Raw genomic sequence first — 566,170 nt, 5'->3', positions numbered from 1 at the left:
AAAGCAAAAGGACTTAAAGCAAGCTTTGAATCTTTTGCCAATAGCACCAACATTAAAAAAAGCCCCTCTAAGGAAATTACACTTAAAGATCATCTAAAGCAGAATGTAAACCTAAACACAGTGCTCTCTCGTGAAATTTGATTCAATAAATAGAGGTAAGGCTCAAATAAAAAGCATTTGTGGATTTAGTAGGGAAAGATAGGCAGCTGTGTGGCTATGGACCCTGGACATTGAGTGGTCCATGAAGGAAACATGAGGTAAGTTACAATTCTCTCCACACCCTCCCAAGCAAAAGCAGCATGGGACTGAGCCATGAAAATCACAAAGGGGATGCAAACCTTTTCTTTAAGGAATCAGAAAGATACAGTTCTTTGCCTGGACAGGCGGAGACCCCCCCAACCCCAGGCGACTCCCTAGTGGAATAATGACTCACGACAACGTGCTATGGGATTAAAATTGGCCCCAACTTTATTAAAGATTCAGATGTAGGGAGACCTTGGCTCAGGCATTGGGCATTGGGATCTGGGAAACTTCAGGGTTATCCAAAATGTGTGGGGATTGGGCTGACCCTGGAAAACGTATGTTTAAGCAGAGAGCCCGCCCCCCATTTCGCCGCAACACAGGAGAGCCCACTGACAACCTATCGGTGTATGGCCAATGACTCCCCTCAAAACAAACCCTTTAACGGGGAATGCTGGGATCGCTGCTGCGGGGGGGGGGGTGGTACGTGGGTCACCGCTGCATGTCCCCCCCCCCCCAATTTAGGGAAGATAGACTAAAGGATTCCACCCAAGGCTTGAAACCGCTGAAATAAAAAAAAATAAGGTCTTGTATATATAATAAATGTTCATAAATGTACCAACCAAGCACGTACATAGATATGTGGACCACATGTCTGGAGCAGCACAGGAAGACCTCCCTGAAACCATTTTGACTCCCAAACTGACCAAATGTTTTCTCTGCAAGGAGGGAGGGTGTGAGGGAACCTTCCCATTGTCTCAGGAATGGGCAAACTACCAGGAAGGGCAACCAGATAAGGCATTATCAGATAACCTGGCAGACAGGGGGAAAAATAACATTCAAATTTCTGTTGTAGACCACCTTTTCTGTGATGTAGGTATGATGCTTGTGGGGGGTGGTCTTGGGTTACACCCCTTCTGTGATGTATGTGTGATGTATGGAGGGGTGGTCTTGAGCTCCAGGGCAGGGAATTTAAAATGTCTATACAGTGGTACCTCGAGTTAAGTACTTAATTTGTTCCAGAGGTCCGTTCTTAACCTGAAACTGTTCTTAACCTGAAGCACCACTTTAGCTAATGGGGCCTCCTGCTGCCGCCGCGCCGCCAGAGCACGATTTCTGTTCTCGTCCTGAAGCAAAGTTCTTAACCCGAGGTACTATTTCTGGGTTAGCAGAGTCTGTAACCTGAAGCGTATGTAACCTGAAGCGTATGTAACCTGAAGCGTATGTAACCTGAAGCGTATGTAACCTGAGGTACCACTATATAAGGGCAGGTACACCTTACAGAACGAAGAGGAACACCAAGAAGATTGGAAGAAATTTAAGGATTATTTAATTAAATATTGTAATATAAGTAACTAGACGTTACCTGAAAGTACCAAATAGGTTTAGGATTAAAATAAGATTGAATTGTAAGTAATTTGGATTTAGAATATTAAGAAAAGAAAAGAAGATAAGTTAATTGACGGAATTAATTTTAATAGAAAAATGATATTGGAGAGCTGGTATAAGGTGATACAATGAAATTCAGATAGGAGGGATCTGAGGAAGTCAGTTAACAATGAAAGATAAATTGGGATTTACAAGTAATAAGTCTTTAAATTTCCTTTTTCTTTTTCTTTTTCTAGTATTGTAATGTGTTTTCTTTTGTGTGTGTTTTTCCCTCTTTTCTATGTTATAATTGTGGAAAACTTAATAAAAAAAATTTGGGGAGGGAATCAATCAATTTTGAGTCATGTGACTCAGTGGCGTAGCGTGGGGGGTGCAGGGGGGGCCGGCCACACCGGGCGCAACATCTGGGGGTTAGGGTTAGGGGGTGCAAATCCACGGGTTAGGGGGCGCAAATTACTTGCCTTGCCCCGGGTGCTGACAACCCACGCTACGCCACTGATGTGACTCAAATTGGGTCTAGTTGGACAGCCCCCCCCCCATTAAGTGATGTGGACTAAATTTGCTCCTGAGTCTCCTCCAGGATTAGGTTCCAAAGTCCTGGGGGCCACTCAATATTCTTCGCACTTTGAACTGGGCCTAGGAACATGGGTGTAACCAAGATTTGTTTTAGAGGGAGCAGACTTTATTGGGGGAGCAGAACCAAGTTTTCTGTGATGCAATTGGTCAGTTAATTAAGTATTTTCTTTATTGATTTACTTGATTTAGAGGGGGCACCTGCATCCCCCTGGCTACGCCTGTGCCTGGGAACAAATGACTAGCCATGCAGAAATGTGAAATATTCCAATATTCTAACTACAATTTAGCAACAAGAATGATATGACATCCTGCGGGACTGTAAGGCTGCTTGCCATTGATGAATTCACCACCACCACAGCATTCACATTTATCTCCATGTAGAGATAAAAATAGCAGTCTACCTCACACAGTGCTATAAAGCGTAATTCATCCACCCCCACCCCACCTCGAATACTCTGAAAGCCGTTGGCAATAGGCACCAGAAGAGTGGGGTGGTGTGTTATAAGAATATTAGCATCCTATTTACAGCACTCTGTAATTTACAAAACCAAAATTAAGTGGAACGGAAGCCAACTTTTGGCTGGTTGCTTCTATTAAACTCAGGACTTTTATATGACTGGAAAGGATTCAACTATTTTCCCCCTACAGCGCTAGCAGCCAAGAGGAGCATACCAAATCAACCTGGTATTTATGGGTTTAAAGTAATCCTGACATCATTTTCTCAGTTTACAATTTAAGGGCTGGGGGGGGGGGGCGGGGGAGGGAAACCCTGAAAACGTTAATTAGCAAATTGCTCAGCCTAGGTGACAGAAATTATGTTTCTGCACTTAGCACACCTGGTATATGATTAATGGTCTCTTCACATGATACCTCTATTCCTGTACACAGCATCTGTGTTAGGCATTCTAAGACACTTGCTTAAGAATTTGTAGAGGAATCACTTCTCTAGAATCATAGAATCATAGAGTTGGAAGAGACCACAAGGGCCATCGAGTCCAACCCCCTGCCAAGCAGGAAACACCATCAGAGCACTCCTGACATATGGTTGTCAAGCCTCTGCTTAAAGACCTCCAAAGAAGGAGACTCCACCACACTCCTTGGCAGCAAATTCCACTGTCAAAGAGCTCTTACTGTCAGGAAGTTCTTCCTAATGTTTAGGTGGAATCTTCTTTCTTGTAGTTTGGATCCATTGCTCCGTGTCCGCTTCTCTGGAGCAGCAGAAAACAACCTTTCTCCCTCCTCTATGTGACATCCTTTTTTATATTTGAACATGGCTATCATATCACCCCTTAACCTCCTCTTCTCTGTGTTACCTGCAAACAGATAACAGCAGCAAAAAATAAATATTAATATTATTCTTTCACATTTTGTAAAGTGTTTGGAGATGATATTATTAACTGACTGGAAAGCTTTGTTGTGGTGAAATATTGACGGTTATTTAAATAAATAAATAAATAAATAAATAAATAAATAAATAGCAGCTGGGATTTTTTTCACTCTGTGTGTGTGTGTGTATGACTACAAATTACAATTGCAGAATAAATCACAAGTCTGTTGGCTTTACCCAGACAATCTCAAGTGACCCCCAAGTGCGTAGTCCTCATTAAGAATAACCATAAAATGCTGAAGCATTTGGGTCAAGAACAAGGGTCTCAATGGGTATTTCATTAATCATAGGAGTGAGATTTATTTATTGGGCAATGCCATTGTAGAAGGGCAGTGTAAACAAGTCACTTTTACGAAATATTTGGGTCTCGTGACCCCTTCCTTCTTTCAAAAACTACGGATTGCTGGAGTACTATCCTCATATTCTGCTGTCCTGTGTTTCATTTCTCATTCGCCTCATGAAACAGGCATCTCATTCAAGAGATATTTATTGCTTTTTTGTAAAGCCATAAAGAAAAACAGCTAAAATATTTCTTTACTTACTCAAACAATTTATATACCGCTTAACTATTATCCTATCTAAGCGGTTTAAAAGGATACAATGGAAAAAGTAAAGGAAAAGAATCAGTTAAAACTATCAAATCAAACTTCAATTAAAATGCCTACTGCTGTAAAAAGAAAGGTCTTCCATAGGAGACAGAAGTTCAATAGGGACCTCAGCTAGAAGGGAATTCCATATAGTTGGGCCCACATAAGCCATGGGGAGCCACAAACAGTGAGTGGCTTCCCCCAAGATCTCAGTGATAGGGGGGAAAGTGAGGGATTAGGCAGGCCTTAACATATCCCTGACCCACAGTGTTAAGGGCACTGTGAATTATTACAAGGTGTTTTTACACCCCTTTTGCAACAATTAGCACATTTAAAATAGTTATATCAAAAATAACATAACAGCACATAATTGCAAAAAGCCAATACAGAGCACATTTTACAACCATAATAATGTGTTGCATATGTCAGAGCTGTGTGCTTGATATGTTCATAACAGCTTGGATCCTGTGGAGTTCTATTTTCTGCTCCGTCCAATTTTGCCTATACCTGGCAAGTGGCCCTTGGAAGGTTGTCCAAAAATGCCCAAGCCCTGATGTAGCATTTGTTGTTATTTAGTCATTTAGTCGTGTCGGACTCTTTGTGACCCTATGGACCAGAGCACGCCAGGCACTCCTGTCTTCCACTGCCTCCCACAGTTTGGTCAGACTCATATTGGTAGCTTCAAGAACACTGTCCAACCATCTCGTCCTCTGTGGTTCCCTTCTCCTTGTGCCCTCAATCTTTCTCAACATCAGGGTCTTTCCCAGGGAGTCTTCCCTTCTCATGAGGTGGCCAAAATATTGGTGCCTCAGCTTCAGGATCTGTCCTTCCAGTGAGCACTCAGGGCTGATTTTCTTCAGAATGGATCGGTTTGATCTTCTTGCAGTCCACGGGACTCTCAAGAGTCTCCTCCAGCACCATAATTCAAACGCATCAATTCTTCGGTGATCAGCCTTCTTTATGGTCCAGCTCTCACTTCCATACATCACAACTTTTCCAAACAGGGTTCCATGATCATTGCAGATGGTGACAACAGTCACGAAATTAAAAGACGCCTGCTTCTTGGAAGAAAAGCAATGACAAACCTAGACAGCATCTTAAAAAGCAGAGACATCAGCTTGCCAACAAAGGTCCGTATAGTTAAAGCTATGGTTTTTCCAGTAGTGATGTATGGAAGTGAGAGCTGGACCATAAAGAAGGCTGATCGCCAAAGAATTGATGCTTTTGAATTATGGTGCTGGTGTAGCATATAGGACTACAAATTGAGAAGAGATTTGATGGACTCCACCCCTCTTTACACGAATGGAGGAGCAACTTAAGATCCAGTTTGGCGTGGTGTGTGGATCCAAAGGTGTCCTTCTGCATGTGAAAGCTGGCTTCTGTTCCATTATCTCTATTATCTCTGCAACGATTCTGCAAGGTTGTCCAGTAACCATTATTGGTGTTCCTAAGAAGCCTCTTTGGGGTTTCAGGGCTATGGGGAGTAGGGTGTTAACCCCTTTGCTACCAGCATTCTTATCGGATCCTTGGATCTGAAATCTTGCCGTCTGATGATCAATGAAGGCATGCGCTATATTGTAAACTACAAAAAACTTATTTAGGCTGATGTTTTGACGCTTAAGTGTGTTCTCTTCATCCAAACAACGGAGGCAGCCCTCTCTCTTCAACCGACTATGACTTTGAAGGACAAAAGAGGACCAAACAGGACTGACACACATATACCAAGTGTGGAAGGAAGGAAGGAAGGAAGGAAGGAAGGAAGGAAGGAAGGAAAGAAAGAAAGAAAGAAAGAAAGAAAGAAAGAAAGAAAGAAAGAAAGGCCTACAGTAAGTTTCAGAGCCAATATTCGCCAATTAAGATTAAAGAGGGCAATGGCAGGCGTTTGACATCACAGTCAGTGTCGTATCTACCCGAAAAGTCTGCTTCCCATGAATTGGAGATGCTTAGCACACAACTGATGACAAAAAATGTTTTTCTCATCAAATGATGATGTTGCAAAGTGTTGACCCGAATTGGGACATGCCCCTTTGTTCTGCACTGGGACGGAAACATTGACAATGTATTTGCGGCTGAATGGAGGCTCATTATACAGTGACCTCGCACAGAGACCTTTTGTTTAGCAGCAGAGACAAAGTAAGCATGGCAGCCGGGAAGTATAACTGTCCGTTTCATCTGCCTCTGCATGAAAGGCTTTTAAGTCGCTCTTGGCCATGCTTAAACTACAGTAGCAGTTGCAATTGGGGAGGATTCTGTACATATGAATGAATCCCCTGCCCAAGAATCCATCCTCAGACACGCTATGTACAGTTTATTCCAGAGGTCATTGAATAGTAGCAAGCAACTTGTCATGAAATGTTTTGTTCCAAGCAATTCTCCGTCCTAATATTCCACTTGAGACCACCTCCCTCAATTTTGTGTTCACTGAACAGAGAGAATGTATAGTGGGCATGTACCTAGTTTCTTTCCACACTGTCAAAAACATCTTATATTAATTTAACTTGTAAGTTAACTGGTACAGCAGCCAAGCCTTAAATGGCACTTTTCGGCATTCAATGCAATAAATTTAGTACAATAAATAGATGGGCTTTTACCCGTCATTAGCAAATGGTGCAAGAGTACAAACTGTTGTATTAAAACTGTAAAAAAATTTTAAAAATACAAGTACCATATATACAGTAAATAGCTTTGTTGATTTCACCGGGATTTTTCCACAGTTCAAATGTTCACAATTAAACATGTTAAATGAATGCAGAATTATGTTAGGTATTAGCCTGGAACACTGATTCCATATTCATAATTATCAAGATTTATTAAACCAGATAGAAATTGTACTGATTTAAAATTAACTTGTATCATTAATGAAAAGATCATTTATGTTCCCTCTCTGAGTTAAGAGAGCCATCAGCCTTAATCGCATGCATATGAATTATTGATAAAATGATTTAGTTATCAGTTTAATTCATATAATCAAATTCCATTTATCAATTACTGAGAAAATGATTTAGTAATCAGTTTAATTTATAATCATCAATTTCCATTTATCTATCCATATCATCAATTTGATTGACCCCCAGTTATGCTACATTGTAATAATTTGACAAGATCTTCTTGACATTAATTCTTTTGGAGAGCCATGTTTTCATTGCTTTTTTTCTGGGGTGGGGGGGTGGTACGTATACCCCTAAACATTTTGTGAATCTTTGTACTTTTGTCCATTTACTGTATTTATTTTCCCCAATTTGAACTATAAAATGGTGATTTTCTTGAGTCAAAATGAGAGCACCCCTAAACATTTTTTTAGAAGAAAAAGCACTGCATGTTTTATGGAAATTATTTTTACTCATGAAAGCTCTTTCTTGCAGAATGTTTTGCCGGCTGTGATACGAGCTCGACTGGCCATCTTCATTTGGGAAGAGAAGTTCTCCTTTTGTTGATATTTGTGCTTTATTATTTTTGTGGGGTGGGGCCAACGAACTGCGTTCTCTCTCTCTGAGCAATATTAATTGACGCTGTTACCTCATAGCTTCCCTTCCACTGATTGATAGCAGATGTAATAAGAAAACAATTCAGTGACGGGAGTTTTCTGTGTTCTGGCAGGCAATTGACAGTTGCAATTAACATGTATGAGAAATGTTATGTAAATCTGCCATTGTTCAAAAGGAGCAACTTCTGGAATGACTCTATCAGGCTCAGACCAGTACTGTGGTTCTTCTGTTATATGATGCTGTGCTTGACTTTGGCTCATCTACACCATGTTCCCCCCCCTCCCGCCCCCAATACAGACTGCCCCATTTGGCACGCACCAATTTCCCTCCCTTGCCTGACCTGCCTTCGTGTCACTGGGCCTTGTGCCGGCAAGTGAACAAACAAAACAAAAACGTTGAGCACAAGAATCCCGTTCACATAAACTTGCATTTAGAGTGACAGAAAAGTAAACCGATGCTGGATTCCTAATTTGTATTTGTTTAACAAAGCTAGATTGTTGACTATAAACTGTCTTCACTATGCCAGTGGTTTGTCTGCATATTTCTTAGGAAAACCAAAAAGAAAGAGAAAATGCCAGAAAACATGTGTTTGGTAGGAAGGGGCCACAGGAAGAGCACAGCTTTAATCTTCATTCTTGGCTCGGAATTTCAAAGCTATCAATAAATGGACCGTTCTGAAGTGACTGGAAGTCTTTGGGTGGTATCCAAATAAGTTATACTCAAGAGTTGACCCACTGAAAGTAATGGAGCTAAGTTAGGCATGTCCGTTGATTTCAATGGGTCTACTCTGAGTATGGGTGGGTTCAATGCAACTCTTTGATCTGTCTCATAGCCTTACTCCATCGGCTCAGGAATCTGACAACTGCAAAGGAAGCAGTGACAGCAATACGTCTTCCTTTCCCTTCACCAGGAGACACTAGGGCTCATTGCAACGTATGAAAACCGTAATGAAATTAAGAGCAATAAACAACAACATTCATGACCCCATAGAATACATTACAGGGAGAACACCAGAAATAATTTTTCAGTTTTCAAGGACCAGAAGAAACAACAGAAGCTGTAAAGAGATGGTGCCAGAGGCACTTACAAGGAGAGGGAGTTTTGCATTCTTGGGCCCTTCGCTGAGAAAGCCCTCTCCTGAGCCACTATCACCCAAATCTCTGAAAGCAGCAAAACTACCAGGCAAAAACTGCCAAGGGATAGTGCAAAGCAGGAATGGTGGAGGATATGGAATGGGAAGATGACATGTGGCTGGGGAAAGTTCCAAGGGTCAGTCAGAGAGCCTTGGAGGACATTTGGCCTCCCAGTTTGTGGTCTTTTGCTGATGTTCCTTGCCCCAAGGATCTAGTGACAGCTCGTGTGTGCCCTTTTGGTAGGGCGGCCATACTTTCCCAAACATTACTTGAAAGGAATACAGTGGACGCTCGGGTTGCGAACGTGATCCGTGCGGGATGCACATTCACAACCTGCAGCGTCCGCAACCCGCAGTGGCGTGTCTGCGCACACGCGGGTTGCGATTTGGCGCATCTGCGCATGCGCAAAGCATGATTTAGCGCTTCTGCGCATGCGCGACCGCCAAAACCCGGAAGTAACTCGTTCCGGTACTTCCGGGTTTCGACGGTCCGCAACACGAGAAAACGCAACCTGAAGCGTCTTTAACCCAAGGTATGGCTGTATCCGAAAGGCAGTGCTGGGGTTTTCCTAAAAAGAGATTGTAGCCAAACAAATGCATATGAACATAAATTGCACATAAGAATCATACCTAAAGATAACAAAAATGGCATGTACAATAAATAAGACATACATAGAAAGCTGAGGCTTCCTCTTGTCCCACTGCTTTCTCCTGGGTGAAAACTGCTCTTTAGTGCTCAACTGGGGAAAATGGCAATATAGGTTTTACACAAATTGACATTTGTTCCAATTTAAAGCTAAAGAATGGGTTTTCCCTGGAAAAGAGAGAGTGTCCTGGTTTTTACTTTTTGAAATACAGAATGCAACCCTGCTTTTGGAACCTAACTAATTACCTCCACGATCACCCCTGAGCTTCCTCTCCCACATCACGGAGCCCGCTTGGCTCCCTGGTTACTCCAGAGCTTAGGGCGAGGAAACAAGCTGGTAAACGTGTCAAGCACGAGTGGAGGAAAACTCCAGTTGAATGCAGCTGAACACGGGTGAGGGCATATCATCAAGCCCACCTAGTGGCAGTGAAGGCAGCAAAGAAGGCATACTTTGCTGCCTCCGTTGAATCCTCATTGGGCCACCTGACAGAGCTTTTCAAGGTAATGCAGGGCCTCTTACAGTCTGGCGCAAAGGAGGTGGCAGAACCGACGGTAGCTCAATATTTGCAAGGACGTGACCAGAACACTGTCTAGTCCTGTTCTGTTGGATGAGTTTCAGTTGGTAAGGCTCGAGGATGCGGACAGCTGGCTGGGCCAGGGTGGTGATTAATGCCTCCTTGTGAGAGGCTGTGGTCCCTACAGTGGAAGAGGCAGCGATAAAACCACTCCTTGAGAAACCCTCCTTGGGAACTGGCAAAGACCGCCTCTCCCCAACCTGGACCCTGTAGTCATAATCTGAGGCCCTTCTTTGTGTGCCTCCTCCACAAGATGTCCAGAGGGCAGCGACACAAGAAAGGGCCTTTTTTGTGATGGCTCCCCACTTGTGGAATGCTCTCCCCAGGGAGGTTTGCCTGGCACCATTCTAACATATCTTTAGGCACCAGACAAAAGCATTCCTCTTTTCTCAGGCCTTTGGCTAATGAAACAATCTATGGCCTTTTAAACTGTAGGGGCTATTGTTTCCATTTGTTACTATGGTATGCATTTTTGTGTTTTTACGTTGTGATCCTTGGATGAAGAGCAGTACAGAAATTTAACAAATTTTAAAAAATTAATAAACACTATCAACAGAATGTGTCCCTCACTGTCTTTGGGACTGCAGTGTCCAAGTTATGATGGCGCATGTTAGGTTCTGTCCATCCATAGGAAATGCCTGCATTTTGAGAGAGCATTTGGGTTTCCTGCACAAGAGTTCTCACACACTCTCTGTTACAGTTGGGGGCCTGAGTCAGGAGTTCACTGGTTTGGAAAGTTACTGGTTTTTGTTCTAACACTGTTTTCGATTTCCTCCAGGGGGTGGGGGTGAGGAATCACATGGTCTTACAAGGTCTGCTCATCTCACATAGATATAACGAAACGGCTTTGCAAAAGCTTCCTTAAGAAGGTTCAACAATTTAGGCTCTGTATTTTTCCTCATAAAAAAGTAGAGACATCACCTTGCCAACAAAGGTCCGTAGAGTAAAAGCTATGGTTTTCCCAGTAGTGATGTATGGAAGTGAAAGCTGGACCATAAAGAAGGCTGATTGCCGAAGAATGGATGCTTTTGAATTATGGCGCTGGAGGAGACTCTTGAGAGTCCCATGGACTGCAAGAAGATCAAACCTATCCATTCTTAAGGAAATCAGCCCTGAGTGCTCACTGGAAGGACAGATCCTGAAGCTGAGGCTCTAATACTTTGGCCACCTCATGAGAAGAGAAGACTCCCTGGAAAAGACCCTGATGTGGGGAAAGATGGAGTGCACAAGGAGACGGACGACAGAGGACGAGATGGTTGGATAGTGTTCTCGAAGCTACCAGCATGAGTTTGACTAAACTGCAGGAGGCAGTGGAAGACAGGAGTGCCTGGCGTGCTCTGGTCCATGGGGTCATGAAGAGTCGGACACGACTAAACAACTAAACAACAACAACAAATTTTTCCTCATAGTAATAAGTTTGCAGGTAAACAGGCTCCCCCTCTCCATTCTGGAATCCTCACAGGCCATTTCTTCCTCCTGGACCCGGTGAAGGTTACACTTGTGGACCGCCAGTTGTTGTTGGGACTCCAAATTGCAACAGCCCCAGTGGGGGCTAGTGGGAAAAGGTGATGGGAATTGGCGCCAGCGTCATCTGGAGGGTCACAGTTTCTCAACCCCTGAATCACAGATAAGTGTTAATCCATGTTTCCTGAGCCCTTTCAAATGAAAGTTTCATTTAATGGAGATCACAAACCGCCTGGAAACTAATATACGCATAAGTGAATATATCCCTCTTTTCCTTGATTGCCTTGGCAACATTTGCAATGCATTTTGTCTGAACCGTTAGTTTCTAGCACTAATTCCTACTTAGAGCTATGATTTGCCGCAGACTTTCCTAAATCAGCAACCGAAAGATCCCTCATGGTAAGCTCGGAATGGTCTTTAGGAAATGTCTTTAATTTTTCTTCCAAGCCACAGTTTTACAACCGTCATAAAGCACTGATAGGGTTAACGTTTCCAAAGTGTACTGCTGTTCTCTGGGATATTGCAGAATAAAAAACCCCAGCAGAACATAAAAGCAATTTCATTCTTCATCCCCCTCCTCACTCCAAACTCAACATTTGTTTATGTATAGGGTTGATACCTCACCTTTTAACGTAAACACCCTCAAGATGGCTTACAGCCATTAGTAAAAGCAGGGAAAGCAGCCAAATACACACACACACCCTGAAGAAAACCTATGAAAAAAAACCCAAAGCAACAACAAAACTTTGAGGCAGATAATCTTACTGTGCATGCTTATTCTTTCAACTTATTTTTTCTTCCATATTTTAAATATTTTAGCCACCTGGCTGACTCTGGGGTTGCGACGCTCATCTTGCTTTACTGGCCAAGGGAGCCGGCGTACAGCTTCCAGGTCATGTGGCCAGCATCACTAAACCGCTTCTGGCGAACCAGAGCAGCGCACGGAAACGCTGTTTACCTTCCCGCTGGAGTGGTACCTATTTATCTACTTGCATTTTGACATACCCTGCAACACTTCTCCGAAGTGGAATTTGCTGCCAAGGAGTGTGGTGGAGTCTCCTTCTTTGGAGGTCTTTAAGCAGAGGCTTGACAACCATATGTCAGGAGTGCTCTGATGGTGTTTCCTGCTTGGCAGGGGGTTGGACTCGATGGCCCTTGTGGTCTCTTCCAACTCTATGATTCTATGATTCTATGAATGATGATAATGATGATGATATTTATATCACACCCATCTGACTGGGTTAACCCAGCCACTTGGAGGGTCTATGTTAAGCTACATGTCAAACACACAGAAGTTCGTTACCACACATACACAGGCTCAAGCACCTCCCCATTTGTCCTGCAGAACCAATGTTCCCAACCCCCCACCCCGTAAAGGCCTTTTATCCAGTATCCACCCATAGCAGCTCACCCAGTGGTGGCATCCAGCAAAGGGCTTCTGAAGCATACCAAGGGTTAATAGGACTAACCTATTGGGTATTAAAGCTATTTAAAAAACAAACCCATATGATCTCTGTACCAATCCTAGAGAGTAGAAGAACATTGTCTGAATGTCTGGCTGAAGCCGTTTGCCAAAGTTGTGGCATACACAGCATGCATTTAAAGCACAGGGTTTCCACCGAAGGATGCTGTGAATTGTGGTTTACCCCACACAAGGGTACCATTCAACATCCCAAAAAAACCCAAAGTGCTGTACCAACAAGCACAAGACAATCCCTCTGCAGCACCACAAATCCAACCCAATGGTGTAACGATGGAAAATGTTGATCACTTCTCCTACTTGGGCAGTTATCTTTCCACAAGGGCCAACATTGATGCCGAAATCCAGGATCACCTGAGGTCTGCGAGTGCAGCTTTCTCCCAGCTGAAGTGCACAGTGTTTTGAGGACCAGGATGTTTGCAGGGAAACCAAAATACTAGTTTACAAAGCGATTGTACTACAAACCTTACTGTATGCTTGTGAAACATGGACCACTTATAAATGCCATCTCTAACTCCTCAAACACTCTCCCAGAAAATTTACACATCACTTGGCGTGACAGGAAAACTAATGCCAGTGTACAGTGGTACCTCGGGTTACATACGCTTCAGGTTACATACGCTTCAGGTTACACACTCCGCTAACCCAGAAATGGTGCTTCAGGTTAAGAACTTTGTTTCAGGATAAGAACAGAAATCGGGCTCCGGCGGTGCGGCAGCAGCAGGAGGCCCCATTAGCTAAAGCGGTGCTTCAGGTTAAGAACAGTTTCAAGTTAAGAACGGACCTCCGGAACGAATTAAGTACTTAACCTGAGGTACCACTGTACTGGAAGATGCAAAGATCACCAGTGTTGAAGCAATGATTCTTCAACATCAACTTCGTTGGACTGGTCATGTTGTGCGGATGCCTGATTATTGTCTTCCAAAGCAAGTACTCTATTCTGAACTTAAAAATGGAAAACGTAATGCTGGTGGTCAACAAAGGAGGTTTAAAAAGTCTCTCAAGGAAAATCTAAAAAAAATGTAGTATAAACACCGACAACTGAGAAACACTGACCTGCGAGCACTCCAATTGGAGAACAGCCTTTACTGAAGGTGTCATGGGCTTTGAAGACACTCGAACTCAGGATGAAATTTAGAAACATGCTAAGAGGAAGGCACACTTGGCAAAACCTCACCATGATCAACTCCTGCCCGGAAACCTGTGTCCCCACTGTGGAAGGACGTGCGGATCCAAAACTGGCCTCCACAGTTACTTACGAACTCACTGTTAAAACCGTGTTTTATGGAAAACAATCTTACTCGGCTACAAGTGATCACCAAAGAAGAATAATTGTAGTTTACCCCATGAAGGGTACCATTGCCAATACCCTTAACAATTCACAGTCATGTGGTGAAGATGATTTGAATATCTAGCAGACGGGCACCTACTTCGGCACTGTCAACTCTGCCCCCATTCTCCCTGGGCTTTGGACAAGTGTTCGGTTTTGGTGGTGTTTTCTGTGCAGGTATACCTAAAACACGGAGCTGGGGGTGGTTAGCAATGGTGCCCCGAAAGCTACGAAGCCAAGAGGAAAGGCCTGCTATGACACAAAGCGTTTGCAGATGGGCGAAACGCCTTTGAGGTGCTATTGTGAGAAACATGCCCCGACAGTGGGAAGGAAGTTTACAGAGTCTCAGGAATGGGAGTATACAGAAGAAACAATTAGCAAATAACTATTTTGGCCCTTGTGTTTCTTTGCTTACAAAGCAATGATTCCTGCTGCAAGCATCCGGGTGGTTTGGAAAGCCTTCAAGGCAAATGGCACTTTGCACTGACACACTGCTAGGCCACACACAGAGTACAACCACACAAACAACTTGCAAAAACACATCCTATGTGCGGCCCCATCTTTCAGCACGCATCTCAAAAACCTCTCCCACAGAGCCTTTAGGACCTTTGTTACGGGTTGTTTGTACAGCACGATTAGGGCAGAACAAGCAAAACAGAGAAGACAAAGGAGATATTCCTCAAAAAGCGAAGCAGCACAATGGCGTATCGAGACCAATCAAAACATGTTGTATAATCCTTGTGTGTGCAAGTACCTACTACACGAACAGGTGGTCTTCCAGGCATTTTGGAAATGGGAGATCTCAGGTGTCGTATTGTACTATTAACTCTTCATTCATTGCACAGCAAATCTTAATGCAAAGTAACAGAAATTAAACAAGTCTGAAGAATCTGTTCATTCAATACAGCTTACAGGGGAAGAGATGTGCTCAGTCCATTTTATAGACATGTGACTGCACTCCTTTGCCAGATGGGAAACCCAGTCTAATAGTATGTCACTTCTGTTGCAAATATTAGATTGTATCCAGATAGAGGCTATGTACACATTAGCAACCTGAAATGCAGCAAGGTCATTGTCCCCGCTCCCTGGCACACACACTGTGTTTCAAGTCACATGTCTACATTGCTGTACACACCAGAGAGGGAACGGGGATGTCTTCACCCAGTGCAAATTACCTGATTTGTTTCCCCATGCCTGCAACCCCACAGACTCCTTATCTGTGCATGTGTTGTTATCTGCACAACAGCGGACTGAAATGAACACCTCAGCTTAGATTTTGAAATCAGATGGTAACTGATGGTTTGAAGGAAAATGCATCAAACCAGCTACACTTCCCAGGGTTCTTTTAGTGAAGCCGCGACTGTTTAAAGTGGTATGATACTGCTTTAAATGTATAGTGCAGATGGGCCCTTAGACACTTTTCTAAAATATAACTATATATAAATATATAGTGAATCAAATAGAGAAACAGAGGATGGGGCTGAAATAAGGCAGCATTCTGAATAGTGCATGTAGATATATATCTTGTAAATATAAATTTTCTATCTGTTGTAAAAGTAAATACTGTATATTTTATATATCGTTTGGAAACTATATATTAATTCCATGCAGGGTTGTTGTGAAGTAAATGCTAGTGATGTTTAACCCAAATACCATATTTTATAATCAGATTGACAAAACCAGTAAATTACCTGAAGCAGAAATAACTACAATGTTTGTTTGCTTTATTTATTCTGTCCTCAGGTAAGTTTACAAGACTTCCTGCTGGATGATATGTTCAGAAATATGAGCACAGTATGATAGTTTCACTGCTGGAAACAAATGCACAGATGGAATTTATCGTGGGAATTTTAAAACACCTAATCGTATTAGGACACAACCTATGAGTTCCCAATAAATTGTCCATAGCTAGCATACCAGTTGTGATGAAATTACATTTTCAAAGCAACTCAAAACTGCAAGCAGTGTTTTTTTGGGGAAATGAAATCCCTTCCCCGCTCCAAACTTCTAGTACGGTTGGTTTTGCCATCGGGGGCACAATACCCCACAATACAAGGTGTTTCACAATCTCCTATCAATGAGGAAGACATTACTGACAATAAGTGGTGCTTACTCCAATGGGATGCGGGTGGCGCTGTGGGTTAACCACAGAGCCTAGGGCTTGCCGATCAGAAAGTTGGCGGTTCGAATCCCCGCGACGGGGTGAGGTCCTGTTGCTCGGTCCCTGCTCCTGCCAACCTAGCAGTTCGAAAGCACGTCAAAGTGCAAGTAGATAAATAGGTACCGTTCCAGCGGGAAGGTAAACAGCGTTTCCGTGCTCTGCTCTGGTTCGCCAGAAGTGGTTTAGTCATGCTGGCCACATGACCCGGAAGCTGTACGCTGGCTCCCTTGGCCAATAAAGCGAGATGAGTGCCGCAACCCCAGAGTCGGTCACAACTGGACCTAATGGTCAGGGGTCCCTTTACCTTTACCTTACTCCAATAACCTCCTCTTCCAAAGATGGCATATGGAAAACACGTCAACAGCACCCCAAGGGCCACAGTTCCCCTTCCCTGTTACACAGCCTTCTCAAATAACCTTCCAAGTTTCCCCCAGAGACTGAATATTTGTGTAAAGGTGCTTTGTCCTTTTTCGTTGAAAAACCACTCCCAAGAAGACAAGATGTGAAAAGCTGAGAATAGTTCCAGTTTTAGAAATACAGTGGGGCTATTTCTGCTTTGGGGCCATTTCTGTTTTCCTACATTTGTTAAGTTAAAACGAAGCAGGGCTTTGCGGGATTCTTTTAACTTTACCTTTATGCTGCATGTGGCTCTGTGTCCAGTTCAAGTAAGTGCCAAAGTGTACAAGATTGAAGTAACCAGGCGGTTAGTGCCCAGTAGAGGGAGTATGTGAGATACTGGAGGTCCTTATTTAAGGTGGTCAGGGCACTAGTAAGAGAAAGGCAGCACACGGGTCAGGAAAGTTCAGAAATGCAAACGGCAGCTCAAAAGTTACAAAATTCTGAAAATATTTAATGACAATTTCTTATTGCTTCAATGCTCGGGTAATTCATGCATTTCCAAAACGAAAAAAAAAATCTACTTTTGGGCAAATGGAACATTTTCAATGAAAAAGGTAAGATTTCAAGCACCTTTTCAGCTATGTAAGCTAACATACTATTTTCTCTAGCTTGTCTGAAGAAGAAAATCTACCTGGAAATATTGGGAAGTCAGGTACAGTACTCCACTTTTATCTTGGCCATAAGGCAGAGAAGTGAGTTAACCAGTAACAATGTATCGTGGAAGTTCTGCTCATGGAAAAGTGTTCTCAGCATCAGCTAAAAGTAGGTGAACTAAACTATGGTTTGACATAACCCGTTGTCCAACCCCTGACTCATGGGTTTGGCTCTCCTGAATAAACCACGAACCTTAGTTACAAGCTCAGGGTTCATCTGGAGAGAGTTAAACCCCAAACATGGCTTGGGATGGCTCACTAAACCAAACCATGGCTTAGCTTAGCACAGCGCAGCAGCAAAACAACCAGAAAGGAATAAATTAGCTGCAATCTCCTCTTTGGGAACCTGCAGAGCCATGGTTTGGCTTAGCATGATGCACCAACCAGGCCCAAAAGTGAATTTTAAAAAATTCTAAACCTAAAATTCCTGGTGCTCTAATCTGCCGCCTACCAAAGTTTTTAAGTCCAGAGAACATATCCCAAAGCTGAGGATCCATGGCTATGTCAGCACTGAAACATTCAGAGAGGAAATGTTTTATAATGTGCCATACTGTGTGATTGCAGAGCCATCATAATATATGTAATCAGTACCTTTCCCTACCCCAGATGAATATTTTTATGTTATAATTTTAAAGCTGCCAATTCTGGTAAGAATAAAGCAGAGGGTGTAATGCTAAAGCAGAATTATCTTTTAAAAGATTAGACAACCAAGAAATATTGGCTATGTGAGCCCCTTCTTTAAGGCATACCCCCCACCCTGAATAGTAATTACAATATCTTGTGTAACGCGAAACCAGTGCTTTAAAGCAGTCAAGTGTGGTGTAAATTACAGGCTCAGCTACACAAATACTTTGTACTGAAATGTTTATCAGGTCCCTTCTGTAGCCTGCTTCCATTTATGAAGTATTGTTATTGGAACTTCCACAGCCCCCCCCTCATCCCCGCCGCCACCCCCGGCATCTGATAACACGACTTCAAAACAAGTCATGAAAATGTCGGGCAATTATGGGATCCTCTGTTTGAGAGCATGTGTGTGGTCTCTTTCCGGAGGCAAGTCAGTGCCCACACGTGAGGATGTTAAGGAGCTCCCATTTAGGTTATCAGTGTGAGATGTCTGTTTTGTGACATAAAACCCCAGGGGGGGCCCTTCTCTGGTCTTCCAAAAAGAGCCTAGATTTAACAATTAAAGCTCTAATCTGGCACAGAGATGATGGCACACCAGCATTACAAAAATCACAGACATTTGTGAAACTGTGGACCAGGTTGTGGTCTCAAAAGACCAAAGGTTTTGTTACTAATATCATACCTTAATTGATGCCATTTGGTAGATCATTTGATGTTACCAAATGGAAGAAATGAATTAGGCGGCAATTAATACACACTTACATTCCGACTTACTTCGGAAAAAATCTGCCTAGGATTTCACTATTAAAATTAATTGCTGGGGGGGAGAGAGAACTGGATTATTCAAGACATCAAAAGAACAAACATCCCCCCAAATATTACAGGGGCTGCTGTCACCAGCAACATTCAGCATCCCTGCAAAGTTGAAAATAATGGTTAATTCCATATATAACATTCAAAGAGACTGTTAGGTTCATCTAGAAAACAATTATTAGGCTCAGTTTACGTGCTAGACTAAGCACGTCCAACAGGTAGATCGCGATCTACTGGTAGATCATAGGGTGTTCTGGCCGCCCAGTGAACTACTCCCCCCCCCCAAAAAAAAAAAAGCTCAAGAACTTTGGCTTTCCTAAAAAAGCTCAGCAACTTTTGCTTCCTAGCAAAAATGTGGGCCATCAGATTAAGTTCCACTACAGGGGATCCAGGACCCACAACTGTGTTTTATATAATCAACTTTTGATTATGTTCTGTGTATATCGCAATGCTCATTCAGTTTCATTCATTCATATATTCAGTTCCATTCATTCATTTGCTCAGTCACCTTGGCTTCCCCCAAAACAGCTCAACAACTTTGATCCATCCAACGACAATCAGTAGATCACTGCCAGTTTTTTTACACTGTGAGTAGATCACAGTCTATTGGGAGCTGGAAGTCCCTGGACTAACATTAACATAGCTTTGTGTTCGTATTGAGCCCTGCTTTTTACACAAGCACCTTCATTCACTGCAGAAGAGATGCCCTAAATATCTCTTGGCTAGAAGACCCAAGCATTACAAAATCTAAAATTCCTGAGTGCGGGGAAAATATCCTCAGACATATTGGCAACCTGTTGCATGGAATTGTCACCTTTATTATTTCTTTACTGAAATGAAGAAAGCTTGATGGGGGAAAACCAGGAGTAGAGGAAGGGCCTTGCCTAGTGGGGTGGAGCCATGGTGCTATTTCATTTGTTTGTTTGTTTGTTTGTGTATTAAATTTGAATACCGCCCTTCATTTGAAGATCATAGGGTGGTTCACACACACACAAAAATGGAAACACAAAATACACAATAAAGCAAAAACAAAGCAATAACGCCCTCCCACAAACACATTTAAAAGACCATAGAATGTTAACCAACCAAACGCCTGGCTGAAGTGCCTAAAGATATGCAATGAAGGTGCCAGGAGAGCCTTCTTGGGAAGAGCATTCCACAAAGGGGAAGCCATTGCAGAAAAGGCCCGTTCCCATGTTGCGGTCCTTCGGACCTCTCAGGACCATCCCCAGAGTTGTCAACCTTTTTTTTAGGGAGCTGACACATTATCTCTTACAAGCCCTTAGAACAAAATAAAATGAAAAGGCGGAAGAAAATCTAATGAAGTCCTCAATTCCAAAGCAAGGCTCATTCAAGATTCAGCAGTTCTTCTAATTCATCCTCATGATTCAAATCACCACATATCAAAAAGTTAAAGCAATCACCAGTTTGTCGTTCTTTAAATAAATTGATAAAGACACAGACAATGAAGTTCCCAGCCAATTTGTGTTTAAGCACAAAGCGGACGTTTTCAAAAATTGTGGTGGTAGGTGTAAAGCAGTGACATCTTGAACCTAAAAAGGACCCAAAACTTGGGTCACAAAGGCTGCAGCCCTAGCTACACTTACCTGACAGTAAGCCCTGCTGAATATAATAGGACCTTAAAACCTACCCCCGTCTTTAAAGGACTTTTTGTTGGTGTTTGTTTTTAACCACTAACTGCATGGAGAGCATGCTCTCAAGTCCTAATGGTAGTGCGCCCCCCCCCCAGCTTTCCCCTCCCACCGCCCCAAATCTGAATGAATCCCTCCTCCACCTTTTTCCTCGATGACGGAAGGGGCGGGCGCAACGTTCTTGGCATCCCTCCCCCTCCTGCCCACCCCCTGCGCTGGGCAGCTCAATGCTCACTTGCCGCGCAGGCTTCCTCAGCAGTCCCGCTACTGCCACGGGGCGGGCAGAAGGGAGAAGGGCGCCACGTATCTTTGCGCACTGCCGCCGCTGCCTCCTCTCCCAGGCAGGAAGCAAGAGAGGAAGGAAGAGCCATAGGAAGAGCCACCACCGCCCAACATGCCCTCGCAGCTGTTCCCGGTCAGTCCCGGACTCCCGCTGCTGGGGGCCCCTGATGGGCAGACGCCGTGGCGCAGGGCGCCACTAACCCTAATGGGTAAGACGCAGTGGCGTAGCGTGGGTTGTCAGCTCCCGGGGCAAGGCAAGTAATTTGCGCCCCCTAACCCTGGATTTGCACCCCCTAACCCTATCCCTAACCCTAACCCCCAGATGTTGCGCCCGGTGCGGCCGGCCCCCCCTGCACCCCCCACGCTACGCCACTGGTAAGATGGCCCTGGGACCTCTTGTGGGAGAGGTATCAGTGGCAGATTTGGGACTCTCAGATTTCAGCAGCGGCCACTGTGACGTTAACATATGAGAATGCTGGAGGTGAAATAGTTAAACAGGTTACCCAATCAGGACCCAGGGGGTGGAGTCAGAGGGACTATAAAACCAGCTCTGGGAGGGGCAAAGGGAGGAGTTCGTTGGGAGTTGGGCGGTTGGTTGGAGTGGGAGTGAATTGGGATAGAGTCTGGGGGTAGGTTGAGTTAGTGTAGCGAAATAAGCTGAATCAGGAACAGTTAGGGGCTAGGAAGACAAGTAAATATCTGAGAGGTGGTTTAGTGAGTGAGAGGAGGTAGCAGAAGTTATAGGACTGGATAGGCACCCCATGAATGTAAGTGACCGATACCATTTATGAAACCACACGCTTGTTAAACTGCAATAAATAAACAGAAGTTTATGTTCCAATTTAACCCTGACTGGACTCAGTATTGTACCAGGTAGGGCCTGGAGGGTGGCAGCAAGAAATAAAGTGGTGGCACAGGGATCAATAGACGGTGAAACATCCGGGGACCCTGTGTGATCGCCACAGTCGCTCTCCGTTCTACAGCATTGTTTTGGCACCCCCTGCAGTGCGGCACCCAGTGCTACCCTAAAACTTCATGGAGAATAAGGCTATCAATGACTACTAGCCCTAATGGCTATACTCTGCCTCCACAGTCAGAGGCTGCAATGTTTCTGAATACCTAAGTCCTGTATCCTTTTTTTTACAGCGGCCACCCAGACACCTATGAGAAGCTTGCAAGCATGTCGTCTTGTGCTGGCCTGTTTCAATGAGGCTTGCCCAGAAGAATGTCATGTGGAATGTGCCCAGTGTAGACCATTGCGAAATCCAGTAATGTCTTCTTGAGCCACTGATGCACTTTCTATCTAGAATTAATTATCCTTAATCTGCTCAAATATTCTCTTGCACGCTTATAATTCTCAGACTTGGCTGTGTGCATTTTGAACTCCTCCGGTTTCAGCTGCTAGCAGCCCCAGGAGTAGATGAAATATGTGTCAAGACATAAAACATCATTCAGTGTTCCTGTTTGTATACGTTTCAAAATTGCAAGTGAAAAAAAGGATGCCAGACGTGCTGTTCTAGCCAAAAGAAACCACGTAAGGCTGGATTCCAATGGCTCACACTTTGTACTTACAGTCAATGTCAATGAAATATTGTTTCGGCAGGAATATCTTATCCCAAATTAGATCTTAATGACAGGTAGGGTCCTCTGCTTCTTCTTCAGCATCATAGCTTTTATATTTCTTCTTATTTTGTTTTTTGTTTTTTAAAAAAAAAAGGATGGAGGGAATAAGACCATCCGAACTATAGATACCAAAGAGAGATCTGCAAGGAAAGTCTTCAAAATATATGGAACTATAACAGAGACATCACCTTCCCAACAAAGGTCCGTATAGTTAAAGCTATGGTTTTCCCAGTAGTGATATACAGAAGTGAGAGCTGGACCATAAAGAAGGCTGATCGCCGAAGAATTGATGCTTTTGAATTACGGTGCTGGAGGAGACTCTTGAGAGTCCCATGGACTGCAAGAAGATCAAACCTCTCCATTCTTAAGGAAATCAGCCCTGAGTGCTCACTGGAAGGACAGATCCTGAAGCTGAGGCTCCAATATGAGTTTGACCACACTGCAGGAGGCAGTGGAAGACAGGAGTGCCTGGCGTGCTCTGGTCCATGGGGACACGAAGAGTCGGACTAAACGACTAAACAACAACAACAATAACAATATAGCTTACCTTCCACAGAGTTTTCTTCTTAGCGTATTAGCAGAACCTCTTAATTTGTAATAAACTTGCTTGCATTGTATTCTTATATCATTGGGGAAGGGCTGTAGGTCAGTGTTAGAACATCTGACTTGCATATACAAGGTCCAGCTTCAGTCTCTGGCATTTCCCGGTGTGGCTGGGAAATACTCCTGCCTTAAACCCTGTAGAACAGCTGTCAGTCAGTGCAGACAGTACTGAGAGAAAAGAACCAATGTTATCACTTGGTATACATCAGTTTCCTATGATAATGAAAGAGTCCCTTGGTTTCTTAATGTTGATGTAAAATGCTAAAAATCTGCTGGCTTTGTCAAAAGTCAGATACTTCCTCCTCCTCCCATTCTGGTGATTGAGATCCTGCCCCCTGCATAAATATAAATTGTACCACCACCATTTAATTTCAAAACAAAATCTAAATGTTGTCGCATAGCTATGTGTCAGGGAACTGCCATCAGGGCCGGAGGGAGAGAGCGGACTCCGGAGGGGTCCCAGAGAGCGTCCTGGGATGGGGAGAGGCAGCCCATCTTCTGGGGAAGAGAATCAGCGTAGCACCAGTGGAGAAGGGGGGCAGATGGGGGAATCGGCAAGGCGGTCCCATGACTCCTTGCCAGGGACCAGCGGGGAGAGTAAGGGTCCTCTGCTGCCTACACCCTCCTTGCGCAGAAGGCTTCCGCGCAGGGAGAGTAGGAGGAGACTAGGCGTCAAAGAGTTTCTTTGCTGGAAGAAGTTCAAGAAATGCCCACTGACGGATTCTGCCAGCGATTGAGACAGCAACGGGTTAGTGGCTGTCCGGACAGAAAAGGTTCACTCAGGCAACCCAGCCAGGTGTTGCACCGGTTTACGCACGAGCAACCCCTAGAACCATTACACTATGTGTTTATATTGAGCCCTGCTTTTTACACACAAGTACCCTCATTCACTGCAAAATAGGTGCCCTAAATATGTCTTGGCTAGAAGATACGAATATAACAAAATCTAAAATTCCTGAGTGGGGAGGAAATATCCCCAGACATGTTCTAAATATCTTTATGAGAGTGTTTGTCACAAATCCAGTATGATGCCTTCATTTTATCATTTGGAACAAGCATAGGATTTCATCCTCCTAGCCTGGAATCTCTCTCAAGCACTAACTTCACGTACAAAATTAAAACTTGAAAAAATGTATTAAGCTATATTAGGTTTCTTATTGCTGTTTGTTTTAGCAAAATCCACACTCAGTTTACCTCGGCTTGCTTGTTTCAGCTCATAAATCTGTACCGCTGTAGGTGCCAAATCAAATACTGCTTTGGGAATGAGAAAGTTATTACTATATCTCTTATCCAAGGGCTTCTCGCCACAGCGGCACAAATGTTCTAATCCTCTCTAGATCTGCCTGTGGTGTCTTAGTAGGTTGAAAAATAAAAAGAAGATGGCATTTGATTGTGTTGTTTTATTTTGTGAGCGCCCATTGTGGAAGAAAGAAGCACACACATTGTATTCAGTTGCCCTGATCTAAACTGCATTCAGGAATCCCATTGAGTTGAATGGGGCAGTTTTGTGCATTTGATGGAACTATATTCCCACTTCTGAAGTGAGAGAAGCAGCCCTCACAGATGTCAGGGAGAGTTCCATATACAGATTAGAACTTCTCTCTCTCTCTCTCTCTCTCTCACACACACACACACACACACACACACAGAATTAATTGCTGGACTAGGGTGCAATTTCTAAGTATTATTAGACTGAAATGGTAGCTGGAACATACAGCAGGGATGGGAACCTGCGAGTCTCCTACCAGCCCCTGATGGCCAATGTTCAGGAATAATGGGAGTTGTAGTAATAATTTTTGCAGACTAGCAGCATTTTGGGTTGTGTATTGGCTTGGGAAGTAGAACCTGAGGAGGGATGTGGGTGGCGCTGTGGTCTAAACCACTGAGCCTCTTGGGCTTGCCAATCAGAAGGTTGGCTGTTCGAATCCGCACAACAGGGTGGGCTCCTGTTGCTCTGTCCCAGCTCCTGCCTACCTAGCAGTTCGAAAGCACACCAGTGCAAGTAGATAAATAGGTACTGCTGTGGCGGGAAGGTAAACATTGTTTCCGTGCGCTCTGGTTTCCATCACGGTGTTCCGTTGCACCAGAAGCAGTTTAGTCATGCTGGCCACATGACCCAGAAAGCTGTCTGTGGACAAACGCTGGCTCCCTTGGCCTGAAAGCGAGATGAGCGCCACAACCCCATAGTCACCTTTGACTGGACTTAACCGTCCAGGGGTCATTTACCTTTTACCTTTACAACCTGAGTAAGTTTGCTTACTTAACAATTTTCTCCCTCATCCCTATCTCCAATCCAAACTGTGATTCCTTATCTTTCAAAGTGGTTTGTCCCTTGATCCTTGGGGAATGTGTGGAAGCCGATTCATCCCAAGGCACTTAGATTACCGGTAACTTCACTACACCGAAAATGGTTATGAAGCCATTACATATTCTTTTATGGCACATCACACACCATGCTCACAAGTGGCTTTGGTTGTTGGGTTGTTTTTTTCAAGAAACTTGTCAAAATGCACTGAGAAAGGACCAGCCTCTTGGATGATTCACAGCCCTGAAAAGAAAGCTGAACTGTGTTGATTTTCCCAATTGCCCTACATCCTCATGGCTGCTTAAAAATTATAGCAAAAGAAACATTTCTGGAGTGTATTCTCTGATCTTTGAACTTATGCTCAGCCGCCTAAGTGTTGTTTGATTTACAAGGAAATGATAGATGCTGGGTTGTTTGTGTCTGAAATGCTTTTCAGCAAAGTCAAGCTTTGACTGGTTCAGCAAGGCGCAGTGGAGCCGCCGCAAATACTTTGAACTTCACCCCTAGATTCGGCAGAGGAGCCTCTTTCTAGGTTCCTTTGCCTTTTCGTTCCCTTCCCTCTCCCTGCACAGTTCTTGGCACAACTTGGACCTGGAAGCTTGACAACGGTGTGCAGTTGCCCACACAGACACACAACCAGTGCCTATCCAGTCACTTCTTAATGGGAATGGCCTGCTCACATCTGGTACTGTTGTAATATTGTGCTTGCATATGTTGGAAAGTGTGTTCCCATTGTTTGTAAAACACCCAATGTATTCAGCGTTGCTTTTTCCAAAAAGAAGTGTTGCATAAACAAAAACGCCACACTTCCTGTTACATTCAGAACACTAATAAAAGAAAAAAAATTCCTTCCAGTAGCACCTTAAAGACCAACTAAGTTAGTTCTAGGTATGAGCCTGTTGACAACTCTTAACGACCATGGTCTGAACAAAGACATTGGATTCTTATCTCATTATACATGACAAAGCCATTTTTCACCTTCTCACCCCTTGCTTTTTCCTGTAAGACCTATTGCAGTCGTTAAGAGTCGTCAACAGGCTCATCACAGCTATCTGCCAATCACCCATTCCCACCACCCTTCTGAGTAATACCCCTCCCCACCTTCTCACTATATAGAAGGGTCTGGTGACTTCTGTTTCAGTGTATCTGAAGAAGTGTGCATGCACACGAAAGCTCATACCTAGAACTAACTTAGTTGGTCTTTAAGGTGCTACTGGAAGGAATTTTTTTATTTTGTTTTGACTATGGCAGACCAACACGGCTACCTATCTGTAATTCAGAACACTATTATAGTCAGATTGCTCTAACACTCTAGCTTTCAACATTTTCAAACACAGGACTCACTACAGCCACAGACTGCAACATGGTTTTCTTCCCACTCTAATCCTCCTCCCTTTCTTTTCTGCTTCCTTACACACATTCTCCGGTCTCTCTTTTTATTTTTATTTTTAAACTTAAGTAAGAAATGTTGCGGTGCCACTGTTGCAACACACTCATAGGTTGGGATGGACCCCAGTTGTGGTTAGGGACCGAAGGAGGCATCATTTGCTGTTCTGCCCTGTATTCATCGTCTGCAGTACTGTTTCTGTTACACTGCAGTTCCTCTGCTGCCAAAAAGCTACGTTATTCATCTCACTGTCCATTGTGGGGAAATGACATAATTTACATAAATTGTCATTGTGCATTGTCATTACGTTACTCCATCCCATTCATTTTAGTGCAAAGGAAATGCAACGCAAATGGAGGCGTGGGGACACAATCAATTATGCTTTCTTTCTTTTCCAGATGAAAAGCAGCAGCAGCAACCACAAATACATTTTTTTCTGGCTTGATTTCCACTTCAGACATGGGATGAATAAGTGAGCATTGGCAATTTCTGCTCCCATTTCCGATGTTTCTTCCTACAGCGCAGATTGTGTCTGTTGGCCCTATGGGAGGTATGGGTGAATGTGCCACTTTTGGTTTCTCTCAGTTACTTGTCTCTCCAATCCCAAATTCAGTTCTCCACATTTCCACATCAACCCCCTTTTTTGTTTTAAGTTCTCGAGAAAACTTAGCCCCACCCCAGTGCAAACATCCCTACAACATACAAATCACTGCGTGAAATCTCACACAACGCACACATTTTCTCAAAGAATGTTCCCCAAGTATAGTCTTCTTTTTTGGTGATCACTCATAGCCGAGTAAGATTGTCTTCCATAAACACAGTTTTAACACAGTGAGTGTGGAGGCCAATTCTGAATCCACACGTCCTTCCACAGTGGGGACATTGGTTTCTGGGTGGGAGTTGATCACGGTGTGGATTTGCCAAGTGTGCCTTCCTCTTAGCACATCTCTCCCTTGCGTCCTGAGTTCAAGTGTCTTCAAAGCCCATGACACCTTTGGTAAAGGCGGTTCTCCAGCCTTTGGAGCACTCGCAGGCAAGTGTTTCCCAATTGTTGGTGTTTATACTACATTTTTAAAATTTGCCTTGAGACAGTCTTTAAACCTCCTTTGTTGACCACCAGCATTATGCTTTCCATTTTTAAGTTCGGAATAGAGTAGTTGCTTTGGAAGACGATCATCAGGCATCCGCACAACATGACCAGTACAACGAAGTTGATGTTGAAGAATCATTGCTTCAACACTGGCGTATCAATGGCTGGTAAATGCTTCTGACAAAAGATATCCCCACTTCTCTCTGACACGGGGGGGGGGGGGGGGAGAATCCTTCTTCTGGCACAGGGCTGGAATGACATATGCAAATGCCATCTTTACCAAAGACCTAAGATAGAGCTTTGTCACAACGTTGGCCTCTATTAAAAAGGAAATTGAGGGGTGGGAGGCTAACTTGGCTCAGCCAGGTCACAACACTGAAGATAATGATTCTCCCCAAGTTGATTTCCCTTTTACAAACTCTCCCACTTAGCAAACCTGACCCTCTATTCAAGAAGGCCCATAGTGGAAAGGGTAAAATGTAACCCCAAGGCCTGCAGCCGGGGCTGTTTGGACTTTCCAATCTACATCTTTATTTCACTGCCTGTCAACTTTGTTACTAATTACTGTAGGCAAGGATAGAATACCTCTCTGCCTTGCCTGCAATTGCCTCCTTGCTATTTCTTCTTCTCTCAACATCTTTATAAACCTAACAACAAAGCGCCCCTCCCCCCTCTTTAGAATGACTCCCCTTTTCTAAGGAAATTTGTTCAGATTTGATTGATATTGATTGATCCTCAGATCAAAACTCATTCAGTAATAGTGCAATGGAAGTAAGCCCCCTAAAGTTCAGTGGAGCTTACTCCCAAGTAAGTCTACAAAGGATTGCAGTCTTGCAGCACAGTCCTATACCTTTCCACGCAGAACCCCAGTTGATTTCAGAGAGGAAGTGAATATAGGATTGCTGCCCTAATTGACAGGTAAGTTTTATTTAATCAAGTGACAGCTGTCTAACACCCATATTGTACATTGCCTGGTCGTATTAGATTGAAAAATGGATCAAACTAATGATGATGTTGGACGGTAATCCTTGAACATCCCTGAGTAACTAAACAGTCACAAATGCTGTACCTAGCTCTACATTTGAATTTTGGAGGATCAAAAGAAGAGGGCAGTTTTCAGAAGAGCACTTTGTGAACTACTAAAATGCTGTAGAAATCACCATTGCATCAACACATCTGATGTGCATGAAAGTACATAAAATGCAGATTTTAAGTTATAGTGACACAGTTTTTACAGCGTCAACATTTGTGTGGCTGAAGATTATCCACTTTAAAACTTTCCAAGATAAAGCTCCCACAAGCATTGTATATATTTTCTGATAAAGGCCCACTATATTTATGTTGGGGAACGTAGAATAGGTCTGCTACAACCTTCTGTGACCTAAACAACTACAAGCAAATTCAACAGCTAGCTGGCTGTAAGAAATTTGCCATCATATGTTTCTCAGAAATGCCATTTGTTTGACAGCTTTCGGAGTGATAAATTGCAGTTAACAAAAACAAAACAGAAAGCTCAGCATTTCAGAGCAGATAATTGCAAGAAAAACACTTCTTTTTGTTCTTACAGACTTTTCTTTTTAACTGAAGGCAGGACTTGCATGTTAGGAAGCAAACATGGATGCCGCCATTCCTGTGCTTCCCTTGTAGGGCGATCATCATGTGACCTGCTTTACAAAGTTCAGACCTCTGCTCTGAAGGTCTCAGGGCTGCCCAGGCCACGTCTAGCTTAAAGATAAAGGTAAAGGGACACCTGACCATTCGGTCCAGTCGTGACCGACTCTGGGGTTGCGGCGCTCATCTCGCTTTATTGGCCAAGGGAGCCGGCGTACAGTTTCCAGGTCATGTGGCCAGCATAACTAAGCTGCTTCTGGCGAACCGGAGCAGTGCACGGAAACGCCATTTACCTTCCCGCTGAAGCGGTACCTATTTATCTACTTGCACTTTGACGTGCTTTCGAACTGCGAGGTTGGCGGGAGGCTTAAAGATAAGGAACCATAAAAAGGGAGGCCAGGAACCTTGAAGTTTCCCACCAGCAGTTAGCACACCTAACTGAGCAGGCACATAAATCACCTGGTGTCTTCTTCACAATGATGTCATCATCGAATTGTAGAGTTGGAAGGGTCCCTGAGGGTCAACTAGTCCAGCCCCCTCCAATATTGCATTTCTATGCAAATTACAGTGTTTCCCACCCTAAATTTGTGCCTGTATATATATAAAATTAGCATATGCAGTTTTTATGCAGATTGGTACCCTCATTTGTCCTGTGTTGATTGTGTGATGGGAATTTTATAAAATGAAAGAGCTGTGTTTTGAAGAATGCTTATTGAGCAAATAGTTGGAGATATTTCGTCAATGAGCCAAGCCTCCCATCACAACAGGAGGAGGAGAGAAAGTACTGAAGCTAGAGAGAAATCCCTTTGAAGCTGGTCCACAGCGATCAGCTTGACCCTGGAAATAAGTAAAACATAATCACTGAGGGATTGCTGTTCTCGCTGGGGCGTTTTGGACTCGTTTATAGGCACAAGGAAACAGCAAGCAGGAAATGACTGGTCTCCTGAGAATTTCAGGGGGAAAGCCAATTTTGGAAGCACACATGGCCTGTCTACTGGGGAGCCTGCCCATGCCCTTCCTTGCAAAACTGCCTTGCAAAGTAGGCCAGTCATGTCCCAAAGTATCCGGCAATTGCTGCTGCCACCCTCCTGGCTTAGCCCCATGGCCTCCAGACAAAGTGGGGTTCTGGAACTCTCCAGCAAACATTTAAACAGGCACCCCAAGATTGACCCTGCAGTGAGCCAGCCCTGGCACTTTTCAGCCAATGAGAGCACAGGTCACATTTGCCATGTAGTGTGTAAACATCTGGGGGACAATGGCTGCCACCTTCTATGAACTGGGAAGAAGTTGCTATCTAGTGATAAGCATCCCAAGGCTTTCCTTTTAAGCATTCCTGCCAACCTGCCAGCCAGAATTTAATATCTTCTTGCCATGCAGCAATTAATCAAGAACTTTTGGGTATTAGAAAGGCCATGCCTTATACACCAGGCGTAATGGAAACGTGGATTTTGAATGGTAAACGTTCACACACAAGGTGATGAGAAATGAAGAGATGTCAAAACCAGACCCAGTCCGGAGGGAAATGTAACTGAGTCCATCCCAATGTAATCTAACATCCTGCTGTGGAATGTTGACATAAAATAATAACTTCTGGAATCTGAAATGGTCCCACCTTATGATGTTGCCCAGACACAGGAAGTTGGAAATTGGGCAATAATTGATGAGGCCATTTGTTTTAACTGCAGGCTTCCTCAGATGTCCAAAAGTTTGATGGACCACAAACTCATAACACTGTGTGTGGTTCCAAAGTCTTGTGTTTGGATTATTATTTTTTCTTCAATCTCCCGCCACCCCTCAAGTTTACAGAGTACCACAAAACATGAACTGACTCTATAAAAAGTGAGATTGACTGAGCTATAATCCCCACAGGACCTTACATGGAATCCATTGTCACAAAACCTTCATCATCACACAAAAGTCTAAATGTCAATGAAATATTCCTTGCTGCACAATGTCTATATGGGAAGAAATAATCACTTTAACTTCAATGTTTTGTTGAAAATAGAATAAAATGATACTGAAAATAATTATCAGTCTTTTGACTCAAAAGAAAAGGGTGAACCTAAATGGTTTGCAGTATTTTGTGCCAACCTGTTTTGCATGCTTCTTATTAGCTGTGTTGGTTAGAGCATGGTCATGATAACATCAAAGTCACAGGTTCAGTACCCATACAGGCCACCTGCAGTACTCATGCATTGCAGGGGTTGGACTAGATGACCCTTCCAATTCCACAATTCTATGATCTAGGGCAAATTCGGGAGGCTTCAGGCCCACCAGATGTTGCTGGGCTGCAATTCCCATAGGCAACCCCAAGCAGCATAGCCAATAGTCAGGGGTGATGGATGTTGACTTCAGTGACATCTGAAGGGCCAATTGTTTCTCGAGCCCTGATCTAGGGAGTACATATTCACTGTATACTCACTGTAGTGTGCAAATGTTTTTGCATTGACAAGTGGTTTTTTTACATGAGTAGAATGTGTCCTTTTATTTAAAATGCACCTCTGGGTTATTTGTGGGGCATAGGAATTCATTCATTTCCCCCCCCCAAAAAAATGTAGTCCGGCCCCCCCCACAAGGTCTGAGGGACAGTGGACCAGCCCCCTGCTGAAAAAGTTTGCTGACCCCTGATCTAAACACACAAGATAAATGAGAGACGATGCAAAATGAGAGACTATGCAAACTTTCTCTGGATGTGAATCTTAAATTAGTACCGTATTTTTAGAAACAGCTACCAAACTGGGAGCAGCAGGGTGGGGAGGGGGTAAACGATACATAGAGACACACATTCCCACATAGAATAAGGTAAACGTAAAGGACCCCTGGACGGTTAAGTCCAGTCAAAGGTGATTATGAGGTTGCGGCGTTCATCTCGCTTTCAGGCCAAGGGAGACGGCGTTTGTCCACAGACAGCTTTCTGGGTCATGTGGCCAACAGGACTAAACTGCTTCTGGCACAACGGGACACCGTGATGGAAGCCAGAGTGCATGGAAACACCGTTTACCTTCCCACCGCAGTGGTACCTCTTTATCTACTTGCACTGGCGTGCTTTCGAACTGCTAGGTTGGCAGGAACTGGGACAGAACAACGGGAGCTCACCCTGTTGTGCGGATCCGAACCGCCAACCTTCTGATCGGCAAGCCCAAGAGGCTCAGTGGTTTAGACCCACAAAGAATAAGCATTATAGAAACAAAGGTTATGATTTCCTGATAGAAAGTTCAAAGCAGTTAAAGGACAATGAGGGGGGATATCATGAAAATACCTTTCCCTAGCTACACAATATCATTTAAATAAAAAGAAAGGTTTGTGATAGAACCTCTTGGAAATTTGAATGAGATGATTCAGAGATAATTGCAGTTATGAACTTTTACCCACAAATCTGACATCACCCTTAAACACAGAGTCCTTGAGACCAATAGAAATGTTCCCAAATGCTCCCCTTGCAATGCTCCCTTTCTGTATCTTAGGACCAAAGACACCTCCTGAAATGTTTCCCTCCATATCATCACTGCAGTGTGGGCTATGCAATATGCCTAGTTCTAAAGATTCTGGTTATACCTTATTGCTGAGTATTCCTTACTTGTAAGCTGAAAGGTAGCCGAGGACCTGGATGGGCCAGGATAGAAAGAAAGCAGCTTTTTAATTAATAAAAACCACATGATGTGTCTGTAAGTGGCTCAGAAAGAGAAATAGCAAACCAGAAGCTTAAAAAAAAAAAGGACACACTTTTTTCCTTCACCCTGTTTAGCAAAATGGTCTTTGATGACATATTGTGTTCTCGTTCACAGAAGTTGCTTTTACAGCATTTAATGGAAGTGCCTCTTTGAAGAAGAAGACATCAAGTTTCTTAAGTTTTTATAATAAGTATCTTAAATAGTTACAGTAAGAAAGCATAATATATATTGACTACATAGTCTTATTTGTTATTTTCCCAATGCATAACAATAGAAGATGTCTTGCTTATGTTGTCCTGCTACAGTCACACTCAGATATTTTCTGAAACTCACCCCAACCACCCAGGTATTCATGTTCTGCTCTCGTGTTATATATGCTGCGTCTTCCTTTTGGTGTGTGCTTCTGATTATTTAACCCCTCTCTCAGGTGATCAGAAAACTGTCTGTCTGGGTAACATTATGCTGATGTTGCCTTTCTTGTTGTTTTATGACAGCAGTGCTCTTGCCTTCAGCAATGTTCTGTGTGTTCTCTATCTGCTCTGACTTGCACTTGGGGAACAGCTACAAGCACGGCTCTTTGCCAACGTTTAGAAACAACAACAGAAAGAGGCAGGGCCCCTAAATGGGCTTATAAATTGTGTGGGTAGAGAGTTGCCAATACTTATGTGCAAAGCTTCTGTTTCAAACACACCTAAAGGACTAATTCTAGCTGCTGGGCATCCCAGGAATCTTCTTGTTGTTGTTTAGTCGTTTAGTCGTGTCCGACTCTTCATGACCCCATGGACCAGAGCACGCCAGGCACTTCTGTCTTCCATTGCCTCCCGCAGTTTGGTCAAACTCATGTTCGTAGCTTCGAGAACACTGTCCAACCATCTTGTCCTCTGTCGTCCCCTTCTCCTTGTGCCCTCAATCTTTCCCAGCATCAGGGTCTTTTCCAGGGAGTCTTCTCTTCTCATGAGGTGGCCAAAGTATTGGAGCCTCAGCTTCAGGATCTGTCCTCCCAGTGAGCACTCAGGGCTGATTTCCTTAAGAATGGATAGGTTTGATCTTCTTGCAGTCCGTGGGACTCTCAGAAGCCTCCTCCAGCTCCATAATTCAAAAGAATCAATTCTTCGGCGATCAGCTTTCTTTATGGTCCAGCTCTCACTTCCATCACTACTGGGGAGTGGCTTGCCGGTTCCTGCTTCAGGCAGATCACGTTTAGTCAAAACTCTCCACTATGACCTGTCCATCTTGGGTGGCCCTGCAGGGCATAGCTCATAGCTTCTCTGAGTTATTCAAGCCCCTTCGCCACGACAAGGCAGTGATCCATGAAGGAGCCCAGGAATCTTAACGCCGACCAATCCCATTCAAGGGAGGGGTCATGAGAGAGCTCAGTGGCATCTGCTTGGCATGCAAAGGATTCCCAAGCTCAACCCCTGGCATCCCCAGCGAGGGCAGGGGGGAATGCCAACATTAAACCTCTGGAAACCGCTGCCAGCTAGTGCAGAAAATTCTGGGTCAAATGGTCAGATATGTCAGTTTGTGTACGGACTGCATGACGGATTGCAGATAATTCCCAATGAGAGTAACTTCATCTTTATGGACAATGTTTATGGTGTTGTGTTGATAATTAGATTTGGGGTCACCCCTTCAGATGTAAAAACAAACCATGTACTACATAGCTTTAAACTGTATGTCGAATCCCATCTCTGTTGCAACTTCAGTGTCTGCTGAAAACTTTTGTCTTTCCAAAAGCTTTCCAAGTGGAGATTTTTATCCTGTTGGATTTTAAATTGTTTTTATATATGCTTTATTGCATTGTGAAATTGCTTTCAGATGCTTCCTAGGAAGCAATAAATTATAATTAAAGAGGGAGGGAGAGGGAATGAGCCTCAATAATACTCAGCCTGATAGGCTACATTCTCCCTCTCCCCCATCTGCTCTCATGCGCTGTGATTGGTAAGATTCAGTCTGGTTTGATTAGCAGCAAACATTAGTCTCCAGATTTCTCCAGGGAAGCAAACTATGGTTTATACTTGCCTGCAAAGCTGGATTGCAAACCAAAGTTTGATCCTAGTTTGCAGTCAAGTGCAAACCATGGCTTGCCCACTCAGATAAAATGGAAGTGTGATTTGCCACTAAACCAGAATCAGATATCTGACTTACTGCTTTTTGTTAAGAGTTTTATCCCATCATTCATATTTGGCTTCCCCCAAATATTCATGGGAATTGTAGATTGTTAAGGGTGCTGAGAGTTGTTAGGAGTCCTCTCCCCAAACCATAATTCTCAGAGTGGTTTAAGAGTCAAGGCCTCTTCCTAGGGAAACCTGGGAATTGTAGCTTTGCAAGGGGAATAGGAGTTTCCTGACAACTCCCAGCACCCTTAACAAACTACGGTTCTCAGGATTGTTTGGAGAAAGGTATGCCTGTTTAAAGTGGTTTGTTGCTGCTTTAAATGCATAGTGCATATGGGGCCTCAGACTACTGAAATTTCTACGCCCTTGTCAGTTAAGCATCCTTTGATGTCAATGGAATCATCATTTAACATACAGATGGAAGGTAACAAATCTGGGGTTAGCTGCTTTTCTTTCTTTCTTTTCCAAGGTAAACAAAGCCTTATTTATTTTTACGTACACAAAAGCATGTGCAGCAAGAGAGGCCCATCAGGCCAAAGCTTCCAATAAACGCAGCTAACCCTGGAATCCATTGATCTATTGGATCTTCAATTCCATGCACTCTTAAATATTTGTAGATAGTCCCTCCCTAAATAAAAGAGGACAATGTTCATCTAGGGCAGGGTTAAAGGATACACTAAATATGCTAAAACGTTGTGTTCAAATGAAATGGGATACTCTTTTACAATGGCATTATCCAACAAGCTGGATGAAGAGCTCCTTGCATGGCTCTCTTATCATATGGCAGGGAAGCGGAGGCCTTGTTCCCGGGCCAGGCATACATCTCGTCCTGTCCCTCATTGCTAATCAATTATCCCTGTCTTTCTGAGGTGGCTTTGCAAAGACCCACCTGTTCCTACCTCTCAGCTACCCAAACCATTCAACATTTGGAAAGCAGATGGGACCCTGCCAAACGCAGTCTATTTATCATCACAGACGTCGCTTCGGAGTGTATGTTCTCAGTTGCAAGGGAAATGGAACAACTCTGTTCCCAGTTCTGTGACCTTGGAACATAGCTCAGTGCAAGAACTCCTCCTCACTCTCACCCCAGCCCATTAATTTCATCCTGTATACCTCTGCTCAGCTGTGGAACAGGCCAAACCCATCCACTCTTAAAAAAGCAAACCTATCTGTATCAGCCTACTGACAGAAGGGAATAGGCATGCTGTAATAATACTTAAAAACCAGAAATGGAGAGGGACAGTGGCTAAAGTTGCTAAGGTTAACACACCCAAACCTTCCTGTGATAAAGGACCACAGAAAGTTCATCACTGTCCCTGTCTCCCTCTTGCCCCAATAACCTATAACCATAACGCCTACCAACACTCTTGCTCCTTCCAACTGGTGGCAACTGGATGTTGGTGGGGCTGCTTGGCAGCCAAAGAGGTCATAAATGTGTGTCCAAAGAGGTTATAGAAGTGTGGACAAGTTATCCTGGTTTTCACCTCATTCTCCTCCCTTGCGAAGCATTGCAGTTTTCTTCTTCTTTAGCAATCACTCATAGCCAAGTAAGATTGTCTTCCATGAAAACGAACTTAACAGTGAGCCCGTAAGTGACTGTGGAGGCCAATTCTGGATCCACATGTCCTTCCACAGTGTGGGCATAGGTTTCTGGGTGGGAGTTGGCCAAGGTGAGGGTTGGCCAAGCATGCCTCCCTTTTAGCTCGTTTCTCGTCCTGAGTTTGAGCGTCTTCAAAGTCCATGATACCTTTGGTAAAGGCTGTTCTTCAACTGGAGCACTCGCAGGCCAGTGTTTCCCAGTTTTCAGTTTTTATACTCCAATTTTTAAGATTTGCCTTGAGAGACTCTTTAAACCTCTTTTGTTGACCACCAGCATTACGCTTTCCATTTAAAAGTTTGGAATAGAGTAGTTGCTTTGGAAGACAATAATCAGGCATCCGTACAACATGACCAGTCCAACGAAGTTGATGTTGAAGAATCATTGCTTTGATGCTGGTGATCTTTGCTTCTTCCAGTACATGGCATTAGTTCACCTGTCTTCCCAAGTGATGTGTACAATTTTTCAGAGACACCATTGATGGAATCTTTTGAGGAGTTGGAGATGACGTTTATAAGTGGTCCATGTTTCACAAGCATACATTAAGGTTGGTAGTACAATAACTTTGTAAACAACCCTTTTGGTTTCCCTGCAAATGTCACGGTCCTCAAACACTCTGCACTTCAATCGGGAGAAAACTGCACTCACAGAACTCAGGCGATGCTGGATTTCGGCATCAATGTTGACCCTTGTGAAAAGATAACTGCCCAGGTAAGAGAAGTGATCAACACTTTCCAACGTTACATCATTTAGTTGGATTTGTGGCGCTGCAAGAGGGGTTGTTTTGTGCTTGTTGGTGCAGCACTTTGGTCTTTTTGGATGCTGAGTGATAGGCCAAGCTTTCGTAGGCTTGTGCGAATATATTTTGTTGCACAACAGTTGTACAAACAGTTAACACGTAACTAAATTTAAAAATACTTTGGTTCAGAAAGGATCCCTGCTGTCACAATTACTTCTTTGCTAGGAGAAAAGTTGTGTGGCCTTTAACGTTTCTTCTGGTTTCCTTCCTCTCAGACCCCCTTGGAGTCCCACTTTGTGTCCAGGAGAGGAGACAAGAAGATCACAAGGATGGGTTTTGACTGGGCACAAATATTAAGGGCGAAGTAGATGTAATGCATCGCAAACTCTCAATAGTTTATTATTATTGTTTTAAGAAAATCAGCTTTGATTTGATCAAGAGTGGGCGTTCTGTTCTGTGGTGTTCTGGTGAAGGAATTGGTGTAAGGGACACAGAGAGCAGCCCCTTCTGTTTCACCTCAGGTGCCCAATCAGTCAGGCCATACCTGACATTCATGCTTGCGAGTTTCCCATAAGCATCTGGGTGGCCACTGTGTGAACAGGATGCTGGACTAGACGGGCCATTGGCTTGACCCAGCAGAGTTCTTATGTTCTTCACCTTCCTTGTGCACGCTTACAGAGTTGTAGCTTACCCACTCCCTATGTCTGTATGTTAATATACTGTACCTGCATTTATACATTTAATGACTATCAGATGTTTTTCCTGTTGTAACTGCCCAAAAAGCACTGTTTCTGTAATCATAAATGTTAAAAAAGAGAGAGAACAGTGGTTTAGTGTTACTTAATAATTCACTGATTTCAGCTTTCCTTCCTTGCCCTGTAATGTCAAATGTCTGCTACTAAATTCATGTTGTCAATTATATCTCTCTTCCCACGCAGCTGAGCCAGTTTTTAACAAGGGTGCAGTAAAAAGCAGGATCTGGTCCCTTCACCATATATATAATGCAATGCTTCTGGGTGCTCCTTCACCACCATTTCTCAACCTTAGCCAGCTCCTGTAACCTCTCATTATACACTGTTTAGGATCTAAAGTTCTCCATAATAACAATATGTGGAAGCCATAGTGAGCAGATGCAATGTCTGTTTTCATGAAAGAGCACCAGGTCCTCAGCAGCGCACAAGGCTAACGCCTTCTTCCTGGAGGTTAAGGAATAATCATCTGATGTATCCTAACCATGGGAACTGTAGTTTACCACCACACACATCGCTACAATTCCCAGCACCCTTCTCAAACTACGGCTCCCAGGATTCTTTTGGGGGAAGCCCATGTGATGCTTTAAATCAGGGGTCAGCAAACTTTTCAGCAGGGGGCCGGTCCACTGTCCCTCAGACCTTGTGGGGGGCCGGACTATATTTTGAAAAATAATAATAATGAATGAATTCCTATGCCCCACAAATAACCCAGAGATGCATTTTAAATAAAAGGACACAATCTACTCATGTAAAAACACGCTGATTCCCGGACTGTCCACGGGCCGGATTGAGAAGGCGATTGGGCTGGATCCAGCCCCTGGGCCTTAGTTTGCCTACCCATGCTTTAAATGTATGGTGAGGATAAGTCATCGCTTGTAAACTTGTGTTACCTGCTGCTGTGCATAACATATGAATATGCCCAAGGGTCAAGGGTAGAACAACACATTATCTTAGCAAGTGTTCCCAAACCTGCATTTGCTGAGATATACAGTGGTACCTCTGGTTGCGAACGGGATCCGTTCCGGAGCCCCATTCGCAACATGAGCAGAACGCAACTGCGCGGGTCGCGATTCACCGCTTCTGCGCATGCGCATGACGTCATTTTGAGTGTCTGCGCATGCGCAAGCAGCGAAACCCGGAAGTAACCCTTTCCAGTACTTCCAGGTCGCCGTGGGACGCAACCTGAAAAGACGTAACCTGAACCAAATGTAACAAGACGTATGCCTGTAAGTGCTAAAGAGAGAGGCAGAGGGGCAGTCCAGGGGAGGCTGAGCCCCATGTCCTTTGCCCTAGGCCCTATACATCTTGCCTGCTTTCTTCCCCTGGCAATCCTGCTCTGCCCTTCTCCTCAAACTGTGCCTGGGGCTACAGCCCCCCCACAAGCCCGCCCCCAGTGCCACCCCTCTGATGCATACCATGTGGAGGAGAAACATTTAAAGAAGGCCTGGTAGCCCTGCAGTCTTTTTGGTACTGGGAGACGGATGCTGCACACATTTGATTTTCAATCCATCATCACAGACTCTCCAAGTGCCCCATACTCTCCAACATTTCTCCAATGACAACAGGGACATCCACTTCCATAACAATAATTTTACTATTTATACCCCACACATCTTACTGGGTTGCCCCAACCATTCTGGGCAGCTTCCAACATATATATAAAAACATAATAAAATATTTTAAAAAAACCCTTCCCTATAGAGGATTGCCTTCAGACAGCTAGGGGGTCAGATAATGCCATACCATCCAACTTTATTCCGATGAAAATAGGGACATCCTAAGGAAAAGTGGGACATTCCAGGTTCAAATCAGAAACTGGGGCAGCTTCTCTAAATCAGGGACGTCCCTGGAAAATAGGGACAAATGGAGGGTCTGTTGTCCTTATTTTCCAGGGACAGTCCCAGATTTACAAAATTCATTTCTGATTTGATCCTGGAATGCCCTGGTTTCCCTTAGGCTGTCCCTACAGTCATACCTCGGGTTGAATGCGCTTTGGGTTGAGCGTGTCCGAGTTGCGCTCCACTGCAACCCGGAAGTAACGGAGTGCGCTGCTTCCGGGTTTCGTCGCTTGCGCATGTGCAGATGCTCAAAATGACATCACGCGCATGCTCAGAAGTGGCGAAAAGTGACACGCGTGTGTGCAGACGTGCCGTTGCTAGTTACGTTTGCTTCTAGATACGAACGGGGCTCCGGAACGGATCCCGTTCGTATCCAAAGGTACCACTGTATTTTCATCTGATAAATGTTGGAGGGTGTGGAGTTGTCCAACCCTCAAGCCATCTGTAGGCAGCCCTGTGTATTCCCTACACATTAATGTTTAATGTTTCATTATGTTTTTATATATGTTGGGAGCTGCTCAGAGTAGCTGGGGCAACCCAGTCATACAGATGGGATATAAATAGTAAAAGTATTATTATGGAATAGGATATGCCTATTTTCATCGGAGAAATGTTGGAGGGTATGAAATCACATGCTGCTGCCCACCTTTGGCTAATACACTTTTCATCTGATCGATAGCACATGCAAAGCTAGATTATATGCATCTGTTGCTGCAGTCCCACTACTGGAACACATGGTAAATGCCACTCAGCAATCCATAAAGCGGTTGTGTATTTGCATCCTCAGTGGCTAAACCAAATGCAGAATGCAGGGCATAGTCATGTGATGCCAGGAATGTTTCTTGTTATGAATGTTGTGCAACCAGCACATCAGTCCATCTATCAGAAGGAGAGAGAGAAAGAGACTGACAATGAAGAATAAAATAAAAACCAAAAATAACCCAAGCTGGGCCTTGAGCTGCTCTGTGCTTTGTACTAAGCTAATGCAATTAAATGAACTTTAAACAGACCAACCGTGTGCAAACAGCTACATTCTTCTATACTTTAATGCTTTGGGGATTTATTTGGGGTGGGAGAAGAAGGGAAAAAATGGGGGTCCCCATGAGCTCTCTCTGAATGCAATTAAGTGCTAATAACACTGAATGACATCATGCAGTATGACTTCTTCAATTAGAAAACCAAATCACTGCTCCCTTAATCATTCCCACTTGTTAATCTCTCCCCTAGAAAATTAGGAGACTCCCCCCCACACATACTTTTCGTCTCTGGAATGGAAGTATTTTAAACTCTCACATCTTTAAATTAAAACAAAAACAAAACAGCATTTCATTCAAATTGGGCCTGCGTTCAGCAGGAGGGGGGTTATGCATTGTTCTTTATGAGAGAACATCATGTTGCCTAGGCCTAAAATCAACAATATATTGCACTATTGCAGCTAATTCCTATGACTCAAAGAAAGGCCATGTGTGTGTAAGCGAGGCTCAGGTACCCAACAAGGGCCTTGCTTATTGCTTTGCTACTGTAGTCCCCATTGCAGGAAAGCTAGACTGAGCGGCACAAATAACCATAAAGGCACTTCCACAGAGGACTCAGTACAGCAAACAGGCAGGGCTGGCCCACCTATGAGACAAGGTGAGGCGACTGCCTTGGGCGGCAGGATCCATAGGGACAGCAAATCCTGTCAGATAAATTTATTCTACCCCTTGGTCCTTCTTCCCTGTCAGGGAGGGGGGCACACACCTTTCTGTCATTTGCTTCAGGTGCCAAAATGTCTTGGGCCAGCCCTGCGAGCATGGCTAATGTTTTTGTTTGCCATTGGCCTCATTGCCAATGTATAACTCCTCCAAGGGTTATACGCCAGTGACAAAAAAACTGGGTGTGGTGAAAAGGTGGGTATTGCTGAACCGCACTGTCAGAAGACCCCTATTCCCCTTAAGGTAAAGGTAAAGGGACCCCTGACCCTCCAACCCTAACCTAGCAAGAATGGCTCTGGTTTTTTGGAAAGTATATCTAAAAATCTGTGGGTTAAACCACAGAGCCTAGGACTTGCCAATCAGAAGGTCGGCGGTTCGAATCCCCTTGACGGACTGAGCTCCCGTTGCTCGGTCCCTGCTCCTGTCAACCTAGCAGTTCGAAAGCACATCAAAGTGCAAGTAGATAAATAGGTACCACTCCGGCGGGAAGGTAAACAGCGTTTCCATGCACTGCTCTGGTTCGCCAGAAGCGGCTTAGTCATGCTGGCCACATGACCCAGAAGCTGTACGCCGGCTCCCTTGGCCAATAAAGCGAGTTGAGCGCCGCAACCCCAGAGTCGGCCACGACTGGACCCAATGGTCAGGGGTCCCTTTACCTTTACCTTTACCTTTATGATGGCAACATCCCCAATCTAGGCCTCTTCACGGAAATGTCCCTTTTTTTCTTGGCCAACACAAGTGCTGGCCACTCTTAGATCACTCTTCTAACCCCATCCCCACTTTTCTGCCGTTATGTGAGCATTTTGCTCTTTTTAAAAATTCTTTCCTATTGTGAAATCCATGCAGAGAAGCAGCTCAGCTTAAAGAGAGGGTCAAACACCAGCCCAGCCTTATTGATGGGGCAGAGCTACTTCCTGTATCTGTCGTCATGTGCAGATGTTATGCATTATAATATTCTTGATCATGATTTTCAGCAAAGGATAGAAACACTTTGCCTGATCGTGCAGAACGGTGCTGATGACAAATTCACTTAGCTGCTAATTCCAGAAGGGGACCAGTGCGTGATACACGGGCAAGGAATCTGAAGTCCTAAAACACGCTGGCGTTTAAAATATAGGAGGTGAATTGTAATAGGTTATATCGCAGCCATGGTCCATGGCTAAAGGCAGGCTAAATGCAAAGGAAGTTTTATTATATACAGTCCTGTAAGAACCTGGACAGGCTATAAATAAGAAGTAGGTGAACTGGTTTTGATGAAATAGGAACGTGACCTGAACTTGAGTTTTGATCACATTTTACATCTCCACATAGTTTTCACTAGAGAGAGGTTATTCCCAGGTTATTTCCAACCTAGTCAAAACAATATTTCCTGTACTGCCTTGTAAGGAAACCTGTTTAATGAATAACAACATTTTATTCTACCTCAAACTATTTAATGACAAGAAGTAAATGGGTTTTGCAGCTTTCATTAAAGTTACTTGATCTGAGGGCCAGAACACAGAACATGGAACTGCATCTGTATCGGAATGCATGGCAGTATGGAGAAAACCTAAGTTTCACCCGGGGCTTTGGCTGCACTTTTTGTCCCCTGGCCGTTCAAATCACTCAAAGGGCTTCTGCCTCTCCATGTGGTCATTGCGGTTCATATTACCATATTTTTCGCTCCATAAGACACACTTTTTTCCTCCTAAAAAGTAAGGGGAAATGTCTGTGCATCTTATGGAGCGAATGCATGGTCCCTGGAGCCGAATTGCCCAGGGGCGAAAAGCAGATCATGCATTTTTATTTTTATTTTAGAAAGTGGAAAGTGGGTGTTGAAACAAAGCCGCTGATCGGCAAGCGATCGGGAGGGAGATAAGGCTTCTGGTAAAGGAGGCTGCCAGGGGAGGGGGGGGAGGTAAAGACAGCGAACTTGCAAGGAGAGGAGACAGGAATACTTAAACAAGCAATGAGAAGATAAATTAGAAGAAAAGGAGGAGCAAAAAACTGCTCTAGCTAAGGAAAAGACACTATGGCAAACAAGAGAGAAGGGGGTGTTGAAAGGAAACAGCTGACCGGCAAGCGATCAGGAGGGAGATAAGGGAGGCTAGTGATAAAGGAGGCTCCCTGGGAGGGGGGAGGTAAAAGCCCATGCATCCTCAGGATTTTTGCATTGGATCACCCCAAATTCACCATCAGATCACATAGCATGTTCATGGCTACAGCCTGCACCAAAAAAATCATGCATCCACTGTTTTGTTCAGAATTTTTTTTCTTGTTTTCCTCCTCTAAAAACTAGGTGCGTCTTATTGTCAGGTGCGTCTTATGGAGCGGAAAACACGGTAATTTATCTCCAGATGTGTGTGCACAGTCACAGACAGGAATATGTTGGTTCTGAAGGCCTCACTTTGAGCACCAAGACTCCTGGTGTGTCAGGGAAGAAGCTCCTATAGATGTGTGTGAAATATTTTGTTTATGCTTACAGTTATTGATATTTTTAAAAAATCTTAGAAGCGATGTGCATGCCAGGAAATGGCAACCAAGAGGTGCTACCCTGATCAGATGATGACAGGCTGAAATTAGTTTGAACTTTAAGGGTTATGTGGCCTTGGCAAAGGAAGGAAGGAAGGAAGGAAGGAAGGAAGGAAGGAAGGAAGGAAGGAAGGAATCGTAGGAAGGATGTGTTCACAGTGCAAGTGGGAAAGAGCAGGAGGGGGTGATGAGGGCTGTGTCAGCCCCAGTTCTCTGGAGATTACAGTAGATTAGAAATGTTCCAATAGAAAGTCATTGAAATTCATACAGTGACCTTAGGAAACTTTTTGGGGGGTGGGGGGAGTCAAGGGCTGCAGTTTCTCAGGAGTAATCTGTAGTGGGCACATACTGACTGTGAGCGGGGTCAAAACTGAATCACAGTGGTATTTCCCACTACTGCTGGTAAGGTCTGCTATGTGAGGAGGGGCGCAGTTATATTGAGCAAACGTAAGAACAATTACGTTATGCAAGGCCATTGGAGCCAGCCCATAACTGCCAAAGCATCTATTTAGTTCAGCATCCCGATGACTGCCAGTCAGATGCCTCTAGGAAGCACAGAAATGCAGTAGGAAGGCAATAGCCCTCCCTTTGTTGTGTATTCCCCAGCAACTGACGTCCAGAGGTTCACTGGTACTCAATGTGGAAGTTCCATTGGTCTATCATGGTTGGTAAACACTTTGAAAGGGGATTAGACAAATTCATGGATCAAAGTCCTCCAAAAGAGTAGACACAGCCAGACGTGTGGCAGGAAAAGTCCAAAAGTTTAACAGTTTAACAGCCTGCCCCCTACAGTTGAGTTCCCCCTCCCCTAGCACATGATCTGTGTTGAGCCAGACTGACAGAGATCAGATGGCAGGGCCAGAGGACACAGCCATGGAAGACCCAAAGTGGGCTATACTTGATCAGTTTTTGCTACATGATACTGTCCCTGAAGACAAAGAAAGCCAATGCATTTCTATCGCGTTAAATTGGTATGCGATAAGTGGCAAGGTATCCCTGTTGTCATGAACACACATGAACATGAACACACCTTGAACATTTCTGAAGATTAGTGCCTTGAATTAAGATAGCAAACTTTCTGATCCATTGTCTCCCCACAGAATCAATCCATGCTACAAAACTTTGTTGTAAGTCAAAGGCCTGGAAACGATGCCTTATGAGGAACGGCTAAGGGAGCTGGGCATGTTTAGCCTGGAGAAGAGGAGGTTAAGTGGTGATATGATAAAGGTAAAGGTAAAGGTACCCCTGCCCGTACGGGCCAGTCTTGACAGACTCTGGGGTTGTGCGCCCATCTCACTTAAGAGGCCAGGGGCCAGCGCTGTCCGGAGACACTTCCGGGTCACGTGGCCAGCGTGACATCGCTGCTCTGGCGAGCCAGAGCCGCACACGGAAACGCCGTTTACCTTCCCGCTGGTAAGCGGTCCCTATTTATCTACTTGCACCCGGAGGTGCTTTCGAACTGCTAGGTTGGCAGGCGCTGGGACCAAGCAGCGGGAGCGCACCCCGCCGCAGGGATTCGAACCGCCGACCTTTCAATCGGCAAGTCCTAGGCGCTGAGGCTTTAACCCACAGCGCCACCTGCGTCCCTGGTGATATGATAGCCATGTTCAAATATATAAAAGGATGTCACATAGAGGAGGGAGAAAGGTTGTTTTCTACTGCTCTAGAGAAGCGGACACGGAGCAATGGATCCAAACTACAAGAAAGAAGATTCCACCTAAACATTAGGAAGATCTTCCTGACAGTAAGAGCTGTTCGACAGTGGAATTTGCTGCCAAGGAGTGTGGTGGAGTCTCCTTCTTTGGAGGTCTTTAAGCAGAGGCTTGACAACCATATGTCAGGAGTGCTCTGATGGTGTTTCCTGCTTGGCAGGGGGTTGGACTCGATGGCCCTTGTGGTCTCTTCCAACTCTATGAGCCAGTGTGGTGTAGTGGTTAAGAGCGGTAGTCTAATCTGGGGAACCGGGTTCGCGTCTCCGCTCCTCCACCTGCAGCTGCTGGGTGACCTTGGGCCAGTCACACTTCTCTGAAGTCTCTCAGCCCCACTCACCTCACAGAGTGTTTGTTGTGGGGGAGGAAGGGAAAGGAGAATGTTAGCCGCTTTGAGACTCCTTAAAGGGAGTGAAAGGCGGGATATCAAATCCAAACTCTTCTCTTCTTCTATGATTCTAAGTCCCATTTGTATCTCTAAATGCTGTCCTGAAAGGATGGGGAATCACATTGGAACCTCTTTAGAATGGTGACTAAAGGACTCTTAAGTAATTACATCATGTTCCATTATAGATGGTCAAACATAAAAAAACAACCATTTTATAATGGAAACTGTTTTAACCAGTATTTATCATTTATTGTGCATATTCTTTGTGCATAATGAGGATACAATGACATTAATTTATGTTTTTCGACTGATTAATATTGGGCAAAATCCCCCCCCCCCCGCACACATTTCTTCTTATTAAAGTGGTTAAGGATTCTATTAGGACTTTGTATGTGAGCCTACAAGGCATGTCAATAATACTAAATCAATATCATTTATTTGAACGGTAAAGCTACAGAAACCAATGTAGCAAATGGGTCTTTTAAAAAGAACTTCAGAGCAGAAGTAGACATTAGTGGTTCATTTGAACAGGAGTAAGCAAATAAATGCAATTACTCTGAAGGATTTTTAAAAAGCAGTCGGGGGGAGAAGTATTAGTAAGGTGAAAGAATTGGCATGACTTGCGCAATCCTAAACGCTGTAAAATTTGGCGGATTTTTAACTGCTAAATTAAATCAGCGGATAAAGCTGCAATCTTTACTTTCTAAGGATTAAACCCTGTTGAGCTAAGAAATTTACTTCTGAGTAAAGTAAGTTTTGTTCACCTTTGAATATACAGAAACGTGTGCACACACCCCTATATGCTGTTTTTACCATGACATTCACATAATGATGAATGGGTATTCGAGTATTTGATTATGATTAAGATCACGCTCGGCTTTTAAGCAAATGTTAACAAAGCTACTAAAAAAAAAAAGTCCCGTCAAGTCCTAGCCAATCGCGGAAACTTGTATTTGCAAGGACTGTGGGTGGGCAATACTGAACTGTTTATGTATGCTGGCCAGGAGACAACACTGGGAATTCCAACTGCTGGGAACCAGATGAGAAGGTACTGCATATTGCAATCAGACCACGGATGAGGAACTGGGTAGAAAGCAATGCAAACAAGAGGTGCTGATCAGAGCTGTGCATTACGGAAGCTTCAGAAACCTGCAGAAAGAGAAGAAGAGAGCGAAAGAGATCGCCATGGACTTGCCCTTGTCGTTGTTTGAGTGGCCATTTCTAATAAGCTTTATTTGTTATAAGTTGCAAGGGATTCTTCAGGGAGTAGAAGAGAGTTCAGCAGCCAAGGAAGGATAAACTAGAGCAGTGGTGGTTGGCAACCTTTTTAAAGCCAAGGCCCACACTCCCTTGGGGCAAAGTGGTTGGAAGCCACATGCAAACACTGGGCTGGGATAGAGCCAATGGATGGCTGGAGCAAAGGCAAAAGTGGTGGAAATACCTATATTCTCTGCATTTAAATCAACCTACCCCCCCCCCTCAGTTCAAGGGACATAGGTGGTGCTGTAGGTTAAACCACGGAGCCTAGGGCTTGCCGATCAGAAGGTTGGCAGTTCGAATCCCCACGACGGGGTGAGGTCCCGTTGATCGGTCCCAGCTCCTGCCAACCTAGCAGTTCAAAAGCACAAAGTACAAGTAGGTACCACTCTGGCAGGAAGGTAAACACGTTTCCGTGCTCTGCTCTGGTTTGCCAGAAGTGGCTTAGTCATGCTGGCCACATGACCCAGAAGCTGTACGCCGGCTCCCTCGGCCAGTAAGAACAGTCCTGCTTAAGAACGATTCAGTTTACGAACTCTGCAAAATCAGAAATAGTGTCCCGGTTTGAGAACTTTACCTCAGGCCACAAAGAAGGCTGATCGCCGAAGAATTGATGCTTTTGAATTATCAGCCCTGAGTGCTCACTGGAAGGACAGGTCATGAAGCTGAGGCTCCATTATTTTGGCCACCTCATGAGAAGAGAAGACTCCCTGGAAAAGACCCTGATGTTGGGAAAGATGGAGGGCACAAGGAGAAGGGGACGACAGAGGATGAGATGGTTGGACAGTGTTCTCGAAGCTACCAGCATGAGTTTGACCAAACTGCGGGAGGCAGTGGAAGACAGGAGTGCCTGGCGTGCTCTGGTCCAGGGGGTCACAAAGAGTCGGACACGACTAAACAACAAGAAGTTAGGTAATAGTGTGTCTGTGGTGACTTAATGGCTCACTGATGTACAGACGTTTAGCAGGTGACCTTGGCCTGGTTCTAACACAAGAACCGCTTCCATGAACACATGGGAACAGTATTTCTTCCGGTTGGCTTTTACACCTCATAGAGTGTTATTCTGGGGGGGGGGGGTCCCTGCATTTTTAGGGAGTGCAGGGGGCTATGACTGGAATGAGGAGGTGAAAAGCTCCCACATGCAACCAGGGCACCATGTGCAGCACTATGGATCCCGCTGGGTGCACATCATCTGATTACCCCTCACAGTGTTACAGTTCCCAGCACACTTATCAAACTACAGTTCCCAAATTCACCCATCTGGTTGTGGCCCAACAACACTTGGAAGCCTGCAGGCTCCCCATTCCTGAAGTCATTTATAGCCTCAAATCTATCATACTCCCCACTTGTCTTTAAATGAAGCTGCTTGAGGAGAATTGTTTTTCTTAAAAAAAATTATAATCACAACATAAATCTAAGTAAAACTTCCATTTTTCTAAAGCACACTTTTTCTTTCATATAGTCTTTGACTCCATTGGTATATTATTCTCTTGAATAGTTCAAGTTTCACAGGGAAATGAAAATACATGACTTAGGAGTTAACTGGCAGCAAAAAAATTTTAAAAAAAATTTCAGGGCTCATTTGTTAGGTCAATCTATAGGGGTGTGTGTATATATGTGTGTATATATATATATGGGGGGGGGGAGAGAGAGATTTAAAACAGTTTGTAAACTGTAAAGAAGAAGTTAGTTGTGGATTTCCACTTTTCTAGGATCTCTCCCCATCCCTCTGTGGTACCAAAGGATTCAGAAATCTCATTTTGTTTCACTGAAGCAATCAATCAAATCCCAGAACTGATTAAGGAAAGGTGAATTTAAAAATAGGATAAAAATGGCTCTGTAGGTCATTGGAAGCTGAAGCAGTAAAGGCATTGTTTATGCTCCTTATAAAAGTCTGATTTACAATATACTAAAGGTTTCTGCATCAGCATGCGAGATAAAAGCTGCTTGAAAGTTCAGGGGCATAAAATGCTATCTAAATCCAGAAAAAGAGGTGGTTTAACAGATTGTGTTCATCCCAGGATAAACTAATACAGAGAACCAACAGAATACGTATTTTCTACCGCGCCTCCAAGGGAAGAGGGCTTTTCAGGATAAGAAGCAAACATGCTTCACGAAGATTTTATGAGCCAGCAAGTTTATGATGGAGCCATGCAACTTAAGACTAAACTTATATTTACAATGGGTGCATTCCAGTGAAACTCCTAACACACATGGTTTTTTTTTTTTGGGGGGGGGGGTGTTGCTGTCTTTCTGATTCAGCAGCCACCCCTCTGAGCCACAAGCCTACTTTTTAAATGCAGGAAAGTTCAAAAACCAGTCTGCTGAATCAGAATGTCAACAGCTCCTAAGCCAGGAACTTGGAGGACAGCCGTTTGTCTTCCATTGCCATCTTCATTAGGCTTTCAAGGTTTAGCACTCAGTTCAGAATGTGCTGCAACATCTTAAAACGTACAAACAAATGATAAAATAGTAACCAGAGAGACAGATCACCCTCACTCTTTGAACTCACTGAAAGTAGGTATGGGCTTATTGACAGCTCTTTTTTTAGAACAAGCCAAGGCAATGGGCAATACAAAATGCAAGCCAAGCGACTGAAACTGCAATCCTACACACACTTACGTGGAAAAAGAAACTTCCATTAAACATAACAGGGCTTACTTCTGTATGAAAATGCAGGATTCCACTGTAAATGTGACTTGGTGCCTCCAAGATGTTTCAGACTCTGTAAAATGTTTATAAAACTTTGATGCATAGATTCGAGTCAAAACATACTATAAGTAAAGGTAAAGGGACCCCTGATCATTAGGTCCAGTTGTGACTGACTCTGGGGTTGCGGCACTCATCTCGCTTTACTGGCCGAGGGAACCGGCGTACAGCTTCCGGGTCATGTGGCCAGCATGACTAAGCCGCTTCTGGCGAACCAGAGCAGCACACAGAAACACTGTTTACCTTCCTGCCGGAGCAGTACCTATTTATCTACTTGCACTTTGACATGCTTTCAAACTGCTAGGTTGGCAGGAGCAGGGACCGAGCAACGGGAGCTCACCCCGTCACGGGGATTCGATCCACCAACCTTCTGATCGGCAAGTCCTAGGCTCTGTGGTTTAACCCACAGCGCCACCCACGTCCCTACAACATACTATACTTTTTAAAAAATCCTTGAAACAGCCAAGGACATTCCTAGTGCATTCATGTAGTGTTAAAACTAAAAACAATCTACACTAATGCCTAAAACACATCATTGAAAAGCTTACAACACATAGGAAAGATCTGTTGGGCATGGCACAAGGGGAGTTGGGTTGCTGTAATTATTTATGGTATATGCAATTTATTGCATTATCTTGATATTAATTTTCCATTTGTTTATTAAATTTATTCAATTTCTCTCCCACTCTTCCTCCCACCCAGACTCTTTTAGCCAGACTCTAAAGAATGTGCAACATTTTCATTTTCATTTTTTTTAAGGAATGGCTTTGTGAATTGTCAAATAGTTTGACATGCTCCTACCTTCATAAAATTGATATAAATACTGTTAAATATTAGGGAGAATGAAATATCCTATTTTATGACTTCAGCCATAAAATATCACAAGATGCAGCTAGCTTTGACAGGCTTCTCCTCTGCTTTGATACCCTGCTTTAAAAAGAGAAACTGGAATCATTTTGACATCTGCTTTACTTTTGTTTTGTAGAAAACAAATTTAAAACAAATGATTGAATAGAGCAATTATAAATCAGGTTTTTAAAAATCCTCCTACTCGGAATATGAAAGTAATATTGGGGGTGGGGGAGAGACAGAGACAGCATTCATAGTTGTTTTCCTGGAAAAGAATGTTCCTGAATGATTATTTCATGATACACTTAATCTAAGACCACCTAGAGGATATAAACAAATTCAGGCTACACAGCCCATATTCTGTGGAAGCCAAGTAGACTACTTGATACCAGTGACGTAACGTGGGTTGCCAGTGCCTGGGGCCGCATGGAAGTGAGAGGGAGGGAAACCGACAGAGTACACATGCGCATTCAATGTGTCACCCAGGAGATCACAGCCGCAAATATAAGAAAATAAGAGTAGTTCTGTTGTCTGGAGAGGTCACTTCCTGGTTTGCAAGGTGAAGCCATTTTCAATGGAGCCCAGTGACGGAAGCGCACAACTGTTACTGAGGCTGCAACAGGTGTTGAAATTTTGCACCCAGAGCAACCTGTAATCACTGCCACCGCTCCCTCCCCACCTGCCCACCCTGCTATACCACTGTTGCATACCAAAGGACAGGACTATATAGTACAGTGGTACCTCAGGTTAAGAACTTAATTCATTCTGGAGGTCTGTTCTTAACCTGAAACTGTTCTTAACCTGAGGTACCACTTTAGCTAATGGGGCCTCCTGCTGCTGCCGTTCCACCATAGCACGATTTCTGTTCTCATCCTGAAGCAAAGTTCTTAACCCGAGGTACTATTTCTGGGTTAGCGGAATCTGTAACCTGAAGCGTCTGTAACTTGAAGTGTCTGTAACCTGAGGTACCACTGTAAGTATATCTACAAATATACATATGGGTATATCTACAAATATATATATAAACACTCAGCAAATTACAGAATACCACCACTAGGACACCAACTCGAAGGAAGAAGGTCTGGAGCAGTGTTTCCCAACCTTGGGCCTCCGGCTGTTTTCGAACTACAATTCCCATCATCCCTGACCACTGGTCTTGCTAGCTGAGGATTATGGGAGTTGTAGTCCAAAAACAGCTGGAGGCCCAAGGTTGGGAAATGCTGGTCTGGAGATACCAGGGCCTTATAGTCCTGCAACTCTGCCCATAGAAGAGCTGAATATGGATGCCATTGCCCCTGCCAGTATGGCCAATGGGTAGGAATGACCCAGCAGTGGGTTGCCTCCAAAATAGCACTACCTCAGGCATAGGCAAACTCGGCCCTCCAGATGTTTTGGGACTACAACTCCCATCATCCCTAGCTCACAGGACCAGTGGTCAGGGATGATGGGAATTGTAGTCTCAAAACATCTGGAGGGCTGAATTTGCCTATGCCTGCACTACCTGAATGTTCCATCAGCACAATGATTTCTGCTTGCATAACGAAACGTTCTCCCCCTTTCCTACCTCTCTGGCCCCCTAAATTTGTTTTAGGGGGTTCCCCAAAAACTTGGGTCTCACAAGATTTGAGGAGGCAGTATCACAAGATCTTGGGGTCTCATAAGATTTGCAGGATACTATAAAAGGCCCTTTCCACCGGGTCCACTGACAGTCACTGGCTTGCTTAAGGGCCAGGAAGGAATTTCCCATGCCATTCTGAACTGGCTTAGAAATGTCATGCATTTCACCTTCCTGGAGATATCACAATAGTAAGGAATGTGAACAGTTAAGTTTTTCCAATTTCTTTGTCACAACTAAGGTGTGGGTAAAATCTGGAAACAATTTCCAGCTGAAATTAGGCAGGTGCCTCATGTCATGATGTTGATGTTTCTACAGAAGACATTTTTTTGTTTAGGAAGGGTTTCCCTGAGATGTGTTGTTTATCAAGTTTAGATCTGAAGAAGTTGTTTCAGTGCCGTAGCGTGGGGGGTGCAGGGGGGGCCGGGCGCACCGGGCGCAACATCTGGGGGTTAGGGTTAGGGGGCGCAAATCCACGGGTTAGGGGGTGCAAATTACTTGCCTTGCCCCGGGTGCTGACAACCCACGCTACGCCACTGAGTTGTTTTATTGATTTTAGAACTTTCTTTGTTTTTGTTTTACTGTTTTATATTTAACACTGTTTCAATTACTTTATGCTGTGAAGTGGTCTATAAATTTGTGTGATGATAGTAGTCGCAATAGTAATAATTATAGTAGTAGTAGTAGTAATAATATTATTAATAATAATAATAATAATAGACAAGGGGAGATTAGGGCCATCAAGGGGAATGGCCCCTCCTCAAGGTGAATCTAAGACAGACACTAGCCCAGCTCAAAACATGTGGACTCAGTTTGGCACCACATTCTAAATTTGGGACAACTGTTCAGGAAAAAATACTTACATTTTTAGCATCACCTTTTGAGCACACTTTGTTTATTTTTTTCTTTTTAAAAAAAGAACAGAATCTGAACATTAGACTTTTAATATAAGATTGTAATGGTAAGTATGGGATATAAATCTTCCATAAGATTTACATCATGTCTGCATAAATACATTTAGGATCAGAGCATCGTGACTATTAAAAATAGTTCCTGCTTGGGAATGTTTAGTTTGTGAAGTAGAGTTTGCCCTCTCAAAATCTGCTGCTTTGCTCCCTCTTTGCCCACCCAAATATACATTTATTTTTTCCTAGTGCCACCAGGGTACCAAAGGAAGAAGGAGAAAAGCTTTATAAAGTTTAAAAGGAAACCAGAACAAATACACTTTTTGAATAAAGCAATCCTGGCTTCCTGAGATCATAGAAAGTTTAGGGTGTACAGTAGCTGATTTGTTAATGAATACAGAAAGTGCCAGTAAATAAAAGACCCGCTTTATGAGAGCTGTCCCATAGTTAACGCTACACTTTATTTTGCAACTGTGGATAGAGAATAAGAACCACTTAAGCTGCTTGTTCTCTCCTCTGACACTCCTCTGATTATCTCAAAGGACAATCTTTGAGAAACATTTTATAGTGCATCTTTTGAAGGAAAGTGCATTAGCCTTTGCTGAAGAAATATTTGAGTGGCCTTGGAAATAAGTGTATTCAAGAGAAGTATTAGCAGAAGTTTTCATTATTCCTTAAGCCCTCCCTTCAGAGAAACAAAAAAATCCATCCTCCATTGCAGCGCCACAATGCCAAGTTGCCAGGCGACCGAGCTTTTATAGTGGGTTGCCAAGACAACTGATATAAACAAAATCATAAATCCCATTACCTAGTTAAATACTAAGTTTGTGATATAAAAAGGGGAAAGAGTTTAAAAGCATAATATTAAATTAAGGGTGTCACAATTTATAGTATTTACACACATGCATGTATACAGTGGCAGATAATGTAGGTTTAAAGGGTCCTGAATATTACTTTTTAGTACAGGATTACTACAGTTAAACCCAGGCAGATAAATCGCCATGCAATACATGTAATTTAACTATATTGTTCTCTGTGAAATGGACACACTTTGTCTTTTACTTTCACCTCTGCCTCTCACTTTTGTTTTTAATTGCTTAGCTAACTTTCAGAAGCCGGAGGCAGTCGTTGAAAGGCGTCCATTCAGTGTTTGTGATACATTGGGACCCAAATAATTTTATTCTGAGTTTGTTCTAATATTGATTTATGTTGTTGTTGTTTTTAATTGCTTAGCTAATAATAACAACAACTTTATTGTTTATATACAGCCCATCTGACTAGGTAGCTTCTAGCAAAATATAAAAGCACAATAAAACATTGAACATTAAAAACTACCCTAGACAGGGCTGTCTTCAGATATCTTCTAAAGGTTATGTCATCTTGAAATCTCACAATGAGGGGGGGAATGCAAAAAGATTAGAAATTATTTGGAAATGATATATAATGAATTGAAAAAAATGTTTAAAAAGACCTTTGTTAAGAAACCAGAAGCATTCCTTCTAGGAATTTTAGACCAAGATGTAAAAAAAGAAAATTGGAAATTATTTATGTATGCAACAACAGCAGCAAGAATTACATTAGCACAAACTTGGAAGACGGAAGAAATACTAACGAAAGAACAATGGCAAGGAATATATGGAATATGCAGAACTGGCAAAACTAACAGAAAAATTACATGAAAAGGACAACAAAGACTTTAAAAGAGAATGGGAACCATTTACAACATATATGAAGAGGCAACATAAAGAAATGGACTCATTGGGAGGGTTTGAGTAAACAATCACAACTGTATACAACAAAAAATAAGACTATACGTATTGAGAAAATTTGGGGGAAGCAACACACAGGGTGAACAATATGGAAATAAAACAAAACAGGAGTGTGGGAGAAGTTCAGGGGAGAAGGGTCAAAATATGAAAAATTGCTAAAGATATATTGTTAGAAGAAGTATACATGGAAAAATCAATAAAAATTATTTTTTTAAAAAAAATCTCACAATGAGGGAACCACCAGAAGGCTGTCCCTCAGAGCTGGGTCTCAGTGTCAAGGCTGAACAATGGGGATGGCGACACTCCTTCAGGTATACAGGGCATATATAGTTATATTTGTTTTAAAGTTTAATTGGTAGATTAGTATTTTAGTCAGTTTTCTATAAATTTAGCTTAGTTGATAGGATGCCTTGTTTTATAGTAGGAACTTTGAAATGGGCTAGCATCCCTGGAGCAATCTTCTGCCTACCGCTAGCACCACCTCTGTCAAATACAGAGGATGGTCCTAAGGTCATGAATACTTTATCTGTGAAGAGCAATTATGGGGGAAAGCAGCAGTTTGGGGATTCCCTCTTAGCAGAACATTTAATACAGTGGTACCTCTAGTTAAGAACTTAATTCTTTCCAGAGGTCCGTTCTTAACCTGAAACTGTTCTTAACCAGAGGCGTGCTTTCGCTGACGCTGCGCCGCTGGCACACAATTTCCGTTCTCACCCTGGGGCAAAGTTCTCAATTTGTGTGACGTTAACATATGAGAGTGCTGGAGGTGAAATAGTTAAACAGGTTACCCAATCAGAACCCAGGGGGTGGAGTCAGAGGGACTATAAAACCAGCTCTGGGAGGGGCAAAGGGAAGAGTTCGTTGGGAGTTGGGCGGTTGGTTGGAGTGGGAGTGAATCGGGATAGAGTTTGGGGGTAAGTTGAGTTAGTGTAGCGAAATAAGCTGAATCAGGAACAGTTAGGGGCTAGGAAGACAAGTAAATATCTGAGAGATGGTTTAGTGAGTGAGAGCAGGTAGCGGAAGTTATAGGTCTGGTTAGGCACCCCATGAATGTAATATACCGATACGGTTATGAAACCACTTGCTTGTTAAACTGCAATAAATAAACAGAAGTTTATGTTCCAATTTAACCCTGACTGGACTCAGTATTGTCCCAGGTAGGGCCTGGGTGGTGGCAGCGCGAAATAAAGTGGTGACACAAGGATCAATAGATGGTGAAACATCTGGGGACCCTGTGTGATCGCCACAACTCGAGATAACTCTTCCAGGTTAGCAGAGTTGAAACCTGAAGCGTTTGTAACCTGAGGCGGTTGTAAGTCAAGGTACCTCTGTAATTGCTTCATTTCCAATCAGTGCATTTCCTATAACTTAAGGTTACCAGATTTTTTTCAATGAATCCGGGGACACTGTTCAACTTCAATTGATTTTGTATGTGAATTTATTTGTAAATCTGGGGACTGTCCCCAGGAAACAGGGACATCTGGTAACCTGACTGTAACTTCCAACTGATATGTTGGAACTTTCTATACCACAAGTGTTGTGGGGGCAGAGGGCAGTGGCGTAGCGTGGGGGTGCAGGGGGGGCCGGCCGCACCGGGCGCAACATGGGGGCGCGCACTCGCACTCGCAGCTCTCTGCCCCTACCTGCCTCACTCAGGGTTAGGGGGCGCAAATTACTTGCCTTGCCCTGGGTGCTGACAACCCACGCTACGCCACTGGCAGAGGGTTCTCGTGCTTTTGTTGCACTATTAGCCCCTCTGGGTAGCAATAACGGGGAAGCATTGGGGAAGCATCACAGAACAGCTAAGAAAACAGAATAAATCCAACATGAATGCACTATTATTGTGTCAATAACATGTTGTAGAAAACATGGGCAATAAAACACCAGTCTGAAGGGGCCTTTAGCTGCAACATTGGAATTGGGGGACTGATGTGAGGATTCTGTGGTGCAAGTGAGTTCAGTGGAATCACACAGTGACTTGAAGATGGCCCTTCCTCTTTTGCATCTGTGTCATCTAGCATGTGAGGTTTAGAAATCTCTAATTTCTAAGTCATCAAAGCCAATTCCTTGCCTTCAAAAAATGCCAACTGACTTGAACCTATTGTAAATATTTTCTGTTTATAATCTGTTAATTTAAACAGATGTCAAAGCCAGTGCTTCGATTATCTTGAAATGCCTTCCATGCAATTAGAAACTGGCTTTCTGGGCTGGTTTCTTCCTTCAGATTTCCTGACATGTTTATTTATCTATTTCCCCTGCTGTTTTTTCACAATTCATGTGGTTTACTTTGTTGCAGATTGCTTTGCTCCTTATTTGTGCTGGAAATTCAGTTATACCTCATCAGGAAAACTAATGGGGAAACAGAACTTTTGTCCAATAAAAATGTGTAAATTAGGCTTTCTTTTGGCTAGCCATACCTGCAAGTTCAATGGTGTTAATGAGAACTCTGTCTTTTTTTTTTTTTAATCATCAACTTTCTGGCTCTCTCATTTTGCCCATAGCTGGGCCTGTGATGAAATCTGTTTTTAGTCTATATTGGATAAGCTACATTTATTCACTTCTTTGCATTTTCCATTTTAGAAAACCCCAATGTGCCAAGTCGTATTCTTATAGCTCCTTTCAGAACATCATCGAGCTATTAAACAGTGCAGACATAATATTCCTGTCATATTCTCTCCAGTTTCCATGTGCAAACAAATGCACTGTAACTTTTTTTTTTTTAATTCCTCGGCTCTTTGCTCAGCAAACATGTTCAAAAATTGTTGGGAGGTGAGCAAAGGGGTCTTTGCATATGGGCTCATGAGTTGGAGGGAGAGTCAACGGAAGTGTGGGGACGGGACACTGCAGGACTCAGAGCTCATCCACACTTCTGCACAGATCTGAGCGGTTTCCCACTTGTCCTGATCAGTTTTGCCATTGCTTTGCTGCTTGTCCCTGGAAAACCTGGCTGCTGTTTATGTCGATTCAGTGTTAAATTATGGGTTTCCCCAGGGCAAAGCAGCAGGTCAAATAGCAGTGTGGATGAGCCCTCCATGCGAGAAAGTCCTCAAAAGACAAGGGGACAGAAGGCGGCGCAAACCATTGTTTTCATGCAGGGTCTAGCCACATTGGAGAACAGCCTTTACCAAAGGTGTCATGCGTTTTGAAGACACTCGAACTCAGGACGCAAGGGAGAAACGTGCTAAGAGGAAGGCACGTTTGGCAAACCCTCACCGTGATCAACTCCCACCCGGAAACTAATGTCCCCACTGTGGAAGGACGTGTGGATCCAGAACTGGCCTCCACAGTCACTTACGGACTCATTGTTGAAACCGTGTTTATGGAAGACAATCTTACTCGGCTATGAGTGATCACCAAAGAAGAGCCGCAGTGTGCACATTGCATCCCTGTGGAATAAAATGAGTTGCCGTCCTAATAGGCTGCCTGGATGTAAAATGCAGAAGTTCCAGCAAATGCTACGTATGGATTCCAGACGACACTGTTGTGTATTGAGTCAAAGGATTTTATATCTGTATTATTATTGTCTGTATTTGCATTAGGGTAAAGTAACTGCCTTTTGGTTCCAGAGGGTACAGCTACTATTGGTTCATTTAAGCTGCTGTATTTGGATCCTCTGTCTTATTGGTTTCCTCCAAAAGGCAGGACTGTGATTGTCTGATATTGTTCCCTCCAAAATGTATCCTTTCTAGCTAGTTCCCTGTCCCTATAAATGTAGCTCTCCCCTCCTCAGGTCTCAGTCTTGTTGCTTTAATAAAGAAGTGTTACTAGAGAACTGTCTCCAGCATATTATGTCAAGAGAGCTGAAATCACAAACCCCACGTCACAACAGACACCACAAGGGGGAGCACTCAAATGTGAGAGGCAGGGAGGGATACCTGACAGCAGAGCAGGACAGCTTCCAATTATTATTATTATTATTATTATTTATTATTCATACCCGCCCATCTGGCTGGGTTTCCCCAGCCACTCTGGGCGGCTTCCAAGAGAATATTAAAATACAATAATCTATTAAACATTAAAAGCTTCCCTAAAGAATTCCCAAAGAATGAGGATGCTCTACTTCAAAATGGGGGCAGAACACTTGTCAAAAAAATACTTGTCCTACTTACAACCTGATCTTATCTGAGGCTCCCAGTGGTCTCCCTTGCAAGACGATCTATACTTACTGAGCTTCAGTATTGCTGCAGTGCTAGGGAGTGCTATCTAACGGAGTCCACCCAGCCGTGCAATGGGACTTCCCGTTCCTCGTCTCCTGACAGCTTCTTGGGCCTTGCCAGATTTGCTCTGGAGAGTCACCCATTTCCGTGGGAGGAGAGGAAGGGGACATTTCACTGTGCACAAGGCAGCTGAGCTGGTCGTTCAACCTTGATTCAATGGTGGCGACAAAACATTTGACCTACACTGCACCTGAGGGCACCAGGCTAGCTGGGGGTGGGGGGCAAGGCAGGCTGTGTGGCACAATGGCCATGTTCTCTGGCCCTTCACTGCTGCTCTCAACCTCTCTGCATCTACGGCCTGAGACAGCTGCTTCAATCTGCCTGATGGTAGAAGCAGGCCTGACTAAGGAACAGAGCAAGACGTCATTGGGTGGTAGGCAACTAAAATCAATCCATCTCCAAATCTATGGCACACAGTGATTTGACTGCTGACATTTCCATTCCACCTTAAGGAGCAGACGTGTGGAATTGTTGTGTGTCACATGTCTGTTTACCTTCCAGCACAGCTTGCTGGGAACTTCCGTTGTGTATAGCTTTTGCTTTTCGCTGTTCTCTCTGAGACGACAGGAGAGAGAGACGACATGTTTCTTTGTCCTGCTTTATGATTAATAAATCTGTAGTTGTAGTATGCTTCCACAAGCCTCATGCCTATTCTGTGTCCGCAGTTTGATCGGCTGATAGTGTGCCCTGGCTTCAAAGCCCAGGTCACTGATTTATGTCAGAGCAGAGGTGATGGTCTTCACAGCGGGACGGCTGGAAGGGAACGGCCCAGCCGGGGCTAGCCAGCTGGCCTCCTGGCCCTCTACATGTTGACACTGACGTGCCGGTTCATGATTAGGGGCTTGCAGATTTCACAGTCCCACCCCCATTACCATTTGCCAATTGCCATGCGACATTTTTTTGAGGGGATGGGTTTTTGGAAGACGCCTGTGTGTGAATTTGTTTTATGTGTGGATATCAGTGCATGCTGATCAACACACAGTCTTCGCAGTAAGGCTCTATTCCAATGGCATGAGTATGATGGTGACCGGTAGTTTCTTTTCTGCTGCAGCCTTCATCCACCTTCACAGCCATTATAACATACGGCTTGTTATCTTCCGCCTGTTCTGCCATTGAGGCAGGGGTGTAGGAAAGGGGGGACGGTCCGCCCCAGGTGCCATCATGGAGGGGGGTGACAAATTATCAAGGAACAATTGCTGCCCTACTAGGGATGTTCATAAAAAACTTTTTTTTGAAAATGTCTGCTCCAAAGGTCTTATCTTACTACACTAGGGATTATATAGCTACATATGAAAATTCATGCATATCAGTTAATATCTTGACCCTCCTCCACAAAAATAGCTGTTTACTTGACCGTTTTCCTATGTCGTGAAGGCTGAAATTTCAACAAAGCATGTTCCTTTGCTAGACCCTTTTCGGACACCTGCTAAAAGCATTCTTCTTTAGGCAAACATACCTAGAAGCTTAGGAAGTTGAAGTAATTTTAATCTTACTATTTAGCTTTTGTATGTTTTAAAGTGGGATGTTAATTTTTCTTGATTTTACTGCCGTGGGGTTTTTTTGTTTTTTGTTTTGGTAAACCACAAGCCAAAACACAATCCATCCTGTAGATTTAAATATCTGTCCATAGTCACCTACTTGTTATCAGAGGCTCAGAAGCCACATTCCTTTGTAAGGAAAATATGAAATAATGTAAAACCATTTTTGCAGGCAAAAAAAAAATCATCAATGTCCGGGGGGGGGGGGTTGACAAGGAATTTTTCGCACCGGGTACCACCTGACCTTCCTATGCCTCTGCATTGAGGACTTCTTGGATCATTCTTTGTCTAGTGCCTTACCTCCCTGGGTGACCCTACTGGAAGTACAAGACTCTCAATGGGTTTACTCACAAGGATCTTAGGAACACGCAGGCCCACTCACCATGACAAGGTGATGATCCCGCAAGTGAGTAAGGACAGTATACCCTCTTTGTGTCAGTTTATGGTATAGACGTTTTTACACAGATCTACTAATGCATTTGAGATTCGGACCACAGCTAGGCCTCCACTCTGGGTTTGTTTGTTTTTTTAAAAAAAACCATTCAGAATTGTGCCAAACTTCTTGGTGGTTTATTTCCATGGACAAATGCCAATTAGAACTATGGGCTTTTATTCTTATCCAAACAACATGAAGGATGTAAAATTTGAAGTATTCAGTTACCTCTGTTTTTCTAGCCCGCTTGGAGTTCTTATTACACAGCCCATCACTCCATTTGTTATCATCTATGCCTGACTTGTGAAGCTGGGAGAATCAGTAGATTGTGCCAGAATAAATTGTAGCCATTCCTGCTATTGTTGGGGAAATCAGATGGAAACGCTTTGGTGAAATATCTGTAAAGACTTGATCTAGTTAGGACTTGGATCTCTAAAGACCTTGAGGGGGAAAATGGACGGTAAATAATAAATACCAACAATGAAAACTACAATGAAAAAAAGCCCAAACAATCCTGCCTTTGATTAGTTAGACATGTGTTGTGGTAGAGGAAAAGAAGCCCACAAGCAATGCCCTGTTTTCAGAATGGCTTGGGAAAATTCTTCCCATTTCTCCACCACCCCTGGACCCTTCAAAGTCCCTCTTATTGCGCCCCTTCACCTGCACATAGAGAAACCAGTTTCAGTGGCCATTGGCACTTTAACCTAGGCAATGGTACAGCTTATTCCAGTGTACCTACAGGCAGGGGTGTAGCATGGGGGTGTCAGGGGGGGGGGACGTGGTTCCAATCGAACAATTTTTGAGGGGTGCAAACCAGGCACCCCCATCCAAGCATCCACAGCCTGACCTGGTCTCCTTTCCCCCTGCCAAGGGTTGTTTTGGCAGACCAGGCTCCCACCTGCATAGATGGGCAGGCAGCTGAGAATGGCCCACATGGGGGGGGGGGCGTTCCGGCAGCGTTGGCGGTGAGGGCTGGTGTGTTGTGCGCCGATCCCAGGTGTCAGCAACTGATGCTACAGTGCTGCTTAAAAGCTAGCTGAAAGGAGCAGGGCAGTCTGTGTGGCATAAACACATTTGTCCTCAACAGAGCCAGTGAGGTGTAGTGGTTAAGAGCGGTGGACTCATAATCTGGTGAACCAGGTTCGCTTCCCCACTCCTCCACATGCAGCTGCTGGGTGACCTTGGGCCAGTCACACTTCTTTGGAGTCTCTCAGTCTCACTCACCTCACAGAGTGTTTGTTGTGGGGGAGGAAGGGAGAGGAGGTTGTGAGCCGCTTTGAGACTCAGGGTAGTGATAAAGCGGGATATCAAATCCAAACTCTTCTCTTTCTTTCTTTTTTTAGTTAAAATGGTGCCAGTACTCACCATGAAGTTATTACAGTAAATGCCACACATGTGTTGGAACCAATAAGATATTTGCCATTTTCTTACATTTTCGTTTGAAAAAATACTACTTCACAGGCTTTTTAAAATGTAGATGAGATTTGTAAAGAAGGAAATGAAGAAACTTTGGAAGCAAAGTTCCAAAGCCTTGTTGCCACATCTTTGTGTTAATGGGGTTTTTCATACCCCGCTTAAATTGAGAGATATTGTGCAATACAACTAACTGTACACACAATACTGTCTGCTTTGACAAGGAATGTCTTATTTCAGGCGTTGTCCAGTTCTAACGGGATCTTTTTAAAATGCTTTAAAAATACCGTATTTTTTGCTCTATAAGACTCACTTTTTCCCTCCTAAAAAGTAAGGGGAAATGTGTGTGCGTCTTATGGAGCGAATGCAGGCTGCGCAGCTATCCCAGAAGCCAGAACAGCAAGAGGGATCGCTGCTTTTGCTGCACAGCTATCCCTCTTGCTGTTCTGGCTTCTGAGATTCAGAATATTTTTTTTCTTGTTTTCTTTCTCCAAAAACTAGGTGCGTCTTGTGGTCTGGTGCGTCTTATAGAGCGAAAAATACTTTATCTGCCAGTCATTTACCTTATCTCCTTCTAAAGCCATCCAAGTTAAGAACAGGATATTGGACTAAATAGCCCATTAGCCTGATCTAGTAGGCTCAATTTATGTAAGTTAAATGAGTAAGCTCCATACGTCCAAGAAGAGACAAGTGTTCAGTACTATACACAGATTCCAACAACATTGTTGGTGTCCTCTCTTATGCTGGGTTCTCATTTTACTGGCAATTTGGGAGACACCACTTCAGAGGGTAGTCAGAGGCCTGAAAATGAAATGCCATTGGGATGAAAAGCTCAAATGTTATAGGCAGGAGCATAGCAGCTGGATCTCCCATCAAAATCAATGTAAAGTGTTATGTACTGAAGTTCTCACCCTCGGCCAGCAGGGGGATACTGTAGATAGTTTTCACTCAGGTCCACATATGCAAATAAGGGATTGAAAGTGACTTTCAGTGATTGGATAGTTACAGAAAGTTGTTACAGTTGCATTGTACAGGAGCTCTATACAGTATAAGCAGGCCGGCTGAACCCTTCAGTTCAGTTATGTTCTGGCCTGTGAATAAACAAGAGCTGTTTGAAGAATCGCTGTGTCGTCTGATATGTTCACCTATTAACATAAAGTTTATAGGAATGTGTGCTGTTGTAAATCGTCTTAACTATCTGAAATTCACAGGTCCAATGTCTTGAAAGGGCCTGAAAAAATTGTGACATTTGGATGAAAACTCTTGACGATATAAGCAGCAGAAGACCGTCTGGGCCTTCCACTGAAAGCAATGAGAAATGGAAACAAATGAGAATAGCAAAAATGACGAACCAGTTCTGGATCAGTTATGAAAATGAATGAAAAGCAAACAAATGAATATCAAAATGAATGAGGTCATCAAACAAAATATGAGCTTTCCTCCCTTGTATACCATGAATAATAAATGGTCCAGTATGAATGAAGTATGGCCATTTCCATGTGTTGATTCATCACAAGAGGCCTATAGGGCATCTCATATAAACCATGCTAAAGTTTAAGACACTATATTGCAATACCCAGCCAAAAAAAAAGAGAGAGAAAATGTCACTTACTGTTTGCACCTTATAGAAAAGAAAAACAGCTTACGTTTCTGCAAGGCTTCTATTTTCTTCTTCTTCTACAAAGATAAAGTGAATTATAAAACCCAGGGAAATCAGTACAAGATAGACTGTGAACCAAGAGGCATAAATTACTTGGTTACTTGAGGCAAAATGTAAATAAAATGCCTTCATTTGTTTGAAAAGACATTTCAAAGGCATTTGATGATTCGTAAACCCAAAATTGAAATGAGATGTCAAGTTTCTCCCCCCCCATCCCACCCCCCTGATCATCCTCATTTTGCTCTGCCGTCAAAAGAAGGGTAGTTAAATAAGATGAAAGCATACAGCATCCATGGCTCCAGGAAATGCTTGTGGGAAGTTTATTTATCTTTTATCTAACATTTATTAACCTTGGATTAGAGGAACAGCCTCTTGTAATTATGGGAACTTTTCTGTTCCTTGACCACCCTGGAGTGTAAGCATTGATGAACATGCCCCATTTTTCGAGGCGCCACCTTAGGGGGATTATCCTAAAAGATGACATCTGAGAATACACATTGTGTGCTCACGTGCACACAGACACACACAAAGGAAAGAAGATTTATTCTTGTTGTGACTACCCGGTCCGTTTCTGGCCCTGGAGTGGTTTCAAGGTCAATAAAGCCAGGGTGGCCTCAAACATAATGTTAGTCCCTAGGGAAGTGGGTTGAATAGCAGGACTGCTATTAAACACCTATCCTCCTGATACCTGACTCAGATACAGAATATGTGGATCTCATCACCAGTCAGGATGGAACTTGTGGCCTTAAAGAGGAAAGGAAAACATTTCTGATTATCTTTTTAAGTTACCTCTTGACCTGGGCTTTGTCCCCTGTCTGTCCGGCTCTGCGAACATTCTCTGCAACCACAACCACTCTCCCTTCTTTGGTCAATGGCTCCTCCATGAGCCTCAGTCACAATCAGGACACAGTAATATTTGCGAGCAATCCAGCTGCTTTTTATAGTAGTAGCAATATTCAGAAGAGCACTAGGTACCAAAGACCTTGCAGACACGCAAAGCCACAATCATCATTTGTAAGGTAAAGGTAAAGGGTAAAAGGACCCCTGGCCATTAGGTCCAGTCGTGGCCGACTCTGGGGTTGCGGCGCTCATCTCGCTTTATTGGCCGAGGGAGCCGGCGTACAGCTTCCGGGTCATGTGGCCAGCATGACTAAGCCGCTTCTGGCAAACCAGAGCAGCACACGGAAACGCCGTTTACCTTCCCGCCAGAGGGGTACCTATTTATCTACTTGCGGTTTGACGTGCTTTCGAACTGCTAGGTTGGCAGGAGCAGGGACCGAGCAACGGGAGCTCACCCCGTTGCAGGGATTCAAACCGCCGACCTTCTGATCGGCAAGTCCTAGGCTCTGTAGTTTAACCCACAGCGCCACCCGCGTCCCCCTCATCATTTGTAACATGCCCCAAAATAAATTCTGCATTTGCACTCATTTTCTACATATAAAAAACAACAACAGGTGTGCAGGACATACAACCACTAAGCCTGAAACCTCACCAGCAGCCTAGCAGCCTGCCAGCAGCCTTCACAGCAGGGGTTGGCAACCTAAGGCCCGTGAACCAAATGTGGCCCAATCGCCTTCTCAATCCGGCCCGCAGACGGTCTGGGAATCAGTGTGATTTTACATGAGTAGAATGTGTCCTTTAATTTAAAATGCATCTCTGGGTTATTTGTGAGGCATAGGAATTCGTTCATTTCCCCCAAAAAATTATAGTCCAGCCCCCCACACGGTCTGAGGGATGGTGGACCAGCCCACGACTGAAAAAGGTTGCTGACCCCTGCTTCACAGTCTCCTTGTTCCATGGGAACTTGTCTTATTCCAGGTCACACTCTTTGTCTACTTGGCACAATATTGTCTACTCAGCTGGCAGCAGCAGCTCTCTCTAGGGTCTTGGGCGAAACATCAGCTTTCTTTTTCTTTCTTTCTTTGACTGTGTGTGCCACTGGACAATGGCAGCAATGATGGGGGAGAAGATGAAAATAGCATTAAAAATGTGTCACCTTAAGGAAAATTGCAAAAATGTGTACATTCGGAGAAATTCGCTGCTGAGTTTTCAGGACTTTTTAACAATACAGTAGTACCTCGGGTTACAGACACTTCAAGTTACAGACGCTTCAGGTTGCAGACTCCGCTAACTCAGAAATAGTGCTTCAGGTTAAGAACTTTAATTCATGATGAGAACAGAAATCGTGCTCTGGCGGCGCGGCAGCAGCAAGAGCCCCATTAGCTAAAGTGGTGCTTCAGGTTAAGAACAGTTTCAGGTTCAGAACGGACCTCCAGAATGAATTAAGTTCTTAATCCAAGGTACCACTGTAATCATCATCATCATCATCACATACTGAAGTGAAAATGTGAAATGTGGAGTGCTGAAAAGCAGAGAGGAACTGAAAATGACAGATCTGCACCCCATTCTGAGATGGAAGTCCTTTTTGTGCTCTAAAAAAACAAACCCAGGAGGGGGGTTGTGGTCAGCTTTCCTGTTCAAGATGTGCTGGATGGAACCAGAACAGCCCATCTCCATTGCCAGTTGAGAAGCAGCAGATTCCAGCCTGGGTCTGGTTTTATTGACTCTTCTAGATCCAAGCCCCTTCGTGCAGAGATGGTGGGATGTGTCACAATAACTTTATTACATTTACAGTTGGAACTGTGCAGCATCCACAACTCACAGAACAGGATGCTATTCTTTCTCATTGTGAAACTACAAGCAAATAACGTTTTTTTTTTACCCAGCCAACTTGCAAATTATCCTAAGGAAAAAATAGGGGGACATGAGAAGAACATTGTTTTCGGACCAGGAAAGGACCACACACAGGGTCCCATGTGGTATACACACACTGGACCATCTTCTAAACATAAAAGGCAAGTTTTCTGCGATGCTCGCAGACTGATTTAATTAAACATAGGCACTAGGAAACAAAGTTTGGATGTTTAACACTGAGATTCTATTGTACTGGTAGGCCTTACGCTGGAGTACGGTACATGTAATTGTTTAAAAGGGCCATAACTATTTTAAAATCCTATGTTGTAGATTCATATTGTGGTGTCCAATCTGTTATAGCAGTTACAGAATGGACTGGCATTTACAAAATGTTTAAAATCTTCATTCAGGCTTTTTTACTAACATCCTATGAAGCCAGGGCCGACACATACAGTTGTACTTTGGTTTTCAAACGCTTTGTGACTCAAACGTTTTGGCTCCCTAATGCCGCAAACCCGGAAGTGAGTGTTCTGGTTTGCAAAGTTTTTTTGGAAGCCGAACGTCCAACACGGCTTCTGCGGCTTCCGATTGAGTGCAGGAATTTTCTACAGCCAATTGGAAGCCGCTCCTTGGTTTTCAAAAGTTTTCGGAAGTCAAACAGACTTCTGGAATGGACTCCATTCAAGAACCAAGGTACGACTGTACTGTATAACTTCCTGTGTGTTGGATGTATCTGCTATGAAATTAATCTTGCCGATTGACAATATTTGCTAATGAAACTGTTTCAGATATAGGTAGGCAGGTCTTTTGCAGTGGGGATAGAAGGTCGGGTCTCTTGCCTGGAGCCGCACATATACCTGGAGCCAACTCTCTGGCTACATTTTCATTTCATTATTTTGAGGCATACTGAATGCAATCATGTCCTCGGTCCTGTATACTTGAAGGAGTGTCTCCACCCCCATCATCCAGCCCAAACACTGAGGTCCAGCTCCCTCGCTGTGAGAAGTAACATTACAGGGAACCAGGCAGAGGGCCTTCTCGGTAGTGGCGCCTGCCCTGTGGAACGCCCTCCCAGCAGATGCCAAGGCAATAAACAACTATTTTACTTTTTAAAGTCAACTGTTTAGGGAAGTTTTTAATGTCTGATGCTGTATTGTTTTTAATATTCAGTTGAAAGCCACCCAGAGTGGCTAGGGAAACCCAGCCAGATGGACGGGGTATAAATAATAAATAAATTATTTATTATTATTATTATACTATTTATTATTTACTATTTATTATTATTATTGTTGTTGTTGTTGTTGTTGTTGTTGTTGTTGTTGTTACAGTTTGAAAGCCACAGTAGCTACCCTTGAATTATATCCTGCCACTGTTTTCACAGAAGAAACAGAAACTGGGTGTGCAAACATCTATGGATCTAACTGGAGATATTTGATGTGTCGCACTTCAATTGAAGGTTTGCCTCTGTTTTTCGCTGTACTGTTTTCAGGAGTGACTACCTTCTTCTTTTCTTCCCTCCTTCTCTCTCTCCCCTCCCCTCTTTCCCAAAAGGTGTGAAACCTCTCACCAAACAGCCAGCTACAGCATAAAAACATACATGGGGCATAATCCAATGTCATGCAAATGGAAGTCTGGCATTCACCTTTCTCTCTCCTCTGTCTCTGGCACCCTCCAACCCATCAAAGCATATTTTGAGGGTATGTGGGGGGCTGTGTTAGGGGTGGGTGGAGGTTAGGAAGATGAATCCCCATTGCATGAACAGAATTTTGTTCTGCTTGCACAGGGACTATGTTGGATATTCAAGGTAAAGGTAAAGGGACCCCTGACCATTAGGTCCAGTCGTGGACGACTCTGGGGTTGCGGCGCTCATCTCGCTTTATTGGCCAAGGGAGCTGGCGTACAGCTTCCAGGTCATGTGGCCAGCATGACTAAGCCGCTTCTGGCGAACCAGAGCAGTGCACGGAAACACCGTTTACCTTCCCGCCGGAGCTGTACCTATTTATCTACTTGCACTTTGACGTGCTTTCGAACTGCTAAGTGGGCAGGAGCTGGGACCGAGCAATGGGAGCTCACCCCGTCGCAGGGATTCGAACCACCAACCTTCTGATCAGCAAGTCCTATGCTCTGTGGTTTAACCCACAGCGCCACCCGCGTCCCCCTGGATATGCAAACCATATAACAAATACTTGTTATGCATTTCAGAATTTGGTCCTAAAAGCAAATGTGGTTGTCATTCCCTGTATGTCTTGTATTATGTGCAAATAGAGCCACATCACCCATTTATTTGGTTAGGACAAAAGAAGTCAAGAACTGGGCTTGATGAGTTTCCATTCCTACCCCTGATATCTTTATAGCGCTGATTAACTGGGGACCGTTAATGAAACAATGCTGCATACATTTATTTAGGAACCAAGTCTGAAAGGGACTTATTAGCTAACAAGGAGTTACAGAGAACTAGTACAAAAGTAGTACATTACTAAATGAAACAAGCTTGCAATTTAGCAAATTGTAACTAGCACTTAAAGGGAAACCCAACCATTGCATGTGACAAAATGATCTCATTTCCTAAGGAAATTATTGCAGGGGGTGTCTGGAAGAGAATGCCATGCTCTACTTTGGACATACAAAACTGGCAGCTCCTGCAACCAGGAATGAATGCTGAGCCAACAAAAGGAGACATATGCACATCACAATTTAAAATTGTGTGAACACACACAAACATTGTGCCACCTTCAGTCCCCACCTTGGGGCCTTTCATCCTAAGAATAAAGATGGTTAAAGAATGCAATTTGGGATATACAGTACCATGGATTGCTAATTGCACAGAATACGAAGTTAAGATGTTCATAGTGTTCATCCCTAAAAATTACATGCTTTTGTGAATTCTTGTTCAGCTCACATTTCAAATTATTCTCTACATATACAGGAGGTAAGAGAATACCTTGCTTTCATTTTAAATTAACATAAGCAACTTTGGCTGGATGGGACCTTTAAGTTATCTTTGTATGTTAGTTTTTAGAGGTCCGTGTCTGCTTTTTTCTGCATGTCCCAACAGTTGGAAAAAAGAAAAGGGTGAGTGTTTCACAACACACACACACACAGAGAGAGAGGGGGGGGATTTCATGCTCTAGCAAATCTTCAAATGCTTCTCAGTATTTCTACTTAACATTGCAGGTATAAGAAGCATTATTCTTTAGTAGTAGTAACAGCACTAAAGGTCTGATTTTTCAGTCCTTTCTCCAAACTTAATCTTTGAGGCCGCTTAACATGCCCCCAAGGGACACGGGTGGCGCTGTGGGTTAAACCACAGAGCCTAGGACTTGCCGATCAGAAGGTCGGCGGTTCGAATCCCCGTGATGGGGTGAGCTCCCGTTGCTCGGTCCCTGCTCCTGCCAACCTAGCAGTTTGAAAGCACGTCAAAGTGCAAGAAGATAAATAGGTACCACTCTGGCGGGAAGGTAAATGGTGTTTCTGTGTGCTGCTCTGGTTCACCAGAAGCGGCTTAGTCATGCTGGCCACATGATCCGGATGCTGTACGCCGGCTCCCTCAGCCAATAAAGCGAGATGAGCACCACAACCCCAGAGTCGGTCACGACTGGACCCTAATGGTCAGGGGTCCCTTTACCTTTACGTCTAACATGCCCCCAGCAGTTTGGCATTCAGTGGCACAGAAACATAGACAGCTGCCTTGTTCAGAGTCACAACAGTGGTCCACCCAACTCATGAGTTGTCTACAAGGATTGGCAACGGCTCTGCAGAGCTTCAGGCAGGGGGATTTTCCCAGCCTTACCTAGAGATGCAGGGATTGAAACTTGAGCCTTTTGTCACTGAGCTATGACCCTTTCCCAGAGAGAAATGGGTCCTCTGTGCATGCAGATTGTGTGTGGAGTTCTTCCACAGGAATACAATCTCGCCCAACCAGAACATGGCTTGCTAGCCAATTCGAGTTCCCGTTCACCTTTTTGCTAACAGTGCAGCTGCATGGTGTTTGGCCAATGGATGCATCACCATCAGAGGAACATGAAATCCATCCTGCTTCCCCCATCAATGCATGAGCATCGTCATCTCAATCATCTCCCCGCCTCGCCCCCATTTTTCTACATTCACCTGTGCTTTCCTGCACTGAATTTATCCATTAGTTATTCACAAATTTCCAAGTGCCCAAAATGTTTAATGAAGCCAATATGTATTTAAGAGGGTTAAATGCATCACAGTAACTGAGGAAGCGTTAAGAACTGTTATATTAGTAATTTTCATTGTCTAGGTTAGCAGGGCTGTTTGACAACAGTCTCAAAGTCAACCACCAAACCTTGCTTCCTCCCCCATCACAACTGGGAATTAAAGGACCATAGCAGATCTATTGCTATTGTGTATTTAAACACACACACACACACACACACACACACACACACACACACACACACATATATATATATATAATTTAAAATATCAAAAGGCTTTGTATTTCCATCAATACCACCTTGACACGAGTGTTGTCACTGTGTTTTCTTCTTTTAGCAGAGTCTGTACCAACCACCATGCTCACAGCCTGCACTGCTGTTAATTTGATGAAGGCAGCGACTTCCCACTAACCCAAGAACAGAAATATATGCTGATTAGGTTAAAAAGAAAGAAAGAAATATAGGTTGATTAGGTTCATTCAAACCCTTCAACATGAAAATGAGTGCTAGAAAAGAGTGCTGAAATGGAATGATTCAAGCAGTGTTATCCTTGCAATTTAATTCCTTGAGCCTACTGATTTCCTCAGGACTTGTTAACTTCTGAAGTCCTTCTGTCTAGCATTGGCCAATAGAGAAGACAAATGAGCCTGGAGGCCTAGCAAAATAAAGTTCAGGCACACCTGCAAACTGAGGCACTTTGTGAAGACAGTGATAGGAAGCCTGCAGGCAAACAGGGATTGGTCAGGAAGACTAGGCCTTATACTGTATATGAAAACCATGAGTAAATTTGTGTAACAACTTATGAAATTCTTCAGTTTAGAGCAGAGGTAGGGAACCTGTCATGAGAGACCTTCCAGATGTTGCTGTTGGACTACAACTCCCATTGTCCTTCACCTTTGGTCATGCTGGTTGGAACTGATGGGAGTTGGAGTCCAACAATACCTGAGGTTTACAAGTTCTCCATCCCTGATTTATACTGTCGAACATCCATAGCTAGCTGTTATCGGCCTGTTGTTGTTGTTTAGTCGTGTCCGACTTTTCATGACCCCATGGACCAGAGCATGCCAGGCACTTCTGTCTTCCACTGCCTCCCACAGTTTGGTCAAACTCATGCTGGTAGCTTCGAGAACACTGTCCAACCATCTCATCCTCTGTCGTCCCCTTCTCCTTGTGCCCTCCATCTTTCCCAACATCAGAGTCTTTTCCAGGGAGTCTTCTCTTCTCATGAGGTGGCCAAAGTATTGGAGCCTCAGCTTCAGGATCTGTCCTTCCAGTGAGCACTCAGGGCTGATTTCCTTCAGAATGGAGAGGTTTGATCTTCTTGCAGTCCATGGGACTCTCAAGAGTCTCCTCTAGCACCATAATTCAAAAGCATCAATTCTTTGGCGATCAGTCTTCTTTATGGTCCAGCTCTCACTTCCATACATCACTACTGGGAAAACCAAAGCTTTTACCATACGGACCTTTGTCGGCAAGGTGATGTCTCTGCTTTTTAAGATGCTTTCTAGGTTTGTCATCACTATAGTTTCCTTTAAATGGGCTTCACTCAAAGAATATTTGAACAACCACTTTGGCCTAATTTAATATTTTTTATCTAACACAAAAGAACCTATATTTTAGCTCCAAAATCTCCATGTTGTTGGCTGCTAGGACTTCCTCACTCATTTCAAAAGAGGAAGTAGGTCCTCAGACACATACCTTCTTCAGAAAGATATGCTCCCTCTTAGGAAATGAATGGGCACCCACACGTAGAACTCCATTGTGGAGCACACACTGGATGCATAACGTAAAGGAGCAAAACATTCCTCAGCTTCATGTCAGATACCTGTAGAAGTCCTATTCAGCTAGAGAAACCAAAGCCTTTTGAAGCTTCCATGCTAGGAACTCATGCTAGGACAGTGGTATCACAACCATTCTGTGAGATCTCTCTGCACTCTTCCTCCAGGGGTTTCGTATGGGAAAGCCAAACCTTTCCACCATGACCTTGTGGGGGAAAAGGACAAAGAAATTCTTTCTTTCCCTTAAAAAAACAAGCTTTTTTTAAAAAAGAACCTTTAAAACAATTCCAGTAACATTCCATTAATCCCACATTTATTCCAGCACACCCTCCTTTCAGTAGTGCTTTATGCCTACTGACTGTTAAAAAGCAGCCTTTACATTACAAAGCTGCAGTTTAGTTTCATGAAGCACTAAGCTGAAGAAACTATTGAAAACCACTCAACCAGTGCTAGCCAAATATACCCATTAATCAGAGCTATTTGCCTCTTAAAGTTAGGAACTGGAAGTCCTAGGAAAACCCGGATGCATTTTCTTTTGTATTTTCTTTCCCCTCCTGTTATAGTTAACCCTTCACGTTCACCTTCTTCTCTGGAGAAAACTGTCCCCTTTTGTTGTTCTCACACATAAAATTATTGTATCAATCCAGAGAATCAGGTAAGGCTTAAGGGAAGTTCTGATAAATAAAACCAGTGCTTTTCCTCCAGAAAAAAATGGAATTGTTACAGTAAGTACCACACTTTTAACTAGTGCTTTTCTTCGACTGCATACCCAGAAAAAAAGCACAGAATAAAACCAAAATATGCTGAAGATTCTAACCAGGTCAGTGGTTTTCTTTTTCAGTTTTTTTTTAAAGTTAGCTCTGAACACCCAGGTTCCTGTTGGGATAGGAAGTGGCTTGTGGCAGTGTAATTGAACTAAACTCGCAGGTTGAATCCACAAAGGCATGCTTCTGCTTTTGTGTGTAACTCCCAGCTTTTGAAACATAGGAGCTGTGGTCCCAAATGACATGGAAGCTTTCTAGTGTTCAAAGGCACCTGTGTGTGGCCAAATCAAAATATGGTGAAAATTAAGGGAGTGCCATCTGAACTGCCCATGGTAAATAAATAAATAAATAAATAAATAAATAAATAAATAATTTATACTCCACCCATCTGGCTGCGTTTCCCCAGCCACTCTGGGTGGGTTCCAACAAAATATTAAAATACAATAGTCTATTAAGCATTAAAAGCTTCCCTAAACAGGGCTGCCTTCAGATGTCTTCTAAAAGTCTGGTAGTTGTTCTTCTCTTTGACATCTGGTGGGAGGGCGTTCCACAGGGGGGCGCCACTACCGAGAAGGCCCTCTGCCTGGTTCCCTGTAACTTGGCTTCTTGCAGTGAGGTAACAGCCAGAAGGCCCTCGGCACAGGACCTCAGTGTCCGGACAGAACAGGTATACTGGACCGAGGCCAAAGACAATGTTGCATATCAGAACAGACCCAAGGTTACTTCACTCCTCATTTAGCTACATCTGGCTTACTAGATGTTTGCTGTGGTACCACACAGTTGCATTCACAAAATCAGTGACACGTGTATTCACTACTGGCAGGGACAGGTGCAGAAATGAACATATGAAACTGCTTTTTACTAAGTCAGTCTATTGGCTTTATCTACTCTGACTGACTGTAATTCTCCAGGGTCTTGGGGAAATCTAGGGTGGAATGGAGAGCAGAGCATTAGATTAGGTTCAGATCTACACTCAGACATTAACCTCACTAAAAAGACCTTGGGCCAGTTGCTACATTAGAACTGCAGAACTGGAAGAGTCCACGAAGGTCATTTAGTCCAACCCCCGACAATGTAGGAATCTTTTGCCCAATGTGGGGCTCAAACCCGTGACTGCTGACTGAGCTATGATTTACCTCGCAGGATAAAATAGATGCAGTGCACTGGAGGAATCATGTATGCTCCCTTGAGCTCCTTGGAGGAAAGCTGGAATGTAAATGTAATAAATATGAAGAAAGAAAGAAAAACTGAAGAAGCCAGGAATTAAACTTGGGACATCATCATACACGCATACCATAATCGCTAATATTGAGCTCTGGTGCAAGGGTTTTTTTTTTTTTGGTTTTTTTTTGTAGGTATGTGAAACTAAGGCTTCATTGAATTCCAAAACATTTAAGTTTGGCATTTAAGTACAGTGGTATCTCTGGTTATGAACGCTTCTGGTTCTGAAGTAGCTGCTCCTGGTTGCCAACTTTGCCCCAGGATGTGAATGGAAATCGTGCGCCAGAGGCGCACGTGCAGCAGAAGGCCCCATTAGCGAAAACACGCCTCAGGATAAGAACAGTTTCGGCTTAAGAACGGACCTCCGGAATGAAAAAAGTTCGTAACCAGAGGTACCACTGTATCAGATTTAGGGCCAAATTGTTGTTGTTTTAAAGGGATAAAGTACAGGCAAAGGGACCCCTGACCATTAGGTCCAGTCGTGGCCAACTCTGGGGTTGCGGCGCTCATCTCGCTTTATTGGCCGAGGGAGCCGGCGTACAGCTTCCGGGTCATGTGGCCAGCATGACTAAGTCGCTTCTGGTGAACCAGAGCAGCACACGGAAACGCCGTTTACCTTCCCGCCAGAGCGGTACCTATTTATCTACTTGCACTCTGACGTGCTTTTGAACTGCTAGGTTGGCAGGAGCAGGGACTGAGCAACGGGAGCTCACAGCCGACCTTCTGATCGGCAAGTCCTAGGCTCTGTGGTATAACCCACAGCGCCACCCGTGTCCCACTTTAAAGAGATAGCACACCTGAAAATCAAAACTCAATAAAACTCAGCGGGCAATATAATTGTTGGTGTTTTCTTTTAAAATAACTAGGAAGTTAGAGGACCAGAAGGCTCATTCATGGATGGCCCTCCTGGAGAAGGAACTCTAAAGCACCACCTCCACAGAAGAAGAATTACAGCTCAATGTCCTAGCTGCCTCATTGACAGGACATAAAATAGAGCCTTGTTATGCCTTTTCAGCCATGGGTAAGCCCTGCTGATACGTATGTTTCCCAACTAACTAGCACCATGCCATATTGTAGGAAAAACCCATATTCCAAAATTGGATGAAGAAAATACTAAGAATGGCCCTTTTTCCAACTATGAGGTGAGTTCTTGCTCTTTGAGAGAAGCTGTCCTTTCCCTTTGGTATCCTCAAAAGTGCACCTTTCTAGCTACTTGTTTAGTGTAGAAGAATCTTTTGTTTGAAGATTGTACCCTTATGGTTCAAATCCAAATGAAATGCCCAAGAAAAGATCTAAGCAGCATCACCACATACAATCTACCAATAGCATAATAATAATAATATCCTGCCCTCCCCAGCCAAAGCCGGGCTCAGAGCGGCTAACAACAATAAAAGTAACACAGCATTCTAAAATCAATTCATTTTAAAATCAATTCAAATCAAATCAATGGCAACCATTGGGCTAGAGTTCTGTGAGGATTACCAAAGGAGGGGGTCAGACTGTGCCTTGGCCAAAGGCCTGGTGGAACAGCTGTGTCTTGCAGGCCCTGCAGAAAGATGTCAAGTGCCGCAGGGCCCTAGTCTCTTGTGACAGAGCGTTCAACCAGATCGGGGCCACAGCCGAAAAGCCCTGGCTCTGGTCAAGGCCAGCTTAACCTCCCTGTGGCCTGGGACCTCCAAGATGTTTTTGTTTGAAGACTGTAAGGTCTTCCGTGAGACATACCAGGAGAGATGATCCTGTAGGTACAAGGGTCCTAGGCCGTATAACAGTGGTGTCTCGGAAATTAAAGGTAAAGTTACCCCTGCCCATACGGGCCAGCCGTGTCCGACTCTAGGGTTGTGCGCCCATCTCACTTAAGAGGCCGGGGGCCAGAGCTGTCCAGAGACACTTCTGGGTCATGTGGCCAGCGTGACAAAGCTGCTCTGGCGAGCCGGCACCAGCACAGCACACGGAAACGCCATTTACCTTCCCGCTATAAAGCGGTACCTATTTATCTACTTGCACTTAGGGGTGCTTTCAAACTGCTAGGTGGGCAGGAGCTGGGACCGAACGATGGGAGCTCACCCTGCCGCGGGGATTCGAACCGCTGACCTTGCGATCGGCAAGTCCTAGGCACTGAGGTTTTACCCACAGCGTCACCCACGTCCAACTCAGGAAATTACAATGGCATAAATGTTAGATATTATTGAAATGCCACTATGTAAACTTGGAAAACAATTGTTCAAGGGTTTTTACAAATACATTTTTAAAAACACTAATATTCACCTGAACATATTGAAATGATTAGCTGGGGGAGGTGGAGGTGGTGAATGCAATTTAACTTAGCTTTTAGGTTTATGGTGACAGAATCACATAATGCTTTCAGCATCAACCCAGGTCCTTAATTTGTTATCTGCTGCCATATCTCATACGTCTTGGAACATTTGCTGTAGTGCAAAAACAAGGTCACATCTAGACATTTGTTAAAGCAATTAAAAGAACCACCACCATTTCTTATATTCATAGAATTAAATCTCATAGAAATCAATGGACATTCATCCCAAAGGTTGATTTAAATCTGTAGAGCTTTCTTGAAAGTAATTTTACTATCCTCCACAGAGTTATGCATATTCAAATTTCACTAAAATCAGTGGGATACATGTGCCTTAAAGCAATGTATTATGACCTAAATGTTCTTGGTTCAGTACTAGACTATTTGGACTGTGTGTGTGTGTCATGCACTGTTGGACTGTGTCATGCACACATGACAACTTTTTGTGGATGTATCCAGTCATGTCCCTCCACTGACAGAAGGCTGTTTGATCCAGAAGGGGCTTCTGCCAGGACCCGAGATTGAATTCAGCTCCCTTGACCTCTCTATCTAGCCTTCAACTCTCCCCAGCCAACATCCCTTACAAGCTGTGCTCTACACCTTCCTTGAGTGTTTTTGCATAGTCAGAATGTGATCTTGAACTATGATAACACCTCTTGCTTGCTTGGATGGTACAAGGGGTGAGGGGGCCGTGTAGAATCCTCCTGAGCTTTGCACGGCTGGAATGTAACCCAACTGTACAAAATTAAGACTCATATCTATTGCCTCCACCCACTTCTACATGTGGCCCCCGGAGATATGCCCATATGGAACGGAGCCCTCAGACTGAAAAGGTTTCCAGCCCCCAGTGTTAGAAGAAGAGGAGGAGTTTGGATTTGATATCCCGCTTTATCACTACCTGAAGGAGTCTTAAAGCGGTTAACATTCTCCTTTCCCTTCCTCCCCGACAACAAACACACTGTGAGGCGAGTGGGGCTGAGAGACTTCAGAGAAGTGTGACTAGCCCAAGGTCACCCAGCAGCTGCATGTGGAGGAGCAGGGAATCGAACCCGGTTCCCCAGATTACGAGACTACTGCTTTTAACCACTACACCACACTGGCTTAGAAGAAAGGGTGGGTGTCCTACAGCTGGTTTGGTCACTGTCCCTTAACTGGGCTCAGGTAAGACCACACAGCAGGTCCACCAAAGGATCTGATCAAAAACACAAGCCGTAATAAGGGTAGCCTTATTGAAAGCCAAGCCAAGGTGAAACCGAGGTCAGAAACCAGAGAGTAGTCCTGAGCTACATATAATTCAGAGGTAGAGCGATGGGGGGCAAAGGTCAGCAGTTAAAGACAGTTAGATTGCATGACTAAGGAGCCAGACCTCAGCTGGAGGTTTATAAAGCCTGGCCTCCCAGACTGAAAAAGGTGGTTCAGCCTGCTCTCTAGAGGCATCGTGGACTCTGTAGAGAACTGCGGGTACTCCCAAAGAACCCTTCACTCTTGGGCAGTGTGTTGACATGACATTCTTAGGTATGCATTCCTTCACCGACCCACTGCCTGAGCCTCAGTTTTCTGGTGCTTATGCTTTTGAGAGCATTTTTGAGCCCAAATTCGGGAGGAGTTCCTCTGCTGCAGGAAAATCAGGGACCCGCCCCAAGGCTTCTTCCTGGGCAGACTTGGAGAGCGCTCTCTGGGGGAAGGGCCCACCCACCCCCAGGTTTCCTGGCTGGGAGCGTTGGTTTCACTGAGGTTGGAGAGCAGGTGGTTGGATCAGGGCAACCACAAGGAAGTAACATTTGCTTATTCAGCCTCCTCTCTGCCACCCCCTGTGCCCATCTTGCCCCCTGCCAAATCTGCTCAAGAGGATTGGTACAGGGGGGTAGTCAGTTGTAGGGGTCTGCAGGAGAAAAGGCAACTTTGCCATATATATACACACACACCCTCATGGAACCTTCTACTCAATCAAAGAGCCTTCTGTCAGCAGAGGGAAATGTCCGGATACAACTAAAAGGTAAAGGGACCCCTGACCATTAGGTCCAGTCGTGGCCGACTCTGGGGTTGCGGTGCTCATCTCGCTCTATAGGCTTGACTAAGCCACTTCTGGCGAACCAGAGCAGCACACGGAAACGCCGTTTACCTTCCCACCAGAGCAGTACCTATTTATCTATTGCACTTTGACGTGCTTTCGAACTGCTAGGTTGGCAGGAGCTGGCACCGAACAACGGGAGCTCACCCTGTTGCAGGGATTCGAACCACCAACCTTCTGATCAGCAAGTCCTAGGCTCTGTGGTTTAACCCACAGCGCCACCCGCGTCCATTCCGGATACAACTGTTAGTATGTAAACAGGACTAGGTCTACCTAGGCAGGCTAGGCAGCCACCAGAAGCATCACAATTCTATGGTGGGGAAAAGGAACATAGGAAGCAGCCTTATAGAGAGTCAGAACATGGGTTTGTCTAGCTCAGTGTTGTCTACATCCAGGATGGGCAACCTGTGACTTTTCAGATGTTTGTTGACTGCAACTCCCATGATTCCTAATTTGGAATGCTGGCTGAGGCTGATGGGTAATGGCTGGAGGACCTCAGGTTGTCCATCTCTGATCTACACTGACTGACAGACATTATTCAAGATTTCAGGTGAAGTGCCTTCCACATCTACCTGGGGATGCTACTAATTGAATCAAGTAACATGTGCTGTATCACTGAGCCACAGCCATCAAGTTCCATAAAATTCTACAGAGTTACATAAAGTACCGCAGAGTCATGTTGCATCTACCATGGCTAGCACCCAGCCAACCCTGCATACAGTGTGTATTCCCCAATATGCTGTGATAGTGCAGAAGGTGGCCATTGTTCCCATTTTACAGATGGAGAACTGAGGTTGAAAAAAAAGTGACTTGGCCTAGGCTACACAGTTAAAAGGTGAACCAGTATAATGTTAGAGTATTGGATCTGGGGGGTTCTTACTCAGTCATGAAACTCATTGGTTGACCTTGGGCCAGTCACAGTCTTTCACCCTAACGTACCTCACAGGGCTGATGTAAGGACACAGTGACGAGGGTGAGAGTCAAATGCAATAATAAAGAAAACTCTGAAATAAATCAAATTAAGAAACAGAAAAGACTTCCACCTGGGGATGTCTATTCAAGTCCATCCACAGGACTCAGTTCATTGGAAAGGATTCTGTTGCTGCTACTAATAATTCATCAGTGTGATGCTTATAGAAACCTTTACAGAACAAACCTTTATAATTTCATGTTTTTGAGATGACCACCTTTTTCCATTTGAGCCAAAGAGAGATTTCTTATAATAAGGATGTTGCTCCTGTTGGACAAATAATGTTCTGTTCAGTGGCAGCAGGAAACATACAGTTGAAGCACTACTGGAACAATTCCTTCTTGGTTTCATAATAAGTTGTTACTGGTGGTTGTCAGAAGACAGTTCTGATTCCCATGTTTGAATCAATTAAATAAGATGTACTTTTAAAAACAAACAAACCCCACCCATTTCGTAATGCTGTTATTATACACAGTTGCTGCCAGTATAGGCCATAGGCTGTGTTTTTATTCTTTTTCCACCTCTGAAAACAGAAGACTATCTGAAAATGTGAGTTACCCAGTAATGACAAAACAGACAAAAGTCATGACTGATTAGACCAGTGATATCTTCCATCATTGGTGTAATCAATTTGTTTTGCATTGTGTGCTTGCCACTTTGGAGGCAAAGACTTCTTCCTAGTGAAACTTTCAAGGAACAAGAAGGGAAAAAAATGCAAGGATTGACATAAATAAATCCCGAAGGGTCCAACATTTGTAAACCAAGCACTAGGTGGAATGGGTAAACATTTCATCAGAGGGAAAACTCTGGACCCCTTTTTCTCTTCCTTTTACATCCAACCCTGTATTTATTTTAAGAAGGGGCTCTGCATTCCAGCACCTGCCCCCCCCATCTTGCAACAACAACAACAAAAACCAACAACTTTATTCTGCTTCCAGGACAAGAAAGGAAGGGAGGGTAAAGCGAATTATGCCCAAGAATGAAAGAAGATTTGTATGTTCTGCTGAGATGGGTGATGATTTCAAATGAACATAGAGGGGGGAAAGAGAGAGGCGGAGAAGAAAAGGGTCGTAGGGAGGGAGGACGGGGGGACGGGACAGAGGGCTGTTGTTACCACTTTGTCAATTTCATGCCTGGGATCTACTCCAGGGACCATCTCGGGGAAGCTGGCGTGTTTACCCAAGGAGGTCTGCGCTGATAGCACGTTACGTTGGTTTACTTTGCTTTCCTGGAGTTTATTGTAAAAAGGGTGAAGTTTTTCGGATCCATCACGTGACCCTGACAGGTCCTGCCTATTGAGAAAGCCAGACCACCCACATGGAGAGGACGATGGAGCGCTTAATAGAAACAGGCATGCAATTGTGAGCCCGCTCAGCACTCTGCAGAATGCCTGCAACCTAGGAGGAAGATTATTGTTATTATTATTATTATTATTTTACACTTTCTGTTCCCTTTCGGAGACCGGGAGAGAAGGTGGAGGGGAAGCGGCGGGCAAGACGAGAGCTTTGAAGGCAAGCAGGGAAAGGATCAGGGAAAGGAAAAAAAGAAAACCGATGTGCTCCTATCGAAGTCCTCTGCCTCGGCGGCGGCGGCAGCAGCAGCAGCACTGAATGAAATTGGCCAGCCCCACCGGGAGCTCACCCTGCCCCACCGAGGGGCTCAGCGGGGGGATGGTGAGTAAGAGATGCAACGGAAAATGGCCTCTGGGCTGGGAAATGAAACAGGAAGGGGGGCACCCCTGGGTGGGAGCGGGGATCCAGAGAGAGAGAGAGAGAGAGAGAGAGAGAGATCTCCTGGCAGAGGGCAAATCCTGGCACGGGGGGGGGGGCGAAACAAGAGGAAGGAAACCCAGGATGGCTTTTTGCTTGGGGGGAGAGGAGGCGGAGGGGAGGCAGCGTCGCCTCGCTCCTGTCACTGCAGGAACACACAGCCCCCCAGGCAGGCAGGCAGGCAGCGTCTGGTTTCGCGGTGGGGGCGAGGAGGGCGGCTGCCGCTGGGGGTGGCGAGGACGGAACTGATCGGTGATAATTCGCGTCCAAGGGGGTCTCGGGGATCCTATTTTCACGCTTGGGTAGGGTCGCCACCCTGCCTTCCGCCCGCGAGGATCCCCCCCCCCCCCCGGGAATGAGAGAGAGGGAGAGATTTGTTTCCCTGGGAGAAAAATTTGCTGGACAGCGCGTTGGATTTTGTTGTGTTTCAGGGAGGATTAAGTCGTGTGTGTCTGCTGGGGTTGCCTTCTCTCACCCCCTCCCGCAAAGAAACCCCCCCCCCCCAGGATTACCTTTAACTGGCATTTACAACAAAAAGGGGAGGTGAGTTTGCCAAGTTGTGGATCTGATTGATTTACAATCCTTGTCTGAACACAAACTTCGTGTTACTTAGTAGTTTGGGGCTCTTCTTTTCCCACCAGCTTTGCAGCATCATCATCCCCCCCCCCCAACTTCTCTGAGGCTACTCTGGAGTAAGCGGCTTGTAGCTTGATCTTGGCTTCGAGAGGGACTCAAACACGATTGTTGTGGGTCCCTGCACGTGAGAATGGGGCTTGCTTCCGAGCAAGCGTAGTGAGCAGAAGGGGAAGATGGGCTCTTTCCGGACCTGTCTTCCAATCTACTGTCGCGGTGATCAGGGCTAGGGGAGAGACAGAGAGAGGGATCCCTGTGTACGTGTGTGATCTAGCCAAGGGTCGCTGCTCGTTAGTAGTGGCAGTGATCCGTCGGACGTCCCGTTTAAGACGCTCCCACGTTTTACAGCTTAGGATTTAACAGTTATCACCTCGACAGGATGGGACGTTTTCGTCATGAAACATGAAGCCAAACTTTGGCAGGTAATAGAAAACCAGCGATTAAAAAGGAGAACCCTATCGGTTGTTTGCACATCTCTTATTTAATAACTGATCCCTTACTCCCCAGCACTCTCCCCAGACCTTGGCGTGGCATGCATAGGACTAACATTTCATAATGCATAAATCATGGCAACAAAGTCCATTTGGGAATGGTGGAGGCAGGGAAGTAGGTGAAGTTTGTGGTAGGTATCAGTAACCCTTCCCTTTTTAAAAACAGGGATGTAGTTGTGTCATTCCAGACTCTGGGGATAATGGTCTTAGAGGCGCCCGTCCTTCAGAGGGCAATATTAATTACTTCATTTACTGCCAAGTGTGAAAAGCCAGCCCTGCAGTGTTTCAGGACCCTCCAGCTCAATCTGCTGAACAGACATCTCCCCCCAAGTCCTGCCCTGACAGGGCAACTGTTTCTTTAAAACTGTTGATGTTGTAGGAGCAAGTGGGAAACCTTTGGCCAGGTGTTGATGAACTACAGCTCCCATCAACCTCAGCCAGAATGGCTAAGAATAGCTAAGGCTGATGGGGGTTTGGATTTGATATCCCGATTATCACTACCCAAAGGAGTCTCAAAGCGGCTAACATTCTCCTTTCCCTTCCTCCCCCACAACAAACACTCTGTGAGGTGAGTGGGGCTGAGAGACTTCAGAGAAGTGTGACTAGCCCAAGGTCACCCAGCAGCTGCATGTGGAGGAGTGGGGAATCGAACCTGGTTCACTCAGATTATGAGTCCACAACACCACACTGACTCTCTGGGTTGTAGTCCAACAACATCGGGCAAGCCAAAGGTTCCTATTCCTATTGCAAAGGCAGTGACGGGGCCACACAGGGAGTTTTGTGGGTGCCCTCAAGGCTTAGAACCCAGACACCCTTCTCCAGGGTCCTCTACTCTGGACCACACTGCCAGTGTGGGTAGTTTGGGAACCGTTCTAAACATGCTAGATACTGGAGCCTTCCAACCTAACCTTGGCTTTTGTGCAACCTGACTTCCTCTTTGGCTGTTGGTACCCCGTTTAGAACAGGGGACTTCTCAACAGTGGGCTTGCATTTCCATGTTTCTTTTCTGTTTTCCTCAAGCAAACTGTGAGTCCACAGTTTACAGGGCACGGTGTGTTCACTAGGTGTACCTGTGTTCCAAGTCCTTCAGAAATCAATGGAACTGTTGTCTGCAGAAGCTTCCATAGGACAGTCTGGGCTTTCTTCCTGGAAAATGGGTTTCTTTACAAAATAAAATAAAATAAAAATCTGGAAGTACAGATTCAAGGTAGTTAAAAATAAAACCAGAGCGGGGGGCCATCCCCAGAGACTTCGGTTAATGGACACATCCACACACCTAAGTAAGGTTCTGTAAAAAGGAAATAACTTTTCTGATTCATCAATCTGATTTTTTTATTCGTTTATTTACAGATTGTGGCGCAGGGTTGTAATACTCTTGCAAGGCACTGGGAAATGAGGTTTTCCATTTGCACTGGGAGTATTGGAAAGGAAAGTGGGGAAGAAGCCCCCCCTTTTAATTTCCCTTTCCTAATTGCTTTCAGGATGCAGCAGATGGAAAACTGACAGGGCAGAATTCTATGAATTAAAATATCTGTCCTCACTGATTTTATCCTTATCACACCCACCCACCTTTTATTTCTTCTCCCTTTGCCGCAGTCCATTCAGAGATGGAGGCGTGATGTCTAAACCGGATTAGCAGCCTGAAAGAAAGGCAGGCACTGAGACTGAATTGCTTTACTTCCTTTTCATTTCTCATGCCTCTATCTCCAGTAAACGTGTGGATCCAGCCGTGGGTCAATGGGATTGCATTGCAAGGCTTTGCACACACACACACAAACACACCGTGACCAATTTGCTCTTTGGCAGAGATCATAGGCATTAAAACCTGCCTTTTGCCTAATGGGAGGCAGCATGAACAAGCAAGATGGAGAAGAGCTCTTCTGAGGAAAACTATGACCCATTGGGTGATAGTTCAGTGGTAGAGTATCTACATTGGATGCAGAGAGGGCTGAGAATGAATGAAACAGCTGCCCATTTCTACTCAACGTACAATACTGAGCTAGGTGGTACAATGTTCTGTCTTCAGTATAGGCAGCTTACCATGTTCCTGTGTTGACCGGGGCAACTTCAGCTTTTTCTCTAGCAAAGCACAGGATTAAAACTGGGATTCTTAGACATTGCAAGGAGAGCCACAAAACCCTTCATCTCCTGCAGTTTCTCCCCCTTATATCTCACCTTTCTTCCATCATGAAACCCTAAGTAGCATAAACGTGGTTCTGATGAAGTATCTTATCTAGGCAGACTCTGGCCTGCTTAGCTTCAGCTAGATGATTGCTTCAGGTATGTTTCAGGCCTTATTCTAAGAAGTGCTAGAATTCTAGACAATGTTGTTTCAGACTGCAGGTAGGGTAGAAGAAGAGTTAGGATTTGATATCCCACTTTATCACTACCCTAAGGAGTCTCAAAGTGGCTAACAATCTCCTTTCCCTTCCTCCCCCACAACAAACACTCTGTGAGTGAGGCTGAGAGACTTCAAAGAAGTGTGACGAGCCCAAGGTCACCCAGCAGCTGCATGTGGAGGAGCGGGGAAGCAAACCCGGTTCACCAGATTACGAGTCTACCGCTCTTAACCACTACCTTTATCAAAAAGAATTACATTTTTTGTCTTTTGATGTGCTAGCTTACCATATGCAGGAATTGGGAAATGAGGCTCATTTTGCATAAGGGAATATTCCTCCCCACTTTCAAAATTGCTTCCAATGCAACTAAAAGAGAAGTTTCGGAGAGCATTCAGAATATGATTCCCTCCACCTGTACCCTGAAATGGTAAAAAAAATTACTGCTTCCCAGTCCTCATACCTCATTCTGTTTATGTAATGCATAGATCAGTTGACTGGTCCAGGAAAGAAAACATTAAGCCCCTAACCCCTGAACCTGTGTCAGCTGATGAGAGACAGTCTAGTCTATACAAACGATGGATTCAAGTAGTACACCTTGGCTACAGATGGAAGATGCGATGTCTGAATAATGCAGTTCCTCAACACACACACACACACACACACACGAGAGAGAGAGAGAGAGAGAGAGAGAGGGAAGTAAACTTCCCCTTTACAAAGAAAAAAGAGTATGGGTGAGAGAGATTGGTTTATCCCATCACTTCAACATTGTGATTTTCCACATGCAAGAGCTTTTCTTTTAGAAAAGCAGAACACAAATGGGTTCAACTCCTGTAGCCTGAAGTGGTACAGTCAAGAAAAAAGCAACTGCTTAGTTTTAATGGAGCTGATGATGCTGGACAGCAAATTTTCACAGCATTTTCACTTTGCTGAGGTCTCTCCTTTTACCATCTTCCTCCCTCTCCTTTGCTTTCATTCTTGAAAAGCTAGGAGATAATTGACTGCTTAACATCAGCTGTTTACCTTACACTTAAAAATTCAAGCATCTTCCCTCTTCTTGACCTTCACTTAGAGAGGCTCACAGTGATAAATTTCAGACTAAAAAGGAAAACTGATATCTCTTCCCAAAATGCATATTTGGGGGTGGTGTGTGTGTGTACATAAATGCATGAAGATTTGTCATACCTGAGACACACAAAGATAAAAGTTAGAAACATTGACTTTGGGCCCTCCAGCAGAATCACTCATTTTTCTAAGGGTCATATCTTACAGCTTATCACGTGAAGATAATTTCATGTATGTTTTTATTAAGAAAGAAAATAGCACCACTGAAAACCCCAAATACAAAATAAGGTAAAGGTAAAGGGATGGCCGACTCTGGGGTTGCGGTGCTCATCTCGCTTTATTGGCCAAGGGAGCCAGCGTACAGCTTCTGGGTCATGTGGCCAGCATGACTAAGCCACTTCTGGCGAACCAGAGCAACGCATGGAAACGCCGTTTTCCTTCCCGCCGGAGTGGTACCTATTTATCTACTTGCACTTTGATGTGCTTTCGAACTGCTAGGTTGGCAGGAGCTGGGACCGAGCAATGGGAGCTCACCCCATTGCAGGGATTCGAACCGCCGACCTTCTGATCGCACCCGCATCCCCAAATACAAAGTAGCCACAACCAAATAGTCTCTGTCAGCACCAAGCCCTGGGTTTTGAGAGGTAGGAAGTCCCCAGTCAGAAGGCTGACTTCTAGGAGAGCTTAGGACTGGTTTTTCTCATTTTAAAAGACACTATGTTGTGGGGGTGGGTCAGGACTTGTGACCCTCCAGGTATTGCCAAAGTTGCAATCAGTCCTGACCAATTGCCATGGGAGTTGGAGTCCAGCAACAGCTGGGGGTGGCAGAGCTTTCCCACCACTGCGAGATTTATTTATTGTTTTAAGCCTGCGTTTCTAATCCTCAGGATGGTAAGACTGTTCAGTGGAAGGATGACTCTGGAGTTGGGCAGAGGGCATACAACTGTGTATTGTCCATATAGCTGGATAGACCTTAGAGTAATAGCTGTCAACCTTCTCAGATGCATCCTGCTTTTAAATCTGGGGCCACCCTTTCAGCTGCTGCTGCTGCTGCTGCCTTTCTTATTTTTTCTCTACAACATACACAGGATAACAGTGCTCCTATAGTTTAATCACTGTACAGTCGTACGGGGGATTTGCCAGGTGCCAGGTGCAAGATATTATGTGTACCTTTGGAAAGCTGCACAGGCCAAATATATATATATATATATATATATATATATATCAATCTTCCACAGACGCTGCTCTGCCTTTCTTTCCATCTTGTAACCTTTCTAGTCTCATCTTTAAAAACAAACAAACCACTAAAACCATCTTGAGGACTAGAAACTCAGGCTTTTAAAAATGTCCTTTTCTTGTTGCATTAAGAAGGTCTTCTTTCAGAATGAAGAGAGGCAGTCCCAAGTTCTCCTGGAAATTGTGATGCTGCCCCTGGTACAAACCTATCTGTGGGGTTTGGCTCGCCAGCCCCGAGGGTTTCCGTTTGCACGGGCGCCTCCTCCCTAACTGGGATGCCCTTCCCATGCTCCTTAGCCCAGGGGCCTCCCATCCTGACGAACTCCCTCCTCCCTCCCTGGTGAACTTGGGGCTCTCGGGGCCTTTGGTGGCCCTCTCGCCCGGAGATCTCTGCGGGGCGACCCGCCTGCTTTCCTGCGCGTAGGCGCTGCAGATCCCTCCTTCGCTCCTTTGTGGCGTGCGAAGCAGCTTGCCAGTAAAGGAGATCAGGGGTAATTAGCCGCATTATTTTGACAAGTTGGCTCGAGCGGTTCCCTTTCTGACGCTGCCGAGGAGGGGACCCAGAAGGAAGGCGGGCGGGGGCCGAGGCGAGGGCGGCTTGAGTCCTGCCGTTCGGGGGCTCTTTGCAAAAGCCTCTCCGCGGACGCTGCTGCTGCTGCTGCAGGATGCCGAAGTGGAAGCCCGCCAGGCAAAGGTGAATCTCATCACAACACACTAAGTCTGTTAGCGATGGTCTTTGTTCAAGTGTAAAAAGCGGGCCTGTACTAAGTTCGGAAAGTCACGCGTATCCTTGTTCATACATGCACAGAAACACGCGTGTAGCCACATCTAAAACTGCTCAGTCCCGATTTTGTTGTCTTAAATCCCTCCTCCTAAGTACAGTAGGCCTACTCGGAGGTAAACGCAATGACTCCTTAGTCATTACTAACTCAAGCCCCATTGATTTCATGGGGGTGGCTGGATCCCAGCTCATTATTAGTACTTACCCAGAGTTGCCCTGAAATTGCCAACAGGTTGAGCCGTGACCAACCTTAGTTCAAATCATTGTTTAAGACAAGGGAGAGCGACTCTTCTCAAGGTGAGAAAAATGTGGTGGTCTCTGTAATATACACAGAGGCACACACCTGTCTGTTCCAGGTCTCATTTCAGTGACAGTCCTATCTCTGCCACTGACATTCTCTTTTAGCTTTTCTCCAGTAGGAACAAATACTTCATTCTTCGGTTGTTGTGATAGGTTGGGGGGATATTGGGGGGGAAACAAAAAAACCATGCTGCACGCTTAAAGCTTTGCAAATTACCTGTACTCCCAGTGAGTGGCTCAGGCTGCACCACGAAAGAGGATGCAAACACACTCATGCCAACTCCTTGAAGTTTCACGTCTTGCCTCCCTCTCCCCTCCCCGCCCCCACGTGAAGGCAGGTGGTTTATTTCAACGTCGTCTCTTTTTATGAATGTAACCGGATGCTGCAAGGCCTCGCTTTACGACCTCGGCATGGCAAGGACAGATCGAAACTCTGGAAGTTTTCTCGCCACCTAGGAGGACTTCTCTATGGTGGCTGGTCCCGGTGCACCGAGACTGCTTGGAAGGGCGATTGTTGTGGCGCCAAGGGAAGGTTTCTAATGAAATGCAGATCCCGCTGCAAGCAGGCGAGAAAGAAAAGGCCAGCTGGAGCGATGGCTGGCCTGGGCCCGCTGCAGGCCTTGCCTCGTCCCTCCATTCTCCCAGGCCACGTGGAAAAAGCAAGACGCCAAAGAACGGCAGGCAGGCCGGGCTCGCGGAGCCCGATAACACACACAAACAAAGGCAGCGCTCCGTCTCCCTTAAATCCGCAGGAGGAGCCTCGCGATTCCTTCTTGAAGTTGACAAATCCTGCTGCCCAGGCGCAAGCTACATGCGCGGGCCATGCATATTAAAGGTAACAATGCGGACCAATGTAAAGAAGGGAGGACAGATGGATCAGGGGCAACGTGCTCGCGAGGAAGGCGGCCGCGCTCTTTCGTGCGCATCAGCCAGGAGGCAAATTGGAGAGGCAAATCCGCTCCGACCACCCACGTCGAGAGGAGACTTTTACACCGACACACACACACACACACACACACACACAATATTGCAGAAACAAGGCCAATTAGATCCCTTCGGTAATTCATCTCTTGTGTATGAAATTAACCAGACCACAGGGAGAGGGGGGCAGAGGGAGGGGGAGGATATATTAAGATAGGGCTTGTTAAATTTGAGCCGTCAGGTTGTGTTTGGGGACCAACATTTTAACCGGCATAGGAAAGGCTTTGGAAAGGAAAAGGGGGCGGGGAGGGGTTAGCCTGTAATGGGGAATTATGCAAAAAGGAGAGCAGGGCCACATTAGTGTGACCCCCGCCCGGGGAGGGACTTCTTTGCAGCTTCATGCAGGTCATGTTAGCTCGGAAGTAAACCCTGTTTTAGGACTGGGAATTTCTTGATGCTTGAAAAGCTGGCAGAGAATTAGAGGAGGACGGTGGTAGCACGCCAACCAAGGGATGCTATTATGGGATACCCCTTAGGTATTGTTGCTCCGGGGAATTATACACGGCTTTATCCCGCGAGTCCTGTATCTAGCAGTATTTTGTTTTTTGCCTTCCCAGTTCCCACATGCATCACGCCAATTTTATTCCAGGCGGTAAGTACTGGTACCTTAATCGAGACTGGTTAACGTGTTGTAACTACCACAGCCTGATTTCCAATACGTGCTTTCGCGTGTGTGGGCAGCATTTTAATCCGCATTAGTGATTGACAAGGTGAAAGTGGTGTAGGGTAGTTATTCCAAATCACCGCCACATTCAGAATAAAGGTTTGCCATCGACTGGTGTATTTGTCTCATCGGTATTTTAACAATTCAATTCGGACCATTGGTCCATCTAATTCAGCACTGCCGGCACTGACTGGCAGCAGCTCTGCAAGGGTTCAGGCAAGAGTCTTTCCCAGCCATATCTGGCGACAGTGAGGGCTGAGCACGCGCTGTGTCACTAAACAGCCTCTCCCCAGCGAGGGGTTGCTTGCAGAGCACAAATGGTCACGTTCAGACCAACCCACAAACCCCTTGCGTTGCGTTAGCGGCTGATGCGGATCGGTAGCCTGCAGATGGTTAAAACTGCCACTTCTTGAACAATGGACACCGCGACACCAGTAACCACCCTCTGATGTCGACAAGCAAGGTCGAAGTTCCACTGGGATTTATTTAACTGTTTGCTCCGGAGGAAGCGGTTTGCGGATCGTAGCCCAAATGCAATTCCCGGTTAGTTTCCCCATCCCAATTTAATTATCCTTACGGGATTTTTATAATTAGCAGGAGCTTTCCTCGCCTTGCAACTGCCTCTCTGCAAAAAGTCAACACGTGCCTTGGGAGGAACGAGACTTCTTTAGAAACCAGCGCGCTTTTGCCGCTGGTGCCAACCGGGGAGGCGCGGAGAGAGGAACCGATAACCTGACATCTCTTTCGCCGCAACAACCGCATTTCGGAGAAAGATCTGCAGAGCGAGCCGCTGAGCATTTGAGATCAGGGTCAGGCCGGCGTGAACCCGGCGCTCTGATCCCCGGAGCCCGGCTGGCGCAGCAAAACGCCACCCCCCGAAATGTAGCGCAGAACTGAATGGAAAAGTCCTCTGTCTCCTCGCCATTGGCTAGCAGGAATGGTCGCGGCTTGCTATTGGGCAGCGTGAAGGGGAGAGCCCTCCTTTAGGAATGTACTATGGCTTGTCTGGCATTTTTCTCTGGGGGGGGGGAGGGAGAAAGGGGTGGGACGGCGCGGTGCCGCTTAGCTGCTCGGAGCCGGACTGGACTCGCGTGCGCTTCGCCTTCTGCGCGCTAAAGCGAAGAGGCGGCACTGCGGCAGCCAGATTTCGTGCGGAGGGGAAGCCCAGCCTTGTTTGCACAACCTGGAGCCAGTCAGTCACGTGAGAGCCTCAGCCCGCCCCCGGGGCCGGCCTCCTTTTCTCTGAATGTGCGGTGCTGCCACCCCCCCCCCCCTCTCGCCCCGGTCTTTCCCTCAATGAATACACACAAGCTTTCTCCTTAAAGCAACACTCTCCCATTTCACTCCCTCCACCAACACTAAAACACTTGTAACTTTTCCGAGCCGAAAAGTGGAAGGGGGGGGGGGGAGAGGGAACGCGGATTCACGGAGGTGGCGGAGGAGATACACACGACACGAGGATCTCGCGTTCTTTTTGCAGGGCAGAATTTCCACCCTCTGAATTCTGCTCGGGGTCGCGGCGGCGGCGGCGGCGGTGGTCGAGTAACTTGGACGCGCACGGGCGAAATTTCGCTCTGGGCAAACTAAACATTTGAAAAATAAAAGGGAAACATGGTATTCCGGTTACACCACGTACGAGGACGGTAATCGTGTTATCCCCGCAAAAAAAAAAAACCCACATTAAAGACCACACCATGCGGTTTAATATATGCGCACGCGCGCGTGTATCGCGACTGATGTTAAAAACAACACGAGGAAATATGGAGAGGTGGTGCAATTATTTCTATAGCGGTCTGGAGCTTTAAAGCATCCGCCAGCAAGACTTTTGCTCTTAAGGATTATAAAAACTGGATCGCCCTCCCCCAGCCCTGAAGCGAGCAACTTGCCTGCTTTCAGCTTTTCAATCTGTTATTTCAAGTATTAAGGTTTCATTGTGGTCTTTTTCTTAATACAGCTGCCTGTTTTCTTGTAAGGAACGCAGGCTTCTCTTTTCGGTTCACAAAAAAAAGAGGAGAGAGAAATATCTGGCTCTGCGCACCGCAGTGTCCACCCCCTGTCATTATTTGTGCAAGTCTAGGAATTCATCTTGGACCTCCCAGTATTCGCTGCAGCTTGAGGCCAAAGTGTCTCTAAAGGGATTTTCTTTTAAAGGCTTCGGGTATCGCTAAAGCCTCCTTTCTCTCTCTCCGCACTGCCCCCAACCCCACGGTCCCGCTTTCCTCTTAAAGGGGGGGGGGTGTGTGGAATAAATAAACCGAGATTTATTTTAGTAGGTCGATCGTGAGGAAATTCAGTACAGTATGTTACGTTTTTTAAAAACGCAACTCTCCCCCCCCTTAAACCCCCCTCCGCCGCCGCCTTCCACGGTCTTTCCTTCTGCTTAACACACACACTTTCGTGAAAAGAAAAAAGGAGGAAGGGGGGAGAGAGAGAGAGAGAGAGAGGAAAAAAGGAGAAGCATTCCTTAATGGAAGTATTGCATGCAAAGAAGACTGGCTCTCTTTACGGCTCCCCTGAAGTTGGAGATGCACACACAAGGCTCGCCTGCCTGGGTGGTCTCTCTACTTTGGTGAGCTGTTGCTAAGCAGCTAATAATAGTCATGTTTGCTGAGTAATTTCTGCCCTCGTCGAGCCAATCGCAGGCCAGAAACCCAAGCCATCTGACAGCCCCAGGGGCGGGATTTCAGTTCTCTCTCTCGGCCCCCCTCCCCGCGCTCTCCCCTCTCCCTTTCACCCCTCCTCCTCCTCTTTATCCAAATGGAGAGAGTGCCTTCTCCCCCCCCCTCCTCCTCCTCCTCCTGCTCCCCTCCTTCATCTCAGCTATTGAAGCAAGGGAGCTGTTGCCTGCTGCTGCATACACGCAGAGGAAGAAAGAGCGAGAGACACACGCATCTCGAGGAGAGACGGGGAGATCTTAAGAGACAGCGCTGCTGCACCCAGACAGAATGATACAGCGCACCGAGACCGAGGAGAAGCCGCAGCCGCAGCAGCACCGCCGCCGCCACCAGCGCTGAGATCAAGGCTCCCTTCAAGCCCCCTTCTGCTTCGGCGTGGAAAAGGAGGACCGGAGGGGGAGCCTGGCTTTTCTTCCCGCGGCCGGACGGTGAGGAGCCTGGAGAGCGACCGCAGCCCGAGAGGACGAGGCGGGGGGAAGGCGAGCCCGCCGAGAGCGCCTGGCCCCGCTCACCCTCGCACACTGGATGTGGGACGCGGCGGCGGCGGCGGCGGCGACCTCCGGATCCTCACGAAATGTTGCAATGGAAGGCTCGGGGTCTGACTCGCCGGGAGCAGCTAGGGCAGCAACTTCAGCAGCCAACGCGGTATGAAGAAGTGGTCTGTCAGCAGCAGCAGCAGCAGCAGAGCGTCGCCCCCGAGCCAGCCCACCCCCGGTCCCGCTGGATCGCCCCGGAGCAGCAGCAGCAGCAGCAGCAGCGCGCTGGGGGGAACCGCGCGGGACGCAGCCCCAGGGTCGCCAGAACAACAGCAGCAGCGGCGGCGGCGGCGGCAGCCCCGGCTGCGCGGCGGCAACATGGCCTCAGCTGTTAATGCCTCCGAGCCGGAGAACAGCAGCGGCGATGGAGGAGGAGGCGGCGGCGGCGGCGGCGGCTGCAGAGAGCCGGATCAGCCGGGGAGAAGCGGCAGCAGGAGGCGGAGGAGGACCGGCGGGAACAGACGCGCCGCGCCTCCCGATCCGGAATATCTGCAGCGGCCGAGCTACTGTGATGCAGGCTTCGCCTTGGAGCAGATAGCCAAGGTGCTTCCCCGAGCTGCGGCTTCCTCGCCGGAATTTCCTTTTCTCCGAAAGGGGTGGTGGTGGTTGAAAGGGAAGAGTCGCCAATAAAACGCTGGGAGAATGTTAGTTATGCATGTGTGCGAGGGGGTGTGTGGGTGTCCGCGGCTCCTTAGTGGCAGAGAGAGAGGGGGGGGGAGTCCTGCTTTTCCCCTCCCGCCCCGAAGCCACTTTTTCCCTGGGGTCTGTGTTTGTGCTTTACACATCTCTAATTAAAGTTACCCGGGATGATTTCTCTGTTTCCTTCCCATCCTCCTTGGTGATCTCTGGGTCCCCCCCTTTTTTCCCCCAAATCTTTCTTTCCTTTTCTTCCCTTCGGATTTAATTTTTCTGTCCAAGCTCTGCAAAAGTTTCAGAGAAGAAAAAAATCAATTCCAATACTTTACAATCCTACCTAACACCCCCCCAGCCCCCTTTACACACACAAACACACACAGGCATTGCTTTTATTCACCGGGTTAAGTTTCCATAGCAAAGAAATCTCACCGAATGTCGTGCTTCACCTCCAGCGGCAAGAGAGCAGAGTGAAAGTTGTAAACAAATTGCTACCTTAAATCTCCCCGGTTCTGGTCAAAGATTGCGCGCACGCTCTCTCGCTTCGCCTTGAGACTCGCGATTCTGGAAAAGGGAATTTTGCAGGGATTACCGAAGGCGAGGGGGGCGGGGAGTTCAAAGTGAGCAGCATCCTCCCGGCCCGATCGTTTCATTTCAGTGAGCAGATTATTATTATTATTATTATTATTATTGAAGGCTTTTTTGGTGGGGGTGGGAGCAAGAAATCCATGTGGCTGCCCTCTTCCGTCCACAAATATTGTCGTAACTTTACAGATGGCTGCTCTGCTTCCTAATTCAGATCACACAGCGTCTCCAAACCGTATGGAAATGAATAACTCTTATTAGCTTGTGATGTTAAGGGCGCTGTGGACCACGTGGGGCGAGAGTTTACTACGAAGTGGGGGCTTAAGGAGCCGGGGAAGGCAAGGAATGAATGATGGCAACAATTTGTGATTAAGTAGGCTCCTCTTGCCACGCACCCCATAAACCCCCTCAGGACAGGACAGGAAAATGTTCTTTCTCTCTCCCCAGCCCCCACCCCCACCCCTTGACAGGTCTGTTGAAAATCACATGCTCCATGTCCGCTTTACTGACTTATTATTATTATTATTATTATTAATCGAGTGGCTTTTTTAGGGAGAAGGCAAGGGACTAGGCTGCTTTAGATGTAGTGTGTACTTTTATACATTCCCAGTTGTGATGTAATCCAACAGTCTGAACTGATTTATGAACAGGGTAGTTATCAGCTAAAAAAAAAAAAGAAACCCCACCTCACTATGTATTTTGTTCTGTATGTGAGCAACTGTGTATATGGAAATATTTTGTAGAGGTGACTGCCTGATACCTTGGCCTGTCAAGTTACTGTCACATTATGATGCTTGGGAAAAAATGCTTATTGTTTTGTGTGGGTATATTATGTTCTTTACTGGCAATAATTCAGCACAGTGCGTTTGTGTGAGTCTCCACAGGCCCTTCATTGACAAAACCTTTCCTTGCCTTACAGGGAAAGGCTACTGGAAGAAAATCACCACTGTGGCTAAGAGCAAAGTTTCAGAGACTGTTATTTAAACTGGGCTGTTACATTCAGAAAAACTGTGGGAAATTTTTGGTGGTTGGCCTTCTGATATTCGGGGCTTTTGCTGTGGGATTAAGAGCAGCCAATCTCGAAACCAATGTGGAGGAGCTCTGGGTGGAAGGTAAGGTTTGATCCGTAGCCTCATTGCTTTTTTTCCATGCTGAAATTGAAGTTTATTTTTTGGAGTGAGGGGTGTGTGGGTTTCTTCCTCTCATCAAGGGGGGAATAGTTCATTGTTCGGCCCATGCTGGCTGCAGGCCAGATGGACTGTACACAAGTTGTAATCCATTCTGGAGGGTAATGTTTTAGGAGGTGCAAATGGAGGGGGAGCGGGGAGGGGGGCTACAGTGTGTGGTAAAAAAGGAGAGACAGAGAAGGGAGACTCGCTGGGTACCCCACAAGTCTGCAACAATCTCCTTCTGTCTCTGCCTGTGTGTCCTGCGAGGAGGAGATCATGGTGTTAGGGCAGGGGGTTGGTTGTGTGAGTTGACTATTTCTTTCCTCTCAAGTGCATGAAAGGAAAGTCTGTCTGGAAAGCAGCCCACCCCCTCCGCCATTTTGTGTGTGTGTGTGTGTGTGTCCTTAGCAGCAGCAGCAGGAACAGGAGGAACGTGATCAGCACAGCTCGGTAGGGCTGTGCTTGTGTGTGGTCCTGTTTTTTTGGACAGCTTTCAGCTTTGAGGGGGAAAAACATTTGTCTCAAGGTAAAAAAAAATGGAAAAGTGAAGCACAGACTGGAACTAGGTTGGAATGTTTGCAAAGGAGATTACTGATCTCCGGTGCGGGGAGGGGGGGAAGTTAAGGGGGGGGGTCGTTGTTTTTAAAGGCAATGGGTTTTTTTAAAACCAGATATACTTTTTAATGTTAGTTGCTGAACATCTGCTTTTTGAACAATGTGGAAAATGTGTGTCTGTGTATGTGTAATTTATCTGATTTTCCTGAGTGGCATTTGATAAATGGATTGGTTAGTGTTTTCGATGCCCTTATTCACTGAAGGTTTCCATTGCTGTTTTTTGTTTTGTTTTTTTAAAAAAGGGATGCTTTTTTCAGAGGTGCCCAAAACCTAGGTATTTGGTGTGAATAACATTTTTTCTTCAAAAAAAACCACGTTGGGAAGAAAGTCTATAGACTAAGCAGTTTATTCAGAAACAGGTTTGTCTTGAGCGAGAATGCAGCCCTGCTTTGGGTAAAATAGGTCTAGTTTGGTGAGTAGATGCACTGTGGCAGGCCTGGTATTTAATACTAATACAACTAAAATGATTGGTGAAGGAGTTTCTGGTTTACATTTGGTAATGTGGTGGCCTTTAGAATAACCATGGCTATATTCATGTTCAGAAAACAATGACTGAGTCAGTTAATTCTTCCCACTCATCATCCTAAAAGATGGAAGCCTGGCTTGCTTCATGAAGAATGAGGAGATGAGAAATGAAGTGTCCTTTTACAACAGAGGTGGCCCTCGAGATATTGCTGGACTCCAGATCTCATCTGCCCCAGCTAGCATGCCCAATGGTTAGAGACAATGGGTCCAGCAAGATATGGAGGGCAACATATACCCCAATCCTGTTTTATCGATTCCAGTGCCAAACATACTGCTGTCTTTTTAGCAGGAACAACCTAAGAGCCTTTAGAAAACAAACCTTAATGCTTATGGAATTTCAAGCATAAAGAAATTTTATTTGTATGTTCATGTAATGTTATCTGCAGTGTATTACAGGGCCTGTAAGACATGTACGGTGACTATAGTCAGTTCTAGAAATAGTAACTCGGGACCTAACTACACATTACACTAACAAAGTGATTAGCAGTTGTAATGGGATTTCTAAAACTAAAACGCTGCTGTGTTTATAGGAATTTACCTCAGGAATGCAGTCCATGGAGAAGGAGGCTCAAATCTTGCCTTCCCAGCCACAATATCAGTGGAAAATGTTTTCCCCTCCCACATTTAGCATTGCGGATCTCACACAAGGAGGCAACTTTCACTTAAAGCTCCCTTCCCCGTATGCTGTGTTCCTGATGACAATGGGGGGGGGGCTACATCAAGTTTTTAATTGAAAAGGAAACCTTAATGTGATTGTGAACCATTTACTTGTGGGAAAGGACATTAATTTATTGCATTTATATCCCACCCTTTCTCTCTAAGGTGTTCAAGGGGGCACGCATGGTTCTCCCCTCTCCTCATTCAATCCCACAACAGTCCTGTGAGGTGGTTAGGCTGAGAGGCAGTGACTGGCTCATGGTCACCCAGTGAGCTTCATGGCTGAGTGGGAATTTGAACCTTGTCCTCCTAGATCCTAGCCAGATGCTCTAAACCACTACACCACAATACAACAGTTAGGACTTCCTAGTTGCTTCAATATCCTATAACCAACACAATCCATGGTATATGAGGGCAGGTAGTGAATAAAGTTGTCCTACCAGGCATGGCCAAACGTGGCCCTCCAGCTGTTTTGGGACTACAACTCCCATCATCCCTAGCTAACAGGACCAGTGGTCAGGGATGATGGGAATTGTAGTCCCAAAACAGCTGGAGGGCCACGTTTGGCCAAGCGCATGTTTGTGTGGACAAAATGCATGAACACTCTGGAACATAGGAAGCTAAGACCAGGCTTCCTCAACCTCGGCCCTCCAGATGTTTCTTGGCCTACAACTCCCATGATCCCTGGCTAGCAGGACCAGCGGTCAGGGATGATGGGAATTGTAGTCTCAAAACATTTGGAGGGCCGAGATTGAGGAAACCTGGCTAAGACCATTGGTCCGTTGACTTGAGTATTGTCAATTTCCCCTCAGTAGTGACTCTCCAGGATTTCAGAAAGGACTCTTTCTCAAGGATTGACTTTTTTGCTTGCCAAGCCTGTATTGTACCACCGAGCTACAGCTCATCCATTTTGGCAAACACATGGGGGGGGGGGGTCTTACTGGGCCTGTATGTTTAAAGGGGTTGGAGACATAATGGACATAACATTTGGGAGCTCTGTGAACACGAGAAATGACTTCCCAAATAATCTCTGTTGCGACTGGTGCTTTTAACTTTTTCGGATATTATCTAGAGATAAGGATGAGTATGGAAGTGTCCAAGGTTGCAGGCGATACCAAATTATTCAGGGTGGTGAAAGCCCAAGCAGACTATGAAGGGCTCCAAAACAATCCCTCCAAACTTGGTGAATAGGCAGTAAAATGCCAAAAACAGTTCAATATAAGTAAGTGTAAAGTGATTCACCTCGAGGCAAATAATCTTGACACAGCATATATATTGGCATATATGCTGATGGGGTCTGAACTTGAAGTAGTCAACCAGCAAATAGATTAATAGGAATAGCTCGCTGAGGATGTCAACCCTGTGAGCTGCGACTGTGAAAAAGGCAAATTCCATTTAGGAGATCACTAGCGAAGGGATCAGAAACAAAACTGTCAATATTGGAATGTCCTTGTACAAATCTATGATGTGGCCAAATGTGTTGGAATATTCTGTGCTGTTCTGGTTGCCACAACCCCAAAAGGATATCATACAGTTAGAGAAAAAAGCAGAAAAGGGCTATGAAAATGATCGGGGCACCATCCCTTTGAGGGGAAGCTACAATACTTGGAGATTTTCAGTTGAGGAAAATAGTGGCTAATATGGGAGTATAGTATAGGGTTATGAAAATGGACATGGTGTGAAGCAAGTGATAAAGAGAAGTTTCTTTCCTTCTCTCATAATACTTGAGTTCATCCAATGAAACTGACTGGCAGAAGATAAGAGCAGACAAAGTGAAGTATTGCTTTACATAACGCAGAACTACATAATGGCAGCGAATTTCATAAATGAACATGGCGAGGAGGCTGTTAGCTATGAAAGCCGCTTAGACAGATGGATGAATGAAGGATGGATCTATCAATGAATACTATTGTATTTATTTCATGTACTCGTTTTATTTTTATACCACCTTTCTGCCAAGGCACCTAAGGCAGTTAAAAGATTTAAAATAGCAAAACAAATAAATGGCGTAAGATGCCAAGCGACAATTCTCTCAGGCCAGCTGATAGTCTCTTTAGGAGTTGATGGCATAGGTTTGCTGTGCTTCACTCACTTCAGGGCACAGGGAAGGGTGGATAGAGGGGGGAAACTGCCCCAAGGGTCATCTCAGGCTTCCTGAGGGTTATTGTCTTCATGCCCTCCTTGGAATATTCCAGAAGCATTTGGTTGGCCACTGTGAGGAACAAGATACTGGACTAGACAGTCTGATCTGGTGGAACACTTCTTAGGTGTTGCAATGTGTAAGCCTATGCCTTCAGAAGCTGTTCAAAATGGTGCTCTTAATCAGCTTTTTTAGTCTCTGCTTTTCATTGGGAGTCCTTCAGCAGAGCCTATACAGTCAGTTCATTCAGTTCTCCATTTGCAGCACGTGAATATCCACAACTTTTGACCAAATGTTGAAAAATTCTGTTTCCAGCTATTTTAGGCTGTGGGCCTGAACTCATTTGCATGTTCATAAATCTAGTTGACTGCAATTGGGCTTACAAGAATGCGCGTGGATTTAGGTCTGAAGTCGTCTTGTCTTGGCTGACACACGTAATCTATCCTCCATGATTGATGGTCCCATCTCTTACCACCTACTTCTCCTGACAGTTTAATGCCTGCAACCTCCTGATTACTGCAGTGACAATTCCTTTGTGATTGAATGCATAATATAAATATTACTCCTGGGAGAAGAAGGAAAAATATGATATAAAGTAACTGCTTGGTTTGCCACTGTTCTGACTTCCTTTTATGTTACTGAGGGAAGAATCTCTCCCTAACCCATCCTGGCTTACTACTATCAAAGCTAAATGAAGTTGACCTCAACATTTATTATTATTATTTTTGTTATCTAATACACTTAAGCACTACATTTTATGCAGTTTATTAAATCTCAATATGACACCCAATATAAAAACTGTAACTCTAAATTTAGACGTTCATATGTTTCTAGGAGGGTTAATTAAAACAAGCAGGCACTTTAGCTTTTTTAATTGGCTCTCGTTCCTTTTATCCCACTGAGCCATAGGCAGCAACAGCAAAAGGCCTGGTGGCATTGTCCTCAGTAAAGAGTACTATATAAATATTATGGCCATGAACAGGACTGATATGCAAATAAACTAGATGAGTAGCAGTTGCATATTTCCATGGGTAAAAGTATAAACAGAAGAGAGTACCAAATGAAAAACAGAGTGGGAGACACTAGCTTGAAAAATCTGGTTCGTTCATTGTGTAAGTCAGAAATAGGGAACCTGGGGTGGCCTTAGGGCTGCCATCTTTGGTCGGGCAAAATAAAGGGCAGGTTGGGCAAATTATGGGACAGGTCAGGAGGAGGAATTGGGAGGCTAAAAATTACTTTACCGGTGGAAAAATGACTTCAAAGCAATCCATTACAATGGATCATGGGGGCTACTGTCTTTTCCAAGCCCGCCCCCTTTTGTACAAGCTACCGTATAACTTGTTTTGGATATGCTCTCAATGGCCCCTGCCCAGAGTGTGGTTAATTATCATGTAATATGAAGGAATATAATGTTGGTATCTAAATAAAAGAATGAGGATTTGGGCTTCAAATAAAGCTGTCTGTTTTCTACACAGTACTGTGGTATAACTGTAGTAGGATTGGACTAAAGCTGAATACAGTAAGCCCACAATTTATGCGCGTTTAACTTGTGCGCATTTAGCTTTATGCATGTGGCAAATTTAAAAAATAAAATAAGGGGGGGGGAGGATGAGGTTCCAGGAAAATGATATTGGCAATCCCATCCGCCATTGAACCCAATGGGTTTTGACAATCCTTTTTTTCTGGGGGTACGCATACCCCTAAACATTTTGTGAATCTACCATAAGTTTGGCCTTACTGAGGGGCAGTATTTCAATATGTGTAGGAAAATGAGAGTACCCCCTAAACATTTTTTTTAGAAAAAAGCACTGGGTTTTGACTATGTGTAGTTTTGGCGTTAGGCTTTATATCAACGGAACATAACCCCCGACGTAAATTGTGGGCTTACTGTATTGAGAATCACTTAGGACAGGCATGGCCAAACTTGGCCCTCCAGCTGTTTGGGGGACTACAACTGCCATCATCCCTAGCTAACAGGACCAGTGGTCAGGGATGATGGGAATTGTAGTTCCAAAACAGCTGGAGGGCCATGTTTGGCCATGCCTGACTTAGGATGATTTCACACATTACAGGATGGCGGAAATAGGCAGGAGACAACAGTGCACATGGTTTAATTGTGTGCACCATACAAAGGGTGGGAGGAACTCTAGCTTCTCCACATGGCGAGATTCATGGCCCCAGATTATTTCATCAAGGGAGAAAGGGCAAGTTACTCCTTTGCACATAGCGCCAGAAGTCTGAAAAGAGGAAGCATAACCTCTGCTTCTTTCCCCTTTGCTTCTGTATAGTTTGCCGCACTCGTCTTTGAGAGTCTTGGGTAGACCTTAACAAAAGAGTGCTGTATTCATGGGGTCGCCAAAAGGATGGACTTCCATCACCTTTTAAAAAGTCCTGCTGTTGGGTGAAGTAGGGATTCTGATCCAATAATTGTGTGAGGTTGTGTACATTAATTGTTCCAAGAATATAGAGCATGACCTTGCGTAGAAGGAGTAGGACTTCCCTCCTCAGAGACACGCTAGCATCTCTGAAACTTATGGGACTGTTCACATTAATAGTCCCATCCTGTGCGTGTTAACTCTGAAGAAATTCTCATTGGTTTCCCAAGGGAGTGTGGAGAGAATTTTGTTTCAGGTGGTTTAGATTGCTGTCCTTGAGCCACTTTCTTTAAGACTGGTCAGCAGTTGGTTTCGTCGGAGTGAGATAGGGGCCACGTTTGAACATAATGGTTCAGCTGGCTTCTGGGGCAAAGATTTTGGCCACTTTTCCTCCTCCCTGGTTCTTCTCGCTCAGCAAAGAGTGGCAGCTAAGCCAACGTCTGTCTTAGCACGTCGTCTGAATCCGGGATTGTGGATAAGCTCTTACTCCTTAAAGTCTATTCTTGACTACGGATTGTGTTTAAAGAGGAAAGAGCTTAACCACCAATCCTGGGTTTTGACATCACGCTGAGCCAGACCTAGGATTAGCTGCCGAACCGTGGTGATCTAAAGGAATTAGGGAAGAGCGAGGCAGGTTTGTGCCATACCTGTAAACCATAGCTGGCTTACCATGTTATGGGAACCAGGCCAGAGTCTGAGAAGCCAGGGCAGTGGGGACAATTTCATAATTCCTTTGCCCTACCAGTCTTCCCTGTTAAGTCCTATTACCACAGCTTCATCTCTCCCCTCTTTCCACCTCATCTCTTTCTTTTGAGAGGGCCAGCAGCTGCTGACCTCTAAACTGAAAAGAGTACATTCAGAGTAGCAGCTTATTTCCCTCCTCTCTCTTTTCATGGTTGAAAGTTTGAATATGCTGAACAATATTGGCCAAATAAGGTGAATACTTCAAATGACTTAAAATAGATGTCCCTGGCCGTTGGCAATAAAGTCACTTTATTTTTTGTTGTTAAAGCTTTTTGAAAATTATTGCCTCTCAAGAAATTGTCAGTATTTATATTAGGGACCAGTCTGTTTCATGTAATGTCTGTTGGAATACTAGGGAAGGCAGTGTCAGAAGATACCATGCCCTTGAAGCCTACTGCAAGTGAAATATAAACTTACAAAATCCTAATTCAAACTTCATTGTGAGAATAAAGTTTGAATGAGTTTTAAGATCATCCAGACTCCAAAGTGAAGTCTGTTTAAAGCTATTAGAGTTGAAATATTTATATAAGGGTTGCAAAGACCCACCTGGTGGGCAAGTTCTCAGAAGAAAAAAGGAGGCGGGGAAATCGGAGACCAAAACGAAGCAGTTCTCAAAATCATTCTTGTAATGTCCTTTTCTTATTTTCCAGTTTGCGCCAACACACTTGGACTTCTGTAAACCTACTGGTACTGAGTGTCTTTCTCCTGAATCACTTCTTGGCAGTGTCTTGGATAGGTACCCTTTTCTTGGTCTTAAAGCTGCCACTCCAAATATTTCATTTCCTCCCTATATCTTCCAAGTTTGCATTTAGGTCCAACTGCAATCGTAAACACCTGCTAGGGAGTGATCCCCACTGGACACAGCAGGAGGGTCTCCTTTTAAGTAAACATGCAGAGGATTGCAATGTCGCTGTCACACGTTGTAGCTCCTCTTCCATGGGTAAGGGACATCTGGCTCTCCAGATGTTGGTGAACTACAGCTCCCATCATCCCTTAATAGTGACCATGCTGCATAGGGCTGATGAGAATCGTGAGTTCACTAAGATCTGGAGGGCCACAGGGCCCCTCAGCCCTCTCCGAATCCAACATACAGTCATACCTCGGGTTGAATGTGCTTCAGGTTGAGCGTTTTCAAGTTACGCTCCGCAGCAACCTGGAAGTAATGCGCTCCATTACTTCCGGGTTTCGCTGCTCGCGCATGCGCAGATGCTCAAAATGACATCATGCGTGGAAGCGGCAAAACGCGACCCGCAGACGCGTCTTACGTTCTATTCAGGATGCGTATGGGGCTCCGGAATGGATCCCGTTCGCATCCCGAGGTACCACTGTATGATATTTGGATCCACCTGTATGATATTGGGAATTGCCTATTAAAATGTATCGACTCTTTAGGTGCTCAAATGACTATCGCAAAAAGCTGGATAAAAGATTGTCACCTGTGATCAGAAACAATACATTTGTGTCGGTGTCCAATAACGGGTGGTAACGCGCCCTACTTTAAAGGGGACTGTTCCCTAATTTAAAGTGGTGTTGAAGGACAGTCCTCTATTTAAAGGGCTGTCCAGCCCAAATGCTTTTAAAATATAAAAACTCTAAGAAGGAAGATCAGAGACCTTGAAGTTGCCTGTCAGCATCACTGAGCTAGCACAGAAATCCCCTGGTCACAGTCTTTCTCATTATGGCGAGAAGTAATATTTAAATTATAGTGATTTTTTTCTAGTTTTGCAGCTATACATATCAATCAGCACATGCAAATGAACACCCTCATTTTGTGTGTTTTGTCTTTGGCATTGCATAAGAGTTTGCCCTGTAGCTACAGAAAAAGAAGTGTGATAAAGCTGTACAGGGAGGAAGGGAACAGTTCCCCACTGCTGATCTAGAATGACTTCTAAGAAAAAATAAATGCATCCTAGCTACAGTTAATTGGTGTACATGCTAAATTGGTGCATGTGCTGTCTCTTGTAGCTAAGTGATAATAGATGCTAATTTATGCATTTTATTCTAGACAGGTCATTAAATTTTCTTATTTTGGGATATTAGGCAAATATCTATCTTCAAAGGACTGAAACCAATCTGGGAGCTAAGATCAGCAGGGGAGGTTAACAATACCACCTAGAGATTTGTGGGGTGCTTGTGTGCAAAAGGGCCGTATCTGTGGTGGCACCCAGACTCCAAAAGTCCCTGCCTTTCAGATGTGTACCTGGTGCCAATTCTATAGATTTACAGGGCATGTTAAGGAGCACCTTTTTGTCCAACCTTTTGGGGATTCTGCTTGGTTAGCCTTTGAAAGTAATTCTACATTGTCTCTGTGTTAGTGACTCTTGGGTTGTTTTTAAAATTAGTATCAGTTGTGACATTGTTCTTTTCTGCTTTGTAACCTGCCCAAGGACCTTTTTGGTGATGGGTGGGCAATAAAGGTAAAGGGACCCCTGACCATTAGGTCCAGTCGTGGCCGACTCTGGGGTTGCGGCACTCATCTTGCTTTATCGGCCGAGGGAGCCGGCATACAGCTTCCATGTCATGTGGCCAGAATGGCTAAGCCGCTTCTGGCGAACCAGAGCAGCGCATGGAAACGCCGTTTACCTTCCCGCAGGAGCGGTACCTATTTATCTACTTGCACTTTGACGTGCTTTCGAACTGCTAGGTTGGCAGGAGCAGGGACCAAACAATGGGAGCTCACCCTGTCACAGGGATTCGAACTGCCGACCTTCTGATCAGCAAGTCCTAGGCTCTGTAGTTTAACCCACAGCGCCACCTGTGTCCCTTGTTCCTTGACATTGTTCTTTTCTGCTTTGTAACCTGCCCAAGGACCTTTTTGGTGATGGGTGGGCAATACAAAGGTTTAATAAATAAAAATGAGAAACTGGTGCCTTACCCTTAAGCCCTGGGCCGCTTAGCAACTGCAACATTAACAGAGGTTGCAGTTGGGAGCTTAGCGGGATGTGTGAAAGAGGGATGGATGAGATTCTGTGCACATTTGTGCTCCACAGTGAACTCGTACCAGTTTTAGATACATCTAGGTAAGATTATATTAGAGCTGTTGGTAGGGCAAGACTAAGGGAATACTTTATGTTGTTTTTCTATCATTGGCTGCTAACCATTTGTCCAAATGATTCTTGAGTACCTGACCTTGACATATGAAGTATGGAAGTGGCTTAGAACTGATAGGTGCTCTTCGATTTCAGAAAGGTATGGTATATTTCATTATTCTATTGCGAATGGAATATTTTGGGTCTTCTTTTATATGAATTAGCTGTGCTAACATTCAAGCAGATATGTGCATATAATTAACTTTATTGCTAACTTACGACAACAGATTCATTTGTACCAAGGATAGCTAACATGGTACCCTCCAGATCTTAATAGACTAAAACTCAAGTTATTACTGACTATTGGCCATGCTAGCTGAGGCTTATGGGAACTGGAGTCTCAATATACAGAGGGCACCATGTTGGTTATAGCATTTTGTAGCTTACCCATTTGGTTTTCTTCACACTCTTACACAATGCAGGGATGATGGCAAACTTGGCTCTAAGAGTGGAGAAGACTGTGGTATTTATTTCCTAAGCGTTGCCAACTTCCAGTTGCAACAGGAATTTTTACACAAATATTTCAATTAATTTACTGGGTTTGATTGCATGTTCAGGTATCAGATTTGATACAATGCCCTCTTGGCTGTGAGTCCTGGAAGACCTGCTCCCTGCCTTGCAGGCCTTTTCCCACCTGGCCTGGGAGGGAGGGGCCCGGACTGACTCCAGCTACAAAAGCTGAGGCTGCCGAGCGGACTCTTGGGCTAGGGTGTTGTTTGGTGTGTTGTTGTTTTTTGTTGCTGGAGGGGGTTGATGCTGTTGGTATCTTTATTTTATATCTGATAATTGATGTGGGAATTGTTCAGTTTGGTTGCATATATTTTGATGTTTATATTTATTGCTTATGACTACTTTTATTATGTTTCAGTTATGTCTTTTTTTCATGTTGTAAGCCGCCTTGAGCATGGGTGGAAAGGCAGCATACAAATATAATTATGTATGTATGGAAACGGTACATTGTGTTGCCAGAGAGCATTCTTCATAATCTAATAGGGTAATAACCCTGGTTTACAAGAGCATAGTTTATTAAAGCTGTTCACAGATGATGTGGAAGTAAAATTTCACGGGATGTCAAGCATCAAGCCCTTGGGTGTTTCCAGTGTGATCAGTGGCACCTCTACTACACATAATAATAATAATAATAATAATAATAATAATTCATTATTTATATCCCACCCATCTGGCTGGGTTTCCCCAGCCACTCTGGGAGCTCCCCCAAAATGAGAGCGACCACAAGGTGTATCATGGCAAAAATGATGCCTACAAAATAAACTTCCAAATGAGCAAAACAGCAAAATAAGCATAAGCATAATAATAATCCATCCATTCGGCTCCCAGCAGAATAGTAAAAACACAATAAAACATCAAACATTAAAAACCTCCCTAAACAGGGCTGCCTTCAGATGTCTTCTAAAAGTCAGATAGTTTATTTCCTTGACATCTGAAGAGAGGGTGTTCAACAGGGAGGGTGCCACAACTGAGAAGGCCCTCTGCCTGGTTCCCTGTAACTTCGCTTCTCCCAGTGAGGAACCGCCAGAAGGCCCAGGCCCAGGTTGAATGATTCGGGTGGAGGCGCTCCTTCAGGTCTACTGGGCTGAGGCCATTTAGGGCTTTAAAGGTCAGCACCAACACTTTGAATTGTGCTCAGAAACATACTGGGAGCCAATGTAGGTCTTTCAGGACCGGTGTTACACAAGTTACTGAACCGTCTTAATGACTGAGAAGTCAACTCCCTTTTTGGTATAAAGCAGCTGACCTATCACTTCTGCATCAGCTTCTCTCGCTGGTGCCTTCTAAATTACCAGTGCAGGTATACAGGAATATGCAGAGTATAGGCAAATGGAGATCAGTATACTGCAGTAGAGGAGAGGGTATATTTTACAGTTTGACCAGTGTAGAAGACTTGGATGATAAGAGATGTTCAGGCTGTCTGGGTTGGGAAAAGGAAAGCAGTTTTGGCTTGCAAGGGTATATTGCAGTGCAAGGAAAGGCATGTGAGAAGAGATGCAAGGAGCTCTGGCAGAGGAAAGTGAGGTGGAGCTGGTCCTGGAGAGGCGATTTCGGGGCAAGATGTGAAAGTAAAGCAATTACGGTTAGATCATGGGTAGGCAAACTAAGGCCCAGGGGCCAGATCTGATCCAATCGCCTTCTAAATCCGGCCTGCGGACAGTCTGGGAATCAACGTGTTTTTACATGAATAGAATGTGTCCTTTTATTTAAAATGCATCTCTGGGTTATTTGTGGGGCCTGCCTGGTGTTTTTACATGAGAAGAATGTGTGCTTTAAAATGCATCTCTGGGTTGTTTGTGGGGCATAGGAATTAGTTCATTTCCCTCCCCAAAAATATAGTCCGGCCTCCCACAAGGTCTGAGGGACAGTGGTCCGGCCCCCTGCTGAAAAAGTTTGCTGACCCCTGGGTTAGATGATAAGCGTCATTTTTAGGAACTGATCACTGATCTTTCCACTGTTCCCACTGGTGGTGTTTTGGATAAAAAAATGAGGTCCCAGCACTCCTATACTGATAAAAGTGCTGCAGGTGCCAGCACAAAATGGCTGCAATGGGCAGCAAAAAAAGGAGGTATCAAGACTTGGTGAGCACTGTCAGAAAAATAAAGCCTTGGCCCATGCCATTTTATCTGTGGCTTCTGTTTAGTGTAGAGTTATGGCTTTCTGGGAGATGTGAAGGCCCATGTTGATTTGTGTTCCAAGTTATGAGCCGCTCTGTATAAAATCAAACTCTCAGATTCTCCCATCCTCATTTTCTTCCTTTTGGCTAAAGTGGATGAAATTTACAGTCACAGGATTTACAGTCCAGAGTAGGTCATGTCTGCCAAATTGCAGATAAATTGGTACGGGGGCTTTTTGTGGGGAAATTAAAGGGGATTTGTTTTCCTCCTTAATCCTTGATGGGAAAGGCATAGGGGTTGTTGTAATTAAGGGGGCAGAGTGGTGTGTATTCCTAATTGAACTTGTTTAAGAACTTTGCAGCTTCACAGGAGTCTTTCTGTGTGTCCACTGATAGGATTTTACAGGTCTCCAATAGGCCTGAGGAGCTCTGCAATATATTTTTTTTTTATTTCAAAGCAGAGCAAATGAAGTTTTTAACGTAAAGCAGATCAGTGGAAGATTTTTATTTCTTTTTTAACAAAAGGAACACCCAAAGCTCTTCAGTTCTCCAAAGGCAACGTTTTGCATATCTTCAGTGTCCTTGGACATTGAGAAACATAGAGGTATACTGGAAACATAGAGTTTTATTGGACAGAAAATTCAGAACAGAGTGACTCAAGGCTTTGTGAAGGCCGTTATCTGAGTCAGGGGGAGGTACAGATATCACACCAACTCAAAAGACCCCTGAATAATCTCAGTTCACCTTAATGTTTGGTCCACAACAGAACAGTTACACACCCTTGTCAGGTACTTCTAGCCCTTGAGAATACAAAGAAACTGGGTTTCATAATTTCTCTTGACTCAGTGTGTGCTCAGATAGCATCAGGAAGACATGATGAGCCTCTGAATTCTCAGTAAACATGCAGTTGTGGCAGGGGAAGCAGGGAGAATGACTACCATGGTTCAAAGACAGCCTGGGATTTCCTTGTGTGTGCTGCTTGATCGTGCAGCAAGCCTCTGCCTCTCAGTTTGGCTCCAAAGTGCTAGGTGTCCTTCAGGACGTGTGGAGCCAAAATGAGACAAGGCCTTGTTTTCGCTTTTTGTGGAATCTTCCATCCTCCTGCCAAGCCGTAGACTTTAGGCTGCATTTTGAAAGTACAGCATGAGATCAAGAACAGGACTTTGCCCTTTGGAAACCCAGCCTTATGAGGAACGGTTGAGGGAATTGGGTATCTTTAGCCTGGTAAAGACATTTTATTTGATTTACATACCGTCCTTCATCACAAGATCTCAGGGCAGCTGACAAGATAAAAATACAAGGTAAAAACACCAGTAAATGGTGAAAACAAAGACAACAAAACAATAATGCCCCCTCCCATAAACACATTTAAAAGGCTGTAGAATATTAATCAGCCTTATAAAAATAGAAAATACGAATGCAAAAAAACAGAAATACATATTACAAATTAGAATATAACACTTATAAAGGTAAAGGACCCCTGACAGTTAAGGCCAGTTGCAGACGACTCTGGGATTGCGGCGCTCATCTCGCTTTACTGGCCAAGGGAGCCGGCGTTTGTCCGCAGACAGTTTTTCCGGGTCATGTGGCCAGCAGGACTAAGCCGCTTCTGGCGCAACAGAACACCAAAACCAGAGCAGCGCACGGAAACGTCATTTACCTCCCCGCCAGAGCGGTGCCTATTTATCTACTTGCACTTTTTGGCGTGCTTTTGAACTGCTAGGTTGCCAGGAGCAGGGACAGAGCAATGGGAGCTCACCTCGTTGCGGGGATTCGAACTGCCGACCTTCTGGTTGGACAATGTCTGTATGAGATGGGCCTTTGGTGTGATCCAGCAGAGCTCCTATGTTCTTATGTTCACTTGCATTGACACCAGCTTGCGTTTTCTGGTGGTGATTTTAATGGATCAGTTACTTTACCACTCTGAGCTTCTGTTACAGGAAAGCAGTTAACAATGGGAGTTAAACTGCAATATGATATGCTGGCTATCATTTAAACTGAACAAGTTACCCTGCTTTTGTTTTCAATGTCTAATGTTCTGTGGTTAATTTCTGGAACAGACTGGGTAATGCAGATCCATGCACTGATGTCCTTTTCCTGAAATGTAAGCATAGTTGATTACGAGACAGAAAAGTAACATTGCCTTGACCTCTACTTTCTCTGCTGCTGGGTTTGATTCTTGCGTTCCACAGAACGTTTGCAGAAAAAGATTGAGAGGGGCACTTTTGAATTGCACTGTTTGCTACAGATTAGATTCTCGCATACAAACATCCGTAGACATTTTGATAAGGACTGAATAAGTGGTTCTATCCTTGAGTGCTCTGCAGTTACAGAGCAGTTATTTGCCTAGGACAGATGCCATGAACCTACTCCTCCAAACCATAGTTTGTAGTTCCAGAACATTCTGTTAGCATGTTTCCTCCCACCAGCACTTCCTGGTTTTCTCTAACCTGTTTCAGTTTTCTTCATACTTTGCCTTGCCTCCAATTCATGGTTTCCAAACATGGTTTGAAATGGGATTACAAACTGTGCTTCTGTTCTTTGGAGGCAAGGCAATCCCAAGATGGTAGTTTGCTATTTTGGATGACAGGGCAAACTATGGTTAGTGAAAACCTGAAAAGTAGAGGAGGGCATCCATAGGAATCAAAGGGTAGGAGGGATAATGTGAGCCTGCAGCATGTTTCCAATCATGCCATGATTTTGAGGATCAGGTTCCATTGTGAGATCTACGCTGTAACTCTAACCCTGTCTACTCAGAAGTATTGAATTCACTGGGTCTTGCTCTCAGGTAAGTGCAGCTAGGATTGCAGCCTCTTTTAAAGCTTTGTTCCATCAACCTTGAGTCCCTGGATGTTGTTGGACTACAAATCCCATCATCCCTGACCATTGGGCTAAGCTTGCTTGGAGATTATGAGAGTTGTAGTCCAACAAGTTCTGGGGACTTAAAGTTTTAGATGGTTATAGCAGCTGGTTATTATCTGATTCTGGAGCTTATTTAATTACATAATATCTGCTTGGTTGACTTCTCTCTTTCCATGGAGTGGTCTTCTGTCTCATGGATTCGCCCACAGAGCCTCGTGAAAAACAGACCCTACCAGTCTCACCCTTATGCGTCCTCTCCCTTGATACCTACTATCACTGAACGTTGTGTTTGGTGGCATCAGAGATTATGGTACTTTTCTGTTTATTCCTTCTAGTATATTTGACCAGCAGGTTTGAAAGTGCAACTGGATCCTTTGGTTATGTGCTCAACTGTTAAGAGACTCCAAAATATGACAACTTCCAGATGTCTGAACTGACTGATCCTTTTGTTTAGATTATGCTCCAAAGCTGATGCCTAGATTAGTGCTGGCTGGATGAAGCTATGGGAGATTTGTCTGGTTTTCACAATGCCATGTTTATATTTCATATGGATTTCTCCTTCAAAGCTGACCTTTCTGTGACCTGCTAAAACCATGTCCACTAGGATGCCAGCTTTAATGTGCCCACAACAGCTTCCCTACCCCTGTGCATCTTGGGGTAGATTGTGAATTCATGATCCGAGGTATATTGCTTGCTTCATAGATATGAGTTGCATTTCTAAATTCTTGCCCATCCCATTGAGATTATGTGGCTACAGAAACTTTCTTGTCCTTGGGTTCCATATTGCCCCCAAATGCTGACAACCTCCCCATTTAACAAGTGCCTTACGGATAATACAACACTGCATTTTATTGCAAAATCCCATCTAAAAAACTTAGGAAATGCTAAAACAACTGGATATTTAAAATCTAATTATCTGATAGAACAGGTTTGCTGGTAAAACAGGTTTAGCAGAGACTCTCAGGTGGTACATAGTGAATTCAGCCTTTTCACTGAATTCAGGTACATAGTAGATTTATATAATGGAGGGGTGGATGAAACTCATGTTCAGCTTTACCACCTTCTTTTGATTATACCTTTTTACATTGAGCAACATACTATCATATCTACTTTGTGTGCCAGCACACATGTTGTTTTATTGGCAAAGTTTATCCAAGTCTCTTCTGACCTAGACCCAATACAGACTTGAAATCAATGGGCTTAAGCATGCCTAAATCTATGTTGGAGTGAGGTCTCTTTGCTGAGGCACTGGATTTATATGCTACTTTTGTATGCCAAGGGAAGGACACCTGTTCCAAACAGAGGGCACTCTCCAGAGAGAAAGTTGAGTGTTTTGATTTCAATGGATGACTTAAACAGATGCTTAAATATCCACTGAAATGAGACTTAATTTTGTAAAATAATAATAATAATAATAATAATAATAATAATGTATTGTGCTCTGTGTTTGTTTTTTTAGCAGACAGGTCTGCTCCGTGTCAATCGCTCTTCATTAGTTTTGATAGGATGTATGAGATCGAATTTAGGAAAAAGCAGGAGGTGATTAGAGATGCAGAGACCTGAAGGTGATCTGTTGCAAGGGATCTGCTGAGTTGATAAGAGCATACTGGTCTTTTTTTATTATTTAAGTGAGCATTCCAGTGTTTTTTTTATAGGGGGTGGGGTTGGTAACTTCAAAAAGTATTAGCGTTTTGCGTATTGAAGCAGATACACCAGAGAGCACAGGTGCAGGCAACGTACCATGGTGGTATCTGTGTTGCAGATTTATTGATCCAGTGACGCCTTTCAAACCTTTACAAAAACAAGCTCCCCTCTCCCCACAATGGATACCCAAGCAGGTATCCACAAGTAGAAGCAGATGTTTTCAAGTTGCATATTTAGTGGCACACACCCAAATACTTTTAAGCCCTTCTTCATTCATTGATGATTTTTTAAAAAAATAATCCCTGAAAGAAACTTATTCTCCCTTTCCACCCTTTGTTTACTGAACCAGCATATTTGTGCTTCTTCGGTCAATAATCAGAAGTGAAGTGCGGCACATCAGGAATGAGCACTGTTAAGTCAACTTGTAGGGTCCCCCCCTCCCCTTAAATCATTGCTTAAGGGCTTCTGGCCTCTAACTCAGGAATCCTGCCCAAAAATGCCAGATGTATTACACAGTCGAGTCTTGCAATGTAAACAGTGCTCTGTGCCATGAGAGCAGGGTGGTCCATCTCCTTAAAAAAAAAAAAAAAAAAAAAAAAGAGGGGAGGGGAGAGAGAGAGATCTCTACTTTGAAAAGAGCACAGTAGTTGTAGTGTTGTTTTGAGTTCTTGGCTGCACAGCTAGATTTCTGGAGCTGCAAAAGCCCAGATAAATTAATACTTTGGACTGGCAAAGAAGTATTGACTGAAACCGAGATGTTGGAAAGCAAAACGTGAGACTGATTGTGCTCAGTTAATTAAAAAAAAGGAAAGATTTTTTTTAATAGAACAATTAAATATAAATTTAACTGCTTAGGGTTGTAAAGACAGAGCAGAAATGTGTGTTATCATAGCATATCAATGCAATGACACATAATAAGTGAGTGTAAACAGCGCAATCGTTTTGGTGCTACTTTATGTGGTGGGAATAAGCATTTATGCATTTAAACCCTTATTGTGATTCCCTAACACCCCATTCCGCCCTCGAAAGACAGGCTTTTGCTTGCATCAGTTAAACATAAAGCAGAGCCCTATTGGATCAGGCCAAAGGCCTTTCTAGCCCAGCACTCTGATTTCTTCATTGGCCAATCAGATGCTTCTTGGGAATCCAAAAAGCATGATATGAGGGCAATCACCCTCACCTGCTGTTGTTCCCCAGCAACTGCTATCTGGAGGCTGAAGACATCTGAATCTGCATTCTGCATATCTCTTACATGCTTGGTAGCCATCGATAATCCTTATCATCCATGAATCTGTCGAATCCCCTTTAAAAACCATCTAAATTGGTTTTAAAATTATGACGAACCCATGTAAAATTCTTTTTTAAAAAAATTCCAAATAAGAGAATCAGTGGTGCTGTTTCTTTTGCCTTACTGTGAATTACTACTATGTAGGTCTAAACCACTGAGCCTCTTAGGCTTGCCGATCAGAAGGTCGGCGGTTCGAATCCCCGTGATGAGGTGAGCTCCCGTTGCTTGGTCTTTGCTCCTGCCAACCTAGCAGTTTGAAAGCACACCAGTGCAAGTAGATAAATAGGTACTGCTCTGGCGGGAAGGCAAACAACATTTTCATGCACTGCTCTGGTTTCGGTGTTCCATTGCACCAGAAACGGCTTAGTCATGCTGGCCACATGACCCGGAAAAACTGTCTGCGTACAAACGCCGGCTCCCTCAGCCTGTAGAGTGGAATGAGCGCTGCAACCCCAGATTCGTCTGCGACTGGACTTAACTGTCAGGGGTCCTTTACCTTTACCTTTTTTACTAGGAGATAGCCCAGTGGCTGGGGATTTGGGATGTGGGTGGCGCTGTGGGTTAAACCACAGAGCTTAGGACTTGCCGATCAGAAAGTCGGTGGTTCGAATCCCCACGATGGGGTAAGCTCCCGTTGCTCGGTCCCTGCTCCTGCCAACCTAGCAGTTTGAAAGCACGTCAAAAAGCAAGTAGATAAATAGGTACCGCTCCGGCGGGAAGGTAAATGGTGTTTCTGTGCGCTGCTCTGGTTCGCCAGAAGTGGCTTAGTCATGCTGGCCACAAGACCCGGAAGCTGTCTGCGGACAAACGCCGGCTCCCTCGGCCTATAAAGCGAGATGAGCGCCGCAACCCCACAGTCGGCCATGACTGGACCTAATGGTCAGGGGTCCCTTTACCTTTCCCTTTCCCTAGAGTCATGGGATTCCTCATGTGCAGAATGAGAAACCTTGGATGGATTACTCGCACCATCTGGAATTAATTAAAATATTTGTGCCTAAAAGGTGCAAGGAAGACTTACCGCTTCCAGGTGGACAAAAGTTTGAAGGAAAGCAATAAGCAGGCACCTCCAAATCCACTGGCCAAGGGGGAGTGTCTCCAGCCTTCTGGAAGCACCACGACAAAGACCCTTCTGCTGAAAGCTTAATTTCCAATGCAGTTTTTCCAAGCAGGGCAGCAAGAGAGGCTGCCACAGTTTCGTACCTGTTCCATTCCCTGCACAAATAAAAGAACTGGCTCTGAAGCTACCACAGTCCCACACCACGTAGGGCAAGAAAAGCCAAGGTTGTGCCCTCGAGATGAGAGACTTTGTCAGGCAAAGTCTGCCTTGCTCCACCCTCTAGTCTCTGCTTCTCAATTTGTATTGTATTGTTTTATGTACTGTGGCTTGCCGTTGTTTCATTGATTATAGTTTAGAAATCATTTATTGTAACTGTTGAGTGGATTTCTGTTTAACTTATATATGTTGATATTATTATTCTATACTATTCTAATGATTGTTGAATGTTACTTTTTTATGTAGGTTGCTTATTTTAAAGTTTTGTTTTATTATCACATTTTTGTATTGCATTAGATTGTTATAAGATGTACATTTTTTGTTTCTTCAGCTTGTAAACCACCTTGAATATTGTAAGATAGAAAGATGGTATACAAATTAAAAATGATGAGGATGATGATGAACAGAAAAGTGGCTTGCTTGGTGGGGCAGGGACACCACACTAGCTTCCTGGCAGGTGGCTCACTGTCTTCTTTCTCCTCCTCTTCTTCTTCTTCTTCTTCTTCTTCATCGATCACTCATAGCTGAGTAAGATTGTCTTCCATAAACACGGTTTTAACAATGAGTCCATAAGTGACTGTGGAGGCCAATTCTGGATCCACACGTCCTTCCACAGTGGGGACATTGGTTTCCGGGCAGGAGTTGATCACAGTATGGATTTGCCAAGCATGCCTTCCTCTTAGCACGTTTCTCCCTTGCGTCCTGAGTTCCAGTGTCTTCAAAGCCCATGACACCTTTGGTAAAGGCTGTTCTCCAACTGGAGCGCTCGCAGGCCAGTGTTTCCCAGTTGTCAGTGTTTATACTCCATTTTTTAAGATTTGCCCTGAGACAGTCTTTAAACCTCTCTTGTTGACCACCATTTTTAAGTTCAGAATAGAGTAGTTGCTTTGGGAGATGATCATCAGGCATCCGCACAACATGACCAATTACTGTCTAGCTTACCAGGAATAGGAAGGGAGAGGCAGCAGGGTGGGTGGTGCTGTGCAAGCACATCGGTGGAGCCAATCTAGTGTTCCTGCTGGTGTGTTTGCACCATGCAAATCCCCAAGCTGCCTCACCCCTCTTCCTCCCAGTCTAGTAAACAATAGTGACCCTCGTGCTGGGAAGCAAGTGTAGCAGCTGTGCCTCACCTGGAGAACCACTTCTGCCTCAGCATCTCCTTCCAGGCATTGTCAATGGTCAGAGGCAATAGGCATTGTAGCCCAACGACACTTACCGTATTTTTTGCTCTATAAGACTCACTTTTTCCCTCCTAAAAAGTAAGGGGAAATGTGTGTGTGTGTGTTATGGAGCGAATGCAGGCTGTGAAGCTATCCCAGAAGCCACAACAGCAAGAGGGATTGCTGCTTTCACTGCGCAGGGGTCCCTCTTGCTGTTCTGGCTTCTGAGATTCAGAATATTTTTTTTTTCTTGTTTTCCTCCTCCAAAAACTAGGTGCGTCTTGTGGTCTGGTGCGTCTTATAAAGCGAAAAATACGGTACTTATCTTTGTTTATGAAAAAAATCAACATCCCACTTTTTAGGAAGCAACTCCTCATGAAGCAGCAGACGAATTGAAAAATCGCCAGAACCAAAACATTTTTTTTTTTTTTTGTATTTAAGATGTTACAAAGCATCACACTTGCTACCCTGGTTTTGGGCCTGGAAAGCCAAAGGCTGCCTTTGAATTGGGCAACTTGGCAAACAGCACTGGAGCAATATGCTTCACATGCCTCATCCCAGTCCAGGATGAGACCTTTTCAGACCTGGGGTAAGCTCCTTAACCTAAACGTGCCTTTGTGAAGTCCTTTTTATTTTTATTTATTCACCATAGATTTGTTTGGTGCTAAGTGTTGCTGTTGCAACCTACCTGGGATCAGGCCACAATCTGGTGGTGGTTCCCAATGCTCTATGTCTAACTCCCAAGAGACTGTGATCTACTCCCAGTATAAAAAAAAACTGGCAATGATCTACCATTGTCATTGGAGGGAGGAGGAGTGTGCGTGGGGTGGGTGGATTACCTAGAGGAGTTGAGCTTTGGGGGGCAGGGAGGATTCCGCAGAGTTTTTTTTAGCTTTTTCCCTGTACATGATAAGGATCCTGTGATCTACCAGGATCAGCAAGGGATCTACCGGTAGATCATGATCTACTGGTTGGACATCCCTGCTCTATAAAGTTTAGCTAATGGGTAGGGGACGCAGGTGGCGCTGTGGGTTAAAGCCTCAGCGCCTAGGACTTGCCGATCGAAAGGTCGGCGGTTCGAATCCCTGCGGCGGGGTGCGCTCCCGCTGCTCGGTCCCAGCGCCTGCCAACCTAGCAGTTCGAAAGCACCTCCGGGTGCAAGTAGATAAATAGGGACCGCTTACCAGTGGGAAGGTAAACGGCGTTTCCGTGTGCGGCTCTGGCTCTGGCCAGAGCAGCGATGTCACGCTGGCCACGTGACCCGGAAGTGTCTCCGGACAGCGCTGGCCCCTGGCCTCTTAAGTGAGATGGGCGCACAACCCCAGAGTCTGTCAAGACTGGCCCGTACGGGCAGGGGTACCTTTACCTTTACCTTTAATGGGTAGGCAAACTAAGGCCCGGGGGCCCGGATCCGGCCCAATCACCTTCTTAATCTGCGTGTTTTTACATGAGTAGAAAGTGTCCTTTTATTTAAAATGCATCTCTGAGTTATTTGTGGGGCATAGGAATTTGTTCATTTATTATTATTATTTTCAAAATATAGTCCGACCCGCCACAAGGTCTTAGGGACAGTGGACCGGCCCCCCGCTGAAAAAGTTTGCTAACCCCTGGTCTAGCAGCTGTTCTCTGAACCATTTTAAGTTTTGAAGTTTCTGTGCACTTTTCAAAGGCACAAGACGCTTAGGAGCATTATGGGGTGCTTGTAATACAGCATCTCTCTCATGTGAATGAGATTGGCTGCTGAACGTAAGCAAATGCATCATTATGCATTTCTGGGGGAAACAGCCAAGTGTGAAATCATTCTTAGAATTAGTTTTGGGTTATCTGTTGGGAAATCTCTAGTTATATCTGAGCTTCCTTTGGTGGGTGGGAACATGAACGGGTTTGTTAGAACATATTGGTATATGATTAATTATATTAAATACCTGCAGGAAAAGAAGCCAAGTGCCAGCTATGGTTGAGGGAGACTTATTTGAAGGAAAAATACAGAGTTGAAAAGGAAATAATTTCGGCCTTCTTTTCCCTTTTCTGTCTCTGTTAACATGACTCAAAAACATCACCCCAATTTTCTATTTCACCTTCTGCTAGGAGGCTTAACTACCTTGCTTTGTTTTGTGAGGAGGAGGAAGAACACTGGTTTCTGAATGTTTGTGCATTTTTGCTTTGTGTTATTGTTGAATTGCACCTTCTTCCAATTTCACTTATTTTCAGATTTGATTCTGTTTTGATTCACTTTTGTAGCAGCTTTAGTCAATTATCTTCTTGGGAAGTTATTTCTAGTTTACACTTGTACAAAGGGCTCTTTATGGTTGCACATTGGTGCGCTCCAGGAAAGTAAATAATGAGAAATGATACTGTGGTGTCAGTTAGTAGCATGCGTAAGGTTTGAAAACAAAACAAAAATCACACACTTTTGGTATCTGCACTGGGAAGCCTATAAGAAGTACTGTATCAATTTAAGAGAATTGTGATCTGGCTTAAATATCTATTAACAGCTTTCTTCTAGAGATTTGGGAAACTAGGATGACCTTTTTTCCTCTTTCTTTCTTTCTCTCTTTCTTTCTCTTTCTTTCTTTCTTAAATAGGCTACAGTTTCACATGGCTTGCAAAAGAAATCTCTCTCCCGTTTTGTTTCCCACACCAATTGATTTATCATTTGGCTTGCAAGCAGACTTAGAATGTTAGGGCAGGCGCACACTCACTTTTTTCTCGTAACTTTTTTGTTGCAGACCGAAACCAGTTGACTTGAATAAATTTTTCTGTGCCCTGAATGAAGCCAGCAACGTGGAAAAATCTTGCCGTTCAGGGCTGTCTGAATGTACATTTCAGCCACACAGTAAGCTGCATTTGTAGGCAGTGGACTGCTAAATACAACCATTTTTTCGCAGTAGAGAGTTAGACAGGTGATTAGCATAATTAGCACAGAGTAGGCTATACATATGGTAATGCTAAGTGTGTAAATGCCAGCTGCGGTGTAAAATTTATGTCAGGGGTCGACAGGGCTGTGTGAAAGTATTGTGTTACAGCTGCAGGTCAAAGCCTCCATTGCTTGCCTCCTTTTCTCTTGTTGGTGAATGTGCTAAACAGAGGAGAAAGACAGGCAGAAATATAACAGATAAGGCTTTGATTGAACAGTCCAGTTCTGTGCAAGTGGAGGTTACTCTCATGTGTGTGTGTGTGTGTGTGTGTGTGTGTCTTCTCTCTATTTTAAAAAATAGGTTTTTTTGCCTTTCTGCATACTGTTTCCAGGTATGTTACTGGTCTGATTGTGCATGAGTGGAATTGGGGGCGGGAGAGTGGGGGGGAAGCAGAGGGAAGCGAATTTCATAACTGTAGATTTAAACACAGCTCCAATGTTTATCTTCCTCCTCTGGCTCTTGCATTCCAACCATCACTTTCTCTCTCTCTCTTTCTTTAAAAGAGGTCTGTGGTAGTTATTGCACATAAGGGGCTTGGAATTATACAGTCTTGAAGGTGACAGCGTTATATGCAATAAAATCTCCGCAGCGCAACAATCTTCAAGCTGCATGACCAGTTTTTAGAAGAAGTGCCAGAAAGTTCCTCTGTGGTTTTGCGTGTATTTATTCCCCAGGTTCCTCCCACCTCCTAAACCACTAAATTCTTTCTAAATTAAAAATGACTAATGCAGGGGTCTTGTTGTGTGTGTGTGTGTGTGTGTGTGTGTGTGTGTGTGTGTGTGTGTGCATTTTAAAAATTATTATTATGAAAGGAAATCATTGCTGACTGCACACATATCTAACATCTGTTGGGAAATTCTCTGTAAATCTCTCTGTTGCTGTCAACTGTTTCATTCACATATTTTAGATCTGCAACTTTCTTCTTTTGTCCCCCTTTTGTGTGTGTGTACTTGGCTATGAGAAGTTGGTGGTGTTGACAGAATATAGTTCACACCACTCTGACCTTGTGATGAAACTTCCTCACAGCCACAGGGGGTCCTTATGAATCAACTCCTAATCCAGCTAATCCTGATCGCAACAAAATCATGAAAGTGGCTCCCAGTGATGTGTGTTTCGCTGCACAGATGCAGAGAGGAGGAACAGTGCTGAAAATAAATCAGTCCAGTGTGATGTTCCTCGCAGGCTGGGGGAGCCTGTGTGTGAAGCTGGGGACGTCCATTGTGTTCTGCCCCATGCGGCCTCCAGGGGAAAGCCAATGAAAAGGCGACTTGGCTGTATAATGGTGAGAAGACTGCTTAGAGCTGAGAGGTGATGTCAGCCCCACAGAAGCTGAGAGAAGTGAGCTGGGGTTAATGTTATGCAACAAGCTGAATGTGCTGTCACAGTGTGTGTGAGTCCTTATTGTGTGCGCGCGATTCTGGAAGGTTGCAGCTAGCACACTTGGCTTCGTAATTTCGCCTTAAACTGATGCCAGTGCTGAATTGCATGCTTTGTCATACATAGGTGGGTTTTAATAATAATAATGATGATGATGATAATAATAATAATAATTAGTAGCAGTAGTAGTAGGTGGTGTGGTGGTGCTGTTCGAGTCTGGTGCTATTATATCATTTGCAGCAGGATTAGCACTATCCGACACGAACTAAAGTTTCCAGTTCTCTTTAGTTTGCAAAAAGTGAACTGGATTCAGATTTATTTATTTAGTATACCACCCTTCCTATCTGAAGGTCACAGGGCAGCTCACAACATAAAAACACAAAACAAGAACACAAGATACCGAATACAGTGGTACCTCAGGTTAAGTACTTAATTCGTTCCGGAGGTCCATACTTAACCCGAAACAGTTCTTAGCCTGAAGCATCACTTTAGCTAATCGGGCCTCCTGCTGCTGCCGCGCTGCCGGAGCTCGATTTCTGTTCTCATCCTGAAGCAAAGTTCTTAACCTGAAGCACTATTTCTGGGTTGGCGGAGTCTGTAACCTGAAGCGTATGTAACCCCAGGTACCACTGTAAAGCAAACATAAAGTGCTCGCTTCGGCAGCACATATACCACTAATATAGCAAACATAAAAGCGAACCAATGCTGCCGCCCCCGTCCCATGAACGCATTGGAAAACTAGACTCCCTTGCTTGCAGTGCTTCCGAAAAAGGATTTCCACATTGCATTTTGCATTACCTAATGCACAAGCAAACGTCCTTAGATCTAGATTATTACTTTGAGAAATGGGTGCCTTGACCGAGGCGGCTCCATCCTAGGAGCTGGTGTCCAGAAAGAAATATCAAGATGGAGGGAAACTGTGAGAGGCTGCAGGTTTGGGGGTGGGGGTAGGGAGTGGGGGGGGGGTGGACGGCTGACCTGACCTGATTGTGTCCAACAGTGAGAGCAGTTCTGCTTCAGAGCCACTCAGAAAGAAGCTGCTTAGGCAACAACAGATGGTATAGCAAGCAGCTGGCATAGAATACTTGAAAGAAACTGTACCTTGTTCCATAATATGTTCATTCTCCTTCGTTTGCCTGGATCTTAAGTTTTCCCGTGTTTTGAAGTGTGTCTTTTTAACCTAAAACTGAAGTTTTGTTTATTCTACTCAAATATTCTGCATCTTTTTTTAAAAATACATTGTCGCAATCATCTGCTTTTTTCCTAGAAGTGTCCCAATGAAAATAGCTTTGATTTTTTTAAAAACAAAACAAAAACAACTACTGTTCTTAACCACTCAGGAAAACAATTACACATTCACAGAAGGGCCATTCAGAGGTTAACTGCGTAGCTCAGTCTAGGGAGCAGCTTATTGCTATGGGACAAAGCAGCATTTTTCCTGTTATTCCTCCAGAGGGATATATGTGTTTCTCTGTGTGAATTTCATATATGGAAGAGAGGATTAATCCTTATTTACTCTAAATTCTCCCAGTAGCTAATGAAAAGTTTTACTCGGTAGACAATTTGCGCTTGGAGGTCCCGTTTTCAAGAGCAAATGTACAAATACTATATGATACCATTATTTAAAGCATTAAAACGTGATCCTCTGTTTTCTGGACAAAGAAGTCTCATCAAGAACAAGGAGGGATTAGAACAATTTGTATTAATTCTCTCTACCACATTTTTTTTTTTTTTTTTGGTCAAAATGTTAGATTTCTGCCCCTACTGTTGCACTAAAGAAATGGAATCCATGATTCATAACTGTTCCATGAGAATCATCATCGTATTATGACGCCTTTATTGCTTGTCTCAAAATGTGCCAGCATCAGACATCATACAACCCAACTGCCCCTTTATGATAACACCCATGCCAGTCTGTTTCTCAGTGCAAAGAGATTTATCCAGTTTGTATCAGTATACTAGGGGACGCAGGTGGCGCTAAAGGTTAAAGCCTCAGCGCCTAGGACTTGCCTATTGAAAGGTCGGCGGTTCGAATCCCTGCGGCAGGGTGCGCTCCCGCTGCTCGGTCCCAGCATCTGCCAACCTAGCAGTTCGAAAGCACCTCCGGGTGCAAGTAGATAAATAGGGACCGCTTACCGGCGGGAAGGTAAACGGCGTTTCCGTGTGCGGCTCTGGCTCGCCAGAGCAGCGATGTCACGCTGGCCACGTGACCCGGAAGTGTCTCCGGACAGCGCTGGCCCCTGGCCTCTTAAGTGAGATGGGCGCACAACCCCAGAGTCTGTCAAGACTGGCCCGTACGGGCAGGGGTACCTTTACCTTTACCTTTATCAGTATACTTGTAGATCAGGGGCAGGGAACCCTTTTAAGCCCGAGGGCTGCATTTCCTGATGGGAAACTTTCAGGGGGGAGGGGCACATGTCAGTGGTGGGCATGGCCCTGAGGCAAAAGATAGGGAGGGCAATGGATGTGGCTGCTGTCCTTTTCACCCTAGGCTGCATTGCAGCCATATACAATTCAGAATTTTGGATGCCTACACATTCCCCATCAGGGATATGAGTGGCGCTGTGGTCTAAACCACTGAGCCTCTTGGGCTTGCTAATCAGAAGGTTGGTAGTTCAAATCCCCATGACGGGGTGAGCTCCCATTGCTCTGTCCCAGCTTCTGCCAACCTAGCAGTTTGAAATCACACCAGTGCAAGTAGATAAATAGGTACCGCTGTGGCGGGAAGGTAAACGGCATTTCCGTGCGCTCTTGCTTCTGTCACGGTGTCCTGTTGCGCCATGTCATGCTGGCCACATGACCCGGAAAGCTGTCTGTGGACAAACGGCGGCTTCCTTGGCCTGAAAAGCGAGATGAGCGCCGCAACCCTATAGTCGCCTTTGACTGGACTTAATCATCCAGGGGTCCTTGACTTTTTTGCCTTTTACTATTCCCCATCAAGGCAAGCAGGAGGTATAATCAAGGACAAATTCCTGCTGGGGAAAAGCACTTGAGAAGGGATTGCAACACAGCTGGTTAGGAGTAGGGCCTTGGGAGAGTCCCAAGAGGCCTGGAAGCCTGATTGACCCACCAAGCCTGAGGCCCCCCCTTCTCCACAGGAGGAAGAGCCCAGATTGAACCAGGGCCCCCCTTACTTGGAGTAGCTCTGTGCTTGTAACTGAAGTTTGAGCATAGAGCTTCTTCATGTCAGCTGGAAATGAAGTTAGCAGGTTATGCAGCCACTGTGTGCATCAGTGCTGGGAGTGGATTTCATGCAGTCCTCCCCCAGACCCACATGTTAACTTCACTGTCTGAACACCTCTCGTTCTCATCCTTTGTGTAAGCCCATCATGGCCCCGAACGACCTAGAGTCATCCTTGGGCAACAATGAACCTACCACACACATGCAGAGGTTTCTAGTTGTCACTGGGCTCTGTGTCCCACCAGGGAGCCCCTTCATCTTCCCTGGGGGCTTTGATACACTTTCAGTTTGCTCACAGAGAAAATGGAGAAGACTCTCCCCGCCTCCATCCTCTTTGCCTTGTGCTCAAGTCTCTTAGCATCTCCACTTTGCCTCATGTGAAATGGGTTTCTACTGGAGCAGAAAACTGGGTTAAAATGAGTGGCTAGGTATTTGGGGCTGAATCTCAATCCAGTTTGCGACCCTTGGCAACTCCTTTTTCTCAAATGGGCTCTAGGACACCGCCAGTTGGGTCTTGTTGTATCTAGTTCAGCCCTCTGTAGTGGTGTCTGATGCCTTCAGAACGCTTAAAAACAGCAGCTCATGAGGACAGTAACTTCCTTCCGTCTGGCATTTGTCCTTCAGAAAGTGAAAGACTGAGAGAGATTGTTAACCAATGTCTAACCCTCCACAAATTCGGCCCTCCAGATGTTTTGAGACTACAATTCCCATCATCCCTGACCATTGGTCCTGCTAGCTAGGGATCATGGGAGTTGTAAGGCTGCCCCAAGGAAACAATGTCTAAGGATTGGCCATATCCATATATCCACATGTTTTGGATGTGCACACTCTCTAGTACTAATTTAAAACCATTGCCTAACTCTCAAAAACCCACGCCTATCCGTCTTACTCAGGCAGGCGTTGTAGATGTAGCAACGGGAGAGGGGATTGGGTAGTACTTTAACATAAAGTCTGAAACCTATGTCTACGAGCCTTTTCAAGGCAGGCGTTTTGGAGGTGTTTACAGTGGTACCTCGCAAGACGAATGCCTCGAAAGACGAAAAACTCGCAAAACGAAAGAATTTTTTGTTTTTTGAGCTGCTTCGCAGGACGGATTTCCCTATGGGCTTGCTTCGCAAGACGAAAACGTCTTGCAAGTTTGTTTCCTTTGTCTTAAAACCGTGCATTCACTTCGAGGAGCAACTCATAGCACGCGGTGTGGTAGCCTTTTTTGAGGTTTTTGAAGACTTTGGTGATTTTTGAAGCTTTTCCAAAGTCCGTGCTCCGCAAGACGAAAAAATCGCAAGACGAAAAAACTCGCGGAACGAATTAATTTCGTCTTGCGAGGCACCACTGTACTGTCTTTAATACAACTCTGTATTAGCTCTGGAATTATTCCAGTGGCCATAAGGACATTCCCTGGATGATCTCTCTAGTCTAGAAAGAAACAGCCCAATGGCTTCACCTAAAACCAAACCGATACCGTAAAGCTTTCTGCGGGCAGGTTTTCTGGGCTGTTAAGTTATAAGGGAATGGGTGGAAATGGGTCCAACACTCATTTAAAAACAAAATCTTACATCTATACAGTAGTACCTCGGGTTAAGTACTTAATTCGTACCGGAGGTCTGTACTTAACCTGAAACTGTTCTTAACCTGAAGCACCACTTTAGCTAATGGGGCCTTCTGCTGCTGCCGGGCCGTCGGACAATTTCTATTCTCATCCTGAAGCGAAGTTCTTAACCTGAAGCACTATTTCTGGGTTAGCGGAGTCTGTAACTTGAAGCGTATGTAACCTGAAGCGTATGTAACCCGAGGTACCACTATAAAGGCATTTCATGCTTCCCATCCTCTTCCAAAAGCTACACTATGACAAGAACAGAGGCAGAGAGATTATAACATGTGACATACACACTGCCCAGGCTTGCACCCCAGAAAGGTCTCTTTTGTGCTGTTAATGCAGCAAAAACAAGGCAGGAGGCAGCAGTTATGAGTTCCCAGTCTCGCACAGTATGTGCATTAAATGTTAGACTTTTAGGGTGGTGTTGCACTGTGCTCCACAATTATTTCAGGGCACCAATAACTCCTGGAGATGGCCCTGTTTTGTTTATACCATCATAAATGATAAGATTTGTGAGGCATCTAGAAGTATGTCAGTGAAGACGATGAAGAATGGAAGAATGCCAATACAAAGGAGCAATTATTCAACACTTACCGGTAACATTTCTGGAAAAGCAATGGCAACCGGGACATTTCAAATGATTGTTAAGAGTTTAGCCCCATTCTGTGAGCCAGCTTTTTGCTACTCCTTTACGATCAAATGTAATTTACTATTGTGTGTGGTGCTTGGTGTTTTAAAACAGTTTTTATGTACCGGTGAGGTACAGAGTGTGGCCTAGGGCTTGGTAATAGGATATACAGAGCCGTTCACCTCTAGGTCACGAGTTCAAATATGCCTCAGGTTAGAAATGACTAGAAGCTGCTGGCACCTGGCAGCCGTTCAAGGGTCTGAGAAATAACTTCTTCTGGACAGGTGTCCACATCACAGTTATCGTTCTTTGTGCTCATTGTAGAGGAGAGGGTTAGCATTTAACAAACTGCCCTCCAAATACGATTGTCTATTTGCTAGAAAGGGCATTTATATGTACGCTGTCCTAATACAAGATAAATTTCCACCATTATTTCAGCAGCAGGATGCCTTTGCATGAGCAGGGTCATCCAGAATGGAACATATAAAAACCGTTCTGAAAATGTTTGTTTGGTTTTTTTTTTTAAAAAAAGTGTTTTTAAAAATACATTGAATTTTCTATAAGGCTCACCATCGCCATCTAGTGCCACATTGTATATTGCACTTAAAACACACTTAAAACATTTTATTTGAGCCGTATAGCCGAGTCTCAGGTTAGTTGAAGGGCGGGATTAGTTGTGTGGTGTGGGATAATCGTGTATCTTTAAGCATGTATCCACACACAAAGGGGTGTGTGTGTGTGTGTGTGTGTGTTGTGAGGACAAGTGTGACAAGTGTGAAGAACTTGACACTTTCACTGACCTTTCCTCATTGTGCTCTGCTGCTTTCAGAAATTTTTGAACCTGCCTAGCACATTTCCTGTACAGGAGTTGGGCATAAACCACCAAAAAGCAGTGGGATCTAGGCCCCCACCTCTGCTTTAAATGTCCATGGGGCATGCGTGCGAAAGATGTGTGCGATCGTCCCACACATCTAGTTTGCACCTCAGTTCTGGTGGACAGACCAGCTTCTTAGTCTTCTGTATCTCGAAGGCTCTTTCCTAGATCAGAGCGTTCTGAGGTAATGGCTGGGTTCTTCCCCCCCCCCCCCGGCTAAATTCAAAGCCTACTGATGTCATCGTAGGGGAATGGTTCTGCCAGGGAGCCTTGCAGCCAGGAGCTCCCAGGAACTAACTGAGTATGTTTTTAATGTGCATATAGAGGTTGAAAGGGTGGCTGCTGCTCTGGTCCCAGAGACAGACAGCTTGGACCCAGAACAGTTCACATGCTGTCTTTTACAGTCGTATCCTTTTGGATAAGGCGGTGTGGCAAATTTTAATGGAAAGCAGTAACATTCCAACCTGCCCATTGCCAGGAATGAGACCCTCAAAATGCTATTACGATAGGCGTATAACTTATATAACCTGTCAAGATGAAGACTTGTACATTAGCAAGACACCTCGGCACGCTTGCTTAGCTTTTTCCTCTGCTGCAGCCGTGAAGATGAGAACATCTACAATGTTGTCTCAAGGAGTATCTAGTTGTTTCTCTAAATCATCTTTGCCAACCTGGTGCTCTGCAGATGTTGTAGGACTACATAGCTGGCTGGGACTAATGGGAACTGTATCCCAACAACTTTTGGAGGGTACCTGGTTGGCAAAGCATGCTCTAAATCAGTGTTCCCCAACCTTGGGCCTCCAGCTGTTTTTGAACTACAACTCCCATCATCCCTCGCTAGCAAGACCAGTGGTCAAGGATGATGGGAATTGTAGTCCAAAAACAGCTGGAGGCCCAAGGTTGGGGAACACTGCTCTAAATGACCTCTGTACTGGAGCCAAATCCTGACAAGATGGGAGTTGCGCTCACACTGGAAAGAACAGATGTATCCCTTGGGAATAGTCCTGGGTTCCAAGCACATGAAGTCCAATGGTTTCAGTAGCTGGGAATGTTGATTCTTAGTTCTGTCTAGTTCATCAGCTATGGCTGTTCCTTGACCAAGATAACCTGGTCTGTAATCCATGCCCTGGTAATGTCGCATTTCGATCCCTGCAGTGTACTCTATGTGGGGCTTCCCTTAAAGAGGACCTTGAAGCTTCAGCTAGTACAGAATGCTGTAGCCCAGCTGCTGCACGGTATCTCAAAGTAAAGCCACACACAACACCAACCTTTTGGGATCAGTGCTTGCTGCCAATATGCTACCAGTTTCAATTTTGAGTGCACAAATGCCTGAAGAGCTCAGTGTAATAGGGTTTGAAATACCTGATCGATCAACTCTCCTGGGATGTCCTAGCCTGGGTTTTTAGATTTTCGGAGGAGGCCCTACTGGTGGCGTGATGATAAAGGTAAAGGTAAAGGTACCCCTGCCCATACGGGCCAGTCTTGACAGACTCTGGGGTTGTGCGCCCATCTCACTTAAGAGGCCAGGGGCCAGCGCTGTCCGGAGACACTTCCGGGTCACGTGGCCAGCGTGACATCGCTGCTCTGGCCAGAGCCAGAGCCAGAGCCGCACACGGAAACGCCGTTTACCTTCCCGCTGGTAAGCGGTCCCTATTTATCTACTTGCACCCGGAGGTGCTTTCGAACTGCTAGGTTGGCAGGCGCTGGGACCGAGCAGCGGGAGCGCACCCCGCCGCAGGGATTCGAACCGCCGACCTTTCGATCGGCAAGCCCTAGGCGCTGAGGCTTTAACCCACAGCGCCACCTATTGTATGCTGATGTGTAGCAGGTTTTTCCCTGTACAGGCACCTCAGTTATGGACCTCCGTCCACTTGGAGATACAATTGGCCCCTTCTTTTCACCTTTTTCTGCCAGTGAATAAGGGGCACCATCCAAACTTTGCGCTTTAAGTACACTGCCCCTGACCCCCCCCCCCGACTGTTAACAGTGAAATGCAAAAACCACACCTGCTATCTGATAGTGCTTGCATGCATCTGTGTTGCCACAGGCGTGCACAGAAATTCCAGCCAGATTTTTAGCAGTCACCACCTCTCTTGGTCATGAAATTTAGGTCCCACTCAGAGCCGTCTTTCCCATAGGGCTTAGTGGTGTGTTGCGCCAGGGCGCCGGCCTTTCACGGGCGCCCCAGCAAGTGGGGGAGCTGCACAGGTTTGCTGGTGGTCCCCCCCTTTCCCTGCACACCTACCAGCTGTGCCCTGTCAACCATATGGCTGGCAGGCACACAGCTTCCCCTCCCGCAGTGGCATGGGGGGGGGGAGTTGCCCCTCCCCCAGTGGCTGGCAGTGCACAGCTTCACACACCCACTATCTGTGTAAATTTGGGGGCGCTGGGCAGATATTTGCACTCGGGCGCCGCATCTGCTAAAGACGGCCCTTATCCCACTCTTTACTCATACGAGCCTTCCCCCCCCCATGTAGATGCAGTTTGTTGAGCTATTTGGGTGGGATCCTGTTCTGTATGCTTCCCAGATTAGAGGCTGGGCTGCGTGCTATATGCCTTTTGCCCCTCTCAGTTTTGGGTGCTCTACTTGTGGAACTCCCTTTATCGTAGGGAGTTCAATATCCCACCAGATGTTGTTAGACTCCCATAATCCCTGACTATTGGTTGGAGGTTGATGGGAGCTGGAGTTCAAGAACACCTTATGAAGTGTTTCGTTCTTCCAAACTTTTGGCCATCCGGTTTGAGTCTTCAGATGTTACCTTGAACAGTGAGTGTTGTTGGTTGTGGGAGTTTTTAATTGGCTACTGCTGTTAAGTAGTTTTGTAATCTTTGCAAGTTTTGTCTAAAACTATGTCAGCTACCTTGATCCCCGATAGGATCAAAAAGCAGGGTGTAAATGGGAATAATAAAATCGATGACAGTTTTATTCCATCAAGTCTTCAGCTGATAGGAAAGGCCAGGATATTATTTCCCACTTTCCTATGCAGAGAACTATAATAACTTTCAAAAGTTACCTGCTTTCCTGAGAAAATGTGGCTTAAAACCAACATAAGGAGGTTGTGCTCAGCTAAATATAGACTTCCACGCCATCTATTTCTCCTTATTGACATTACCTTGAGTTGTTCTTGATCTGCTCCATAGTTAAGTGGGTTGTGGCCTCAGTAAAGAAGTTCAGGATGCGACCAAGTAGCTCTAGAAACGTGAAATCACCCAAGAATGTTTTAATTTATTCTTCATTTGCAATGTAAAGAAGTATTTTTTTTACTGCACTGTACATTTGTAGGGACGCAGGTGGCGCTGTGGGTTAAAGCCTCAGCGCCTAGGACTTGCCGATCGAAAGGTCGGCGGTTCGAATCCCTGCGGCGGGGTGCGCTCCCGCTGCTCGGTCCCAGCGCCTGCCAACCTAGCAGTTCGAAAGCACCTCCGGGTGCAAGTAGATAAATAGGGACCGCTTACCAGCGGGAAGGTAAACGGCGTTTCCGTGTGCGGCTCTGGCTCGCCAGAGCAGCGATGTCACGCTGGCCACGTGACCCGGAAGTGTCTCCGGACAGCGCTGGCCCCTGGCCTCTTAAGTGAGATGGGCGCACAACCCCAGAGTCTGTCAAGACTGGCCCGTACGGGCAGGGGTACCTTTACCTTTACCTTACATTTGTAGTTACCTTTTTTGATTTATTGCATTGTTACTAAGATCTCTTCATATAATTTATATGTCATTATTTACAACGTAAACACACAAACACGAGAAATACCATTGTTTTCCATCCTAGTGGAAGAAACAATAAAGAAGGGGAGGATTTTTTTAAAAGTTGAAGAAGAAAACCACTGTCATCGTGGTGTTTAACAGAATCTTCTGCAACAGCTTTTGTTCTGGGCAGATTGTTTGCTATGTATGTTTGCATATTTGTCTGCGTGCTGTCTCTCCCTGCTCAGAGTCTACCAAACTCACCCAAGCAGACTGTCTGAATTATTTGATCCCAGACCACTAGTTTTCCATGGCATCTCAAGTGTTGTGCTTAGCACTGGAGCACACTGTGCCAAACTGCCATACGTGCTTAGGTCTATCAATTCACTTATTGACCATCCATGAATATGGCGTACTCCAAGAAAGGAACTTGGCTACGTTGGCCATGCTTGTGCTAGTCTGCACTACTAAGCAAGTAGGAACAGGTTTCTATATTAATGTACCCCCATATATTAAGAGCAAAGGGACGTGGGTGGTGCTGTGGTCTAAACCACTGAGCCTAGGGCTTGCTGATCAGAAGGTTGGCGGTTCGAATCCCTGCGGCAGGTGAGCTCTGTCCCAGCTCCTGCCAACCTAGCAGTTTAAAAGCACGCCAGTGCAAGTAGATAAATAGGTACCGTTGCAACGGGAAGGTAAACGGTGTTTCCGTGCACTCCATGCGCCGCAACCCCAGAGTCGCCTTTGACTGGGTGGTTGCTTAGGACAGAATCTTTTCAGCAGTGGCACCGGCATTGTGGAACTCTTTACTCCAAGGAGATTGGCTCTTCATATCATCCTTCTTGGTCTTTTGGAACCAGGCAGTGTTACTAGTAAGTGCTTGAAGGTAAATATAATACAGTGGTACCTTGGGTTACAGACACTTCAGGTTACAGATGCTTCAGGTTACAGACTCCACTAACCTAGAAACAGCACCTCGGGTTAAGAACTTTACCTCAGAATGAGAACAGAAATCGTGCAGCGGCAGCGGGAGGCCCCATTAGCTAAAGTGGTACCTCAGGTTAAGAACAGTTTCAGCTTAAGAACGGACCTCCGGAACGAATTAAGTACTTAACCTGAGGTACCACTGTAATTAAATAGCAGAAAATGTATGGAGCATACAAATTATAGTCGTACCTCGGGTTAAGAACTTAATTCGTTCCGGAGGTCCGTTCTTAACCTGAAACTGTTCTTAACCTGAAGCACCACTTTAGCTAATGGGGCCTCCTGCTGCTGCCGCACCACCAGAGCACAATTTCTGTAGTCATCCTGAAGCAAAGTTCTTAACCCGAGGTACTATTTCTGGGTTAGTGGAGTCTGTAACCTGAAGCGTCTGTAACCCGAGGTACCACTGTAATGATAAACTTTTCCAGACATTATACTTGACAATGTTATACTGACAGTAAGAGCTGTTTGACAGTGGAACGGACTCCCACTGGAGGTTGTGGATTCTCCTTTCTTGGAGGTTTTTAAGCAGAGGTTGGGTGTCCATCTGTCATGGATACTTTAGCTTAGGTTCCTGCAGGGTCTCTGCAATAGCTGTTTTAATTGTGACTCTTCATAATAGTTTGTGAATAGCTTTTAGGAGTGACGAAAGAAAAGGATAGAAATATGTGTACAGGTTCGCTTGTCTTCCTGGGGTGATCAGAGTGTGTTAGACATGTGAGGCTGATGTGTCAGCCTGGGTGTATATTGATGTTAAAGGCGTCACATAAAGTGGCATTTTCTTGTGGAGAGGTCTTTTGTTCTTTGAAAAACTGGAGCAGAGTTTTGGGGGAAACAGTTTGGAAAAATTATCAAGCAGATGTCTGTGCGAGAGTACATTATAAGGTCTTTACACTTTAAGGATTAAAAGAAAAAAACTACAGGAAAGACAGCATTCACACATAGTTCTTTCATTCTTGTGTATTTGGGGGGGGGGGGGGGCTTATTACTTCCGATCCATTTATATCAACTTTTTAAAGAACTGTGAACAATTACATTGTGATTAAATACAATTAATTGTATTAAATGTAATTTTAAATACATTACAGCTTTTAAGCTCAAAAACAATCCACTATGCGTATATATAAATATAAATATACATATACATATATATATATATATATATATATATATATACACACATATATATATATGCTACTAAAATATACAATGCTACGTAATTGACGAAATTCATTTTCATGGGAATAAAATGCTTTTCAAACCCACCTAGTTATCTGTCACTATTCACTCACTGGGTTTATGGAGACAGGAAAGAGCACAGCTTTTCCTGCTGACTATGATGTAATTCTGATTAGCTAAATTTGCCTTGTTAAGTGAGATTAATATAGTTTGACAGCACCTTGAGTAAGGAGCAATAATTTCTGTTGATACTAAACAGTTGGTCACTTTCAGTAGAGATGAGGAATGCTGTCTTTTGTCTTGCATAAGACTGGACCTCTTGGCTGAAATTAGTGTTAAATTCCATCAGTTCCAAAAAATAAAATAAGGTATAGATTTGGGGATGGAATGGCAGAGCATGTATTGTTCCTATGGGGATGTAGAGATTTGTTGTCATGTGAACTGTAGGTTGGAATATCAAAATTCCACCGGTGTCTTTGTAAGCTGAACTGATGTCCATGTAAACTTTGTTACAATAAGCATAAATTACCTAGCAGTGAAGGCGAGGGGCTTATTTGCAAACACATTCTTTTGAGATGAAAATTTAAAACCGAAGGTGAAAACCAATTATCCAATGTTTTGGTTTCATCTTAATCAACAAACAATTGTGTCCTTTGTTCTCTCTATTAATAAATTAAAAGTGGGGCCTGACAGCATCCGGAGAGCCACAAGTTCCTCACCCCTGGTTTAAAAGATGCTTTAACCATTTACTTTTTTAAAAAAGAGGCTGTGGCCCACAGTGCATTTCAGTTTGTGGACAGCGGTCCTTCTGGTTTCTGCAGTTTCCTTTGCTGTTCGGCTGCATCACATGCCATTCTAGAGACGATGGAGGGATGGTTTTGCATGAGGTGGGGATGGAACAGTCCTAGTGCATCTTTGGATCATGGTGCTCAGTTCTCGAGATACAAGCAGTTGTGACTGTTATTAAATTTGTCGTTTTATTTTTAGTTTCCTTTTGTTTTCTTCCTCTATGGCTGCAATCTGCCTTCTGGAAGAAGGTACAGGGTTATAAAGACTAGGACTAGCTGTCTAAGGAACAGTTTCTAACCAAATGCGATTTTGGTTTTAAACACAGTGTAAGGTAGTCTCTGTGGGAGTATATTGTATTTAATTATTGGGTATCAGAGTTTTTGGGGATCTAACCAGGCTAACCAGGGGGGCTAACCAGGCTGGGATAGCAGGCTTGTTGGTTTTTGAATGTCTGGTGTAGATTTTTTCAATTTCGTTGTTCTGTATGGGACGATGACAACAAAGATTATCATATCATAATCCTGCATACCTGGGAGTAAGCCCCACTGAAAACCATGAGACTTCTGAGTAGAGCTATATAGGATTGCACAGTCTCTGACTTCATTTTAGCTTCCTTTAGACCTTTAGGCTGCATAAATGTGTCTCCTTGTTAGGTTTCTTGACTTTTTAAAGATAAATTTTGCCTTGGAATCCAAATTCTGGTACATCCTAGCTCACTGTAGCGATTCTAGACACTTGGAATTGATCGCTTAAGTGTAGCTGACTCTGTTCCTCTGAAACTGCACCGTTATGTGACCCTAACTTAACAGTATTTTTATGTTTTAACTAGCAGCAGCAAGACATACTAATGCTCATTTACTCTTTCCCTCCTACCTCCTTTTTATGGAAGATAAACATTTCCCCTTCTGCCATTGCCAAATTATTTAGGAGAAGAGTGTAAATTGAAGTCATTTATCTTGAAATGTGCCATTGCAGCAGACTGTTTATACAAGTGCAAGAAATTGTAACAGAGAAATATTTGGTCTGGTCTGCAAGGAAAAGGTTCCTTTTTTTTCTTTTGTTAATAAACTTTCTACGTGTGGAAATTTTGGTGTGATACTGAAAGACCGTGTGTCTAGCAGGAATCAACCTAACACACACCTCTGTTTGTGAAGTAGGAACAATTAATTGATTTATTTTTTTATATAAAGGGATATTTCTGTCTTTTTGCTGCACTGTAGATGGAATTAGCTCTCTTTAAAATTGCTTCAGTTCTTAACTGGCTACAGAACATTCCATGCATATGGGAAAGTTTATTGGTGGCCTGTGAGCTCTTAGAATGTGAATCCAGAGTAAGTTATTGTTGGCTGATCCCAGGTTGTAAATATTTGTCTGTCAGTTGGTGGACGAGTGAGTCGGGAGTTAAGTTACACGCGCCAGAAGATTGGAGAAGAGGCCATGTTTAATCCCCAACTCATGATTCAGACACCACAAGAGGACTGCGCTAATGTGCTAACAGCAGAGGCACTCCGACAGCACCTTGATTCTGCACTTCAAGCCAGCAGGGTACACGTGTATATGTACAACAGGTAAGGTGGAATGGAGAGAAAAGGCTATGTTATTTTAACTTCCCGGAACTAAGAATAGCTTGGGACCTGACAAGGAGGTGCAGGAGTGCTGTGGTCCCACTTTGAATTCTCCTGCTGTTAACACGTGAAGACGAATTCATGCAGGGGAGATAACACAAACTTCAGATGTGCATCTCTCCTGCGCAACTATCCCCTTTCGGCAATGCAGTGGGAGTACAGTAAATGGGATTGCAGCAGACTTGCACATCTGCTTTTCAATATTTACAACCCTCCCACCAACTCATGTTCCTGGAGGGCCACTTTGAGGGAAGCAAGCGCAAATGGGCCGGTGCCTTCAGCCTCACAGTGGCTGTCTGTCTAATTCTTTTAGCCACAGATGCCTCTTTCTTGGTTCCTATTTAGCATCTCAGTTGGCAATGGGGGAAAGGGGATAGGTAGCCCCTTGAGAATTAGTTTTCGCCCTGGAATCTCCAGGTGTTGACCTTAGTTTAAAATGTCTGAAGTTACTCTGAACAAGGTGTTTCAGAAAATAATCGTTCATGCCTCTATGGTACTCATAACAGATTTGGTATTGATATAAATGAAAACAGAACTTCCCTCTTTTTTTCTTTTTTTTCATTTGTTGGTATGCTGACATATATAAATATTGCCTTATGAAAATCTGTGATGCTAAACAAAGTTTTTAGTTAAGGTTAATAGCACAGGTTTGGACCTAATCTTGAGGCATTTACAGTCTGTCATATTTCAAAGTCAGAAGCTGTTTTCGATACAGCATAGATAAATGTGCAGCATAAATTTTGCCTGACGCACTAATGGGTTTCCAAGTAGCAAAAAGTCCTTAGTGTTCACCAATTGGTAACATAATAGTCACTCCAAACAATTTGTCTACAGTACAGTATTCCAGGTTTTGCTTTTCAAAAGTCTTTAAGTTGGTGTCTGATAAACGAGAAAGGGTTGTGTGTGCAGTCAGTTTCATCGTTTCCAAAGGGTGAAGGAAATGCATTGATTGAACAACCAAGTCAACACCATATGCCACTATAATCTTTCAGGGTTATAGTTCCATAGAGGTTAACTAATATAATTCAAATTGTAGCATGCCAGAAGAGTGACAGGGTGTGTCATGGCAAAAATGATGCCTGCAAAATAAACCTCCAAATGAGCAAAACAACATTATTATTATTATTATTATTATTAATAATAATAATAGCCTGCCCATCTGGCTGGGTTTTCCCAGCCACTCTGGGTGGCTCCCAGCAGAATAGTAAAAACACAATAAAACATCAGACATTAAAAACTTCCCTAAACAGAGTTGCCTTCAGATGTCTTCTAAAAGTCATGTAGTTGTTTATTTCCTTGACATCTGAAGAGAGGGTGTTCCACAGGCAGGGCGCCACTATCGAGAAGGCCCTGTGCCTGGTTCCCTGTAACCTCACTTCTCGCAGGGAGGGAACCAGCAGAAGACCCTCGGAGCTGGACCTCAGTGTCTGGGCTGAGCGATGGGGATGGCAAGGCAATCATACCACATTGAACAGAATACTTGATTGCAGACACACCCGGAAAGAGGGTTCCCAACCATTCCTGCACAATTCAAGCCCTGTTTACAAAGTAGCATTCTCTGTAACAAACAAAAACTGTCCTGTTTTGATGATTGCACAACAGGCCCCTTATTCAGGAGTTAAAAGTGCTTCATCTGTGCTTTACAGTTCCTCTAAAGGTGTACCACCTACGTGGGGGACATTGAAAAAATAAATGTGTGTATTTATGGTTTTGATGTGATTTGTTCTTAATTTTTTACAGACAATGGAAATTGGAACACTTATGCCATAAATCAGGGGAACCAATCACAGAAGGTTACATGGACAAGGTACACATAATACGTTGTATTCTGCACACGCTTTCCTCTGTAAATAATAATTTTGCATTGAACTCTTTATCGTTTCTTAATTTGGCGTGTGCTTTTTTTCTAACTTTGACAGATCATAGAACATCTTTACCCTTGTTTAATTATCACACCTTTGGACTGTTTCTGGGAGGGTGCAAAGTTACAGTCGGGGACTGCATATCTACCGTAAGTGTTGTTTTCTACAATATAAACCGGCTTGGACTGCATGGTAGCCTTTCACGTTATTATGATTTGCTCTTATGTTTTCACTGGCAACAAAATATCAGAAGTTGGATATATGTGACTTTGACGAGGGTTTTGTCTTAATAATGGAGGTGGAGTCACAAGACAAACAGCGTGTTCAGACAAGACTCTCCATCTGCAGGAATGTAACTGCATAGGAGAAGTCACATAAGATCCGGGTACAGCTGCAGTGGTTTCACGAAAGTTTCACATCCATGTGCATCTGATCCTGGATCAGATGTTGCTTCTTCCAGGCATTCAGCTGCCGCCTCATGATTGAGCCATTCCACAAAGACCATGGACCAGCTTATAAATAGTATCTCAAGAGACAAATTTTTATTTGCAACCTTTAGTCTTCCTCTTTAACAACCGATTTAGCATTGACACTGATGTGATTGAGCTTTGAACTTTATCGAGGGTTGTTTTCCAGGGTTGTTTTCTGCAGTCATTTTGAAGATCTGTGTGCCCTGTGTCTTAAGGTGCATTTCCGTGGAAAGGAAACAAGTATGCAAATTTCTGGAAAATCGGTCTCCTGGTAGATGTCCTGAGTTTTTGCAGTGCTTCTTCTCAGACGAAGTGTGCTGTCACATTTCAGCTTTTCACACATTTTAGCACAAAAATCTTCTAAAAGCCAACAACCTTGAAAACAACCACTAATCTTTTTTCCCATGCAAGAAAGGAAAGGAAAGGAAAATAAGAGAGAGCAGCTCTGTCTTTGTGGGGCAAGGCCAGGAATACTTTGTGAATGCAGTGAATCTGAATCTGTTTTCAAGCTACTTCCATCATACTTTTAGAACGCATGTCCCAGCAGCAACAAAAGTTATTTTGAGGGAAATAAGCTTTGTGCCCTCCTTGTTTTTAATTCTAATGTACAATAGTACCGATGGCCTGACAGTTCTCTTTGGCTGAAAGTATGTGAATTGTCGCCTTGAATTAAAAATAATAATCTCAGGAAGAAACTAATCCTTTGTTTATCTGATTGTTCAGTGGCACAAGGTATCCCTTTTGGAAGATTGTTATATGTAACGTAATGTGTCCATCAAAGAGTTAATTTTTAATCAGTTTAGACATTTTTGGTTAATTATGCAAGACTTAGCTTTTGTGTTATTGTCTTTGCCCTGGTTTGCATGTCTCTGTAAAAGCAATTTGCAATGGCCATCTCTTAACCTTCAGTGTAGAGGGTTTTTTTTTTAGATGGGGGAATAAGGGGGTTTGTGTTTTCTGGTTGGGAGAGTTTGAATAATGACTTAAGCCTGGTTAAGCAGATACAGTAGTTTGAACCGCAAAATAAGGCAGCCAAAAGCCTTTATAGTCTATCAACATCATGAAATCAAAACTGGAGGTAGGAGAAACAGAAAGACAGTCATGATGGTGGCAGCAGCTAGTGCTCAGGCATTTTTGAGTCGATGGCTAAGTTAACAAGAGTTTGAAGGAACACAGTATCTATTAAATATAAAAAAGCGAGAACCTTATTGATTACATATGAAACGTGTATTCAGAGGCAAGCAATTCCTATGTGATATGAAATTCTTTCTCCTTTTAAAAGTAACTAAGAAGTCAGTAATCCCAATTTTAAAAGTATCGAAAGGCAAGATCAGACATTAAATTTCTTGTTCATTTGAACATCCCTGGCCATACACATGAACCCACCATGATGTGGCAGTTAGATATCAAAGAATATTGGCCAACCTCAGTGTCTGTAATTCCACAGCCAACTACAATAGTGTCATCGCAGTTCTAGAACTTCATTTAGGTAATATTTGCAACCTCCCCGTTCAGATGTTATAGAAAAAACATTTATTTTGGGATGGGTGGGACTATTCACATTAACAAGAAATTTGTTGTCTGAAACCAGTCCTAAGATATGATTTCTCAACCGTCTTCAGCAGTGGCTACTGAAGAATGAATATCACATGTAGCACAGTTTAAAATAGGCAGAATCAAGAGTAAGTTCTGTTCAGTTAATAGGGCACAATTAGGGTGAATTATATCCATAGTTTGGGCTTTTGATGTTTATAAGGAGGGTTGGGAGGGGGAGAAGTGTATATTGTGAGTCAGTGTGAAGGTTGTTGATGCCTTTTTGACCATTATGTTCCTACTCTTTTGTTTCTCCAGAGGGAAACCCCATTTGCAGTGGACCAACTTTGACCCTTTAGAATTCTTGGAGGAGTTAAAGAAAATAAACTCGCAAGTAGATACCTGGGAAGAAATGTTGAATAAGGCAGACGTTGGACATGGGTATATGGATCGACCTTGCCTGAATCCTGATGATCCCGACTGTCCTATCACAGCACCGAACAAAAATTCAACCAAAGTAAGTTTGTTGTTGTTTAGTCGTTTAGTCGTGTCCGACTCTTCGTGACCCCATGGACCAGAGAACGCCAGGCACTCCTGTCCTCCACTGCCCCCCGCAGCTTGGTCAGACTTATGCTGGTAACCTCGAAAACACTATCCAACCATCTCGTCCTCTGTCGCCCCCTTCTCCTTGTGCCCTCCATCTTTCCCAACATCAGGGTCTTCTCCAGGGAGTCTTCTCTTCTCATGAGGTGGCCAAAGTACTGGAGCCTCAGCTTCACAATCTGTCCTTCCAGTGAGCACTCAGGGCTGATTTCCTTCAGAATGGAGAGGTTTGATCTTCTTGCAGTCCATGGGACTCTCAAGAGTCTCCTCCAGCACCATAATTCAAAAGCATCAATTCTTCGGCGATCAGCCTTCTTTATGGTCCAGCTCTCACTTCCATACATCACTACTGGGAAAACCATAGCTTTAACTATACGGACCTTTGTTGGCAAGGTGATGTCTCTACTTCTCAAGATGCTGTCTAGGCCTGTCATTGCCCTTCTCGCAAGAAGCAGGCGTCTTTTAATTTCGTGGCTGCTGTCACCATCTGCAGTGATCATGGAGCCCAAGAAAGTAAAATCTCTCACTGCCTCCATTTCTTCCCCTTCTGTTTGCCAGGAGGTGATGGGACCAGTAGCCATGATCTTCGTTTTTTTGATGTTGAGCTTCAGACCATATTTTGCACTCTCCTCTTTCACCCTCAATAAAAGGTTCTTTAATTCCTCCTCACTTTCTGCCATCAAGGTTGTGTCATCTGCATATCTGAGGTTGTTGATATTTCTAAAGTAAGTTAGCTTGGCCTTTGTTGGCTAACTTAGGAAATGTGGAAGGAATGGTGGAACCCTACAATCCTCTAAGCCAGCCTCAAAAATAAATTTCAATTTAACCCTCCTGAAAGTCCATTTTATAGGTACATGTGGGCAATGTGTTGCCTACAGCTGTTCTTAGAAATCTGATAATAACAGCTTTCATATTGATTTATTTTTTTTAAGTGTCTCTACCTCATGATAAGATAAATGATAAATGATTATGATGTGATTGGGATGAAGAGTCAAAAACCTGGAAGCAAATGAAGATATGATAAACAAAACATATAAAATGGATTCCAGAACAAAAGAAAACAAAAAAAACCCCCAAAAGATAAAATGGAATTCAGACATGATACTTTCAGCTCCTCAGAAGAAGAGTTGTGTGCATATGTGCCAAATAAATAAATGGCTGGCATTGCCACCTGGGCAGAACAGTCTTGACCAGTCTTGTTTGCAGTGTTGTTTCACATCCTCAGAGAGATTTTTATTTAAGAACTCCTTTCAGCTTTGTAAAACAGACTATGGCTTCACTGCATTTTGATTTTGCACTCCTGTTGGAATTTCCATTGCATGCATTTGTTTATGGGTTGCAGACTGCTTTCTGTCTGTCTCCACAGATCTTCATTTGCTTGTTGCTCCCGGTGTCTCCTGAATAGGCGTTATGCTTTTTGGATTTTCAAATGTGGGCATGATAGAAGGAGAGAGCGAGTGGGGGAATAGGTGATCTTGGGAAAGAGATGAAACTATTCCGTATGAGTGTCTTCCTGGGTGTGTTGATTTTACCAGCTGTTTGTAGTGACATGCAGTACTGTCTTCAGCTTTGTTTATGCCCTCCTGCAAAGCAAGGGATTCTAGGATATCAAAGTGACTAGATTTCTGAGGCCACTATGGCAGTTCACCAGCTATGTCCACTAAGTGCTAACTGCGACTGCCATGTGAAATGTGTATCCCTGTTCAGCTTCCTCCAGCTGTTCCTACGAATTGGTTCTCTATTTTGGCTCAGGAACATGTTTTATAATAGAGGCTGCTTTTGATTTACATTGTAAGTGGTAATATTTGAAATTTGCATGCATATGTGTATGAACAGAGAGAGGGTAAGTGGGGAGGAGAATGAATGTGTTTTAAAAGCACACGTTATTGGATGAAAGAATCCCAAATTCGTTGTGCATGTTAAAAATAACTGTCTTGCATTCAGTTGTCACCGAGCTATGATTGTGGAACTGACTTTGTTTTACGGTTTTAGTAGCTTGGATCCAGAGCTCCCTTTGTGTGAAGAGAAGTCATTCCACTCACACTAGGGTGGGCTGCTGGTTTTGCCTGATTCTGCCCCTCTCCTACTACAGCCCCCTCTGCAAAGCATACCATTGCAGAGATTTATGCTTCTGGAGGAGAACTTGAGGGGCAACAAAAGAAAGGCCCCTAAAAGAATACTGATGTGCCCATAGATGCATAGGATTTGAAACTGAATGAACTCCCTTGCTGTGGTCACTAAGCTTCAAGGCAAAATGGGGCCTTCCCTTGCTTCCAGTTCTCCATATTTTGTTTGGTCTGCAGTCTAGAGACAGGAGCAATTTAGTCCAGTGTCAGAGGTCTATACTCCATGGAAGGCAACAGGAATGTGACCTTACAGATTCCTTGACTCCCTAGGTATATGAATGTAAACAGTAAGAACCGTGCTCTTATTTGGTCCCTCAGTAAATGGAGAATGTTCTGGCGGTTTCGGTCATATTCTCTACCTTTTCTGGGAGCTACCAAGGAAATGAAGTATTCAACCTTTTCTTTTTCGTTTTTGGTTGACTGTCCCCAGTTGCTGCACCCAAAGGAGCAAAATATATACTAAAGAACAAAGTTCTGTTGTTGTTCACCTCTCTAGGGATTCAGAGTGCTAAAGATCTGTTACACTTCCCTGAGTCGGTTGGCCAGCCCAAGTCCTTTCCAACTGACCGTTAATTATACAACTTCAAGAGAAGTTTTAATTGCCTGAATTAAAGAATAGTGCGATCAGGCTTTACATTTCCATGGCAAATATCATTTCCAGTGTTACTGTGAGGGGGATACTAGAATGGGTATTCCAGATGATACGGCAACTGTATTTTCCAAGGGTGTTTACTGGAGGGAGAATTACAAAGGACTATGTTTAATTTGATAACTGACGGTTATTTAGTCCTGACACTTATTAGAAGCATCGCCATGTAAATGAATCATGGCTGAAAGACAAGGTCTCTGACATGTGCTTCTTCCGTCAGCCCACATGGATTTGCATGGATTTAACTTGTACATTTTCAGCTTTACGCATGTGGCAAATAAAAAGTGAAAAATAAATAAAAGGGGGCGGGTTCCTTTGAAAAATGACTTTGTCAATCTCACCCGTCATTGAACACAAGGGGTTTTGACTACACGGTTTGGCTTTAGGTACAATCCCCGGAACATAACCCCATGTAAATATGAAGTATTTTTACAATTCAAGTATGTTCCTGACTACTGCTTAACCCTAAACCCTTTCAGAGCTTGCTGCAGGATTCCTGTGTACTAGCAAACTTGTCTTTGGGGAGTCCCTGAATTCATGTTAGTGGTCGTGTTTCATTTTATTGCCTTGTGCTTTCTTATTGGCCTATGGTTCTGTAACATCTTTTGTTTGCCTTTTAGCCTCTAGACGTGGCCCTTGTTTTAAGTGGAGGATGCTATGGGTTATCCAAAAAATATATGCATTGGCAGGAAGAGCTGATCATTGGTGGCACAGTTAAAAATGGTACTGGGAAACTTGTCAGGTAAATACCAATGGCCTTGTCTCATATATCCTGTTTCTTTCTCTTTAAAAAATATAAAATTCTCTTGAAAACCTTTGCCACCTGTGGGCAAGGTGTTGCTAAGCTGGGTTGTCTATGGTAGGTCGTGAAATCTCCTTCCTGAATGTTTCCATGACAATTTAATTGCTTTCTAGAGTAATCTTTCTTACTACGTATTATTTGAACGTTTTGACAGTTTGTACTAGTTATGTATGCTTTCTGTACAGTGCAGTTCCACTTTGGCTGTAGGTCATCTAGAGTTACTGCTTTATTACGGGTTCAGTACAATAGTTCAGCCAACTTGGAAGGACACAAAATTGTAATTAAAGTGTAGTTCACATTTAAGCCACAGTGCTTTTGCTCACGCTTCACTCATAAGGTCTCCGTAGCAGCAGGCCTCTGTATTTCTTTCATACGCAAAAATACATATGTTTTTTTTTTCATGTTGTAAGCTGCCTTGAGCATGGTTTGAATTGTGGAAAGGTGGCATACAAATAAAGTTATGTATGTATGTTTGGATCAGGAGAAGAAAAAGCAAGCAATGTATGATGGAAACTGAGTTGCCAGAGAGCATTCTTCACCATCTAATAATGGAAAGATTTTCAGCAATTCAGCTGGGAAAATAGAATTTGTTGTTCATTCAGATGCTCATCACTGTATGCCCAGGGTACACTTACATGGACCTTACATGATTTAAATGTATTCTGTCTCATATGTATAAAAATTGGGGGACTGGTTTAAGGTAACGATCCTGTCTTCACTGATATAACCTTACTGCAAGTGAAATAGTTCTAGTCCCTGGAACAAAGTGACCCCCAATAATACCACAGCTGGCCATTCTGGCAGTAGGGAAATTGATAGTTATCTCACAATATTTATAAGTTCCAGTGCATGTGTACCAGTTTATATATATATATTTGCTTTATTTCCCTAACATGAATTTGAGACATCGAACAATGCAAATTATTTTAAAACGATGCAATATTTAAAAGTAGTAAATCACATATACCAATATTAATATAAAAAATCTGAACAACGAATATTTATAGCTACAGCATTTAAAAAGTAAAAAGCCAAAAAAAGAAAAGAGTTTTCCCCCAGGTGCCTGGGATCCTGTCTTGCAGAGGATTTGTTACAAATTTGACTTTAAGCAGATGGCTATCAGAGCCTAAAGATAATTTGTGACTTTATTCTGTTTTATTTTCCGGCATTTATTCCCCAGCTTTTTGACAAACTCTCAAGGTGTTTTGCAGTCACAATAAAGTAACACATTATGAAAACGAAGCCGAAATGAGGTGAAGCGTATTAACGTACAAAGCCGCCTTTTGCTTCGACAGCCCCTTGATCCACTTGCTCCTGAGTTGGCTTTTCCAATGAGCATCAGTTCTCCGAGGTCTCAAGCAGAGATCTTTTCCAACCTTGCGAACCCAAAGGTCCCTTCAAGGAGCTCGTTTTAGGACGCCAGGCGCTGAAAATGTCTTCGTTTAAAATGTCTGCCCTAAACCCTTTCCTCCTTCTAAGCTCCCACCTCCCTTCCTTTTGCAGTGCCCAGGCTTTACAAACCATGTTTCAGTTAATGACTCCTAAGCAAATGTATGAGCACTTCAAGGGGTATGAGTATGTTTCGCACATCAACTGGAATGAAGACAAAGCAGCGGCAATTCTGGAAGCCTGGCAAAGGATGTATGTTGAGGTAAAACAAGAAACCTACCTGGTGAACCATTTCTGGTGGGCTTTCCTAGTACAGTGGTACCTTAGGTTACATACGCTTCAGGTTACAGACGCTTCAGGTTACAGACTCCGCTAACCCAGAAATAGTGCTTCAGGTTAAGAACTTTACCTCAGGATGAGAACAGAAATCGTGCTCCGGCGGCGCGGCAGCAGCGGGAGGCCCCATTAGCTAAAGTGGTGCTTCAGGTTAAGAACAGTTTCAGGTTAAGAACGGACCTCCGGAACGAATTAAGTACTTAACCCGAGGTACCACTGTATGCTTGTGGAAATGTCCATGGTCTGTAGAAGGTATGGGAAAGCTGTTGATGGGAGTCCATCTCCCATCCTCATCCCTGGCCATAGCGTTCATAGAATCACAGAATTGTAGAGTTGGAAGGGACACCAGAGGCCATCTAGTCCAGCCCCCTGCAGTGCAGGAATCTCAGCTAAAGCATCCATGGCAGTGAATACTTCTTCATTAATTCATCAAGAGCCAGTGTGGTGTAGTGGTTAAGAGCGGTAGTCTCGTAATCTGGTGAACCAGGTTCGCTTCCCCGCTCCTCCACATGCAGCTGCTGGGTGACCTTGGGCCAGTCACACTTCTCTGAAGTCTCTCAGCCCCACTCACCTCACAGAGGGTTTGTTGTGGGGGAGGAAGGGAAAGGAGAATGTTAGCCGCTTTGAGACTCCTTAAAGGGAGTGAAAGCGGGATATCAAATCCAAACTCTTCTTCTATTGAAGCTCCATACAGTAGAACTGGCTTGTGGGATAAGTGTGCCCTCTGTTTAGAACAGTAGCAGCAAAGGATTTTAAACTTGCCTTTTTGCTTTCATCCTAGATGAATTTGCTGTTGTGAGTGACGTTAAAGAGACATACAACATTTGTTTTCACTCGTGAATTTTAAATCCTGGTGCGCTCTTCTGATTTGCTGATCCGACAGTGAACTGCCATAGCTTTAAAGAGCTCGGCTGGCTTTAAAAACATTTGGTCAGTGTGGTTATCCAGCAAAGGTGTCTGGAACACATTAGCCAGCCATAGAATCTGTTCACAGCTGCAGTCCCATTGGTGAGGTCATGTGACATTATCTGGCCTTTGTTTCCCAGGGGTTGACCTCTGCTAAGCTGCTTGCGACCTCTCTAAAGTGCCCAGCCAATGAAGAAAGAGAGGATTGCTCTTAAGAATTTGTTGTTTTAGATTAGAGGCACAACTGATATAACAACAAATCAGTTGTAGACTCTTGGATCGAGAGAGCAAAAAAATTAGACGGGGGGTGGGGGAAGCAGGGGAGACTGAGCGTGAACCGTCTTCAGTTTCACTATTTCAAATAAATTGCCATATTCCTCTCCTCTGGGGCGCACAATCTTATTTGATCTATAGCAGCCTGCTGAGCCTCTCTACCAAGTATGGCAATTATGTAACAAAGAGTTAATGACATATCCGTGTGTGTGTGTGTGACACACACACACACACACACACACAAACAAATAAAAGCTGGTTTTAAATCATATCCCCTGCAGGAACGCATTGTATTGTCCTCCTTTCCTTGATCACTGTTCCCATCTCCTCCTCACAGATCGTTCATCAGAGTGTGGCACAAAACTCTACACAGAAGGTGCTTTCCTTTACTACAACTACCCTGGAAGATATCCTAAAATCGTTTTCTGATGTCAGCGTTATCAGAGTTGCCAGCGGCTACCTATTAATGGTAAAATGAACACAATACTGCTTTGATTCTGCATAATGTTCCTGCGACTCGTTTTAAAATAACCCCTCATAAAAGCATTCCTGCAGTCGCGTTAAAAACTCCATTTGGGGCAATCTCTTTCCTTCATGTCTGTATCTTAAGAGAACCTGTGGCTCATTTGAGAAAGTGCACACATGGGATAGATGGAGGACAGGCTTGATCTCTGCGGTTTCAGCTAAGCCAATGTTTGGGGAACCTCAGGCCACAACCTATCTAGAACTATCTGGCTCTCTGAACTCTTCCTAGACCACTCCCCTTTCTCTCCAGGATGAACACATTGCTGGCTCTGTCCTATACAGTCCTTGAGCGTTTTATTGATTTGGAATGTGTCTGTGAACTCTGATAATGACTTTTCCTTGCCCAGATGGACAAAGTTGGGGTGGGGGGTGGAGGGAGAGGGGGGAAACTTGTGTAGGAACCCCTGGCTTATGTGTGACTGGAATTCAGCCTACTGTACAAAGGTCACAGTCACTTCCCCCTCTGGCCATACCCAGTTTTGTCACCAAACCATGGCAGTCACTGGCATGTAGACCCCACCCCCCAAAGACTGCAGAAGAAGAAATGTGACCTGAAAAATGTTCCGCTCCCCCGAGTTAAACCATCTTTGCTAGCAGAAAAGGCATTTGCGTGGTCAGACCTTTAAACCTTCCCCTTAAATAAATTCAGACAAGACTCAAAATTTTGGTTTGGTTTTTGGCAGAATTTAGGCCACAACTTTGTTGATTACAGCAAGTGAGTGGTTGCATAGGCTCTGGTTCAACTAGCTCCCTGCACTGTTGCAGGTAGTGCTGACCCAGGGCACCAGCATAGGTGAGCCTAGGGTGAACACCTGGATAGGCGGAAAGCCAGGAACAGGCTATGTCCACCACCCAGATGTCCCCCTGGACTAAGGCATGGGCACAACCCCCTCTTAGGGGTTGACCAAATCATTGAGTCCCTAGATTCCTTTAACGGAAAACCCTTCACATAGGGATGGCGAGAGCGTTCTCCCATCCCTATCACCTGAACCAGAGCCTATCTGCAAACTTACAAGTTGTGATGAATTGCTACGCGGCAGGCGAAAACCAAATGGCACCAGCCAATCAGCCAAGTGGGGAAAATTCCTGCCGTGCCCCTGTCCCAACAACAGATGACACACAATGGCACAGTAAGGTCAAGCGCGCAAGCCCTAAAAGTAGGGAGAGGTGGGCAGGTGTTCCGATGCACGCACCGAAAGAGGAAGCTCTGGGTCACATGCATGGGCATAAATAGGTCCCTTGATCTGTTTAGGCTGCATCCCATTGGCCTGATTAAACCCAGCATCAAGGGACCTACCAATTGGGTGTTGTGGCTATCCAAACGTACCCACCCACAACACAGGGTTTGGTTGCCAGGTCTCCCCGCAACACGTGCCCTTTTCAAGGGAGGACCCAATTTGCCTGAGACTTGTCAATCTGAGTTCAGACTCTCTGACAGTATTTGAGGAGAAGGGACCGTTGCTCAAAACTGTGCCTTACAATATCTGTGTCATGTAAAAGTGTATTTAGTAGGCGAAACCTTTGGCTAGAAAGGGGCAATGTTAAAATGTGGCTTGCGTTGTCTGAAATTTTGCTTTAAAAGACCCAGCCAACCAACCAACCAACTCTCTTTTGCTCTGCTTTCAGCTTGCCTATGCCTGTTTAACCATGCTGCGGTGGGACTGTGCTAAATCCCAGGGTGCCGTGGGGCTGGCAGGAGTCTTGTTGGTTGCACTCTCAGTAGCTGCAGGATTGGGCCTCTGTTCATTAATTGGGATTTCCTTTAATGCTGCCACAACTCAGGTACTGAATGAATAGTTATTAAGAGTTTGGTCAATTTATTTGCCGGGATAAATCACTAGGGGAGGGAATGTAAAGAGCTCTGGAGTTGTACCTGCGCTAGCATGCCAAGCAATGGACATTTTACAGGTTTAAGCTGAGAGAATAACCTATGGTTAGTCAGCAGGCAGACTGAATGGGGAACATGTGATTGTTATCTGCATTTTAAGGCAATAGTAGGACTGTAGTTTCAGCATAGATATATACATAGGTAGAAACATCCCACATCGCTTTAGGATTTTGCACGAAAAGAACAGGGATGTATCAAGCATTATAGGGTAACAGAAATCTGCATGAACAAATTTGGAAAATTATCTCAATTAGCTGGCAGGTCATAATTACTCAGGTGAGTCATAAGCCTCCTATAAACACACTTGGTTCTTCTTTCCTTTTCGTGCAGGTTTTACCCTTCCTTGCTTTAGGAGTTGGTGTAGACGATGTCTTCCTTTTGGCACATGCATTTAGCGAAACTGGGCAGAACAAGAGAATTCCATTTGAGGTAACAGCCAATTGTTTGGGACAATGCAAACTACTATATCTGAGCTAGAGGTGCATGTATGATTCGTAATGCAGGTAACCAGGATTAATCATGCCTTAGATCAGATATTCTGGCGACAAGAAAACATCTATTTTCATATCATTCACAGTAGCAAATGGCTTCATACAGATGAAAATGTATCATTCTGGATAAATTTTGCACTCATTTTCTAGAGTCTTGTGAAATAACTGATGTGTAGCTCATGCCAAGTCTACTGCACTGCAGAATTTTATTTTCAACATGTATTTTTAATGCCGGTATGGTGTTAAGAATATAATAATGTTGCCAATTTTTATGGATAATATTGATTGTGTCCTATAACTGTGCATGTCTGTCTGAGTGGTCTATATTTCCAGTATGCAATAGTATGGTATTCTACAACTTTATATGTATTTTTCAGGACAGGACAGGAGAATGTCTGAAACGCACTGGGGCGAGTGTGGCCCTTACTTCCATCAGTAATGTTACTGCATTCTTCATGGCTGCCTTAATTCCCATCCCTGCTCTACGGGCATTTTCACTCCAAGTAAGTTTATGAAGTTTTTTTCCTAACACCGGAATTATTCTTTATCCTCATCAAGCTGACTGTGGTTTGATGTTTGCATCTGAGATGTAATGAGATCCAAGGTGATGGACCTTGGGAGAACAGAGCAGAACGTCCCATCAGCAATTAACTCATCGGGTGGTTCTTTCTGGGTTGAGAATAATCCTCATCACAGTTCTGTCAGTGTTAGTGTAGGCACCTAGAGTAACCTTAGAGGTGCGTCACTCACAGAGTGTCCTTGTTTTCATGTGCACGGTGGACAGAAAATGCACTTGGCGATTATGTTGCCCTTATTTCACAATGCCTTTGTTTGAAACTTGGCATAGTCCTAAATGAGAAAATGTTGATTCTGCCCTTGGAAAAACCTTCCTGGGGATCATTGGCTTAAGAAATGTTTCAGGGATTAGCCTTCCTGCATTCTGTGATTCTCATCTGCGATCCCACTGCAGATCCCTCAGTGACACAAAGCATGCTTGGCAGTAACTGGGGCTAGAGCTTTTCTGTAACAGAAGGCATTTTGGAATGGTCCAGTATGATTGCATCTTGCACGGGGCTTATGTTCCAAAGATGGCACGCATCCTTACCCTTCTGGAGCCCTCAATGAGCAAGTCTTGCCCCCCAAGAAAGCCAGAGTGCTTTTAGAGAGAAAGCGGGACATGCCTGATAAGCAAGGCAGAGAGACCTTGAAAGTTGTTTCCAACGCTGGGAAAACCCAGTGCAAAAAGAGCTTTTAAAGTGTGTATTTAATTTGACTTGTGTACATTTAATTTGCCCAGTTTCAACCAGCCTTCAACCACGCAAGGTTGAAAGCGCACAAGTTAAACACATGTAAGTTGTGATTGTACTGTATTTTGATGTTCAGTTCTGATGGTTATTATGTAATCAGCCTTCCTTTTTATGCTATTTTTATTTTTGGTTTGGTTGACTCCTGGATTGTTTCATGTTTTATAACTGTTGTTTTTCATTGTTAGGCTTAGAAAAATAGGTGAGAGATAGGATTTTTAAAAATATATATAGGCTGTGCAAAGAAAAGTTTATGGTTCTTTGTTTACTCACTTAGCTCTTTGCGTACTGCTATAGTAGTATTTTGATACTTCTTTCTGGTGGGAGCTGTCCACTCTATTAAGGGAGCTGTCCACCAGAGAGGAAATCGTGTGTTGTGGTTACGTCGCTCATGTAATAATAGCAGCTAGCACTTACCATATGGTAAGTTATATCTAGGTGGGGCCAGATGAGGTGTCCAAGGCTACTATGCACCCCAAATTATTAGCAGTAACCAAAGGGGTTGCCTTAACCCTGGTTAAAATCACACAGACATTAAAACCATGGTTTAGATTGTTCTGGTATTTGTTGCTTCCTACTTAGTGCAGAAGAGGGACGCGGGTAGCACTGTGGTCTAAACCACTGAGCCTCTTGGGCTTGCCGATCAGACAGTTGACAGTTCGAATCCCCGCGACAGGATGAGCTCCCGTTGCTCGGTCCCAGCTCTTGCCAACCTAGCAGTTCGAAAGCATGCCAAAAAGTGCAAGTAGATAAATAGGTACCACTCTGTACCAGAACTTTATGAAATTCTTAACAGTTGGTCATTACAGTGTGTATTGAATAGAACAGCGTCTGGATTTGTCTGTACCAAATGCTGCATTTGAAAGGCAATTTGGAGCCTGTTTGGACAATACAGCTCTCCCTGGAAATGTAGAGCCTGTTTGGCTGATCCTCCCCCACTCCTGAACTTCAGGACAAGGCGGGATTGATAATATGTCCTCCCTTTCACTGCATATAGGGATGCGGGTGGTGCTGTGGTCTAAACCACTGAGCCTAGGGCTTGCTGATCAGTAGGTCGGCGGTTCAAATCCCCGTGGCGGGCTGAGCTCCCATTGCTCGGTCCCGGCTCCTGTCAACCAGCAGTTCGAAAGCATGCCAAAAAGTGCAAGTAGATAAATAGGTACCACTCTGGCGGGAAGGTAAATGGCGTTTCAGTGTGCTACTCTGGTTTCGGTGTTCTGTTGCGCCAGAAGCAGCTTAGTCCTGCTGGCCACATGACCTGGAAAAACTGTCTGCGTACAAACGCCGGCTCCCTTAGCCTGTAAAGCGAGGTGAGCACCGCAACCCCAGAGTCGTCTGCAACTGGACTTAACTGTCAGGGGTCCTTTACCTTTTTTTTTTTTTTTTTACTTAGTGCAGAAGTAATGCCTTCTATATAGTTAACATACGTAGTGATGTGTGCTTGAAACCATGGCTTTGCATCCTGGGTTGCAGCTAATCCTCCACCACGTGTCAGTTGTTCAGATGTAACATGTAATCATAGTTTAAGAAAAACAAACCATGGTTAAACATTATATCTGGATAAACAAAGGGTGCAACTGCTATAAAATGTTGCTAAACAACATTGATCATTGCTCCTTTTCGCCTTAAACAATTGCCCCAGTAACTGAGATCATGCCACATTCTTTTTAGCACTGGAATTGAATGCATGAACTCTGAAGGCTACACCTTTGTGTAAAAGCCCTGCTGTTACAGAACACTGTAATAGCAATAGCACTGCATTGCTGACCCATGTTTTCCAGGAGTGCTCTTCTCCAACTGAGCTAAGCAGTGTGCACAGGGAATGTGGAAATCTGGGCTTGCAGAAGTTTCTGTGGATATTCTTCTCCCACTTCACCCCGCTCAGATCTGTACTCCAGAAGTATAGGTTAGCACTGATACAAATCAGGCTTAATTTATAATGTGTGAATGGGCTCAGAGTTGACTCTTGCGTTATAAAAGTGTCAGATACTGAATCTGCAATTAAATCTCTTTCCTGGGACTAGAGTATGCTCATGTGGTTAACATGATGCTTTCGTGTCTTTTCTTGGTACATCCTTATTTCTTCCGTAGTGGAGGAATGGAGCTTATACGTGAAGTTCTTTCCTTTCCATTAGCTGATAAAAGCCGCTGCATGTATAGACTGATGCTTTTGAATCCAAAATCAATTCAACAGAGCCCTTGTGCCACCTGCAGAGTGTATATGTGTTCTATGAATACTAGTGGTCACCTTGGACATTTTTGGAGGGTTTGTATGTGGGTGTGCGCGTGCCCTCGTCATGCTTTCTGCTTCATAGTCATAATCATTATATTTATATTTTTCCAAAGACAAAATTAAAAAGCATGGGTGGGTACTGCTAGGGAAGAGCTTTGAAAAGAGCTCTGGGAGGCTTTCCTTCTGGCACAGCTCCAGCACAGAGGATTTATAGCTCACTCTGACCTTGGTAAAGACTTGGTAACTGTACTTTCTCAGCAGTCATTTTTCTTCCCTTTCTGTCTGGCTCACCAATCATTTTTCACTCTACTTGACCCTTGACCTAACTAGAGGAAGCAGGAATTACAATTTTTCTTAATACGTGTTGCAACTATTGTGGGAGACACACACACACACACACACACACACACACAAGTGGTGTGTAAGCAGTGCTATGAAAAGAAGTTATAATCTATAGCATTAAGTCAGGTTTTTATTGAGATCTCTTCTAATTATTGCGAGCCTGTGCTTGTATTCTGGAGTCCCCTCAGAGTAGCAGAGGCAGTTGTTTCACCCCCACCATTCTTTCTCCCTTTCTCTGCCTGTATAGCACTTCTAATTTTGTTACTTTAACTGAATCGCTGTGGTCTAAACCACTGAGCCTCTTGGGCTTGCTGATCGGAAGGTCGACGGTTTGAATCCCCGTGACGGAGTGAAGCCCCCGTTGCTCTATCCCAGCTTCTGCCAACCTAGCAGTTTGAAAGCACGCCGGTGCAAGTAGATAAATAGGTACCACTGCAGCAGGAAGGTAAACGGTGTTTCCGTGCACTCTGGTTTCCGCCACAGTAATCCGTTGTGCCAGAAGCGGTTTAGTCCTGCTGGCCACATGACCCGGAAAGCTATCTGTAGACAAACGCTGGCTCCCTTGGCCTGAAAGCGAGATGAGCGCCACAACCGCAGAGTCGCCTCTGGCTGGAATTAACTGTCCAGGGATCCTTTACCTTTACCTTTACCTTTAGTATGGAACACAATTTTCCATAGTTATAACAGTTTCCCGCCGTGTCCACACAGAGGCAGTCCCATGATCTGGAGAAATGTGTGCTGCACTCAACCTCATTGCCACATCAGAAGCAGTTGCAGCAGGAAAGCCCTGTTCTCTTGGGAGGGGGCATTGCCCACAAGCATGTAATCCAGAGCAAGTGTATATTGTTAAATCATGAATAGTACCCTGGGTTTCAAAACCCCCCCCCCCTTAACAAGGCTGTTGAATGCTCACTTCTTTATCCTCGTCGCCATTCTTGAAAACTGATCTACTGTGCAACTAATAATTCTGCTGCAAATGAAATCAGCATATGAAAGGCATGCATGTGTTGTTAAATCTGTAATTCTTCCGAAAGAAATAATTTTTAAAAATGATTGAAGCATATTCCCAGCAAGACTCTGAATTGCCTCGGAATGTCAGGTTTTGGGCATATTTGCACGGTGCTCAATGATTTTCAAACTGACATGCCTCAGATTTTCAAACTTAAAAACCAGTCTCTAGTAAAGCTTTGGCCTCTTGGAACATCAGCTTATTCTCGTGTGCTATCGTTGTGCTTTACTGCATATCTCAGTTGCCCATCTTTTCATGCATCTGGTCATGATTTGTTCTTTCTCTCGTAAATAATAGGCACATTTTTGTTCACCACTCAGGTTTGTCACTGCAGATCTTTGTGCTCCAAACCACTTTTTAAAACGTTGGATTAAAAAAGCCAGTTTGTACTACTGAGCTAAGAACTGCTGCACTGAGACCTAAGTAAAGTAATAATGTCCAACCACTATGTTCATGTGCTGTAATACAAAGCATGTCACCCTAATCACGTTATATGTGGCAGGTGGAATTATATGCAAAGGATTTGTATTGAAAATCCATGGTTATCAAGCATATTAGAAAAAAGCAAAGAATAGCAAAAAGAGAAAGAAAGGAACCCCTTGTCAGCAGTTGATATATCTCTTATTTGTTCCTTACGACTTTGCCAGGTGTGGCCAAATTCAGGTGATGCATTTAATTACAGTATTCGAAATCAGCTGGCCATGCAAGCGGCTTTTGGGTGGTCTGTTTTTAAACGTGGATTTATCCACATTTACAGTCCTTCGCCCTGTCTTTGTCTCATTCAGATTTGTTTATTGAAGAATTCCTGTCTGTCTCGGAGACCTTCCGCTGCCAAAGTTAAGAAAGCACAGCAATATAACAGGTTTTTCTTTTTCTTTTCAGCAATGTTTATTTCTGTTCATCTCGATAGGAGCCCAACCAGCAGATGGGCTTAAACAGAGTGTTGCTTTGACCTTTCTCTATCTTTGTTCACTTTCCTCGAGACATTATAAGATAACAATCAAGGCTTCATTGGCTTTTGAGGCTCAATATCTGTAAAATAATCCAGCTGCTTAGAGAGAATAAATGGCTTCCTGACAGGGTGAAAACCCAACTTTCAGTCTTCCATATCAATGCCTGTTTCTGAACTTCTTTTGTTTCAGGCAAGGTGGTACATTCTCCATACCACCAAGCTGTTGATTTAGTTCAGTTCAAATGACTATCAAAGGAGGTGCTGATGTTTCAGATGTGAATGATGGATCTCTCTGAAACTTTCACTGGGTTAGCCTTTGTTGCTCAGTAACCGAGTGCCGCCAGTGTGGAAGTCAGATCCTCAAATTGTATCTGTAGTTATACTTTTATTTTGTGTGCAGGGATACAGTCACCCTCTTCTGAACACCCATAAGTGAACTGCTTCCTTTTGGAATTCTTTAGTACTTTATCGGCTTCGATTCAACATCTGCAGATGTATATAACTTGGTGCTCCTGAAATGAATCTAGACATATTCACTTCTGAATATGTGCACACATTACTTGTGCCTGTTTTCAAAAATAACAGTTCATATTGCTCTTTTGCCAAAGGGAAAAAAATACTGCTGAAAGTGAAAAAAGGAGGAAAAAATAATCTCTATTTTTCCTCCCCCCCCCCCTTTTTTTTTTTTTTACTATCCAGTCTAGCTATGTTTATGAGGTATGTTCAGTCTGGAAATTAGAGAGAATGCTCAGGAGAGTTTGGCCCACAGTGAAAAGCAGTATCTGGCATTTGCCAGCAGAGAGCTTATTTATGTTTGAGGGAGGACACTGCTTCCCACTAATGTGAGGTGTGTGTGTGTGTGTGTGAATTTGTGGGAGCGATACAGTTTAGACAAGACACAGTGTTAACATACGCAACAAGGGAGGTGGTTGTAGCAGTTGTGCCCTAAATATTACATTCCCTTGCTTACCTGTGTGAGGTTCTCTGTCCTGCACCTCTGCTTCTTAGAATGGAGTAAAGCTTGGAGTTGTGGCTGGCTGTGCTTGGAGTCCTGAGACAGAACACCTGTTAGGGTTCTAGTATGAGAAATGTTCTGGAAACAGGCTGTTTTGTGCTAAAGTGCCCTTTCCCAGCAGCTAAATTCCCCCTTGTGAGATTGACATATTGCCAGAAAGTCTTAACTCCATCCTTCACTCCTTGTTGTCTGAGTTCTTTTCTCTTGTTTGGGGTTTATATACTGGCAGTGCTGTGCTGGGGCGCAAAGTTGCTCCGTATCTGTTATGGGAACGTGACGTGGGGCAATTGTTGACGTGGGGTGGCATTTTTTGAATTTCCTCCTCTTCCATTAAAATCAACAGGAGGGAAAATCTTTTTGACAACTCTGGGGCTGTGGACACAGCCATGAATTGAAATGCACCCCCTGCTACCCATGTCTTGCCCAAGGTTGCTCCCCATTTCTGCCATTGCACTTGCATATTTTCACCAGCAGAATGGCTTTGCTGCCAGAGCTTTCCAACGCTGAATCTATCCATAGCAGTGGCATGCTTGGCATAGCAGGGCCTCTCAAATCTAGTGCCCCCTGAGCAAGTGCTTATTTAGTATAAGATAACACCCCTGATCTAGGTCCAAAATTTCCTCTTGGCCAGTAGGTGAACCACTGTTAGAAACTGAGAAATGAAAGCTAGGAGCTAAGTGGCACCTTAAACCTAGGTTAGGGGTGCAACAATGGAATGTCTAGGCACACTTTTTTTAATAACAAGAATACAAAGCTGAAAATGAATGAACTGCAGCTAAACGCTAGTCCTCATCTGAAGACTGCAAAAAACAAAGCAATGCTTCCCCTGCCTGCCCCCCTAATATTCTTAAGAGGGTCTCTTCTCCAGTCTTCAGAGACTGGCTGGAAATGGGGAAGCTGAAAAAGGTCCTCCTTTCCTTCCACTCTGCAGTTTTAATCTGAAATCTTAATCACAGCACTGTGCCCAGAGCTCAGAAACTACTCATTTCACTGCTAATGAAATCCCTTGTCGCAAAATGCGCCTAGAATAATGGGATTTTCGAACGCTATGTTTCTAAGTAAAGGTGATTCTGTTTTTGTACCAGAACTTTATGTAATTCTTAACAGTTGGTCATTACAGTGTGTATTGAATAGAACAGCGTCTGGATTTGTCTGTACCAAATGCTGCATTTGAAAGGCAATTTGGAGCCTGTTTGGACAATACAGCTGTCCCTGGAAATGTAGAGCCTGTTTGGCTGATCCTCCCCCACTCCTGAACTTCAGGACAAGGTGGGATTGATAATATGTCCTCCCTTTCACTGCATATAGGGATGCGGGTGGTGCTGTGGTCTAAACCACTGAGCCTAGGGCTTGCTGATCAGTAGGTCGGCGGTTCAAATCCCCGTGGCGGGCTGAGCTCCCGTTGCTCGGTCCCAGCTCCTGTCAACCAGCAGTTCGAAAGCATGCCAAAAAGTGCAAGTAGATAAATAGGTACCGCTCCAGTGGGAAGGTAAACTGTGTTTCTGTGCACTGCTCTGGTTTCTCTAGAAGCGGCTTAGTCATGCTGGCCACATGACCCGGAAAAACTGTCTGCGGACAAACGTTGGCTCCCTCAGCCAGTAAAGCGAGATGAGCGCCGCAACCCCAGAGTCATTCGCAACTGGACTTAACTGTCAGAGGTCCTTTACCTTTACCTTTACCTCTACCTTTACTTTTACCTTCACTGCATATAGAATATAATGTCCTACATGGAAAATCCATTCCATTAAACATGGCGCCAACTAAGTTTTTCTCAGTTCTGACCCATTGAAATTAATGGACCTAAGTTAGCCGTGCCCATTTATTTCAGTGGGTTTATTTTGAGTATGACTCAAAATAGCTTCTGCAAAAAAGCTTCTGCATGCTGTGATTTTGCCCATAAGCCTGAGATGGACTCCCAGTTTCATCCTTTGTTGCAGCCTTCTGAGAAGGCTTTCTGTCCAGAATTCTTGCCACAGAATAATTCATTTCTAGGACTGATTTCCACTGTCAGTTCTTCCCTCATGAGCTGCCTAGCAAAGAAACATGCCGTGGTCTCTTTCCTGTAGCGAGAGCCCTCCATGCAAACACAAATGACTTTCTCTGTGTGTGCTTGCTTAATGATGCACAGTGTCCCATTTTCCTTTTGAGTGGGAGAAACAATGCGGGCTGTAAAAACTCATTTGTTATCTTACTCCCAGCTTAAACTGAAATATTTAAACCCCTCTTCTCCTTAAGCTTCCTTTGTTTCTGTCAAAAAGTCTTTAATTTTTACTTTTAAAGTCTGGGAGCGAGGAGGAGGAGGGCTCAGGGGGAGGAAAATGCAACCCCTGAATGCCATTAGGAGCGAGCTGCAGATAGCAAGGTGAAAGACGGCCCAACATGCCTCCTCATCTGCTCATCATCTCTGGCTATACAATACGCCCGCTCGCCTTGGGTGGTCTGCGAGGAATGGCAAATAGCAGCGCATACCTTGGGCAGGGCCCCAGCCTATGAGGCTTTCTCCCTCAGTGACTCCAGCACAGACTTCCATTATTTTATTTCAGTTAACACATGCAGCAGCAGCTGCTTTTTGAAGCGGCGGATTACTAAGGGCTTCTATTTTTCCCCCCTTTAAAGCAAGTTCTGTTTGTAGCTGAGGGAGATACACAGGACTTCTGTACAAAATTTCAGAATTTGGGGCTTGTTTGCTTTTAAACTGGCTCTCGGTTAAATGCGGACCTTTTTCCTACACCGGCAACTAGGCCGCAACTCTAAGGCCGCAGTCTCCGCCAGCTTTGTTGATTTCCAAGGGGGAAACCTTGAGGCCCTTGGGTTCAGACTCCTCTCTAAATGCTGCTTTATTTGAAAGGGTGGGTGGTGACGCAAAGGGCCCTTTCCCAGGGCTAATAGTTGGGTGTCCTGTCCCCAGCCCCCTGCAGACTCCTCTGAGATTTCCTACTGATTTGCAGTTTTTGTGCTGGGACTACATTCTCATTTATTTTATTTTATTTTATTTTTTAAAGGCGTTTTATCGAGCAAAGGCTGTTCACCATAATCAAGGAAATTGCCAGTGAAAAGAAACTTTAATGCAGCTCACTATCAAAACACAATATATTCGGCATGCCCAGCGAGCACTCAGCAGAATAGAATTGTACTAAAGGGAGATGTTGCGAGTTGGCAATTTCTGTAACTGGTTGTGTCATAGCTGTCAACTTTTCCCTTTTCTTGCGAGGAATCCTATTTGGAATAAGGGAATTTCCCTTAAAAAAGGGAAACGTTGACAGCTATGGGTCATGTGATGCATCCAACACAGAAGTTTTGAGGAGCCCTCAGCAAAGCCCACTCTCAGGCGGTGATGGGCACCATTTTGTTTTCCCGCAATGCTCCAAAGCGGTGATACATTGGTGTGTTTTGGAAACTGAAGTGATACAGGCTGAGCCAACTATCCAGTGCTTCTTAGGATGCTGGGGAAATGGGCAATTGCTAAAGGATGCTCTCTGTGCCTATCAACATCTGTTAATACAATGACCCTAAAAACATATGAAAACTGGCTTAAGGCCAATGCACCCCTGACCTTGTTGCCACCTTGGTGATGGCTTTTCTATCTCTGCTGTTTGTTATTCCTTTCTGTGGGGGCTTTAAAGAGGGCAAGAGGGTAGCCAACCTTTGATTCGGCCCCTGTAGTTATCCCTTTTGAAAGCAGTTTGATTTCCAGGTGACAGTAAGCAGGTTTATCTCCACATTAGGGCAGAGTCTAAAGCCAGATGCAGATACCTTGCTTAAGTGAAGTTGGGCTGGTTTGGACTGTACATGCATGAGAAGCCATCCTGGAACTCTGTTTTAAAAATTATGTGCTGGTTAGTGGATTTCTTTCCTGAAGGTCTAAAGTGGTGGTTAATGGGGCTTCCAAGGAGAGTCTTAGTCAGTGGTTGTCTCTCCAGCCACATTGCAGTTGTCTGTCTTTTGAGCTTTGCTAATTTGGGAAAAATAATAATGTTAGAGTTAAATCATTAGCAGATATCTTTATATCTTTCTTCATAAGCTATTGAGCTAGGTACAAGGCCTTCATCAAAAGGTATATATAATGAAATACTACAAAGAATATTGATTACAAAAAATTCTCATGGTCCATTAGGAATGCTAAAATACTCCTTTAATCCATTCCAGCAAAATCTTGAGCACAAATGAGCCAAATTGGGCTGCCAAATGAAAGAGGTTTATGTTTTTTTTCTAAAACATATCCTCCATGTTGTAAATGTACCAGCTCTGCTGATATTCCCTGTCCTTCTCTGTTTGCTTCTATAGGCTGCTGTGGTTGTGGTCTTCAACTTTGCCATGGTTCTGTTAATTTTCCCTGCTATTTTGAGTATGGATCTGTACCGCCGTGAAGATCGGAGATTGGATATATTCTGTTGTTTTACAAGGTGAGCAGATAGGATGACTGCATGGACTGTCTTTAACAGCAGAACATCTTGCTGTTATTGATTGCATGGATTATATATACATTTCTTAAAATGGAATTATGTGGCCATGATCAAACTTCCTGTGCTCCGTGCTCCAAGCTCATAGAGACCAAGATACCTGTCACCTCTGCATGAATGGAGAAACAAGCATTGTTGCCACATGGCTGAAAAATACAGCTGATAAAGCTGTCTACATGGTTAGAGCTGCCATGTAGAATGTTTCCAAAGAAGCCATCAAGTTATAAATGCTGGTATAAGTCCACAGATGAATTTTTCTTGCAATTTCTGTATCCAAAGCTGGGTCATGGCATCCTTTGCGGAATGAAATATGGATTTCCTTCTCACAATTAGAGCTGCTTTTCATATGACAAAATCATGTATGGCTATCACTTTCTTTATAGTGAAGCTACATCTACATTGCATGTGTATGACAAGTGCACATGTGTCCAATTAGCTGTGTGTACTACACAGAGTATATATCTGTTAGAAGCCCTCTCTGTGTTTCTTACTGCATATGCATGTGTCAAAATATGACAAATAATGGCTTGTTGCACCTGATTTTGTAGACATGTTTTTTCTTCGACATGAACCCAAACTTTATGAAAAAGGAAATATTAATGGTGTTGTGTCTATCCAGCAACGAGTGCAGGGTTTCCTTTATTAAATTATTTAGCACTTGAATCTTCAGAAATATACTTTAACATTTTGCAGTGTGGCAGAGGGAGCCAAGTGAATCTCCTGGAGCAAGGAGTTCCATAAGCTGCGCACTACAGTGGAGAATGCCCTTTTCATGTATCCCTGCCACCCGAATCTCTGAGAAAGGCAAGATGCACAGAAAGGGCCTCCCAGGTTGATTTTGGTGTCTAGACAGGATCATATAGAAGTATCTTTAAGTATCTTTGTTCCATACCATTTAGGACTTTAAAGATTAAATCCAGCACTTTGAATTGAGCCCAGAAACTTAAAACATATGGATATATTTACATGGATCAGTTAAAAGCCAGACAACCAACTGATCAAAATATATTTAAACAGTTGATGGTATGAGACACACACACACACACAGAGAGGGGGGGGGTTGTATTGCATATTCTATGAATCTATTCTTTAATTATCATCCTTGGAAGCCTTTCCCCAGTGGGTATCCTCCAGATATTTTGGACTACAACTCCCATCAGCTATGGCCAGTATATCACTGATGGGAGTTGTAGTGCAAAAACATCTGGAGGGCATCATTTTGGGGAAGGTTGATACTTGTCAAGCAAGTATCAGCCTTCACCCCAACTGCTGCTTTGTAAAATCAATGTTTTAGGTAGCAACCTGTCCTTTTATGTTTTGTAAGATGCCATGCATGTTTGATGGTACCTTGCTTATACTTTTAAATTACTTATTTATATAGACTCTGCCATAAACATGTGCATAAATGTCCCCCTTTCTTTCAGCCCGTGTGTTAGCAGAGTGATTCAGATTGAACCTCAAGCATATGCAGAAGCTGGTGACAGCACGCGCCACAGCCCTCCACCGCCATACAGCAGCCACAATTTTGCACACGAAACCCAAATCACAATGCAGTCCACTGTCCAGCTTCGCACTGAATACGACCCTCATACCCAGGTTTACTATACCACCGCAGAACCTCGCTCAGAAATATCTGTACAACCAGTCATGGTGACACAAGATAACCTCAGCTGCCAGAGCCCAGAAAGTACCAGATCATCCAGGGACCTCCTTTCCCAGTTCTCAGAATCTACACTGCATTGTCTGGAGCCACCCTGTACGAAATGGACCCTCTCCTCTTTTGCTGAAAAGCAGTATGCTCCGTTCCTACTAAAACCAAAAGCAAAGGTAACGTCTCTGTGCTTGTCTTGTGTGTTTCTTCGCATGCCCTGCCTCTTGGTTAAAGACGGCTGGATTGTTTCTACCATTTAAGACAGTATCATACCACTTTGAACAGCCACGGCTTTCCCCAAAGAAAAGTGGGGAAATGTCTTTCGTTAAGCATCCTGAGAGTTGTTAGGAGACTCTTCTCCCCGCAAGGAGTTACAGTTCCTAGAATTCCCATTACAGTGGACCCTCGGGTTGCGAATGTGATCCATGCAGAAGGCACGTTCGCAACCTGCAGCGTTCGCAGCCCGCAGTACTGCGTCTGCGCACGCACGGGTTGCAATTCGGTGCTTCTGTACATGTGTACTGCCGAAACCCTGAAGTAACCCGTTCCGGTACTTCTGGATTTTGGCGAGTACGTAACCCGAAAAAACACAGCCTAAAGCGTCTGTAACCCAAGGTATGACTGTATTATATCCCTTGTGCATAGATCCAGCACTGACTACATTGGGCAATCAGGATCTTGGCAGTGCTGAGGGTGATTTGCAATTTGGCCTTGGCATTTTGTGCTAAGAGAAATGGTTCTAGACTTGCTGACATTGCAGGGAGATGGAGCTGCATGCAGTGCTTTTCTTCTAGAACGAAAGGTGCCAGTACTCACCATAAGGTTGTTAGAGTAAGTGCCACACTTTTAACCAGTGCTTTCCTTCCAAGAAAAATAAGGTGCTGGTACTGTGTACTTGTGAGTACCCCCAGAAGAAAAGCACTGACTCTATGTAGTATTTGTTGCATGAAACTCTTCTCAATGATGTCACTTCTTCATTTACCCTTCTTTATTCTCCTTTTTTGCAGCTTGTGGTCATTTTTCTTTTCCTGGCCTTACTTGGCCTCAGTCTTTATGGAACTACTCGTGTGAGAGATGGACTTGATCTTACAGACATTGTGCCGCGGGAGACACGGGAGTATGACTTCATTGCAGCCCAGTTCAAGTACTTCTCATTCTACCACATGTATGTCGTTACGCAGAAAGCGGATTATCCCAACATCCAGCACTTACTTTATGAGCTTCACAAAAGTTTCAGCAACGTAACGTACGTTTTGTTGGAAGAGAACAAGCAGCTTCCCAAAATGTGGTTGCACTACTTTAGAGACTGGCTGCAAGGTAAGGAGAAAAATAAAAACTCAGTTCACTAATCCAGATTTTCTGCAAATGTACTCTTTTCTCTTTCTGTTTTTCCCCCTGTTACAGTGGTTTTCTTTCTTCTGCTTTCCTCCTGTAGTATCCCTTTACATTTTATTTATTAAGGTTCCTTTCCTTCGGATTGGACTGTTAGAAACGATATTCCTGGTACAGGTTGAGTGGTGTACACCTACGCGAGTTTCATATGAGTTAACCATTCATTCATTTATTTTAGTTAGCTAGATTTATAGCTTGTCCTATCCCCAAGGGGTTGAGGGCATGTTACACTGTGTATAGGCACACACTAATAACATAACCCCATATACTCCCAATCATTTAATGTACTGGAATGGATTTTCTTTTCTTTTCTTTTCTTTTTTCAAAAAAAAATTACGGGAAGGAGGGGATTTGTATTTTTCCACTTCCTAAATTCGTCTCATTCTGAGTTGCCCTCAGCAACTCAAGTTTTCTTGGTTGGTGCTTTGAATTCTTTTAGATGGTATTAGGATAACTAGATTTCAATAGTTGCTCTGTGCTCCTGGCCAGGTGTTGCGGGGACTGGATGTGCCATGTTTTGGCAGGCTTGCTCCATTTGCTGCTTTTGTTCTGAACCTGTTTGGCTTCAGGAGTGAGTTTTATTGCAACTTTCTACATGGGAGGCAATTTTAAAGGAAACAGAGGGAGGGTTTGTAAATGGGAATTGCGCATCCAGAGCCTAGGGCTGTGTCGTTTAGGGCATGTTTTCTCCTTCCATCGCTCTTATCTCTTTATAGCTGTAGCTAACCTATCAGATCTGTAATGATGGTTTTGATTACAACCTCTCAGTGCAGCTGTGAGGTGGGTCGGTGGATTATTCCCCCCCCCCTTTCCCCTCTTCTCTCCCCCTTTCCTTCCCTTCCTCAGACATGTGGTTCATTCATCTCTTCTCACACAGCCTCCTTGTGCTGGGCTGCGGCTTACTGTTCTAAATCTGATCCAAATTTGTGCTGTGAGGTATTTTTGCCCACCCTCCCCCCCCCCCCCAGCCTTGAAAGGGGTGGCAAAGAGGGAAATAACAGTTGAGAGTGAATAGGTGTTGGCTGTGATCTTTACACGTGCTGGCAGCAGATCCCACAACTTGTATTAGCTACACAAGTTGAACAGATGGAACAAATTGACAAAATCGTGTTCACTCACGCTGTGCTCGAGAAGGAGCTGAGTTGCTGTTTGAAGTTTGAAAGTTGGAGTGTGGGTTTCTTTTTCCTCCGGCTTTGTGGTGGAATTTCTGGTCATGTTGTCGTGTAACCTATGGCTTCAGCACCTAGTGGTAGCTGAAACAACACAGCGCTGGGTGTCTCCTTCCCATTGTGTAATTCATTTTACAGGGGAGTGAGTGAGTGGAGCTTTATTTTGGGCAATCATCTGAATTCCTCCCCAACTCTGTAGTCATAATCAGTGGACACAATCCACCAGGATCATCCATGAATTGTAGTGCTCATTAAGGAGCCTGAACAGATCCTGCACAACATAATAAGTGAGGAGTGAGGAGCTTCTGTTTCGGTCCCGTTCAATTTGGAGATCACTTTTTCATTATTATCTGGAAATGTGTGCTGATGAAAGGTTTCTTGATTTGGGTGGGGGGGGTTTTGGCTGGGTAGGGGGCGTTGTGTCTATGTGTGAGTCCTGTGCTGAATTGAGATTTATGGTGAAATGGTTCTATAACACTCTTACCTTGCTTCTATTATTATTATTATTATTATTATTATTATTTAATAAAAAGTCTGGTTTGCTGCAACTGTTGCTATGCAAGTATATATTGTTCCTAGGGAACAGAGGGAGCAAATTCATCTCCTGGAGTTACTGTTCGCAATCTGTGCCCTCCTTTCCCTTTATTAGAGGGACATATCTAGGATAAAATTCCTGATCTGTTTCTCTTCATTTTTATCACAATGCAAGTAGTGTTAACAGAGCCATATTGTGCATTAGGAGATTTCATAGCAAAGGGCCATTGCAAACTTAAAGTTGTGCATATTACATGCTCACACAAAGGGGTTCCCCAGCCCATGTGTGAATACACATCTCTATAAGTCTTTCAAAACACTGCATACACATGGAGTTCCAGCTGCCTTTCTCTCTCTCCATTGGATAGAAGCCATGTGTTCCGCCACACACAGCAGTGTTATGATGCCAGAATGTTTTCACGTGTGGTAGTATTTGGCTAAGTGGGTGTGGGTGGATTGGGCCAGTTCTGAGCAACAGGAGGTCTTGTCTGAAGCTACAGCCTGGCAGTCATCCACAGCCTAGCTGGAAGATGGGAAAGGCAGGTTATGCAGCCTCTGGAGTTCTGGGAGGCTAGTGTCTCAGGCATGTGGCACCCTCCCAAACATCTGTTTGGGAAGCATGTCACAGTACTCTAGCCAGGCTCTGCTCGTTCCAGGGCTATGAGGAAGAGGCTGGAGTGGACAGAACTAAGAGTCAAAAAGAGCTCTAAGAAAGTGATGGTGATGTTGCACATTTCTTGTCAGCACTTACTCAAGAGCTGAAAACTTCCACAATCCTGCGATCTCTTCATTAGCAGTTTGAAAGAAAGCTGCTCTGGTTTTTCTTCTTTTGGTTTACAAGCTGGGTGAAAAATAACAACAACAATCTGTCCCCTTACCTTCCAACAGGGCTTCAGGGGGCTTTTGATCGCGACTGGGAATCTGGGAAGATCACATACAACAATTACAGAAATGGATCTGAAGATGCTGTTCTGGCTTACAAGCTTTTGGTTCAAACGGGCATCCAAGACAAACCCTTTGATATTAGCCAGGTAATTTTAAAAATACTACCATAACTCTATTTGTTTAAATGGAATGATGCAAATGGGAAGTAATTTTCCTACCTTCTTTACTGTTTAAAGCCTTAGTCAATATCTGGAATACAAAGTTGACAGTTAGGTCTGACCTGCTGTTTCCCATACATGGTCCAGAGCACTGTAGACATTGAAGCCAAAGGAATGACAGCTTGAGTAATGGTGACAGGAAACTCTAGATGAATCCCACCACACACAGGGAAGAGCTTATTCAAATGTATTCCTTATTACAATGGTGGCAATGAAGAATGAGACTTCTCTGCTACCTTTGCATCTGGACAATAATGCCCAGAGAAGCCATTTCTGAGGCTTATCACGACCCGACCACAAGGTTGAACAAACCAGGTGGCTTGCTGTGATTTGTTTTCTGAGCACTTTGCGAATAATGTTACTTACATCAGCTTCAAACTGAATGACACCTCAAGTTCAGAACTATGCTTCTGTTTAGTTTCAGTTGATTTCACCTGGAGATGTGGACAGAATCACTGGAAATGTCTGGCTGATCTCTTTGTGCATTTGAAAAACCTTCCTGGCTATTAGTATTGAGTTTACTGGTTTGGTCATGAAGTGACCTTCCTTGAGGTGGGAGTCATTCCTGCCCTCTTGAAGGAGACAATTGTGATACCTCTGTTGAAGGAACCATTTGTGAATCCCCTCAACCTGAATAATTACTGGTCTGTTCCCAACCTACCTTCTCCTGGCCGATGGCTATCTCAGTGGGCCCTTCAGAATCCTCTGCTACTCTAGGGTTTTCTGCAGGCCCCTATGTTGCTTCCTTATATGAAGTCTCCCTGGGTTCCTGGTCAGACTGAACCCTGATACAAGTAATCTTTTGTCACTTTTTCATCCTTCTTATGTAACTGCCATTCCAGAAAAGCCCACAGCCTGGCGATGTTTCTAGGATTCGTTCTGGCATCTGTTGTGCGTTGATCTTAACACAACCATAGTTAGTTAGCCTAAGTCAGCCTTCTTCATACCTTGGTCCCCAGATGTCGTTGACCTACGACTCCCATCATCCTTTGCCAAACTGGCTGGGGTAATGAAGGCTGTAGTTCAACAACTGCTGAGGACCCGTGGCGGGAAGAATTCTGGCCTAAATTACAGTTTGCAAGCCAGCTTCTGACTGTGGTTCCAAAGCTAACAATTATTCATGAAAATATTCAGACACTAACCATAGTGCCATACACCAACACCCTTGCATTTTTGAAGATGCCTGTATGGAAAAGGATGGGGGCAGATTCCATGCAAGCTCATTGGGGCTCCCTCAGTCGCCTAACCATGGTTTGATGGTCAAGCAGCAGGCCTTTCTCTCTCTGTTTCCTGTTCATTTCTACTACTTTATTCTTTATAACTGATTTTTTAAAATAAAATCAGCAGCAGCAGCAGCACCAGGCCTAGGAATGGAGTAACCGAAATAGATAGTTTTACATCCTGGCATCCATTCTTTTCTTCTGCAATGCATTATTTATCTTGCTGATTTTGTAGGCCCAAGGAGCTGTTTTAATGTGCATGTATGTGATTTTCTCTATTTGTAGTATTACATGATACAGTCTAGGAACATTTTTTAAAATCACATCTTCTGTGCTAGTCCCAGTCATGACCAAGGAATATGAGTTTAAATGCACCTTGACCCCAAATCTGCTGAACTCCAGTGGGGCGTGTTTCACACAAAATGCTAAGCCAAACCATGGCAGTGTGAAAGTGCAGAAGTGATTGCAGCCGCTTTGTTCCTACCTGGTTATTTTGCTGCTGTGCTGTACTGACCTAAGCCATGGTTTGGTTTAGTGTGTGTTACCCAAACCCAGGCTCACCGTTCAGTTCTGTGCGGACAAACCACAAGCTGTAGCCAGGGAACAGCTAAACCACGAGCCCAGTTTCGGACAACCATAGATTAGCACTGTGCAGTACAAAACGACTGGTGAGGAGCAAAGCAGCCATAATCTCTTTTCTGGAAGCCAACATCGGTGCTTATTCATGCTAGCCCATGGTTTGGATTGCATGTTAATGAGGGCATTGTTTTTAGTGGGAGACTTCTGCATTTCTCTGACCAAAAGATGAAATGCCACCCTGCATACATCTAGATCAGGCTTCCTCAACCTCGGCCCTCCAGATGTTTTGAGACTACAGTTCCCATCATCCCTGACCACTGGTCCTGCTAGCTAGGGATCATGGGAGTGGTAGGCCAAAAACATCTGGAGGGCCAAGGTTGAGGAAGCCTGATCTAGAGGCTTCTTACATCTTCTGTGCCAGCTCACACTCTTATGAATGAGAGGAACTGTGCTTCCTTTGCACCAATATGAGTGGCAAATCTGGCATAGTTTGCTTTCATTCCGATGCTTTGAGTTTGAGCTTGTAAGTTCTCCCAAGTGAGCTGGTTAAATATATATATATATATATATATATATATATATATATATATATATTCATGACATACAAAAGAACATGCAATCTCTCTATTTTGGTTCAGATTATAAAGTCTTTTGGTTACGTTCAGTGTAAGACAATATGGTACTCAGAGGTAGGGGGAGAGGGTGGGTGATAAACTTGCACACTATTTTTTTTTCCTTCTCGTTTTCCAACTTGGTATATGTGTGACTTCCTTTGAACACTTTGAATAGAAAGAGAAGTTATTCAGGGCAAATTGTCATAATGTTAAAAATCTCAGATCTGTTCATGGGCATTCCAAGCTAAATGGGAGAAGGAATGATACCTCCTGACAGATCATTCTTCTTTTCTCCAAAATTGCTTCCCCATTCCTGAGTGCGAGTTGAATAATGCTCCATCGTGATCATGAAAACCCTGCATGTGAATATGCTCATAAGGTTTGGGCAGAGGGTGTTTCCTGTATTTATATGGTCTACTTTTTTGTAGAAGCACTGATGCAGTATCTGAATATTCCCATGGGCTAAGCAGCTTTGGATAGTGGTGTGGTCCCATGTTTTAGCTGCAGCTTGTAGCTGTTTGTACAGTTTTATTTTACATTTTTTTGCCATGGGCAAGTTGGGAGGGCCAGTTATGCTGTGTTACGCTTATGTGTGATGTAGATAGCAGTTTCTTATTAGAATCGTATAGAATAATTCCCAATAGAAGTGCAAACATCTACCCGGGTACAACAGGAAGTACCTCAAGGAATCAGTTGTTGGGCCATCTGGGTGGGCTGCTGCTGTACCCTCATGAGTTTCATGCTAGCTTCCATGCCACCAGTCCTGATCTGCTAGTTTGAACTAGCAGCAATCAGCCTGGGAACTGGAACCATGGTCCCTGTGTGGAGTGCAAGTTCACGTTGGCTGCAAGTTCATGCCAAACACTGCCAAAGCCCCCTTCTATCTAAGGACCCTTAAGGGAGGTGTTTAAAAGTCTGTAAAGGGAACTGTGTCATTCCAAACTCCACTTCTTTGCTTTCATGCAGAAAATAACATTCCAATGACCTTCTCAGGAGCTGTTTGCTAGACTCAAAAGCACGGTTTAGAGTACTTTGACGAAAGTGGCATTGCGTAAAATTGAATGATGTTGATGGTTTTATTATTATCTGTACCCTGTCCATCTGACTGGGTTGCTGCAGCCACTCTGGGCTGCTTCCAACAAATATAAAAGCATAATAAAACATCAGACATTTATATATATATATGTGAGAGAACAACAACTACTTACCTTTATGCAATATGCAAATCCAGGGAGGAGAGAGAACCATAATCAGGTGCCCTAAGAGACTTTTTGTTTGTTTGGCAGCAAATGCAAAATGCAGCATGGAACAAATGATTGCCCGTGGCTCCTGATATAATTTCTTCTGCCTGGGAGGGATAAAAGTGTGCTGCTGCCTCCGCAGAGGCTGTGAGCTGTTCTCTGCAGTTCCAAAGACAATTTGAAGACATACAGTTGTTGCATATCCTGTGGATTAATTGAATCCAGATCTCTAGATTCCAGCTTTGCTTTTTTTTTTTTTTTTTAGGCTGCTGTCACTGTTGTTTTTCACATAATTAGAAAGACATGAAAATGAGAGTTGGGGCAGAATGAAAAATAAACAAAACAAAACAAAACCCCTTGTGTGTCGCCCCTTTCCTGGCATTTTCTGTATATCACCCCAGTTGTTTGGCGGGACATCTTTTGTTCCTAGAAAATCCGATTCAAATTCTCCAAATTCACTTACCCATGTGACCCCTGGAAGAGTGGACTCATCTGGTTTTGGGTGCTGGGCATTTTCTGAATACATAGGTCATAGGAGGCAAGTGTTAGCAAAATTTATACAGATGTTGTTTTATTTTTATAGCTCTCCTCCATTTACTGGGTGGCATTTCCTTCAGTGTTAACAACAGAGGTTAACTGCACACAGACGTCTATAGGACTCTTGCCAGATTCTTTTTTCCCGCCCCCCCCCCCCGACCTCCATGGTTCCTTTTTCTTTTTTTTCTCTCCCTCAAAACTAGCTTTAAATATGTTTCTCCAGTTTGGTCATTTCCCCCCTCTTGGCTGCAGACAACATTTTTAGAATTTAGGTTTAATTGGCTCAGTCTTCATCTGGAACCTTCTGTTGATTTAATGTTTCTAATGAATTGCATGCAAAGCATTTTCCGCTATATGAAACCTCTTGAATATAAAAATGTAGTTTTTCTACCATAAACAAAACTCTCTTTATGACATCTCTGCTAAGTATAAAGTCTTCTTTCAAAGGCTATTATTCCATTTTACATGCTGTTGCATAATGCCTTTCCTTCTTGTGTTAAAAGAATTGGGCATAAGTCCTAACATTCTGAACAAAAGTCCTAATTCCATCCTAAACTGTTCCTTCCTCTTCCTTCCCTCCCCTTTTTTATTTTTATTTTTTTTGCAGTTGACTAAACAGCGCCTGGTGGATGCAGATGGAATCATTAACCCCAATGCCTTCTACATCTACCTGACAGCCTGGGTTAGCAATGACCCTGTGGCATATGCTGCCTCTCAAGCCAACATCCGGCCCCACCGTCCAGAATGGGTCCACGATAAAGCAGACTATATGCCAGAAACCAGGTTGAGAAGTAAGGAGCGCTTCCCTTTTAATGCCTTATGGTTTATATAAGTGCCTCGGCCCTTCTCTCGAGGCCCAGCAACTCCCCAGTCAGTTGACACTGCCCAGGAACCAGACCATAAACAGAACAATATATATTGTGTTTCTTAGTAAAAACTCAGGAGACAGGTTGTGGTTGTGTAATGTAGTAGAAGAATGCCGTGCGTCGGTAGCAGTTCATCATTTTGAAAAATGAATTCTTTAATAGTCTATATCAGAGGTCTAAAACTCGTTTCATGTTAATGTGCCCTGTTCATTTTCCATGGAAGCGGAGCCTTCAGTTCCCCGTGGTGTGCTGCCTTTGCAAATATGGAGCTTTAATAATTGGGAGTTATATTTTGTTCACTCTGAATTTGTCGGCTTGGGGTGCTAGTTGGGAAAGAGATCTGTATAAAGAGGATCCTCTGCTCTTGCAAGTCACCCGTTTGCATTCCGAATAGCAGTCCCAGTTTGATTCTGTTTGCTTTTGCTCTGGATTTATTGGGTGAATTGCTGGTTGGTTATTGGGTGGCAGGAGTGAGGAGAGAAGAGGACTGGTACTTCTGGAAACACAACTGGATAACAAGCAAATTGTGCTTCACTGAATCCGAACCCTAAAGCTCATGGGCAGCCAGCCAAAACTTGTCTTAATGAAAATTTATAGTTGAGATTATAATAGGGCAAATCATGTTTAGTAAGTCAATGGAATGACCCTGCAGTGTCTGGAACACACAGCAGCAGCAAGAACTTAATGCTAGTTGTGTGATGGCTTTTTCGAGGGAGGAGTGGGTGGTATTGGGGACTTAGCATTGCTTTTTAAAAAGAGAGCATGGAAAATTTGGGTGTGTTGAGTCACTGAAGGATAAAAATGATCTACTTCCTGAAATAGTCATTTGAAGTATTTAATCTTTCTTTGATTGACTGTAGCATGCTCTAAAGCTCGTTTTTAATAACCAGGGAAAATGTAAGAAATGTACTGGCCAGCTTTAAGCTTTCAAAGTATTTAACTGATTACAAATGCTGGCCCTGATTCACTGCTTCCTTTTTATGCTGTTGGGATTCCATGCTGTCAGCTATGCAATGATTTCAGAAGTATTGCCCTTCTAGCAGGGTAGTGCAAAAGTACATGAGGTTTTGCAATTCTCTCCAGTCAAATGTTAAATCCATTCTAAATCTTCAAATGTTAAGTCTTTGTTTGCTACTGTTCAGGCTTATGTAGACGGCTATCAACAATTACTAGTGTAGTCAGCACTATGGACTGGCTATTTTAAAGCCCATTTTGTATGGCAGTGGGTGGTATCACACCTTGCAAGCTAAAATACTCTTAACGTAGGTTGTTAAGGCTTGATTCCTTGACATTTTTTGTTAACTGATATCATTAATGATGGTGTATGCTGTGTTTATATGATTATCCCATTTTAACAGTAGGCACTGAGGCAAAATAAAAATAAATGAAAGATAACAAAGAGACTTGTGGGATATTAAAAACTAGAGTGATATCCAACTAAGTCAAAGATAAGTCAGTGTGGTGACTGGAGCAGGCATAGGCAAACTCGGCCCTCCAGATGTTTTGGGACTACAACTCCCATCATCCCTGACCACTGGTCCTGTTAGCTAGGGATCATGGGAGTTGTAGTCCCAAAACATATGGCGGGCCAAGTTTGCCTATGCCTGGGTTAGTGTTGGACTGGGACCTGGGAGACCAGAGTTTGAATCCCCACTTGAACATGAAGCTTACTGAGTGGTCTCAACCAGTCAATCACACCCAGCCTAACCTACCTCACAAGGTTGTTGTGGGGATTAAAAGTGGAGGGGAAGAACCATGTAAGACACCTTGAGCTCTATGGAGAAAAAGCTGGGATAGAAATGCAATCAATCAATCAACCAACCAATAATTCAGTGTACACGCAGTGATTTCAGAGGACCTACTCTTTGTATGACTAACATTGGATATCGTCCTGTGATTTATTGTGTGGCATAAGATTTTGTGGACTAGCCATGAGACTGTATAGCAAATTCCAAAGGAAGACTTTATTCCAACTGTAAACTAGACTTCTGATATGTTGATGCTGGATAAAGTGCTTCTAAACGGCTCCTTATTGTAAACTCAGTGCTGCTCATGCTTGCAAATTTTGTTCAACATCTGTGGCCTCAATTTAATCTAGATGGTCTTTCTTGTCCCGGAACCTCCAGAGTTCTCCTTTCACCACTTGCTATATTTTCACACTACCATTATTGAACATTATAAGAACTTTTGGAGGGGTAGCCGTGTTTGTTTCTTGCAGCACTTTTAATCAGATTTTAACTTGTCTGCAGAAAATCCAATGAGTTAAAAAAGAAATGTGGAAATAGGGAATTCTTGCCACAAAGGGTGTTGGTTTTAGGGATGCTTCTATAATATTATAATGTTCATTGGGGTGTCTTTATAACTCCCCAAATGTATAGCATGATAGTGGGAAGGCTTGCCTGTATGAAATCTGAAATGTACTACACCTCTTCATAATGAAATTCACTGCTTCTGCTGCATTTTGTTGGTATATCTGAACGTACCATTTAATGCAAAGTAATCGATGTTGATATTCTGGCACCAGAAAGCCAAACTGCTTCATTTGCCTGTTTCAATCTGTATTCTGATACACTGTTTTCCAGCATAAGTTTGTTTAAGCAGTGTGTTTTTCCCCCTTCCCAGTTCCAGAAGCTGAGCCTATTGAATATGTTCAGTTTCCTTTCTACCTCAATGGACTGCGCGACACTTCTGACTTTGTGGAAGCTATTGAGAAAGTGAGAGCAATCTGCAATAACTACACCAGCCTCGGGGTTCCCAGTTACCCCAATGGATACCCGTTTCTCTTCTGGGAACAATATATTGGTCTCCGCCATTGGCTCCTTCTGTCCATCAGCGTGGTTCTGGCGTGTACATTCCTGGTGTGTGCCCTCTTCCTTCTGAACCCTTGGACAGCTGGGATCATTGTAAGTGTTTGCTGAAGCAAAATTCCTTTCAGCATAGCTCTTGCTGCAGTCAGGAAGGTTTTGTTTATGTCTGGCTACTGATGGGGTATGCATATTGCATCATTCACGATATATTTATTCAACTTGAGGGGGTAGGGTTCATGAAAAAGGTATAAGCCTTAATAACCTTCATCCTTTGGCCTCCTCTATTTGCTTAAGTTTAAAATAAAAATAAAAGTGTCTAAACTTTTGCCCTCATTCTGATACCAAGAGGTAAAAGAAAGAGAAATTATTAAATGATTTTTTTAAAAAAGTGTCTTATTATTCTAGAGAGCCAAGTGATTTTTGTGTCAAGATTTACCGTATTTTTTGCTCTATAAGACTCACTTTTTCCCTCCTAAAAAGTAAGGGGAAATGTGTGTGCGTCTTATGGAGCGAATGCAGGCTGTGTAGCTATCCCAGAAGCCAGAACAGCAAGAGGGATTGCTGCTTTCACTGCGCAGGGGTCCCTCTTGCTGTTCTGGCTTCTGAGATTCAGAATATTTTTTTTTTCTTGTTTTCCTCCTCCAAAAACTAGGTGCGTCTTGTGCTCTGGTGCGTCTTATAGAGCGAAAAATACGGCATTTTTATTTCATTTGGAGCCACTCATAAGCAATTCATTATTACGTTCTGGACACAAACCTGTTACTTTTTGTTTTGGAAATGAATCTCATGGACTTCCAAGTAAACAGCTGAAAAATAACAGTTCGCTCTTACGCTCGCTATTTTTGCAAGCAAGTCCCAAGGTTTTCAGGGGCCCAAGGCAAGGGACCCAAGATGCTGCCCAGAGTGAAGTCCTTCCTGACATTTCTCTGGAGCTGGTTTCTTTGTTGAGCTCTGGAAGTGTTCACGGCCTGAACACAAAGAGCTGCATAGGATTTCAGGGCCCAGCATCTGACTGCATCAGTTGCTCTCTGCTGCTGGCTTGATCTGAGGAGTCCTGTGCAAGTTCCTCAAGAGAGGACCAGTGTGAAAAATTGCCTAGATCCCCAAAGTTGGGTTTCATGGGGGAAGAAGAGTGCAAGGCAGGGTTGCAGGGTGTAGGAAAAATAGTCTGACGAATGTAAATTGTATAAACTAGTTTTTTATATGTTCTGGAAAGCGCTGGTGATCATTCAGCGCACGGGCATTTTTTTCAAATGGAATGTTGATGTTATGCTGTCTAAACTTTACAAACTTCCCCGTAGCTTATAAAAGGGCAGAGGTAGAAAGCAATTACCAGGTTTTGTCCTATAGATGTGTGTACAGCAGGTATGTTAAAAGGCAAATGTTTAGTCTGGAGTAGCTTTCAAAAGTCATAGGCTGTGCATGTTATCATTCACGAGTCATTAGCTTATAAAATAATTTATTGCCGTGCCTATAGGGGGGTGGAGTTTGCTTTCAGAAAGGGATTTTACCTTTTTAACCGAGTCTTCAGGCTTTCTCCTTCTTCTCTTTCGATGCCTATTTCGTGTTCTCTACCCCCTGCCTCTAATTTTGTTTACGAGGTAGATGAAAGAAGAAAAATAAAAAAGCCTCCCCTTAACTTTAACTGTTTGCTTTGTCCATGCCAATCCCCCCAAGTTCTTCAAAGCTAAGAGGCCCTTTGTAACCCGACACCCATCAGCTGATTATGGCATTCACTGTTTTCCATGCATTAACTACTCCCAAGTCATCTTCACTTACTCTGTACTGTAATTTGGTCAAAAGGTTGTCTGGGTGGGTGGGTGAGGGGAGCCCAAATGCTGTATCTTTCCTTGCGTTAATCACTATACTGGGACTACGTAAGAGGAGGTGGAATACAGGAAAGAAGCGGAGAACGGCCCAAATGATTTCAGGCTGTATTGTCAAACAATAAGTGAAGCAAACCTGTATACTTCGATTTCTGCCTGGCTTCAAAGAAAACTATTAACTCGTGGTTTCTGAATAGCCTAGACATTTATTTCAGTAATTAAGAATAAGAAATACCAGCGGTTCACCTTTTCATTCTCCCTCTCCATTCTCCAGATGTTTTGGACTACAACTCCCATCATCCCCTGCCAGCTGGCTGTGCTTGTGGTCCAAAACATCTGGAAGCCACCAGGTTGGCGAAGGCTGCTCCATATATAAGAGGGAAAGTTGCTTATTGCCATTTGGATCTCTTTAGGTGGTGGTGCTGGCTCTGATGACGGTGGAACTGTTTGGCATCATGGGCCTTATTGGGATAAAACTGAGTGCCGTGCCTGTAGTCATCCTGATTGCTTCTGTTGGAATCGGAGTGGAGTTCACTGTTCACATTGCCTTGGTAAGTGGAAGCTGAATATCTCATTTTGTTCTCTCTTTTTTTGGAAAAAAATGCTCCCTTCCTGCCAAAAAAATACCTTGCATGTGGACAGCTAGTTCTTCCAAATGGAGATTGGAATACAGTGGTACCTCTGGATGCGAACGGGATCCGTTCCGGAGCCCCGTTCGCATCCTGAAGCGAACGTAAGACGTGACTGCGCGTGTGCGGGTTGCGTTGCGCTGCTTCCGCGCATGCGTGTGATGTCATTTTGAGCATCTGCGCACGCGCATGTTGCAAAACCCAGAAGTAATGCACTCCATTACTTCCGGGCTGCCGCGGAGCGCAACCGAAAAATAAGCTGAAGCATATTCATCCCGAGGTATGACTGTAGAGCTCCTCCCCATGTATTCCTAGTTTTCAAGGAATTCTTTGATGTGGAAGAATGGAGCATTCAATCATGTAGACTCCACCCACATTCTGAAGCAATGCTCTGATAGGATAATTGTACACTTCCTTCTTTCTGAGTATTTGAAATACTGTAATAACTTAAAACACAAATCGCACAAAAATTACAAAGCATTAATACACCCAGCTTCTTGCCCTTGTCACTGGAGTTAGAGAAGGCCATGCAGACCTTTGGACTGGCGCCTGGCCTCCGTAATGAATTGTACACAGGTAAATGAATTGAACCTGAATCTTGACAAGATGGAGATGCTGTGGTTTGGTAGTGCCATTAGGTGAATGGCCAGTGCTTGATGGAGTTGCACTCTCCTTGAAGAAACCAGTGCATAGTTTAGGGGTATTTCAGTATTTCACGTTGTCACTGAAGACTTGGATGTCTGTAGTGACGCAGAGTGGTGGTACTCGCAAAGCACTCTGCAAGAACCGCACAAGCAAAAAAAGTCACCTGACAACATTGTGACACCAGGTGAATGACCATGTGGATTGCCCCACTCACCTGTCAGACTTTGGCTTTGCAGAGTAGGGGAGATAATGATCTAGCCTGCCAGTGAGATCCGTGTCCTCATCCCTATGCGAGGGTAACATCCCCCCAAGCTGCTCCCCATGCCAGCGTGACCCCACCCAGAGACTGGGCCTTTTTTAATTTGCAGAAGGGTCAGCAGCTCAGGCTCTCCATCCGTGGCTTGGGACTTTTCATATTACCTTAGAGGTGTAGGAAGCATGGCTGCCTTAGCAACCTCCAAACCACCAGCACAAAGTAAGAAGTTGTTAGTTATTTATTATTGCTTTGTTTTTACTCTAGAGCAGAAGAGAGGCACTTGTGACATTTTCTGTCTCAGCATCCAGAACAACTTGACTAGCTTAGGTACCGCACACCTTGTCTCGGAGGAGCGGTGAGGAGGACCACATTTTTTGCTGCTGCTTCAGGCAGCGAGATGTCTTGGGCTGACTCTGCTGCAGTCACGGGGCTTAACCTCCCAGGGAGGGTTGAATTCTGACACCTCTCACTTTACAGATTACAGTGGTATACCTCGCAAGACGAATGCATCGTAAGACGAAAAACTCGCAAAACGAAAGAGTTTTTCGTTTTTTGAGTTGCTTCGCAAGACGGATTTCCCTATGGGCTTGCTTCGCAAGACGAAAACGTCTTGCAAGTTTGTTTCCTTTGTCTTGCAAGTTTGTTTCCTTTTTCTTAAAACCGTGCATTCACTTCGAGGAGCAACTCATAGCACGCGGTGTGGTAGCCTTTTTTGAAGCTTTTCCAAAGTCTGTGCTTCGGCAAGACAAAAAAATCGCAAGACGAAAAAACTCGTGGAACGAATTAATTTCGTCTTGCGAGGCACCACTGTAAGCCTTCTGATTGATTACAAAATAAATGTCTGCCTTAAGCCTCGTTAGCCAGTGATTCATATATGTATAGTAAGAAGAACTGTCAATTGCCAATTGTCGTTGTAGCATCTTTCCTCTCCTCTGGGGATTCCCTCCCCCTTGGGAATCCTCGTAAGCTGCTCACACTATTCTGATGGCATGAACTCCATTCTTTCCCAGGCCTTTCTGACTGCCATAGGAGACAAGAACCGCAGGGCTGTCCTTGCCTTAGAGCACATGTTTGCACCTGTGTTGGATGGAGCCGTGTCTACGCTGCTCGGTGTGTTAATGCTTGCAGGATCCGAGTTTGACTTTATTGTCAGGTAAAACATGTGTGCATCCTGCCTCTCCCTTTGCTTAATTAAAATTAAATGAATGTAGCAGAGCCTCATTTATCTGACTGGGCAAGGGCACCTATAACGGTTACTGGATAATCCAAAATTTGGTTAAGAGAATCGCTATTTCATTGGGATTAGACTATGATGTTGAGCTGCGCTGGAACACCCCAGTGAGTTCAGGAAGCTGCAGGTGCAGGTTCCTCTAGCTCAGAGTTGCCTACACTGACTGGCAGCAGCTGCCCAACGTTTCAGGTAAGGGATTTTCCCAGCACTGTCTGGAGATGTGCTGGGGAGCTTTCATCCTTTTATATGCAGAGCACATGCTCTGCCACTCAGCTGTGACCCTTTCCTGATCACATAAGTGAGGTTCTTTTCATGGGAATGCTGCCATGCTTCTCCATTTACCTGCTGCTGCAGTGCTGTGCATGATGTACTTGCTTGTGCCATGGTTTCGTTTTTACTCTGCTTTATTACTCTGCTAGTTTCATTTTAGTAATAATAATATTTTTTTATTTATACCCTGCCCTCCCCAGCCAAGACCAGGCTCAGGGTGGCTAACAACCAATAATAAAAACAAGTTGATTAAAATACAATTTAAAAGATTAAGATACAACATTAAAACATGAGGGTGCAATCTCTTCATAGGAGAAAGGAAAAAGAAAGAGGGGGAGGGAATCAAACTGATTCTAAGCCAAAGGCCAGGTGGAACAACTCTGTCTTACAGGCCCTGCGGAAAGAGATCAGAGACAGAGCGTTCCACCAGGCCGGAGCCAGTGTTGAGAAGGCCCTGGCTCTGGTTGAGGCTAATCTAACTTCCTTAGGGCCCGGGACCTCTAGGGTGTTGCTATATATGGACCTTAAAGTCCTCCGTGGGGCATACTAGGAGAAGCAGTCCCGTAGGTACGAGGGTTCTAGGCCATGATAGTAGCTGTTTCTATTGCAAGTACTGGATTTTGTTAAAAATAATTTTAAAAGCTTCCCACTCAGAAAAGGCCTTATGCAGCCTATAGTTTGTTCAACAGCAACATTAAGTTATTCCCAAAGATGGTTAGCTGAAGGTGACCTTTAACCTAAGCACTCTCCCAAACTATTTACCGTACATGCAGAGTACTTTGAGTGGAGAAGCCTGAAAAACTATAAACATCCTGAAACTGAAACTCCCTTTCCCTCACCCCCGCCACTGAAGATTATAGAACAGTTTGGCTGACCAAAATAAAAAGTTCAGGGTAGAATGTGAGCAGGCAGGCACCTATAACATCACGGAATGTAACATAAAATACACAGTGAAGCCTGAAGGCCTTTCTGTCTGAAGCTAAAGGGAGCCTGTTTTCTTGTGGCTTTAATTAAGAATGTGAATACAGCAGATAAAAGCATAGAGCAATTTTTTTTTTCTTCTTTGGGAGGGAATTTGAGAGGGGTGATGAAATGGATCCTGTTTTGCTCCAAACAGTCTGTGCAAAGACACTGAGCAGAAAGGCAAAAAATGTTGTCTATTTTGCAGAATTGCACAGCAGATAAAACAAATCAAAAGAGCAAGTTAGTAGGAGCTGCAATTAAGGCAGACAGCAGCTAGATTGATGATGAAGAATAATTAATATAAATACCAAAAAAGGTGTGTAAAGTTGTAGTAAAGGGGGGAACTGCAGTGCGGAAACATATATTATTGTAGTTTCTCACGACTTTATGAAATCATAACCTCTTTCTAATCTGTCTCAACCTATAAACTAGTATACACCTTGGTGGCACTGCAACCTCCCCCAGCCCACAATTTCCCTCACCTACTTAGTACCTGTACCATGCCTCCTGGTGATCCATCCCCAGCCCCATTTTGAGAAATGATGACTCTACAGATCAGAGTTTGGCTCATGGAACAAAGTGCTCTTGGGTCTTAACTCCCCACCCCCACCCAAACAGCCACCTGCACGCTTTGAAAATCTGCTCTGTGCAGGGTTGGGGAATCTGTGGAACAGCGTGAAAGGTGGAGAAGTGGACTTCACAGAGAAGGGGTAACTGGCAAAAGGGGAGACGACCCTCTGCTGGATCCAAATGGAAGGATTCCTTCCACAAATCCTTTTGAACCCAACCTAGTGTGCTACTGCTCTCTCTTGGTGACTGAGTGTGTATATGCATGATAAAGAACAGCTGGAGAAAGTTTGCAACCTATCAGGCGCTGCTACTGACTGTCCCCCATTCATTTCTGTGGGACTTTTCCTCACACTCTGCTCTAAACAAATGGACGTTACCAGTGTTTGGGTGGATTGCAGCTATGGTCTACTTAGGTAATAAGGATTGTAACACAATTTTCCAATTGGAATTGAACTTTGAGGTGTTTGTTTTTTTAAAACAATTAAGCAGCGTATAAATTTTATAAAATGAAATAAATGGGTATTTTAAACGCTTTTAACTTTGTCTTTATTCATTTGGCCTTCTCGTCGTCTAACACAACCAGGGTTTAGCTTCCCTGTTGTTGTTTTTAAAAGACGGCTCTCAAGTCAATGAGCAACGCTTGAGCCTTGTTTTGTGGCCTGGGGAAGGCGCCAGACTATAACGGCAAGGAGTGGGTTTTTAGCCCAATAGCTCATCCGGGTAGAGCTTTTGTATATTCAAAATGGTCAGATCTGTAATTGCCCTGTTTATACTAGAGTTAGACTGATGGGATGCAAATGTCTCCAATGCCTCGTGTTGATGGTGTGTCCCAGTTAGTTTACATTAGTGTAGGACATAAGCTAAGCCAGCTGGATCAGGCCAGTGCCCCATCTAGTCCAGAGTCCTGTTCTCACAGTGGCTGACCAGATGCCCACGGGAAGCTTGCAAGCGGGTCGTGACTGTGGCAGCACTCTGCCCAGCTGCAATTCCAAGGGACGCGGGTGGCGCCGTGGTATTAACCAGTGAGCCTAGGACTTGCTGATCAGATGGTTGGCGGTTCGAATCCCTGCGACGGGGTGAGCTCCCGTTGCTTGGTCCCAGCTCCTGCCCACCTAGCAGTTCGAAAGCACATCAAAGTGCAAGTAGATAAATAGGTACCACTCTGGCGGGAAGGTAAACGGCATTTCGTGCGCTGCTCTGGTTTCGCCAGAAGCAGCTTAGTCATGCTGGCCACATGACCCGGAAGCTGTCTGCGGACCAACGCCGGCTCCCTCGGCCTATAGAGCGAGATGAGCGCCGCAACCCCAGAGTCGTCCGTGACTGTACCTAATGGTCAGGAGTAAAAGGTAAAGGTAAAGGTACCCCTGCCCGTTCGGGCCAGTCGTGTCCGACTCTAGGGTTGCGTGCTCATCTCGTTCTAGAGGCCGTGAGCCGGCGCCGTCCGAAGACACTTCCGGGTCACATGGCCAGTGTGACGAAGCTGCAGCTGGCGAGCCAGCACCAGCGCAGCACATGGAAACGCCATTTACCTTCCCGCTATAAAGCGGTCCATATTTATCTACTTGCACTTAAGAGTACTTTCAAACTGCTAGGTGGGCAGGAGCTGGGACCGAACGACGGGAGCTCACCCCGCCGTGGGGATTTGAACCACCGACCATACGATCGGCAAGTCCTAGGCACTGAGGTTTTACCCACAGCGCCACCCGCGTCCCTAATGGTCAGGAGTACCTTTAGCTTTACTGTCTTGTCAATGGAGCTAGAAGTTAGCAATTGTGGCTAGTAGCTATTGATCCTCCATTATTTGGGGGGGTTTTGGTGCTAATGCAGGGTAGAAATTCCTATATGTAATCCTACTGTAATAGCATGACAGTTGTAGCTTTGCACGTTAATACGATTTGATCTGTTTAAACCAGAGACATTGGCAAAGGGGTTGCCCTCTTCTGCCCCTTTCTTCAAACTGTTGCCCAAGACCCAAAGCCTCGAAATCCATTAGCTTTAAAATGCATCTTTGAGCTTAGCCTCTGTCCCCCACCCCCACCCCCCAAATGCTGGATACCCAACTAGTAAGGTTTTCCTCTCGCTGGCAGGTTTACCACAGTATTCATGAAGGATACCAGACCTTAGCCCTCAATGGTGGGAAAGGACAACCACTCGTGCACTCTCCTCTTCTTCCATAGTACTTCAGCCTTTATGTTTGAATTGGCTGACACAAAACAAGAGCATTCAGAGATGCTAAATTGTTCAACAAAAGATTAGCCTGCAATGCAGCTCTGCTATTGTAGAGTGCTCTTTCTCAGTACAATGCTCGGGCTCACCATAGAATGCCCTGCATTTTCTTTGCAAAAAGCTGGTTCCTGTGTCTAAAAAGGTTGCAATTTGAGCTATTTGGTAAAACTGGAACTCACAGAATTCAAGGCGGAAAGTTGTGATTAATGAATGGCAAGGGAAAGCCTTACCTGATACACTAGAGATTTAATTAGAGATTCTGCTGTTAGACGCAGAAGCATTTCACAGTGGATTAGCTGCTGGGAGAAGTAGGCTTCTTTTTCCTTCTAGGCTAAATTGTTTAAATTCTACACCCTTCACTTCATTTGTTTGCTTCTGCTGCTTTCCCCCCTTTTTTTCTTTTTTGCTAATGGGGGCCCCTTTTCATTGTATTTGTGCTTTCAATCTGTTCAGTCATTCAGTTCGCATTCCATATTTTTGTGTTTGTGTAACACATTCATAAATAACATTACATGCTGCAAGATTTCGATAAATTAACAAGCGTTTTTTCTTTCTTTCTTCCCTTTTTGAACTAACACTTTGGGTTGTGGAATGTAGCCTCTCTAATCCAAAAGGTAAAAAGAAGGGGGGGGGGGTTTGAAAACCCTGCATACTGACTTTGTACATTAAAGAAAAAACAATGTTGAGTGTTGGTGTGTTTGTTTAGTAAAATATGTTTTATATGTTTGTTTACAGTTCTAAATCATATTTTCAGCTTTTTAACACATAGTATGTTGAAATATTCCAGGTATTTCTTTGCTGTTTTGGCAATTTTAACAATCTTGGGTGCTTTGAATGGACTGGTGCTACTCCCCATTCTCCTTTCCCTTTTCGGACCATATCCTGAGGTCAGTATTGTATTACTTGAAAATTGTGGTTGTTCTTTTCACTGCTACTAATTATTATGTTATGTACTTTACACTTGTGCTACTTCTAAGTATGTTACACTGTTATTTGGCAATTTGGTGCAGAAAACAGAATTTTTCATTGCATATACATTGGAGTATCTGAAATCTGATGTGCTTGTGCAAATCTAACTTCTTTAACTGTTTTGTGCTAAAAAGCAGTCTGGCATAGTTGCTGGCCTCAATAGCATGACATTTGCCATCAGGCGAAGAAGACAACATTCTTCCTGATATCCAAATCCATTCATGTACTTATTTCTCGCAGTATCACAACAGACACAATAGAAACAGTACTACTAAAGCTCAGAAACCATAAACTACAAGTATGGGAAGTGAGATACCACCAAATTTAATTTGCATCTATTATTGGGTGCCACAATCTGGTCACTCTTGTGGAGCTCTTGTAGGCAGGTGCTGCCCATTTCTTCTTTATGGGCAGGGGAATGCTGTGTTCATGCGTTATTAAGAAAACACCTGTACCATACATTTAAAGTACTCTTACACCACTTAAAAAGTCATGGCTTCTTCCAAAGAAGCCTAGGATCTGCAGTTTGTAAAGGGTGCTGAGAGTTGTAAGGAGACCTTCATTTCCCTAGTTTTTGTTGTTTAGTCGTTTAGTCGTGTCCGACTCTTCGTGACCCCATGGACCAGAGCACGCCAGGCACTTCTGTCTTCCACTGCCTCCCGCAGTTTGGTCAAACTCATGATAGTAGCTTCGAGAACACTGTCTAACCATCTCGTCCTCTGTCATCCCCTTCTCCTTCTGCCCTCAATATTTCCCAACATCAGTCTTTTCCAGGGAGTCTTCTCTTCTCATGAGGTGGCCAAAGTATTGGAACCTAAGCTTCAGGACCTGACCTTCCAGTGAGCACTCAGGGCAGATTTCCTTCAGAATTGATAGGTTATCAGACATCCCCGTTTCCCGGGGACAGTCCCTGGATTTACAAATCAGTCCCCATACAAAATCTATTGAAGTTGAAAAGTGTCCCCGGATTCATTGAAAAAAATCTGGTAACCTTACCATAGCTGTAAGCTGCTCCTTCTGCCACCACCCATTGCTTCCTCTGTCACAAGGCCCCATGACAATTTATCATGCATTCAGGCAAAGGCATGTAGAGGTGGCTTTTGTTGGTTCCAGGCCCCAGCCGAGTGTCCGGTTGAGTTCCAGCATCCTAATGGGGGAAATTACACTCTGCACAGGATTCCCAGTGAGAAAAAGGCTCCTGGAAGACCTCTTCAGTAGAAATTGTGTGTGGTGTGTCATTTGTCCCAGGCCAATTCCTGGCGGGGAGGAGGGGGCGACCTGCAAGCAGCTGAAGCTGTCACTTCCCTGTCTCAAAGTGAGTTGGGATGGAGGAAGGGGGAAGCTGTGGCAGGCCCCTTGAGAGCAACTGCAATGAAAGTTTGCAATGCCCTTGGGCCTTTGTGTGTGTGTAAACAGTCCCTTTTGGGCTCGTGCCTCCCTGAGGCAGACAGCTTTGGATCATGCATGTGGAGTCATGAATTCTGTGCTAAATTAATGCAAGTTAAACAGATTTGCCCATTTCATTCAATTTGCGTGTTTGTTTTCACTGTCAGTATCATACCATTCCCTCCACCCCCACCCCAAGAATTGGTTTGCCCTCAGCCAAGAACAGTTTATGGGATATGGAGTGGGGGACATAACGTAGATCTTTTGCAACACAGGTGGCGCTGTGGGTTAAACCACAGAGCCTAGGACTTGCCAATCAGAAGGTAGGTGGTTCGAATCCCCGTGACAGGGTGAGCTCCTGTTGCTCGGTCCCTGCTCCTGCCAACCTAGCAGTTCGAAAACACAAGGTGCAAGTAGATAAATAGGTACCACTCCGGCGGGAAGGTAAATGGCGTTTCCGTGCACTGCTCTGGTTCACCAGAAGCGCTTAGTCATGACCCGGAAGCTGTACGCCAGCTCTCTTGGCCAATAAAGCGAGATGAGTGCCGCAACCCCAGAGTCGGTCACGACTGGACCTAATGGACCCTTTACCTTTACCTTTTACGGCACAATTAAAAATCTCTATTTTGTGTGCCCATCCACCAAACCTCAGATGGCAGAGGGACCCTGAGAAAGTCTCCAGAGCTGAATTGTGCATTGATAGTTACGTGTGGAACTCCCAAGAGATTGTGATCTACTCCTAGTATAAAAAAACTGGCAATGATCTACCCATTGTCATTGGAGGGAGGAGGAGTGTGCATGGGGTGGGTGGATTGCCCAGAGTTGTTGAGATTTTGGGGGGAAGGATTGCACAGAGTTTTTTAGCTTTCCCCCCATAACTTTTTGTACACGATAAGGATCCCGCGATCTACCAGGGTCAGCCAGGGATCGACCGGTAGATCACGATCTACTGGTTGGACATCCCTGTCTTAGGGTATTCTGGCCCCAGGCCATTTAGGGCTTTAAAAGTTAAGAGGCTATGTACTAGACTTGGAAATTGATTGGTAATGTAGATTAGAAAAAAAAAATCATTTTAAGACACAGTTTGATAAAAGGTATTAAATGCAGACATTTAATGCATGCTTTGATATTAGAAACATTTTAAAAATGGGAGCAGTTTTACTGTAGTTCATCTCTGAAGTGATGCAAGCTTATTTCACCAAAGTAAAGTTATTTTCTCCAAATGCTTCTACTGACACCCACTAAGAGTTTTTAAACTGTCATTCCTAGGTTTCCCCAGTCGATGGAAGGAGCAGGTTACCTACGCCATCTTCTGAGCCTCCCCCAAGCATTGTGAGGTTCACCATACCACCTGGTCATGCACAGAATGGGTCAGATTCTTCTGATTCTGAGTACAGTTCTCAGACCACGGTATCTGGAATCAGTGAGGAGCTCCATCAGTATGAGTCCACTCAAAGATCTGGTGCCCCGGTCCGCCAAGTAATTGTTGAAGCAACTGAAAATCCAGTATTTGCCAGATCCACTGTAAGTAACCCAGAGTACTGTTTCTCTTTTCCAGCTTTCTTGTATAAATCTAACATTCCATTGCTTCACCAGTTTGATAGGTGCTGCAACATAGATGTAGATCCACATTTCTCAAATTGGTGCATGTCTTAGGGTAGAGTCTGGTCTGAAACTTCAAGCCTGTGACAGTAAGATATCCAGGCTGATCTCCCAAACATGTGACCATAATTTAGAGAAGATTCATTTTCCTACATGCAAACACACACACACACACCAGTGCCCAGTTTCTCTTTGGAGTTGCATACTTAAGGAACATTTAAAAAGCAAATCACCACTTGCACAGGGATAGTCACAGACATTCCTATTACCAAAGCTGCCCTTTTTACAGTAGCCACAGTTATGGAAATGGCCGCAGCAGCTTGTTCACACTAAAGTTTATCTACAGTGCTGCATATCTTGGCACGTGATTTCAAGGAGAACATAAATGCTGCCTTTCTGAAAATTACCCCTTAATTTTTGGCTCTACTTGATGTGAACCTCAAAAGCATTTCAGGAAAGAATGGGAAGTGTTGGTGCCAGTTCAGTACTAAAAAAGGAAAGGTAGGCATTGTATCACATTTCCCCCCCCCCCCCCCTATTTGCAGATTTTTGGGATATGGGGATGAGTTTCATACAGCTCTGGTAATATTGCCTCTTTTGACAGAAGGGCAAGTTTGTAATCTGGCAGGTTCTCTCACACCCACTAAGTAAATAGGTTGGCTTGAAAAAAAAGAGAAAACAAATCTTATCAGAGCAAAGAATGGCACATAAACCACCAGTCTTTTTTATTATTATTTCCAACTCTACAATATCTTTATTTCATTTAATTGTTATAACATGGAATATGTGCTCTAAGGTATACAGAAGATACAGTGTAAATTATTACATTGATAAAATTCCTGTTTTCCATTCTGTGTCTGTCTCATTCTGTTTTGGTGACTTCCCCCCACCACAACATGACACCCTTTAATAAATTTTGAATTTGTCATTGTGTAATATATATTAGTTACTTTGGCCCCTAGAACAATCTTACAATAATTTTTTCCACTCCTTTGTGAACTTAGTCCATGCATATCAATAAATTTCTTTTGGAACAATGTTTTGTCATATATTCTTCTAAACAGTTCCATTCCTTCTTAAGTTTTTGATTCGACTGAAATCTAATGGCTGCTGTCATTTTAGCCAACATTATGAATTCACATAATTTGCTTAACCAATCCTCTATTGAGGAGATCAGTCTTTTGCCCCTTCAAGCAGCTTAGCCACCATGTTCTTTCAGGTTGTGGAGGAGCTACCATCATTTGTTGCCATAGCCTTATTAAAGATTTCCGTGACCCATTTCCTTCCCAGGTGGTTCAGCCGGATACAAGGTATTATCAGCCAAGCCCAAGATCACAGGCTTACCAAGAGTCTGGATCCCAGCAAACCTGGCATCAAAATAAGCAGCCCAAAAGAGAACCAAGGGAAGGACTCCGGCCACCCCCTTACCGGCCGCGCAGGGATGCTTTTGAAACGTCTACTGATGGGCACTCCTGCCCTAGTAACAGGGACTGCTCCAGCCAGAGAGCTCGTTCTCAGAACAACAGAAACGCAGCCTTTACTGCCACGGGCACGTCGGTGCCTGCATACGGCCAGCCTATCACTACTGTGACTGCCTCAGCATCAGTTACTGTCGCTGTGCACCCTCCTTTGCACGGGCACAGTACTCGCGGAGGAGGCTTTCCATCCTACGAGGGATACCACGAAAGCGACCATGGACAATTTGAGGACCCTCATGTGCCTTTCAATGTCCGGTGTGAGAGGAGGAACTCTAAAGTAGAAGTAATAGAAGTGCAAGATGTTGAATGTGAAGAGAGAACTCGTGGCAGCAGCTCGGATTAAGGTAAGGGTTTCTGCCTCCGCCATTTCTAGCTGCAAGATCTAGAATCCCAGAAGAACTTTTCCATGTGGAGAAAATGATTTTGCAGTTTGTGGAAGATTATGTGGTGATAAGAAATCAGAAGGCTGTCAGACACATGATAATTTTTAGGGTTATATCATATAATTGCATGAGGAATTGCATGATTGTACACTTATTGGTTAAGGGACGCGGGTGGCACTGTGGGTTAAACCACAGAGCCTAGGACTTGCCGATCAGAAGGTCAGCGGTTCGAATCCCCGTGACGGGGTGAGCTCCCGTTGCTCGGTCCCTGCTCCTGCCAACCTAGCAGTTCGAAAGCACGTCAAAGTGCAAGTAGATAAATAGGTACCGCTCCGGCGGGAAGGTAAACGGTGTTTCCATGCACTGTTCTGGTTCGCCAGAAGTGGCTTAGTCGTGCTGGCCACATGACCCGGAAGCTGTATGCCGGCTCCCTCAACCAATAAAGCAAGATGAGCGCCGCAACCCCAGAGTTGGTCACAACTGGACCTTAATGGTCAGGGGTCCCTTTACCTTTACACTTATTGGTTACTGGAAATTCCTTGTCTGTGGAGAGCTAGAATATTGGGGGAAAGGCTTCTAAGATATTCTATCAAATGTGGTAGCTTTCAATAGACAAGGAGTCTTTAATGTGGGGGAACAGTCAATCATGCTATCCAACACCTAAAGTGCTACCGTCCCAGAAAGGTAGTAAACTTTGTGTTTCCACATCCATTTTCAGCTTTCTCATTTATGTTTATGTGCAAACACAACCTAGGAAGGACAGAGAAGCAGTAAATATATAGAACGGGAAAGTAGATGGAATAAATGTTTTCACTATTAGAGATTTTAATGGTGGAAAAACTAAACTTGAGAGACTTTACTTTTGCCTTTATTATTGCTTTTGTTAGGGACATCTATGAAAAGCTAGGATATGCATAGTTTAGTGTAACCTGCCTTAGAATAAGTACACAGACTGAATTGCCTGCGATTTCCTTTCTTCCGTAAGATTCTAAGGGTAATGAACTCAGGAAAACTCAAAATCCAGATATGAAATGATGTTCATTTAGTTCAGATGCTGGTGCTAACTTGACAAAAGCTGAGACCCACATCTGCCCGTTGTGATTGTGAACCTGGGCAATGAGCACATCAAGCTAGACATCCGGAAATGGAAAAAACTAAGAATTAACAAGGCCCTTTTTAAAAAAAGGACCTGTTTAAACCATTTGGCCACAGGAAGTCACTGACATGGCTGGAAAGAGAACATAGGCCTCATGGCTTTTAATTGCAGAACTTGTCAGATGGCTTGGGGCTGAGGTGATTTATTTATCTTTGCTGAACTTTAGGTGAACAGTGGGGCTCCTTTTTTTGTCTCTATTTGTACAGGGAAATAACTGAAGCAAAGAAGAGGCCAAAGATGGGGAACCACCTCCTCTTTCCAGAACTGCTTGAAGAGAAACTGCCTGAAGTTATGAAGAAGGACAATGCTGCATCAGGGCAACAGTTCACCATTACTGTAACCTATTGTATTATTTTGTGAAATATTTCTATAAATATTTAAAAGATGTACACATATGTAATATACAAGAGAAACCGTGTAAAGTAGTATAATCTGGAGTTATTTTGACTCCTGTTTAACGGAGTGGGGACTGTTTGGTTTGTGCTCTGTTTGTACATTGATCTCTGTGCCACAACTAAGCTTAATCTAGTCGTAAATTTCAGCATATGTTTGCTGCTGCTTAAAATATTGTATAATTTACATGTATAATTCTATGCAAATATTGCTAATGTATTAGGGTTTGTTTGTTTGTTTGTTTTGTAAAGGTACATATGTGTGTGCGTGTGTTAAAGTATTTTAAAAATTTCCATATCACAGCCCTGTGGTAGTGATATGTTTCTGTTAACTTTCAAACACGCTATGCGTGATAATTTTTTTCTTTTTCTGGGTTTTTCCCCCCCCTTTTTTTAAAAAAACGAGCAGATATGAAGAGCAGTGTGTTTAACCTTGATAAGTGTAGCTGTGGGGGGGGGGGCTTTGGTGTGTGTGTGTGTGTGTGTGTGTAGTTGTATACTGTAGTTACTTTATGGAGCACCGACTATCGGGTATTTTCATCACATGCCGCACTGAAATTCTTCTTGCGTGTTCAAGTATATGGTTCCTGTGCTGTGCTAATCCAATGGGTCGTGTGCAAGAGATTTTCTCAGAAGTGTGTGCTTACTGTGTAATCTTCCTTGACCTTGAAAACCAACCCATGGTGGCTAAGGCTCCAATCTTGCACATGTATACTTGTGAGTAGGCTCCAATGAAATTAGTGAGACTTCCATGAGTGGTATTCAAGCTGAAATCAAGTTAGTCTTGACTGATGGAGTTCATTGATTTCAATGGTCTACTCTGGGTATGTATGTAAGCACGTGTAGAATTGCACCTAACTTGGTACAAAAAAACAACTAATGAAAATATTCTAAGAGCTTAACAGCTGCTACTGACATTCATCAAAGAACAGAGATAAAGGAGAAGCGTAGACAGACTGGGATTAGCATTTGTGGGTTCTAGTTCCTGTTGTACCAAATTTGATTTTAGGGAAACTACCTAATCTGCCTATAGCTCTTTGCTCATATGTACTATGGTTAGAATTGTGTCTCTCAGCGGCGATGAAGGTTTTCATCCCCAGTGAATCATACGACAAGAACGCATAATAAAGTGTTGCTTGAAGCTAAAGGCTGGTGAAAGCCCTGGCGTGTGCTAATTGCATAGATATAATTTTTTTAGAGACAGTTGTTGCTACATTCTGAACATAGTACAACTAATATAGTTGCCATAGTGCCGTATATCCCCATAGTTTCAGAAAACTTCCGGTAAATAAAAGGCAGCTTCCATTCAGGAAGTAGTTGAATTGGTCTCTTAATACCTCCAAGTTATTAACCCTGGGAGAGGCACAGCCCTGTTTTGATCATGCTTGAACTGGAAGGACCAGTGGTGGAATGAGAGACCTGAGCAAGAAGGCACCGCATTGTTTCGGTGGTACATAAGCTACTGTTTAGAAGGGCACCAAAGCTCAGTCTACAGCTCCAGCTTCCTGTCCAACGTGAAAAACGCTTGTGGCAAAAAGGCCCCAATTGGGCCCTAGAAGTGTCACGATGTCAGATGATAAAACAAGGACAAAAGCTCTGCAACAGAACAGGATGCTATGAATTGCAAGCTACCTTTCACTGCCAAGAGTTGCAGCGGCAGAGGTCACGATGGTGCCCCACGGATTATGCTTTGGGGCCACTCACTCTGCACTCTAGCCCCATGATTATTATTATTGAAACAGGAAGAGAAGCAGAAAGTGGAAAAGGCTTTGATGTTCAATAGCCCCTTCACCTTAGCCTGTGTGTGTGTGTGTGTGTGTGTGTGCGCGCGTGCGCGCGCGTGCGTGTGATTTCTCCCCCCCCCTCTTTTTTGTGGGGTGCCTGCTCCTTGGTGCATAGTATAGACCATCTGTCTTCTTGTCACATTGGCAAAAAGAGATCTCAGTGGCTGGCTGTTCTGTTTTTTGTGTTGTTTTTTTAAATAAAAAACTTTAATTTTTGTTGATATTTATATTTTTGTATCATAAGAATGTTTTCTTACAGTATTTGTCATGCCAGTTTATAACAAACACAATGCAGGGATTTTATTTCTATTGGAAACACTATTACAGCTATGTTTCTACTTTTTAATGGAATCTTTATTTGTATAGAATGCTTACTAATGTTAAATAGGAAGAGAGTATATAACATTTACATTAAGGACTCATTTTGTAGCTTTTTAGAGTGAGGAGTTAAAAGGAAAAAAAAATATTCAGACTGGGTCTCATTGCCTGCTTTGTTTTGAGCAGAAATGGGTTGTGTTTCAGTTACAAAGATAAAAGTATGCCATATAATTTATTTATATGAAAATTTATTTTTGTAGTGTATATAGTAGCCCTCAATTCTTTTGACAGAATTATATTTTTAAAGAGTTTATATGTAATGATGATACCATTATGTTTTGGAACATTACTGAGACATAAATACAATGCACATTTTTAATTACAAGTCCCATTTGCAAACAAAGAAAATGTTAACAGTGTTAAAAGAGAGTGTTGATATTCATGTCATTCTGAACTGTTTTAGTTGCCATTTTGCGATCTAGCATGGTTCTCAATTTTAAATCATGAGTGAAAATTTGTACAAACTCTCTAAACTTTAATGTTCAAACACTGATAGAAATTCTAACATGAATAAAAAATATTATAACTTATTGGTTACGTATTTAGTTGTTTGTGGAATGTTTATTTAAAACACGGAGAGTCGTATCGTTTAATTTGAGTCAGGCAATGCAGCAGAAACAATGCTATAGACAACCTTTTTAGATGATGCAAATTGTTAGGTTAAAATGCTATTCATTCATTCATTCATTCATTTATATCCCACCAACAAACTCATGGTGGTGTACCTAATTCTCCACCCCACACTTATTTTATCCTCACAACAACCTGGTCACCCAGTAGGCTTCATGGCTGAGTGGGAATTTGAACCCGGGTCTCTCATGTTTTGGGCCATCTCTCTAACCACTACACCACACTAGCTCTCAGTATTAAAGTAGGTCACCCAAGTACACAGCCAAAACTTTGCCTCTGGTGGATTGAGACTGCTCTACTCACCAGAAAAGGCAGATATAACATAAAAGAGGAGGCCTACTGCACCAGACCAAAGATTTCTCTTGCCCAACGTCCTGTTCTCACAATGGTCCACCAGATTCCTATGGAAGAAGAAGAGTTTGGATTTGATATCCCGCTTTATCACTACCCTAAGGAGTCTCAGAGCAGCTAACGATCTCCTTTCCCTTCCTTCCCCACAACAAACACTCTGTGACGTGAGTGGGGCTGAGAATCTTCAGAGAAGGATGACTGGCCCAAGGTCAGCCAGCAGCTGCATGTGGAGGAGCAGGGAAGCGAACCCAGTTCACCAGATTACGAGTCCACTGCTCTTAACCACTACACCACACTGGCTCTCAAAGCCCGGAGGGGATGCCAGGAAACAGGGAATTATGTTCACATGTGGTGGAGGTGTAAATATGTACAATTCTTTGGGCAAAGGGTGTTTAAGGAAATAACAGAAATCACTGGGTTACAGCTGACCAAGAGTCCAGAGGCAGCATTATTAACAATTTACGATGTGGTGGAGGGTTTGCAGGCTGCGATGGACTCGCTCACAAATTTATTGACAGCTGCACAAATTATTATAGCTGCTAAGAAGTGGTAGGGGCATGCAGAGTATAAAATGGAAGAATGGTACAAAGAGGTGTGGGATATATCTACTAATGATAAATTAACGTGTCATTAAGGTAAGAGGGGGAATATGCTGGAGAAATTGTTTTGAGGAGATATGGAAGGTGTTTGTATAATTTGTACTGTTAAAATGAAAAAGGGGTCAAACCATCGCAAGAGGTGTTGAAATTTTGGGAGGTTGGAATGGTTACAATGGAATGGTCTCGGGGGTGGAGTGCACATTTTTATTCTTATTTATTTATGATTATTACCTTGCCAAAATAAAATGTAAAAAATAAAAATTAATAAATTGCAGTACTGGGGGGGGGGGGAGAGGAAAGCCCGGAAACAGGACATGAAGCCGATAGGACTCTGTTTCTGGAGCCCCAGAAACTGGTTTGCAGAGGCATATTACATATGATACTGGAGACATAACCATCATGGTTAGTAGACATTTATAACATTATCCTGCATGAATTTGATGCCTATCACTACATTTTATGGTAGGAGATTCTGTAGTAACCATATGTCATGTGAAGAAATTGGATTCTCTGGCACCAGATCCAGAGCATAAGCCATGTTAGTATGTTACAGCCAAAACAATAGCATTGTAGCACCTTCAAGGCTAAGAAATTATATGTATTGCAGCATAAATTTTCATAAGACACTGTCCATTTTATCTTGCATTTGGCAACGTGGGTATTTGCCCACAAAAGCTTATAGTACAAATTTAGGCCTGGTCTCAGACTCAGCCACATTTGTCACAATAATCCGATTTGAATGCATTATAAACATCCAACACCAGATGGCGCCAGAGAGCAAAAGAGTTTATATGGATTTTTACATAGACTTTTTCTTTTCTTTTGTTGATTTAATTTCTGACTTATTTATAGCTGATTTTAACCTGTGTCTAGATCCACCCAGTCATCTTCATAGATTTGCCCATTTGTTAAGATGATCTTCAGAGGCTTTCCTCCAGGTGGCTGGCATGCAACAGGACTATGGATTAAGCTCTGCTGGGGCAGCAAACAGGGTACAACCTAAGAAATCTGAGAGACTGTGTTAAAGGGGTATCTAAAATTTACTTGGAGGAGCAAGCTCAGTTGGTTAGGGCATGGTGCTAACAAGAGTGCTGTGCCAAGGTTGCAGGTTCAATCCCTGCCTTTTTCTTCATTGCAGGGGGCACATCCAACAGGTAGATTGTGATCTACCAGTAGATCACTGGACATCTGTGGTAGATCACTGGTAGATCACTGGCTCCCCCCAAAGAAGCTCAACAACTTAACAACTTTGAGTCCTCTTTAAAAAGCACAACATTTCAGCCCTGCACATAGCTGTCAACCGTCCCTTATTTGGTGGGAAACTCCCTTATCCCAGCGCTGTTTCCCACTGCTGTCCCGGATTGAAGCAGCAGCTCGGGGTCCTCTGCAGCGAGAGAGAGAGAGCGTGCATGAGCTGCCGTGTCTGTGTCCCTCCCTTTTTCCCCTCAGGGGCGCGTCATGAGGAGATGGGTGGTGGCGGGCGGGCAGGCAGCCCCTCTCTTGCGAGACTTCCGCTGCGCTGCCAGGGGAAGGCAGCAGCGGTGGCGGTGGCTGAGGAGGTGGCCTGAGGGAGGAGTAAAACCGGAGGGGATGGGGAGGGACGCAGAAGGGCAGCCCATCAGCAGCAGCCGCAGCGCCACAACCGCCTCATGCCGGGCTCGCGGGCACCATGAGTGAGAGTCTCCCTCCCTCTCGGGCAGGGAAGGGCCGATGGAACTCCTCGCACCAGGACGATGGCAAGCCCAACGTGCTGCTTAGCATACCCTCCAACCAGTGCAACATCTTAATGTAGTGATTTCCCCCTCTGCATTCCTTTCATAACTCTATTTTTATAAATCATTTGTCCATCCATAGTTCAAATTTTTAGTACAAGTTTTCTGTCAATCCTACCAATGTATGTAACTCTTTACCATAGCTTTTCAAATAAATGATAAACTTTCTCCATTCTTTATTAAAGAGGTCCTCTTCCTGGTTTCTAATTCTGCCTGAAAGCTTTGCCATCTCGACGTCGTTCATCAGTTTTGTCTGCCTCTCTTCTTTGGTCGGAGTTGTAGACCTTTAGGATCATCTAGTCCAACCCCCTGCAAAACACAGTCAGTCACAGCCAAAGCAGCATGGCTCCATCAGTGTGGGATTTCTGTATAAGCTAAGCAAAATCCCTTGTTTTGGCTGCTGATCCCTTATTTTCAAGGCTGCTGGTCCCTTATTTTCAAATCTGTAAGTTGACAGCTATGGCCCTGCACCCTCCAAAAAACAGGGCTTTCCTCCTTCCTAAAAAGCTCTAAAACTTTGGCCCGCACCCCCAGAAAACAGGGCTTTCCTCCCCCCTACAAAAAAGTTCAACAACCTTGACCTGAAACCCAAAAAAGGGGGGTAGATCACTGCCAGTTCTTAACTCTGTGAGTAGATCACAGTCTCTTGGGAGTTGGCCACCCCTCGACTAGACGATCGTCAGGGTCCTTTTCAACTCTATGATTCTATATTCATTCCTGATGGTCAGTAGAAAGCCACTCTTCATAGGGTATAACTGCATTTTTTTGCATTCCCTGTGGAATGGGCCTGGTGGATCCTCCAATCTGGCTAGATTCTGAACCAGATGGGCATCTGGTCTGAATCCAGCAGATCTCTTTTTTGTTAATCTGGCATGGTCACGTGAACAGGCTTTTTGCACCTGCAGTCATGTGGTATGAAATCCATATACCAAACAGGGGAGGGGCATTGACACCTTTACACTACCAAAAAAGGTGGAAGTAAAATATGAGAGTTTGGAAGAGAGACCTGATCTATTCCTTGCCATGGGTGACACCACGGGGGAGCAGAGAGCAAGCACACACACACCCCCAAACAAAATGCTTGCATTCCCACTTGGCTACCCTGTTGCAGAACCCCTGCCACTGACGTATATTATCATTTTTCTTTCAAAAGCCTTAATGTGGGACACAGCTCACCTACCTAGAAACATGTGTTACCCCTTCTGCATCTCCTCCCCATTTATTTTCTTCTGATGCCACCACTGTTCCTCGTAAACTGAATCATAAGGGGTGATTCTGGCCTGTGTGCATGAAGAATGCTTGAAACATGACAGCTGGCTCACGACATAATGGGTAAAAAACTAGGCCATTTGACAGGGAAATTGGTTTTTTGTTGTTGTTTTTTGGAGGGAAGCATTTTATCCTTAGGCCATTCGTCACAAGGATGTTGTGTTAAAATATTCTCTCACAGACATGTCCCATTTTTGTGTGCACCTAGAATTTTATTTTGAAGTTTATTTTGAATGTTTAAAAAATGCAGGTGACCAAAACAGACACACAGTACAGCAATATGATTAAAGGAATAAAGACAGTCACTGATTGCAGTCCTTAGTACAGATGACTCTCAACTTCGGCTGGGGTTACGTTCTAGGGATAGCGCCAAAAGCCAAAATCATGTATTGTTAAAAAACTTTGAGTTTAATGGCTGGTGGGAATGCCAAAGTATTTCTCCCCCACCCCTAACTGCTCGCCCCCTTTCTGCCCCTTTTAAAATTTATTAAACATTTTTGCCAAGTGCGTAAATCTGAATGCGCACAAGTTAAATAAGCGTAAGTTGTGAGTTATCTATATATAATGCCTTTGGAGGCAACTAGGGTAAAACAAGGGACACGGGTGGCATTGTGGTCTAAACCACTGAGCCTAGGGCTTTCCGATCAGAAGGTCAGTGGTTCAAATCCCTGCGATGGGATGAGCTCCCGTTGCTCGGTTCCCTGCTCCTGCCAACCTAGCAGTTCGAAAGCATGTCAAAGTGCAAGTAGATAAATAGGTACTACTCCATTGGGAAGGTAAACAGTGTTTCTGTGTGCTGCTCTGGTTCGCCAGAAGTGGCTTAGTCATGCTGGCCACATGACCCGGAAGCTGTATGCTGGCTCCCTCGGCCAGTAAAGCGAGATGAGCGCCGCAACCCCAGAGTCGTCCGCGACTGGACCTAATGGTCAGGGGTCTCTTTACCTTTACCTTTACCTTTACCTAGGGTAAAACAGACAAGTGAGAAACTTGTTTTGTTTTTTTTAATTCTTTTATTAAAGATTTTCTTGTTTTACAGAAGTAAGTGTAATGTCTCTCATATTTTTTCCATGTAACATTTTTACAAATCCGTTTCATTTGTTGAAACATTAGGGGGAGGAGGAAAAAAAAAGAAGGGGTGGAGGGAGGGAAGATGGGTGGGGGTGGAGTCGGGTGGCGATGTTTCTGTTATACTTAATGTATGTAGGGTTTGGTGTCAGCACTGCTTGTTCTGTTCACTTGTGTTCCTTTGGTGGTGAGAGAGGTTGGGGTTGGCCTAGGGTGTGGTTTTTGTTTGTGATTGGCTGTGGTGATCTTTGTTTTCGTGTGTGAGTGGGGTGGGTGGGTGTTTTAGATCAGGTTAGCCATATTGATTTGTATGCTGTTGGTGGATTATTGTCGTTGTCTTGTTGGGCTGTGTATGTGATAAAGGGGAGCCATACTGGGGTAAAGGCGTCTTCTTCTGTTTGTCCCCATGTCAGTTTCAGTTTATTGGTTAATTTTTCTAGTAGGGCTGTTTCCCATACTATTTGGTACCATTGGTCCATGCTTACTCCTGGCAGGTCTCTTCAGTGTCTGGTTATGGTGTTTCTGGCTGCTGAAAGTAGGTGGGTTATGAGTTCTTTGTGGTGTAAATGGGGATTGTTGTCTTGGAAGATGTTTAGTAGGGCCAATTCTGGGGTGATGTCTAATACAGTGGTACCTCGCAAGACGAATGCCTCGTAAGACAAAAAACTCGCAAGACGAAAGAGTTTTTCGTTTTTTGAGTTGCTTCGCAAGATGAATTTCCCTATGGGCTTGCTTCGCAAGCGAAAACGTCTTGCAAGTTTGTTTCCTTTTTCTTAAAACCGTTAATATCCAGGGTGCATTCAGGGGGTGCAGTTGCGACTTGACTTCGAGGAGCAACTCATAGCACGCGGTGTGGTAGCCTTTTTTGAGGTTTTTGAAGACTTTGGTGAATTTTGAAGCTTTTCCAAAATCCGTGCTTTGCAAGACGAAAAATTCGCAAGACGAAAAAACTCGCAGAACGAATTAATTTCGTCTTGTGAGGTACCACTGTACTTGCTTAGTTATTTAAGTGAGAAACTTGTTAACTATAGCTTGTATGTTACCTATGACATAGGCATCATGGTCTGAAAACTATATAGACCTGTACATGCCTGGAATTCAGTCAGAAGCTGGAATGGCTTTCATGCAGGAAATCAATACAGACCATAGTGCTTGTTGCAACTGTTGGGTAAGTTGGTGACCTGGACCTACGAACACGGCCAGTTATGTAAGTAAATCCCAGATGAATACAGGGTGCTGTCTCAAACCATTGAGCCATCCAGCTCGTTATTGGCCACACTGACTACCAGTGGCTCTGCAGCCAGTGTGGTATAAGAGAGCCAGTGTGGTGTAGTGGTTCAGAGCGGTGGACTCGTAATCTGGTGAACCAGGTTTGCTTCCCTGCTCCTCCACATGCCGCTGCTGGGTGACCCTGGGCTAGTCACACTTCTTTGAAGTCTCTCAGCCCCACTCACCTCACAGAGTGTTTGTTGTGGGGGAGGAAGGGAAAGGAGAATGTTAGCCGCTTTGAGACTCCTTCGGGTAGTGATAAAGTGGGATATCAAATCCAAACTCTTCCTCTTCTTCTTCTTCGGCAGCATTTCAGACAAGGAATGCTTCCAAACTCACCTGGAGATGCTTTGGATTAAAACTGGGACCTTTTGCATACAATGCAGATTCTCTCCCTAATGATACACACCCACGTACTGTATATATATATTCCTCTGTGAGTGTAAGAGTGAAACATGTGGCCAAAATGTAACCCTGTGCCCTGAGTATTTAAGAAACAAATAGACCAGTAATACTCTTTGTGAAGACTGCCTCTAGTGGTGATTAGGGGGAACAAACCCCATGGTTATTTTTTTTTTATAAAAAACCCCTGATATTAACAGAGGATTCTTTCCATGTGTTAAACACCAGACAAATCTAATGCAAGGAATTTGTTTCATGAACAAGCCATTCTGTTCTGGGAGTTGCCTTGAAAGACGCCTAAGAAATACAAGGAAACTAAATAGATGTAAGTAAGCAATCTATAGCTTGAAAGCCTGGAGCATAAACTACAGTAGTTCGTAATGAGGCTGATGCAATGGAAAATAAAATTACCAGGCCTGATTAGCTGAAAATGCCACACTGGCCATTCTAGTAACAATTATGGCTGAAATAATTCCTTCTGGTATCATCAGACTGGGGAAAAGATTAATTTGGAGACAGTTCCTTCCGCTTAGAGTATTTACTATCCCATTTTATGTTAAACATAACTTTGTGACTAGAGGGAACAAACCCCATGGTTTTATTTATTATGGCCTACCTATGTTTATTATGAACATATTTTCTTACTTACAGTCTAATTAACTTTAGCTAAAGAATTTAATCAAATTTTCGTCAGAGACTAGAAATATTTGTTCAGGGCTAAAGTAAACATGTGGCTAATTTTTTTGGCATAATGCGTATAGCAGCCCCAGGAATGCTGGTCATTGAGAAACGGCGGTGGATTGATGTATAAACAGGTGTTCCCTTTTTAGCAGTTCAGGTAAGTTACACCTCCGAGGAGAATCTGAAACAGAGGCTGGTTATATCCGAACAATCACATGCGTGCCAAACTTTAATTGCTTTTAATGACCAGCACAAATAATGAGAACAATTCCTAGGCCCCGTAACTCACAGAATAAATTCTTGCTCTATTTGTTGCCTTCGCAGTGGACCCCATTAGTGGAACAGGATGCTTGCCAGGAAATGTGGCATAAATGGCTTAAAAATACTTTCCTGTTCTAACTTTACAAAGTTGATTTTAGCTAATAAAAGCTCTGGGGAAGTCGTGTGTGCTCTCAGTTACTGAAACCTGAAAGCTTCAAGGGGGATATTGTTGAGCCTGGTAAAAGTCAGGCAAAATCTCCAGCTATGCAGCAAAATGACACAATAACAGGAGAAGAAGGGGCTGTTAATGATCCATGCTTCTTCCTCTTGCCTATTCTGGTGTGCTTTTGCTGTTCTCTGCATATCAGACATGTCAAGGGGGTTAGGGAGGGAAACACGAATCCTGCTGGCTTAGAACAAAGATGGAGGTTGCTTGCCTACATCTCTCAGCCATCATGGGATCATTGGACATGCTGGCTGGAGTTGAAGTCCAATAGCCTGTGGAGAATCAGAGGTTCCCCATCCCTGATTTCCCCCCCAGTCTCCTGCTTCCAACAGTGTCCAGCCAGTGTGGAAATCAGAAGCAGGGCATAAAGCCAATATCCCTTTCCTGCACACCCTCCAATATTCCTCAGATGAATAAAGGGACATTTCTCACTTCCTCCTGCAGTGGAGCCCTCTCAACCCCCCATTTTATTCTATTTTATTCTTTGGTAGATTTACAAAAAGAAAAACACACACCAATAATTAAATTTTAGAAAGGGGCATGATTAGACATGAATAACAACAGCAGCAACAACAACAATACTAATAGTAATAATAATAAATTTATTGTTTTACCCTGCCCATCTGGCTGGGTTTCCCCAGCCACACTGGGGGGCTTCCAACAGAATATTAAAATACAATAACCTATTAAACATTAAAAGCTTCTCTAAACAGGGCTGCCTTCAGATGTCTTCTAAAAGTCTGGTGGTTGTTTTTCTCTTTGACATCTGCTGGGAGGGCGTTCCACAGGGCAGGTGCCACTACCGAGAAGGCCCTCTGCCTGGTTCCCTGTAACTTGGCTTCTTGCAGCGAGGGAACCGTGAGAAGGCCCTCAGCACTGGACCTCAGTATCTGGGCAGAACGATGGGGTTGGATGCACAAAGCATTATTTTTTAAAAAAATTAAGACTCCTTGCGCTCCCTCTTTCTTCCTGCCCAGAGCGGCCCTGTCCTCTGCCTGCCCCTCTGAGCCAGCATACCTCAAGGAGCTGGGCCTCAGGATGGCAGCCTCTTTTCCTCCTCGCCTGCTTTCCAGCAACCACTACGAGCTGCCCAAAGGAGGAGGCCGGCAGCAGCGGCCATGGAGAGGCAATGGGATGCTCCTTCGCGGCAACCACCACTGGCGCTCAGGGCAAGCGCCAGCTCATCGTCCTCCCGGAGCCCAGTGTTGGCAGTGTTGGTGGGGGAAATAGTGGCATTCCAGGATCAAAACAGAAGCCGGGATGGCATTCATAATTCTGGGACTGCCCTTGGAAAATCGGGACACTTGGAGGGTACGTTCCTGCTGTTTGTCCAGCTAAAGCATCAGAAAGAGCTGTTCCATGGATCTGTCTATGGTTGATGTGTTGAATCACCTTTTAAAGCGATCTTAACTGATAGGAGAGGACCACAAGACTGTGCTGTAGGCTACTGATCTAAACCATGGGTAGGCAAACTAAGGCCTGGAGACCAGATCTGGCCCAATTGCCTGCTAAATCCGGCCCACGGACGGTCCAGGAATCATCATGTTTTGACATGAGTAGAATGTGTGCCTTTATTTTAAATGCATCTCTGGGTTATTTGTGGGGCATAGGAATTCATTCATTTTTTTTTTTTTTCCAAAATATAGACCCACAAGGTCTGAGGGACGGTGGACCGGCCTCCTGCTGAAGAAGTTTGCTGACCCCTGCCAAACCATGCAAGGCCCATTTCCAATGATGGAATAGATGTCCTTGGACACTTGAACGTCATCTGATCATCTCTTGGATGGGAAGGTAAAAGGTAATGGTAAAGAGACCCCTGACCATTAGGTCCAGTCGTGGCTGACTCTGGGGTTGCGGCGCTCATATCGCTTTATTGGCCGAGGGAGCCAGTGTACAGCTTCCGGGCCATGTGGCGAACCAGAGCAGCACACAGAAACGCTGTTTACCTTCCTGCTGGAGCGGTACCTATTTATCTACTTGCACTTTGACATGCGTTCAAACTGCTAGGTTGGCAGAAGCAGGGACCGAGCAACAGGAGCTCACCCCATTGTGGGGATTCGAACAGCCAACCTTCTGACTGGCAAGTCCTAGGCTCTGTGGTTTAACCCACAGCGCCACCCGCGTCCCTTAGATGGGTTGGGAAGGTAAGTGGAAGTTATTGGATGACATTTGCCATCTGGCACCTTCCCCCCTCCCCCGCCACCATTTCCTCCTATCTAATGTTTTCAGTTGTGAAGGGAAATGCATTTAAATAGAAAACATCCTTTTTGGAGGGAATGGAGGAATAAAAGAAGTAGAAGAAAGACAAAAACGTATTCTAGGTTAAGCAGTATGTACATAGCATAAGAGCGTCTGCTGGTAGATGCTGGAAGAGAAGTTGATCTACATGGAGAAACAAATTGGTACATGCAAAGCAACTTCCCTGGAATATGAGGGTGATAACTGTGAGAAGGCAGCACTCTGTGTGTTCTTGGTGTTACCGTGGGTGGCGCTGTAGTCTAAACCACTGAGCCTCTTGGGCTTGCTGATCAGAAGGTCGGCGGTTTGAATCCCCGCGACGGGGTGAGCTCCCGTTGCTCTGTCCCAGCTCCTGCCAACCTAGCAGTTCGAAAGCACGCCAGTGCAAGTAGATAAATAGGTACCACTGCAGCAGGAAGGTAAACGGTGTTTTCGTGCACTCTGGCTTCCGTCACGGTGTCCTGTTGTGCCAGAAGCGCTTTAGTCATGCTGGCCCCATGACCCTGAAAGCTGTCTGTGGACAAACACCGTCTCTCTCGGCCTGAAAGCTATATAAGTGCTGCAACCCCACAGTTGCCTTTGACTGGACTTAACTGTCTAGGGATACCATTTTATCATGTAAAAAGTAAGCCTAGATTGGGATAGCCAATGCAATGGCCTTCACATGTTGGGCACCAACTCCCACCAGCCCCTGTTAGCATAGCCAAGGGACAGGGATGACAGTTGAGGATGGCACCACGTTGGCTTCCTCTGAGTTTGATTGCGACAGCGTGCCACAGTTCACAGCCCAACTCTGCCCAATGGTGGCAGCACCCTCCATTGTATGTGGGCAATTGCTTTTATTCTTCAATGCTGTTTTCCTGGTTTATGGTGGTTTTAGAACTTTGTGGAAAACTCCTTGAGAGGTTAGCCTAAGATGTGATATAGAAAAACCTGTAATAAATATGTGCCACCATCACACTTGACCAGCCATGCATGTTTCAGGGAGATGGCGCTTTACCTAGGCAAATGACTCTACTTTCACGCTGAGGCCACTTTGGAAAACCAAGCTTTCTAAGCAGCGATCCAAAGAGGTTTTATATGTGCAACTTGCCATTAAGCTATCTTCCACGGATATTCATTAACAGGCGGCAACGCTCCACAGTAACCGTTACAGTCCATTGATTCAGCGGTCCATGAAGTATGAAGGATTTACACGTTCATCAGTTATGGCTCCTTGGGAACTGTTAACTGTTTTTCAACATTTCATTGCCGAACTGAGACTACAAGGAGTATCACTGAGATTCGTGCTAAATTAACAATTCTCTTCCACCACAACCAACCAGCAGTTTAGCAAAACAACAGAGTAGTTTCAGTACATCAGTATTTATTTATTTCAAAGAGCTGGGAGGAAACCCAAAGGTCATCTATTTCAACCCCCTGAAATTCAGGACTCTTGCCCAACCTGGGGCTCAAACCTGCAACCCTAAGATTACGAGCCTTTTGCACTACTGACTGACCTTGTATTGTATTTAAAATAGATATACCCTGTCTTCCCTCACATGGTTCCAGGCATCTATTGTTCCTTAGCTTTAAGGGGTATTTCAGTGTAGTATGGCCACACACTCTTCTGATCTGTTTGATGAGCTGTCAGACGACTGACCTGTGTTTGAAGGAATCTTCTGTCTGAAGAGCTGTCTGGTCCAAGTCCACTTCAAAGAGAAAACCAAAAGAAAGAGCCCATCAGAGGTTGCCATCTGGATAGCGAACAGAGTAGGCACACAGGTCTTCCCCAATACAATGAAATGTATTGCACTTCCATTTATATTAATTATCCCTAAAATAGCATTTGCAAATATTTGCCCTCTTTTTTTTTTGGGTGATGTGTAAATGGTAATCCTCTCTGCATAATCTTCATATGGCAGTTTATCAAACTGTTACCTGATTTGCATTTCTTTATGAACCTATCATTAAGTACCTGCTGATTTCCTGAACAATAAGTCCAAGAACAGTACTACAGAGCTTAAATTTTTTGGGGGTGAGAGGGCAATGGAGTCTTAGGGTGCCTCTGCAAGATCTGTTTCATTTTATAAGCATTGCATAATGGAAACAATTAGATGCTCCTATAGCAGGTGGTCTATCCATCAGTCTTGCATCAGATTCCTAGAGACAGGACCTTCAGCCATCTCACAGCTCTCTCCCCCAAATCACGCTCCCAAAACTGGCTCTAAACTATTTATCTGTTCCCTCCCAGTACCTGCAGGGCTCCACTTTTTCAAACTCCAATGTCAGATAAAGATGTTTAGCTATCCGGAAAATATATTCTGTCATTAGTTCTCACTGATCTCATCAGCCTGGACTACCGTATTCACAGCCCATTCACCTAACAAGCTATGGTCTCCTAGCCTCCATAACACCAATAAGTTACCTTTTCTGACTGAGTCAGCATGGCTGTGATGATCACGATTGTAGTCCAAAAACATCTGGAGGGTACCAGGTTGGCAAAGGATGTTATAGCAACTGACGGGGCACATTTTGCTTCCACATTTATTCATTACATTTTATAAGTCCACCCTTCCAAGAATTTCAAGGCAGCATAGGTATCATTGATCCATTTCCCTGTCACGACACCTTCTTGAGAGTTAGGATATGTGGTAGTTACTGGCCTAAGACGACGTTGCAAACTTCGTGCCTGAGCATTCAGCTCAGTGATTTGTTGATCAAATAATTTAATGTTTTGGGAGGAGCATCCCACTTGGTCAGCCAATCAGTGCAGGCCCTGTCAGCTAAGGAACCATTGGCACTCTGACTTCCCTGGTTGCAGCGGGCCAGGGATTGGTGGCCTGTGGTCCACCAAATATTGCTGAACTGCTTCTCCTATCTTCCTTTGTTTCTGGTGATGTTGGCTGGGGCAGATGGGAATTGACTATGGACAGCAACTGGGGGAACACCAGTTGCGCGTTCCTGCTCTAGGCAGCAGTGGCTGTAGCACAGAGCAGCAGGAGCTGCAAGCTTTTCCATGCCAGGGAAAATAAACAAATGGCCTTCCCTGGTTCTTTCCTCCTGTGTTATCTCTGGCAATGGTCTGAGCAGATGGGAAGCCTAGTGTCGGAGGCACTATCCAGCTACACACTGTGCCTGAGGAGCACACAGGGTTTCCTTATAAGAAGCTGTGCTTGGACCATATAACAAATGGAGCCTTTTCTCCCGACAGCGACTCAACGCAGCTTACAGCTAAACATTTATTTCATTCCATTTATCAGTGGAAGGTGTTGTACATGACCCCTTCCCTCGCACATTTTTGTGAGGTTGCAGGCATTTAGGGTATCTATAAGTGTTATCTCTCTGACATGATTGGAACACATATAGAATAGCCAGTGTGAGAGTGGTTGTAGTCACACATTCTTACAGCAGCAGCAGGAGGCCCCATTAGCTAAAGTGGTGCTTCAGGTTAAGAACAGTTTCAGGGGTTTTTCTGGGATGCTTCTTTGATTTCATTCTTCATCTTAAGCTCTTAAGCATTTTTATCAGGGGACAATAGCACATCCACAGTACAGTGGTACCTCGGGTTACAGATGCTTCAGGTTACATATGCTTCAGGTTACAGACTCCACTAACCCAGAAATAGTACATTGGGTTAAGAACTTTGCTTCAGGATGAGAACAGAAATCGTGCAGCGGTGGTGCAGTGGCAGCGGGAAGCCCCATTAGCTAAAGTGGTGCTTCAGGTTAAGAACAGTTTCAGGTTAAGAACGGACCTCCGGAACGAATTAAGTTCTTAACCCAAGGTACCACTGTACTAAATTATTCTTGGGTTCTGGTATCACCGCTCACAATTATTCTGCCAAAAAGTCCCCCCTCCCTTAACCAAAAACTCAGCCCACACTTTTCAGTGCATTTCCCCCATCAGTTTCCTACATGCAAAAAGTCCATTGTTGTTGTTTTTCAAAGTGGATTTGTTGAATGATCTACTTTAGCCATGCAAACATACCTTTTCAGTACAGTATGTGCTTGAACCCCTCCGAAAAATAAAGGCACCCCCAGTGGCATACTCCCCCAACGGCCACCTTTTGTGCCCTGAATACTCTGTCCCTTGATGAAAGTTCAGCGCAACCTGGACATTTGCAACTGATTGCTGCAATAAAACACAGCAACTTACTGATTCAACATCTTTAAAACAGAAGGGAGGCCTTATTCAGAGTCAATGCACTGTAAACCATCCCTAACCATTAAAGGTTTGAAACTAGTGCCAGGCAGGGGTACAGCTCTGAAGGCCATTTGAGGCTGGGCCACTTGGCTATAAATAAATGGATGGGAGGAATAAGAGCCTAGTGTTCGTACCTATAAGGGAGGTGCTAATCTGCTTTGGGGGTTCTTTTTATAATGTTGATGCTGGCTTTTTGAATGTTTTTCCATAGCGTACGTGTGTGTGTGAGAGAGAGATGGGGACCACATGAGAGCGTATAAGAAACTGTGGTTTTGGTGTTTGGAATTTGCTACTGGCAAGTTTTTATAGTACAGAATCCAAGATAAATATCAGGTAGGCCTCTCTCTCTCTCTCTCTCTTTTGCATACATACTTTTCATTTGGAAATGTTTTTAAAATCTCCTAAAATGCAGGATGTTGCACCTGGTGTTCCAGAATTTGCTTAGGGAGGGAGACCTTTGGGATTCATCTTCGCACTTTTTTTTATTTCCTTGCCATTTTTGTTTAGCTAACGGCTGCCTTGATAAAAGCAGTGGTAAAAGCTTCCAGCTATGCAGTGGCTGTTTGCCCCATACCCAGAAACACAGAGGAAAGGTTAAGTTCATCACAGCCTCAAAACCAGGGATGGACAACCTGTGGATTATAATTTCCATGATCTCTGATTATAGGCCACGCTGGGTTGATGGAAGTTGGAGTCCCAACTGGAGGGTCCCAGGTACCCCGTATCTGCGCCAAAAGGCCCCCAGGAACTTGCAGCATCAACTTGCCCCCACCCTATTATGCTTACTTTGTACTTATAGGTAAAGGTAAAGGGACCTCTGACCATTAGGTCCAGTCGTGGCCGAATCTGGGGTTGCGGCGTTCATCTCGCTTTATTGGCTGAGGGAGCCAACATACAGCTTCCGGGTCATGTGGCCAGCATGATTAAGCCGCTTCTGGCGAACCAGAGCAGCGCATGGAAACGCCGTTTACCTTCCCGCCGGAGCAGTACCTATTTATCTACTTGCACTTTGACGTGCTTTAGAACTGCTAGGTTGGCTGGAGCAGGGACCGAGCAACGGGAGCTCACCCCGTTGCGGGGATTCGAACCGCTGACCTTCTGATCGGCAAGTCCTAGGCTCTGTGGTTTAACCCACAGCGCCACCCGCGTCCCCTACTTTGTACTTATACAAGGCTGCAATAATACCAGAGTATACAAAAGGACCCTTGTTTATATGAGAATGTTTACCGTTAGATGCAGCTTTTCAATATTGACTTTTAAACACAAATGTATTAGGAAGTAGCCTCACAAAACAAGCTGGCTTCGTATAGCAATCCAATATTAATGACAGAGTCTTTTTTGTGGAAAATCATTCGTGAAGTTACTTATGCATGCTAATTCACCAGAAACCTCTGCCATGTAAGATGGTATATATTTCTTGTGAGAGGAGGCATGTGCTGAACTCCATCTGACTCTGATGGAAGGCTTTGCCTCTTTGAACAAGTGTGTGTTGAAACAAATGCATACCTTAATTGTAAAAGGGACATGTCAGGAAAGCTGCCAGTTCCAATTCATTTAATTTCAGTCAGTACAAATTGGCTAGCGTGTTTTGCTGGAGTTCATAACCTCTGAATTTCTATAGTCCTTGTGCATCTCTTATTAAAAGATGGAACCCTGGGAACACTTCAGTATTTCTCTATGGGCCTCCCAAACTGTTTGGAGAAGGGTAGCCCTTTGAAGTTGGCAGGCGTATTCCTGAGCTTCTGCAAACAGCAGCTAGCTGAATCAGCACCTACATTGGCTCAGCGGCATCCTTTAGGTAATTAAGGACCAAATGTGACAAGAAGAACAAATCCAGTTACTTGCCGCAGGAAAAAGTAGTCAGCCACACAAACCATGATTAATCTGGGACCTATCCCTCCCAAACACTGATCCAGAGTCAAGCTTGCCACTGTCCGGGATACAACATTACTTCCAAATTTTGTCAGTCAACAATATGAATATAATTTTACATTTGTCCAAAGCTGTGGTGCACCCATAGTCTAAAAAGCAATCAAATCTACTTGACACAGAATTTTACAAAATTATTCCAAAACAACACAACCAGTTACACATTTTATTTTTGGATGTTAGCTTTATTAGTTGTCTGAGATATCAGAGTGAGTCCTAAAACTACTCACCAGTGGGGAAAAACTCATTAAGGATCAGGCTGATGGACCTCAGAAGGTAAAGAATGAGGAGTGGGGTGTGTGCTATGTGAACGGGGTGGAAGAACTGACAACAGTTCCAGCTGGAGCTCAGAGTGATACTGTATATATATGATCTCTGCTTCCTCTTTTATCTCTCCACAACCCTGTGAGGTACGTCAGGCGGAAAGTGAATAATTAGCCCAAAGCAGGGATAATAGAATCTGTCGATTTCAGGTTCTGTTTCTCGTTTTTTGCACCTTAAGTTCTGTTCTCCACATCAGTTTGCATTTTTTATTACAAAAACCCTCTTGCAAATTTACCAGCAGTTAACTGTAAATTTCTCTTAAGATACATGTTTGTATGCAACCTTGCCTAATCTACATGTTTTAACAGAGCAATTCCCTGTAATGGCATGCATGTTTGTATCTTATTTTGAGGACTATGTGCACACTTTACTCCAGTATATGCATTTTTGTAAATATTACTTGGCGGGAAAACTGTACTGTAAAATTTGGAGAAGTGAATTTTGAAGGATGGCTTAAGTTTCTGTTCTCCTATGGTTTTGGAAAAACTGATTTGCCTTCAAAGGTGAACTAAATCGATACCCCACCCCCCACCCCAATTCCCAGAGAGCTTCATGCTCGTGAGGATTTGAAATCTCTCCAGATATTCTAACCATTCCGACTGAATGTAGATATGTTAATAAAATGATTATTACAGGTACAGGGAATCAGGCAGAGGGCCTTCTTGGTAGTGGCACCTGCCCTGTGGAACGCCCTCCCACCAGATGTAGAAGAGAAAAATAACTACTGTACCAAACTTTTAGAAGACATCTAAAGGCACCCTGTTTAGGGAAGCTTTTAATGTTTAATAGGTTATTGTATTTTAGTGTTTTGTTGGAAGCCGCCCAGAGTGGCTGGGGAAATTCAGCCAGTGGCGTAGCGTGGGGGGTGCAGGGGGGGCCGGCCGCACCGGGCGCAACATCTGGGGGTTAGGGTTAGGGGGCGCAAATCCATGCGTTAGGGGGCGCAAATTACTTGCCTTGCCCCGGGTGCTGACAACCCACGCTACGCCACTGAATTCAGCCAGATGGGCAGGGTATAAATAAATAAATTATTATTATTATTATTATTACTACTACAATCCCAAAATGCATGGGGGGGGGGGGAGAAGGGTCAAAGAAGGAGGGAAGAGTCACTGCTGATTATCATCGCCCTTTTGAACCAGCCTAAAGTTCAGCATCCTGTTCCCAAGGAAGACCCAACACTTCCGAGAGTCTTCAAACAAGACATGAAGAACCGTCTTCCCCTGCTGTATCCGCTCCCCTCGCTTCTCAGTTCCCCGCAGCTCACATTCAGTGACACACTGACTGCCACTGAACGTGGAGGTTCCACTTCTCATCTGCGCAAGCCCCGCAGCCTCTGTCTTCTGCCCGGCTCGCGGGCTGCGAAGGGTTAAAGGCCGCGGCGAAGAAATCCCGCCTTCTGTGTTTAAGGATTGGATGCTGCAGGCCTGGGCGGGGGGGAGAACAAAAAAAAAACAAAAAAAAAAAAACCACACCCGGCCGAGCCTTCATTGGCCGCCGCGGCTGCCACTCGCTGGTTCCCTCCGGAGCTCCTTTGCGAAGAGGCCGCCCCGCCGGAGATTTGAACTGCTGCGCGCGGAGGCAGCAGCAGCAGCAGCGGCGGCGGCGGTGAGTCTCGCTGTGCCGAGCAAAAGCGAGTGAAAAAAAAGGCCCCGAGCCCGAGCACGCGTGCCAAATATACGTCCGAACAGAGACGGGGGCGTGTTTCCTCGCGTGTAAAAGGGCTGGCGTGGAAGGAACCCTCTTTTTTTTGTGAGGGGGGGCGGGATAAAAGCGGGGCTGCGATGCGACTTCTTCCTCTCACCCCCCCCCACCCCCCACAGGTGTGAAAAGCGCCTCCCTCTCCTCTTGGCGTGGCTGCCCCGTTTTGAAGTGAGAGGCGAATTCGGTTCCCTGGTAGGCAGTGAGGGGAGGAGGGCTGGAGGGGGGGGCGCGTTAAAAATAAAAATAAAATTTCAAGCGCAAAGTTAAGGGGCGGCGGCGCGGGAAGAAGACAACGCCCCTCCCCCTCCCCCCTCACAAGGCTGCCCCGCTAACGGCTCCTCTGGGCCAGGCGCCCTCCTTGGCCTCGTCAGCGGCCCTGCTGGCCCAAGTTCCCGCGCTTTTCTCCTCAGGAGAAACGCGCGCCGCCTCTTCCTCGGCCGCCTCCCTCAGGCGGCGGCCCCGGAGGAAGGCGAAGGAAACCCCCGCCTTGCCCATTGCGGCCGCTGGGGCTTACTCCCGAGTAGCCACGTTAATAGCCCTGAGGGAGGGAGAGAGGGAGGAAAGCGGGTGTGGGGTTAATGTGGCTGCAGCTACATATGGGCGAGCTTTGAAGGCAACCGAGCATATAAGCGGCTAGTCTGCCCAAAAAGGGGGGAAAATAAAGAGAGAGGGGGGCTTATTCGGCTGCTGGCAGAGATTAAGCAGCCAGGGCCACGGCTTGCAGTTGGCGAAGCCCAATAGAGATGCCGACTTTACTCCCCCCCAAAAAACAACAACAACAACAACAACCACCACACACACACTTGGTAAAATAAAATAAATCTGGTTCACTGAGCAGCATTGGATATTGGATGGCTCGATCTGGTCATAGAATCAGCTGGAAAGGGACCCCCAAGGGTCATCTAGTCCAACCCTCTGCAATCTCAAATTAGTTCATACATCACAGGCGGCCACCCAACTTCTGCATAAAAGCCTCCCAAGGAAGGAGAATCCATCACCATTTTTATTTCCCACAGTGACACAGGAGCCAGCTCCTAGGGGCCAAAATATTTTTTTTCTTTTTTGTCTGTTCTCCTTTTTTATCTTTTTTCTTTGATGGGACTTGTTTTTATGTATTGTTTTGCTTTCTTTTTTTGTTTAATTGGGTGTTTTTCTGTTGTTATTTTTTATTACTCACGTAACCTTTACAATTTTAATAAAAATCTATTTAAAAAAAACACACAAAATAAGATACTTGAGGGGTTGCCGTGTCCCCCAAAGTTAATGGGCATTGCCACTCAAATGGTGTGTGTGCACTGAGTCATGCGATCAGTTGTGCAGGGCAGGGCTTACCTCCCCCCCCCCCGCCCTGAATTTTATTCAAGTTGGCAACCCTGCTTGGAGGCATTGTGGGGGAAATGTAAATGGTGATACCCAGCTCTGCTGCTGCTTTCCATTGCTGCCTAGGTAGCTTGCCAGGGTGTACTACTGACAGAAGGTAGAGTAATGATTCAAGAGGATTTCACCCTGGGGTTTCCTCAGCCAGCAATATGGAGTTCACTGTTCTTCCTGCAGTAACTTGCATTTCTCTGCACAGTGTAAGGGAGCAGTCTTCCCTCTGCCAGATTCGCTACTGGTTGTGTATGGGATGGAGGAACCAGTCCACCCTTCCTCTGCCAGCCTCCTCACTTGCTTGCATGGAGTTATTGGTTGTCTCTTGCTACTAGGCCAGGAGTCAGCAACCTTTTTCAGCTGTGGGCCGGTCTACTGCTCCTCAGACCATGTGGTGGGCCAGACTATATTTTGTGGGCGAAAATGAACGAATTCCTATGCCCCACAAATAACCCAGAGATGCATTTTAAATAAAAGCACACATTCTACTGATGTAAAAACACGCTGATTCCTGGACCTTCCGTGGGCCGGATTGAGAAGGCAATTGGGCTGCATCCGCCCATGGGCCTTAGGTTGCCTACCCCTGTATGAGGCTAATATATGAAATACAAGACTGCTATAGGCCCAGTCAGACTTAGGGCTCCTGTACCCTTGTTAGGAGGGACACTGGTGGTGCTGTGGGTTAAACCACCGAGCCTAGGACTTGCCGATCAGAAGGTCGGAGGTTCGAATCCCTGTGACGGGGTGAGCTCCCGTTGCTCAGTCCCTGCTCCTGCCAACCTAGCAGTTCGAAAGCACGTCAAAGTGCAAGTAGATAAATAGGTACTGCTCTGGTGGGAAGGTAAACAGTGTTTCCGTGCGCTGCTCTGGTTCGCCAGAAGCAGCTTAATCATGCTGGCCACATGACCTGGAAGATGTACGCCGGCTCCCTCGGCCAATAAAGCGAGATGAGCGCCGCAATGCCAGTCAGCCACAACTGGACCTAATGGTCAGGGGTCCCTTTACCTTACCCTTGTTAGGTGAGTAGAAGAGGGAATTTCATGACTAGCTTGTCATGAAAGGTTTTCATATACTGTACAGTATATACTTAAATGCTGGCTCCTTAAGAGCTTGGTGTTGCTTCAAGGCAAAGTAGTGTGTGTCATACTCATTTCCTGCTTACATTCTCTACAGTCTGTGCACATCTGTCCTCTTGCAGACATCTGTCCCACTGGTCTTGGAACTGTTTAAAATGGTGAATGATAGCACACATCAACATATAGTCAGCATGAGCATCATTCCATCTAAAGCTGATTCTGTTGATCTGGCGCCTGTCAGTTGGGCAGGGCAACAAGGCCACCCACAGTTAAGAGGAGGTACCTGCATACTTGGGAGTCCCCAGGTATGTTGGAAAGTAGTAAGTTAGTAAATTAACAGAAAAACAGGCACTGAAAATGGACTGGCACATCATGCTCAGTGGCTTTAAAAGTCAAATGTTGAGAGAAAATGGGGATGCGAGGGAATTACTTGAGCCCCTAAAAAGTTCATTGTACCTTGGTGCTGGGGAAAAGGCTGGGGGAATTCATGCTGCAAAGTTAAAGAACTTATCTCCATGCACTATATGGTGAGGTTTCAGGAGGAGAAAGGGTGCTGGTTCCCACACTAAAAAGCTCCCCTCTGCCTGCTATATAACACATTCAGGTTCAGAATCAGAACTGAGCACAATGGGGGAAGGTTTTTTTGGGAGGTAGGTAGCGAAGATAGCTTTCCTTGCCACACTGTTACCAGTTTTAGCCTTTGCTAACAAGGCTCCTGTTCGAGGCTTGTTGTTAGGGGCTCGTGGGGAATGCCCTGCAACATTAATATGACATAGGAAAGGCGAGCTGAAATATTGTAAAATGTAATGAATGCTGTAAGTTAATAAACTGCATCCCAAGTGCAGCACTTTACATTTATCTCATTTGCAAACAGGTGGATGTGTTTGTGTTGTCAGCCTTTTGAGCAGTGGTTGTGGGGGGACGGGACTGCTCTTGTACTTTTAATAACAACCTGACACAGTTATTTAGTAAGTGAAACTTCTGTGGATCGGCCTGCAAAAGAAGCAAAAAGACTAGATATATCAACAGTTTCTTTAATTTTGAAGACTATTTTTATTTGTAATGTATAACTTTTGGTATATTTTGCTGATCTACAGGTGCAAAGTAAGATGCCTCAATAAACAAAATGAGCGCGTTTGGTGATTTTGATTCACAGATTTAAGTTGATGTCAAGAATCGCTTCAGCAGAGGTAACCTTAATGGTTTAATTCAGTCTATTATTTTTGTTTTAGCTAAAGATTAGTTTTCAGAAAGCAGAAACTCCATTTCTTTATTTTTATGATTAAAGAATGATAGAATTGTTCCCTGAATTGTGTGGTCATTATTTTTCCCCATTTTGATCTTTTGCAGTGTTTTGGGGTTTTAGTATTTTCAAATGTTCTGCTGGTGACAGTGATCCCTTCCATAGTACAGCAATTATTTAGGAGAAGTTTGGGAAGTTATTATCTTGTCAGCAACAGTAACATACTTTGTGAAGGGGTTTCTTAAATTTTTCTCTCCCCCCACACCAATTTTGTTGGCAATATACAGTACAGGCTGATGATTGATCTGCCACTGCCATCTTTTGGATGGAAACAGATTTGCTAAATAAATACTGCAGTTTTGCCCTCTTGTGGACTGGCATTTATTTTATTTTTTAAAAAACCCAAACATTGTAGTCCTTAAGCCACTTTTTCATAAAGGAGATTATTTTAGACAAAATTGTTTCTCTATTATCCATTATTTTCCTTCATTATTTTTCTGCACAGAAAATATACTTTTGAAATGTGGATTAGATGTACACTGTATAAATGGTTTAGTTATAGTTTTATCCTGAATTAATTAAATCATCTTTAAATGGTCTTTTATCTCATAATTCTTAATTCTCTCCAGATCATGGAGTTTTTAGAGAATTTATTTAGGAAAATTATTGTAACTGTAGAAATAGTTTTACTGGCATGCTTAATTCATTTTGTAATTATCAGGTCTTAAATCACTTATTTTAAAGAATATTTTCATGTAAGTGCAACTGATGTTAGTGAGGAGAATTAAGTTTTTCTTGCTGCTTCCAACTGAAATTAAGGAGATTTGAAACATTTGGCTGGAAAGTACTTAGTCTGGAATAGGTGTGTAGATACATCTTATTTCTTTTTTTAAAAAAATTCTGCCTGCAGCAGGAATTAGGGATGGGCGCTATATCAGTATAATGACCTAAACTTGTTTGAAGTTCATATTGGTTTCATAATTTTTGACCTGGATATATATCATGAATCATGGTGTGTGTTTGTCATGCAGGGAAAAACGGTAAAGCCAGCCAATACCTCTACATAGCTCCATCCTTATTTTAGACATTGTGATATGTCAGTATCTTGCAGTGTTTAGCTGGTGATATATCAAGATGTTGAAAACCAGATATCACCCAGCCCTAGCAGGAATCCTACTGAAGTGAGGGCAAAGAAAACAATACTGGGTTTAAAACAACCTAATATTTTGTTAGCTACAGCGTCAATGAATTTGGTTGCCTAAGGACAGGAGCACACATGGTGTTGAGAGCCTGCCTGTTTGACAGAAGAACCTCAGCCTATAGTTGGGGAACCTGGGACAAGTGGAATGGCATAAAATGTCACTCAAGTGCTACAGGAGGAAGGCAGCTCTTTTAGTCTAACTCCACTGCCAAACAATTGAACGCCGTTTCACCAGTGCAGCTGCACTGATGCGTTGGGGAAGTGTGAATGAATATCCTTCAGCCAAATGTCATTGTCCATGTTTGAGGGGTGAACATTGCCTGGCCAATAGAGATCAGGAAGCTTTTGAGAACTGTCCAAATGCTGAATCATCCCATTGCCACAGATATTTATGAAGAAGTGCAATGGCCTGTTTGCTTTTCTCCACTCCTTTGAGGCAATGTGCCCCCCACCCTACCATTCCATTTTCTCTAACATCTCACACCAGATTATGCAGATGCCAGGAAACTGACATAGGCACTAGTCCAAATTGTGCAACACTGCCAAAGGAGAGGTTATGGCTTCAACCTGGGTGCTTTGTCCAGATTTTAGCATGTGCAGATCCACAAGAACATGGCAGAACTAGCTGCAACAAAATAATAGAGACAGGTCACCAACTTAATAGGCTGATGATCACCAGCTTTTCATTGCTCTAGATTTTGCTTATATTCCCATGCCACAAAGGATATGACCACAATCCAAAATAAATAGGTGCTGAGCTTGCCTGCTGAGGCTCAGAAATACAATCCCCAAGTTCAAAACTGCAGTAACTGTTGAATGAGAAATGGGTGAGGATCCACTGATGGGAGAGAGAGAGAGAATTTCTGGCAGCTGACAATGGGCATGGGCTGGAAATAGGAAAGGCCAGCAAATAAATGTTGTTGTTAATATAATAGTTCGCTAGCTGCCTAATACCATCCATCTGTACACAATCTACATCAAATTGAAAACACACAAATGTTAACACTACACTGCATCTGGTTGAGTTTTGACCTAATATGTTGAGTGAGCTCATTATGGGTTGGTGCATATGCCCCCAAAGGTTAATGCCCTCAGGCATGCCTCAGAAGAGATAACTAAGGTGCTAAAAGGATGAGAAATAAGACCACTGTCTTTACTGCTGGAACTGCCTGCCAAACTCATGACACTCAAATAAGCAAACCAGGAACACAAAAGTTAGCAGCCTCAGAAGGTGGTGAACTCTTCTTCATTGGAATTTTTAAAACAAAAGTTGGATGGCCATCTATGAGGGATTCTTTAGCTGTGATTCCTGCATTGTAGGGGGTTGTGATAATAAAATTCCCCTCCAACTCCACAATTCTTTGATTCTATGTGCAGTCTGTCCTATTGGACTTGACAGTGCACCAGCCTTGTTCCAATGTGCCCAGTAGCAGGTGCATTTGCAAATAAAGCCTTTGGCTTAACTCTAAAAGGAGATAACATCCAAAGAGATAGTAATTGTGTTAGGAGTGAGACTGTGCTCCCTAAAGGGAGACCAAATGTAGAAGTAGAAATGGCTCAGAGACCGACCATTTCCCCACAGTGTGCCACAGGAATACAAAAAGGCATTAAGAATTGAAACGCTGCAGTATAGGAGTGTGGAATACTTGTACTGTCTGTACAAGTGCCTGTTGAATCAGGCCAGTGGTCCACCTAGTCCAGCATCTTGTTCTCACAGCTGCCAACCAGGTGCATTGAGTTTTATTCTTAAGAGCTCCTGACCCTTTCAAAAAGAGATCTAGAATGCAGCTTTCTTGCTGACAGCAAGATTGGTATGGCGGATATATCCAGTGTTCATATTTTGTATGTGGCAGGGACTCTCTGAGTGTGGAAAACATAAAATTACTTGTCTAGGTCTTACTCAAAGGCCAAGGTGCAATGACTGGTTAATCATAACTCTAAGGTCAGGATCCACCAGTAAAGACGAAACAAAAGTTGTATGATCATGCAGGTATTTGGCAGAGAGTACATCTTGCTTCAGTTCCCTGACTGGCTATATATTCACATATAGACTTTAGTAGGCTGCTATTTCTTAGACTCAGTTCTTCCGTGGGGCAGCTATTTAATGACTTCAAACAAATATTGAAGGTGCTATGTGTAAATGCCATTGGATTGAGGAAACTTATACATCCAGGGGGACCTTGGACCCTTCTTTTAAGGAGTTCCCAGCAATATATACTAACACCCTTTTTATTTTGGGTTGTTCCTGTACTCAAAGGAGGAACACCGTCTTGCAGGTGCATAGTTATCTATCTTAGCACTTCTGGCTTAAACGCTTTTTATTTTCTGGCTATTTTCAGACACTGCAATGTAGACTTTACATAGTATTTAGTTGCTTAGTGTTAGGTTTTGGCAGCATTGATCTTGGCAGATACCTGGAGGCGTCAGTTGCCTTTGATCCTAGTATAGCTCCTGCACTGAGAGGGAAGACTTCAAATGTTGTACTTCATTCTTGGCACTTTTTTCATTCAGTTACATAGTACTTTCCATCTATAAATTTCAGTCGACTTCACTACTATTAACAACTTAACATTTATTATTCGATAAAATTTGCATTTTAATTAAATCAGTATATTTATAATAAACGATTTTTTGTTTTACTATTTTGTTTTACTTTGTTTGGTCTCAAATGCATTTCTTGTGTTGTAGACTAGAGATGCATGTGTTGCAACCTTAGAAAATTTGGCTTTCCCATTTTCACTGCTTTTCAGATTCTTTATTCACATTTTTTAATGTACAAAAACACATGAAGCTGATTCATGTTCTTGGTATTAAAGGAAGTTCAGTCTACATGTTAATATATAGTTTTGATTTTATTTTATTTTCTATGCATCATAAAGTGCTTTAAAATAAACTGGAATGTGATAAAGGAGACCCCATCAAAGGAATGGTTTCCTTTGCTTTTAATTTTGAGGATTATTTTTTTCTTACTACTGTCACTCTGAAGATGCTTACTTTGTGGACTCTTTTCTGTAAAGTTTGAAAAGCTTCATTTGCTGATTTAATTTAGTGTGCTCCTCTGGATCCTCTCTCTTACTGACTCAAGGCTTTCACAATATATGAGGTTACAGATAGTCTCTGTATCCTATGCAACCCATGATTGTAGCTTTTGGGTGTACTGTAGGAAACTGCCCTTTAAAACGTGACAAAAGTTACTGACTATAATGTTACAATTCAGACACTAATCCAGATAGCTTACTTGATGGAATAAAGTTAATCCGTTCCATGTTAGAAATGCTGCTTACAGCCTCTGAAGGATGTAACAAATACCCCATGCCTAAACTCCACAGGGTTCCCCACTTCCTAAAAGTATAGAACAACAAGCACTTGACTGGGTGGTTCTGAGGCAGGAGCGAGGCTTTATTTTGTTCTCTCCCCGAAAGCAGCTGGAGTAAGTGGAGGAGAATTATAATTGTCTAGAACTCCTCAGTCAGTGGTAATTTTGTAGCAGCATGAAATGTAATAGGAAGACAGACTCAACGGTCACAGTTAATATGGGGGAGGAGAGGAGTCTACCCTTGCAGTAGTGTAGGCATTAATTGGAGGAACTTAATTGTAACTGAAAATAAACCAGAGGGAATAGTATTTCATTGTCAATGGCATAGGTTACGTGACCTTTCCCATCTATAATATATGCTAACAAACTCGGTTAAGGTCTAATGTGTCAGGCAACCTGATCCTATGGTGCGTTTTTCAGCTGCTGCTGGGGCAGCACAAGCAGGATTCTATTGTTTTCATGCTCAGCATCTGTGTGGTACATCAAGTCAGTCTTCACAGTCTTGCTTTCGTTTGGAAGACTGAAAAGGCCTTTTCAAGAGAACTATTCTAGCTCTGTTTGCACCTTCAAAACATGTTCACTGAATACAGGGGACGTGGGATTCCGTGCTTGCCATCTCGGCTCCCAAGCTCCATAAGCAGAAGGTATGAGTTAGGCCCTATATACATTTAACAGTACAGGAGTGGACTCAATACAGATTGAGGTTGAATCCTGACAAGACAGAAGTACTGTTTTGGGGGGACAGGAGGTGGGCAGGTGTGGAGGACTCCCTGGTCCTGAATGGGGTAACTGTGCCCCTGAAGGACCAGGTGCGCAGCCTGGGAGTCATTTTGAACTCACAGCTGTCCATGGAGGCACAGGTCAAATCTGTGTCCAGGGCAGCTGTTTACCAGCTCCATCTGGTATGCAGCCTGAGACCCTATCTGCTCACAGACTTTCTCACGAGAGTGGTGCATGGTCTAGTTATCTCTCACTTGGACTACTGCAATACACTCTATGTGGTGCTACCTTTGAAGGTGACCCGGAAACTACAACTAATCCAGAATGCTGCAGCTGGACTGGTGACTGGGAGCGGCCGCCGAGACCACATAACACCGGTCTTGAAAGACCTACATTGGCTCCCAGTATGTTTCAGAGCACAATTCAAAGTGTTGGTGCTGACCTTTAAAGCCCTAAACGGCCTTGGTCCAGTATACCTGAAGGAGCGTCTCCACCCCCATAGTTCTGCCTGGACACTGAGGTCCAGTGCCGAGGGCCTTCTAGTGGTTACCTCGCTGCGAGAGGCCAAGTTACAGGGAACCAGGCAGAGGGCTTTCTCGGTAGTGACACCCACCCTGTGGAATGCTCTCCCACCAGATGTCAAAGAGGAAAACAACTACCAGACTTTTAGAAGACATCTGAAGGCAGCCCTGTTTAGGGAAGCTTTTAATGTTTAACAGACTACTGTATTTTAATATTTTGTTGGGCGGGGTAATAATAATCATATATTATTATTATTATTATTATTATTATTATACACAAATGGGATCTCCAGTCTTTTGATTTGTGCTCTGCAAATAACATGGATACTGTTCTGGAATATTTTATCACTCTTAAGTTATTAAAGGCATTTTGCTATTTTTAATCTTGTAGAAATGATTAAGCAAAGATCAATCTTCATTCCTTTCCCTCTCTCCTTCCCTCTCCCTCCCTGCTTTCTTCCAGTTGTGATGTTTTGTTTTTTCATAGTTTCAAGAGGAGGCAGAAAACTACTTCCCATTCCCTGTTCCCAATCACCCTTCTCAATTGGTTTTTTGCCAGAATTCACTCAATGGACCTATTTTTTAAAAGAGTTGAATGGGAAATCAGCTTAGGGTTGTGGATTTGGAGTAGGGAAATGGTGGTGTTTCCCCAACCTTTTCTCCGTTCAAAATCACTTGCAAAGCGTTTTTGTTTAATCAAAATACAGTTTTCTTTCACACAAGCTTGCATGTAACGTGTAGTTTGCCAGACTAAATTAGAAAGCTGACTCTCTGAAAATTGGGGGGGGGGGGACACACACCTTAAGTGTTGGGATTTCTGAAACTAGTCTTTAAACTAGTCTTTAAAGAATTTAAAGACTTTGTAGTTCAGATGGTCTCTTTCATTTGAGTGCCATCAAGGTTGAGTGGAGTTTGTTTTAAGCAGTGTGCTGCTTAAACAGCCTGTAGGCATAGTGTTGAGTTCCTTCCTTGATTTCACTTAGTTTTGGTAATGCAGAAATTCTTTTCTTCCCTCTAGGGAAGTGGCAGACTTCTTTGAGAGGTATACATGGAATGAGTGAAATCATTGCTTTTCTTGGCCTCTTGGGAAGTATATAGGTATATTAGAAAGTTATAATGAAGAAATGGAAAAAGGGATTTCCTCATTGGTTTCCATGTTCATTTACTACTAAGATGTCATATACAGTAAAGTGCATTTTAAGTCTCTTTTTGCCAACTATCCAGAAGCTGTTTGTGAATATGGCCTTATTTTCAAAAGTAAGTCATAATTCCCTTGGGTCTCTTGCTTTTTGTTTTTTTAATTTATCATTGCAAGACCTTAGACTCTCTGGTGCTAACAGAACTGGTATTGATAGTAAATATAATTTACTGTTTGGATATCTGTTTAAGTTGCCTTAAACCTCAGCACATAGCAAATTCAAGTGGAGCACTTAGCATGAGAATTCCTGTGGTAAATAACTTTGTAAAGCACCATGTGTAGTGATAGAAATGCTCTGTCTTTCCCTCTCTAAAGCACACACATACGCCTTCTTTATGAAAAAGACAATGAGTGGCATTCAACTAAGTTTACTCAGAGTAGACATATTGAAATTAATTCACCCAACTTAGTCATATTAATTTCAGTGGGCCTTCTCAGAGTAAAACTCAGTTCACTACTATCCCATGTTAATTTTTAACATGTTAATTTTTTTAGATTTCACCTGTAGCAAAGGAGGGTATCTGACAGCTCCCTTGTTGAGAATATATAAAGGAAAAGTTTTTACAGGTGATGGATGGTTTAAGCTCTCTGAGGTAATAGAAAATACATTTTTGAGAACATTGCTGTGCATCCTCTGTGGTGCTTAGTTGAATACCAAAGTTTGGATTCCCAGCCCTAAAGTTCAGGTGCATAAAACTGACAGTGTCAAATGACAGACTCCTTAAAAATGCCTAGTGGAGCAGCTGAAAATTAGTAGCAGAGCTAAACAATGCAAATCTCTAATGGCTAATTAACATATTTCCCTGGACCAGTTGCAGATTACTGAGACTGTTGAGAGACAGGTAAAAGATCACATTTGGAGAATATGTTTACTAAACCATGGAGGTCATAATGCTCAACTGATTTTCACTATAATGTTGCTTTTTATATAAAGCATCGACATCCTCTTTATATGGCTGAAATGCTAGCGTAAGATGTTCTTAATATTATTCATTCAGATTTTCTGGATAATTGAAAAGCCAACTGTGTTTGGGCTTATTAGCCTTCTTCAGTGGCCTTGGCTTTTTTCAGCATCCTTTATGTTGAGTTCAGATTATCCAAAAACACACACATTCTTTTGGGGAAAATATGTGTAATGAAAAACCAAATCAGCCATTTTTTTCCCGAATTGTTAAACTAAAAGCTATCTTCTGCTCACCAAATTATATCCCAATATCACCCTTGCTTGTGTCAAGATCAAAAGTAATTATATCCAGATTGCAAGAATTTGCAATCATCTGTTAAAAAAACCCATCTAATCTTATCTCAATTTATAAATGTATATATTTGCTAATGTAAAATTGTAGGACTCAGTGGTTATTAGTTGTTTCTGTGAACTTGTGTAAAATTATATGCTATTAAAGTACCTAAATAATTCCATTGTACACCTCACTTTACAGTGTTAATCAACTTTCTTGCTCTATTCCATAGATTCATAGAATTTCCATGTATTCTGTAAAGACTCTCAGTGACAGCAATAATCAATATTCCATTCACGTATAATAGCCATAATGGCAAGAAGTGCGGCATAACTCCTTGGAAGATTATATCTTTGAATTATAAAATAACAGATATCCATTCTTTATCCTCATTAAGTCCATAGAGCCAGCCACCTGACCTTCCTTTTTCAATGTGCATACGATTGTTTCCCTGACCACAAGAAAGATTAAGCTCATGATAGGAGAACACAAAAGTTATATTAGGACCCAGAGGCTTCATGCACCATTGGTTATACATTTTATAGAATACTGTGTTAAATCTCTAAAATTTTGTTGCATTAAGAAGGTAAGAAATTGAAGGTCTAGTCTTAACTAATTCACTTCAGTTAGAGGAAGTGCTTGAGACACATCTAAAGGATGGTTTTACTTGTGAAGAGTTTATGGTCTATATATTACACCTGTGCACTAGTTGTGCTTCTGATTGATACAGTTTTGATATTATTCATGGTGCATTTTGTTCTTTGCAAGTAATCATAGAATCAGGGCTGTTTTTCTAGAAAAAGAGGTGCTTCTCTTATGCCACCACCCTTCGTCACACCAGTTGCCACCTGCAGCCTCCATCGCACAAAGCACCATATTTTATAGGATAAATAAGTATGCTTTTTGTTCTTCACTGCTGCAATGGCCCTTCAGTAACTGAATGCTCATTATCTTTTTTCCTCCAAGAATTAACTAATAAAGAATAGGAACTATAGTTTGACTTAATCCAGATCCATAAAAAACTTTAATAGTAATTGCAATGAAAACAACATGGCCTTTGTGTATACTTCCTTTGATATTGTGATGTGATGATGAGCTGCTTGTGCGTAAAAGCTTAGTCCCTCAGGGTTTGCTCAGCTTAGCAAAAATCTGTCTTTAGCGGAGCCCTTAAGCATGGCTCCCTCAGTCGCTGGCAGAATCCGACAGTGGGCGTTTGCGGAATCTCTTCCAACATAAAAGCTCCTTAACGGAAATGCGTCTTCTGGACTCTCGGCGTGACAGTTTCCGGCGAGGTGTGGGTGTCCCTATAGGAGGTCCTGAAACCTCCTCACTGTTTTCGCTGGAAGTGTCCCAGAGCCCTTCTTCCGACTCCCTTTCCCTCGGAGCTCCTTCTCTCCCCCTGCTGGTTCCTTCCTCTGCTGTTAAGTCTCTCCTAACCTCCTTGAGCCCTTCCACCACCTGCTCTGATGGCAGTTCCCTGACAGATATATATAATGCAGACATTGTTTGAACACTAGCCACCAAGTTGAATTGTTGCTTTCCCCACTTTGAGTAGTATCCAAATTCATAAAAGTGTATGGAAAAATACTGTTTTCTGTTATTGTTGTTTCTCTACCTCTAAAAAAACCTCAGCCAACATCAAGATTGGCAACTACATATAGGTTGCTATGTAAGGTGTTGCTTTCTATTTCTTTTTCTGGCAGCAACAAATTTCTGAATATAAATATTTCCTTCTCCTGTTGATTCACCAGGGCTGTCTACAAATCATGCCTCCCACCTAATAAAACTGGTACAATGTGACAGACATCTGAGCTAGACCAGAATCTGGTGGTGTGGTACTTTGAAACTCCAGCAGGGTTCTGGAGCCTCTGATTAACTATGAAGACAGCTAGCCAGAGGGGGGTGGAGACAGCACTTTTTCTGTTTCTAAGAGAGTGTTCAGATAGGGAGATAGTTTGAGGAGAAGAGCTAGAGAGAGAGAGAGAGAGAGCTGGAGAGTTGGTTCTGATCTGTGTGTAACATCCACTCTGAGGAAAATGTCTACAGCTAGAGAAAGGAGTCTCTGAGCTTAGAAAGAAAGTGTTTAGTATCTTGTTGTATTTGTAATAAATCTTTCTTATTTGTTCAACTTCTGCCTGAGTCTCCACGTATCAAAGTTTAACCTCACACAAAAAGATAACCTGTGGTGACTATAGGGTATATGGAGGGGGGGGGTTCGCCTCATAGGATGTGGAGCCCTGCCCTAGTTCTCTTGTCCCTTTGATCTTGTCCCTACCCCTAGTAGCCAAAGCTAGAGAGCATAAAGTTTATGCACCCCACTTCCCTGAGTGGCATGAAGATGAGGAGTAGAGCTACAGGGTTTAATTTCCCTTTGGATGAGACAGCATTGGGGGCTTATTACACCTTTTGTAATAATGTTAACAAATATCCAAAATGAGGGGGTGAGCAGGTAGGAATCTAGGGAGGTAGTGTTGTCCGCACCTGGGTCCCAGGTCATGACACCCAGGTATCAGTAGCAGTAATCTGTAAAGTAGTATTGGTTTGCCCCAAAGCATGCTCTTCTGTCACTGCTTCTTCTAAGCCAGAGGTCGGCAGCCTAAGGCCCATGGGCTGGAAGCAGTACATGAGGGTTGCTTAACCGGCCCATGAGCCGCACCCGAACCGAGCTGTGTGCTGCACTAAATCAGCAAGGTGCGGGGATTCTCTTCCGCTTCTGCGCATGCTTCTGCGCATGCCCAGACTCAAAAAAATTGCTTCTGCGCAGGCGCGATTTTTGGCATCTGGGCATGCACAGAAGTGATTTCTGGTGCTGTGGACATGCGCAGATGTGATTTTTGGCATCGTGCTGCTCCAGTCCGTCCCATGGAGGATGTCTGCAGGAGTGATCCGGCCCATGCCTGGTAAGCCTTGCTGACCCCTGTTCTAAGCAGTGCTTGAGAACTGTGATCAGATCTCCTGTATCTTTAGTTAGGCACCTCCAATTCACCTCTGAGATTGGGATGTTAGGGAGGGCTTTGTTAAGCTTTTCCCCAGTGTAAATCTCATCATGCCCCTTAAGCTCCTAGTTTCTTGGTTAGGGAAAATCATTTTATCCACAAGTTTTCTATAAAAAAGCAAATGCCATCTGAGTGGATGGGTATCTGCAAGAGTGAATAGATTTTAAAAGACCCACGAGCCCCAAGTATGATGGCCCCAATGAGAATTGGAGGGCCCTGTTTACTTTTTTTTTTTAAGAGCTAGGAGCTCTCACGCAACTGGCTCTCAGGTTTCTCATTTAATTTACTTTTCAGATTTTTCCATCTTGCTACTTCAAATGCAACTCCAAGCTCCTTTTCTTTGCCACACATACGTACCACATTAATTTGTCTTGAGTCATACCTTGATTTGTATGCATGCCCTAGCTAGTAGTAGCAGTAGTAGTAATACAGTAGTCTACACCTTAACGGGTGTAGACTACTGTACTACTACACCTTATACAACTGGCGAGTATTCATCGGCCCTGTATCCTTGGTAAATACAATAAATTTCCACCATGTGGCATAGTTTTTTGTGGTTTTTCTGCAATACAGATTTTAGTTCCAATGGCATGAACAATCTTTGTCACTTTCTGGCTCACATCTTAGAAGCTTTTTTGGCTTAGCGTTAGCTGTGATCTTGATCTTACGTGTTGGAGAAACTTGGCTGTCATGAACCGAATGGCAACTTGTTGTGGGTTCCTCACATCATGGGTGTAGCCAAGAGGGGCAGCTGACCCCCCTAGATCAAGTAAAACAATAGAAATACGTAATTAACTCACCAATCACGTCAGTTCTGCCCCTCCCACAACAAAAATCCTGACTATGCCCATGTCTCACATCACCATCATATAAACAAATAAATCTGCCCTAGGGGGGCATGGAAAGTGAATTTATTATTATTAATTAATTTATTGAGTTTATATACCATCTTATACCTGGAGGTCTCAGGGTGGTTCACAGAATAAAATCAAAATATAAAACCACAAAATACATGAATCAAAATAAAAACAACCCAGTAACACCCTGCTCCCCCCAAAAACCCACATTTTAAAAGGGAATAGGATGTCAATCAAATCAACCAAAGGCCTGGTTAAAAAGGAACTTTTTTGCCTGGCACCTAAAGGTGTATAATGAAGGTGCCAGGCGAACTTCTTTGGGAAGAGCATTCCACAGAAGGGGAGCCACAGCAGAGAAGGCCTGTTCTCATATTACCACCCTCCGGGCCTCTTGAGGAGGAGGTAGACGAAGAAGGGCCTCACTCAGAAGATGATCTCAGGGTCCGGGTAGGTTGATATGGAAAGAAGCGGTCCTTGAGGTGTTGTGATTTATAGGTCAAAATCAGCACTTTGAATAGGTTATTGCAATTTCTAGGAAATAAGAAAAAGGATAACCTGCCTTCTCTCCATGTGAAACATTAATTTCTGGTTGAATTCTGATGTGGTCATAGAACATTCAAATATGTATCTTACATGGAAAGTTGTGATTTATGATATTTTAAAAGACTTCTGATTTGTGAATTCTGGGAATTAGCAGTATCGCTCTTGTTCCAAACATGTGGTTTCTGGGTGAAGTATTGCAGCCCAAGGGTGTCTTAAGTTTAAAAAGTAGAATTTGGACTGTGCATTTGTTTCCCAAAGGTTACAGTTTGTACATGCCTCTGTGTGTGTGTGTGTCTGTTTCCTTAACTATTCATACCAGAATGCTGTTTCACTGCTGGTTTAGCAAAGTATTGATTAGAAAATAGTAAAAATGCAGGAACATGACAGTTTTTTTCAATATATTGTAATGATTATTCTTCTTCCACTTCTACACAGAAATGTAGAAATGTTCCATTTTAGGAGCCAATGGATTCACATGCATCATGCAAACTGCAAACATTTTTAATCATGTATCTCATCATGTGTTAAATGTTAGCAAAGTGTTACTGTTTTTTTTATCACAGAAGAGCTTTCTCATACATCTTTTTAACTATCAAGGTGAGGCGATGGCCAAAGATACTAGAGTCACTAAATTCAGCTTCGAGTTTTGGCTGCACAAGACTATTGAATGGGGTCAGACAAGCACTTCAGAATCTCAGCAAGATGTCTGCCTTCACTTGCCTGAATTACAGGAATTTCTACTACAGATTTATGGAGCTTTGAAACATATGGTAAGTGAATTAACTGGAAGAATGAACTGTTTTGAAGACTGTTACAGAAACGTTCTGCACCCCACATTTTGACAAGACAGAAAGCTAACAGTAGCAGAGAGCCTTGTAGCATTGACCTAATGTATTGCTGGATCACAGAAGCAAATTGGTGAAGCAGCCACAGGTAATGCCAACAGGAATGTGTTTCCTGTGTTCCTGATTTATTGTGAAAGGAGCTTTTTCTTTTTGATTGGTTATGTTCTCACATGAGATTTCCTACTCAACACAGTAACCTTTTTAAAAATACTTTAAAATAAACAAGTATTTGATTCTGGTTTTCAGGTCATAAATTGGATTATTTAAAGACTCTTAACATGCAATACTATAACTTATCTCTTAAATCTTAAGGAGTCTGCTGACACAGTAACCCTACTGATGTGGCATTCAAAGAAATTTCAGGCCACCATCGTTGGATCACAAGCAAATATTTCTTATTTCTAGTTGCGCCTGTGCAAAATTAGTATTGCCCTGGAATTCCTTACCATTTTTTAGAAAACAATTTATTAGTCATTGGGGCATTTTGCTATATCTGTATGCATGAAAATGTATTTTACTGCTACAGCATTTAGCCTACATTACTAGTATAAAAGATGAGAAAAATGTTTATAGATAATAATTGTCAAATATCTGATGGACTATAGAAAAATAAGCTATAGACCAGTGATGAATTACATTATGTGTTTGTGAAACTGATTCCCACCTCCTGAAATGCCTAATTATAATGAATGTCTTGTGGAACTTGGCCACAGATTCATCTTATGTATTTGCCCAATATTCATTTATTTGTTTGTTGAATTTATATTCTACCTTTCTACAAAATCTTGCTCAAGCCTAGCTCCAATTATGGGATGAATCTGAAGCATTTATTGCAGCAGCTTGTGACAATTTTCTTTTCTGCTACTTATATATTATCTTAGGTTAGTACCATTTTAAAAGCCTCTGTTTATTAGACAGTAAAACTACAAAAATGGAAAAAATGGACTGATTGCGTAAGAATGTTTATAAACTACACCATGCATTACTTTTATAGCAAAGCTGCTTTCCATTTGGTTAAACGTTGTTTAGGTTTTGTAGCTTTAGTGTCTGTTAAATTTCAGGTTATAACTGACTTAAGTATGATGTCATGTAGAATATAGCAAACAGTAACAGAAACTTCATGACTTCTTTGTACTGTAGTTTCTACTCAATCCTTCGTATAATCCATAGTATGATGTAAGAGGCATGACATTTTGAATAATTTGTTATTTTTATTTATTTGACTTAATCCATCCCATCTTGAAAGCTAGGGAAAAGAGCAATATATCAAAACCATGTGTTAATTTTTAATTTCTTTTTCTTCATGTAACAACTATTAAAACCGCACGCTTTATAAGCATCATCCTAGCCACACACAGAAAGTGGGCTAAATAGAAAGGTCTTGCAATATTTATGAAAGAAGTTTGATCTATGATGAGGAATTATTGCCAGTTTTGGAAAGGAAGCCACCAAACCCGCCTCTTTTTGAGGCCAGGTGCAGCTCTCCAGCCATGTATTGCAGACTTCAATGTGTTCTTGCACTTTCAGGCATACAGGAAGCTTTATTGCAGGAAGCTGGTGGACTATGTTGTATGTTGATACACCCAGAGGCTACTCTTGGTCAACTACAGATTATGTTTGAGTGTCATGAACATGTGATTATCTCACGTTACATGTGGATTTCATGGTTTCTAACCTCGAGTTGTAGGAGGTTTTCGTGTCCTAAAACAGGGATAGGGATTCTGTGGCCCTTCAGATGTTGCTGGACTACAGCTTGCATAATCTGACCATTGACCATGTTAGTTGGGGCTGCTGGTTAGGTGGACTTCAACCATAGCTGAAAGGCCACTGAATCTCCATCACTGTTCTCATTACTGTCTCACATGTTTTTAACAGCATCCTGCAAGAAAGAATACTGAAGTGAGTAGTGTTTGGCCAGCAGTTTCTATGCAGGACAGGGGAGGGGCACATTGTCCACATGCTCTCCACCCCCCCCCCCTCCCCGCCGAGTGTATGGTGGGAGCTTAACCTATTTTGAATTGGCATTTGTGTCCTGCAAAGTTTCTCCATTATGGTCAGTGCAATCTTAAAAAGTGCCATCTTTGTGGAAGCATCTGCAAAGTTCTTAGGGTGAGCTCAACAATGATGGAATACAAGCTTTGTCTTTGAAGAGGCTCTGCTCTACAGATACTTTCTCCAACCCCCTTTTATTTTGGGCCCCCAATATATTTTGACACACAATATTTTTGGTTTACTATTCTCTTTATTTTCAGAACTGTACTAGTGCAATCCAAGAGTTTCCACTAATTGGTCAATTATTGGGAAGACTTTGTTGGAACCCCTTTGTCATTGGCTATGGTGAGTTTTTTTAAATCAGCTTTGTGAAATAAAAATATTTGTTTTTTTATTTTGTTAGTTTTTGGAATATTGACTATTGGACTCTAACTCCCATCAGCCCCAGCTGGTATTGGCAGTGGTCAGGGATGATGAGTGTAGTTATCAAACAACACCTGGAGGGCCACAGGTTCTCCATCCCTGCACTAGATGTCACGCTGGCCACGTGACCCGGAAGTGTCTCCGGACAGCGCTGGCCCCCGGCCTCTTGAGTGAGATGGGCGCACCAACCCCAGAGTCTGGCAAGACTGGCCCGTACGGGCAGGGGTACCTTTACCTTTAAGTGATAAAATATTTTTTTAAAAGATCTTATTGTCCTCCTATCCACTTGCAGTTAGAATGTCTTAACTCCTATTGAAACCACCAAGACTTCAGTTGTATTTTCTGGAACACATGAAGCTATCTTTATGCTGGCCTGGTTTGCATGTCATTCTGAACCATAGTTAAAATAGACTGTGGTTTAATGTGAACTAGCAAATGCAAAAGACTATTCTCATGTTCTCTAAAAGGGTCATTTATCACAACTTTTGATACCAAGGATCTGTTGAAAATTGTCTAGAGCAGGATTTCCCAAACTTAGATCTCCAGCTGTTTTTGCACTACAACTCCCATCATCCCTAGCTAGCAGGACCAGTGTTCAAAGATGATGGGCTTTGTAGTCCAAAACCAGCTGGAGACCCAAGTTTAGGAAACCCTAGACTAGAGGATTTTGTTGTTGAGCTGTTACTAAATATGTAGGAATAAATATGATACATGTTTTCAAGAATAACTCTTTGAAAGCACCGTTAAAGATAGTAAAGCTAGTTTGGGGATCCATCATGTTGCTATCTTGTTACAGCATACATTACAGCATAAACATTTCCCCCCCAAACACTATGACAACTACACAAGACCACCAAATATGAAATTATGAACCCTTTCCCTCTCCACCAGTTACATCTGTTGGAGCTGTTAATAAACCTAATATAAGATAAACCTAATATAAGATAACAGGTACCACCTGTGAACTAGTTTCAAAGCAATAAAATTATTTTGGGCAGAATTGTTGTATTTACTGCCATAATGTGGTCCAGCCATAATCTACCCCACCTCCTGTGCTTTAGGTCCCATTTAACTTTCTTCATCACTCACCCTTAATTAAGCTTCCTTAGATAGCATATAAATACCTGAGAATTTGGTCTAAGTTACTTCATAGATTTGTGTGTACTGACAGTCCCAGAAGCATCTTAATGTTTTACCGAATGGCTAGGTTTATGCCCAGAGTACTTCTGATTTTAGATAATTGAGCTGCAAATTGGCTATAAATTTGCTGGCTCTGACCATACGTTAGTTGTAGGTGATAGTAGCAAGACTATTGTTTCATCATTGTACAATCTAATGACTTGAATAATTTCATTAATTTTAACATCCTTTACTATGCAACACATTAGCTAGTGGCTCTTTAGAAATTGCAAAGAGCAATGGAAATAGTGGGCCCTCTGGTTTTGTTCCCTCATTAAAATTATTTACCCCTGTTAAATGCATTCATCCTAATTACGGCTGTGAAGGCTTGGTGAAACTGAGCAATAATTTTAATAAATATCTATCCCATATTCATTTTTTTCTAACTTTTTTTCTAAGAAGGCCCATTATAACCTGCTGTAGTCCTTATAGGATCAAGAGCCGAGATTGAAAGTTGTCCTTTAGTAGCCCTACTAAGATGTTTTGCATTTAGAAGCTGTCTGGCTAGAGTATAAAGTTATCTACATGGCAGAAAGCCAGCTTGGTCTGACTTGATATAGCTTGTAATAAAAAACATTATGCTGGACCGTTTATATGATGAGTTAATCATTCCCCCATAGTTCAGGGACTGCTGTTAGCATGGAGGTCCTCAATATATTAGGAATTCTGCCCCTTCCCCTTCCAGTATGTCATTGAAAAGCATTGTTAAAAACAATATTAACAGGTTCCTACATTGTTTAAACCATTATTATATAGGATTAATGGAATTACTTTGAAATAAAAAATTAATATATATATATAAGGATTAAGACTGGCTTTAGACCTTGGGATTTTTTGTTTATTAACATGAACAAAAGATTGCTCTTGCTCTGCTTTGATTTTTTAAAAAATATTCTTATTTGGTTTGCTATCTGCAGACGAATGCCAGAAGATTCTAATGTGGTGCTTATGTTGTCTGTACAGTGGTGAACCACAGAACCCTGTGGAATTGAAGGCCAACAGCTGGATACAAGTAAGCAAATGAATCCTCTCCCTGACTGCTTTAAATTAACTTGATTATTTAAAGGTGCAGCATCTACAGCACAGAGACAGTATGTCATTTTTAGAAACCACTCTAGAGACATCCCACATTCACATTGTGTTGAAATATGTTCTACTTTAATTAAAATACAGTCTGTGCTGTCTCTCCTTTTGAATGTTAAGAAAGATGTGGTGTTTAAGTAATTTTAATAGCTCTTAATACAGTGGAGCTTAAACTGGCAAGTGAAGACCAAAGTCTACAAATCAGTAAGAAAGAGAGCACTATAAAAGCAAACTTTCAATTAGGGGAAAATAATGTAATCTGGAGGAATGCCTTTGTTTGTTTTGAAAACAATTTATATATGCTCTATAATTTTGCTCTATTGTTTTTGTTTAATCTTTCTAGTCTTGGGAGAAACCAATTGTATCCAAGTTTTATTCAAAGACAGTGAAAGAAAATATTTGTGTGCAGCTAAAATTTTTTTTAGTTCACTCTTAGTTAAATGAATCCACAATTGCTTGAAGTCTTCAATGTAGGCCTTTATGGTTTTTTTAAAATACTCATATTGCGTATTTACTCCTTAACCTAGAAAAAAAACTCATGCATTGTTCCATTTTCAGCCTGTTTTATGCAGAGGTTGAGCTGCATGATTCATAATTATATTTTCATGGAACAGACTCCTTTTTTCCAGGAATATATTGTGAAAACGTGAGTGGCACAATAACAATATTTCTCTTCAGTCACATATAAAATCCTTCTGACATACTGTCTCAGTTTAATAATTTTGGAGAACTGTTTGCTTCTTAACAGTGTCACAAAATAATACTTGCATGTGTATCTATGCATTACGTCATTTAAATTTCAGTGATAATGGGAGTGTGAAAGGCAGAATTGCTTCAGTGTGAGAAATGTTTACTATTTTTCTGGGTTACACACAACTGAACAATTTGATAAGTTTTATTTGTAAAGTAAGTATGGACTTTGCTGCTGCTGGTAGAGGTTCTCTATATTTTCTCAGGGTAGCTGTTTCTACATTTGTACAGTTTTAATAGTAATGCCGTTTGAGATCTTAATGCAGTTTATAATCTGACGGTTACTTCAGCATCAGGCATTTGGGAGTCTTTACAGAACTGATGGTAGCTTGCTGTGACTTGTTTGCAAAGCATTTTAAGGATCAAATCGTTTGTATCCACTGGGATCTCGACTCTGTTACAGCAGATGAATCTTGAAAGGTGTCCAGAGCACTGTCTAGTCCTGCTATGTTGAATGAGTTTCAGTTAGTAAGTTTCGAGGATATGGACAAGGTGCTTGGATCAGTTATTTGTTTATTTATTAGACAATAAGATCTAAGGGCAGTTCACAGAATAAAATACAGGATAAAAACAAGTAAATAAGTAGAGCAAAGCAGCAAAACAAGAACTCTGCTTCCCACAGACACATTTAAAAGGCTGTAGAATATTAATTAGCCAAAGGCCTGTTTGTTTGTTTGTTTTTATATAATATTTATTAATAGTTTTTTTAAAAAATTATAACATAATAAACAAAACATACAAAAAAATCACATTTCATAACATATTTTCTTATCCTTTTTGGACTTCCTCACATCTCCCTCTCCTACGTTCCAAAATATAAAAATTAATTCAGCAATTTATCACCTTGTCCCCACCTTATCTAATTTTCCAATGTTATATCTTGAATTTTAGATATATTCATTTGACTTTTTAAAACTTTTTAGTTTAGCCTAATCATTATCTAAAAGTTGATCTTTTCCTAAATTTAGCTTATCTTCATAGTTCAGTTTATCTAATTCAATGGTGCCAAGTTGTTTGTGATCAAGCATCCTCCTTAACATTCATACAGTTTACAATATTTTTGCAAATAGTCCTTAAATTTCTTCCAATCTTCTTCCACCGTCTCCTCTCCCAGGTCTCGAATTCTGCCAGTCATCTCAGCCAGTTCCATATAGTCTATCAGTTGCATCTGCCATTCTTCCAGTGTGGGTAGATCTTGGGTTTTCCAATGCTTAGCAACGAGTATCCTTGCTGCTGTTGTTGCATACATAAAAAATGTTCGGTCATTCCTTAGCACCCTCTGGTCAACAATGCCCAAAAGGAAGGCCTCTGGTTTCTTAGGGAAGGTATACTTAAATACCTTTTTCAGCTCATTGTATATCATTTCCCAGAAGGCCTTAACCCTAGGGCAAGTCCACCAGAGGTGAAAGAACGTTCCTTCACTTTCCCTGCATTTCCAACACTTATTATCAGACAAGTGGTATATTTTTGCAAGTTTGACTGGGGTCATGTACCATCTATATATCATTTTCATTACATTTTCTTTCAAAGCATTACATGCAGTGAAATTCAGCCCAATGGTCCATAACTTTTCCCAGTCCTCAAACATAATATTATACCCAATGTCCTGTGCCCACTTTATCATAGCCGATTTAACCATTTCATCTTGTGTGTTCCATTTTAACAGCAAGTTATACATTCTTGAGAGTACCTTAGTCTTAGGCTCTAACAGTTCCGTTTCTAACTTCGATTTTTCCACCTGGAATGCTAACTTTTTATCAAGTTTAAAAACTTCTTTAATCTGAGCATAATGTAACCAATCTCGCACTTTGTCTTTCATTTTCTCCTGACTCTGCAATTTCCAATTATCTCCATCTTTTTCTAATATTTCCCAATTTGGCCTCCATATTGAGTCTTTTCCGGGCCTTAGCTTCCAATGGTGAAAGCCACCTTGGAGTTTTGTTTTCCAATAAGTCTTTGTATTTTGTCCAGACATTAAACACTGCTTTTCTGACAATATGGTTCTTGAAATTCTTATTGATCTTAACCTTGTCATACCATAAATATGCATGCCAACCAAACGCATTGTCAAAACCTTCCAGATCTAGTACATCAGTGTCTTCGAGAAGCAGCCAATCTTTCAACCAGCAAAAAACTGCTGATTCATAGTATAGCCTAAAGTCTGGCAGGGCGAAGCCCCCTCTTTCTTTCGCATCAGTTAATATCTTAAACTTAATTCTGGGCTTTTTGCCCTGCCAGACAAATTTAGAAATATCTCTCTGCCACTTCCGGAAACACTCTGTTTTGTCCACAATCTGTAATGTTTGAAATAAAAAAAGCATTTTCGGCAATACATTCATCTTTACAGCAGCAATTCGGCCTAACAAGGAAAGTTTCAATCTTGTCCAACTTTCTAAGTCTCTCTTAATTTCTGCCCAGCATTTCTCATAATTATCTTTGAATAGACTCAGATTTTTTGCTGTTATATTTACCCCTAGGTATTTTACTTTTTTAACCACGTTCAACTCTGTCTCTTTCTGAAACCGTTCTGACTCTGTAACTGTCAAGTTTTTCCCCAATACCTTAGTTTTCTGCTTATTTAACTTAAATCCCGCTACCCGACCAAACTCTTGAATTAATTGTAATACTTTTTTCGTGCTAGATTCTGGCTCCTGAAGGGTCAAAACTAGATCATCTGCAAACGCTTTAAGTTTATATTGTTTCGCTCCGACCTGAATACCTTCCACCAGCCGGTCCCCTCTGATCATGTTCAAGAGCACCTCCAGAACAGAGATAAATAACAGTGGGGAAATCGGGCAGCCTTGTCGTGTTCCTTTTTCAATTTTGAACTCTTCAGTAATCACATTGTTGACTATCAGTTTAGCCTTTTGTTCTGAATAAATTGCGTCAATCCCGTTCCCAAAACTCCGTCCCACCCCCATCCCTTCCAAATTTCCCTTCATAAATTTCCAAGAAATATTATCAAAGGCTTTCTCCGCATCTGTAAAAATTAAAACTGCTTTTGTGTTGATATTTGTTTGCAAAAGTTCCAAAATGTCAATTATGTTCCTTGTGTTAGCAAACAAATGTCTTCCTGGGAGAAAGCCTGCCTGGTCTTTGTGAATTACCTGATTCAAGACTTTTTTAAATCTACTTGCTAATATGTCTGCAGATATTTTGTAATCCACGTTTAGGAGGGAGATGGGGCGGTAGTTCTTAAGTTGAGTCTTTTCAGTTTCCGATTTTGGTATCAATGTGATAAAAGCTTCTTTCCACGATTCCGGCGCCTTTTTCCCCTCCAAAATTCCGTTGCTAACCTCCAGCATTGGTTGTATCAAATAATCTTTCAATGTCTTATAATACTTGGAGGTTAGTCCATCTGGCCCTGGAGATTTGCCCAATTGCATATTCTGAATAGCTTGTTCAATCTCTTGTCGTGTTATTTTAGAGTTCAAGATTACTCTATTTTCTTGTGACAATTTTGGTAATCCATTCTTTTTCAAAAATTGTTTTATCTCGTCCTCATCTTGCGGCCCTTGAGTATATAATTTTTTGAAGTATCTCTGGAAACACTTTCTAATGTCCACAGGGTTCTGAATGTTTCTTCCTTCAATCTCTAAATTTGTAACTGTGTTTAGTTTCTGTCTCTTTTTCAACTGCCATGCTAGCAGTTTCCCACATTTATTCGCCGAATCAAATGATCTTTGTTTCATTAATTTGAGTTTCCACTCTATTTCCTGGTTTATCAATTTAGAATACTGTGCTTGATGGAGTTTAATTTCTCTAAGAATCGGCTGTGACTTCGGATTAGCTCTTAGCTTCTTCTCAAGTTCTTTGATTTTCTCCAAAATCTTATCTTTTTTCTCATTTTGTGTCCTTTTCTTTACAGCATTCTGTTGTATCAGGAACCCCCTCATCACGGCCTTACTTGCATCCCAGATGATTCTTTTTTCCACCGTAGTGTTCAAATTTATCTCAAAATAGTCCTTCAAAACTTTTTGGGCCTTCTTGGTAATCTCCTGATCTCTAAACAAATTGTCATTCATCTTCCATCTAAAGGAGCCGGCTGGTAGTAGTGTTATGTTCATCTTTACAGCCTTATGGTCGGAGCAGGTCTTTGGGCAGATTTCCACCTTTCCAGTCTTAGGTGCCAGACCTCTAGATATCCATATTTGGTCGTTTCTCGTCCATGTCAGTTGGGCTTCAGAAAAGAATGTTCCTTCTCTTCCCAAGGGGTTCTTTGTCCTCCAAATGTCAATCAAGTCCATGTTGTCAGTTAGTTCAAAGAAGGTCTTTGGTAGTCTTCCATCTTTTGTAAGATTTTGATTTTGTGACTTATCCATGTTGGTTGATACCACGCCGTTCATATCTCCCATCATAATGATGTTGTCATAGTCCAGATAGTCCAGGACATTCTCATGCACCTTCTTATAAAATTCCGATTTCCCTTCATTTGGTGCATAAATTCCTAGTATCAAAAACTTCTCTCCTTGATAATGTATCTCTATTGCCAAGATTCTTCCTTGCTCATCTTTAAATAAAAATTTAGGTGATAGGCTCTCCTTTGCATAGATCACCACTCCTCTTTTCTTCACTCGGTCCGAAGATATAAATTCTTGGCCTAATCTTTTATTTATTAGCACTTTTCTATGGAGCCTTGTCACATGTGTTTCTTGCAGACAGATAATGTCCAATTGTTCTTTTTTCAATATATGAAATAATTTCCTCCTTTTTTCCGGAGAGTTGCATCCATTAATATTCCAGCTCAACAGTTGCAGAGACATCCTGAGCAAATCTGTTATTTCTCAGGGGGTGGTATCTTTTTCTCTGGATCTTCAGGTTCCAAGGGGGAAGGTACAGCAGATGCTCCAGGCCCCAAGGGTGTTTCGATTCCTTTCTGAAGGTCCTCTCCGTAAGCAATCAAAAATTTATCTCTATCTTCAAATGTTTTAATCTTGACTTTCTTCCCTCTGAAGGTGAAGGATAATCCCTGAGAAAATTCCCACCTGAAAATGATTGAATTACTCCTTAACAGTCTCACCAATTCAAGATAGGCGGATCTAAGGTCCAGCAGTTGTTTCGGGATATCTTTGTAAATTTCTGCTCTTTTATCCAAAATGTCCAGTGACTTTTCGTAGTGTAATCCCAAAATCTTGTCCCTTTCCTCCCTCGATCTCAAAGTTATCAAGCAATCTCTGGGCTTATCTTTCTTTGCAAATCTTCCAAGTCTGAAAGCCGATACAATTTTAAAATCCTTTTCTTCCTGTATAGACCAGAACTTGGAAAATTCTTTGGTCAGGAACTCAGCTAGGTTTTCTTCAGCTTCTGGTATTGACCTTAATCTTAAATTATTTTCCCGGTTCCGCAGTTCTATCATAGACAAATACATCTGATGTTCTCCAACTTGTTTACATAATGGTTTTACCTCTTGTTCTAATTTTTCAACTTTTTGGCTGGTAGCCTCAGCCAATTTACGATTCTCTTAAGAGGCCTCAGTTAACTGCCCAATTGCTTGTACGTTCTGTGCCACCTGACCAGTTATTCTGTTTAGACAAGCTGTATTTTGATCAATTTTAGCTATTTGTTCATCCGCTTTCTTGTCCAGAGATTCTACTCTTTTATCCAAGGATTCCAATTTTTCATAAATTTTCTCTAGGATTGAAGCAGTTGCTCCTGAGGCCATATCTTCCAACTGTAACTGCTCAGTTTCTTCTTCTTCCCCTGCCAACGGCAGAGTAGATACAATTTCTTCCTCCCCTGCTACCGGCAGAGTAGGTACAGATGATCTACGTGTCTGTAATGCTGAGGTTAAAGTTGTTTGTCTAGTTCTTGCTCCCCTTTTTCTTGTGCCACTCATTCCAACTTTATCTAACAGTCAAGGTCAAGCTGAGTTGTTCCCATGAGAATGCCACAGCCCAAGAGTAAACAATCGTATAGGAGGAAAGGAAAGAGAAAGTAGAATAATGTCACTGCTGTAAGTCCAGGATCCTCTAGAGGGAGCTTGCAATGTCTTGAGAGAAGAAGTCAAATCAAATAAAATCAATAAAGTCAAATTTAATGTCCATAGACCTTCAGTAGCTAGTGCTTAGCAGAGTTAGAATTGACAGCAAAACATTGTTTCTGACAAATGTCAACTGGTGTTTCAAAGTAGCAAGTCTTAAAATGCTCTAAATGTTGCAAGTCCAAATCCACAATAGCCAAGTCTGCAAACTGACAGTTTTACTGTTCAGTCAGCTCAAGTACCTGGGCTTCTCAGTCAAAATCTATAGTTCCCATAGCAGAAGATTATCACAGTCCAAGTAAAGGTTAAATCCAGTAATTAAGTTAAATCTTTACTTTGTCTCAAAGCAGCTTCAATGGGTGCTCAAATCAGATGGTTTAAAAAACCTCTACAGTGGCTCCACTCCTCCAGCTCTTTTTGCTTTGAAATTTAAATAGCAGCGGAAGACGGACTTTTAACATCTCTCCGCTTTCAGCCAAATTTCCATTAATTTAGACTCCAATTTTAAAAAGTCCTTCCTTACTCACGGGTTGTTGCTTTTCAGTTCCGAACGTTCCAAGGAAAAAAGGTCAGCACTCACCGGCAGCAGCTGCGCGGCTTCACTCTGCAGAGTAGCGATCGACTCACAGCGCCGCAACCCCCTCCACGATCCGAGGCTCCTTACGGGGTCTCTTCAACGTTTTGAGGGTCGCTCCTGGCGCCCACCGAGTCCCAGGACCACAGGCTCTTGCTGCCTGTGGGTTTCAGACGCGGGTCTCCGCTTCGCCGTAGCGGAAGACCCGATCTCCGCAGAGCTCCCTTTCACTAAAGGAAAAGGACCGCCATTGCCGTTCGCGCCACCTCCGGAAGTCTAGCCAAAGGCCTGTTTGAAGAGGGAATATTTTTGCCTGGCGCCTAAAAATATTTAATGAAAAACAAACTGAAGCTCAATCCAGATATGACAGATGCACTGTTAGTGGTTTGTTTCCTAGACTGAATGGATGAGAGGTTGCCTGCTCTTGATGGGGTTACACTCCCTCAGAAGCAGTGGGTATTTCTGGATCTGCTGCTGCCACTTGAGGCTCAGGTGGCCTTGATTTGGCTGGTGGCCTAGTTGCACGCCTATCTGGACAGGGATAGCCTAACATCTGTTGTCTATTAGGCCTGGGCGATATATTGCCCAGTACCGGTATGAGGAGCAGACCACGATGTGGGCTTCACTCAGCAGTATATATCACTGGTGAAACCGCCGCCGCTCCTGAGTCCCTCTCCTAGCAGCATTTGCTGGAGGGAGTTGTTCTTCCTCCAGTGAGCACTGCTAGCAAAGGGACTTAAACACTGCACCACTCAGCTGGCAGGGAGGGAACATTCCCCCTTGCTGATCTGCTGTCAGTCAGTGTAGATAGTACAGAGCTGGATGGGCCAATGTCAGCTCCTATGTTCCTGTGTCTCCAATGCTGTAATGATTTTTTAAAAAGCTGAATATATTCATTGTTAGCTTAGAAACTAAATATGCATTATTGTGATTATTGGCTTTTCAGATGTAATTTGCTTCTTATTCAAATTGTTCCCCATTCTCCAAAGATATATAATTGTATCACTAAAGTATCATCTGATTAGGCTCAACCTGTTGGTTTAGAAATGCTGTAAAAAAAAATCCTTTGGTGACATTGTGTGAGTTGGTGTTTTCTGGACTAGGAGTCAGGACACACCTTAGTACAGTGGTACCTCGGGTTACATACGCTTCAGGTTACAGACTCCACTAACCCAGAAATAGTACCTCAGGTTAAGAACTTTGCTTAAGGATGAAAACAGAAATTGCCCGGCGGTGGCAGCAGGAGGCCCCATTAGCTAAAGTGGTACCTCAGGTTAAGAACCGTTTCAGGTTAAGAACAGACCTCCAGAATGAATTAAGTTCTTAACCTGAGGTACCACTGTATGTGCCTCTTTATTGCCACATCCTGTTTCAGTCTTCAAGTCTTGTCAGCAAAGGTCCACTTGTAATGACACAACCTGCTGTTTCTTCATCCTTTAAGTAGGCTTCCCAGTGTAATAGCAGCTGCCAAATATAAGGGTGCTTGTCTCTTCCATTTCCTTCCAGAATACTGCATAGGGAGGAAATGGAATGGTATTTGCACCTCTTTCCAGTTGCCTATATGCGTTCCACGATGATGATGATGATGATGAAGAAGAAGAATTGCAGTTCTAAGCTTTGTGTTGCATTATGCAATCCAATTAATTCTGCCCTGGCATCTTTGCCGTGATCTAGCTTCTGGCATCTTTGCCATGACGATTTTTTCTGATATTTGATAAATGGTAACAGGTATGAACAAGAAGAACCTCTTAATTCCTTCTCACTGCAGCCTGCACATGCCATCTCATGCTGTTCCAGAGGGTCACTTCAAGTGGAATTTAATGGGGTGAAGAGGGTTGCAGTGAGGGAGAGGAGTGCCATATTCCCATTGCTCAAATGGAGGTCTACTTGCACTTCTTTAAAGTCTTATTAATTAATTTACAAAATCCTTAAGGATTTAGCATTTCATTTTGTCTTGAAGATAAGAGTATTTGAAGTATTTGGAAGGTGTGCTGCATGATGTCAAAATGAAATTTTTTAGTGTTCTTGAAGGATCTATCCAGATTTTTTATTCATGTATTAACCAGATGTAGTGAAGAAAGATGTATTCCTCAGATAGCTAAGCCATGAAATCAGCCATGACCTGTTGAAACCACTCTTTTAATGAATAGACTTTCTGTTTTAATCAGCATCTGGTCTACCTTGCATGAAAGTTTTGGAGCGTTGCAGTGTGTGTTTTCTATGGTTGTGCATAGGCTGTTGTCCAGAGAGCTGAAATATTTTTTTTTAAAAAACTGCAACAAAAACCTAAACTCCAGGAATAGACACTTAATTCTTAAATCAATATTTCAGATATTTCAGATATTTCATTCTGCTCTAACTGTAATCCACATTAATCTATTTTCTCCTCAGTAGTTTCTCTTGTAGCAGGCAGCAATGGCCTAGAATAAGTTCTCAGGTTAAGAACTCAGGTTATTCACTAGAATAGCCTTGGGGTTTGTTTTGCTATTTTCTCTTTGTGTTAGATACTTTATACTGGAGATGAGGAACCTGTGACCTTCACTGACCATTGGCCATGCAGGCTAGAACTGATGGGAGATGGAGTCAAGCAACCCCTGGTAGGCCACAGGTCCCTCACCTCTGCTCTTAATCAAACCCAGGTTTCAAAAGAAATATTTTTAGTTTCTGTAACCACAGTTTCCCTTTTCATGAGGAAGCCTTTCAGATAAATGAGCTAATAGTTCAGCTTGTTTAGTAATATGCATTTAGCATGCTGCTTTGTGGTGATGATTCATAATAGCCATAGTACTAAATTATTTGGTAATCAAAAAAACCTTAATGAATAATTTGCTCCAGTGAACATATGTAGGGTTTTTTCTTTTTTGACAGTACACATTATGGTCAGATGATGTTATTATATTACCTTGCAAATGGCAGTCTCACAGGCTGAGCACCACACACAGAACATTAAGCATATTCAACCCAAATAAAATAAATGGAATTTAAGCACTTAACTGTCCTCTCCAGTTCTGTTCCCATTGGAGACTAAAGTGCACTTACCTTCTGCATTGCTGCCAATGTCTTTCAGTGGCTTTGCCTTTTGTGTGTACCATGCCAATAGCTAGTAGTAATAAAAACCTTCCTAGTCAGTCAGATATCTTTGTATACGTATTATGCCCCATACTTTCTACATTTTATGGAATTTTTGCTTAATATATTTTCTTTCCCACAACTGAAGTGTACCTCTCTTTCTGCATAGTGACTAAGCCAGTTTTTTTAAAGCCTCTGTGATAAACCTACTTTATATTCCAAAATATTGGAATCTTTTGGGTCTGGTTTCATGCCTTTTTCTTGATGGTAAGAAGAATTATTTTAGACCTTTGCTTGCAACATTACCTGCAGATTGAACACATGCCAGGGAGAGCAGGATCACATCCAGTGGTCCTGCTCCATGTGTATTTGAAGTCAATACAGAGACTGAACATGCAGAAAAAGATTTGTGGTCATAAGTAAATTTGTGTACTTTTAAGAACTTCAAACCTGTCTATCTCTACTCAGAAGTAAACCCAGCTGAGTTCAGTAGAGCTTTATCCCATGTAAATATGGGGCAGCCTAAACATACTTTCTTATATTGTAACAGGTTGTTATTCCTAAAGTAGACAGCTACTGCCAGTTAGGCATAGACTATTTTAGTGATGGTCTCCAATGATTTGTTGCTGTTGTCCCCTGCCCCACCCCTTGACCTAACAACTGTTTTAATGGCATTCTCTCTCTGTTATTGATAAAGCAGCATGAACAAGTGACTAGGTCTAGAGTTGGATGTATCAGAGTGAAGTGACTTGGAAGAACAAACAACTCCGTCTGAAATTAAGAACTCCTGCTATGTTAATAGTAGCAAGAGTTGTCATCTGTGTTATGCCAAAGTGGATAGAATGCATAATTTCAGATAAATATGCAACGTATGCCTCATTCCATGGAGAGGATGCAGTAGGTGTGTTAAAGTATATAAAAAACCCTCACTGGTTTAGGGGTTTCAGGACAGCAAGGAAGATTACTTCTAATGTGTGTGGAGTGTCAACATTCCTCATTCCCGTGCCCTTCCAATCTTGTTCATGAGATAGTAGGCTATAATATAGATCACAGCCCTATTTTTAAATTGTTCATCACCTGAGCCTGTTTGTTTCCCTAGCATTATTTGACATTTCTGGAGTTAGCAGGACTAGCACTTCACTTTATAGGATGAGGCTTGGCATCTAAGTTCAAAAGGTTCCAGTTATTGATAGGCCCACCAGTTTTTCCTGAGCTGATGGCTTATAGGACCCACAAATTTATGTTAATTAAGGGCTGCCTCCTAATTATTCATATTTTGAAATCCTTGTGTTTGTAATTTTCTGCAGTGGCAATGACCATGGACATTTGGAAGTTTAGATAACTGCACCACCTGAACAACAAGGTTTAGTGTGATTGGCAGGGCAACTGGGCAAAAAGCTTACCTTGTAGAACTGATAACATATTCACCATACTGTCTTGTTCCTCTTTGGGCAATGCTGAAAAAGAAGCCCGAAATTGTTCTTTTAGAGCAAGGGCAGCCAGCATGGTGTCTGTCAGATGCTGATGGACTACAGCTCCCATCTGAGGCTGATGGTAATTTCAATTGAACAATTAAACAATCTGTGACCTTCTTAAACTATGTGTTTGTGAGAGGGTTATTGTTTGCTACTATGGTATGTATTCTTATGTGTTCTTATATTGAAAACTGCCCTGTGATCCTGAGATGAAGGAAGGTATAGAAATTTAATAAATAATAATAAAAGCATCTGGAGGGTGCTATGTTGGCCAGCCCTGTTCTTGGGGCTTTAATGGATCACTTGCAACAGTTGGAAAAATAGGCTTATGGGGGGGGGCCACTAGGTGGCGCATCGGAAGATGGCTGACAATAACATCTCTCCGACCCACACGAGGTTTGGAGGCTATGATGGGGGTAATTAGCCTCCTTAACCCCCCCCCCCCGGATTATGGGGGGGACGGCCCTTGCCTGCTGTGCCCTATACCACCCCCGAATTTGTGGGGGTGGGGGCACTAGGCACAAAGTCCTCCTGTGGGATTTTCGGCACTCCTCGACGCCGTCCCCGATTCGCGCCGCTGGTTGCAATGATCTTTAAAAGAAATAATTTGGACATGATTAATTGCACATACATCAAGGAAAAAAGGGGAGTAAATACTGCTGACAGAAGAGATCTCTGATAACAAACAACAATAAAATACGAGAAGAACGTCAAGATACGGTAATGACTGAGGGGGGGGGGGAAACCTGCCTCTACCTTTTTATGTGATTTAACAAGAATCCCCCTCCCCTAATGAGTCAGAAATTAAGGACTTAAGCTGTGGATTTAAGGCTGTGTGGAGATAAACTTTCGATCCAAAGCAATGTTTCAAGATGAAGCTGGAAAGCTAAGAGTTTTGGAGTGACGCAGTCAGGAAAAAATGCCGTTCGCCATTTTGTGAGGCATTGTGGGAGCTCTTGGGTCTGGGAGGAGAAAGAGAGAAATAGAGTTGTTTACATATCGTGAATCAACTCCTCGGTGGGACTTAAGAGCGACAAATGCCAAAATTTACGATGGATAAAGTGATGTTATCTACGAAGGAGATATATGGAAACCATCTGGACTTAGTGGAGGAACGGGAAATCCACACAGGATTATTACACTTGCTATCGGCATAAGGAGACTAACAGAAGAGATCGTAAAGGAAAAAGAGAAATTATACGAACAAGATATGATGTGGCAACACCAAGATAAGACTGGATAGAATTATGAACTTTATTTGGACTGATTGGGACTGATTTGGACATTAACGCAGTAATAAGAAGATGATCACTGCCTTGCCGTGGCGAAGGGGCTTGAAGAACTCAGAGAAGCTATGAACTATGCCGAGCAGGGCACCCAAGATGAACAGGTCATAGTGGAGAGTTTTGACCAAACGTGATCCACCTGGAGGAGGAACCGGCAAGCCACTCCAGTATCCCTGCCAAGAAAACTCCATGGACAAAGACAACAGGCATATAAAAGTTATGACGCTGGAAGATGAGCCCCTCAGGTCGGAAGGCGTCCAACATGCTACTGGGGAAGAGCGGAGGGCAAGTACAAGTAGATCCAGAGCTGATGAAGCGGCTGGGCCAAAGCCGAAAGGACGCTCAGTTGCGGATATGCCTGGAAGCGAAAGGAAAGTCCAATGCTGTAAAGAAAAATATTGCATAGGAACCTGGAATGTAAGAACCATGAACATGGGTAAGTTGGAGGTGGTCAAAAATGAGATGGCAAGAATAAATATTGACATCCTGGGCATCAGTGAACTAAAATGGACGGGAATGGGTGAATTCAGTTCGGATGACCATCATATCTACTACTGTGGGCAAGAAACCCGTAAAAGAAATGGAGTGGCCCTCATAGTCAACAAAAGAGTGGCAAAAGCTGTACTGGGATGCAATCTCAAAAATGATAGAATGATCTCGATACGAATCCAAGGCAGACCTTTTAACATCACAGTAATCCAAGTTTATGCACCAACTACTGGTGCTGAAGAAACTGAAATTGACCAATTCTATGAAGACTTACAACACCTTATAGAAGTGACACCAAAGAAGGATGTTCTTCTCATTATAGGGGATTGGAATGCTAAAGTAGGGAGTCAAGAGATAAAAGGAACAACTGGCAAGTTTGGCCTTGGAGATCAAAATGAAGCAGGGCAAAGGCTAATAGAGTTCTGTCAAGAGAACAAGCTGGTCATCACAAACACGCTTTTCCAACAACACAAGAGACGACTCTACACATGGACATCACCAGATGGGCAGCATCGAAATCAGATTGATTATATTCTCTGCAGCCAAAGATGGAGAAGCTCTATACAGTCAGCAAAAACAAGACCTGGAGCTGACTGTGGCTCAGATCATCAGCTTCTTATAGCAAAATTCAAGCTTAAACTGAAGAAAGTAGGAAAAACCACTGGGCCGGTAAGATACAATCTAAGTCAAATCCCTTATGAATACACAGTGGAAGTGAAGAACAGGTTTAAGGATTTAGATTTGGTGGACAGAGTGCCTGAAGAACTATGGATGGAGGCTCGTAACATTATACAGGAGGCAGCAACGAAAACCATCCCAATGAAAAGGAAATGCAAGAAAGCAAAGTGGCTGTCCAATGAGGCCTTACAAATAGCAGGGGAGAGAAGGCAAGCAAAATGCAAGGGAGATCGTGAAACATACAGGAAATTGAATGCAGATTTCCAAAGAATAGCAAGGAGAGACAAGAAGACCTTCTTAAACAAGCAATGCAAAGAAATAGAGGAAAGCAATAGAATGGGAAGAACCAGAGATCTGTTCAAGAAAATTGGAGATATGAAAGGAACATTTCGTACAAAGATTTCCATAATAAAGGACAAAAGTGGAAAGGACCTAACAGAAGCAGAAGACATCAAGAAGAGGTGGCAAGAATACACAGAGGAATTATACCAGAAAGAAACGGATGTCTCATATACCCCAGGTAGTGTGGTTGCTGACCTTGAGCCAGACATCCTGGAGAGTGAAGTCAAATGGGCCTTAGAAAGCACTGCAAATAACAAGGCCAGTGGAAGTGATGGTATTCCAGCTGAACTATTTAAAATTTTAAAAGATGATGCTGTTAAGGTGCTACACTCAATATGCCAGCAAGTTTGGAAAACTCAGCAGTGGCCAGAAGATTGGAGAAGATCAGTCTACATCCCAATCCCAAAGAAGGGCAGTGCCAAAGAATGCTCCAACTATCGCACAATTGCACTAATTTCTCACGCTAGCAAGGTTATGCTTAAAATTCTACAAGGAAGGCTCAAGCAGTATGTGGACCGAGAACTCCCAGAAGTGCAAGCTGGATTTAGAAGAGGCAGAGGAACCAGAGACCAAATTGCAAACATGCGCTGGATTATGGAGAAAGCTAGAGAGTTCCAGAAAGACATTTACTTCTGCTTCATTGACTATGCAAAAGCCTTTGACTGTGTCGACCATGGCAAACTATGGCAAGTTCTTAAAGAAATGGGAGTGCCTGATCACCTCATCTGTCTCCTGAGAAATCTCTATGTGGGACAAGAAGCTACAGTTAGAACTGGATATGGAACAACTGACTGGTTCAAAATTGGGAAAGGAGTACAACAAGGCTGCATTTTGTCTCCCTGCTTATTTAACTTATATGCAGAATTCATCATGCGAAAGGCTGGGCTGGATGAATCCCTAGCCGGAATTAAGATTGCCGGAAGAAATATCAACAACCTCAGATATGCAGATGACACAACCTTGATGGCAGAAAGTGAGGAGGAATTAAAGAACCTTTTACTGAGGGTGAAAGAGGAGAGTGCAAAATATGGTCTGAAGCTCAACATCAAAAAAACGAAGATCATGGCTACTGGTCCCATCACCTCCTGGCAAATAGAAGGGGAAGAAATGGAGGCAGTGAGAGATTTTACTTTCTTGGGCTCCATGATCACTGCAGATGGTGACAGCAGCCACGAAATTAAAAGACGCCTGCTTCTTGGGAGAAGGGCAATGACAGGCCTAGACAGCATCTTGAGAAGTAGAGACATCACCTTGCCAACAAAGGTCCGTATAGTTAAAGCTATGGTTTTCCCAGTAGTGATGTATGGAAGTGAGAGCTGGACCATAAAGAAGGCTGATCGCCGAAGAATTGATGCTTTTGAATTATGGTGCTGGAGGAGACTCTTGAGAGTCCCATGGACTGCAAGAAGATCAAACCTCTCCATTCTGAAGGAAATCAGCCCTGAGTGCTCACTGGAAGGACAGATTGTGAAGCTGAGGCTCCAGTACTTTGGCCACCTCATGAGAAGAGAAGACTCCCTGGAGAAGACCCTGATGTTGGGAAAGATGGAGGGCACAAGGAGAAGGGGGCGACAGAGGACGAGATGGTTGGATAGTGTTTTCGAGGTTACCAGCATGAGTCTGACCAAGCTGCGGGGGGCAGTGGAGGACAGGAGTGCCTGGCGTTCTCTGGTCCATGGGGTCACGAAGAGTCGGACACGACTAAACGACTAAACAACAACAACAACAAGAAGATGATCTGAATTCCCCTTTGGATCTTGAAGTATGGGTTCCCCCAACAAAATTTAAAAATTTGGCTTTGTAATTCGGAATTTATATGATGTGATTTAATTTGATGTGATTGGCCAGTTAATAAAAATTATAAAAAGAAAAAAAAAAGGCTTATGGGCCCCAGAGCCTTAATTTTGAAGCAACACTCCCAGTTCTTAGTTGTCTACTTTTTCATCTTCATCCCAGCCAGTGAGATTAGAACTAATATGCTGATCTAATCTAGTCTGAGCTGCTTGGATAGTTGATGTACTGTTCACCTGTAGGTTTCCTTTAATCGCCAAAGGCTTCTAATGAGGTTACTGAAAACTCTTGCTACTGTTTATCCACTAAAAATAAATCTGGGATTGCTATCAAGCAACATGCTACTATTAAAAGTAAGAATACGTTTCTGCTTTAGTTTTTTAAAAATAAAACTTCCACATATCTAAGATGTATTGCGCTCTTGCAGAAGTTCAAAAGTTAAGATAACTGAGTATCTCATAAATGCTATTGCCATATTTTATCATAATGTGGACAAACCACAAGAGCTATCTTATTAGCTTGTGGGTCTAAATTACTTAGCTGAAGTAATTTGATATCAAATATTGTGGAGTGAAAGAACAAGGATCCAGCTCTGTTCTGTAATCCTTGTTCCACCTTGCTTTTCATATCTTGCAACCTTTGGGAAAGCTAATTTGGAAGCAAGCTGTTCTAGCTCTTTCTTCAGCTCTTTAAGTAAAGGTAAAGGGACCCCTGACCATTAGGTCCAGCCGTGACTGACTCTGGGGTTGCGGCACTCATCTCGTTTTATTGGCTGAGGGAGCCGGCATACAGCTTCCGGGTCATGTGGCTAGCATGACTAAGCCGCTTCTGGCGAACCAGAGCAGCGCACGGAAATGCCGTTTACCTTCCCGCCGGAGCGGTACCTATTTATCTACTTGCACTTTGACGTGCTTTTGAACTGCTGCAAGGCATGGAACTGGTGTACCAGGACTCAGCCAAGAAAGAGTTATAGAAAAACAAGAAAATAATAATTTCCGCTAAGTGGAGGCCAGGAAGAGGACATACAGGTGAAACTCAATTAGAATATCGTAGGAAAGTTCATTTATTTCAGTAATTCAACTCTAAAGGTGAAACTAATATATGAGATAGACTCATGACATGCAAAGCACCCAAATCTCTTTTCTGATGAGAGCAGCTTTTGCATCTCATTTGGAAACCAAGGACCCAGAGTCTGTAGGAAGAATGAGGAGGCACACAATGCCAGATGCTTGAAGTCCAGCGTGAAGTTTCCACAGTCTGTGTTGATTTGGGGAGCCATGTCATCAGCTAGTGTTGGTCCACTGTGCTTCATTAAATCCAGGGTCAACGCAGCCGTCTACCAGGAGATTTTGGAGCACTTCATGCTTCCTTCTGCAGACAGGCTTTATGGGGATGCTGACTTCATTTTCCAGCAGGACTTTGGCACCTGCCCACACTGCCAAAAGTACCAAAACCTGATTCAGTGCCCATGGGATTACTGTGCTTGATTGGCCAGCAAACTCACCTGACCTGAACCCCATAGAGAAATATGAGAGACATGAGACCGAGCAATGCAGAAGAGCTGAAGGCTGCTATTGAAGCATCCTGCTCTTCCATAACACCTCAGCAGTGCCACAGGCTGATAGCATCTATGCCACTCCGCATTGAGGCAGTAATTGATGCAAAAGGGGCCCAAACCAAGTACTGAGTACATATGCATGCTTCTACTTCTCAGAGGTCCAATATTGCTCTACTTGCAATCTTTGTTTTGCTGATTTCATTTAATATTCTAATTTTCTGAGATTGTTAATTTGGGGTTTTCACCAGCTGTATGCCATGCTCATCACAATTATAACAAATAAAGGCTTGACATATCTCGCTTTGCATGTCATGAGTCTATCTCATATATTAGTTTCACCTTTAAAGTTGAATTACTGAAATAAATGAACTTTTCCACAATATTCTAATTTTTCGAGTTTCACCTGTAGTATAGATCTTTTGTCACTGGGTATGAGAGGATGTTATTGCCCAGGAGGACCCAAGTGGCAATTCTCTTTCATTTTAAGCTGTATTGGGTACTGCCCCCACGTACCTTAACCCATCTCATGTGATGAACTGTGAAGCAAGACATGGGTTTTGTTCTTTTTGTTTATCTCCACATATATGTTAATTCCACTGCTTGTACTTTTTTTCTTGTAGTGGCATGTATGTATATATTTAAAGGGTTTATATATTTCTCTTTAGCAGTGTTTGCAAGTTGTTTTTAAAATAGCAGCAACATTTAAAGGCTTGCACTTTGTAGATCTTATTTGACGCAATTTGACTTATTTTTGAGTACTCAAAGAAGGATTGCACTGTTAGTCTTTTATTTTTGTAAAATAAAAAGAGATCAAAGAAATGCTTAAATCATGCTGTAGCTTATTCATGCAAGCATTAAAGCAAATTCTTTGGTAGTGTTCATTGTCATTCATTAGCAGCCATTACAGTTAGCTGTTGCAGAGGAAGAGGTTAGACAGCACATCCCACTTGTATCAGCTCCTTCCCATCTGGGGCCAGCTACCATTAGCTGCCTTTCTTTCCAAGTCTTCCTTAGTAGTCATTCTGCCTAGGCATTAAACATTTATAAGAAACAGTGCCTGAATTGTCTTGTTTCTTTCCCATGTCTTTTTCCTTTTGTATCATCCATATTAGGCTGTAAGCTTTCAGGCAAAGAGCGTTATGTTTGTTTTGTTTGTTACTCTTTACAGTGCCTAGAAAACTTTAGGTACTTTATAAATACTGCTTTTTTCATAATGTTACAGTATACAGTAATTGTTGGTCAAAATGATTTTTGTTTCTTTTAAAACAAAGAATAATATCCAGCATATATTGTATAATTGTTCATGTACTTAAAAACAGGAATGTTCATTGCTTTTCAAGTTAGTGTAAGGATGCATGCTACAACATGTGAAAGTAATTAAAAGATGACTGCAGATATAATAATTACAGCATGGAGCAGACTGTGCTGGCAGATATAGGAACACAGAACTCACTTTAATCACAGTGCTTCCCATAATGTGGGTGGTCACAGCGTGCAGATATTTGTCCGTCTTTCCCTCTGCATCACTGATGGTAACAGTTCTGAAGTAAACAGCATTACACAGGCCTCTTAGTACTTTTTTTGCTTATGCCAGTTTTTCTGATAGGTTGCTTCCCTCCACTTTCTTTGTCCTCCTTGTTTTTGTCAGTTGTAATTATACAGGGCATGCTCAGGGGTAGGGGATGGCTCTCTTTGAAGTAAACATACTACCATTAATTTTTTCCCACCCCTCAAATGAATGTGTTAACTCTTTTGCCAAATATGATGCCTGATTGCTGAAAAAAAAATCCAGTTAAACATTAGGAAGAACCTGCAGATAGTAAGAAGTGTTTGACAGTGGAACGGACAACTTCAAAAGGTGATGGACTCTCCTTCATAGAATTGTAGTGTGGGAAGGAACCCCAAGGGTCATCTTAAAAACCTCCAAGGAAGGAGAGTCCACAGTCTCTTGAGGAAATCCATTCCACTGTCGAACAGCTCTTACTATCAGAAAGTTCTTCCTGATGTTTAGCTGGAATCTCATTTCTTGTAACTTTAGGGTGAAGAGACTTTGTGTTCATCATCAGGCAACTGCCTTTCCACCTGTCTTGCCCCACCCTCCAACCCTGGAAGCCTTTATAAGACAGCTGCTCCAGAGGAAGAACTGTGGGGGGCAGGGAGAGACTTTCTGTTCCTCATCAGGCAATGGTGTTCCCACCTGCCTTGCCCCACCTAGCCTTTCCCAGACTGTGACTTTGAGAACAGTAGCAGCAGCAGCAGCTGGCAGGAGAAGAATTCAGGGATATTTTTTAAAAAATAGTTTTATAAGTTGTGCAGTCTGATGGATTGGTAAATGTTGCTTTGTTTGATATAAATTGTTTAAAGTTATTGTGACTTTTATATTGGATCAGATTGTTACTATTAATGTTTAATGTTTTATTATATTTTTATGTCTTGGAAGCCGTCCAGAGTGGCTTGGGCAACCTAGGCAGATGGGTGGGCTGTAAATGAATTATTATTAATTATTATTATTATTATTATTATTATTATTATTATTATTATTATTAAATTAATTTGTGGTGCCCAGAACTGGACACAGTATTTTAGGTGTTGTCTGACCAAGGCAAAATAGAGTGGTACTATAGCTTCCCTTGATTTGGATACTATATTTCGTTCATTTGAGGTTTTTAAAGAGAAGTTGGATGGCCCTCTGTCAAGGATTATTTAGCTGTGATTCCTGCATTGCAGGGGGTTGGACTAGATGATCCTTGGATTGGTATATATAGAAATATATTTGGCATCCCTCTCTCAAAGAGATATTTAACTTGTTAGGTTAGTTCATGTGACTTGTAGACTTTGAGTTGGATACCTAGATGGTCTTCCTCTGACAAAGAATCTTCCTTCTTAGTTTCTCATTGCGAACATCATGGATGAGAAACTTGATGTTGTTAGAATACAACTTTTGTCATCCTACAACCCTTGCCATTGTCCATACTGGTTGGAACTGATGAAAGTGTGTAGAGGTCTTGGGATGTGCAGACACCAAACCCCCATCTTGGCCTCACTGATGTGGTCCAAACAAAAGCAGAGCAATACATTTGGCACCAGCTTGGCTGCCGGAGTTGCCAGAAAGAGGCATACAATGCACCATCCAGTCATATTGGGGACTCCACTCCAGATTTGTGTAGGGTTTACTCCTTAACCTTTTCTTCTCCCAGCGATACCCTGCAAGACAATAGAGGGTAAAATCCAAGAGTAAAATCCAGGAGTTCAGCATTTGTAATTATGCACTTTCAAACCCTAATTTGTTCAAGGTTTTCAAATGGATAATATTTGTATTTCCCTCTTTGATTCAATTTTTGTATGTCGGGAAACAACACCTAATGTTCAGGTTGTATCAGCATACATGCTGATAATAAATTCTTGTTAAGTTTATGGTTAGGACCTTAATAAATATTAGTGGAAATATAATTGTGCAGTGCAAGCTGTATTCTGAAACTTATTGTATTATTTAATGTATTTTGGTTAGTAGAAAACTGATTTTACATTCCCTCCCTCAATGGACTAATGAATAAGCATGCAAGAGGTCTTGTAAGCAAAATTAGGATCTGCAGACTTTGTTATGATTGGATCAGAGTGTGGAAAATCAGTAAGCTGTATTATGTCAGCATCCTGCTCATGGAATAGGCTATATAAACAGAGGGTGTTGAGACAGTCTGCAAGTGAGCAGGCTTCCTTCTCAGTTACTTGAACCACTATAATTCTCTAGGTTTCTGTTTGTTTTGTAGTGAAATGGATTTTTCCAAATACTAGTGTTTTATTGTTACTAATTTCATTTAAATGGCATAGGGGACACAGAATCATGTAAGCAGGATTTTAAAGGAAAAGAGGCAGAAACACAGCAGTAAATTTAAGAGGTTCTAAACATTTCAAGAAGAAAGTTAAGAACTGGTAGATTTTAGTGTCTTAAAGACCTCAGAAATGCATGCTTTAATCTTGCTTTTTTAGGAAATTGGTGAAAGTAAATGTGAATTAAACTAGTGAATTAATAGGGTTATTGACAAGGAGGAAAAACAGAAAATGCAAATGACTCACCTTTTTCAGAGTGGTCCTCTTCAGGATGTGAATGCTATAATTTGAGAAACCTACTTTGGACATGACTGAAAATAGCAAGATTCTTTGTGTAATTACAGAGAAGTGCAAGATTGGGAGAGACTGTAGCTTAGTGGTATAGCACTTTGTATGCAGAAGGTCTAAGTTCAATTTCAGTTAAAAAGATTAGGCAGCAGGTGATGCAGACGATCTCTGCCTGAAACCATTGAGAGCCTCGGCCAAATTAGAATAGGATACAGTGGTACCTCGGGTTACATACGCTTCAGGTTACATACGTTTCAGGTTACAGACTCTGCTAACCCAGAAATAGTACCTTGGGTTAAGAACTTTGCTTCAGGATGAGAACAGAAATCGTGCTCTGGCGGCACGGCGGCAGCAGGAGGCCCCATTAGCTAAAGTGGTGCTTCAGGTTAAGAACAGTTTCAGGTTAAGAACGGACCTCTGGAACGAATTAAGTACTTAACCCGAGGTACCACTGTAGTTTGGGCTACATGGACAAATCATCTACCCTAAGGTATAAGGATGACTTCCATTCTTTTAATGTGATAACTTGCATTTTCTTTGTAAACTTTGAGATCTGTGCTCTGAATGTTCTCCCCATTACCACCCACCATCCAGTCAGCTAATGGTTTTATCAGCTTTTCCTTAAGGAGTTGTGAGCACACATTCCTTGTTGGTTTGCCACTGTTTGGAGGAAGAGGCTTAGAGAGGTATCTGGTGACTTCAGCAGTTCAGAAATTTTCATTGGACAAGATAACTGTTAGGTGGATTTGTATCTGGTTGACTGACTGAACTCCAAAAGTACTAATTAATAGTTCTTCATCATCCGGGGGGGAAAGTGACAAGTGGGGTGCCGTAGGGTTCTGTCCTGAATCCATTGTTGTTTCAAATCTTTAGAAATGACTTGGATGAAAGTATTGCTTGTCAAATTTGCAGATGACACCAAACTGGGAGCAGCCAATGCCTCTTGAAGACAGAAAGTGGGATTCAATATGACCTTAACAGATTGGAGAATGGACCAAAACTAGCAAAAGGAATTTTGATAGGGACAAATGTAAGCTTCTAGACTTGGGCAGGAAGACCCAGCTATACAAATATAAGATGGGGGACACTTTGCATTCCAGTAGTACATTCGAAAAGGATATAGGGGTGTTAGTAGACTACAGCTTACCATAAGTCAACAGTGTGATACAGCAGCAAAAAAAGCTAATGCTATTTTAGGCTGCATCAACAGAAGTATAGTGTCCTGATCAAGGGAAGTCATAAAGGTAAAGGTATCCCTGCCCGTACGGGCCAGTCGTGTCCGACTCTAGGGTTGTGCGGCCATCTCGCTTAAGAGGCCGGGGACTAGTGCTGTCCGGAGACACTTCCAGGTCATGTGGCCAGCGTGACAAAGCTGCTCTGGCGACCCTGCACCAGCGCAGCACACAGAAATGCCGTTTACCTTCCCGCTATAAAGCGGTACCTATTTATCTACTTGCACTTAAGGGTGCTTTCGAACTGCTAGGTGGGCAGGAGCTGGGACCGAACGACGGGAGCTCACCCCACCACAGGGATTCGAACCGCCGACCATACGATCGGCAAGTCCTAGGCGCTGAGGTTTTACCCACAGCTCCACCTGCGTCCCTCAAGGGAAGTCATAGTTGCTCTCTATTCTGCCTTGGTCAGACCACACCTGGACTACTGTGTTATTCTGGGCACCACAATTTAAGAAGGATACAGTCATACCTTGGTTGCCAAATGCCTTGGAACTTGTACGTTTTGGCTCCTGGACAATTGAAAACTGGAAGTGAGTGTTCTGGTTTTCGAATGATTTTCAGAAGCTGAACATCCGGTGTAGCTTCTGCGGCTTCCGATTGGCTGCAGGAGATGCCTGTAGCCAATCGGAAGCCACGTCTTGGTTTTTGAACAGTTCCGAAAGTCGAATGGACTCCCGGAACGCATTCTGTTCGAGAACCAAGGTATGACTGTATTGACAAGCTGAAACGTGCATAATAAATGAAAAGGAAATGAAAGATTTTATTTATCTGCCTTTGATTTCCAAAGTACTTAGAAACAACCAGAAAATGTGAGGGAAGAGAAAGGTTTCATGTTATCCATAGCATTGTTGTGAGCCTATTCTTTGCTTATACAAAATTAGGAGGAAGCTGCCTTTTACTGATTCGTTGCTCTATTTAGCTCAGTATTGTGTACACTGATCAGCAATAAGAATTCTAGGATTTCAGATAGGAATGTTTTCCAGCCATGTCTGGAGATGTCAAGAATTGAACATACGACTGGGCAAAGCATGTGTTCTACCAATAAGTGAAGGTCTAGATAGAAATTGAGTTCTCATTGGGTTTGATGGTGGTCAGGAGGATCCTGATTAATGGCCTTTTGATGGCTAGCGGTTAGACCAAGCCATTGGAATTAGTATGGTACTCTACATTCTACGTAGTGGCTGAATAACGATTTGTGCAGGCTTGAATTGGGCTAGAAAATGCTAACATTTTTTAAAAATTAGAGCTGATCTGCACCTTCAAAGCAATTATAGAAGACTAATGACTGAAATTAGGACAAATCATAAAAATATATTGGTTTGTGTTTGTTTTTATGTTTGAAGTTTGGCCACCACAATGATCAGTCTTGCTTTAAATCCAAAGCACTATTTCCTGTTTTAACATTTAAACCACTAGATGGCAGTATAACAGTTTTCTTTCTGCGAACTGTGGGTAGAACAAAATACTTTGTGTTCTTTCTTTTTTTACAGTAGATCTATAAAAGTATTTATTTTGTCTGTTCAACTTGTGCTCTGGAATAGTAAGAAAGAAAGGCTTTGGGGTTCTACTTTTTGGAAGCTATATTTCTTTTCCTATATATTGTTATGTATTTCCATTTTATCACGCTGTGTAACAAAACTGCATGTGTTTAAAATATATATGACTCATTGAGCAATTCACTTCAAATACACACACACACACACACACACACACACAATTAAAAAATAATTTATACATGGATAATCCTGGGTTCATATTACTATACTAGTATACGAGTCAGATCTAGAATGTGCAATATGCCACAGCCTTGATCTACTTCATGGATGTTTCTGGTGTGGCCTGTAAAAAGTCACTGTAAAGAAGCCTGTGCAGGATCACAAACTATTCTAGGATCTTGTAATTTTGAAGAAACAAGAGATCTAACTTCGCAGAGAAGAGGGAACCTTGTAAAGGGGTGCCAGAGCACTTCTATTTAAATCACAACGCAAGAGACAAGAGGTCTGAGTTCCTAAGAGGAGCTCTCAAACTCTCTCAGTTTGGGCCTATCAGATGCAGATTCCAGAGGGGATGTGCAGCACACATCATTCATAAAGTCTGTGGCTGTTCAAGTCCTATCAGGAAAAGCCTTTCCCCACAACCTTTAAGGCTCTTCATAGTCTACACATATCCATAGGATGATGCATCTCAGAGTTATGTCACACAATAATGCTGTGCAAATGATAAGTGTGTGGAACTTTACCATGTCCCTAGAAGGGGAAAGCTGTGACTATAGAACAGCAGGAGAATCTCCTCAGTGGGGCTGGAATAGCAGCCCACATAATCTCCCCATACACTGCCCTTCAGGCTTTGTGTTTCTTATAGCCCATTTGATTCTGCCATTTAAATCATGTTGGCATATTTTTCAGCTTGTGCCCTTTCAAATGTGTGATAAATATTTTATCGGAGCATTCGTTACGTAATTTTATATACATTCCCAAGATTCATGAAAGGATTTGACACTTGCTAATTTCCATTTGTTTCTTTTAATTATTCTTCTTTTTAATAGAAATCTTCCTTATTTGAGATAAAATGTTTTGGACTCATTGCCTCCTCTGTAAGTTCCATAGCTTACTGTTGAAGGTACAGATATTGAATTGAATTCAAGTTACATAAAGCCTGTAATCGATGCATTTGCTTTCCTGCTAACCCTATGACAATAACAGAAGTTGCTTAGTTTTTAATCAGATATTTCTCTCTCCTGTTGACTTTTCCTCTAGGGTTCATTGTGCCACTTGCTCTTATTTTCTGGGCTGAGAAATCATGACACTGATATCAACAACTTTATTTCAACTCTTGGGTTCACGTCTGCAGATTACTATTCTAAATTAATTGAAAATGTGAGTACTTAGTACATTTAACCTTTAGCTACAAGCATGGTGGATTGTATCAGGAGCCTACAAATGTGCTTACCATGCTTGCCATGGCAACTGTTGGCAAGTGCCCCTTTTCATCTTTGCCTTCATGGAGTGCTTCAGAAGCATGCAAAATGCCTTTGTAAATTCAGTGTGTTAGTTCAGAGCCATTCTCTAAGCCACTTGACACAATATGTTACCATAGAAGCTTGAGAGATGGAGGAACATATAAGAAATCACACAAGATTAAGAGAAAGTCAGCCACTTAACAACTTCTTAGCTAGAGTTTATTTGTCAAGGATGTCTGATAACCATTCCCTCACCTTGCAGAGAGTACAAGGACAGTGAGAAGGGGGAAAGTACTTAGCACTTCTCTAGCCTCCCCTGCCTAGAGGGACAACTTGTTAGCCACCTTCAGTCTCTTAGAAGAGAGTTAGGTGTGATAAAGTGGTACCTCGGGCTACATACGCTTCAGGTTACAGACTCCGCTAACACAGAAATAGTACCTCGGGTTAAGAACTTTGCTTCAGGATGAGGACAGAAATCGTGCTCCGGTGGCGTGGCAGCAGCAGGAGGCCCCATTAGCTAAAGTGGTGCTTCAGGTTAAGAACAGTTTCAGGTTAAGAACGGACCTCTGGAACAAATTAAGTACTTAACCCAAGGTACCACTGTATAAGTTTTTAAAATAAAAAATAAATACCCATGGGTTCTTTTCAGTTCTTGATTTATGGTCAAGACCATAAGTCACAAAAAGTACAGAGATTATTAATTCACTTGGAGATGCAAATCATAACAACGAGAAAATACTACTTTTTTGTAAATATTTTTTATTAATTTTTCATTAATAACACTCCAATTGATACAATACCAAATCTTGCCACATCATAATACTATGAGAAAATACTACTGATGCAACCTTCACTGAAATATGTCCTTCTTTGTAACATTTGATTGACTTTATTAAACAGGTGGTCTTATCGTTAGTGACAGAACTCAGCAGAAATCAGTTTAATGGAGTTAACAGACAACAAAGGTTAGTATTATCTTTCTGTGATTTTAGTATATAGATGACTAGAATGAATGTTCTGTTTCTTTTGTGGAAAAGCACTTATACTGAAAAAAACATTAAATATGTCTATTTCAAACTGTTCTTAAACATTTTTGTGGTAAGTATATTACTTAGCAAAACAGCTCACAGTGAATCCTCAACCTGCACTGCAACGGTGCCTTTCTCCCAGCTAAAATCACAGACATATGTACTAGCTAATTGAACATTGCATCATCCTTCAGTATTTTACTTGATTCAACTGCAACTCACCCCAATCAGTGTTTCATGATAATCTTCCCTTGAGCCTGTGAGCAATTGGGGGACCACGTTCTGCAGTATTTAGTTACTGAACTGTCTACAAAGGCAACCCAAGGTAAAGCACATTGCAGTCATCTAATATTGAGGTTACCAAAGCATAGATAGATCACTGCAACCAGATTATCTCAGATAGGGTCATAGTTTGGCAGTTGATGGAAAGCACGTCACACAACCAATACCAGTTCTACCTCAAGTGGCAGAGGCAGACCGGTTGTCTTCGCATATTTTATTTCACCTGCCTCACAGCTCAAACAATGTTATCTGTTCCCATATCAAGCCATAGCCATGCAGGCAATGTTCTGCTCCAGGTATAGCAGCTCATCTTGTATATACGCTTGCAGATTTGTATGAGCTTTATTTTCTTTAAATGTAGATTTTACTACTCCAATAATCCAGGGCATTTCTCCAGTAATCTCCATTACTGAAACTATACTCCTATCGCTTGGAGACTTGATTTTACAGTTTTTGTCTGTCCACTTGGAAACCATGGAAATTAGATTGCATTGTGCACAAATCACAGAATCTTGGAAAAGAGCCAGAGAAAGTTCATGTTTCTTTCAGCTGCACACCTGATGTCAGTCAATAGCAAAATTTCTGTTGAGTTGGGATTTCTCTGTGAATCTGCTGAAAGCTCTGTCATGGGTAATATGTCTCTGGTGTTCTCTTGAGTATTGTTCTATACAAGTCCAAGTGTTTATTGTTGTCAGAGCAAGAGTGTACCCTGCCTAAACATATGAATGTAGTTGAGGTATGCAATGTGTTGTGAATGTAGCTGCATTTCAAATAAATATTTATTTTATTTTAATTTATATATTTTTTATTTATTTTGCTAGTCCTTAGGATAAAAATGTCTTCCTTTTAGCTACAAGTAGATATTTGTTCTAGTTCTCTGTGTTTAATGTTTTAGAAAAGTAAAAATATAACCGTTTCATCCTACAAAAGAAACCTTATTTTGTTTCTCCAGTATGTCTTCACGGGTAAAATCCATATCCCTTCTCTGTATACCTCTTATTACTTTGCCTGATGTAATGCCACTGCTGGAAGCACTTCTTAGCTATCATGAAGATGGATCACAAGAGGTCCTCCATGCTGAATTTTTAGAAGCGGTGAATAAGGCTGTGTTACAGTAAGTAGCCTAGAAAACACCCCAGTTCCCCTTTCATTGAAATTATGGTTAACCATCTGTTGAAATTTCATGTTTGTTTCTTCTGTTATCTACCATATTGGAACAGCATATATTCATTCCATAGCACCTCTATGTAGCTAATATGCATGCTTCCATATAGGAGTGCACATGGGCTCACAGAATGTCTGGCTGCTGTTTGATCTTACCCTCTTTGACAGGCTTTTGTGTCTCCTGTATGGTTGATAGGTAAAGGTAAAGGGACCCCTGACCATGGTTGATAGGTAAAGGTAAAAAACTGACCATTAGGTCCAGTTGTGGCCAACTCTGGGGTTGCGGCGCTCATCTCGCTTTATTGGCCGAGGGAGCCAGTGTACAGCTTCCGGGTCATGTGGCCAGCATGACTAAGCCACTTCTGGCGAACCAGAGCAGCACACGGAAATAGCGTTTACCTTCCCGCTGGAGCGATACCTATTTATCTACTTGCACTTTGACGTGCTTTCGACCTGCTAGGTGGGCAGGAGCAGGGACCGAGCAACAGGAGCTCACCCCGTCACGGGGATTTGAACCGCCTACCTTCTGATCGGCAAGTCCTAGGCTCTGTGGTTTAACCCACAGTGCCACCCGCGTCGCTTATATGGTTGATACAGGTGAACAAATTTATTTCTGCTCATGAATTGCATTTTGTGGATCAGGAAGAGCATGTTCTCCTTCTGGATTGCATCTCTTAGTGATCACATTACTTGATTCTACCCTGCAGTGACTTTTTGCAGTGATGATTCAGGTGAGTCTTTGAATTTGTTCTGCCTGCTGCCACCCAGCTATCAACTGAGGTGTTTAGGGCAGGTGAATGCATTTTTTTATTGTTCAGGCAAGGAAGTACAGGAGTCTCTGGCATAGAAAAATATGCAAGTCCACTCACAAGAGAGAACATACTGAATGGTTTCTCCTTGCCAAAAAACCCCAGGGAAATTATTTATTAGCACATTTTTTTCTAAGAAATCCTGAATTATTACTTAGCTTCTTTGAAAACTCATACATTTTCTTCTAATTGACAATTTCTGTTCTTATGCAAAGGGGAGTAGTGCTCCTGTTGCATTCCATGCTTCCGTCCACACCTTTACTTGAAGGGAGATCCGTTTCTCTCTTTCTCCTTTGTCCTCAGAATGTCCTGAAAGGCAGGTCGGTGGTGGTGGTGGGAAGCCAGGCACATTTGCCCCAGGCCTTGGAGGGCTAAGCTGTCTGGGGGCCTACACCAGGGACTGGCTGCTTTTTAGTTTGAGTTTATAACTTGTATTCTAACAAGATTCCTGTTCAGGCTTCAGACAAGCTCTGCACGGGCCTCTTGAAAGGAAAGGACAGTCTTCTGGTTCCTGACTGATGTTTTCATTGTTGGGCTGCCTTTTGCACCAGTGGGTTTTATATTTTTGATGCTGACGATACAGAAGCACTCTTAAGACTGGGATTCTGAATGTGGCTCCTGGGTGCACCCACAGAGACCTACCAGGGCACCTGCCAGACGCTCTAATCCCTTCAGCACCAGATTACAAAGTATAAAGTTTCATTTCATTCTTCCTGCATTCTGTCCAAGCTTTCTGTTTAAGACCACCACGGTTCTAACTGGTCAGCACACTTGGAAAAGAGAACCGTTCTCTGTGGGTAGCGTCCAACTAGACGTGAACAGCAAGAGGAAGAAAGCTATTTCATTGGGAGGGGTGGTGTGTTGGCTGGCAGAGAGAGAAGTTTCCTTCTGTGAAATGGTGGGTGGCTTGCCTTCTACGAAATGAAAGATCTGATAGAGCAGGCAACACTGAGTACAAAGGAGTTGTTTTGCATTTTGGGGCTCAGGCTCTATATTGTCATTGTGGCCAACCAAAGCTATGATTTTGTGTAGTGATCAAGCCAATTGATTAAAAAAAAAAAGTCGACTACTTCATAGTAAGTTTTAAAGATACTCTGTTTTGTCACATAGCATCACATTTATTTGGGGGCTTGCCTGATCCACAGGGAAAGGCAAGCTCACTTTATTAGGAGCACCTGCCCTGCCACAAGGAAGGCCTGATTCAACATACATCTATCAAAACAGCAGTGTATGCATTAATGATGGCATTAGGGGCCAGACCACACCCCAAACAATAAGAAGTGTTGCTTTGTTTTGGGAAGAATGTATGCCTCTTGGCATTTTATGCACCAAAGGGCATAATGAGAGAGGCAAGCAGTACACCACACAAGAGAAGTATGTTCTATCAAAACTGGATGTACCCCTCAAACTGCAGTCTATATCTATGTAATGTTTGAATAATTCAAACAACTTCATGATGAGGCTAACATAGAATATATCACAACCTTCTGTATGGGACCATGGGCTGAAATCAATCTGAAACTGAGATCGTAGTGGGAGGTAGTGGGAGACAGCAGCAACATTTCCTGGAAGTGTGAAAGTCAGATTGTTACCTGTTCACAGTTGTCCACAAGAAGCAGTGAGCCACTGACCAGAAGGAAGAATTTAGGTTAAGTCATCTGAAAAAAGCCTGTGAGGGGAGAAGATGAGGGCAACTGGCTATTGGTTTAGAATACGGAAAAGAACTAATGCAAGGGAGATAGCAACCAAAGTATCATATGCTAAAAATCCTATTATCTGCTATTACAAATATTAATAAATCACATTTAACTCTCCTGATCTATTAGCTCCTTAGCTTAAACTTAGGTACTGTGTGATCGTTGGTAAATAAGGTAATATATAGAATTAAATGGTGTCAGCAGAGATTAAAGGAATAAGAAAAGCAAGCATCTTCAATATGCACTGAAAGTGGGGGTCCTGTCTGAAATAACTTAAAGGTGAGATCTTATAACTAGAGATAAAAAAATGAAAAGTAACAAGCCATCACACCCTCATTTCCCACCCTATTACATCCAAGTTTAACTAAGCAATGTTACAAGGTGTACCGCAGAACCCATATGTATTCCTAGATACACTCTTAAGAGGTTTAAGAACCTAAACTGTTAGATTAAATGTGTGTCCACTATGACTATGTTCCCCATCCTTGTGCCCACAAAAAGTTCACACATCTGAGGAATACATAAAGATTGGATTATTACTTGAAATAAGAGTAACAGTATATGGCTGCTGCTTTTAGACAGCAAAGTTACAATATAAGTGGGCAGCATGCCACCTTGATCTTGAGAGTAAAAAGATGTTCTAACTCCAAAAGCCTGGAGAGTGAATGTGATTGTTTGCCACAGTACCCACAATAAAGTGATGTGAGAAAGGGTGGAGAAGGGGTATACCTGTCCTGAATTAAGTAGAACCTAAATCAATGGTTTTGTTTGAGAGTTCTCCCCATCAATGTACTATACACAAGCCTACAGTGTCACTCTCTTCCCTTTCTTGGTCCATGATCCAGTGAAGTGTGAGGCTGGTTCTTGAGAGTGTAGAGGCAAAAGGGGGGGTTTATTTTTCACAGAAGGTTCCATTTTCTGTGCAAAACTCCATTTTTTCCTATAAGAGGTGATAGTTAAACTTTGCTGATAACACGAGATTCATGTGCTGATCTTTATTTTAGGTATTCAGAGATCGGAATATTTTCTCATGCCTTCCGGGTCATATTTAAGATATGGACCAGTACAAGGGTTAAAATAGTTTAAAATTCAGGGGTATTTTTTTATATTAAATTATGCCAACTTCAGTAATGCCATGATCTACAGAAATAAATCATAGAAAAAGTTCACATTAGCACCCATCATTAGAACACAACAATGTTTCTGGTCGTGGGCATAGTGTGCACGCAGTAAGCTGGAAATTGTTCATAAAATGAAGAAAAGGTTGCTAATTATTATTCTTACTGTTCTGTAATTATTCTAATTCCAGCTTGCTTCAGTTAGCACAGCAACTGGAAACAATTATGAAAGAGCAATGAAAAAGAAAATTCTGGACTTGCATATGATTTTATGTTCTTTTTAAAGGAAGGAGGGCAGTTTTGTGGCCAGGAATGTGGACTCCAAGATTAAAATGGAGGAGGAGAAAATCTCATTCACCACCAGACAATGGAAACTTAGAGCAGGGGTTCCCAACCTTCTGGGTCCATTTGGAAATTTGAGACTGTTTTTGGCCATCACTATTGCAATTTGGGGGGGGGGGGCATGAACAATGACTTTATTGCCCTCATGTCCTGTTTGTGGGTTTCCTGTAGGCATCTGGTAAGCCACTGTAGCCAGAATGCTGGACCAGATATGGCCTTGGCTGATGTAGCAGGGTTGTTACGTTGTTATGGCACAGCATGGCTACTCAGGTGGGCATTGCCAGTCACAAGACATCTGTTTCATAGTAGGCTGAGATGAACATTTTATTTATTTTTCCAATACAGAAAAAAGATTTTCTTGCCTGAATCTGCTGTGCTGCAGTTGTGGCTTCGCCATCTGCCTGGTCTGGAGAAAGCAGTGCTGCAGAATCTTGAAATTCTAATCTCAACTCAGCCAAGTTCACTGGAAGAGATGGCATGCCTGATAAAATCTTCCTTATTGGTAAGTGGGATGTACTGGCATTAGAAAACTATTAAGATTTTGCTGCTCCTGTTGTACCAAAAGTCCTTTAAATATTTCTAAAATACACAATAAAAGTATATTCAGGAGCAAGCAGTCCAAGTGGTACTTGTAGACTTTGTGCATATGCAATACTAAGTCATGGTTTATTTGTTCATCTGAATGCGGCTTCATGGCTTGACTGTGAATAAACCACACTCATAAACCATACTTGGGTGGTAGTTTCTAAAACTTGATTTACATTAACCATGGTTTAGCGTTATGTGCCAACCTGGCCATATACGGTAGTCCTAGCAATAAGTAGAAGAGTAAATAGCATAATGATCTATGGCTTTAAGGTCATAGATCTTTAAGGTAATCTTGAGAGTGCAGTATTATTAGTAAGAAAAAAGGGTGTGATTTTCATTTTTTAATTGTTTTTATTGAAAGATTTTCAGGGCTAACAAAGGTACAGTGGTGCCCCGCAAGATGAATGCCTCGCAAGACGAAAAACCCGCTAGACGAAAAGGTTTTCCGTTTTTGAGGCGCTTCGCAAGACGAATTTCGCTATGGGCTTGCTTTGCAAGACGAAAACGTCTTGCGAGTCTTGCGATTTTTTTTTCTTTTTTCTCCCTTTTTCTAAGCCGCTAATAGCCGCTAAGCCGCTAATAGCGCTAATCCGCTAATCCACTAATAGGGTTGCTTCGCAAGACGAAAAAACCGCAAGACGAAGAGACTCGCGGAACGGATTCTTTTCGTCTTGCGAGGCACCACTGTATATATAACCTCTCTGTTTTCAGTTCATGGAGTCCTATTGATGAGTTGGCTTCCTGTTATACATTTTAACAACACAATATTATTGTTGGCTAAAACTGATTGTGAATGCATCTGTCAAAAAAAGCCTCTAATTGGGCTGTAATTAGGGTTGTTTGGTGCTGAGGGATGGGCCCCTATCATCCAGAGCAGCCAGTTAAAGATGGGTAGGAAGAGAGAGCGGTTTGGAATCAAGGATTCTTTTTGTTTCTCAACAGTTATATGCCTCCCCTCCAGGTTACCTTCCCACCCATCTAGTAGGAAGAACTACTTCAGTTTCATAATCAGGCAAGAGATTTTTGCAATTCCAAGTGCTTTTGTCCTTGGTTTCACATTATAAGCCTGCCATGAAACTGACTTCAAGTGAAAAGGAAGTCTGAACAGTTCCAGTCTATAGGCATAATTTTGGATTGCCATTGGATATTCAGAGAACCATAGTCCTTTAAGAACCAAAGAAATAATCCCAGAGATAAGCCGGTTAATTTAAGTTACAATTATTTTAAATAAATAAGCAACCAGGACAGTAATTGATAATATTTCTAATGCAACCATGAATGTATCTTCAATAGGGCTTTGCCTGAATGATGTAGGACAATGTTATATATCCGCATCTTGTAGAATACAACATTGAGCAGTATACAGAGCAGCAACTTTTAAAGTTTAGTCTTGGTAGTGGAAGACTGCTGTGCTTTATTATGGAAGAAATATGATACTCAACACTGTTATATTAGGGCTCCAAATGTAATTAAAGTGTGATGGTCTAGTAACTTCTAGTTTATGTGGTGTGCTGTTACTTGTGTTTCCATCCCTTGGGAAAAAATGAAATTGGTAATGGAAATTCTATAGTTACTAGGAAGTATAAAAACAAAAGATAAGTGTTATACAGGTTGCACATAGTGAAATGTCCTCTATAAATACTGTTTTGCTTTTCAGGAGTAGGTAACACTAGTTCTTTTTCCAGATGGTTAAAGGTGTGTGCATAAAGCATACCAAAATAATCAGGCAAATATCTTGTGTGAACTGCATGGGGAAGGGAAACAGTTACAGGTATTGTCAGAAATTAGTTGTATGAATGTTGCAGTCTTTTTGCACTGATGCCCAGCCACAGGTATCACCAAAGTGATTTTCTCATGAATGCAAAAGCATTCTGCTGGACTCACTGGTCTTCTGTGGCCAACTCTGTTCAGTAACACCAGCAGGCGATGCTTGTGCAACTTGCAACAGCATGAAAATTGTTTGCATAATAGCATGAGAAACTGGAGACCGTGGCCCACACATGGGTATATATCTGCTGGGATGGACTTTTAGCTCAATCCACCAGTTAATTTCAGCTGAGCAACTGCTTTTGAAACACAGTCTGTTCCCAGCTTTCGATTTGATGTGATTTTGTTTTTCAGTCTTGATATCGTTGCCTCTTTTGTGTCAAGAGATCTGAAACTGATCCCAAGGTGTTCATCTGCAGTATGAGTGTGCCTTCACATTGGGTACTAGGGAAGAGGAGAACAAAAGCCTTTATAGCTCACTGGCTAAATATGCACTACAACCTGGTGTAGCACAAGGCTTTATTTTCTGCCGTTTCCTGGCTACCCATATAAAAAGATGGAGTTCAGATAGAGCTAGGGGCACTGACAAGGAAAAGCAACTGCCAGTTTCTGATGCTCTTAGGCTAGTTTAAATAAAGTCACATTTCACTTTGTGCAGATTTTCTCAGATTCTTTCAGTTGACAGCTTTTTATTTAGATTCCACTAACACTGTGTATTGCTTAAGAGATTTTCTGTCTTCTATTAAGAACCCTTTGAGCATGTAAACATTCGCTGTAACATTTCAAATAGAACACAATCAGTATTTGAGACTAAACGTCAGCTAAGCTTAACTTCAACAGAAAGTTGTAGAACACCAAAAAAATAAATGCAGGTGATACTGCAGTGCAGTGCAAGTCCATGTGACATCAATTTATTGCTAGCTAAACTAAGCTATTAGTTAATCTTACATAGAATTCTTGACTGGTTCCAAAATGCATTTGATATTGCAGACTCTGCAAACTAAAATTACGTATGGCCATGATCAAGCTTACTTATTAAGTTGTTTGTGTCCAGCAAAGCCTGGTGTTTTAGCTTCACAGCAACTTTATGAGGTAGATTAGTTTGAGAACTTCACAGCTGAAAAGGAATTTGAACTTGCATAGTTCACTTTGGCACTTGCATAGTCAAACTAACCACCCATGTGTAAGAAGGCAGCTGTCAGAACTGAGCATGCTCAGTGGCCATGAAACATACTTGTGAAGGAGAAAGGGAAAATGGGATAGGGGATGTGTGAATGGAATGGTTAGGATCCTGAACAGAAGCAACCCACAGTGCAACATTTCATTGCAGGGCCCCACTTGTACACTTTTATTACCAATCTCAGTTCTCCGAGTGCTGATCCATATGTGGCCCATCCACCCACACAAAGGAGCTATCTGTAGGCTTGGGGGAGCCACAAGATTTGAAAAAGTGCAAAAAATCTTTAGCAGGGGGACCCTGTGGGGGGAAACCACAAAACCATTCCACAAGTACTGAGGATGCTCAGTGACCACACAATGATAATTGACTATTGGGGTGGTGGTGGCTAGAATCCTGAATGGGAGCACTCTACAGTGTAACATTTTGTTATGGATCAACTTTTTCCTTACTGTGTTTAAGTGTGTGTGCGCGTGCGTGCGTGCGTGCTACTCTTCTTGGCAGAGAAAGGTAAAAATGCAAGGCCATTGCTAAAGTTAAGGAGGTGTTAAAGGCTGTCTAGTAAATAAGATTCTATGGTATGGTTAAAAAAGATAGTGGTGTTAACCTTAATAATATGAAAACCACCAGCCCTCAAATTGTACAAATATGTGAAACCGAGCAGTCTAGTAGCAGTTACTGTGTGCAAGAAAGGCACTACACCTCCTGCCTATATTTTGTCACTTTAACATATATCACCCAATTCACTTTCAAAAGGAATTTGGAAATGACAGTTCTTCAACAATCTGTATTTATTTTTATTTTTATTTTAGAAATATGTGATAAAGCCAGCTGTGAATAGTCATGAACACTAGGTGGCATACATTTAATATGATAACTTAAATGTAACTATATGGCAAAACACTGGAGTACAACATGAAAATGAGGTGACATGTAATCTTTTCAATATGATAGTGACATGTGAGGAAAAATGAGAAGATGTTTAGACTAACAGTTCTCTTCTCGTTTCCGCCTTTATGCTTTGTGAGATCTATACTTCCTCAAAATATTTTCCCCTGTGTAGCTGGCTTGGCTACATGAATATTTGCTTTGAGCACTTGGAGTGGAGCTTTCCCAACATGAAAGTTGGATGGAACAATTTCTGTTTGCTCAGTGCTCCAAGTTGGGGCAGCTAGTCATAAAAACTGTCTGGAAAGCCATTAACCCATCTTTTTATCCTGTGGCTGATTTTCTTTAAAAAGAAACGAAAAAATAAGTATAAGAAAGTAGACTTTGCATCAATAAGGTGAATTTGTGTATTGTAAATATTAGTATCTTTTGAATGCTGATATTTATTAATTTTTAACTTTGAGAGTAATAGTAAAAGTTAAAAATAACCTCTGACAGTCACTGATAAATCTCAGATGAAACAGTCTTTAGCTAATGACCAAATTGATACAGGACTTTTACTAAATCATATTGTTAAACACCCAAAACAAGCCTCATGACAGCATCATTTCAGATATTTACCTGCCTCCTGTGAATTTGGTTACATAGACCTTAGAAATAGACATTCAAATCTATAATGGATATGAAAAATGAACCCTGGGAAAACCAATGGTACTTTGGGGAAACTTTTATACCTGTTAAAGGTTTGATAACACTTACCCATAAGTATGGGGCCACATTGCTCAGAATAGACCCATGGAAATGTATGGCCATGATCAGCTTAGGTCAGTTAATACTCTTACTAAGCCCCTTTCCAATTTGCTTTAGCCTTCCAGAGCAGATTTCTGGTTAAGGGTTAGGAAAGAGGGGCTGCAAGAGAGGGGAATTTGCTGAAAAATGCTTCTTTCCCATTCTGCCAAGCCCTGTATGATAGACCACAAGAATAAAGTGTACACCCTAGAACACTCAGAATCCTCAGCAACACGAAAGGGTTCCATAGCAGGTAAGTTAATGTGTCAAGTGTTTCATGAAGTTAGAAAGTTTAAACCATTGTCCTTGGAAATTCAAAGACTAGGTAATTAACACAACAGGCTTGGAAAGGGTCCCTCCCACCCCCACCCCCCGCTGTTTAGGTTTTTAACATGTTAACAGTAATATAAATTGCGACCCTACTAGATTCTCTTCTCCTTTTTTGGGGGGGGGGGGAAAGTAGTGGATTGCATCATGGTCTCTAGAAGTTATGCATCTTTTAATTTTTTTTACTAATTTCAGTAGCTTGAAAACAACCAGGCTCTCATCATTAATTTCCTGTTTCCATTTTTATTATAACAAACCATCCTCACTTGCTTAATGTCACTGTTAGTCTCAGTCATTCCCCTGAAGTCACTGCATCGTGGGAGAGAAGAAGCACATTTAAGTTATTGGACTAAGATAGCCTTCTCCAAGCTGGTGCCCTACTATTGTTTTGGACTATCAGCTCCAATCTATCGAGAACTATATTAGTGTTACATGCTTTGGTGACCAGCTGTTGTTTGTCTTGTTGCTTTGTGTTGAGTTTATGATACAAGCTTTGTCTAAACTATCTTACTTGTTCTTTGTTATTTGCAACAGCACCAAGCTGCATGTCATCCGGCTGTCTTCAGAACTATAGATGAAATTTTCAAGTAAGATTACATACAATTTATGTGGAAGGATTTTGCCTATCCATCCCAAATCAGTAAACAATAGAGAATTGCATTAGAATGTCCCATCGTTCCCATATTTTAAATATGGTGCATCTTGTGATAGCATTCACAAAATTATGAAGAATTTCTTAATATCGAGAATCTGATCCACAGAACAACATACGCAGCTTAGTTCCACTGCTGGCTATTCAAGGCAAAGAATTAAATGCAAGATGTTATATAACTGATAGTAGAAAAACCAGCCTGTCCTTGAGGTACTTACATACACATTTTATCATAGCAGCCCCCACCCCACGCAAGTCCAAGTATAATGGAATCCGTTTTTGTTTAATTGTTTGATTCCACTACCTACCACAAAGATACTGGTTTTTGAAATTTATCTACCCATGAAAACTAAATAAGTTGTAGAATTCAAAAGTGGCAAGGAATATTCAGGAAAAGAAATTTGAATGATCTTGAGGGAAGTGGTTTTCTTTTACAATTATTTTCATTTCAGATAGTTTCAAGGGATATCAAATCAACAATTAGACTGTCTTTGAGTTCTGAACTTGAGAGGGAGCTTTAGGAGCAAATCCCTTGCTAAATATGGACGTGCTAAAAGTGAACTCTTCCTCCACTCAACAATTCAGAAATCACTGAGCCATTTCCAGCAAGACCATTTACCCCTCCCTGTTTTGGATTTGCTTGTGGTGTAACCCTCCATCAGTTCTAGAGTGTTCTGCTGCCCATTCCTCTCCTCTCCCCACTTTCTGGACATACTAAGCTGCAGGATGGGGAAGGAAACCTGTAGCAGCAAAGACTGGCAGCAGGTTAGCTTGTCCTAAGTTCCTGTTGTTTTTATCTGCAGTTAGAACTTATGAGATGCTCAGAACCTCCATTGTTGATAGGAATTTGGGGAAATTCCTAATTCCTTAGAAGGAAGATTTTTAAAAACAAAACCAGTGTCCAGAGTTCTCCTTGGCAGTAGACACTGAGCATGCAGGCACCGCAGACTGGAAGCATGGGAACTAAGGGTGAGCTCTCACCTTTGGAGACCAGGTGAGGAGAGGTAGCAGAGACATCAGATGAGTTCTTTCAAAGCTTATGATGAATGTTGGAAGGTTGCCCAAGCTTTCTCCAAGTAAACTTGAAAAGAATGAACCACTTACAAATCAAGATGGGGGAATGAGAGCGGAAATGTCCTCGTGCACACAAATAAATCATAATCCACATACAAAATGCCTATTGCGCATCAACAGTATTAATATGACAGCAAAAACAGATATGCTGAAGAGTTGGGAGAATGAGGATTAGGGAAGATGGAAACATGTTTAACCAGAGCCAGGGGATGAGCTCAGAGGTTTGATGCCACCAAACAATAGCTGTGCCATTTCTTCCTTTCATGTCCCTGCTTCCAGAGCAAACTCTAGTATGAGAGTTAATATGTAAGAAATTGAGCAACTAGATACTGTGTTTACAGTTGTAGCTGGAGGGTTTGCAGTTGCCAAAACAAGGTAAAACAATTGTAGCTTGACATTGGATTTGTAATAACAGCAATTATATTGCAGAATGGTATTTGTATGTTCATTTAAAAAAAAAAAAAGAAGCAGCAGCAAAGTGAAGTTAGTGTTTTTATTTCCCAGGTTGCATAATAGCCAGATAGGTTTAAGATCACAGCCCAAGGCATGGGAAGAATGCTCTCATTTGTTTTTACCTTCTCTCAATTAATGGTTGCATGATTGGCACACTCATAATCTGACCTGTCATACTTAAACTTTTTGCTGCTCAGGAATGCACTGCTGGAAACCGATGGAGCACCAGAAGTAATGACCATAATGCAGGTATTTACACAGTGCTTTGTTCAAGCATACCACAAGAATAATAAGCAGGTTAGTTGAATTCCATTTTTCATTATTATTTTTTAAATGAGATGCTTCAAAATGTAGTATAAAAAGAACAATTTTAGGTTGCAAAGTGCTAAAAGAATACAATGATCAAAATAATGCCTTGCTGCTGTAGTAAATGAATGCCAAGATAAATCTGAGGTGTCTTAAATGGAATCAAATGTTAGAGGGCTTTTTAGGGGGAGGAGGCTTAATCCACAAATTATTTTCACAGCATTAGTTCACAATTGTAGGTTATATACTTGTACAAGTTGTAATAAACTTTCTGTTTGACAAAACAATGCTTTTTATTTCTGTACTACATCATGAATCTATAGTGCCTTTCTGCCTCATAGGGATGTCTACTAGTTAATGATCTCTCTTTTCTCGCAAACACACTCTCTCTCAACAAATATTAATGAATAAATATTTATTCTAGATTTACACCTAGAAAAACTGTAACAACTTGACCCTACTTCTTAACACCCTCATGTAACGTCTGATTCTTCCCTACCTATAGTTTTGTACCTGTAGTACCATTGGGATTACTTCATTTTCCTTTAGGCAACCAATGTATCCGTGCTTGGTAGTCTGATGCTTTAGTTTGGGGCCACATAATCTTTTCAGGTTTTACTCCTATAAAACTTTTCAAAGAACCAAATACTGCATTGTGACTTTTAAATTTTATTGGGGGAATTGTTAGTTAGTGAAAAGATGGGTCTTACTGGAACTAGTACAGTAATTGACTAATTAGCATTGTGATTAAATCTCTTTTAGTTTCAAAAGGTATAAATTAGAGTTGAAATTGCAGCTGTCTCAGTTAATATGTACAGATGCCACTCCCATTAATTTTATGCAGCTTTATTTCTATGGCAGCAGCACATTTTGCAGCCTCAGGGTGGCGGGGGCGACCGAGTGGAGAACGTAATCCAAAATCCCACACACCCTTCAAATAGCTAGGAGCCAACTATGCTGTAGAGGTTGTTTGTGTGCTTTGTTGTTAAGCTCTTTTTAAAACATTAACTAGATGTTCTATATGTTGTTTGCATGAGATTTCATTTTCACTCTTTATTAGAGAAGAGAAATACTTGGGTGTTGGTTTGGTATGCAGGCAGGAGTGCTTGCAGCTCTTTAACTGTACATGTCTTGAGTTCTGCACAAATCTTTAATGTAGAGGATGACTGCAAAGCAGTCAGAATTTCTCCAAATCTTTGTGTATATGGATATAAAATATATGGACAACTTCTGCTGGAAACAAAATGTTGTTTTGTTCATTCAGCCTTGTGGCTACCACATGTTTGTCTTGTAACCATATGCAATTGTTGTGGGCAGATATGTTCAGGAATTTCAGATAGTAATATTACAGAAAAACTCACTCACAAAAAATGCTACAAAGCTAGACTATCTACATGTGTGCTGCATTCACACATCTTGGTTAGCCATAAACCATAGTTTACTGTGCATTTCTTTCCATTCCTCCAGCTCACTCTGGGAAGGAAACCAAGACAAACCAGGGAAGGTTTGCTTTTGGGTTACTGATTGCAAAACAAATAATGATCCCTGGATCAAATACAACTCTCAGCTTGGGATCATGGTTTTTTCCCTCTAGATCACCCCTTACAACTCACCAGTTCTATGTTGACATGGAAAGGATTTTTAAAAAGTTGGCTAGGAGGACTTTGAGCAAAGTCGTGAGGTTTGTGGCATTGTAAGAATGCAATCTATAGGGTTCCTTTCCTTCAATATGAATCACATGTTTTGTGCTGTATTTGCATATTTTCTGATGGGGCAAGTTTTAAGAACTAGTCCTTAAAGTGATATTTGTATTGACTTTGTTTTAGCTTAAGTTTCCACTGAAGGCCTACTTTCCTAATAATCCTCATTCACTTGTGATGGCTTTCCTTAAACATCCCTCAGGTAAGATCAGCTATGAAGTGCTTTCCATATTACCAGCTGTGTTTATTTTTGAGATTGATGTACGGTATTACAAATCCTCTAGTTTCTTAAGAAATTTCTCTAATACAAAATAGTGCATATTTTGGTTTTCACTTCAAATGGCTCCTATTAATATTTATCTTTTAGACTTGCCAGCTACTGGTTTGCATCAACACTTGACCCACATTGCAGAAATGCTCAAAGCAACAGTAGAAGCAAAGTGCACTGGGTAAGCAACAGTAGCAATGGTTTCTTTTTTTGCTTTTTTGCTTTTTATTTTATTTTGGGAATGCCATTGGCTTGGGATAGCTTGATGGTTTAAATTTCATTCCCTTTAGTTTTGATTTATTATTGGATTGGTTTAAAAAACAACAACAAGGCAAGCTTGAAATTAAACAAATGAGAAGACATTAGTATCCCAGACCATTCATAGATGTCTTAGAGCACTCTTGTCTACAAGGGATTCCCATTTAGTTCAGTGAGGTAGCATCTTCTGTGCTCAAAAAGACAGCAGGTGGAGCTGTCTGTTTGCATGGAACCATGAGTGGGGAACCCTTTTCAGCCTAAGAACTGCATTCCCTGGTGGCTAATCTTTTGGGTAGCGGGTGAGGCCAAAAGAAAATGAGTTTAGCCAAAGCAAGAACGGGAGGTTTGCACCCTAATCTCTCATTGCTGCAAGCCAGATTTTCTTGAGTGTAACGACAGCAAGATTCGGCTCAGAAGGTGAGCAAAATCCTTGACCAGGATCATATGGGAAGGAAATGATTCCTGAGATGTTCGCTAGTGATGATTTTTTCCCTAGTGATGATTTTTTCAATTGCTCATTTTTCCAGTTCTCAGTTTGCTGCATTTTTTTATTGGTTTCTGGTTTGTGGGGGGGGGGGGTGGGGGGTTAAAGATGTCCTCATGAAATTTTGTCAGTCTTTTAGTGTGCATTTCTCTTAAAACACATTCCCCCTCAAAGTAAATTCCCCTACAATACTGCATTTCTGTATGTTGTTTTCACGAATATATTCACTATCATGTATACTTTCACCTAATATGTGTATTTTTATATACTCTTATTTGATTGGGGAACTGTATTGCTTTTAAGCAGTATTTCAGTTTGCATATTTCAGAAAATGGATATTGGGCAAGTTTGCATTAAAATATGAAGCAAATTAAATTTAGAGTCTTAAACATAAAAGCTAGCACATTGAATTGAGTCCAGATACAAAGTGAAAGTTAGTGAAACTAAACTAGCATAACCGGAAGTGATTTGGACACAAACTACCATGGTCAAGTCAGCCTTCTCTAGGAAATGGTGGCGTTTGTGAACCAGAGTTTGTAAAAAGCATTTCTGGCTACTGTTGTCTGTACTGTACATATAAGCAGCAACAGGTCCAGAAATACCCCAACTCTATGAACCGGGTGCTTCTGGGCAGTGCACCCCCACCAGTATCATCTCTGCTGACCAGCAGTGGAGTTCCAGGGTTTCAGGAGGGAGTCACTTCCAGTCTAACCTGGAAATTCCAGGAATTGAACTTGGGACTTTCTATATGTGTAGCACGGTCCACCACTGAGCTATGGCCCTTGCATAGTTATGTTGTCTATATTTTTTATGTCAAGAGTTGTTGTGTTATGTTAGGTTTTATCTTTTGCTTTGCTTTGGATGAATAGTTGATCTGAAAAGTGGCCTAAAATATTTAAAATAAAATACAAATAAATAACTAACTAACTACGGCCAGGTCCTCAAACACTATACAGTGGTACCTCGGGTTACAAACACTTCAGGTTACAGACTCCGCTAACCCAGAAGTAGTAACTCGGGCTAAGAACTTTGCCCCAGGATGAGAACTGAAATCGTGCGCCCGCGACGCACTGGCAGCGGGAGGCTCCATTAGCTAAAGTGGTACCTCAGATTAAGAACGGTTTCAGGTTAAGAATGGACCTCAGGAATTAAGTTTGTAACCAGAAGTACCACTGTAAACTCATAACAGAAATGAGAAACAAAAGTTTGTGTTTCATTTGCATGTAAAAGTTGTTCAAGGCAGAAGACAGTTTTCAAAGTGCAGTTTTAAGAAAAAATGTCTAAAATATTTGTGAGCTATCTTTTTTATTATTTAAGTGCATATTGGAAATTAGTTGCTAGATACCTCTCTGCTGAAGGAATTACTTTTCCTGTTATGAAATATTATTATTGTACTGCCATGGATTGTCTTGCCTCATGTGCAGATAAGACTGCACAGGTTCCAAATGAGCACCTCTTGGGAATCTATGATGAAATTTAAAATTACAATTAATGGAAAAACTGAAATACATTTTGTGCTGTTCCAGATATTGTGGAGACGTCTTTGAGAACTGGTTTTTGTTTGTTCATTTTGGAGAATGGGCTGATATTGCAGCAGAGCAGTTGTTGTCACAAGTGGAATCCTCAGATGCTTTCTTGTGGCTTTTGGCATTTTACTATTATCCAGGTGAAGAGAATTGGCGGAGAACTCAAACAATGGTGGGTAGTTCTATCTATGCGTGTGAGAATTCAGTAATCGGCCATATGTCTGAAATGTGAGGCATTGGTGTAGAAGAAATATTTTGCCACAGTTGTTATTTAAGCCAAGACTGTAAAGGCTGTAATTGAAATTCAGTGCTGATCGCAAACCCCACTTTCTGCAGGGATTGGCTCCATTCAGGAGCTTGGAAAGTGGGTCTTGCCTCTGGCAGGAAATTTAAAAGGCACTGAATGCAATGCAATTTTGCCAAGGAATAATTGGGAGTGCATTTGCAGCTATGGCTTTGCCTGCCCTATACCTGATTTCATATTGCCTTGGAGAAAATGGCCTTTTGGGCCAAATTAGGACCCCTAGCAGGCCTAATTTGGCCCGTGGCCCAGATGTCCCCTGTTCCTGGTTTAAGGCTTAGAGATTCTTTCTAGGGATCTTCCATTCATTAAAATTTCCAGTCACAAGACTTTCTATTAAGTCTGTTGCTGGCCACAGCAACTCTGCTGTATCAGTAGTGGAAAATAACAGCAGCTCTGAGGATTAGACTATTAGTAGGGCAGGTGAATAAAATGCTAGCTGTCCATTTAGCATTTATAATGTAATAATCTCTATTCAGCTAGCTTTCTACACTGCCAGTTGTCACTCTTGAATCATTCACTAGTAAAATTGTATAGCTCTTGGTGGCCTCACAGTATGATCACGTTAAAACTTTGTGTGGTGGTAACGAGACAGTTCTTCCATTATCACCAGTAGCAGTGACATTAGGTTAACCTTTCCTGTCTAATATACCTTTAGAAATCATAGTGATCTTGTGACAAAGGAGCTGCAGGCATCCTGACTTACCGCCAAGTACCCTTTTCATATAAAGACATGGGAGCTATTATTCAGTTAGCCAATTAGTTGATTTCTATCCTGACTTTTTATCCAGAAAGCTCACTAAAATAATTTAAGTTAAAAATAAACGAAACACAATTATATTGGGCTATTTCTTCCCCTTCCCAACAGCTGGCATTGTTCTAGAGTAATGTACACTCTTCGCATTAGTCCATTATGGATGTTCCCATCAACTTTTATCCCATGGCCTTCCTTTGAATTCTGGCAACTGGGCGGTCTGTTGCCTGACTGTGCACTATGTGCTCACTGCCCAAAGGCAAAGAGGGACAGAACCAGGGGCTGCAGCAGCTGTGACTCACGTGACCTGCTAAGTGATAGCAGTTATATGTTTCATGTTAGTATGTGTGCTTATTAATTCCTCGACGTGCCTCTTGTGTTTTGCACAAGTAAGAGTGTACACAGTAAGTTTTCTGTACATTAATGGCCTCCCTGAAGTTCAGGGAATAGTTCTGCTTCTAATGGTAGTGACAGTAGTAGTAAAAAATGCAGTGACACAAGAATGCAGTCTTCTCTTGATGCAAAATTGCACTACAAAGGTGAGCCTGGCACCTTCATTATGGGCACCACAAAATAATAGTAACCTCTGGAAATTTTAATTGTCACTTCCTTTACTTACGGAGTCTTCTTTCATTAAAATGCTGCCAGGGGTTGGTTCTGTTTACACCTTTTAATTTCTTTAACCGCTCATGCCCTAACGTGACCCTTTCCAGTAAATACTCTCTCCTCCCACACCCCTTTTTCTTCAGTTGCAAAACTGAAATTAAGGAAAAAAAGAAAAAAAAACTCTTTAAGCATGTGGTTTTGCAGCAGTTTCCACAGAGAGGAGAATTTTAACCCCTGAGTAGGCAAAATAAAAAGAGTGAAACTGCAGTCATTATATACATGTTGTGGGGGCACCAGAAGTTACATTAATGTTGAAATCAATTTATGTATAATTACAGAAAGGAAATAGATCTGTAGATTTTCTGAGAGCAGGGAGGGATTCTGGAGGAGTGGTTTTAGCACTGCCTCCTTCAAGCTGGCAGGGACCACCCCATACTGCAAGGAGGCATTAATCTGGCCCAGCCTACTTTGTTACCTTCCCTGCCACTAGTCCTCACCAGCGTTCAATTTCCTTCGACCAGAGTTTTCCTCCACTTGTGTTCAAACTGTCTCCCAACTTGTTTCCTCATCCTAAGCTCTCTGGGGTATACCAGGAGGCTAAATGGGTTCCATGAAGTGGGAGAAAGACGCTCAGGGGTGATCATGTCAATGGCTTGAGCTATTTGGATGTCCCAGCCAGGGCTTTGACAGAAGCACCAGTCATATCAGCCAGAAAATCCCCTATAGCTGTCTGGAAACCCATTGGACCCATTAGCCTATGATGGCGGCCCATCCTAATAGGTCCCCCACCACTGCAGAGGGGAGAAGGTGCTGAAAGCCTAAATCTGATCGTGACAAGGGGCAATGTCAATATCCTCCACTTTCAGATTGCCCTCTTCCTGCCCAGTTAAGAAATCAAGGTCCAGAATGCAGCCTGCCGCATTCATTGGGCCAATGACATAGACATTTTTAAATCAGGAAGCATATTTATAAATGTTAACAGAGGGGGAAAGACACAATACGGAAATAAATTGCTTAAAACTAGTGTGTTTAGGGTTGCCAGGAAGGAGATATTTTCCATTTCCTGCCGTGCCTTTTATGTAGCAAATATTTTTAGGTAATACTTCTTAGGATCTAGCCAATAATTTCCTTTAATGCACAGACTCTCAAATCCTGCCTCTGTTTTGGCTCCAGAAGCTGTTTGTTCTGGCTGCTCCAAGAGGGGAAGGTGGGGGGGGGGATGTATTTTAAACAATACTAGAAGGAAACCAACCCCCCTGGATTCATATCAGATTTTTTTTATCAGACTAGGTCAGATTGCAAGGGGATTAATTGATTTGTAGCTGCTGTATTGTCATAAGCTCTCAAAGAGCCTTCTGTTCTTTTCCCCACAATAGAACATCCTAACATTCATTCATTTGTGACTTTCACCATTTCCGTTTACCAAAAAAAGAGAGAGGTCAAACCCTATATCATGGTCCTCGGTGCTTAGTATTTCAAGACTACTAAAAGCAGGGAGTTTCTAGTTCTTTTGAAATCTTCATTCTGCTCTTTGTGGTCCAGAAAGTAAACGATGCAGAATCTCTCCCACTGTGACCCTCCGTCACTGGCTCAGGAATCAGTTATGTGCTTTTCTGCAAATCTCAAGAAAACAAATGTTTATCTTTCACTTTGCAAACTTTTATTCCTTGCAATGCTTCTCAACAGGTGGAAGCAAGATCTGTATGTGACCATCTGACTGCCCTGTTCAGAACTCCAACTATTTCTGTCACAGATCTGCAGACTGCAGTTAGCAGCGGAACAAAACAAAACAAATCAAGTAGCAACCTGGTAGTTACACACCTGATTATCAGCTTTCTGCTGTTTACTTCTACTGGATACACAATAGCCAAAGAATTTATTACCCATGTAAGTATTTCTCTTCATTTTTGTACTGATAGCAAGATACCTACCAGTGTGAACAAATAAAAATTCTGCAGAATGTCGATTGTGAACAAGGAAGCCCCTGCTTGTGCCTTAGTTGTGTGTGCACTCATCACAGCCTCTGTGTCACATGGTGGAGCAACCCAAAAGGTGGTATATACCATTTTCCTACACCCGGATTAATGTTATGGTGGGGAGAATTCTGGTTTGATGGTGATGATGATTATTATTTTCCCCAGCCACTCTGGCCAGCTCACAGAAAATTTGAGTGCTCCTAAAAAATTTTAAATATGTGTTGTGAACTGCATTGTGGAACCCCCTCCTCTGTGAAGAGGAACTCATTTCTAGTTTGAATGCAGAACCGAGAAAAGAGTTAGGTCACCAATATCACGTTATTTTTAGAGGGGTAGAAAGTTGCTTTGCTGTCTGCCTTCTTGCAAGGCCCCAAAGGGTGTTTTTCTGAGATGGGGTGCAGGGTGGAAAAGAGATGGGGATTATTATCCCTGTCAGTTCACTGACCCATGTGCTGCTGAAGGTAGCAAGGTGATGGTGCCTGCAATGCCACAATGGGCTTTTCTCCCAAGTTATGTGTGGGTGTTAGAGAAGCACTGGGGAGGACTTCCTTAGTCACTTTGCTGCCTGTCTGTGTGCAGCTTGAAGACTGTTCTGCTGTAAAACCCAAAGAGCTTTTTCTCTTCGTGCTGTAGATTGGGATGGTTTCCCCGGTTGTTTTTTCTTTGTCTTCTACAGTGTAATTTTCTACTAAATACTAGCATTTCTACTTTCTTAATTCTGTTGTTTTTTCTCCCTTTTCAGGTTGTAGTTGCAGGCAGTGAAATCCCAGAAGTTACTGGTCTTCTAACTCGTCTTGCAAATAGAGTCGGCCAACTTGGAATGAAATATCAAAGGACTGTAAAGCTGGTGAATGATCTCCTCCTAAAACTAAAATGTGGATTTTAGTTTTCTTTGTGATACTCAGCTTGGCCCAATAGTCAGTCTAACTAATCAGAACAGCCAGATGGAGGATGGAGAGAAGGTATTTGGTCTTTTTGCTTCCTTAGAGATGAAAGCGTTTTGTGTCTGTGTGTATGTACAGTTGAATGCTAAAGATAAAAATATTGATATAGAAGTTGTGAGCAGTATTATATCTGACCTTTCTCAGGTCACTCTCTGATTTCATATGGTTGTATCCTAAAAGGACCTTCTTCTAATTAACTTTGTCCCAAAAGTCATAAGACTGAAAACAAAATGTAATTGTACTGGAGGGTTTTCCTTACGTAGCTGAATACCTGTAAATTTGAAGTGATATTTGAGCATGGATTGGATCAATCTTTTTTCTGTCTTTGCCTTGTGAGAGAACTTGTGAGAAGCTACGTGATTAATGGTATCCTTCCATACTCTGGGAGCTACACAACTGGTTGTTTCTGAGACGGTGCTTTGTAAAGTATAAGCCCTATTACAAGCGATTGTTAATGATTCCTTTTGAAGTAAATCCCTGTGTCAGATTAGTGACCAATCACCTTCTTATATTTCTTCTGATTCTCCCCCTCCCCCCCAAGGAAGCAGATCTATATTTTGTTAAAAGAACATTAGTCAGCAATTGTACTACGGCAATGTGCACCACAGACCTTTCTAAACCACAGGCCGCCTTTGAGAATGCCAAGAAAATACTTGTGCAGCTTAGAAATGAATTTTGTTTGATTTTTCCTTCACAACAAGCCTCTCTACACCCTACCAGTCAATTCGCATATTTAGAAGCACCAAGCCATAATGTTCCCAAGTTTGCAGCTTAAGAGTCTTTAGTGGGAAGAAATCGTAGATTGGTCTGGAAATCCTTCACATTTTTTATTTACAGAAAGGACATACTTCCCAGAAAGTACGCACTTAGATGTTTACTCATTTCTGAGTTCACTTGCCAAGCTTTCCATTCAAGACTTCTTAAAATATGGAATATATTGCAATAAAACATCTAGAAAAGGGAATACTTCCTTCACCATTCCAACTATGATGTGGCTATTTCAGATGTTGGGTATTTTGTCAGCAGACATCTCCATATGCAAACCAGCCAGTACAACAGAGCTTTCCAAACTGTGTGTCATGACACATTAGTGCGTCAGCTGCAGTGTGCAGGCATGTCGCATGAACGCTCCCCACAGGGCTAGAAAGGGGTTAGTTTCACCTCTGGTTTGCTAGTAAGAGTGAATTACCATTTCATGAAATAATGCAAAATCACTGTGTCACAAAATGATACATGTCTAAAAAGTGTCTAACCAACACGAAAAGTTTGGAAAGCTCTGCATTACAAATTGGTGGGTTCAGTGCGCAGCTCAGTGTATTGGGATGGAATTTTATGGGTTCAAGTCTGATCACAGGACTGTGGAACAGGCCTGAAGTTGTTCTACCTACCGTATTTTTCGCCCCATAAGGCGCACCACCCCATAGGACGCACCTAGTTTTTTTGGGGGGGGGGGAAATAAAGAAAAAAATATTATTCCCCCCCCCCGGCGCGGGGCTGGCGCGGGGGAAGCCAGAGCTTCCCCCAATCCCAGCCCCGAGAACAGCCTGCTATCCGCAAGCCTAGGGAGGCCAGCAGTAAGTCGCGCCAGTCTCCCCAGGCTTCAGAATGCAGGCAGCTCGCCCCAGGACAGCAGGCAGCTCTGTGCAGCCATCGGGAGGCAGGCGCGACTTTGCGCCCCGCTCCGGATGGCTGCGCAGAGCTGCACTCACCCCGGGACTGCAGGCAGCTCTGCGTTCGCCCCATAGGACGCACACACATTTCCCCTTCATTTTTGGAGGGGAAAAAGTGCGTCTTATAGGGCAAAAAATACGGTAGTTGAGGCAGCCAGAGGAGGGAGCTTTCCAACAATGTATAAATCATGCTGGATGAAAGATGGGGAGTTCTCTCCCTGTGCTCTCTAATTGGCATGTGCTCCTCCCACTCATGCATACAAATTATAAACTTTTATACAAGTGTATTTACCGATATTCATTATACTTTGCATATATTAAAAATTTATATATCAATACATATATTAATTTAGAGGCAGGGCAGTATAGCTTTCCTCCCTTTATTTAGAGAATGTACTATTCCTACTGCTCTACACCTGTGGAGCTCCTAGACTAACTATTGGACGCTTTGCAGTCTGTGCATTGCAGTCTTCACCAAGGTTAGAAAAACAGCATATTGGCAGGTGCTTCAAGTGTTCATAATTCTCAGTAACATCAACATGTGGGTCTGTTTAAGTCCACCTACCAAGCAGCCTAATGCTTGAAAACTGATGTGTTTTTTATTTCAAATGCTTGCCTGAACTTTTAAAAAGACGTGTTCATGGTTGCAATTTCAAATGCTACCTTAGCTTTGATTCCAGGAATTTGCATTAGGGTGGTCCATATGAGAGCAAATGCCAAAAAGGAGTTTCCCTTGCTTATTCTGGCTATCTTCCTTCAGCCATCTGTCTGACTCTTTTAAAGGCGTTAAAACCTCTAGAGCTGCTTTCTGAAGGGCTTAAGTGTACTCAAAACTGACTGGGGCCTTTTAATGCCCAACATCATACCGCTAACTCAGGCTGAAGCTGTTCCTCCCTCCCTCAAAGCAACTCAAAACACCCCAGGCTACTTTCAGCTGACAGCAGCAAAGCTTCAGTACTATAGTCCCTACCAAGCAATTGCTTTGCTTTAAATAATAGTAAGAGAGGAAAAAGAAAACAATTTCACGAATTCATTGCTGCTAAGAATTTGGTTTTTCTCCTGTTTATTTTAAATTTGCTTTTTGCTTGTTTTGGTTTAATCATAGTAGTTCTCTTTATTAGCCAATTAAGCTCATCTGTTACAGCGTGGGATAAAAGAAAAGTTATTACAGTAATTCCCTGGATAGTGTTGTGGATTCCTAAATAATTCCTATTTTGACACCGCTCCACTTTCCATGTTTCTTGTAAATTTTAATTGTAAATTATGTCACAACTCCTTCATGCACTGGGTCAGGCAAATAGTTCTATGTTTGAAGACCGCATGCTTGCTTCTTTTTTCCTGATGGTTTTGCAGAGCTTGCATCTATTTCTGCTCTCATTTTGTCTTCTTGGAAACTACACTTCCATTAGTAAAATGAAAGTCCTCTGCAGTTTTCTTCAAGCAAGCCTCCTGGTTCTGAAGAAGGAAATAGGTACATCACTGTAATTCTTTATGGGCTTTTTTATTTAGGTTTTGGTAACCTTAACATGAAGTTGAATTATTCCAATTTGTGGTAGAAATCTTAAGATTCTTTTTTAAACTATGTCTTGTTCAACTCTTCAATGCATTTTTGTTAAAAAAGAAACAAGTGCATGAAGAAACAGCCTAGGATTCCTAATTTACTGCGTCAACAGTCTCTAAAGACCTTACCAGTAGGATTGGGTGATCTGTTCATACATTGTCCAACACTGGTTTGTAGACCATATCATGAGAACAGTTTCAAAATGTTTAGCTGCTGTCTCAATGTTTAGCTGCTGATATATCATGGAGTTGAAAACCAGGTATCGCCCAGCCCTACTTACCAATTCTATCTGTGTTATTTTGGCACAACTTCTGGATTGGTTTACTCAATTTCAACATGTCATAGAACCAACTCTTAACTTGCGAAAACACCACAAAATTAACTTGTTTCGGCTTGTCACAGCAGTATCTTGTGTGGCCCTTTAAAAAGTAAAGATTGTAGCATATACTCTTGTAGAGTTCAGTTTATTGGATGAATTGTATTGCTTTAAGCAATTATATAAGAATTCTTCCTCAATGTCTGATGTATTGCCTTTTCTACACTACCATGATCCAGAGTTTTACATGGTAAAGAAGGTGGAAAGGGTGCTGCTCTAACCCAGAAAGACAAAGAAGTTGCCTTATACTGAATTAGACTACTGATCCACCCAATTTGGCAAATCCGGATATAGTTAACAATAGTATAGCGTAATCTATTATGTCAAAATAATAGCCAGCACAATGTGTTCTTGCCCAGCAGAGAGGATATGATATTTGGGGAGAAAAAGTTTTATTTTATTTAACAAATGGAAGTTGGCATATCTATGTAACCCAGGGGGAATTATTAACTCAATGTAGGAACTGTAACCCTTGGGCAACACCATGCCTGTTGTTTGACAGTGAAACAAGCTAAACATGAACATCCATAGAGGATGACAACAACAATGGTGCTGCACTTAAGGCAATGCTTTTTCACTAGGTTAGCAGGTTGTGCTGAGAGAGATGCTTGGCAGTATAATTTATATGTTGACGTTTAACAATTCAAAATAAAATCACAAGGACAGATAAAAAGGCAACAGCTCCTTCATGTACAGTGGCAAATACATTTGAGTCGCCTTACTCAGCTTTTGCATCTTTCACAATTGAACAACAAAAGAATTACTTGCTTTCTCTTTGTTATTTTCTGCAAAAAAACCCTGTGAAATAGAGCATAACTTGCTTCATGAATGCAGCAGATCCTTTCTTGAATACATCAAAAGGTCTACATTAACTGTGACTGCAGTAACTCAGTATGGTGCCATACAAACTCCAGATTTCTCCTGAATTTGGAAGACTGAATCCAGGACTGCTGTCAGAGCATATTTCAGCTAATTAGAGTTTGGGAACTGAACTCTTTTGAGTTGGATGCCACAGAGAAGCTCTCTTGTGTGTGTGTATGGGCACTTGGTGAATGCCCCTAAGGAAGGTAAGCAGGAACAGAGTTTCTGGTTTTGTGCATTCATAAAGGTTTATTATTCTCTCCTTCTCTTTTTGTAGTCATCAGTAAACCAACTGATAATTTTGAGACGAAATACAAAGGAGAAAATACAGTGGTGCCTCGCAAGACGAAAAGAATCCGTTCCACGAGTCTCTTCGTCTAGCGGTTTTTTCGTCTTGCGAAGCAAGCCCATTGACGGCTTAGCGGATTAGCGCTATTAGCGGCTTAGCGGCTTTTAGCGGCTTAGAAAAAGGGGCGAAAAAGGGGGAAAAAACCGCAGGAACTCGCAAGACATTTTCGTCTTGCAAAGCAAGCCCATAGGAAATTCGTTTTGCGAAGCACCTCCAAAACGGAAAACTCTTTCGTCCAGCGAGTTTTCCGTCTTGCGAGGCATTCGTCTTGCGGGGCACCACTGTAGAACTTTGGCACATGCATGATTTACAAAATTGTTTATTTATAAAGCTTATTGCCATTAGTTTACAAGACAGGACTTCCACAACTACTGTGATTAATAAGTAACATGATTAGCTTCATTCATAGCAAAGTGATGTGACCAGCTTGTCACTATTATATTTCACGGTTAAGAGTTTTAATGGTGTACTCACAATATTGTGGCAATAAGTTACCCATAAAAAAGACAAAGAATCTTTGTCACTTCAGTTTTCTTCAGATTATTTTATTAGTGAAAACATCCCCCAAGGGTCCATTTTGCATCTAGTTATTTTTCCCTGTAGCTGTGCAAAACACGATAAAAATGTCCACAATCTCAATATTAACAATTTAGATTAGTAATTACTTGCTTGCTCCAAACAGACTTTAAATTTTGCAGCAGATTTTAATTATCAGTTTGCTAAATGCAAAAGTAGTACAAAATACCTATTTAAATAAATCTGTCTCTGGTGATTTTCTGGCCTGGTTTGCATAATACCTCATGATAAATATTACAATAAAGTGTCTTCTGGCAGATAATAAGCTGGCGCCACAGACACTTACAGAAGTGAGGGGATGTTGGAGTTTGTTCCTGCTTCATTGCCATTACCCTCTGGCAAAGAAAAGAATGGGGTAAAATGTTTGTCAGCTGATTGTTTTAGCAGTCACATAAATTGTTCCTTTTGATGTCCAAGGTCAATGAAATCTTAGTACCACCAGCCTTTGCTAGAAGATACATTAAAAGTCTCTGATCTTTCCTGCAAGGGAAAACAGTGGTAAAACTTATTACTCTGTCACAGTGAAGGAATGCTTGTAAAAAAGTTCAGTAATGTAGGGGATGGCTTTTCTTTACTATCCTTCTTGAAAGGGGGCATCTCTCTCAATCTCATTTTCCTTGTATGCATGAAGTGGGAGAGAATCGCAACAGATGTAATGGAGTAGAAACTGGAACTTGATATTCATGTGAATGTCACATGCTCTGTCATAAGGCTGAATGTAACTTGAGAAGACATCAGGTCCAGTATTCCACAGCATAGTATAAAAAGTCACACCACAGTTATATTCTGTGACCACCAGCACAGCTTCCTTGAAAATATATTTTAATTGGAAAGAAGAGCAGCAACAAAACATTCTTTCCCTGTTCAGAAAATAGCAACTAGTAGGTTGAATGCCAGAATGAAGTACCCAGGATGCTTCCTCATTGAAGGAGTAATCCTAACTTGACACAGCCTACACATACCTCACCCACCCACTGGCAAAGCTACTAGCTCCTTTTGCAAGAGCATGGCATGTAGTCCATGTAAGGATTTGTTTGTGATCCACATCAAAGTACTGGTCTGTTCTATCTTTGGTTTCAGACATGAAGTAAGAGTTAGGTTTTCATAGACGTCTGTGCATTTAGAAAAGAATCTTTTTTGCTTTAGGGCTCGACTCCTGTTCCTGCTGAACTGAGCCAGTATATAAAATCAGAACTGATATCAGCTCAGTAGGCACCGGAGGACGGGTCCATCGACAGCCAGGAACAGTATCTGCTGCAAGGGGACAGTTCCAATAAGAAACAGCCATTTAATATCAACAATATACACACTGGACTTTGCACCCATCGTGGCTGCTTTAAGAACGGCACATTCTTTTATAAAATACAAATACTTTTTAGCATTAGGCTCTTCCACAGTTATTGATTACTTCTATACTGTAGCCAAGCAAGGGTGATTTCTCACGTGGATTCTTTGCATTCTTGGCAGGAGGAAGGGTACAGGGTCTGCATCTTTCCCACGGCTTCTTCGCCTGTTACAATCTGCAACCTAGATTCCAGGCAAACATGTGCTATGATACTACTACAGCAGCAGTCAACATTTTAAGAGAGTTTTCCATCTCACCTTCTCTTCAGGTGCAGAACTTAGCCACTGTGAACAAAGAGGAAATCAGTCACTGTTCACCAATCAGCTAAGCTCTGCACCTCGCTAGAGAGGTCTTCATCTGAACATAGTTACAAGAGCAGCTGAAGTCCTTCAGTGACTTGTCTGTACATTTTTAGGAGAAGTAGATTCAGAGGTTCCAACAGTATGGATATGAGATTGCCATACCTACATGCAGTTACAGATGCCAATGTCATGGTTATGTGGTAATCCCTGGCAATGTGATTTTAATCTTAAGTCACAAATCAGCATGCCAGGAACCCAAACAACCAAAACGAAGGAAATGTGGGTGGCTTTTCTCTTTTCCATCAAGATAACTTGAAAAAGCTAATCTTTTCACTCATTTCGTTTACATGCTAGAATATTCGTTGGCTCACCATTTGGGCTACTCAAAACAAATCATACGTATCAGCTCTATAAAACAGTATAAAAAGCTCATAAAACAGTATGAAGAGTATTCTATTGCCAAGAGAGTTAAGTGTTCGTAATATAAATTAATTTTTTAATTAAAAAAAATGGGGTGGTGGATTGAATGAATTGCTCACACAGCAGAAGAATAACCCATTTTAAATTTAAATTTCTGGCTCTGTTCTAAAATAAATTAAGGTGAAACTGAACATGTTATCAAATCACTAAACCACATTTTGGTAGTTCCTTATAGTCTACATTAACCAGAAGCCAAGCTTGAATATATGTTTGCAAGCAAAGCCCACCAGTTTATTTGGTATATCTTTGTCCCCCCACATATGAAGAACAAGATTTTCCATACTCAACTTCATAACCAGAGCAGCCCTTTCTACAAAAAATAAAAATACACAAACACAATTAACACTTTTTATATCCTGGTGCATCCTTTCCTAAGCATTCATTTCTAGTGGAACAATTTTGTTACTGGTTGGTCTTTTAATACTACTTCGTTTAAAAGTTATGTGAATAATCCAAATTATTTGTGTCTTTTAAATTGTTAACCTCATTAAATGAAAACCTAGGAATACTAGCCTGGAAAGGATCCTTCTACTAAACTTTAATTACTCTGTATAACATAAATAGAAAAGGGGAAATATTTCAGAGTAAATTATCCACTTATGACAGTATTAAAATAATTGCTGTTTAATGCATTGATTAAACGTTAAGTGCTGTTTGTCCAACCGCATCACAGGCTGTCAAAATGCCCACCATAGGATGGCTAAGACCAGTTCTATTTAGCATTACACAACATGCTGATCACTAAAAACTGAGGGAATGCCAATGATTTATAAATGGGTTCAGGCTGCTTCAAAAGCCATATATAAGAAATGGCCAACCCTCACCTGGTACTGCAAAAACTGGCCAGCAAAATGACGTTCAACTTGGTATAAAGTTGTTATTTTCCCTTGGCAATCCTTCCTCAAATGAGGCATTAGAAAGGTTATAGTTCATGTTCAACCAATTAATTAAATGCAATAAAAAAGTTACCTATTTCTACCACAGATATATCCAAATATTACATGTATTTAGGAGCATAGGTAATTTTTATTTGCTGGGAGCTCCCGTCAAAGATACCAGCAACTATGCAATAATGTAAGCTACAAAACTTGCCATTCCCACATGCTCCAAACATATGTAAAAACTGTGCGGATTCTTTTCAGCCTCAAGAGTTCTATGTTTTGAACACAGTTTGTATATGATACACTATAACAATCTTAGCCAGAGTCCAGATTTCAAAATATCTGCTTGCTCATAGAAATACAGATACTATGCAGAAAGTTGCTTCTTTCAAAAACTTACATTCTTGCCCATCTTTTATGATTTTACCCTATTATTATCCTACTTTTTAACACAGCTCCCTCTCTGGATAGCTTTCTTTACTTTGAGGATTTTAAGAGATTTTAGGTTTTGATAAATAAACTTACTCATTCATAAACTATTTTCTTCCCCTGAGAAATGAACTATCTGGGAAAGAAAAACCACCTCATCAAAACAACATCTCTGCCACTACTTTAGCGGAGGACGCATCCATTTGGTCACGGGTTGTGGCAAAACTTTTACGTGCAATTTCTTGTTGTTTTGCATCCTCATTCACCATTAACTCTCCATATAGGTAGACACCCATTGCCTGAAAGAGGAAGAAAACAATAATCCAATAATATAATCAATTCCAGTGTGGTGCTTTTCAAGATAACAGCAGCTGTACCAAACTTACAATTTAAACATGCACAAGTTTTCCTTCCTAAAAACTTTCAGGGTTCTTTGTAAGACTTTTTAAAAAGCATAACACAACTGGAAACCCACCAAGTTGTTTCCTACTATGGTCTACTCAAAGCAGATCCACTGTAATTAATAGTTCTACTATGTTAGCCATGCCCAGTAATGTCAATTGTTCTACTCAGAATATTATTAATATTCTATATAATATTTTATAACATTTTTTTGTAGTTGAGGTTGAAAAGTAAAAATCTTTATAGCCAAGTGAGCCTCACTGGAATAAAATTGAGTCTTCTACTGAAATATTTTTACAGAACCTTTCTGCACCCAGACAGTAATTCTGTACTATCCTGAAAATACAAGATCGTGCCTGCTGCAAGCATGGGGAATTTTAAAAATCTGGTTGCTTGCAGTTGCAAGCAAGCAAGCAATTTATTATGGATACAGACTAATATCTATTTCCATTTTCTAGAACTTGCGGAGTTGGTTCGAGAAGTGGGAGGCATATAGCTAAGAAGTCACATTTTGCAAAACTTGGGTAGCCATATTGTTAACTAAAATTTCACTTTTCCTCATGCAGTTGTGCATTTAATACATATGAATATGTTATGTCATTTTTTCAAAACTTCAACAACTTTATTAGTTTCAGTCACTGGCTTTGGGCCAGAATCTAGTTAAAAGACAGAAAACAGAGGGTAAAAATAAATGATTTTTGCAATGAAGAGGTATAAGCAGTTGGATTTCTGAAGGAGCTGTTACTAGAATCAGTGCAATTTAACTTTAAAAAATGATCTGAAAAGTGATTAATGGAAAGTCAAATTAGCATGTGATTCTAGATTATTTATGATGGCAAATCCTCAAACTGTGAGCAGTTGCAACAGCATAGATCCAAATTGAGTGATTAGGCAACAGAATGGTCATGGAAACTTAATAAAAGCCCTAGCACCATATGCATTTAGATGGGATCTAAACTGGTTTGAGCCGCTTCAAAAATAAGATCCTGGAGTTGCAACAGATGGTTATATAGGCACTTCTAACTTTTGAAAAACTACAGGCTTTTTTACGCATTGCTTATAGTTAGATGCCAAGGAAGCACTGTATAAAATCATGGACACTGTAAAAGTATAAGGGGAGAAATAGAAAAGTATTAGAATTCAAAATCATGCAGTGTCCCAGTTCACATGTAACACTAATCCAAATTGTTTTAGTGAAAATGAGCATATGTACAGCACTCTTCCTCTGGTCCTGCTGCTGCTCAGCTACCTGGAGCTAAACTATGGCTTGGCTTAGTGTTACATACAAACCTAGGCTCATGATTTACCTGTCCTACACAAACCACAAGCTGTAGTCAAGTTTCACCACAGTCTATGATACTAGTCACTAGTGGAGGGGTGGGGTAATCTGTGGTCCTCCCACTGTAGCTGGACTCCAGCAACCATCATCCCTAACCACTGATCGTATTGGTATTGGCTGATGGGGGCTGGAGTCCAACAGCTGCAAGTCCACACATCTACCCTGCAGTGATGAAGGAAGTATGAGACAAATTAATAGTTCATAGCTCTAACTCAATGACTGGAACCTCCATGTATCAAACAGTATGCTAGGAACAATCCAGAGTGGGGGACTAGCTCCATGATTTCCTAAAATATTGTGAAGACACAAGACCTACCCACCTTGGAAGAATGGCAGATGCAAGTAATGGACTACATGGAAATGGTGGAAATGACTGGCAGAATCCGAGACCAGGGAGAAGAGATGGTGGAAGAAGATTGGAAGAAATTTAAAATCTATTTACAGAAATATTGTAAAATTTTTGAATGTTGATGACATTGAAATGAAATGAAGAGGTTCTAGTAATAAGGTATAAGAATATGTAAGAATGGATTGATATTAGATGAAAATTTGAAGTTATAATATGTGAGGGAAAATAATTAAGGATAAACTAACAGGATATGAATTTGCTGAACCAATCTTTAAATGGAATACAAAAAAGGGAGGCGTGAGGAAGTAAGGAAAATAAGTTAATCAAAGATGAGAAATTAAAAAAGAGGGTTTTTTCTTTTTTCTTTTTTTTTCTTCTTGTTCTATGTTAAATGTTTGTAATTTTGTATTCTTGTATTTTTGTGTTTTTGTATTTTTCTTGTGTTTTCCCCCCTATATATTGTCTTATAACCTTTCTACTATTAAAATGCAATAAAATATTATTTAAAAAAATGATTTCCTAAAATATTGCTTCCCAGGGGCACCTGGCTAGCCACTGTTGTCTTAGATGGCCTCCTGGCTTGACCTAACAAGGTGATTCTTGTCTTCTTAGTATGAAAATTGCACTAGTTTCAGTACAATAGTTAACAGTTACTCTGCAAACTGCAATAGAACAATAGACATAAAACTTTTTGGGACATCACTTACAAATACTGACTGACTAGTATGTATTTAACATCTAGGGGAAACAGTGTTGGTCAGTGCTGTTTTTCTAGAAAAAGAGGTGCCGGAACTTGCCATGAACACCTCCCTTGTTCTCTTAGAATGGAAATGGCGCCCACCTGAGAGGTGCCAGAACTGAGTTCTGGTGAGTTCCGGCTGGGAAAAAAGCCCTTCTGTTGGCAAGTTACTTCCGTGGTAAGATTCCACCAAGCTACCACTTACTGCCAAATTGGAAAGTAAAACCGACACTGAGAGTTCTCATTCTGATTGACTATTCCATGAGCCATAACTCAAACATCCAAATTTAGTAAACACTGCTGGTTCTGTTACTCTAAATGTTAATGGTTGCATTTGCATTTTCTTCAGACTTCTGAAACAACCAAGTCCCTTTCAATACTGGAAAACACATAGGACTTCAGTTTCATGCATGATCATTCCATAGATTGCACAAGTTCTTGGAGATGATTGAAATAAAGGACCAATAGTTATCTGCAGCTTTGTTGCCAGGAATTCGACTCCTCAAACAGAACACAAATATAAATATATATATGTGTGTTCTGAAGTGGGAGATCTGGAAAATTGCAGAGGCTACTTCTATGAAAAGCACAATGCATTTCCACCAACCCTTCATGGAAGTATTATACATAGAAAAACAAATGGAAAATTCTTTCAAAATCATAATGACACTATGCTTACTTGAGACATAATTATTTTTCCAATTGGCGTGAATATTGCATCTTTTAAAAAATTTGAATCATGGTTTTAATATAATTAATCCACGCTAAAATGTTGTAAAGAGTCTTTATTTAAGGTCTGGACATGCAGGCAGGGGAGCAAACCAAGCAACTAAAATGACTTGGATGATACTTTATCCCATGGGCTCAGGGCAAGATATCTGTACAAGCTAGTGGATTCTGCAGCGTTCAGGGGCCCAGCAATGTCCAACTACTATTGAACTGAGCTGCTCTGATGTTAGGGGCTGAACTCGTTTAATCCTAAGTGATCTTTGGCTGGCCACTGAAGTCTGAAAGAAGGAATGGGGCAGGCAAAACTTCTTGGAAAACAACAGCTTAAAGAACGAGGAAGAAAGTTAGCCCAAACTGGTCCAGAGCAATATAAATATAATAAAGATGAGAGTAGAAGAGAAGGAAAACTGAAAAAAGCGGAAACAGAGGAGAATTGCAAGTGACCAAGAGTTAGGTTAAGGGGTGCAGAGTTTAAGTAACCAGCCCAGACCTTGCTGCCTTCCCCCATTCAGTAGCAATGCTGCTGTCAGAAGGCTGTTGATGTGGTCCACACAAGTTATGACAAATACGATAGGATTTATTGGTGGGACCATTTAAGGGTAATATCCAATGAGCAGTGGGGGAGAAATCAGTTTGCCTCACATTTTTAATTCGAACTACATTTCACACCACCTGAAACAAAACACGGAATTGAAATGCAGCTACCCATTGAAATCTCCTTGCCTCCAAATTTTATGTTGAAGTTCTCCAGTCAAAAATGTATTCTTGTACAAAAATGCATCAAGGAAATTTGTTCATAAAATAAGCAGTTTCATCTATCTCTTTTTCAAGATACCAACACTCACATACCTATGATACTCTGGCTAAATGCAAATGTTAGTAAATAGTACTGACCTGGTCTTCCTTGAGGAATTTCTCAACATCAACATACCCTGCTGTGTATTTATGTTTGATAACAAGCTCACACCATCGATGTCGAACCTTTAGCAAATGAGAAAGAAAAGTAAAAGATTAGCTTCAGAAACTACAACTGGTTAAATAAAGCTCACTAAAATGCAGTTTCCTATTTTTAACACCAGTTGCCATCTTCAGAACTTGGCCATCAAGCCTTTCTCCCTGACAGATCATTAATACTAACCAGACATACTAAACATAAAATGTGGCTTAATGAAAAACACTGAAATTCTAAATAACCCCTCTCTAGGATTGTTACAATAGCCAATATCTATAGATAGGAACATTGGCAAATGAATTATATTGATATATAATAACTTGAAAAATTGTTTTATACTGAAATGCCTTATTTCATTAAATTATTTATTATTTCTCAAACTGTTTTTTTTTTAACAGGTCAGTGTTTAAAGTGAGAGAAGTATTGCGAAATAGTGTGGTGAAATAGCTTTCTCTGCACAGTTGGGGCTGATAAGACTGCTCAGAAGAAGAAACTGTGCCATCAGTGTTCACAGAGGGCTGCTTCTTTGGCGATCACTCGTAGCTGAGCATGATTGTCTTCCATAAACACGGTTTATGGAAGGGCACACTCCTAGTGACTGGAACTGTCACAGCCAGCTTATAATTGGAAGCCTAAGCTTTATATGACTGGCGGGTATGGTGAAAGGAATGGAAATGGCCCTGCTGGTCAGCATCCAACAGGGGTTTATGTATTCAGAGCACTGATAAGTTGCCTTTCCAAGATGGAAACAGCCCGTTATTACATTACAGAATAGAAAGAGCAATGTTTATAACATACATAAAAGGTAAAGGGACCCCTGACCATTAAGTCCAGTCATGACTGACTCTGGGGTTGCAGTGCTCATCTCGCTTTATTGGCCAAGGGAGCCAGCATACATCTTCCGGGTCATGTGGCCAGCATGACTAAGCTGCTTCTGGCGAATTAGAGCAGCGCATGGAAACACCGTTTACCTTCCCGCCGGAGCAGTACCTATTTATCTACTTGCACTTTGACATGCTTTCGAACTGCTAGGTTGGCAGGAGCAGGGACCGAGCAACAGGAGCTCACCCCGTCGCAGGGATTCAAACCGCCAACCTTCTGACTGGCAAGTCCTAGGCTCTGTGGTTTAACCCACAGCGCCACCTGCGTCCCTATAACATACATACAAACAACAAAAATAGAAGAGGCAGCACAGCCATGAAAAAAATAAAAACATGGGAGGTAAATCCAGGGAGGGAGAGGGAGGGAGGGAGGGGGAATGGCGATAATTCCACAACATTGCTTGGGAAGGGGGTACTGTCAATGAGTCTGGGCAGTGGGCTTGGACTCTTCACAGAAATGCCTTGAATGATGAAGACCAAGCTGGGAACTGCTGTCCTATGGTGCAATCAGGTCACTGACAATGTGTGTGAATGAAGCGACCAGATGGACAGGTCCAGTCATGTTGGTCTTTGCCACCCAACAGTTGGCTTATGGTATGGCACCACAAGGAAGCAGTTTCCATGTCAGTGCAGGGGCAAACAGTGAAGATGCCAGTATCTTTAATCCTTTGGGGAGAAAGGGGAGAGTACTGCTATTATGGCCCCTCCTCAGCCATTAAACAAAAAGGGATATCCATTTCAGTCCCTAATGCTTTTAAACAGTGTTGCAGCAAAAGCATCATGGAGAAAGCAAACCCATTATGCAATGGAATGTAAAAAAAATAAATATTAAGGTGACATTCTATAGCCGAGTACACCGCCTGCGCTGATTATCTAGCATAATAACTCCTCACCAAAAGTTTCCTGCCAGAAGGTCTGATGCCAAGGCTGGCCCTGCCATGCAAACAGGTGGCATGGCCTGCATCAGGTGGCACCATAAGGGGAACAGAAGAAGGCAGGAATTGGTGTGTGAATGTTGTAGCCAGGCTAGCTCATTTAACAGAAACTGTTTGGAAGGTTAGCTGCCCATTTTATTTCATAACTAAGAGGGCTAAAAACGCTTTCCCCCTATAATGGAAGAGTCTTTTCAAAAAAATGACAGCTCAGAGTCCAGAGTCCCTATTGGGGATACCGATAAAGGCTGCTGGGTTGGTGACCCTTGATCTAAACTAATGTCTTTCTGCATGAGTGTCAGGTAACAAGATAAATGTCTGCAGATCTAACACAAGGTCAAGCACCTGATTGATCAAGTTTAGTCTTGAAAACACTTAGAGACAGATACAGACTGGAGGACAGAGATTACTCAAGATGTTTTGCTATCTGAGGTGGGGCAGTAAATGGACTCCCATCACACCTTAAGTCAAAGTACCCAAGGGCAGCCAATTTACTTTAGAACCTATTGGAGAAAATCCCAAGCACATCCCATTTCCCTGGCAGCAAAATGCAAAGATAAGAAAATTATATAAATCAATTTGCATTACTCTCATGATTCCCCAAAACACATACTGCCTATTGATAGGGCCATTCTTGCCAAGAAACCTTTGAAATCTGAAATAACTGTTATAATGGTTTGTGCTACAGTCTGTCTGGACTGTGCTGAAGTACTTAGCCATTTTTCTTTTACAGGCTGGGCTACTGCTGTTTTACCATAACAGATACATATAATAAATAAGCCAAATAAATGATCAAAACTGACCACTGTGGGCTCATAATACGGATTTGTCTAAAAGGATAAGCAACTCTACAGACTGAGCAAGACTGATTAGCAAGGTCTATTACAAATAGATGATGATTACTGCAGCAGAATTTAGCTTTAATGTGGGGTTGGGGAACACATAAAAGAAATTGTTGCTCCTGCAAATAAGCATTTATTGTGGAATGTTCCATACAACTGCTACATCCACACATTAAATCACAAAACATTACATTATGCCAGCCCTGCAAGTGAAAACAGCATCAATATTCACCACTGACCTAACAATTTATAGTGCAATCCTATGCATGTTTATTCTGAATTTAATGTACAGAACTGCAGCTGTAGACATGATTTCTGTGGTATTTCAGCAGCCTAAGTACAAGAATTCAGCCTTGGGTGTTAAAATTTATAGATTTAAAATACAGGTGTATTTTTATAGTATACTCAAATGTTTGCTCCGTCATATAAAGCTGCATGCATATGGCTGGAATTCTCTGCACACTTACCTGGGAGAAAACCCCACCGCATACAGTTTTATCTTGGTTTGCAATCCTTGTTTGGAGGATTCACTCAAGCTATAGTCTGTGTGAATGCAAGTGTAAAAAAGGCCTGATCAAATGAGGATGTATGAATGGAAGAAAAGGGGAGTATGAGAGGAAACACACAGCAAAAACAGTGCTCCTTGATCCTTCAAACCATGGAAGATCATAAACATTACATCTGAATGCAGCTGCTTCCTGTCTGGAAGGAATTCCCACTTGAATCAGTGTATCTTACAAGTGAGTATTTTAGGTTTATTCAGTACATTTCATGTAGACTGAAAATGAGATAGTTGCATCCACTTCTACTTGCCCCCCTCATCTGTTCTGAAGAGAGAGGAAATCCCATTGCACATGCTTAAGTCCTTGTGCTAATGTGATGATTTTGTTGGAAACAAATCACAGTCTTTAACTGCCAGCCACCCCCCCCCAAAGGTTTTCTTTAAGGTGCTTTTAATGAAACAACAAAATTAAAACTCGCCTATAATTTGAAGGGGAAGAAGGGGAAGAAATGGAGGCAGTGAGAGATTTTACTTTCTTGGGCTCCATGATCACTGCAGATGGTGACAGCAGCCACGAAATTAAAAGACGCCTGCTTCTTGGGAGAAGGGCAATGACAGGCCTAGACAGCATCTTGAGAAGTAGAGACATCACCTTGCCAACAAAGGTCCGTATAGTTAAAGCTATGGTTTTCCCAGTAGTGATGTATGGAAGTGAGAGCTGGACCATAAAGAAGGCTGATCGCCGAAGAATTGATGCTTTTGAATTATGGTGCTGGAGGAGACTCTTGAGAGTCCCATGGACTGCAAGAAGATCAAACCTCTCCATTCTGAAGGAAATCAGCCCTGAGTGCTCACTGGAAGGACAGATTGTGAAGCTGAGGCTCCAGTACTTTGGCCACCTCATGAGAAGAGAAGACTCCCTGGAGAAGACCCTGATGTTGGGAAAGATGGAGGGCACAAGGAGAAGGGGGCGACAGAGGACGAGATGGTTGGATAGTGTTTTCGAGGTTACCAGCATGAGTCTGACCAAGCTGCGGGGGGCAGTGGAGGACAGGAGTGCCTGGCGTTCTCTGGTCCATGGGGTCACGAAGAGTCGGACACGACTAAACGACTAAACAACAACAATAATTTGATCATTCCCCATTAAGGCAACTAGCCCAACAAAAATGGGTCAATAATACACACTTAAAGGTTACTGAGTCTTTCCAAATACGCTGGGTTGGTATTTTGGAAGAAAAGTTTGGATTAAAAGTTGTATGTGCTTGTATCCCTGCTGCTCAGACCCGGACAGGCACCAGGATTTGCCCCACACTCGGAGAGAACAGATTACAGTTTTAGCACCATGGTATCAGTTTCCTTGAAGGTCTAGTAAATAAAATTTGTGCTACACCAAACTTTTGTGAAGTTGGGTTCTTTTTCTGCAAAACTGCAATGAGAAACCAGTGAATGGGAAACACACCTGTTGTTCCTGTTTGAAGCCATGCTTTTCCCACCTGCTGTTATTTGGGTGTCCCTGTATGAATGTATGGATTATAAAAGGGCTTCCTCGTGGTATGATCCCAACCAATCACAGATCATGTGATGAACATGAAATGCTACAGTGCTGTGATCTGGATCTGCGACAGAATCACAGAGGGCAAACTCTGCTACCTACAGTCCTTACAGTGAAGGTGGGAAGGAAGGAATGTCCCAACCACATTCTGATTCAATTAGTCAATGTGTGATTGGATAAGGAAGCAATGGACTGGTTGCCTTGGAAACAGGTAAGCCTTCCTTCTTTCACCAAACACCCATCTCCTTTTACCCCATTTTGGGAATATGTGTAAAAGCAAAAGTTAAGGCATGTTTAATAGGAAGCAAAAAGTAGTCACATAGTAACTCCTCATCCCTGCTCAGCCCACATGAAATAATAAAATCATTCCAACTTATATCTTTGTGCCTGCAGTTCTTGTAGAAATAGCTGTGACGTGTGTTTGACTATAAGCAAATATGTGCCTCCTATGCTTCCTATTAAAAATATAGGGCTTGGCATATGTTTTTAGCTGACATTTACTTGGATTTTTGTTTTGGCATGGACATTGTTCCCTTTCAATGAAATTTCCAGAAATGCTCAATCTGGGAGAGGCAATTATGATATAATAAAATGTCATAACTGCCCTGTTCAGTTCAGCAATCTCAGAGGAAAAAAATTCTTTTAAAAGGCCTATGAACAAGACAAACAATTTCAAGTGTTATGCAAAACTTGTGATTATATAAAGTTTACATTCCAACCCAACTTTCTTGAATGGTATTCTGGATTAAATAATGCGACGTATGCCAGGGATATGTCATTAAGCAGCAAGAGCCAGGATCTGCTTTTGACTTTGGCTTCTCTTGTACACACAAGAGCTGAGCTCTTAACCAAATATCACCAAATATCAAAGGGAACTTGAATATATTCTATACCCCAAGATACATATAATGCACAGAACCATTAAATGGTGGACATTGTCATACAAAACATATGGAAGGCACTAGGTTGGAGAAGACTGATAAAAGCCAAGCAAAATAGCAAGGCGGTTCCTGGAAATAAGACTAATGGATTCCCCAGAGTTCCATTCTTGGTTTCCGAATTAATGAGTCTAGCCCTAACACAATTTTAGATCAGTACTTATTTCTGTATAGCTATTCCATTCCATTTCATTTATTCTTTGCTTTGAATATTTATGTCCTGCCATTTTAGTACAAAGTCCTCACAAGACAACTTGCAAAATAAACACAAAAAACAATATACAGTCGTACCTTGGATCCCAAGCACCCTGGATCTTGGACATTTTGACTCCCGAACGATCAAAATCCGGAAGTGACTGTTCTGGTTTTTGAATGTTCTTTTGGAAGCCGAATGTCTCCGCAGCTTCCGATTGGCTGTAGGAGCTTCCTGCAGCCAATCAGAAGCCGCAATTTGGTTTTCGAATGTTTTGGAAGTCAAACGGACTTCCGGAACGGGTTCCATTCGACCTCCAAGGTACGACTGTAAATGTAACATCATCTATAAAACAGCAGCCATCAGTTAGTTACAAGGCATAAAAAGCTAGCATAAAAAATAATAAAAGGTTTGACAAAAAGTTCTCTGGGTCACTATATATAGACATGACTATTGTTCCTTAGCAACCTTGAAACTGTTTGTCTATACACGCATTGCTATGGTGGGACTATGATTGCCACCATGGTTCCCATGTCTCCCATCTGAAACCCTAGAGATATGCCCCATCAACAGGCACCATTTAATACTTGTTCTGTGCTTGCAGGAAACTGATCCTTTAGTGTGGCAGCACCTACACTTTTTGGAGCTCCCTGCCTATTAACACCAAGCTGTTTTCTTTCTGGCAACTGCTTGAAATATTTTTATTTAGGCCAGCCTACCGGAAATCTCTATGTGGGACAAGAAGCTACAGTTAGAACTGGATATGGAACAACTGATTGGTTCAAAATTGGGAAAGGAGTATGACAAGGCTGTATCTTGTCTCCCTGCTTATTTAACTTATATGCAGAATTCATCATGCGAAAGGCTGGGCTGGGTGAATCCCAAGCCGGAATTAAGATTGCCGGAAGAAATATCATCAACCTCAGATATGCAGATGGCACAACCTTGATGGCAGAAAGTGAGGAGGATTTAAAGAACCTTTTATTGAGGGTGAAAGAGGAGAGCGCAAAATATGGTCAGAAGCTCAACATCAAAAAAAAAAACGAAGACCATGGCCACTGGGCCCATCACCTGGCAAATAGAAGGGGAAGAAATGGAGGCAGTAAGAGATTTTACTTTCTTGGGCTCCATGATCACTGCAGATGGTGAGAGCAGCCACAAAATTAAAATACGCCTGCTTCTTGGGAGAAAAGCAATGACAAACCTAGACAGCATCTTAAAAAGTAGAGACATCACCTTGCCAACAAAGGCCCGTATAGTAAAAGCTATGGTTTTCCCAGTAGTGATGTATCGAAGTGAAAGCTGGACCATAAAGAAGGCTGATTGCCGAAGAATTGATGCTTTTGAATTATGGTGCTGGAGGAGACTATTGAGAGTACCATGGACTGCAAGAAGGTCAAACCTGTCCATTCTTAAGGAAATCAGCCCTGAGTGCTCACTGGAAGGACAGATCGTGAAGCTGAGGCTCCAATACTTTGGCCACCTCATGAGAAGAGAAGACTCACTGGAAAAGACCCTGATGTTGGGAAAGATGGAGGGCACAAGGAGAAGGGGACGACAGAGGACGATAGTGTTGGATAGTGTTCTCGAAGCTACCAGCATGAGTTTGACCAAACTGCGGGAGGCAGTGGAAGACAGGAGTGCCTGGCATGCTCTGGTCCATGGGGTCACGAAGAGTCGGACACGACTAAACGACTAAACGACAACAAAACCCAGACATGAAGTTAAACATGTGTTTTATTTCTTTTTAGATACTGTTAATTATCATTTTTTGAATATTTTAAAATACCTGTTTTTATCTATAATAAAATGTTTTATTATATATATATATTTGTAAACCACTTAGTTAAAAACAGCAGATTTACAGTGGTTTCTTCTTGGCCCAGTGGCAAAAGCACACCTTGCCATCCTCCCTGCCATTATAACCCAACAGGTACCAAAGGCTTCTGGACTACTAAGAACCTCAAACGATTTCAATAGGCAGACGCCAAAACAGGGCAGAACCTGTAATATGTGAAACACTCCTTCTGTCTTTCCAAGACTCCCTTTGCCTGAATGAACCTTCCCTAACGCTCCCACATTTTGCAGCAGGATCCACTAGTTCAATTTATCTTTCACTATAAACATAAAGGGATACAGGCCTCACAATAAGGACTGGAGTGAGGAGACAGATTGCAAAATACCTTCTTGAAGAAATAACTTTCCCTTTCTGTGTCTGCTGTCCCCCCCCCCCCCCCGTAATGTCATCCTCCTACTACTGAAAAATGAGGCACAAGACACTGACGCAACACAGAGCCTGCAGTTCTATGACCTTTAGGGTGTCCTACATTTAACACAGTATATTGAAATGAGAGCATTAAATGCAACACATTTCCTTGCCATGTACAAATAAGGAGACACATATATGCTCTTTTAGCAGCGTTCAACCTACGGAGGGAGCTTTCTGAGGCACAGCTGTGTTTATTGCCCTATTCCAAACATTTATACCGCACACATCATTGTGATCTCTTGGTGTCTTGGTAATTGTCGACTTTCCATAAACTATTCCCGAGAGTAGGTATAACTTTTACCATTAATATACTGAAAACTGCAAGGCAATAAAGCACACAAAAGCCAGACGGAATAACTCTTGCAGATGGAGGGATGGATCAGATTATTAGTGAGGAAGACTCTCGCTGTTAAGTAGACTGAGTGGCTCATTAGGAAACCAGAGCATTGTCTGGATACTGTACATGCACAGTTCTTTATTCCACCACCAGAGGTGGAGCACGCTCTCTGCAAAAATCTGGTCAGTTGTGGAACAAGAAGACGACATTTGCATGCTAAGAATCTCCACCATCCTTAACTGTATGATTACAGTTCTGTCTCAAAGGATAGTTCATTTTCACACAGATTAGAACACTTCTCTTATAGTTTCAGACAACTCCACAAAATAGTCCAATGTGGGTAAATAATGGAAGACAGCTATTGGTTTCATGCACTGCTTGTGATTTCCCAGGGGCTGTTCCTGTTCGAAATAAAGTGACCAGCTGGAAGGATCTCTGGTCTAATCCAGTATAACCCTTCTTATGTTCTCACATCCCTCAAGCAGAGGACATGATATATTTCCAACAGTGTTTAGCCTTTTCAATTAAGACAATGAAGTAATAGCATCCTTGGATCCTAGCATCAATTTTCAAGAGGATTATTACCACTTAAACATTTACTTTTACAAATCATGTATTCATGAAATGCAAAGTTTCAAAATTTGAGTTTGGACTGTTAGTCAAATTTATATTTGGAATTGTTTCAGTTCTCTCTTAAGGGAGGATATGAAATACAACTATTACATGTGGCAGGCTGCGAACAAGGCTTTATTGGAAAACAGAGCAGCTTTCTCCAATACAAGGCATCCCCTATGCGCACAAAGCAGGAGTGGCTAAGCCTTTTTCAGTCCAGGAACTACATTCAAGGTTAGCCAACCCTCCAAAGGCTGTGCAGCGTGCATGCATTCATGTAAGCACACACATGTGTGCACTCACCACATCATATGCACCAATCCGCACATGGACACCTGCACAGGAACACAACACACAATCTCTCATTCACACACAGAGCACACTGCGTGCCTCTGATGGGCAGGGGAGGGGGGAAATCGCATCCCTATCATTCCACCAGTCTGGGAGGAGAGACTGAAACCTCTCCACTCGCCATAGCTCCCTCCTCCTCCTCTGTTATCATTAATCAATTATTGTTGCAAGTGGCAGCTGTTGTTGCACGTGGTCGCCTCAGCTGCTCTTCAGAATGATCTTGAGGTCATATCTTAAACAGCTGAAGCTTGTGGTGCCAGCAGTAACCAGTGCCACCTAGTGACTAAAGCAGAGAGCAATGGAGAGTGAGATCTCTCCAGCAGACATCACCAAAGGTTCCCAAGCGCTGTGGGATTGCTCTCCATTAGGAAGTGGACAGCTGAAATTTTCAAGAGGGTTCTCTCCCCCCAAAACACAGATTAACTATTAATTACAGAGGGAAGACTGGACTGAACATTACAATAAAATAAATAAAATAAAATAAAGCTGCCCCTCCTGACAAAAGGGGGGTACCTTTGGGAGCTACAAAAAGACTTCTAGGAGGCTAGATGTATTATGCAGGCTAGCTACCCTTGCAATGAAATTAAGGGGGAAATAACCCAAAATTCACTTTAAAGTTCTATAGGTCCCTTCCCACCCCCCACTAAAATTGCACAACCATGCATGGGATTTATTTACTACAGGGTCACAAAGTAGTTTTTTATAAAGTACAGAGATGTGCTTTACTAAGAATATAAATATATTAGGTGAAAAATTCCCCTCTGAAAAACAGGAACATTATTGCCCACTACAATTCAACACACATACACACTATTTGATTTTACACAGTGCCTCTTTCGGAATATCAGTGTGGGCATGTAGGCGCTGTAAGAAATTGCTGATTGCCTTTGCTTTGCTCAGGTCATTGTGCAAATCTCCTATCTAGGAGACACAGGCTGATAAAGAGTTCTGTAGATATTTCCCCAATTCACAGCACAACACAAAGCATGCTGGTATTTCACTCTGCAATCCAATATGACCTTGACTCAGTTAAGAAGGCTAAGGAACTTAAGAATTTTGTGTGCATGGAAAAAAACAGGGAGGATGGGAGGACTTACTGTTTATAGAAGGAGAAGCAATTTTCATACAGCATCAAAAGGTAGTTAGGCGCCTTGTTTTACAGAACTGTTCCCTGCAAGGCCACAGGCAAATTCTTAAGACTATACCTACTTTTCCAAGGGTAGGGGAACTCTACTCATCACTTTTGGCAACATGGTAATTGACTTTCTTTCTGTTGTGTAACATGTTATATACATGAAGCTGCTCCAAAGAGGTGTGGTGCTGTTTTTAAGCACTACTTGGTCACAACCCGCAGAATAGCTAGGAAGGCAGATAAGACACTAAACCTGAAAGCATGGATGGCAAACAGTGGCACTGCTATGTGGTTAACATGTTGTATGCCTGCTAGTTTTTCCATGGTTTGGTAAACAGATAAAAGTGACTTGCTTATAAATAAATTTTCTTTAAAAACACAACAACTTGAGAACTCTACATTGTTTGTAGTAAGTAAGGTAACTTCATTTGGTCTGTTAAATAAAAGGTCATCAGTTTACAGGACCGTGTACAATGAAGCTGTTGTAGGAGAAAGGCTACGTACCCCTGGATATGATATATGGACTTCCATTTTTCACATCTTCTGCAAAAGCACTTATATTTCTTCAGTCCATTCTCTCTCTCTCTCTCTAAATATTCCATCTGATGGCCTTGGTATGCATTGCACATTATGAAACTGAACATTATTAACCAACTTGATGAAAGAAGAAAAAATGTACCAAAGTAACTTTCCATCTGCTATGAAGACTCTTTTTGGGGGAAGTAAGGACTCAGGAACATATACAGGAAGGAAAATAAAGCTAATTTTAGAGCCAATTTTATTTTGTGGAAACTACTAAGGCGATTCATATGCAACATTTACCAGATGGTGGTAACATGGTCATACCACTCAATAAGATGGGGAAGCAAGGAACATGGAAAATCTTGATTTATACTTTACTGTGTGACTGGAGAGTACAGGTGATCCAAGCTGAGTATTGAAAAACTTCTTATCCTCAGCACCTCATCTCTAACTGAGATTCTAGCAATCTCCTAGCTGTTTGGATTAATTAGACAATAGGTGATGTATATCTGTATAATTAGCCAATGAAGATCTTCTGATGAAGCCTGCTCTACATGCTACTGCCATCTGAAGCATGGTTGCTAAGTACATGGGACAATTCTTGCCCCCAGAAAAACTGTCAACATGTATAAGGTTGATAAAATACCTCCCTATCTAGTGGATCTTCAGAGTTAAATTGTTTCTGGATTATGTTTTTTCCCCCTTTGGTTGCCTTTTTGGTTGAAAAGGGATTTAATACATTTTTAAATAAACAAAAAAATACGTAACATTATTATATTGCTGTCTCTTCCTTTGCAGTGGAGAGGAAAATAGGCTAAAAATCTACTTTTTCTTTTCTTTTTTTAGAATTTACTGGTTTAAATGTTTCTACCAAAGTTTAGTCAAATAGTTCTGAAATTGTCAGCTCAGATATTTAGTCCTGCGCATGCTAGGTTGCAGACCTGAGCTTCAGGAATGTCTAGGCCCACTGCTATGCTATGTTTAAATCACATGAAATCCACCCTTTTTTTAATCCTTCATCTCGCTCCACCAATCACAGAAATCAAGTCCACAGTGTGTACCTTCTGAAAGCCACTGTCCAGTTCACATAAGACTTCATTAATGCAGCAGCAGGCATAAATGTTCACAAAGTCTGAGTCACTTCCAAGCTAAGTTCTTACCAATCTTGACTTATTTACGGCTGACGCTATAATTGTTCTGCATATTTGTCTGCGTTATTTTGCAAGATCTTTCCCCAACTACAATGAAGTACACAAAATAAATCTAGGAAAATCTATGGGATCTGTTTAACATAAAGATATTGCTGACTGGGGATAACTGCAAAGTCCTTTTCTGGTTTCCATGTATATTTAATACAGTTTAGAAATGCAAATGCTCTTGGAGGCAGGAGGGAAATAAGGCAAAATGTTAAACTAAGGCTGCAATCCTAAGCACATTTATTTGGAAATGAACACACAGCGGGATTTGCGGTGGATAAGCATGCATACATTTAGGCTGCATGTTCCCCCAGAAGCTTATGGTCAAAATTGTATTTTAAAACTACCACCCATGATTCTGTTTACAGAGCAACTACCATAATAATTCAGATCTGGCTTCCAACACATCTGGAAGTACCAAGAAAATATTAAGACAGGGCGCGTCCAATGGACCTAAAACCCAGGGTTAGCTGCATTATCTCAAAAACATCCCCATGTAGTTGGAAAGGCTATTATTATTACTAATAATAAGTTACTGTGTTTATTTATTTATTTTATTTTTATTAGTATAATGATGAATACAATATAATTTTATAGGAAGGAGTTCAATATAGTACTATTGAAATCATTCTGTCGGTACGAACATTTCAGCTTGCCAGTCAAAACGATCAGGGAACCAGGCAGAGGGCCTTCTCAGTAGTGGCACCCGCCCTGTGGAACGCCCTCCCACCAGATGTCAAAGAGAACAACTACTACCAGACTTTTAGAAGACATCCGAAGGCAGCTCTGTTTAGGGAAGCTTTTAATGTTTGATGTATTACGGTATTTTGATATTTTGTTGGAAGCTGCCCAGAGTGGCTGGGGAAGCCCAGCCATATGGGCGGGGTATAAATAATAAATTATTAATTATTATTATTATTATTATCATCATTATCATCATCCCCCTATGACCTGCTATGGAGAGTGCAGCGGGAGGGGAGAAGAGATGGGTAAAGTCTCACTGCCCTAGTGGAAGTCTACCAGTGGGACCCTTAACAATTAGTGTTTCTTATGAGTAGTAATTATTTGACCTAAACAGTAATAGTTAAATGATTGGTGCTTTTCCTAGACGCTTAAAGGATTTCACGTGCATTATTTCTGAGTTGAGTAGATGTTACAGTAGTGTGACTGCCACTGAATGCAGCTACCCTCGTATTTCTTCTTTCTACTCAGTAATGTCTAATAACAAAAAGGTGCTCTCTAATCGTACAATGCTTTGAGTTTTCTTAGCTGGCTGACATTCACAGGGGCAGGGAACATCAAAGAGCAAAAGAGAGCCTAGTTCTGCCCTAAGTAATTCTTACAACAGCACCATAAAGTAAATCACAAGGGAGGCTTCTTAGGCCAAGTAAAACCATGTGCCCATCTAGTCCGTTAACACCTGCTCTGGCTAACTAGCTGCAGATCTCCATCATCTCAGACGTAAGTCTTCAACACCACCTGCTACCTGATCCTTTTTTAAGTGGAGATGGCGGGGATTGAACCTAAGCTTCATACGAAAGAAGGGGCTACTGAAGCTTCCCTGGGTGCCACCCTCTTCTCACTCTGAATTCAAGTCAGGCTGTAAAAGAAGGTTCCAGAGGGCACTTAGAGGGGACTCCTTGTCTCCCTTTCCAGCTGTGAGTCAGTGTTTTTAAATTTGGTGCCATTTTCTGCTGCCACGGGGCAAACAAAGAAATAAACAAGAGTCGAATTCAAAAAGCACCAAATTGTTCCAGTGGCTTTAAGGGAAGAATCCAGAATGCATGTAGTGTGTTCCCATTTATTCCATTTCAGGTCGGCCCCACCAGTTTACCTGTCCTGCACCTAACGTATTTGACCCCATGCCAGGGGTCAAATGAAGAGGCCTGGTGAACATAATCAGAGCCAGAGGCCAGAGGCTCTCCATCACTATTATATTCCATGATTTTACATTTCCTCTCAGTGATCCCATTTGCTAAGCGGAGGAGACTTTAATAACTTTTTCAGGCATTTCTCCCATGTAAGCCTTTTACAGTTGTACCTTGGATCCTGAATGCTTTGGTACTCAGATGTTTTGGCTCCCGAATGCCGCAAACCCGGAAGCGAGTGTTGCAGTTCTTTGGAATATGAATGTTCAGCGGGGCTTCCGTGGCTTCTGATCGGCTGCAGGAGCTTCCTGCAGCCAATCAGAAGCCGTGCTTTGGTTTCTGAACGTTTTGGTAGTAAAACACATTTCCGGAACGGATTCCGTTCGACTTCAGAGGTACCACTGTATTTTATTTATTGCTTACACCTACACACTTTTCATCCCTAGTCTGGCATTTTTGAGATGGGGTAACCCACGTGGGTGGCGCTGTGGGTAAAACCTCAGTGCCTAGGGCTTGCCGATCGCATGGTCGGCGGTTCGAATCCCCACGGCAGGGTGAGCTCCAGTCTTTCGGTCCCAGCTCCTGCCCACCTAGCAGTTCGAAAGCACCCCTAAGTGCAAGTAGATAAATAGGTACCGCTTTATAGCGGGAAGGTAAACGGCGTTTCCGTGTGCTGCGCTGGTGCTGGCTCACCAGAGCAGCTTCATCACGCTGGCCACGTGACCCGGAAGTGTCTCCAGACAGCGCTGGCCCCCGGCCTCTTAAGTGAGATGGGCGCACAACCCTAGAGTCGGACACGACTGGCCCGTACGGGCGGGGTACCTTTACCTTTACCTTTAACCCAAAAACAACAGCCCTCAAAATTCACATATGTCATGGATGGATTTTTGTTTTTAACAGTGGATATCCCTAGGTAAAGTGACTTAAGTGACTTAAGTCACTCTTCAAGGAACAAACACACTTGAACAAAAATGAAAGGGGTTGTTACGTGAGCCCATAACACACTTTAATTAATGCCTTCTACAGAAGGACTTAGGAAAGTAGAAACCTTGTAAAAACAGCATTACTCACTGATCTCTAGTCTTAAAAGTAGCACAGCAGGAGAAAGGAGTGAGGATTAGGAATGTAAAAGCTGCCTTGTATGAAATCAGGCTAATACTTCATATTGATCAGAACTGTCTGCACTGGCCTTTCCCAACCTGGTGCCCTCCATATGGTTTGGACTACATTTCCCATCTGTTCTACCTATCATGGCCAGGGCTGGTTCTTCCTTTCGGAATTAAGCAGCTTGTGATGTAGGAATCATCCCTTCTTTGACAAGCACTCACAGCTCACTAGTGAAGCCTATCTAGTGTGAAAACTTTTCATATTAAGCTATTCTGATGCTTTCTGAATTATTCTGCAATATTTCATGTTTAGGTTGTTAAATTTTTAGTGCACACCTCGGGGGGTTTTCTGTCAAAGCTCTCTAAAATGGTAAGATCTTTTAAACTAGAATAATCAATTTCAATATCCCAATGTGCAAGCTTAAGCACCTCTAACATCTGCTTACGGTATACAGAAACTGTACAGTGGGTCATTCACAATCTCTCTGGTTTTTGTACAATTAATACTAGCACACTTACTAAGGTGTAAGCCCCACTGGACAAAGCAGGACTGATGTCTAACTAAGCATGCACAGGATGGCACTGCAAAGTTGTTTTCTAAGCTTCTCTAAATGTCAATTCATTCTCTGATGAAAATCTGAAGCAAAAAGAGCAATATGTAATTCTTTCCCAGAACAAGCCACCTCACTGGAACATACAACAGATTAACACTGATGGTTAATCTAGGTGCCCAGATGCAAAAGAACAGCCTCTGCACATTTCACAGTTGTGTAGAAGTTTCAGCAGATGCACCTAGCATGCACACAAGCTGAAATTTCCTCTTTTGCAACATCGTCACTAGCAAGGCAACTTGCAAATTCCTTCGAAGTTGATTCCACTACCACCCCACCACCAAAACCCAAGACGGTAGGAATCTTACAAAAGAACTGTAACAGTATTTCAACAATATTTCACAGGCAAGATCTCTAGTCTAGGAGCTAGAAAAAACTATCAAAATTTTCTAAGTTTCTGATAGCCAGCACTGGGCAGGAGAAGTGGTAAACATACCTGAAAACTATTTAAAGTCTAACAAAACAGATAGGCTAATATCTTACATACACTTACCTGGGAGCAAGTCTCACTTCTTGTATAATATTATTAATATTTTAAAAATAATTTTCTTATTTGTATCCCAGCCACTCTGGGTTGCTTCTAAAGTGACATACATGGGGGGGGGCACACTTAGGTTCATTCTTCAGTCTTGAGCACCTCACTCTTTGTTTCTATTATAGTGTCCAAAACCAGAGTGTATACATTTATATTCATTTTGCTCATATTCCTACTGCTTTAAATCCAAGCTTAGAAGCTCAAAAGAACAAATGAAACATTAGTCAAGTCCGCTTTGTAAACTCAACTAGTCTAAAAATAATTTTTAGAGCCAATTTTGCTAATACTGAAGAAAGAGGTAGATAGTTCAGATAAAATGCCTTAAAAGCATACTTCAGATTCGACCTATCTAGCAGGAAAGGAAGGAAATTAGCCCTAAAATTGTTTTTCTCCTTGCAAAAATTTTTGGCAGTGAAATGTCCTCTGTGGTAAAGCCAAGACTGTTCCAATTATGTATTGTTTAGAACCACACAGCCTCTGTAAAAAAATATTAACTTTTTAAACCTCAGTACATGAATACGTGTTGCAAGACCAAAATTAACTGAATGAAGAATATGGACTATACAACATGCCCCTTTACAGTGGCGTAGCGTGGGGGGTGCAGGGGGGGGCGGCCGCACCGGGCGCAACATCTGGGGGTTAGGGAAATCCACGGGTTAGGGGGCGCAAATCCATGGGTTAGGGGGCGCAAATTACTTGCCTTGCCCCGGGTGCTGATAACCCACGCTACGCCACTGCCCCTTTAGACTTGGTTTCACTGGTTAGGGCCCTATAATAATGTCAAATTAACATCCACATGGATGGTTCCATTATATGCCATCAACGTTTTGAACAGCAACACATGCAGAAGACACTGGTGCATATCCAACGTCAGCTAGTGCATGTGAGCATATTCAGTGTAGATTACAACACACTATATAAATACATTCAGAGGCAAATCTTCGTAAGTGAGGCTGCGGCGGCCTTTTATTTTGCTATCCTTGCTCCACAGTGAGTGTTTTAATAATGGCTGTAGTGTATGCCTGAATGCCCTACCACGTGGTTATTTTAAAAATAATAACAACAGGATTTAAAGCATGAATAAATGTGCAGGCTCTGTTTCTTGTGCTAATCATAGTACAACTGCATGGGTGAGACGTGTGTCTAAATGTCGGTGTTGTGGGTCATGTGTTGTAACAACGTTGTTGACCTTCTGGGAGGCAGGTTGGGTGGGCGGGGCGGCATGTCATCCGAAACCTAAAGTTCTACATTCCCTCTTTGATCTCCGGCCCTTCCCAATAGCTCATCAGGTTTTGTCAGAACACATGCTGTCAGTGTGCATTCCCTTCTCATTGATCTTCTGTTCTTACAAATAGCCCCTGGTTATTTGCATTTATGTTCTACACCCAGTGATCCCCCTCCTAACAAAGGGGAGTTTCTTGTGGATAGATACCGTCTGTCAGCAGAATAAATAAAATCAAACACATCTGCAGAAAATATTCTCCTCTGTTTCAGTGTCTCATTTACCAATCACTGCTTTTAAAAAAAAAGCATAATCTGCTGAGTGGAACTTATCTCTGAGTACAGTGGTACCTCGGGTTAAGTACTTAATTCGTTCTGGAGGTCTGTTCTTAACCTAAAACTGTTCTTAACCTGAAGCACCACTTTAGCTAATGGGGCCTCCCGCTGCTGCTGTGCCAACAGAGCACGATTTCTGTTCTCATCCTGAAGCAAAGTTCTTAATCTGAAGCACTATTTCTGGGTTAGCGGAGTCTGTAACCTGAAACGTATGTAACCTGAAGCGTATGTAACCTCAGGTTACATCTCAACATTTGCAGCAGAAAATTATGGTAACGTAAAACAATTTCTGAGTGACCATCTGAAGCCTGCCTACATGATCTTCTCATTTCTACATTTTAGTTTATTTATCAATTGTTACTTTTATATCCCACCTTTCTGCCCAGGAGCTGAAGGTAGCATATATGGCTCTCTCCCAGCCAATTTTATCCTTGCAACAACCCTGTGAGGCAGGCTAGGGTGAGAGGCAGTGGCAGGTCCAAGGTCACCGTGTGAACTACATGGATGAGTGGGGGGTTTGAAGGGCACAAAACATCCTGAATAAAGTATTTGTAACTTTTTCTTTTTTATTCTGTAATTACTTTCTTTTTTTGTTGGTAAAACCTCAACAAACATCTTAAAAAAAAAAAACATCCTGAATTAAGCAGTACCCTAACATCTAGATTTTTATTTTATAACCAGGAAATTCGCCCTCTTCAAACTGAATGTTGTTGATTAAAACCCTCATACAGTGGTACCTCGGGTTAAGTACTTAATTCGTTCCGGAGGTCTGTACTTAACCTGAAACTGTTCTTAACCTGAAGCACCACTTTAGCTAATGGGGCCTCCTGCTGCTGCCGTGCTGACGGAGCACAATTTCTGTTCTCACCCTGAAGCAAAGTTCTTAACCTGAAGCACTATTTCTGGGTTAGCGGAGTCTGTAACCTGAAGCGTATGTAACCCGAGGTACCACTTTACTCAAAACTTCCACACTGGTCCTAGAACTTGCCAACACTACAAGGAAAAAGCATTCATCAGAGTGCTAACTGTATTTGGAAATATGGAAAGCCCCTCGCTTAGACAGGCGACAGTATGTAAACCAACATTCCCTTTTGAGGGGCGTAGGTGCCTGTGATTCAGTAGCTGCAGAAACGTTAATGGTATGTTATCTTGGTTGCTCTTCTTAAAGGGTCTAGTTAAGCCCTTGATTTCACCTTGCAAAATAAAACCGACGTAGTGCTTCTGCTACAGAGGTTATAACTTTGTTTCAAAGGCCAAAACTGCATACAAGTCCAGTAGCATGAATTTGACACAATTTATAGTAGAAAGGGGAAATAATAATATCAGTAGGGTGTGAAAATCTCACAGGCCTAGGTTCTCTGGCATGAATCTGCAACAGAGGAGTTACAGCTTTGATCTTACCTCCTCAGTTATTTCTCTTCCAGATATAGAAGTCCTGACATTTCTCTGGTATTTGTGTGTGATTAAAATATACCCTAAATATATCTTAATTCCTATAAATAGCAAAGTGAAACTTTCAAGGCTAAGTAAAAATAAATCTGGCATTCAGAACATCATATAAACAAATAAATAAAAGTTGAAATAAACTTGCAACTATTATCATATTACACTGAGCATTTCCTTGGAGAAAGTAGAAATTTTTGAATTGTGTGGTTTTAAATCTGATGTTCTGATCTACAAAAGCTCATGCTAGCACTCCAGAACCTGCAAAAACAAATTACTACAATTCTAATGGCTACTTCCCCTGCCATATTCAGTTCTAACCACTGAATATGGCAATAATTTTTTTTAATTAAATTCCTACAGACACTTTCTCTTATCTTCACACACAAGTAATTAAAAGTCAAGTTTTGAATTTTTTTTTCCTTTATGCCGGGATAGGCAGTGGCCAATTGGCAACTACTTCTGAAATGCAATCAACGAGCTCTCAAAGCTATTGAATTCTTCTTTCTGACAATGTATGTATCACCGGTTTTAGCTTTGGACCAATCCCCAAAACAGAGGAAAAGCAGGATGCCATGGAGGTACTGAGGGCTTCTTGAAGAAGGCAAAGGATAGCTACAAGATGACACCATTCAACGCAGGGGTCTATAAAACATTTTGGCAATCTGAACATTAAACAATGCTCCAGACAAATGTATCTGCTGAAAATAATGGTACTGTCTGTAAGCCACAGCAAACACTTCAGTAGGGAGAGAGCACAGAGCAAGAGCTCCATTGTGATTTTCAGGTTTACCTTATAATAATAAGGAATGGTTTTATCAGTGTTTTCTAATCTCAGTGGGTTGTGGGAGGGGGAGCTCAGCAAGGGTGAAATCTATATGTGCTGGGTGCTGCCTGTCCAGCATTATGATGTATTTCTTCCTCTTTTTTCTAAGCAGAAGTCCCTCATAGTCCCAGTTGCCAGAAACAAATTATCACATTTGCAATATATGCTATAATTACAATGCTTGTTGGCTAAGAAACAACTGTTGCTTGGAATTCATATCACTGAAACGGCATTTTAATTTCTCACAAATGCTACATCTTTATCCTGTATGGATCAAAAAAGAAGAATTAAGTGGATATACAATGAGATACCCCCAGTGAGTGGGGGAGAAAGGGAGGCAGACTCAATGATTTGTTGTAATCTCTGTGTCTTTTGTATGCTTGTTATACCAATAAAAACCAAAAATTAAGATAAAAACAAATGCTCAGCCTAACATTTGTGCACTACAATTCTTGATCATGGCTGAACACAAGCATTAAACAATTGAGCACTGGACAAATATAAGCAGGTACTGGATCACAGAAAGCACTGAAGACAAATGTGTGACTATTTTTTAAATAAAACCTTCTCTTGGTGAGTGATTTTTCAAACTCAAAAGACAAAGCTGAAGGATGAGACTTGGCTGTAGTCACCTAACCATGGGATCATACATGTACACACATGCTTAATTAGAAACAAAAGCTTATTAAAAACATAGTTGCACAGATAAAAGCAGTAAATGCAACCTATGTACTGCCTATACTGCCTCCAGGATAGATTTAGACTTTTTTCATTTATTAAAAAAATTCAGATTAACTCTTGATGTGGCATAATGGGGATATTCCCCCACTACTGCCTTATTTGCCAAGTTTATGAGCTCACTATGTCTGTAACTGGATTACCTCTGCATCCTGCTCACGGAGGTGGTAAGTTTTCTGTAAGCACTCCAGCGTTTTTGAACATAATGTCTTCTTTTCCAAGAGGCACTCCAGAAGTAAGACCAGCTGGTCTGGGGAAAGCTAGAAGAAAATAAATAGCTTGTGAGGGTTTTAAAAAAAAATTGCTTAGTGTATAATTTGACTAAAAGAGACTAGACAGTGAATAGTCTGAGATAACCTGTGTAATTATATCACGTGCATGAAATTCAAGAAGTTTGTTGTAGTTCATTTCTGAAAAGCCTTACATTCTCTGTATTCCAAAAGACTCTTTCCAAAAGGCTAATCAAAACTTATCTAGAGTAGTTTCTCAATCAATATTTAGATTAGATGAAAACCATATTTAGCTTAATGAAATGTTTTTAAAGTTTATTGGGCTCCGAGCTTTATGGAATATATATGCTTGTGACTCTGTTTTGATAAAGGCAGAAAAACAAGAGTGCAAGTTAAACTGCATCAACTCCCGAAAGCTCAGAAACACAGAAGACTGCTGAACTAGACAGAGGTCTGTCAGTTTTATGATATGAAGCATTCGTTGGTATGTAAAGGTAAAGGTACCCCTGCCCGTACGGGCCAGTCGTGTCCGACTCTAGGGTTGCGTGCTCATCTCGCTCTAGAGGCCGTGAGCCGGCGCCGTCCGAAGATACTTCCGGGTCACGTGGCCAGCGTGACGAAGCTGCTCTGGTGAGCCAGCACCAGCGCAGCACATTGAAACGCCGTTTACCTTCCTGCTAGAAAGCGGTCCCTATTTATCTACTTGCACTTAAGAGTGCTTTCAAACTGCTAGGTGGGCAGGAGCTGGGACCGAACGATGGGAGCTCACCCCGCCGCGGGGATTCGAACCGCCGACCATACGATTGGCAAGTCCTAGGCACTGAGGTTTTACCCACAGCGCCACCCGCGTCCCCTTCATTTGTATGACTGAGAAACAAAAACAAGCTTGGTGGCATACAAGTACATATTGTGATGGTACATTTCCAGTGCAAAGTTGCCCAAGTTCCCTTTCAGTTGTACAATTGATGAAATATGCGTATACTTGCATCTTTTATGGTGCAACTATATGCCTATTTACTCAGAAACAAGTCCCACTGTGTTCAATGAGCCTTACTCACAGGTAAGTGTGCCAAGGACTGCAGCCATCTTGTGTTTACAGACAAAAAGAGCTAAGAATTTAAGTTCAAGTAATATGAAGGGAAACGTCTGATGGAGCTTAAGTATTCCATTTACTCTGTTTTTATCGGATAGAAAAATAAATAATTCATTGAAAACTAAAGTACTAATATATGTCAGCTACCAGGAGATATCATTTGATTTGGAAATTCTGGGTCCTGAATGTCCCGTAAAGGTTTTCTTATTTACTCTCTACAAGTCTACAGCATAAAAAAGAAAATAAAAAATGCCATGTGTAGAAATAAGCTTGTGCATGCAAAACAGAAGCATGGTATTACTCAGTAATCCCACTTTATCACATCTGAACACCAACTGTTGAAATGCTTCCAGATCTTTTTGTGTGATGACTTTGCCTAGTATACCCATACTTGCTGTATTTTGGTACGGGGATCAAATTCTAACAAATAAAGAACACTGACTGTAAGGATAGATTGATTACATTAACCCACAAATTCCCACTTAAAATCAATACTGTACAGATAATGCACTTTAAAATCCTGTCAAACCAGATAAAACAACAACAAATTTAAGCATAAGGCCCACTTTCCAGATTCTTAGAATAACCCTGTATCGCTTGCAGTCCTAACCATATTATGATTTTCTTCACTGATGTCACTTGTGAGATCACCCTTAAAACAAAAAAGGAACAAGGTAGTAGCTGATTATTCTAGACATTTTTGGTTGAACAAATGTCCCAAACCCTGAAGATTAAGCTCATTTGCAATAGAAAATACTATGGAATGAACTCCCTATCTTGGGAGAAATCATTGTTTTTCCATTTGCTTTGGTCCCTCCTCATCAGTCTGGTGGTGGTGGAGTTTAAATATGTATACTGCCCTTCATCCTAATATCACAGAGCAGTTCACAACATAAAGATACAAAATGAGAACACAATTTACATAATAAAACCAGAACAAAAAACCCCAATAACCCTCCTCCCACAAACACATTTAGAGACCATAGAATCTTCAGCCAGCCAGCCAAAGGCCTGGTTATAGAGAAATGTTTTCTCCTAGTGCCTAAAGATATGTAATGAAGGTGCCAGGAAAGCCTCCCCGGGGACAACAGTCCACAAACAGGGAGACACTGCAGAGTAGGCCCGTTCCTGGGTTGCCACCCTCTGGACCTCTTGTGGTCCTGAGCCATTTTCATTTCATTAAGGGTCTCTTGTGTATGAGTAAGCCATGAAGGGACAGATGATTTTGTGCTCATTGACTAGCCTCTACATGTCCTCAGGTAAATATAAATTTCTCATCACTTTGTGACCTGCAATCATTCTTTGTTAGTCTCCTTAAATTGAAGAGATGACATGCCATAAATGAGTACAGGTTTCTAGAATGATTTGTTTTTTGAGTCTCTGAATGGCGTCTCAAAGGGCCAATTTACACAACTACTTCTGTAAATGGCAGCTGACTGAGAAACCTAGTCCGAGCTGACTTCCAGCTTCTCCACCCTCAGCTGAGCTTATCACATGCATGTGCCCCCAAGTATTTTACTAGCCATAATAGTGCCAAACAAAACAAAACAAAACAAAACAAAACCATTGTGGTGGTGCATGAACCTGACTGGCTTGGCATGGTCATCCGAAACTGACCCCTGTTTCTCAGTGTTTCTGTGATGATGCATTAAAATACTGTACTTGAAATATATTTCTTAAATATATGTGAGCACAGATACACACATGTGCATGTTTAAAGCTGCAACCCTAAGCACACATACTACAAAGAAAACACCACTAAACTCAATGGAACTTGCTTCTGTGTAATCATGCTTGGGATCATGAAGCAAACTACTTGTTTATTGGAAATCAGAAATGCACCAGTAAGAAAACATAAAATAAATAGCTGTTAAAGGCAGCAATATTTTAAACATAAGCTTTTATGCCCCCCCCCTTTAAGTTTACTTCAACTTTAGTAAAGGTAAAGGGACCCCTGACCATTAGGTCCAGTCATGACCGACTCTGGGGTTGCGGCGCTCATCTCGCTTTATTGGCCGAGGGAGCCGGCGTACAACTTCCGGGTCATGTGGCCTGCATGACTAAGCCACTTCTGGCAAACCAAAGCAGTGCATGGAAACGCTGTTCACCTTAGCGCTGGAGTAGTACCTATTTATCTACTTGCACTTTGACGTGCTTTCGAATTGCTAGGTTGGCAGGAGCAGGGACCGAGCAACGGGAGCTCACCCCGTCACGGGGATTCGAACCGCCGACCTTCTGATTAGCAAGTCCTAGGCTCTGTGGTTTAACCCTCAGCGCCACCTAGCAGGGGTTGCCAACCAACATTGTGTCCTGCAGATGTTGTGGACTATGACTCCCAATGCAGACCATTGGTTATGCAAGACTGAGCCAATGAGAGTTGCTGTCCACTATATCTGGAGGGCTCCACGTTGGCTCTCCCAAGTTTAGCAGATCGGTGTTAAAGATTTAACTGTTTTGAGGACATAGGGAACCTAAACTAAAACTAAAAAGCTGGGGAGACTTCTTGGAAATTAATGTCTTGGCAAGGGAATTACTTCTGAATGTAAACTGAATTTCAAATGCTGCATAACACCATCTAATAAATGTCACTTCTAAAAGGAAACGGCACCAAAGATTTAGAAATTGAAGGGTAGTTGCGGTTTCTTTTGAAATGTATCTTTGGCAAAGACCTTACATGCTACACATACAAGGAGCTATTGTTTAAAAGAAAGTTAATTAAAGATCTAACTTTGGCCAAGAAAAGCAGAGAAATGTAGAAGCAAGGTAACCACATGTCCTCGCTTTACCTCACTGAGCCTCATATATAGCTCTGTATTTCATGGCATAGGCCTTTGGCTTTGAACAACTGTGAAAATCTAGAAACACGGCAGATCAAAGAGTTGGCTATTTTTCATGCATGCCCCCAAGAAGTGACACCCCCCGTTCTTAATTTCATGTTAAGAGTTAATGCTGACAGATCTGTAACTAAAATAAAATTAATGGGTGTATAAGTACCTAATAACATTAATAAAGCAAGACTAAAGCAAATGCTTGACTATAGGCCTCTGGGCCTTATACTGATTCCAGGACTGAACTTGTATAGACACAACAAAGCCTATAATGTTATACCCATGGACCTAGGAGTAAGCTTCATTGAACCAGTGGAACTTGTCTGAGTAGACACGTATAGGATTGCACCAAAAATCACACTGAAAAATGTGTTTCTCTCCTCTGATTCCTTTGCGTACGAGGGACCCTTTTCCAATAGATTTTCATCGGTTCAATAAACTTCCAGTACTTGAGGACAAACTTGGTCCATTTTCACATAAGGTACATTTGTGACATTCTCAAGATATTCTCTCACGCCAGTATTGCAACATGTGAATAGTTAGTGCAGAATACAATGCAGAAAACAAAGGAAATGCACATTGTAATCACTATACTGTTATATTCACATTATAGATTGATTTAAGTAAAAACAACCAAATAAATAATCACATTAAGAAAGACTCTCTTAAAACTATCAGTTTACCTGATGTGACAAGATTTGCATTTATCAGCTTTCTCCATTGAAACAGTTTGTTTATGTGACCAAATGTTTCCATGCATGATGTCTGATCTGCAGCAGCAGCATGAAACAACTGTAACCATGTGATACATATCTCCTGTATTCCTATCACTTTCTTGTCATCAACACACACTATTCTCAGCTGTTTGCTTATATTTTCCAAAAGTCAACATTACCACAGAAAGTGCCTTTTGGGCAGAATGCCACAATTTTCAAAGAACCTACGTCAGAGTATTTCCACAGAAGGCAACACAAGTTGTTTGCTGTCAGCACTCAAAGTGGGATAGTTACATTTCAAATTAAGGTGAGACTCAATTACAGCTGTTGAAAAGTGGTGGAATGTTTTCAGATCTACCAGGAAAAAAAGTGGGAATACGTCTTACCTATCATCAGGCTCTGCCTGCTGTAGAAGATAAAGACTGTACAAGTGAGCTTACGTCATGATTTCAGTGAAAATCATCCATATACAACGGGTTGGATCAATATATTGTTTACAGAGGTTGGAGCATTCCCTGAGCTGCGATCCACTTTGCAGACTCTCCTACCTCCCATCAGCAGGGTGGGAGGCAGGGGGCAAATTTACTCCTCCCCCTGTAAGTCTCCAACACCACCTACTCCACCAGGCATCCCCAACCTGCGGCCCTCCAGATGTTTTGACCCACAACTCCCACAATCCCTAGTTAACAGGACCATGGGATGATGGGAATTGTAGTCCAAAACATCTGGAGGGCTGAAGGTTGGGGATGCCTGTACTACACTGTTCCAGGGGGTTCCTAATCTGCCAGCAGGATCTCTCTGCCGGATCAAAAGCTTTCCATGGATGGAAGGAGACTTTCTGCCCACATGAGGCGAAGTCCAGACCCAATCCATTAGGCATACATGCTGTGACTAAGCTGCTTCTGATACAAAAGCTAATGAGGAGGTACATGTGCCCTTGAGACCTTTACGTCTGCAAAGTATTGGTAAAAGCCTAGAGCAACTGAACAGGAGTGAAGATATGCAATGGTCATTTCTGAGAGCTTTGGCTAGGAAGTAGTCCATAAAATTTAACAAGCAAAGCAAGTTAAAAAGAACTGACGTGTGGATGATAAAAATACAGCGACCTCTGCTGATATGAAATGCATTTTGCTGAAACACAATGTAAAGCAGACACTTCTAAGCCTAACCCATCTTTATCCCATAAAAATAAAGTTATTTTCCCATGATTGTTTGTACCAAATGTTCTTTCAAGTAAGCGTACTAGGGAGAGGACATAAATTATTACGCTGTGATTGAGCACACTGAAGTATCTTGTAACATTCCAAAGAACAGCACCATATGCCAGCTAGAAAGCCATTTCTCCTGAAATGGAACCCTTACTAGACTCTGGTTTTTAAAGTCAAATAATCCTATAACTGCAACTATTAAGGTTTTAAATCATTGTTACTGTGTTACAAACAAAACATGCTGAATTGTGCTCTACTTCTCTACAGGATCATGAACCCTCCCTGCTTTTTGAAGTTTGCATTACTTAGCCTTTAAATTTCAAAGATGACTCAGAAGAATGCAATAATGCAAAGAGCAACAAATATAAAAAGATGCAGTCAAACGAAAGATAAGAAACACAGCACCAGACTATTGCTAGATTGACAGATTGTCTGATTCCATATAAAACAGCTCTGTATGCTCTTACTAAACAGCTCGTGCACAGATTTGGGTTCTCCAAATACTGAGTCTGAGTTTATGCAACTATTGGGTAAGAAACAAGACATGTACCTTTGTAATTTTTCATCTCCGACAACAAGCTAAATTTTAAACTGTCAAAATCATTGTCCTTTATTTTGCCATAAAGTGCTGAGCTGCCAATTGTTTTGAGAAAGTTTTCACAAAGCAAGCACAGGTATTTTTTTTGCAAAGCATTATCTGACAGTTTCCCTGGCTCCTTCTTCCCAATAACTTGTAAAAAAACACAGTGAAAACCAACCTTGCCTCTTCCCAAGCTTTCTCACTGCTTTCTACAAGGTCATTGGCCTCTCGTCCCAGAAGACCACCCACCCTAAAAGAGACTATTTGTCAACCCTTGTATTAGCATAATGTAATAAATGCCAGGTCCACAATTTATGCTAGAAAAAAATGTCATTGAAACATTTGACTACTGACCTTCAACAGCCATAAAAATGTGACACAGATAAATGCACTTGAGCATCCAGTAGCATTACTTGCAATGCGCCCCTAAGCCAGGACACAAATCACCAAAGGAATACAGCTGGTATGTTGAATATCCCATTTGCTACAGCCTGCACTTGAATGAAGTCATTGAAAGCCTCCTCAAAGGGAAATGTGCCCTGGACTAATGCAGCAACCAATTGACGGTGGCGTGATTTCTATTATTACTCCATTATCACACTGGGATCAGTGCCTAAATGAGCATACTTCCTCCCTGATGCCATTTCCTTTTATCCTGGCTGTATTCTAAAAGCGGATCAATGGTAGTAATACATATGATGTCACTTCAATTTACAGCTACTGCCTCCCTCTCCTACATCTACAGATAGATCAATTCTTTCCAAAAATGGTTAAGAAATGCACGAGGAGTCAATTCTCCAAGAAATTGGTTCTCTGCTATATTTGACCATGTTATTGTGGAAAGGAACTGTTTATACTGACTGAAAACAGCAGTTGGGTGTGGGGAGAGAAGAGGCGGCTCAAAAAAATAAAAAAAAATTCACTACTGTGTACTGGAGAATGCTGGCTAAAACTCAACACAAACAAGTCCCAAAACAGAATTAGAGAATTTGACCTTTGAATATTACAAGGAGAAGCCTTCTAGCTTCAGACACAACAGAGCCAAGCACTTTTTCTCCCTGCTTGAAGGGGCGTTTGTGTAGAATGCTTTCTCAGTAAATTTCTTTTACAAGATTTCCCAAACTAAATGCCTTCCTACCCTTCTCTTTTAAAAAGAATGAGAGAGTGGGGGCAGCTAACCCACAGCTTTGATAGTGAATGGCTCCCTTTACTTAGAGCTTCCTCATTAAATACAGATAAGAAAGCAGTGCTAGTGGTCCAAAAAACAGGGTTTATAAGCTCAGGGTATCCTTCACAGCCTGTACTTTCAGTCAAAACCAAAAAGAATAAAAGGGAGACCGTTAAGACACTTTAGTCATAAACTCTTTGTCAATTTGCCTTCAAGGCTGTTTTCTGCTGGCTGCAATTAAACTAAAACATTCTTAAAACAATTGCTTCCCCTCACAAGGACAAAAATAAAAGAAAATGAAATATTACGAAGAACTCAAAGCGCCGTTTCTTTTTTAACAGCAAACACATTTAGAAAGACATTGTCACGGTATACCTCAAATGATATTTGTGAATGCTGTTGTTTTAATCTAGGCTCATTTCTTTCAAATGAATGCAAGGCAGTTCTCCTTCAGGGACAAACATGCGCTCATTTTAGCCAACATATGAATTTAATAAAAGTATCCAGAAAACCAGCTGCTAACAACCGTATTGATACACTGTAGTTAAAAGATTCAAATACTGCAGTGTTTCCCAACCTTGTGCCTCCAGATGTTTTTGGACTACAATTCCCATCATCCCTTGCCACTGGTCTTGCTAGTCAGGGATGATGGGAGTTGTAGTTCAAAAACAGCTGGAGGCACAAGGTTGGGAAACACTGAAATACTGTATGGATTTGAATTAGGACGCATATGCCGAAAGAAGTCTGGAGCTGTGCATTTGACTTCCAATGAAGCTAAAAGAACCGAACTGGTTTGAGGCAAATAACTCTGGTCTACCAGTTTATTTATCACATTTATATCTCACCCTTCATGCAAGGAGTTCAAGTCAGTGTTTACATCCTTATCTTGTCTTCACAGCAACCTTAGCTTAATATGAGAGATCACTTGCGCAGTCACCCAGGTTGGCCTTGTTTGTTTTCTTTTACACAAGAAGTTTAAATTGCCTCTCTCACACTGTGCCAATAGGGAAGAGATGCATTTTCACTATGAACAAGCTTTCTAGTCAGTGAGCGTTTTACACCTGCATTACAAACCTGGACTTGAAGGTTGAACTACCTTGGGTCTCAATGTGAAAATATCATTTGATTTACAGCTGAGGGAAGATTCGAAACCAGGTCTCCCTGACTCAAATCTGGTCCTGGTTTGTAATGTGCCATGTTATATTTAATATACAGTATGAAATGACAGAAAAGATTTGGGGGGGGGGGTTCATTTAGGAAAAAAATGTATCTTTTGAATATAAATGGACAATTTACCTCACACCTCAGAATTACTGATATTTTTCTACTAGCAACATTGTTTTTCAGTGTCTTACAATGAATGGTCTGATAAGAACTTTAAAAAGGGATCTGAAATGCACTAGAAAGAGGTTTGTGACAGGCAGCTATTGTGACATATCACCTATATGCTGGGCAGACTGTGTGTCAATATCCTTCTTAAACTGTGGTGTCCAGAACTGGACATAGTACTCCAGGTGTGGTCTGACCTGGGCAGAAAAGAGAGCAACTATGACTTTCCTTGATCAGGACACTATTACTTCTGTTGATGTGGCCTAGAATTGCATTAGTCACACTGTTGACTCATGGAAAGCTTGCGGTCTACTAAGACCCGTAGATACCTTTCCACATGTACTACTGGTTTGCCAGGTGTCCCCCTTCATTTATTTGTGCAGCTGGTTCTTCATTTGGGCCCAGTTCTCCAATCTTTTAAGGTCATCTTGAATCCTGTCACTCTGACTACACCTCCCAGTTTGGTGTCACCTGCAAAATGGATGAGCATCCCCTCAGTACCCACTTTCTAAACAACTTGGATGATGCTGAACAACAATGAACCCAGGACAGAATCCTGCAGCACCCCACTTGGCACTTTTTCCACGATGACAAAGAACAGTTAGCAAGCACTCTTTGGGTTTGATCAGTCAACCAGCTGCAAATTCACCTAATAGTTATCTCGTCCAGTCCACATTTTACCAGCTTTCCTGAAATAATATTATGGGGGGAAATCAAGATACACTATGTCCATAGAATTCCCCTGATCCACCAAGCTTGTAACTCTATGACATGACTTTCTATAGTAGATGCACATGGGGGAAAGTATATCATGATGCGTCAAAGATGCGTCAGTAGAAGTTACTACTGATCAGGAAACTCTCATTAAGGATAGCAGAATGAAGTCAACTAGGCCTCTTTGCAATATGTGTTAGAAGAGACTGCTTTATACCTAGTAGCTGACCTGATGGACTTCAACAGGCAAAGTTCTCAAGAGTATGTAAAATATATTTCCGATAATTCACATAATGGAAAGATCTACTTAAGGAGAAATCTGAAATCCGCAATGCAATCTAAGTGCACTGAAATGTCATAAATGATTAAACTTATAAGATCTAACGAAGTGTTGAGCTAGCAAAATGGAAACCAGGTGGCTTCTAAGCAGGTTTGGTCAGGTTATATGGCATTTTCCTCCAGCCCTAACATTCAAGAAGAAACATTTCATCAGAACGTTACCCTTGAGCATAATAATTCCATTTTAGAGATAATAGACTCTATCCCAACCTTTAATGCATGTCCTATACACATAGATTTTATGTTGATTGCCCTGTATATCACAAACTGTATATGTAGGCATAACCTTTATTTTAAAAACAGAAAAAATGATGTGAAAGAGATTTAATGAATCCTGTTATAAGAAACAGGATTTATTGGTAGTCCTTTTTAGTTGAGCTGATGACATTTAAGTGAATTTGTATAATAATATTACCATTTAATAAGAGAGGACAAATTGTGTTGCCATAGCTACCTCGAGGATTTGGAAGAAATTTCTGCTACAAACTCATGTTTTTGAGGTTTAATAATTCATCCGTAAACATTTAATCCAGGGTGAATTTTTCTAGACAAGAATTTGGCTGAACAGTGATGTGGTTTTGCTGTTTTTTTAAACTACAGTGCAAAGGAGGTTTTATATTAACATCAGATCTGCTGTTACAAAAATGAGCCCAGTTTCTTTACACTTTTCAGATACTTGAAGTAGAAGTTAAATATTGTTTTTGTATGAAAACTATATTGCCATTGGGCCATACTTATCCTTATTTTGGGGGGGAAGGTAGGAAATCAACAAAGGCACGGATAGCTCACTGTGTTTGTCTCATGTTTAATTACAATACAGAGACAAGTTACTTCACTTTCATTTGAAGTGCTGTTAATTTAGTCAGAAGATACCTATAGAGACAAAATAATTTCTTTCAGTACCATCCCGTGCACTACAGGTTTGCTATAAAAAGCTCAGGTTGCTGTAAAGGGAGCAAAAAGACTTTTTAAAAATGAATTCTCTTTAACACCTTCTTTCCTGGGTCTGCAACACTGGAGACTAGCATCCATCATTTCAAAGCACAATATCCTATGACTGTTTTGCTGTGCTATTTAGTAAGAAAGTTTTGATATTACAGTGGTACCTCGGGTTACATACGTTTCAGGTTACAGACTCTGCTAACCCAGAAATAGTGCTTCAGGCTAAGAACTTTGCTTCAGGATGAGAACAAAAATCGTGCTCCGGCGGCACGGCAGCAGCAGAAGGCCCCATTAGCTAAAGTGGTGCTTCAGGTTAAGAACAGACCTCTGGAATTAATTAAGTACTTAACCCGAGGTACCACTGTACAACCATCTTGCCATGTTTCACTTCCCATTATTTCAGAGCCAAATATGTAATGACGTGAAGTGCATCTTTGGTTTTAACTTGCATATAACATCAGCTGAAGGGCAGTGATAATGATCAAAATCACAGAATGTGTGGAAAGCAACCCACTCTACAGTCCTAAGGAAAATCCATGCTTTGGTATTTGCCTTCAAGAGCAATTCCCCCATGGTGCTTAGCATCAGAAACGGCTGCCTAAGCCTCAGTTTTCATATAGTTTTAAATATAGATATGTTATGGCACTCAGGTCACATTACTGCCACCCCCTTTGACCAAAAAGGACAACTTGGTTTTCGACACAACAAAAATAATTTCTTTAAAAAACCTTAAAACCTGAACACTGTGGCAATTCACTTAAAAAATCATGAACTTTAGTCCCCAATTATTTTATATTCTCAAAAATGATCTAATATTCAAAAAATGTCCAGAAGTCTGCCTTCCACTCCCATTCTGTGTATTTTTAGAGTCCATTCCAGATATTTTCCATCCCCGATTAGCTCAGAAATTTTTATACGAAACACAATAAAACATTCAAGTATTAGAGACCACCTTCTAAAATCAAATTAAACAGAACGCCAACCACAACAATTAAGCAGAGATTCCATCAATCTTGTAAGAATGTAATAAGCTATGTTTTATGTTTTCTCTTTTCTTTATGCCCTGTCCCGTTATCCACCTTCTGCCTATTCTTCTTCACTGCATCACTCATTCATACAACAGTTCATTGTAACACAACACAAACATACACTGCCCACAAAGTTAAATATAGGATTAATTTACGACAGGAATATGGTAAGAAATTTACACACACAAACAAATATTCTTAAAATCTGCGTAGTTTGTGCAATAATGGCTAAATTAAGGAAAGTGTTTCAAGAGCTATTTTAAATCTTATCTTTGAAAACTTTGAGAAATAATATTTGGTAGAAATTGAATGCATTCAGCATGGAGAAGAAAAAACCCCACTGACTATTATGATACAAAATGCTAACTTATTTTTCATTTTAGCAGCTTGAATAATTTTATTAATATTATTTTGTAAGTGGCTCCAAGACTCATGGCTTTCCCAGAGCAACTAGGAGCTATTTTAAATAAATATTTTAAATAAGCAGTTTAGACAAAACATGGATGTTCAGTTTGAACCCAGATGTGCATCTGAATGTACATCCCATTGAAAGCAATACAGATGTATGTCCCCTACAACCAAGTGCACATTTGATTTACACCTGCTTTCAGTGCTTGAACTGTCTTCTTTAGATTTGGCTAATCAATTTTTGCTTTAATTTTACTACTGCAAATATGAACTCAACAATCCAAATGCTTCCAGACTACATGTACAATTCATGGAAACTCTGGCAATGTCAATTCAGATAAAATTGCCGAAAATATAATCTCCTTTACAGAATCCTTTGGTAGCCTATTTCACGATTTAACTAGATCTTTTTATAACTGGCAGGTGTTAATTATTGGATGCTATGGAATATTTTTCTCAAGGTGTTACAGTTACTTACAGAATCATTTCTATAACATTCTAAGAGGTCGCTAACATTGTTTTTCATACAAGATCTAAGAAATCTGCAAACCAGCACTATGTAAAAAGTGTTCCCTATTCAACTATTGATGTTCTTAAAGTTGGTACTAAAAACTATTTGACTGTCATCACTTTAGTGAATTAAAGTTTCCATCAGTAGGTTTTTCTTTTGACTTTTATCATACTCTTTATAGATGCACAATTTAAGTAACATAAAAATTTAAAACATTGCCTGTAAGCAGAAGAGAATGGGAACATCTCCCACATCTCCTATATTAATGTTAAAAGATGCTGGGCAGAACACAAGTTCCATTTATTATAACAGAGCTTTCATAGTAAAAACATTTCTGGGGATTGTACCGACAGAAATAAGAAGACTGCAAACATGTCTTAGTTCTGTCCAAGAAAATCAAACCAATCTGAGTTTGGAAGAGATTGTATTAGGTATGTAGGGACTTAAAAGCCAGAGCAAACTCAGTTCATGAAAAACACACCTAAGAAACACACCTAAGAATGTTGCATATAAAGTAATTTAAAAGCACTTTGTTAAAATTAGCTTTAGAAGTGAAATACATTGGTTAGAGGTTACGGACAAGTTTGTTGAAACTGATACTTTTTTGGTACATTTGAGTTTCCTTCCCCCCCCCCCCCCCCGCCCCAGGAAAAAGCATTGTCTAGAATTTATATTTTTAACAAATGAGCATTAGTTTGTTTCTATTTTGCTTTGGAAACAGCTATCTTTCTTCTACCAAGTGAATTGACTGGAGGCATAGAAGTCAAAGAATTACCATTAAAAATACATACATGTTATATATAGGGAGAGAAATAGAGAGTGAGTGTTCTGAAAACACAAGCTTTAAAAACATGCATTACGTACTAGTGGCTTTTCACTTAATCAGTTAGATGATAACTAGAGGCCTTTTGTTTATGTCAGGTGCCAATACTAAGTGTGTATGTGTGTGTATTCGCCCCAGTATTCCAATACCTGTCCCATTGTTGCCCCACCTTTGAAATTACATAGTGCTGATCAGCAATTAAGTTCCCCCTCCTACTTAAGAGTGTTTCATTTAGACGAAGTTCAGTAATAACATTAAGTAGAGAAATTAACTTTAAGAATCTAAGCTACAAACATACGAGGTTGGTTTCTACACATTCTGGTATTCTAATGGCCTCAGGGAAAAAATATATAGAGATATTTTCTCCACTTTCTTTCCATTCAAAAATATCCAGTCATAGGTAATTTTGAAAGGAGCAGATCTCTTAGCTTTTGCATTGGAAACCAATAGCAGCGAACCCATAGTAGACTTTAAAAAATATATATGTTAAATTACACAAGCATATTTTTGCAAGACACAAATTTGATGTTTGCCAATACATGTCTTGAATTTCTGAACTGTAACAAACAAAACATAGAATATCACTATAAAAAGTTGTTTGTGGTTATTATAAGGATGAGAAAAATAAACATAGTACACAGATACATTGCAATTGAAAGTTATGCTCTACAAAGGTAATTAGAAACCAACAAATCTGTGCTCACATTAAACCAATGTTATTTGAATACAGCATGAGTGTATTTTATTTGGAGAAGGGTGGAATTAGTCAAGAAAGCACTGACGTTCAAACTAAATCTGTTATGCTTCCATCATTAACACAATCCATATGGATAAAAAGATCTTTCACTTGTAATATTTCTGCTCTATTCTGAAGTTCATAACAAAAATAATAATAATAAAGTTAAATAAAATGAAGCCTAATTAAACTTTGGCATACTTTCCCAACATGGAGTTAGGAAAGGGGGATCAATTTCTTATCCATTTAATCCGCAGGTGAATTATCTCCAGAGAAATATGGAGGGGCTCAAGATTATGCTGCGTTTTAAGAACACTATCATGTACAGTATAGGCCAGAATTAGTTGGGACACTTTTATTGCAGCACAATTCCAAAATTCTTGATTTTTCTGGGTTACTGGGATGCAAAAGTATGGGACGTGTTCCCTTACTTCCCATATTTCCTAGAGGCCAAAGTAAAAAAAGATGAAATTATTTTTATATAGTATGATTTTGTGATATATCTACAGGAACACTGTCTCCATTTCCAACTTTTAAGTGGATTTGGATGACTTGAGGTATGAGTGTTCATATCTCCCTTTCTAGTGTTCTTAATTTGTTCCCCCTATATCCTGAAACAGAAAAATTGGGGGGTGGTAGTTTTTTTTTTTTTTTAATGATTCAGATACTTATTTGATGCACTTATTATGTGTCTGCCCAGAAATATAATTTTCATCCAAATTTAATTTTTTTGTAACTAGATGTTGCTTTCCTTTAAATAGTTTATACTAAAATGCATTTTCTTTTCATACACTTAAAAATGAATACAAATTTATTTATTTAATTTTATTTATTTATTTATTTATTTTAAAGCAGCAAAGAGTGCTTGCGAATCTCCCACCTGAATTTGCTTGAACCCTTTATTCAACTAAGGTAGTTCTTTGTCGCCTCCTACCATCACACCTAGGGACGCGGGTGGTGCTGTGGGTTAAACCACAGAGCCTAGTGCGATGGGGTGAGCTCCCGTTGCTCAGTTCCTGCTCCTGCCAACCTAGCAGTTCGAAAGCAAATCCAAGTGCAAGTAGATAAATAGGTACCACTCCGGCGGGAAGGTAAACGGTGTTTCTGTGTGCTGCTCTGGTTCACCAGAAGCGGCTTAGTCATGCTGGCCACATGACCCAGAAGCTGTACGTTGGCTCCCTTGGCCAATAAAGAGGGATGAGCGCCGCAACCCCAGAGTCGACCACGACTGGACCTAATGGTCAGGGGTTCCTTTACCTTTACCATCCCACTTAGCAGCTCGAAAGCACATCAAGTGCAAGTAGATAAATAGGTACTGCTCCGGTGAGAAGGTAAACAGCGTTTCCTTGCACTGCTCTGGTTCGCCAGAGTCATGCAGGCCACATGACCCAGAAAAACTGTCTGCGGACAAACGCCGGCTCCCTCAGCCTGTAGAGCGAGATGAGCACGCAACCCCAGATAAATAAATGAATAATAAATGAAATTTAATAAATGAAATTTAAATGCATTCTGTACATCAGTTATAAAAATATGCTGGCTGCCTTTAATAGAAAATGCATGTCAATGACACAAACCTCTGATAGTTAAATAGACAACTCTTAGGAGATCTTAACCAAAAATATCAGGAATAATCTTTAATCAATAAAATAAAGCAGTGAAGATTTCTATTATTCTTAACTCAGTACAAGCTCACTGGGCTGGAGGTTATCAGAATCCATACTTCAATTCCACTAAAGCAGAATTCTTTTTATCAGCATATCTTTTCAGCTTAAATGAAACGGCATATGGTACTAATCACACTTAATACAGCAAGTTTTGCAAACACAAATCAAAATTCAAAAGACAGGGTGAAAAGATTAGGCGTGAATATCCCAATTTCTACTCTTCATCTACTACACAAGTTTATTTTCTAACAGAACAGTAAACTGGGAAGAGCAGTGCGGAGAGAGAGGACAACTCTCACTATGTGAAATGAGTCAATTCTCTTTGTTCCTAGCGAAAGTTATGCACATGAAAGGGAGCTGCAGTCACAATTGCTGTGCTTGTTGGCCAATGGGCATGAATGGGCATGGAAATTGAATTACACCCTTTCTCCCTATAGGTGGTCTCTTCAGCTAGGCAACAACCAGAGATTCAGGCAGAACTGCTGCCTCTGATCTAGCTGTTCTACACAGAAGTAATGTACAGGTCCCGTATATATAGTTTATACATATACTTAAAATGAGCGTTTTAAAAAAAATAATTTTAAGTGAAGAGGTCTAGAACATGTGCAAAATACGTTTTACTGCAGGCTTCTCCTAATCAGATTTAGACATGATTTTGTTTCCACTCAGGAAGTTGAAATTAGTTTAGCTATTCCTGATGGCGTACAGAAAAATGAACATGTAGCTGCTCATTATTTCAGCCTCAACAGTCATATTTGTTACAAAACCAGGTTATACTGAACAATTCTGTACTTTATCTACCGTTACATAAAGGATTTATATTATTATGCTATTATCCATAGAATTCAATTTTAGATGGAATTGGATTTAAATCTTTCTTTATGCCAAATTACCAGTAAAAAAAAAAAAAGGGCTCATTGTGTTCTGGCAAGTTTAAATGCATTTTAAACCATTTTTATCTTTAGCTGGAAAGTTCTGAAAGCCTGCATGTGTATTCTTGCAGTAGATACCTATTTAGCTCTGTCTGCTTAGACTTGAATTCAAGACGGAGCATCCATATGCCATACTGTCCCTGTTTCCCATTTACTTAGTACATTTATATCCTGCCTTCTTTTTGTTGCATGCGTGGGGCTCCCAGGGGGTCTTTTACTCAGGCACCGACCAGATCCACACCTGTTTAGATTTGGCAAGGTGGTTTAATTGTGTGCACTGGAACCACAGCCTAGGATTATATAACTGCATGGCGACCAGTGAAGGTAAGTCTGCAACTGGGCTAGTAAGATTGATGTGGGCTACTGCCTTTGCTGATTTATTTGCAAAGCTCAACAAACGATTTTAAAATAGGCCTCATACCTTCCAGAGAAGATTAGGGTAAAGTGCTCAAAGCTCAATGGACGATTTTAAAATGGCCTCATGCCTTCCAGAGAATAATAGGGCAAAGTGCTAAGGGAAAACAAAATTAATTGGTTCTTTTAAGAAACTGCAGGAAATGAGCAGCCCAGAACCAGCACATTCAGACAGGAATCTGTAAAAGAATATTTCATTGTCTGCCCTTTTCATAATCAGTGATAAAAATAAAGGAGGAAAAGCAAGAGATTAATGCCAGTCTTCAAAGTGCCACCGGCCTTGTTTCCTATAAGCATATAGTCTTTCCTGATTTCATCTCCTGCAACAGTCTCTATGTCCCCTGTTCTTCCCATAGGTTGGGGATTCTGCACAAGAGGTAGAAGTACAGAAGTTCAAGGAAGTCATCACAGTTCCTACCACCCTATGTGCATGTGCACTATAGCTGGAAATAATCTCACTAAAATTACACTGAGCAAGAGTCAAATGTTATTTTACCTTTGAATGTTTGGAAGCTTCAATCTAAGTGTAAATAACAATACGAGCACATTCATTTCTTGAAATTAAAAGTTACAAAACAACACATAGAACAGTTACAGGTAGGGTAGACGTGTTGGTCTGCTGTAGTTGAAACAAAATAAAAAACAAAATAAACAAATTCCTTCCAGTAGCACCTTAGAGACCAACTAAGTTTGTTATTGGTATGAGCTTTCATGTGCATGCACACTTCTTCTGATACACTGAAACAGAAGTCACCAGACCCTTATATATACAAGTAGTGAGAGGAATAGTTACCATATAAAAAATTTTTTTTATTTAAGTCCTTTTAGGCCGACATACAAGTCATACAACTAAAACAGTAATGAAAAGCAAACTACAACAAGAAAGTCAGATAACTATAATTTGAAAGTATCAAGAAAGATAATCAGTTCTTCTCTTCTTAACATTTTGAAAACACCCATTTTTAAAAAAGGAGGAAACAATCACCAGCAACTGAAAAATACACCAATTAATTCATTATTAATAATGAATAATGCTTATGATGATACAAGAACAACAAGTGATGTATAACTACATAACATGGTCTTTGTGGTACAAGGTTTTGTGTTGCTTATCAATAGTAAACAGTTTAACTAATGCTGATAGGTTATTTCATGATATTCGCACAATTCAATGGAGCAGTTATAAACAACAGCACTGAAAACATTATATTGTGGGGTGAGTGAGGAGGAAATAATATGTTCCCAGGTACAAAACACAGCACACCTAGTTCTTGAAGAATACTTATGCAATAGAAAGGTAACTTAAAGGAAGATGTTTAGATAGGGTGCAATAATTACAATTATTGTTACAATTATTGCAACTAGAGTTACAATTGTGCTCTACTCGCATTTAAAAAAATCTTTTTGAAAGTCCGAAAATAATTAGCCTACTATTATTGTGTTGATCATCATGTTGATCAGGACATTTCACCATTTTTTATTTTTGCAATATTTTAGCCCTTGGTGATTTGACATTAAATATGTAAAAGTTATTATACATACCTACTGCAAACCTCAAGATAAAAGTTGAGAATGGTTTCCAGCTCTACTATTAAAGCAAGACAGGACGTGGGAGCTAAGGAAATTTCGTGAGGTGAAAACTGGCTGCAATTCTTAGAGGGGGAAATTACAGTAAAACCGAAATTTGTACATAAATCACACCTTTAAAAATAACAGGAAAAGGTTGAATTACCTAATGTCTGAAAACTCACAGAGCAAATTCATTCACGGAAAATACTATTGCAGCTAGCTGAATCAAAATATATCACATTGTGTGCGTGCAGTGTAGTAAATAGAACATTTCTCCCCATCATGCTTTTTTAATATAGTAAAATTAGATCAATGTCATTTCCCAGTTGGGTAACTCAACTAAACAGAAAATACGCTTAGTTAGTTGAACCAAACACACTATTTTAAAAATGCATGTTACAACTTCCAGAGTAATGTTTCCCATAAAAAACACCACCATTTTTTTCACTTGATGCACTTTCAAAAACTTTCTGAAAACTACTTTCCTGCACTGAGAACTCATATACTTCTTATCATAACATATTCTGTTTATTTTCATGATGATCACAACATTTTCTGTGATAATTAAGATCGTGATTACTTTTGGTGGTGGCCGCATGAAGGTAGGCAAAGAAAATCAAAACAAACTACAAAAAGACAGCGCTAGAAGTCTGCTATATTTATGGAACTTCTGACACGATTGCTTTGTTGTCACTGCTTAGATTCGGTGGATGAGTTATGCCATGCATAATATTCAGATCGAACATTAGATTTGCCCCAACCACTTTGGGAAGCAAGCAGTTAATGAATAGACATTGACTTAGTGTAATAGAATGCCTTGCTGTTTTATCTTAAATAAGGAACATCCTCTTTCAAGAGAGCATAATACGAGAAGTGCAGTCTTTCACAAAGAAATAAAGACACCAGAGTGTTTTTTATGCTCATTTTGTGGCTTACTATTTTTTAAAAAGTATATATTCAAAATTAGACTTAAATATTTAAATCAGATCATTTTAAAAATCCTTTTAAAAACAACCTATTTTAAAATTTAATATGGATTAAATGCAAATAAGCATGCTGAGGGTATATGCCGAATATATTTTAAAACTGATTCAGTCACCTTCTGAGTTAAATTTTGCTTTCCTATAACTTAACTAGGTTCAAAAAGATCTGGCTTTTGAGTTCAAATATACAAATACAAATATTATTGGGCAAACAATGAATATTTAGACTGTCAACCAAACGACTCTCCTTAGAACTCTTGCATAATTTCACAATTGTTCTCCCATCTCTAGGCAGATGTAATTTCTGTTGCATGACCCAAGTTTTTGGATTATTATGCCCCTATGCAATATAAATATTATATTAAAGGAACAATCTGAAGTAAGGGAAGCCAGTGTGATTTACACCAGCTTAAATTACGCCACATCCAAACTCAGTTCAGGAACGGGTTCTGCTGAGTTGCCAGTCTGAGCTGAATGGAGTTAGGATCCAGCCCAGGGCTGCCCCCTCACTCCCCTGGAATGCCCATTTTTCAAGGCTTACAGTGGCATAAGATCTGTCAGTCTTGGCTCAGCTCGGCTGAGTCTGAATGAAGGAATTATGCCCATACAGCCCAGCTGTGCTGGGAATTGGCTGTCTGAGCTGCAGATCCTCTGGATTCTCACTCACCATAGCAGATTTGGGGTTTGGATTGCTCTCTTAGCTACAAAGCAGTGTTTTAATTATATGTACACTTGCTCAAGAAACATATGAATTAGAACTATGGTGGAAATGTGATTTATTACACTGGCCTTTTTTTCTTGGTCCCTGGTATGTTGCAATAAACAGTTTGTTATAACTGAAGATATTCCATGATTTTAGTGTGCCCAGCTGAATGTGGGTACTCTGGGATTTTTGAGTGGGGGCTGTGTGTGCCACCTCATCTGGTCTCTCTTCCCACTGTGACATCAATTCCTACCCCAAATACAAATTTTCAAGTTGAAGGGTAATACTTTTTTTTTCCAGCTGAAAAGTGATAACGAGCAAAAAAAAAATCTTGTTCTTCAAAGAATGAAATAGGGAAAGGATATGAACAGTCCTTTTTTCGGGGGGGGTGGAGACGTAGGGGTATGCATACCCCTAAACATTTTTACCCCTAAACATTACCCCTAAACATTGAATCCAAGTTTGGCCTCATTGAGGGGCAGTATTTCAATATGTGTAGGAAAATGAGAGTACCCCTAAACATTTTTTTAAGAAGAAAAGCACTGTATATGCATATACACACATGCAGAAATGAGAGAGTGCAAAAGCAAAACAGGACAGACCCAAGGAAAGAGTAAAATGAAGATGGTCAGAGTTTAGGAAGACAGGTGTTAAACAAAACAGGAGACATTATTAAAATGGCAGAAACTAAGCACTCAGCTATACAGCTACAAATAAAACATTTTAAGTGTGTTTGAAGTGCAATATACAATGTGACACTAGATGGCTTAAAGAAAATTCAATGTATTTTTAAAAATGCTTTTTTAAAAAAAAGCATGTTCAGAACAGTTTTTATATGTGTGTAGATTCCACCAAAGTCTGGCAAGTTAAAGGAGACAAAACTGAAAATGGAGATGAGAGGGGAAGGGAAGACTGTTAAATATTCTGCAACAAAATATGTTTAAAAGTCTGGAATTTAAACCAAAACAGAGCACACAGGTTGAAAGGAAAAGTAGAAAGAAAACAAGTATCAAGATTGTGGCATGATGACTGATGGAGAGATTATGAAAGCTTTTTTGAAAAAAAATCTTTCTTTAATGTAGAAAATGAGAATATTTTAGCAAAAATAGAAGACTTCTGAACAAAGCCTTTGAGTGGCAACAAGGTAAAGCATGCTTAAGAAGATAAAAGGAAGGAAATCCCTAGGACCAGACAGGAAACTTTACAAAGCATTTTAAATATTTAGCAATACTTAGAAATTTGCTTTTAATGAGACAGAGGGTGCCAGATGCGTGTCAAGACAGTCCCATTTTAATGATTTTTTTGAACAGCTTTCAGGAATGTGGAAAATATAAATATGTTGTTAAAGAACCACATAATACAAATGAAGAGGAAAAGAAAACAGTAGGTCAATACTATAAACAAGAACCACAGTGAGCTATACACAGCTTGGTTTTAGGTTCAGAGAGAAGTACAATCAAGATTTATTTATGTCCTCTTTGTAACATTTGTATCCTAGCTGGGCAGCATACATAGTACTATATTAATTTTAGGAATTTAATTTGCTGGCCAGTGAAAATAAGGGTGCAAAAAATATATGCTAAACTGGCAGATACACTGGAGCTTCATGCAAAACAGCTGGTGAATTCTGTAGTCGGTGGGGCTGGATTGGGGTTTATGTGTACTGTGTGTTGCACAGCACTCACTGCTTCAACACACCTGTGAATCCTTTTGGACATACCAACCTTTCTTCCAATGAATAATCACACCCATTTCCACCTCCTCACTTTCTCAGATCACTTGCTGAGATGACAACGTTTGGCTATTCTAGTTATTATGACATGGCTCAACCAGCCAAAAACAGTGTCTTTGTCTGAATAGAATGAGGTAAAGGTAACTTCGGAGGACATCGTCTGCCATTAGGGGCCTGTGAATATTTCACAGATGAAGTAAAAAGGATCATTTGAGGGATATGCTGGGTTCAAAAGACACTCATCCTGTGTTAGCCATCCTCAGAGCCCAATTTGTTCCAAACTCAGCCTGTCTTGGACCCAGCCTGTCCCCATCATCAAATGGATTGTGGTTTTGCTTCTCTCTCCACTGCCAGGATTTAAATTTAAATTTGCGATTAAAAACAAAATCCATGATAAAAAGGGATTTCCATTCTTTCCATTCCCCCTGGAGTTCTTCACATGCCAACAATCTGTTCAGGAAAGTCCAGCAACATTCCAGAGCAAATTTTGGAGGCCTGTAAAAGATAAGAAAAGGGCAGGGGGCAGGGTAATCGCGGAAGTCTGTTTTGCAAGTGGGGCATCACAGATGGCAATCATCCATCTATCACAGATCCTGGAACAGAGATGTGGTTCTTGTGAATGCAATTTTCTAGGGTGCTGAGTGAAGCAAGTATGTTGTGCAGCTGAAAAGCACAAGAGAAGTGGCATTGAAACTATGCAATATAGAGAAATGCAGGTCTTTTTTTGGAAGAAACAGGTTGCTAAATGGGAACAAGCTGAAACATGATGACTCAGATTCAGATGTTAAGGATAAAGCATTATGAAATGAAGATAAATTGCAGCAGAGTTCAACTAGCACAAGCCAGATCCTAACAACAGGATATCAATAATATATGTTTAAATGTAACTAAGAGTGGCACCCATAAGCCCATGCAAAGCCCTGATGAATAGTCCCAAATGACAACTCTCTTTCTCAAACAACTACTATACAATCCACAAGAAGGGAAGCTGAAGCATCACACTCACAAAATGGGCTACAGACCTGGGAAACAACTAACGCTGACCAGTAGCCCATTCTCTCTATATTTTAAGATACACATTGTATCAATTATGTACATCAGGACTGGGGAGAAATTTCCATGTCAGAAAGCCTAGAAGGTGAAGAACAGCCATAGGCAAACTCAGCCCTCCAGATGTTTTGGGACTACAATTCCCATCATCCCTGACCACTGGTCCTGTTAGCTAGGGATGATGGGAATTGTAGTCCCATAACATCTGGAGGGCCGAGTTTGCCTATGTCTGGTGAAGAATATTACTTACTGTGCTGCTCACGTCTCCCATGCACCTCTCAGCCAAGGCACCATGTGGTGGGGGCCCTACATTTACAAGTAAGCTGGCAGAAGTCACATAGAACTCAGACTAAAGTGTCTAACATGATATATTCAAATTGCACTTCTTAATATGTATATTATTATGTAAACTTTTCAATATTAAATACAAGTCTTGATATTAGCTACATTATTTATCAATAATAGTTATGCCGCTGTGGCTGACTAGGAAACTGTATTGCTGCTTAGAAAAGTATGCATGAATGCAATTGGCTATCACATGGGATCTTTCTTCAGCCATCACTGAATGAAGCTTGGTCATAGGCAAACTGATTGACAAACATACCTACATCATTCTGTTCTGTTAGTAAAGGTAAAGGGACCACTGACCATTAAGTCCAGTCGTGACCGACTCTGGGGTTGTGGCGCTCATCTCACTTTATTGGCCAAGGGAGCCAGCGTACAGCTTCCGGGTCATGTGGCCAGCATGACTAAGCCGCTTCTGGCGAACCAGAGCAGCACACGGAAATGCCGTTTACCTTCCCGCCGGAGCGGTACCTATTTATCTACTTGCACTTTCACGTGCTTTCAAACTGCTAGGTTGGCAGGAGCAGGGACCGAGCAACAGGAGCTCACCCCATTGCGGGGATACAAACCACCGACCTTCTGATCGGCAAGTCCTAGAATCTGTGGTTTAACCCACAGCACCACCTGCGTCCCTTCTGTTAAAGCACCATTAATAAACCTTTCTTAAAAGGTTAGAACCCACAGATTGCCCGAAGTGTAGGCTGCACACAACAAGGTCCATTCGCCCCTCAATAAAATATTTTAGGGGGCTGCCCCCCCCCCCCGGTGATGGGCTTTGCCATTCAAATGGTGTGTGTGATCCATTATGTGAGGCGGCACTTACCTGGCCCCTCACAATATTTTATTCCAGTTGGCACCCCTGCCCTGAGTACCCACCCACTCCAGCTCTCATTCCCTTGCCAATGCTTTGAACCACAGACCCTGCTGCTAGCACAATTCATAAGCCATGTCACCATTTAGTGCATATCTCAGCGTTCAGAAGTTAAGCTCAGCACTGAATGTCCTTTCATCTGACCACACCCAGGTATATTGCAAATGATTCCTCACAGCATCTCAGGAGATTCAATGATGTGAAACACGGAAGGTGGAAAAGATGTCTAGCCAGAAAGATGTCGTCACAATGGCAAGCTTTGAGGGTGGTAAGAACACTACAGAGAAACATCTGCACTTCAAAGAATTCCAACAACACACTGGGGAAACTCACCTTCTGGGGAAAAAAATGACAATTTGAAGGAATAAATATAGGATTAGCATCTAAAGTCAGTGAAAAGGACAGTGGTGGTGGTGGGGAAACCCATGGAACAGAAAAGTAGATAATGAGTGTGAGGTTTTAAGGACTAAGCCAACATAAACTTTGGTAACGACTGTAAAATGATTAATTAATTCAGGCTAGTACTGCATAGTGAACTAGTGTTAAAATATTGTTGTTATACCAGCTGCGGCCATAAAGATAACTGCTTTGCATTTCATCTGTCTGTCTGACATCCTCACCTGCCCAAAAGAAAGTGCAAAGAGACCAGAAGAAAGGGACCTCAGGCTACCAGAAAGAAAGCTTCTTGACAAGTACCGTATCTTTTGCTCCTTAAGACTCACCTGACCATAAGATGCACCTAGTTTTTAGAGGAGGAAAGGGGGAAAGCCCTGTTTTGGGGGGATCCGCTCAGTTATGCAGCTTCTTTTGCAAAGAGGAAAAAACCCTTTTTTTTGAGGATCAGCTCAAAGTTGTGCAGCTTCTTTTGCAAAGGGGAAAAGCCCCTTTTTTGAGGATCAGCTCAAAGTTGTTGAGCTTACTTTGCAAAGGGAAAAAATCTTGTTTTTATGGGGTTCAATTCACAGTTCTTCAGCTTCTTTAGGAAAGGGAGCAGTTTCTACAGTTTCCAGACAGATAATCTAATCAGCCAATCACATGTCGCTGGGGAAACAGCCTCCCTCTGCAGAACATTCAACAATGGAAGCCTGGGCAAGGAGGCGGGGCCGGAAAGGGAGCCATTGATCAACCACACATTCGCTCCATAAGACGCACAGACATTTCCCCTTACCTTTTAGGAGTAAAAAGGTGCATCTTATGGAGCGAAAAATACGGGTAGATCTCTCCACAGATTATTACAATCATAGTCTAGGACCTGAACTTTCTTCTGTCTAGGCTGCACTTGTGGCTTATATGCAAGACCTTCCAAAAACAGATGCCCCTAAAGACTTCTTACTATACAGAATATGGTACACCACACAAGGAAGCTGGGGGATAAATGGGGTTCACTGTGACAAAGATAAGGGACAGGCAAGAAGTAAGTTTATAACACCAGCACAACTGCCAAAAGTGAACCAAGTCACAATAATGGAATAATGGAAATAAAAGAAGGAAAAGTTCTGATCTATCACAAATGTTCAGGGAGCAATTTATAGCAACAGAACCATGTTTGTGTCATAAAATGTGCAATTTTCCTTTTAAAGAAACAATCGCCTTAATTTTGATGGCTCTGGATTGGATTCAGACGCCCAAATTCCAGGTGTGTGTGTGTGCGCGTGTGTCTTTTTCTAGAATGTCAATTCACCCTGTAATACTAAAACAGTATGCACACCTCATTGTAAACATTTGTTTTATGACACAATGAATATTAACTCCACACCACACAATAACACTGTGCAGTTCAGACATGAACAAGATGGGAGATAGGAGACATGAATCCCTGCCGCATGCTGTTACTTACCCAAAGTCTGAATGTGGAATTTTGTGCATTTCACACTGTGGTATGATTTGCAGGTTGGGTTCATAATATATTAGGAACAGCTACAGCTGAACGGGAGCTGAAGTGGAGATAACACAAGTTCTCCTTCAAATTTCAAAAAGAAATTCAAAGAACAGGAAGTAGAAGTGATTCACACTTCCTGTCCCTTCCTCTCACAATATCCAAAATGGTCCTAGGGTGAGAAGTTTCTGAAAGCAATGTCATTAAATGTGAAACACACACTTTTGTTTTAAAAAACAACAGAACAATCAGTTGTTTCTTATGCATGATAGAATTAGGGCATCATTCCAAGAGGAATTATAAAAGATGCCCAGAAGAGGTTTTGAGTCAGAGATTATGGAACTCTGTTTACTCCGTATCACACAAATCCACTCCATTTATAAGGAAGCAGCCAGATGTTCTGGTGTAGAAAGCAAATAAACTGTGCATAGCACACTTAAACCGAGGAGGCTTTGAGATACAACTTTATCCTTATAAAGACAAGGTTTCTGGCTGAAAATATGCCAGTGAATATAAATAGATTACTACATTTAAAAGCCTGCAGCAACTACATTTTCAAGTGATTATAGCCATTTAGATTCTTCTAATGGTAACTGAAGTTTTTATATGCTTGTGCACACACACACACACAGAGAGAGAGAGAGAGAGAGAGAGAGAGAGAGAGAGAGAGATGCACACACAAAGGTGAACTGAAAGAGTGAGGGGGGGGGGTTAGTTTCCAGTAAGATTCCAAATGAGCCAACTACTAGAGGGCACTACTTCCTAAACTTTTGATGATAGCATTACAGCTCTTGCAAGCATCCAACCAAACAGACTGTAACTGAGCCAGCTCCTCTGCTGAGCAGCCAGCAAGAACTCCAGATAAAAGGGGGAACAGCCGCATGAAATGAAGAACAACAGCCTTTAAAGAACCCATCAGGGGGCTAATCCCAACTCTGACACATTCTTCCTATGCCTTAGCCAAGTTGCACAGACCAAGATGTTGATCTCTTAAATTAGCTACTTGAATCGCAAGGCACTGAACAACCCTTAGCTCCTGTAAACATCACTGTCAACTGCAGGTGCCGAGCTCTTCTGTCATTTTATATTGTAAACTCTCTATGGAAAGTTTAAAACATGATGAGATAAATTTCAGGGCCATGTTCAGCGGGAGCAGGGAATTCTTTACATGCTTAATATATTTGCAATGCAGGTGGGGAAGTAAGACTTGTGCCAGTATCAATTTGTGTATGGAGTAAAATTGATAATTTAAGGTGGAACTCAGCTGGTGGCTTCTGATGCAGGAAAGGCAGCTACAATTCTTAATCATAATAGCATAAGAAAAGCCTGCTGGATCAGGCCAATGGCCCTTCTAGGTCAGCATCCTGTTCTCACAGTGGCCAACCAGCTCCCTGTGGGAATAATAATAATAATAATAATAATAATAATAATTTATTATTCATACCCCGCCCACCTGGCTGGATTTCCCCAGCCACTCTGGGCAGCTTCCAACAGAATATTAAAATACAAAACCTATTAAACATTAAAAGCTTCCCTAAACAAGGCTGCCTTCAGATGTCTTCTAAAAGTCAGGTACAGTCATACCTCGGGTTGAAGTAGCTTCCGGTTGAGCATTTTCGGGTTGCGCTCCGCGGCAACCCGGAAGTAACGGAACACGTTACTTCCGAGTTTCGCCTCTCGCGCAGACACTCAAAATGACATCACGCGCATGTGCAGAAGCGGTGAATCGCGACCCGTGCACATGCGAGTTGCATTCGCTTCAGGATGCGAACGGGGCTCCGCAACGGATCCCATTTGCATCCAGAGGAACCACTGTAGTTGTTTTTCTCTTTGACATCTGCTGGGAGGGCATTCCATGGGGGGGGGGTGCCACTACCGAGAAGGCCCTCTGCCTGGTTCCCTGTAACTTGGCTTCTCACAGCGAGGGAACCGCCAGAAGGCCCTCGGCGGTGGACCTCAGTGTCCGGGCAGAATGATGGGGGTGGAGACTCTCCTTCAGGTATACTGGACCGAGGCTGTTTAGGGCTTTAAAGGTCAGCACCAACAATTTGAATTATGCTCGGAAATGTACTGGGAGCCAGTGTAGGTCTTTCAAGACTGGTGTTATGTGGTCTCGGCGGCCGCTCCCAGTCACCAGTCTAGCTGCCGCATTCTGGATTAGTTGTAGTTTTCGGATCACCTTCCAAGGCAGCAAGCAGGACTCAAGCACAAGAGTATTCTCTTCTCCTGCCATTTCCAGCAACTGGTATTCCGAAACATGACTGTCTCCAGAGGCAGAGCATAGCTTTAATGGACAAAAACCATTTCCAGCTATATAAACTCCCAAAATATTTTCATAAAATGTTCCTCAGATACCTGGTGCCAAGATTAGGCCTCTTGCACTGTTGCTGCCAGCAGTAACAGCAGCAGGAATCTCAGATCACGTCCACATCATGCACTGAAAACACTCTCATACCACTTTACCAGTGATGGCTTCCTCAAAGAATCCTGGCCACTCTAGTTTATTATAGCTGAAGAGAGTCTGTACTTATTTTTTTTTTTTAAAGGCAGTCTCCCATGTGTCTCCTCTGAAACTCAGGAGAGCTTCCAAGCAGTTTATAATATTATATAGTGGTTTGATGCTTAAAGGGAGTGGGGTGGGGAAAGAAGACCAAAGTTCCACAGCCCCTTAAAGTACCTCTCTGGATTGGACCCAAGTTATTATTGGTGTAATTTATCGATTTGTCAGCCCTGCTAGCTACAAGGATTCCTGACATAACCTTCAAGATCCCACAATGAAAAGCAACATGGAGAGCACCCTGGAAAATAAAACTCTTAAGTATGCAGTAGTCTTCACTGTTTCAAAATTCTGTTGGAAGGAGGGAAGCTTTGCAATTGCTTCATGAACCCTAATTCTCATTCAGGTGAAAAACATGTGTCTGGCTGAAACCTTCAGACGTCAGGTGGAGAATCACATGACTGAATGCTCTTTCATTTCTTGTACACACAAAAATGTTGCCTTATGGAAAAGGCCATAACTGCAGAAGAAATGTATGGGGAATATTTGGAACCTGATCAGACAAGAGGTACTGTTGGTCAGCAATTCCTAGGTCCAGGAGTTGGGAAGATGGCCTGTCCTGGACAGAGGCTTACAAGTGTAGTGAAAACTATGCCTTACAAAGGAGGAATCATATACAGTGGTACCTCGGGTTACAGACGCTTCAGGTTACAGACTCCACTAACCTGGAAGTAGTACCCCGGGTTAAGAACTTTGCTTCAGGATGAGAACAGAAATCGCACGGCAGCAGCGGGAGGCCCCATTAGCTAAAGCTTAAGACGAGTTTCAGGTTAAGAACAGACCTCCAGAATGAATTAAGTTCTTAACCCGAGGTACCACTGTATTGGTCCAAGAAGCAATGAACAGATCAGGCCTCAGAAGTAACCATAACTCAGTAGCAGAACATGTGCATTACATGCCGAAGGTCCCAGGCTCAATACTGGCATTACCTGTTAAAAGGATCAGGAAGCAGGAGAGCTGCTACTTGTCAGAGTAAACAATACTAGGTTAGTAGCGCTGTGGGTTAAACCACAGAGCCTAGGACTTGCCGATCAGAAGGTCGGCGGTTTGAATCCCTGCGACGGGGTGAGCTCCCGTTGCTCAGTCCAAGCTCCTGCCAACCTAGCAGTTCGAAAGCACGTCAAGTGCAAGTAGATAAATAGGTACCGCTGCGACGGAAAGGTAAACTGCGTTTCCGTGCGCTGCTCTGGTTCACCAGAAGCGGCTTAGTCATGCTGACCACATGACCCAGAAGCTATACGCCAGCTCCCTCGGCCAGTAAAGCGAGATGAGCGCCGCAACCCCAGAGTCGGCCACGACTGGACCTAATGGTCAGGGGTCCCTTTACCTTTACTGTCCTGGCCAAATAGTCTGACCTAGTAAAAGGTAACTTCCTACACACCAGTAGCTAGCTAACTAGCTTCAAAACATCCCAAAAATCTGAATCTAGTTACATACCAAAAACAATTAATAATAGGAAACACAGATTAATCAAGATATTTGACAAGTTGCAGTAAAGGACTCTCCACTAAAATGCCTTTATAAAACAGAATTATAGCAGGCACACCACTCATGTGGAAAACCTGCACAAAGCCCATCAAGAGAAACAAGGAAAGAACAGTGCTTTAAGGGAACACTTTCTCTAAATTGAAATATCATTCTCTCAACAGATTACCTTTTGGATCTGCTTGAAAGAAAGTATGTAACATCTGAAATAGACAGAATAATGGTGCACACAAAACTGTGTGTGTGTCTGGCACACAGATGTTTGATCATGAGTTTGTCATATCTTTTTTTATTAGTATAGACTGCTTTAGTACCAGAGATTTTGAAGGGGGGATGTTTCAGCCTTTTCTTTTGGAGATCTTGGAGAAATCTGTAAAAGGCATCCATTTCAATGGGCTTGCACAGCATCATAGTGGTCTGTCAAACAACAAGATAAATGCCCTCACCTTCTCAATGTTCTTCCATGCTAAAAGTGCCCCAGCTAAGATGCAGCTATTATCATCATGGCTGGACTTGCTGTAGGTCTGAGATTGGCCTCCTCACACCAACATTTTGTTACATTTTAATTGACATTTGTGCTGGTTTTTAACTGTTGTGTGCTATATTGCTTGTCTGATCACAGGATAAAAATGTAATACATAAATATATAAATCTAAATTATGTGTTGTATTGCAGCAGCATTTAATCGAGCTATAAATATATAATTTGTTTTATAATTGGGATTAATTTTCACCTCTTAAAAATGAAATACAAGAAAAAACCAAACCGCTGCTTCAGCTCAGATATGGGATAGTTTTGAGCCCTGGGTACACCTTTTGTGAAATTATTCAGAGATTAGTGTTTCTCTTCCAACTTTTTCCCTTTAGGCACTTCACATACACAATCTCATCAGAGAACAGCAATAGTTGGTTCTCTGCAAATGAAAAAACTAACCAGTGTAACACGATATCCCAGACATGAATGGGTCTATCCATACGGAGCAACAACTTTCCATAAGTCCATGTTAATGATTGGGTTACTTTACTGAAAAACAGCTTTAAGATCATTATTGTTTTCCAGGACGCAAGATCATTGTCACCCCAGATTCACCTTCTCCCATGGCCAGGAAATCATATGCCTCACCTCTGCTCTTTGCAAATAAATTAAGCTTATTAGCATCACTTGGTAGAGGCGCAAAGTCTACAGGAGAACAAAGGAGTAGCAAGCTAAGAAGAAAACTAAGATATGGTGTTTGCTTCAGTGTTCAGGGTTTCATTCCAACAGCATTACCTCTCTTGATAAGTCTCTGCATCTATAGGTTTCAGGCTGTGTGGCTTCAGTGGTAAGGGAGGATGCTAGTTTCAAGGCAAATTTTTTTGGGAAATGCTTGCTCATAGTTTCTCTGTTAAATGTGATGCTGGCTCCTCTGACAAGAGTAATTGGAACGAGGACAAGTGGGGAACCGCTAGTGCACAGGTCAAATTAGGCCCGCCAAGCCTGCCCAGTTGGCTCACAAGGCCATTTTGACTAAGTCACACCCACTGGCCCTTCACCTAACAATATATATAATATATGATGTCAGGTGTGTGGCAGGTAAATACGTGGCTGGCCAAAGTGGGGTTGCAGGTTCTGCTGATCAGCAGAAGCTGCAAAACCTGTGCACAATGCTAGCAAGCACCAACAGTTAGCTGGGGGTTTTCACTGCCCTGTACACAAAGCACCAAGAATCAGCTGACCATTAAGGCTTACGTATACGTGATACGTGGGTGGTGCTGTGGTCTAAACCATTGAGCCTAGGGCTTGCCGATCGGAAGGTCAGCGGTTCGAATCCACATGACGGGGTGAGCTCCCGTTGCTTGGTCCCAGCTCCTGCCCACCTAGCAGTTCAAAAGCACGTCAAAGTGCAAGCAGATAAATAGGTACCACTCTGGCGGGAAGGTAAACGGCATTTCCGTGTGCTGCTCTGGTTTCGCCATAAGCGGCTTAGTCATGCTGGCCACACGACCTGGAAAAACTGTCTGCAGACAAACGTCAGCTCCCTTGGCCAGTAAAGAGAGATGAGCGCCGCAACCCCAGAGTCGTTCGCGACTGGACTTACCTGCCCAAGGGTCCTTTACCTTTTTTATTACTGTTCACAGAACCCCTTACAATCAGATGGTCATCAGGGGTTGCATAGTTTTGTGCATGATGCTTAGCTTACTGGTGTGGCTTCCATGCCCTGAACTATGCAAGAACATGTCACCAGATGTCAGAGTGATGTCAAAGTGACTGCCTGATGGATAGCTGTAAAATGTGGCCTATTTGGGATGGAGAATATAAGGATTTTGCCCACCAGTGGGATTCAGTTAAACACTCCAGCCTTATTAATTGTGTTTAGAATTACAAACTTATTTCTTTTTCCTAGTAGAAACACAACCATTGATATTTTTTTTACCCTTCAGGGCTATATTTAACTGTGTAAATTCTCTGAACTCAGAATTGCGGAATCCTAGACCAGTAAAATTTTGATTACCTTGCCCAAGGACTCCAGTACCTCTTTATACAGTGGTACCTCGGGTTAAGTACTTAATTCGTTCCGGACGTCCGTTCTTAACCTGAAACTGTTCTTAACCTGAAGCACCACTTTAACTAATGGGGCCTCCTGCTGCTGCCGTGCCGCCGGAGCACGATTTCTGTTCTCATCCTGAAGCAAAGTTCTTAACCTGAGGTACTATTTCTGGGTTAGAGGAGTCTGTAACCCGAAGCATTACGTAACCTGAAGCGTATGTAACCCGAGGTACCACTGTATATTTCTTTATTTATCTCTCCAGTAGTTGCAGCAATTTAAATAGCACTAAGTTGATTTAACAGGCCTCTGAATCACACTGTGCCCTTTGCATTCAAAATACTGTGCTTTTCAAAAGTTCACATTTTGCCGTTGCATACAATATCACAGTGCACTTTCATTTTTCCAGCACTGACTGTTTTCAGCCTAAAACCATTCTTCTTATGGTTTTAAAATGTGCAGGCACAAAGAAAGAACTGACCTCTTCAATTCAGAGGGTAAGAAAGTATGACTCTTTGTTCAGCCCAGCCTTTTCTATTACTTGTAAATGCTTCCAGAAACACTGCCAGAGATTTTAAACAAGACATGAAACATTAACACCTGAGAACACCTATTCCATAACCCACAAGAAAACATTTGAACAGCAGTCAATATGAAGGTGCAAAGGAGCACTATACTAGCTCTAGTCACTGGAACTAGAAATTCATTTTAGAAATTAGTTTCATATACTGTATGCCCTAGTTTGTTGTTGTTTGGTGTTATTTTCCAGCATTTCCAAGCTTCTGTCAATATAATTCCTTCTTTATTCATTATTGAATGTTCATTTAGAAACATCTACGGAACAATCCAAAACCTCAGGCGAGAGCAGCCGGGCAGAACTTAAAACTGGATCCACAACTACATTCAAAGTCCCGCTGATCACACCACGCAGAGCAAAAGGGGGCTGTTTTAGGCATTTTTGTGGCACCATATTCAGGCTGGTGCAGCAGAAGGCCCTTGTCTGAGAAATGGGCAAGCTTAGAATCCAGCAGGTTCATTGCTAGGTGTTTTCCACCTGAGCCCTACCCCTGCAATGTCCTGTTTTGAGTTCCACAGGCATGGCCAAAGTTGCCCCTCCAGCTGTTTTGGGACTTCAGCTCCCATCATCCCTAGCTAACAGGACCAGTGGTCAGGGATGATGGGAATTGTAGTCCCAAAACAGCTGGAGGGCCAAGTTTGGCCATGCCTGCCTTAGGATAGCTACCATTGACGGGAACACCTCTGCCTGTAGCAGACACTCTGCTGTAGTTTCAGTGGGTGGAGCAGGAGCTTTTGCTTCCATCTAACCCCCAAAGCCATCCGCAACTGGACCTAACTGTCAGGGGTCCTTTTTAACCATAGGAGGAACACCTCTATCTCAGCAGTACAGACTGGGAGTTAGGATTGCTCTGGTGGCCTCTTTTTACACTGTCAGCATTGCCAGGCTGTGCTAAATGCCAAAATATACTTTAACTTTCAAATACTTCTCCAATTTGGATGCTATTTTATTTATAGCAATTGATTTCTTTCAAACAAAGTGAGAGAGAAGCTGCTGCATACATCATTTAGAGGCAGAACAGACAGTAAACACAGCACCCACAAACACAAGCTCTGTTTCTTACCAGGTTTGTTGCAACTAGAATTATTTGCTAGAAACAAGCAACATGTCACACAAAAAGTGAGTTGCATGCGAGATTGAACGATGCTCTACAGCTTTTACCCCAGCCAAGCTTCCTGGAGTCAGTCAGTCTGTCTCATCTGCAGTCATACAATAGACAGAGATTGTGAACACAAATTGTTCTGTAAGTTGAAATGTCAGTGCAGTCTGTCCCAGTCTTAAGGCTACAGGCACTTCTGTTTTACAGAAGACTTTAAGAAAGCATATTTTAAACAGTACTACTTGTATCAGGCAGTGAAAATACAACTTCAACATACTGAAGTTGTTAGGAGTATAAACTATTCATTCAAACATTAATTTAGTTTAGATTCTCAGTGTCAGCAATACTGAGCCTTCCTAGGCAAGCTCACTGCAACATTTCTTCAACTTTCGTGATCAATTTCTTATGCCTCTGAAATGGAGGCAATGTGGTAACAACCGTATGAAATGTCCATGTGAAATCAATCATGTGAAATTCAATCATTTCAAATAAAATGAATATTTTTGAAAAGCCTATAAAGGCAGGTTCATTGTTATGTTATTCACATGATAACGGCAATTTCCACTTGGTAAGCTTACTAAGTGAAATTACTAGAACGGTTGCCATGTGCTTAGTCCCCATGTGATCACTACCTCTTAAGCACATTAGGAAATTAATTGCTCAGAAACAACATACAAGTGGGTAGCCAATGCCATGTGCGATAGACACCACTTAAAGTGGTTAACTCATTAACACATTCTTAGAAATGCCCTGTTTCAAGGAATATATGTTTGCCTTTTACATCAAAAGAAAAAGCTACAGCATTCTGGAGGTCCGTTTATAACCTGAAACTGTTCTTAACCTGAGGCACCACTTTAGCTAATGGGGCCTCCAGCCACCGGAGCATGATTTCTGTTCTCATCCTGAAGCAAAAGTTCTTAACCCGAGGTACTATTTCTGGGTTAGCGGAGTCTGTAACCTGAAGCGTCTGTAACCTGAGGTACCACTGTACTGAGGTTTGAGTTTAGAAAAAACAACTCATACATGACTGAAGCATGAGGAGCAGTTTGTGTGATACACTCCATTGGCTCCGCCTGACTCAGTCGAGGGGCGCAGAATGGAGCGGGAGCAGCTGGGCTGGGAAGAGGTGTGGGTGATGTGAGAAATGTCCTCTGGCGCCGTGGAGAGGGGGGAGGGGAGCAGCCTGGCTCTGTGTCCCCCTGGCTTTCTAGTACAGTGGTACCTCGGGTTATAGACGCTTCAGGTTACAGACTCCACTAACCCAGAAATAGTACCTCAGGTTAAGAACTTTGCTTCAGGATGAGAACAGAAATTGTGCTCCAGCAGCGCGGCAGGCCCCATTAGCTAAAGTGGTACCTAAGGTTAAGAATGGTTTCAGGTTAAGAACGGACCTCCGGAACGAATTAAGTTCTTAACCCAAGGTTCCACTGTAATGAACTCTGGCGAACTCTGTGCTGGGGCGACGGCGTGTGTGCCCACAGAGAGGGCTCTGAGTGCCCCCTCTGGCACGCGTGCCATAGGTTTGCCACCAATGACCTAGGGGGAACAGTTAGTTCACTCATGTACAGTGGTGCCCCGCAAGACGAACGCCTCGCAAGACGGAAAACCCGCTAGACGAAAGGGTTTTCCGTTTTGGAGGCGCTTCGCTAAACGAATTTCTCTATGGGGTTGCTTCGCAAGACGAAAAAATCTTGCGAGTTCCCGCGGTTTTTTTTCGCTCCCCCCCCTTTCCTAAGCCGCTAATCAGCTGTTCCGCTGATAAGCCGCCTCTCAGCTGATTGCTAAAAGCCGCTAGACCGCTAATAGCTCTAATCCGCTAAGCCGTCAATGGGCTTGCTTTGCAAGACGAAAAAACCGCTAGACGAAGAGAATCGCGGAACGGATTAATTTCGTCTTGCGAGGCACCACTGTATAAGTGGGCAGGAGCATGGTTTCATACTGATACACTTCCAACCAACTAGTTTCAGTACGAGGAAGTGAGAAGTGTCAGAAGAATAAAGCAGAAAGCTTTATACTCCTATGAAAAAGACCAACGCATGACCCTTCTGGAGCCCCCGAGAGCTGCCCAGAAGCACTGGACGCTGACACTGGCCATGCTGGTAGTACACCAAGACTACACAGGTCAGTTCTGAATCAGGTATGGGGAAAACTGGGCATGCTCACATGACTAGGACAGAAGGGAGATATGAATGAGGAATGAACGAGAGCACTTGAATCCTGAATTCACACCAACTGTAGAGAAGTAGGGAAGGGATAACAGGACTGGTGGATAGGAATACTTTGATTTCTCCCATCCTCTGTACAACACAAAGCTGTGATAAACGTATTAAAAGCGGGGACAGAAGAGAATACTGCCCACTAACTTAAAATGTGGCCTAATGGTTATATTAACAGAACATAAAAAACCAAAAATCAACTATGTACTTTTTTCAATGTCTTTGTCTCTATGTTAAAAAAACAATTCATTAGAAAGCTCAAACAAGAGATGAAGGATGGGGTTTAACTATTTCCAGTAAGTGTGACCTTGGCTAAAATGATATTAGAAATCCTTGTTTTGGAATAAAATGCCTTTAGCACATTCCACACACAAAAGCTTTTCTTGTCTGGCTACATTTCAGACACCCATCCACTACACAACCCCCCACAAAAGCACATGGGAATGTTTTGCATCACAGTTGCTTGCTCCATCAGTCACATGCTGCACAAAAACTTCAAATGATTCTTGCCTCGTAACCATGCCTAATTTAATATGAAAGCCAGAATTTCTGCTCAAACTCTTAGAGACACTCAGCTGGATTACTGTATGATTTTTGCCAATACTTTCAAAAAGGGACAGTGCTGGGGGGGGGGGGGAATCCACTCTAGTCCACTCCCATTGTTCCAACTTTATTACCAAGATGGTAATAAATTCAACGAACTGGAAAAAGGCCACACTCTAGCTTCTAAACTATTAGGGATAGCCTTGTAAGGGTATATTTAGCATTACACACATTTTCTCTACCCCCCCCCCCCAAGAAAGTCTTCAGATCTCCTGGAATCAACCAGCAATGCAACATACGCAACCTGCCAAAACACTTCTTACCTGTAACTTGAGGAACACGGCTTTAATGCCCTACTTTCTTCATAAAGCCAATAAAGAAAGAACTTTTAACACCAAGACAACAGGTGTCTTCCTAGTGGAGTTTGTACGGGTGCAAAGCTTTGCTTTATTTTCCACCCCCACATCTCACTATCTCTCTAAGCCAACACACAAGAAGAGTTGGAGCTTAAAATTATTTTTTGTTCCACTAGCTATTGGGGACTCTTAATTTCAACCTTATTTGTGTTTTCCACAATGTGGTGTACAAGTAATCATGTTAAGGAAATCAGCTACACTCGCTTGTCCAACCAGGATTGTCTTTCTAGTCTTGTCTCCTAGCATAAACGAACTGGTTGAGATTTGATTTCCATATGAATGGGTCTAAATCCATTTAATAAATCAGACACGAGAATCCCCTATGTTTGCCTGCAGAGAGAACAAGAACAGCTACTCACAACTTTCAGTCAGCTGGGTTTAGGAGTTTATATCACAAGCATACAATCACTCAGTATCATTTTAGCCAATAAGTGAATCAATGCGTGAAACACTTCCATCAAAAAATGTTGTATGCTGAAGGGTTTGCAAACTGTCTATGGTGCCCAAATGGCTGTATTCACACATCTGACAACGGCATTTGAGTTGCAGTTTGATAACCCAAAAGCAAGATATTGAATTGCAGGTCAAACTACACATTACATTAAACACATAGTTGCCCTTAAGCTCAGGGTTTATAGCAGGGATGAGAGTTCCCTGGCATGGAGTGTTGCAAAGTTTTTTATCTTTCCGCTCCAGTGTGATCCCCATCAGAATTGTCCCCATGCCTACTATTACATTAAATGGGAACCCGCCTCCCCCCACCAAATAGCAGGTGTGGGAAGCTCAATTCAGATCAAGAGTGCAGTGAGTACAGGAGACTAAAGTCCTCTTTCTCCTCATGCTAGGGGCCCGATCCAAATCACAGCCCCCTATTTGCAAAAGAAAAATCCTGTACTTAAAAGGAAGCTATGTGAATAACGTAATGTCTAGCTTGCCCTGAGCTTGATAAAGAATGCAGTTCCACTAATGAGATGTTTACTAAAGACCCACACATTTTGCTTTCAAGGCCATTATTTTCTCTACAATAAAGTTACCTCAGTAAACACAGATCTTGCCCATAAAATATAATCTAATGCACAAATCTATTACACCAGACGTGAATTTGAGGGAGGGGGGAAGATAAAAGTACAGATGCAGGACGGAGCAGTAATTGAATGTAAACAAGTAAAGAAGGAACTGTTTCTGATCTTCCTGATTCAAGCAGAAAGGGTTGCAACAAAGCAACCTCAGGAGTTTTGCTTTATGTGGGATTCTGACATCAGTCAAGAGACATAGAGAGCTAAATGCTTTTCAGCTTCCCAGTGCGTGAGAAAATCAAAATGGATATGTATTTTTAAAGAAAATCCAAGAAATAATTACAAGAATGCTCCCTGATCTGCAATAGACAAGAGGCAACAAATAAAAAGACAATCTACTTTCAATCACTGGAATAGCACCATCTCTACTTTAAAAGAACACTTCAAACAAATTTCTACGTGGGATGTTTGTAGGCAATAACTGATGTACAAGATACGCAACAGAACTTGGAAGTCCAAAATATGTTTTCGTCATCACCCTTTCACCCTCCCTTCCCAGGGGAAGAAAAACCACAATGTGGGAAAGTTTAACAGTGTTACCCAATACTACATAGAATTAATATTATTTATGATAAAAGGGATATAATGCAGCAAACATAAGCAATGTAAGTTTGATGATCGGATAAGCCATATATATCCTACTGATGTTTTAATTAATGAATCATTCCAACTTATGGATTCTAAACACAAAACAGCTGGGAATGGTAAACTGGCAGAGATTGCACTGAATTAATGGCAGCAGGGCTGACAACTGAGGAAGGGGAGATATGAGTTGGACCCAGGTGGACCCACCTCCATTTCCACAGCCCAAAAAGGAAGAAGATAAACAGCAAGAAATGCATGTTTTCTTTTATGGATATGAGATATTCCTGCTCAAGTTAAGATATGGGTGAGCTCCCGTTGCTTGGTCCCTGCTCCTGCCAACCTAGCAGTTCGAAAGCACGTCAAGTGCAAGTAGATAAATAGGTACCGCTCCAGCGGGAAGGTAACGGCATTTCCGTGTGCTGCTCTGGTTTGCCAGAAGCGGCTTAGTCATGCTGGCCACATGACCCGGAAGCTGCATGCTGGCTCCCTCAGCCAATAAAGCAAGATGAGTGCTGCAACGCCAGAGTCATCTGCGACTGGACCTAACAGTCAGGGGTCCCTTTACCTTTACCTAGTTAACTAGTTCCATTAACACAGGAATATGGTGTCACATGGCAACAATTGGGAAAGGAGTTTATGCAGGGAATGTTTATACTGCAAACGGGCCATTCAAATCCAGTTTTTATGTGTATGTGATTGGCATTCTTCTCAGATAGTCATTGTTATTCAGCCATTTGCTATCCTCACCACTGATGTACTGTGGAGATCCTGAAAGAACAATTCCTCTGAAGCCGGTTGTTAAATTTCAGTAGAAATAGGAACCCTTGCATTGTTTGGGCCATCAGAAACAAAAGGGCTAAGTTGTGGTGACAGACCACACACATAAAAAACTATCCACCAAAACAAATGCACTAATGAGCTTTCACACCAGTGTGACTGTGGATGTAAAATAGCTTAACAGATTTTCCATGGAATGGGTAAACTGAGATTCAATGGAGAAAAAGTACAGGCTAGCATTTTGAAAACATGTGGACCATGTAGAAAGATTTCTAAGCAGAAGCAGCAAGGCTTCCACAACAATGTATTTCTGAAAGCACTCTCCTTCAGCATGGGCTTGCCACGGTACTTTTCAAGAACACCTTCTTAAATTTGAGTTGGGGGTAACCATCACATGCCACAGTCATGGTTTTATAGTCAGACTTAATTTAAGACAGCATGGAAGGACAACAAAAGGTAGTATATTGGCTTCCAGGAGAGTGTGACACTTTTATTTTAACAGAGTATAGCGCTAAGTTACCCTATTTTTAACCAGTCTCCTTTCTCCAAAAATTGCCACTCGACCTTTGCCCTTATCATCTATTCTCTTGATAGCATCTATTCTGGTTTCAATTTGGCACTATTCCTTAGAGCAAGGATGGAGACCCTTGTGGTTCTCCAGATACTGTTGAACTTCAACTTTCACCAGTCAGCAGGGCCAATGGGCTGGAGTGATAGCAGGTGTAGTCCAATAACATTTGGAGAGCCACATTACCCATCTCTGCTTTAAAGGGAAAACTTTGATTTTTTTCACTGGCCTAAACGTCTTCATACCCAGAAGAAGAAGAAGAAGAAGAAGAAGAAGAAGAAGAAGAAGAAGAAGAAGAGGAGTTTGGATTTGATATCCCGCTTTATCACTACCCTAAGGAGTCTCAAAGCGGCTAACATTCTCCTTTCCCTTCCTCCCCCACAACAAACACTCTGTGAGGTGAGTGGGGCTGAGAGACTTCAAAGAAGTGTGACTAGCCCAAGGTCACCCAGCAGCTGCATGTGGAGAAGCGGGGAATCGAACCCGGTTCACCAGATTACGAGTCCACTGCTCTTAACCACTACACCACACTGGCTCTCAAGCAGAAGTAGATAAATCTCCTAAGAACTGGTGTATGGATTCAGGAAAGTGTCCAGGTGTTCCATGAAAACTATGGATGATTCCAAACTAAGGCTTTTAATGGTCTGCTTACTACTTTGTTCTCACTGTAAGCTATCTAATGTCCTATGTTTCAGCAGGTACCGCCTATCAATTTTCATTCGCTTTTTAGTGGAAATTCAACATCAAGATAGTGTGGTAGTATCAGTAGAAATTAACCTTAAGCTACTCTTCCTAAAGTGCCATTTGGTTTAAACTGGAATACAACTAAATAAAAGACATAAGGAGTTACTGTTGTTGTTGCTGCTGCTGCTGTTGTGTTGTTGTTACAAAATTTAGGAAGCATGAATACAGCTCATAACACTGAGCTTGCTTCCAGACACTGTATGGACATAATTTGCACACTATCATAGCAGTCTTGTTGAAGTAAGTTCAAAAGCATTGTAATGGATGAGACATGAACATCAGTCATAAAGCCTGGTCCTCAAGACCACAGGCACCATGTTGCCCTGAACCAGCGGTTCTCAACCTGTGGGTCCCCAGATGTTGTTGGACCACAACTCCCATCATCTCTGAGCTCTGGCCTTGCTAGCTAGGGGTGATGGGAGTTGTAGTTCAACAACATCTGGGGACCCACAGGTTGAGAAAGGCTGCCCTGAACTCACACTGTCTTGCTATGACAGGAAGAATCATACTTAATCTAAAATTCTGGAATAGCCTCAGTACTGGCAAACCTACCTACAGAATGGCCTGCAATGTTCTACTCATGGCTGGGCTGAATTAATTTCCCACTGCTAGCAACACATTCTCTCACCTTTGCAGCTTATAAGACCAATTAAAGACCTCTGCAGAGGCCATGTGTGGTTCTTTCCTGGCATCTTCTCTATTTTTCTCCACTTACTTGAAACTCTACACCAGCCTAAGGGGCAGCAACATCTCAGAAGTTTTATAAAGAACAAATGTGCTTCTAGACTTAAAGGCATTACCCTAAACTAGGTCTCCTAGAACAGCTATTTGCATATATGAAACATACTTATATGTAATAGTATTAAGGCACAATCGTGCATAAGATTAATAGTTTTTCATGTTCTTATATAAATGTAACTCATTAAAATGTCTCCAAAGAGAGGAACCACCAAATTAAAAGGATGTACTGCAGCAGTGAGGCTAATTTTTCCTTCAAATAAAAGACACAACACTTCTGTTGTCTTTATTTCTTTGGAAAACTTGTGTTTTGCATTAGGTGGCCTTAATCTTTCACTTTGCAGGAGGGAAATGGCTGCTGGCAATGAACCACACTAATTAAGTGATGCAATTCTATGTAAACTTCAAGCTACTTCCAACACATGGCCATGCTGGTTTGTATTTTCTGAATTTAAAAAATGGCCATCTCAGATTTATGTGTTTATGTAGGTATGCACATACATGCATGTGGACATATAATAACTAAGTATTTCAATAATACCCCAAAGGGTGTTCAAAATTGTTTCGCTGATGATGCCATTAGGTGCAACATAAATTTGGGACTGGTTTTCTTAAGAGCTATAACCGTGTGATGTACCTTGAATTGCAACGGAAAGTCAGATACAGTTAAAACGAAGTGAACAAAAAAACAACATCTACATTTAATCTTATAGATCCATAAATATTGTGAACCTGGTGTTAAGCCTTTTATTCATGTACACACTTATACAGCACCTTGTTCTTCCACATTCATTTGATCAGAGTAACTGTGAAGGAACCAAGGGCAACTCAGAACCAACCTACACACCACAGTGTGTGTAACATAGAACATGCCCCAAAGGGCTACAGCTTCAGAATACAGATGAGGAGATGCATCTTTGAATGCTTCCCCTTGTCAAAATCTCTCTACCTATGGGAAGCTGCCATATCAGGAAGAAGAAGAAGAAGAAGAAGAAGAAGAAGAAGAAGAAGAGGAGGAGGAGGAGGAGGAGGAGGAGGAGGAGTTTGGATTTGATATCCCGCTTTATCACCACCAGAAGGAGTCTCAAAGCGACTAACAATCTCCTTTCCCTTCCTCCCCCACAACAAACACTCTGTGAGGTGAGTGAGGCTGAGAGACTTCAGAGAAGTATGACTAGCCCAAGGTCACCCAGCAGCTGCATGTGGAGGAGCGGAGATGCGAACCCGGTTCACCAGAATACGAGTCTACCACTCTTAACCACTACACCACACTGGCTCTCTTTAGCCTTGACTTTTATCTGATCTGAAGAAAAGTTTGTTGTTGTTAAGTAGAGGGGAAAGAAACTGCACTTAGCATGCCATGAAATGTATTCTGAACAGATACGGTGTCAAGATGACCAGAGGAATACCTATGCTCCCTTGCAACCTCGGTAAACAGCTGTATTAGCCCTCCAGAAGAAAATCAGGTTATTGCAATAGCCACATTAGAAATTGCTAATTTTATGAGGTCCAAAGACTTGAAGCGAGGGTGAAGTGAGGGCAAGGTGAGGAAGAAGGGCAACAACAAAAAATGAACGCCTTTGTGCTGAGGTTTGAGAACGGGAAATGTCTCCTATATTTGCTCTCGCTGTAACAGCAGCAGCACATCGCCACACACAAACACATCGTACTTCATAGTCTGATAGCTGATTCTGCACAGGCACACACAGAGGCACACACACATACAGGCCTGTGTCCCTGTCAAAGACCCGTTTCACTAACCCCTAGGTAAGCCTCAGAAAATGGCTACACCAAGTGGTAGCTCTGAACTATGACTGAGATATCTGCTATAAGCTTTTCCTCCAAGGGTTTCTGAACAGCTTTATTACATACTATAATTTTACTAATGAGCCAAAAACAGTGTGCTTTTCAAAACATGAACTACTGAATGCCAACACATTTAACCAGCATCACATGTATGCAATAATTAGACTATTAGTCTAAAAAAAGAAATACGTACCGCATTTACTCTAACCTAATGCTCACCTGTTTTGGCCAAATTACATTGCAAAAATTAAGGTGCACATTAGATTTGATGGCACATTTACCGTACATTTGCTAGCAAACACTTTTTTTGGTTTCAAGGTTCTGAAAGTTGAGGTGTGCATTAGATTCGATGGCACATTAGACTGGTAAACCAAAATGCCACATGGATTAGATGTAAAATGCCTTATAATCTACTGTGTTCAGTGCAGAATGTGGAGACTCTGTAACATGCAATATCTATCAAATATATAGCCTATTAATTCTTCCTATTCTTTTTCTTTCATATTTCTACACACAGAGAAAATATCTTATTTTGTTAGCCTCTTTAATATGATGGCTAATCACGTATCCCACTGTTCATGAAGTCAAAGGACAACTAAATGCACAAATTAAGAAGTCCTCCATGTTCCAAACAGCTTTGTTGTTCTTTCAAGGGTCATTAATCTTATAATATACCCATTAGCCCTTTCCTAGAATGCTTTTCTTACATTCATTAATAACAGCTCTTTTGTACATGCGTAATTTATTTGACCGCTGAGGGTTTTAAATATATTTGTCAACCATTTATTTGATTTCAATTTTTGCTCCTCCCTTGGCATTTTTAGATTAACTTTTTTTTTTAATGTACACATTAATTTTATAAGCTGCCTCCTCAGCCTACACAGGCCCTCAGAGCTGTACTAGACTTTTCTCTATGACGAGTTGTGGAGAGAAATTTAAAGGGCGAAGGACAGAAGTAGCAGGCTATGTATGAAAAAAATTAAAGAGACAATAGGGGATGGGGAAGGGAACTAATAAGCAGAAACAGTGATATTAGAGAAGTAAAAGCAAGGAAAAGGCACAACCAATATAAGAAAGTTTTTAAAAATAATGGGGGGGGGGAGTCAAATGAAATGGGAAAGTGAAAGGGGGGGATTTAAGTATCTATGTGTGAGAGGCAAAAATAAGCAAAATGCTGGGGCAGGACTTTGAGTGGAGTGAAGCATAAGGAAGCAAAATAAAGAGATGTAAACAAGCTAATTATCCAAAAACTGTCTCTATTTACAGCAGTTCATTACATGGTTTTGCATCTATTTAGGCAGACACTGCCCAATGGTTGATATCTTCAGGGCTTTGTTTTAAATCCAAAAGTGAACTTTGATGGTTGAAAAGCATAATTTACCTAGTTGTTGCAAAACTATTTCCATAATGGAATACCTTTTGCTCCACGGAAAGAAAAGTTACCTGACATAAAGAGGCTTCATGCTCAAGGCGCATCAGTGGCAACTTTGATTTCATGGTGTCTCACACAGGTTAGTACAGTGGTACCTCGGGTTACATATGCTTCAGGTTACATACGCTTCAGGTTACAGACTCCGCTAACCCAGAAATAGTGCTTCAGGTTAAGAACAGAAATTGTGCTGCGGTGGCGCGGCAGCAGCAGGAGGCCCCATTAGCTAAAGTGGTGCTTCAGGTTAAGTACGGACCTCCGGAACGAATTAAGTACTTAACCCAAGGTACCACTGTAACGGCAAAAGTAATTCATCCAGTACAGGTAATGTGATTATCTTGTTGTGATTATAATGGAACGACACACGATGGGGAGCGTTACGTCAGAGAGAATACAAAGGACTTTTACAGCAAAAACGGCCAGCACTGTTCAGTCTTTCAGCTATATTTGTGTTGAGCCCATATTAACTGCTAATATCTTTTTTTGAATGCCCTGAATCTATTTTTCTGACCTGCTTCTTGTCTGGATCCCCCAGAAAAAATGACTGCCTTTACACACCATAAATCTGGAAGAGTTTTAAAGCAGCATGTGCCAGGGAGAGTGGGACCTTTATGACTGCGGCACCCAGCATGTGGAATTCCATATACGGGGAAATTAGTTTGTGTCTGAACTTTGCCAGGGTCCCATCACTGCCTGAAGACTTTCCCTTTCCAGTGAGCCTTTGATTTGTCTGCTACTTCATTTGTTTCACTTAGTCATGTCTCTTCTTTGAACATTAATTTTAATATTCTGTGGCCATTTTTTTTTCTAATTCCCACCCCCCAAATCAATGGATTCTTTTTAGTACTGGCCTTGTGTAGTGTAATGCTTTTTTAAAAACAAAACAAAACACAAACAAATCCAAGAACTATATTTGTCATCTCTGTTTTCAGACAGAAAAGCAGGATAAAAAATATTATATAAAGAAATAAAGATCATGCTGCATTGCCACCCAACAATAAGTTGAGAGAGCATACTCCTTAATCTCAGTGCTTGGGGTGTAATACAAATTATTCCATTTAAAAAACCCTTCTATTTCAAGCAGTTGGCTTACAAAATGGCAACCAAATCACATGGAATACCTGAATGCCTTAGGTTGCAACTGTAATAATATCAATTGGGAATTAAGTCCCACGGAATAAAATGGGCCTTTTTCTACGTTAAGATGGTTTAGGATTGTCGCCTAATGAAGCAGGAAGATTGTTCCTGGGTCCGAGTAGCAATGCACATCAGTTCTTGGACTTTAGGTTCCAAAGTCATTTCACTTAATGCAAACATTAAAAACAGCAGCAAGTTTTTGGTGCGAATTCCAGCATTCAAAAAAATCTGAACATTTTCATTTAATTTTCTTGTGACAAAGAAGAGCATATCCATTAGTCAACAGTGCGTTGAAGTATCACCCGTAACATTAATGACGAAGCATTAGTTGCTTCTTGTTAGTATTCGCTGCAATAATTATAATATTTTACTAATTTTATCTGTACAAAAAATGCTCCAGTATCTTAGGAAACAAACTTGTTTATAGTGACAGCAGGCAGAAGCAACCTTCAGCTGAAGCAATTAAACCCCGCCTTGGAAATACGAATCCATTTCTGCGTACATGCTAAATATGTAATATCCTGGCAGACTGCAATTTATTATTAGCAAATTGATTGAGAATCAGAAGATCATTCCCTCACATCTTTTATCACAAAAATGAAACTGAACTATAATCCATTTCTTCAGTTCTTCCATTGTCCATCTCCCACCACTACACCACAAGGAGCTGTACGATCCGCAAACATTTGTCGAATACAGTAATGCCCATACTAAGGCAATATAACCCAGGAGTTGGCAGCCATACTATCAGCAAGAACTTGGCTACAAAACCAGCAATGAATCATCAGGCTGCAAAGTAACACATTGCCTTTTTAATCCTTCCAAAATAATAAGGAAGAAAGGAAGAAAAGAAGAAAGAAAGGAAGGAAGAAAGAAAGAGAAAACCCAAAAGCCTTTTTCTAAAAGAGAAAAAATAGTTTTACAGAAGTTCTAGCGTGTTTCAACATTGGATTTTTACTACTAAGTGTTCTGAGAAGCAGTTTTGTTTTAAGCCATTCAACACACGACAAGATACTTACTCATCAATCTACACTGTACAACAATAGTCCAATTCACAAAACAGTTAAGTCACAGTCTTTGGCTTGGGACCAAAAAACTAATGGCAGAAGGGGTGAGTAGGAAGTGTCTTTCTCGACCCTCCTTCCCTGGCAGCCTCCGCCCCCCTCCAAAAAACAGCTTCTCCTGAGGGTCAGAGAACCCTACAGAATGGGGTGAGTTGGGCCATGGTGCAGGTGTCTGCAGAGGACATGAGGTTTGCTGAAAATCAGGCAGAGGCATATTCTGTGCACAGAAAAATCAGTAAGACTTACATGTAAATGTGTCTAGAAGGGGGCTGCCAGCTACATATACATGGACTAGGGAGTAAATCCCACTAAAAGGTGGGATTACGTCTGAGTAAAACATGCTCAGGATTGTGCTGCAAACCACCTTAAATCCAAATATGTCAGCTTAACTAATCATGGACTAGGGCATCCATAACTAATATCCTGGCAAACATATAGCACAACTCAACGTATTTGTGGCAATACTATTTGCTGAAACAGGAAATGTTATTCAAACTAAACAACAGTAATAAAGTACCCACCAGGCAAAACTTTCATGCTTTCCTTAAACAATCTGCTAAGAACTGCTTAAAGTAGTTGTATTATTTTTATTTTTTTAATTTGGACTTACATAGAAGCAGGACTGGGTTGCACCAAACCTGTTGAACACCTTAAAGCTATACATGCAGCCACCAATAATTTATTTCTGTCTATTTTGAAACCTGCAATGTACCTATTTGCTATATTCTTCATTTCTGTATCGCTAAGACATTGACCAGACTTGTTCTCAAAGGCAGAAACATTTTACCTGGGTTTATAAAGAGCCAATAACAAATTACTGAGAAGGTGTTTGTTTTCTCTAAAAACGCTCTCCATTTTACCAGGACAGCATAATGAGTATGAATGCGGTGTATCAAACAGTATTCTATAGAAATCTTGCTAGACAAAATGATACCTCATCCAGCAAATGCTTACATAGACTTATTGGTTTATGTTGTACTGTTTCCATTTCGTTTGAAAGTTTCTGTCGTTAACTTCTTGGGTTATTATATAGAATAGATGCCCGCTTGGAGCCCATACCTTTTGGAAACCAACTTCTTCGCATCCCCTTTTCCTTTTGCTGCTTTTTCTGGCTCTCTGATTTACTTGAATCCATTTTACAACCTACAGGTCAAAATCATAAGAGCTTTTCTTAAGAAGAGGCAACCTGAGTACAACTATTCAGCATGAGTAAGAAACTATAAACAGACTCAAGACACATTTTTCCATTGCTTCACCGGAAAAGGAAAAGAAGAGGAAAATGGAGGGAGGGGGTGAAAAGCACTTTTCCAGTCTGCAATATCATGCTCTTGGATAATCCATTTAGTAATTTGTGCCTGGTCTAAAGGGATTCCACCCCCCACCCCCCATCTTAATGCAGTAAATTGTGTGTGTTGCTCAAATGCAGACAACAGCAGTAGCACTCTTACTCAAAACATAAAGAAAAGACCAGGCTATATCAAAACAGTTTGTTGTATAGCCACAAAATTCTAAGAGCATTCTAAAAACAACTACTGGGAAGCAAGTGCCACTGACTTAATGAGACTTTCTTTCCAAGTAGCGTCTATGGGTCTGGCTGCACTTTTCCCAAAAATTAAAAAATGCTGCCCATTTCTCACACCTTCAGCTTCACATAATAGGTTCGCTAAGGCATACTTGTATAAAGGAACAGCAGATTTTAAAGTGACACTCTTCTTTATATAAGTTGAAGGGAACATTACAGAGCAAAGACTCAATCAAGGCAGGCACGGATAGGAAAAACAACAGTAAGCCTAGAAAATGCTGTTATTAACCAAAATAAGCGTGTTACCTCTTCGTTCACTTGCTGGGCTAGCCGACAATCCTGCCATGCCTGACTCTCTTCCAGCAAAGGCTAGATGGGAAAGACAAATAGAGTGCAAGTTTACTGAGGTTTTCTAGGTGGCAGCTCGCTTGGGGGATGCGATCCGCTCTCTCCTTGCCCCTCGCCTCCAAATTCCCCGAGATCGGATGCACAGATTCTTTTAGAAGGCTCCCAGATCTGGCGCAAAAACTTTCTCCGCTCCGCTTCTTTATTTACCTCCGCGCAGCAAACCAAAAGAGCTCGGGGATCGGGCTAGTTAGTCCCTCTCACCTAGACATTTCCCAAGTCCTAGCCTGGCCCACCTCTTTCTCGTTTCTTTTTCGCTACGAGGGAGAGGCGGGCGCGCAAGAAAGCAGTACCTTGACTCGACCAGCAACTTCCCCGCGCTCCGTTTGGTGCGTCTTCCTCCTATTTGCATGCGCGGTTTGGGATCTGCTTGCGTTCGCCCTGGGCGCAGAATTCTCGCTTGGGTCAAGGGATGGCTATGGACGCCCCTTCCCGATTGCATACGCGGGCTGCAAAGAGCGAAGTGCCGCCGTGCCTCTTTTTGCAACGCAACACAAGGGACCTCCTTAGGAAACGAAACACCTACGAGAGAAGGAGGGACCCCCCCCCTCCCGCTTCGTGTTCCAGCCTCCGAGATCAGAGGAGAGGAGGAGCTTGCCTTAAGGGTATACAGAGAGCGATCGGCTTTGTTCAACCCGTCGCCAAAAGGTACAGGGGTGGGGGAGACTTACTCTCGAGCAGCTAGCTCGGCAGTCGCGGCTCACGTCACTATTCAAATGTTATAGCGTCCGTCTGTCTGTCTCCTCTGCGCCCAGCTCCACTTGCCTTGCGTAAAACGCTCGGTTTGGAATCGTTCGCTGCCAGCAAACTGCCCCCCCTCTTCCCTCCAAAGTTTCCCTAAAACTGCGTGCAGACGACAGGTTGTCGGGTCTTGCATGCACACGAGGATTGAGCAGAGTCAATGCGATCAGCCTGGAATACAATTGTGCGGTCCAGGCCGAACTACACAGAGAAATCCCCGAACAGTGAGCAAGCGCTGCCTTCGCCAGCTAACCAGGGGCAAATCTCTCTCTCTCTCTAACTCCAGCTCTCCGCCCATAAAGGGAAAATACGGTTTCTCGCTTGAGCTCGGCTCAATTAATCTCACATTGCTGGAGAAAAATAATCATTTCCTGCTATAAAGTATACAGATAAATATGTTTCGGATACAAGCTGAAAATACAGATTGGAAAAAGAGAGGCTGCAGAAGTAGAGGGAGAAGAGAAAAGCAAGAGCCACATATTTCATATTATACCATTCAATTTTGTATTAGAATGCTTGTTGTAATGGATTATTTGCCATTGTCAGGCAGCTATTATCAGCCCTAATTCCAACCAGAAGTATTTTAACAAACTTTCTAACTTTCTTACTGTTGAAAATACATTGCAATGCAAATAATAATTCAAAACTCCCCTCTCCAGATACCTCCTTGACCTCTATGGAATCCAGAACTGTATCAGATGAATCCCATGGAGACTCTGAAGTGCATCTTAAAAGCAAGCATTAAGTTTGCTTTTTGCAACTGGAATCCTGCCATTTCTATTAGTCATGGGCATTCCACAGCTGACTCCTCCATCAGGCCTCAGATCAGCAAAGCCAGTGCTTTGCTTTAAAGCTGCAACCCTATACTGTGCACACTTACTTTGGAGTAAATGCAACTGAACTTCGCATTACCAAGTAAACATGTCTAGACTCATGATACTCATGAAAACTCAAGGTTCTTTGCTTGCTAAACTGATGGCTTCAAGGAAAACTTCAAACCGCTGGAAGTCACCGGCAACGAAGAGCTGGACTTTTTAAACTTCACATTTAGGGCTGTGCTTTCATATTTTCCAGTTATATGTGCAAAGAAGAACATAACTCTGGAATAATTATACTTGGCACACTTAAATTACATGTGCACTTATGAATTCCCTGAAAGGTCAAAAAAGAAATCTGTACTTCTGAAAAGTCAAGACAATGCAGACTTTCTCCTGCACAGAATTCAGATGCATTTACAAACAGATGTCACAACATAAATGTATGTCAAATGAGAGCACACTAAATCTTGACCACCTCTTTAACTTTACTGCTTTTAGTTTTTAAAAAGATACTGTCCTGCCCTTTTCTTTATTACCACAATAACCTTTCAAGATCAAAAGCTTTAGATCAAAGCCAAGATCAAACTCCTTGCTTTAAATAGAAGCAACACTACCATGAAATATATTATTCAAAGAAGAATGACTTAATGGAGATATCACAGTAGAAAATCTTATTTCAGCTTTTTATTTTTACATATAATAGGATACACGTAGTAACTGAAAGCTGCTACTTGTTAACGATTATGCCATTTCATGGGCAAAGGCTAATAGGAAAAAAGGCAATAATCAAAGGAAAGGGTGTTGAAAAGCATATGTTTGGTACACGATTTACCAATGCTTTCAGGTCCAAAAACAACAAAGAACCCATCATGAACTAAGTCCCACTTTGTATATTCTAGCTACAGAGTTTGCTAAAGTGTTGTATTTGGATGCTGAAGAACCTTTCCACCATGAAGCTCACTGAGCAGATTTGAGCAAGTTAACCCAACCTCACTAACTGGAGGGTGCTCTTTATACATTTTTACCTGTGCTAAATGGAAACTACTTTTCTGACGTGGCCCACCTAAAATTGGTCTTAACCACTTAATTGGAATTCATGTGATTAGCCCCCACCCATATAGTTTGGTCTTTTAATTATTACCACATTTGTACTCAAAATGCTTGTAGAAACAGTAGTTTTCGCACAGTCCACATAATGTGGCCCCAGAGTGACTGATAAGCTTCATGAACTAGCCGTTTCCAGGTTTCCCTTATTCAGACAAATGCATCATGTTCAAAATTTGCAAATCAGTGGTGTGAATCACTTTCTATCTTAGAAATGCTACAGAAAAGTTACATACATTACTAATGTTAACATTTCTTTATTTAGTGCTAGGAACTGCTCAGAGGGCAGAGGTTATATGAGCATGCTTTCCGTGCAGAAGCTCCCAGGCTTTCCAGGTAGGACATGGAAAAACTGCATGCCACAAACTGTCTCCATAGAAGGCAGCTTCCTGTGGCCCAGCAGGTTTAAAGTCTCACAACCTGATCCTTAGGGTTACTACAGTCCTTTTGCATTTCACTGTCTCAGTTCTGGCCCAACATGTGATAACAGTGTGGTTATTATGCAGACATAACTGGATATGCGTATGAATCAAAGCAATGGGAATAGCCTTGCAGCAAGGAAAAGGCTGTTTCTAAAAGGAGATATGAGTTCTAGATCGGCTATGACGACGCACCAATAATAAGAGCTGCCCTTCTAGACCACACAGACCATCTAGTATGGCATCCTGCTCCCAATAGCAGCCAAACAGGTGGCTCTGGGAAGATCACCAGTTTATACTGAACAGTGGCAGCGAATGAGATGGGTTATCACACTAAACAGGGATGTGTGTTGGCATCACAGGAAGATACAGCACCTCAAAGTGAAGAGTACAGCTGGCATGCCTATTTTTTATATTCTTACTCTTAAGAAAAAGTGAAAATTATTTGAATGCTAAAGAGTCTTGAAATGCACCATGAAATATCAATTTGAAATTGTGGTGCCTTCCCTGTACAATGCCCTTCCATCAGATGTGAAAGAGATAAACAACTATATGACTTTCAGAAGACATCTGAAGGCAGCCCTGCATTGGAAGGTTTTTAAAGTTTGATGTTTCGTTAAGTTTTTTATATTCTGTTGGAAGCCACCCAGTGTGGCTGGGGCAACTCAGCCAGATGGACAGGATATAAGTAATATCATCATCATCATCATCACACCACCTGCAACGTGATCCTTTTTACTGGGATTCAACATGGAGTTTTCTGCATGCAAATCACATGCTCTGCCATGAAGGTATGGCTTTTCCCCAAGGATTTGTTGGGTAGTATCTGTCATCAGCCAGGCCTGAGTCCACATGTAGCTCTTTCTTTGAGGAGTATGCAGTAAACTGTGAGTGGCTGGAATACAGCACATCACATACCGTAGTTTTCCAGCTCCCTTTCCCATTTGCATCTCAGTTATAATTGGACTGTGAGCCTTGCCTTGCCTTCCTGCAAAGTACCCAGTTTAAGTGCTCTACATATAAAAAATAAAACACATCTCACTCAGTGTTTACTGTTTTAAATAATTTGTAAGCTGACATGCGTGCTCTTTAGGTAGAAAGGCAGCATGAAAATGATTTAAATAAAATAACAATTCCAACAACATTTTCTGTATGTGCCTATGATCTCCCACAAACATACAAATAATAAATTATTATTATATTATGTGTGATTTTACTGTATTTTTGGTTTCTGTGGAAGGCGCCCAGAGTGGCTGGGGAAACCCAGCCAGATGGGCGGGGTACAAATAATAATTATTATTATTATTATTATTATTATTATTATACTCAAGAATCACGCTTAGAAATAAGAGTTAAGCTTGTATAAACATTTGGTTGTAGCATGATGTCCATCTAAACAGGGTCACATATGACCAGCGTTATTAGCCAATCCCATCTAAATAATAAAAACCCAAATACCTGTATTTTATAATTTGGAAATAACAGATTTGTATTACAACTACAGAAGTGTTTTGTAGTGCTTGTGGCCATGCTAGCTAACGAACATGTCTAGAATCAATAGAAGGCTATCATTGGCAGGCATCTCTTTATACCTATTGTATTTGCAACCGCACCGTCTCCACTTCAATCTATCAAGGATCTTTGATGCTGAAAACAGTCAGTGCTGAGGAAGGTCACGCTGTCTGAAGTGAACTCAGCTGCCCTCTTTTATTGGCATGACAGAAGTCTCCAGAGACTGAAAATCTTGGCAAAGAGCTAGAAAGGGGTGGAGTGTAAGTATTTACTGTAAATGGCCATCATAAGAGTTTCTCTGAAATGAGCAGACATGCATTGCCCTGTGGAGCTATATTGCTTGAATCCTGGGAGGTATTTTCTGGCTTCTCAGGACAATGAGAACAGAAGCTAGGAGCCTGGAGTGGCTATTCACCACCACATTAAAATTCTACAGCCACCTTATATACTTTATAAATCAGCAGCCAAATGGCTGAAATTTATTGTTCCTTTTTTAAAAAACTTTTTTTATGTGTGTTTTTTACTGTTTATTACTGTATACAGAGGAAAATGTTCACACTGAATATTTGTGTGAGAACTTCAGTAAACGAGGAACAACACGACTGCTGAAGTGTTCTAAAATAAAAGCAGTTAAGGGGCAGCATATTTCTCTTCTCCTTGAATTGTTTTGGATGGCCAAAGAAAACAGAGCAAGAGTTAATTGGTAGCTAATCTCTTTGCTTTTCTTGGGATGTTTTTGCAAGGCCCAGATTAAAATAGGCTTTTAATATAATGCAGGCTCAGCTGTGTCCATATTAGGAAAGTCTCAGCTCACATCCCTGTGCAAGAACGGACCTTTCCTCCCTCCTCTGTGTTTCCACCCCTTGCATATGTAGGTGGGAGAGAGGGAGCTTGGGAATGTGAACTTGATCCAGCATTGACCAGCCAGGCAGCAAACTCTTATTGTTCTGTAGATACCAAACATATTTCCTTTCTACTAGGGATAAACTCAACCATTCTGCACATAACACAGCTTTTGTGCTTAGCAGTGTGATTAACAGAAAAAGGCGAACCACAAAGAATATTCAAGCTTTATTAAAGCTACCATAAACACCTTAGGGATCCAGTTCATAGGCTTATTCAGGAAAGAGAACACATGTTCCCATTTCAGGCTCTTGTGAGTAATGCTGCCTCAGGTGTACTATACCTTTATTCCTGGACCTCATTGTTTTATGGGGGGAGGAACAATAAGTTTTCATAACTAGATTTTCTGCTTCAATGTGCTAAATCTAAATTCTGGATTGTACCCAATGATTGTACAAATGGAAAGCAATTTGCACAACTGATCTTTTCCCTCTTCTCCTCCCTCTGATTGCAGGGGGGAAGCTGACAGGAGCTGAGGAGGGTCCAGTCTCCCTTGTGATGAAGATAACATTGATGAAAATGTGAATGGAGAAGCCGTAGAGCTAGGCATTTTGAGTGCAGGGACACAGAATAGCAATTCAGAGAGGCCCACACACTACAGGTGATAACCTAAGTGCCAGAGAACTTAGAAGGGTAAACTGGAGGACTTGGTCTTAGACGATGGCCTTGATATAGTGGGCATAACAGAAACCTGGTGGAACAAGGAGACGTGGTGCAACATGGGTATATCTGGATATGAGCTTCAGAGGAAGGACAGGGAAGGATATACAGGAAGTGAGACCTTAAAATGAAGAATGAAATCAAGTAAACATCCCAAAGTAGAAATGCTGTAGTAATGGATGACTTCAACTACCCTCACATAGACTGGCTATGTATGTGTTCCAGTCATGACAAAGAAGTAAAATTTCTAGATACCCTAAATGACTGTGCCCTAGAACAGTTCGTCATGGAACCGACCAGAGGATCAGTGACCCTGGACTTAATCTTGAGTGGTGTTCCAGGACCTGGTGTGCGATGGATGTTTGAGCTAATTGGGAGGAGTGACTAGAATGCTCTTAAATTAAATACACATGTAAATGATCAATTGCCCCCAAAAAATCCAGTATGGTCACATTTGGTTTCAAAAGCAACAACGAACCCACCATGAACTAAGCAGAGGATATTGGTAAAAAGCAAGTTGAAGCTAAGAGGTTTAAAGCACTTCAAAGCACTTGTAAGTTGGAAGTTCTTTAAAAGCATGGCATTAAAAGATCAACTGGAGTGTATGCTGTAGATCAAGAAAGGTGAGGAACAAGAAGATGCCAGCATGGTTAACAAGCAGAGCCGAAAGAGTTATTAGAAGCAAGAAGGCTTCCTTCAAAAAACTGAAGTCTTGACCAAGTAAAGAGGGGGGGGGGGGAAGGAGCACAAACTTAGGCAGAAAGAAAAGTACAAGCAGACAGTAAGGGATACAAAAAAATTTAATTTTTTGGGGGGAGGGAGCGCATTGTTAAAAACATCCAGAACAAGGCAGCATTCCTTAAATATATTAACAGCAGGAGAACATCTAGGGAGGAAGTTTGACCCTTGGATGACAAAGGAGTCAAAGGTGTACTAAAGGAGGAGAAGAGATTCAGCAGAGGAGCTGAATTATTTGAACCTGACTTCATAACAGACGATATAGGGCAGATCCCAGTGCCTGAACTAACTTTTGCAGGAGGGCAGTCTGAGGCAGATTGTGGTGACCTAATTGACAAGTCTGTTAGACAAAACAAAAGCTGACAAACCACAAAGTCCACATAGCAGCCACCCAAGAGTTCTCAAAGAACTCAACCTGAGGACTGGAAATCAGCCATTGTAACACCGGTTTTTAAAAAGGCATCCAGGAGGGGGATTCTGGAAAGTAGCTTAATTCATGGAGGCTATGCTCTACCTCTGTAGTTGCAGGCAGTAATAAGTCTAAAAACCAGTTGCCTACATGTATCTGGTTGGTCACCGTGAGAAAGGGATGCTAGACTAGATTCGCCATTCTTTCTTGAGCCCCCCAAAAGGCTCTCCAAAAGATTGGGGCCCCTCCTGAGCAGCAGGGGAGGCAGGATCTCCTGAAATTGGGCAGAAGAACCTTGTACAAGAAGTATTCTGCTGTCTGCAAGATTCCTCTGTCTGGTATCAGAAAATTCTCAAAGCAGTCAGGAGGGTCCCCAACCCTCTGGAGAGGTGTTGCGGCTACAGGAGCTGTAGAGGGGGAAGAGAAAGATTGTGTGCACAAGCTGCCTTCTGGCCAGGAACCTTCAGTATATAAATCCACAGTGTAGTGGTGCAAAAATTAAGTGCAGGTGAGTTTAAGTTTCAAAATTAAGGCACTGGGAAGACTAACTGTTAAGCTTCAGTAGAGCAGAAAAAAGGGAAACAGTCTCCAAATGATGGGTTATAAAATATGCTTACTGGGCAGAAAATCTGTATTACCCATTTTGGGGAAATGTACCTGACCTACACAAATAATGAGGTTTTTAGATGGTTGCCTCAGTTTAACTGTCCTCATTGTGTGAAGATAAATCATGCTCAAAACCAAAGTCTCTGAAAGGCACAAGAAAGAATGAGAAGAAATAGCAAACATTAAATCTGAGCAAGAGTAGTGATCCAGAATGGCTTTTACTTCTCTGCTGAATACATCTCACAATTTTAACTAAACAAAAAAACAAATAAAACCCCCAACAACTTTGAAATATAACTTATATATTGTGAAAATATGCTTTTGAGCTACAGTCTTATGCCTATTTAAAGGTAAAGGACCCCTGACAGTTAAGTCCAGTCGCGAACGACTCTGGGGTTGCGGCGCTCATCTCGCTTTACTGGCTGAGGGAGCTGACATTTGTCCTCAGAAAGTTTTTCCGGGTCATGTGACCAGCATGACTAAGCCACTTCTGGCGAAACCAGAGCAGCGCACGGAAACGCTCTTTACCTTCCTGTCAGAGTGGTACCTATTTATCTACTTGCACTTTGACGTGCTTTGGAACTTCTAGGTTAGCAGGAGCAGGGACTGAGCAACGGGAGCTCTCTCCATCACAGGGATTCGAACCACCAACTTCCTGATCAGCAAGCCCTAGGCTCTGTGGTTTAGACCACAGCGCCATCTGCGTCCCACGCTATGCCTATTTACCTGACTGTAAACCCAACTGAACTCTATAAGACTTATTTCTGAACAGACACGTGTAAAGGACTGTACTGACATTCTCAGTCTAGGAAACAGTCAAGGTTATGAGCAATTCAAGAAATATTTTCCAACATCACTTATATTATGTTGAAACTTTTAAAGTAAAAAATATAAAATGAACTGAATATGTTCCAGCAAAAATATATACCTTGAATTGACTGGGCGTTTTAAAAATTTAAGAATTTTCCTTACTCGGTAAACGCATTTCCTAAAGTCTGGAGGACAGATTTCTAATAACCATAATTAGACAATAATAGCTGATTATACCTTAGTGCTAACTCAGTTCCCTACTCAAGCTGCAATGTCCAAGAGTCAGCCCAAACAAAAACAGATATTTGCTGAAAAGATCTGTAACCAGTTACTGCAGCCCGATTATAGATTCCCATTAACAGAGAACATAAAGATCATTGTGAGTATCAGTTGGGAAATGTTTGGGCCTGATATTTGGAAGAATGCCATCTACCTATGTTTCATTCATTAAAAAATGGTGACAGAAGTCTTTAGAGCCTTCATATACAGCTTTAGATTAGAGCCTTCATATACTAGTGAATATTCATAATTTGTTGCAAGTGAACTATAAACAGTATAGAGCTGGTGCTACTATTAGGCAGAAGGAACAGTTACCCCCAAACAGCTGATCTGGGATGTCATGAAAGGGTGACAAATGGCTGATTATTTAATTGATTTGATGTGCTTGTAGGATTTTCTGCCTTAGGTAGCAAAATAACTTGGCCAGTCTTGGATAGCTTGACTTGGGGAGGGGAGAGTGTCATTTGCTGTTCTATCTCAGGCAGTAAAAGTAAATTGAGCTGGCGTACTTAATATACCACTATTATACAACAATGAATGTATTTTATCATGGCAAAGATCATTCTATTCCAAGTAAGTCAGTGTAGCAAAAGTCCCTTCTAATTCTAATTTAAAGCTTCCCATTTGCAGGTTCAGCTCATTTTATGGCTTCCTGTTGGCCAAAACTGAAGGATTAGTGGCTAATAGCCTCTTTAATTTCTCTCAGTGCCAGTTTCTTTTCCACTGGCAGGTTTTAATTATTGACTTATTTGTTTGTTTGTTTGTTTGTTTGCAATTGCACTATTTTGCTATATAAAGTGTTTTTACTTTGTTACTAAAAATAATATAAAGAATGAAAGGAAATAAAATAGTTAAAATCTTCCCCTTCCATGGGAAGATAAACCTAAATAGGGCAATTTAGAGAGACATTTCAAAAGACAAATCAGAGGCTATTGACAAGTTAAAACAAACAAGTTACTGGGTCCAATGGCACCCACCCAAGAGTTCTTAAAGAACTCAAATGTGAAACCAGTGATCTTCTAACAAAAATATGTAACTTGTCCCTAAGATTAGCATCCATATTTAAGGACTGGAAACTGGCCAGTGTAATACTGTTAAAAAAAAAGGAAGCCTGGGAGATTCAAGAAATAACAGACCAGTTCATGTGATGTCTGCTCCAGGAAAAATAGTAGAATGCATTTTTAATATGGTTAACAAGCACAGTAGGCAAACTAAGGCCCGGGGGCGAGATCCGGCCCAATCACCTTCTAAATCCAGCCCACGGACGGTCCGGGAATCAGCATGTTTTTACATGAGCAGAATGTGTCCTTTTATTTAAAATACATCTCTGGGTTATTTGTGGGGCATAGGAATTCGTTCATTATTATTTTTCAAAATACAGTCCAGCCCCCCACAAGGTCTGAGGGACAGTGGACCAGCTCCCTGCTGAAAAAGGTTGCTGACCCCTGGCATAGAAGAACAAGTCTTGTGAAGAGGTAGTATAGATTTTGTAAAGATATGTCTAGTCTAACTAACCTGTTAAAATGACAATAAGCCTATAGATATAAATATTCAAGTTTACTTAGCTGTGTACTCAGGCTTTCAAAAAGCCGTCAATGAAGTCCCTCACCAAAGAGTCCTGAGTAAACCTAGCAGTCATGGAATAGGAGAAATCCACTTAAGGATCATTAATTGGTCAGAAAGCAGGGGACAGAAAGCAGAGAACATGAATAAATGGAGTTTTTAGAATGGATGGGTGTTCAGTTGGGTATTCCCCCAAGTCTTAGTATTAAGTTATGTATCAGGAGCTATGGCTGAGCCAGGAGGTGGCCAGATTTGCAGATGACATCAAGTTCTTCATGGGGGTAACAAAAAAGGGGGGATTATGAGGAACTACAAAAAGATCATTATGAACTAGGTGTATGATCATTAAAATGGAAAATGTGATTTGACGTAAGCAAGTGTAAAGCTTCATTGGATAACGTTGTGTTCTAGTATTATTATTATTTTTGGGGGGGTGCGCTATCTATATCCACTTTCTGCACACCATGCATAATTTTATAAACCTCTATCATGTCACCCTTACCCTTTTTCTAAACTGAAAAGTTGCAATGTGGAACTCTGCAAAAAGTGGGAAAGGATTGCAATTCAAGAGAAGGGAGCTAGCGTGGATGCATGAGGAAGATAAATGTTTCCCTTCATTTGCAGAGACATAGTTTAATAGGCAGCCCTGTATCAGGAAGTTTTTAATGTTTGATTTTTATTATGTGTTGATATAGGCTGTAAGCCACCCAGAGTGGCTGGGGAAACCCAGCCAGATGTGTGGGGTATAAATATTATTATTATTATTATTATTATTATTATTATTAATGATCATGGGGGGAGGGAGAGCAAACATACTCATGTCTTTTTCAAAACAAAAAACCACCAGCATTTCCAGCAGAGACAGAAGAAAACATAGGCCAACCAAAGAGGATTTAGTCAACTATATGAACTGATTATAGGGCTGGGTTGGTTGTGACTTGTTTGAACAACTGAGAGATGCTTAAAGCGGGCATGGCAATTGTTTGTGCATAGTTTAACATCATCCATTACTTTGGGTGGTGCACTAGTAAACAGATGACAGAAGAGAAAATGTATGTTGAATGGGGGGGGGGGACAACTTTGTTCAATGATTAAGGCTTGTGCTAGTGTGTTTCAAAGAATGCAAAGAAACCACAGCTCTTGAGATGTTTAAGAGCAAACAGGAGAACAAGAACAAAAAACTGGAATGGTTGATTTTAGGAGTGTTGGGGAATGTAAGGCTGCACCATTGCTTAATAGGTTCTTTCCAGCTCTAAAATCAGCTGTTTCTGAACTACTCCATGTCAATTACACTCACAGACCAGAATTGCTGGCATTAAGTCATTATTAGGCTAGTGGAGGATGAAAAGCTACTCTTGTGGTGAGTCACTTCGTGAGGTTGCCGTACATCCTGATCTGATAAACAGCAAATTCAACAACACAATGTAGCTGACCTTATTTAACCCAGGCCCAGCAGGTTTCAGGAAAATGCCCTCCTGAAATCTTCTGTGTCTCACACAATTGCTTGTTTTTCAGCACATGCATATAATGTGATGCACAGGAAAACCTTACTGCGATCCAGTCACTAGACAAACTTGCTGCTGTATGGGGGGGGGGGGGGGGAAGACCAGAACAACATGTCCAGATTTGTAGAAGAAACCTTCAAAATGAAGTGGGAAAGGTTTAACAAAACAGCACCTTCCCTAATTCATGACAGCAGGCTTTATTTTTAGCAAAATATTATTCAAGATTTGCACCATCAAGCGTGAGGCCAGAATATAGTTTATGTAGGAAAAGGCTCTTTTATATTGGGTGATGGGTTTCTTTTTTTAAAAAAACAAACCACTGATTACCCAAACATGGGGCTCTCAGTGTTTCCATCCATGTTACTGATGCTACTTAGATTTGCTAATGCTGTAACACCTAGTATTCGCAGAATATTAACTGGTCCCTTATACTGGATGGTTGTGAGGAGTTTTGATGGTTCTTGCTTACATTGAAGACAAACTGAGCCATTTTTGAAGGGAGACTCTTCATTAGGTGATGGAGGGATTAAAGTGAGGCCTCTGAACTCTGCACCCTTCCTCCTCTTCAGGTTATAGTATTTTCTCCTTCTTTGCCCCCTCAACCAGCAGTGTGGCGTGGTTTGCCACACCAGCTGTCACTGCCAACGCAACGCTAGCCTTGAGACTCTTTGTGAGGCTAGGACCAGGAAATGCACCTGGGGCCACTGCACACAAAGCAGGATCTATGCATTATGTAGGATCTACAAGTATGTAGCTAGAAATATAAAAGTAACCAGTTGTGGAAATCCTTGACTATTAATGGTTCTTGTTCCATTTGGAATGGTTTTAGATATTTTATCATTGCAGTGGTTTTGTAGCTGTACATCCTATTATTGTAACCTGCCCTGGGACCTTATGTTGAAGAGCAGGTGAGAAACCTGAGAAACAATCAAACAATACAAGACAAGACAAGACTATACAATACAATATTAAGCAAGCACCATCTGTACTTTGTTTTGAATGCCTTTTTAAGGCCCTTCTGTTTACATGAGCCTTTTCTGATATATAGCTTAATACACACATTATTGTGGCTCGCTGTTCAAATGTTAAGTACTTTTATGCTGTTTTATGGATGCGTTAGGTTCACTGCCTAGATACTTTATTCTGTGGTATATAAAACATGCAAGTATCAAATTACACACACACACACACACACACACACAGTATAAGACTAAATAGCCTATTTAAAATTACAGCCCAACATCCAGCATACTCTGCCCCCAAAGGACACAATAAAGAAATTAGTATTTAAGACCTGTTTGAAAGAGCTCAGAGATAGTTCAGTTCCAAAACTGATCTATATGTACCTCCCCACCCACCAGCTGGCTGATGCTGTCAGATGAGACATTGTCATTCACTTGTTCAGCGGTTTCAGTTCTTTGACTGGTTCTGTCAAAGCTGACAATGTCAGAAATCTGCTAAAGGGTGTGTATGGAATTCCCAGTCCAGCAATGGGAACCACATAAAGAGCATCTGGTGCTGGATAAGGGAGTTAAAATCAGGAACCATAAGCACAACATCCATTCGCATATGCAATTCCTGATCTAGCAGAGGATAGGTGGTTGGGTATCCTATATAGAATTGATATCTTACTACCACACAATGCTTGAGAATTAAGTCAATTTTCTAATAAGAATTTTGGAGACTTACACAAAACTTACTGTACTTGGTACAATGTTCAGAAAAGTTGCACACCATTTAACAACCCTCACTACAGACGAAACAGTCAATAAATTTAAAATTTAACAAATGTTTAATTTCCCCCCTCTTTGGCAAAAGTAATCCACAAAACTGATACCTTCCTCTTTTTAAAACAAGATGTGAAGCATCACTACAATACTGCAATACAACAGTTTCCAGTGAACAGTATGTTTAGTAATAAAATAAGGTTTAAGAGATTTTCCTCTTGGCGGGATCTCTTTGAGGAAGACAGAAAATGAAATCTGCAACTGATAAAAATGGATTCCCATATGTGTGCAGCCTAAAGAGCTAGAATGGATATCATTAAACCTGGGTTTTTATTTTATTCCATACCTGTTACCATACAAACAGTAATTTGAAAAACATGCTCAACAAATTCATAATCTGGATCCTATTCAGAACAGATATTTTGCATTTACCTTTGGGATTCCTGTGCAGTCAAGCCACTTCTGGAAAATGTTTTCAACTGACAGGCCATACCTTCCAAGAAAATTAAAAATTAACCTTATTCATGGAACATACATAAAATATGTCGTTAAACAACACTTTGTTAGAAACGAGGTTTGCAATCTAAACAGTGATATCTCAAACTGATTTGAGCCTGGTTTTGTCCTTTCTAATTACTAATGTCTGAGATCATGACACCTGAAAATGAAAAGCAGATTGGACTGTACATGTAAAAACGAGTGATGAATTCAATGGTTATGGAAGCTGACAACATATGTTTAAGAAGCTCAAATGCACTGATGAAACATTTTGAAAGAATGGACAGGTGTTCTGCAGTTCTTTTTGTGTGGCTTTTCGTCTTCAGCTTGCAAAAAGAGTTAGAAAGGAATGAGGATCTGTTTAAGTGAAAATCAGAAATGGGCAGTAAAAAACTGCCTGAGACTAATTAATATAATCTCAATAGCTTTAGCTTTAGACTCTAAAATAGTAATCTTGTGTGCTGGCCAAAAACACCCCTATATCACATCAATTATTCCAAGCAAACGCAGAATGCACTTTTGAAGCATAACAGCCTGAAAATGGCAAAGGCTTCCATATTTACACTCAGTGGGAATAAAAATAGGTTCAGATAACAGATTAGAAATAGCTGCTGATATTGTAAAGCTATCACAGGCCATGATGCATATATACATTTTGTCTTATCCACCATTGTGCGATTAATCCCCCCCCCCCCGATTTTCATAATATTTCTAGCTGTGCTACAGAAAAGCAGAAACAAGTTCTGAGAAATATGAAAACATAAAAATATGTTTTTATTTTGCTGTACCGTGGGTACTGAATATTGTCCACAATGATTAGCACACATCACCCCCAAAAATATATTTTTTGCAATAATATGTTTTTAGTTCTTAAAAGGATATGTTCACTAGATGGGAATTGACTAGACCAGAAGCTCCTGTTTTAGTTAATTTCATCCTTTCATTGCCTTCTAAGATACGTGGGTAAGGAGCTGAAATAGCAGGAAAAACGGAAGACTTTGGGTTGAATTAGGCTTTGACAAAAGGCCAAGGCCAGGGAGCCTAGCTCTCTGCTTAACATCTAAAAAATGGTGGGGAGGGTATGGCAGTGGTGGGTAAGTGGGCTTAACTTCTCCCCTGCACTCCTGTCCCTCAACTGCATTTCCTAGATACATGTCCCTTGCAGATTGGACAAAAGCAGGCAAGGGAAGCAATGAAGAGATTAATTTACAGAATTTAAAAACTGTAATTAGCTTTCAATGTTCCTTCCACTGTTCACACATCATATAGCAGTGGTGGCCAAACTTGGTCCTCCAGCTGTTTTGGGACTACAATTCCCATCATCCCTGACCACTGGTCCTGTTAGCTAGGGATGATGGGAGTTGTAGTCCCAAAACAGCTGGAGGACGAAGTTTGGCATCACTGTCATATAGCAATGAACCCATGTTTGCCACAAAGTACACACGATGACCATTGAACCTGTAAGAATATGTTTTCGTATGTTGCTTTTAGCTTCACCAAGCTACATTATAAGGTAGCATGGGACTTTTTACACCTAGAAATGGGAATAATGCAGAGGCCCACAAGGAAAGGGAAGTTCAGGGAAAGTGATGCATCCGCAAGGGAGATGACGCGGACCAAGTTAAAAAGGCAGCCAACATCCAGGGCAACTTGGTTCTGTATCTCTTCCCTTAAGATTTTTCAGTCCATGGAATACCTTGTCTCCTCATAAATATTTAGATAAGAAGGCAAGCTAAAAGTAAAAAGCATTTCCTGGAATGTCAAAGGAGCTGTAATTTAGCATTTGCTTATAAACCCAGCACTTTCCCAGACACTTAGATTGTCCATTAACCAGATGCAACAAGAGTAACACAACCTAGGAGAAAGATTTTAAACAAAGAATGAATTTATTTTCATTTTTGAAAGTGTGCCTTTCCCTTTAATATTGTTAATTATGATTATGATTGTGATTCATACAGTGCCATCCATGAACATAGTACTTCGTAGACTAATTTAAGCAAGCCTCTGAAGAAGGCTCTGTTAACAAAGAATAATGAATTTGTGTGTTTTGTACAACTGAGACAGAGAAATCACATTCCTCAAATGGAAGAAGATCCCCCTGGATCCAACCAATGTGCCAAATACAACGTGTTATATCCAATAGTGGCTTTGACTTAAAGGAAAGCACTTTTGCTCACACTAGTCAAGGTTTATCACCAATCCCCTCTACTCACTAAAGTCTACTGCTCACCCTGACAACTGCTGCCCAAGGGTTGGGTGATATTTCAGAAAATAATGGGATGTGGCACAGAGGGCTGCATTAGGTAAGAGGATTTGACAAAAAAGTGTCCCAACTTGCATGAAAGGAAGCAGCCAAGAACTGACTTCTGTGCAAGGCCTTGAAAAAATGGAGCCATAAATCCTATATAAAGGCTGTATCTAGATGCAAACATAAACCATTTTGTAGATTTTCCAGGATTGCATTAAAATAACAGCCCTGTGAAGGAGTCTAAAGATTCTGAAAATCCACAAAAAACAATAATTGCCAAGATTGCTTTGAATAAGTTATGACACTAAGCCATCTTAAGACTGATAGGGAAATATAGCCAAACAGACAAGTGCTGGTTTACAAGCAGAATATATTTCAATATTGGCATAGCATGTTATGTTTTTTTAACTTAGAAAACAGACAAGATGATCAAGAGTCATACTTTATTAATAGCTAAAACAAATGCTTTGAATAGAGAGAATAGGAAGAGAAGAGCAACTACACCCATCCACTGTTGTGATAAAATTCTGGAAATACAAAAGTGAAATTCATAGGCAGTGCAAAAAGTTTCCTTTCAATGCATGTTCATGCGAAGGCAGAAATGGCTCAGTAATGTCTAGTGAGGTGATTGAACTTCAGCTGAACCATGGAGGCAACCCACTGACTAAGAACACTGGTCGCCTCAGTTATAGAGTTTTCTTTCAACACTAGCCTTTCCCCATCAGATCATGTGCCTTTAAGTATCTTAAAAAAACACTTAGGCATCCTCAGAATACAAAAATGTCAGGAAATTACAACCACACATGTCTGATTGCTATGGAAATTATTGTACCGTATTTTTTGCCCCATAGGACGCACCGGCCCATAGGATGCACCTAGTTTTTTTGGGGGGAAATAAAGGGGGGGAATTATTTTCCCCCCAGACGCGGGGCTGGGGCGGGGGATGCCCGAGCTTCCCCCGACCCCAGCCCCCAGAACAGGCTGCTATCCGCAAGCCTTCGGAGCATGGTGGGCACTCCCGCCGCGCTCTGAAAGCTTGCGGATAGCTTCCTGAAGCCTGCACTATAGTGTGCCAAAGAGTTGTTTACCATTTTTGCCAAGAACAGGTGTTAGATTGAAAGTGAAACTAACAAGCTACACAAGTTGTACAGAAATAAACATTATTTCCTCCCCTAAAAATGAAGATAAGCAACTAAAGGGGCAAGATCTACCAAAATGAGCAGCATAGCACCCAGTGAATCCATAGAGCTTGAAGGTGCCCAGCTTGAAGGTGCCCAGACAGTCCCCAGACCTGGTGCAGCCAAAGACATGGCACCCAACATCCCTCTGCACCCGGGATCCAGCCAATGCAGCTCCACATACCAAGGAGACGGCTTTTCTTTATCAGCTGGTTGCAGCCAATGCTGAGATTGTGCTGATTGGGACGGTGCTGCAGAGCATAGGGACCATTGATTCACAGTTGCCAGTGCATAGATCAGCACCCTTGTCAAGAATCAGCAACCCTTGCTAAATGTATATAAGCATATAGGTATATGAAGATATGGTGCTGGAGGAGACTCTGGAGAGTCCCATGGACTGCAAGAAAATCAAACCTATCCATTCTTAAGGAAATCAACCCTGAGTGCTCACTGGAAGGACAGATCCCCAAGCTGAGGCTCCAAGACTTTGGCCACCTCATGAGAAGAGAAGACTCCCTGGAAAAGACCCTGATGTTGGGAAAGATTGAGGGCACAAGGAGAAGGGGACAACAGAGGACGAGATGGTTGGATAGTGTTCTCAAAGCTACCAGCATGAGTTTGACCAAACTGTGGGAGGCAGTGGAAGACAGAAGTGCCTGGCGTGCTCTGGTCCAGGGGGTCACGAAGAGTCGGACACGACTAAACGACTAAACAACAAAATATGAAGATATTTATATGTAGTTTCATTGCACTTGAATGCAGCCAATTCAGTGCAAGCCAACAATACAAAAATAACAGCAGTTGGTATATGGCTCTATATAATCTCTTTGGTTTCACTTTATGGATTCAGATATCCAGTATTAGAAGAATGACTTTATGCCGAAAGAATAAGCCACATAAAATAATTAGTGTGCCCTGTATAATTATTGCAAGCAGATCAGCATGATGCAACAGCATTCCTTGTATAAACATTAAGTGGTCTAGATATTTCCCTTACATTTACAACACAGTATGTGATTGCTGGGGACCACAATAATGGTGAACTGTTGAATTTAGGACAAGGTTTGCCAAAATTCATGGTCATCTTAGGAATATGATTCAAAATGATCACAGATGCATATTGAAAAAAGAAAGGAAACTGGGAATGTGTTGTCCCTTCCAAGAAAAACACATTTCCTAGCTTCAGTATTGGAAAAGACTGAATAAATATACTGGCTAGGATCCCCAAAACTGCTTAAGCTCATACAAAAATTTCACACCAGTCCAGTGGAATTTTTGACATTTTCCTTTGAACAGCGGCCGCCAATGCAGTATCTATCACAAGCTGGTTTTGAAACACCCCTTGATTTCAGAAGAAGCCTGCCATGAAGCATAATGGCTTGGTGTTACCAAAAACAAACAAACAAAACAAGAACCCCAAGTCCAAAGTTCCCTTTGGCTCACAGAACCAGTTGCATGGCTTTTTGAATCCTGACCAATATTTTTAAATATGTGAACACATTCCAGTAACGACAATATTTGGTCATTATGCACATACTTCATTTCAGATGGACAAAGTATAACTCTTCTCCCATATTATACAAGCAAATGAAATGTGTTGAGCAATGAGTGGGAAAATATGGTTACCACTACAGGGAGCAGGTGAAAAGTGTGGTTTTAGATAAACATCATGTTCTGTTGCTCTTGGCATCACACTGTAACTTTTTACCATATATAAAGCTGGCAGCATAGTATATTCACAGCTATACAGTAAATTATCATAAAACTAAAAGCTTCTCCATACTTTCTTAAGGGAGAAGTTGAATAAACAGCTATTACAACCTTCTTATTTAAAATTAAAATGTTCCTGGCACATTAAAATTGATACAAATAAGAAATGGGAGAATCAAGTTTATTCAAAGATCTAAGAACATTAATAAAAACAAAACATACTAATTTAATTAACCAGGTATCTCGATTTTCCCCCAAACACTGGGGGTTAGAAATCCATATTATTTCAATAATTTTGGTTTTTCATAAAATGTTTATTCTATAAACCTAGGCTTCACAACAAAAGCTTCCACAATATAGTCAAACATCCTAGCAGAAACAAATTAATAGTAGAATGAAATTTTATACCACACACAACTGTTAGTGATCCAGCAGTCTGCTTTATGATAAAACCAAACCATTGAATATTGGTTATGTTATAAAGAATATGAAAAGGATTTCCTAATGAAAAGAATTAGCTGATATCACTATGGTTTCCTGCTTATGTAAGTCAGTGAGGCTGGATGTTTCCATAGAACTGTGAAAGTGTTTTAAAATCAAAGACCTACAAACTACGGTAATTCCAGTTTTAGAATATCAAACGCTTTCCATTTCTCTTTGCCTACATTTCTCTTTTCCTTTAAACAAATGATACTAATTAAGCTTATAGTGAAATCCTATACATGTCTTCTCAGGAGTAAGTTTTACTCCCAGGTAAACCTGTATAGGACTGCACCCACAATGTTTGTGCAGTTCACTGTAAGCTCTTGGGAGGGGCTATAGATGAGATCTGCAGGTGAAGGGCAGTATATTAATTAATTAATTGCCCTTGTTTATTTTATTAGATGTAGGGACGCGGGTGGCGCTGTGGGTAAAACCTCAGCGCCTAGGACTTGCCGATCGTCAGGTCGGCGGTTCGAATCCCCGCGGCGGGGTGCGCTCCCGTTGCTCAGTCCCAGCGCCTGCCAACCTAGCAGTTCGAAAGCACCCCCGGGTGCAAGTAGATAAATAGGGACTGCTTACTAGCGGGAAGGTAAACAGCGTTTCCGTGTGCTGCACTGGCTCGCCAGATGCAGCTTGTCACGCTGGCCACGTAACCCGGAAGTGTCTTCGGACAGCGCTGGCCGCCGGCCTCTTAAGCGAGATGGGCGCGCAACCCCAGAGTCGGACACGACTGGCCCGTACGGGTAGGGGTACCTTTACCTTTACCTTTATTTTATTAGATAGGAGGCATGACAAACACATTGGGCAGAATTCACCTAACACACCCCTTCAGGGCTTCTACTTGCCCAACAGGGACTCCCCTCTCCCTCTCCCTCCCCTGCCGACTCCCCAAAATTGGCTCAGGGGCAAAAAAGCACAAGGGGGAGGGGTAACTGTTCCATTTGGCAAGCTGATATGCTGGTATGTCTGTGCATGCTATCTGTAATAGCATGATGCTGAATTCCACACATTAAATTTTGTTGTCTGTGTATAAGTTGATGGAAGATTTATATATAAGCTTTTCATCTGCAGAGATTCTGGAGACAAAACCCATTTTGAATATATACCCATTATGGTCTTTCCCAGGCTGATTCCAACCTACCGTTTTAGCTGTGGGATGTCGCTCAGTAATAAATGAAGAAAGTCCTGGAAGAGTAACAAAAGACCACAATTTAATAACATGAATTTAAAAATACACACTTAACAATACTTGAACTGTTTATTCCATTTTATAACATTTAAAATAGACATGTGAATATAATGTCAAAGCTTACAGACAGCTATCACAAGAGATCAGAACACTTAGCAATGGCAACTAGAAAATTAAGAAGACGAAATGCAGGAACATAATATGAAGTCATAAGTAAGAAATTGATAAACAAATATACTTGTGCTGGGTGGATCATTCCCTCTATTTCCAAACTTGAGGTGTGGGTACCTATCCTTTTGCAGCCACTACAGCACCAAGTTAGTTTGGGGAAACACCATAATTTGCATACCTATTTAACATCATGATTTGATATATATATTTAAAAAAGACAAAATCCCAAAACAGCCCAGTGAGGACTCGGTGTGCTCAGCAGCCTCCGATTGCTGACTGACTGCCGAAGGGTAAGAAAATGTAGAATTTGGGATGACAGAGAGGGATGTAGTGACTTAGAAGAGGGACAGGATAAATTGCTACAACCTGGAGCGGAAACACACCATAATGCAAGATTTTGTTGCAAGTCCCACTTGCATAAATAATTTACATTTCAAAGGCTTAAGTGTCAATGATTTATTTATTTATTTATTTATTTATTTAATATTCTATACCGCTTTATGTTTTTAAGAAACATATCAAAGCCGTTTACAGCATATTAAATCAATAAAACATAAATAAAACAATCTGAAGAAAGTCAAATATAGAGTATATAGTCAAAGCAACATAACAGAAAACTAAAATATTATCTTAAAGATTGCAAAATAAAACATTACAAAGGAGGTCAACTACAGAATACTTATTTAACATAGTAGGGCTGGTGAGTCTGGGCCCCGCCCCCTAGGCCAGGTGGAAAGGGCCTTGCAGGAGTTCAGCACTCACAGCCAGACGATGTTCCTCTGGCCTCATGAGCAGCATCTTTTAACAAACACAATTACAAAACCACCTACTGTATATGACTATATTTATATTTTGTTTGCATATTCAAAATTGCACTAACCCAAACAAATCTTTATATCTAGACAAACACAATTTCACCATCACCACCACAAAAGGATGCAATCTGCCTATTCTTATTGTGTAGTCAAATATGTAATTTGTTTATTGTATTGTTATTGGGTTGGATCAGTGCTGCTGCTCAGTGACGGAAGGCTCTTTGATTCAGTGGCATTCATCAGTGGAATAGGCAAGGTACATGATTTTTGAATATTTCCTCTTAATCTGCAGCCCCTGCCACTCCAAATTAGTGGGGGGGGGAGGTGTTTGAAGTGCTCTTTGGGACAGTGAAGGAGATCATGTTATAGGAGAAACTAGAAGCATTTTTACTGGGCATTGTAGGAAGTGATATAAATAGAAAGGAATGTAAGTTGGTTTTGTATGCAATAACAGCAGCAAGAATATTATTGGCACAAAAATGGAAGCAAGAAGAATTACCGACGAAAGAAGAATGGAGGATGAAATTAATGGACTATGCAGAATTAGATAAACTAACAGGAAGGATTCGAAATCGGCGGGACCAGAAATTCACATTAGACTGGAGTAAATTTACAGATTATTTGTGATGATCAGACTATGATTGTAGGCTTGCAAGAAGTTTTGTGAGGAGAATTATTGGAAATATTGCAAAAATGGATAAGGGGGAGGGCAGTTAGTTAAGATAATTAAAGGCAATATGAACTTAAGAAATGCATAGTAAATGGCTAAAATGGTGGATCATCAGAGGTGCTGATGGAAGTCCAAAAAAGATTGTATAAGTGGTGAAGTTTTGTGGTATGTACTATAATTTATATGTTAAAATTAATAAACATTATTTTTTTTAAAAAAGGAGATCATGTGATAGGGATGCAGGAGGAATGATGCAGCAGTAAAGAGAGTGTTTGAAAGGACCCAAGGGGTTACAGAACCGAGGGGTACTTTGTTTTTCCTACCACAATGTTTCTATGTGTGGTACATGCCAACTTTTTCACTTTTATGGAAGCAAGTAAATGGGTGAACTTTGGGGTGCTATTAAAGCAGTTGGAGGTAAACCTGCTCCTGGACCGTGGGAACACCCTCCTCCCATCATTAATAATTAAGTCTTCTATCTGCAGAGCTCTTCATATACCGTATTTTTCGCTCTATAAGGTGCACCGGACCATAAGGCCCACCTAGTTTTTAGGGGGGGGGATTGGATTGGATTGGATTGATCTTTATTACGGCCATTGGCCCGTTACACGACAGTTTCGCATACCAGCATAATATACTTAAATCTCCAAATTTAAAATCGCTAAAACTTACAAAAAACAAACAGGAACCAAAGCAAAATAAAAACAAAGACCACCATCATACATTACAATAAATTTGTAACCTATACATCGCCCTCTGCTCATAAATTAATCAGGGATATCAATGGTGATATCACCTAAAACATAGATCATGGTTTAAAACAATGGTGATATCACCTAAAACATAGATCATGGTTTAAAGGGATTATCGGAGCCACACAGGAGTCCGTTTCTCTTCTTTAGGGATAGGACGCTGATCAAGAATCTGGCAACCATGAGTGATCTTTGGGGGTCATCATCAATTAGTAGATATCTCAGTTTGGCTTCAATCGTATCATCGGCAATTCCCTTAAGATATTGAGCAAGAAACTTGCTCCTGGCCGGTAAGTGAAAAGGACAGTCAAAAATTATGTGATGCAACGATTCCGGTGCCCCACAGTTACAATCACATAAGAGCGATATCTGTCCATTGGAGAATCTATTTCTTAGCACGTTCGATGGGAAGGTGTTGAATCTTGCCTTTATAAAGGCATATCTATGAGCTGAGGAAGTTAAAGAATTCAAATAGTTTGGGAGCCTTAAGAGGGGTATAAACCAAGATTTAGAGGTGAGCAGGTACCATTGCCCAAGACCATTTTCTGCTGCAAGTCCATCTCCTCTAGTTTACAGGTTACTGTTCTTTTAGCTGGGACTATGTCCTGCTCTAGTAATTTGGATGGGGAGATTCCCATTGCCATTATTTTCAGCTGTAAACTTTTTACCCATGGGCTCTGGAAATCATCTCTCCACATACATTGTATCAAGTACAAGTTTGGGAGACTGTGCCATAGAGATAACCAATGACAAAGTATGTGCTTCCACAGAGCATTTTCCAGGGATACAGTATTAAGTTCCATACGTAACGCTGTATTACTTACAGTTGGGCAGTTTCAATATCCCTCTTAAAAACTGATTTTGAATGACCTCCAGGAGAGATAGGTTGACAAGAGTCCCCCAAATTGAGATGGCATAAGCAATTGTCGGGATCACCTTGGCCTTGAAGACTTTCAACGCCGATGGGATATGTAGGGCCCCATCGGTGAAGAAGAATCGCAAGATCGCCAAGGAGATAGCTTTGGCTCTATTTGTAACATAGGCTACATGGGCCTTCCATCTAAGGTTATGTTGTAACCAAACTCCCAAATATTGGAATCTATAGACTTGTTCGATGACTCTCCCATCAATTCTCCAATTATGGAGTTTCCGGCTCTTTGAGAAAACCAGGATCTTAGATTTTCCATAATTAATTGTAAGGGAATTTGCGTTACAATATGATCCAAAAAATTTTAAGGCCCTCCTGAGACCTACTCTAGAAAAAGAAAGAATGACTGCGTCATCCGCATATAGTAACAAAGGGCAGTGATAAAGTGCTAGGCGGGGTGCATGAATCCTTTCTTGGGCCTCTATTAGGGGAATCCTCATGTCACTTATGAACAAATTGAACAGGAGTGGAGCCAATATACAACCCTGTCGGACACCTCTGTTAATGGGAATTGAATTGGTGAGATCACCCTCCGGGGTGAATCTCACTCTAGCCGCTGAGTTCTCATGGAGTTTGATTATTAGCCAGAGAAGCCTTCTGTCGATGCCCCAGCGGGTGAGTTTTTCCCAGAGGATGCTCCTGGGGATACTATCGAATGCTGCCTTTAGGTCAATGAATGCCACACAGAGTTGGCCACCCTTTGGGGTGGAATATTTCCAGGCAAGATGCTGTAAGATTAGAATATGATTAATTGTTGACTGTTTTGGGCGGAATCCAGCTTGTTCGGGCCCAATTAATTTTTTCTCTTCGGCCCAATGGCTAAGTCTGTTCAACAGGAAGCGGGCATACAGTTTCTCCACTATTGAGAGCAGACTGATGTTTCTGTAATTCCCCGGGTCATCTGGTGAGCCCTTTTTGTGGATTGGAACGATAACAGCGTCCTTCCATACTTCCGGGATCATTCCAGAGTTGTTAACGGCATCGAAGATGGTCGCCAGGACTTTGGCCCACCAGTCCGCGTGGTATTTTATAGCTTCTGCCGGGATCAGGTCTGGCCCAGGCGCTTTCCCTGTTTTAAGTTTAAGGATCAAGTCATGGATGTCTTCTGGATCGGTGGGGGGCCAGCAGGGAAGCTGATCTTGAAATTCGTCTCTTGTGTTAACGATATAGTCAGTTGTGGCAAAGTAATTTTTTAAATAAGATTCCCAAACCGGAGCGGGAATAATGGTTAAAGGGTATCTTTTAGTTCTTTTATTTACCAGGAGCCAAAATTGTCTGGGGTTCCGTGATGATGAGGCTTCTATAATTGCCCGCCATTGATTCGCTTGCCATTCCAGTCTGGCTCCCTTTTGAATTTGCTTGTAGGCCGATTTTGCTTGGAAATATTCTTTTGGCAAGACCGTTGCTCCAGAGGCTTTATACTCTTTATAGATGTTACCAAGAAGTTGTCTAGCCTGTTTACAAGCACTGTTGAACCACAATGCGCCTATCTTCCTTTGTGTTCAATTTATTTTATGCGTCGGGACAGAGAAAAAAGACGTTAGATCTTCCGACAAATTCGAGAATAGTCTTAGAGTTTGGTCATAATCATGATAATCCTTGATTAAGGTCATTAATGAATTCTGGGGTTATCCACCATTTGGCTTTGATTAAGGACTCCCAGTTTGTTGCAATGCGAGCATTGAAATCCCCTGCTATAACATTGGGTATATTGGGGTATTTGGAGTGACAAAGAATAAGATGTTCCTCCAAGATTCCCCATTTATTGTATAAGTCTGCAATGTTGCCTCCAGGAGGAAGATAAACATTTGTTATAGCAAGTTCAAAGTTTTTCCCCGTAATCAGGGCTGTAATTGCAAGGGTGGAAGCATTTACAAGTGTGAGTTTTGCCCATATTTTCAAGGAAATTGCTGTAACTAATCCTCCACTAGGCCGGCCTCCTTTAGTAGACGGGCATGCCGGTAATGATATAACATCAAAACCATTAATATTTACTCTCCCCTCTTCCCATGTTTCCTGCAGGAGAATTACTTGGTGTGAGTTTATTAGTTTTACAAAGTCCAGGTCAGATTTTTTCCCCTTCCAACCTGCTATGTTCCAACTTAAAAGGGAGAACGGGGGAGAATTTGACTGAGGCTTGGGTAGTCACAATGGAGAAGGGGGGCACGCTGAGCTTGGTGGATTGTCAAATTTGAAGAAGTCAGTAATTTTCCTTTGGCTAATAGTAAATGACTTCTCTCCTTTTGGCGCAGGTGTGCCTCTTGAGCTATTTATAATTATGCTCTGCTCGCCCGATCCTATAGGGGTAGTGTCCTGGTTTGGTCTAGTCTCCTCTCTGAAATCCCTTGTTTTATCAGAGAGCTTGTCATCAAGGGGAGCAGAGATTAAGTCGGTACAAGTTTTAACTATTATTAGATTTTCCTTCCGTGGGTATATCATCTTGTTTATATGGCCCAAGGGGTCTTCTGTCCAGTCCGTATCGATAGCAGGTTGAACTTCCAAATCATCAGCTGGAGATTCTCCGTCCGATAATGATGACTCCAGGTCAGGCATTGAGGAATGTGTCGAAATTTTGTTTATGTTTTGCTGTTCTTTAGTAGGTATAACCATTTCGGCAGATGCAGGAAGAGCTGGTTCCAGATTAACTAATAGGGGTGGCGAGACAATTGTCTGTATCGTTGGCTTGGATTTTATGGACCTATTTTGGGGCTGTGGGCTGAATTTAAGAAGGTCCACTGAGCCTCCAATGGCCCTGTTGATTTGAATTCCTTTGTTTCCTATTTTGCTTTTGGCCTGAGACATCTTCTCTCTTAATTTATCTAATTTATTTATTATTTTTTCCTTTTCTTGTGACTGTAATTCGTCAAATGAATTCATAAGTGCGCTTTCATCGTTAGATATTCTGGAGCCACCCAAATTCGTTCCTGGTTGTGGATTGCAGGCAATCTCCTCCGTTCTCTGTGGGAAAAGCAACATCTCTTTGGTGATTTTGTAGAGCTTGTTTCCGAATCTAATATCTCTTTCTCTTTTTCCACAAGCAGTGGTTTTACTATACTGTCCGCAAAAACCCTTGTGGGTATGATTTTTGTTTTTATAAATTTCCATTTTTGTCTTATTATTAATAAGGGTAGTCTCTGCGAACGGAAGGCTAAGATAACTTTGTAAGGGCCATTTGAATGAGTTAGCGGAAGTAAAGCATGAAGATCGATATGAGCTGTGCTTATTCTCAGGATTTTACTTAGGGCAGTTTTAGCTCCTTCCAAGCTTGACCAATCCCATAACTCAGACCTTATCGTTAAGCACACCTTCTTAGGTTGCAGTGTTAGATTTTGCTTACACATGAGATCGTTTAGTTTGTATTTTATCATCCCCTTTGCCCCAAAGTTTGGCGGGGCTATCACTGGAGGTCCCCTCTGGTAGTTATTTTTGAGGGCAATTTTGGCATCCATATCCATCACTTTTTCCGTTAGCATGGAAATTGAGCACGTCAAAAAGTCTATCTTTTTAAAAATACAGTCCAGTGTCCTAATGACTAGTTGTAAATGGGAGGACTCATTTCCCAGCTGGTTTTCTTTGTCTCGGATCTTTTCCCCATCCAGCTCGGGCCCACCCTTGATGGGAGTGCTCATTAGATTACAAGTGTGTAGGGTAGTATTTTGGGACTTGGGAATGTTATTAGCTACATCCAAGTCACTTAGTGGAAGAAATCTGTTGTATGTTGTAACTGCTGCTTGAAAATTTGACTGGTCTCTTCTTTCTTTAGCTTGTAGCTTAGGGCTAGGGAGAAGCAGTAATTCCTCTGCTTCTCTGAGGCGTTTCCTCTTGCCCATAATCACAGTAGATATGAGCTAAATAATGTAAATAATACAGGAGAGAAGAGGGGGACTTCTTACCACAATTAGGGGGGGGGGTGGAATCAAGAAAAAAAATATTATTCCCCCCCCCCCAGCTCCAAAGAGCAAAGAAGCCAAGACAGCGAGCGGGATCCATCCCACTGGCTGTCTTGGCTTCCTCTTTAGCCGTGCGCAACCTCTCCAGCCAGAAAAGGCTGCGCACAGCTTTGGCATAGGCCAAGACAGTGAGCGGGATGGCTTCAGCAAAAGGAACCCGAAGCCTTTGGAGCGCAGTGCGAGGTCCTGCTGCGCTCCAAAGGCTTCAGGCAGCTATCCCTGAAGCCTGGAGAGCGAGAGGGGTCGGTGCTCACCAGGCTCTCAAGGCTTCAGCAAAAGCAACGCATAGCCTCCGGAGCGCAGAGGGAGCGCTCCCTCTGCACTTTGGAGGCTTCGCGTTGATATCGCTGAAGCCAAGGAGCCTGCATTCGCTCCATAGGACACACACACATTTCCCCTTAATTTTTGGAGGGGAAAAGGTGCGTCCTATAGAGCGAAAAATACGGTACATAACCAAATTTTGACTTGTTTTTTGGGGTCACATTAAAGTGTGTCATAAACTTTGGAACACAGAACAGAATGTTTGGAACTGGCATATTATTAAATTGTACTGTAATCATATTTGATTCATTTAAAGGATGGGCTAATCATTGGGATGCATACCATGATGAAAATATTTTATCTCTGCAAGGCACATCTAGATAAAACAATTGCTAAGGACAAAATGTTGTTGCACACGTTCTCATTTCTTTTTGTTCCAGCTAAGTCAAATGTATCCGGGTAGTCTTTATTATCAAAATGCACCAGTACAATATGCCTTCCTGTTGGCAGACAGATGGAGACACTGAATACAAACAAATTTGATCCTAACTAGCCAAACAATAATAATCCCAAGTTGTCTAAATATTAAAATGCAAAAGCAATGATCCAATGGAGCAAATATTTCTGTCTGCCTGATGAAGTTTTAGTCACAGAAAAAGCTTCAATCAACTCTGCAGTTGCTGAGTTCTAAAAGAATAGAACTGGAACAATACTTGCTATGCTTTCTTGGAACAAAGAAGACACATTCATTTTCATGCTTGTATATCTACTCATATATCATATATCTAATCATAATTAACAGAATTATGAAAACTCTATGTAGCTAGCAAAATACTTTTCATGAAGATAAGGATCAGTTAAAATGGAACTTGTAGAACACTTTCACACACAATAGAAAAGCTTGGATATTTTAGCATCCATATTAATAAGACTGAACTAATAATAAGATGCAAAATTATGATCTCAACAAATGAATCAGTATTACAGCTGATTACTTGTTGAAGCAGATGTTACAATGAGAAAATTAAAATCTGTGAAGTATTTTATCCCCAAGATATTCATTTTTCATCACCAAACTAAACATCAACCTTAACTGCACTAGTGGAATCAACAACTCATACTCATTTCTATTTATTTATAGTTACCAACACTCCATTCATTACACAAATTTCATCGAAAGGTGTTAGTCAATGGATTCTCTCACAGAAACCAGAATGGACTTTTAAAAAATCCTGCCCTAAAATTCCAGACTTTCTTGCTACTCAACTAAAATAAACAAAAACTACTATTAAAAACATACCGAGCATGCAGTCAAAATGAAGGAGAAAAAAGCAAACTGATTAATGTTTCACATGTGAAGTCATTTCCTTGCACCTGTGGCTCAGATCTAGGAAAAATACTACAAATGCCACTAGAAACAAGGCTAGTATTCAGAATGCAAGCAATTATTTATACTTTAGATGTTATACTCTGTTCTTCATAGTTTTAAATGCTGGGAATCCATCCCATTATTTTTTATGGTGTAGAGGAATACTAAACATTAAAACCTTTTAAAACTGTTATTTATTCTGTATCTGATGTTTGGTTAAAGATTCTTATTCATATTTATGCTAGGTAACCCGTAAAAATCTGCATTTGCAGCCACATTTGTCTAGATGTGCTTATATATATTACCTGTACAGAGGTATGCAGGCCAAATAATCAAATCTACCATTCAGAATCTCTGTACAATGAGCTCAAAATTGAGTATATTTTTCCCATGGCACGACCAAGATGTTTTATCACAAAATGGCACTTGAGAATGCCTAAACAATTCTCACCACAGATTTGTGGGAGTCCAAATATGGATTTGGCCAGGGCTTTTTGGTGAGTTCTTTGGCAGGTTCTGGAGCTGCAGCCCAGCAATTTGTGTCAAAGAAAGCTCAACAAGTTTGGCTGGGTGCTCCCCTAAAAAAAGGTCAACAAGTTCCGGTACCTCTTTTTCTAGAAAATAAGCCCTGGACTTGGCTGCATTTTATCTTCAAGTAATAGATTCCTAAATGTGAAGGTCAGGGTAGAAAATTTCCATTGGCTTTAGTTGATTCTGGTTCAAATAATGCCAAAGCTGATAAAATAAAATTCAGTGAAGATATAGAACTTAGTGTAATCCTTTTCCTCCTGTCTCTGATCCCATTTCATCGTTGACAGACCCTCCTCAGATCTTGTCAATCTAAAGGGTACCTTGAGCTCCCATCTCATCTTGCGTTATTGAACTATATCCCAGCATCATTTCAAGAAATGCATGCTCTTTCCCCCCAGAGATACACAGATTGCATGGTTACTAAATGAATTATGCTACAGTGTTACTGTCAGGAAACACTATAAATCAAAAGGTTAAAAATGCAGCCGGCTGCAGCACAATTGGATGCAATGCTGGGAAAGGGCAGCAAAAGAAATGCATTTGAATCTTTTTCTCCTTTCCTTTCCTTTGTTCTGGTGCTCATCACAACACCAATATGGGGATCCTGGGACATCAGCACCCTATGCAACAATCCCCACCTCTCATTAAACATATTTTTTGGAACCGAGCATGAAAAACCAAATGTAAAATTAAGCAGGGGCTTTCTGCCACATCTACAATAGCTATTAAAAAAAAGACGACAATTTTTCAAACTCTTGATTAGTAAACATTTGCCTCAGGGTTAGGAGCATGTTTGAAAAGTTTCATCTGGTCACAACAGCTGGACACTTTATAAACCCACATTTCACAGCAGGCTGCTGGGACGCAAAAGAAAATGACTGGTGGATTAGCAACTCTATTGTAATATGATCTTACAATGATGACTAATAGCCTTATGAGCAGAGATCTTCCAACATTTTGCAATATTTGTGTAATTTGCTAAGCAAATTGATTTCGCATCAAGCCTGCAGATTTATCTGAAACAAATTCAAGTCTCCTACCCTATCTAATACTTTCTGTGTAACTGAAATAATGCATTTTGCTGCCTTGTTTTCAACCAACAGCTAGGGACCATAGGTTTCTATGGCTCCAATCTGAATCATATTTGGTAGGAAGTAAGTCTACTGAGCTCAGAGAGAATCTAAACATTACCAGCTTTGGTAACCATAGCTAAGAAAAATCTATCATGATAATGAGGCTATTGTCATCTTGATATGATTCTCCCTTCTATCCTTACTTAGCTGATGGCAGTACAAGAGTCCTCCCCTTCTTCCTAGGCCTGAGAATGAGTAGATGGGAAGGCAATGTGCTTCTGCAAATTCCACACCAAGAGCCTCACTGCGTTTCTCTCTTGAAAAACTTATATGCGTAATGTTGGAAGCCATACTGTACTGGGGAAAGTGTTGATTTTATTTCATTCATATCCTATCCTCATTTCTCTACATTGATTCAAGTAATATTTCTAACTACCAAGCTGAATTATTATTTTTGAACAATTATAAAACATCCTCTCTGTGGTATTCCCACTTACATCCCACTGTGGAACTCTAACTTTAACATTTTATCTTTAGAAAGTAATTTGCTTTCTTTGCTCCCCCCCCCCCAAGCCTTTATCATCTTTCCTTTTGGTTTTATGTTGCCATGTTTTGGTCTGATCCTTTAGGGTCTGTCTGAGCACCCTATTTGAATTTAGTATCATGCAATGAAAAAAGCTTTGATTTAAGATTAAGGAGATGCAAGCTGAAATCCTAATTTAGCCATAATTCTCACAGAGCTGAACTAAGGCAAGTTAGATGTTATGAGAAAAAGGCATGTCAGTCAGAGAGCAGACCATGACAAATTCTGGGTTATTGACCTGATTTGTTAACTAAAATTACACCAAAGTTCTGCAGTTGTGTCCATCTAAATCTGAATGCTTGGAACAACTTCTGTGAGTGCAGGGTAACTTCCACTGTCTCCTTCCTCCACATACCCCAGCACTTCCATTACATCTGTTCCAGCGGGTTACAGGAACCCCCATAACATATGGGGTCGAGGGAGGGCACATTCCATTGCATTTACAGATGCTGTTCTGTGTGCACAATGATTTAGTTGGATGCAGCCCTTTGGACAAAATTGAGAACATTGGTTTAATGCAAGCAAGAATCTCAATGTGAAAGCTGGCATACAAGCAGAGAGGAGGGACAACAGAGAAGTAGGTGGTCGTGATGTAAATCATAGTTTATGAAGCCAGGGACAAACATACAAATCTACCCAAGACAGCATTTATTTATGGAAGCCACTGCAAGAAAATAATCTAAAGATTCTTTAAAAATGGCCTAAAGGCACACAATTCAACAACTGAAGTGAAGTGGGCTCCATATGGAGCTGTACCTAGATAGCAGACCACTTAGGAGCTGTGTGTAGGTCTCTCTGCTCCATGGAGCAAGAGTTAGTTAAAAATAAAACTAACCACCAAATAAATAAATAAATGATAAAGAACATGTAGGAACAGTTTCGGTGTCTTTTGAAAAAAGTGTGTGTGTGGGTATATACTCATCTTGAATATGGCTTTTCTACACTCAGCAGTGCATCTTGACTCAATTATCTTTACAGTCAATGATGGAAGTAAAAAGAAATTTTCTGTTTTGTAACAACAGGGAAATATTTTGTTCAGCTTGAAACCTAGTTGCATTTTATCTTATTTTCATGTTTTTAAGCAGGTCACCACAAAAATATTATGAATGCATGCTGGCATTCTTATTTCATAGGCTTAATGTCAATATCAGAAAGAAAGCAAAGATTTTTTTAAAATATAAGTCCGTTTAATTTGGTCTAAATGAAAATATCTGATGGTGATGTGTCTCATGACATGCAGAAGTTCTCTTTCAACACAGTGCAGTTGTTCACAATATGGCATGCTGGAAATCAAGATTGAATTTTTAACCTTACATTAAGATACCTTATGAAAAGAGAGGCTTCTGTGTGCTTCCACTTGACCCTTTTAATACTCCAGAAGCAATTTCTCTCTATAAAGAATAGCAACCTTGAGTAACAAAGCATGGCTGAAATGTGTTTCCATAAGAATTTAACAAAGCCATCCTGGAAAGAAGCAGCAGGCAAAAAAGATTATCTGCTTCTGTTGCTACAGTTCATTTTTGTACGTTCATTCTTATATTCAAACCAAAGTTTAGTTTTTGAAATATTCAATAGAGGTTGTGTTAATATAACTAAGGATTATTTACAAGGGGAAAGTTGGAAACATAATAACTACTCTGTATCAGATGAAGGTCAATCTAGTTCAGCGTTTTGCTTCCAAGAGCAGTTAGAAGATCCTTGGAGGCTCGTGAGAACGGCATTAAGATATCTGGGATTTACTGTCATGGATGCTTTAGTTGAGATTCCTACAATGCAGGGGTTGGACTAGATGACCCTTGGGGTACCTTCAAACTCTACAATTCTATGATTCTATACTGCATTTGAGCAAAAAGATTCCATTTTGACATCATGATTAGAAGCCCTCGATAGATCAATTAGATTAAATCATAGCATCCATAACATACTTCCTTTTTACAGATAGGTAGCCGTGTTGGTCTGCCATAGTCAAAACAAAATAAAAAAATTCCTTCCAGTAGCACCTTAAAGACCAACTAAGTTAGTTCTTGGTATGAGCTTTCGTGTGCATGTATCTGAAGAAGTGTGCATGCACACGAAAGCTCATACCAAGAACTAACTTAGTTGGTCTTTAAGGTGCTACTGGAAGGAATTTTTTTATTTTGTTTATACTTCCTTGTAGCTTTCTTTATGGCCAGACACCAGTTCTGGGGAGCACACATCTTGCATACCCTGACAAATGTATTTTCTATGCCTGAAGTTTTCTTAAAATCTTAAGATAAGAATAACAGCAACAATGGAACACCCACCTTAGTGTTAGGCACATAAGCCCCGTAGGAGCAAACCCAGGATCCACGTACCCCAATATCCCATTTCCAACACTGGCCAACCACCAGGGCATGAAGGTAACAGCCCTCCAATTCTCTTTGTCCTTCACTTCTAGTAACTGATACCGAGAGGAATAGGTTGCCTCTACAGTGGTACCTCTGGTTACGTACTTAATTCATTCTGGAGGTCCGTTCTTAACCTGAAACTGTTCTTAACCTGAAGCACCACTTTAGCTAATGGGGCCTCCCGCCGCTGCCGCCGCCACACAATTTCTGTTCTCATCCTGAAGCAAAGTTCTTAATCTGAGGTACTATTTCTGGGTTAGTGGAGTCTGTAACCTGAAGCGTATGTAACCCGAGGTACCACTGTATAGGTTGCACTTAGCTATCGTTCTCTCTAAAAATAAACTCAGGTGGTTTAGAGCCACAATGGGGCAACTGATAAATGAACTAATCCCAGTATCCAGAAGGACGTAAACACACAAAAGGGGTCGGATAAAAAAGCAAGAAAAAACATTCTCAGAGGCCTCCAGGAGCCATATAATGTCGAGCACCACTTGGAATGGAAAACTGGAAAACCAGGGGAGCGGATAAATTGTCCTTCCTGAGCTGTTTACAATTTATAGTATGCTGAAGGAGGACATGGCTGGCTGGAACCCTGAATGGGCCCATTCCTGTTAGGGAGTGAGGATATACTGTGACATTTCATTACAGGTTCCACTTGTCATGACTGTTACCAACCAATGAAGCTGTCCTTGATGAATTTATTTAGTTCCCTTTTAAAGATGCAATCCTCAGGCAACAGTGGTGCTTGATGGAGTGGCACAGCCAACACTGCAATCACAACACCTGGTGCTTATGCTGGTTGGCTGAGGGGTGGAAAAAGAATCCTTTCACGGCTCTAGTTTGCAAGCAAGAGACCTGGTTCAAGTCCATTGCCACCACATACTCCACACAGAATTCAGCAGAACCTATGCTGGCCCAGTCCCATGGGCAGGTGGCCACCTCCACAGAGGATCAGGGAGTTGAATAGTTCTGCCTGCCAGTGGTCATCACCACATCCTGCAATGTGTGAATAAGTACTTTCCCTTTTCTGCTATGAATCAACTGCCTACAACTTCACCAGGAAAGTTCTAGTGTTATGAAAGGGAAATTTAAAATGGTCTCTGCTCACTTTGCTGCACGCTCCCCCACCGCCAAGCTTCTAAAACATAAATGCTTAGCTTGTCCTCATAGGAAAGGTTCTTCAACTCCTGGATTACTTTGACTTAAGTTAAAGATGCAAGTACCTGAGAGAGTATCAGCTGTCCATGAAAAGCCCGCACAAACTTCTTTAAAAAGGCAAAATATGCAGCTTCTCCAGCCTTTCCTGCAAAAGACCGCAGAAGGAAATAACCCTGGAAGAAGCGAACAAGACATACAAGATGTTATTCCTTTCTTATGTGTACAAAATACTGATTTGTCATATTGAGAGTGCCGGTTTTAGCATTCTGACCTTCAGGTAATGAACCTGCATGAACACTTTTTCTGCATTCAGGCCATGTTTGATTATAGATGCTCCAGATTCACTTGCTTTGCCAGTGTTCTCTTTCTTGGGCCTAAAAGGGCACAAATAATTCAAGATCTGGATAAACAGATACAACGAGGATGTTAAAAAAAAGTCTCACAATTAAAACACTTAATTACAACATTCTGTTTTACTTCAGGCATTGTCTGCTATATAGGAGGTTTCATACTCAGGTAACTTCGTTCGTGGGAAAAGTAGTACAGCAATGCATTTTTCTAATGTAACTTTATATATGGCTACACAAACAGCTGAAGTTTAAACTAGTAGCCAATTCTAAGCTGGTGTGAAGCGACTTAACTCTTCTCCCAGACATGACATCATATCACATGGCATTCTGCTAAGACATGCTACACAGGCAAGAGTGTCACACTATGCGCAAAGGGAAATTAGAAGAGATGGAGACACTTTAGATGGAGGAAAATGGAAAGGAAGGATATTGAATTCATTACATCCAGTAACATATTTTGGCTGCTCTTACCTGAACATAGGCTTAGCAGCTCACAAGGCTACACCTGGAAGGATGAATGGGCTCTTTCATCTATGCCCAATATGTTGAATAAAAGGACTTAAGCTTTCTCTTTATTTTTCTTTAGTTTGCAATTTTCCATGCACGTCAAAGAAAAGCAGCCAGAGTTTTTGAAAACAAAGCCTGAAACATTCAGCCCACTGAATTATCACCCATGAGGACAATATCCAGAACAAATTCAAACTGTGTGAATTCTTCATCAATGGTTGTCCAGTTTCCAAATTTGTGTCAGAAAACTATTGCTTACTAGTGCCTGACCTCTTTAGTTTAAATCACAGGGTTGGGAGGGGGGAAAGGGGCAACCTTCTTCTCTCATGTAGAGCCTGTTGTAACAGAGTAAGTAGCTAAGGGATGCTTGCACTAGCTATTTTTCCCAGGTTATGTCCAACAAAAGCTGGTGTTTATACTGTGGCGTGCTTTAGTGCATCTACTACATGAAAGTGTTGACAGAGGTCATATGGAGATCTGGGGTGAGCAGAAGTACTAAATGAGTATCTGGGATCAGTAATAGAGTGGATAAGGGCCAATAAACTACAACATAATCCTGACAAGATTATTGGTGGTAGATGGTACTCAGCCTGTTCTAGATAAGGTTGTAACTCCCCTTAAATATCAGACTCACAGCTCAGGAACTCTTTTAGCTCCAGCCTTGTGTATACCGTAAATGTCGAAGTGGCAGGAATCAAATGAGGCTGGAGTGATGGAGAGATAGCTTGGCCCCAGTAATCTATGTCCTTCCCCCTCGTATTAAGATCTTCATCTGAATACCTTTTTAAAGTCCCTCTCCCTTCAGAGATGAAGCTGTTGGTGAGCCAAGATAGAGTCTTTACGGTGATGGCTTCTCATTTTCAGATGTATCCCCAGGAAGTCTGGCATGGCAGATTCTAGTGCCTTTGTGACACCAAGACATACCTTTTCATTTGTCCACACCTCTTAGATTTTTAAAAAATTGCATTTGTTATTTTAACCTGTTGGAATATTAACTTCCCATGTTTTATATTTACGGCTCTACTATTTTTATGTAGTTTTAGTGTGTTTTTAAACTATTGTTAGCTGCTCTGATATGTTGCTGGTTAAATATAATTTTATTATATACTTTTAAGATAAGTTTTTTAAACAGTCTCTGTTGTAAAATTAATGCACTATAAAACCCATGTGATACCTTAGCAATTGAAGTAGGAAAGCTAATGTCTAGATAAGCCTCCTATCAGAGCAAGCCATGTTCACATTTAAAAAAAAAAATGGAACAAAACAAAATACACACAAAAAAACAGCCATCCTGGCAATCAGCAGCTGTGTTGGCTGCAGCTAGCGATAAGGCTGTTTCCTCTATCTGCCCCTATTGTCAAGCTACACACTTGCAAATGTATGACTTGTCTGATTTAGCATATATACAATAACACGAATAAATATTAATGAAAATAGCTTATACCACAACTATAGTAATGTGAGAACTTGATGTAGAGGGAAGGCTCAGAAGATGGACACTGGGCCGGGCCACCGGTGGAAGGCTTTTAGAACTACATTTATTCCAGGAGCAGCTACTTTTCCAGGCGCATGTTTATTCAAATCTCTAATAAGCCACAAAGCTTACTTGATGATATTGGGTGAGCCACTGTCTCTTGGACTAACCTGCCCAACATGGGATTTTATAAATACAAAAGTGGGATGAGGGGGCAACCATGCACACTGTCTTAAAATCTTTGGGGGAAATAGCAGGATAAAAGCTAAATAAGAAAATAAGAAAAAGTTCAAGTGCACATGGTGTTGCCTACTGGGTCTGTATCAGCCAGGAAAATATTCTGTATTAGGGTCAGTACTCTATGTGTAGTGTTTAGCTTGTTGCATGAGGCCGGGGTTACAACAATCAGGTGAGTCCCCTGAACTGCATTACAAACTTTTTTTCAGACTGGGATACTTTAGAAATTAACATACAGCGCAGCATGTAAAAAAATAAGATGCTGTGCTCTGCACATAGTCCCCCCCCCGCCCCGCCCAGGTCCCTGGATTAGATTCAGGCTGCAATCCTGTGCATAGGATTACACATAAATACATGGATAACACTATAAACAAGTCTCACCGAATTCCATGCATAATTATGCACCGGATTGGTGGGTTGGAGACATTTTATGAAACAACAAAACTGAAAGCTAACAGTCAACTCAACTTTTCGCCATACAACTTTATACACTGGAGTTTATACTTAATACATTGTCTGTAAACATAGTATAAAATCTAGCTTAAAGGCTGTATTTAATTGTAAAATAATCAATTCAACATGTTTTAGTATGCTTAGAGCCAATGAATGAAATTCACATATAAAAAAGGAAAATTAAACAAAAATCATGAAAATCATGATTAAAATAAAGAAGAATTTCCTCCCTGAAACATGGTTTAAATTAATCCGCTCCATGCTTAAGTTTTCTACACCCACAAGTCTATGGGGTGGTGTAGCCTAATATGATGTGGTAAGCAGATTGCTCTGCAGCCAGACAAGCCAAATTTCAGGTTGCAAAAGATAGATTGAGTCTATGATTGAGTGGATCAATTTCAAAGAGTTGACCTCAAAAGCCACCTAGCTCTAGCTACTGCAGCATTTCTCAGAGGTAACCATCCAGCGACTGCTTGAAAACCTCTAAAGAGGGACAGTTCACCACCTTCCGAGGCAGTCTGTCCCACTGTCAACTCACAGTATCAGGAAGTTCTCCCTAATGTTTAGCTGAAATCTCCTTTGAGTTTAACCTGTGGGTTCATGTCCTGTTCTCTAGGGTGGGGAAGCTTTCTCTCTTTTTTGTCAAGGGCTCCATTCCTTCAGAGCAACCTGTCACCATGCCAGTGATGGGTGGGGCTGAAGCCAGCAGTGGGTGAGGCTGGACACTGAAACAGACAGAATCACCCACTTCTCCTACTATCCAACCAGCAGGTTGCCAGGGGAGGAAAATATCAGAAGTGAGAACTAATCACGAGTACCACTTTCTCGTCCATCTGTTTTGGTTGCTCCCATTCCACTCCTACCCACCTTGACTTCTACCTCTGAGCTCCCCACCCTCTGAGGTGGAATCTGCAGGCAATTATTGGGTTTCAGGCTGCCCCACTCTTGCTCTGAGATAAGCAGAAACAAATTTGCTCCCTTATCTGACAGCCTTAAAACAAATTTGAAAATGGCTATCACATTATCTCTTCTTCAGTAAACAGCTTATTTAATTATTTTTTTATTTTATCTTCTTCAGCCTAAATATACCCAGTGCCTTCAACTTCATAGAACTTAGCCCCTCAACCATTTCTTTGGATATGTTCCACTGAGCAGTAATTTCTGAGAAAATATTTTTTATTGGAATCAATATTTAAGACTTCCTCCTCATTTTTAACAAGTCAAGTGCAACCCTATGCATGTTGAATCAGAAGTACATTCCACTGAATTCAGTAAAGCTTACTCTCGGGACTGTGCATAGGATTGCAACCTAGGTTGTTTTTCCTTATCCTCTCTCCAACCTCAACTCATTTGATTTTGTCCAGTCTTCTCTTTCTACATTTCAGCTGGTGAGGTTCATCTGACAGCAACACTTAAACCAGCCTTCTGTGTTACTGGCCTGCTCCTGTGGAGTCTTCTTCCATTCGGGGCTGAGCAGACGCCTTCTGTTCTAATTTTCTAACCTTTGCTGTATACTTCTATTTGCCACCAGGATTATGCAGACAATTAAAGAAAAACTTTTTCCGTAATAGTGAGCTGTTTTAATTTTTGTATTGTATTTTAAGTGTTGTAAACCTCTTTGATTTTTTTTTATGAAAGTGTGGTACACAAATATTCTAAATATTTGCTTTACAAACCCTTTGGAAGATGTAATAATTTAATCAGAACACTCCAATATCCTTCTTTTAGAGAGGGAAAATGTGATAAGGAGAGACGAAACAGTAAGTGAGCAGCCTTTTCTGTACCTTAACACTTGCAGATCTCCTTCAGAATTCTGCACCTCATCTCTAAGGCGTTGCCAGCGCAGTACAGCTTTCAGATCTTGCTGCTCTTTTGCTTCATCAGCTGACAGCTACTTGGGACACAAATATTCAGTTTATTGTTAGAGGCTTCTTCAGTTTCTCAGTAGTTTTTAATGGAAATCACATCAGCTTAGAGAAAGCCCTGTCATCCTTTAGAGGAGGCAAGAGCAGGCTCCTAACCTATCTCCTACTACCATGACCAATACAAATTATTATTACTATATATTTTGTTTTGGGAGATCTCCTGACCCCCACATAGACAATTTCAGGTAGCGTAGGGTGCGCAATTAAAGGACCAATTCCAGTCCCAATTAAATACGCCAGGGATTGAACCAGAGACCTTCTGCATGCAAAGCAGTTGTTCTATCACTGAGCTATGGCCTTATCCATACTCTGTGTAGAAGAGAGGAACTATAGTGGTGCCCCGCAAGACGAACGCCTCACAAGACGGAAAACCCGCTAGACGAAAGGGTTTTCCGTTTTGGAGGCGCTTCGCAAAATGAATTTCCCTATGGGCTTGCTTTGCAAGACGAAAATGTCTTGCGAGTTCCTGCGGGTTCCCCCCCCTTTTTCTAAGCCGCTAAGCCGCTTATCAGCTGATCCGATAAGCCGCTAAAAGCTGCTAAGCCGCTAATAGCGCTAAGCCGCTAAGCCGTCAATGGGCTTGCTTCGCAAGACAAAAAAAACCGCTAGACGAAGAGACTCGCGGAACGGATTAATTTCGTCTTGCGAGGCACCACTGTATATGGTATGTGTGCAATGGAAAGCACTTCTAAGCATGGATCAATACATTATTTGCTTGCGGTGCCAGCCCCTTGGACTTCTGTGGGTGCTACTTCAGAGGGTCCCTTCACCTTCTATATGGCATGGGGGCATACAGCTCAAATGAGGGAGTTGAACCACTAGGTCAAAGGCATATAACAGTGGAACTGGGCACTGGGTTTTTTGCCATTTGTGTTTTTTTCTGCAAGATGGTAGCCATGACCTAAAGCTTTAAAGCATATTTACACCAGCATTGAACAGAGTGCAAAAAAGGGTTCTCAGTGGAGCTGTTATTTGGCTAAAGACGTCTTAGTCAATTAATTCTTATGATATTTAATCCATTAAGTAACCAATTCAATTTGAAAATAAGTGCTGAAGTGAGAAGCACTAATTATTTGATTTTATATTATTCACACAGGTCATCATAGGCCTCATCTTAAAAGAGGCAAACACCCTGCCTGTGCAATGATGTGCAATGGAAGAAGGGGGAATGCATTCTTGCTCTTATATTTTTGTATCTCATATATTCTTGTATTAGAAATCACCGTCTAAAGAAAAATCTGTCCAATGAATCTGTGAGACATTTTTATTGATCACATATTTTAATCAATCAATCAATCAATCAATCAAATAAATTGATTAAATACTGAGTTAAACATTGGAGTCCTTTGTTGCACAGGCCTGCACCGTTAACAAGGAGCTAGGCAGATCAATGGTCTGTCAGTATAGGGCAGCCATACATGTTCCCACACTATGAAGTGTGGTTCTCCTACTCCTACATAACATGTTAAAGAATATGAACACCAGACTGGAAAAAAATAACTGAATATTCAGTTAAGACAGCTGACATATTATTTCAGTATAATAATACTGCTAGTCACAACCTTGAAAGTCAGAATATTTTTTTGCCCTAAATCTTTCTGCCTTCTCTTTGATAACATACCTGTCCCACAACCCACAAGAATAATTACAGTGTTGTCTTGAAGAATGAATTATATACCAATTTACCAGTTCATCAGCGAACAACTGATTTTCTACTTATGATAAAGAATGTTTTCACACCTTTATTTATACTTCACCTGCCAGGATGCATCTACATAGCCAAATTAGTGCATGACAACAACATTACCAATGCATTAGAATCAAAAGGGAGAACAGAAACATTTGATAGTGTTGCAAATTATTTCAGGTACCACCAATTACAGTTCCATCTAACAGATTTCTCTGCATATGGAAGTTAATCAAGCCCAGCTCATGGCCAAGGGCATGATAAATTTAAGGAGATTAGATAAGACATTACCTAAGACAGTTGCAAACAGATTCCTCCTGCTCAGAAGCAGTATACCTCTGTTTACTAGATTCCAAGGGCGTAAGGTTATCCTTACTACCCTATTAGTGAAATTCCCTGGGGTCTGGACAGCTGCTGTCAGAAATAGTCACAGTGCTGGACTAGATAAATGTTTGTTCTGATCCAGTATAGCAATACTTATATCCTTAAACAGGGAGTCTATTTGCTCTTTTCGTAAATGTGTAAACTGAAGGTTATCCTTATTTCTACATTATGAAAATGACTATTCGAGCCATACCTGTTGTGCGGCTGACCAAAATGCATCTTCTAGGTGAGTGGCAAATCCTTCACTTAGCCACTCTTCAGTCCAGTCACGTGCACCAATAGCCAAGCCAAACCAGGCATGAGCAATTTCATGGCACAGGCGTGTTCCACAGAGATGGCTCCCTCCAGATAATGTGCTCTGTGACATGAAGATGATGTGTGGGCTGCATAATATGAATGAAGGACAAAATACATTATGAACCTGTTACAGCATGCATTGCCTGGCTATAGCAATATGTAGACTTTATTAGCCTTGTCAGCCTGTTATTACTGTATGCATGCTATGTCATGACAGTTAGTTTATAGCTCAGACATTTTTAGGAATTAGGTTGCACTTTATTGTTTTCTGGCAGAGATTCAAGTTAAATATTCTGCCAAGCATTTGTTTCACATTCAACCATCAAACAGCTATTACCTGTAATAAGTAACTTAAACCAAAGTTTTATATTTTTCAAATTACAAGGCTGATTTATTTCAGTGGAAGCATTTATGCCTAAGCCAAGATAATAAAAGAAGGGCAGGTGTGAATACAGACCATAGGTATTTTCGGCTAAATGATCAAAGCAATCAGGGAAAACAAAGAGAGAGTAAAAAGAGAGAGAAAGGCTCTCGTTCAAAAGGGAACATTGTAAATGTTGAAAACTCTAAGCTTTTAGGACAAAAAGTGTGGGAAAGTGAGCACCTAATGAAGCTAAAATAGGCATTGGTGTTGAGGGGGTGTCTGTTGTCAGTTGTCGATGAGTGGGTTCTTAGATCTGTACAGCATTCTACGTGCAAGAGTAGGAGTCAATTCCTGAGTGCACATGGATTTTGTTCTAACATGTTACAGAAATTGGGGCAGGGGAGCAGCTATAGCAAAGTACCACAGGAAAAATGAATGAATGATGAATGATCCCTGTTTCAAGCTATAGGCTTCTCTCTGGGATGAAATATGGCCATTTCTATAAACCACCCAATGCCTCCTTTTGCATGATACAGGTTTGGGGGATTAAGACTTTGGATACCCAAAGAAACGTCATAGGCAATTCTGCAAAATATCTGAGGAGGACCGTGGAAATGGCAGTTGAAATACAGAAAGGTTGCCTACAACTAAGTTAATATTTATTGTTGCATCTGTGACTTTTTTTCTTCTCTTAAAAAACTCAGTTCCAATAACAATGAACAAGTCTTCCCCATTTCAGCTTCTATCAGGACCTACTAAGATGGCTGATCAGCTATGTGTATGTGAACACAGAGGATTTTTGTTAAACATGCCACTTTTGTTGTGTAGCCTAATGAAGTCATTGCTTTGCCACTTTCCAATATCTAATACAAGGCATTATATGGAGTTGAATAAATAATATAGCTAGCTGGAATTTGTAAACCATGGACTTTTTTCACGCTCTGAAATACATTTCAGATTCTTTTAAAATCTTACTAATTAAATGCAACACTTAAAAGCAGGACCAAATTGCTGGTGTAACATTTCCCTCGAAGACAACTGAATGGTGAGTGCACTTCTGGAATTATTTACAAAATTTACAGGATTTGGGGTGTAAAGGGCAGATAAATCTTCAGGAAAAAACAACTAAAATTTGTTGCATTATTTATAGGTTGTTCCTACCCAGGATGTTATTTCCAAACACCACCTAGTCAATGTTATATAACTCTTGCTTATTTTAATTAGTACATTTATTCTACAATGGGATTATTTCATTAAAGTTGCACGCATGGCAGATCTTCTTTGCTCACATGAAAATGATTGAAAATGCAGTTCTTGACTGAAACCACACCAGCAAAATTTTCAGTACAAAACCAGGACTAGCAGAGTGCTATAATTCTTCAATTCACAAGTCAGGGCTGGAGATAAGCCAAAATATTTCATAAAGTGAGGTTGACCTTAATCTGCCTTGTGTTCTCCCAGCTGCAAGACAGAGCAGGTTCTTTTCCGAAGTGGCCCCAAAACTCTGGATTGCACTTCCCCGTGAATAACAACTGCAAATTGGACTGAAACTACAAGGAAGTTTCATAGCACAAAGCTAACACAAGATTTGCACAAGAATTCACTTAATAAACTCCTTCCCCAACATCCTAACACACGCAGAGCAGGAAATTAATCACTAGGTTACCACAAGAACATACAGAGCACATCTTTGCTGAGCTATAGTGAAACAACTATAAAAGCTTCTTTTTTGACAAGCTTACAAGAAAATTTGAAGGAAACATGTAATTTTATTGCTTCTATGATATACTGATATATGGTTGCATTACTGTTATCATTTATTAAATTTGTATACAGCCTTCTATCCCAAGATCACAAGTTGGTTCACATACAAAAATGAGAATACAAAATACATAATAAAACAAAAACAAACCAATAACCTCCCCTCCCACATTATATGTATTTGATCCATTGATTGCTTACTGATAAAATTTTATCGTCTTGCAATCTGGGAGAACACGTGAAGTAAAAATCTGAAGAGTGATGGACATGGGCCAGGAAGATCTGGGTTAAAACACCTGCACATCAGTTAAGGTCACAGGGTGGTAGAAGCCACTATCTCTTACCTACACTGCCTCAAAAGGTTGTTACGAGAATAAAATTTCATAAGCTTGTGTATGACATGGTGTTCTTTTGTAAGTTTTATTCTCATCCCGAAGTTTTTCTCAACTTCTTCTCCACTGGTAGTCAGGCAGCATGACGGCCACCTTCCTGAATACAGCTAACCACATTCAGCAGTCAAAATGGAAGTCATATGCCCTGCCATTATGACATTTTAACTAAAGGAGTTCCGATAACACAGGACACATGGTTTCTGCTTCTCAAATGTAACTTACGGAGTGGCATCTTACGTCAAGTAGCTGCTTCTTCACCTAGCTATGTTTTATTATTTATTTTATTGCATTTCCCCCCCCCCACCTTTTTGTCCAAAGAGTTCTAGGAGGCATACATTGTTCTCCCCACCCCCCATTTAATTCCCACAGCAAACCTGTGAGGTAAGTTAGGCTGAGAGAGGCAGTGACTGGCCCAAGGTCACCCAATAGGCTTCATGGCTGAAGGGGGATTGAACCCTGGTGTCAGGAGTGCATGGAGCAGCCAGGCCCTGTGACCAGTAGGGCTTCGCAGGACTGGGGCCTTCCTAAGTTTGTTCTGGAGAGGCAAGGCATGGCCGCACAGGTGAGGCCGCTTGGTAACTCACTGCACCTGGTGGCAAGAGCCGGGAAGGGATATAAGGTCAGCATTTCCCTTCGGCTCTTTGCCACAGCAACACGTTTCCTGCCTTGCTGCATTTGGCTTCTTGCTTCCTGATCCTCGGACCTCGGCTTCCTGACTCCCTGCTTCTCGTCCCTCAGACCCTCTACTTCGTGACTCCTTGTTTCCTGACCCTCGGACCCCTGGCTTCTGGACTCTCGTTCCTGCTCCCACCCCGCCATCTTGCCCCCGGTCCTGACGTCCCCAGCCGGGACTTCGATCACCCATAGACTGGACTGTGACACCTGGTCTCCCAGATCCTAGTCCAACACTCTAACCATCCTGGCTCTCATGTTGAATGGTTACTTTAAATGTAAAGGTTCATCATTGTTCCACCCGATGTGTATGTCTTTAAGGGGCCAGAGAAAGGGCCAGAGCAAAATAACGAGACCCAGCTTTACAGCTGTGAAACATAGCAGGTGCTGCTGAGTTGCATTGATTAAGGTGTGTCAGCATTTGCATGTAGTATATAAGGAGCAGCACCTAGCTCTCCCATTACCCTGGGGGCTGGGTTGGTGGTTGGGTCTGGTTTGTTGTTGATGTATTTAGTGTATAAGGAGTTTTTGTTTTTTGTAATTAAAACCTTGTTTAAGTTATTTTTGAGTCCCTTTCTTTTTAATGCAAGCTCTCTGCGCTACTAAACTGCAAAAAATAGCCAACACAGGTCAGCTCAAAAACAATATAGCTAAAGGGGGCATGGCATATCAAGGGCTACACCTTGATTATGACATAACTGAAAAGGTAAAGTCTTCTTCCCATGTGTGTAAAGTGCAGATATGGCCTGAAGACAGTTTCAAGATGTACTAATCCATGTTCCAAAGAACCTCTATTATGCAGCCCAACCCTTCCCTCAAAAATGTATGAACACCCACACTTCTCTTGAAAGAAGTTTATCTGTCTGGATCTGTCCGCAGAGCCGTGTTTTTAAAAGAGTGGTTTCTGCTGGAGGAAAAACACACTTGCACATTTATAAGTAAGCGTCTTAAAATGAAAATTCAGAAAAGCAGGTCAAATGGAGTTATGTCAGCTAGTATCACAAAAGATACCACAAGACACTGAAGCCCTAGCAAAGAAAGAGAGTCAGAGAGAACAAAGAGCAAGAATAAACAGCACCTCCCCAAACCTCCACCCAAACCAAATCAAATTATTAAGAACGAAAAAGGCAGTGGGGGGGGGGCGAGCACAGAAGCTACAGTACATAATGAGACACTCCCTTTTATTACAAAGCCCCCATTGAGAAGAATAACTGTGCAGCTTGGGGGTACTGCATTGGTCATTTTTAAGTAAATGACCCCTAGCTGTGGTGTATGCAATGCTACAAAGAAAGAGCCTAGAAATGTACCAAGTAAATAACATTCCAGACATACTGCTGGCAGCCTTTTGGCCATTTGGCTGAAATAAAACAAAAGTAACTTCAGGCCTTATAAACAGACACACAGAAGGGGTTTGCATTTTAAGCATCTGTTGTATTTATATGAAGAAATAAGGCAGAGATTATGTTTTCAAGTACCTATTTTTGATTCACTCACTTAAGTAATAGAAAGGTCACATACTGGAAAATGTCCCTCTTATGAGAAGGCGAAAGAAACAAGATTGCACGCATGTACATAAACATATGTGAACTGCACTGCAAGCAGGTCAGCAGGAACAGAATTTCATTTTAAAGCACTTCCTCTGGGGTTTGGAAAGGATTACTTGGGCTTTATTCCCACTCAAGCCTCAAAAGTTCTATTTCTCTCTCACCAAAGGCATGTAGGCTGCCTCTCCAGCCCAATATCCTCAGCCACTTATCAAAGACACTTCTGAATTAGGTGTCACTACAGGGCAGCAGAAGGTAATTGTTAACTTTGACACAAATTGTCTAAAGAGCTGGACATATTAGTTCTATATTACTTCCAGCGCCAATTCTTCTTTGGCAAGGATCCTGAATGGCCTGGTGCGATTTCACACTCAGGACACAAAAGACCCACATAACAAACTTTGCTGCCTCAGTAGAGCTTTTGATTTTGAGGGGTTCATGTGCATGCATATTTTTAGCTGCAGTCCATGTGGGCTTCCTTTTGGTCATTGCTTTTTATGTTTAGTTATGTATACTAGATAGAATCCAGTTGGTGTTGCTTCACTGATGGAACACATCCATCAGCGGAAGCAAGAAAGGGAGTTTGGGATAATTCTTCTTTCCCAAGCACCCCCCCTAACTCTCTTGCACAGATGAGGAGGGGGCACAGAGCAAAAGGAATCACCCAGAGTTACCTTTTCCAGATACTTTGATGAATGTGTTTGATCAGGAGATCAAACCCCATTGTATTCTATCCATTATATTTTATTATCACTCCTTTTCATTATGACTTTTTTTTAAAAAAGTTTGCTTCTTGCCAAGTCTGACCATCCTAACACCACTTTTCAACCTCCTCCTCCTGTTATTGAATTTATATACCGCCCTATACCCAGAGGTCTCAGGGCAGTATACATATAAACATCTGCTCCAGCCTGGGAGTTCACATCACCATACAAATAATTTAATACATACTTTGAAATTAAGAAAAAAATACTACGTAAAAGAAATCTCAAATGCTTGGTTTTAAATATAGTTAGCATGTAAAACAGAAATATATCAGGAAACCCTGTGAAGTTAAGTTGCCTTTTAAAATAACTGCGGTAGTAGTGTAGTAGTAGTAATTTATTTATACCCTGTCCATCTGGCTGGGTTTTCCGAGCCACTCTGGGAGGCTCCCAACAGAATATAAAAAATAGAATCAAACATTAAAAACTTCCCTAAACAGGGCTGCCTTCAGATGTCTTCTAAAAGTCAGATAGTTGTTTATTTCCTTGACATCTGATGGGAGAGCATTCCGCAGGGCGGATGCCACTTTTTTTTCCTTTCCTTTTTGACACTGATTATAGATACAGTGTATGTTTACTCTATTGCTCTTTGCAGGCCTTTTCTACCTGGCCTGGGAGGGCAGGGCCCTGACTGACTCCAGCTACTAAAAGCTGAGGTTTTTGAAGAGGCCAGAGACAATATTGGCTATGAGCCCTGGAACGCCTGTTCACTGCCTTGTTGGCCTTTTCCACCTAGCCTGGAAAGGTGGGTCTGCTGAGGCTGCTGAACTGACTCTTGGGTTGGGGCATAGTTTAGGGTAGGGTTGTTTTTTTTTTTGGGGGGGGGGTTATTTGCTGTTATTATTGCCCTAATTGTTTGAAATGTTTTGAATTATTTGTAACAGATTTTTAACTTGTGTGCTTTTAAATTTGGGGTTCTTTTTGTTTCTCAAAGGACATAAGATGTGTCTGGGAAGAGAGGAGCTGGGGAGAGCAGGGCTGGTGCCAATCACAGTAGCTCTGGTGAAGGAGTGGGAAGTGGGGTGGGGCAGGCTGAGAAAGGGGCAGTTAGGGACTGTGTCATGTGCCAACCCCTCCTCCAACCAGGGGAATTGTGGTTGCCTGCAGCTACCATTCTGTCACAAGGTGATTCCCCACCCCCAACCTAAGATGAGATCCACATGTGTTGGATTTTCTGTATACCACATGAACGCTGAATTGATTTTCAAAGCTTGCCATTTGCGTGGAGAGTGGAAGAACAGTGCACGTGTTTAGCACTTCACAAAAATATTCACATCATAAGTATGGTTTCCCTGGCCACAGATCTTGGGCACCATAACAATTTCCATACAAATACCCACAACACATCAGTGTGGGCAACGCAGAACACCATAAGAACTGCAGGCAGATTCCCTAGTATTCAATGCTGCTGCTGCTATTATTATTATTATTATTATTATTATTATTATTATTATTATTATTATAGCGGTACCTTGGGTTAAGAACTTAATTCGTTCCGGAGGTCCGTTCTTAACCTGAAACTGTTCTTAACCTGAGGTACCACTTTAGCTAATGGTCGTGCAATTTCTGTTCTTATCCTGAAGCAAAGTTCTTAACCTGAGGTACTATTTCTGGGTTAGCGGAGTCTGTAACCTAAAGCGTCTGTAACCTGAAGCGTCTGTAACCTGAGGTACCACTGTATACCACCCTTCATCTGAAGATCACAGGGTGGTTCACAACATAAAAATACAAAATGAGAACACAAAATACATAATAAATTAAAAACCAAAGCCAACCAATAACCCCCTCCGCAAACACATTTAAAAGTTAATGTTAATCTGCCGAAAGGGATCTGGCCATGATAAGGGACTGATTTCACTACCCCTCACTTTCAAATCCCCCACTTACTGCCCAGTTGAGAAAACAAGGTCCAGTGTGTCATGGCAGAAATGAAGTCCTGAACCACCCAAGAACCAGTTTCCTTGGCATGGATGTTGAAGTCCCTCCACAACCAGCAGTCTGGGATTTTAAACACCAAAACCAGCTCAGGCACGGTGACTGCTGCTCAACAAGGTGGGTGGTAAAGAAGCAGAATCCCTAATCTGTCCCAGTTGCTCAGAGCCAGGAACACAAACTCTAGATTCCCCCGCCTCAACTGGACAGATAGCCTGTTGAGACAGATGGAATCTCTATAGACTACAGCAACTCCCCCTCCCTGACCCTCAAGTCTGCCCGGATGTTGCACCCAGGTTGGCACAGCTAGGCGAGACCAACTTCACCCTGCGCATCCACCCAGGTCTCAGTGAAGCAGAGCAGATCGGCCTCCAGGTTTGACTTGCCTGGCATTTGGTAAGAAAGTTATATGAAGCTAAGGCCTCGTACATGGCAAAAAAAGCAGAAGCCAAGACACTTGTGAAACTTCTCCACAGGGTGGTGCTGGGATTTTGATTTATATAGCCTTATAGCGGTGGAGTGATGTAGCTTGCTCAGTTGATGCTTCTTGTTGTAACGTTAACCAATTCCAGACTTCTTCCACAACACTGGTAGTGTGGTTGTGCTTGGGCAGACTACCATACACCTAATTTTGTGTCAGACACAATATCTTTAGTGGATTAAAATTATGTAACTGAATTATCTCAACCTAATTTATATAATCTCAAATCCCAGCCGTGCTCTTTAAGTGTTTTCACTGACACTCATTCACACTGTGGAATTGCCAGGTTTTCATGGGAGAATACCATTGAAACTTCTTATACTTTGCTGCAGTTAGGCAGATTCACCAAGCAAATGTGACTTGATAAATGTGTTTTCTTGATGGTTTTTGGAGCTGTCCTCTCCCAAACTTCTTTTATGCATCAAACTGAAACTTGCTTTTAACAATGAAGTTGTGAATATAATGAGTAACAGTTAGGGAAAATTAACTTGTTTCTCTGGTTGAAGTCAAAAGAAAGAAAGATTACAATTTGACCAAGTCTTCCTATATTATGGAGAGCCTCAGGGTGCTATGCTTTCAATTTATAACACAGCATGAACCCAAGTTGCAGGCAACTTCAAAAGCAGGCTAGAACAGGTTCATGGGTGGAGTAAAAAGGACTGAAAACCGCACCCAGTTAACAAAAAATTAGCAATCCCTCCCAGAAAGTTGGAGTGGCTCCCAATACCCCTATAGAAAACAAATTAATAGCTTGTTTTCTACATGTGCACTCTTGGGTACATTTTTCAATAAAAGGGGCATTATAGTGATCAAATCTAATGTTTATTTTTCACATCATTCAGTTGAAAAGGCAATCTAATGAAATCTCACCCAACAGAATATATTACAAGAGAACCTGAGAACTGACTCTCAGTGTGATTCTCTTTTTTTAGCTAAGATATAAAATGAGATGAGAATCCTTTAAGTCCATCATATGTATTAATTTTGATCCACAAGACCAAACCATTTCATAGAATACACAGGAACCACTCCTTTGTTGTTGTTGTTTAGTCGTTTAGTCGTGTCTGACTCTTCGTGACCCCATGGACCAGAGCATGCCAGGCACCTCTGTCCTCCACTGCCTCCCGCAGTTTGATCAAACTCATGCTTCTACATCTACTTCTGCTTCATTGACTATGCAAAAGCCTTTGACTGTGTCGACCACAGCAAACTATGGCAAGTTCTTAAAGAAATGGGAGTGCCTGATCACCTCATCTGTCTCTTGAGAAATCTCTATGTGGTACAAGAAGCTACAGTTAGAACTGGATATGGAACAACTGATTGGTTCAAAATTGGGAAAGGAGTACGACAAGGCTGTATATTGTCTCCCTGCTTATTTATTTAACTTATATGCAGAATTCATCATGCGAAAGGCTGGGCTGGATGAATCCCTAGCCGGAATTAAGATTGCCGGAAGAAATAACAACAACCTCAGATATGCAGATGACACAACCTTGATGGCAGAAAGTGAGGAGGAATTAAAAAACCTTTTATTGAGGGTGAAAGAGGAGAGCGCAAAATATGGTCTGAAGCTCAACATCAAAAAAACGAAGATCATGGCCACTGGTCCCATCACCTCCTGGCAAATAGAAGGGGAAGAAATGGAGGCAGTAAGAGATTTTACTTTCTTGGGCTCCATGATCACTGCAGATGGTGACAGCAGCCACGAAATTAAAAGACGCCTGCTTCTTGGGAGAAAAGCAATGACAAACCTAGACAGCATCTTAAAAAGTAGAGACATCACCTTGTCAACAAAGGTCCGTATAGTAAAAGCTATGGTTTTCCCAGTAGTGATGTATGGAAGTGAGAGCTGGACCATAAAGAAGGCTGATCACCGAAGAATTGATGCTTTTGAATTATGGTGCTGGAGGAGACTCTTGAGAGTCCCATGGACTGCAAGAAGATCAAAATTCTCCATTCTTAAGGAAATCAGCCCTGAGTGCTCACTGGAAGGACAGATCGTGAAGCTGAGGCTCCAATACTTTGGCCACCTCATGAGAAGAGAAGACTCCCTGGAAAAGACCCTGATGTTGGGAAAGATGGAGGGCACAAGGAGAAGGGGCTGACAGAGGATGAGATGGTTGGATGGTGTTCTTGAAGCTACCAGCATGAGTTTGAGGAACCACTCCTACCACCACCACAAATGTAAATGCACAGATATACTTTCTTCCACCAAGCTCAAATCTTTCTTATTTATTGAAGATCTAAAGATGCAACTTCTTAGATTTCCTTAACAAACTCTTAAAGAGCAACTGAAATCCAAACCATGGTTTAACCAGCATGAGACTCAGCTCTCTGTCAGCAAGTCTATACAGCTCGGCTTCGAGACTAATGAGAGTAACAGGTGCCAATTTGAAAATTAGCCACAGGGGGGAAAACATTAGATCATTCTCATGTACTACTTAATCAACAAAAACATCATAGACACGTTAGCTTAATTTAGTGTATATGCTTAAAGTTTAATGAAGCTCTTTGGTAAAAAACAAAAAAACAGAGAGACTGCACACAAGGACAAAAGGTTTTCCTAACATACTTGATTCATGTTCTTAAAACCAAAACAGGTATGATTAGGGATAAAATTCACAACAGTGAATTTTAACACACTGAGGTAATCATACTTGTCACACAACCAAAATGACTCTGTGCAAACAAATACATTTTTATCAATTAAAATTGACTGAATCCAAACAAGTTACATATTATTAATGAAATAAAGACATCCCTTTATAAATTAGATAGCTATCAATTGGCATATACAAAGCACAAGGCTCATATTATTTAGTCTTTTTAGAGTACCAGAAGGTAATGTTTTCTGCATTATATGCATAAGAGTCAACATAGTTCTGGAGCACTGAATGTAGTGACCCCTCAAAGGTAGCACATCCCCAGGAGCAAATGAGAAAAAGCTGCTATCATGAAGGTTGGTGAGGTAGGAAGAGTTGTAACACTGTGTAATAGTAGATTCAGATCACATTCTGTGTAAATGGAACTTGCATATGCAAAAAATCATTGATCTGTTGCAGGGTCAAAACTGTTTTGCTACAGGAATTGGCCATGTTCATGGAACAACTTCATTATTGTAGTTTTCTACCCCAAAATGGATTTGCAATTGACTGTGCCATAGCAAATTAATTACTGTTTGCAAAACAAATACTAGCTGGGAAGAGTGGTTTTAATCTGGAACTATCCTACAGAGAGACATGTACATATTGGATAAAAGTTAAACATTTGTCTGTTCTGCTGATTTCAATGTAACATTATTTAAACCTCTGCTTCACTGTTACACTTACAGTGGTGCCTCGCAAGACGAAAATAATCCGTTCCGCGAGTCTCTTCGTCTAGCGTTTTTTTCGTCTTGCGAAGCATCCCTATTAGCGGCTTAGCGGATTAGCGCTATTAGCGGCTTAGCGGCTAAGTGGCTATTAGCGGCTTAGAAAAAGGGGGGGAAAGGGGGAAAACTCGCAAGACTCGCAAGACGTTTTCGTCTTGTGAAGCAAGCCCATAGGGAAATTCGTCTTGCGAAGCACCTCGAAAAACGGAAAACCCTTTCATCTAGCGGGTTTTTCGTCTTGCGAGGCATTCGTCTTGCGGGGCACCACTGTAAATTAATGGTACATTAACATGGCCCCATAACCTTTTGGAGGATATTGATCTTACTTGTTTGATGAGACCAGGCGAACAGAAATGCTCTTTTTGCTGCACAGTTGTAATTGTATTATTATTATTATTATTATTATTATTATTATTATTTCGTCCTATACCTGTAGATCTCAGGGTGGTTCACAACATAGAATCACAATATAAAAAACACAGAATACATAATAAAAACAAAAGCAAACCAATAATCTGCTCTTTCACCGTCATCAGAGACAAGCCCACGTATAGCACCATGCAGTAATCTAACCTAGAGGTTACCTGAGCATAGACAACAGTAGCTAGGTTATCCCTGTCCAGATAAAGCCACCAGCCCAAGCTGATGGAAAGCACTCCACGCCACTGAGGCCACCTGAGCCTCAAGCTACAGCAGAGGATCCAGGAATACCCCCCAAGCTATGTACTCCCTTCAGAGGGAGTGTAACCCCATCAAGAACAGGCAACCTCCCAGCCATCCGGTCTAAGGAACCATGCACCAACAGTGCTTCAGACTTATCTGAATTAAGCTTCAGTTTGTTGGCTCCCATCTAGTCCATTATCAAGGCAAGACAATGGTCCTGCACATCCACGGCCTCACCTGCAGATGTAAAGAGCTATGTCGTCAGCATATTGCTGACAACATACTCCAAACCTCTGGATAATCCCACCCAGCAGTTTCATGTAGATGTTAAACTGCATAGGGGATAGAATCATACCCTGCGGAACCTGACATTGAAGGCTTCACAGGGCTGAAAAACACTCCCCAAGCAACATCCTCCAGGAACAACCACCCAAGTAGGACTAGAACCACCACACAGCACTGCTACCCACCCACTAAGGCAGTCCAGAAGGATACCATGTTCAATGGCATCAAAAGCTGCTGAGAGGTCAAGGAAAATTAACAGGGACACATTTCCCCTTTCTCTTTCCCAACAAATGACATTGTACAGGGTGACCAAAGCAGTTTCTGTGCCAAAACCAGGCCTAAACCCCAATTGAAACAGATCTAGAAAATCAATTTTTAAGTAGCTGATTGTATTAATTATGTTAATTATCTTATGACTCTTTTATTGTTATTTCCATATGGCTATTACCATATAAACCACTCTGTGATCTTTTGGATAAAGAGTAGTCTGGAAATATAATAGACAAACAAACACAAACAAAACCTCACTGTGGACTCCCAGCCTTTCTTCTTGACCTTCATTAGATGCTCTGAAAACACTCTGAAAGCTCCATGATAATACACAAATGAACCTAAATACATTTTATGGCACATTTGGTCTTTTTCAAGTTTGCCTCCCTTCAAAACAAGTTGGATTCAATATTGGTGAATTAGGTTGTAATCCTTTACATACCTAGGAGTATGTATGTATGTATGTATGTATGTATGTACTGATTAATCGATTGAATTCACATCCCGTTCTTCCTCCCCAAGAAGCCCACTGAACTCAAATGATTGAGAACTGTAAATTTAATGTTATATGAGCAAAGCAACACCAATGTACTCTGTGCCACAGCAAACCTTTCTATTTATTCACAGTTACCAATGTGGTCTAGAATCTCTACTTCACCCATAAGCATATAGTGAAATAATATGGGAAAGACTCTGTATGAGAACATTTTGTAACTGTGAATACATTGCTGAAATGTCCAGCTAACCCCTTTATTTAATACACTACATTTAGATAGCAACAGGGAACTTTTTTCCCAAACAATGAAGAGTAATTCAGTGTACTGAATTAAAAAGTAAATTCACAAAACCATGATTTTAGGCATATGACTCACTTCAAAGTTAAAGGAAGTCATGTGGGTAAAGCCCACAGATGTCTTTGAAATTTTAGCTCTAAGCCTTTTAAGTCCGGACTTCGATTCCAGTCGGCAAGAGACTACAGACAAACCTATTTTTGTTTTGAAAGCAGTCTCTACGGATTCTGCACATTACAATTCCCTCCCTTGAGAATACAGATAACCATTTTCCTCTTATCGCTTGTCAGCTTCAGGACCAGCTTATCACTTATCTATTTATTTCAGCACATCTGATATTCAGTCTACACAGGCAATGCTGTGCAGCCTGCCCTAGTTTTCTACCAGCAAAAAAAGGCTAACAAAGAGCAGTGTGCACTATGCATTCCTACTATGGCTGGTTTCCTGGTGTTGAGCAGGGTCAGAGGTTGCTCCAGGTACACTACTTGCCTCTTCCCATCAAACTCATACAATAACATAAGAAAAGCCCTGCTGGATCAGGCCAAAGGCCCATCTAGTCCAGGATCCTGTTCTCACAGAGCTCAGCCAGATGCCTACAGGAAGCCCACAAAATGGTTCTGACTGTAGCAGCACCCTCTCCACTTGTGATTCCCAGCAACTGGTATTTAGAGGCGCACACACATTCCTGGTTACACACTACATTGCCTGGCCAAGCTTAAAGTATAAGTTACTGACTACGTAGAAGCTCGCTGTGGATAGAAGTTCATTACAATTAATCTACTTCCTTCACATTGTTATGCCTAGGATCTGAATTATTTGATATATGTAATATCATGTAGACAAGGTCACCTGGGGAGTAGTTTACTCCAGCAGTTTCACGAGGAAACCTTGTTCATACTACAGAGGGGTAGAGGACAGAGTCAATGCCCTTAGGCATTCTCCCAGTTACACAGGAATCTGAAATGACCTTCCAACCACTCTGTGGTTACCAAAAAGAGTTTTACTCTTCCCTGTATTTCTATGGTGGCACTGGGAATTACAGTAGCAACCAGTTAATTTAATACCAAAGTGCACTGGGGCTTCTTAGTTCATACAATTAATATGTCTTTTCATGGGTTCAATTCACAAGGACTGCTGCTGCATCACTTAGGAGCCTGCTTTATATAGTGTCAGCCCATTGATCCACCAAACTCTACATACATTAAGCATAATAGAAACATCGCCACCCGACCCCACCCCCACCCATCTTCCCTCCCTCCCCCCCTTTTTTCTTTTTTTTTTCTTTTCCTCCTAATGTCTCAACAAATGAAACGGATTTGTAAAAATGTTACATGGAAAAAATACAAGGCATTACACTTACTCCTGTAAAACAAGAAAATCCTTGATAAAATATAAATTTAAGAGAGAGAGAGAGAGAGAGAAAGTAATGACTGCAGTAAGTCATTTCACTTCAAGATTTCAGGAGGAGTATTTCACAGCCCCACCTGGGACCAACTGCATTTAAAGTGTTTGCCCTACCACCAAACTACTGCCCTTTATTGCATAGGAGGCTTAAACAACTTAAATGGGTTGTTTCAGTTTAATATGGTAAAAGACACTGAAGTAATTAACCAGAAAGGACATCTGCCACTTCTCTGATCCTGTTCTAAAGGTGAATAGAAGCCCTGTCTTTTGATTAAGGGAAGGGGAGTATCTTTGCCATTGCTCCTATTTATGGTATAACTACAAACATACAACAACCCAATCGAAAGCCTTTTGATCAAAATGTACATTGTCCTTGTAAGCCTCCAAGTACTTTTACTAAATTGATAAACATGATAAATAATCCCTAACAGGGTTTTTTGTTTCAGTCTGACGTTTGTCACATTTGTCACTGATGAATGTTATTATTTGTCTCCAGATGGATTTTGTGCTTTGCAGCTTTCCATCATAGCTATTGCTGGAAGCTCTGGACTGACTTTCATGAGGGCTAACCTCTTAAATTATGGCCAACCCCTTTCCCCAAGAGGGGAGGTAGACAAACAATGGAAACATACCATGGCTGCATTAAGAGTTGTTACCCATGTTGCGATTATTTTCATAGTACTGGTCCCTTTACCAAAATTAATAAAGCAGAATCAACTTTTAAATCTGGCTTGTGTAAAGCTTGTGAGAGAGCTGGTGTGGTGTAAAGAACATCAGATGGAAGTCTGGTGGGGTGACATTACGAAAGCTCTCAGGATCTGCTTGAGAATAATAGTACTGGTTGACCATACATGGGTGTTAATATTACTGATATATGTTGGGAAAGCTCTTAAAACAGATCAGGCAGAAATCTAAGGGAGCAGAGAGGGAGAATCTATCCAAGTTGAGAATAAAAAGAAGACGATGCCATTTCTTCAGGCCAGAAGGAAAATCATGTAGCTTTGAATAGCCATTTAAAAAGGGGCAGGGGGGAGATTCAGTGGACCTTTATTAACTGTGAAGTCTACTTCTGTCAAAATAAAAAATAATAATTCATGTGCATGCACACTTCTTATACTCAGAACAAACTTAGTTGGTCTCTAAGGTGCTACTGGACAATTTTTTTTCCCCCGACTACATCAGACCAACACAGCTACCTACCTGAATCTACTTCTGTCAAGCTAGCTAGTAAGATGACATAAAAGAAATAAAGGACATGAAATCTGATTGAAGGGATACATCAAATGTATTCAGGAAAATTTTAAATTACCGGATACCTTTTGTGCTAACCCATGTTATGTTTAAAAATATTGTTAAAAATTCAGTGCCTAGTCACACAAACCAAAGAAAAAAGAATTGCTTTCTGTGTTATAAGCAATAAAAAAAAATTCAACTGCTTTGTAATGGGTTTTTCTAGCAGAAAATTGGGGTTGGGGCAATGAAGAAAAGCATTACCAGCACCTAAATTTATACACTTCAGTTAGTATGTCTTGAGAACCAGGCAGTAATTTCTGTTTACCAAGAAAGGAGATGTATAGTTTTCCTTTGCTAGATCACATCATATCCAGTTAAACTTTCCATGCCACAGAACATTTCAATAAGTAAATAGAATTATGAAGTCTTCAAACTGCCTGATTTGCATGCAATATCTGCATAGTCTTACTGAATATTCTGCACAGTTTCAAGCAATGAAGACATCAGGAACTAATAAACTGTCTTCCCCTTTTCTTCTGCAAGAAACAAGCAACAAAGCAGCATGACTCAAATGTTGTCTAACTCCATCTTAACATACGGTACAAAGATTCTCTACATCCACACAGTTAGTTTGTTATATCTTTGCCTTAGACATTCTACAAGTTTTAGAACACCTATCTTAGATCTCCATTGGTAAAGATAGTTTTCATAATAAACCAGTCATACTATTGAATGCTGTTTGTGTTTTGCTTTTATCAGCTTCCGCAAACCGTATGCATACTGCTCAGGGTATAAAATAGGATGTCTTCCATTTACCAACTGAGCATCCACCAATTCTCATTATTTTGATTAATGAGATACATGTTAACAAAAAGAAAGACACATAGGGAGAGAGAACACAGAATAAGCAATGACTTCAAAATTATTTTCTTAGCTTATTTTGTGCAACAGCTATACAAGCCTTCCTTTTTATGCGTGTCAGTCAATAAGATATCTGTTGTGTGTTTTGCACAAAGAACAAAGATGCCTTTATCGATTCTCAAAGTCTGTAGGACAAACCATTCATGCTGTCAAACTCCCCTAAAACCCTTTCAGCAAATAATAAAATCCATCAGTGACAAATGTCAACATGCTAATTTGTTGAAGAGGAAACAAAAGCAACATTCAGGCGAGGTGCCTCATTTCATATTATATCAGCCCTCCAATTTGTAACAACTTTACGGCAACCCACAGATTATGCAATTCTAAACAGTGCTGTGGAGCAACTAAGGCCAGAAAACAATTTTTTTCTGAACAAAATTGTGTGGGGGTTAATAGCCCCACATAAGTTAAACAACTGAGGTCTTTAAAAAATATTTACTGCATGATTTTCAGAAATACAGAGCCATAAATTCATTTGGAATAGCCTCCTTTGTTAAACTAGAAGGGAAATAAGGTTAAATGATCTCATAAATGAAAGGTTCATCATCAACTGTACATTGAAAATCTGGCTTACCATATGATGCAAGACTAAAGAGTCATCCTGTGTATTGTAGGTAACAACTTCTTGTAAGGATTTTCTTCTTCTTCAGTAGAGTCACTCTCTAGGCATACTGAAGAATGCATGCATTTCCAGAGAGGTTTGGGACACTTACTAAGGTATAAATCTCCCAATTACTCCAGATCCACTGAAGTGATTAACCTTATGACTACATAAGAACAACTTACTCATTAGAATTGTTGTGGGCAAAGCTCACCTGTTTCAGTGGCCTCTACAAAAAAATGTGGCATCATTGCAACTGGTTTAGAAATCTGCAACAAAACATTGCAATGTGTCCTCAGCTTCAAAAGGAGCATGTTTTGGGGGCGAGGTCTGCAAGGTACAGTGGTACCTCGGGTTAAGTATTTAATTCGTTCCGGAGGTCCGTTCTTAACCTGAAACTGTTCTTAACCTGAAGCACCACTTTAGCTAATGGGGCCTCCCGCTGCCACCGCACCGCTGGAGCACGATTTCTGTTCTCATCCTGAAGCAAAGTTCTTAACCCGAAGTACTATTTCTGGGTTAGCGGAGTCTCTAACCTGAAGCGTATGTAACCCGAGGTACCACTGTATTCCCACATGGCAGAGTTGATGTTGCCAGCCTTCATATCACGTTTGCAGACATATTTTCTGCAAACGGGCCTGGTGCCTGAAGCCAGCTCCCCATAAAATATGTCCTTGGAGATCCTGCCATCTTCCATTTGTGGACATGGCCAAAGCAGCATAGACATAGCTCAGACAGGAATGTGAATGTGATACTCAAAATCCTCCTGATGCAGAGAATGTGGAGGGATTGCTCCTGGTGGTTGTAAGTTGCCCACGACTCACTTCCATAAAGCAGTGTGCTCAACAAGCAAGCCTGGTATCAAAGCAACCAATTTTCTCTCTCCCTTTCCATTATCCTTTATACCTCACACTGCACCAGCTGACACCCTAAACATAAACAGGTTCTAGAAGCTGCTAATTCTTGAGGTTTTATTTTAAATTACAAACCAATATCCTTCTCTATACCTAAGGTGTCCCCCAAATATGGCCACCACCCACGTTGGGTGTAAGAGGGAACAAGTGGTACCTACAAAAAATATTGGAGTGGCAAAGTGCATTGGAACAATGGCTTGACAACTATAGTGATACTTCAGGTTACAAACTTTATCCGTTCCGGAGGTCCGTTCATAACCAGAAACTGCTCGTAACATGAGGCGTGCTTTCGCTAATGGCGCCTCCCGCTGCTGCCGCGCCGCCGGAGCACGACTTCCTCTCACATCCCGAGGCAAAGTTTGCAACAAGAGGCATCTACTTCCAGGTTAGCGGAGCGAGTAACCCGAAGCATTCATAAGGGGTACAGTACGTAACATGAGGTACCACAGTAGATACTAGCAATAACAATGAGTGCTAATTTATAATTTTAAATCAAGTGATCACTCAAATGAGTAAAAGGGGGTTAAAAATATCAAGATGTGTTTGACATTGCTTGGGGTTTGTGGCAGATTTATTCTAAATGTGAATACTACAATCACCCACTATTAAGAATTGTGTGCATGCGTCACAAAGCCTGAAAATTATGAGATCAAGAGTGGTTTGTAGGTGAATGATACTCTGTAGTGAGACATGAGAACAGAACAACAGGGGATACTCAAGTTGGTATTCACCTTCCATCTAGCTATAGCCCTAATGCCACCCCTGCCGCCCCTTAGCCCACAATAGCCTCCAAATAAATAGGATTCTCCCTAAACAGGTGTTACTGTAGCACCACCCCAAATGGATATTCCCGATTCCTGTAATGAAAAAAAGGTGGAAAAAAACCTCTGTGCACTCAAATAAAGATTTATTTCAGGCCCAGCATGTTTTGCACTATTTCTTCTTTGAGGGCACAATAAATGTACAAAATATATTTTGTACAAAAATCGTAAGGAATAGGATAGACTTTCTTCTAACCAAAAGGGTATCTGATAGAAAGTCTCTGAATCTGTTGGTGCACTCATCTACACACCTACTAAAAAATAAGTCCAAATTAATTTAATGGGGTGTATATGCAGGAAAATGGCTACAGGATTATAGCACAAAACTCCTTGTTCAAGCCATTTCAAGACATCCAAATTTGTTATAGAATAGATGAATAGTCTCTGGACACTCCAGCCAGACCTGAATGAGCATCGAAGAGTGTACGATTTACTGGATCAACTTCTTTTAAAATCCTAAATGTTTCAGCACTGGAGAACGAATCACTACATTACAAATCCTTATAGATTACTAGAAGGAAAAAAAGCCAATCAGGGAAATTTATTCTGTTTCTATTCCTCATGCTAATAAAGGATTATTTCCATTACTTAGAAAAGGAAAGATAGAATTTCTTCCTGACACCTTTCAGGGAAGTCTGACAAGTTTTCTCCAGTTGTTGCCTGGGTGACAGACATAGCAATACACACCAAACTAGCTATGCACACCCCAAATTGAATTTGTAAACTTTATAAAGGCAATAAGAACATAAGAAGAGCTGCTGGATATGGCCAATGGCTCTTCTAGCATCCTGTCTTCACAGGGGCCAACCATATGCCTATGGGAAGCCTGAAAGCAGGAACTGAGCACAACAGAACTGTCTCCACTTGTGAAGCAACTGGCAATCAGAGACATATTGCCTTTGACAATATAGCCATCATGGCTAGTGGCAGTTATAGCCTTACCGTCCATTGATGTATCTAATCTCCCTTTAAAGCTATCCAAACTATGCTAAGCAGGCCAAAATCAATCACACTACAATACCTTATTAGTTAAGTCAACACATTTCCATTGATCTGAGTGAAAGTAAATTGTCATAAGATCATGTGAATGGGATGAATCAAATTTTACTGATGTGGTTCATCTTGCAGATTCTTGATTCTCCAGCTTTAGAATGTTTAATAAAGATATAGGTATTCCTGTCCATTGACAAGTTGTGTCTCCCAAAAATAATTTGATTATCTGGGTTCTGTTCTCATTAGCAACTGTTAATTTTTCATGTGAGCCGTGCAGTCTGTACTTTCTAGCCCCAACTACCTGTTCCCAGTTCTGTAGCTAACAATATGTTTTATTGTGATATTGTGACATGAACAAATATTCACAAAACACCAAAAACATTTACATTTCAAGACCAACCACCTATTCCCCAGACACAGGATATCTGAGACACTACTGTGCACAAACAGCTTGTTAGTCTCTATGAGGAACTGCTATAATGCATGCACACAAACAAACAAACACACACACATGGAGCAGGGTAGATTTTAGTGAAAAATTAATGTACCTGGATAAAATAGTTCAATATATTTGAATATTTTTTTTAAAAAATAACTTGCCCTTCTGGACAATAAAATGTTCAAAAAATTAAATATAATACAAAAATGGATTTATTGTCTTTTATCTGAATGTCTGAGGCAAAATTTAATAAGAAATATCGAAGAACCTGCTAGCAGACTAAATAAAGCCCATAATCTAATGACCATTTTTCTAATGTAGTATTACATCATTAACTTTACAACAAGATTACAGTGCACAGTATTATATTCTGAGTTGGATAATCAATGTTTGGCTCTGGTGACATGCATACAAAGAAATAGGAGTAAGAACAAATTCTCCTGCCTCTCTCTCTCCAACGCTGCAAAATCAAGGACAGTTTAAGATGTTAAGCATAAGCAGCAACTGAATGATACAGGTAAATTATGAAACTGTTTTGGGATTTTAAAAAATTCCAGGCTGTTAATTTTTTTATCAAATTCTTTTTCTTTGGGGATAAAATCAGCACTAGATGAAAGTTTAACAAGAATTTGGTCACTTAATGAAATTAAAGGTGGGATGTCCATTCGCAGGAATGTATGCAATGCAAATCTGGAAATGAATTATATTGCAATCTACAAATTGCATTAAATGGTATGAGATAATATAGTGAAGACCTATCTTTGAGAATCTGTTGAGGGATAAGAGAGTGAGGAATAACCCTCTGCCATCAGGGAATGGAAATGATGGAGAGGAAGTTGCAAGTTGGAAAAGGCAGAGAGAAAGCTGAGGGCAGTAGCAAGGAACTCTCAGAAGCTGCACTCTTGTTACCATTGAGGCACTATACCTGAAGAAAAATCCTGGATTTCTAATTTATTTCACTGGGCAACACTCACTTTTCTACAAGGAAAAAATTAAAAAAAACTTCTTCAAAATGAGCCAGAAAGCTCCTTCCAAAAGAACCTGGAAGCTCCATGTATATTGTCTGAATCTAGTAAAAAAAATATAGGGCTGGTTTCATCTAACCAGACCCATCAGCGGAAGCTGTACACAAGGACAGTGTACCAGCCCCAATGGAGTTCCCCTTTCCTTCCCCCAAGCACACCCTGTAATTAGCTGCCCGGCACATTTTGCTTCATAAGCTTCCATTCTACAAGTGTTAGAGATTTACTTTAAAAGAAAAAGAAAGCGCAGAGTCTGGGGGTCTCTGCTGGCCCTGGGACTTCCACCCTCTCAAATACCCTGGCAGCTAGCCAGAAGGAACTTCTGTAAGTACTGCAAACTTGATCTCTGTCTACCAAAAGATTCAAGGAACCAGTGGTGCTTCACTTTCCACTATAAGCTCTCAGAACATTTTCCAGCTATTTACTCTGAGCAACTCCCCACTCTTAGTTGGATTGAACTACTCACCGACATACTTTCTCAACTGCCTGCCACTTGCTTCTGTTCCTGCCTCATCACTTCAAACTGCTCACACAGCTGGAATGTATTAACTGCTATCATCACCAGGGGTTTCTGCATTATTCTAGGTCACATGTTCTGATTCTGCTGTGACTTAGGAACCAACTGTAACCCTCGTATTTACCTTTTAAACATACAGATACCTGCAACTTTATGGGCTATAAACCTGTTATATATCTAAAATAAAACTGGAATTCAAAGGATTCCACTGAATGAAGAATTTTGGGAATACAAAAATAGCAATGCAGTCAGTTATTACCCCTACGGAAGGTTACTTACCTTTATATGATTATACCTATGGCTATAATCATAATATGACCCACACTAAAACTAATTTTTAAAATTATTGCTTAGTGTGCTGGAATACAAACAAGAAAGTGGACCAAGTGTTACAATGACATCAGAACATAATAACACAAAATAATGCTTATAAGACTAGCAAGCCTGTTTTCTGCTATCAAAGTAATTACTACTGTGAAGAAAAATGTTTGCTCTGACATATATCATATTCTTGTCAAGCAGGAGGCAAACTGTTTGGAGTATGGTTTTATATGAGAATTCAAACAGCTGTCCATATGTGATCAAATTACACCGGGATTTTACAGATAGAAATCTATAAACAAATGCAGCTGTCACAAGTCAAAAGTTTTTCTCCCCCATAACTTTGATAAGTATTTTTCCATTTGTATTTCAGAATTCAAATGCAGAAGGATAACTTCCAAGTGCAAAACATATCTGAATCTCTTTCAGTATCATTTTATGTAAACATCTCTCCCAACCAAACCTTTTCAGAGGTTCCATAATCAACTTACCCAACAACACAAAAGCATCTGAAGCTTGAATTACTTTTTATACAAATATACATAATCACTGAATTACAGTTATGTGCAATGCTTTTCTTTTTTTAAATCTACATGATTAGAAACCAATATATCAGATAACGATAAGAAAACACTGTACGCATCTCAAGCTAAAGAGCTATGATCAGTACATCATTTTCCCTAAAAACCAAATTGAGACGTGGAGGGCAACAGACCAACACAAGTAATAACACTGACTAGCACTAGCTTCAAGTATGTTTGCAAAAAAGAGGGTGTGCTAGACAGGAGAAAGGTGAAATGAAAAGATTTCCTGTTCCCCTCTCCACAAATTTGACAAGTTGTTTCAAGAAACATGGAGGAAAACAGAAAATGACTTTAGGCTGGCACCTGAGAGACAGTGCAGAGCAGTAACTGACACAAGGTCATTGGCTGTTGATTCTTGCAATGGGAGCTATTGGGCTGGCAGAATAAAAGGAAGCCTGCATTTATTACCTAGCATAAACACATTCAAGCCTGCCAAAGAAGTAACTATGAAAGAAAAGGAAGTAAAATGTTCCAAAAACAATATGATTACGAAAGAAATAGAATAACACTTTTAAAACTGAAACGTAAATAAAATATATAGTCCACATAGACATCTGGTATACAAAGTTTACACACCAATGTTTTCTATATGTTCCATAAATTGTTTCTTGATAAAGATGTACTGTTATAAGCATTACCATCCTTTTAATGGATGTCAAATGTTTACTTACTCCTGAAAATATGCATTAACATTGTGTGCACTGAAGTCCAGGATAGAAGTGAACGCTTTAATGAATATAAACATACATCAATATATAAACATGGTTAAAGCTTAAAACCATCCAATTTAAACAAATCCTATATGTTAGCAGTCCTGCTAAGAAATCTTTGGCTACATTTCATTTCCATTTCCTACTCGAGATATAAATCAAGAATGAATCCACTGACTTCAGTCCAGTGGGTCTGTATTTTCATCACTAATGCTTAACACAAAACAGAATTTAGTTGATATGCTGGCACCATGCATCATGTAAAACGTTATAATTTTAACTTTGCAATTTTTAGTTTGCAGAACCCAGAGAGAGACATAACCAAGATGGCTCTCTCCATTGGACTTAATAAGGAAGCCATTACAGAACTGTGGAATTCCATTAATGTCTGAATTGTACTTCTGAATCTGATCATTGGCTCAGGACTTAAGACTTTATTGCAGAATTATCTGCTTCATAACCCAACCCAAAGAAGAATACAGTCAAATGAGAGATCTGCAATAGACATTTCACAGCACAGACTGTACCATCTTACTAGCCTCCAAAGAATGAAGCTTTCCAAATACTTAGTTATTGTAACATCATATATTAGCATTCAAAATAGTAACAGTAGTGCCTTAACCAACAGGAGTATAAATTGTTGCTCTATTAACACTTGATGGCAAATGAGTAGCCAAGCAGGCTGATGATGGGAAACCTTTCAAAGGGAGTGCTTGGACATATTCAATCATATCATGCAAAGCAGGGATGGGGAAACTGTGGCCCTTCCAATATTGCTAGATTCCAACTTCCTTTGAGGGTTTTAAGCAGAGGTTCGATGGTCATTTGTCATGTATGACGTAGTTGAGATTCCTGCATTACATGGGGTTGGGTCAGATGACCCTTGGGGTCCCTTCAACATTACAGTTCTGTTCTATAATTATGGATCAGCTGCCTTCATTGCTCTGGTCACAGTTACAACTTCATAAGGCTTTTTATCAGATTATTATTAACTCAAGTATTGCTATCATAAAGACCTCTGCTATGTCCCTCTTCTATGTTTGTGTGTGTGCATTTTCAATTTTGATATATTTGCAGAATTTCCTTTTACTACATAAAGGACCCCTGACAGTTAAGTCCAGTCGCGAACAACTCTGGGGTTGCAGTGCTCATTTCGCTTTACTGGCCGAGGGAGCTGATGTTTGTCGGCAGTTTTTCCAGGTCATGTGGCCAGCATGACCAAGCCACTTCTGGCGAAACCAGAGCAGCGCACAGAAACGCTGTTTCTTCCCACCGGAGCGGTACCTATTTATCTACTTGCCTTTGACGTGCTTTCAAACTGCTAGGTTGGCAGGAGCAGGGACCGAACAACAGGAACTCACCCTGTTGCAGGGATTCGAACTGCCAATCGGCAAGTTTACACCACAGCGCCACCCGCATCCCTTTTACTACATACAAAGTGCATAACTGTTACCCCACTTATAGAAAATGCACCTGTTTGTGAGTAACAACGTGGCAGTGCTGCTTTCCTGAGCCAGTGTGATGTAGTGGTTAAGAGCGGTGGACTCGTAATCTGGGGAACCGGGTTCGATTCCCTCTCCTCCACATGCAGCTGCTGGGTGACCTTGGGCTAGTCACACTTCTTTGAAGTCTCTCAGCCCCACTCACCTCACAGAGTGTTTGTTGTGGGGGAGGAAAGGAAAGGAGAATGTTAGCCGCTTTGAGACTCCTTCAGGTAGTGATAAAGCGGGATATCAAATCCAAACTCTTCTTCTTCTTCTTCCTTCCATATCCTGAAATCTGCTGCTGCTCCAATTGTATTCTTCTAACTTTAAATTTAGCTTCTCTCCTCCTCCCCCCCTTTCGTTTCTTACTAGAACAGGGACTAAAATGAAAGGCAAGCAGCAGCAGTTCTGTGCTTGCACAGCTTCTAGTTGGCCGCTGTGATAAGTGCCAACTGAAACAGGCTAAAAACTGTACTGTTCCCATGAGAAAAACCATGAAATGAATGCTGCAATATATTGCTGAGAATGAAAGCAAAAATTAAGAAGAACCTAACTACATGGAAGGTGTTTTTCATGAAGCTGCTAGATTTGGGAACAAGGATTCATGGCATGGATAATAATGCACAGGGCATCTTGGCCTCTACACAGAGACTGTCTTGTGGATCATGGAATATGGCCCCTAATACAGAAACCAGCTGCCACAAAATCCTGAGAACTGAGCTTTAATAGATAGTTTATTGGCCAGAAGGGGTGGTCATTAATATCTGGAGCGAATAAATGAGGTAGCTTTTCCTGTGCCCTAGGAAAATAACCAGCCATTCTGGCCATCAGTTAGGAATGGGGGAGAAATTCAACTGAATTAATATTTAAAGCTGAATATCTCAAATTTACACTTTTTGAAACAATATGAGAACCAAAACACAGTCATTGTTTGAAATTCACACTTTTAAAATTTTGTTATGTAGTTCTCCAATCAATGTTTGCTAATATATATATATATGAGAGAAAGTGGCCTAGCACTAAAATGCTAAATATTTTTCATGGTGATTTTTTTGGGGGTGGGGGTCACAAATTGCTGCAGAAATGTAGAGAACTGAAGTGAAGAATGGAAAAATTAAAAATTGACACAAGTAAAATTGGCAGATCCTTTCATCCCTACCAATAATTCATAGTTTTCACACACAACAACCTTCTCCGCCCCCCATCCCTACAAAAGTCAAAAATATGTGCTACCTAGTTTGGGGCTAGACATTTCACATCTTTTGCTCTATTTGGACTCAAGAGGGTACAAACTGACCTGGAAAGATCCATAATGTATTGAAATAATAACAGAGATACAGATCTAAATATTATGAGGAAAAATCTAATTTTTCAGATTTCCCTTATGGATAAAACTGTTCATCAAGGCCAAGGTGTGAGCTGTCATCTTCATACTTATATACCAAAATTTTCCTCATTGTTGTTTTTTTTTTTTGGGGGGGGGACCACTCATTACCATCAACAACATGGCTGATAATCTTACTACTGTAGTGACACATGCTTTTTTAAACAAGAAGCTTTGTTTATTCACCCCAGATGGTAATGATCACCCCATATTCACACCCTTAGTCTACAGACTAAAATAACTGTCCTACTCTTGAAAGCTGGTGAAAGAATAGTAACATATTGACAGTTCCTCTTGAAGGATCAGAACCAGCAAAGTGTTAGTATGAACTTCATAAGATTGCACATATATACATATTAGCCATGCTGCTATATTCTAGAATAATTCATAAACTAATTCACAATGTAGATTTCATATTTTTAAAGAGATGAGTTTCTATCAATTTAAAAATATGTGTATATTCAATAGGATTTTCATTCATGATCAAATTTATCAATGTTGACTGAAATAAACATTCAAATATTTAAAACACTTGTACAATGTTAATTGTAATGATCCTAGCAGGCACCACTATAATTCCAGTCTCAAAATGCAATAGACTACAACCATTATTCTAGAGTAGTACCACAAAGGTCCCTATTTACAATCTGAGCACATTTTCTACAATTCAGGCTTGGAGAAAGAACATTTCTTGTTCTGAAAGAGATCTTTAGACTATGAAGATCCACTATGTAGTGTTCATCTTACACTATGCTCCCTTAAACAAGTAAAGGCTTTGACACCTTTAAAAGAAGATATAAGGAACTCATGGTAGGGAAAATAATCAAGTAAAGTGTAACCAAGAGTATGTGTAATGTTCATAGGATGTTTTGACACTACAAAAGGGTTCTCAGAGGCAATGGAAATGCCTGTTAAAAAGCAATAATTCTACAGTTCATTTGATATTAATGCAACATAAAGGTAAAGGTAAAGGTACCCCTGCCCGTACGGGCCAGTCTTGACAGACTCTGGGGTTGTGCGCCCATCTCACTTAAGAGGCCAGGGGCCAGCGCTGTCCGGAGACACTTCCGGGTCACGTGGCCAGCGTGACATCGCTGCTCTGGCCAGAGCCAGAGCCAGAGCCGCACACGGAAACGCCGTTTACCTTCCCGCTGGTAAGCGGTCCCTATTTATCTACTTGCACCCGGAGGTGCTTTCGAACTGCTAGGTTGGCAGGCGCTGGGACCGAGCAGCGGGAGCGCACCCCGCCGCAGGGATTCGAACCGCCGACCTTTTGATCGGCAAGCCCTAGGCGCTGAGGCTTTAGCCCACAGCGCCACCTGCGTCCTATTAATGCAACATATATACCACTAAATAGTACAACCCAATCCTATGCAAATTGACTCAGAAGGTGCACTGAATTCAATGGAATTTAGTCCTAAGCATCTATACACTTAACTACACAATGTCACCCAAAAATCAAAAGAAAAAGCCTTTCGATTTGTGTTGGTCAAACAGCAGTCCTATCTCTCAACCCCCCTCCCTATCTTAAGGAAATCTCAAAAACAGTATCTAATATTTTATGGAATGAGTGTCTGCTGCTTCAAGAAGTGAGGTGGTCAGTAGACACGTGCATACCCATCTTTCTGGATTGCAAGTTATACCTTTGTATTCCCCTCACTCCAAGTGTTACTTGTGCTGAAGCTTTTCCTGGTTAGACAATAACATCCAAAGGTATGAATAGCAACTAGGTACTGCACACTGCTTCAACAGTTCTGTGATTAAGTGGTCTATAAATCTTTCTTAACAGATTAATTACTTTTGAAAAACACAGGATACCTAGAGCTACAAGATTTATCTGAACTGGACACAATGTGTCTGAGATGAAGAAGACATGTCATTGTCCACTTTTTTTTCTAACCCCAATTCAGATTTCAACAAATCCTGAAAGATGTTCACAATCCCAGAACTTGGAATCTCCAGTGATATGTGAGGTTAACAATTGTAGTCATTTCCCACCAACTTTATCAAGCAACACACAGAAATTATTTTAGGTGGGAGACTGTGTAGTTGCAGACTGACAAGCAATGTGGATCTTAGTGCAATCCATATTTTGTTGATATTTTAATCTTCTCTGCTCCCTGTAAGACTATAAATTATGACCGCCCACTTAACATGAGGGAGAAAAGAAAAATATTTTCAGTTAAAAGGACAGTCAATTGTTTGAAAGTGAGACACACTGAAAATAACTGATCTTTTCCATTTTGCCATGGCATTCAATAGGGTTATTTGTTCAATTCTCTGACCCACATTAACAGGGTTATAATTAGCAGTTTCCACAGATTTCAGTTGTTCAAAAAGTTCTAATTTAAACTTAGGTTCTCTCTTAAAAATAATGGGTTATGAAATGAGAAAACCTGCAAAAAAATTCTGGTCTATCCATTAACTAGATTTAGTTCAAATGTGTTTCAGGGACTCTATATTATTGTTTTTGAATATATATTTTTTTAAGTTGAAGTTTTGGAAATACTTGAATAAAAAAAATTGAAATCCAATTAGAAGCATCACTGCAATGATCTCACAACTTGAGTTCAATCATAACAGCCTCATTTTTCCTACATCTTTCTTTTAGCTCCACCAGAAGGTAATTACTGTGTGTTCCACCCTATGATAGACTTGGACTCAAAACACATCTGTTACACATTTATGGGCTAAGTGGTTCAGCATGCTGGTAAGGAAATATTGTGTGTTTGATGTACTCCAAATCTTGTTTTGATCCCCAATTGACAACTGAGTGGAGGACCATTTCCAAAGAGGTAGCAAATTTGACTTTAGGTTTAGCTAAGAGGTAGAACATTTTCTCATAATGCTCCTACAGATAATATGAATAGGCATGCCTCAAATCATCACTTTTATCACTCCACATACTGTAAATGATGACAGCCCTTGAATCACTTTGTCATAGTAATCTTTAAAAACAGTTTACAAGTTACAGGTCCTCCCTAAGCAGGTCCCAAGCTTGAAGCCTTTTCAAAAGGTCACCCTCTTTGGGACTGGCTTTTAACTGGTCATCAGATGTTGGACAACTTATAATGGTTATATTATAAAGCAATGGAATGTTATTCTATTTTGCTGAAGTTTTTAATGTGTATCTTACTCACTCTGAATATTTGAGATAGGGAGGGTTCTGCATCTGTGCCTCTAATCTAGGGGACATCCTTCCCCACACTCCACCCAATTATTTCCCAAATTCATTCCACTCTACACTGTGGTACATCCCTAGTGAAATTCTACTCCAAACCCCAATTTTAAGACCATAAAATTCTTCCCAATCACTCTAGTTCTCCTGCCTTTTATATGAAGGAGTATATCTTCCCTGTTGCTTCATACTTCCCATGGTCATGTACAATGCAGCAATGTACAAGTTCTCACTTTGTATACTACAAAATGTCGAAGTGTGGAGTGCTCCTGTTCAGGACTCCATTCCATTCTTCTCCCAGCAAGTTTTCCATTTCTCTTCCTCTCCTCGATAGTTGGCCAATGTTTTGTGGCAGCCAAACATGCTTAATCTTCATAAGGCTGTATTGGACTTTACCACTCTCCCCAACTAGGATTAGTCTGCCGATAACTCTCCTCTTATGCATGCATAGTACATAAGATCCAGCATTCAGAAAACTGACTTCATCAACAGTATACTTGATTCAGGAAGCACAAACAATTAACGCCATGTTAATCAGGCATTCTGTCATCATTTCTCTATATCTGAAGCCACCCTCTGTTTGAGGCAGTTATATGAGCAGCAGAGAATATGCTGAGTACTAAACATCTCAAACTAGTTTTAATGGCCGTTAAACCATTTTTGTATGTTTGATGAAGAACAATCACACAGTATAAAGCCACAATAAGAACGCTAAGGCCTGCCTCTAGGCAAGCCTTTTAAAAAACTAAGCCAGCATCTGGAATACACTGGAGTTAATGTCCTAACTAGATACTGACTGAATTTTCATATGATTGATACAACAAAGGGCCTATGTTAGCTTTTCGTTTGCTACTAATATATAATGAACGCTTCAAGAATAGTACTTACTATTTATCCCTACATTATACTGACAGTCAGCTGCTGTTATCTTTCTGGGACGTTCCTTTGTTGTTGTTGTTTAGTCGTTTAGTCGTGTCCGACTCTTCGTGACCCCTTATGTCTAATTAATTACTTCTAGCCATTACTAAATGTAGAGATGTATAAAACTTGGCAGACACTTGTCAACACTCCCCTCCTCCCCACTCCTGCCATCAATTTAATGCTATACTGGACCTTAAAGCCTGGAAAGACCACATGGATAAGCCAATGTTGCTCTTTCCAGGAAAACACCAGTTTGTGTTCGACAAGAACTGCATACTGTATATCTCTTTTTCAATCTCCTTTTCCCTCCTCGCTTTCAAGGGAGTGGGAGAGTCAAACCATACTGGACTGTTTAGTTTTGCAAATGTGCTAGCAGTTTTATTCCTGCACCACTAGGAGGAGTGCATGAACAGCTGCTCCAGGGCAGCACTGCTATTGCCCCATCTAGAGAAAACACTGCAGGTAACCAGAGCATGTAGCAACAGCTTTAGCATCTTACATAGACAATTGGTTACAACTCAAATGATCACTGCTCTACAGAAAAACACATAATGGTCAGAGTGTTGGACTGGGACCTGAGACACCAGGATTCAGCCATGAAGTTCACTGAGTGACCTTAGACCATCTCTTAGCCTAGCCTAACCTCACAGGGTTGTTGTGAGGATGAAATGGGGTGGAGGAGAACCATGTACACCACCTTGAGATACTTGGAAGATAAAGGTGGTTGGTTGGTTAATTAATTAATTAATTAATTAATTAATTAAATGTTGCTGAAACAATCAAAGCTCAAAACTCAATAAATCTCAGGATTCAGAGAAGGAAAATATGTTTACACTATTATTTTTTAACTGTGACACTTTCCTCCAGCTTCATAAAGAGCACATCTAAACATTTGCTTGTGATAGGCACCAGTGGGTATGAGGAGCCTCTGAAAATAGGAAGTGTGATGCAGAGCAAGAGAACAGGGCTAATGCTGGAAACAGCAACTGTGGAATTTCAATTCACTGTCCTGTTGACTTGAAAGGAACCACTGGATGATGGCAATACTAACCTAGGCATTGTCAAACAAACAAAAAACCCACCCCTAAGTTTCTATTTAAGATCTAGAAGCAGGCGGGGCTGCCTCTAATTATTTTTTTAAAATAAGTAATCAGGTTTCTCTTACCATATAAAAGTCCATAGCAAATTAAAAACATAAGGTGATGATACATGCAAGACATATAAGTAAGATTTCAAAGGAAGATTTTCCTTTAAAAGGCGTCGGCAGGTCTTGAAAGAAAATGCTGCTGAATCTGCTGTGGTGGCCGCTGGAAAATACAACCTCAAGCCTCTAATTAAGCTCTTCTGCGGAAGAAGCACCATCATTTCTTCCTACTCTGAAATGTGAGATAACCATCCCCCTCAAATAAGAGATGGTACTACTTTTGTGCATTAAAAATGAAGTAGCTACAAGGCTAATGAGGAACAGACTTGCCGACGTACATGGACACACACATACAATATCCCAAATCTAAAGATAATGACTGAAAATTTATGGCTCTTTCCTTCTCTGGCAGGCTGGAGTACAATTAGAATTCTCAGAACAGCAGATCCTTTGTGCCAGCAGGCTGCATTATGTTTATACTACTGCAGATAGGCTAGCTAGATGATTAAATAAATACATAGCACAGCATCCTTTCTGCATCAAAATAATACATAAAGTAGTAAAGGAGCGCTGGAATACAGGAGCATATCTGAACTGATGTCATTGCATTGTTACAGTAAGGACTGACAGGAATTAGATGTACAGAATATCTTGCACCATCAACCAGAAGAACATGATGTTATAAATTTCATACGTGTGTGTGTGTGTATCTCACACACACGCTTTTAGGTGTCAAAAAGTAGTCAGATATGTAAGCATCTTACACTTACCGTATTTTTCGCTCTATACGACACACATTTTCCCCTCCAAAAATTAAGGGGAAATGTGTGTGCGTCTTATGGAGTGAATGCAGGCTCCTTGGCTTCAGTGAAAGCAACGCGAAGCCTCCGAAGCACAGTGGGAGCGCTCCCGCCGCGCTCTGGAGGCTCCGCATTGCTTTCGCTGAAGCCTGGAGAGCGAGAGGGGTCAGTGCGCACCGACCCCTCTCGCTCTCCAGGCTTCAAAGATAGCTGCCTGAAGCCTCCAGATGCTTCGGGTTCCTTTCGCTGAAGGGTAGGTGCCAGTTGAGCTAAGGTGCAGTGCCCCTTCAGCTAAGTGGGAGAAGAAATGGAAGGGGCTCCGTTTCTCCTGCCACTTCACTGAAGGGGCACTGCGCAGAGAGGGGGAGAAATTTTTCTTGTTCTCCCCCTCTAAAACAAGGTGCGTCCTATAGAGCGAAAAATACGGAATGTAACAGCACAAGAGACATGGAAAAGTGCCATTCTTTTCACTTCACTTTAATGTAACTAAGACATTAAAAAATTGGAATTATTAGAATAACCACAAAAATATTTCCTTATGCACAAAGACACATTCACATGTAGCACTTTACTCTAAATTTAATCAGGTTTTACTTCCATCATAATTACTTTGCTTTGGTTTCATTCATGAACTCATTTCTGATGCAATTACTCCCCACGTGCACTATATCCTACCAGCATGCTGGGAATTCACCTGTTATTTTATCTGAACACGCACTGTATTATCTTGAATCAATACTACATACAAAGACCTATGAGCCACAAGTAGTTAAACAGTCTTACTATCCCAAAAGGAAACAAATGCATTAACAACGGTTTGCCTGTTCAGAACATTAACCTTGTTTTCCCAAGTGTGTAATGACATAAGTCAATTTTACCATGGTTCCTATAGTCTGTACTTTAGTCAAACCAATGATCAATGCCAAAATATGAAAAAACCCAACAATCTGAGTTTATGGTGACCTTTGGGGCCACCTTGAGTGAGAAGCTGATGTTTGTGTCTGCTACCAGCGCTGATTATCAGGTGCTGAGGTTGTGCAGTGCTGTGCATGTTATGATTATATAGTTGGAACCTGGGAGTGGATAGAAGTACTGTAGTTCTATACCAGTGGTAGGCAACCTAAGGCCCGTGGGCCGAATGCGGCCCAATCGCCTTCTCAATCCGGCCCTCGGATGGTCCGGGAATCAGCGTGTTTTTACATGAGTAGAATGTGTCCTTTTTATTTAAAATGCATCTCTGGGTTATTTGTGGGGCCTGCCTGGTGTTTTTACATGAGAAGAATGTGTACTTTTATTTAAAATGCATCTCTGGGTTATTTATGGGGCGTAGGAATTCATTCATTATTTTCCCCAAAAAATATATGTTCCGAGGGACGGTGAGGGATGGTGGACCGGCCCACAGCTGAAAAAGATTGCTGACCCCTGTTCTATACCCACCAGAGCAAGAGCTTGCTCTGGTAGATATGGGCTCCTCACAGGTGAGAGATATGAGAGGAGTATTATTTATTAGCACTCCTAATATTAGGAGCATGAGTTTATAAGTGCTTCAGAGATTAGGCTCAGCAGCGGACCTTTGTATGTGGGTTGTAATATGGCTACATGTCAGTAATTTATGTATGAGTTGTTGATGGAGGTAATGAATGATTGTAGTGGTTGTGTGAAATAGGTGCTGAGTGAGAGTAAGTGACCGTATGTATGTTGTGTTGATTGAAATTTTATATTTTATTGCCTTGCAGGTGCTGTAGCTTTATTTATTTTGATATTATGTTTATGTACATGGTATTGTTTCTGTATTTTGTTATGAATCATTTGACATGGTTTTATTGTACTTTCTATGTACAATATATATGCATTTATCTATTGTAAACCTCTTCGAGATCTTTCAGTGCAGTCTATAAATGAAAATAACATATAAATCATCATCTGAAGGGGAATCTCCTTGTTTACAATACAGTGCTATTAGTAGTTCTGTCAAAATATGGAAAAACCCAAGTGCTTATTAGGACATAACATTTCAAATAACCCAATACTGCCACCAGCTACCAGTATTAGAATCTCGGAATCTCTTTGGTAAGTATATAAACAATGCTTCCACATATCCTTTCTGTCCTCATAACAGCTCCAATGGGAAGGTCTATTTTGTGCTCCCTTTTCAGAATTCCCTGAATAGCTCTTTTGTGTCTGCAGAGCCCAAGAAACATAACTGATGGTCTATGTGAATCATTTGTACCATCCATTAACTAGATTCCTCCAGGGTGCTCAAAATCAGAACAGGATCTCTTTCACTTAAGAGGCTCACTACCTCCAGACTACACGCCTATATTTTAAGGGTGTCATTTGTGGCCTTATGTTTTATATTTGTTCCCATAAATCAGCTAGCACAGCACACTGCTAACACCAGTGGAATAATTGGTATCTATCATTGCTCTCCTTCTGATACGTATGTTGAAGGAAGATATTTCAAATATAGTAATTTACACTGCAGTTAAACAGTTGATATAGTCATTGTTTATATGCCTATTATTACATTTATATTCCACATTTTATCTTACCTGGCCATTAATTAGCCTCCAACAGCCAAAAGGTAGTAGACATGGTCCTTGCTATCTCCACCGGTTCTCTTTATCTTAACGCAGTCATAATTTTCAAAAACACATTTTTAATTTCCAAATGGCTACAGATGAACTATGATTTACTACTACTGGTCTTGCATCTCCTGAAGTACAGCAGGTATGACAAATATAGATAGGATTTTAAACAATGCTCTTCTGCCTGGTAAGGACAACAGAGCAAGATAGATACCGAGAAGAATTAGCAGATGAGTAAACATGCATGGAAAAATAGAAAAATCTCAATACCTGGCCATTCCAAGACTGGAGAAGTTGGGTGGAACAATCAAGACATCAAGCCTAGAAAAGGGATGGGTACCCAGGAGATTATAAGCAGCTGAGAGACACTGAGGAATCAGTTGCAGTAGAACCTCTTCGCAGGATTTCTTAAGGCACTGAGGAGCAAAGACACGATGAGGAATGACCACCTGAGAAGTGGCAGCAGGATCTTGGAAGCGGCAAGGATATGGCAGATGACCACAAGTCTGTTCTAACAACCTGAAATTGAAAAATAATATCTTATTTCTAGTAAGTAAAGTTCTGAGCATACTTAGGTAGTGCAGCTATGGATAACCAGAAGTGGCCTGCTGCATTAGGAAGACCAGTTCTTTTCTCTGGTGGAAAAAAAACGGGACTGCCACAACTATTGATAGAAAATGGGATGGCATGGAAATATGATGCTCTTAAGAAGATTCAGTATAAAGATTAACATTTCAGGGTTTCTGCTGAAATATTCCCTTCCACATCAAGCTGGTCTAGTGACATGTGGCTTGGCTGACTTCCTTGAGTCTGGAGGTCTGTAGGAATGTCTCTGCTGTACAGCCACTTTCCAACTATTATATATCCCACAACCTTGAGAATATGTTTTAGTAGTGATTAAAAAAATAAAATAATGCTAAGTGTCATTAAAGGGGTTCAAATATTTGAAGACCTGCAAGTAATAATGCCATCCACTAATCCATGTTGGTTCTCACACAGGTATAAAGTAGTTAATAAAGAATAATACAAGAAAAAAAATAGATGAAGCAAAAAAAAAAATAATCAGGCATATATCGGAAAAAATAAAGATCCTAAGAAGAAAACTTATGTTTACTTTAATCAGTTGGAATGACATCCTTCACATACTACAAAAATATCTCCCTTCCTAATTCCTAGTTCTTCAGGCTCATTAGGTACTAATGTAATGTAGGCTTGAATATAAATTGCTTTTGAGTTACGTACTTTTGTAAAAGCTGAGATCCAGTTCTGAGGACTTTTCAGTAGTTCCCTCAATGCAAAGAGTGAGGTTTTAGGGAACAAGACAGAGGACCTTCTTGATAGTGGTGCCCGCCCTGTGAAACTCCCTCCCATCAGATGACAAGGAAATAAGAAACTATCTGACTTTTAGAAGACATCTGAAAGCAGCCCTTTATAGGGAAGTTTTTAATGGCTGATGTTTTAGTGTGATTTTATAATTTGCTGGAAGTCGCCCAGAGTGGCTGGGGCAATCCAGTCAGATGCACGGCATATCTGAGACTGAGGCATCCCATGAGAACCATGTCTAATACTTTATAGTCCAATGCAAATTGTTGCACAACTGATCATGATGGTGTTTTCTAGGTTTATGTCTTTCATGTTGATTCATTTGCTGCTTATCACAGGCTAATGCCCTGTTTCCATATCCTTCTAAGCAGAAAGCTTCTCCTGAAAGTTAATCCATATGTATCACTGTTGCACTTCTTTTCTTAGCCTCTTCCTTCATTTGATCACAAAAGGGACATTGCTCTGAATAAATGACTATGTGGATACATATTTCTGTTTCTAGGATTGTTCTTCTTCAGTCCAAACATAACTTCTAGTTTTTTTAAGATCTACCCTATGGGTAAAAATTATGATGTACTTCTGTTCCAGGGCTACAGAATTTAAACTACACATTTTTCCATTCCATATTTACAACTTTAACAGCACTCAAATTGCTCATTTATCAGAAAAGGAGGGTGGTTCTTCTTTATTATTGCCAGTACCTCCATGCTCTGAAGAGAACATGAATACGCTAAACATAAACCATCTTAACCAGGGTTCACAAATCCATTTAAAGCTGTTGTTAAGATGGGAATTCTGGTCAGCATTGATGCAATTAGAACAGTAAGGCATAGCTAAAGCAGACATGAGAAAGGAAAGAGTGCAGAGCTCACTCCTGACTCTTAACCTGTTTATCATCTGTAGAATATTGGATAATAAATTCTTATTGCGTGAAGATGTTCTGAATGATGTTTCTAATCTTGAATAGTATACAGTCAGAACATATTAAAAGCAATGTATTTCAAAATCCTTTGAACAAAATCTTGCCATGAAATTGATGATCTGTTACAGACTCAAAAACATTAAAAACAAATGTATCACAACTGCAATATGTTTGTCTGTGAGCCTATCATACTACAAATATGTGAACAAACAGCAACTATTAGAAACAGGATACGTAAGACATAGCTGAATTGGAAAAAGGATGGAAAACATGGGTAGAAAGACATGGTACTGCTTCTCTGTGAATTTTAAAAAATCCAGAGTTAGAGTCTCAGAGAGTAGACTGCTACTGAACTAAAGGATGCCCACTTAAGGAGCACCTCCTTAGTATTATGAATGCAAATAGAACATTTGCAACCATACAGAGGTTAACTGTAGTGTTTTGTTTTGAACAAAAGCAACTTAAGTGATTTAAAAACAAGATTATAATGGATTATAATGAAGACAAAAGAATAGTTCATAGTTTAGGGGTTCACTTTTCACATACTTCAGCGAATCCATGTAGAAACAAATTCTATTACTCAAAGAATGCTCTCTCTTTTTTCAACGTAAGCAACATGCCTTTGCTCATCCTTGCCCATTGGAGTAATTTCTCTTATATGGTTTCCCTTTGCTTTGATTAAACATGTTCTGCTATTGTTCCTTGACTATGATGACTCATTTTCTTGTATAACAGAAAAAAAATGGAATGCTCTCTAAAGTACATATTTTTCAACTGTAATCACCGACCTGACATCCGCCTTTGACAACAGTGGAAAGAGCCCATCATTCCTCTGAACATCAGTTGCGCAAGTTTTTCTTTTAACTTCTGCCCAGCATCCTGCAGCAATAGTGAATGTAGATGCTGGCATTGGCATGGTCACATAATAAAACCAATTTAATACACCTATGAAAAAAAGAGCACAAGTTACGCTCTGCATTGGCACTTGAGCTGCTAAATCCAACACATTGTTCTCTGATTCGACTTCCCACCAAGCCTGAAGGTTAGATTTCTTGTTGTTATTTTATTATTCAACCATACTGTTTTTAAAAGATCATACTTTATGACTACATAGAAGTTATTTTTTCTACTATCCTTTCACTTCATGAAAATATTAGGCAAAAGTGTCACAGTAGCGTTCACATCTCCACAATCAGACCTGTTTCCATTTTAATAGCTTTGGTTCTGTAGAAATAATCCAATACACTCAATTTGATAGTAAGGGCTGAATCAAGAAGAACTCTCTAATAGCTTCCTTTCTATAGTACGGTTGAATTTTAAACATCAGGTGTACCTATTTCTCAAGCATCATCTATCTCAGGTATGGGGAACTGGATCTGGCCAGCTAACCAATTGCTCTTTGAAACTTGTCTTTGTACATAACAGATGAAAGGGAGCATGGGTTTTTCCTTAATCTTGAGATCCAGTAAACTGGGAGGAACCAAAGTAGTTCTCAGTCTCTGAATGCTGACAGGTCAGCTCTGTTGTCCTTGAAGCCTGATGTCCTAGTTGACAAATGCATGACCACGATGACTGAAATACCAAATGAAGACTTGCACATCTGAAGCAGCTATCACAGATCCAACCAACACTACAGACAGGGGTTTCAAATCACACAGTGATTTTCAAACACAATCAGTATATTGTGCAAGCAACTTATACGTGCACATGTGAATTCGTTTCAACTGAACTTCAACAGCTTCAACACACAGGTCCCAAGACTAAAAGCATTTTGCTTTACCATATCTTCCCTCATTCATACTTCCCTCAAATTCTACAAAATAAACACTGGGTGCTTCCAGACTGTCAATATTTTGGGGCAGGATTCAAGCACTTACTGGTAATTGTAATTGATTAAGAGGTCTAGCAAAACAAAATCATTTCTCAAAAAGATTTGACTTCTTGAGAAAAGGAATGTGATGAGAAAATGTCCTAGAAATTGGAATAAAACAATGTCATCTAACCTCTCCACAAACAAATAAGAATAAACCCTCATTAAATAGCCAGTGTAATCTAATCTCCATACAAACAAATCATGATGAATGCTCGGTGGGTTGCCTGGAAGTGGCCACAGTGGCAATTTTCAAGTCAAACAGTAAACAGAAATTATATGAGAGATAATAATTGAAGAAAAATCATCCAAACTGAGAGTCAATGATCCCAAACAAAAAAGATGACAAGGGAGAAAACAGTATAAAGAAAACAAAAAATAGGGATACACAAACAGGGGGTTTAGTACTTAAACAGTGGTTTAAGTACACAGCTTTGCAAACAGTTTTAAAAGAACAGGATATATTTACCAATCCTGCACTACAGTGTAATGAAAACAGTAAAATAGAATGCAACACCTAGGTTGCAGGCAGCACCAGCAACATTAATCAGGAGTGAAATTGCAACATGTGAAGTTTCATAAAACAGCTGTTTCTCTTTTTATCTTTTTCTCTCTCCTCACGAAGAGATTCCAGAGAAAAGCTGCTTACATACTGCATACCACCACCACATCTGCTATGCACTACTCTATCATTGTGGCTTAGAGACAGAGCTGTGAACCAGGAAGTCCCTGGTTCAAATTGTTCATCTATTATAAATTACTAGGCTGCCTTAGGGCCAAAGTAGACAGACGTAAAATGGAGAAATGTCCCTATATTCACATGTGTGCACAACATTTGCTGCATATAAGAGACAGATTCCCCTAATTCTAGGTATAAATTGATAAATAAATGTGGATTCTCCCATCATGCCGAGTTTGACTCTTGGGTAAGTCACTATTTCTCACCGTCAATTTTTCTTCTGAAATACTGTGGTACCTCAGGTTACAGACACTTCAGGTTACAGACGCTTCAGGTTACAGAAGAACCCAGAAACAGTATCTTGGGTTAAGAACTTTGCTTCAGGATGAGAACAGAAATCGCATGGCAGCAGCGGGAGGCCCCATTAGCTAAAGTGGTACCTCAGGTTAAGAACAGTTTCAGGTTAAGAACGGACCTCCAGAACGAATGAAGTTCTTAACCCGAGGTACCACTGTATGGGGATAATTGTTGCTTAATTATCTTAATGTTCATCTCAGTAAGGATTACTAAGAAAATGCATATGAACTGTTGTGAACACTTTAAAGTTATGAAATGATAACTACGATTTAGGACCATTCCTATTGACACAGAGACTGGGATCGTGAGTTTGTTCACCCTAGTAGGAGTGCCCTGAGCAAACCTTGATTCATGTGATTCTCCCCTCAATGAAAGGGTGGGTGTAACCCTTCCTAATTCCCTCTCTCCCTTCAGCCCCCTGTGCCACTGGAAAATTTGCTCTGCAGGATTGGGGGAGTCTGAAGGACAGCATGAGAAGAGGCACAAGGGGAAGTCAGTAAAAACTGACACTTTCCCTACCCTTCAAGCAGTGTGATCCTTCACTGGATCTCGATCCCTTCATGAACGAAGTCCTCTTGTGAACCCAGCCCTTCCATTTACAGAAGCCTTGCTATGATCCAAGCTATATTTTATTATTATCAAGGTTCTACAGGATTCGTGGATTGTAGCAGCTGTAGTCCTCACCACAGCTAGAAATTCTGAAACTATGTTCACATACCTATGTTGTATTCCTATTGTGCACGATATTTCCTGTAACTACAAAGGATTCAGTCATTTGTCTATTTTCTTTTGCAGTCTCATTAATCTCTCATTTTGATTCTTATTATTCCTCCTTTTATTGTTTCAAAGAACTCACTGAACTTTCAAAAAATTAACTAACTTAACTTGATTGTCTTCTTCTCTGTTCCTGATGCAGCTTTTCTCTTTTCATTGCCTTTCTGCCCTTAATGTTAAATTCTCATCTTCCTCTAGTATTTTTGGTGCTATTGTCTCAATAGTGTGCCCTTGTGTGGCTCCCTTGGACACAGCACCACCTAGGGTGGAAATGAAAGAAATATTCATGGAAGCAATGCAAATTTCCATGTGGCACTGAAATGGTCCAACTGGTATGCAGAAACACTGGCAAGACTTTGAACTGTGACTCAAGTTTCCTGCAGTTCCTACAGCATGTTTTAAACAAAACTTCGCATGTAAATAACTGGTGGAAGATTCCAATCTGTTCACAAGCTATGCAGAAATATATTATTTGAAGCAACATTATTTATACATTTGGAACAATAGTGCTATATGTGAAAATAACAATCTAAGTATATTATTGCAATTTAAATTGTTTTAGGATTGATCATAATATATTTTACATCACTTATTCTCATCGAAAACACATTGAAATAGATTTGATTTAATTCAATGGTTCTTGTATATGTTTACCCGCCATGTATCATCCCCTTCAATTAATGATATTGCTGACTTTGGTTTAAGTTTGGATTGCTGCTCCCTGCCTTCAGAATAATATTGAAAAAGATTTTACATTTTCTTTTTTTTAAAAAAATCCACTAAAATATTATATTAATCTGACACTGAAATTAGCACTGATTTGCACAGAACATTTTTTAACCAAATTATTAGCAACATAATGTCAGAATTGGTTAAACTGCTAAAATATGTAGCATTTCATAAACATGATTTCAGTTACAGAAATCATTCACATACATTGTCACCATAGATCTTAAAGAGTTTGAGGAAGGTTCTAGGATTCCAGTTATAAACACCTATACAGTGGTGCCCCGCAAGACGAATGCCTCGCAAGACAGAAAACCCGCTAGACGAAAGGGTTTTACGTTTTGGAGGTGCTTCGCAAAACGAATTTCCTATGGGCTTGCTTCGCAAGACGAAAATGTCTTGCGAGTTCCTGCGGGGGTTTTTTTCCTCCCCCCCTTTTTCTAAACCGCTAAGCCGCTTATCTGCTTATCCGCTAAGCCGATAAGCCACTAAAAGCCGCTAATAGCGCTAAGCCGCTAAGCCGTCAATGGGCTTGCTTCGCAAGACGAAAAAACCGCTAGACGAAGAGACTCGCGGAACGGATTAATTTCGTCTTGCGAGGCACCACTGTATGTGGAAAATGTCCAAAATGAACTTAGTGAGATTTACTTCTGAGTAGCATGCGTATAATCAGGATAAGAACAGTTAAGCACATAGGCTAGATCTAGACATGCCAGAGAAGTGATTCAGTTAAATGTGTTGTAAACTCATACAGAGAAATCCACTAGGGAAAGATGGCACTCCACAGTGCCATCTAGTGTCACAGTGTTATATCACATATGAAACGCATATAAAACGCTTTTTATTTACCAATCTAGCTAAGTCCTTTGTATATTGAAAAGCCTTCTAGAAATTATTGCAAATAAGCCACTTTGAGCATGGTTTTTGTGTGGGAAAGTAGCATACAAATAAAATGAATGAATGAATAAAATCCACACATAAATCTTATACAACTGACATGACACATTCTGCCCAAGCAGAAATTGTTATTGTGAGAAGGCCCACAATATGCATCTTGGAGTGCACTGTTGTTTTTGTTTAGGAATGGTCAAATCACTGTATTCCCATCTTGTGCTCATTTTGTTTAAAAAAGAAGCCCCATTTCATCCCATTTTTACACAGACAAACAGTACTCATGAGATGGTCCAAGGTTTGCCTTTGTCTTCAACATTCAAAGCTGCGTAAAGCAGCTCCATGGCCATGCACTAAGATTTTTCTTTTTAAAATGTTCCCAGGAAGTGAATGTACAACATAATCTACAGTCCCTTCCTGGCAAATTGCTTCTCCCCTTGCTACCCAAGTACAGTTCCACAGAAAGGGGCTGTACATTATGATACACAGTCACTTCCTGGGACAATATCATATGAGACTTTTAACCATGCAGCCCCGGAGTTGTTCTAAGCAGTTTAAAATTTAAAAAAACATTAAAAGGAAGGGGCAGCCCTTGCACTACCTCATAAGTATGGCACATTTGCATGGTTCATTTTGTTGATTATGCAACTTAATCCACAGATCTATATTTTGATCCATACACGAATCTGAGGAGGGCAAAACAGGAAGCTTCATTCAAAAATGCAGAGCAAACTAGAATCCTCTGCAACTCTAGTTTTGCTTTTCTAAAGAATATTATTGCCATCTTTTTATTTTTTAAAGTTGCATTTAATTGTTTGAAATTTGCATTTGTATTAACTTTTGGGAGCCATATTTGGAGAATTTTCAGTTCAAAATCAGCACAGAAATAAACTATAACTAATAGTCAGGAAATTGCACTCTAAGACTTCTAGGTAGCTTCCGAGCAACAAACAGAGGATTGCATCTCCCTACTTCTGTTTGTAACATGCATCTGGGTTTCAGTTGGTTAAAACTAATAAAGCAATAAATCTGGCCTGTGAGCAGTGAGAAAGAGTAGAGTGGTTGAAAACCAGGACAGAAGGTGCAGGTGATGATTTTTTTTCTGTGCCAGATCCAGGCTATTCCATCTCTGGGAGAAAGAGCAGATTAGGATCTGATGGACCCATGGTTGGCTTTACCCATAACTTTTGTTTTAATGCCCTATGGTGGCTACCACTGGCAATATTGTCAGCAGTAATGTTCCATACATTGAGCTTTCCACAGCTGTATTGGGTGCCTGCACAGCTGCTGGAGCCCCTACCCCACTCCAGTGGAAGCCTAAAGATGCCAGCAGATAGCTGGTCCACTATAGCCTAACCATCACCCTCCCCGCAGCAATGATCAAGGCATTTGGATTGAATTTTAAAGTCAGGCAAACTGGTTCAATGCCTACACCAAAATGGAAAAGCAGAAATGAGCCTTGCACATTTCTAAAAGATTTGCTAAAACAAAATATATTTCAAAATATATTTCAGTCCAAAGATCTGCCAACCCAACAAAAAAAAATGTCTTTAGGCAGGCCCAGTGCAGTATCCACTACAGTGGTACCTTGGGTTAAGTACTTAATTCGTTCCGGAGGTCCGTTCTTAACCTGACGCACCACTTTAGCTAATGGGGCCTCCTGCTGCCGAGCACGATTTCTGTTCTCATCCTGAAGCAAAGTTCTTAACCCGAGGTACTATTTCTGGGTTAGCGGAGTCTGTAACCTGAAGCATATGTAACCTGAAGCGTACCCCTGAAGTGCTACCCAAGGTAGCACTGTATAAGAATATTTTGCACATTTGCACATTTATTTGGCACATTTTTTTCATGGTTCCTTCCCCAATTTATCCTTGCAGTAACCCTTTTAGGTAGGTTAGGCTGAAAGACCATGAGTGTCCCAAGTTACCCAGTGAGCTTTAGTGGTGAGGATTCAAACCTACATCTCCCCAGTTCTACACCAATACTTTCTGTAAACCACTTTGAGGCTTATTCTTACAATCAAGCAGTACTGAAAAATTATGAAATGAAATAATATAAATAGTCTGATCACTATATTATTAATTAATATATCACTCTGATTTCATCCACGATGTAAGAACATCATTCCAATATCACAAGTAAACACAGTCACAAACATTTTATATCAGGATTTCAATATCTTATGAGTTGTTCTGATACGTGAAGATATTATTGTCATTAGTCTCTTCAGCTAAGTAAAAGGATAGTAATGCGTTTGTGACATCTACAAAATTACTAACTCCTGAAAGTCCAGGACTTTGCAAAGAGAGAAAGGGACTAACCAGGAATGAAGGCATAACCAGAAGAAACAGACCAATAAAGGAATGAGACATGTAAAAGAAGGTAGAATGCAATGGGCACCAGAAAGAGGCGGAGTCAAAGCAAGGTTAATTAAAAAGGAGAGCCTGGGAATTTTAAAGGACTACTGTATGTGGCAGAAGCTCTGTTCTGATATAAAACACTTATTAAATGTCATTTTGTAGCATACATTCAGATGGCAAATACATGCTGTACCTTCTTCAGATCCTGTTGGTTCCGCTACATTTTCACCACTCATTAAAACAACAAAGCATGCATCTGCTCGGACTGTAGCTTGCCATGTTGACATGGCAACAGGCGGTTCTTGGCATGGAAAAAGGGCCCTGTTGTTTATTGGAGACCCCGCTGTATAAACACATGGCCTATAGGGAAGAAAAAAAGATAAGAGTGAAGTAATGTACACCATAACTGCAGAAAACCGAGTTCCCAGTAGGAATGGAAATTAAAAGTATCAATACCCACAGTGCATCTCGTCTCCTTCTGTCCTCAGAAGAAAGAATAAAAACACTGGATATTTTTTTAATGCATCTTTAAATGCAATTTAAATAACGTCTGGGTTGCTCTTTCATTTCTTGGCAACCATAAGAAACACAAGACTTATTTGCTACAAAAGAACAACACTTTTTCACTACTTTGAATCATGTCATAGTACGGAAATATCCACAAACTGATCAAATATCAGATATATATGATCAAATGTCACTGATATTATGGAAATATCCATAAATTGATCAATATTTTATAACAAGAAAATGCCTGCCATTAAGGCAGGTTTGACTGGCTGTGTGAAAGGATGGTCTGGCTGCTGTAGTGCAGTTCTCCAGCGTGGGAGCACAGTGACTATCAGGGCAGTCCACACACACAGTGACCCGGCAGCTTCCTGCAGAATCCCTGTCACTGAGGGTCAGCTCACCCAGTATTAGTGAGGGAAGGCAGGCTGGGTCCACAATGGTTTCCCAAGTCTAGCACTTTGCTTTCCGCACACTAGTGAATGGAAGCCACCCACATATGTAGAAAATAGACAAAGGTTGTATTCAAGGAGTTGTTTGGAATGGGGGCTAACCCTATCCTAGCCTCTGGCCTGAATGGTCTGAACTGGGGCAGGTTTTGCCACCTTTCTATCAGCATAGGTCCACCTTTATGGCACTAGTCTGGATTCAGATTTTTCATCAGCATGCCAGCCTGGATTAAACGAAGCGTGGTTGACTAATAGACCAGACACAGGATTCGGTTTTTCTACACATGACAGCTAGAATGTTGTTAATTCTCTGAAATGAGTAGTTTACAATCTAATTAATTTATTCTGGTCACACTTCTTTCCAGAGATACAGAAAGTCTATTCAAATTTTCAAACTTTCGCATATTAAGTACAAAATTTTAAATGAAATAGTTAGAAGCTGCATGGCCCAGTGACCTTTTATTTCTGTCTTCTCAAGACTTTTACTGCAGTAGCCCAGCAGGGCCCACTCTTTTATCATGATATTCACTGAAGGGAGAGGAAGCACAGCCAGACCACCTGTTACCTGACGCATGCTGTTATCCTTCCACACAGAGAGACTTTAACGCTAGAGCTAAAAATATTCATAAGAATGCCTTTATGGAACTGACTGCCACTCTTCTCTTTTTTAAATCCTCACAAACTCTAGTGGGAAACGTCCACCTATTCACCAGACTACACTACATTAGGCAGTGATTTTATGAACTGTTAATTCATGGAACAGAAATATTAGACTTGTTAGTTAAGTCACTTGTTAACTAAAAGGTCTCCAAGCAACCTACCTTTAAAAATATAAATATACAGCATCTTGTTTCAAAATCATATAAAACATTAACATTTTCAAACATCACCTACAATTCATTACACTCACACCTCATAACAGCCATAAGAAGCTTTGGCAGCACACTAACAGTAGGCCAAAATCATCCCAGGCCATCAGAAGTCTGTGAAAAAAGCTAAGTATTTACCCGGCACTGAAAATATGTCAACAAAGGCATTAGACCTCACTGGGTAGGACATTCCATAGGTAGGAGACAACAACTGAAAAGGCCCTCTCCCTTATTAACACCCTCCAAGTCTCCCTCAGAAGAGGGATCCAGAGAAGGACCTCAGAGTGCCTGGGTAAATGACCCAATAACATGTTTAGACAGCTCCATGGTTGTCAAGGTGACCATGAAGTCCCAAACAGCCCCTCTGTGTGATGGTTGACATTAACAGTCTTAGGACCTCTTAATGCAATGTCAGATATCATATGTGTCAGCTCAGGTAGGGAGACGGTTGGGCAGTAGAGTGGGCAGTACACCAACAGTATCCCCAATCTGCCTCATTAGTCTAACACAAAGTACAAACACTCCAGAAAAACCAAAAAGATGGAAAACAAACTGAAACTCAATCCAGATAAAACTGAGGCACTGTTAGAGGTTCCCTAGACCAAATGGATGGGAGGTTGCCTGCTCTTGATGGGGTTACAATTCCTCTGAAGGAGTGGGTACATAGCTTGGGAGTATTCTTCACTCATCTGGTGTAGCTTGAGGCACAGGTGGCCTCAGTGGCGTGGAGTGCCTTCCATCAGCTTTGGCTTTTGGCCCAGCTGTGCCCCTATCTGGACATGGATAGCCTAACGCTCTAGTGACCTCTAGGTTTGATTACTGCAACACATTATATGTAGGGCTGCCTCTGAAGATGGTTTGGAAGCTTCAGCTGGTGCAGAACTCAGCAGCACTGGGGAAGACGGTTTGAAAATATTACACCGAACCTGGCCCAACTGCACTGACTGCCAATTAGTTTCCAGGCCCAATTCAAAGTGCTGGTTTTAACCTAAAAATCCTTAAATGGATCAGGACCTCAAGGATAGTCTCTGCCCATACAAACAGTCCCAGACTCTGCATTCATCATCTGAGGCCCTTCTTCATGTGCCTCTTCCATGTGAGGTCCAGAGGGTGGCAACGCAAGCATGGGCCTTTTCTGTAGTGTCTTCCCATTTGTGGAATGCTTTCCCCAGGGAGGTACACCTGGCACCTTCATTTTATATTTGTAGGCGCCAGTCAAAAATGTTACTCTCCAACCAAGCCTTTGGCTGATTAATATTCTACAGCCTTTTAAATGTGTTTCTGGGAAGGGTGGTTATTGGGGATTTTTTCTGTTTACTTGTGTTTTTACCTTGTTTTTATTCTGTGAACTGCCCTGGGTTCTTGTGATGAAGGGCAGTATAAAAGGTAAAGGTAAAGGTACCCCTGCCCGTACGGGCCAGTCTTGACAGACTCTGGGGTTGTGCGCCCATCTCACTTAAGAGGCCAGGGGCCAGCGCTGTCCGGAGACACTTCCGGGTCACGTGGCCAGCGTGACATCGCTGCTCTGGCAAGCCAGAGCCGCACACGGAAACGCCGTTTACCTTCCCGCTGGTAAGCGGTCCCTATTTATCTACTTGCACCCGGAGGTGCTTTCGAACTGCTAGGTTGGCAGGCGCTGGGACCGAGCAGCGGGAGCGCACCCCGCCGCAGGGATTCGAACCGCCGACCTTTCGATCGGCAAGCCCTAGGCGCTGAGGCTTTAACCCACAGCGCCACCTGCGTCCCACTTGGTGCTACAACAAGGCAATTGTGGGGCCCTTGTGGCCCTCTACGCTGGGGGACCACGACTCTCTTCATCCCTTGACCACCGGGCTGGGCTGACGAAAGTTGGGAGCCCAACAACATTTCGAAGAAGCACGTACAGGGGTCGCCCCCCCCCGCCCCCTGTTGATGTCCTGGGCGGTATTAGAACCGTGGGAAGCTGTGCGTGTATTTCCAGGTAAGGGAAGAAGCCGTGAGGAAACGGCAGCCTCGCGAAAGCGCCCGAGGAGCCACACGGCAAAAAGGGAGCGAGCCGCCGCCGCCGCCTGCCTCACAAAGGGAGTCGGAAAGTCGCCTCACCCAACTCGAGCGGCTCCCCTCAGGGCTCTGGAGAGAAGAGGCGGGAACTGGCGGGTTCGGGAGGGGGAAAGTCGCTGCTCTGGCGAGCCAGAGCCGCACACGGAAACGCCGTTTACCTTCCCGCTGGTAAGCGGTCCCTATTTATCTACTTGCACCCAGAGGTGCTTTCGAACTGCTAGGTTGGCAGGCGCTGGGACCGAGCAGCGGGAGCGCACCCCGCCGCAGGGATTCGAACCGCCGACCTTTCGATCAGCAAGCCCTAGGCGCTGAGGCTTTAACCCACAGCGCCACCTGCGTCCCCTGAAGGGCAGTATATAAATTTAATAAATAATAACAGTCACGTCAGCCCAGAAATTTATCTCCCCCACCCCACTTAGAAGTCTTGGCCTCAAGACCAGTGGTTGCAAATCAATTGGGGTTGGTCTTTCAAGGAATATCCTGAAGCTCTCCTCTCCTTGTATGGAAAGCAGCAGTAAATGCAGTCCAGAAACAGATGAACAAAACCAAAACAAAAACCCTGCTTTGCACATTTCCTGCCAGTGCTGGGGGTCCCAAAAAACCAAACAGTCAAACAACTTACCAACTTTACCAGTGATGTAGGGCAGAAAACTTTCCAGTGCTTTATTTTTCTGCTAATACCTATTCATTAGCAATTATGAATGGATGCCAACCGCAAATGCCATATTAAGCAAGCTTGGCAGTTTCATTGCTTTTAACGTTTACTAAACACATGTACAATAAACATGCTGCATTAAATCACCCTCAGAAAAGGTTCCAATGCCAAACTGAAAAATTTCCCATGCAAATTAACTTATGCAGATTACCCTAATTCAGGTTTTTTTCTGGAAAACCCACATCAATGAGCTTTACTCCAGCAGACTTCACCCTATTATCCTACCAGAGTCAAAAAGTGTTATGATATAACTTTATGATTTTGCTATATACAATGCTACTTCTGTATCTTCCTAGATCGCCCTCGCAAATCCACATTAAAAGAGCCCCTATTGGTATGCAAGTTTTCTATGTGCATGTATTTTCATTTAATGGAAGTTCATTCAGTCATGTGAGCTTCTTCCAGAAATATGAAGTGGTAGAACTCAAAGGAAACTTTACAATGCAAAGGAAAACCAGCCTAGTCTTTTTTTAAAACAACACTTCAGGGACCACATATTAATACATTCCCACACAGTACAACATTAATTTCTAGTTTGGCGGACCCTCTGTGCTAGAAAATCCTTAAAGTGGCTCCAGATATACAAACTTTTGAATCATCCCCAGGTCCTAGTGGGAAAATTCCATGGAGTGTGTACACAGCAATAGTTTGGAATATACTCATCCAAATGTAAAATTATTAATTAATTAATTATTAATTGTTATTGCTGCTTTAAAAATAATTTACCATGTTGTTGCCTTTACGGTTGTTGGTTTTAATTTAACCACTTTTCAGCCACAATGCCTCCCAAAACAATAAAAATGCATATGACTGATACTTTAGTGGTACCTAAGTGGAAGCTTTATTGTAAAAACAATAGGTGACATCCAATATCATATAAATGGATTTGTGCGCTTGAGCCACAGGACTTTGGGCCAGATTCAACTAAGCTGCACTAGTCCTAGTAGCATAACGGGACTCCCCCACTTTCTTCCCTGTATGCCCCCCACCATCCCCAAATCTGTTTGGGAAGCTCAGGAAAAACTACAGAGCAGAGTACAGCAGGCAGCAGAAGAGAGGAAATTCTTACGTCAGGCAGTCAAAAGGAGAAAGGAAACTTTTCTCTCTTGTTATTGCAGAAACACTACTGGCCAATATTAGCATAGGATTTTTTAATAAAAAGCGAGCAAGTCATAACAGAGGTCTGTAACTATCTGTTCCACTTAGAAGTCCAGGAAAACCCCAGCTTGCCACAAAGTATATGTGGGTAGTACAGAGCACATCTCAGAAGAGATAAGTGCTTCCTAGCATAGAGCTTATCAGTAAATGAAGTTACCACTATAGTATGCTCATTTACATGTTACAGTGGTACCTTGGGTTAAGAACTTAATTCGTTCTGGAGGTCCGTTCTTAACCTGAAACTGTTCTTAACCTGAGGTACCACTTTAGCTAATGGGGCCTCCTGCTGCCGTCGCCACACAATTTCTGTTCTCATCCTGAAGCAAAATTCTTAACCTGAGGTACTATTTCTGGGTTAACAGAGTCTGTAACCTGAAGTGTCTATAACCCGAGGTACTACTGTATAGTCAGACTAGACAGTAGGACTCATGAGTTATCTCTCCATGGGTTTTCAAAATGGCAAGGGCAACCACAGGGAAGCAATTTGGATCACGGCTGAAGAAAGGGGCATTAACTCTTTTTCTTATACAATTTTTCCAAGCTAAATTGCCCCATCCTTTTCTGAAGTTGCTGCTTGTCCATGGGACAAAACATACAAGTGCTTATATGTTTTGTCCCAGGGCAAACAGCAGCTTCAGGAGAATAGGAATTAGGAAAATGGCCCCAGGAGAGGGAGATTAAGCTTGCCCTTCCCCCAGTGCTTATTCTACATGCATGTATCCTTTTAAAAATATGGTCATAGATTTCCCTCAGGCTTGCCCAGTTGCACTATTAATAAAGGATTTTTTTCTACATAAACAAACATTTATTTAATAGCCCAGGTGTCAAGGGATGAAAAAATACACAAATAAAAGGCTTGTCTCTTGTAATCTACATTAGATTGACAAAACAGCCAAAAGCTGTCATTAGATAAGGTGAGCCAAATGACAACAGAGAAGTAGACAAGGTGTGTGGTCCAGGAAAATGATATGCTACATATATTTAAGCTGTTTAAATTCTTAAATATTTCAGATTTTTACAGCTTTAGGCTTTTAGTACTACTAAATATGTTAATATTACATATTATATTGTTTATATATGCATAGAAAGATAAAATTGCTGTTTGGCTTCTGCTAAGCCATGTTCAGATTCAAATTAAAATAAGTTTTTTTTTTCACGTTAAAGAAATTTACAAAGCTACCACACCCAGAACATTTTAACTTACTATTAACAAAACATATTTTGCCTTCACTACAAAAGGATTTGTTATATGAACTCTTAACTCTAGCTAATTAAAAAAAAATATAGTAAAGTGAAAATGCTTTACAGAATATGTTTCTCTCCAATACCTTTTATCCAAAATGCACCAATCAATTGTTCACTGATTTAAATATTTAGACTCAAAGAAATGCATTCACTTGTTCCAGACTTAAAGTGATATAATCCTGCTACACTTTCATGAGCACTGAACTCTGCCTGCTTTGTTACCAGTCTGTCTGAATTCAGCCTCAAAATGAGATTGTTATTTATAATTCAACTCTGCCCCATCCGGCACAGAACACAAGTATAGCAGAACACCAAAAACTGTTGCATACCTGTCACATTGGTCTGTAGTCCAGCTCAGTGATTTTCCTTCTGGCTTTGTTTTGTAACATATCCTTATGGCATGAGGGAAGTCTTTTGGCAGCTGGACACCTGTTTTCCTGATCTCCAAGCTCCAAGTGCCAGTAACAAACAGAAGCTCTCCACAAGCAGGTGCCTGGCTGCACAGTCTGTAAAACTGAAGCTGATCCTTCCAATAATCTGCAGGTAATGTCACAAGTTCATGCACAATCTGATTTCTAAGATCCCTTGGATCTTTGGAAGCATCCATTAACTTGGCAGAGCTGGTAAATTTCTCAATGCCTGGAACTACAGCAACATCTACCTCTTCGACCTTTAACACAGATAAATCACAGCAGTCCAGGACCAGCAAAAAATCTTCACTCCCATGAATCTCAATGTCACAGCAGTTCTTTGAACTAGAAATCCCAGAAGCCAGTTCCTTGTTGCCATGACTACCGTTTTTATCAGAAGTATCATTTTCACCTTTACCACAGACAGCAAAATCATTACATCCACTTTTAGTTGAGCAAGCACTTGCATTTGGCACAGGAACGTAGCAGGCTTCAGGTGCCTGAATACAGCAGGTTCCATCTGACTGAGAATGACAAGCTTCTTCCACCTGTTCACGGTCTCCTTTTCTGCAACTGCTGTCAGTGTCAAAGAACAGAACTATAGTGCCACCAATTACATGGCTTTTTAAGTCCACATCCAGATCCAACACATAATGCCTTACCAGCATGTGGCTAGTATTTGCCATTAAGGGCAAATCATCTTTGGTAATGTCAAGCTCCATCTTCATATGCCAGACTTCTATACAGCCACAGTCACTTCTCTTTTGTAATCCTTGTTTTTTCTTAAATTATCTTCCCAATCGCCAGTATGCTACGTTTTCCAGTTTTCACAAACAGCTATTACATCAAATAATGTATTCTTTATATGACGAATGGAACCATAACAACTTGTATTTTACCCTGTGAAGAAGAAAGCAATCAACTGTCAGGTGTCAATTTAAACAAGAGCTATAAAAATGGAACCAGCCCACACTGAAGGTTATTGCTAAATAATAAATATTTAAGGAATAGATATTAAATTTTGCTATTCATGTGATATATACCAACCATGCAATCTGCAGAAGAATGAGTTCAGTGAAGAAAATTAAAAGGAAAAATCATCTGCATAAAAAACGGGGAACAAAAAGTGAAAGAGAGTGCAATATCATGTCAATTGAATATCAGAAGCCTCAACAATATAGCAGCACTAACATGATCTTATTGCTACAAACCTACAGAAAAGTTGAAAGTATTATTGCTTTTCCGTTTTCAAGAAGTGAAATGTATCATGTCTAATTTCTCATCTCAGAATGGCATTGCTTATTATTGTGCTATGAATCTAAGTAACAAGCATGACTGAAAGCTAAATGGCCTCACGTGTCTCATACCTCAAGAGAGCAATAATTTAATACATACAATGTAACTCCAGGGATTAATGTACTTTTCACATTAGGGCTGCACTCATATCAGCACTTCTGGTAAATTACAAGAAAGTCAGTCAATTTACAAGTAGTGCATTATAAATATTCTTTTGAGATTGCTCATGGAGATTTTTCAACTTCATACTTAAATACTCCAGGTATATAATTACATCTTAATAGCTAAAAAATCCATTAACATTCTAAATCAGAGACTTCTCACAGCAAACAAAAGACTACCATTCATATTCAAATACCTTCACACTGAAGAAAACATAAAATAAAATTCACCAACACCAGTTGTGATAGAAAGCAGTTTTTCATGATTGTACAAAACATGTATTTATTACTCTTCACACAGTAAATTAAAAATTGCACACCATTACTGAGCTTGTTGTTTTTTCATTATCTTCTAATCAATACAGTACTGCATTCTTTTTTCTATTTTCTAAGGTAGTATGAAAGAACAATATAGTTGTTTTAATAAGGCATAAACTAACACACACATCATAAATACTCAAGTTTGAAAGTCTTGGTGATAGTCTTCCAAGGCAAGGACATAGTGCATGAACAGTGTTTCCCATCCACAATTAGATCAGTTTTCTTTGCTATTACCTTCTTCTATGTAAATATGGATGATACAAAACCAGACCCATTTAGGGTTAAAATAACGATACTACTCATTCCATGAAAGCAAATCCACTGGCTGTTGATTATCAGACAACATGATTTTGTTAAATGGATCTAAAAACAAAGAAAGAAATTGCTGTCAGTATAACCCCATGCCTTTATTCTTTGATTCACAATATTTTAAAGCAGCTATGGCATCTGTTCATGTTTTGTCATTATACCAGACTCTAATGTAATGATTAGAGGAATTAACCAAATTCAGAAGCACAAGAAAACTGTATTCTCTAGCAAGCTGGTTTTACAAAGCACAGGGCACTTAGTACAGTATACAAATCAATAAGATGGTTTTAGACATTGCTACATGCTGTTTATTACTCTAATTAAGATAATTAGAAATGTTTATACAGTTATGAGCAGCAAAAAGCACGCTCTCATATTACTAGGTACATATTTGTTTTTCTGCCCTGAACATGATATCTATGCATTAGAAATGGTACTTCTCATGACTATAACTATTACATATGTGTACCTATGTGAACAGCAAATAGCTAATCTGAATGTAGAAAAGAAATAAGAGAATATAGGAGCAGAGTTATAAAAAAGGGAAAAACTGACTTTGGAACTTTTTTAAGCACAGGGAAAACAAAAATTGTGCTGAAATTCTTGAGAAATGCAAAAGGGTGGCTCTGTGTAATTAATTTACAGTTCAGCACTGAAAAATGAGCACCCATGGATTTGTTTTCAATCACTTTTGGCAAGCAGAAATTGAAACCAGCTTACAAATATACAAAATGATAAACAAAATTAAAGTATGTTTAACCCAAACATTACAAATGGGTTAGATATGAAACCATGAATTGAGACCTTGGAAAATGTTCTGTAAGTATGCATGCTACACTTTAGATTTCATAGTCACATAGTAAGGTTGTTTGTTACATTATACTGTTGCTTATTTCCAATTTATAACAACTATGTCCTAGTTATGCCACAGACAGCCAAGTTACTATGTTGATATTGTTTGTTGCCCTGTTGATGCTATCTGGCATTAGACAGAATGGAACTGCTTCTCAGGGGCCATATGGGATTGTGCATGTATGAATCCCAACCATAGGTCCCAACCATATTTTAGTATTCGTATAATGTTCTACGTATCCTTGTCAATAACAATGTATTGTATATTGTCTCCATATCATACCCAGAAGGGATATAACCTTCCTATTGCTGAGCACTCAAATTATTACTGTTGGTAATTTAAAACTCTATTCAAAACACTTTCAAAGCACATGGTCATTGGAACTTTTTATAAAAAGCAATGAATCCTTGCTGGTATAAGAGAAAAATAGATAAAGAGATTTGATAGGTAGAGTTTATATTAATAATGCACCAAAATAAAACATCATTTCAAAAAGGACAAAGCCTAAATACTAAAATTTTACAGGAACCCATTCAAAATTATAGGCAATGATGTAATAAGAAAAGTATTTATTGTGTAAAAAAAAAACCTTTTGTTTTGGAGCCAGTCCTATGACTAAGTTACCAGTATTCAGTGTGCTAGTCCTGAGCACTACCAAAATCGTGACTCGTACACAAGATTCCTACCAGGTTCTGGTGGGTCATAACTGTACCTTTTGAGAATGTGTGAGTTAAGAAATATGAATGTAGTATAGACTGGAATAGTGTTATAAAGTATCACAAGTATAACAAGTTGACAGGTAACAAAGCATAAAGAACAAGAGAAAAGGTGTGGAAAGTGAAGATAGAGAAGGTAGAGAAAGACACTGCATAAGAAATACACTCTATAGTCAATACCTATACAATCACCTTGAGTACATGTGAGGCTGCTGCTGGCAGCACTGTTAATATGCATGGGCCACCTTCAGATAGATGTGGTATATGCAGCCACCAAATCTCACTCACTGGTAGCATTTCTTAAGTCACTACTTATTAAGAAATCTCACAACACAATTACCAAGACTGTGTGCTGACACAGTTATTTCTGAACCAACCCTAAGATGCATACTCTTGGTTTGAACATCATGCTATACCAACATTTTGTCTGTTCTTGGTTATAGCTTGTGGTTAGCCTGAAGGGAACTTAGAATCTTAGAATCATAGAATCATAGAGTTGGAAGAGACCACAAGGGCCATCGAGTCCAACCCCCTGCCAAGCAGGAAACACCATCAGAGCACTCCTGATATATGGTTGTCAAGCCTCTGCTTAAAGACCTCCAAAGAAGGAGACTCCACCACACTCCTTGGCAGCAAATTCCACTGTCGAACAGCTCTTACTGTCAGGAAGTTCTTCCTAATGTTTAGGTGGAATCTTTTTTCTTGTAGTTTGGAACCATTGCTCCGTGTCCGCTTCTCTGGAGCAGCAGAAAACAACCTTTCTCCCTCCTCTATGTGACATCCTTTTATATATTTGAACATGGCTATCATATCACCCCTTAACCTCCTCTTCTCCAGGCTAAACATGCCCAGCTCCCTTAGCCGTTCCTCATAAGGCATTGTTTCCAGGCCTTTGACCATTTTGGTTGCCCTCCTCCAGACACGTTCCAGTTTGTCAGTGTCCTTCTTGAACTGTGGTGCCCAGAACTAGACACAGTACTCCAGGTGAGGTCTGACTAGAGCAGAATACAGTGGCACTATTACTTCCCTTGATCTAGATGCTATACTTCTATTGATGCAGCCCAGAATTGCATTGGCTTTTTTAGCTGCCGCATCACACTGTTGGCTCATGTCAAGTTTGTGGTCAACCAAGACTCCTAGATCCTTTTCACATGTACTGCTCTCAAGCCAGGTGTCACCCATCTTGTATTTGTGCCTCTCATTTTTTTGCCCAAGTGCAATACTTTACATTTCTCCCTGTTAAAATTCATCTTGTTTGTTTTGGCCCAGTTCTCTAATCTGTCAAGGTCGTTTTGAAGTGTGATCCTGTCCTCTGGGGTGTTAACCATGAGCCCAGGTTCAGATGACATGCTAAGTCAAACCTTGGCTTAGCTCAGTGTGCTGTGGCACCAAAAAGGATCAGAGAGTAGCAAAGCGGCTTTGTGAGAACACTCACATTTGTGCCATGCCATAGTTTGGCTTTGAGTGATGGATAGAAACCAGGCAAGTTCCTTCAGAAGTAAGTCCTACTCAGTTCAATAGGATTTACTCATAGGCAAGAGGTTACAGGTTTGCAGCCTTAAAACTGATTAGATATCAATTATTCATTTCCATATTTTTACCGCACCTTTCCATTCCAATGGAGGGCTTCAAGCTTCTTAGATCATGCAGAAGAAAATCCATAAAATCACAACAAAGCAAAGCACTAAAGCACTTAACATCCCATTAACCACTTCTGTTGAACTCACTGTCATTAAAAGAGAATTTCCCACATGCTCAATGCATTTTTGTGTATACTAATTTAAACGATGCCAGCAATACTATATACACAAGAACACAGATGAATAATCATCCTGATATCTCCACAATCAAAAGACTTGAAACAGTGATAAAATAATTCATAATTTGCCCTCATATTTTCAATGCACACTCATGGGTGAAAAGGTGGGGTTTTTCCCCAACAAGCATTAGAAATTTCATGTATACGGCAGGGGGGATAAAAAGGGACAGGTGCTTTGTACACACTGAAAAGACGTGACATGTTTAACTGTACGAACTGTACGACAGGGTGGGGTACTGGCGCAATGCTATGCATGTTTACTCAGAAGGCCCTTCCCTGAACCTTACCCCTAGGTCAGGCATGTCTAACAGGTAGATTGTGAACTACCAGTAGATCACTGGACATCTGCAGTAGATCACTGGTAGATCATTGGCTCCCCCCAAAGAAGCTGAACAACTGTGGCTCCCCTAAAAAAAAAGCTCAACATTTTACCTCCTCCCTGGAAAAACTCAACAACTTTGACCTGAACCCCCAAAAAGGGGGTAGATCAGTGCCAGTTTTTAACCTTGTGAGTAGTTCGCAGTCTCTTGGGAGTTGACCACCCCTGCCCTAGGTCATGCGCCTACACTATGGTTGTATTCTTAGGCCAGGGCCGGATTTAGGTTTGATGAGGCCCTGAGCTACTGAAGATAATGGGGCCCTTTATATGTCCAGCTGTCCTTTGTCAACAACAAATTGTCACTGTTTTTTTGTGTTGAATATATGCTATATGGTAATTTATGGGCCTAATAAAGCCATTTGCGGCCACGTGCACACACAAATATATATATATGTGTGTGTGTGTGTGTGTGTGTGTGTGTGAAATCAAAGTAATTGTTGAAGTGAAATACAATTAAGAAAAAGTATATGGGGGGGCAAGAGAGTGGGACCCTAAGCTATAGCTTGTTTAGCTTATACTGTACGTAAATCCAGCACTGTCTTAGGCTGCAGTCCCAAAGCCACTTGGTGCTAGGTAAAAAGGTAAAGGTACCGCTGCCCGTACGGGCCAGTCTTGACAGACTCTGGGGTTGTGCGCCCATCTCACTTAAGAGGCCGGGGGCCAGCGCTGTCCGGAGACACTTCCGGGTCACGTGGCCAGCGTGACATCGCTGCTCTGGCGAGCCAGAGCCGCACACGGAAACGCCGTTTACCTTCCCGCTGGTAAGCGGTCCCTATTTATCTACTTGCACCCGGAGGTGCTTTCGAACTGCTAGGTTGGCAGGCGCTGGGACCGAGCAGCGGGAGCGCACCCCGCCGCAGGGATTCGAACCGCCGACCTTTCGATCGGCAAGCCCTAGGCGCTGAGGCTTTAACCCACAGTGCCACCTGCGTCCCACTTGGTGCTACAACAAGGCAATTGTGGGGCCCTTGTGGCCCTCTACGCTGGGGGACCACGACTCTCTTCATCCCTTGACCACCGGGCTGGGCTGACGAAAGTTGGGAGCCCAACAACATTTCGAAGAAGCACGTACAGGGGTCGCCCCCCCCCCGCCCCCTGTTGATGCCCTGGGCGGTATTAGAACCGTGGGAAGCTGTGCGCGTATTTCCAGGTAAGGGAAGAAGCCGTGAGGAAACGGCAGCCTCGCGAAAGCGCCCGAGGAGCCACACGGCAAAAAGGGAGCGAGCCGCCGCCGCCGCCGCCGCCGCCTGCCTCACAAAGGGAGTCGGAAAGTCGCCTCACCCGACTCGAGCGGCTCCCCTCAGGGCTCTGGAGAGAAGAGGCGGGAACTGGCGGGTTCGGGAGGGGGAATGTCGCGGCTGGAGCGAGGGGGGTGGCGGCGGCGAAAGCAGCTACCTCCCCTCCCGACCCCGCTAGTTTCTCCGCCTTTCCTTCCTCATCCCCCCCCCCCCCCGCCGAAAGTGGTACAGGCCATCGCCCCTCAGAGGGGAGCAACGGACCAGCGCGTGCCTGCTGTTTACCTGACGCGCCGCCGAGTTCTGTGTTTGTTTTTCCCACCCCGGCTGCGACGGCGAGAGGCGGCGCCCGATGACGTCATCGGCGCGGGCCCGGCTGGCGGAGGAGCGTCTCCGGGGCCCGGGCTCACCTTTTACCTGTTTCGCGGGAGTAGGCCCGCCCGCCCGCCTGCCCCGGCACCACAAGATGGCCCTTATTCCGTCCGGGGAGCTTTGCTTACGGTCCAGCTGTGGTGCAGGAGGAGGTCTGGAAGCTCCCGTGACAGCCCCGCCGCGCAGGGGAGTCCGAAAATGCAGGCAGCTGTGCTGATCCGTTTATTATGCATACACATGACATAAAAATGCCCGTTTACTATGGAAGTATAGGTCCTGATTGTATAGGTCCCAGCTGGTGAAAAAGATAGGCAGAACAATATAACACAACACGATGGCCAATAACAACGGCACTAAACACAACAGTGGTACCTCAGGTTACGAACACTTCAGGTTACAGACTCCGCTAACCCAGAAATAGTGCTTCAGGTTAAGAACTTTGCTTCAGGATGAGAACAGAAATCGTGTGGCAGTGGCGGGAGGCCCCATTAGCTAAAGTGGTACCTCGGGTTAAGAACAGTTTCAGGTTAAGAACGGACTTCCTGAACGAATTAAGTTCTTAACCCGAGGTACCACTGTATTTATAAACTAATACAAATGATCAGAAATTACAACCAAAGTCTCTAATTTTTTTTCACCAGTTGCAGTAAAATAATTCAAAAGTTTGATATATACATAATCTGTCACCAAATATCGCCGGTCCTGATCAATTCTTCATCAGCCAGTCTTGTAAGAATTAATATGAGAAGGCTGCAGTTCAATTTCTTAACAAGTCAAATCTTACATGTAAGCAGATAAAAACGCTGTAGAATATATGCTCTGGATCAGTGCTCATATGATACTGTAGTCACTGATTGTATAGGTCCCAGCTGGTAAAAAAGATAGAGCTTTAGCAAGCTCAGGCTGAAAGTCAGCCTTTAGCTTTTGGTTCCACATACAAACAATCTTTCAGATAAGGGTTACTATTCAGATCACCAGCGTCAAATAGAAACCACATGAAAAATAATCTGTTCCTTGCTTTTCTGATGCTGTTTGTACGCTTTCTATAGACATCCATGCTTCCTCCTCTCACAATACAAGACTTTAGTATTAAAAACAACTACTGTTTGCACAATTGCACCTAAGCCACTGTAAATCTCAGTAGATGGATCCAAAGGAAATTTAGAAGAAAACGAGAATCAGGCTCATGGTGTTTCTTCTCTTGTCTTCCTCCTTGCAGTTGTATGGAAATAATGAACATGCCTGTATACTAATGTTAACAGATCTGCAAAAAGAGTATGTTAAAATACAGTTTGCATCATGCAAGGATCAGGGTGGGTAATGCTTTCTGCCTGAGAATGTTTTATATAGTTCTTTTCATCAGTCTCCCTTTTCATTTCACAGCTGGGCCATATACACATAGGGTAAACGATTTCAGCACCTGAAAATAGAAGATGTCTTTAACCAGCAGGGTGGAACTTCTCGGCAAACATCAGAAACAGTTCTGAATTTATACTTTAAATATTCATAGCTTAACAGAAAGGAAAGGCAACAGTGACCATTAATGCAACAGTGCTTATGTGTGTCTCTAAGAAGAAAATAACATGTGAACCTAAAACTGCATTTGCAATGATCAAAATTAGCATGCTTCAGATATTTCAAATAAACAGAGCATTGCTTTTATTTCCATTAAAAAAGGGGGCACTTGGATTTGAACCAGGGACCTCTTGATCTGCAGTCAAATGCTCTACCACTGAGCTATACCCCCTGCTCCTTAAATGCTGCTCTGTAAAGCTAACTCATTTTCCCTGCATCAGAACTGCAGTGTTCATACTATTGCCTGACATTTAGAGAAAGTACACTATGATTCATTTGCATCACTTTAAAATTAATTGTTTCACTTACATTTCTCTAAATGCTTCAGTGATTTATGGAGTAGGGTAGACTAAAAATACAAACTACTCGATTTTACATCATTGGAAAAGAATGATGGGCTGTCCTGGCAGTGAAGTCCCCACCTACTAACCTCCTGATATTTCATCAGCCATACACACAAGTTTGTCTTTGATAATATAGCAGACAGGAACTTCCTTTTCCCCCCTTTTTCCTTTTTTTTTAATGACAGCTGAGATTCTCGGGCAGCTGAATTCAGTAACCAATACAACAACAAATAAAAGTGCAAAATGTTGTACAGTAGTGTGGTAGCCTGTTTCTGTTCAGGGTTCTAGCCAGCCATGCCCTCTTCCAGGATTCTCAGCACACAAACAGGAAGAGGGGGATGAAGAAGGCAAGGAGTATGTCAGCCTAAGGCTCATATATGTAATATTTATATAGGTATTTATTTACCAACATCTCATAAAATGTGAGGGCAGTGTACAATAATGTGTACACAATGAATCACTGATACAGTGCAGAATAACAATTAAAATGATTAAAACAATACTAGCACTTATGAAAACAGCCATATTTAACATTCCTTATTCATGGTTTGACATGATGTCTGAACTAAGCCATTATATACAAAATCTACACATGAATAGGTTTACTTTTCCATATGCAGCTGGCAAGCACATGGGCTCTGGCTTTTCAGTGGTCGCCCCACAATTGTGAAACGCTATCCCAAGCAATATTAGGCAGGACTCATCCCTGGATAAACCTTGGCTTGCAGAAAATAATTGTGGCTGGGTATCTGATTGTGTGGCCATGTCTTGGTTACTATTTTATGCTCCATTTTTTATATTGGATTGTTAGTTATAATAATATAGGATTGTATTATGAAATTGTTTTCCTATAAGTTTTTTTTTAATCTATTGTATTTTATGTGAAATGTCAAGGGAGGTATAGGAATTTATTAAATAAATAAACTTGTATAGTCTAGATAATGAATATATTCATACCTACTCTGTGCATATATAAAGTCTCAAACAATTGAGTTTTAGAATACTATATGCCACTGCAGCATAATCTAACACTCAGCCAGAATGAGACACAAGAATACTCAGCCCTCCAGTTAAAATCTGACACTTGCATAACAATTTGTACATCTGCACTACATCAAAATTTACAACTCCCTCCACATGTGTAGCACAGTCAGCTGTGACAAATTATAATATGACACAATTCCACTCCCCCCCCCCCAAAAAAAAGGGCTGATTCTGATTTGAAATCAGCTAAGTCAAACAGCTTTGAAATTTATGAGACTGGCTTGTTCCAAGATTAGACAGGAGCCGCTAAAAAAGCAACTGTTGGGGTGAGGAAGATGTTTATGCTAGCTAATTAAAATGAGGAATAGCAACAAAAGGGAAGCAGGGTGTATTGTATTGTACAGTACTGAATTTGTGACCATTGCAAGGCTAGACAAGGAAGGCAATAGCTAAACTTGATGAGCAAACATTTTAACGAGAACAGATGAATAAATAATGAGGAACAGCCCTGAGTGTTGATTTTTAAGGAGTCAACATTATTTTTGTTTGTGATGTGTTCCCTTCAATACTTGACACAATACATAGGTACAGCACCAGATTAACCCCTTCATATCTACATTAGGCTGGGAGGGTTGTGGAGAATGGCGATCTCTCTTTCATATGTGGTGGAGTCACAAACGTGGAAAACTCTTGGGTTTTTGCCACACTATCTGACATCAGTGGCCAGCCTCTCTACCCAGATCGAGACCTTGCTCTACTATCGCTTGGAGGTGATCTAAATCCCTAAATGACTAGTAGCTTTGCTTCTTGCAACAGTATGCTCTGAGATTATGCTGAAAGACTAGGGCAGGCTTTTCAATTATGACAGGATCTGATCAATTGTGCATTCTGAGCATCTTAGCTATCATGCTAGAGTTATCTGAGGCACCTCAAAAAGGGATAATTTTTGAAGTGGTTGGGTTCCCTTTCATAAATTTTGTGAGAAGGCAGGCATAACTTAATCCTCTGGTCACTCAGTTTTCACTTTTGAGAGCTCTGATTCTTCCAAGAAATAACACCACACAGAATAATGTGTTGTAATCTTTCTTGAATGGGACAACACTTTTTCTTCCTACTTAGTTTCAAGCTTTGGGGTATTCTACTCCAGTTATTGTGGTTGCACGCATCGTTGTTCTAGTCTGTTGTGTGTTTTTACATTGTTTTTATTTCTATAACATATGCTGTCTTTATAAGACTTATACTTGCAACTGAAAATCCAACAAAAACTATTTGAATGGATGAGTGAATGAATAAATAGGTACAGTAGTGCTCACAGTACTGGGATAAAAAGTGCACAAAAGCTTCTTACAATTACTGTATTTTTTGCTCTATAAGACGCACCAGACCATAAGACGCACCTAGTTTTTGGAGGCAGAAAACAAGGAAAAAAATTCTGAATCCCAGAAGCCAGAACAACAAGAGGGATTGCTGCGCAGCAATCTGTCTCGCTATTCTGGCTTCTGGGATAGCTGCACAGCCTGCATTCGCTCCATAAGACGCACACACATTTCCCCTTACTTTTTAGGAGGGAAAAAGTGTGTCTTATAGAGCAAAAAATACGGTATATTGTTGACTGAGGTGCCCTACCATGGAATATGGGAAGAAAACATCCTAATACAAAAGTAGTTTATTATTTTTCTAAGTCCCACCTCAAAAAGGTGTGTTTCCCTCTCATCTCTCTAAACAAAAAGTTCCATTTAAAAAACACTACTGGCTAATAAAATGAGTTGCTTCTGATTGTGTAAGTCTAGATTTCGTGCAAGGGAACCTGGCTTTGTGTAGCTACTAAGGCCATTGCTTAAGGAACTTGTTCTTTTGGTAGCTTTGAGGCATGTTTGAATGAGATGCCACATGCTTCTTTAGTTTTAGGGAGTTTTCCCAGTCTGGGTTTTTGGTTACCAGTGAAACAGGTTATAAGTGCACCTTATATGGTTTGTTATCCCTCAAGCAGAAAATGAAACAACCTTCAACGTGGTAGCAGTAGATCCTAAGAAATCCAAATCAAATCTTGCCATACCACTAGAGCTTGGGGCTGGGAAATTGCTATGACTCCCATCATCCCTGACCATTGGTCATGCTTGCTGGTGCCATGGGAGTTGTAGTTCAGCAACATTTGGAGGGTAGCGGGTCTGACACACATTTTACATCTTGGGAGTTCTATAGTCTCTTGCCTCTTCCATCTAATGCAGGAGACCCAAGGACCAACACCTCAAGGCCTCTCTCTCTAGGACACAGAACTCTCACCAGGCCACACCTCAATAAGCTTCCTTGAGTGTTCTTTGTCTGGCTGGAGTGTCCTGAACTGTGATGATGCCTCTTATTGGCCAGGATGGAGAAATGGGTATGTTTGAGTGCATAGGTGTACAAAGCTCCGACTTCTGTGCAGATGGAATGCAACCTGATATACAATGGTAAGAGTCACATATGTTGCATCCCTGACCATTGACCATGTTGGCTGGGGCTAACAAAGGGGAGCCTAGCAGCATTTGTTGGGCCGCATGCCTTCTGTAGACGGAAGCATCAGGCATAGCTTAAACAAGGGCTCCCTGGCTGCCAGTTATAATCCAGACAGAGGCACAGTAATGATGAATTGATATCTCTAATTTTCCATTTATTTGGTTTCATTGCTTAGAGAAGCTACACTTCCTGTTTGCCACATGATTATAATTTCTGATCAACTGCCGCATGAATGGAATTGAGCCTTGGAAAGACGACTCTGAACAATGTCAAACTGGCATGTTAGACAGCTGCAACCAGAGGGTTTCAGATAAATGTTTTGACTCGAGAACAATTCAATTACTCATCCGGTGGTGATGGGAACTAAATTTGGCTAATGGCTTGTGATCTGATTTTAACCCTTCCAGCACTGCTTCCTCTTGTTATAAAGGCTATTATAAAGTCACGAAGGCACCAAGCATTGGAAGATAAATCATGATGCTCTGTTAAGGGTTAACAGGCTCCAAACAATACACAAGCCTCCTGCGTTTCATCTGCTGCTTTACTGTAAAAACAAAGGCAATATTTGCAAAGAGATTTACCGTAGCTCTTTAAAATTTTATGATTGCCAATGCAGTCTCGAAGATGCAATCCCAGGATGAACACAGATCAGCTAGGTAGGGGGCTGTTCTTGGCATTTAATATCCTGACCTTTAGCTATCATAATGGTACAAGATGAAAGGAAAACTGTACCAGCATCACAGACTGGCAGGTTTTACCTAATTGTTGTCTCACTTATTCTTCACACACTCTTTCCTCTCACCCCCACCCCAAGATTAAATGTGAAACCAGCCACTCAGAAATACCCCGGGCTGCAATCATGCTGCAATCTAAAGACAATCCTCCCTCCCCCCCATTTTGTTCTCCAGCCACTGAAAGAGCTTTTCACCACCAATTAATTTCACTGGCTGACATTAAGGGTTGGCTGTCATTAAGGAAAGCAAAACAACAACACAAACAAATGTCTAACCCTCTTTAGCAGACTCTGGAAATCTTTAAGGTTTCTTTCTCTCTTAAATTTGTACCCCACCCTATCCCAAAGGAGCCTTCTTACTGGGGCGTAGCTAGCTGCTCTGGCACCCAGAGCGGTGGGGGTGGGGCGATCCGCCCAGAGGGGTGCCGTGGTGAGCTGCCCATAGAGTCTGCCTGGCGGACACAAGCCCCACACTGCTGTTTCGGGTGGCGTGGGACCCCGAGCCACCGCGTCACTCCTAGGAGAGACGCGTGGTTTGGGCCCGCTACAGGCTATGACCCACGGTAAGTGCTGCCCTCCGCGGAGTGCCATTTTGTCACCCCCTCAGGGATGACACCCCGGGCGAAGCGCACCCCCTGCACCCCCCCTTCCTACGCCCCTGCCTCTTATGCCTTTCTGTTAGGCTTTTGGTGTCCTCCTTTCCTTAAATGGTAGAGTGCTCAAGGCAGGCATTTAGTTCCCCTTGGAAATCCGACCACTGGGGACTTACCGTAAATACCAGAAGAGCTACTTTTGATGCTTCCAAAGGCTTGGGACCCAGTAAGACTTGGAGCCTTTTCCCTTGAGCAAACTAAATAACTCTGTATGTGGTTTACAAAAATTCATTGACAGTAATGTACAACACCTTCTAATGCTTAGTTTTAAATGATATGTACAGTGCCAAAATAAGAATGACATACACAATATCTGAAAGCCAAACAGTCCAAATATTCCTGCAATAAGTCCAAGAGAATAACTCTCTATTTGTATACTTGTTGCTGGTGCAATTCTGATGGAACTCCAACAACGAGATAACCAGATTTCAATCTCTGATGCGTGACTCTTCTTCTGGTTGGTCCAAAAAGGAACTATGCAATGGCAAGTAAATGCTCAACCAAAAAGGTCAGTTCCAACCTCGAAAAGGCACTTTGCTCTCAGCCTTTTCAAAAAAGAGCAACCTGGGAAGGTAGCCCATCTAGGAGAAGGAAATCTCTAACCCTAAACCTCCGCTGCCTTGTGGGATATCTTCAGGAGAAGAAAAGGCTACACAAACCCTACATGGCACCTCACACACCTCCTTCTGACAACAACTAAGCCAAGCTGGCACCAAACATATTGCTCTGCTTTCCTTTGGACCACATCAGCGAGGCCGAGAGGAAGGACTTGCCATCTAGGCAACCCAGGACCAACATACACACTATCCAGTTTTGCGACCTGGAGAGGTGACTTCAGTGCAGCTAACGCAGCCGTTTGACTTCATTCCCAGAGGTGCACTCCATTGTCTCTCAGGACAGACGGATGCCAACAGTGCAATATTAGATGATAGATAGATAGATAGATAGATAGATAGATAGATAGATGATAGATAGATGATAGATAGATGATAGATGATAGATGATAGATGATAGATGATAGATAGATAGATAGATGATAGATAGATAGATAGCTAGATAGATAGATAGATAGATGATAGATGATAGATGATAGATAGATAGATAGATATAGATAAATAGAGATAGATAGATAGATGATAGATAGATAGATAGATGATAGATAGATAGATAGATAGATAGATAGATAGATAGAGATAGATAGATAGATAGATAGATAGATAGATAGATAGATGATAGATAGATAGTTGATGGATAGCACCTGGCCTGATCCCAATCACCACAGGATGGGGAGAACCAACTCTTGAAGTCTGATCACTCACTGCCAGGGCTTTGGCGGTGGTGGTAAATCTCTGTGCCCATAATCCACACAACAAGAAAGTAATATCTAAATGCCATTGCTGTATGTGTTAGTCAGAACTGAAGCATTTGTAGACCATTGCCAAAGAGTGTATGAGTAAGCGAATCATTGCCCTTTGTAAATTGCCCTGGGAATGATCAATAAGGATGAATGACAGTTTGAAAATGTTTCTAATAAATAAATAAATAGTCATGAGAAACACTGGCCCTGGCCATGTTAACATTACATGCATCTAGGCTGGAGCATGCTGCGTGTATTTAGATGGATGAAAGGGCTTTTTGGCAGCCACCACAAGCAGCGAGCAATGGACAATGGACCCTTAATGAGAGATGGAAATGCTTATAATTCTCATCCCTCGAGGTACATACAGCTTCCAGCTACATTCTAGGCAGCTTGGAAAAAAGACATTTAGGCCTCTGTTTAATAAACCTGAAATGCTGCCATTTGTTAATGGCTACCATTATAGACAGCGTTTCCGTGCGCTGCTCTGGTTCACCAGAAGCGGCTTAGTCATGCTGGCCACATGACCCGGAAGCTGTATGCCGGCTCCCTTGGCCAATAAAGCGAGATGAGCGCCGCAACCCCAGAGTCAGCCATGACTGGACCTAATGGTCAGGGGTCACTTTACCTTTACCTTTACCATTATAGACAGAACTCCAGAAAAAGAGGCATAAGCTATATTGACTATTATGTTACCGTAACAGTCAGATTCATTAAAAAATTCCTTCCATTAGCACCTTAGAGACCAACTAAGTTTGTTACTGGTATAAGCTTTCGTGTGCATGCACACTTCTTCAGAAACTTCGTTTGTATCTGAAGAAGTGTGCATGCACACGAAAGCTCATACCAATAACAAACTTAGTTGGTCTCTAAGGTGCTACTGGAAGAATTTTTATTATTTTGTTTCGACTACGGCAGACCAACACGGCTACCTACCTGTAGTCAGATTCATATCATATTTGCATCACTGAGCAGTCAGTATTTTTTATCTTTCTGCCTGTGCTGCTGTAGAGCCTGGCTGTGGCTCTCCAAGGTCTGGGATAGAGACATTTCCAGCTGTGCTTCCAGGGTCAGTCCCATCATTAGGCAGAATGAAGCAACTGCCTCAGTTGGCAAATGTTCATTGGCTGGATATATCCTGACACCCTGGCTGCAATTATCTGGCTGAAGGGCAGAGCTGTGTGTGTCACACAGCCTGTCCTGCTCTCCCATAATTCATCTGCTGCCATCAGGCGTAAAAGAGGACACTATCCTGTTATCTAGTATTCAACAGTATGTAACTGTAGGCCTGGTCAATTTCTGTAGACGGAACACTGAGGTTCACAATACATTTTTATACCTCTTAAGAGAGTTTTGTGTTTAAGTAATCTACATACCGTATTTTTTGCACCATAACACTCACTTTTTTCCTCCTAGAAAGTAAGGGGAAATGTCTGTGCGTGTTATGGAGGGAATGCCTACGGGTGGCATGCCTACGGATTTTCCTCCTTTAAAAACTACATGCATATTATGGTCGGGTGCATGTTATAGAGCGAAAAATACGGTAAATATTTCCTCCCTCTTCTACTGGTGGGCATTGCCTTGGGCTCACGTAGGGACTTTGAAAAATTGGAATCTACCCAAACCCAATTCCTCAGGGCCATACTCAGGATCCCCTCCTCCGTGGCAGGTGCGATCATGAGATTGGAAACCGGTTGTCAAGCCTTTAGGTATGTGGCCCTGAAAGCGAAGTTATGGCTATGGCTCAAGCTCTGTTTCAGACCGGTGGGTTTGGCCCCCTTGATTCTGAGGGATAACTTTAAATCTTCATGGGAAGGGGAGATAGTGGAGGAAGTGCAGAAGTGCGGGTTGTCCTCCCTTTATATAGAGTCCATGACATATAGCCACGCAAAGGCGGTGATCGCCCAAAGATTAAGGGATATTGCCAGACAGGGGGACATAGCCCGTATGAAACCTGGGTTGTTTCTGGGGGAGCAGATGTACCGAGCTGCTCCAGCTCACTACCTGGCGGATATCCACTACGTGGAATACCACAGACTATTTACCGCGGCTAGGCTGAATGTTCTTGACTCGGCGGTTCTGAAGGGAAGATATGGAGGAGTCCCATATGACCAGAGATTATGCCATTGTGCTTTGGGTGAGGTAGAATCCACAGAGCATATTTTACTGAGCTGTCCCTTCTACAACGATTTAAGACAGTATCTTATAACCCCATACTTACCCCAGCTTAGTCCCCGACAAAGAGGAAAGCAGACAGCATATCTGCTAAATAAGTCTTCTGGGAAAACAACTTTGTCAGTGGCTAAATTCCTTTTCCTGGCACTCAAGTGTCGGAAACGTATAACTGAATGCCTTGATGTGGGTTATCTGTGAGAGGTTTAGTACTGTGGCCCTACCTTATTTATGTACCCCTATGATGTTTTAGTTTATAATTCTGTATTGTGTTTTATTTCTGACTATCGGTCGAATAAAGGAAATTGATTGATTGAATACGGTAAATATTTCTAAATTATTAATTTTTTTAAAAAAAGATTATCTGGAGTTGGTAGGATTCATCCTTTGTGTCCTTTCGTTTGGAAAACAATGTATTTCACCATGGGCGAATGCTCAATCCTGCATATTTTTTCCAGAACCATTGTAAACTCTTTTCATTCCAAATGGTTTCTAGAGACACAAGCAAGAAGAGCTAAACTAGTGAAGAAGGGGAAAAGATTAGTATGAAATGTTATCTTTTGTATGAGAGATGGAGAAAGGGCTAAAAATCTAAATATAGCATAATAACTGTTCACTGGGATATTGATGTTTGGGACGTGTAAATTTCATGCTCCTGACAGGCAGAGAATGTTCTCTGCCATTTTCCATATGCTTCTTTTATCTTTTACTCCCAGTCTTTTCTAATCAATGGAAGATTAAAGTACCACTTTGAAAGGCCACAATATGAACATCTTAAAATGCTCAGTGCTTGTACTTAGAACAAACAATAACCTTCAACCACTTCTTTCACAAAGTATGTTTTGTTTACTATTTATAAATTTTCCAGCACCAGAAAGCAAACCCAGAGGTGTGCCTAAGGTCCCTTGCACCATTGGAAAGAAGTTGTATCAGCACCCCTCCAAAAAGGAAGAAATCAATTTTCTGCAATAGCCACATTACAAAGGTACTCAAAACATCTGGAGTGAAAGCAAGTTGAGTGAAATATACTTGGAGTCGAGAGTGGATTTCATGCTTTTTATTCAGCTCATAGTGGTGAGAAGGAATGGAAGTTCCCCCAGAATGTCTGCTTTATATACATTATTTACACAATGGGCCCCACATGATTGGCTAATTCTGGGATTCACCTGTAGGCCAATCAGGTTGTGGATTCACTTCCACCTGGAGCTGGATTGGGTGGCTCTTGTGGACTAATCAGACTGCTGCATTCTGAATCCTATTGTTCTAGGACCAATCAGACTGCTGCATTCTGAATCCTATTGTTCTAGGACCAATCAGACTGCTGCATTCTGAATCCTATTGTTCTAGGACCAATCAGACTGCTTCCTTTTGGATCCTATTCAACTCAGTACATAACATTGAGGAAGAGCAAAAAAATTCATGCAGCTTTGTGTTGTGGTGTAAGAAGGATGAGAAGCTTCTCCCACATTTAATCTCATCACAATAGCAGTGTTGTGATGCCAGACACATATGCCTCATGCACTCCATAGTCTGATAAGTGATTTGGGGGGTGGGGTGGGCCTGAACCCCCAGCAGGGGCTGGTTTCCACCAACCCCTAGGCATGCCTCTGAGCAAACCAGTTAGACTTTGAAATTTACAAAACTTGAGCAAGGATACCATTTGAAAGTTCACAAAACTGTTGGCGACAGATAATTTGCACAATCAGGACGACGGATGATCGTCTGGGTTAAATAAGCAGCCAAATTAGCATACAGTGGTACCTCGGGTTACATACGCTTCAGGTTACAGACTCCGCTAACCCAGAAATAGTACCTCAGGTTAAGAACTTTGCTTCAGGATGAGAACAGAAATCGCGCAGCGGTGGTGCGGCAGCAGGAGATGCTTCAGGTGGTGCTTCAGGTTAAGAACGGACCTCTGAAACAAATTAAGTACATAACCAGAGGTACCACTGTATTGAAACCTGAGGTGGTAGAGTGGACTTTACCACTTCCCTGTATTTAAACAAATCAAAACAAACCGTTGTACAAATAAAACAACAAGCATCTCAGAGCAAAAGTGTTAGGCCAGCCCTCTTCTTGCTTACAAATAAGGTTTTTACATAAGAGAGGATTAACAATGTGATTTTGATCCATGTACACAATACACTTTTTTCTGTGCCAATAAAGGAGGTTTACTGATTGATTAACAATGTGATTACCCCTGCTGCAGAAGTGGCACATGCTATCACCTCATATTAAGACCAAGCCTCAATTTCAACCTTCTTTATTAATGTTGCTGTTGCTTCAAGCATAGGCCATAAGAGTTACTATATGAGGACCCTCCTTATGCATATCTAATTCAGCATACTGTTTCCCACAGTAGTGAATCTATGGGAAGCTCACCAGCAGAGCATGTGTGCAATAGCTTGCACCCACTGCTGCTCCCCACTTAAAGGTAAAGGTACCCCTGCCCGTATGGGCCAGTCGCTTCCGACTCTAGGGTTGCGCGCCCATCTCACTTAAGAGGCCGGGGCCAGCGCTGTCCGGAGACACTTCCGGGTCACGTGGCCAGCGTGACGAAGCTGCTCTGGCGAGCCAGCACCAACGCAGCACACGGAAACGCCGTTTACCTTCCCGCTATGAAGTGGTACCTATTTATCTACTTGCACTTAAGGGTGCTTTCGAACTGCTAGGTGGGCAGGAGCTGGGACCGAAAGACGGGAAAAACTAAGCTTGAGCTGTCATCATTTTCATAGCACGCTTTTGACAGGGACAAATGACAAAATCAAACAGCCACGATTCAATTATAAAGCACTTCAAATTCACCTGGTAGATTTAGCCACACAGCTCTTTAATCACCAGACACGTTCATGGCATGTTAATAGCAGGGGTGAAATTAATCAAGTGAGCTTTTCCCTAATGGACTCTTGTGGGACAGAATTGGAGACAAGCCAAATCACATGGAGGAGAGGGAAATCACCAATGATATCAAGCTGCTATTCCCCCTCCCCACAAACTTCAGTTTACATTGGGCACAATTCTGCCAACTAATTTATATATATGTACACTGGAGGGGCCTACACACAAACCCCTCCACAGGTTGAAATAACATGTGGATGAATCGCTGGGGCCACAAAGTCTAGTTCTGCCCACCAGTGCTAGGGTGCTCCACTGATGTATGTGAAGGGATGTGTGTGGGCAGAGCTCTTCCATTATTAACAGTGAACATTCCCAAAATGGCATTTGTGAGCACACAGACATCCGGAAATTTGTTCTGCCAGTGATTTCCTTCTACATTCTACACAGGAGAAAGAAGCCAGTCTACTCCAGATAATAAATAGCTGTAAATCTGACCTCAGAACTGGCAATATATTCATTAAAATAAAATAAAAAAGCAGGGAACATTTCAGTCTCCCAGCATACTCTGTCACTGGACCAGTGTGAGGGCCAGATTGTGGGGACTATGTCCAAGGCCCATGCAGTCAGGGCCCCCAAATGAGGTGGCAACAGTGGCAGATTGTGAAGCAGTAGGAAGTGAAGTGTTGTGCTGCCATTCAAATTGAAAGCATTTCCCCAGAGTTATGAGAAGTACGGCAAGCGGAATAGTCACACGTGTGTGGTGGTGTGGAATCACAGAGCCACCCTCCTGACAGTGTCATCACTGCTGCTTGCCTGGACAGGGCTGGGGCAGGGCAGTTGTTATGTACTGAAGTTCTCACCCTGGGCCAGCAGGAGGATACTGTAGATAGTTATGCAAATAAGGGATCGAAAGTGACGTTCAGTGATTGGATAGTTTTAGAAAATTGTTACAGTTACGTTGTACTGGAGCTCTATATAAGCAGGCTGACTGAACCCTTCAGTTCACTTCTGTCCTGGCCTGTGAATAAACAAGAGCTGTTTGAAGAATCGCTGTGTCATCTGATATGTTCACCCACAACGTAACAGCAGTGGCAAGACTGGGCTCATGTGGATTCACTGGCAGGATCAGATTAATTACAGCAGTGCATGTGTGAGGCCTAGCCATGCTGCTGACCTGCCCCAGCCCTGTCTAGGTAAGCAGTGGCAATGCCAGTGTCAGAAGGGCAAATCTGCCCCAACATATGCACTGCTACTGAAGCTGAACACAGGCATCACAGATGGTCCCCCTCACACAGGGACCCCAACAGCACCTCTGCACAGACTTCAAGATAGGTGTTCTCAAAACAAAGGAACTTCAAAAGCTGAATTATAGTTTATCAAAAGGTTTAGTTTACTGCCTGTGGCAGGAATTGGAATAACTGTTTATTATCACACTACATGTGTTGATTCGCTTGCCAATTATCTCCAGTAGTAGTTTCTAAATGGCCACTGTTGGTAACTGTTGTTTTCTGTAATTAACTTCTCTCTAACCTCACTGTCTGTCCACACACAGAGACACATGCACACACACACATGCACACTGTGTGTGTGTATTGAGGTGGACTGTAGTCCATGAAAGCGTATGTGTCATGGACTGGCTGGAAGCAGAGAAGTGGTGGGAGGCACCAGATGGGGAACTCCCAAGGGAAAAATGAGTCCATGGATTGGTGGTGGGACAGTGATGAGTGGTCAGAGGGAGCAGAGAAGAGGGAGGAGGGGGTGTTGGAAACTGAAGAGGCAAGAGGGTTTAGTGAGCAGGAAGAGGCTGTGGAAGAGAGCAATCTGGAATCAGAGGCAGAAACTGAGGCTGGAGAGGAGTGGGGCCAAGAGACAGAGATGAGACAGGCTGCTGAGGAAGCTAGGGAGTCTCCCCCTCCTGCTGTGACCAGCTCCCCTGCCCCTCCACTTTTCTCACAGAACCCACAGAGGTATGAAGAGGGCGGAGCAAAGACAGGCAAGATGAAGGAGTCTTAGATTGCTTGGGAAGGAACCAGGGGAGGAGGAGACTTAAGAGCAGTGTCATCAAGTTGCGCCCAACATTGGGGGGGGGGCTGTCGTACATGCATGACATCACATGCACGATACCCACTCCCCGATCTGGCCAGACCGACTTGGCCTGTCATCTCCCACTCTCCCACTGCCAAATGCCTTACCTTTTTGAAAGAGATACGTGGTGTGAACACGCTTCACCCTGTATATCCCTGGTGATCCTCAAAAGGAGGCAGCAAGGCAAAGCATATTCGTCCTGGTGCGTCCTTTTAAGGATCAAATTGGATTTGGGAGGCAGCCCCTGACCCCCCCAGCCCCCCGTAGATGGCACCCCTGACTTAAGAGAGCTGTCGGGAACTCACAACTGCCTCATTGGGGCAAGACCTACTGGGAAGAGTTGCTGTGTCACTAGGCCTGAGTTGTTTCGTTTCTTTGAATAAAGAGTTAACTTTGCTTGCGCCTTGTGAGTTATTGCTGGCCTGCCCCTGATACGCACCCAAACAATATGCCACAGTAAAAATGGTAGTCTTTAAAATGCCCCAAGTCTCTTGGCTGCTTTTGCTGCAATATGCAGAAACCCTTCTTCCATACATGTACGTGCACTGCCAGTTGTAATGATGGGCACTTTGCTGTGAGATTTTTATGATAAAGCAAAGGGGGAATTGGTGTCTCTGAAAATCTTCCAGTTTAGGAAGGCTACGCCGCTATATGCTCTCCTCCCTTCCTCTTCTGTCTGCATCTCTCTCTCTCTCTCTCTCTCTCACACACACACACACACACACACACACACAAACACACAACCTTTCCCCTTTCACTCATAAAATTCCATTACTGGTTCTTCCCCAGAGTAAACAAAAACCATCCAACAAAAGTGATACAGTGAAGATCAAGAAAACACATGCTAAGTATTTGGGTAATGTATGGAATGCTAGGTCACCCAAATTTGCTGACAAGTCGACTAATTTCCCGGTAGTGCCTCTAATCCATAGAACTGGGATGTACCACAGCGAAAACCACAGACCACACCTATGCAAGAATTTTGTACTAATTCATTCTGGCTTTTGTGTTGAAGTTTCATTTGAAGAGACTGCTGTTAATAGTTAAAAGAGATTTTCTTGCTTGCTGAGTTATAGATAAAGAAGCATTTGGTGAAATAAAAATCCGGGAGGGGATCTTTCTAGTTTCCAAAACAAGTATTTGGAAACAACAAGACCAGATCAGTTTTTAAAAGAAACAAAAGATACAGCTCAGTATGAGAATTGTATTTTGCTCTATTTTGTTTTGAGAATATTATTAGGCATTCTGGGAATGGCAGGTGGCCAAAAAAGCACTCAGTGGAGCTTTTCATCCCCTCTGTTCCCCGTGTGTGTGTGTGTGTGTACGTTTGCAGTTATAGTCCTTAGGGGGAATACTAGGAGGCCAGAATGCTTTATCAACCATTTGTACTATTTATTTCGGTGCCTCTGCTCTCAGTTTTCAAATCATGCTTGTATTAAGCTGGTAGTTTAACTAGATTTATTCTGAAGATTCAGTTTTAAAATCACCCATTCTCAGCCATTACAAATGTACTAAAGCAACTATATTTGCACCTGATGAATCCGCGAGTTCTGAATCATAGACCAAGAGTGATTCCAGCAACAAAGCTGAATCTGGGCACGTAACAATAAGGCTGACCATTTTTATATAGTGCTTTCAAATGTTTGAAACATCGTACATATGTTATCTTGCCATTTTTACAACCTCCCTGTAAGGTGGGCCAATATTATCATTCATCAGCTGCAAGCTGAGGCTGAGATCAAATTAAAAATTATTACTTTATTTATTTCATAAAAGTTATACACCATATGGTTGTTAAACACCTCAAAGCAGTTTACAAAAAAAGCAAAAGCAAAAATAAAAAAAATACAACCCTACTTTAAAACATACGTAAGTTCAAATAGTAAAGAAGATTAAAGTTACCTCAACTCTCAAACTTTCTTTAGCTTAGTCAGTAGAGCATGAGACTCGTAATCTCTCTTTAAAAAAAAAATATTTATTAAGATTTTGGAAATTACAAAAAGAAAAAAGAAAAGCATAGAAAAACAGAAACAAAAACACTACATAAAACATTAAATTAACAAAACAAAACAAAAACAATTAAAAACACTTCCAATATTTTCGATCTTAACTTTCATACACTTGTTTCATTGACTTCCTCAACGCCTCCCTTTTTGTATTCCACTTCAATTAACTATTTCAGCAAGTCCTTTCCATCTTCATCTATTTTCTGTCTTATAGTTAATTTTAACATATTGTAACCTAGTTTTTCCCCCTTTTAATGCATTAACAATCTATCTATACCTAGTTCCTTCTAACATTTCTGCCAAAGCCATATAACTTTATTCCACCTTTTTTCTAAAGCTCCTTAATTTTACAGTATTTCTGTAAATAATCTTTAAATTTTTTCCAATCTTCTTCCACCGACTCTTCTCCCTGGTCTCGGATTCTGCCAGTCATTTCCGGAGACTCGTAATCTCAAGATCATGTGTTTGAGTCCCACTGGGCAAAAAAGTCCTGCAACTCTACAATTCTATAAGCATCTGGGTAGGCTTGTCTAAACAGGAATGTTTTTAACAGGCGCCAAATAGAACAATGAAGGCTTGATCTTCATAGGCAGGGAGTTCCAAAGTGTAGGGGCTGCCACACTAAACTGAGTTCTTACAAATGTGGAACAGGTATGATGTGGCAGTTGTAGTGGGATTCTTTTTATCAGTGCTTTTTTCTGTGGGTACGCAGGGGTACACATACCACCAGACAAAGGCAAACTCGGCCCTCCAGATGTTTTGGGACTACAACTCCCATCATCCCTAGCTAACAGGACCAGTGGTCAGGGATGATGGGAGTTGTAGTCCCAAAAAAACATCTGGAGGGCCGAGTTTGCCTTTGCCTGGTAGTATTATTATCTTTTCGCTCCCTCTCCTTCAGATAAATTCCAACCCCAACTGAAGGGAAGCTGAGAGAAATAAGATCGTGTGAAAGTGCCTTTCATGCTGATCTGGCCGGGAAGCCCCTGGAGCTCTGCAGGTGGAGTTCCTGCAGGTGGCAGACCCTGAAGCCTTGGATCCACTGGATCACCTCATATCCCAGCTGCTACCCAGTTCAGGTCTCCCATCTATGCCAGTCTGGAGCTCCCTCCCATTGGGAGGGAAAATAGTAAAAATAGGGACTGCTGGTTATTTTATTTTTTAAAGAAAGTGACACACAGAGAACTCTGCCCTCATCAGAGCAAGCTGGCGGCACTCTGAATGTGGCACTGGCTCACCCACATCGTTCTATTTTGATGGGACAGTCCTGTTGTTTCCTGCCTGGCATTTTCTACTCCTGTCAGCCCAGCACAGCTTAAGGCTGCCCATCCTATATAGGCACTTACCTACAACTAAGCCCCATTGAACCCAAAGGGGCTTTCTTCTGAGTAGACTTGGAGAGGGCTGCACTATAAATAGCCTCGGTTATGGATTTTCTAACCCTGCCCTATCATCATTTCTTAATGTTATTCGTCTCCCTTTTTCCTAAGACTTGCTGCACTGGAACAGCAGCTGGAGAAGCTGTCAGTTGTTATGCCTAGTGTAACCAAAGGTAGGTAGGATTTCTCAATATCCTTCTGTGATGAAACTTGCCTTGGTTTTACATACTGATGTCTAACCTAAAATAAATAGGTTATTTATTTATTTATTTATTTATTTATTTATTTATTTATTTTAGAAAGGTTCTTTACAAGACTCTCTTAAGACAAAAAGACTTGATTCTCTTAAGGGAGTTCTTTTTGGATCATCTTTAAATAAATAATTTTTTAAAAATCTTTCATCTTGTTATTTATTATGACTACGACAGACCAACACGGGTACCTACCTGAATCTAAAATACAGTGGTACCTCGGGTTAAGAACTTAATTTGTTCTGGAGGTCCGTTCTTAACCTGAAACTGTTCTTAACCTGAGGTACCACTTTAGCTAATGGGGCCTCCTGCTGTTGCTGCGCCTCCACCGCATGATTTCTGTTCTCATCCTGAAGCAAAGTTGTTAACCCGAGGTACTATTTCTGGGTTAGCGGAGTCTGTAACCTGATGCGTCTGTAACCTGAAGCATCTGTAACCTGAAGCATCTGTAACCCAAGGTACCACTGTAAATAGATGGCTGCAGAAATATGTTCTGTTCATCTTCTCTATTTGCCTGTTTAGCTTCGCCTTTCCTGTCCTCCTGCTAGCAGTTCTCAGTCACTCTAGCAAACAGACTGAAACACTTTCAGATTAGCAAGGCGGCTGCAAATCTGCTGCATATCACTTGGTGTCTCTCATCCACATGGCAAGCTGCTGCAGTCTCTTACTGTAATGAAATATCCACAGAGGACCTAACCTTTTAAAAGAATGTGCATGGAGTGTTCCCCTTGCTTGGCCCATCTCGCATCCAGGGCTTGGAGCATACTGGGTTTAATAACTCTTCTGACAAGTGGGCTGTTGAGAGCAGTATCTGGCATGTCAGGAAAAGGACTGTGGGTGTGAGGTTTTGAGATTCATACAATGAAAAAGCAATGCCTCCTGCTGCTAATCTTGTGTAATACAGGCAATTCCACCTTTCCAAATGGAAGACCGTAAAGGCAAATGAATGCTTATCCTTATTGTGTTATTACAGGGATCAACAAACTTATTCAGCGGGGGGGCAGTCCACTGTCCCTCAGACCTTGTGGGGGGCCGGACTATATTTTGAAAAATAATAATAATGAGCAAATTCCTATGCCCCACAAATAACCCAGAGATGCATTTTAAATAAAAGGACACATTCTACTTGAAGGAGCATATTACAATATAATTGTTCTATTATTGAAGGACATGCTTAAATGTTACATTGCAAATGGGGCCTCTCGGGATGTCTAGCTTGGGCAGATAGAGATAAAGAACAAGGATTTATTGTCATACCAGGATGAGGGAGGTTGCAGGAAGGAGGGAGAGAAGACCAAGACCTTATATGGTAATATAGGAACTTATTATAAGTTTCAATTTCCCAGAAATCAGGTGGTTTATAAGAAATCAGGTGACTTACAAGAGATCAGGTGGTATTCTGTTTTGCAAATCTATATAAAGGGGCACACCCTGACTACTGTGTACAGGTTGCGTAGTGGTCGCCCTGTGCCTTTGTTCTGCATATGCACTTCAAATAAAAAATCCTGTTAATAACCTGCAAGAGCGTTTTGCTGCTTTGTGTGAATCTGTGCTTCAGGGACCCAAATAGCAGATATGTGTGGTCCTTCATACTCATGTAAAAACACGCTGATTCCCAGACCATCCGCGAGCTGGATTTAGAAGGCGATTAGGCCGGGTCTGGCCCCCGGGGCCTTAGTTTGCCTACCCATGGTGCCATATGGGATCAGGTTTAACTGACGTAGTCTATTATTGGAAAGCTGTATCCATGTTAAACTTTGCGAAGTTTCATCCAACTTTTTGTTAAGGTATAGTGATCTTGGCAGTAGTATATACGTGACATAATTGACAAAACCATGTATGTGAGAGAGGTTACTAAATTTAACTATATTAACTATATAAGATTGCAAATGAGAAAATAATGAAATGAAAGCCAGGCCTTATTTTCAGTGGTAGCTCAGTTCTGGCACTTGTCAGGTGGGTGAAATTGCCATTCTAAGATAACAAAGGAGAGGCGTTCTTGGTGAGTTCCGAAACCTCTTTTTCCTGGAAAAACAACACTGATGAAAACTAGTATTGAACAAACAATGAGTGTGTGGGGATTTGCAATTAATTTTTTTCCTTCATTTAATTTCTACAGCATTTGCAATACATTAAAATGCAGACTGCAAACAACCACACCACCTTAATTAGCTGTATATGAAGCTAAAAAGCGGTTTGGGCAAGTTATGCTGCTGTTCAAGCCTCTGACCAATAGTTTTACACTCCAGCCCTATGTTTAAATTAACAAGGGCACTCAGTGGCTTGGGCTGGCACTGCTGTTGTGTTATGCTAAGCTTAGTAAATGGGGCAAGACTGCGCAGCTACGGTGCTGGGAGTTTACTGGAGTTTCTAGTTGTAAAACTTTTTTTATTTACACTGTATAAATAGAAAAGAGCTTGCAGCTAGAATGGGCATAGCGAGGATTTTTGTTAGGAGGGGCAGAACTGCAGTTCTATGTAATTTTATTGATTTTTATTGATTTGGGTGGGCAGCTGCCCCTCCCTGCTCCCCCCCCCCCTTGGCTACGGCCATGGCAGCTAGGAACTGAAATAAGCTGTTGCTGTGTGCTTTTCTTTTTTCTGAAATGTTCTGCCTTTTTATTCTTCCTCTTTCTTTTACATGCAGTAAATAACAGTTGAACCTATACTTTGCACCTAGACATTTCATTTTTTTATAAAAAACCATTTTTATTTGATTTTACCAATACGAAAGTTATAAAAAACCAAATTTATGTCGATATACAGAGATTTCCCCAGAATTTCAGGACTTCCATCCACTCCTTTCATGGAGTCCCATTTTAAATATTTAAAACTGCATCTTTTTCCGACCTCTAACTTTTATATCGATCCATATTGTCCATGATAATTGTTACACTCCAAGTAAAATCAAAATCCTGCCAATGTTTCCATCTGTTTACGGTGGTCTCTTAGATAACTTACAAAAAAAATCCCATTCTTTTGTAAAGTTTTTGTCCTCTTTGTTTCTGAGTTTTCTAGTTGGCTTTGCCATTTTGGCATAGTCCATCAACTCGAGTTTGCCATTCCTCTCTGGTAGGGACCTTGTCTTCTTTCCATCTCTGGGCCAGCAGTTGTTCTGTACATAAAAAAGTATTTTCTGTGTGCCTAGACATTTCAAAAGCCATCTTTTCATGCATGGCTTCTTAGTGCACTGGAAGTTTTGTCAGATGAACCAGAAAGTCCTTCCAAATGTAGAAAGAGCCTATAATGAGCTATTGCATTGCAACAAGACTGAGGCTGGAGCCGAGTTGCGGGGAGTTACGTGCTTTGAAAAATACTCTGATTTTGTTTAAAGCATCTAAAAATCTCAGGATGGTTTCATTACTTACATTCAATGAGGAAAAGTGTTACAGTTTTGACACAGACAAAGTTCATTTCTCCATGAAAATAGAAGTTTAGCTAATTTGAAAATCTGATTCATGAAGTTCCCTTCCTGTGTTTAGCAGGAACAACTAGGAATAAAACAATTAAGCACAATATTGCTATGGATTTGAAATAAATCATTTATGGTTTAACTCATGAGCTGATGTTGTGTCTGAAGCTTAAATCCTGATTTTTTTGCTTTAAAAATAAATAGATTGGGCATGTGCATTTATCTGGAATATTTTTTGTTAAATAGCCCTTTTGGTCATGTGTGTGTGTGTATATATATATATATATATATATGAACATATTTTGTTATGTGTTAAACAACTTTTTCAATTCCATTTCAAAACGTTTCTATAGGATTTGAGGTTGCCCATGTCCAACATATGGAGTTGCATGACAGCGACGAGCTTCTTTTACATTAAATATAAATATGTAGGATAAGGGAACGCAGGTGGCGCTGTGGGTTAAAGCCTCAGCGCCTAGGACTTGCCGATCGAAAGGTCGGCGGTTCGAATCCCTGCGGCGGGGTGCGCTCCCGCTGCTCGGTCCCAGCGCCTGCCAACCTAGCAGTTCGAAAGCACCTCCGGGTGCAAGTAGATAAATAGGGACCGCTTACCAGCGGGAAGGTAAACGGCGTTTCCGTGTGCGGCTCTGGCTCGCCAGAGCAGCGATGTCACGCTGGCCACGTGACCCGGAAGTGTCTCTGGACAGCGCTGGCCCCTGGCCTCTTAAGTGAGATGGGCGCACAACCCCAGAGTCTGTCAAGACTGGCCCGTATGGGCAGGGGTACCTTTACCTTTACCTTTATGTAGGATAAGGGGGAAAGAAAGAAAATGAATTTCTGGTTAAAGAAGAAATACAATATTCAGAATAAAGTGACGTATACTATTGGATGCAAAGAGAGAAGACTAGAACTCATGGACATCCAGTGAGACTGAATGTTGGGAGATTCAGCATAGGTAAAAGAAAGTCCTTCTTCATCCAGCACATAGTGGAACCATTGGACTCTCCTACAGGAGGCAGTGATGGCCAGGGACGTCTTGCTCATAGAGGCCAGTGACGTGGGGTGCCAGGGCGCCAGGTTTTGGAGGGTGCCAGGGAAGAGGCGGAGGCTGGACGCAGTGTCTCCCAGCATCAGCTCACCACCCTTGCCCGCCTCACTGAAGCAGTGCCACGCCCGGAGCCTCCCCCTCTTCCCCACCAGAGGAGCCGCCCTCCAGCCGCTGCCCGCCTCCTCCAGCCCCACAAAGCTGCCGGCAGCGCTGTAAAACGGTCGGCAACTTTGGAAAACGGGGGGCACCGGAGGGATCTTTGCACCATGGCACTGGATATGGCCCTGGTGATGGCCACCAACCAAGATGGCCTTAAAAAAGGTTCGATTCATGGAGGAGAGGGCTATGCTACGTTGGCTGTGCTCTGCCTCCACAGCTGGAGGCAGAAATGTTTCTGAACAGCAGCTGCTGGAAACTGGGGTGGGGAGCCAGTGTTGTGTAGTGGTTCAGAGTGGTGGACTCGTAATCTGGTGAACCAGGTTCGATTCCCCGCTCCTCCACATGCAGTTGCTGGGTGACCTTGGGCTAGTTACACTCACTCAGCCCCACTCACCTCACAGAGTGTTTGTTGTGGGGGAGGAAGGGAAAGGAGAATGTTAGCCACTTTGAGACTCCTTAGGGTAGTTATAAAGCAGGATATAAAATCCAAACTCTTCTTCTTCTTCTCTTCCTGTGCTCATGTCCCACCTGTGGGTTTCCTGCAGGTTGGCACTGGGAGAAGATGCAGGACTGGATACACCCATTGACCTGATACCGCAGGCCCATATGCTTAGCCTCAAGAAGAGATGATCAAGGGGAAACATGATGACAGTAGACTTCATCGATCTGAAGGGCTGTCATCATGAAGAGCATGAAGACCGGATGGTTCTCTGGCCAACTTGAATAAAATATTGGGGAGGCCCACAAAAGCTCTGCCCTGAATAATCAATCAGAAGTCATTGTGTACACAAACCATTTGAATGACAATGTCCAAGAACTGTTGGGGGGGCCCTGACCCGTTCAAATTTTTAATTGGGGGGGGGGTTCACAAAGGGACCTCGGCCCCTAGGAGTTGGCTCCTATGTTCTCTGGTGAAAATGACAGGCAAGTTGATTTCAGCTAAACATCAGGACAAACGTCCTAATGATAAAAGCTGTACGAAAGTGAGAAACAGCCTTTGAGAGGATGTGGGGGTATTTAAGGGAAAGAGCTGTTTGACAGCGGAGCAGTTGCCTTAGGGGACAATGGTGGTCTCTCCTTCGCTTTACAGCCACGTCTTAGAGCATGGGCAGGTAAACTAAGGCCTGGGGTCCAGATCCTGTCCCATCATCACCTTCTAAAGCCAGCCAACGGATGGTCCTAGAATCAGTGTGTTTTTACATGAGTAGAATGTGTGCTTTTATTTAAAATGCACCTCTGGGTTATTTGTGGGACATAGGAATTCATTCATTTTTCTTCTTCAAAATATAGTCTGAGGGACAGTGGACCGGCCCCCTGCTGAAAAGGTCTGCTGACCCCTGTCTTAGAGAGCTGCATCCTGCATCGGACCTCCTATGGCCCTTCCAACACCATGCATCTTCGGCACAGGAAGGCACCTACTTCGAAAGTAAAGATGCTTCTTCCTCTGGAAGGTATTCCTACGGTAAAGGTAAAGGTACCCCTGCCCGTACGGGCCAGTCTTGACAGACTCTGGGGTTGTGCGCCCATCTCACTTAAGAGGCCAGGGGCCAGCGCTGTCCGGAGACACTTCCGGGTCACGTGGCCAGCGTGACAAAGCTGCATCTGGCGAGCCAGCGCAGTACACGGAAACGCCGTTTACCTTCCCGACAGTAAGCAGTCCCTATTTATCTACTTGCACCCAGGGGTGCTTTCGAACTGCTAGGTTGGCAGGCGCTGGGACCAAGCAATGGGAGCGCACCCCGCCGCAGGGATTCGAACCGCCGACCTTTCGATCGGCAAGCCCTAGGTGCTGAGGCTTTTTACCCACAGCGCCACCTGCGTCCCGGAAGGTATTCCTAGTAGTCATTAATAGTAATAGTAATGTCACAGGCTGGTTCTAGCATCCAAAGAGACTTTCAGAAAAATGTGTTGCATCCTTTATAATGAGAAATGGCTGTTGGCAAAAACGGAATTCCACAGCGCCATCTGGCGTCACAGTGTTATATCGCATACAAAACGCTTTTTGAAACTCGAAAAATTAGAATATCATGGAAAAGTTCATTTATTTCAGTAATTCAAGTTAAAAGGTGAAACTAATATATGAGATAGACTCATGACATGCAAAGCGAGATGTGTCAAGCCTTTATTTGTTATAATTGTGATGATTATGAAAACCCCAAATCTCAGAAAATTAGAATATTGTGAAAGGGTAGCTGAGTCCACTAGGATGCAGAAGCTACCAGCCGACTCAAACGTTGTTGCTCCTGAAGAATAAGGCGGGAATACATGACGCTCCAGTGGCTGTAACATTCTGAAGCCCCGACGAATCCTATTTAGTTTTCTTACCACTCTTTTTATTTCTATTTTCGCCTTTGAAGGGCTCGAACGAAGTCCCTAAGAGGATCCCTATGCCAAGTTCCGCCTAAATTGCCACTTATTATCACGAGGACAAGAAAGTTCCCCGCCCAGCGCTAAGCTAACAGAACTCGGCAAAAAAGACGCCCAGCGCCCGTCGGCCACTTCCGCGGCCTGCCTTCCTCTTCTCTGGTTCCCGCTTCTCCTTCCCCCTCCTCCGCCTCTCCCTTCCACGCCAGCGCAGCTGCGGCCTCGCCCCGTCCCAGCATCTCCCCCCAGCATCTCCAACAGCGCCGGAGTGGTCCAGCGATGGAACGTTGCAACACCTGGATGCGCAAGGAGGTGCCTAAGTTCCTTCCCCCGCCCCTGAGTCGGGATAGGGCCGCCCCCGCCCCGCCCCCTGGCAGGATTGGTCCGTCGAGCGAGGGAAGGTCGACGCCTCTTTCCTTCCACCCACTTTCCCCGCCCTGGAGTGGTAGATAGTTCCGGGCTCCAGAGAAGGCTGTCGTCTCCAGAGCGCAGCTACAGCAACTCTCTCGCCGCCGCTGTTTTCGGTGTCAGTCACCATGACGGACCGATCCACCTTCGACACGAACGTGACCACCCTGACTCGGTTCGTGATGGAGGAAGGCAGGAAAGCCCGGGGCACCGGGGAGCTCACGCAGCTCCTGAACTCGCTGTGCACGGCTGTCAAGGCCATCTCCACCGCCGTGCGAAAGGCGGGCATCGCTAACCTGTGAGTCCGCCGAGTACCTGCATCCTTCGCCTTGAATTCGCCCGTCGCTGCGCCTCCCTAAGCGGGGAGAGGCGCTTTGGTTTGCCTTTCTCAGCCCCGCACCCCAGATCTTCCGCCAAGTGTTCCGGGTCAGCAGCCCAGAGCCCTAGTGCAGGGGAAGGCGTGGTTCTCTTGGGGTGTTGTACTCCAATGCCCATAAGCCTGACCAGCATGATCAATAGGTAAAAATGATGGGAGCTGTAGTCCAGGAAAGTCTGGGGGCCCACAAAACCTCAGGAAACCCCTTCCAGGAGTCTAGTGGCAAATTCCCCCCCCCCCCAATAACCTGGAAGTGGTCTTTCCCTATATTATATTTTCTTGACATCACCTCTTTCCTGAGGTTTCTGCTTGGGACTCTAAAGCAGTCCATGATCCACCAAGATGCCAGCAAATGTTGTCTTTGCTTGAGAAAGAGATTAGCCTTGAGTCCAGGGCCCAAATATCTGCGTGGGCCCTGTGTTCTCTGTATTCTCCCTGGGTGGTATTCAACTAAGGTTTTCTTAGAGTAGACCTGTTGACATTCATGAGCTTGCTTAGTCATGTTCATTAATTTTAATAGGTCTACTCTTGATTAAAACTTAAGCTGAATACCCACTCCTATCTTTATTTGGGTCTCTCTAGGGTGGCACTGTGGGTTAAACCACAGAGCCTAGGACTTGCAGATCAGAAAGTTGGCGGTTCGAATCCCCACAATGGGGTGAGCTCCCGTTGCTTGGTCCCAGCTCCTGCCAACCTAGCAGTTCGAAAGCACGTCAAAGTGCAAGTAGATAAATAGGTACTGCTCCGGCGGGAAGGTAAACGGCATTTCTGTGTGCTGCTCTGGTTTGCCAGAAGTGGCTTTGTCATGCTGGCCACATGACCTGGAAGCTGTACGCCGGCTCCCTCGGCCAGTAAAGCGAGATGAGCGCTGCAACCCCAGAGTCAGTCACGACTGGACCTAATGGTCAGGGGTCCCTTTACCTAGGGCCGAGTCCAGTGTTTATGATGCCATTTGCCTTCAAAATCTCCTTAAATTATCATCTATCAACTCCCAAGCCCTAATTTTCTACCGTCCTGGGTTCCTTTCATTCTATCACATACTTCATCTTGGCAATGAAGATTCATTTGCTAACTATCTAATACCATATCGGTATTTATGACATGCACTAGAATATTTCACATCCTGTCTAATGGAAATCTTGGGGCTGCATTTTAATCTGGTGGTGCATGCCAGTACGAAGATTACTTCACATGATGCACTATTTCTTCATAACCTGTATGCACAACATAACGTAAGAGCAGCTCTGCTGGATCAGATCACAGGTCTGCCTAGTCCAGCATCCTGTTTTCAAAGTGGTCAGCCAAATGCCTGTGGGAAACCCACAAAGTTGACATCTAGGCTCTCCACTTCTGTTCCCCAGCCAACTAGTATTGAGAGGCATACAGTGGTGCCTCGCAAGACGGAAAACCCGCTAGATGAAAGGGTTTTCCGTTTTGGAGGCGCTTCGCAAAACGAATTTCCCTATGGGCTTGCTTCGCAAGACGAAAATGTCTTGCGAGTTCCTGCGGGGTTTTTCCCCTTTTCTCCCCCTTTTCCTAAGACCTAAGCCACTTATCAGCTGATCCGCTAAAAGCCACTAAACCGCTAATAGCGCTAATCCGCTAAGCTGTCAATGGGCTTGCTTCGCAAGACGAAAAAACCGCTAGACAAAGAGCCTCACAGAATGGATTAATTTCGTCTTGCGAGGCACCACTGTACAGCCATAATGAGCAGAAGTCACCAACAGTCTATGATTTTTTAATCTCATTTTAAAGCTGTTGGCGTTGGTGGCTTACTCCTGTTTAGTTTTTTCCCTCTCCGTGGAAACATAAATTAATGAACTGAACATAAATTAAACTGGATATAAAAGTTAGTTGACAGTATTTCAGAGCACTACAGGAAAGAGGAAAAGCACCCTTGCTTAGGAAGCTTTGGTTTAGTCCCATATTTCTCCTTCTTTTGGAACACCTACGGGACCGCCTCTCCTGGTATGCCCCACAGAGGAACTTACGGTCTTCAAATAAAAACATCTTGAAGGTCCCAGGCCACAGAGAAGTTAGGCTGGCCTCAACTAGAGCCAGGGCTTTTTCAGCTGTGGCTCTGACCTGGTGGAACGCTCTGTCACAAGAGACTAGGGCCCTGCGGGACTTGACATCTTTCCGCAGGGCCTGCAAGGCAGAGCTGTTCTGCCAGGCCTTTGGCCAGGGCACAGCCTGACTCCCTCCTTTGGCAATCTTCGCGGAGCTCTGGCCCAATGGTGGCCAGTGGCTTGAATTTAATTAATTTTATAATGAATGATTTTAGAGTGTTGTTTGTGCTGTACTTTTGTACTGTTTTATTGTTGTTAGCCGCCCTGAGTCCGGCTTCGACTGGGGAGGGCGGGATATAAATAAAAATTATTATTATTATTATTATTATTATTATTATCACAATATAAATGCATTTCCCCCCTCCATTCCTAAAACCAAAAAAAGCCTCGAAGTACAGATCTCTCAATGAAACCTGAGTGCGATTGCCATTTTGCTATGTTTACTCTTTCATGAGCAAGTCATGATGAAATTGCAACCTGTTGTAATTCTATCTCCATGGAAAGAGGAAGCGCAGAGACAGTGATGTTGTCACTCTCCATGTGTACATCTGTTTGCACATATTTCGTTAAAACTCTTTATCGGGCGGTTATGTTGCTCTTTCCTCAATTGCAATATATAGCTAATTTAAAGCAAAGTGGAACAGTAGCCGTTTATGGTGCTATTGATACACCGTGACTCTCTTATCTGCATTATTGTTAATGTGTTACTCAGACAACATTTCAGCGGTATTTCTTACTACGTGGTCCTGGGTGGTATTCACATTTTATCTATGTGATTTTATTATGGCATGAATTCATTACAATTATAGGATATCAAACATTTAAAATACAAGGATACATAAGCAAAACAGTAGCATTAAAAGAACTTCAGAGAAATACAGAAGCAAGGTTTAGCCTTTGCCCCATTTGATTATAATCTGGACAGCTTTGTTGCATTGGAGCAAGGTAATATTTACAGTTCAAGGTACGCTTTTTTCATATCCAAGTGCTTGCTTCAATCACACATGAGTTCCCTTGCTCAATTCAGCCTTGAAATGGCTTTAAAGGACAACAAGGATCAAATAATTAGTTTGTTCCCTGTTTGAAAAAAACAACAACATATATATTTGGCAGTTTAAAAATAAGCCATTTTAAGTCCCATCTATTTCAGATGGAAAGTTAACCACGAATTAAAGTCTTGTTGGCTCAAATCAGTGAGATTTAAAAGTGCTTAACTGGTTGGATCGCATTTGGTGGAGACTGCTGGGTGCTGACACTCTTCAGGCAATTCTCTTTCAGGGAGTGGAAATAACACTATTGACATCTTTTGCAGCTATTTTTAAATTTGTTGTAGAAATATCAGGCGCTGTGAGAATATTTTTATTTACACTGCTGCAGTTGTCAGCATTTTCTGAAGAAATGTAAGAGAACTTACTAGTGTATTAAGGTTTTAAGAATTAAAATGAAAATTAAGAAGGGTGGTGTGATCTCTTTTGAGAGTTACAGAAGAAACATCAGTTTGGAAATATATATGAATAAGTCAAGATACTTGTCTATGTGTTTCTTGCCTACCTGTCTCAATATAGAACTCTTAACTAATTATTGAAAGAAAGGGTGCAACCCTCACTGAGGATAACAAGACCTGGTGGAACCAAATTATTTGGGGATCTGTGTGAGATATCGAAATCATATTTGATGCAAGAGTGGCTGGGACATGTCCCTACTTATTTAAACACACGCACACACACACGCACACACACACACAAATCTTTTACTAGTGATCTATTCTTCCCTGTTCAGATATGGAATTGCTGGTTCTACCAATGTCACAGGAGACCAAGTCAAGAAACTGGATGTCCTTTCCAATGACATGGTGATCAACATGCTGAAGTCATCTTTCACAACTTGTGTGATTGTCTCTGAAGAAAACAAAGATGCCCTTATAGTGGAAGAAGATAAACAAGTCAGTACCTCTCAAAACTATCCCAATGCTTGCTTTCCCGTTGGCATTGAGCAACAGCTGTCTCTTCAAACATGTAAAAATTAACCTAAGATACAGAAAACAGGACAAAGGGCAGTGCCCTTCTGAGGTCAGAAAAACGTAAGCAGGCTCTGCTCTGTTGCCTGTGGCACTAGACATTATGAGGGGAAATGCTCCCTTCTTGTGTTGATAAATGGTAGGGAGGGCATTGGTGGGGAGAATTGGTAGGCAAAAGGGGTGTGTATAAGCCTTTCAGTGCCTGTTGATTCTCCCAAGTTTTTCAAAGCTGGAAGTGAGCCCAACTGCAGGAAAAACAGCCAGGAAAAGGCATTTTGCAAAAGATAATTGATGAACGGAGAGAGTATGGTAAATACCCTTTCCATCCACCTGTTTCTCCATGCTAAGCCCTGTCCAGCCTCTGATTCCCGTTACCTTGTCAAATGTGGGATTGGTATTCCATGCTTCCTGATAACTCCTGTCAGGGCTAAACTAGATGATGTCCACTCTAAACTCTTACTCCCTGTTGCCTGAGCTACAGCAAATTCATCAATTCGGATTATCTGGGGAAGTTTTGAAGAAGGTATGTTGAGGCAAGTCTGCTTATCAGCACCCAGCCCCACCGGGATAAACCTGACTTCAACTTCCTTTGATGGGACCAAATACAGGACTGGTTTTCCTTGTCGTTTTCTATATGCCAGCATGGACTCTTCAGCAAACACATAACACTATATGTAAAATCACCAGTTGGTTGAGATAATCAAAAAGTATCCTGTTACTAATGCAGGAGGATAGAAGTGGCAGGGCCACACCCCACAACTGCTGCACAGCAGGGCCTGAGGTCCTCCCCGTGTTACTGGACTACAACTCCCATCAGCCCTGACCAGTGACCATGCATGCCTGGGGCTGTTGGGAGTTGGAGTCCAGCAGAAATCAGTACGTACAGGCTAAAGCTCCTCTGTTGGCTAGCAAGGCCGATCCCACACCTTTATAAGTGTTGACATATGCTGTTGTTGTACTGTGTATTTTGGGTCTATGGACTGCAATAAAGCTGTGCGTGTGTTACTAATGTGTGTGAGGGACTGGGAGTGCAGCACTGTGAAGCTGGCATGGGCAATGCCCTTGCATGCCTGATAAGATGGTGGGTAGATTTGGGAGAGTGTGATGGTAGCAGAAAAAAGCACAGGGCGGAAGACAAGGAGCATGAGATGTTGGTAAGTGCACAGTAATGAGAGAATCTCTGCCCCAGCGAAGCCACAATGGCTGGGGCTGATGGGATTTGGAACTGAGCAACATATTGGGGGCACCACTTTGGCTACCTCTGCCATCAGCAGTTTTCATCAGATTAACAAAAGTTTAAGTAATCGGTTTTGTACAACAGCCCTTCCCTGTTGGCCTAGGGTGTGGTTGTTCGTTTGTGATTGGCTGTGGTGAACTTTGTTTTCATGTGTGAGTGGGGTAGGTGGGTATCTTTGAACCAGGTTAGCCATATTGATTCGTATGCTGTTGGTGGATTCTTGTTGTTGTCTTGTTGGGCTGTTGGGCTGGGAGCCATACCAGGGTGAAGGCATCTTCTTCCTTTTGTCCCCGTGTCACACAAGTGAATAGTAAAGAGAACCTGCACAAGCGATGCTGACACAAAACCCCACACATACATTGAGTAAAATAGAAACATCGCCACCCGACTCCACCCCCGCTCATCACGGCGCCCTCCACCTCTTTCCCCCTTTTCTTCCTAAGGTAACAGTAATGTCTCAACAAATGAAACTGATCTGTAGAAAATGTAACTTGAAAAAAGAGACATTGCACATACTTTTGTAAACCAAGAAATCTTTAATAAAAAATACGTTTTTTAAAAAAGGCTGTGGGTACCTAATGCATATTTAACACGATTCTCCTTTCTCACTTAATCCTCAATCTACATAAGAGCCATGGGCAATTGAGCCATCATTAGTGTGAAAGTTGCCTGAAATCACCCTCACAAGCATTATTCAGTCGGAGTATTTTAGCAGTGAAACAAGCACTATACACATCTAGTTTATTTGAAGAATATTTGAATGTTTCTATCTTCTAGGGCAAATACATAGTCTGCATGGATCCACTTGATGGCTCATCCAACATTGACTGCCTTGTTTCTATTGGGACCATTTTTGCTATCTACAGAAAGGTAGAGTATGTTTAATGGTTGCTTACGGAAGTAGTGAGGTAATAGGAGTAATGAAGAAAATACACTGCTTTGAGGACTGGGTTTCTGCTTATATTAATATTGAACATTTTACGTTCTCAGTGTCAGCCAGTAGGGACAAGGGTTAACTGAACAGAGTGAATGTTATGTGTGAAACAAAAATAAAATTATATCAGATTTTCTTTTGTTGAAGTGGATTAGGGTTAGCTGGTTTAATGGAATCTGTTCCATGGGTTTTAACGGTGTAAACTGACTTTTCACACAGGGAAATGATCTTGCAGCAAAACCTGCAAACTTGCTATGTAATCCTCAAAGCACTTGTGTTTGTAAGAGTTCTGTTAACTCCAGAGAGGATATGACTTGCACCTTATTTTGACAGGCAGTTAAACTGTTTAAAGAGACCTGAAGTTCTGGACTAACATGTTTTTAAATATGCAAGCTGATTGTGTCTAAGGCACACACCCCGTTTTAATTGTTTAGCTTCTAGAATAAGATGTCTTTGAATCATATACTCTGGAACTTAAAAACTAACCTCAGCCAAACAGCAAAATAAGATTGACAGCCAGGTCTTATCTATTTTATGCTTATTTACTATATAAGGGTCAAAAGGAGTTTCCAGTGACCTATCCAGCTCAGTGCTGTCATTCTTGACTCTCAAATATCCCTCCAATGCAACTTTGGCATGTATACAATTAGCTTAATAATTCATGTAACTTTTCCATTTTCACTCGCATGTGGGTATGCCAATCAGGGATGCACTTGGAGCCTAAATTGGAAGGTGGATAATGTGGGCAGGAGTCTCTACCTTTTCTTGGGGACCCCTTACTCTTGTAAAAAACAGTTGTGAGTACAGTCATACCTCGGGATAAATGTGCTTCAAGTTAAGTATTTTTGGGTTGCGCTTTGCGGTGATCCGGAAATAACTGAGCGTGTTACTTCCGGGTTTCGCAGCGTGCGCATGCGCAGACGGTCAAAATGACGTCACACACATGTGCGGAAGCGGCGACCCGTGCATGCGCAGACGGATCCCATTCGCATCCCAAGGTACCACTGTACAACATACCAACTCCAAGCTCCCGAACTCTAAAAGGGAAAGGGGAGGGAATTGGGCTTTGTGCCATATTTTCCCAGAATCCAGTGCCCACCTCCAGGGATTCTGAGACAGAAAGCTTGTGGACATGGCAACTGCAAGCAGCATGACTTTTAAACCCACAAGCAGGACCATACATGAGGCTGACAGTCACGTGATTCCTTACTCAACCTAATTTGAAAAGATGAAACAGTCACACAAACCAATAATGAAGTTGTTTGCTAGCCAAGCAGAAGTCTTAATGAGATACTTCAGATTAATAGTTTGCTACAGTGATGAGGAAGGGGACACGGGTGGCGCTGTGGGTTAAACCACAGAGCCTAGGACTTGCAGATCAGAAGGTCGGCGGTTCGAATCCCCGTGATGGGGTGAGCTCCCGTTGCTCGGTCCCAGCTCCTGCCAACCTAGCAGTTCAAAAGCACGTCCAAGTGCAAGTAGATAAATAGGTACCGCTCCAGCGGGAAGGTAAACAGCGTTTCCGCGCGCTGCTCTGGTTTCGCCAGAAGCGTCTTAGTCACGCTGGCCACATGACCCGGAAGCTGTACGCCGGCTCCCTTGACCAATAAAGCGAGATGAGCGCCGCAACCCCAAAGTTGGTCCCGATTGGACCTAATGGTCAGGGGTCCCTTTACCTTTACCTTACAGTGATGAGGAAAGGCAAGTGTCCCACAGAGTCCCACTCCTCTCCAGCACTAAATGGAGCCGTTAAACTTGTGCCAGCCTCATAGAAATCTGTTTTAGCTCCTGACATGGACTCTTCCTCTTTCCTTAACCATCTCCATATTTGATGCTTCATGGGAAGAGAACAACAGCTTAAAGTTAAAAGCTTTTAATGTCCAGATTTTAAGGTTCTTGGGGAAAGGGTCATAACTCAAGTGGTAGAGCAGTCGCTCTGCATGCAGATCCCAGGTTCAGTCCCCAGAATCTCCACATACAGCTGGGAATAGCGCCTGTCTGAAACACTGGGAAGCCAAAGCTCAATGGACCAATGGCCTTTCTCTGCATGAAGCAGCTTCCTATGTTCTTCCCTTATTCAAGGTTTCTCCTGGTGCACCGTCTGAGAAAGATGCTCTGCAACCTGGGCGCAACCTTGTGGCGTCTGGTTATGCCCTCTATGGCAGTGCCACCATGCTTGTTCTCGCTCTCGAATGTGGTGTCAACTGTTTCATGCTTGACCCGGTAAGAAATGCTGTTATGGCCTATGAACATATTATTGTTTGTTGTCATGCTTTTAAAAAAAATATTTTTATCGTTTTATACAAATGGGAATTGAGTTTATTCTAAGGGAAATTAATAGAGCTTATTCCACCGTAAAAAATGTCAAGTGAAGTATTACTTTTTAAGGACCAAAATCTGCATCTGAGCATCAAACAAACGGAGGGGTTGCAAATACTTGCAATCTTTCAATCCCTATTTTCTTTTAAGTAAAATGAAAATTAAAAAAATACAGGGTTGTTGTAGGACAAAAGAGATATAAATTGTACAGAATTTTCAACATGCCAGATAATTGGAAGCAGTTGGTGCCTCTAAAACGCAAGTCGCTAAACCAGTGGTCCTCCAGATCTAGGATTCAAACTCCCATCAGTCACAGCCACCACAGCAAATGGTCAGAGATGATGGAAGTCATAGGCCAACAACATCTGGAGGACCAAAGATTACCCAACTCTCCTCTAGAAAAGAACAACAACAACAACAATTTTATTATTTATACCCTGCCCATCTGATTGGGTTTCCCCAGCCACTCTGGGCAGCTTCCAGCAAAATATAATAAAACGTCAAACATTTAAAACTTCCCAATACAGGGGTGCTACATATCCTATTTGCCCTGCCAAGTCACTCCCACCATTCATGCAGAGCTCCTTCAGTCGTCTCTACTTCAGCACCATCCATGGATAGCTATCAGCCAGGATAGCTAGACATTTCATAGTCAGATGTTATATCATTCAGCCTGGACACTGAGATCCAGCACCAAGGGCCTTCTGGCGCGAGAAGTGAAGCTACAGGGAACCAGGCAGGGGGCCTTCTCGGTAGTGGCACCCACTCCATGGAACACCCTCTCATCAGATGTCCTTTAGAAGGCAGCCCTGTATAGGGAAACTTTTTAATGTTTAATGTTTTGTTATGATTTTATATATGCTGGAAGCCACCCCAGTCAGATGGGTGGGGTACAATTATTATTTTTAAGCTCTGAATAGCAGATAGGAAGAACAAGGTGCTAGCCAGCCTGTTGCTTGCAGGTGCCAGTAGGGGGCCCTGGATTCCATCATAGTGGCATACTGAGTGCAAACCCAGTGTACACTTTGTGTGCAGCTTCACTAAAGAGCTGGTGCTTACACTGTCTTGGTTCCTAAAAATATCCCAAACTTGAACTGCTCTCATAAGGACAAAAAGAAAGAAAAAAGAGTTGACTAATTCCCTACCCCCAATTATCCAATATAAGCTTTGCATGTCCTGCAGGTTGTTTAATAAGACACAGCAGCATAGAAAACAGAGGTCATTATCCCCACAGAATGCAAGCGATCCTGAAAAGTGATTATGCATCATATTCGAATTAAGACTTCCAGGAAATTTAAACCCTTTTGGTACATGAAGGCTGCCTTTCGTTTTAGCACTAGTGTGTAGGATGGCTAATCATGATGCTCCAGGTGTTGCTGGACTCGCCTCCCATCATTCCTGATAATTGGCCACGTGAGATTGGGCAGATGTGAGATGGAACCCAACAACATCTGGAGAGCCACTGGCTAACCACACATTTAAGGAGCTTGGAATTTAAGGCAGCAGGTTTTCCTCAGCCTTGTTTTGAAACGGCTACTATCTTCTGTTCATCTACATCTCAACAAAACCATGTTAACAGATGTTCTTGTACACTTTCAGATTGCATCTGATGTCTTAAAGAGTAAGTGGGGTGTTTACGTGTGTGCATGTGTGTGTCAGAAAGAGAGGCACCTTAAACACCCTAGAATCTTTTCATCTTTGTGCTTCTACGATAGAAAGCATGTTTCAACATAGCTGAGCCATGCAGCTTCAATTAAAATTGCTTTCTAGATGAAGCAAGGCTGCATAGGCTTGCTTGGGTTTTTCTATGTTTGTTCAGTTTAAAATAACTGGAGTTTATTTTCTATTGTTAGAGCCCAGCATTCTCCAATATGTATATCTCAAGTAGTTGCATGTCCTTTACTTTATTTGTGTTTATTTTTTAGCAGCTAGACTGTTACGTTCTATGTATGTAGTAGCATTTTTTCTTCAAACAACTGTGAAGAAATGACAGTGTGGTCATTGCCTACAAATGGTTTCATGAGCATTCTAGTTTCAACAGGGCAAGATTGATAAAGGCTTCTGCAAACTGTTTTGAGGCCTTGTCCTAGTAAACAGGGTATTGGAAAAGGTATTCCTAAGTGCTTGAAGTTTCCCACCCAAAAATTTATATACTGCTTTTATCAGAAAGGAACACAAGGCAGTTTACAAGAGAAAACAAAATTAAACAATATAGAATACAAAATGGATAAAACATCAAAATCCATAAAACCACTTTCCACTCTACGCACACAAATTCCACATTCACTAACTAACCTGTAGTTCAAGTCAACCTGTGCATTTTCATCAACCTTGCAACACACACACCTTTCACGCTCAACAATTACAGATCCCAACAGTCCATACTACAACCCCGGCAGCCTAACACGCTAAGAGACAAAAAGCAAATTTAATCTGTGACTCCACCAAACCCAGTTAAAACCTCACGCTCCTTCATATAGGGCTCTTGTTAATACCTTCACAAGGGAATTGCAGTGAACTGGATGCACTTGGTAAATATGCTCTGGCTGGTCCTCATTTGTAGACATGCACTATTTTGCCTGTATTAACTTGTCCGACACTGATTCACATGGCGGTATTTTTTGGGTTGTCTTGTAAATGACGAATGCAATTTACTCTGGAATAAAGTGTATGCTGTACAAATGATAAGACTTGCTTTTTTTCTTATGCTAGGCCATTGGGGAATTCATTTTGGTCAACAGGGATGTAAAAATAAAGAAAAAGGGAAATATCTTCAGCCTCAACGAGGGATATGCTGCATACTTTGACCCTGCTGTCACAGAATATCTCAAGAATAAGAAATTTCCACAGGTAAGCTTTCACATCTTGCAAACAAATTTGCTGTCGAGATATTCCGGAAGAGAACATTTCTTTTAGTTCGTATATATTTGCTTTATATAACTTCACAGTGAGTGGGACCCTCACCAGTGCGTTGGGTCAAAAGCACCTTTCTCCAACAAAAGAGGCTCCTCTGGATCCAACCCAATCTTTTTTGTACCAAGCTTAGAAACAATTTTATGGTACAAAATTAACCCATGGATATAGCCATTGTGTCATGTCCAGAGAACCCTAAGACTTGGTTTGAACATTGGAAGTTTCCTGGTGTGAAAACTCCTTAGGAAAATGCATGGGAAGGTGTGTGAATTGTTACCTGCACACAGTACTCAGCTTCACGCCGTTTATAAGTACAGTAGTACTTTGGTTGTTGAACGGCTTGGCTGCCAAACAAATCAGCTCCCGAACGCTGCAAACCTGGAAGTAAGTGTTCCGGTTTGCGAACGTTTCTCGGAAGCCGAATGTCCGACTTCTGCGGCTTCCAATTGAGCGCAGGAAGCTCCTGCAGCCAACTGGAAGCCACACCTTGTTTTTTGAACGGTTCCGGGAGCCGAACAAACTCCCAGAATGGATTAAGTTTGACAACCAAGTTACCTCTGTACTGTCTTGGAATTTCTGATAGGCAGTAGTAAACACAATACAATAGGCACATGAGTGATCATTGCACAGACTGACTGGCTTGCTTTTCCTACAGCTTAGGAACGTTGTGATTTTGTTGCAGTCTGCACAGATAGCGTGCTTCCGCGTTTACTGATTCCTTGTCTTCCTGTGTGACTTAGAGGCATGGCTGACATTTGCATGGCTGGCTTTCCTATAGTGAGCCTAGTGATGGCCTAGGCAAAAGGGCTTCCATTTTTTGGGAACACCTCCGGTCCTTCCCATTGGATGCTACAGCACCCAACCAGGAAGCTGCCATCTGGACCCAGCCTGGGACAGAAGCAGCTGCTATCCATTTCGCATCAGTCTGGGGGATGTAGAACTTCAGAACGCTTATACAATATTTCACCAATCTTCTGTTCTAGGATGGAAGCGCTCCCTATGGCAGCAGATACATAGGTTCCATGGTTGCGGATGTGCACCGTACCCTGGTGTATGGAGGAATCTTCCTATATCCAGCCAATTCAAAGAGCCCCAAGGGAAAGGTAACATAGCTAGCACATGCCTAATTTTTTACAAGAATTCATCATGTGATGCTGCTATTTTCTTCATGTTTTACAACTGAATGCCCTTCCAAACTACATGTTTAGTTATCAAAGTCTGGGCACTCTGGTCAAGGTCATAGAAAGGCACTGTTATATTTAACAAAAGGCAGGGAGAACTCATGCTTTCCCTTTGTAAGTTGAGAGGTAAGACTATCCGTTGTCATTTGGCTTCCCCCGGTACATATCTGGCTTCTTCTATGCAAGACAGGACACCACTGAGCAGCGCTGTGATGGTGTAACATCCAAGGAACTAACTGGGTGATGCTCCCAACCAAAAGCGCAGGGAGTTCTGGGGAAGTGAACTGCTCTGAGACCTCCAGGTAGAGGCTGGTATAGAAATTAAATAAATGAATTAAAAGTGCACCTGGACAAAAAGTAAATAGTAAGGGGCTTATCACATAAGTAGAGCACCCATTCTAAAAGGCACAAAATGGGGCTCGGTGGATCCTTATGTTGCCCTTTTCCAGGCAAGGATTTACTGAAATAAGTGGTAGGTAAAATGTCAGCAATCCTTGGGAAAGATCTCTGCCCCTTTGTGTGCTGGATCAGAGGCTCCTGAATGAAATACGCTTGGGCTAGGCTGTTATCTATAATCACCAGCTGGACTTCTCTCCCCTTGCTAATTAGGTTAATACTGGTTGCAATACTTTTTGGCACCACTCCTTTAGGCACTCAGCTTTATTTCTCTCACACACCCTGTCCCAAATCGCCTGTGACATACAGAGCTTTCCCTGTCGCTGGGTTCGGGGAACTTAAAGCTAAAATTTTATGAGCTTACAACTTAAACTGGGGCTAAACTAGATATGACACACTAGATGCATGAATAGGGGTATCCTATTGGGGAAGAGTTCTTGTTTTCATTTGCTAATATGTTATATATATATATATTTGTTTTTTTATATTGTAAATCACCCTGGGATCCTTGAATGTGCCAAGTTTCCTGCAGGAATTTAATAAACAAAATTTAAAAATTAAAGTGCTTATAGTGCCCCCCCCCCCCGGTGTTAAACATACTCTGCCATCAGTAAACTAGCACAGCAGGGAGTGAGCTGGAATCTTTGTCCTCATGTGCTAGTTCTTTTAGTTTTGCAGGAAACTTGGTACATGAGAGAATAAATAAAAAATGGCATCCCCTGCCTGCAAGCTGAAGTGGTACAGTCCACACCACTGCTCAGGATTCTACCGCTTCATTCTGGATAAACTGGGAAATTGGGAAAAGACTATCTATCTGACATATGAGACCGCAGCAAGACTAATCTGCCTAATTGTTGAATTGCCAATTTTGATGGCTAGTATCATTATAAGGAGTAGAATATTCTGCTCCACAAAAGAGCAACCATTATTGAGTTGCATTCAGTTTGCACAGGTTTTTTCTAACATCGCATTCAAGTATAATCCCAGCCTACCAACAATTGAGAAGAAAGTGCAGTGGTTTCTATGGCAAACTCTTTCCCAACTCTTAACTGGGCAAGGGAAGGACCTGTGTTTATTCAGCCAAAACCTAATCCGAACTACATTTCAATGCTTGCTCCAGCCTGTAGATAAGGGGCAGTTACTCATTTACACAGAATGTCACAATCAGGACCTTTCCCTCTACTTATGAGCAAAGCAGTACTACTTCTGTTAATAGGCTTTGTCCTCTTGCATAGTTTGGTTGACCAGCTGTGCATTTACCTGTGTACCTTTCCCCCAAGAACTCACACTGATATACATCATTCCCACCCTTCTCTCCACTCTCCCAACCCAGTTTTTATCCTTATAATATCCCTGTGAATTCAGTTAGCCTGAGAGATAATGACTAAATAAATATCATCCAGTGAACCTCAGGGCTGAGTGAGGACTCTAACCTGGGTCTCTCTGCAGTTCTGATCCAACCAACTAACTCAGAAATATGGAAGTTATGGCCCTTCAGATGCTGTTGGACCAGAACTACCACAATCCCTGAGCATTGGCCATGCTGTGCCGTCAACAAGTCCAACAAGAACTGGCTGCAGCTTCTCCATTCCTACTGTAACTTCAGCCCTTCCAACTGACCCGATATTCCTGGTTTCTGACTTGATCCCAGAATGTCCCACGTTTCCCTTATCCTCCATGTCTCAGGGGACAATTAAAAGCAGTGAGTGCAAGTGCAGAAATGGAAAATAAAATCCCTGCACCAAATGAAGGAAATGGTGATGCTGGCATACAAACCCTTTCCTATAATTTCGAAGGAAAGGTCACCAGTCCACTTTAAAAGTCTTTCATTGCAATGCTGCTGCAACCAGACATTTCTTAGGAAACACGGGGAGTGTTGAGTCCTTTGTTGCAAATGGAGTCTGACACTGTCTACTCAGAAGGAAGCCCCACTGTATTCAATGGAGCTTACTCCCAAGTAACTGGGTCAAGACTGGGCAGTCTTACATGGCCATCTGAAGCATTTTGACTCAGAACTAAGTCCCATTGAGTTTCATAGGATTTACTCTCTAGTATGTTCCTAATCATTCTCACAGTTTCTATCATCATCATCATCATCCCACCTTTTTCCTTGACAGGGACTCAAGACAGCTTATTGCTAAAATTTTGTTATCATTCCCTTTATCTGTGGAAGGTGTTGTACATCAGTGTTTCCCAACCTTGGGCCTCCAGCTGTTTTTGGACTACAACTCCCATCATCCCTAGCTAGGAAAACCAGTGGTCAGGGATGATGGGAATTGTAGTTCAAAAACAGCTGGAGGCCCAAGGTTGGGAAACACTGTTGTACATGATCCCTTCCCTTACATTTTTTCTTTACACCAGTCCTGTGACAGGTGAGGCAGAGAGGTTGCAATTGGCTTAAGGTGACTGATGTTGATGTGTCTGTGTGCGCGCGGTGAAATCAAACATGGGAGAAGCTTCCAGATGTAGAATAGGATGTCCCTATACTCATCGGAGAAATGTTGGAGGAAATGTAACTATGATATCACACTGCCTCTCTAAGCATAAACATGGAATGAAAACCTCAGTTTCCTACCTGCACCAATACTACCATTAGAAGCATGCTTGTTGAGGAGCAATCCCCTTTGGACACAATGGAACTTATTTCTGAGTAATCATGTGGACATTTGCAATGTAGAAAACCTGTGCCGAGAGCACTATACAACTGTAGCACACTCTGCTTGTGAATATAGCATTTGGCTCAAGTGCAGTGCTGATGCCTGATCTGTTATTTTTAACATATGTAATTCCAGTTGAGGCTCCTCTATGAATGCAACCCCATGGCTTTTATCATCGAGAAGGCTGGAGGTCTTGCAACAACAGGCAAGGAGGCTGTCTTGGACATAGTGCCTGAAAACATTCACCAGCGTGTGCCTATTGTCTTGGGGTCTCCAGACGATGTGCAGGAATACCTAGCCATGGTCAAGAAGCATTCAGCTAAATGAGGAGAGGGCGGCTGCATCTGCCATTGGAATGCCTTTCAACTGGACCAAAGACCATAACTGTGCAAAACTACGGACTGAAGCAAATTTATAGAATGCAAAAGAGCCATAACTTCATTATGCATAAAAAGCAAACTCAATGCGTTTTGCTGTGCCATTAAAAACAGATCTAAAAAGCTATTTCATTTGTAACTTTCACAATCCACTTAAATAGTAGAAGGCTTGCAATTTCAGGGCAAATCAGAGGGATACATGGGTAGTTGAAAAAACTAGAATGTTTATGATGTGAGTGATGGGTTAATCCAGAACATGGGCAGAAACTGTTATGGCCTCTTTTTATTTCAGCTCACATGCAACACAGTTAACAGTGGTCATCTCCAGCTTTGGGAGAACAAGCACAGGATTTTACTGCCACAGCTAAAGTCACATCCCACCCTTAGGCAACTGGGATAGAGCTTACCCTAATCTGTACAACCAATCATTTCAATTGCCCTAAACACTGGTTCAGTTTACACATAACACAAAGCCAAAGCCAAACCATGGCTTAGTGTGACCATGTGGGTTCCTGGATGAAGGATCATGGCTGTATTCATATGTGCAAACACGTTGTTCCTTTAGGACAGCAATTGCCAAAGGGAGGTAATAAGACAGAGGATACTGTGTCATGAAATACCTATGGTCAATATTACTTCTAGTTTGATAGTTGGAATTTAGTGGTAGATCCCAAATGAAAAGTTGATTCATCTGTTTAATCGGATATGTCAGCCACAGCTACAATTCAGTTTCATTTCTATATTTGCCAAAGGCCACAACAGAATATAGAACACAATGTAAAACAATAAAACCCTAATCATACAAATGATCATAAAACAAGTTAACTAATGTAGTTTTCATTCCAGCAGTTATGGCAGTTTACAATTTAAGGCTCAACAGCATAAGAGTTACATAAATGTGTTAAATGGTGAACTGCATTCGTTGTTAATATCTAGACTTTGTTCAGGCCACTGGTCTATACAGTTTCTCCCAACTGCATGATCACATCAAGATTCCTTTTCTGTGCTGTGATCTGATCAGTGTGCATAGGTACAGGTAACTGAAAGCTACTTCAAACTCACATACATACTAAATCAGTCAAAGCAGAAGACAGGTAGCTCTAGATAGGCAGTGGTGCCCACAAAACAATAAAAGAAATAGAGAAATCTGTTAATCTCTACAAGCGTACAGAAATCAACACACATTTTAGTTTCTCCTTTGCTTTCTGTAGAGAGGAAAGCATAAGAAACTCATCCTCAAAGGAAATTTCAAAACAAATGATCACCTAGAGCAGCATTTACCACACCGGTCAAGTGACTAAAGAACTTTGGCATTTGGTGAAAGGTCAGTGTCTCTTATTACAGACGGTGTCAGTAACACGGACTACTTGCATCTGCATTCACTTGGAAGAAAATAGCATCTTGTAGGACCTGCTTTAGCCCATTGGATAATAGAAATAAGTAATGGCTTGTATTCTATACAGGTGGAATACAGTATATAAATCCAATATATGCATCAAAGAGAGAGACCCCCAACCTCCATGGGTTCCCGGTGTCCCACATTCTCTGGGGCTCCTCCATTTCTGCAGTACAGCAATGCCACCCCCATGTGTGTACGTAGGAACATGGGTGTGCCTCTGTTAATGTGAATGAGAAGAAGGGCAGTGGTAAAGGGAACTTCATGTGTGACTAGGCATTAAGGAAGAACTGGACCATGTTTTCAAAGCCCACTCTTCTCTGGCCTTAGGAACGAATAATAGAATTGAACGATGTTAAGCAGTTTTCATTCTTAATATATTTTCCATAGCATTTTCATAAGTAAATAATGGGAAGGCTGCAGATAGAAAATGGACCTTATCAGAAAATTGCATTTATAGACCAGTCTTAAAACTCAGTAGGCCCTCAGCCTCTCATGGGTGACTACACAAAGGCACAACCCAAATGCTGGTAGATACAATGGTGCAAAGATGCAGTCTTAATCCATATTCAATTTAATTGTTCCAGAGAGTTTAGTGTTGTTGTTGGTTTAATAAGCTCCTTGAGAACTGCAGGATTTGACTGCACATTAAGCCGCAAATACCATAATAATCTGCAACAAACAGGAATTACTTCAAGTAAACATAAAATATGGCTGAAAAATGTTCTAGTTGGGAGATGCCAAACTTATCGCTGCACTTCGATAGTATATGCCAACATACATACAAGGTAAGCATCTTTAATATCATTCCTTCTTTATTCTTACTATTCAGCTTTGCAAGCCACTACGTCAAGGTACCCCCAAGCTTTTAAAGACTTTATGGTGTGCTTTGGTCACATTTCACTATTGGGTTCCAACTGGAAGACGATTCTTACCATGGGTGACAAAATAAATTGAATCACTCAGTTTGCGGAGTTCAAGCGCCACCAGATTGGAATCAACACAGAAATGGGTGTCCAGTTTGTAAGATCATTGCTACCATTCTACAATAATGCTGTTTTGTTAAAAATATACTTCAGTGTCCTAAAAGAAGGGGAAGAGAAACCATAATGAAGAGCAAGAGCACTCCACAAGTCTACAGTAGATCCTCCTTAGGTGCTTTTGGATATTGCTAAATCATCACAGGCACAACTTTCCTCTTGCCAAGCTAAAATTAGAATTGCTTTGGGCCAGTTTCAAGACTCTGGGAAAGCTTTTCATTTGCCATCCTGCCCTTTTTACACTGCTACTGCTGACTCCATTCTCAGGCTGATGCTTTAATCCTGCCCTGGATATTCTATTCATTTTGCTAGCCAATGAAACAAGGCAAAACACACACAACACATTTTATTTGGTTCATTTAATTTATATCCTGATTTTCAGTACCAAAATATATATGTAAAAGCAGGACACAATTCTGCAAACCAGTGGTGGGCAACCCATCAGTCCACAAGACAAATTAGGCCCACCAGCCCTCGTAAGACTGGCCTGCCAGTCCATTTTGGCTGAACCACACCCACCTTTTCTGCACTTAACATCACAGTGTTATGAGGGTGTTTTTTGCAGAGGAGTAGTCTGTATGTGAGATAGTTAAAAGGTCAAAGCTGGAGTTTAGAGTTGAAAACTGCAGTAATCAGGGCCAGAAGCAGCAGCAAGCTGGAAAGTCAAAGCAACACTTGAGAGCAATGTTTGTGGTCTGTTTGAATCCAAGGCTGCAGCTATGGAAGAAGCAATACCTTTTTGAGATGTAGGCTCTGGTTGTAAAGGTAAAGGACCCCTGACAGTTAAGTCCAGTTGTGAAGGACTATGGGGTTGTGGCACTCATCTCGCTTTATTGGCCAAGGGAGCCGGCGTTGGTCCGCAGACAGTTTTTCCGGGTCATGTGGCCATCATGACTAAGCCACTTCTGGTGAAACCAGAGCAGCACATGGAAACACCATTTAACTTCCCACTGGGTACCTATTTATCTACTTGCACTGGGGTGCTTTCGAACTGCTAGGTTGGCAGGAGCTAGGACCGAGCAATGGGAGCTCACCCTGTCGCAGGGATTTGAACTGCGACCTTCCAATCGGCAAGCCCTAGGCTCAGTGGTTTAGACCACAGTGCCGCCCGCACTTTGTTTGTACATATGTGTAAATAAACCATATATCAAAGATATTACAGACACAAACTCTGGGTAACGACCTGGAACCTCACACTGCTCTGTGAAACAATATAATTCCAGGCACAGGAAAGTTCAAGCTGGAACAATTCAAAAAGGAACTCAACCCATAGCTGCAATTGCTTTGTAGCTGTGGCTCAAATTCGGCACTTACTGAATTTGGCACCTTACAGACAGGTGCCTAATGTGCCACTTTAGATAATATGAGTTGTGTTCTCATTATATATTTCATGAGTGGGAAAGTAGCTAACCCTCTGTGGTTCACTTTGGCAGACAGAGCTGTCCAGGTGTCACTCACCAGTTGTCATAAGATTCTTCCTTTGCAGGCTGAACTTTAATTCAGTGCTTCAAGCTGCAGCTTGAAGTTTCAGTCATGCGATGTCACATGGCCCGAAAGAGGCTGGATGCAGCCTTCAAATCTAATGACTCACTGCAAACAAACAATACTGGGGTAAGGGATAACAGAACATTAGTATGATGCGCTCCAATTATCAGACTCCAACCCTAATTCTGACACCCACCTTTTGTACCAACTGCAGTTTCCAAATTGTCTTTAAAGGCACGCCCACATAAATGTATTACGGTAGTGAAGCTTACTTGCAGAATATAAGTAGGGCATGAGTAACTGAGGCCAGGTTGATTTTCTCCAGGAAAGAGACCAAGTCATCCGGGCAGCTGGTAAACCAGCCAAACTAGTTGGTGAGCATGTGATTGGCAATGGTCTTATTGGCAATAAATGCCATTTGTATTCTGTGGACAGATTGTCCCCGTTCACGTAGCTAACTTGCATCACATATACTGCTTATCAGGTAAAGATGTGGGTGGCGCTGTAATCTAAACCACTGAGCCTCTTGGGCTTGCCAATCAGAAGGCCAGTGGTTTGAATCCCTGTGACGGGGTGAACTCCCGTTGCTTGGTCCCTGCTCCTGCCCACCTAGCAGTTTGAAAGCACGCCAGTGCAAGTAGATAAATAGGTACCTCTGCAGCAGGAAGGTAAATAGTGTTTCCGTGCGCTCTGGTTTCTGTCACGGTGTTCCGTTGCGCAAGAGGCAGTTTAGTCATGCTAGCCACATGACCCGGAAAGCTGTCTGTTGATAAACACTGGCTCCCTCGGCTGCACCGCAACCCCAGAAGCACCGCAACCCCAGAAGTCCTTTACCTTTTTTTTTTTTTTGTTACTGTTTATCACTGACATTTTCCCATTAGAAGGACAATTATTGTTCTGAGAATTTTAATTTTTACAAAAATCATCTAGAAAAAATCTAAGGGGAAGGAGGACAGCAAGGGGGGGATTCAAAACAGTTCACATAAAATGGTATAAAATATTCATTAAAATACAAATAAAAATGCAACAAAACACTAAACAAAAAAATATCAAAATATAGTTAAAATAAGTTTGAAAAACAAATGTACACAATTACATAGTTGGGTAGGCTTGCCAAACCACCTTTTTTTTTTTAGCCGGCATTGAAGGTTAAGCTTAAGATTAATAGGATCTCTTGGCAGACTGGAAAATTCAGAGGAGTTGCACTGCCCATCTATTCCAAGCCTGTAAGTCACATGGGCTCAGGAACCTTTTACTAAACCGCTTCTCGTATGCAAGCCAACTGCTTCTTCTTAAAATAAAACTGCCACTGAAGAGCAGCAACACTGCGGGTGCAAAGGAACTGCTAAATTCTAGTGAAGAAAACAGACCCTTTTCACCAGCCAAGATGTCGGACAGAAGCCCCTTTGAAACAGACATGTTAACCCTTAACCGATATGTCATGGAGAAAGGACGGCGGGTTAAAGGGGCCACAGGAGAACTGACCCAGCTGCTGAACTCGATGCTCACTGCCATAAAGGCCATCTCTTCAGCGGTTCGGAAGGCAGGCCTTGCTCATATGTGAGTTCCACAGAATTGGGAGGATAAGAATTGTTTTAAATATAAAGGGGGGGTGAGCGTTGGGAATTCCTTATTTTAAACACAGCATGAAGCTTTTAAAATAAATGGCATGGCCAGACTAGCAGTATGGGAATTCCATGTGCCTGGAATGAAAGGCGGCTAGTATCGCAGTCATGGTGTATGTTAAATTACAGAAACTCCACAATCAAATGGTCACTGATTTTAGTTTGGCCAAAGTTTTAAGAATAACTACTGCAGCTAACCACTGACTGCTTTAATAAATGGGAGTGGCAGCACCTGTAATTACCTGTATTACTATTTACTTTTAAAGAAATGGGAATAGGCTGCTTTTCTTGTGTGCCCCATTTTTGTTGCCATCAAGGTCAAACAAGAAGGTCAAGCAGTTAATTTGGCTTAAGGAGCATTCAGAATTTACACAGTCTGAAGTGATTGGAATGGCACTGCCTTCATTCAGCATGGACGTACATTTTGGCCATTGTATAGAAACCCACTCTTATAAAATTCATATTAAAACGAGTGACTCATTTCTTCATCTCATGCATAAATTTTAAAAAGAAATTGTCACCACAAATCTAAGTGGCACTATACAAAATGTGAGAACTTCAGAGAATAGTATACAAAACATGCAGTTATTTCAAATCTTTATTCAGAAGCATATCCCATTATGTTCAGTGGTACTTAACTCCAGTTGCTAGACTACAGTTCCTATCACTGCAGATTACCATTGGCTGGTGCTGACGTGAGCTGTAGTCCAACAACATCTGAAGGATATATCCTTTCTGGTTAAAGAGTTATAATTAACATTATGACAATGTTAAATGTAAGCTAGTATAAAAACAGCTTTCAGAGAGTATACTCCGATTATTAGTTTTGTTTGGTTGGCTCTCCCATTAGGCTGGAAAAATACCGCCAAGGAGAATCTTTGTTACACAGTAATTTTAACTGTTCCTTACTTTTGTTCAGCAACAATTATATATGGAAGTTTCCCCACTAGGAATTTTGTGTGGAATTGTCATCCTTGGTTTATTCCAGGGGAACCCTATCATTGTGTTCCTGTGTTTTAGCTGTGATTCTTCCATCTGTCATGCTCTAGAGCAGGGGTCAGCAACCTAAGGCTGAGAGCCTGAGAGCCAGTGTGGTGTAGTGGTTAAGAGCGGTAGTCTTGTAATCCTGGGGAACCAGGTTCGCGTCTCCGCTCCTCCACATGCAGCTGCTGGGTGACCTTGGGCCAGCCACACTTCTTTGAAGTCTCTCAGCCTCACTCACCTCACAGAGTGTTTGTTGTGGGGGAGGAAGGGAAAGGAGAATGTTAGCCGCTTTGAGACTCCTTAAAGGGAGTGAAAGGCGGGATATCAAATCCAAACTCTTCTAAGGCCCATGGACCACAAGCGGCCCATGGGGGTCGTTTAACCGGCCCATGGACCCCCCCGCCGCCACCCGCTCGGTCGGCTCCCATGCTCTGCGCTAAACTGGCGTGGAACAGAACAGGGACCGCCTTCCATGATGCTGGTTGGCTTCCCATTGGTTGCAGGAAGTTTCTTCAACCAATAGGAAGCTGTGCACGCATCCTCTGCACCAGAAGGAGTGCTGGAAATAGCGCTTGTGCATGTGTGTGTGTGCACACTCTGGCTCACCGCAGCGTCTGTAGGACCGTGAACCGGCCCAAGCCACAAAAACTTTGCCGACCCCTGCTCTGGAGCTAGGGTCTCAGTCCAAAGAGGACAAAGGGAATGGGAAACCTGGACTTTGAAAGTCATCTAATCTTCCTTGCTGTATTATACTGTATTGTTTTAATTAGTGTTTTTATAGTTGTTCTGATTTTGAGTGGAGTGCCCTACCTGGGTGGATGGAGCAGCCAAATAATTTCGTTGTCCCCGAGAGGGGGCAATGACAATAAAGATATTATTATTATTATTATTATTATTATTATTATTATTATACAAAGCTTTTTACAAAAATATCCAAGAATTCAAGATGCAGCATGATCTCAGCAAGCCAAACTCAAGGGAACTCACTCTGAAACTCACCTACAGGTGGTACTTAAAACCACAGAAACTGGAGCTGATACACCCAGGAACCTCACCAAGATGTTGGGGAGGCTGCACTTCCACATGAACATACCTCCACATGTGGCGGGAATCCAACCCTTCTGGACAGCAGTCCTACAAGAGATATGCAAAATAACTAAACAGGTATTAGAACTCACCCCAGAACTGGCCCTACTGAACACCTTCCAAGATCATAATGACCACTCATATTATACAGAGCTTATAACCCACCTGCTCTCAGCAGACAGAAGCCTCATAGCCAGACATTCGTGACACCTGTCAGAAGTAAGCCTGAACCATAACTGTCTGGGAAATGACCTTGCTAGAAAAGCTAACCAATAAACTGAAATTGACACAGGGACAAATAAAAGAGGACACCTTCACCCCAGTTTGGCTCCCCTTTATCACATACACAGCCCATCAAGGCAACAAGAATCCACCGACAGCATATGAATCAATCTGGCTTACCTGACCCAACAAGCCCCCGCCTCACAAATGCAAAGGAACCCCACTGCAGCCAACCACACCCTGGCCCCCAATCCCTCTCACTACCAAGGAAATGTAATAAATGAATAGAAAGAGAACCTACCTAGTTGACACTGACACAAAACCCCAAACATACACTAAAGAATATAAGCCTCACCCCCCTCTTCTTCCCCCAACCTTATACTGTACTCAACACTAATGTCTCACTACAGTGGTCTCCCCGCAAGACGAATGCCTCGCAAGACGGAAAACCCGCTAGACGAAAGGGTTTTCCGTTTTTCGAGGTGCTTCGCAAGACGAATTTCCCTATGGGCTTGCTTCGCAAGACGAGAACGTCTTGCGAGTCTTGCGATTTTTTTCGCTTTTTTCTCCCTTTTTCTAAGCCACTAATAGCCACTAAGCCGCTAAGCCGCTAAGCCGCTAATAGCCACTAAGCCGCTAATAGCCGCTAAGCCGCTAATAGCACTAATCCGCTAAGCCGCTAATAGGGTTGCTTCGCAAGATGAAAGAACCGCAAGACAAAAAGACTCGCGGAACGGATTCTTTTCGTCTTGCGAGGCACCACTGTATTTGTAAGAAAGACTGTACCACCTGAAAAAAGGCACAAGCTTTTGTAAACCAAGGAAATCTTCAATAAAAATAAATCTTAAAAAACAAGCCAAACTCAAGCACAGAGAATCAGTCTAGGGCCAAAACATTATCCGGAAGCAAGGTCAGAAAACTCCCCATCTCTGTCTCACAGGGAGCTCAGCCAGGCAGGGGAACTGTAAGCAGAAACAAAGAACCAGAAAACTGCATTGTTTCCCGCAAAAGGAAGACTCTAGAAGGAGGCCTCAAATACTTCCTAAACCACTCTCTAGCCACAGCAGCTGTGAAGGACCATCGGGCACTCCTTGCTCTTGAGTAAACCCCATACTCAGGGGTAGACTGGTAACTCTGGGTCTGTAGACATTACACTGTGCTCTTTGGCCTTTACCTGAAGTTGTTGACACGGTGCTTTCAAGGACTAGGGTCTATCTATTCTACCTCCTCTTTGGACAGCTCCAGGGGTTCCTTGTCTGGTATCGACCTAGAGGTCCCTCAGGGGGATCCAGAACACTGGATTTAGGGGGCTCTGTCTGCTCCTCAAGGTTCTGGACCTATGGGGAGTCTGGTTCACCTTTTAAGTAAAGTAAAGGTACCCCTGCCCGTACGGGCCAGTCGTGTCCGACTCTAGGGTTGTGTGCCCATCTCACTTAAGAGGCCGGGGGCCAGCGCTGTCCGGAGACACTTCCGGGTCACGTGGCCAGCGTGACAAGCCGCAACTGGTGAGCCAGCACAGCACATGGAAACGCCGTTTAACTTCCTGCTAGTAAGCGGTCCCTATTTATCTACTTGCACCCGGGGGTGCTTTTGAACTGCTAGGTTGGCAGGCGCTGGGACCGAGCAACAGGAGCGCACCCCGCCGCGGGGATTCGAACTGCCGACCTGACAATCGGCAAGTCCTAGGCACTGAGGTTTTACCCACAGCGCCACCCGCGTCCCTGGTTCATCTTTTACCAGACAGCAAAATATCTGTGACTTCCCCCCACCCCCAAGGAACTGAAATAGTAGAAGAATCTCCACAAGTTTACATACCTTTAGCACAACTTCTGTCTTTTTAAAAGGGTGGGTTTTTTTTACATGGGCACCGATGTATCAGGAAAGTGAACCTATCGCAGATCAGCCACACATATTCATTATTTGTAAACAGTGGTTTAAGCTTTTAGGATGAGCCCGACATTATCGTTCTGTATTGTTTTTAATTGTATTTTAACTCTCTTGCAGTTTTGTTTGTACACCACCCCGGCTCTATATTTTATTTAATATCTATATGACATTTGCAATGGGAGCCATTTTATGAGCCAATTTTTAAAAGCAACTTTTTAATTATGGCTAACACACTTTTCGGGCTATACAGTAGTCATAAGTGTGTGTGCCAGAGGTGTTTAGTAATAATTAAAAATTCAGTGAAATAAATAAAGCAGCACCTACCTCAGGGTTTGTAGCGAATGTGTGATGAGCTTCAAATTGCTCCATCCATAGCATGATTAGAATGTACACACAGGAACTCAATACTGTGGATTGTCAATGGCAATTTTGCTTGCAGCTTACAGTGGAAGAGCAAAGACGGAGTAAAATAAGTCCTTGTGAAGAGAGAAGCAGGACCGCTAAAACCTAACTCAACACAGGTGTGCACATTGAGTTGAATGCCTGCATGAACTTGATGCCATAAAGCCAAAACCTGCAGAGCTTACTTCATGTGATCATGACCCCTATTTCCCCAGGGTTTGCAAAAGTTCAAAGAGTTGTACAGTTGTATATGCTAGGGACATTCAAGTGAACAAGTCATGTGTGAATCTACTTTCCCTGCCATACATTTATAATGGCGTTTGCCCACCCCTTCCTTGTCTCTAAAATATTATGAACACTTCCAAATGAAGTAGTATTATTTATTTGTTTTTAGAAATCTGTATGCTGCCCTTCAAAATTTTATTCCAGGGCAGGGTACAACATACTTCACAATTAAAAAATAAAACAATAAAATATGGACATGAAAACACTAGAGCAGAGTGAAGTCATAAGCTGGAAGCTTGTGAAAGGAAGTAGATACATCTCTTGAGAAATGAATACATGTTGAAGACTAATCGGTCATGCAGCCAAATTGTTATTGTGCTGTTGTTATTACTCCATATTTTCTGCTTCCATTTCTCTCCCACAGTATTTTTTTATCTGTTAAGATTGCATTGTCTCTGCTCACTCACACACAAACTATTGTTATCGTGTTTAGAGTCTCAGGTCCAGCTCACTGAATCAATGGTGATGTGTCAGTCTTCACGTCCTAAGCATGCTTACCCGAAATCAGATCAATAAGGCTGTCCTCTGAGTGCATAGGAAAGGGTATAGCAACTTCTATTTAAGCTTTCTTCTGTTGTATGAGGAGAATATTTTATCACTGATAGTTGATTCATGTGCTATTACAGCCATTGCATCATGATTGTAATTCTCTCTTGACTGTGTTGTGCAAATACAGATTAGGATCACCCATGTATCGTGGGGATTATCCTCAGGCTGTCAAGCAAAATAAAACTATAGTGTATTGCTATAACTAGCATCCAGCTGAGTTTTCTGAATATATGAGTTCCAACACAGGTTTTAATTGGTATTTATCACTAGTAAAAGGTTTGGGAAGTCCTTATAAATCTGAGACAATTACATGAGGGGCAGTTTGAGTCATGTCAGTGTGAAAGTCAAGTAAAAGAGAATAGTAAGGAAATAATGTAAAACAGTATTGCACTATAATGTATACTTTTCGGTGTTCCCTTATTATAATAACGAAGCCCTTTCCTATAGGTTCGGAATAGCTGGCACTGTGAATGTGACTGGGGATGAACAGAAGAAGCTTGATGTTTTATCTAATTCTCTGGTTATTAACATGCTACAGTCCTCCTACAGCACATGTGTCCTGGTCTCAGAGGAGAATAAAGAAGCTATTATTACTCCAAAAGATAAAAGGGTCGGTACACATTCAGATTTGACTGGGAAGAGGGGCTGTTCTCCCTTTTTAGCAGCAGATGGCACACTTGTATTTCTGAAGAGAAAAGAAGTCGTTTGCCTGAAAGATGCTAAACACAACTGCATACCAGAAAGGGAGAGACAAATTTAATAAATGGAAACTGAGCAATGGGGTCTGTGTGATTACTAAACTGAATGAAGTGATAAGTACATGAAATCATGGGAATTGTAGTTTTGTGGAGGTAGTGCTGAGGCAGTGTTCTCTGCCTCTCAGAAAACTATAATTCACAGGGTTCTAGGGAGGGTGGTGAAGCCATGAAAGTTATACCAGTGTATTTTAGTATAATACAAAATTGTTTCAGTGCGTAGTACTCCAGCCAGATTTGAAAGATTAAGAGAGAGAAAACATTTTTATTTATTTGCTTTTCATTTGATTGGTTCCTCCTCTTTCAGGGTAAATATGTCGTGTGCTTTGATCCACTGGATGGCTCTTCCAACATAGACTGCTTAGCTTCGATAGGAACTATATTTGCTATTTACAAGAAGGTAAGTTGAGAAATGGAACAAAATGGGGGCTCAGCCCTCTTCCTCCCCCCCCCCCCAAATGCATGATGTCTATGACAAAAGTGTGTATCACTAAGTGCAAGCAAAGTGTGAAATAGACTATGAATTGAAGGGGAGACAAGGGATGTAACTTTCCCTCTTTATTTGTTTTGTAACACAAAAAAAACTTTAATAAAAACTATTTTTTTTAAAAAATGGGAGTTTGGTAGAATTTATTCCCAGAAAGTGGGTATGGGATTGCAGCTTTAAGTCTCAAAGCAATACTACAACATTCTTAATAGGGGTATGGAATGTAAAAATATGGTGATTCTCTATTTGTTAAGGACATTAGTAACTTGGCAGCATTTTTTATTTTTATATCTTCGCTATGTTGTGGGTATCCAAATAAATAATTTTGCTTGCAAATGCCATACATATACTTGCTAACTCCATGCTAATGATGCAGAAAATTACTCCTAGAACTTGAATCCCAACAACAACTCTATGAGGTAGGTTTGGCTGAGAGGCAGATCATATATTACTGTATTTTTTGCTCTATAAGACTCACTTTTTTCCTCCTAAAAAGTAAGGGGAAATATGTGTGTGTCTTATGGAGTGAATGCAGGCTGCGCAGCTATCCCAGAAGCCAGAACAGCAAGAGGGATTGCTGCTTTCACTGCGCAGCGATCCCTCTTGCTGTTCTGGCTTCTGAGATTCAGAATATTTTTTTTTCTTGTTTTCCTCCTCCAAAAACTAGGTGTGTCTTGTGGTCTGGTGCATCTTATAGAGCAAAAAATACAGTAATTTCCTAAGATTCAGAAAAAATCACCACAAGATGATTAGGTGAGAAAATGGGCTTGTGAAAGGGGTCTCCATGTGGCAAGATTGGAAGTTAAGGTGCCCTGGAAAATGCTAGAACTATTCACAATATTCTGAAGTTTGAACAGCAACAAAAATATTTTAACATGTACAGAAGCATTGTGAATTGTTTCCAAGAGTACTTCATTAGATGAATATTCTATTGCCACTAGCTGCCAGTTAGACACTGGGCTCAGTTCAAGCAGTTAGTACTGCTGTACAAAACCCCATACAGCAGCCGGTCCATTCTGTACAATGCAAGAATTGGGCCTTTAGTGTGGTGGCACCTAGCCTTTGGAACTCCCTCCCACTGCATAGCAGACAGGCACACTCTTTACTCTTTTTAGCACCTATTGAAGGCCTTCCCTTTTCAACAAGTCTTTTATCCCAGCCTATCTACATATTGGATTTGAAATGGCTTTCCTTGCTCCTGTTTTTATTATTATTAAATTGCTGTGGGATGATTCATGGGAAGCACTTGGAGAGTGAAATAAATAGATAGATAAAAATAACACTGTCCGTTTACTGCCATTTTTTAATTACTGCTGGATGTGCCCCTCCTATGGTTCTCTATTTGCGGTTTGTCGCTGAATTATCACTTGAGATCCTCTTACAAAAATGTCCCCAAACTCTATCTCGTTATATCGGGTGTCGATACAAACCTTTCACAAGGGCCTGTTGTACAATGTGCGCCATAACTGGGAGAGAGTCCTATTTGAATTTGTGGTTTTATTTTTCTTCTTCTTCAAATGCTTTTTAACAATAACAGCAAAATACTTGAGATTTGAGTACAACCATCACTTTCCCCTTAGACATCAGAAGACGAGCCTTCTGAGAAAGATGTCTTGCAGCCGGGACGCAACATCGTCGCAGCCGGCTATGCTTTGTATGGGAGTGCAACTTTGGTAGCCCTTTCCACGGGGCAAGGAGTGGACTGCTTCATGCTGGATCCGGTACCTGTGCAAACATTCATTACTAATACTATTTTCTGCCGCCCTCTCGTATTCATATGAAATTCACCCCACCCTTTCAGCATGTGGAGTGTAGCTCCCTTCCTGGCCACTCATTTTGAGTGATTGCATTGCTTCCGGCCCTCACTTTGCATCACAAATATCATCATAGTGGGAGCGTGATCCCTTATTAGGTAGCTCGAAGAACAACTAAATTATGTCACCAGCGTGAAGGAGGAATTCGGTAGAGAAATGCTGCTCAAGTTTCATCTGATGGGTGCTTCAAACAAGCTGCAAAAAAAGTAACGGAAAGGGTGAGGGTGGATGAGAGTCAGGAGATATCTGAGCGCCCTTTAAAACCCTCTTTTTCCACAGCAAAAAAGCAAATATTACAAATGCACTGTAAGTTTTCTGGACTCTCTTTATGAAAAGGAACTCATATTGCAATCCCATGCATGTTTATTCGGAAGGGTGTTCCATTGGTCTCATACCCTGGCAGGTATATTTAGGATTGCAACCAAGCCTTATTACTCTTTGAAAAAGTAGGGAGCATGTAACTGTATATTAGGGTCGTAACTGGACAAGCCTCAGAACGTCAAGGAAGTAAACACATGGCATTTATTACTCGTGACGTGCTTTAACTATTCTGCAGGCTCTCGGCGAGTTCATTCTGGTGGAAAAAGATGTAAAAATCAAGAAGAAAGGGAAAATCTACAGCCTCAATGAGGGCTATGCCAAGTACTTTGATCCTTCAGTGACAGAGTATTTACAAAAGAAGAAATTTCCTGAGGTAACATACCATTTTATTGCAACTCTATCGTGGGTGCTACTACTGTCTGTGAAACTGGGCAAATCTCATCATCATTATACATAATCATCATTATACATAAAACACAGTTTACGCTGGGATACATTTTACGTGGGCATAGCTAGTTTTTTTGTTGACTATTGTTAAGCTTTTTTTGGCAGATTGCCCCCCCCAAAAAGTTGTTGAGCTTTTTTAGGGGAGATAATGGGTAACAGGACATTACAGGGGGCAGGCGTCTGCTGGGGGGGGAGAACCTCAGTTAATTTAGTATTTTAATTGCAGCTGCACCCCCCCCCCCCCCGATACGTCCATGACATTTTATCTTCCGGTACCATGGAAATCCTACACCGTAACAATTGCTATTTCCTTTGAGAGGGAATGTGGCACTGGTGCCAATGGAAGCTTGGGGGGTCAGGATTATTCAGGGGGAAGGTTGCAATCTTGATTTAGATCCTCCATGGCTGTTATTTTTAAAGCAAGAGGCAAGATACATTAAATGCACGTATGAATTTAATGTATCATCTTTCTTGCTTGCTCCTGCTTTATCTGGCTATTCCAGGGGTCGGCAACCTAAGGCCCATGGACCGGAAGCGGCATGTGGATGTCATTTTACCGGCCCCCGAGCCGCCCCCGAAGTGAGTTTCCCGCTTGCGCGTTGCACTAAACCAGCGCAGCGTGGGGACTCGTTTCCACGGCGCCGAAAATCGCATCCGCACAGACACCAAAAATTGTGTCTGAGCTCACACACACATGTGATCCGGCCCATGGAGGGATCTCTGTGGGACCGATACGGCCCAGGCAAGATAAACCTTGCTGACCCCTGGGCTATACCTTCCTATACCAGTCCCAGGCACTTCCCAGCGGTTCCCTTCCTCTTCCTGTAACCTAGGTTGTTACATTTCCCTATCCTTGGGAACTAGGTGAGTCAAACATTGAAGTCAGCGTTGACACCAAACCACAGAAGCAAATATAGAACCATGTGTATTTAAATTGCAAAGTCAGAGCCTTGAAATATGAAAATGCAGAAAGTGCACTCACTTTGCAGGTGAAATAGCTGTATATGCTATTAGCATAGCTGTCAACTTTTCCCTTTTCTTTTCATATTCGGAATAAGGGAATTTTCCTTTAAAAAAGGGAAATGTTGACAGCTATGGCTATTAGACTCGACTCAAACATACGAAGCTCCTCAATCTATGCAAAATAAATGCACCATGTTAGACGCTTGTGGCTCCTATCTCTCCCAGAGGACCACATTATCTTCCCTTATCTCTCACTGACGCTAAAAGGGTGCACTTTAACTGGGGACAAACTGGATCGCAGCAAGAGAGGTCAGAACATTGGTTGTTCCCTTTGGTATGGGCAAATTGCAAGACGCTTGCAACATAAGAAGTCTGCATCAGAAGCCTCAGTTATTTGCACTCAAATCTACTTTAAATAGAACGGAACAAAAGTCAATGTTGTCGTATTTGTTGATTTGAGAGTTCTTAAGATGTGTCTGCAAATGAAGAGCCATGACAACATGTGGCAGATAAGGAGCAGGCAAAGGAAAGAGTAAGGTCCTTAGTGGAGATTAAAACATTCCTATACAAAGGCAGCTTCACTTAGCTTCAGCTGGAAAGGAGTGAGGCAGCAAAACAGTTACAGCCTTCAAGCCACTGAAAATACCAGTACAAATGGTGACTGTTACGTGTGTGTCCAATTGACACATGACTGCCGATGTGCGGGTCCTTTTGAACCCAGAAGAGGGCAGAATGGGCTTATGCTCGCTCTGCCAACATGTGGGGGGCCCAGGAACAGAACCCCTGTGCAAAATGTTAACTGCCTGTACTCAGGAAGTCTGCATGCACATGGCTGTTTATTCACAGCTTTCCCCTAACTGTTAAGTTCTGCATTATATTTCAGTTTTAAAGGTAAAGGGACCCCTGATCATTAGGTCCAGTCGTGACCAACTCTGGGGTTGCGGTGCTCATCTCGCTTTAATGGCTGAGGGAGCCGGGGTACAGCTTCTGGGTCATGTGGCCAGCATGACTAAGCCGCTTCTGGTGAACCAGAGCAGCGCACGGAAACGCCGTTTACCTTCCAGCCGGAGCGCTACCTATTTATCTACTTGCACTTTGATGTGCTTTCGAACTGCTAGGTTGGCAGGAGCAGGGACTGAGCAATGGGAGCTCACCCCGTCGTGGGGATTCGAACTGCTGACCTTCTGATTTGCAAGTCCTAGGCTCTGTGGTTTAACCCACAGCGCCACCCGTGTCCCTTTGATTTGAGCTTTGACAGCATGCAAAAACTGCTTCTGGAACTATAGTGGGATGTAGTGCAAGTTTAGGACTCACTTCCATGTTATTTGCTTTCAGAGAAAAAACCTGTTTGTAAATAATATAGATATCAGCAGTGCTTTTTTTCTGGGGGGTACGCATACCCTTAAACATTTTGTGAATCTTTGCACTTTTGTCCATTTACTGTATTTATTTTTCCCAATTTGAACTATAAAATGGTGATTTTCTTGAGTCAAAATGGGAGTTCACCTAAACATTTTTGTAGAAGAAAAGCACTGGATACCAGTACTAAACTTGCATTCTATTCCACTATTGTTCCAGCTTTGGCTTTTACATCATATGAAAGCTCAAATATCATGCAGAAATTAACAGTTAGGCAAATAGCAGTTTATTTCATTTTCATGACATGTGACAGCAGCCCAAGTGTTCTCAAGGGACAGCCCTGATTTTTATGGAGCAGCCCCAACCCCGGCAACCCCCCCCCCCGAGTTGTTAAAGAACCACAATTTTAAAAAGAATTTTAGGTAGAAAAGAACTAAGCAGCATTTCCTTAGTATCAAGTATCAATGGTATGTTGGTGTTGCTCTAGCAAATACTAACATAATCTTTATGTGTCATACAAAAATAACTCAAGATCTGTAGTAGAAAACTTCCTGCTAGTACTGTAATGGCTAAGTACTGAAGCAACGTCACCCTTCCTGCTCTTTGCATCTATATTTTCTTTGGAATGCTCTAAACTCAATACAGGTATTACCTGATTCTGCTTATGAAATAACCTATTGTGTTAAAGCCAGTGCAACAAATAAAAGAAGAATAAAGAGGTATTGGTACTCTGTACTGGGTAACGACATCACAAAAATGACCAAGTAAAGCTATATGTTAACAATTTTCTAAGCTTGTCACACTGAATATTTTTTTATTTATTAATTTGTTCGTTAGATTTCTTAATGGCCCTCCACTCACATGGATTCCAGGCTGCTTAACAAGGCAGTAATAAAACATGAAAAATCAAAAAGCTACTAAAATAACACAGCAGAGTCTATCAACAAGCATAAAGCAGGACTTAACAACGGGCAGGATTCTCCTATAGGATTGTCAATTTACACAACTGTCAGGGCTGCCTCTAGGTCCCAGCTCACCGAGGACCAACGCTAGGCTGTCGTTATGTACAAAAGTCTTTATTGAAGATTAGTTTCCATTTCCAAGCCGTAGCGCGCAGCTCTACGTCTTAAAGCCTAGACCGGCGAAGTACCGTCTGAGTCTCCTCCCCTATGACACCAGTTTAAGATCCTAGCCCGGCTCCACCTTTTACGCTGCTCTCTCCTCCTCTGGGTCCTCCTGCCCGCTGGGGCATTGCCCTTTCTGGACTCTTCCGACGCTGAGTCGCTTAGCTCCTCCCCCTCCCTCCTGCGGGCTTTAGGACCCGGTTCCCAATCCTCACTCTCTGCTGTCCCGCGCTCCTGTACATTTGAACTTGCCTCTCGCGCCAACCCAGTGACCTTCCTCCTGACCGTTACACTACTTCTGTCACTGCTTCCCTCTTCCTGGATACTGGCCGGATCTGACCTCCCCTCTGTTGTCTGACTCTCCGATGGAGGTGTGGTCAGCCCTGATCCTTGGGACTCTTCCCCCCCACTCTGCTCTGGTGGGGAAGCTGGTCCTGATTTCCAACTACTGCTCTGGGAGTCCCTGCTGCCCCCTTGCTCCTGGGACGTTCCCCTTGGGAACCCCCTACCCCTGGCCACTGGCGCCCCCTTCTGTGAATCTTCCGATTCGCTGGAGAGGCTCATGGAATCCCTTGTTCCACTGTCCTCTTCTCCTACGCTCCCCTCGGATTCTTCCCCTTCGCTCTCCATCTCCTCTCTTCCCTGTGCCTCTGCTCCTGAACCCCTGACAACAACCAACTCTTAAGTATATTTACTTGAAAGCAAGTCTCACATTTTTAAATTGGGATTCCTCCAAGTAAGTTAAGCGTACCTGGGTTTGCTGTCGTCAAACAGATGTAATGCAAAACCATAGTTTACTTTTACATAATGAGCTTTAGAATTGTGAACTCTCCCTTCCTTCCTGCTATAGTCCATGGCCTAATTAAAATAAAAATAAAAATCATTAATTCACTCCCCACTCCTTTCTCCTCCTTTTTCTCATGACAAAGGAGGAGATCAAAAGCTTCTTTTGAAGTTTTGAAGTAACCAGAGTGCCTCATGTCCAAACTTGAGAATCTATAGGTTCCCCAAGTTTGGACTTAAAGGAGATTTCTGGTTATTTTAAAAGTTTAAAAAGTAGATGTTTCCATTTTTCTCTTCTGGCATACACCAGAGCAGTGCAAAGAACTGGGAAACACACAAGCGTGAGTTGCACTGTGACTTGTACACAAAACGCTTCTTAAACAATAGCTTAGCTTAACCTCTGAACCTGTCACTGGGATTCCAAGACCATGACTTCCAATGGCCCTTGTAAATTTGGTGTTCTTTTTATTCTAATCTGAGGGTATCCCTTTAAATAAATTCCTTTCGTCATCCCCCACCCCCATAGTGAGATCATAATGATTTCATTGCTAGCTGAATGGATTGAGGTAAAATTAGCCTTATGCAAAATGTATAAGCACTCTTTAGACTGGAAAGGATATTGTTTGTGCTGTAATGCATTACAGTAACTTACAGTTTCTTGGAAACAGAGAAGTGGGTTTGATTTGGTAGAAAGCCGAACTGGTTGGCACAGGTTTCAAAAAGTAAGCAGTTGAGTAGGATACGGGAACTTCTGTTTTATCCTGCCTTATTTTTGTAAACTCCGGGTACATTCGTCAGAACATGACCTGAAAACCTGACATTTAAAACCAACTGCTTGTGCAATTTGTAACAAACAAAAAGAGCAAGCACAAAACAAATCAAGGAAGTGACATCACTCTGTCACCATGCTACCTATATTTCAAGCACGGAATGATAGTTCAGTTGTGTTCCCTAACTTGCTCTCATGAATATCAGTTCAACTGCCGTAATTCATATCCAGTAACAAAATGAAGCAGGTAGACGTAAACACAGGACGCGGGTGGCGCTGTGGGTTAAACCACAGAGCCTAGGACTTGCCGATCTAAGGTCGGCAGTTCGAATCCCCATGACGGGGTGAGCTCCCGTTGCTCGGTCCCTGCTCCTGCCAACCTAGCAGTTCGAAAGCACGTCAAAGTGCAAGTAGATAAATAGGTACCACTCCGGCAGGAAGGTAAACAGCGTTTTCGTGCACTGCTCTGGTTCGCCAGAAGCGGCTTAGTCCTGCTGGCCACATGACCCGGAAGCTGTACGCCAGCTCCCTCGGCTAATAAAGCGAGATGAGCGCCACAACCCCAGATTCGGCCACAACTGGACCTAATGGTCAGGGGTTCCTTTACCTAGATGTAAACACACTCTGTACAAACCAGTTTAAGATGGTGCTATTTAGAATTTGAGCTATATGAGAAAGCATTTATTTGAAATGTTAGAACCTTAAAATCTCTAAGTAGCCAATAGGGTTGCTACCTTCTCTTGTCCTTGCCACCACCCATCTCCCAGTAAGTCATATTATGTCAGAGTTAAACAGATGCAGCTCTCCCAGACATTTCATTGCAAAGTTATTGTAGAACTTTGGTCAGGAAACCAGGTGGCAACTCTCCTTGTTCCACAATCATCATGATCACAGGGCTTCCTGTTAATGGTGATCAGATGCTTGGTTTTCGTTAGAGCTGCAGACAGCTCAAGCATCAATCACTGGGGTGGGGGGGGGGAGAGAATCACCTCCCAGTTATTCATTGGGGCTAAAGATAAAGGTAAATGGACCCCTGACCATTGGTCCAGTCGTGGCCGACTCTGGGGTTGCGGCGCTCATCTCATTTTATTGGCCGAGGGAGCCGGCATACAGCTTCCGGGTCATGTGGCCAGCATGACTAAGCCACTTCTGGTGAACCAGAGCAGTGCACGGAAACGCCGTTTACCTTCCCGCTGGAGCGGTACCTACCATGTTTTTCGCTCTATAAGATACACCAGACCACAAGACGCACCTAGTTTTTGGAGGAGGAAAACAAGAAAAAAAATAAATCTGAATCTCAGAAGCCAGAACAGCAAGAGGGATCGCTACGCAGTAAAAGCAGCAATCCCTCTTGCTGTTCTGGCTTCTGGGATAGCTGGCAGCCTGCATTTGCTCCATAAGACACACACACATTTCCCCTTACTTTTTAGGAGGGAAAAAGTGAGTCTTATAGAGCAAAAAATACGGTATTTATCTACTTGCACTTTGATGTGCTTTCACCCCGTCGCGGGGATTCGAACCGCCTACCTTCTGATCAGCAAGTCCTAGGCTCTGTGGTTTAACCCACAGTGCCACCCTTGTCCCTCTCATTGGGGCTAGCACCATGTAAAATTCTGGAACTGGGACTTCTTGAAAATTTCATGCCACATGGCTGAATTTTCCATCTTCCCTGTGTCAAGCACACATCCAGCTTAAGTAATTAATCTGTATTCAAAGCTAATGAATTGTTTAAAAGCAGGAGGTCATTGAATCACAATTACTGGATTCACTGCCTGAAAGCCACCGAGCTGAGTTTCAAAATTCTTTAAATGCCTGGCTGCTCTCTTGGCCCCCCATTGTAAGAGTTTCATCTTTTAAAAGTAAAAATGGTTCCCAGGTGCTGCTGGGGAAGTCTTATGGCCAAAAAAGAATGTTTCCTATGCAAGAAGCCATTAAAGGAATTGAAACTCCATCAGATGTCCCTGTAACCCCAATATCTCAAATAACCTTTGAAGCCTCTTATAACAGCTGTGTATGTTGCTGACTTATAGGAGACTGGTATCTATGAAGGGAAGGGGAACATGCTGCTCTGCTGCTCACTGCAGATTCATTTCTTTTGAGTTTTATGGCTGGTACTTCCTCCTTAAAATGCAGGTGCAAAGCCAGGGAACTTAAAAGCTGAGAACAAGTAACAGTACTTTCTTGGTTTTAAGCAAGAGCACAACAGATGGAACCAAGAAGCTTTCTCATGTTGCAGAATCTACCCCACAAAATGTGGGTAGATGACTCCTATTAGGAGCACTTAAGAAATGTTTGATTGAGTGGCATCACAGAGAACAATACACTTCTAGGATTCCAAGCAGAAGGAGACAAGTTACTACATCAATCCTGCCTTTTCAGGAAAAGAACATTGAATGCTTCCAAGTTTGTGAGGTAGCATCAATTCCCTTTGTCATCTGAAAGGGAAATCGATGAAACATGACCATTTGGCTTCTATCCTGATCCTCCACTGATACTGTTATCCACCCACAGCCTTTGCCTGCAAGATTATATTTCTGTCCTACAGCAGACGGGGATAACATGAGATTAACTGGTGAAAGAGCAACAACTATATCAGGTGTGGGGAACCCCTGGCCCTCCAAGTGTTGCTGAACTACAAATCCCATCAGTCCAGCAAGGATGGCCAATGTTCAGCAGCACGTGGAGGCCAAAGGTTTCCCACACCTGGGCAGTGTCTTTGTTGGTGTTAAAAGCAAAAGTCCCATATTTGATCAAGGATTTAGCAATCCTTAATATCTAACCAATGGGACGCAGGTGGCGAATGGGATGCAGGTGGCGCTGTGGGTTAAAGCCTCAGCGCCTAGGGCTTGCCGATCGAAAGGTCGGCGGTTCGAATCCCTGCGGCGGGGTGCGCTCCCGCTGCTCGGTCCCAGCGCCTGCCAACCTAGCAGTTCGAAAGCACCTCCAGGTGCAAGTAGATAAATAGGGACCGCTTACCAGCGGGAAGGTAAACGGCGTTTCCGTGTGCGGCTCTGGCTCGCCAGAGCAGCGATGTCACGCTGGCCACGTGACCCGGAAGTGTCTCCGGACAGCGCTGGCCCCTGGCCTCTTAAGTGAGATGGGCGCACAACCCCAGAGTCTGTCAAGACTGGCCCGTACGGGCAGGGGTACCTTTACCTTTACCTTAATATCTAACCAGTCTTTTATACTTTAAGCCCAAATCATCATTTCATGTGAGCAATAGTATTTTTGTGGACAGGTGTTCCTTGCATGGTTTTCCTCCACCTAGTTTCACCTTTTCCATTGCAAATCAATGTGTGCAGAAACTGGCCAATATATCTACCCCTCTTTTTCATAGGAAGGTGTTTCTCCTTATGGAGCCAGATATGTGGGCTCCATGGTGGCTGATGTTCATCGTACCCTGGTATATGGTGGGATCTTTTTGTATCCAGCTAACCAGAAGAGTCCAAAAGGAAAGGTAACTTTTTCTCATCCCATACTCGGTGTATAATTATATTGAAACAATAAAAGAGTTTTGTGGCACCTCAAAGAATAACACATTTATCATGGCATCATGGCATCATGGCGTGAGCTTTTGTGAATAATAATAGTATGCTATAATAATATATTATATAATAATATAATTTATATGCCACTCACGTGACTGGGTTGCCCACAGATCTCTCAGGATCCCGAAGGGATTAAGAAAATAGGCAAAATTATATATTTGTGAGCCTATTTCATTTGATTACAGAACATTTTCTCCGAGTCCTCAGTTTTAAAAATATGTCAGGGGTGGCAATGCAGATTCAACCACAAGTATTTCTGCTCAGGAAATCCTATTGGCTTATCTGCTGAATGATCGTAGGGTTTTCCTCTGGTGAAAAACAGAGCAAATACACAATCTTAAACATACTTGGACTGTACCTCTGAGTAAACATACATTTGATTGTATTGCATTGTATTGTTACTTGCAAGCCAAGTGACATAATAAGGGCTCATGCATCATTTTTGGAGACCTAATACAAAGTTGTAATATGGGCCCTTTCGAATGCATATATGGCAATACCATTCATAGAATCTCATGTGTTATGCAATAAAGCTTTGTTTTTTAGTGCTACAATCTTCTACATTTCTGAAATTACAACATGATGCCCACTGGGGCTTTTCTACCCAGCATGCTCTCCCATTATTATTTTTTACATCTGGTTTGAAGAATAGTTCTATAGAGCTTCCTGAGTACTTTGTAATTTTAGAGTTGGCTTTATCTTCAAGGGTTTTGAAAAAATCTGATGGATCAATGCAGCTGCAAACATTTTATAAATAGACCAAATCACTGTAAATCTTTGTTTTTATTATAGACTTTTCCATTGCAAAATCATTAATTCTTTCCCAAAAGTAAACTTCTCTTTTAGATAGCATTTGATGAATAAAATAGCTAGGTGGCTTAACTGTTTTTGCTGCATATGTGTGAACTAGTGATTTACTCACATATTTTTTGTGCCTTTAAATCCTACCAGTAGCATTGTCTCACTGTGTCCCTGGGATCAATGTCTTTTATTAATGTCCACCCCTGGCTTCAGACATCCCTTCCTCTTGTCTCTGTACAAAGAGTTCTGGGACTGGTAGTTCCTGAGAGATCATGTCACTGCTTAGGGAAGCCCAACTTGATCTCTCTCAGACTATTAGTATGATCTCTGGGTTCTTGAGAAAGGCCATCAGCGCACTGTTTAGAATACTGCTGGTTCTGCTCTAATGCAGCTTCTGATTGGCTCCAGTGAATCTCACAAGATCTGGAAAATAGGCACATAAATACAGCACATAAATATCCTTAAGTTAATATCCTTAAGTTGAATATCCAATTTAGCATCAATTCACTTCTCCCTGGCATTGTAAGAGGGTGGACTCTGGTAAAGTTTGCCCTCCCCACCAAATACTTTAGCCCTGCCATGCAGTTCATTAGTGAGCAAAATTACAAGGAAGAGGAGTTTGGATTTGAGATCCCGCTTTATCACTACTCTAAAGATTCTCAAAGCGGCTAACATTCTCCTTTCCCTTCCTCCCCCACAACAAACACTCTGTGAGGTAAGTGGGGCTGAGAGACTTCAGAGAAGTGTAACTAGCCCATGGTCACCCAACAGCTGCATGTGGAGGAGAAGGGAAGCGAACCCGGTTCACCAGATTACCAGTCTACCGCTCTTAACCACTACACCACACTGGCTCTCATTTCTTTGCTGGAAATTACTTTGCCTAAGCCTAAAAGATTGCACCTCAGCCTGTAACCCCAGCCAGCCTGCTGTGTGTGTTCCACAACCACAGCAAAGCCCCAATGACTAATAATAATTATTATTATAATAATTTATTATTTATACCCAGCCCATCTGGCTGGGTTTCCCCAGCCACTCTGGGCGGCTTCCAATCGAATATTAAAAACAATACAGCATCAGACATTAAAAATTTCCCTAAACAGTTGTCTTTTAAAAGTAAAATAGGTAAAAGTAAAATAGATGTCATCTGCTGGGAGGGCGTTCCACAGGGCAGGCGCCACTACCAAGAAGGCCCTCTGCCTGGTTCCCTGTAACCTCACTTCTCACAGTGATGAATTCAACGGTTTTCTCATTCCGAAATAGTGGTTGGACTTGTTAGTTCCACTGATTGAATTTCAGTAGCAGAACGCTCAGTACTAAGAAATTTTATGTTAGTTGTGGACTGAATTAGGGTTATACAAGATTAGCGATTCTGTAAGAAACAATTGGTTAGTGCACAAAATGTTTTGTGGCCAGGAGGGAGAGGAATGGTGCCATGGTTGAACTGGCAGAGAATGACTTGACCGGCTGTACTCTTGTACTATGAAATGCAGCCCGTATTGTACATTTCTGGGCACAGACGCATGTTTGTGTCACATGCCTTTAACCTCTGCAAACTGCTTTGTCAAATAATGCAGAGTACAAAGGGAAACAGTACATGATGCAACATGGCCTTTTGCCACCTATTCCTGAAGAGAACACAAGCAGTTTCAGATTCCTGGGCAGTTAAGAGAGCTGCAGGAGCCATTGTTAAGTTAGCAACAAGAAGTTACAGTAGTTTGGAAGAGTCCGAGAATGGATAAATAAGCTGGGATGCCAGGGTAGAATGTATTCCATATGGAAAAAAATAGCCTAATAGTATGTAAATTCCACTCCGGTGGAGCTGGGAGCTTTAGAAAAAAGTCTCCAATGGGAATTTTTCCACCCTAAGGCTCCTAGCTAGTGGGAGAGGGGCCCTTATCTAGTGACAAGATAAGGGAAGTGATTTTGGCAAGTTCTTTCTTCTCCAACAGAAATAAATGGGACTTAGAAGTACTTAACGTTGCCTGGATTGTAGTATTTTTTAATAATAATAATAATAATGATACAGTGGTACCTCAGGTTACATACGCTTCAGGTTACAGACTCCGCTAACCCAGAAATAGTGCTTCAGGTTAAAAACTTTGCTTCAGGATGAGAACAGAAATCATGCTCCGGCGGCTAAAGTGGTGCTTCAGGTTAAGAACAGTTTCAGGTTAAGTACGGACCTCCAGAACAAATTAAGTACCTAACCCGAGGTACCACTGTATTGTAATATACAGAGTATCTATAATTTGAAAAACTGTTTTAGTTGACAGTAAGTTCCCTGGTTGCTTTCTAAACTACCACCAACTACCTAAACCAAATAAAGGATTTTCTCTTCCGCCACAGCTCCGACTTCTTTATGAGTGCAACCCCATCGCTTTCATCATAGAGCAGGCTGGAGGAGTAGCTACCACCGGGACAGAAGCTGTGCTGGATGTGAAGCCAGAGTCCATTCACCAAAGAGTCCCTTTCGTTGTTGGTTCTCCGGATGATGTTCAAGAATACCTGAGCTTCGTGCAGAAACACGCTAAGAGCACCTCGTAACCTTCTTCTTTTCACTGCACACTGGGAAGAGGGTGATGCTTAAGAGTGAAAAAATTCCACCCTGCTGACAAGCAATAGAAAATGCCATTTTTGTGTGTTTTTTTTAATAAAATGGTTTATTTTCTGCTAATGCAAAATATGACACTCCTCACCTCCATTTCTGTGATACACAAATAAAAATGCAGCCTACAGAATGGCGATTAGTGAACCAAGTGAGTCATTTGCCATCTTCCTCCTTTACTCAGATAAAACATTTGTCAATGTTCAAACCATCAGTTCAGCTAATCAGTCTGCTGCAGGTGTTTGTTTTCCATTCAGCCACATGAGACTACCCTTAGTCTTGTGACCTGTGAGGCAACATGTTTATTTTCCCAATTAAACAGTGGGGCAGCTGATCAAAATCAGAAGGCAACTGTCCTTGGCTGCCAGGCCACAACGACTGGACTTTTGCATAACCAACATGACCCCATGTTGTTCTGATAAAGATGCCCCCTCTTTGTGTTCCAGTTTGGTAGCTTATTTATGCTTATTAAAAGTATCATATCTCTAAGCATGGATTTTTTCTCCAGCTAACTAACATAGATCACTTCTGTATATCAACCCTCCCCTGCGTTTTCCCTCCAAAGAAGAGGCCATGATGGTCTGTTTGCATCAAAAATCATTAAAACTCTTGGATAAAACCCCGTTTATTCCACATCCAGTGCACTCCCAACCACTAGTTTGAGAAGCTGTATACACATGATGTGAGTCACAAATATATAGCCTCTATTTATCTCCTTGTTTCTTATACATCCTGTATTTTGATGCACACACACACCCCGCCCAACCCAACCCAGCTCGATCCAGATTGAGAAAAATGACTACCTAGCTGTTCTTTCAGCCAGTAATATGTACAGACCAACCTCAAAGTTAACAACAAATATTTCAGAGGAAGACTCCAATATAGAATTGTTTAACTAAGAGTTGTTAACAAATTCATTTTCATTCAGTTTGGACTTATTTGGAATGTTGGGCCTCTTACTACAAGTGTTAAATTCACAAAGTATATTGCTGGAATAATAATAATATCATAAGGACAGCAGTTATGAATGGGGGAAGTGGGTTTGTTACACAAGACCCCCCAAATCAATTTAATTGCATAACCTGAATGATGTTGTTGTTGTTTATTTATATATATATACACCCCACCTTTCCCCCTGTTTTTTAGTAGTTCTCATTTTTACATGAGTCCTGTCTCATGTAAAAATGAGAACTATTGAAAACATATTTGATGGTATGTGATTCTCCCCAAAATGGCAATAGTCTGAAAGCACCCTTGGTCTTCTGACAATGGGTTTGGATATATCATATATGTGTTTGTGAATACATGCTTGTTGCAGTCCTAATACACACAAATGCCTTAAGAATAACTCTCCTCACATCATTATGTGTCAAATGGATTTCAGAGTGGACTGTTCCTCACCATAGCTAGGGAAAAGCAGTTTTTTTGTTTGCAGAGAAAAGAATAAGCCCATGGGCACATGCCCAGCTGAACTTGAAACATAGCAACATGTGCACATGTTCTGAGGAAATGCATAGATATATCTGCTGGAACATAGATATATCTGCTGGAACATCCCAGCAAAACATTAGCATGCAAACAAGTCTTCTTTGGAATGCTTCAGATTATTATCTCTGCCTTGCTGGCCCCAGTTAGCATAGCACCAAGATGACTGAGCTTGACTGAAGCCTGAAGCTCTACTTCGTCAAGTGTAAAGGTTAAACTTTTGACGCGAAACCATTGTTTGCAGCATGAGTCCTGCCAGCCCAAACTTGCAGAAAGTAAAGAACGATTGAGAGGCTTGGAAGAAGGCAAAGCTGGCAACATTATATGGAATGAAAGAGTATATGATGAATGTGCTATTTTACTTCATTGTCAAGGCAACTGTGCTCCTTGATTTACTGATTGGTTTAATTTACAGACTGCTTCTCATGGAGCATCCAAACGTGATTAACAAATGTGTCTTTAACATGTTTGACTCAGACACGATATCAGTGCCTTTCGTGTGGGTACATTGCATGATGTACCCACACGATGTACCTCATCCTAAGCACCTAGGTTTATTTCTTTTTGCAAAACAGCTTCTATGCATTTTGATTAATCTAACTGAATTTGATTTTGAAATCCAATTAATTGGGTGAAACAGCTGCACATGTTTCTAGGATTGCCGTGGTGCAGTCAGATAATTTCTGACTCTGTGGTCTGACTGCTCTTTAGGCAGTAATATGCATTGTATGCATTCGAGGTGGGAGGGTACCAACTTTTGGGGGGGGTCAAAATGCACATTTTTTGGGGGGAGAGTTTTGTGTGAATCACTCACTTCTAGCTGCTTTGTGGATCTTTGTGATTCCCCCCCTCTGTGTGTACGCTGCTTTGTGGTTCTGTTTGGATCAGGAAGTGGGTCAGAAATATCCTAAATAAATAAAAGAGGACCTAAAATTCTAAGTTGAAGGCCTAACTTCAGTTTAGGAAATGAGATTATGGCAATATGAAACCACTTCCTTAAAATGAATTAGGAATCTAAAGTCAAAAGGCTAAAATAAATTATGGCTGTAGGGGAGAACAAATGCAGAAAATATTAACACAATTGGCTTACGTATAATTTTTGGATGTAGCTTGATTTTTATTCTGAAGGCAGCTTCCACAGTGCACTCTGCCATTCCTCATACAGAACACAAATTCAGGCTGTGGAACTTTGGCACAGCCCAGTGCTGTGTAAACATTACAGTTTAGGGTGGCTCCAGCACATGCCCACCATGGTGTTAGGCACAATCCACATGTACGCAGCTGTCAGAGCTGCCCAAGGTCCCAGCTCACAAAGGACCAACGCCAGTTCTTACTATATACAAAAGTCTTTATTAAGGTTCAGTTTCCATTTCAAAGCCGCGGCGTGCAGCTCTACGTCTCAACCTTAGACCGCTGAAGCTCCATCTGAATCTCCTCCCCCTCAACACCAGTTCAAGACCCTAGCCTTGCTCCACCTCCTCCTCTGCTCCTTTCTCCTCTGGGTCCTTCTGCCCGCTGGGGTGTCGCCCTTTCTGGACTCTTCTGATGCTGATTCCCCGGATTCTTCCCCCTGCTTCCGGCGTGCTTTAGGACCTGGCTCCCAATCCGACCTCCCTGCTGTCCCGCGCTCCTGTACATTTGAACTTGGCGTGCGCGCCCAGCCGGCAACCTTCCTCCTGACCGTTACACTGCTCCTGTCACTGCTTCCCCCTTCGGGGGGGTTGGCTGGGTCTGACTTCCCCTCCGTTCCCTCACTCAGCGATAGGGGCGTGGTCAGCCCTGCCTCATCTTCTCTCCCCACTGGAGGGGAAGCCGGCCCTGACACATGGGACTCTTCCCCCCCGCTATGCCCTGGTGGGGAAGCTGGTCCCGATCTCCAGCTGCTGCTTTGGGAGTCGCCGCTGGCCCCTTGCTTCTGGTGCGTCCTTCCCGGGACCCCCCTTGCCCTGGCCATCGGTGCCCCCTTCTGGGAATCTTCCGAATCGCTGGAGAAGCTCATGGAATCTCTCGGCCCACTGTCATACTCCCCTACGCTGCCCTCGGATTGTTCCCCTTCGCTCTCCGTTTCCTCTCTCCCCTGTGCCTCTGCTCCTGAACCCCTGACAGCAGCATTTTTAAAAAATAGAATGTGTGCTGTTTGTGTACTTTCCCTCAAACCAGCTCCGTCCAATTCCAACAGAGATGCAACTGTTAAACTGAGATGTCTACATTTCAGACAGCCATTGCACATGACCGCTTCATTGAATCGGAGTTCAGGGGTGTGGGGATTACAGACACAGAAACAAATCAGGTAATGCGCATCAGGAGAAGACACATCCACACATCCAGTGTTGTCAGGGACTCAGCGGGAGCGCAGGGAGGAGAGGAGATGGAAAGCGAGGGGGAGCAATCCGAGGGCAGCGTAGGAGAATATGACAGCAGCCCGATAGATTCCATGAGCCTCTCCAGCGAATCGGAAGATTCACAGAAGGGGGCGCCGATGGGCAGGGCAAGGGGCGACCCAAGGGGGACACCCCAGAAGCAAGGGGCCAGCGGGGACTCCCAGAGCAGCAGTTGGAAATCAGGAACAGCTTCCCCACCAGAGCGTAGTGGGGGGGAGGAGTCCCAGGTGTCAGAGCCCACATATGCACCACCAGCGAGAGAAGAGGAGTCAGGGTTGACCACGCCTCCATCGGAGAGCGAGTTAACGGTTAAGAGGAAAGTTGCAGGCTGGGCGCGCGCGCCAAGTTCAAAGGTACAGGCGAGCGGCACAGAAGGTAGCCCGGATAGGGAACCAGGTCCTAAAGCCCGCCGGAAGGAGGGGCAAGAATCGTCAGGGTCAGCGTCAGAGGAGTCCAGGAAGGATGAGACCCTAGCGGGCAGGAGGGCCCAGAGGAGAAAGGAACTTAGGAAGAGGTGGAGCAAAGCGAGAGTCTTAAACTGGTGTGGAGGGGGAGGAGACTCAGACAGGACTTCGCCGGTCTAAGGTCGGGACGTAGAGCTGCACGCTGCGGCTTTAAAATGGAGACTGAATCTCAATAAAGACTTTTGTACATAACTACAGCCTAGCGTTGGTCCTCTGTGAGCTGGGACCTGGAGGCAGCTCTGACAGTAAGTCCTGTCTCAAATTTCAAAGAACCTCGCAACGTGAGAGGACGCAGCGAGGGGCGAAGATTGGTGCTTCGCGAGCTCACAAAAGCAGCACAAGATGACTACAGAAGAACGACTGGCAGCTTTGCAAGAAGCCGTGGTACAACTTAACGCAGAAATACGAGCGGCAAGGAGGAGAGAAGAGGAATCAGATGCTGTCTGCAAGGATCTGCAAAACAGGTTGGAAATGTTGACTAAACAGGGGCCACCGGCAGCCTAATCAGAAGGGATCGGGCTCGGGAAGAGAGGGGGGAGCCTGGTGTCGCATTTCGATGGGAGTCTGCAGCAATATCCTAACTTCAGAGCAGACGTAGTTTTTGCGCTAAAGTTGCTGGAGAAGGACTTTAGAGATGAGCAGGAGAAAGTAGGCTTCATACTAACGCATCTCCATGGAGAAGCTAAAGCGTGGTTGCGCAATCTGTGGAGAGATAATGATCCAGCCCTCCAAAACGCAAAAGCCTTCATTAAGGCGATGGACGATTGTTTTTTATCGGAAATAGATGTGGATGTCGCTAGAAAAGAGATTCACGGTTTGAAACAAGGCAGAGCCACTGTAAGGCAATATCATTCCCGCTTTTTTGCATTGGTCAACGCGCTGGGATGGGAAAAAGACTCAGCGTCCGTCAGGGACCTGTTCTGGGAGGGGCTCAACAGGGCTGTGAAAGACGAAATCGCAAGGGGGGAGAGGCCACGGAGCACTCAAGAAGTGATCCAGAAGGCGCTGACGATTGGTGTGCGGCTAGAAGAACGTCCCTGGAGCAAGGATGAAGGGCGTTGGGGACGCACACCAGCAAGAGCACCTCCTTTCTTCCCCAGAGACTCAGCGCGCGCTCAATCCACGCCTCCACTGGGAGGGGGAGAGGAGCCGATGGAGATAGGTGGTGCCAAGGCTCAGTCAGCGACCAGAGCCCTCACACCAGGAGCAGCCAAGGTGAAGCCTCCTAGAGGGAACAGGAAGTGTTACATCTGCGAAAGTGCTCAGCATATGGCAAAAGAGTGCCCCCAGAGGCTCCGCAAGCACAATGCAGCCTCAGCAAAAGTAACAGAAGCAGCTCAGCAGAGGGAACCGCAGCAGGGAAACGACGAAGTCTGGCTGGAAGCAGAGCCGCTGGGGCCCAGCCAGACGAATCAGTGAAGCAGTCCCCAGGAATCTTACAGCCCACAGACCCCCTCCCGCCCAAACCAGTGGTGCAGCTCACCACAACACTCCAGCTTCCCAATGGGCTCACCATGGAAGTGCCTATTACCATTGACTCTGGTAGCAATGCAGACTTTATAGGAGTGGATTTCATCAAGCAACATAGCATAGCGCTCCTGCCTGCCACGATGCCCCTGAAAGTAGTGACAGTCGATGGAAGAGAATTGCTGGGGGGACAGGTGGTACAGCAAACGCCGCCAATGGTGATGCGCATTGGAAATCACCGCGAAGTCATCAGCTTCAACGTCACCCAACTGTCAGACACGCCCATAGTGTTGGGCATGAGCTGGTTGGACAGGCACAGCCCGGCATTGGCATGGTACCAGCGTAAATTGACCTTCTGCTCCTCCTACTGCGCAGAACATTGCATCATGACTAACCAGGAGGACGAGGGGCAAGAGGATGACCCACAGCTACAACTGGGCATGCTGCAAGCGGTACCCGACAAGTACAAGGCGTTTTTGGAGGTCTTCTGCGAGAAGGAAGCGGACAAGCTGCCTCCCCACAGACCCTACGACTGCAAGATTGACCTCCTGCCGGGGGCAACGCTGCCGACCGGAAAACTGTACTCCATGTCTGAAGACGAACTGCAAGAGCTCCGGGAGTTCATAGATCACAATTTGAAGCGGGGATTCATCCGAGAATCCAAGGCAGTGGGGGGCAGTCCTGTGTTCTTTGTGAAGAAAAAAGACACGCCCCAGAAGAGGCTCGTAGTTGATTTCAGAATTTTAAATTCGAAAACCAAGCCCACGGCTTTCCCGATGCCCAAGATCGACGACTTGCTCGCGACGGTGAGGAAGGGACGCATCTTCACCAAGCTGGATCTACGAGGGGCGTACAATCTTATACGCATGCGGGAGGGCGACGAGTGGAAGACGGCCATGTTCACGCCCTTGGGCACCTATGAGTATAGGGTTATGCCCTTCGGTTTACAAAATGGCTCCCACTGCTTCCAAGCCTTCATGCATCACGTGTTAGCGGGGCTCCTCTACAAGAAGTGCGTCTGCTTCCTGGACGACATTCTGATCTTCTCGGAATCACAGGAGGCTCACGAGAGAGATGTCAAGGAAGTCCTGCAAAGACTACGGGAGCACAGGCTTTACGCCAAGCTGGAGAAATGCCAGTTCGACATGACGGAGGTGGATTTCCTGGGCTACAAGCTGTCCGACAAGGGAATCGCCATGGACAGCGCCAAGGTACGATCAGTACTGGACTGGAAGAGCCCGCGCAATCGGAAGGAGGTCCAGAGGTTTGTCGGCTTTGCTAACTTTTATCGCAAGTTCATCAAGGGTTTCGCTATGCAGACGGCGGCCATCACGGACACCCTCAGCTCCAAGAAGAAGAAGTTCATCTGGACGGAGCAGGCGGAGCAGTCCTTTCAGAAACTCAAGCGTCTTTTCGCTTCCGAGGAACAACTGCTGCATGTGAACCCCAGCAAGCCCATGAGGGTGGAGACGGATGCCTCCGACAGAGCCGTGGGGGCAGTCCTGTTGCAGAAAGACCCGCAAGGGGATTGGAGGCCGTGTGCTTTCTACTCCAGGAAACTCAGCAAGTCGGAGCAGAACTACACCATCTGGGACAGAGAGTTGCTGGCCATTCATGCAGCATTCAAGGCGTGGCGGCACTTCCTCATCGGAGCCAAACACACGGTGCAAGTTCGCACGGACCATAAGAACCTGGAGTACTGGCGCACGGCGCGGTTCCTGAACCAGAGACACATCCGCTGGGCGGAGTTCTTTGCGGATTTCGACTTCAGGATAGAATATATCCCCGGAGACAACAACATCATGGCTGATGCGCTATCCAGGAAGCCGCAGTATCTGGAGGAAGCAGCACCGGTAGCGGCCAAACACATTTTCACACCCAAGGCGTGGGCATGCGCTTCTGCCACAGTAGACCTGGAAGCGATACGGCGCGAGCTGCAAACAGATTCCTTCGCGCGCTCCAAGATGGAGGAGGTGCGCAGCGGCACGGCGAAGGACGACGAGTTCCAGATACGCGACGGACTGCTCCTCCGCAAGGGGGCCATCTACGTACCGGGAGATGAACTCCGCGCGACAGTACTGCAACAGCTACACGACGCACCCAGTGCCGGACATTTCGGCAAGGAAAAGACGGTGGAATTAGTAGCCAGAGACTTTTGGTGGCCCAAGATGCGGGGAGAAGTCGCGGATTACGTCACGAGGTGCGACACCTGCCAAAGGGCCAAGCCAGTACACAGACCGCCGGCGGGACTGTTAGAACCGCTACAGACCCCGTCCGAACCGTGGGAGAGGGTAGCCTTGGACTTTGTCACTGACCTGCCCAGCTCGAGGGGCAAAACAGCAGTACTCGTGGTAGTCGACATGTTCACCAAGATGGCGCACTTCATTCCTTGCGCGAAGGTGGCCACAGCGGAACAGACAGCCAAGCTGTTCATAGACCACGTGTTCAAGGTACACGGCCGGCCACGGTCTATCCTGTCCGACAGGGGGCGCCAGTTCATCTCGAGTTTCTGGCGGAAGCTGATGGGGATCCTGAACGTCAAGGTCAACCTAGCGTCGGCAAGACACCCACAGACCAACGGACAAGCGGAGAGGGTCAACGCCGTCATGCAGCAGTACCTGAGATGCTATGCGAACCAGCAGCCCTCGACCTGGGTGGACTACCTGCCCCTGGCCGAGTTTGCCTACAACAACACACAACACGTGTCCACGGGGGTGACACCGTTTTTTGCCAACCACGGGCGACATCCCAGGACCTTCCCGGGCTTAGAGAAAGAGGGGGAGGGAGAGCCACAGGGAGCAGAGGCATTGGCAGAGGAGTTACAGGAGGTCCATGAACAGCTCCGTAGACAGTTAGACCTAGCAAAACACGTATACAAGATGCAAGCAGACAAACACAGAAGAGTGGGGGAGGACATACGGGTAGGGGACTGGGTCTGGTTAGCGGCCCAGGCAGTGCCGGCCAGATCCTTAGCTAAGAAGAAGCTAGGACACAAGCAGTTGGGCCCTTACCTAGTCGAGGCACAGATCAACCCAGTGGCTTTCCGTTTGACACTACCGGAGGGTTCCAGAATGCACCCGGTCTTTCATAGATCGGTGCTAACGCCCTACAAGGCACCTCACAGGTTTCAGGAGCCAGGGACAGCTCCCAGTCCGCTTAGAGATGCACCCATGACAGGGGGGTCGCCGAGGGCGGGGCCACTCAACGAGGTGACGGAGATTTTGGACTCGAGATGGGGGGAAGAGGGAGTCGAATATCTCATCGCAAGGGAAGGTGCCCCGGCCAGCGCCAACAGCTGGGTGCCGTACTATGCGGTGGAGGAGCACTACCTCAAAGACGAGTTCCACGCACTCTTCCCACACAGGCCCATGCCGGAGGATTATTTTGACGAATATCTTTTCACCCCCACACTCTCAGCCAGTACGTTTCAGGGGTTCTCCTCGGCTGAGGAGACGGTTCCAGAGACTACCTCGCCGGAGGGGTCGGTCTCAGACTTGGGTGCGGAACGCTCTTATTGGTGGGACACTCAACCCGAGGAGGAGTGGCGCAGGAGACTGCTCAGAGGGCCCTGGCACGCAGACTACCCAGAGGAAATGGGGGAACAAGGGGGCATGGACGGGTTGGGGGAGGATCCTGGGTTCGAGCACGCCGGCAACGAGATGGAAGCGGAGGAGAGCGACGTCGATGTAACCGTCATGGACTGGCAGCATGCCAGGGGGGAAGACCGGTATCCGGCATGCACCCCCACAGCATTGGAGCACCCGGAACCCACGCCAGAAGAGGGGGAGGGGGGAAGGGGGGGCTTCGAGGGGGGGATGGATGTCAGGGACTCAGCGGGAGCGCAGGGAGGAGAGGAGATGGAAAGCGAGGGGGAGCAATCCGAGGGCAGCGTAGGAGAATATGACAGCAGCCCGATAGATTCCATGAGCCTCTCCAGCGAATCGGAAGATTCACAGAAGGGGGCGCCGATGGGCAGGGCAAGGGGCGACCCAAGGGGGACACCCCAGAAGCAAGGGGCCAGCGGGGACTCCCAGAGCAGCAGTTGGAAATCAGGACCAGCTTCCCCACCAGAGCGCAGTGGGGGGGAGGAGTCCCAGGTGTCAGAGCCCACATATGCACCACCAGCGAGAGAAGATGAGTCAGGGTTGACCACGCCTCCATCGGAGAGCGAGTTAACGGTTAAGAGGAAAGTTGCAGGCTGGGCGCGCGCGCCAAGTTCAAAGGTACAGGCGAGCGGCACAGAAGGTAGCCCGGATAGGGAACCAGGTCCTAAAGCCCGCCGGAAGGAGGGGCAAGAATCGTCAGGGTCAGCGTCAGAGGAGTCCAGGAAGGATGAGACCCTAGCGGGCAGGAGGGTCCAGAGGAGAAAGGAACTTAGGAAGAGGTGGAGCAAAGCGAGAGTCTTAAACTGGTGTGGAGGGGGAGGAGACTCAGACAGGACTTCGCCGGTCTAAGGTCGGGACGTAGAGCTGCACGCTGCGGCTTTAAAATGGAGACTGAATCTCAATAAAGACTTTTGTACATAACTACAGCCTAGCGTTGGTCCTCTGTGAGCTGGGACCTGGAGGCAGCTCTGACAAGTGTGTACAGCATGGGGCGGCAAACTAAGGTCCGCAGGCTGGATCAGGCCCAATTGCCTTCTGGATCTGGCCCACGGACGGTCCGGGAATCGCTGCGTGGATCGCCAGCGCGCACACTCTTTCCCTCTCCCTCTCTTGGCGGTGGCGCCAGCACCTCCTCCCTCCCTCCTACTGGCTTCTCCCTGCCCTGCCTAGAGGAGGAAGGGGGCTGGGCTTTGTTGGTGCCAGCAGCAGCAGCAGCAGCAGCACTCGAATGGCCACCATTTTAAGCAGCCCCTCTCCGGAGCCCTTTCATGCGCCGCTCATTGTCCCACCGCCGCTGCCAGCCCCTGCCGCTTGCAAGACACAGGTAAGCAGCCACCGGGGCTTGTCCGGTGCTGTGGAGAAGGGAGGGGAGAGTCAGTGGGGGGTGGCTTATAGTCCAGCCCCCCCACAAGGTCTGAGGGACAGTGGAATGGCCCCCTGCTGAAAAACTTGGCTGACCCCTGGTGTACAGCATCAAAAGAATGCAACTTTATGCCCAGGAAATTTCAAGATACAGTGGTACCTCGGGTTAAGTACTTAATTCGTTCCGGAGGTCCGTTCTTAACTTGAAACTGTTCTTAACCTGAAGCACCACTTTAGCTAATGGGGCCTCCCGCTACCGCTGCACCGCCGGAGCACGATTTCTGTTCTCATCCCGAAGCAAAGTTCTTAACCCGAGGTACTATTTCTGGGTTAGCGGAGTCTGTAACCTGAAGCGTATGTAACCTGAAGCGTATGTAACCTGAAGCGTCTGTAACCCAAGGTACCACTGTACTAAGGTGTACATAGGCAATGTTTTCTTCCTGCTGTGCACTGCCTGATAGAAAATGAATGAAGCCCAGCTGCTGCCATGTGTTATCTCAATGGAACTGAAAATACCTCTTCTCCATACTATGGTTTAAAGATATGCCATGGATAGTGATAAGGATATGGTTTGCCCTTTGGGGAAGGAGGTAGACCTGAGCTCTGTTGGATGTTGGAGGGGGTAATCTGATCAAGGGCATTGCTGCGTTCGTAAAAGACTTGGGGCACAAGTCCATGGCACAAATTTCCATATGCCCACTGGGCATATTTCAGTATGCAGGGGCAGGGGCAGGTGACAAACTCCTGCTCTCAGGGTTTACTCTGAGCTATGGGGTGCCAACAGAATATTTTGGACCCAATACATTGTCCCAATCCCATCTCTCTATGCAATCCATAGGGAAGAACTAGAAGGGTATGTGTTGGGACATGAGTGGGCCATGACATTGCAGAGCCCTTTTAAAAATTAAACGTTATTTCTGTTTACCATTTTCCTCGTACTTTCTGCTCATTTGGTATGTATGGTATAAGGCATGGGTAGGCAAACTAAGGCCCGGGGGCCGGATGCGGCATAATCGCCTTCTAAATCCGGAACACTGATTACTTGAGTAGAATGTGTCCTTTTATTTAAAATGCATCTCTGGCTTATTTGTGGGGCATAGGAATTCATTCATTTTCCCCAAAAAATATAGTCCGGCCCCCCCACAAGGTCTGAGGAACAGTGGACCAGCCCCCTGCTGAAAAAGTTTGCTGACCCCTAAAAGGTTAAGGTGAGACCAGGTTTTTTCGTTTCGTGTTGTTGTTGTTGTTGTTGTTGTTGTTGTTGTTCTTCTTCTTCTTCTTCTTCTTCTTCTTCTTCTTCTTCTTCTTCTTCTTCTTCAGGTATCAGTCTGCAATCTTCAACATTTTCTTTTAGGTTTCAAATGCAACAACCCGTCTGAACAAGAATGAAAATTATTAAATCTTCAAAGATGGGGTGCTCTTCGCTGGGCCATGAAACCTAAGAACCGAAGCCAAGCGAAAATCTTCTTGCTTGGTTCCTGTACTGATCACCAGTGGAACAGTTTGCTCACTGCTGAGAAAGAGATCATATCCCCGGCTCAACTGCTCACTCAGTTGTGGGCTGTGCAATAACAAACGCACTGAGCAAGCCTAATCCCAGCCCAGGGCAGAACTGCTTGCTATGCCCCATTGATTCAAAGCGAAATTCAAAAATGCATTATCAGCACAGGCTCCAGAGAGACACATGCCAGTTTACTTGAAAAACCCAACGGCAGCAATTTGGAGGCTTCCCCTCCAACATTTGCTCTCTCTTTCTTACTATCCACTGATACAAAAGCAAACCTGGTGTAGGATGATGTCTTGTTCCACTTCCTGTTCCAGTCGAATCTTTTGGGTCGCCCCCAGCCCCACAGTCTTAGTGAGAAATAACTTGTTTTCCTGTCATCAACGTTCGCATGTGGGCTTTTTAAAAAACTAGTCTCATTGATGTGAAAAGGTGGTTGGAAAACCTCAAACATAAGTTCCAACAAAACAAAAACAAAACTTGGTACAAGTAATGCTGCAACTTTCATCACATGTGCTAAGAACTAAGTCCTCCTTGGTTCTTGGTAACTGTGTACTGAGTAAACATGCATCTGATCAGGCTAGACGGCTTTGCAGGAACAGAGAGTTCTTTTTTTTTTTTAAATAATTTTTATTAACTGGCCAATCACATCAAATTAAATCACATCATATAAATTCCGAATTACAAAGCCAAATTTTTAAATTTTGTTGGGGGAACCCATACTTCAAGATCCAAAGGGGAATTCAGATCATCTTCTTATTACTGCGTTAATGTCCAAATCAGTCCCAATCAGTCCAAACAAAGTTCATAATTCTATCCAGTCTTATCTTGGTGTTGCCACATCATATCTTGTTCGTATAATTTCTCTTTTTCCTTTACGATCTCTTCTGTTAGTCTCCTTAAGCCGATAGCAAGTGTAATAATCCTGTGTGGATTTCCCGTTCCTCCACTAAGTCCAGATGGTTTCCATATATCTCCTTCGTAGATAACATCACTTTATCCATCGTAAATTTTGGCATTTGTCGCTCTTAAGTCCCACCGAGGAGTTGATTCACAATATGTAAACAACTCTATTTCTCTCTTTCTCCTCCCAGACCCAAGAGCTCCCACAATGCCTCACAAAATGGCGAACGGCATTTTTTCCTGACTGCGTCACTCCAAAACTCTTAGCTTTCCAGCTTCATCTTGAAACATTGCTTTGGATCGAAAGTTTATCTCCACACAGCCTTAAATCCACAGCTTAAGTCCTTAATTTCTGACTCATTAGGGGAGGGGGATTCTTGTTAAATCACATAAAAAGGTAGAGACAGGTTTTCCCCCCCCCTCCCCCCTCAGTCATTACCGTATCTTGACGTTCTTCTCGTATTTTATTGTTGTCTTGTTATCAGAGATCTCTTCTGTCAGCAGTATTTACTCCCCTTTTTCCTTGATGTATGTGCAATTAATCATGTCCAAATTATTTCTTTTAAAGATCATTGCAACCAGCGGCGCGAATCGGGGACGGCGTCGAGGAGTGCCGAAAATCCCACAGGAGGGCTTTGTGCCTAGTGCTCCCACCCCCACAAATTCGGGGGTGGTATAGGGCACAGCAGGCAAGGGCCGTCCCCCCCATAATCCTGGGGGGGTTAAGGAGGCTAATTACCCCCATCATAGCCTCCAAATTACCTCGTGTGGGTCGGAGAGATGTTATTGTCAGCCATCTTCCGATGCGCCACCTAGTGGCCCCCCTGCAGGAACAGAGAGTTCAATCCCCAATGTACTTATCACCTGGTTAGGTCAGGATGGTGGAAACCTTGTTGATCTAGATTTAAATGGTAAGCTATGAGCCGACCCGCCAAGGTATTTTATGTACATATAAATGGATAGCTGGGTAGTCATGTGACCTACTTTATTTTACTGTTTTGAAGAGCTGTATTTGAAGGTGTCTTGTATTTCAGTGTTGACCAGCCCAAGTCTTGTTTTAAGAGAAGGAACCATAAAGAGAGAGAGGAGCTTGATGCTAGCAGACTGAGTAGGCATACAAACCACCTGGCGTCTCCACCCCCACCCCCGGGTGAGGTTCTATTACTATTTATAGTAATTATTTCTACATTTGCTTCTATATATATCATTGCCATATGCAAATAACTGCCCTCTTTGGGGTGATGCAGACCCTCCTTATGTTAACACGGGCGGCATAACTGGACACCCTAATGGACACATCACAGGCAGATTAATTTTGTTATTTAATTTTATATCATGCCTGTCCTCCCAAAGGAGCCCAGGGCAGCACGTGAATATAGTTCAATCTCCCCATTGATTTGGTTTAAAAGCTACTTCAGTCTGCTGCTGCAGATTTTTCCTTTCAAGGTTTGAAATGCTGAAGGCGTACAGTTTGGGGCAGGAAAATAATGAAAGGTCTTTCTCCATTGCTGTATCTCTGCTATCCATTGCAAAGCCACTATTCTTTTTTTCAGTTTTGCAATGGATGTCTGTCATGAGCACCGACGACTATTTATTATTTTATGTATTGATTAAATTTGAATGCCACCCTTCATCTGAAGATCTGAGGGCAGTTCACAGCATCAAAACACAAAATATGAATGCTAAATTGTTGTTGTTGTTGTTGTTTAGTCATGTCCGACTCTTTGTGACCCCCTGGACCAGAGCACGCCAGGCACTCCTGTCTTCATGCTGGTAGCTTCGAGAACACAGTCCAACCATCTCGTCCTCCGTCGTCTCCTTCTCCTTGTGCCCTCCATCTTTCCCCAAATACATAAAACTAACACCAGCCAATAACCCCTTCACCACTCAAACACATTTAAAAGGACATAGCATGTTAATCAGCCTAAGGCCTGGCTGAAGAGGAATGTTTCTGCCTGGAGCCTAAAGGTGTATAATGATGGTGCCAAGCGAGCCCCCCTGGGAAGGGCATTCCACTGCAGGAAGGGCTTGTTCTTGCGTTGGCACCCTCTGGACCTCTCGTGGAGGTGGCACACCAAGAAAAGCCACAGATGATGATCACAAGGTCTGGGTCCTATGAGGGACTACAGCTCCCACAGTCTCTGACCACTGACCATGTCTGGGACGGATAGGAGTTATAGCTCAACTCCTGGAAGACACCAAATTGGCTTCCCAATGAACAGTTGAGAGAAGTTGGGGGAAATGCATTATGCAGACTTTCAGGCAGAGAACAAGGGATGCCATGTGCTCTGCTTTACAGAACGCAACCCTCTACTCGTGGGTGTTGTGTGTGAGAAGAGCTGCCCAGTCGAGATCTGGTTTATAAATCAGGGAAAGCAGGGGCATCGAAATCACCCATCAACAATTAGCACCTGGAGAGCACACTGAAAAACTGAGCAGGTACACAGCTTACATAGCAAGTTTTCTCCACTATGGAGCTATGAACTGTATTTCGGTTTACTTTTTATTATTTCTAAATTTGCATAAAATCTGTGCACCTTTCTTAGGTGATACCAAATAATCCACCCTATAGAAAACACACACTCTCTCTCTCCATTTCATTGGGAATCTCCACGGGGCAGTGAATGAAGAACAGGAAGAAAATTTCAAATAGAAAAAGGCAAAGCACCAAAACTAAAGGGATTTTGGCCCAGCGCCTCTTCTTTCATGACAGCATAACCGAAGCGACAAAAACAGCTTTCACATTTCAGCAGTTTACCTTGTCTACTACAGTGACAAGGTACTACTACCTCGGTTACATACGCTTCAGGTTACAGACTCCACTAACCAAGAAATAGTACCTCGGGTTAAGAACTTTGCTTCAGGATGAGAACAGAAATCATGCTCCAGCGGCGCGGCGGCAGCAGGAGGCCCCATTAGCTAAAGTGGTGCTTCAGGTTAAGAACAGTTTCAGGTTAAGAACGGACCTCCGGAACAAATTAAGTACTTAACCTAAGGTACCACTATACATAGAGGCTTTTATAATACAGTATTAGGTTCTCAGTTCATCAAGAAAGGAGCCTTATTGGTCACAGAATGCTACAACCATTTTTATTAAAACTTTTCACTGTGCAAACTGCTTAGAAGACAATCTTCAAGACAGCTCTGTAAAGACAAGATCACTACTGTCCCCCGCCCCCAAATTGAAAATGGTAAAAATTGTTGATTTTAATATTTTTCTTGTAAGTTGTAAAGAGTTGGGGGTTTTCTAAAACTATTTTTTTCTTTTTGGAAAAAGCTTTAAGGTATTATTACAATCAGTGCTTATTTTTATTTCACAAGATTCATAAACAAAATATTAAGCCGCTGTGGAATTCTTTACTTGTTTCTGCATTCTAAGGCCTGTTCTACCTATACAGGTGGTAGCATAACCTGCATCAGTTCATAATGTGGGTAAGATTTCAACTTTACTGTTTTCCCCAAGTTAACACAACATTTTTTCCTAAGACAGAAAACTGCACAGTAGCTTTCTTCAGATTTAGATTTCCAACTCTACTGGTTTACTGACTGCAAATCACTTTGCTTGCAGAGCATTCAAAAATTTTTTATAACTCACCAACAGACTCCAACTGGTACAGTTCACTTTGCTGTGCTTGCAGAACAGGTGTCATTTTAGCAGATGGAAAAGATACCCTATTCAACTGTCACCCGAAGGAAAACTTTTTTTCATATATCTGCACAGCAGAGAGAGCAGGTCCCTGGCATTAAATTGTATAGTCCTATTGTGAAATCATTTGAAGTCTGCTGCAGCAAAGGCTACCAAGGAGCTTTGTGGAACGTTCAAGACTAACAAATATATTGCGGTATAAGCGAGTTTGAATTGTAATGACTTTTGCTAGGAATCTTTTAAGGTACTCATTACAGATGGAGAACCTCAACTCCAATCCCATACAGAAAACATTGCATTACATGCTTTGCACTGCTGTTCTGTTATTTTGCAGCTTTTATTACCACATCAGAAACCAAATTGGTCCAAAACTAATTGATTTGATTGAGAAGGGGGATACAGTGTTAAGTTCATGTACAAAAGAAAGCACACAAAATCCATTCAGGTACATTGAAATGTTTGGTGTTTTATTTTAAAAGCTGTAACGTTCTGTGCAAGTTGTTGCCTAAAAAATAAAATTTTAAAAAAAGAAAATCTACATGGTTTAGCCAGTCTGCAAGCTATCAATATTACAAGCTTGTGCACATAAGCAACATTTACATCAAATAATAAAAAAATTGGAAAAAAGAGGGGCACATGTTGCCATCAAGTAAACATCAGAGAGGTTCAAGGTTAAAAAAAAAACCCAAACAACAATCTTGGAAGAAACAGATACTAGTCAGTTTAAAGTCTTTCTGCAGTTGTTATGCTTCGTGGCATCAGAAGATGTCTGGCGACCAACAAGCTGGAAAGCTTATTCCAGTGGTTCATATTTCCTCAAGTTAAAGGCTGTGGCTGTTCCAGTGGCTCCTTTTTCTGCAAAATTATACTAGGGGATAGCTAGCTGCTGTAGCAATTCCACAGTGGTTTTTCCGATCTTTAGCCATGTAGATATAGCCTTGTTGGCCCCACTTCTCGCTCCAGCTGGAAAAAAACAAAAACACAACATTACAACTTTGCCTCTTGTTACAGGATTTACTTTTGTACCTCCACACCGTCCCCCGTCCCTCTGGTAGTTTTGCACAGAATGCATAACAGATGGACTGCTTCTCTGGCTGAAAGCAATACGACTAGCCAAAAGTGTTTGGGCAGCCTAGAAATTATTAGGCCCAAAGGAATATTTAGTGCCTTGCGTATCCGTTTTTTGGGACAGTTTATACATTCAGCGGATTTCAAACCGAAAAGCTGTTCTTGGTTTGTACAACTTCAAGACTCAGGTAGGAAGTATGAGTGACTGGATGTCCCCAAACCTCAGCCAGAAGAAAACCAAACTTGCATATAGAAACAGTTAAGTCTGACAGAGATCAAAAGATTAAAGAAGTCTCAGTACCTGTTTTTCACAATCCAGTATTTCTTGCCATCTTCATCTGCACCCTCAAAGCCATAGCCAACGACAAGAACACCATGATCCAGCTCTTCACTGCTACACTCTGGCTCGTAATAAATACCTAGAAAGGAAGGAGTCAAAGAAAGTGGATCAGCTTCCAGAAGAACAGCAACCTTTCCTCGTCTACTAGGTCCAAAGTTATCCATCTGAATGCTCAGTCATAGGAACTGCCAGGGGCCTATGTAGCTTCGTAATGTCTTATACTGACTGCGGGCAGCTTGGCCGGGCTTTTCAGAGAGAAGTCTCTGTACCACTGAATTATAAAGGTAAAGGACCCCTGGACGGTTAAGTCCAGTCAAAGGCGACTCTGGGGTTGCAGCGCTCATCTCGCTTTCAGGCCGAAGGAGCCAGCGTTTCTCCACAGACTGTTTTCCAGGTCATGTGGCCAGCATGACTAAACTGCTACTGGCGCACAGAGGACCGCGACAAGTGCCAGAGCGCACGGAAACACAGTTTACCTTCTCGCTGCAGTGGTACCCATTTTTCTACTTGCACTGGCATGCTTTCAAACTGCTAGGTTGGCAGGAGGTGCAGAGTAACAGGAGCTCACTCCGTTACAGGGATTTGAACCGCCAACCTTCTGATCAGCAAGCCCAAGAGGCTCAGTGGTTTAGACCACAGTGCCACCACTGAACTTTAAGTCCTTTCCCTCTCAGTTGATGGGTGCCCCTTGTCCAGAAAGTGTTAGCACTAAGCTAGTTTTGCCCAGTGGAAGAAACTGACACAGGGCTCTATAAGCCTTGGCAGCTTGCAAAAGGCAACTATCTTCCCACCAAAACTCTGCATGAACTCACTAAGAATACGAGGAATGGGGTGCCTTATCTTTATGCAGAAGCAGCAAAAGCCTTGCAATGCTTCTGCAAAAACCATCCAGGCATATTGGAACAAGACCCAGAACCCCAATACACCTCATAGATAAAATGGCCTAAGGATGTACAAGACTAGCGCGCACCAGAATATACAAGACTAGCGCGCACCAGAATATTGTTGCCCACACTGAAATCAAACTGCGCAATACTCCATTCAGCCAAGTCCATTGCAAATCATTTTCAGACCCTTAGACTAATGCTCACCTGACTCATAAAACTGGAAGGAGGTGTGTCCTGCATCGATCGCCACAGAGACTGGTCCTACTGCAGCGACGGCCTTCATGAGGGCCCTTTCCCGGCCTTCAGGGATGTCCACAAAGCCGGTGTCGTTGGCAGAGTTGTATTCAGACTTGTACAAGCAATCTTCGTCATCCTTTGAAACAACAACAGTCACGTTGGTTGTGGTTCAGAACTCAGAAAGTTGGTGAATGCAAAAGAAAAGAAAACCCAAAATAAAAAATATGCATCCAAATTTAAATAACCACAAATGACACAAGAAGTATGTGCCCCAACAATACCACATCTGAGCTTTTGACTAGGTCTTCCCAACTACTTCTTGTTCCCAAACCCAAAGATATTTCACATGTGAAAGAGGTGCCAATTTACACACACACACACACACACACACACACACACACACAGCTCTTCAACTTACAGAAGATATACTGGACCAAACCATCCTCCTCCCAGATGTCATTACTTCAACAAAGACTAAATCAGGGGGTGCTAGAATAGTTGATTTCTTGAATCAGTAATGACTACATTACTTCTGAGGTCCCTTCAAACTCTGATTCACATACATCATGGGTGGAAAACCCATGTCCCTCCAGATATCGCTGGATTCCAACTCCCATCAGCCCCAGGCAACAGGGTGAATAGTCAGAGGATGGGAGTTGTATTCCAGCATCTGAAGGACCACAGAATCCCTACACATCTATCAATTCCCCACCACAGCACTTCTGACAAGTCTCACATTCCACTCCTAGGAATCTCTACAATGCATGCAACATCTGCCCAGGAAAAACAGAGTTAGGATGCCAGGAAAGAACTATGGATAACAGGGAAACGTTAGCAGAGATAGAGTTCTTATCTGAACAGAACTGTCCTTTCATCTCCACAATGAAACAGCACCAGAGGTGAGCAGTATTGGAAAGACACTCCTGAATTCAAGAAACACTTTCTGAAGCAACTCAACATACAGCAGAGATGGGAAAACGAGGGCTCCCCGGAGAATGCTAGACTAGCAGATTCAGCCAGCGTGACGGAGGGTCAGGGGGTAACAGTATCTAGATGGTCACAGCTTCTCCCTTTCCAAAGTGTTAAGAATTTTATTTCTTTGCTGCCCAAGTCATAGTTGGGCCTTGAAGTTAAAACTTCAGTTTAACACGCTAACAGCAGTTTAATGTTGTATTACATCCAACTTGCCACCCAACAAGTGGTATTAGAGGCAAGTAGAAAAATAAAACAGAATGTTCCATTAAGAAGTTGTGGAAGAAAGGTTTCAGTAGTGTAACTCTGAAAGCTATATAGTTTTACAGGTATCTGCGGAATGCTAAGCTGTTTAAGAATCCTATCAAGTCCTTTGAGATAATTAGCCAGCAGCAACTCACTGATGTGTCAACAACCTGTAGTTATTATTTTTAACTTGCATTGCGCAAGTAGAGCTTTAAAGGGTTATCTAGAATGTGCAACCTAGTTAAATTAACCACAACACTATCATTGCTCAAGGCTTTCAAACCAATTCAGGCCAATGATGAAAAGGGGGGGCGGGGCGGGGAAAGGCCTAGTTGCCATTTTCATCTGCTGGGCTGCCAACAACTCAGTAAAACCCCCATGTATGCTTGGGTTCGACCTCTTCCAACACAACTTTTGGAATTTCTTTTCCTGGGAGATCTGACAAGAGAACAGACAAGGAAGAGGCTGTCAGTCAGGAAGCCATTTCACCTTTCCAATGTATGGGTAGGAGTCCTCAGAATCAATGCCGCCGTTGTCCTTTATGTACTGGAAAGCCTGGTCCATGAGGCCCCCATTGCAGCCCTGGTTCCCTTCGGGCCGAGAGCAATCCACAAGGTTTTGTTCACTCAGAGAGACCAGCTTGCCAGTTTTGCGAAAGTGCTGTCCTTCCAGGGCTCCGGTGGTACTGAATGCCCAGCAAGAGCCACACTGACCCTGAAGGCAAATGAGGAGAAATGAATTGGTTTAAAGCCAGGAAAAAGTTCAGCGCATGCTACTGTAATGCTTCTAGTAAAGCAGCGGGAGAAAATGCTGCTTTGGCAGGGTAACTACTCTTCTCAATTTAGTATTTAATGGATGGGATTGATGGGAGTTGCAGTCCAACAATTGGAGGGAGCCAGGTGGGAGCTAAGCCTGGCCTAGACAGAAAACATACAATCTAGAGGCACTATTCAAGCTCAACACATTCCAGGTGGGCAAAAGACACCCAAGGAAGCAGGGCCTGAGGGTCCCCATCCCCTGTGGTTTAGCAAAGGCAACTCAATTTCACTAGCATCAAATAAGAATAAGGCACTTTGTTTTTTTGATGCTATTGCCAAGCATCCCTCAACCAGTTCTCAAGGGATACTCACTGAATGTTAGCTCTACACTGGGGACAGGGAGAGTGCTGTTGTGCTCAGGCATTTAGCTGGTCACTCTGAGATTGGGATAGTTGCCTAGGAGCTTGATCCAATAGGCTCTTATGTCCTCGAGTTCTTCAGCTACCTCCCATAACTAAAGGAGCTATTTTTTTCTTGGCAACGTAGCTATGTTTTGGCTGTAAGTCCTACAGAAGCTGAAGTACCACTTAGAAATCCAACCACAGACTAAGCTGCTTGTGTTAGGCAAAGGAAAAGAAAAAACCCAGATCAAATACATACTTGATCCTTCACTGGTGTGACATATCCTCTATCCCTCCAGTCAACAGATCTTGGCACCTCCAAGAAATTTGGTTCAAGGAACTGTGATCCTGAAAACTTCCTTTCCGTTTTGGAGCGTTTAAATCCATTCATGACTTGCCTAAATTCTTCATTAGTCTGAAGAAAGAGGAAATAAGTAAGCATGCCATCTAAGCAGTTACTCAGGAGATGCTAGCTGTGCAACTTGACATTTACATACCATGTCTCCAAAATGATTCATTCCCAGTCTGTAGCTGTGCTTGCCCAGGCTGTGGTCCAGGTTGTGCAATTCAATCATCTTCAGGTTTTTCTCCCAGATCATTCTTCTCCAGCCTTCCTCCTTCTAAAAGAGGAAGAAAGCAACAAGGAAAACTGAGCACCCAACATCCTCTAACAGCTAAAGACATAGGCTCAGTTCAGACATTGGACCATAGTTTGTAACAAACCATGGTTGGAACCTCTGCAAACCATGGTTGCCTCCCTGTTTTGGTTTCCCTACCTATTTGGTATAGCTACGGCTCCAACTGCCATAGGCTGCTGCAGCTATGGTTTGTAAAATCACACACCACACCAAATCATGGTATCCAGTTCTGGTTTACTGGCTCATTACAAATCATGATTTGTCCCTCCCAGCATCATGCCAAGCCAGAATTCTTAAATGTGGCTTGCAATGACATCTGAATTAAGCAATGAGAAGTATGCCTAGCTTTTCTTTGCTGCTCTAAGCAGCTTACCGTTGCTATGAAAAACATTTCAAACATTAGCCCTAATATTTGAGTAGTTCATACTTAACATGACTACTTTGAAAGCTTGGTATTCCCATATAATAGGAAGCTACATTTTTTTTTCTTCCAAAGATGAGACTTATTCAAGCAGCAAAATAATATTGAAAAATTCTTTTTGTATCTGATAATAAAGTATCTAGAGCACTTGAGTCTACCTGTACAACTTGCCTGCTTGCTGTATGCCTCTGAATCACAATTGGGGAGAACAGTGCTTGCCTGCTTCTCAAAGGAATCTGGTTAGCCACTGAGGGACCAGGATAATGGACTAAAAAGGTGTTCATTATGTTCTTAACTACGATCGTCTATACCAGTAACTCTCAGATTATTGAAGTGTTGTCTGTGTCCCCTAAGGTGGCAATTATACCCAAATACCTAGGCTAGCAGATGGTTTCACCAACAGATACATGAACCATTCATACAACTTTTGCTACGCGCATATTCTGAACACCTTTTGCCCATGCGCACTGAGAGGTATGTAGTAACACTTACCTCATGGTATTTTTTGTTATGCCACGATTTCCACATGCCCCAGTGATCATCCAAAGCAGGGTCCAGGCCTGGGGCAGCAAAGCATGCCTCCAAACTTAGGGCCAAAATGCACAGATAGAACTTCATGGTGAAACCTCTCTATAGGGCACGAGAAAGATCTGATTAGACAGGAATCTCTGCTTCACTTACAGCGAGGAAGCAATAGACAGAAACAGTTTAATCCCCTCTGATGAGGCCATGCAAACTATACAGAAGTGAAATTCACTGAAGAGAGAATAAATTACTTGTTTAAAGTTTTGGTATAAATGCCCCACAGCGCTACCACACAAGGCACCTAGTTATGTATATACATGTTTCAGATCGTGGTTCCGTGGCAAGTGAAAAACAAGCACCAGAAACTAACCAAATGAGAGATATGGAAGGCCTGTTCAAGCAACTACTAAGCCTAGGTTACCCAATCCTGCCAGATGTCCACAAATCTAACAATCCTATACTTTATTATTACAGCCCCCACCCACTGCACAAATATTCAATAGGAGTGAATTAGATTGGCTGCTTTGCAAACAGCTTTTTCCTTTGCAGGTTAGATAACCAAGACAGCGACCTTCCCTCCCTCCCCCGCCCCCAATGTACTTTTCTCAAAGCCCGAAGAAAAACAGGAGGAATCTGCAAGCATTTTAATAGCTGGCGCTTTCAGAAGCCTCCCTGGATACCGATATGAGTCATCAGGCATTTTCCAGGAATCACTTCCGCTCTCCCGACATCCCAGTCTGGGGCGGAGTACCAAGGGGGGGGGGTCCTTGCAAAAAAAAAAAAAAAGCCCAAACCCAGCACGTGACCCCGCTCCAGTAAACAGACACGGGAGCGCCCCTCACATGATAGGCGGCCGAGGGGGGAGGGCGCTCCGGCGCCGGGCCCGGTGTAAACAAGCCCATTTGGCTGCTGATCCGGAGCCAAATCGCTTGCGGGAGGACGGCGCTGGAGCAGAAGCGCGCTGCGGTCTAGTTCAGAAAAGGAAAAGGGGGAAATCCCTAAACCCGGGAGAAGATGAGAAATCCCAGCGCTGGGCTGCCTGGAAGGGAGAGCGCTGGGAAGGAAGGGTCTGGGACCCACCCCAATGGGGGGCGCCCTAAGAAAACGCGCACGAGCAAATGGGGAGCGCCCCAAATCCCCGCTACTCCCACTGCGAAAAGATGGGCAAGGGGGCTCATCGGAGCGCCGGCCACCCAGGGAAAAATACATTGCCCTCCTTGCCCTTCGCCCGCCGATAAAGATACACACCCAAACACCCCGTTAAGCGGGCAGCGGCGCCTCCCGGATTCCTTTCTCCACCGGGGAGCAGGAACCCGAGTGGCACCCAAAGGAGCCCCATTCTTCTCCCCAGGCCCCCGTTAGCGCCAGGGACCGGGGCGGCGGCCAGGGATGCTGGAGACCAAGCGCTCAGCCATTACACCAAAAGAGCCCGCCGAGAGGAGCGAAATGGAGGCTCTTGGCGACCTGCCGGCGCTTGCAAACCCACCTGGTCGGCCCCGGGAACAGAACACCCTCCTCGGCTCGCCGCTGCTCTGGCTTCTTTCGGGCCGGGGGCTTTGCTCTAAATGTGCCCGGCTTGCCGAAGCCCGGCCCCTGTTGCGCTTCGATTGGCTGCCGGGCGCCGAGGCGGAGCGAGGGCTAATCCTGCCGAAGTTCGTGACTCCCGATCCCGTGATCCGAGCGGTGCCCGGACCTGTTCCGTGATGGAGGGAAGGGAGGGGGGGGTGGTTTGTTTTTATGGGAAGCAGTGGGGCGGCCGAGGACAAGGACCCGTGCCCTGGCTCGCTTGTGGGTTTTGCTGGGAAATCATAAGAGGCCCAAGCTTTTCGATATGGAATACAATTATAATAATATAATCAGCAAGGCGAGGGATAATCCTGTTTCAAAACAATGCCGGGGGGAAAGGAGACGTTGCAAGCAGATATGATCTGAATGCCCCGAAGCGCAGCCAACGCGCATTCAGGCCATTTCACCTCGCAAGACAAGGCGTGGTTCTCTTCGTCCAACTCAAAAGCCTTCGCCGCCTGCAAAGCACAAAAACAAACCAGCAGACGTGACGGTAGACATCGGACTACAACTAAATTAAATGCAGATGAACTCGGGTTTCTTTATG

The 566,170-nt window shown here is 42.4% G+C and overlaps 6 protein-coding genes and 2 long non-coding RNA genes across 25 annotated transcripts; 5 read left to right on the top strand and 3 right to left on the bottom strand.

The window, feature by feature from the left end:
- Positions 1-82,333: 82,333 nt before the first annotated feature.
- Positions 82,334-194,114, top strand: PTCH1 (patched 1). Of its 4 annotated transcripts, none has more exons than XM_079996000.1 (24): positions 82,334-82,538; positions 96,470-96,662; positions 136,302-136,491; positions 138,289-138,355; positions 138,468-138,559; positions 140,732-140,930; positions 144,412-144,533; positions 146,097-146,244; positions 147,835-147,966; positions 149,649-149,804; positions 150,241-150,339; positions 150,779-150,904; positions 161,541-161,659; positions 163,141-163,543; positions 164,375-164,684; positions 167,351-167,493; positions 172,364-172,547; positions 175,245-175,525; positions 177,669-177,806; positions 179,796-179,938; positions 184,833-184,932; positions 187,670-187,924; positions 189,293-189,824; positions 191,226-194,114. In XM_079996000.1, the coding sequence occupies exons 1-23, from the start codon at positions 82,476-82,478 to the stop codon at positions 189,821-189,823; spliced, it is 4,194 nt and encodes a 1,397-aa protein (XP_079852126.1). In that variant the 5' UTR covers positions 82,334-82,475; the 3' UTR covers position 189,824; positions 191,226-194,114. The 4 variants fall into 4 exon arrangements, 3 of the variants coding, with proteins under 3 accessions (XP_079852126.1, XP_079852125.1, XP_079852127.1); XM_079995999.1 differs by lacking the exon at positions 82,334-82,538 and adding an exon at positions 93,870-94,875; XR_013843754.1 differs by lacking the exons at positions 82,334-82,538; positions 189,293-189,824; positions 191,226-194,114 and adding exons at positions 93,866-94,875; positions 184,643-184,659 and having other exon boundaries at positions 187,670-187,808.
- An 18,154-nt stretch (positions 194,115-212,268) lies between these two features.
- Positions 212,269-289,707, top strand: FANCC (FA complementation group C). 6 transcript variants are annotated; one of them, XR_013843765.1, is made up of 18 exons: positions 212,269-212,379; positions 216,023-216,115; positions 229,322-229,528; positions 231,856-231,940; positions 234,115-234,209; positions 260,380-260,499; positions 261,483-261,547; positions 262,845-263,006; positions 267,368-267,524; positions 273,093-273,145; positions 274,935-275,034; positions 276,870-276,945; positions 277,111-277,192; positions 279,280-279,451; positions 282,627-282,827; positions 283,659-283,878; positions 286,884-287,001; positions 288,382-289,707. XR_013843765.1 is itself a non-coding variant. In XM_079996096.1 (16 exons), exons 2-16 carry the CDS (start codon positions 216,092-216,094, stop codon positions 283,800-283,802), a joined length of 1,743 nt encoding a protein of 580 aa, XP_079852222.1. In that variant the 5' UTR covers positions 212,269-212,379; positions 216,023-216,091; the 3' UTR covers positions 283,803-284,155. The 6 variants fall into 6 exon arrangements, 1 of the variants encoding a protein (XP_079852222.1); XR_013843766.1 differs by having other exon boundaries at positions 288,277-289,707; XR_013843767.1 differs by having other exon boundaries at positions 286,884-289,707.
- Positions 284,663-286,877, bottom strand: LOC307227107. Its single transcript, XR_013843815.1, has 2 exons — positions 285,671-286,877; positions 284,663-285,240 (listed from the first exon to the last, which is right to left on the bottom strand). It is a non-coding gene; the product is annotated as an uncharacterized lncRNA (long non-coding RNA).
- Positions 288,981-471,499, bottom strand: AOPEP (aminopeptidase O (putative)). 10 transcript variants are annotated; one of them, XM_079996063.1, is made up of 18 exons: positions 471,185-471,257; positions 465,823-465,951; positions 463,730-464,710; positions 456,611-456,777; positions 449,549-449,705; positions 446,786-447,034; positions 411,144-411,333; positions 408,739-408,845; positions 404,205-404,307; positions 403,999-404,106; positions 389,256-389,299; positions 382,430-382,490; positions 368,105-368,167; positions 367,336-367,419; positions 318,287-318,403; positions 297,143-297,229; positions 292,787-292,989; positions 288,981-290,882 (listed from the first exon to the last, which is right to left on the bottom strand). In XM_079996063.1, the coding sequence occupies exons 3-17, from the start codon at positions 464,536-464,538 to the stop codon at positions 292,849-292,851; spliced, it is 2,487 nt and encodes an 828-aa protein (XP_079852189.1). In that variant the 5' UTR covers positions 464,539-464,710; positions 465,823-465,951; positions 471,185-471,257; the 3' UTR covers positions 288,981-290,882; positions 292,787-292,848. The 10 variants fall into 10 exon arrangements, with proteins under 10 accessions (XP_079852189.1, XP_079852187.1, XP_079852190.1 ...); XM_079996061.1 differs by lacking the exon at positions 471,185-471,257 and adding an exon at positions 469,073-469,966; XM_079996064.1 differs by lacking the exon at positions 471,185-471,257 and adding an exon at positions 469,573-469,966.
- Positions 471,500-471,534: 35 nt separating this feature from the next.
- On the top strand, positions 471,535-474,050 carry LOC307227097. Its single transcript, XR_013843806.1, has 2 exons — positions 471,535-472,584; positions 472,655-474,050. It is a non-coding gene; the product is annotated as an uncharacterized lncRNA (long non-coding RNA).
- Positions 474,051-497,558: 23,508 nt separating this feature from the next.
- On the top strand, positions 497,559-514,137 carry LOC307227044 (fructose-1,6-bisphosphatase 1-like). The gene is made up of 7 exons (XM_079996148.1): positions 497,559-497,832; positions 501,759-501,921; positions 504,011-504,103; positions 506,250-506,390; positions 509,199-509,336; positions 510,383-510,502; positions 513,769-514,137. The coding sequence occupies exons 1-7, from the start codon at positions 497,663-497,665 to the stop codon at positions 513,958-513,960; spliced, it is 1,017 nt and encodes a 338-aa protein (XP_079852274.1). The 5' UTR covers positions 497,559-497,662; the 3' UTR covers positions 513,961-514,137.
- A 5,036-nt stretch (positions 514,138-519,173) lies between these two features.
- Positions 519,174-540,894, top strand: LOC307227042 (fructose-1,6-bisphosphatase isozyme 2). The gene is made up of 7 exons (XM_079996146.1): positions 519,174-519,491; positions 525,419-525,581; positions 526,034-526,126; positions 527,794-527,934; positions 528,584-528,721; positions 537,131-537,250; positions 540,489-540,894. The coding sequence occupies exons 1-7, from the start codon at positions 519,319-519,321 to the stop codon at positions 540,684-540,686; spliced, it is 1,026 nt and encodes a 341-aa protein (XP_079852272.1). The 5' UTR covers positions 519,174-519,318; the 3' UTR covers positions 540,687-540,894.
- Positions 540,895-558,010: 17,116 nt separating this feature from the next.
- CTSL (cathepsin L) lies at positions 558,011-565,694 on the bottom strand. The gene is made up of 8 exons (XM_079996176.1): positions 565,544-565,694; positions 564,025-564,160; positions 562,971-563,093; positions 562,733-562,888; positions 561,804-562,028; positions 560,064-560,232; positions 558,934-559,051; positions 558,011-558,527 (listed from the first exon to the last, which is right to left on the bottom strand). The coding sequence occupies exons 2-8, from the start codon at positions 564,148-564,150 to the stop codon at positions 558,428-558,430; spliced, it is 1,017 nt and encodes a 338-aa protein (XP_079852302.1). The 5' UTR covers positions 564,151-564,160; positions 565,544-565,694; the 3' UTR covers positions 558,011-558,427.
- Between the last annotated feature and the right edge of the window lie 476 nt (positions 565,695-566,170).

Source organism: Podarcis cretensis (genome assembly GCF_951804945.1).
Source record: "Podarcis cretensis genome assembly, chromosome: 11".
Classification (NCBI taxonomy): Eukaryota; Metazoa; Chordata; class Lepidosauria; order Squamata; family Lacertidae; genus Podarcis; species Podarcis cretensis.
The sequence above is the reverse complement of the archived record's forward strand: the minus strand, read 5'-3'. Positions and strand labels throughout refer to the sequence as shown.

What these genes read in the sequence shown, in the direction of transcription:
- PTCH1 (XM_079995999.1), top strand. Translation starts at nt 94,444, where the DNA reads ATGAAGAAGTGGTCTGTCAGCAGCAGCAGCAGCAGCAGAGCGTCGCCC. An exon ending in CCAGCGGCTACCTATTAATG is followed by an intron (nt 147,967 to 149,648) that starts GTAAAATGAACA and finishes CTCTGCTTTCAG; the next exon opens with CTTGCCTATGCCTGTTTAAC. An exon ending in ATATTCTGTTGTTTTACAAG is followed by an intron (nt 161,660 to 163,140) that starts GTGAGCAGATAG and finishes CCTTTCTTTCAG; the next exon opens with CCCGTGTGTTAGCAGAGTGA.
- FANCC (XM_079996096.1), top strand. Translation starts at nt 216,092, where the DNA reads ATGTCAAGAATCGCTTCAGCAGAG. An exon ending in CAAGAATCGCTTCAGCAGAG is followed by an intron (nt 216,116 to 229,321) that starts GTAACCTTAATG and finishes TTTTTATCACAG; the next exon opens with AAGAGCTTTCTCATACATCT. An exon ending in CCAAAGAATTTATTACCCAT is followed by an intron (nt 282,828 to 283,658) that starts GTAAGTATTTCT and finishes CTCCCTTTTCAG; the next exon opens with GTTGTAGTTGCAGGCAGTGA.
- AOPEP (XM_079996065.1), bottom strand. Translation starts at nt 464,538, where the DNA reads ATGAAGATGGAGCTTGACATTACCAAAGATGATTTGCCCTTAATGGCA. An exon ending in TTGTCAAAGGCGGATGTCAG is followed by an intron (nt 447,035 to 449,548) that starts GTCGGTGATTAC and finishes TTTCAATTTCAG; the next exon opens with GTTGTTAGAACAGACTTGTG. An exon ending in CCCAGCAAGTGAACGAAGAG is followed by an intron (nt 367,420 to 368,104) that starts GTAACACGCTTA and finishes TTTGACCTGTAG; the next exon opens with GTTGTAAAATGGATTCAAGT.
- LOC307227044 (XM_079996148.1), top strand. Translation starts at nt 497,663, where the DNA reads ATGACGGACCGATCCACCTTCGACACGAACGTGACCACCCTGACTCGG. An exon ending in AAGGCGGGCATCGCTAACCT is followed by an intron (nt 497,833 to 501,758) that starts GTGAGTCCGCCG and finishes TTCCCTGTTCAG; the next exon opens with ATATGGAATTGCTGGTTCTA. An exon ending in AGAATAAGAAATTTCCACAG is followed by an intron (nt 509,337 to 510,382) that starts GTAAGCTTTCAC and finishes CTTCTGTTCTAG; the next exon opens with GATGGAAGCGCTCCCTATGG.
- LOC307227042 (XM_079996146.1), top strand. Translation starts at nt 519,319, where the DNA reads ATGTCGGACAGAAGCCCCTTTGAAACAGACATGTTAACCCTTAACCGA. An exon ending in TATTTGCTATTTACAAGAAG is followed by an intron (nt 526,127 to 527,793) that starts GTAAGTTGAGAA and finishes CTTTCCCCTTAG; the next exon opens with ACATCAGAAGACGAGCCTTC. An exon ending in ACTGCTTCATGCTGGATCCG is followed by an intron (nt 527,935 to 528,583) that starts GTACCTGTGCAA and finishes ACTATTCTGCAG; the next exon opens with GCTCTCGGCGAGTTCATTCT.
- CTSL (XM_079996176.1), bottom strand. Translation starts at nt 564,150, where the DNA reads ATGAAGTTCTATCTGTGCATTTTGGCCCTAAGTTTGGAGGCATGCTTT. An exon ending in TCACACCAGTGAAGGATCAA is followed by an intron (nt 562,029 to 562,732) that starts GTATGTATTTGA and finishes ATTTGCCTTCAG; the next exon opens with GGTCAGTGTGGCTCTTGCTG. An exon ending in TACTGGATTGTGAAAAACAG is followed by an intron (nt 558,528 to 558,933) that starts GTACTGAGACTT and finishes GTTTTTTTCCAG; the next exon opens with CTGGAGCGAGAAGTGGGGCC.